General features: G+C 49.4%; 2 protein-coding genes across 7 annotated transcripts; one reads left to right on the forward strand and one right to left on the reverse strand.

Moving 5' to 3' along the window:
• The first annotated feature begins 36,682 nt into the window (after positions 1 to 36,682).
• SPTAN1 (spectrin alpha, non-erythrocytic 1) lies at positions 36,683 to 353,428 on the forward strand. Of its 6 annotated transcripts, XM_069237009.1 has the most exons (58): positions 36,803 to 36,828; positions 73,535 to 73,642; positions 113,394 to 113,633; positions 114,425 to 114,550; positions 118,349 to 118,489; positions 121,655 to 121,801; positions 125,746 to 125,879; positions 136,814 to 136,958; positions 137,599 to 137,753; positions 138,627 to 138,762; positions 139,164 to 139,265; positions 140,457 to 140,594; positions 140,794 to 140,904; positions 141,058 to 141,135; positions 141,225 to 141,380; positions 146,037 to 146,241; positions 146,790 to 146,971; positions 148,184 to 148,427; positions 148,523 to 148,645; positions 150,739 to 150,956; positions 152,743 to 152,835; positions 153,125 to 153,259; positions 168,078 to 168,226; positions 170,504 to 170,563; positions 171,421 to 171,619; positions 172,452 to 172,556; positions 172,651 to 172,671; positions 173,944 to 173,979; positions 174,500 to 174,547; positions 177,074 to 177,165; positions 179,740 to 179,884; positions 180,175 to 180,356; positions 181,203 to 181,302; positions 181,405 to 181,602; positions 181,706 to 181,852; positions 182,089 to 182,192; positions 182,730 to 182,892; positions 185,470 to 185,601; positions 186,455 to 186,592; positions 187,347 to 187,451; positions 195,356 to 195,564; positions 195,759 to 195,879; positions 196,162 to 196,283; positions 213,457 to 213,589; positions 214,681 to 214,779; positions 215,560 to 215,719; positions 302,555 to 302,631; positions 302,729 to 302,938; positions 307,412 to 307,708; positions 309,758 to 309,870; positions 316,464 to 316,481; positions 317,915 to 317,977; positions 319,521 to 319,575; positions 345,653 to 345,849; positions 345,935 to 345,988; positions 346,164 to 346,310; positions 349,696 to 349,843; positions 353,154 to 353,428. In XM_069237009.1, the coding sequence occupies exons 2-58, from the start codon at positions 73,610 to 73,612 to the stop codon at positions 353,277 to 353,279; spliced, it is 7,515 nt and encodes a 2,504-aa protein (XP_069093110.1). In that variant the 5' UTR covers positions 36,803 to 36,828; positions 73,535 to 73,609; the 3' UTR covers positions 353,280 to 353,428. The 6 variants fall into 6 exon arrangements, with proteins under 6 accessions (XP_069093105.1, XP_069093108.1, XP_069093110.1 ...); XM_069237003.1 differs by lacking the exon at positions 317,915 to 317,977 and having other exon boundaries at positions 353,154 to 353,426; XM_069237004.1 differs by lacking the exons at positions 73,535 to 73,642; positions 317,915 to 317,977 and having other exon boundaries at positions 36,683 to 36,828; positions 353,154 to 353,426.
• A 110,719-nt stretch (positions 353,429 to 464,147) lies between these two features.
• On the reverse strand, positions 464,148 to 518,266 carry DYNC2I2 (dynein 2 intermediate chain 2). Its single transcript, XM_069237010.1, has 9 exons — positions 516,409 to 518,266; positions 513,722 to 513,976; positions 501,115 to 501,224; positions 493,831 to 493,988; positions 483,223 to 483,332; positions 482,839 to 483,006; positions 481,743 to 481,975; positions 471,200 to 471,357; positions 464,148 to 468,314 (listed from the first exon to the last, which is right to left on the reverse strand). Exons 1-9 carry the CDS (start codon positions 516,487 to 516,489, stop codon positions 468,076 to 468,078), a joined length of 1,512 nt encoding a protein of 503 aa, XP_069093111.1. The 5' UTR covers positions 516,490 to 518,266; the 3' UTR covers positions 464,148 to 468,075.
• Between the last annotated feature and the right edge of the window lie 58,450 nt (positions 518,267 to 576,716).

The following is a 576,716-nucleotide window of genomic DNA, read 5'->3' on the forward strand; positions in this document are numbered from 1 at the left end:
CTTGTACTGCATCCTAGATAAGCAAGTAACACTCAGCTCTATTAAGCTGCTGAAATGCCATATCCCGCTCTCTGCCGCTCAGACCTCCACCTTCCATCTCATCTACAAGCCTCCTAGGCGGACCAAGGACTTCGATGATGAATCCCCACATCTTCTGGCTACATCATCCATCCAACATGTGCACTCCGCCCCCTTGGGTGACTTCAACCAAAGCATGGCTCAAAAGCTAGTGGTGTTGTGTTGTGGAGTGGCGTAAAAGGGCTTAGAGTGGAGTTGCATATAGTTGAGTAAAGTGTCATCAAGTGACGTGGAGTGGAGTGGCATAGTGAAGTATTTTAGAGTGAAAATGCGTCCTAGAGTGGAGTGACTTGGAGTCATGTACATTGGAGTAGAGTGGAATGTCATAGAGAGCAGTTGAGGGGACTTGAATACGGTTGAGTAAAGTGTCATCGAGTGCAGCAGAGTGACGTGGAGTGAAGTATTTTAGAGTGAAAATGTATCCTAGTCTGGAGTAGAGTGGAGTGACTAGGATTGATGTACATTGGAGTAGAGTGGAATGTCAGAGAGCAGTTGAGTGAAATAGAGTAAAGGGGCATGAAGTGGCATCGAAAGGCGTAAAGTGGAGCATCGTTGAGTGGCGTAGAGCGGAGTTTCGTAGAGTGAAATAGTGTTGTGGAGTGATGTAGAGTGGAGTATAATGGAATGGATTCGAGTTTTGGAGTGACTTGGATTAGATAAGTGGTGTAGAGTGGGGTTGCATGGTGTGGTAACGCACTTCCATTACAATACATTTTCAGGTGAAATTACAATTGCATTTCCACAGACATAATTTTACTGATAAAACTATATAACGCACAAATTAATATATGTGGAAATCGACATCACCTAGTGTGTTGATTTTTGATCGTATTAAAATATTTGTTTCCGCCACACTTCAGTTACAAAAACATGTGCTTCATTAGGGCTTTCCTAATTCTGATATATTCTGAAATATTTGTACAGTTTGTTTAATGGCATGTAAACTGTATTGTGTGCTAAAACAAAACAGTCTTTCCTTTCAACCCAGAGTACCCAGCAAGATTATCACAAAGCCTCTCACTTTGCAGTCAAAGAAAGAAAAGTAACCACCAACCTCCCACGGAAGAGAGGGGCAAACACTGACCTCTGTCTTTCAATGCACAGCAAATGTTATAAGATGAAAGAAAAAAAAATGAAAGGCCTGTGTCTTTATTTTGTTGCTCATTCACCCCTGAACTCCAGTAGGTTGTTTTGGGTGTCTCCCCACCCCACCACCACCACTTCCAGCTCCTACGACATGGGTGTGAAATTGAGGAAGGGGATTTTTTAAGTTATGTACTTAGTAAAGAGCACTGACGGAAATAAGGAAGATTGATGAACTGAGGCAAGTGCCTCTTTTTGACATGGTCACCCCCACTTTTCGTCTGGTAACTGATAGAATTTTGACTGAAAATGCATTGGGTTCCTGCTTTCCAGGTCCCCAGTGCCAGATCTCTTTCCCTAAAACTGTGAAATTGTTCCCCGATTGGCATTGCCTTTGGCACCCCTGTTTCTCTTGTAAATGGTACCCCTGGTACCTAGGGCACGGGTACCAAAGGAGGTCTACAAGGGCTGCAGCATGTATTGTGGGACCCCACACCAAGCACATGACAGGCTTCCATTGCAGGCATGTCTGTCTTGTTGCAGCTACAAGTGAAAACACGACAAGGCACACAGCCTGTGTACCTTTGTCCCAACACTGCATGCAATGTATGTGTCATCCTTAACAGCAGGCCTTACAATCCTAAGGCAGGGTGCATTATATTATATGTGAGGACATAGCTGCAGGAGCAGATATGCCCCTGCTATGCCTTTGTCGATTCTTGGACATAGTGAGTGAACAGGGAAGCCATTTTAAGTACATGTGCTGAACACTGGTCAATACGAGTGCCCCAGCTACTTGATAGCTTCACTGAAAATAGGGATGTTTGGTATCAAACAGCTCTTATTAAAACACCCTCACTGATGCCAGTGATTGATTTAATACATGCACCCAGAGGGCATCTTAGGGGTGCTCCCTGAATACCTATCATCTACCCGTGTGCCAGCTGACTAGTTTTAGCCAGCCTGCCACCAACAGACGTGTTTTTGATCCCCAAAGGTGAGGGCCTTTGCTCTTGGACAGCCAGAAACAAACCCTGCTCTGGGAGAGGTGTTTACACACCCCACCCAACAGGATGACTTGCAAATCCGCATTCTAAGGCAGGGGGCTTCAAAGAAGCCTACCGCCCTTGGTATGCAGATCTGGCTTCACACAAAGGAGAGATGCCCATCCCCATGCCCCAGGGCCTAATTGGCACCTGGATAGGTGGGAAATTTAGTACTCAGGGAGGTGTGTCCATCCCTCAGGTCAGACCCACCTCTAAAGTGAGCTGCCTGATGTGGGCACCACATTTAGAAAACTACCATCTTGGTGTTGGCAGAACTAGGAACTCTGGGACAGGATTATGCCCACTTCTCACAGGAAGTGAGGTGTAGTGACCCTAGTGGTAGGTAACCCATTTGCTACTACCCCACACTCCCTGAAACACCCCTAAATTCAGTATTTAAAGAAGTCCCTGGCACCAGGAAATCAGATCCCTGCTGACCCGAACGACACTCCAGAGAGTCAAAAGGCAGGAACAGAAGATCAGTGCCTTGCTCTGTGCCAACTCTGCCAGCCTGCTTGTATCTTCGACAGTTGGGAGAGAGACACTGCTGCGTCTGCCAAAAACCCTGAAAGACTTCCAACCTTCATCCCAGCACAAGGAACTCCCCTGGAGCAGTGGAGCTGCTTCCCTGCACTTGCAGGCACCCAAGAACTGCTGAAGAGGACTACCGACTGCCAAAACCAGACGCTGGACAGCACCACTGCACCCGTGCCCCCCAGCCTGAGTTGAACTGGGACAATGGTGCCAGCGTGGTCCCCAGCCTCTCCAGAGACCAAGTCCATTGTGGGTTTCCCCACTGCGGCCTTCACACCAACACCTGCAGCCTCTGTGCAGGTCCTCCCTCAACTGCCTTTGGTGAGGGCAACCTGACGGCCCTCTGCACCTTGGACGCCGCGGACTGAGAAGAGAGCCACTGGTGTCCCTTTGTAGGAAATTGTCCCCTTGTTTGCAGCCCTCCCCCCCCCCCCCTCCCATACACACACACACACACACACTTTTTGCCTAATATCTGATGCCAACTTGACTAAGTGCATGCTTGATCCTGCTAACCAGCCCCCAGCTCCAGTGTTAGTTCCCTAAAAACTGTTCCATTGTTCCAAAATTGGCACACCCCTGGCCCACAGCTAAGTCCCTTGTAAAAGGTACCAGTGGTACCGAGGGCTTTGTGACCAGGTAGGGTCCCCTAGTGCTGCAGCATATATTGTGCCACCCTGGAGGACCCGTCACCTAGCACATGCACACTACCCCTGCAGCTTGTGTGCTGGTGGGGAGAAAAGGCAAAGTCGACATGACAACCCTCTCAGGGTGCCATGCCCACAAACCACTGCCTGTGGCATTGGTAAGTCACCCCTCTAGCAGGCCTTACAGCCCCAAGGCAGGGTACACTATACCACAGGTGAGGGCATATACATTGTAGGGGCATATTGCTCATGCAGCTAAGTCCATTCTTAAACATTGTTAGTGAAGTGTGGCCATATTAAGTATATGGGCTGGGAGTTTGTAATTACAAACTCCACAGCCCCATAATGGCTTCACTGAGTACTGGGAAGTTTGGTATCAAAATTCTCAGCACAATAAACCCCCACTTATGCCAGTGTGGGATTTATTAAAAAACATACCCAAAGAGCGTCTTAGAGATGCCCCCTGTATTTTACCCAATCCTTTAGTGCAGGACTGACTGATCTGTGCCAGCCTGCCACTAAGAGACAAGTTTATGAGCCGATGGGGTGAGAGCCTTTGTGCTCACGTGAATCCAGAAACAAAGCCTGCACTGGGTGGTGGGCTGGGGAGTGGACACCAGAAGGGTGTAGTCAACCTCGGGGACAGTAGTCATTAGCTACTGCCCTCTGACACCTGTAATGCCTCTCAATCCAGGATTTAAGGGCCTTCTTGAACCCAGTTCACCAGATTCCTGGTGACCTCAGAAGAAGAAAGGACTGCTTAGCTGAAACCCCAGCAGAGAGGACTGAAGATGCAAACTGATTTGGCCCCAGCCCTACCGGCCTGTCTCTAGCTTCAAAAGCCCTGCAAAAAGACGGCGATGCGTCTACAGGTCCAGCGGCCTCTCAAAAGGCTCCAGAGGACTTGCTGCACCCCAGAGGACCAAGACCTCCCGTTGACAGCGAACCTGTCGAGAAAGAAGACCCCGCAAAGGACTCCAGAGCCACCCTGGATCCGTGAGTCCCTGACCACTCTGCACCAGTCTCCCATGTCCAGGTGGCCCAACCGACTAGAGCTGGCCCCCAGGCGATTCTGAGCAAGTGCCCACCTTGGGTTGACTCCTCCAGCCCGCCACAATGACGTCTGCAGCTTGAATCCAGAGGACCCCCCTGACCGCGACAGCACCAGACGAAGATTCCTGATGCCTAAAGGTATCCCTGCACCTGCATCCCCCTGGCCTTGGGGAATCCAACCTTTGGTGCAGCAACATCCAGCAGGTGGCCCTCCTTGTCCAGCCTCTGGTTTTCCACAGCCGACCACTGGACTTCACTTGTGGCCCTTGCGGTCCCCTCATAGGAAAGCATTGGGAGCCTGATGCTGCGTTGGCACATTGCACCTGGCCGCCCCTGTGCCACTGAGGGTGCATGATTGGTGCTGACCTGTGGCCCCCCAGGTCTGCCCTCCGAAGACGAGGGTACTCACCTGCAAGCAGGCCTGATTCCAAGTGCACCCTGTCTCCATAGGAGCCCATTGTAAAACCAGCAGCCACTTTGACCTGCGCACCCAGCAGGCCCTGTGTTGCTGGTGATGGCCTCTGAAGACACAGGTACCTCCTTGCAAGCAGGCCTGATTCAGAGTGCCCCCAGTCTCCATAGCAGCCCACTGTAAAACCGGCAGCCACTTTGACCTGAGCACCCGGCCGGCCCCGTGTTGCTGGTGATGGCCTCTGAAGACGAGGGTACTCCCCTGCAAGCAGGCCTGATTCTAAGTGCACCAGTCTCCATAGGAGCCCATTGTAAAACCAGCAGCCACTTTGACCTGCGCACCCGGCCGGCCCCGTGTTGCTGATGATGGCCTCTGAAGACGCAGGTACCTCCCTGCAAGCAGCCTGATTCAGAGTGCCGCCAGTCTCCATAGGAGCCCATTTTAAAACCGGCAGCCAATTTGACCTCTGCACCCGACCGGCCCTGAGTGGCTGGTGGTTGGTGTTTGGGGTTAACTTGAACCCCGACCAAAGGACATCCTAACCACCGGAGACTGGAACTGTAAGTCTGGTACTTACCTCTAAAACTGTACTTTCTTTTCTTCCCCTGGAGCTGCTTCTGAAAATTGCACAGTGTACACTTTTGAAATGGATATTCTGTTTTCTCAAAAAAAAATAACTTGCTGAAGTGAAACAAAGCTACACTGATATCTAGGTTGAATACCTATCTGCAACAGTATTTACTTTCAAACTGAGTCTTGTGATACTAGAAATGTATAAATCAATTGGCCTGGAGTTGTCTTTGAGCGTGTGCTGCTTCTACTTTCTGTGTGTGTACAACAAATGCTTTGCACTACCCTCTGATAAGCCTAACTGCTCGACCACTCTACCCCAAATAGAGCATTAGTATTATCTATTATTGCCTCAGTCAAGTCTCTTGGGGAACCCCTGGAGACACTGCACACTATATCTCATTTCGATATAGTATATACAGAGCCAACGTCCTACATTGGTGGATCACGGTGGGGTCTAAGATTTTTCATTTGTTGGACTACTCTGCCACACAACTAAATTCCAAAATTGCCTTTAGAAAATTACTTTTTAATTTGACATTTTTTTTTTTTAATTTTTATAAGTCCTGCTGGGGCTTTGGTTAAGTGCCCTTTAGCATTTTTTTTATTTAGATTTGAAAACTTAAGTTAGGTGTTAGTAACTGGAGGTAGTTTTATTTCCTAAAAGTAATCTCCCAACTTAGTAAACAAAATGAGTAGCTCAGAGGACATGGTGATGGAACTCAACCTCACCCCTTACCTCCATCTTGGGATGAGAGAGTTAAGGAACCTCTGCAACCTCAAGAAAATCCAAACTGGTTCCAACCCTACCCAAGGTCAAGCTCCAGGAGCTCTTGGCAGAGTATGCAAAGGACCACCCTGCTGAGGAGGAAGACCTCCCCTCAGATGGGGAAGAATTTAGGGACCAGTAGGATCAACTTCCACCACTATCACCCCATCCATCCTAACTAGGGAGGACAGGGTCCCAAGGCCCTTGTCCCCAAGGATAGCACTCACAGGAACTGGATCTTCCACAGAGGAGTCCAGCTCCTCTGGGAACATTAAGGACAGTCTCAATGAAGAGGACCTCCTTTTAGCAAGGATGGCCAAAAGATTAGCGCTGGAGAGACAGCTCCTGGCTATAGAGAGGGAGAGATCAGAAATGGGTTTAGCACCCATTAATGGTGCCAGCAACATAACATAACTAGATACAGAGAGTATTCTGACACCCCTAAAATCCCCTAAGTGATTGTCCCCAAATATGAGGATGGTGATGACATCACCAAGTGGTTCACAGCCTTTGAGAGGGCCTGCGGAACCAGAAGATTAAAAGAGTCTTATTGGGGAGCTCTCCTTTTGGAACAGTTTACTGGTAAGTGTAGGGATAGGGTCCTCACACTCACTGGTGCAGATGCTGAACCCTATGACCCCATGAAGGCTACCCTGATTGAGGGCTTTGGATTCTCCACTGAGGAGTACAGGATTAGGTTCAGGGGGGCTCAGAAAACCTCGAGCCAGACCTGGGTTGATTTTGTAGACTACTCAGTGAAAACACTGGATGGTTGGTGTAAGGAAATGCCTCCTTGGCATGGTTGCCCCCTGACTTTTTGCCTTTGCTGATGCTATGTTTACAATTGAAAGTGTGCTGAGGCCTGCTAACCAGGCCCCAGCACCAGTGTTCTTTCCCTAACCTGTACTTTTGTATCCACAATTGGCAGACCCTGGCATCCAGATAAGTCCCTTGTAACTGGTACCTCTAGTACCAAGGGCCCTGATGCCAAGGAAGGTCTCTAAGGGCTGCAGCATGTCTTATGCCACCCTGGAGACCTCTCACTCAGCACAGACACACTGCTTACCAGCTTGTGTGTGCTAGTGAGGACAAAACGAGTAAGTCGACATGGCACTCCCCTCAGGGTGCCATGCCAGCCTCTCACTGCCTATGCAGTATAGGTAAGACACCCCTCTAGCAGGCCTTACAGCCCTAAGGCAGGGTGCACTATACCATAGGTGAGGGTACCAGTGCATGAGCATGGTACCCCTACAGTGTCTAAACAAAACCTTAGACATTGTAAGTGCAGGGTAGCCATAAGAGTATATGGTCTGGGAGTCTGTCAAACACGAACTCCACAGCACCATAATGGCTACACTGAAAACTGGGAAGTTTGGTATCAAACTTCTCAGCACAATAAATGCACACTGATGCCAGTGTACATTTTATTGTAAAATACACCCCAGAGGGCACCTTAGAGGCGCCCCCTGAAACTTAACCGACTATCTGTGTAGGCTGACTAGTTTTAGCAGCCTGCCACAAACCGAGACATGTTGCTGGCCCCATGGGGAGAGTGCCTTTGTCACTCTGAGGCCAGTAACAAAGCCTGCACTGGGTGGAGATGCTAACACCTCTCCCAGGCAGGAATTGTCACACCTGGCGGTGAGCCTCAAAGGCTCACCTCCTTTGTGCCAACCCAGCAGGACACTCCAGCTAGTGGAGTTGCCCGCCCCCTCCGGCCAGGCCCCACTTTTGGCGGCAAGGCCGGAGAAAATAATGAGAATAACAAGGAGGAGTCTCTGGCCAGTCAGGACAGCCCCTAAGGTGTCCTGAGCTGAGGTGACTCTAACTTTTAGAAATCCTCCATCTTGCAGATGGAGGATTCCCCCAATAGGGTTAGGATTGTGACCCCCTCCCCTTGGGAGGAGGCACAAAGAGGGTGTACCCACCCTCAGGGCTAGTAGCCATTGGCTACTAACCCCCCAGACCTAAACACGCCCTTAAATTTAGTATTTAAGGGCTACCCTGAACCCTAGAAAATTAGATTCCTGCAACAAGAAGAAGGACTGCCCAGCTGAAAACCCCTGCAGCGGAAGACCAGAAGACGACAACTGCCTTGGCTCCAGAAACTCACCGGCCTGTCTCCTGCCTTCCAAAGATCCTGCTCCAGCGACGCCTTCCGAAGGGACCAGCGACCTCGACATCCTCTGAGGACTGCCCCTGCTTCGAAAAGACAAGAAACTCCCGAGGACAGCGGACCTGCTCCAAGAAAAGCTGCAACTTTGTTTCCAGCAGCTTCAAAGAACCCTGCAAGCTCCCCGCAAGAAGCGTGAGACTTGCAACACTGCACCCGGCGACCCCGACTCGGCTGGTGGAGATCCGACACCTCAGGAGGGACCCCAGGACTACTCTGATACTGTGAGTACCAAAACCTGTCCCCCCTGAGCCCCCACAGCGCCGCCTGCAGAGGGAATCCCGAGGCTTCCCCTGACCGCGACTCTTTGAACCTAAAGTCCCGACGCCTGGGAGAGACCCTGCACCCGCAGCCCCCAGGACCTGAAGGACCGGACTTTCACTGGAGAAGTGACCCCCAGGAGTCCCTCTCCCTTGCCCAAGTGGAGGTTTCCCCGAGGAATCCCCCCCTTGCCTGCCTGCAGCGCTGAAGAGATCCCGAGATCTCTCATAGACTAACATTGCGAACCCGACGCTTGTTTCTACACTGCACCCGGCCGCCCCCGCGCCGCTGAGGGTGAAATTTCTGTGTGGACTTGTGTCCCCCCCGGTGCCCTACAAAACCCCCCTGGTCTGCCCTCCGAAGACGCGGGTACTTACCTGCCAGCAGACCGGAACCGGGGCACCCCCTTCTATCCATTCTAGCCTATGCGTTTTGGGCACCACTTTGAACTCTGCACCTGACCGGCCCTGAGCTGCTGGTGTGGTGACTTTGGGGTTGCTCTGAACCCCCAACGGTGGGCTACCTTGGACCAAGAACTAAGCCCTGTAAGTGTCTTACTTACCTGGTTAACCTAACAAATACTTACCTCCCCTAGGAACTGTGAAAATTGCACTGTGTCCACTTTTAAAACAGCTATTTGTCAATAACTTGAAAAGTATACATGCAATTTTTATGATTTGAAGTTCCTAAAGTACTTACCTGCAATACCTTTCGAAGGAGCTATTACATGTAGAATTTGAACCTGTGGTTCTTAAAATAAACTAAGAAAAGATATTTTTCTATATAAAAACCTATTGGCTGGATTTGTCTCTGAGTGTGTGTACCTCATTTATTGTCTATGTGTATGTACAACAAATGCTTAACACTACTCCTTGGATAAGCCTACTGCTCGACCACACTACCACAAAATAGAGCATTAGTATTATCTATTTTTTTACCACTATTTTACCTCTAAGGGGAACCCTTGGACTCTGTGCATGCTATTCCTTACTTTGAAATAGCACATACAGAGCCAACTTCCTACATTGGTGGATCAGCGGTGGGGTACAAGACTTTGCATTTGCTGGACTACTCAGCCAATACCTGATCACACGACAAATTCCAAAATTGTCATTAGAAATTGATTTTTGCAATTTGAAAAGTTTTCTAAATTCTTAAAAGACCTGCTAGGGCCTTGTGTTAGATCCTGTTTAGCATTTCTTTTAGAGTTTAAAAGTTTGTAAAAGTTTGAATTAGATTCTAGAACCAGTTGTAGATTCTTAAAAAGTATTCCAACTTTTAGAAGCAAAATGTCTAGCACAGATGTGAATGTGGTGGAACTCGACACCACACCTTACCTCCATCTACAGATGAGAGAGCTAAGGTCACTCTGTAAACTAAAGAAAATAGCAATGGGCCCCAAACCTACCAAAGTACAGCTCCAGGAGCTTTTGGCAGAGTTTGAAAAGGCCAACCCCTCTGAGGATGGCAACTCAGAGGATGAAGATAGTGACTTGGAGGGAAATTCCCCCCCTCCAGTCCTACTTAGGGAGAGCAGGGCTTCTCAAGCCCTGACTCCACAAATAATAGTCAGAGATGCTGGTTCCCTCACAGGAGGGACCAACAACTCTGAAATCACTGAGGATAACTCCAGTGAAGAGGACATCCAGTTAGCCAGGATGGCCAAAAGATTGGCTTTGGAAAGACAGATCCTAGCCATAGAGAGGGAAAGACAAGAGATGGGCCTAGGACCCATCAATGGTGGCAGCAACATAAATAGGGTCAGAGATTCTCCTGACATGTTGAAAATCCCTAAAGGGATTGTAACTAAATATGAAGATGGTGATGACATCACCAAATGGTTCACAGCTTTTGAGAGGGCTTGTGTAACCAGAAAAGTGAACAGATCTCACTGGGGTGCTCTCCTTTGGGGAATGTTCACAGGAAAGTGTAGGGATAGACTCCTCACACTCTCTGGACAAGATGCAGAATCCTATGACCTCATGAAGGGTACCCTGATTGAGGGCTTTGGATTCTCCACTGAGGAGTACAGGATTAGGTTCAGGGGGGCTCAAAAATCCTCGAGCCAGACCTGGGTTGACTTTGTTGACTACTCAGTGAAAACACTAGATGGTTGGATTCAAGGCAGTGGTGTAAGTAATTATGATGGGCTGTACAATTTATTTGTGAAAGAACACCTGTTAAGTAATTGTTTCAATGATAAACTGCATCAGCATCTGGTAGACCTAGGACCAATTTCTCCCCAAGAATTGGGAAAGAAGGCGGACCATTGGGTCAAGACAAGGGTGTCCAAGACTTCAACAGGGGGTGACCAAAAGAAAGGGGTCACAAAGACTCCCCAGCAGAAGGGTGATGAGACAACCAAAATTAAAAATAGTAAAGAGTCTTCTACAGGCCCCCAAAAACCTGCACAGGAGGGTGGGCCCAGAGCCTCTTCACAAAACAATGGGTACAAGGGTAAAAACTTTGATCCCAAAAAGGCCTGGTGTCATAGCTGTAAACAGCATGGACACCAAACTGGAGACAAGGCCTGTCCCAAGAAAGGTTCCACTCCAAACTCCCATCCAGGTAACACTGGTATGGCTAGTCTCCAAGTGGGATCAACAGTGTGCCCAGAGCAAATCAGGGTCCACACTGAAGCTACTCTAGTTTCTGAGGGTGGGGTGGATTTAGCCACACTAGCTGTCTGGCCGCCTAACATGCAAAAATACAGACAGCAACTCTTAATTAATGGGACTAGAATAGAGGGCCTGAGGGATACAGGTGCCAGTGTCACCATGGTGACAGAGAAACTGGTTTCCCCTGGCCAATACCTGACTGGAAAAACTTACACAGTCACCAACGCTGACAATCAGAGAAAAGTACATCCCATGGCAATGGTTACTTTAGAATGGGGAGGGGTCAATGGCCTGAAACAGGTGGTGGTCTCCTCAAATATCCCAGTGGACTGTCTGCTTGGAAATGACCTGGAGTCCTCGGCATGGGCTGAGGTAGAGCTAAAAACCCATGCAGCAATGCTGGGTATCCCTGAACTGGTGTGTGTGAAAACAAGAGCACAATGCAAGGCACAGGGTGAAAAAGTAGAGCTGGAGTCTGGAAAAATGGCCCAGCCTACCAAGAGAACAGGAAAGTCAGTTGGGAACCCAACTGCAACACAGCAAAAGAAAGGGAACCTCTCTTCTCAGGAAGAAGTTCTGCCCTCTGAGGGAACTGAGCCTTTGGAGCTTGAACCTTATCAGGTTGAGCTCTTAGGCCCAGGGGGACCCTCAAGGGAAGAGCTGTGTAAGGGACAAGAAACCTGTCCCTCTCTTGAAGGCCTTAGGCAGCAAGCTGCTGAAGAGTCCAAAGGCAAGAAAAATGGAACACATAGGGTCTATTGGGAAGATGGGCTCCTGTACACTGAGGCCAGAGACCCCAAACCTGGTGCCACTAGGAGAGTGGTAGTGCCTCAGCTGTTCAGAGAGTTCATCCTAACATTGGCCCATGACATTCCCCTTGCTGGACATTTGGGACAAACCAAGACGTGGGAGAGGTTAGTCAACCACTTCTACTGGCCCAATATGTCCAGCATGGTTAAGGAGTTTTGCCTCTCCTGCCCCACCTGTCAAGCCAGTGGTAAGACAGGTGGGCATCCAAAGGCCCCCCTCATTCCACTTCCAGTGGTGGGGGTGCCCTTTGAAAGAGTGGGTGTGGACATAGTTGGTCCACTAGAACCTCCCACAGCCTCAGGAAATATGTATATCCTGGTAGTAGTGGATCATGCTACCAGGTATCCTGAAGCTATTCCCCTTAGGTCGACTACTGCCCCTGCAGTAGCCAAGGCCCTCATTGGTATCTTTACCAGAGTGGGTTTCCCTAAGGAGGTGGTGTCTGACAGAGGTACCAACTTCATGTCAGCATACCTAAAGCACATGTGGAATGAGTGTGGAGTGACTTATAAATTCACTACACCTTACCATCCACAAACTAATGGCTTAGTTGAGAGATTCAACAAGACATTAAAAGGCATGATCATGGGGCTCCCAGAAAAACTCAAAAGGAGATGGGATGTCCTCCTGCCATGTCTGCTTTTCGCTTACAGGGAGGTACCACAGAAGGGAGTAGGGTTCTCACCCTTTGAACTTCTGTTTGGTCATCCTGTAAGGGGACCACTTGCCCTTGTTAAAGAAGGCTGGGAGAGACCTCTCCATGAGCCTAAACAGGACATAGTGGACTATGTACTTGGCCTTCGCTCTAGAATGGCAGAGTACATGGAAAAGGCAACCAAAAACCTTGAGGCCAGCCAACAGCTCCAGAAGTTTTGGTATGACCAAAAGGCTGCACTGGTTGAGTTCCAACCAGGGCAGAAAGTCTGGGTTCTGGAGCCTGTGGCTCCCAGGGCACTCCAGGACAAATGGAGTGGCCCTTACCCAGTACTAGAGAGGAAGAGTCAGGTCACCTACTTGGTGGACCTGGGCACAAGCAGGAGCCCCAAAAGGGTGATCCATGTAAACCGCCTTAAGCTCTTCCACGACAGGGCGGATGTCAATCTGTTGATGGTAACAGATGAGGATCAGGAGGCAGAGAGTGAACCTCTCCCCGATCTTCTGTCATCAGACCCAAAAGATGGTACAGTAGATGGAGTGATCTACTCAGACACCCTCTCTGGCCAACAGCAAGCTGATTGTAGGAGAGTCCTACAACAGTTTCCTGAACTCTTCTCCTTAACCCCTGGTCAGACACACCTGTGTACCCATGATGTGGACACAGGAGACAGCATGCCTGTCAAGAACAAAATCTTTAGACAATCTGACCATGTTAAGGAAAGCATCAAGGTGGAAGTCCACAAGATGCTGGAATTGGGAGTAATTGAGCGCTCTGACAGCCCCTGGGCTAGCCCAGTGGTCTTAGTCCCCAAACCTCACACCAAAGATGGAAAGAAAGAGATGAGGTTTTGTGTGGACTACAGAGGGCTCAATTCTGTCACCAAGACAGATGCCCATCCAATTCCAAGAGCTGATGAGCTCATTGATAAATTAGGTGCTGCCAAATTTCTAAGTACCTTTGACTTAACAGCAGGGTACTGGCAAATAAAAATGGCACCTGGAGCAAAAGAAAAGACAGCATTCTCCACACCTGATGGGCATTATCAGTTTACTGTTATGCCCTTTGGTTTAAAGAATGCCCCTGCCACCTTCCAAAGGTTGGTGAATCAAGTCCTTGCTGGCTTGGAGTCCTTTAGCACAGCTTATCTTGATGATATTGCTGTCTTTAGCTCCACCTGGCAGGATCACCTGGTCCACCTGAGGAAGGTTTTGAAGGCTCTGCAATCTGCAGGCCTCTCTATCAAGGCATCCAAATGCCAGATAGGGCAGGGAACTGTGGTTTACTTGGGACACCTTGTAGGTGGAGGCCAAGTTCAGCCACTCCAACCCAAGATCCAGACTATTCTGGACTGGGTAGCTCCAAAAACCCAGACTCAAGTCAGGGCATTCCTTGGCTTGACTGGGTACTACAGGAGGTTTGTGAAGGGATATGGATCCATTGTGACAGCCCTCACTGAGCTCACCTCCAAGAAAATGCCCAAGAAAGTGAACTGGACTGTGGACTGCCAACAGGCCTTTGACACCCTGAAACAAGCAATGTGCTCAGCACCAGTTCTCAAAGCTCCAGATTATTCTAAGCAGTTCATTGTGCAGACTGATGCCTCTGAACATGGGATAGGGGCAGTTTTGTCCCAAACAAATGATGATGGCCTTGACCAGCCTGTTGCTTTCATTAGCAGGAGGTTACTCCCCAGGGAGCAGCGTTGGAGTGCCATTGAGAGGGAGGCCTTTGCTGTGGTTTGGTCCCTGAAGAAGCTGAGACCATACCTCTTTGGGACTCACTTCCTAGTTCAAACCGACCACAGACCTCTCAAATGGCTGATGCAAATGAAAGGTGAAAATCCTAAACTGTTGAGGTGGTCCATCTCCCTACAGGGAATGGACTTTATAGTGGAACACAGACCTGGGACTGCCCATGCCAATGCAGATGGCCTTTCCAGGTTCTTCCACTTAGAAAATGAAGACTCTCTTGGGAAAGGTTAGTCTCATCCTCTTTCGTTTGGGGGGGGGTTGTGTAAGGAAATGCCTCCTTGGCATGGTTGCCCCCTGACTTTTTGCCTTTGCTGATGCTATGTTTACAATTGAAAGTGTGCTGAGGCCTGCTAACCAGGCCCCAGCACCAGTGTTCTTTCCCTAACCTGTACTTTTGTATCCACAATTGGCAGACCCTGGCATCCAGATAAGTCCCTTGTAACTGGTACCTCTAGTACCAAGGGCCCTGATGCCAAGGAAGGTCTCTAAGGGCTGCAGCATGTCTTATGCCACCCTGGAGACCTCTCACTCAGCACAGACACACTGCTTACCAGCTTGTGTGTGCTAGTGAGGACAAAACGAGTAAGTCGACATGGCACTCCCCTCAGGGTGCCATGCCAGCTTCTCACTGCCTATGCAGTATAGGTAAGACACCCCTCTAGCAGGCCTTACAGCCCTAAGGCAGGGTGCACTATACCATAGGTGAGGGTACCAGTGCATGAGCATGGTACCCCTACAGTGTCTAAACAAAACCTTAGACATTGTAAGTGCAGGGTAGCCATAAGAGTATATGGTCTGGGAGTCTGTCAAACACGAACTCCACAGCACCATAATGGCTACACTGAAAACTGGGAAGTTTGGTATCAAACTTCTCAGCACAATAAATGCACACTGATGCCAGTGTACATTTTATTGTAAAATACACCCCAGAGGGCACCTTAGAGGCGCCCCCTGAAACTTAACCGACTATCTGTGTAGGCTGACTAGTTTTAGCAGCCTGCCACAAACCGAGACATGTTGCTGGCCCCATGGGGAGAGTGCCTTTGTCACTCTGAGGCCAGTAACAAAGCCTGCACTGGGTGGAGATGCTAACACCTCTCCCAGGCAGGAATTGTCACACCTGGCGGTGAGCCTCAAAGGCTCACCTCCTTTGTGCCAACCCAGCAGGACACTCCAGCTAGTGGAGTTGCCCGCCCCCTCCGGCCAGGCCCCACTTTTGGCGGCAAGGCCGGAGAAAATAATGAGAATAACAAGGAGGAGTCTCTGGCCAGTCAGGACAGCCCCTAAGGTGTCCTGAGCTGAGGTGACTCTAACTTTTAGAAATCCTCCATCTTGCAGATGGAGGATTCCCCCAATAGGGTTAGGATTGTGACCCCCTCCCCTTGGGAGGAGGCACAAAGAGGGTGTACCCACCCTCAGGGCTAGTAGCCATTGGCTACTAACCCCCCAGACCTAAACACGCCCTTAAATTTAGTATTTAAGGGCTACCCTGAACCCTAGAAAATTAGATTCCTGCAACAACAAGAAGGACTGCCCAGCTGAAAACCCCTGCAGCGGAAGACCAGAAGACGACAACTGCCTTGGCTCCAGAAACTCACCGGCCTGTCTCCTGCCTTCCAAAGATCCTGCTCCAGCGACGCCTTCCGAAGGGACCAGCGACCTCGACATCCTCTGAGGACTGCCCCTGCTTCGAAAAGACAAGAAACTCCCGAGGACAGCGGACCTGCTCCAAGAAAAGCTGCAACTTTGTTTCCAGCAGCTTCAAAGAACCCTGCAAGCTCCCCGCAAGAAGCGTGAGACTTGCAACACTGCACCCGGCGACCCCGACTCGGCTGGTGGAGATCCGACACCTCAGGAGGGACCCCAGGACTACTCTGATACTGTGAGTACCAAAACCTGTCCCCCCTGAGCCCCCACAGCGCCGCCTGCAGAGGGAATCCCGAGGCTTCCCCTGACCGCGACTCTTTGAACCTAAAGTCCCGACGCCTGGGAGAGACCCTGCACCCGCAGCCCCCAGGACCTGAAGGACCGGACTTTCACTGGAGAAGTGACCCCCAGGAGTCCCTCTCCCTTGCCCAAGTGGAGGTTTCCCAGAGGAATCCCCCCCTTGCCTGCCTGCAGCGCTGAAGAGATCCCGAGATCTCTCATAGACTAACATTGCGAACCCGACGCTTGTTTCTACACTGCACCCGGCCGCCCCCGCGCCGCTGAGGGTGAAATTTCTGTGTGGACTTGTGTCCCCCCCGGTGCCCTACAAAACCCCCCTGGTCTGCCCTCCGAAGACGCGGGTACTTACCTGCCAGCAGACCGGAACCGGGGCACCCCCTTCTATCCATTCTAGCCTATGCGTTTTGGGCACCACTTTGAACTCTGCACCTGACCGGCCCTGAGCTGCTGGTGTGGTGACTTTGGGGTTGCTCTGAACCCCCAACGGTGGGCTACCTTGGACCAAGAACTAAGCCCTGTAAGTGTCTTACTTACCTGGTTAACCTAACAAATACTTACCTCCCCTAGGAACTGTGAAAATTGCACTAAGTGTCCACTTTTAAAACAGCTATTTGTCAATAACTTGAAAAGTATACATGCAATTTTTATGATTTGAAGTTCCTAAAGTACTTACCTGCAATACCTTTCGAAGGAGCTATTACATGTAGAATTTGAACCTGTGGTTCTTAAAATAAACTAAGAAAAGATATTTTTCTATATAAAAACCTATTGGCTGGATTTGTCTCTGAGTGTGTGTACCTCATTTATTGTCTATGTGTATGTACAACAAATGCTTAACACTACTCCTTGGATAAGCCTACTGCTCGACCACACTACCACAAAATAGAGCATTAGTATTATCTATTTTTTTACCACTATTTTACCTCTAAGGGGAACCCTTGGACTCTGTGCATGCTATTCCTTACTTTGAAATAGCACATACAGAGCCAACTTCCTACAGTTGGGTAACTGGAAATGAAATGATGTGCATGCCTATGATGGCTTTATAATTTATCAAAGAGCACATTTTAAGTAACTGCTTCAATGAAAGGTTGCATCAATATCTGGTAGACCTAGGTCCAATTTCTCCCCAAGAATTGGGAAAGAAGGCAGACCACTGGGTCAAAACTAGGGCGGCCAGGACTTCCACTGGGGGTGACCAAAAGAAAGGGGTTACAAAGCCTCCCCAGGCGAAAGTGGGTGACATTAGAAATAAAGAAAAAGATTACTCTGTAGGCCCCTTAAAACCTGTCCAGGTGGGTGGGCCCCAAGACACAACCCAAAACAAACGGTAAAATCTGGGATGCCACTAAGGCATGGTGCCACAACTGTAGACCGACAGGACCCCACACCGAGGACACTTCTTATCCCAAAAACAAACCCCCCCTAGCCAAACCCCAGGAGTGACAAGTATAGCCTTTGGGGATGACTCCTCAGATGAGGAGGTCTTCATAGCCTTCAAATGGAAAATGGGCTGAACAGGTGAGTTGGAGATTCCAGAGGAGAGTAGACACTTCCACCACCTACTGCTGAATGGAATCCCAGCCACTGCCCTGAGAGACCCTTGTGCCAGTCACACTATTGTGCATGACAGGCTGGTGTTCTCAAACCAGTACATCCCAGGTGAGATGGCCAGAGTAAGAGTTAGCCCAGACAGGGTCACTGATAGGCCTGTGGCATTTGTGCCCATAGAAGGACTTTTAGCTGGAGAAGGGTGGTAGTCAGTACAGACCTCCCCCTTGATTGTCTCCTTGGAAATGACTACCCAGAGGTTAGTCAGAGCCCAAGAGAGGAACTGGTCCAGTGCCAGTCCTCTCCCAAGGATTCTGGAGGTGCTGCCGCTGCAGTGTCTAAAGGTAGGCCCCAGACGAAAAAGAGGAAAAAGCAGTACAGGAGAGGTGGACAGCCAAGGTTTCAGTAAGCCAAGGAGATTCTGCTCTATTAGGGGAGAACTCCAAAGTTGGCACTGGTGAACTCCAACCTGACCCACAAGAAGTCCTGGCTAGTCAGGCAACTGTTAAGCGTAAGTGGGTGGCTCTTCAGCTAAAAGAAGAGTGGAAGAAGGGTGTTCACTACAAGATGTAGAACCCCCCCCACTCTATCACAGCAGACAGGCATCCTGAACCCAAAGAAGCCTGTAACTTAGCTCCTTCCCTTGCAGGTGAAGAGCTAAAGGTGTGGTTCTGGGCACTGACAGGTGTCAGTGGCCTCTGCTGGGTGTTAGCCTCTATGGCTGCACTATTCTTGGCATGGTGGTCTGACCCTATGCCAAATAGCAAGTTAGGCCCCATGATCATCTTGGTCATGGTGGATGTACTCCAGCTGTGGGTAACATCTTTGGGTAAGCTGGCGGTAGCCCTAAGATAAAATTATCAGAGGTGAATACTTCTGGACCCAAGACAAAAAGAATAGGTGAAGGCCTTAAAAACACAGACAAGAGGCAATTCAGAATAGGTCCTGATACTGTTGAGATAGCTCAGTTCCCCAGAGGGAATGACCTTGACAGGAGGATGTAAGGCAAAGTAGGCCCTGCAACAAACCAGCCTGTTTCTCTACTCTTCCTCGCCTGACAGATTAGGAAGACTCTCCCAGGTTTGGCTGAGTCTCTTGGCCTGTGAGCTCGGGGGTGGAGGGGGCAGGCAGCTTATGTAAGAAATTGGCCCCTTTTTGGCAGTACTCCACCCCCTCCCCCACACTCACACTTTTTGCCTGATATCTGATGCCAACTTGACTAGGTGTGTGCTGGATCCTGCTAACCAGGCCCCAGCACCTGTGGTATTTTCCTAAAAATTGTACCATTTTCCACATTTGGCACACCCCTGGCCCACAGCTAAGTCCCTTGTAAAAGGTACCAGTTGTACCAAGGGCTCTGTGACTGGGGGGGGGGGGGGCTCCCCAAGAGCAGCAACATATATTGTGCCACCCTGGGGGACCCTCACCTAGCACATGCACACTGCCCCTGCAGCTTGTGTGTGCTGGTGGGGAGAAAAGGCAAAGTCGACATGACACCCCTCCCAGCAGGCCTTACAGCCCTAGGGCAGGGTGCACTGTACCAGAGGTGAGGGCATAGCTGCATGAGCACTATGCCCCTACAGGGTCGAAGTCCATTCTTAGACATTGTAAGTGCAGTGTGGCCATATTAAGTATATGGTCTGGGATTTTGTCATTATGAACTCCAAAGTTCCATAATGGCTTCACTGAAGGCTGGGAAGGTTGGGATCAAACTTCTCAGCTCAATAAACCCACACTGATGCCAGCTTGTGCGGTCCTGACCCCTGCCCAATACTGACCTTAAGTCCAGGAGATTGGTCTCGTAAGTTGCTGTACTGTACCTGTTTGCCGTATTTATTTTTACTCCATAGGATAATGTTGCAGCTGTCCAGAATTGCACTGTTGACTTTTCTGAACTGTGAAGGTTTTCTTGCAGAACATACTTACCTGATCGTATTGGTTCTGGTGCCAAAACACACACAAAGATACTTGTTATTTTTGTAGATTGGTGTGGATCTCCTTCTTGAGTCGTGTGTCTCATTTATTGGCTGTGTGTGTATTTGCAGATGTCTCACACTCCTCTCTGATGAGCCTAAAGATGCTCGACCACACTACCCCTAAAAAGAGCGTCTTGGGATTGCTAGAGCAAGCCCCTGTCCATTGGTAAGGGAACCCCTGGACTCCTTGCACAATATATCTCATTTTGATATACCTTATAAAGAGCCATCTTCCTACAGTGAGGGCGGGCCATGAGGTCAGGGCTTGTTCTTTTTTTATGATGGGAAGTTGAGTTGCACCGGAGACTGGGTCAAGTTGAGGGTCGAAATTGCTGTATATGGAGGTGATTGTGTTACAGAAGAATTCCAAGAGCCTTTTGCAAAGGTCTTGTGAGGAGGTGATGGTGGTGGTAGGGGGAGCGGTGACATTTTTGATGACTAATATTTCCTTGTTGCTGTAAGTGCTGGTTTTCAATGCAATCCACAAAATCTGTGTGCTCGGTGTTTGTGTCTGCTGGTGGCAGCGTCTTAGGTCAGATTTCAAGATGTCTATCTGTGGTGTTGTGACTTGTTCTCCATTTGCGTTCCAGTTTCTTGCAGTGACGTTTTGTCAGCCTGAATTCCTCCATGTACCAATTGGCCTGTGGTTGGGCTCTTGCCATTAAGTTTCGTGGGAGGGAGGCCAGGGTGTTGTGCTGTCAAGGTTCTTAATGGCTTTCAGCAAGTTGGTGTGCTCAAAACTGGTGCGCAGAGGAGGCAAAAGCCCACTCGTGTTCTGTGATGCTTTTCCAGCTGCAGCCAACGGTTTCAGTGATGGTGGGTCTGTGGTGGTGTGGAGTGAGTACGGTGACGCTGATAAGGATGCGGTCTGTCCAGTTTATGGTTGCTAAGTTGTCATCTGTGACGCTACTGATTGAGGAGGAAGCCTGGTCTAGTAGGTGTCTGGTGGTGAGGGCAGTTCTGTAATGTACTAGGTGAGGCCAGAGTTTCTTGGAAGGGCCGTAGAGTTTGGGTCGGTGCAGTTTTCTAGTTTAAAGCAAGGTCTCCGAGGAGGATGAAGGATCTGGTGTTGGTGATGAAGGTGGGGCTAAGTATGTGATGTCATAAGTGAAATTGTTGCAGGGTCCTAGTGGTCTGGATGCGAGGATTCTGCCCAGTGATAAGTTGCCTGTGATGCGTAGCTTGAATGTGTAGCTGGTGGGGCTGTCCGTGTAGGTGGTGCAAATGATGGTATCTTTGAATATGATGGCGACTCCACCTCCAGGCTTGTGCTTAGTGTCTTAGCTGGCGATCTTGTATCCGGAGGATATGGCTGTAGCGATGTCTTATGCACAGATTGGGTTTTACCAGGTTTCCCTGCGGATGAGCAAGCCTGCAGCGCCGTCAAGCAGCAGGTCACATATCTCTGTGGAGTGTGGGTGTGGAGGAGCATGCGAGGGAGACGTGTTGAGGGTGGTGTTTGGTCTGCTTGAGCGGGTGCCTGGTTCGTGTAAGCGAGTGAGGTGATGTTGGAGTAGCAGTGATTGGTGTGGGGAGTGGATGAGAACTTTCAGGAGGTGCATGCGAACACTTCCTGGTTGTGTGATGCAGTAGCAACGCAGCAAGCTTTGGCCGGGGTTGAGAGCGTGGAAGAGTGCAGTAGGGTAACAGTGAGTGTGGTATGAACCTGGGTTCCTGCAGCTGGGTGCGGTCCAGTCATACGGTTTGAGCTTGAAGCACGACTGCCTCTCAGCAGTAGTCTTTCCAACACCAGCAGCCCATTTTAACGATTCTTCATGGTCCATAAATAGCTTTAAAATGTCACCATCAATAACTTGCTGCATAATGACAGGCAGGGTGGTGCAGGATGCAGGATGGCAGTGGGTTACCGTGTGAAGCCTCGAGGGGGTCATGTCAGAGAAGCTGTAGCATATGGGCTTTGGGGGTTCCTGGTTATTAGGCGGGCATTGGGAAGCCCATCAAGAGTACAAAACACAGAATGCATTTGGTTGTCACAAAAGTCCAAGACTTCAGTGTCTGTGATGACGTCTAGTGAGGGCCCACCACAATTCACTGTAATTTGAAGGGTATTACATGCCTTTGAGTACTTTCCCTCCTAACACACCCCATGTTTCTAGTAGGCTTTGAGGTGGGCAGCAGGGGATCACCCACCACGCTAATGCTCCTTCACAAAGTGGGTCATCTCCATCATATGAAGAAAATTACCCAACCCTAAGTAACATTGCACGGCGCTATCTACATATTCATAGGATCAACATGCAGCACCTTAAATCGCCACATGTATAATAACTTTGTGTTATTCAATCTTCCATGTTCATTCGCATTTCATGTCCTCAAGGATGGTCCATAACGCACTTGTTATCCCGTCCTTTGTTAGTTTATTCTTCATAGAAAAACAATTTGTAGTCCAAATAAACATCTGTCAAGAAAGCAGACATGTTTCGTTTTCTTTGAACTTCTTCAGGGCTCATTGTTTACTCCAGTCTTATTCCATGCAGGATTTTTTTTTATTTTGCTGCATACATGTCCAACAGTCAAATCGATCGATCGATCAATCAATCAATCAATCACTCATTTGTAGAGCGTGTCGCTGTCGCCTCAGGGGTACTGGGCGCTGTGGTGTGATGTCTGTCGAAGAGCGAGGTCTTGAGTCTTTATGAAGTCTGCCAGTGAGGGTGCTGTTCGGAGGGGGAAGGGTAGATCGTTCCAGGCCTTCGCGGTGATGTAGGAAAAGAAGCGGCTGCCGCTTGTGCCAGATTCTGGGTGTGCACGCGCGCACGAGGGCCAGAGAGGAAGAGCGCAGGTGTCTGATGTTATGCTGGAAGTGTGGCTTTTGGTTGATGTAGTCCACTCCTTGATCGTGTAGGGATTTGTAGGTGTGCATGAGGAGCTTGAAATTATATCTCTTCTAGACGGGGAGCCAGTGGAGGTTCCTGAGGTTGGGGGTGCTGTGGGTGCGCCTGGGAAGGTGTAGGGTGAGTCTGGCGGTGGTGTTCTGTATTGTCTGGAGTCTCTTTAGGAGCGGGGAGGAGATACTGGTGTAGAGAGTGTGGTGATGAGGGCCTCTGTGGTGGTTTTCCTGGTGATGGATCCCATGTTGGCTGGGATCCATCTGAAGGTTCTGCGAAGGGTGTGGAAGCAGGAGACGATGACTGCATTGTTCTGCTGCTTCATGCTCAGCTCACTGTTGAGGTTGACACCAAGGTTGCGATCATGGTCTGTGGGCGTGGATCAGTGTTCGGCTGACCACCACCTATGGTCCCAAATGGAGATGTTTTCCTGAAGATCAGGACTTCCATCTTGTCAGAGCTGAGCTTCAGGCAGTTGGTTTTCATCCAGTCAGCTATGGTGGTCATAGCGTTGAGAGGATCAGATGAGTATCGTCTGTGTAGGATATGATGTTGATTCCGTGAGGTCTAACGATGTCGGCAAGGGGGTCATGGCGTTGCAGAAGTTGGTTATGGTGGTGGGGTCTTCAGTAAGTGAGAGGATCAGATGAATATCGTCTGTGTAGGAGATGATGCTGATTCCGTGAGAGCTAACGATGTCGGCAAGGGGGTCATGGCGTTGCGGAAGTTGGTTATGGTGGTGGTGAGGTCTTCAGTAAGTGAGAGGATCAGATGAGTATTGTCTGCGTAGGAGATGATGTTGAGTCTGTGAGAGCTGTTGATGTCGGCCTAGGGGGTCATGTAGGTATTGAACAGAGTGGGGCTGAGGTCTAAACCTTGGGGTATGCCGCAAATTATGCTTTTGTGTGCTCAGGTAAAAGAAGGTAGTTAGACGCTCAGTAGTGTGTCTTTGGTTTGTAATTTCAGCCTTCTGCTGGGACATAACCCAGACTGAAAAACACCTAGAGCACTGGAAGCGCCTAATTTCACCATTCTTTGGTACTCTGCGGAGTGAGATGTGAGACCGTGGGCTGCTTTACGGGAAGGAGTCTTGGCATACTTCCGTGGAAAACTAGCTGGGGAAATGCCAGTGATTTCCATACATCCCACCATTGGATGTGACAGGAGCCTTGATTTTATGTATTTTTTTGTAGTTGAACTATGGTAATCTTTTAACTTTCACATTTAAAGCTGTTTCATGTATGTACGATGCAACTAGAAGAAGAGGGAACAAAGGTAGCCTCTTTCTAGCCTTGTTACCCTCACTTTTGGTCTGTTTGTGAGTATATGTCAGGGTGTTTTCACTGTCTCATTGGGATCCTGCTAGCCAGGGCCCAGTGCTCATAGTTGTAGGAAGTTGGCTCTGTATGCACTATTTCAAAGTAAGGAATAGTATGCACAGAGTCCAACGGTTCCCCTTAGAGGTAAGATAGTGGCAAAAAGAGATAATACTAATGCTCTATTGTGTGGTAGTGTGGTCGAGCAGTAGGCTTATCAAAGGAGTAGTGTTAAGCATTTGTTGTACATACACAAGCAATAAATGAGGAACACACACTCAGAGACAATTCCTGGCCAATAGGTTTTTGTATAGAAAAATATATTTTCTTAGTTTATTTTAAGAACCACAGGTTCAAATTATACATGTAATACTTCAAATGAAAGGTATTGCAGGTAAGTACTTTAGGAACTTTGAATAATCACAATAGCATATATACTTTTCAAATAGATCACATATAGCTATTTTAAAACTAGACACAGTGCAATTTTCACAGTTCCCAGGGGGAGTAAGAGTTTGTTAGTTCTTGTGGGTAAGTAAATCACCTACGGGGTTCAAGTTTGGGTCCAAAGTAGCCCACCGTTGGGGGTTCAGAGCAACCCCAAAGTTACCACACCAGCAGCTCAGGGCCGGTCAGGTGCAGAGGTCAAAGTGGTGCCCAAAACGCATAGGCTTCAATGGAGGAGGGGGTGCCCCGGTTCCTGTCTGCCAGCAGGTAAGTACCCGCGTCTTCGGAGGGCAGACCAGGGGGGTTTTGTAGGGCACCGGGGGGACACAAGTTAGCACAGAAAGTACACCCTCAGCAGCACGGGGGCGGCCGGGTGCAGTGTGCAACCACGCGTCTGGTTTGTGATTAAAATCAATGGGAGACCAAGGGGTCTCTTCAGCGATGCAGGCAGGCCAGGGGGGGGCTCCTCGTGGTAGCCACCACCTGGACAAGGGAGAGGGCCTCCTGGGGTTCACTCCTGCACTGGAGTTCCGATCTTTCAGGTCCTGGGGGCTGCGGGTGCAGAGTCTTTTCCAGGCGTCGGGATCTGGGAGTCAGGCAGTCGCGGTCAGGGGGAGCCTCGGGATTCCCTCTGCAGGCGTCGCTGTGGGGGATCGGGGGGGCAACTCTGGCTACTCACGGTCTCGTAGTCGCCGTGGAGTCCTCCCTGAAGTGTTGTTTCTCCACAAGTCGAGCCGGGGGCATCGGGTGCAGAGTAGCAAGTCTCACGCTTCCGGCGGGAAACGCAGTTGTTTTAAAGTTGCTCCTTTGGGAACAAAGTTGCAGTCTTGGGTGAACAGGGACGCTGTTCTCGGGAGTTTCTTGGTCCTTCTAGAGCAGGGCAGTCCTCTGAGGATTCAGGGGTTGCTGGTCCTGGGGAAAGCGTCGCTGGAGCAGTGTCTTTAGAAGTGGGAAGACAGGCCGGTAGAGCTGGGGCCAAAGCAGTTGGTGTCTCCGTCTTCTCTGCAGGGTTTTTCAGCTTAGCAGTCCTCTTCTTCTTAGGTTGCAGGAATCTGAGTTCCTAGGTTCAGGGGAGCCCCTAAATACAGAATTTAGGTGTGTGTTTAGGTCAGGGAGGGCAGTAGTCAATGGCTACTAGCCCTGAGGGTGGCTACACCCTCTTTGTGCCTCCTTCCAAGGGGAGGGGGTCACATTCCTATCCCTATTGGGGGATCCTCCATCTGCAAGATGGAGGATTCCTAAAAGTCAGAGTCACTTCAGCTCAGGTTGCCTTAGGGGCTGTCCTGACTGGCCAGTGACTCCTCCTTGTTTTGCTCATTATCTCCTCCGGCTTTGCCGCCAAAAGTGGGGCCGTGGCCGGAGGGGGCGGGCAACTCCACTAGCTGGAATGCCCTGTGGTGCTGTAACAAAGGGGGTGAGCCTTTGAGGCTCACCGCCAGGTGTTACAGCTCCTGCAAGGGGGAGGTGATAAGCATCTCCACCCAGTGCAGGCTTTGTTACTAGCCACAGAGTGACAAAGGCACTCTCCCCATGTGGCCAGCAACATGTCTCGAGTGTGGCAGGCTGCTAAAACCAGTCAGGCTACACGGGTAGTTGGTTAAGGTTTCAGGGGGCACCTCTAAGGTGCCCTCTGGGGTGTATGTTACAATAAAATGTACACTGGCATCAGTGTGCATTTATTGTGCTGAGAAGTTTGATACCAAACTTCCCAGTTTTCAGTGTAGCCATTATGGTGCTGTGGAGTTCGTGCATGACAGACTCCCAGACCATATACTCTTATGGCTACCCTTCACTTACAATGTCTAAGGTTTGGCTTAGACACTGTAGGGGCACAGTGCTCATGCACTGGTGCCCTCACCTATGGTATAGTGCACCATGCCTTAGGGCTGTAAGGCCTGCTAGAGGGGTGACTTATCTATGCTGCATAGGCAGTGTGAGGTTGGCATGGCACCCTGAGGGGAGTGCCATGTCGACTTACTCGTCTTGCCCTCACCAGCACACACAAGCTGGCAAGCAGTGTGTCTGTGCTGAGTGAGGGGTCCCCAGGGTGGCATAAGATATGCTGCAGCCCTTAGAGACCTTCCCTGGCATCAGGGCCCTTGGAACCAGGGGTACCAGTTACAAGGGACTTACCTGGATGCCAGGGTGTGCCAATTGTGTAAACAAAAGTACAGGTTAGGGAAAGAACACTGGTGCTGGGGCCTGGTTAGCAGGCCCCAGCACACTTTCAAATCAAAACATAGCATCAGCAAAGGCAAAAAGTCAGGGGGTAACCATGCCAAGGAGGCATTTCCTTACAATAGTGAAAACCCTATGTTGTCAGTATGTTTGTTATGTGTCACTGGGACCCTGCTAGCCAGGACCCCAGTGCTCATAAGTTTGTGGCCTATATTTGTTCCCTGTATGATGCCCAACTGTCTCACAGAGGCTCTGCTAACCAGAACCTCAGTGGTTATGCTCTCTGCTTTCCAAATTTGTCACTAACAGGCTAGTGACTAAATTTACCAATTCACATTGGCATACTGGTACACCCATATAATTCCCTTGTATATGGTACTGAGGTACCCAGGGTATTGGGGTTCCAGGAGCTCCCTATGGGCTGCAGATTTTCTTTTGCCACCCATAGGGAGCTCTGACAATTCTTACACAGGCCTGCCACTGCAGCCTGCGTGAAATAACGTCCAAGTTTTTTCACAGCCATTTACCACTGCACATAAGTAACTTATAAGTCACCTATATGTCTAACCTTCACCTGGTGAAGGTTGGGTGCAAAGTTACTTAGTGTGTGGGCACCCTGGCACTAGCCAAGTTGCCCCCCACATTGTTCAGGGCAAATTCCCCGGACTTTGTGAGTGCGGGGACACCATTACACGTGTGCACTATACATAGGTCACTACCTATGTATAGCGTCACAATGGTAACTCCGAACATGGCCAGGTAACATGTCTAAGATGATGGAATTGTCACCCCAATACCATTCTGGTATTGGGGGGGACAATTCCATGATCCCCCGGGTCTCTAGCACAGAACCCGGGTACTGCCAAACTGTCTTTCCGGGGTCTCCACTGCAGCTGCTGCTGCTCCCAACCCCTCAGACAGGTTTCTGCCCCCCTGGGGTCCAGGCAGCCATGGCCCAGGAAGGCAGAACAAAGGACTTCCTCTGAGAGAGGGTGTTACTCCCTCTCGCTTTGGAAATAGGTGTGAAGGGGTGGGGAGGAGTAGCCTCCCCCAGCCTCTGGAAATGCTTTGATGGGCACAGATGGTGCCCATCTCTGCATAAGCCAGTCTACACCGGTTCAGGGATCCCCCAGCCCTGCTCTGGCGCGAAACTGGACAAAGGACCTCCTAGGGGAGGTGCCCAGAGTTCCTCCAGGGTGTCCCAAACCTCTGCCATCTTGAAAACAGAGGTGTTGGGGGCACACTGGACTGCTCTTAGTGGCCAGTGCCAGCAGGTGACGTCAGAGGCTCCTTCTGATAGGCTCTTACCTCGCTTGGTAGCCAATCCTCCTTCCTTGGTAGCCAAACCTCCTTTTCTGGCTGTTTAGGGTCTCTGCTTTGGGGAATTTTTTACAAAACGAATGCAAGAGCTCACCAGAGTTCCTCTGCATCTCCCTCTTCACCTTCTACCAAAGGATCGACCGCTGACTGCTCCAGGACGCCTGCAAAACTGCAACAAAGTAGCAAGACAACTACCATTGTAGCGCTTAATCCTGCCGGCTTTCTCGACTGTTTCCTGGTGGTGCATGCTCTGGGAGTAGCCTGCCTTCACCCTGCACCAGAAGCTCTGAAGAAATCTCCTGTGGGTCAACGGAATCTTCCCCCTGCTAACGCAGGCACCAAAAGACTGCATCACTGGTCCTCTGGGTCCTCTCTCATCCTGACGAGCGTGGTCCCTGGAACACAGCAACTCTGTCCAAGTGACTCCCACAGTCCAGTGACTCTTCAGTCCAAGTTTGTTGGAGGTAAGTCCTTGCCTCCCCACGCTAGACTGCAAAGCTGTGTACCTCGTGATTTGCAGCTGCTCCGGCTCCTGTGCACTCTTCCAGGATTTCCTTTGTGCACAGTCAAGCCTGGGTCCCCAGCACTCCGTCCTGCAGTGCACAACCTTCTGAGTTGTCCTCCGGCGTTGGGGACTCCGGTTCACTTTACTTCTAAGTGCCTGTTGGGGTACTTCTGCGGGTGCTGCATGCTTCTGTGAGGGCTCCCTGAGTTGCTGAGTGCCCCCTCTGTCTCCTCCTCCAAAAGGTGACATCCTGGTCCCTCCTGGGCCACTGCAGCACCCAAAAACCTCTATCGCAACCCTTGCAGCTAGCAAGGCTTGTTTGCGGTCTTTCTGCATGGGAACACCTCTGCAAGCTTCATCGCGATGTGGGACATCTGTCTTCCGAAGGAGAAGTTCTTAGTCCTCTTGTTTCTTGCAGAACTCCAAGCTTCATCCAACCGGTGGCAGCTTCCTTGCACCTTCAGCTGGCACTTCCTGGGCTCCTGCCCCCTCTCGACACTGTTGCGACTATTGGACTTGGTCCCCTTGTCTTACAGGTACTCAGGTCCAGAAATCCATTGTCAGTGCACTGCTGGTGTGTGTTCTTCCTGCAGAATCCCCCTATCACGACTTCTGTGCTCTCTGGGGGTAGTAGGTGTACTTTACTCCTACTTTTCAGGGTCTTGGGGTGGGGTATTTTTTCTAACCCTCACTGTTTTCTTACAGTCCCAGTGACCCTCTACAAGCTCACATAGGTCTGGGGTCCATTTGTGGTTCGCATTCCACTTTTGTAGTATATGGTTTGTGTTTCCCCTATACCTATGTGCTCCTATTGCAACCTATTGTGATTCTACACTGTTTGTATTACTTTTCTTGCTATTACTTACCTAATTTGGGTTTGTGCACATATAACTTGTTTATATATATTACCTTCTTACTGAGGGTACCCGCTGAGATACTTTTGGCACTTTATTTTTAGTAACTCTGTGTATTGTGTTTTCTTATGATATTGTGCATATGATATAAGTGGTATAGTAGGAGCTTTCATGTCTCCTAGTTCAGCCTAAGCTGCTTTGCCATAGCTACCTTCTATCAGCCTAAGCTGCTAGAAACACCTCTTCTACACTAATAAGGGATAACTGGACCTGGCACAGGGTGTAAGTACCTTTGGTACCCACTACAAGCCAGGCCAGCCTCCTACAACAACCCTGTTAGTTCTGAACCTGGTCTGGTTCCCTTCAAGTCAAGGGGTGGTGGCAGTGCTAAATTTGTAAATAAAAACGTGCCGGTGCCCAAAGCTCTCCTCTTAAACAGTGTATTCCTGAAGCCATCTCGGGCCTCTTCATCCACCTAAAGCCACTTCATGCCCCTGCAGCTCACTCTTGCAGCTTTCTCCCTCTGTGACGCTTTTTCTTTTTTCTCGTTCTCCGTCTTTCCGATATGTCTTTTGCTCGCAGCAAATGCTTGAGGCAGAAGAATAAGTGCCAGCCCTCAAAAATAAGGTTGGTGCTCAGCCCCGGAAACAAGCACATATTAAGCTCATGGTGGTGGACTTGAGGGGCGAAAACGGTGCACGGTGCAGGGTGGGGGGGGCGGGGGGGTGTGGGGGGGGTGGTTCTGTTGAAGTCCGTGGGCTGCAACTGGATAGCTGGTGGCAACTTCAAATTTCCCAGGTCCATGCGTGAAGTGCTGCTCCAGTCTGGGTTTTTTTCTTTGAATTCTGGGACTTGTAGTCAGGATATAGAATGGAAAATACACAAGACTGAAAGCCCAGAATTCAAACTGGGTGCACCGTCGGCTCCCTTCCACCAGTGCTTAATTTGTAAACACAAAGGAGGCCCCTCTTGCCGGTGCCACCGTGTGAGGACAGCCACTACCCAGGCACTCATACAAGTCCAGCCCCCCCCAAAGCTATTATATGGGCAGGAATTAAAAAATTTCTAGCTATCGCGTCAAGAATTTTAGATTCTATTAAGGACAAGGAGGCAAGGATTATGCTTCTCTTCACTTTACTGACAAACACAGCAGCCAATGAAAGTGTAACAAATGCAAAAACTACACATCCCATGAACCCCAGTCCACCAATCATGGGTCCATATGTCCATAAATAGCCTGAATGCTATAGTCCTTCCTCTTTCTTTGCGAAACCAATTCAAACATGCATTAAACTTGCGAAAACTTGTCCATGAACTCCATCCAGGTCCTCTGAAACAATCACATAGACGTAGGAGGATAAAGTTGCGCCAGCGGAAATTCACCGGGGAACTCACGCAGTTGTGTTAGCTGAACCTGAGTGAAACAAAAAGATCCAACTAATATTGAGATATACAATGGGAGGGCATCATATACACATTTTATGCAATAATCATTCAATACTCATACCACCCTTGCAAAAATTTTGTGTATAGCGGGTGGGATAATCCTCGCCTCTGTGTCCTTAATAGAATCTAAAATTCTTGACGCGATAGCTAGAAAATTTTCAATTCTATGTCAGGACCGGAGGCTTCGGATTATGCTAGTTTAAAGTCTATTTACTACTTCTGATACTACATTGACTATGGGCTTATGATAAAAAACCTTAAAAGTTGAATCATTCAACCAATCTGCCGCAGCCATAATATCTTCTAATCTGGCTCCAGTAGCAAAGGCTTTTGAGGCCATGGCTCCTCTGACTGAGCGAGCACCAAAAACACTTACATCAATACCCAATTCGGCCAGTAGCCACTTAACCCAACGAGCCAAGGTTGCTGCAGAGACTGGACGAAAGGGCTTTTGTAATGAAACTAAAACTTACCCAAATGCATTTTGTCTGAATTCTCTTGTGGAATGTTCGTAGACCTTTAGACATTGAACGACACACAGTTTTTTTGTTATGCGGAAAAGAGGGATATGAAATACATTTTGATGAGGTTTTTGTACGTCTAGAGATGGAAAAAGATACTCCCTCCGGAGTAAATACTCTACCTGATAAATCCAGGGCTCTAACGTCTGAGACTCTTCTGCAGGAAAGCAAACATAATAACACCGTCAATTTTGCCGATAACTGCTTGCGAGACAAGCCTTCATTATCCGGCCAATTCCTGAGGAAACGTAAGACAAAATTCACCTCCCATAAGGATGAATATTTCGGTTGTGGAGGTTTTACCATCCGAATACCTCTAAGTAATTTGCAGATTAAAGGGTGTTCTCCAACCGGTTTCCCTTGGATATGGGGATGACCAGCCGAAAGAGCTGAGCGACAATTGTTAATCGTCCTGTAAGCTAACCCCTGGGAAGCCAATTCCGAGAGAAAATTGGCTATGACGTGAATTTCTGACCCCAGGGATCCAGACTCCTTGAATTGCACCAACGAACCCACTTCCTCCAGGCTTGCTCATATCTTTTCTGAGTGGAAGGGGCCCAAGATTGGGATAAGAAGAACATTGCTAACTCTGAAACTCCTGGAACCTGCCATCGTCGCCTGAAAGTCTCCAGGCCATCAGTGTTAACATTCTCTGCAGAATTAGAGGATGAGAATTGTTCAATGGATCCATGAGAAGGTCCACTGACCATGGGATCCTGACCGGAAGTTCGCATGAGAAGCTCATTACTGTAGGGAACCAGGGCTGAGCACTCCACCAAGGAGTTATTAGGATGATTTCCGAGCGTTGGCGATGAACTTGTGCCAGGACGCGAGGAATCATCACAAAAGGTGGGAAGGCATAAAGTAGATTCTTCGGCCACAGCTGTAGGAAGGCATCCATCCCCTTCGCTAGAGGGTCTGGCCTCCAACTGAAAAAACAAGGAACCTGACTGTTCAAACGGGAGGCAAATAAGTCTATCTGACATGTCCCCCAACGAAGTTGAAGGGCTTGAAACGTGTCTGGATTGAGTTTCCAGTCGCTGCCGTCCCTGAGAAATCGCGAGTTCTAATCTGCTGTTGTATTGACAATGCCCGGAATGTACTCCGCTACCACCGAAATCTTCTGACTGAGGCAAAAATTCCTTTGCTATCTCTGCTAAGAGGCGAGACCTGGTCCCCCCCAGGCGATTGATGTATCTGACCGCAGAGACATTGTCCATCCGCAGCAGGATACAACAATGAGCCCTGTGGGGAGCTAGAGACTTGATGGCAAAGGATCCTGCAAGGAGTTCCAGGCAGTTGATGTGCAAGGCCAACTCCCCCTGAGACCAATGACCCCCGGTCTCCACCGGGCCGCACCGTGCCCCCCAGCCCGGCTGGCATCTGACTATCACTACGTCTGGGCTGGATGGAAAAATCGCTCTGCTATTCCACGCATCCATGTGGTCTAGCCACCAAGACATCTCTGTTTTGGCTTCCGTTGAAAGGGGAACTAACTCCGAGTATTGCAGGCCCTTCTGCAGGTGGAGAATCTTCAGCCTCTGCAGGGCTCTGTAGTGTAGGGGCCCCGGAAAGATCGCTTGAATGGACGAGGCTAAGAGACCGACAAGGCGTGCTAACGTCCTCAATGATATAGTCGGAGAGGCAAGCGCTCACCTCAACTCTTTCTTGATCAGGTTTCGTTTGCTGATCGGCAGAATTAATAGGGCTGCCAAAGAATCTATTTGGAACCCAAGGAATTCCATCTTCTGAGTTGGTATTAGACAGGACTTTTCGGAATTTATGACAAACCTGAGGTCTTGGAGTAATTGCAACATCCAAGTTAAATGGGTCAGAACGAGATCTCTGTCCTGGGCCATAATTAGAATGTCGTCCAGGTAGATAATTAGACGTACTCCTCATTCTCTTAAGAATTGCACCACAGGGCGCAAGAGTTTGGTGAAGCACCAGGGTGCTGAAGAGAGTCCGAAGGGAAGAACCTTGAACTCGAACCAGTGGGAGTCCCATTGAAACTGGAGGAAACGTCTGGGAGGGGCAAAAATTGGAACTGAGAGGTAAGCGTCTTTGAGGTCCAGGTGCACCATCCAGTCTTTGTCTCTTAACAGATCCCTGAGAAGGTGAATGCCCTCCATCTTGGAATGGCGGTACACCATCCAGCAGTTGAAAAATTTGAGATTGAGCACAAATCTTGCTCCCCCGCCCTTCTTCTGTACTAAGAAGATTGTGCTGGCGAAGCCTCGAGGGTGTGGGGAGGACCTCACTACCGCTCCGTTTTGAAGGAGTGAGCCTATCTCTTCTTCTATAAATTTGCGATCTGCAAGAGAAAAAAGGAGAGGCATAGGAGGAGTTGATTGCTTCGGAGGGGCGTAAAATTCTAGTTGAAAACCTTGCACTGTCTGAAGAACCCACGAGTCTTGTGTAATTAGTCTCCAGGCTGGGAGAAAGTGTTGTATCCTGCCCCCCAAAATGACCTCCGAAGGAGGAATAATTCTCACCTGAGTTTGAGTTGTCCTGATTGGAGCTACCTCCACGATATCCTCTGGAGGATCGACCACAACCCCTGTAGCAATTGGGGTAGAAGTTGTGTTGGTCTGAGTAACCCCCACAATTGCCTTGGGCGGCATGTCTGGGGGCCTGATATCTTCGGCCTGACGTACGGCCCCTGAAACGTCCGGCCCGGATAAAAAGAGCGTTGTTGAACACTTTTTTGATCTTGGACTGAGCCTTGTCGAGGGCTGTAAAGGTGGCCACATACTTGCTTAGGTTGGAAATGAATTTATCTCCGAAGAGCATACCGTTGGCTGAGGGACCTGCCTCATTAGTGGCCAGATCTGCAAGCTTTGGGTCTAAGCGAATGAGGAAGGATTGTCTCCGTTACGTTGACATGGCGCAGTTGGCATTGCCGAGAAGGCAGATTGCTCTCTGCGCCCATTGCAGGATTGCGTCCGTGTCTAACGGAGCCTCTGTTGCTTTGGATTGGATGGCTAGATCCAAGATTTTTGTTAAGGGGCCTGACACGTCCAATAATTTGTCCTGGCAACCTCTCCAGGCACGATCCAGACCCTTCTTTGGGTCTTTAGCGAACTTTCGTAGAAAGGTCGCCATGTTTGGATCTAACTCGGGCGTTTCAGCTACTTTATCGAGAAGGGAAGGTCGAGGACATTCTGACCGCAGGGTGTTGCGTACCTCCTTCTCAAAACTTTCACGTAGCCGGTCTTGGACGTAATTGGCGACCTCCTGATTAGGAATCCATTCCGTGGAGCGGGGATGGATGATATCCTCTGGTGAGAATAACAGATTCTTGCCCTGAGGGGGGGTGCTCTCGGATATATTGTGTCGTGTCTTGCGACGTTTTTTGCGTGGTTGGGGGTCAACCTGAGACTCGTCTGAGTCTGATTTTGAGGAAGATGGGTCCTGATAGCTAGACTGCGAGGATTGCAGGAAACTAGAAGGAGGCTCTTGAGGTTGGGAGAAACCTCCATAGGCATGGTCGCGCAACACCGAGGTTGCCATCTGCGACAGGATTTCTGCAGAGGGACTGTTATTTGAACGTTGCAGGTGCAAACCCATCGTTTCACCGGAATCTCCCGGTTGAAGGCAAGGTTGTTGGCTATTTTCGCCCAAGAATTCCCTTTTAGCGAAGTTCGACAGGGGTTGTGTAAAGGGCTTCAGGGCCTGGATTAGGGCCCAATTCACGGAATCTTGCACGTGGTGACCAAGTGCTTCCACAAGTCTTTCCTCCAGTTGATGTTCAGCTGGCATCTCTTGTAGTTCGTCATACTGCTCATCCTCATTGGCGTAGTATGCCATGTAAAAGGCACTGATAAGGGAGGAGTTAGAAGGGGGGGGGGACAAAAAGCCCTGAGCAGGCGATATTGTAATTTATTGTACAGATACTAGCTGTACAGCCGGCAGTTTATTGTGGAGGGAGCCACCTGCTTATGGAGTTTTCAACCTGATGTGCCAAAAAAAATTGGGATAATCAGGCAATAAAACTCTTCTGTCCCCTGAGCAGGGCTCTCAGAGTATTATTACAGCCCCTACGAGCGCTCTTTGGCCGCTTGTATGGTGTATTCGTTTGAGATCTGTCTCCCTGAGTCACACGCGTGCTGAGAAGCCGATCGGATTGAAGAATGTTCAGACTCTTCTCAACGCGCATGCGCGAGCAGGAAACAGACAGAGGACAACGTCCTCTACTCGGCGAGCCTAGGCTCGTCGAGAACGGCCTGCCCCCACTCCACTCCGGCGATAAAAACACAGGATTTTAACTATTAAACAAAAGAGGCACAATGTAATCAATAAGCGCTCGCTTACGCGCTCGATATCGTTAAACTGACTGTAATATAGAAAACATAGGCACACGAAGAGCGCTGCACTTAACTGGCTGCTGGAGCAGCAAAGAAAGAGGAAGGACTATAGCATTCAGGCTATTTATGGACATATGGACCCATGATTGGTGGACTGGGGTTCATGGGATGTGTAGTTTTTGCATTTGTTACACTTTCATTGGCTGCTGTGTTTGTCAGTAAAGTGAAGAGAAGCATAATCCGAAGCCTCCGGTCCTGACATAGAATTATTCTTTTTAAATGTATATTGATTTAGCAAACACTGCTGTTGAGATGATCTCTAAATTAGACAGTGGGGGTACCATGTGGTGAAATGTCACTAGAGCTGGCGTTGATAGTTAAGAGTCGGGCCGAGCACCGGGAGCCACCGGATCAAATTAAGCAGGGCTTTCCATTGCCCACTAAGCACCGCTAGTGCGTCCTGCGTGTTGTATAATGTATTTGAACATTATATGTCAGCCTGACACTTTGCCCCCGATCAGGCCAACATTTTAAATAAGGAAATAGGAGATTAAAAAAATAAAAATAATAATAACACTATTAGGTGAAGGTACTTCTCCGATTGCCCTGTATTGAAGCAGAACCCTTTTCAGGTTATAGTAATCCTATCCTTAGGTTTTATTAAATGGGGAGCCCCGCCTGTTTCGGGCCCCCTGTCCCGTAAGGGCCGGTCGCCATTTTGTCAGCCATTGTCCGCCATTTCCAGCCACGCCCTTGCCGGCTCCTTCAGGCCGAGAGGTTCGGCTCTTTCCGGAAACGTTCGGGATTTTCCGTCCGGACTGCGGAAGGCGCTCGGGCGGCGCGCTCCCTTCCTGCCGTCTCGTGCCTCCGCCCTCTCACGCGTTTGCCAAGGTGCGCGAGCCCGCACCTGCCCCGCCCCCTCTTGTCTCAGCTGCGCTCGCGGCCGTGCTCAGGAGGCGGGGGCTCTCGCTCTCCCTATCTCGGCGCTGGGTGGGTGTGGCGTGCGCGCGCCCTCCGGCCGCTGGGCCTCGCGCTCAGCTGGTCTCGCGCCCGGCTCTGCAGGGCTGACGTCAGCGGCCGGCGGAGTATATAAAGAGGGGAGCGGCGGCGGGCGCGCACTGGAGAGGCTGAGATCACAGGAGAAGGAGGTGAGCGGGGAGGGGGCGCGCTCCCGACGGAGGGGAGGGGTCCGCACCCCACGGAATGTGCACGGGTGGGGTGCAAGCATACGTCACCCAAGGATGGGGGGACAACCTGTGGGGTCCGCGGGGCGGTATGCATTAAAGAGGGGGTTTGGGGGTCAACCCCCCCTTAAAATTCCTGGGGTGGGAGGGGCACGCGCCTGTCTGCCCGGGGGCTCTGGGTGTCACAGCCCCCCTTCGTACGTAGGCTATTGCCGGGGCCCTGCCCCCCCTGCACGTTTCACATTAATGGGGGGGGGGGGTGTACTGGACTCCTTTGATGATTTGGGGGGGGGGGGGCGCTCTTTTGATCTGTGGGGGGGGGGGTGCACAGAGCCCTTCTGGGTGGGGTCAAGGTGCTCATCCTCCTCGCAGGAGGGGGGGGTGCACAGAGACCTTGACCCCACCCTGCTGAGTATTTTTTTTTTTTTGGGGGGGGGGGGGGGCTACCAGCTGAGTCACTGGGGTGCAGACCCCCAGGGGGCGCTGGTGTGTAATGTGCTGTGTAATCCAAGCATTGGATCTGCACCCCTGACCCCCTGCTGCAGGCTGTGACCATCAGTGGGGGTGAGGGGGGGGGGGGGGGTTGACTGACAGTGCCCCCTCCCCCCACCCCCTGCAGGCCTCTTGGCACTGGTGGGACACTTTCCGAGGAGGAGTGATTTGTTGATTGAACATTGGGATGAAGGATACACATTATCTGCGCAGAGTCACACTGTGTCCGCTCGGAGCCGGGATTGGCAACGATGTAACCAGCGGATCAGACTTCATTCACTGAGCCAGCTCTTGACTGGAGCTGTAAGGCATGGCCTGATCACTCCCTGCAATCGTAACTTGGTGATCACTCCCTACCACCTGGCACTCACTCCTAGGCGATCACTCTCTTCAGGCACGACTTAGTGATCACTGCCTGCGACCCTTCCTTTCTGTCACAACTTGGCGATCACTTCCCCTCAGCCAGGACTCGATGGTCACTCCCTGCAGCCTGGCACTCACTCTACTGTCACAACTTGGCAATAAGTCTCCTCAGCGATAACAATGATTGCATCCTGGCACTCACTCCTCTATCACACCTTGGCAATCACTCATTTCAGCCACGACACAATGATCACTCCCTGCAACCTGGCGATCGCTCGCCTCATAACTTGATGACTCCTTGGCGATTGCTGTTCTTGACCATGACTCAGTGGCTGGAGGGATGTCTGATGGGGTCTGGGTTGCAAGGAGGGTGCGTGGGTCTTTGATGCAGGTCTGTGAGTGGGACATCCAGGGTGCGGGTGGGCCATGTTTCTATGATGGAGAGTGCACCAAGGTCTCATGTCTGGATCATGGAGCCCCTCAGAGCGTGGGTGCATGACGTGGGGCTGGCTGGAGGGATGTCTGATGGGGCCTGGGTTGCAAGGAGGGTGCGTGGGTCTTTGATGCAGGTCTGTGAGTGGGACATCCAGGGTGCGGGTGGGCCATGTTTCTATGATGGAGAGTGCACCAAGGTCTCAGGTCTGGATCATGGAGCCCCTCAGAGCATGGGTGCATGAGGTGGGGCTGGCTAGAGGGATGTCTGACGGGGTCTGGGTTGCAAGGAGGGTGCGTGGGTCTTTGCAGGTCTGTGAGTGGGACATCCAGGGTGCGGGTGGGCCATGTTTCTATGATGGAGAGTGCACCAAGGTCTCATGTCTGGACCATGGAGCCCCTCAGGGCGTGGGTGCATGAGGTGGGGCTGGCTGGAGGGATGTCTGATGGGGCCTGGGTTGCAAGGAGGGTGCGTGGGCCTTTGATGCAGGTCTGTGAGTGGGACATCCAGGGTGCGGGTGGGCCATGTTTCTATGATGGAGAGTGCACCAAGGTCTCAGGTCTGGATCATGGAGCCCCTCAGAGCATGGGTGCATGAGGTGGGGCTGGCTAGAGGGATGTCTGATGGGGTCTGGGTTGCAAGGAGGGCGTGTGGGTCTTTGATGCTGGTCTGGCTGAGATTGTGGGTATGATGGGTGGTTGTACTGACTGAGGTACGTGATTACATCTTCTCACACACTATAAAGATGGATACTGGGGAATAACGCGATGTCACTTCTTGTGGAGATATGATGGGAGTAAAGTTGGACTGTTTCACTTTTGAGAAGTGGTTGTGCTTGGCACGAGTGACGTCATTGCCTGTAAAGATGGTTGCAGTGATGTAACCCCCCCTGCAGGTGGGTGATGGCCAGTGAGGCGATAGGGGGGCTCCACAGATGTCTACGGACCATGAAGAGGGTCTCAGTTGTGTAGACTGTAGTCACGCTCCCCACGCCCAAGGGTGGCCCAGGAGGGTGAAGATGGGCACATGTGAGCCCACCCCACAAAGGGGCAGTTCCGGGAGAGTCACCCTCCTTAGGAAAACTGACCGCCTACCTAGTGCTTGCAGTAATTTCTCGCCCATTGGTGACAGTCCCAGGTCACCCCAGATGCTTGGCAGGATCACAGCGCACGTCACCCCAGTGCACACCCAAGCGCTGCTGCAGCATGCAGGGCAGGAGCTGCAATGCTAAAGGTGCAGCGCCCACTCCTGGGGGAGGCTGCGCGCCCCCTCAAGCGCTGGGAGTTCGGACTCCATGGCCAGGCACTTCTTGCCCTCTCTGCTGAGACTGCAGCAGTTCACAGAATCCTCGTGCACATCAGATGCCAGACGTCTGCGCCCCCCACAAGCACGTCTGCGCCCCCCACAAGCACGTCTGCACCCCCACAAGCACGTCTCCATGGACCCCCGTTGGCATACCCGCCAGTGGGCGCTCTATTAGCTGGTGATGAGGGAGCTGCAGGTGACTTGGCCCAGCTCCCGCCTCAGCAGGGTTGTGCCACGAGGCTGCCCTGCCCAGGGGGAGTGCCCAGGCCTCTCCTGCCACCTCCAAGGTGACATTGCAGGCAGCAGAGCCGGAAGTGAATACCTGGCCCTGGGCACGCCTGCTCACCTGCAGCTCTGCCCAGTGGATTCCTGCAAGAGCTTTGGAAGGCTGCAGCCGAGAAGGGCAGCACCTGGGTGCTGTGCTAGTGTGGCACTGCCCGCTGACACCTGTGTGTATTGTGGCACTGCCCGCTGATGCCCGTGTGTGCTATTGTGGCACTGCCTGCTGACGCCTGTGTGCGCCCTTGTGGGGAGTACTGGTGTGTGTGTGTGCTAGTGTGGCACTGCCCGCTGACACCTGTGTGTGCTAGTGTGGCACTGCCCGCTGACACCTGTGTGTGCTAGTGTGGCACTGCCCGCTGATGCCTGTGTGTGCTAGTGTGGCACTGCCCGCTGATGCCTGTGTGTGCTAGTGTGGCACTGCCTGCTGACACCGGTGTGTGTGTGTTGTAGCATGGCACTGCCTGCTGACACCGGTGTGTGTGCGCTGTAGCATGGCCCTGCCTGCTGACACTGGTGTGTGTGTGTGCGCTGTAGCATGGCCCTGCCTGCTGACACTGGTGTGTGTGTGTGTGCGCTGTAGCATGGCCCTGCCTGCTGACACTGGTGTGTGTGTGTGTGTAGCATGGCACTGCCTACAGACACTGGTGTGTGTGTGCGCTGTAGCATGGCACTGCCTGCTGACACTGGTGTGTGTGCGCTGTAGCATGGCACTGCCTGCTGACACTGATGTGTGTGCGCGCGCTGTAGCATGGCGCTGTCTGCTGACACGGGTGTGTGTGTGTACTGGTGTGTGTGTGTGTGCGCTGTAGCATGGCCCTGCCTGCTGACACTGGTGTGTGCGCTGTGGCCTGGCACTGCCTGCTGACACTGATGTGTGTGTAGCATGGCACTGCCTACAGACACTGGTGTGTGTGTGCGCGCTGTAGCATGGCACTGCCTGCTGACACTGGTGTGTGTGTGCGCGCTGTAGCATGGCACTGCCTGCTGACACTGGTGTGTGTGTGCGCGCTGTAGCATGGCACTGCCTGCTGACACCGGTGTGTGTGTGTGTGCGCTGTAGTATGGCACTACCTGCTGACACTGGTGTGCTGCCCAGTGATGGTGTGTGTGTGTGGTGTAGCCTGGCTCTGCCTGCTGACACTGGTGTGTGTGTGTGCGCTGTAGCATGGCACTGCCTGCTGACACTGGTGTGTGTGTGCACTGTAGCATGGCACTGCCTGCTGACACTGGTGTGTGTGTGTGGTGTAGAATGGCACTGCCTGCTGACACTGGTGTGTGTGTGTGTGCTGTAGCATGGCACTGCCTGCTGACACTGGTGTGTGTGTGTGTGTGCTGTAGCATGGCACTGCCTGCTGACACTGGTGTGTGTGTGTGCTGTAGCATGGCACTGCCTGCTGACACTGGTGTGTGTGCGCGCTGTAGCATGGCACTGCCTGCTGACACTGGTGTGTGTGCGCGCTGTAGCATGGCACTGCCTGCTGACACGTGTGTGTGTGTGTGCGCTGTAGCATGGCACTGCCTGCTGACACGTGTGTGTGTGTGTGTGCGCGCGCTGTAGCATGGCACTGCCTGCTGACACCGGTGTGTGTGTGCGCTGTAGCATGGCACTGCCTGCTGACACCGGTGTGTGTGTGTGCCCTGTAGTATGGCACTACCTGCTGACACTGGTGTGCTGCCCAGTGCTGGTGTGTGTGGTGTAGCCTGGCTCTGCCTGCTGACACTGGTGTGTGTGTGCGCGCGCTGTAGCATGGCACTGCCTGCTGACACTGGTGTGTGTGTGCGCGCGCTGTAGCATGGCACTGCCTGCTGACACTGGTGTGTGTGTGCGCGCGCGCTGTAGCATGGCACTGCCTGCTGACACTGGTGTGTGTGTGCGCGCCCTGTAGCATGGCACTGCCTGCTGACACCGGTGTGTGTGTGTGCGCTGTAGCATGGCACTGCCTGCTGACACCGGTGTGTGTGTGTGTGTGCGCTGTAGTATGGCAATGCCTGCTGACACGTGTGTGTGTGTGCGCTGTAGCATGGCACTGCCTGCTGACACCGGTTTGTGTGCGTGCTGTAGCATGGCACTGCCTGCTGACACTGGTGTGTATGTGTGTGTGCTGTAGCATGGCACTGCCTGCTGACGTGTGTGTGTGTGTGCGCTGTAGCATGGCACTGCCTGCTGACACGTGTGTGTGTGTGCGCTGTAGCATGGCACTGCCTGCTGACACGTGTGTGTGTGTGTGTGCGCTGTAGCATGGCTCTGCCTGCTGACACCGGTGTGTGTGCGCGCTGTAGCATGGCACTGCCTGCTGACACCGGTGTGTGTGTGTGCGCTGTAGCATGGCACTGCCTGCTGACACCGGTGTGTGTGTGTGCGCTGTAGTATGGCACTACCTGCTGACACTGGTGTGCTGCCCAGTGCTGGTGTGTGTGGTGTAGCATGGCTCTGCCTGCTGACACTGGTGTGTGTGTGCGCGCGCTGTAGCATGGCACTGCCTGCTGACACCGGTGTGTGTGCGCGCGCTGTAGCATGGCACTGCCTGCTGACACCGGTGTGTGTGCGCGCGCTGTAGCATGGCACTGCCTGCTGACACCGGTGTGTGTGTGTGTGCGCTGTAGTATGGCAATGCCTGCTGACACGTGTGTGTGTGTGCGCTGTAGTATGGCACTGCCTGCTGACACGTGTGTGTGCGCTGTAGCATGGCACTGCCTGCTGACACCGGTTTGTGTGTGCGTGCTGTAGCATGGCACTGCCTGCTGACACTGGTGTGTATGTGTGTGTGCTGTAGCATGGCACTGCCTGCTGACACCGGTGTGTGTACTGTAGCATGGCACTGCCTGCTGACACTGATGTGTGTGCGCGCGCTGTAGCATGGCACTGCCTGCTGACACTGGTGTGTGTGTGCGCGCCCTGTAGCATGGCACTGCCTGCTGACACCGGTGTGTGTGTGTGCGCTGTAGCATGGCACTGCCTGCTGACACCGGTGTGTGTGTGTGTGTGCGCTGTAGTATGGCAATGCCTGCTGACACGTGTGTGTGTGTGCGCTGTAGCATGGCACTGCCTGCTGACACCGGTTTGTGTGCGTGCTGTAGCATGGCACTGCCTGCTGACACTGGTGTGTATGTGTGTGTGCTGTAGCATGGCACTGCCTGCTGACACGTGTGTGTGTGTGCGCTGTAGCATGGCACTGCCTGCTGACACGTGTGTGTGTGTGCGCTGTAGCATGGCACTGCCTGCTGACACGTGTGTGTGTGTGTGCGCTGTAGCATGGCTCTGCCTGCTGACACCGGTGTGTGTGCGCGCTGTAGCATGGCACTGCCTGCTGACACCGGTGTGTGTGTGTGCGCTGTAGCATGGCACTGCCTGCTGACACCGGTGTGTGTGTGTGCGCTGTAGCATGGCACTGCCTGCTGACACCGGTGTGTGTGTGTGCGCTGTAGTATGGCACTACCTGCTGACACTGGTGTGCTGCCCAGTGCTGGTGTGTGTGGTGTAGCATGGCTCTGCCTGCTGACACTGGTGTGTGTGTGCGCGCGCTGTAGCATGGCACTGCCTGCTGACACCGGTGTGTGTGCGCGCGCTGTAGCATGGCACTGCCTGCTGACACCGGTGTGTGTGTGTGTGCGCTGTAGTATGGCAATGCCTGCTGACACGTGTGTGTGTGTGCGCTGTAGTATGGCACTGCCTGCTGACACGTGTGTGTGCGCTGTAGCATGGCACTGCCTGCTGACACCGGTTTGTGTGTGCGTGCTGTAGCATGGCACTGCCTGCTGACACTGGTGTGTATGTGTGTGTGCTGTAGCATGGCACTGCCTGCTGACACCGGTGTGTGTACTGTAGCATGGCACTGCCTGCTGACACTGGTGTGTGTGTGCGCTGTAGATTGGCACTGCCTGCTGACACCGGTGTGTGTGTGCGCTGTAGTATGGCACTACCTGCTGACACTGGTGTGCTGCCCAGTGCTGGTGTGTGTGTGTGTGGTGTAGCATGGCTCTGCCTGCTGACACTGGTGTGTGTGTGTTTGCTGTAGCATGGCACTGCCTGCTGACACTGGTGTGTGTGCGCGCTGTAGCATGGCACTGCCTGCTGACACTGGTGTGTGTGTGCGCTGTAGCATGGCACTGCCTGCTGACACTGGTGTGTGTGTGCTATAGCATGGCACTGCCTGCTGACACTGGTGTGTGCTAGTGTTGACGTCTGTGGACACGTGGAGCCTGTGTGCGGTCTGTGTACACTGTATTGAACTCATTATAATGCAGCGCACACACCCCTGACTGACTGTGTGTAGCAAGGACATTCATTATTTACACCTGAGGCTGTCCAAGGCCCCTGGCTGTCTGTGTGCAGACGTCTATCACCAGGTGGGAGCTAGAGGAGCTTTGAAGGGGCGCTGGCAGTAAGGAGCCTGGGGTGGGGCAGGAGACCAGAAGGGAGACTCCTGGAGAGGAGCCTGGGGTGGGGCAGGAGACCAGAAGGGAGACTCCTGGAGAGGAGCCTGGGGTGGGGCAGGAGACCAGAAGGGAGACTCCTGGAGAGGAGCCCGGGGTGGGGCAGGTGACCAGAAGGGAGACTCCTGGAGAGGAGCCCGGGGTGGGGCAGGAGACCAGAAGGGAGACTCCTGGAGAGGAGCCTGGGGTGGGGCAGGAGACCAGAAGGGAGACTCCTGGAGAGGAGCCGGGGTGGGGCAGGTGACCAGAAGGGAGATTCCTGGAGAGGAGCCCTGGGTGGGGCAGGTGACCAGAAGGGAGACTCCTGGAGAGGAGCCCGGGGTGGGGCAGGAGACCAGAAGGGAGACTCCTGGAGTCACATTACATGTAACCAATATCCCATGTCTTGGAATTGAGCCAGTGATGCTTGAGGGCACACGACAATCACCCATACATCCGGACCAGGCCTTGCAACCCTGACGTAGAGTTAATGCCCCCCTCTGCAGTCATTAATGCCCCTTGAGCTGCTTCCGATCATCCTAAGGTGGGATCCAGTTTGTTCTGGAGACACCAAGAGACCCAGTTAAGTCTTCTCTTCGTGATCCTGCTGGTCACAGATCATGTGTCTTGGGCCTTCGCCAGGGCGCTTAGAAGCCAAACACTTGTCATCAGCCAAACCAACTAGAAAACCTTCAGGGGAGCCCAGAAGAATATTCTGTTGGTCAAAGGTTCACCTTGAATCTTCCAATGTATTGAAAGTTTAGTCCAGCACCGTAGACCGAGAGCACCCGGGGTCTGTGCATCAGTGCCCCAGAGGACAATAGCTAGTCATTGGCTAAAGCAAACCGATCCTCAGTTTTATAATGGCGAGGAGTTTCCTTTCAGAAAAATAAAGGGTCTATCCTTGTACGGTTGTAGCTTATGTCTGAAATTTAAGTTCCCAATCCTAAGGAGATCCATGCCTCCAGTTTGGCTGCTTCATGAGTTCCCCTCGAATCCCTACCCCCCCCCCCCCTTAAATGAGGGCTGATGCCTTTTCTGGGTCTGTATGAAATAGTTTGTTGCCAGCTTTTCTCTTTCAATGCAGTGGTTTCTTCTTGGAACTTTGCTTCTATAAGCAGTTGGATGTGCTGGTGCCCTCTCTGGCTGTACCGGAAGGGGTTTCGCTGACACCTGCTCTGGTTCTCTGTCGGCCTCTCTGCTGCCATCCCTTCCGTGGCTCTCCGTGGGACTGTTCAGCACCCAGAGTGCTTTCTTGAACTCTTTCTGCGGACACCAGGTCTAAACTACTGTGCCAGCATTTATGCTGACAGATTTTTCCTTTATGGAAGCTTGTGCTGACACAGGGATTGGGACTGCTGACACTGGCTCAGCCTGAGATGTTTGTACAGACCTCATTCTAGCTTGTTACATGGCAATGATTCTGCTGCAGCTATGTGTGGAACTTTCCACTGGTGCCAGGTGTTTATATAAATGTTTCCTACAATATTTGTTCTTGCCGGGCATAGATGTTTCTGGCGACATTCGTTCTAGGTTGGTATAGATGTTTCTGCTGACATTGGCTCTAGCTGGGTATAGATGTTTCTGGTGACATTGGCTCTAGCTGGGTATAGATGTTTCTGGTGACATTGGCTCTAGCTGGGTATAGATATTTCTGGTGACATTGGCTCTAGCTGGGTATAGATGTTTCTGGTGACATTGGCTCTAGCTGGGTATAGATGTTTCTGCGGACATTGGCTCTAGCTGGGTATAGATGTTTCTGCGGACATTGGCTCTAGCTGGGTATAGATGTTTCTGCGGACATTGGCTCTAGCTGGGTATAGATGTTTCTGCGGACATTGGCTCTAGCTGGGTATAGATGTTTCTGCGGACATTGGCTCTAGCTGGGTATAGATGTTTCTGCTGACACTCGCTCAGGCGGGGTGTAGATGTTTCTGCTGACACTCGCTCAGGCGGGGTGTAGATGTTTCTGCTGACACTCGCTCAGGCGGGGTGTAGATGTTTCTGCTGACACTCGCTCAGGCGGGGTGTAGATGTTTCTGCTGACACTCGCTCAGGCGGGGTGTAGATGTTTCTGCTGACACTCGCTCAGGCGGGGTGTAGATGTTTCTGCTGACACTCGCTCAGGCGGGGTGTAGATGTTTCTGCTGACACTCGCTCAGTCGGGGGGTAGATGTTTCTGCTGACACTCGCTCAGTCGGGGGGTAGATGTTTCCGCTGACACTCGCTCAGTCGGGGGGTAGATGTTTCCGCTGACACTCGCTCAGTCGGGGGGTAGATGTTTCCGCTGACACTCGCTCAGTCGGGGGGTAGATGTTTCTGCTGACACTCGCTCAGTCGGGGGGTAGATGTTTCTGCTGACACTCGCTCAGTCGGGGGGTAGATGTTTCTGCTGACACTCGCTCAGGCGGGGGGTAGATGTTTCTGCTGACACTCGCTCAGTCGGGGGGTAGATGTTTCTGCTGACACTCGCTCAGTCGGGGGGGTAGATGTTTCTGCTGACACTCGCTCAGTCGGGGGGTAGATGTTTCTGCTGACACTCGCTCAGTCGGGGGTAGATGTTTCTGCTGACACTCGCTCAGTCGGGGGGTAGATGTTTCTGCTGACACTCGCTCAGTCGGGGGGTAGATGTTTCTGCTGACACTCGCTCAGTCGGGGGGTAGATGTTTCTGCTGACACTCGCTCAGTCGGGGGGGTAGATGTTTCTGCTGACACTCGCTCAGTCGGGGGGGTAGATGTTTCTGCTGACACTCGCTCAGTCGGGGGGTAGATGTTTCTGCTGACACTCGCTCAGTCGGGGGTAGATGTTTCTGCTGACACTCGCTCAGTCGGGGTGTAGATGTTTCTGCTGACACTCGCTCAGTCGGGGTGTAGATGTTTCTGCTGACACTCGCTCAGTCGGGGTGTAGATGTTTCTGCTGACGTTGGCTCAGTCGGGGTGTAGATGTTTCTGCTGACGTTGGCTCAGTCGGGGTGTAGATGTTTCTGCTGACGTTGGCTCAGTCGGGGTGTAGATGTTTCTGCTGACGTTGGCTCAGTCGGGGTGTAGATGTTTCTGCCGACGTTGGCTCAGTCGGGGTGTAGATGTTTCTGCCGACGTTGGCTCAGTCGGGGTGTAGATGTTTCTGCCGACGTTGGCTCAGTCGGGGTGTAGATGTTTCTGCCGACGTTGGCTCAGTCGGGGTGTAGATGTTTCTGCCGACGTTGGCTCAGTCGGGGTGTAGATGTTTCTGCCGACGTTGGCTCAGTCGGGGTGTAGATGTTTCTGCCGACGTTGGCTCAGTCGGGGTGTAGATGTTTCTGCCGACGTTGGCTCAGTCGGGGTGTAGATGTTTCTGCCGACGTTGGCTCAGTCGGGGTGTAGATGTTTCTGCCGACGTTGGCTCAGTCGGGGTGTAGATGTTTCTGCCGACGTTGGCTCAGTCGGGGTGACAGTTGTGGCGTTGTCTTTGAGGTACCTCTGCGGACACTGGTTCTCGCAGTTTCACTGTATGTAAAGGGTATTGCTATAGCACAAACCTAGCCAGAAGGTAGCCAGGCACCGAAGAGGGTTAAATAAGATGGTTACGTCAAGGAGTCTTAGGAGGGGTAGCCAGGTTAAGTACTGTTCATGCATTGTTATGGAGTATCCCTCACAGAGGTGAGCCTCCGACTCTCTCCTGAATTGGGGTGATGTGGTGGCCTGATAAGGGGGTTTTGTTCCAGAGTCTGGGGCATAGGTGGAAAAGTCCTGCTGCTTTTTGCCTCTTTTGTACTACGTCGTCTTGGCCGCGGGTGTGCTGAGACACGGGTGATGGAGATCCTGTCTACAAGATCATCAGGGTTGCTGGTCGGTGATGGCTGTGTGAACGATACCAGTGGTTTTGAAGATGGTGCTGGCCGACAAGGGGGGCCATTGGAGTTCCAGCAGGATGGGGGTGATCATATTTCTTCAGGTCCTGGGTGAGACTTGTTGCGGCGTGTAGGATGCCCATGAGGGGTGCCAGTGTGGAGTCTGGGAGACTTTGGAGCGGGGCATTTCCACCATCCCGATCCAAGTGAATGAGGACATGAACAACAGATCTGGAGTCGCTTCCTTGGCCATGGTTTGACTTTGCTGGCACTAGGCTGTCTTTATGTTCCTTGAGGGTGAGGTTAGCGTCCAGGGTGGATCTGGTTACACCTGGGCTTGCCTCTTCCCTGGTGACTTGGCCTGTCCCTCCAGGTTCTCTCGTGCTGACATTGGCTTGTTGACGCGGGACCCCTAATAGAGATGGGGAGGGGCTAGCAAAGAGGTCAGTCCAGGAGTGTTGGTGGTTTACATCTGATTGTGGTGATGGTGAGATGCTCTAAGTGAGTCCTTAGAAGTTTGCTGGTTGTGTGATGTGCTGTACCTCCGAGTGGTTCGAGAGCTTCTGTTGTCTCGAAGGTTGAAGTCACCCTTGTCATCAGTTGTTCTACAGAGCTAGACTGGTGTCAGCAGCTCTGTAGAACAAGTGTTTCTGCTGACACCAGTTTAGCTCTGTAGAACAAGTGTTTCTGCTGACACCAGTCTCGCTCTGTATAACAAGTGTTTCTGCTGACACCAGTCTCGCTCTGTATAACAAGTTTCTGCTGAGACAAATCTAGCTCTGTAGAACAAGTGTTTCTGCTGACACAAGTCTAGCTCTGTAGAACAAGTGTTTCTGCTGACACCAGTTTAGCTGTGTATAACAAGTGTTTCTGCTGACACCAGTCCAGCTCTGTATAACAAGTGTTTGTGCTGACACCAGTCTAGCTCTGTATAACAAGTGTTTGTGCTGACACCAGTCTAGCTCGGTATAAGGTGCTTCTGCTGACACAAATCTAGCTCTGTAGAACGTGTTTCTGCTGACACCAGTCTAGCTCTGTATAAGAAGTTTGTGCTGACACCAGTCTAGCTGTGTATAAGAAGTTTCTGCTGACACCAGTCTAGCTGTGTATAAGAAGTTTCTGCTGACACCAGTCTAGCTGTGTATAAGAAGTTTCTGCTGACACCAGTCTAGCTGTGTATAAGAAGTTTCTGCTGACACCAGTCTAGCTGTGTATAAGAAGTTTCTGCTGACACCAGTCTCGCTGTGTATAACAAGTGTTTCTGCTGACACCAGTCTCGCTGTGTATAAGAAGTGTTTCTGCTGACACCAGTCTCGCTGTGTATAAGAAGTGTTTCTGCTGACACCAGTCTCGCTGTGTACAAGAAGTGTTTCTGCTGACACCAGTCTAGCTGTGTATAAGAAGTGTTTCTGATGACACCAGTCTAGCTGTGTATAAGAAGTGTTTCTGATGACACCAGTCTAGCTGTGTATAAGAAGTGTTTCTGATGACACCAGTCTAGCTGTGTATAAGAAGTGTTTCTGCTGACACCAGTCTAGCTGTGTATAAGAAGTGTTTCTGCTGACACCAGTCTCGCTGTGTATAAGAAGTGTTTCTGCTGACACCAGTCTCGCTGTGTATAAGAAGTGTTTCTGCTGACACCAGTCTCGCTCTGTATAACAAGTGTTTCTGCTGACACCAGTCTCGCTCTGTATAACAAGTGTTTCTGCTGACACCAGTCTCGCTCTGTATAACAAGTGTTTCTGCTGACACCAGTCTCGCTCTGTATAACAAGTGTTTCTGCTGACACCAGTCTCGCTCTGTATAACAAGTGTTTCTGCTGACACCAGTCTCGCTCTGTATAACAAGTGTTTCTGCTGACACCAGTCCAGCTCTGTATAACAAGTGTTTCTGCTGACACCAGTCCAGCTCTGTATAACAAGTGTTTGTGCTGACACCAGTCTAGCTCTGTATAACAAGTGTTTGTGCTGACACCAGTCTAGCTCTGTATAACAAGTGTTTGTGCTGACACCAGTCTAGCTCGGTATAAGGTGCTTCTGCTGACACCAGTCTAGCTCTGTATAACAAGTGTTTCTGCTGACACCAGTCTAGCTGTGTATAACAAGTGTTTCTGCTGACACAAGTCTAGCTCGGTATAAGGTGCTTCTGCTGACACCAGTCTAGCTCTATATAAGAAGTGTTTGTGCTGACACCAGTCTAGCTCGGTATAAGGTGCTTCTGCTGACACCAGTCTAGCTCTGTATAACGAGTGTTTCTGCTGACACAAGTCTAGCTCTGTATAGCGAGTGTTTCTGCTGACACAAGTCTAGCTCGGTATAAGGTGCTTCTGCTGACACCAGTCTAGCTCTGTATAAGAAGCGTTTCTGCTGACACCAGTCTAGCTGTGTATAAGAAGCGTTTCTGCTGACACCAGTCCAGCTCTGTATAACAAGCGTTTCTGCTGACACCAGTCTTGCTCTGTATAAGAAGTTTCTGCTGACACCAGTCTAGCTCTGAATGTTTCTGCTGACACCAGTCTGTGTATAAAGTGTTTACTGACACAAGTCTAGCTCTGTATGTGTTTCTGCTGACACCAGTCTGTGTATAAAGTGTTTACTGACACAAGTCTAGCTCTGTATGTGTTTCTGCTGACACCAGTCTGCGTATAAAGAGTTTGCTGACACCAGTCTGCGTATAAAGAGTTTGCTGACACCAGTCTGCGTATAAAGAGTTTGCTGACACCAGTCTGCGTATAAAGAGTTTGCTGACACCAGTCTGCGTATAAAGAGTTTGCTGACACCAGTCTGCGTATAAAGTTTGCTGACACCAGTCTGCGTATAAAGTTTGCTGACACCAGTCTGCGTATAAAGTTTGCTGACACCAGTCTGCGTATAAAGTTTGCTGACACCAGTCTGCGTATAAAGTTTGCTGACACCAGTCTGCGTATAAAGTTTGCTGACACCAGTGTGTGTATAAAGTTTGCTGACACCAGTGTGTGTATAAAGTTTGCTGACACCAGTGTGTGTATAAAGAGTTTATAAAGAGTTTGCGGACACCAGTGTGTGTATAAAGAGTTTGCTGACACCAGTGTGTGTATATAGAGTTTGCTGACACCAGTGTGTGTATAAAGAGTTTGCTGACACCAGTGTGTGTATAAAGAGTTTGCTGACACCAGTGTGTGTATAAAGAGTTTGCTGACACCAGTGTGTGTATAAAGAGTTTGCTGACACCAGTGTGTGTATAAAGAGTTTGCTGACACCAGTGTGTGTATAAAGAGTTTGCTGACACCAGTGTGTGTATAAAGAGTTTGCTGACACCAGTCTGCGTATAAAGTTTGCTGACACCAGTGTGCGTATAAAGAGTTTGCTGACACCAGTGTGCGTATAAAGTTTGCTGACACCAGTGTGCGTATAAAGAGTTTGCTGACACCAGTGTGCGTATAAAGAGTTTGCTGACACCAGTGTGCGTATCAAGTGTTTGCTGACACCAGTGTGCGTATCAAGTGTTTGCTGACACCAGTCTGCGTATCAAGTGTTTGCTGACACCAGTCTGCGTATAAAGAGTTTGCTGACACCAGTCTGCGTATAAAGTTTGCTGACACCAGTCTGCGTATAAAGTTTGCTGACACCAGTCTGCGTATAAAGTTTGCTGACACCAGTGTGCGTATAAAGAGTTTGCTGACACCAGTGTGCGTATAAAGAGTTTGCTGACACCAGTGTGCGTATAAAGAGTTTGCTGACACCAGTGTGCGTATAAAGAGTTTGCTGACACCAGTGTGCGTATCAAGTGTTTCATTCATTATTAGCTTTATTTCGGTAAATATAAATACCATAAAAGCGCATCACACAAAAAAGGAACGGCAAGCTACATAATAAACAATTTAAGTCATAAAAGATTGAAAAGGAGAAAAAAAAAGAAAAGAGAAATATTTACACATAAGCAGTTCCCTCATGGAAAATCGCACCTTATAGTTATGTAAAAACGCATTATAGGTAAAAGAATAAGATACAAGCCTGGCAAACCATATCAGATAAAAAGGACATTTCAATTTAAAAAATATCTAAGAAAAATAAAAACAGCAGGTAGGGAATGCATCTGAACCAATAAAAGTGATATGTGCATGCAATGATAAATCCATCAATTGTTGTTTACCACATTCATTGTTAAATTTCCCTCTGCTTTTTTAAGCGTGTTCAGTCTGATACGCCAGATTGAGTCTAAATATTTTGACAAACAACAAACCACTAAAACCGATGAATCAGATTTAAAAATTCTCAGAGCTAGCAAGCAGTTTTTAAAACCCTTACTTCTGCACAGAGGAATAATCCAACGGGCTCTTTGTTTGGAGTATGCGGGGCATTGGAAGAGAATATGAGTTACTGATTCTTCTCTGGCACAGCCCATCGGACACATCTTAGAAGAACAACTAAAATTAGACCATTTATAAGTGAGGGAACGCAAAGGAAGAGAGCCCACCCTGAATCTAATGTATAATGAACGAGCAAACGGGGAAGATACTATATCCATATATTGTGCAAATTCATAATGGCATTTAAAATATAAAAAGTTTCCCGTCATGGATGATGACGAGACAGCGGACAGTTGGGAAAGTTGAACGTGGAGCCAGAAAGCATCCTTTAGAGTCTGGGTTGCGTTCTTAGGGATAGATAATGGTTCCTTCCAATAGGACCCCAAACCAAGAAGCGAGAGGGTCCTTTCTACATATGCACACCACTTGATTTTGGAGCTAGTGTTGTTGGCCATCAAGTTAGCTAGCGCACATCTATAATGGACAAGAGAATCTGATGACCATAGGCGAATCCAGTACAACAGGGGCTTGAGTGCAACGATCTGGCTGATAGAAGGGAGATTTAGGTCCATGCGTATTGGGAGCATTGGGGTACTGGAAGGAACTCTTAGCAATGACCTTAAGAAAGAGTTCTCCACTTTTATCAAATCATCCAGGCAACAGTGGCCCCACAGTTCAGCTCCATAGATTGCTCCCCCTCTTGCTTGTAGTTTATAAATTTCTACTGCGGGCGTCATGGCAAAGCTAGGAGATCTAGCTGCAAATCTTGCAATGCCACTCGCTCGCTGTTGCAATCGTAAAGTTGCCTTCTGGATGTGGCGCTGCCACTTGTGCGAGTCTTCTAGTTTCAGGCCTAAATAATCAAAATCGCTGACTCTTTCCAGCGCGGCACCCTCTAAATAGATAGGTCGTCTCATTCTGCCTTTCCTATCGCCAAACACCATGCACTTGGTTTTTAATCGGTTGATTTCGAGCCCATAATCATTGCAATAGTCAATGAATCTTGAAAGCAGGGTTGAAAGGCCTGTGGCTGTTTGAGAAACCAGCAGGGTTTCATCGGCAAAAAGAAGGCAGGGGATCTTCTGCCCTCCTATTTTAGGCGAGTCGTTAGAGCACTCCATGAGATAAGGGATGCATGCGTTTATGAAGAGAAGGAATAAGGTAGGGGCAAGAACACAACCTTGTCTTACACCTCGGGCAGTAAGGAATTTTTCTGTTAATTCACCTTGTGGGCCCCATCTAATTCTACCATAGTTGCCAGTGTAAAGATCCCTGATAATATTTAAAATAGAGCACGGGACTCCTATTTTAGACAGAACTTCCCACAGTTTGTGGCGGGGTACTAGATCAAAGGCCGATTTTAGATCTACAAATGCTACATATAGGTGGCCTAAGTCAACATCGACAACTTTCCATTTAATAGAAGTAAAACGAAATATCTGGTCTAATGTGCTAGTTTTTTCTCTGAAGCCCGCTTGTAGATGATTTAAGATTTGATTTTCAACTAGCCACTTGTTCAGCCTGCTCAACAACTGATAACAGAAATTTTTTTGAAGGTTGTCGAGGAGGCTGATGGGTCTATAATTACCCGGGTTGTTCCTCTCTCCTTTCTTATGGATGGGCACTATAATCGCCTCTTTCCATGAGTCAGGATAAATTCTGCTAGTCAAGATGGCATTAGAAAGTCTGTTAATATATGGGCCCCAGGTGTTCTGGTCCACTTTAAACATATCAGAGGGGATCCCGTCCATCCCAGGGGCTTTTGCTGCTTTCTGGGCTGCAATGGCCGACACAGTTTCGTTCAGTGTAAAAGGGGGCAAGAAAGCCATAGGCTCGTCAAAAGTTGTTGGCTCCTCCGAAATTATGTCAGAAATATGACTTGCCGACAATGGTCCATACAATTCCTTGAAGTAGGAGAGCCAGATGTCAGGAGAAATATAAGACTCCAGGTGAGATGCGCGGTTCTGATCACCACAGGAAACTAGGAGCCAGAACCGTTTTGAATCATGGACGGTAGCTGCCTCAAGTAAATTGCTCCATAGCCCCTCTTCGTACTCGAATTTACTTTTGTTGCAAGTGGAAGCATAATGACGTCTAGCAGTGATGATGCCTGATCTGTCTTTGGTCTTTAGCGCGATGGCCAAAGTATTTTTGGCCTCCCTACACCTCTTGTTGAACCATTTAGTATGTGGTCGAATACAGGAAGTAGTCAGTGGCCTTGGACGTTTAGTAAACAGCTCTTTCAGAGTAGAAAAAAGGTCCAAATGAAGAGGCAATATTTCTAATGGAGCCAGAATAAAGTTGGTATCAAATAACTGGTGAGAAGAGGTTAGGGCACGCAATTTTCCTTGAAGCTTATTTGATTGCACAAAGGAGTCCCACCTTACTGTACGCTTATTACTGGACAGCTCCATAACAGTAGAGGAGACAGGGGGAAGTGCGACCCCTACTAGGAGAGAACTCTTGTATGTGATCTGGAGGGGAGCATGATCACTAGTATGGGGAAGACCCACCTCTAAGTCTAGAATATGATGCCATAGTCTTAAGTCAAAGAGGATATAATCCAATTTGTTACTATATGAGCCCCTGAAGAAGGTTGGTCTGGCCGGAATGTCCGCTGGAAAGCGGCCATTACCCAAACGAAGGCCATGGGATATCATGAGGTCCACTATCTGTGAGGCCCTAACGCTTGGTTTATATGAATTTTGCTGGGTAGAATGAAAAGTCACAGGAGGAGGGATATTCCATACACTATCTTCAGACTGCATGACCTCTGTGTGATCTGCATTAAGTTCAAGTAGAACGTTAAAGTCACCAGCTATTATGATATGATATTTGAGGCGAAGGTCTGGGATTAAGATATTCAGTAGCTCGACAATGGGAGATCGGTGATTTGAGGGTCCCGGTCTGCTATAAATATTTAGACAAAGGACAGGAGTGCCTGAGGCTGGGTAGATAGCAACGGCCAAAATATCATGAGAATCCACATATATCTCCTTTGTACCACTCCCCTCTATAGATTTTACCCATGTGATTAAACCCCCTGCCGCCCTGCCAGCTAAAGATGGCTTAGCAGGCTTGAAAAAGGAACTATACCCTTGTTTGTATGTACAATGCGTTGCCCATGTTTCCTGGAACATGCAGACGTTAAAATTTCCAACGAGTGCCCCCCACTCAGTGTCAACAAGTTTGCTGTTAATGCCAGCCACATTCCAGGATAAAAGTTTTGCTGTGTGCTGGACACAAGAAATATTTGAGTTCGTGGTAGTATCAACTTGGACGTAACTGGCAACGGGATTCGCCTTGAATAAACTTGTGGTGTTATTAATATTTCCAGGTTGTGAGTCCGATAAAAGAAGAGAGGCTGGGCAGGGTGTAAAGAAATGGCTCCCTGTTGCAGTTACCCCCCACTTTTTGCCTGATACTGATGCTGACTTGACTGAGAAGTGTGCTGGGACCCTGCTAACCAGGCCCCAGCACCAGTGTTCCTTCACCTAAAATGTACCATTGTATCCACAATTAGCACACCCTGGCATTCAGATAAGTCCCTTGTAACTGGTACTTCTAGTACCAAGGGCCCTGATGCCAAGAAAGGTCTCTAAGGGCTGCAGCATGTCTTATGCCACCCTAGAGACCCCTCACTCAGCACAGACACACTGCTTACAAGCCTGTGTGTGCTGGTGAGAACAAAAATGAGTAAGTCGACATGGCACTCCCCTCAGGGTGCCATGCCAGCCTCTCACTGCCTATGCAGTATAGGTAAGACACCCCTCTAGCAGGCCTTACAGCCCTAAGGCAGGGTGCACTATACCATAGGTGAGGGTACCAGTGCATGAGCACTGTGCCCCTACAGTGTCTAAGCAAAACCTTAGACATTGTAAGTGCAGGGTAGCCATAAGAGTATATGGTCTGGGAGTCTGTTTTACACGGACTCCACAGCACCATAATGGCTACACTGAAAACTGGGAAGTTTGGTATCAAACTTCTCAGCACAATAAATGCACACTGGTGCCAGTGTACATTTTATTGCAAAATACACCCCAGAGGGCACCTTAGAGGTGCCCCCTGAAACTTAACCAACTAGCTGTGTAGGCTGACTGGTTCCAGCAGCCTGCCACACTAGAGACATGTTGCTGGCCCCATGGGGAGAGTGCCTTTGTCACTCTGAGGCCAGTAACAAAGCCTGCACTGGGTGGAGATGCTAACACCTCCCCCAGGCAGGAGCTGTGACACCTGGCGGTGAGCCTCAAAGGCTCACCCCTTTGTCACAGCCCAGCAGGGCACTCCAGCTTAGTGGAGTTGCCCGCCCCCTCCGGCCACGGCCCCCACTTTTGGCGGCAAGGCTGGAGGGAACAAAGAAAGCAACAAGGAGGAGTCACTGGCCAGTCAGGACAGCCCCTAAGGTGTCCTGAGCTGAAGTGACTCTAACTTTTAGAAATCCTCCATCTTGCAGATGGAGGATTCCCCCAATAGGGTTAGGATTGTGACCCCCTCCCCTTGGGAGGAGGCACAAAGAGGGTGTACCCACCCTCAGGGCTAGTAGCCATTGGCTACTAACCCCCCAGACCTAAACACGCCCTTAAATTTAGTATTTAAGGGCTACCCTGAACCCTAGAAAATTAGATTCCTGCAACTACAAGAAGAAGGACTGCCCAGCTGAAAACCCCTGCAGCGGAAGACCAGAAGACGACAACTGCCTTGGCTCCAGAAACTCACCGGCCTGTCTCCTGCCTTCCAAAGATCCTGCTCCAGCGACGCCTTCCAAAGGGACCAGCGACCTCGACATCCTCTGAGGACTGCCCCTGCTTCGAAAAGACAAGAAACTCCCGAGGACAGCGGACCTGCTCCAAGAAAAGCTGCAACTTTGTTTCCAGCAGCTTTAAAGAACCCTGCAAGCTCCCCGCAAGAAGCGTGAGACTTGCCACACTGCACCCGGCGACCCCGACTCGGCTGGTGGCGATCCAACACCTCAGGAGGGACCCCAGGACTACTCTGATACTGTGAGTACCAAAACCTGTCCCCCCTGAGCCCCCACAGCGCCGCCTGCAGAGGGAATCCCGAGGCTTCCCCTGACCGCGACTCTTTGAACCTAAAGTCCCGACGCCTGGGAGAGACCCTGCACCCGCAGCCCCCAGGACCTGAAGGACCGGACTTTCACTGGAGGAGTGACCCCCAGGAGTCCCTCTCCCTCGCCCAAGTGGAGGTTTCCCCGAGGAATCCCCCCCTTGCCTGCCTGCAGCGCTGAAGAGATCCCGAGATCTCTCATAGACTAACATTGAAAACCCGACGCTTGTTTCTACACTGCACCCTTCCGCCCCCGCGCTGCTGAGGGTGAAATTTCTGTGTGGACTTGTGTCCCCCCCGGTGCCCTACAAAACCCCCCTGGTCTGCCCTCCGAAGACGCGGGTACTTACCTGCAAGCAGACCGGAACCGGGGCACCCCCTTCTCTCCATTCTAGCCTATGTGTTTTGGGCACCACTTTGAACTCTGCACCTGACCGGCCCTGAGCTGCTGGTGTGGTGACTTTGGGGTTGCTCTGAACCCCCAACGGTGGGCTACCTTGGACCAAGAACTGAACCCTGTAAGTGTCCTACTTACCTGGTAAAACTAACAAAAACTTACCTCCCCCAGGAACTGTGAAAATTGCACTAAGTGTCCACTTTTAAAACAGCTATTTGTCAATAACTTGAAAAGTATACATGCAATTTTGATGATTTGAAGTTCCTAAAGTACTTACCTGCAATACCTTTCGAATGAGATATTACATGTAGAATTTGAACCTGTGGTTCTTAAAATAAACTAAGAAAAGATATTTTTCTATATAAAAACCTATTGGCTGGATTTGTCTCTGAGTGTGTGTACCTCATTTATTGTCTTGTGTATGTACAACAAATGCTTAACACTACTCCTTGGATAAGCCTACTGCTCGACCACACTACCACAAAATAGAGCATTAGTATTATCTCTTTTTACCACTATTTTACCTCTAAGGGGAACCCTTGGACTCTGTGCATGCTATTCCTTACTTTGAAATAGCACATACAGAGCCAACTTCCTACATTGGTGGATCAGCGGTGGGGTACAAGACTTTGCATTTGCTGGACTACTCAGCCAATACCTGATCACACGACAAATTCCAAAATTGTCATTAGAAATTGATTTTTGCAATTTGAAAAGTTTTCTAAATTCTTAAAAGTCCTGCTAGGGCCTTGCGTTAGATCCTGTTTAGCATTTCTTTTAGAGTTTAAAAGTTTGTAAAAGTTTGAATTAGAACCTAGAACTAGTTGTAGATTCTTAAAAAGTATTCCAACTTTTAGAAGCAAAATGTCTAGCACAGATGTGACTGTGGTGGAACTCGACACCACACCTTACCTCCATCTTAAGATGAGGGAGCTAAGGTCACTCTGTAAAATAAAGAAAATAACAATGGGCCCCAAACCTACCAAAATACAGCTCCAGGAGCTTTTGGCAGAGTTTGAAAAGGCCAACCCCTCTGAGGGTGGCAACTCAGAGGAAGAGGATAGTGACTTGGAGGAAAATTCCCCCCTACCAGTCCTATCTAGGGAGAACAGGGTCCCTCAAACCCTGACTCCAAAAATAATAGTCAGAGATGCTGGTTCCCTCACAGGAGAGACCAACACCTCTGAAATCACTGAGGATAACTCCAGTGAAGATGACCCCCTGTTAGCCAGGATGGTCAAAAGATTGGCTTTGGAAAAGCAGCTCCTAGCCATAGAAAGGGAAAGAAAAGAGATGGGCCTAGGTCCCATCGATGGTGGCAGCAACTTAAATAGGGTCAGAGATTCTCCTGACATCCTAAAAATCCCCAAAGGGATTGTAACAAAATATGAAGATGGTGATGACATCACCAAATGGTTCACAGCTTTTGAGAGGGCTTGTGTAACCAGAAAAGTAAACAGATCTCACTGGGGTGCTCTCCTTTGGGAAATGTTCACTGGAAAGTGTAGGGATAGACTCCTCACACTCTCTGGAAAAGATGCAGAATCTTATGACCTCATGAAGGGTACCCTGATTGAGGGCTTTGGATTCTCCACTGAGGAGTATAGAATTAGATTCAGGGGGGCTCAAAAATCCTCGAGCCAGACCTGGGTTGATTTTGTAGACTACTCAGTAAAAACACTAGATGGTTGGTTAACTGGAAATGAAGTGTGTGACTATGTTGGGCTTTATAATTTGTTTATGAAAGAACACATTTTAAGTAACTGCTTCAATGAAAAGTTGCATCAGTATCTGGTAGACCTAGGTCCAATTTCTCCCCAAGAATTGGGAAAGAAGGCAGACCACTGGGTCAAGACTAGGGTAACCAAAACTTCCACTGGGGGTGACCAAAAGAAAGGGGTTACAAAAACTCCCCAGGAGAAAGTGGGTGACACTAGAAACAAAGAAAAAGAGTCCTCTGTAGGCCCCCAAAAACCAGAACAGGTGGGTGGGCCCCAAGACACAACCCAAAACAAAGGTGGGTACCAGGGTAAGAACTGGGATGCCACTAAGGCATGGTGCCACAACTGTAAACAGTCTGGGCACCACACCAAGGACACTTCTTGTCCCAAAAACAAACCCCAGAACAAAATTCCAGGGGTAACCAGTGTAGCCATGGGAGATGACTCCTCAGATGAGGAGGTCTTCCTAGCCTTCAACTGGAAACAGGGCCCAACAGGTGAGTTGGAGATTCCAGAGGGAAGTAGACACTTCCACCACCTACTGGTGAATGGAATCCCAACCACTGCCCTGAGAGACACTTGTGCCAGTCACACTATTGTGCATGACAGGCTGGTGCTCTCAAACCAGTACATCCCAGGTGAGACTGCCAGGGTAAGAGTTAGCCTAGACAGGGTCACTAAGAGGCCTGTGGCTTTAGTGCCCATAGAAGTGGGTGGCACTCTTAGCTGGAGAAGGGTAGTAGTCAGTACAGACCTCCCCCTTGATTGTCTCCTTGGAAATGACTACCCAGAGGTTAGTCAGAGCCCAAGAGAGGAACTGGTCCAGTGCCAGTCCTCTCCCAAGAATTCTGGAAATCCTGCCTCTGCAGTAAATGCAAGCAGGCCCCAGAAGAAGAAGAAAAGAAAACAGAGTAGGAGGGGTGGACAACCTTTAGCCAAGGTTACAGCAAGCCAGGGAGATTCTGCTCCAGTAGGGGAGAACTCCAAAAATGGCCCTGATAAAGTCCAACCTGACCCACAAGAAGTCCTGGCTAGTCAGGCAACTGTTAAACCTGAGTGGGTGGCTCCTCAGCTAACAGAAGAAAGAGTGGAAGAAGGGTGTTTACTACAAGATGTGGTAACCCCCCACTCCAATACAGCAGACAGGCAACCTGAACCCAAAGAAGCCTGTAACTTAGCCCCTTCCCTTTTAGGTGAAGAGCTAAAGGTGTGGTTCTGGGCACTGACAGCTGTCAGTGGCCTCTGCTGGGTGTTAGCCTTTATGGCTGCACTATCCTTAGCATGGTGGTCTGACCCCATGCCAAATAGCAAGTTAGGCCCCCTGACCCTATTGGTCATGGTGGGGTTACTCCAGCTCTGGGTAACCTCTCTGGGTAAGCTAGGGGTGACCCTGGCCAAGATAAGGTTAGCAGAGGTGGACACCTCTAAGACCAAAATAGAAAGAATGGGTGGAGACATTGAAGAGGCAGACAAGAGGCAATTCAGACTAGGTCCTATCACTGTGGAAGTGGGTCAGTTCCCCAAAGGGAATGACCTGAACAGAAGGATGTAAGGCAGAGTAGGCCCTGCAACTAACCAGCCTATTTCTCCTACTCTTCCTCGCCTGACAGACTAGGAAGACTCTCCCAGCTTGGGCTGAGTCTCCTGGCCTGTAGGCTGGGGGGGGCTTGTGTAAAGAAATGGCTCCCTGTTGCAGTTACCCCCCACTTTTTGCCTGATACTGATGCTGACTTGACTGAGAAGTGTGCTGGGACCCTGCTAACCAGGCCCCAGCACCAGTGTTCCTTCACCTAAAATGTACCATTGTATCCACAATTGGCACACCCTGGCATTCAGATAAGTCCCTTGTAACTGGTACTTCTAGTACCAAGGGCCCTGATGCCAAGAAAGGTCTCTAAGGGCTGCAGCATGTCTTATGCCACCCTAGAGACCCCTCACTCAGCACAGACACACTGCTTACAAGCCTGTGTGTGCTGGTGAGAACAAAAATGAGTAAGTCGACATGGCACTCCCCTCAGGGTGCCATGCCAGCCTCTCACTGCCTATGCAGTATAGGTAAGACACCCCTCTAGCAGGCCTTACAGCCCTAAGGCAGGGTGCACTATACCATAGGTGAGGGTACCAGTGCATGAGCACTGTGCCCCTACAGTGTCTAAGCAAAACCTTAGACATTGTAAGTGCAGGGTAGCCATAAGAGTATATGGTCTGGGAGTCTGTTTTACACGGACTCCACAGCACCATAATGGCTACACTGAAAACTGGGAAGTTTGGTATCAAACTTCTCAGCACAATAAATGCACACTGATGCCAGTGTACATTTTATTGCAAAATACACCCCAGAGGGCACCTTAGAGGTGCCCCCTGAAACTTAACCAACTAGCTGTGTAGGCTGACTGGTTCCAGCAGCCTGCCACACTAGAGACATGTTGCTGGCCCCATGGGGAGAGTGCCTTTGTCACTCTGAGGCCAGTAACAAAGCCTGCACTGGGTGGAGATGCTAACACCTCCCCCAGGCAGGAGCTGTGACACCTGGCGGTGAGCCTCAAAGGCTCACCCCTTTGTCACAGCCCAGCAGGGCACTCCAGCTTAGTGGAGTTGCCCGCCCCCTCCGGCCACGGCCCCCACTTTTGGCGGCAAGGCTGGAGGGAACAAAGAAAGCAACAAGGAGGAGTCACTGGCCAGTCAGGACAGCCCCTAAGGTGTCCTGAGCTGAAGTGACTCTAACTTTTAGAAATCCTCCATCTTGCAGATGGAGGATTCCCCCAATAGGGTTAGGATTGTGACCCCCTCCCCTTGGGAGGAGGCACAAAGAGGGTGTACCCACCCTCAGGGCTAGTAGCCATTGGCTACTAACCCCCCAGACCTAAACACGCCCTTAAATTTAGTATTTAAGGGCTACCCTGAACCCTAGAAAATTAGATTCCTGCAACTACAAGAAGGACTGCCCAGCTGAAAACCCCTGCAGCGGAAGACCCGAAGACGACAACTGCCTTGGCTCCAGAAACTCACCGGCCTGTCTCCTGCCTTCCAAAGATCCTGCTCCAGCGACGCCTTCCAAAGGGACCAGCGACCTCGACATCCTCTGAGGACTGCCCCTGCTTCGAAAAGACAAGAAACTCCCGAGGACAGCGGACCTGCTCCAAGAAAAGCTGCAACTTTGTTTCCAGCAGCTTTAAAGAACCCTGCAAGCTCCCCGCAAGAAGCGTGAGACTTGCCACACTGCACCCGGCGACCCCGACTCGGCTGGTGGCGATCCAACACCTCAGGAGGGACCCCAGGACTACTCTGATACTGTGAGTACCAAAACCTGTCCCCCCTGAGCCCCCACAGCGCCGCCTGCAGAGGGAATCCCGAGGCTTCCCCTGACCGCGACTCTTTGAACCTAAAGTCCCGACGCCTGGGAGAGACCCTGCACCCGCAGCCCCCAGGACCTGAAGGACCGGACTTTCACTGGAGGAGTGACCCCCAGGAGTCCCTCTCCCTCGCCCAAGTGGAGGTTTCCCCGAGGAATCCCCCCCTTGCCTGCCTGCAGCGCTGAAGAGATCCCGAGATCTCTCATAGACTAACATTGAAAACCCGACGCTTGTTTCTACACTGCACCCGGCCGCCCCCGCGCTGCTGAGGGTGAAATTTCTGTGTGGACTTGTGTCCCCCCCGGTGCCCTACAAAACCCCCCTGGTCTGCCCTCCGAAGACGCGGGTACTTACCTGCAAGCAGACCGGAACCGGGGCACCCCCTTCTCTCCATTCTAGCCTATGTGTTTTGGGCACCACTTTGAACTCTGCACCTGACCGGCCCTGAGCTGCTGGTGTGGTGACTTTGGGGTTGCTCTGAACCCCCAACGGTGGGCTACCTTGGACCAAGAACTGAACCCTGTAAGTGTCCTACTTACCTGGTAAAACTAACAAAAACTTACCTCCCCCAGGAACTGTGAAAATTGCACTAAGTGTCCACTTTTAAAACAGCTATTTGTCAATAACTTGAAAAGTATACATGCAATTTTGATGATTTGAAGTTCCTAAAGTACTTACCTGCAATACCTTTCGAATGAGATATTACATGTAGAATTTGAACCTGTGGTTCTTAAAATAAACTAAGAAAAGATATTTTTCTATATAAAAACCTATTGGCTGGATTTGTCTCTGAGTGTGTGTACCTCATTTATTGTCTTGTGTATGTACAACAAATGCTTAACACTACTCCTTGGATAAGCCTACTGCTCGACCACACTACCACAAAATAGAGCATTAGTATTATCTCTTTTTACCACTATTTTACCTCTAAGGGGAACCCTTGGACTCTGTGCATGCTATTCCTTACTTTGAAATAGCACATACAGAGCCAACTTCCTACACAGGGTGAATTAGATGGAAAGTTCATGGCTGCTGTGGCTGTGCAAAGATTGGTGAAACATAGTCAATATCCGAGGTAGCCCCAGGATCGTGGGTTAGTTGGGCCCATGAAGCAGGGCCAAAACAGAACTTAGGGGCCAAATCATGGAGTGGATCTCTCTGGACCTGATGGCCTGTTGGTCTTATGTCTTGAGTAGTCGTAAAATGGTTCGGGGCCAAATTGGCTGATCTAGTGGAAGGATTCGCACGCATATAGCTAGCAATAGGACAGCTAGCTGAAAGAGTAATTGCTGAGGACTTCCTGCGTATAGACCGTGCTTCCATTTCCATGAGGCCTACTGCCAAATGTGGGCTTTTAAGACTAAGTGTTATAAAGTCACTAGGACCAGAGAGACCAGGGGAACCATTAGATCGCTTGACAGAAACAATGTCATCATGGATGATTGAGCCACAACCCCTGGTATGTCTCACCCAGTGCAAGACCTTGTTTGTTAGTGAGGCTTTGTCTTCTCTCACGTTTGGGGGCAAAGGTGGAACATTGCACATGTATATGTAGTTGTTGCTAATTAATTTATGATTGTGGTATAAAGCTTTGGTAGTATCCCATTTGAAGGGAACATTAGGAAGGAGCGGGGTAGTTCTTCCAAAAGAGGACGTAAGCTGTTTTGCAGGACACTGATCGTCTATGGGACCTGCAGCACAAGCTAGTGGCAGAAGAGGCCCGTTTGAAAAAACGCCTTTTGCAGGTGGATGCTTAGTAGGCAAAAGGTTTGAGTTAGGCTCGCTAATAGGGGAAAGATATTTGCTTTTAAGAAGGGTGGTGATCTCAAGCAATAATGCTCTCAACTCGCTAACTTCAGTCTTAAGGCTACACACCAATGTGAACAAATCATTTTGTAGAGGAGGACTCGCTATACATGGCAGAGCTAAGACGGCTGGTTGCTGATTGTCCGAGTCAATGGATGCCAGCGGAGAAAAACGATTAGAGCATAAAATTGAAGGGTGAGGTGTGCAAGCTCTAAGAGCATCTACATCGGAATAGGGTGTAGGGAGGGCAATAGGGTCTTGGCAAGGCAACGACTGTTGGAGTGGTTGGTGAGATGAGGCGACAGAATGAGAGTTAACAGCAGTATGTGAACTAGATGTTAGAAATGGAATAAGCGTGCCAGATTTTGAGCCCTTTCGACTAGGCTTCTCCTTGTTGTTTAGAATCTGTTCTACCTCTTCTATTAAATCATCTATTTCCTTGGCGACATGGCTAGTGTGGGGTAACATGGTCTTATTGATTTTGAGTATTTTGGATTTGCCAGAGCCTAAAGTCGGGCTGTCTTTGGCCTTACGCTTCCCCATTGGCGAATGGTACTATGTCACAAAGTAGAGGAGAGATTGGAGTACTTCCCTATGCAGGAGGGACAATTGCCGTGCCTTAGGACCAAGAGAGGTGGCCCAGCCCGGCCTCCTTCGGCCTCAGACGGGCACGGACGGGCCCGCCCTTGGCCCGGGCTTCGCCCGGGCACGCCCGCGCGCGTCCCGCGAGGCGGGAGCGCTTTGAAGTTTTTAAAGGGCTCCTGCCCGAATGCAGCTTCCTGCGGCACCACCAGCAACACTGCGCGTCCCGCGAGGCGGGAGCGCTTTGAAGTTTTTAAATAGTGTGCGTATAAAGAGTTTGCTGACACCAGTCTGCGTATAAAGTGTTTGCTGACACCAGTCTGCGTATAAAGTGTTTGCTGACACCAGTCTGCGTATAAAGTGTTTGCTGACACCAGTCTGCGTATAAAGTGTTTGCTGACACCAGTCTGCGTATAAAGTGTTTGCTGACACCAGTCTGCGTATAAAGTGTTTGAATTAGAACCTAGAACTAGTTGTAGATTCTTAAAAAGTATTCCAACTTTTAGAAGCAAAATGTCTAGCACAGATGTGACTGTGGTGGAACTCGACACCACACCTTACCTCCATCTTAAGATGAGGGAGCTAAGGTCACTCTGTAAAATAAAGAAAATAACAATGGGCCCCAAACCTACCAAAATACAGCTCCAGGAGCTTTTGGCAGAGTTTGAAAAGGCCAACCCCTCTGAGGGTGGCAACTCAGAGGAAGAGGATAGTGACTTGGAGGAAAATTCCCCCCTACCAGTCCTATCTAGGGAGAACAGGGTCCCTCAAACCCTGACTCCAAAAATAATAGTCAGAGATGCTGGTTCCCTCACAGGAGAGACCAACACCTCTGAAATCACTGAGGATAACTCCAGTGAAGATGACCCCCTGTTAGCCAGGATGGTCAAAAGATTGGCTTTGGAAAAGCAGCTCCTAGCCATAGAAAGGGAAAGAAAAGAGATGGGCCTAGGTCCCATCGATGGTGGCAGCAACTTAAATAGGGTCAGAGATTCTCCTGACATCCTAAAAATCCCCAAAGGGATTGTAACAAAATATGAAGATGGTGATGACATCACCAAATGGTTCACAGCTTTTGAGAGGGCTTGTGTAACCAGAAAAGTAAACAGATCTCACTGGGGTGCTCTCCTTTGGGAAATGTTCACTGGAAAGTGTAGGGATAGACTCCTCACACTCTCTGGAAAAGATGCAGAATCTTATGACCTCATGAAGGGTACCCTGATTGAGGGCTTTGGATTCTCCACTGAGGAGTATAGAATTAGATTCAGGGGGGCTCAAAAATCCTCGAGCCAGACCTGGGTTGATTTTGTAGACTACTCAGTAAAAACACTAGATGGTTGGTTAACTGGAAATGAAGTGTGTGACTATGTTGGGCTTTATAATTTGTTTATGAAAGAACACATTTTAAGTAACTGCTTCAATGAAAAGTTGCATCAGTATCTGGTAGACCTAGGTCCAATTTCTCCCCAAGAATTGGGAAAGAAGGCAGACCACTGGGTCAAGACTAGGGTAACCAAAACTTCCACTGGGGGTGACCAAAAGAAAGGGGTTACAAAAACTCCCCAGGAGAAAGTGGGTGACACTAGAAACAAAGAAAAAGAGTCCTCTGTAGGCCCCCAAAAACCAGAACAGGTGGGTGGGCCCCAAGACACAACCCAAAACAAAGGTGGGTACCAGGGTAAGAACTGGGATGCCACTAAGGCATGGTGCCACAACTGTAAACAGTCTGGGCACCACACCAAGGACACTTCTTGTCCCAAAAACAAACCCCAGAACAAAATTCCAGGGGTAACCAGTGTAGCCATGGGAGATGACTCCTCAGATGAGGAGGTCTTCCTAGCCTTCAACTGGAAACAGGGCCCAACAGGTGAGTTGGAGATTCCAGAGGGAAGTAGACACTTCCACCACCTACTGGTGAATGGAATCCCAACCACTGCCCTGAGAGACACTTGTGCCAGTCACACTATTGTGCATGACAGGCTGGTGCTCTCAAACCAGTACATCCCAGGTGAGACTGCCAGGGTAAGAGTTAGCCTAGACAGGGTCACTAAGAGGCCTGTGGCTTTAGTGCCCATAGAAGTGGGTGGCACTCTTAGCTGGAGAAGGGTAGTAGTCAGTACAGACCTCCCCCTTGATTGTCTCCTTGGAAATGACTACCCAGAGGTTAGTCAGAGCCCAAGAGAGGAACTGGTCCAGTGCCAGTCCTCTCCCAAGAATTCTGGAAATCCTGCCTCTGCAGTAAATGCAAGCAGGCCCCAGAAGAAGAAGAAAAGAAAACAGAGTAGGAGGGGTGGACAACCTTTAGCCAAGGTTACAGCAAGCCAGGGAGATTCTGCTCCAGTAGGGGAGAACTCCAAAAATGGCCCTGATAAAGTCCAACCTGACCCACAAGAAGTCCTGGCTAGTCAGGCAACTGTTAAACCTGAGTGGGTGGCTCCTCAGCTAACAGAAGAAAGAGTGGAAGAAGGGTGTTTACTACAAGATGTGGTAACCCCCCACTCCAATACAGCAGACAGGCAACCTGAACCCAAAGAAGCCTGTAACTTAGCCCCTTCCCTTTTAGGTGAAGAGCTAAAGGTGTGGTTCTGGGCACTGACAGCTGTCAGTGGCCTCTGCTGGGTGTTAGCCTTTATGGCTGCACTATCCTTAGCATGGTGGTCTGACCCCATGCCAAATAGCAAGTTAGGCCCCCTGACCCTATTGGTCATGGTGGGGTTACTCCAGCTCTGGGTAACCTCTCTGGGTAAGCTAGGGGTGACCCTGGCCAAGATAAGGTTAGCAGAGGTGGACACCTCTAAGACCAAAATAGAAAGAATGGGTGGAGACATTGAAGAGGCAGACAAGAGGCAATTCAGACTAGGTCCTATCACTGTGGAAGTGGGTCAGTTCCCCAAAGGGAATGACCTGAACAGAAGGATGTAAGGCAGAGTAGGCCCTGCAACTAACCAGCCTATTTCTCCTACTCTTCCTCGCCTGACAGACTAGGAAGACTCTCCCAGCTTGGGCTGAGTCTCCTGGCCTGTAGGCTGGGGGGGGCTTGTGTAAAGAAATGGCTCCCTGTTGCAGTTACCCCCCACTTTTTGCCTGATACTGATGCTGACTTGACTGAGAAGTGTGCTGGGACCCTGCTAACCAGGCCCCAGCACCAGTGTTCCTTCACCTAAAATGTACCATTGTATCCACAATTGGCACACCCTGGCATTCAGATAAGTCCCTTGTAACTGGTACTTCTAGTACCAAGGGCCCTGATGCCAAGAAAGGTCTCTAAGGGCTGCAGCATGTCTTATGCCACCCTAGAGACCCCTCACTCAGCACAGACACACTGCTTACAAGCCTGTGTGTGCTGGTGAGAACAAAAATGAGTAAGTCGACATGGCACTCCCCTCAGGGTGCCATGCCAGCCTCTCACTGCCTATGCAGTATAGGTAAGACACCCCTCTAGCAGGCCTTACAGCCCTAAGGCAGGGTGCACTATACCATAGGTGAGGGTACCAGTGCATGAGCACTGTGCCCCTACAGTGTCTAAGCAAAACCTTAGACATTGTAAGTGCAGGGTAGCCATAAGAGTATATGGTCTGGGAGTCTGTTTTACACGGACTCCACAGCACCATAATGGCTACACTGAAAACTGGGAAGTTTGGTATCAAACTTCTCAGCACAATAAATGCACACTGATGCCAGTGTACATTTTATTGCAAAATACACCCCAGAGGGCACCTTAGAGGTGCCCCCTGAAACTTAACCAACTAGCTGTGTAGGCTGACTGGTTCCAGCAGCCTGCCACACTAGAGACATGTTGCTGGCCCCATGGGGAGAGTGCCTTTGTCACTCTGAGGCCAGTAACAAAGCCTGCACTGGGTGGAGATGCTAACACCTCCCCCAGGCAGGAGCTGTGACACCTGGCGGTGAGCCTCAAAGGCTCACCCCTTTGTCACAGCCCAGCAGGGCACTCCAGCTTAGTGGAGTTGCCCGCCCCCTCCGGCCACGGCCCCCACTTTTGGCGGCAAGGCTGGAGGGAACAAAGAAAGCAACAAGGAGGAGTCACTGGCCAGTCAGGACAGCCCCTAAGGTGTCCTGAGCTGAAGTGACTCTAACTTTTAGAAATCCTCCATCTTGCAGATGGAGGATTCCCCCAATAGGGTTAGGATTGTGACCCCCTCCCCTTGGGAGGAGGCACAAAGAGGGTGTACCCACCCTCAGGGCTAGTAGCCATTGGCTACTAACCCCCCAGACCTAAACACGCCCTTAAATTTAGTATTTAAGGGCTACCCTGAACCCTAGAAAATTAGATTCCTGCAACTACAAGAAGAAGGACTGCCCAGCTGAAAACCCCTGCAGCGGAAGACCAGAAGACGACAACTGCCTTGGCTCCAGAAACTCACCGGCCTGTCTCCTGCCTTCCAAAGATCCTGCTCCAGCGACGCCTTCCAAAGGGACCAGCGACCTCGACATCCTCTGAGGACTGCCCCTGCTTCGAAAAGACAAGAAACTCCCGAGGACAGCGGACCTGCTCCAAGAAAAGCTGCAACTTTGTTTCCAGCAGCTTTAAAGAACCCTGCAAGCTCCCCGCAAGAAGCGTGAGACTTGCCACACTGCACCCGGCGACCCCGACTCGGCTGGTGGCGATCCAACACCTCAGGAGGGACCCCAGGACTACTCTGATACTGTGAGTACCAAAACCTGTCCCCCCTGAGCCCCCACAGCGCCGCCTGCAGAGGGAATCCCGAGGCTTCCCCTGACCGCGACTCTTTGAACCTAAAGTCCCGACGCCTGGGAGAGACCCTGCACCCGCAGCCCCCAGGACCTGAAGGACCGGACTTTCACTGGAGGAGTGACCCCCAGGAGTCCCTCTCCCTCGCCCAAGTGGAGGTTTCCCCGAGGAATCCCCCCCTTGCCTGCCTGCAGCGCTGAAGAGATCCCGAGATCTCTCATAGACTAACATTGAAAACCCGACGCTTGTTTCTACACTGCACCCGGCCGCCCCCGCGCTGCTGAGGGTGAAATTTCTGTGTGGACTTGTGTCCCCCCCGGTGCCCTACAAAACCCCCCTGGTCTGCCCTCCGAAGACGCGGGTACTTACCTGCAAGCAGACCGGAACCGGGGCACCCCCTTCTCTCCATTCTAGCCTATGTGTTTTGGGCACCACTTTGAACTCTGCACCTGACCGGCCCTGAGCTGCTGGTGTGGTGACTTTGGGGTTGCTCTGAACCCCCAACGGTGGGCTACCTTGGACCAAGAACTGAACCCTGTAAGTGTCCTACTTACCTGGTAAAACTAACAAAAACTTACCTCCCCCAGGAACTGTGAAAATTGCACTAAGTGTCCACTTTTAAAACAGCTATTTGTCAATAACTTGAAAAGTATACATGCAATTTTGATGATTTGAAGTTCCTAAAGTACTTACCTGCAATACCTTTCGAATGAGATATTACATGTAGAATTTGAACCTGTGGTTCTTAAAATAAACTAAGAAAAGATATTTTTCTATATAAAAACCTATTGGCTGGATTTGTCTCTGAGTGTGTGTACCTCATTTATTGTCTTGTGTATGTACAACAAATGCTTAACACTACTCCTTGGATAAGCCTACTGCTCGACCACACTACCATAAAATAGAGCATTAGTATTATCTCTTTTTACCACTATTTTACCTCTAAGGGGAACCCTTGGACTCTGTGCATGCTATTCCTTACTTTGAAATAGCACATACAGAGCCAACTTCCTACACAGGGTGAATTAGATGGAAAGTTCATGGCTGCTGTGGCTGTGCAAAGATTGGTGAAACATAGTCAATATCCGAGGTAGCCCCAGGATCGTGGGTTAGTTGGGCCCTTGAAGCAGGGCCAAAACAGAACTTAGGGGCCAAATCATGGAGTGGATCTCTCTGGACCTGATGGCCTGTTGGTCTTATGTCTTGAGTAGTCGTAAAATGGTTCGGGGCCAAATTGGCTGATCTAGTGGAAGGATTCGCACGCATATAGCTAGCAATAGGACAGCTAGCTGAAAGAGTAATTGCTGAGGACTTCCTGCGTATAGACCGTGCTTCCATTTCCATGAGGCCTACTGCCAAATGTGGGCTTTTAAGACTAAGTGTTATAAAGTCACTAGGACCAGAGAGACCAGGGGAACCATTAGATCGCTTGACAGAAACAATGTCATCATGGATGATTGAGCCACAACCCCTGGTATGTCTCACCCAGTGCAAGACCTTGTTTGTTAGTGAGGCTTTGTCTTCTCTCACGTTTGGGGGCAAAGGTGGAACATTGCACATGTATATGTAGTTGTTGCTAATTAATTTATGATTGTGGTATAAAGCTTTGGTAGTATCCCATTTGAAGGGAACATTAGGAAGGAGCGGGGTAGTTCTTCCAAAAGAGGACGTAAGCTGTTTTGCAGGACACTGATCGTCTATGGGACCTGCAGCACAAGCTAGTGGCAGAAGAGGCCCGTTTGAAAAAACGCCTTTTGCAGGTGGATGCTTAGTAGGCAAAAGGTTTGAGTTAGGCTCGCTAATAGGGGAAAGATATTTGCTTTTAAGAAGGGTGGTGATCTCAAGCAATAATGCTCTCAACTCGCTAACTTCAGTCTTAAGGCTACACACCAATGTGAACAAATCATTTTGTAGAGGAGGACTCACTATACATGGCAGAGCTAAGACGGCTGGTTGCTGATTGTCCGAGTCAATGGATGCCAGCGGAGAAAAACGATTAGAGCATAAAATTGAAGGGTGAGGTGTGCAAGCTCTAAGAGCATCTACATCGGAATAGGGTGTAGGGAGGGCAATAGGGTCTTGGCAAGGCAACGACTGTTGGAGTGGTTGGTGAGATGAGGCGACAGAATGAGAGTTAACAGCAGTATGTGAACTAGATGTTAGAAATGGAATAAGCGTGCCAGATTTTGAGCCCTTTCGACTAGGCTTCTCCTTGTTGTTTAGAATCTGTTCTACCTCTTCTATTAAATCATCTATTTCCTTGGCGACATGGCTAGTGTGGGGTAACATGGTCTTATTGATTTTGAGTATTTTGGATTTGCCAGAGCCTAAAGTCGGGCTGTCTTTGGCCTTACGCTTCCCCATTGGCGAATGGTACTATGTCACAAAGTAGAGGAGAGATTGGAGTACTTCCCTATGCAGGAGGGACAATTGCCGTGCCTTAGGACCAAGAGAGGTGGCCCAGCCCGGCCTCCTTCGGCCTCAGACGGGCACGGACGGGCCCGCCCTTGGCCCGGGCTTCGCCCGGGCACGCCCGCGCGCGTCCCGCGAGGCAGGAGCGCTTTGAAGTTTTTAAAGGGCTCCTGCCCGAATGCAGCTTCCTGCGGCACCACCAGCAACACTGCGCGTCCCGCGAGGCGGGAGCGCTTTGAAGTTTTTAAATAGTGTGCGTATAAAGAGTTTGCTGACACCAGTCTGCGTATAAAGTGTTTGCTGACACCAGTCTGCGTATAAAGTGTTTGCTGACACCAGTCTGCGTATAAAGTGTTTGCTGACACCAGTCTGCGTATAAAGTGTTTGCTGACACCAGTCTGCGTATAAAGTGTTTGCTGACACCAGTCTGCGTATAAAGTGTTTGCTGACACCAGTCTGCGTATAAAGTGTTTGCTGACACCAGTCTGCGTATAAAGTGTTTGCTGACACCAGTCTGCGTATAAAGTGTTTGCTGACACCAGTCTGCGTATAAAGTGTTTGCTGACACCAGTCTGCGTATAAAGTGTTTGCTGACACCAGTCTGCGTATAAAGTGTTTGCTGACACCAGTCTGCGTATAAAGTGTTTGCTGACACCAGTCTGCGTATAAAGTGTTTGCTGACACCAGTGTGCGTATAAAGAGTTTGCTGACACCAGTGTGCGTATAAAGAGTTTGCTGACACCAGTGTGCGTATAAAGAGTTTGCTGACACCAGTGTGCGTATAAAGAGTTTGCTGACACCAGTGTGCGTATAAAGAGTTTGCTGACACCAGTGTGCGTATAGAGTTTGCTGACACCAGTCTGCGTATAAAGTGTTTGCTGACACCAGTCTGCGTATAAAGTGTTTGCTGACACCAGTCTGCGTATAAAGTGTTTGCTGACACCAGTCTGCGTATAAAGTGTTTGCTGACACCAGTCTGCGTATAAAGTGTTTGCTGACACCAGTCTGCGTATAAAGTGTTTACTGACACCAGTCTGCGTATAAAGTGTTTACTGACACCAGTCTGCGTATAAAGTGTTTGCTGACACCAGTCTGCGTATAAAGTGTTTACTGACACATGGCTAGCTCTATATGATGTTTTTGCTGGTTCCACTTCTAGTGTTTCTTGCTTACACCTGGTCCTGCCTCTACCCCAGTGACCCGGCCTGTCTTTCCAGGTCCCCTGCTGCACCGCCTGTCTTTGCTGGCCTCTGTTTTGTTCCCCTCTCGAGGAGCTGCTGTGTCCTGGCATCATGCTATCCTCACTGCGTAAAGTCAAGCTGCAGGTACAGTGTGGCCCGTGTGCGTGGTTGAGCTGGCTTCTGTTGTGCCAGTGACCAGCTGCCCATGCCCAGGGCCCATGGTGGCATGCTGGTGCATGTTGCAGCAGTCACTGCCGGCTCAGCCCTGGTTTGCTGTGACCTCTGCACTCTGAGCTGTTGCTCCTCTTCCACCCTGTGCATGGTGTGCTGTGAGTGTGCACTGCCCTGTCCCCTGCCGCAGCTCACCGAGGATGAAGGAGGGGCCCAGCCCGGGTCTCTCTGGACCATCCACGGTGGATCTTCTCTGCCAGGCAGGCTCAGCCGTAGCAGGGCTGGGGCTGTTCCTTTTCAGCATGGTCGCTGCCATGATGGTGGTTTAGCAGTGTGTGCACCCCGAGTACAGTTTGGGGGCGCAGGTGCTGTGCAGTGATGCTGGCTGGGCTGTGCCCCTGTGCCTGGTGGGGAGGGCGCTGCTGCACAGGACTGGGGGTCACCGTGCCCGGCCATAGGTGGGGCTCGGCGCTGACACTGGCCCTTTGGGGGGGTCTCGAGCTGAATCTTGAACCCCATGTACCCCACCGCCCTCCCGCCCCCCCGCCCCGTGCCTTCTCCCCCAGAGTGACCCCGTGTGCTGCCCCCTAGCCAGGGGTGCAGCGGCTTCCGGTTGCTGTGGGGGGGGGGAATAAAGACCCCGAGGGTTCAGCAGCGCCTAGGGGGGGGGGGGGGGGGGTTAGGAACCAGGCGCTATAGCAGCCTGGGATGGGGGGGGGAGGGGAGGTCAGTAACCAGGCACTAGTTACTGAGGGATAAATGGAGACAAAGCCGAAGGGATGAGTGGATGTCAACACCCCCCCCCCCCCCCCCCCAAGGAGGTCCGTGTGTGCCTGGGGAGGCTCCCACGCTCCTCTGAATGCAGCGCCTGGCCTGTAAGCGCTATAGTGGGTGGTGTCATGAACACACTCACCCTCGTGGGTGCTGCTCTGAGTGGGCTGTGACCCCAGACCCCACCTCTCCTCCTACAAGGACTTCTGTCCCGCCCTGTCTTTGAGCAGCCGAGGACCCAGTATAAACTCTCGTTGGCCTCCGAATAGCGGCTAGAAGCCAAACAATCTTTTGCCTCTGCCACCTAGATCTACCCTGGGCCTCGAGTGTGGCTGACACTGCTGCCCCGACCCTGTGTACGGTGGAAACTTTGTGAAGGCCCCGCCTCTCCCCTGAGTAGCGCCGAGAAGCCGAAGCCCCTTGTGCTCCTGCCCCACAGATCTGCCCTGGGCCTGGAGTGTGGCTGACACTGCTGCTCCGGTCCTGTGACCGGTGGAAACTTTAAAGGCCCCGCCTGTCCCCTGAGTAGCGCCTAGAAGCCAAAGCTCCCTGGCACCAGTTGTGCCCCTGCCCCGGGCCTGTGACCCGTGGAAACTTTGTGAAGGCCCCGCCTGTCGCCTGTGCTTATCAGTGGAGCGCAGCTCTGCCAGGGCTGGGTGGGGCAGGTGTTGGGCACTGGGCCAAGGCATGCCTGGCATGTGTCTGGGGAGTTCCTCGTCCCAGCCAAGGCATGCCTGGCATGTGTTCTAGGGGGGAGGGGTACTCTTCTCTGCCAAGCCATGCCTGGCATGTGTCCTGCGGGGGAGGGGTTCTCTTCTCTGCCAAGCCATGCCTGGCATGTGTTCTGCGGGGGGTGGGGTCCTCTTGTCAGCCGAGGCATGCCTGGCATGTGCTTAGCAGGTGCAGCTGGCTTCTGAGCCCTCCAGGCTGTGCCCTCAGAAGCTCTGAGCCTACACGCTTTTGGTCCCTGACCTCGAGGCACTGCACGAGCACTGCCCTGAAGCTAGGTGGTCCCTGGCTTTGAGGCAGTGCTGTTGCTGCGCCCTGAAGCTAGGTGGTCACTGGCCTCAAGGCAGTGCTCGTGCAGCGGCCTGAAGCTGGGTGGTCACTGCCCTCGATTCAGTACTCGTGTAGTGCCCTGAAGCTAGGTGGTCACTGGCCTCGAGGCAGTGCTCGTGCAGCGCCCTGAAGCTAGGTGGTCACTGGCCTTGAGACAGTGCTCCTGCAGCGCCCTGAAGCTAGGTGGTCACTGGCTCAAGGCAGTACTCGTGTAGTGTAGGAGGCTGGCCTTGCTTATAGTGGGTACCTGATGGTACTTACACCTTGTGCCAGGCCCAGTTATCCCTTATTAGTAGATTAGTAGTGTTCCAGCAGCTTAGGCTGATAGAGGTAGCTATAGCAGAGCAGCTTAGACTGAACTAGGAGACATGAAAAGCTCCTACTATACCACTTATATCAATTAGCACTATATCATAAGAAACACAATACTCAGAGTTACTAAAATAAATGTACTTTATTTAAGTGACAATATGCAAAAGTATCTCAGAGGATACCCTCACGTAGGAGGTAAGTAATATACAGAAAATATGCACACAAGCCAAAATCAGGTAAGTAAACAGTTAGAAAAGTAGTGCAAACACTGTAGGACACAATAGGATGCAATGGGCTTAGGGCAACACAAACCATATACTCCAAAAGTGGAATGCGAACCACAAATGGACCCCAGGCCTAGTGTAGTGTGTAGAAGGTCGCTGGGAGTGTAAGAAAACACTAAGGGGGTCCAAGATACCCCACCCCAAGACCCTGAAAAGTAGGAGTAAAGTTACCCTACTACCCCAGAAAGACAGTAAAGTCGAGATAGGGGATTCTGCAAAGACAACAACTGACTGCTTAGCACTGAAGACAGATTCCTGGACCTGTAAAGGAAGGGGACCAAGTCCAAGAGTCACGCAAGTGTCCAGGGGGGCAGGAGCCCACTAAACCCCGGATGAAGGTGTAAAAGGGCTGCCTCCGGGTGGAAGAAGCCGAAGATTCTGCAACAACAGAAGGTGCCAGGAATTTCTTCTCTGGTCAGAAGATGTCCCACGGTGTGCTGGAGGATGCAGAGTTGTTTCCACGCAAAAAAGACCGCAAACTTAGCTGCAAGAGTCGCGGTTGAAGGTTTTTGGTGCTGCCAGGGCCCTGGAAGTGTAGGAAAGTACCATCTTGCTTGGCATGTTAACCCATATTTCACTGTATATATGTTTTTTTAGTCTGTGTCACTGGGACCCTGCCAGGAAGGGCCCCAGTGCTCATAAGTATGTGCCCTGTATGTGTTCCCTGTGTGATGGCTAACTGTCTCACTGAGGCTCTGCTAACCAGATCCTCAGTGGTTATGCTCTCTCTGCTTTCCAAATTGTCACTGTAAGGAAATGCCTCCTTGGCATGGTTGCCCCCTGACTTTTTGCCTTTGCTGATGCTATGTTTACAATTGAAAGTGTGCTGAGGCCTGCTAACCAGGCCCCAGCACCAGTGTTCTTTCCCTAACCTGTACTTTTGTATCCACAATTGGCAGACCCTGGCATCCAGATAAGTCCCTTGTAACTGGTACTTCTAGTACCAAGGGCCCTGATGCCAAGGAAGGTCTCTAAGGGCTGCAGCATGTCTTATGCCACCCTGGAGACCTCTCACTCAGCACAGACACACTGCTTGCCAGCTTGTGTGTGCTAGTGAGAACAAAACGAGTAAGTCGACATGGCACTCCCCTCAGGGTGCCATGCCAGCCTCTCACTGCCTATGCAAGTATAGGTCAGTCACCCCTCTAGCAGGCCTTACAGCCCTAAGGCAGGGTGCACTATACCATAGGTGAGGGTACCAGTGCATGAGCATGGTACCCCTACAGTGTCTAAACAAAACCTTAGACATTGTAAGTGCAGGGTAGCCATAAGAGTATATGGTCTGGGAGTTTGTCAAACACGAACTCCACAGCACCATAATGGCTACACTGAAAACTGGGAAGTTTGGTATCAAACTTCTCAGCACAATAAATGCACACTGATGCCAGTGTACATTTTATTGCAAAATACACCCCAGAGGGCACCTTAGAGGTGCCCCCTGAAACTTAACCGACTGTCTGTGTAGGCTGACCAACTGGGCGGGCAGGGGCCGGAGGGGGCGGGCAACTCCACTAGCTGGAGTGTCCTGCGGGGCTGTGACAAAGGGGTGAGCCTTTGAGGCTCACCGCCAGGTGTTACAGCTCCTGCCTGGGGGAGGTGTTAGCATCTCCACCCAGTGCAGGCTTTGTTACTGGCCTCAGAGTGACAAAGGCACTCTCCGCATGGGGCCAGCAACATGTCTCTAGTGTGGCAGGCTGCTGGAACCAGTCAGCCCTGCACTGAACAATTGGGTAAAATACAGGGTGCATCTCTAAGATGCACTCTGTGTGCATTTTTTAATAAATCCAACACTGGCATCAGTATGGGTTTATTATTCTGAGAAGTTTGATACCAAACTTCCCAGTATTCAGTGTAGCCATTATGGAGCTGTGGAGTTCGTTTTTGACAGACTCCCAGCCCATATACTCTTATGGCTACCCTGCACTTACAATGTCTAAGGTTTTGCTTAGACACTGTAGGGGCACAGTGCTCATGCACATATGCCCTCACCTGTGGTATAGTGCACCCTGCCTTAGGGCTGTAAGGCCTGCTAGAGGGGTGACTTACCTATGCCACAGGCAGTGTGAGGTTGGCATGGCACCCTGAGGGGAGTGCCATGTCGACTTAGTCATTTTCTCCCCACCAGCACACACAAGCTGGCAAGCAGTGTGTCTGTGCTGAGTGAGGGGTCCCTAGGGTGGCATAAGACATGCTGCAGCCCTTACAGACCTTCCCTGGCATCAGGGCCCTTGGTACCAGGGGTACCAGTTACAAGGGACTTACCTAGGAGCCAGGGTTGTGCCAATTGTGGAGTCAATGGTACATTTTAGGTGAAAGAACACTGGTGCTGGGGCCTGGTTAGCAGGGTCCCAGCACACTTCTCAGTCAAGTCAGCATCAGTATCAGGCAAAAAGTGGGGGGTAACTGCAACAGGGAGCCATTTCTTTACAGGGTCCATTCGTGGTTCGCATTCCACTTTTGGAGTATATGGTTTGTGTTGCCCCTATACCCATGTGCTCCCATTGCAATCTATTGTAACTTACACTACTTGCATTACTTCCTTTTGCTATTACTGCATATGTTTGGTATTGTGTACATCTATCTTGTGTATATTTCTCATCCTCATACTGAGGGTACTCAATGAGATACTGTTGGCATATTGTCATAAAAATAAAGTACCTTTATTTTTAGTATATCTGTGTATTGTGTTGTCTTAAGATATTGTGCATATGACACCAGTGGTATAGTAGGAGCTTTGCATGTCTCCTAGTTCAGCCTACGCTGCTCTGCTATAGCTACCTTCTATCAGCCTAAGCTGCTAGAAACACCTCTTCTACACTAATAAGGGATAACTGGACCTGGCACAAAGTGTAAGTACCTCTGGTACCCACTACAAGCCAGGCCAGCCTCCTACAGGAAGGACCAGTATGTCGCCCCTTGGAGGAGACAGTGGGGGCGCTCAGCAACAGAGAGAGCCCACGCAGAAGCAGGCAGCACCCGCAGAAGCACCTGAACAGGCGTTCAGAAGATCTGAACACGACGGTCGACTCAGCACAACAAAAGAGGGTCCCACGGAGTTGGAGTCCAACTCAGCAAGTTGGGGAATGCAGGACGGAGTGCTGGGGACCTGGTCTAGGCTATGCATGAAGGAAGTTTTGCAAAAGTGCAAAGAAGCCCTAGCAGCTACAGTTCATTACTGTCTGGCATGGGGAGGCAAGGACTTACCTCCACCAACTTTGGACAGAGGGCCACTGGACTGTTGGGGACACTTGGACCCAGATCCTGTGTTCCAGGGACCACGCTTGTCAGGATGAGAGGGGACCCAGAGGTCCAGTGATGCAGAAGTTTGGTGCCAGCGTTGGCAGGGGGAAGAGTCCGTCGACCCACAGGAGATTTATTCTTGGCTTCCAGTGCAGGGTGAAGGCAGACAGCCCTCAGAGCATGCACCACCAGGAAACAGTCGAGAAAGCAGTCAGGATGAGGTGCTACAATGTTGCTGGTAGTTTTCTTGCTACTTTTTTGCAGTTTTGCAGGTGTCCTGGAGCAGTCAGCGGTCGATCCTTGGCAGAAGTCAAAGAGAGAAGTGCAGAGGAACTCTGGTGAGCTCTTGCATTCGTTATCTGGTGAGATGCCCACAGGAGAGACCCTAAATAGCCCTCAGAGGAGGATTGGCTACAGAGAGGTAAGCACCTATCAGGAGGGGACTCTGACGTCACCTGCTGGCACTGGCCACTCGGAGGTGTCCATTGTGCCCTCGCACCTCTGCATCCAAGATGGCAGAGGTCTGGGACACACTGGAGGAGCTCTGGGCACCTCCCATAGGGAGGTGCTGGTCAGGGAAGTGGTCACTTCCCTTTCCTTTGTCCAGTTTTGCGCCAGAGCAGGGCTGGGGGGATCCCTGAACCGGTGTAGACTGGCTTATGCAAGGAGGGCACCATCTGTGCCCTTCAAAGCATTTCCAGAGGCCAGGAGAGGCTACTCCTCCCAGGCCCTTCACACCTATTTCCAAAGGGAGAGGGTGTAACACCCTCTCTCAGAGGAAATCCTTTGTTCTTCCTTCCTGGGACTGGGCTGCCCAGGCCCAGGGGGGGCAGAAACCTGTCTGAGGGTTGGCAGCAGCGTTAGCTGCAGAGAAAACCTCGGAAAGTTAGTTTGGCAGTACCTGGGCTCTATGCTGGAGACCCGGGGATGCATGGTACTGTCCCCCCAATACCAGAAAGGTATTGGGGTGACAATTCCATGATCCTAGACATGTTAAATGGCCATATTTGGAGTTACCATGGTGACGCTACATATAGGTATTGACCTATATGTAGTGCGCACGTGTAATGGTGTCCCCGCACTCACAAAGTCCGGGGAAATTGCCCTGAGCCACGTGGGGGCACCCTGGCTAGTGCCAGGGTGCCCTCACACTAAGTAACTTTGCACCTAACTTTCACTAAGTGTGGGTTCGACATATAGGTGACTTATAAGTTACTTAAATGTAGTGAAAAATGGCTGTGAAATAACGTGGACGTTATTTCACTCAGGCTGCAGTGGCAGTCCTGTGTAAGAATTGTCTGAGCTCCCTATGGGTGGCAAAAGAAATGCTGCAGCCCATACGGATCGCCTGGAACCCCAATACCTAGGTACCCTCTACTAGGGAATTATAAGGGTGTTCCAGTGTGCAATGAGAATTGGTAAAATTAGTCAATAGCCTGTAGTGCCAATTTTACAAGCAGAGAGAGCATAAGCACTGAGGTTCTGGTTAGCAGAGCCTCAGTGATACAGTTAGGCACCACACAGGGAACACTTATAGGCCACAAACGTATGAGCACTGGGGTCCTGGCTAGCAGGGTCCCAGTGACCCATATCAAACATACTGACAACATAGGGTTTTCACTATGAGCACTGGTCCCTGGCTAACAGGATCCCAGTGAGACAGTAAAAACACCCTGACATACACTCACAAACAGGCCAAAAGTGGGGGTAACAAGGCGGCTAGAAAGAGGCTACCTTCCTATATGTAGTGCCCTGAAGCTAGGTGGTCACTGGCTTCGAGGCAGTGCTCATGCAGCTCCCTGAAGCTAGGTGGTCACTGTCCTTGAGGCAGTGCTTGTGCAGCGCCCTGAAGCTAGGTGGTCACTGGCCTCGAGGCACTGCCCTGAGGCTAGGTGGTCACTGGCCTTGAGGCAGTGCTGATGCTGCGCCCTGAAGCTAGATGGTTACTGGCCTTGAGGCAGTGCTTGTGCAGCACCCTGAAGCTAGGTGGTCACTGGCCCGAGGCAGTGCTCGTGCAGCGCCCTGAAGCTAGGTGGTCACTGGCCTTGAGGCAGGGCTCATGCAGCACCCTGAAGCTAGGTGGTTATTGGGATCGAGGCTGTGCTTGTGCAGCGCCCTGATGCTAGGTGATCACTGGCCTCAAGAAAGTGCTCCTACACTGCCTTGAAGCTAGGTGGTCACTGGCCTTGAGGCACTGCCCTGAGGCTAGGTGGTCACTGGCCTTGAGGCAGTGCTGATGCTGTACCCTGAAGCTAGGTGGTCACTGGCCTCAAGGCAGTGCTCGTGCAGCGCCCTGAAGCTAGGTGGTCACTGGCCTCAAGCCAGTGCTCGTGCAGCACCCTGAAGCTAGGTGGTCACTGTCCTTGAGGCATTGCTGATGCTGTGCTCTGAAGCTAGGTGGTCACTGGCCTCAAGGCAGTGCTCGTGCAGCGCCCTGAAGCTAGGTGGTCACGGGCCTTGAGGCAGTGCTGATGCTGTGCTCTGAAGCTAGGTGGTCACTGGTCTCGAGGCAGTGCTCGTGCTGCGCGCTGAAGCTAGGTGGTCACTGGCCTTGAGGCGCTGCACAAACACTGCCATGAAACAAGGTGGTCACTGGCCTCGAGGCAGTGCTCATACTTCCCAGTGTGTACAACCAGCGCCATAACTCCCTAGGTTGCTTTCTTCATGGCTATTTTTTTATTTTTGCGTAGTTGGCAAATTTGTACTTTCAGCCCCTCGGGTGGCGTAAGCAGTGACGCGTCTTGTGTATGTTGGAAACCTAACTGGTGACTTTCAGTGCTTGTCGTGTTCAAGCTGGAACCATAACTTGGACTTTAACTCTGGTTTTCTCAGTGTAGGAAGCTGGCTGTCTATGTACTGTACCAGTGAGCGGGGACTCTATGCAGATAGTCCAGGGCGACCCTTATTGGGCGAGCATTTAGGCTCCTCACAGGCCAGTGTTAGCATTTATTGCGCCCACGCAGCCAGTAAGTGAGACGCACACTCAATAAAGAAATCCAGCGCCAGTTTATAAAGACATCACATACTTTATATAAGGTTAGACACCAAGATCATCAGAAACAGGTGTGTAGTAATTGACATATCAATTCTTACAGTTTTCAAAAGTTGACAGTGCAATATTTGGGTGCGGTAATGTTAACCATGGGTGAAAAACATGCTCTGCATTCGGGGACTTACCAGTGACGTACGGGGCTGTTCTCTGGTACTTAAGGTTAGTATGAGACAGGCCAAGGCCACACCAACAGCTCACCTGGGGGGCTCTGGGGTGTCTGGTGCAGAGGTGTTAGGGCGTTGGGTGTCCCATTCACTTCAGTGGGAAACAGTCCAGTCAGGGAGAGGCTGCAGGTTGAACTAACAAGGGGGCTCAGGTCTCGCAATGCTCGGGCTGTAGGGATACCGTTGGTCCTTTTCTCCTCGGGCTGGGAGCAAAGGTGTCCTGCGGCATCAGGATTTTGCCACAAGAAACGCTCGTGGTTGAAGGGGCCTGCAGAGGGAGGCTGCAGGCGGCATCGTGAAGTCCACAGTCGGCAAACCCAATGTGGGCTTCAGACCAGGAGGGTCTGGGGACCACGCTGGCATCATTGACCCACTTAACCTCTGGCTAGGGAGCAGGGGTGCTTTCAGGTACTGGGTTTTCAGCAGTTCGGAGTCCTCTGCTACTCTACATGAGTTCCTGGGTATTGCTTGAAGTCAGGCAAGCCTCCCAGGCTTTTGGAGGCTCAAGCAGCTGCAGGGCGAGTCGTCTTTGGCACAATTGTCAGACAGCAGGCAGTCCAGCAGGGTTGGTGCCAAGTCAGTTGCTGTTCTTCTGTTCTTGCTTTTGCGACTCTTCACTGTCCTTTCAGATGGGCAGGATCGGATTTCCTAATGCTAGGGGCTCCCCTAAATACTGAATTTAGGGGAACCCCTAGGGGAGTGTAGGGTAGTAGCCAATGGGCTACTTATTCCTGGTATCACTAAGCCCCCATATGACCACTTCCTGTGGGAAGTGGGCATACCCTCTCCCAGAGTTACTAGTTCTGCTATTGCCAAGATGGCAGACTTGAAAAAGTTGTCCATCAGGCAGCACACCTTAGAGGTGGCACTAGAACCTCAATATTTCACCCCTTACATACACTATTTGGTGTGTGAAAGAGAACCTGCAACTTCTTAAGAAGTAAGCCAGGTAAAAATTCTTTAGCTCTAGCCTGGATCTCGCTGCTGCTCACAGACCAGCCAGGTGCCCCTTGACAGTGGATGCGGGGGCTCCCCAAAGCTAGCCAGTAACCTCCAGCTACCCTCAGAAAACAAACCATCCCCTTCTAATTCGCAAGCCCCGCCCCCCTCGTTGTAGCGCTCATGCAGACTATTATGTCTTACTCATCAGACATTGATGCGGCATTAACATGTATCTGGGGTCTAGTTATATAGCTTTGCTGAGGTCATGCTAAGACCTTCTCTAATGGGGTCAGCTGTTCATTCCAAATCTGACTCCACATGTCCAGGGGAGAAGGCAGATGTCTGGGGACCCTCAACTTCATTTGAGTTTTCCATATATGGTCCATCTGCAATTACTAGTATCTGTGGGAGTTTCTTTCGATGGATTGAGACTTGCCAGTGAACTGAATTCTAGAGAACTACAAGGGCTCGCGGGCCCGACGCTCCAGGCGCTCGCGGGCCCACCGCTCCAGGTGCTCGCGGGCTCCCCGCTCCAGGTGCTCGCGGGCTCCCCGCTCCATGGGCTGCAGCGAGCCGTGTACTCCTGGTGGCACCTTGTTTCTCTTCTAGAGACGGGACCAAAATCAGGTTCCTTGATGTCATCTTCAGCTGTTTGAATGTGTAGATGCAGACATTGTTCAAGGGATCCTGAAAGACGGGCATCATACCTCCAGGGCCCAGAGGTAATGGAGTTAATGCTGTGTAAGTAGCACTTAAGTGGGACATGGAAAGCAATTCTTGCTTACATCTAAATTTAGATCCAAAGTCCACTGCAAAATACGAAGACTTTGAATGTACCCCTGAATGTTTGGGGTACAGAGGCGGTTGCTGTGCCCGATCTGCATTACCCACTATGTGGCTCATCCATGCCTGGGGTACTGGGTACCTATCGGTTGCCCTCTTGGGCGCCCGAGTGCAGCCTCTCAGCAGCTGTCTTGGCTCTCGCCCAGAGACGGCTCTCATTCATGGGATGAATGCACCATCAGTGCTTGGACAGCTGCCAGTGAGTGCTGATGGGATGTGTGCTGCAGCAATGGAAGTGGATTGCTTCACTGCCGTAACGCCCTTCTCCGCGATGATGCATTCATAGCAGGGCACACAAGTCCTTCAGGAGAGGTGCTGACCAGCCCTCCCCTCTACCTCCTCCGCTTCAGCAACCTTCCAGAAAAAGGAAAGACTGCATCTGCATTGCAGTAGCCATGCGTGTGCATTGGAGCTGTGCTCGGACAGGTCCCCCCCAGCATTGCAGGACTCTGAGCTTGCATTGGAGCTGAGCTGGGGGCAGACCCCGCCCCATCTGTATTGCAGGACTCTGAGCTTGCATTGGAGCTGTGGAGGGGCAGACTCCCGCCCCATCTGTATTGCTGGGCTCAGTTTGCATTGGAGCTGTGCTGGGACAGACCCCGCCCCATTTGTATTGCAGGACTCAGTTTGCATTGGAGCTGTGCAGGGGCACACCCCCGCCCCATCTGTATTGCAGGGCACTAATTTTGCATGGGAGCTGGGCTGGGACAGACCGCCGCCCCATCTGTATTGCAGGGCTCAGTTTGTGTTGGAGCTGTGCTTCGCAGGATAAAACAGTTTTCAGGACTATAATGAAGTCACAGAAGACAAGACTATTGGCAAAGGCAATAGTTCTCGACTTTGGCACCTACTTACTACCAATATATATTTCTTTACTGTGCTCACCAGCAGGCTAAATAAGAAAACAAGCTATGACACATCTGGCTGCGTTGTTTTGAAGGCACGATCACCACGCATGCACTCCATTGCAAAATGGCATGGCGATTCCAGTTGGATCAGCAAATAAATGTTTTGAAAAGTGCAAGTGGGAGAGATAGGAGGAAGCAGCCCAGGACCCCTGCCCCATCTGTACTGCAGGGCTCATTTTGCATCGGAGCTGTGCTTGGACAGACCCCGCCCCATCTGTATTGCAGGGCTCAGTTTGCATGGGAGCTGTGCTGGGCAGACCCCCGCCCTATCTGTATTGCAGGGCTCAGTTTGCATTGGAGCAGTGCTGGGACAGACCCCTGCCCCATCTGTATTGCAGGGATCAGTTTGCATTGGAGCTGTGCTTGGACAGACCCTGCCCCATCTGTATTGCAGGGCTCAGTTTGTATGGGAGCTGTGCTGGGACAGACCCCCATCTGTATTGCAGGGCTCAGTTTGCATGGGAACTGTGCTGGGACAGACCCACGCCCCATCTGTATTACAGGGCTCAGTTTGCATGGGAGCTCTGCAGGGGCAGACACCCGCCCCATCTGTATTGCAGGGCTCAGTTTGCATTGGAGCTGTGCTGGGACAGGCCCCCGCACCATCTATTGCAGGGCTCAGTTTGCATGGGAGCTGTGCTGGGACAGATCCCTGCTCCATCTGTATTGCAGGGCTCAGTTTGCATTGGAGCTGTAGCGGGACAGACCTCCGCCCCATCTGTATTGCAGGGCTCAGTTTGTATTGGAGCTGTGCTGGGACAGACCCCCGCCCCATCTGTATTGAAGGGCTCAGTTTGCATTGGCGCTGTGCTGGGACAGACCCCCTCCCCATCTGTATTGCAGGGCTCAGTTTGTATGGGAGCTGTGCTGGGACAGACCCCCTCCCCATCTGTATTGCAGGGCTCAGTTTGTATGGGAGCTGTGCTGGGACAGACCCCCTGCTCCATCTGTATTGCAGCGCTCAGTTTGCGTTGGAGCTGTGGTGGGGCAGACCCCGCACCATCTGTATTGCTGGGCTCAGTTTGCATTGGAGCTGTGCTGAGAGAGACCCCGTCCCATCTGTATTGCAGGGCTCAGTTTGTGTTGGAGCTGTGCTGTTACAGACTCCTGCCCCATCTGTATTGAAGGGCTCAGTTTGCATTGGAGCTGTGCTGGGACAGACCCCCATCTGTATTGCAGGACTCAGTTTGCATGGGAGCTGTGCTGGGACAGACCCCCGCCCAATCTGTATTGCTGGGCTCAGTTTGCATGGGAGCTGTGCAGGGGCAGACTCCAGCCCCATCTGTATTGCAGGGCTCAGTTTGCGTGGGAGCTGTGCTGGGACAGACCCCTGCTCCATCTGTATTGCAGGGCTCAGTTTGCTTTGGAGCTGTGCTGGGACAGACCCCTGCCCCATATGTATTGCGGGGCTCAGTTTGCATGGGAGCTGTGCTGGGACAGACCCCCATCTGTATTGCAGGGCTCAGTTTGCATGGGAGCTGTGCTGGGACAGACCCCGCCCTATCTGTATTGCAGGGCTCAGTTTGCATTGGAGCTGTGCCGGGACGGACCCCCGCCCCATCTGTATTGCAGGGCTCAGTTTGTATTGGAGCTGTGCTGGGACAGACTCCTGCCCCATCTGTATTACAGGGCTCAGTTTGCATTGGAGCTGTGCTGGGACAGACCCCCGCCCCATCTGTATTGCAGGGCTCAGTTTGTATTGGAGCTGTGCTGGGACAGACTCCTGCCCCATCTGTATTGCAGGCCTCAGTTTGCATTGGAGCTGTGCTGGGACAGATCCCCGCACAGTCTGTATTGCAGGGCTCAGTTTGCATTGGAGCTGTGCTGGGACGGACCCCGCCCCATCTGTATTGCAGGGCTCAGTTTGCATTGGAGCTGTGCTGGTACAGACGCCACCCCATCTGTATTGAAGGGCTCAGTTTGCATTGGAGCTGCGCTGGGAAAGACCCCCGCCCAGTCTGTATTGCAGGGCTCAGTTTGCATGGGAGCTGTGCTGGGACAGACCCCCATCTGTATTGCAGGGCTCAGTTTGCATGGGAGCTGTGCTGGGACAGACCCCCATCTGTATTGCAGGGCTCAGTTTGCATGGGAGCTGTGCCGGGACGGACCCCGCCCCATCTGTATTGCAGGACTCAGTTTGCATTGGAGCTGTGGTGGGGCAGACCCCGCCCCATCGGTATTGCAGGGCTCAGTTTGCTTTGGAGTTCTGCTGAGACATAACCACTTTTCGCCATCTGCGTGTTTTTTTTGTTTTTTTGTTTTTTTTTACTAAACAATAAGTTTACACCCCAGGGTGGCTTTGCAGTGTGTGCTTGAAACTGCTAATTTCACCTGCATGTTGGTGTTGTACAGATGTTCTATATATAAATACTTTGTGATGTGTGAGGTGAGCCTGGGTTTCCCATCCTTTTCCTTACGGTCTATCACTGACCCATCGGACACTGCACCGTGCCCGGCCTGGATGGTCGAGAATCTGACTTCAGAGATGAAGTGTTTGGGTGTCATTTGTCACTTTGTCTAATGGTGAGCGCAGAAATGAGTGGTGGCAGCTCTCGCATACGCCTGTCCATCAGGGGATTCAGTGGCATTGTAGTGGGCACAGCAAGGGGGCCTCGTGTCAGGATGGTGAGTGCTGTAGAGTGCTTAGCCGGCCTGCCTCTCTTGTTCTAGTGTTTTGTTCCTGGGTGTGTGTTTGCTCCTCAGTACGGGTATGTTGAGCGTTGTAGGCAGCTCAGCCTGGGTGTCTTGTTGGACTGTCAGTGTTGGTACGTTGAGCTCTGAACTATTCTTATCCTGGGTGCCTTCTTTGACTGTCGGCCTTGTGCAATGAGCTCTGAACTTTGCTCAGCTTGGGTGTCTTGTTTGCTCTTTAGTTAGGCTATGTTGAGCCCTGACCTCTTCTCAGCCTGGGTGTCTTGACTGTCAGCGTTATACCTTGAGCACGGTCTGTATTCAGCTTGGGTGCCCTGTTTGACTGTCAGTGTTGTATGTTGACCACTGATCTGTACTCAGCCTGGGTGCCTTGTTTGACTTGTCACTTTTGGTATGTTGAGCACTGATATGTGCTCAGCCTGGGTGCCTTCTTGACTGTCAGTGTTGGTATGTTGAGCGTTGTAGGGTGCTCAGCCCACGTGTCTTGTTTGACTGTCTGCGTTGTATGTGGAGGCACTGAGCTGTGCTCAGCCTGGGTATCTTTGAGTGGTGTAGTGTGTTCTCCTCTGTCTCTTGTTTGGTCATTAGTATTGGTATGTTGATCATTTCAGTATTCTCAGCCAGGGTGTCTTGTTTTGTCATTTGTATAGGTATTTTAGATTTGAAGTATTGTCCATCCTTGTGTCTAGTGTGCTCATCCGTATCGAAATAATAACTCCAGACTATAATGGAGCTGCAATTTCTTCAACTCTGTGTCTTGTTTGATTATTAGTATTGGTGTGTTGAGCGTTGTAGTGTTTTACACCTGGGAGTCTGGTTTGGTGGTATTGGTGTGTTGAGTGTAGTGTTTACACCTGGGAGTCTTGTTTGCTTGTTGGTATTGATGTGTTCAATGTTGTAGTGTTTTACACCTGAGTTTTGTTTGGTGGCATCAGTGTGTTGAGTGCTGTAGTGTTTACACCTGGGAGTCTTGTTTGGTGGTATTGGTGTGTTGAGCGCTGTAGTGTTTACACCTGGGAGTCTGGTTTGGTGGTCTAGATGTGTTGAATGTTGTAGTGTTTTACACCTGGGAGTCTTGTTTTGTGGTCTAGATGTGTTGAATGTTGTAGTGTTTTACATCTGAGTTTTGTTTGGTGGCATCAGTGTGTTGAGTGTTGTAGGTTCTTATACCTGGGATTCTTGTTTGATCATTGGTATCGGTGTGTTGAGCGCTGTAGTGTTTACACCTGGGAGTCTTGTTTGGTGGTATTGGTGTGTTGAGCGCTGTAGTGTTTTACACCTGGGAGTCTTGTTTGGTTGTATTGGTGTGTTGAGCGCTGTAGTGTTTTACACCTGGGAGTCTGGTTTGGTGGTATTGGTGTGTTGAATGTTGTAGTGTTTTACACCTGAGTTTTGTTTTGTGACATCAGTGTGTTGAGTGTTGTAGGTTTTTATACCTGGGATTCTTGTTTGCTCATTAGTATCGATGTGTTGAATGTTGTAGTGTTTTATACCTGGGATTGTTGTTTGGTGGTATTGGTGTGTTGAGCGCTGTAGTGTTTACACCTGGGAGTCTTGTTTGCTCATTAGTATCGATGTGTTGAATGTTGTAGTGTTTTACACCTGGGAGTCTTGTTTTGTGGTCTAGATGTGTTGAATGTTGTAGTGTTTTACACCTGAGTTTTGTTTGGTGGCATCAGTGTGTTGAGTGTTGTAGGTTTTTATACCTGGGATTCTTGTTTGCTCATTGGCATCGGTGTGTTGAGCGCTGTAGTGTTTTACACCTGGGAGTCTTGTTTGGTGGTATCGGTGTGTTGAATGTTGTAGTGTTTTACACCTGGGAGTCTTGTTTGGTGGTATTGGTGTGTTGAATGTTGTAGTGTTTTACACGAGAGTCTTGTTTGCTCGTTGGTATCGGTGTGTTGAGTGTTTTACACCTGGGAGTCTTGTTTGGTGTTATTGGTGTGTTGAGCGTTGTAGTGTTCTACACCTGGGAGTCTTGTTTGCTCGTTGGTATTGGTGAGTTGAGCGTTGTATTTTACACCTGGGAGTCTTGTTTGGTTAGTATTGGTGTGTTGAGCGCTGTAGTGTTTACACCTGGGAGTCTTGTTTGCTCGTTGGTGTCGGTGTGTTGAGCGATTGTAAGGAAATGCTTCTTTGGCATCGGTACCCCCTAACTTTTTGCCTTTGCTGATGCCAAGTTATAATTTGAAAGTGTGCTGAGGCCTGCTAACCAGACCCCAGCACCAGTGTTCTTTCCCTAAAACTGTACCTTTGTCTCCACAATTGGCACACCATGGTATCCAGGTAAGTCCCTTGTAACTGGTACCCCTGGTACCAAGGGCCCTGATGCCAGGCAAGGTCTCGAAGGGCTGCAGCATGTCTTATTCCACCCTGGGGACCCCTCACTCAGCACAGACACACTACTTGTCAGCTTGTGTGTGCTGGTGGGGAGAAAATGACTAAGTCGACATGGCACTCCCCTCAGGGTGCCATGCCAACCTCACATTGCCTATGTTATAGATAAGTCACCCCTCTAGCAGCCCTTACAACCCTAAGGCAGGGTGCACTATACCACAGCTGAGGGCATATGTGCATGAGCACTGTGCCCCTACAGTGTCTAAGCAAAACCTTAGACATTGTAAGTGCAGGGTAGCCATAAGAGTATATGGTCTGGGAGTCTGTCAAACACGAACTCCACAGCACCATAATGGCTACACTGAAAACTGGGAAGTTTGGTATCAAACGTCTCAGCACAATAAATGCACACTGATGCCAGTGTACATTTTATTGTGAAATACACCCCAGAGGGCATCTTAGAGATGCCCCCTGAAAACATACCCGACTTCCAGTGTGGGCTGACTAGTTTTGCCAGCCTGCCACACACCAGACATGTTGCTGGCCACATGGGGAGAGTGCCTTTGTCACTCTGTGGCTAGTAACAAAGCCTGTACTGGGTGGAGATGCTGATCACCTCCCCTGCAGGAACTGTAACACCTGGCGGTGAGCCTCAAAGGCTCACCCCCCTTTGATACAGCGCCACAGGGCATCCCAGCTAGTGGAAATGCCCGCCCCTCCGGCCACTGCCCCCACTTTTGGTGGCAAGGCCGGAGGAGATAATGAGAAAAACAAGGAGGAGTCACTGGCCAGTCAGGACAGCCCCTAAGGTGTCCTGAGCTGAGGTGATTCTGACTTTTAGAAATCCTCCATCTTGCAGATGGAGGATTCCCGCAATAGGATTAGGAATGTGCCCCCCTCCCCTCAGGGAGGAGGCACAAAGAGGGTGTATCCACCCTCAGGGCTAGTAGCCATTGGCTACTAACCCCCCAGACCTAAACACACCCCTAAATCGAGTATTTAGGGGCCCCCAGAACCTAGGAAAATAGATTCCTGCAACCTAAGACGAAGAAGGACCTGGTTAGCAGGATCCCAGCACACTTTCAAATCATAACTTGGCATCAGCAAAGGCAAAAAGTCAGGGGGTAACCATGCCAAGGAGGCATTTCCTTACACCTTGGATCTGGTTAAGACGTAAGAATGGATTGATGTGGGTTTGCCCAAGGGTCTCAGCGACTGCTTCTCTTGTCCAGTGCTGGACACAACTATACTCTCTCAATCCTGGACTTGGCTTGCCTGAAGTAAGGGTGACTTTTTCTGAAGCCACAGTGCTATATAGCACCAGAATTGGTATGGGTGAAGGGCAGATATCCCCCAAGAAGGGCGGATTCAGTAGGGAAAAGCCACAAGGCATAAAAACCTGCCAAGTCTTTGACATGAAATAACCCCCAGATAACCCTAGCACATACCTCACTAACTAGTAACCAGTTCTTAAAGCTGCCAGCTAGTCTGGAGCAGAACTAAGGAGACGTGGAAACAGTAATTAAGTGTAGGAAGTTGGCTCTGTATGTGCTATTTCAAAGTAAGGAATAGCATGCACAGAGTCCAAGGGTTCCCCTTAGAGGTAAAATAGTGGTAAAAAGAGATAATACTAATGCTCTATTTTGTGGTAGTGTGGTCGAGCAGTAGGCTTATCCAAGGAGTAGTGTTAAGCATTTGTTGTACATACACATAGACAATAAATGAGGTACACACACTCAGAGACAAATCCAGCCAATAGGTTTTTGTATAGAAAAATATCTTTTCTTAGTTTATTTTAAGAACCACAGGTTCAAATTCTACATGTAATATCTCATTCGAAAGGTATTGCAGGTAAGTACTTTAGGAACTTTAAATCATAAAAATTGCATGTATACTTTTCAAGTTATTGACAAATAGCTGTTTTAAAAGTGGACACTTAGTGCAATTTTCACAGTTCCTGGGGGAGGTAAGTTTTTGTTAGTTTTACCAGGTAAGTAAGACACTTACAGGGTTCAGTTCTTGGTCCAAGGTAGCCCACCGTTGGGGGTTCAGAGCAACCCCAAAGTTACCACACCAGCAGCTCAGGGCCGGTCAGGTGCAGAGTTCAAAGTGGTGCCCAAAACACATAGGCTAGAATGGAGAGAAGGGGGTGCCCCGGTTCCGGTCTGCTTGCAGGTAAGCAAGGGGGGGGTTCCTCGGGGAAACCTCCACTTGGGCAAGGGAGAGGGACTCCTGGGGGTCACTTCTCCAGTGAAAGTCCGGTCCTTCAGGTCCTGGGGGCTGCGGGTGCAGGGTCTCTCCCAGGCGTCGGGACTTTGGATTCAAAGAGTCGCGGTCAGGGGAAGCCTCGGGATTCCCTCTGCAGGCGGCGCTGTGGGGGCTCAGGGGGGACAGGTTTTGGTACTCACAGAATCAGAGTAGTCCTGGGGTCCCTCCTGAGGTGTTGGATCTCCACCAGCCGAGTCGGGGTCGCCGGGTGCAGTGTTGCAAGTCTCACGCTTCTTGCGGGGAGCTTGCAGGGTTCTTTCAAGGCTGCTGGAAACAAAGTTGCAGCCTTTCTTGGAGCAGGTCCGCTGTCCTCGGGAGTTTCTTGTCTTTTCGAAGCAGGGGCAGTCCTCAGAGGATGTCGAGGTCGCTGGTCCCTTTGGAAGGCGTCGCTGGAGCAGGGTCTTTGGAAGGCAGGAGACAGGCCGGTGAGTTTCTGGAGCCAAGGCAGTAGTCGTCTTCTGGTCTTCCTCTGCAGGGGTTTTCAGCTAGGCAGTCCTTCTTCTTGTAGTTGCAGGAATCTAATTTTCTAGGGTTCAGGGTAGCCCTTAAATACTAAATTTAAGGGCGTGTTTAGGTCTGGGGGGTTAGTAGCCAATGGCTACTAGCCCTGAGGGTGGGTACACCCTCTTTGTGCCTCCTCCCAAGGGGAGGGGGACACAATCCTAACCCTATTGGGGGAATCCTCCATCTGCAAGATGGAGGATTTCTAAAAGTCAGAGTCACCTCAGCTCAGGACACCTTAGGGGCTGTCCTGACTGGCCAGTGACTCCTCCTTGTTGCTTTCTTTGTTCCCTCCAGCCTTGCCGCCAAAAGTGGGGGCCGTGGCCGGAGGGGGCGGGCAACTCCACTAAGCTGGAGTGCCCTGCTGGGCTGTGACAAAGGGGTGAGCCTTTGAGGCTCACCGCCAGGTGTCTCAGCTCCTGCCTGGGGGAGGTGTTAGCATCTCCACCCAGTGCAGGCTTTGTTACTGGCCTCAGAGTGACAAAGGCACTCTCCCCATGGGGCCAGCAACATGTCTCTGGTGTGGCAGGCTGCTGGAACTAGTCAGCCTACACAGACAGTCGGTTAAGTTTCAGGGGGCACCTCTAAGGTGCCCTCTGTGGTGTATTTTACAATAAAATGTACACTGGCATCAGTGTGCATTTATTGTGCTGAGAAGTTTGATACCAAACTTCCCAGTTTTCAGTGTAGCCATTATGGTGCTGTGGAGTTCGTGTTTGACAGACTCCCAGACCATATACTCTTATGGCTACCCTGCACTTACAATGTCTAAGGTTTTGTTTAGACACTGTAGGGGTACCATGCTCATGCACTGGTACCCTCACCTATGGTATAGTGCACCCTGCCTTAGGGCTGTAAGGCCTGCTAGAGGGGTGTCTTACCTATACTGCATAGGCAGTGAGAGGCTGGCATGGCACCCTGAGGGGAGTGCCATGTCGACTTACTCGTTTTGTCCTCACTAGCACACACAAGCTGGCAAGCAGTGTGTCTGTGCTGAGTGAGAGGTCTCCAGGGTGGCATAAGACATGCTGCAGCCCTTAGAGACCTTCCTTGGCATCAGGGCCCTTGGTACTAGAAGTACCAGTTACAAGGGACTTATCTGGATGCCAGGGTCTGCCAATTGTGGATACAAAAGTACAGGTTAGGGAAAGAACACTGGTGCTGGGGCCTGGTTAGCAGGCCTCAGCACACTTTCAATTGTAAACATAGCATCAGCAAAGGCAAAAAGTCAGGGGGCAATCATGCCAAGGAGGCATTTCCTTACATTAAGTCTTAGGTTGAGTAACCGCCTATAGCTACCTTACAATGCAGCTTCAGAAGGAAGCGCCTTGTCTTGTATGGAGGAATAACAGAAGTTTTCCCAAGGCAGTGAGTAATCCATACTGGATTGGGCTGACCCTCCAGTGCAACAAATGTCAGCCATCTTGGATTGGGCTAAGGATGAGGAATACAAATGCAGAGCCTACGGCCCTTCCAAAGGCACCCACATACATTTGGGGCTAAAGCCATTGATGTCTCGTTGCCCCCCAAGGCTCACCACGGTGTAGAGCTAGAGCCTTATCGTTGCCCTCCATGGCGCAGAGGCACAGAGACCCAGGAGATGGAAGCTGCTGGAGGGGCTGAAAACCTACAGTTAGGGCACACATATCAAAGGAGCTGGATAGGGCACAACTCCCCACCACCCTCTTGTAGAGCCGGCTGCTAACTCTGTTTCCACCCTACAGCCACTGGCCCTGCAGACACGGACCTTGAGTGGGTACAACCTAGGGCATGAGGACACTGCAGGGGGTTGCAAGCTTACATGCCCAGTTTCAATGTCTCGGGCCATGAGCCCTGGCAGCACTGGAATGTGCTGACCAGGACATGATCACCCGGTCCGGAGGATGGAACAGGAGAACCAAACCCTGGTGTGTGTGCGTGGCATGCCTGTGGCATGGCTAGCATGTGTGATCTTGGCTTCGTCTCTACACACATCTCTCCAGTCCCACCCAGTATAGTGCCCGCCACAGGGCTGCCATGGAAAAATTACTTGCATCCAGCGAGCCCTTTGGGGTCCACATCTGTAGGCCCGTGTGCCCTACCGCTGGCATCCAGCCATGGGGCCAGACGTTATTCTGGGGTGTCTTTGTTAACCTTCCACTTGGTGAGTACTGAAAAGCCGTTTTTTGTCTTTCGGTACTTTCGTGCACCTTCACCCAGCCATCGGCACTGGCAATGAGCCCGTGCCCCTTCGCCCAGCAGTCGTGCCCACCAGCCCGTGCCCCTTCACCCAGCAGTCGTGCCCACCAGCCCGTGCCCCTTCACCCAGCAGTCGTGCCCCTTTGCCCAGTAGCGCTTGCCCCTTCGCCCAGCAGTCGTGCCTACCAGCCCGTGCCCCTTCGCCCAGCAGTCGTGCCTACCAGCCCGTGCCCCTTCGCCCAGCAGTCGTGCCTACCAGCCCGTGCCCCTTCGCCCAGCAGTCGTGCCTACCAGCCCGTGCCCCTTCGCCCAGCAGTCGTGCCCCTTTGCCCAGTAGCGCGTGCCCCTTCGCCCAGCAGTCGTGCCTACCAGCCCGTGCCCCTTCGCCCAGCAGTCGTGCCTACCAGCCCGTGCCCCTTCGCCCAGCAGTCGTGCCTACCAGCCCGTGCCCCTTCGCCCAGCAGTCGTGCCTACCAGCCCGTGCCCCTTCGCCCAGCAGTCGTGCCTACCAGCCCGTGCCCCTTCGCCCAGCAGTCGTGCCTACCAGCCCGTGCCCCTTCACCCAGCAGTCGTGCCCCTTTGCCCAGTAGCGCGTGCCCCTTTGCCCAGCAGTCGTGCCTACCAGCCCGTGCCCCTTTGCCCAGCAGTCGTGCCTACCAGCCCGTGCCCCTTCGCCCAGCAGTCGTGCCTACCAGCCCGTGCCCCTTCACCCAGCAGTCGTGCCCCTTTGCCCAGTAGCGCGTGCCCCTTCGCCCAGCAGTCGTGCCTACCAGCCCGTGCCCCTTCGCCCAGCAGTCGTGCCTACCAGCCCGTGCCCCTTCGCCCAGCAGTCGTGCCTACCAGCCCGTGCCCCTCCGCCCAGCAGTCGTGCCTACCAGCCCGTGCCCCTCCGCCCAGCAGTCGTGCCCACCAGCCCGTGCCCCTCTGCGCAGCAGTCGTGCCCACCAGCCCGTGCCCCTCTGCGCAGCATTCGTGCCCACCAGCCCGTGCCCCTCTGCGCAGCAGTCGTGCCCACCAGCCCGTGCACCCTCACCCAGCAGTCCTTCCCAGCAGCCCGTGCACCTTCAGCCAGAGCAGGGCCCAGGGTGGGGCTGGCCTCGGCCTCCCCAGTTTCGGTGACACCCTACCGGCTGCAGCTGGGCGTGTGCCCGTGGCTGACGCATGCCAGTGTGGGGTGCCCCTGGGCTCAACTGGTTTACTTGTAAGTGGTGATAGTGTTTGTGCAGTGTGCCCCCTCGGCGAGGCAAGCTCTGAATACTGATGGTGCCCTCAGTGGTGGGGTGCCAGCTGCTGTACTGTGGGTGCACACAGGCACTGGGTGCTGTGCGGCATGGTGGGCAGAGGGCAGTGCCTTTAGAAAGCAGAAACCCTTAAAACACGAACTATACTAGCGCCCACCTGCTTTCCAGCCACGCACAAGGCGCTTTAGGCACAGCGCTATACCACCCCTGGGTCCGGCCTCGGAGCACTTGTCTATTTGGAATGTGTGTCGGTGAGCTAGCTCTGGGTTCAAAGCCGGGGGCAGTTTGGGTCGGGGGTTCAGAAGTGAATGAGCAGTGGAGATGCCTTTACATCTTGTACTTTTCATACTTGCTGGGCTCGCAAACACAGAGGTCAGAGGTCAGGCTTCGTGTTTTGAAGGTTCATCTTTGTCTCTTACTTGGATCACTTTGTAAAGTGAATGTCCTACAGTCTTGCTGGGCACAGGGAGTGGGGAGGGAAAGGCTGTGGGTGCCCATCCCTTCCCACACAATGTGAATACCTGTGAATGAGCTCTACGCGGATTTCAAGCTGCAGCAGCCGGAGGGGAGGCCCGAGGCCCACCTTCCTGTGGCTCCGGAGCCCACGGAAAGGGAGGCCCCGAGCATCCCCCGGGTGAGCATCCCCCGGGTGAGCATCCCCCGGGTAACCATCCCCCGGGTAACCATCCCCCGGGTGAGCATCCCCCGGGCCGGGCTCGATGCTGCACCAGTTTTGTGACTCTTGCATTTTCCACAATCCCTCTGACTTCAGTGGTGTAACGTTGGCATCACCCCCCCGCTCCCCCATCACCCCCCATCACCCCGCTCCCCCCATCACCCCGCTCCCGCCGGGTTAGCCGCCGCCTTGCGGGCGTTAATGGGATGTAACGCCCGCTCTTCCAGCAATGCTTGGACAGGACTGCTGTCTGTAGATGTCCCTCCTCCCTCTTGTCACCACAGGCCCCTGACCCCGAGTCCTCCCTCTCACCGCAGCCCTCAGTCACCACCACAGCCCTCTGTCCCCACAGCCCCCAGGGCCTCCCTCTCACCGCAGCCCTCAGTCACCACCACAGCCCTCTGTCCCCACGGCCTCCCTCTCACCACAGCCCTCAGTCACCACCACAGCCCTCTGTCCCCACAGCCCCCAGGGCCTTCCTCTCACCGCAGCCCTCAGTCACAACCACAGCCCTCAGTCACCACCACAGCCCTCTGTCCCCACAGCCCCCAGGGCCTTCCTCTCACCGCAGCCCTCAGTCACAACCACAGCCCTCAATAACCACCACAGCCCTCTGTCCCCACAGCCCCCAGGGCCTCCCTCTCACCACAGCCCTCTGTCTCCACAGGCCTCACAGGCTCCTCGGTCACCACCACAGCCCTCTGCCCCCACAGCCTCCCTCTCACCACAGCCGTCTGCAGGGCTGTAGCCTCTAGCCTGAGGTCCAGGACATATTGTTGGGGGTCAAGGACCACAAGCTTGCATGTTTTTGTCCTTGAGCAAGTAGGCCCAACCCCTCACACACGAACCACGAACCCTTTGTCTGCCAGTTTACTGTACCTCATTATGGATCAGGGAGAGGCATTGCCTACAATATAGGTAACATTTCTGTCCATATGTTACGCTGTTTAACCTTCTACTTGAGGTTCATTAATGCAGATCCTTTATTATTAGGGTGAGTGCACTAAGAAATCGTCTGTAGGAAGCGACAGCACTGCTGATGTTTCAGTATAAAAATGTGTATACACGTTTGCAAAGTTGAACAATATGAGGCTACATATAGTGCTCCCAGAATGCTCTTTGATCAGATGCAAATATATGCAGAAGCTTGAAAGCAATATTGAGGATTCCTGGATTTCAAAATCAAAACGTTCATTACAAAAATGCAATAAGGAAAAAAAGTTTTGCTAAGTTGCTGTGAAATTTAAGATGCCAGTTCTTTGAAGCATCATTAGTTGATGCATTCTAGTATTTCTAAAACGATATATCCATAATGGATAAATCAGTATAACCAGTTTCAACAAGATTATGGGAAACATAAAAATGAACAAACATTGGCAAAGTCAGTAGGTATGACTGGTCGTCAACCTTTTGGTTTTGTTAATGCATTGCTTGTTTTGACATGGTTTTTGTAACACGTTATTGTTGTGGGAGCTGCCAGGCCCTGAATATTATGCCTCCTTGGCAAAATAAATAAATATTTATGGTCTCAAAAAGCACATATTGCAACAGTAGCTCCTGGTAATGAATGAAACTACTTTCTGTACCTACATGCTCCTTGTAAAAGAGCACAGCGCTGTCACTCATAGTGAAGCCAGCCAATAGAAAGAGAGAAAGCACACAGCTGTCACTCATAGTGAAGCCAGCCAATAGAAAGAGAGAGAACAACGTTGTCACTCATAGTGAAGCCAACCAATAGAAAGAGAGCGAGCACAACGCGGCCACTCATAGTGAAGCCAGCCAATAGACAGAGAGAGCACAACGCTGTCACTGATAGTGAAGCCAATAGACCGAAAAATAAGTTCAATTAAAACAAAAGGTCTTGATTAATACCAGGCCCAATTAGGTGCCTAGTTCTTAAAGGAAGTTAGTAAAGTGGACCCATGGTAAATATGTCTTTGCATTAGTGCAGATTGACAACGTCTGAACAGAAGTGGGCCAGGAAATGGCATTCCTGGAAAATATTTGTAAACTGCATTTTAGCTCAAGCAAATATGTATGTGTAGATTTCATCACGCGATAATCTGTTGTAAGGAAATGCCTCCTTGGCATGGTTGCCCCCTGACTTTTTGCCTTTGCTGATGCTATGTTTTGAATTGAAAGTGTGCTGAGGCCTGCTAACCAGGCCCCAGCACCAGTGTTCTTTCCCTAACCTGTACTTTTGATTCCACAATTGGCACACCCTGGCACCCAGATAAGTCCCTTGTAAATGGTACCTCTGGTACCAAGGGCCCTGATGCCAGGGAAGGTCTCTAAGGGCTGCAGCATGTATTATGCCACCCTAGAGACCCCTCACCCAGCACAGACACACTGCTTACCAGCTTGTGTGTGCTAGTGAGAACAAAATGAGTAAGTCGACATGGCACTCCCCTCAGGGTGCCATGCCAGCCTCTCACTGCCTATGCAGTATAGGTAAGACACCCCTCTAGCAGGCCTTACAGCCCTAAGGCAGGGTGCACTATACCATGGGTGAGGGTACCAGTGCATGAGCACTGTGCCCCTACAGTGTCTAAGCAAAACCTTAGACATTGTAAGTGCAGGGTAGCCATAAGAGTATATGGTCTGGGAGTCTGTTTTACACGAACTCCACAGCACCATAATGGCTACACTGAAAACTGGGAAGTTTGGTATCAAACTTCTCAGCACAATAAATGCACACTGATGCCAGTGTGCATTTTATTGTAAAGTACACCACAGAGGGCACCTTAGAGGTGCCCCCTGAAACTTAACCGACTATCTGTGTAGGCTGACTGGTTCCAGCAGCCTGCCACACTAGAGACATGTTGCTGGCCTCATGGGGCGAGTGCCTTTGTCACTCTGAGGCCAGTAACAAAGCCTGCACTGGGTGGAGATGCTAACACCTCCCCCAGGCAGGAGCTGTAACACCTGGCGGTGAGCCTCAAAGGCTCACCCCTTTGTCACAGCACCGCAGGACACTCCAGCTAGTGGAGTTGCCTGCCCCCCTCCGGCCCCGGCCCCCACTTTTGGCGGCAAGGCCGGAGAAAATAATGAGAATAACAAGGAGGAGTCACTGGCCAGTCAGGACAGCCCCTAAGGTGTCCTGAGCTGAGGTGACTCTAACTTTTAGAAATCCTCCATCTTGCAGATGGAGGATTCCCCCAATAGGATTAGGGATGTGACCCCCCTCCCCTTGGGAGGAGGCACAAAGAGGGTGTACTCACCCTCAGGGCTAGTAGCCATTGGCTACTAACCCCCCAGACCTAAACACGCCCTTAAATTTAGTATTTAAGGGCTTCCCTGAACCTAAGATTTTAGATTCCTGCAACAAGAAGAAGAAGGACTGCCTAGCTGAAAACCCCTGCAGAGGAAGACCAGAAGACAACAACTGCCTTGGCTCCAGAAACTCACCGGCCTGTCTCCTGCCTTCCAAAGAACTCTGCTCCAGCGACGCCTTCCAAAGGGACCAGCGACCTCTGCATCCTCTGAGGACTGCCCTGCTTCGACGACGACAAGAAACTCCTGAGGACAGCGGACCTGCTCCAAAAAGACTGCAACTTTATCCAAAGGAGCAGCTTTAAAGAACCCTGCAATCTCCCCGCAAGAAGCGTGAGACTTGCAACACTGCACCCGGCGACCCCGACTCGGCTGGTGGAGAACCAACACCTCAGGGAGGACCCCCGGACTACTCTACGACTGTGAGTACCAAAACCTGTCCCCCCTGAGCCCCCACAGCGCCGCCTGCAGAGGGAATCCCGAGGCTTCCCCTGACCGCGACTCTCTGAAACCCAAGTCCCGACGCCTGGAAAAGACCCTGCAACCGCAGCCCCCAGGACCTGAAGGACCGGACTTTCACTGCAGAAGTGACCCCCAGGAGTCCCTCTCCCTTGCCCAAGTGGAGGTTTCCCCGAGGAAGCCCCCCCTTGCCTGCCTGCAGCGCTGAAGAGATCCCTTGATCTCTCATTGACTTCCATTGCGAACCCGACGCTTGTTCTAACACTGCACCCGGCCGCCCCCGCGCCGCTGAGGGTGATATTTCTGTGTGGGCTTGTGTCCCCCCCGGTGCCCTACAAAACCCCCCTGGTCTGCCCTCCGAAGACGCGGGTACCTACCTGCAAGCAGACCGGAACCGGGGCACCACCTTCTCTCCATTGGAGCCTATGCGTTTTGGGCACCACTTTGAACTCTGCACCTGACCGGCCCTGAGCTGCTGGTGTGGTAACTTTGGGGTTGCCCTGAACCCCCAACGGTGGGCTACCTTGGACCAAGAACTGAACCCTGTAAGTGTCTTACTTACCTGGTAAAACTAACAAAAACTTACCTCCCCCAGGAACTGTGAAAATTGCACTGTGTCCACTTTTGAAATAGCTATTTGTGAATAACTTGAAAAGTATACATGCAATTGAAATGATTCAAAGTTCCTAATGTACTTACCTGCAATACCTTTCAAACAAGATATTACATGTTAAATTTGAACCTGTGGTTCTTAAAATAAACTAAGAAAATATATTTTTCTATACAAAACCTATTGGCTGGATTTGTCTCTGAGTGTGTGTACCTCATTTATTGTCTATGTGTATGTACAACAAATGCTTAACACTACTCCTTGGATAAGCCTACTGCTCGACCACACTACCACAAAATAGAGCATTAGTATTATCTCTTTTTACCACTATTTTACCTCTAAGGGGAACCCTTGGACTCTGTGCATGCTATTCCTTACTTTGAAATAGCACATACAGAGCCAACTTCCTACATCTGTTGAGCATTTACAAGCGCACTGTAAAGAAATGGCTCCCTGTTGCAGTTACCCCCCACTTTTTGCCTGATACTGATGCTGACTTGACTGAGAAGTGTGCTGGGACCCTGCTAACCAGGCCCCAGCCCCAGTGTTCCTTCACCTAAAATGTACCATTGTATCCACAATTGGCACACCCTGGCATTCAGATAAGTGCCTTGTAACTGGTACTTCTAGTACCAAGGGCCCTGATGCCAAGAAAGGTCTCTAAGGGCTGCAGCATGTCTTATGCCACCCTAGAGACCCCTCACTCAGCACAGACACACTGCTTGCCAGCTTGTGTGTGCTAGTGAGAACAAAATGAGTAAGTCGACATGGCACTCCCCTCAGGGTGCCATGCCAGCCTCTCACTGCCTATGCAGTATAGGTAAGACACCCCTCTAGCAGGCCTTACAGCCCTAAGGCAGGGTGCACTATACCATAGGTGAGGGTACCAGTGCATGAGCACTGTGCCCCTACAGTGTCTAAACAAAACCTTAGACATTGTAAGTGCAGGGTAGCCATAAGAGTATATGGTCTGGGAGTCTGTTTTACACGAACTCCACAGCACCATAATGGCTACACTGAAAACTGGGAAGTTTGGTATCAAACTTCTCAGCACAATAAATGCACACTGATGCCAGTGTACATTTTATTGTAAAATACACCCCAGAGGGCACCTTAGAGGTGCCCCCTGAAACTTAACCGACTATCTGTGTAGGCTGACTAGTTTTAGCAGCCTGCCACAAACCGAGACATGTTGCTGGCCCCATGGGGAGAGTGCCTTTGTCACTCTGAGGCCAGTAACAAAGCCTGCACTGGGTGGAGATGCTAACACCTCCCCCAGGCCGGAATTGTCACACCTGGCGGTGAGCCTCAAAGGCTCACCTCCTTTGTGCCAACCCAGCAGGACACTCCAGCTAGTGGAGTTGCCCGCCCCCTCCGGCCAGGCCCCACTTTTGGCGGCAAGGCCGGAGAAAATAATGAGAAAAACAAGGAGGAGTCACTGGCCAGTCAGGACAGCCCCTAAGGTGTCCTGAGCTGAGGTGACTCTGACTTTTAGAAATCCTCCATCTTGCAGATGGAGGATTCCCCCAATAGGGTTAGGATTGTGACCCCCTCCCCTTGGGAGGAGGCACAAAGAGGGTGTACCCACCCTCAGGGCTAGTAGCCATTGGCTACTAACCCCCCAGACCTAAACACGCCCTTAAATTTAGTATTTAAGGGCTACCCTGAACCCTAGAAAATTAGATTCCTGCAACTACAAGAAGAAGGACTGCCTAGCTGAAAACCCCTGCAGCGGAAGACCAGAAGACGACAACTGCCTTGGCTCCAGAAACTCACCGGCCTGTCTCCTGCCTTCCAAAGATCCTGCTCCAGCGACGCCTTCCAAAGGGAACAGCGACCTCGACATCCTCTGAGGACTGCCCCTGCTTCGAAAAGACAAGAAACTCCCGAGGACAGCGGACCTGCTCCAAGAAAAGCTGCAACTTTGTTTCCAGCAGCTTTAAAGAACCCTGCAAGCTCCCCGCAAGAAGCGTGAGACTTGCAACACTGCACCCGGCGACCCCGACTCGGCTGGTGGAGATCCGACACCTCAGGAGGGACCCCAGGACTACTCTGATACTGTGAGTACCAAAACCTGTCCCCCCTGAGCCCCCACAGCGCCGCCTGCAGAAGGAATCCCGAGGCTTCCCCTGACCGCGACTCTTGGAATCCAAAATCCCGACACCTGGGAGAGACCCTGCACCCGCAGCCCCCAGGACCTGAAGGACCGGACTTTCACTGGAGAAGTGACCCCCAGGAGTCCCTCTCCCTTGCCCAAGTGGAGGTTTCCCCGAGGAACCCCCCCCTTGCCTGCCTGCAGCGCTGAAGAGATCCCGAGATCTCCCATTGACTTCCATTACGAACCCGACGCTTGTTTCTACACTGCACCCGGCCGCCCCCGCGCCGCTGAGGGTGAAATTTCTGTGTGGGCTTGTGTCCCCCCCGGTGCCCTACAAAACCCCCCTGGTCTGCCCTCCGAAGACGCGGGTACTTACCTGCAAGCAGACCGGAACCGGGGCACCCCCTTCTCTCCATTCTAGCCTATGTGTTTTGGGCACCACTTTGAACTCTGCACCTGACCGGCCCTGAGCTGCTGGTGTGGTGACTTTGGGGTTGCTCTGAACCCCCAACGGTGGGCTACCTTGGACCAAGAACTAAGCCCTGTAAGTGTCTTACTTACCTGGTTAACCTAACAAATACTTACCTCCCCTAGGAACTGTGAAAATTGCACTAAGTGTCCACTTTTAAAACAGCTATTTGTGAATAACTTGAAAAGTATACATGCAATTTTGATGATTTGAAGTTCCTAAAGTACTTACCTGCAATACCTTTCGAATGAGATATTACATGTAGAATTTGAACCTGTGGTTCTTAAAATAAACTAAGAAAAGATATTTTTCTATACAAAAACCTATTGGCTGGATTTGTCTCTGAGTGTGTGTACCTCATTTATTGTCTATGTGTATGTACAACAAATGCTTAACACTACTGTAGGAAGTTGGCTCTGTATGTGCTATTTCAAAGTAAGGAATAGCATGCACAGAGTCCAAGGGTTCCCCTTAGAGGTAAAATAGTGGTAAAAATAGATAATACTAATGCTCTATTTTGTGGTAGTGTGGTCGAGCAGTAGGCTTATCTAAGGAGTAGTGTTAAGCATTTGTTGTACATACACATAGACAATAAATGAGGTACACACACTCAGAGACAAATCCAGCCAATAGGTTTTTATATAGAAAAATATATTTTCTTAGTTTATTTTAAGAACCACAGGTTCAAATTCTACATGTAATATCTCATTCGAAAGGTATTGCAGGTAAGTACTTTAGGAACTTCAAATCATCAAAATTGCATGTATACTTTTCAAGTTATTGACAAATAGCTGTTTTAAAAGTGGACACTTAGTGCAATTTTCACAGTTCCTGGGGGAGGTAAGTATTTGTTAGGTTAACCAGGTAAGTAAGACACTTACAGGGCTTAGTTCTTGGTCCAAGGTAGCCCACCGTTGGGGGTTCCGGGCAACCCCAAAGTCACCACACCAGCAGCTCAGGGCCGGTCAGGTGCAGAGTTCAAAGTGGTGCCCAAAACGCATAGGTTAGAATGGAGAGAAGGGGGTGCCCCGGTTCCGGTCTGCTTGCAGGTAAGTACCCGCGTCTTCGGAGGGCAGACCAGGGGGGTTTTGTAGGGCACCGGGGGGGACACAAGCCCACACAGAAATCTCACCCTCAGCAGCACGGGGGCGGCCGGGTGCAGTGTAGAAACAAGCGTCGGGTTCGCAATGTTAGTCTATGAGAGATCTCGGGATCTCTTCAGCGCTGCAGGCAGGCAAGGGGGGGATTCCTCGGGGAAACCTCCACTTGGGCAAGGGAGAGGGACTCCTGGGGGTCACTTCTCCAGTGAAAGTCCGGTCCTTCAGGTCCTGGGGGCTGCGGGTGCAGGGTCTCTCCCAGGCGTCGGGACTTTAGGTTCAAAGAGTCGCGGTCAGGGGAAGCCTCGGGATTCCCTCTGCAGGCGGCGCTGTGGGGGCTCAGGGGGGACAGGTTTTGGTACTCACAGTATCAGAGTAGTCCTGGGGTCCCTCCTGAGGTGTTGGATCGCCACCAGCCGAGTCGGGGTCGCCGGGTGCAGTGTTGCAAGTCTCACGCTTCTTGCGGGGAGCTTGCAGGGTTCTTTAAAGCTGCTGGAAACAAAGTTGCAGCTTTTCTTGGAGCAGGTCCGCTGTCCTCGGGAGTTTCTTGTCTTTTCGAAGCAGGGGCAGTCCTCAGAGGATGTCGAGGTCGCTGGTCCCTTTGGAAGGCGTCGCTGGAGCAGGATCTTTGGAAGGCAGGAGACAGGCCGGTGAGTTTCTGGAGCCAAGGCAGTTGTCGTCTTCTGGTCTTCCGCTGCAGGGGTTTTCAGCTGGGCAGTCCTTCTTCTTGTAGTTGCAGGAATCTAATTTTCTAGGGTTCAGGGTAGCCCTTAAATACTAAATTTAAGGGCGTGTTTAGGTCTGGGGGGTTAGTAGCCAATGGCTACTAGCCCTGAGGGTGGGGACACCCTCTTTGTGCCTCCTCCCAAGGGGAGGGGGTCACAATCCTAACCCTATTGGGGGAATCCTCCATCTGCAAGATGGAGGATTTCTAAAAGTTAGAGTCACTTCAGCTCAGGACACCTTAGGGGCTGTCCTGACTGGCCAGTGACTCCTCCTTGTTTTTCTCATTATTTTCTCCGGCCTTGCCGCCAAAAGTGGGGCCTGGCCGGAGGGGGCGGGCAACTCCACTAGCTGGAGTGTCCTGCTGGGTTGGCACAAAGGAGGTGAGCCTTTGAGGCTCACCGCCAGGTGTGACAATTCCTGCCTGGGGGAGGTGTTAGCATCTCCACCCAGTGCAGGCTTTGTTACTGGCCTCAGAGTGACAAAGGCACTCTCCCCATGGGGCCAGCAACATGTCTCGGTTTGTGGCAGGCTGCTAAAACTAGTCAGCCTACACAGATAGTCGGTTAAGTTTCAGGGGGCACCTCTAAGGTGCCCTCTGGGGTGTATTTTACAATAAAATGTACACTGGCATCAGTGTGCATTTATTGTGCTGAGAAGTTTGATACCAAACTTCCCAGTTTTCAGTGTAGCCATTATGGTACTGTGGAGTTCGTGTTTGACAAACTCCCAGACCATATACTCTTATGGCTACCCTGCACTTACAATGTCTAAGGTTTTGTTTAGACACTGTAGGGGTACCATGCTCATGCACTGGCACCCTCACCTATGGTATAGTGCACCCTGCCTTAGGGCTGTAAGGCCTGTTAGAGGGGTGTCTTACCTATACTGCATAGGCAGTGAGAGGCTGGCATGGCACCCTGAGGGGAGTGCCATGTCGACTTACTCATTTTGTTCTCACTAGCACACACAGGCTTGTAAGCAGTGTGTCTGTGCTGAGTGAGGGGTCTCTAGGGTGGCATAAGACATGCTGCAGCCCTTAGAGACCTTCCTTGGCATCAGGGCCCTTGGTACTAGAAGTACCAGTTACAAGGGACTTATCTGAATGCCAGGGTGTGCCAATTGTGGATACAATGGTACATTTTAGGTGAAGGAACACTGGTGCTGGGGCCTGGTTAGCAGGGTCCCAGCACTCTTCTCAGTCAAGTCAGCATCAGTATCAGGCAAAAAGTGGGGGGTAACTGCAACAGGGAGCCATTTCTTTACACAAGCCCCCCCCCAGCCCACAGGCCAGGAGACTCAGCCCAAGCTGGGAGAGTCTTCCTAGTCTGTCAGGCGAGGAAGAGTAGGAGAAATAGGCTGGTTAGTTGCAGGGCCTACTCTGCCTTACATCCTTCTGTTCAGGTCATTCCCTTTGGGGAACTGACCTACTTCCACAGTGATAGGACCTAGTCTGAATTGCCTCTTGTCTGCCTCTTCAATGTCTCCACCCATTCTTTCTATTTTGGTCTTAGAGGTGTCCACCTCTGCTAACCTTATCTTGGCCAGGGTCACCCCTAGCTTACCCAGAGAGGTTACCCAGAGCTGGAGTAACCCCACCATGACCAATAGGGTCAGGGGGCCTAACTTGCTATTTGGCATGGCGTCAGACCACCATGCTAAGGATAGTGCAGCCATAAAGGCTAACACCCAGCAGAGGCCACTGACAGCTGTCAGTGCCCAGAACCACACCTTTAGCTCTTCACCTAAAAGGGAAGGGGCTAAGTTACAGGCTTCTTTGGGTTCAGGTTGCCTGTCTGCTGTATTGGAGTGGGGGGTTACCACATCTTGTAGTAAACACCCTTCTTCCACTCTTTCTTCTGTTAGCTGAGGAGCCACCCACTCAGGTTTAACAGTTGCCTGACTAGCCAGGACTTCTTGTGGGTCAGGTTGGACTTTATCAGGGCCATTTTTGGAGTTCTCCCCTACTGGAGCAGAATCTCCTTGGCTCGCTGTAACCTTGGCTAAAGGTTGTCCACCCTTCCTACTCTGTTTTCTTTTCTTCTTCTTCTGGGGCCTGCTTGCATTTACTGCAGAGGCAGGACTTCCAGAATCCTTGGGAGAGGACTGGCACTGGACCAGTTTCTCTCTTGGGCTCTGACTAACCTCTGGGTAGTCATTTCCAAGGAGACAATCAAGGGGGAGGTCTGTACTGACTACTACCCTTCTCCAGCTAAGAGTGCCACCCACTTCTATGGGCACTAAAGCCACAGGCCTCTTAGTGACCCTGTCTAGGCTAACTCTTACCCTGGCAGTCTCACCTGGGATGTACTGGTTTGAGAGCACCAGCCTGTCATGCACAATAGTGTGACTGGCACAAGTGTCTCTCAGGGCAGTGGTTGGGATCCCATTCACCAGTAGGTGGTGGAAGTGTCTACTTCCCTCTGGAATCTCCAACTCACCTGTTGGGCCCTGTTTCCAGTTGAAGGCTAGGAAGACCTCCTCATCTGAGGAGTCATCTCCCATGGCTACACTGGTTACCCCAGGAATTTTGTTCTGGGGTTTGTTTTTGGGACAAGAAGTGTCCTTGGTGTGGTGCCCAGACTGTTTACAGTTGTGGCACCAGGCCTTAGTGGCATCCCAGTTCTTACCCTGGTACCCACCTTTGTTTTGGGTTGTGTCTTGGGGCCCACCCACCTGTTCTGGTTTTTGGGGGCCTACAGAGGACTCTTTTTCTTGGTTTCTAGTGTCACCCACTTTCTCCTGGGGAGTTTTTGTAACCCCTTTCTTTTGGTCACCCCCAGTGGAAGTTTTGGTTACCCTAGTCTTGACCCAGTGGTCTGCCTTCTTTCCCAATTCTTGGGGAGAAATTGGACCTAGGTCTACCAGATACTGATGCAACTTTTCATTGAAGCAGTTACTTAAAATGTGTTCTTTCATAAACAAATTATAAAGCCCAACATAGTCACACACTTCATTTCCAGTTAACCAACCATCCAGTGTTTTTACTGAGTAGTCTACAAAATCAACCCAGGTCTGGCTCGAGGATTTTTGAGCCCCCCTGAATCTAATTCTATACTCCTCAGTGGAGAATCCAAAGCCCTCAATCAGGGTACCCTTCATGAGGTCATAAGATTCTGCATCTTTTCCAGAGTGTGAGGAGTCTATCCCTACACTTTCCAGTGAACATTTCCCAAAGGAGAGCACCCCAGTGAGATCTGTTTACTTTTCTGGTTACACAAGCCCTCTCAAAAGCTGTGAACCATTTGGTGATGTCATCACCATCTTCATATTTTGTTACAATCCCTTTGGGGATTTTTAGGATGTCAGGAGAATCTCTGACCCTATTTAAGTTGCTGCCACCATCGATGGGACCTAGGCCCATCTCTTTTCTTTCCCTTTCTATGGCTAGGAGCTGCTTTTCCAAAGCCAATCTTTTGACCATCCTGGCTAACAGGGGGTCATCTTCACTGGAGTTATCCTCAGTGATTTCAGAGGTGTTGGTCTCTCCTGTGAGGGAACCAGCATCTCTGACTATTATTTTTGGAGTCAGGGTTTGAGGGACCCTGTTCTCCCTAGATAGGACTGGTAGGGGGGAATTTTCCTCCAAGTCACTATCCTCTTCCTCTGAGTTGCTACCCTCAGAGGGGTTGGCCTTTTCAAACTCTGCCAAAAGCTCCTGGAGCTGTATTTTGGTAGGTTTGGGGCCCATTGTTATTTTCTTTATTTTACAGAGTGACCTTAGCTCCCTCATCTTAAGATGGAGGTAAGGTGTGGTGTCGAGCTCCACCACAGTCACATCTGTGCTAGACATTTTGCTTCTAAAAGTTGGAATACTTTTTAAGAATCTACAACTGGTTCTAGAATCTAATTCAAACTTTTACAAACTTTTAAACTCTAAAAGAAATGCTAAACAGGATCTAACACAAGGCCCTAGCAGGTCTTTTAAGAATTTAGAAAACTTTTCAAATTGCAAAAATGAATTTCTAATGACAATTTTGGAATTTGTCGTGTGATCAGGTATTGGCTGAGTAGTCCAGCAAATGCAAAGTCTTGTACCCCACCGCTGATCCACCAATGTAGGAAGTTGGCTCTGTATGTGCTATTTCAAAGTAAGGAATAGCATGCACAGAGTCCAAGGGTTCCCCTTAGAGGTAAAATAGTGGTAAAAATAGATAATACTAATGCTCTATTTTGTGGTAGTGTGGTCGAGCAGTAGGCTTATCTAAGGAGTAGTGTTAAGCATTTGTTGTACATACACATAGACAATAAATGAGGTACACACACTCAGAGACAAATCCAGCCAATAGGTTTTTATATAGAAAAATATCTTTTCTTAGTTTATTTTAAGAACCACAGGTTCAAATTCTACATGTAATATCTCATTCGAAAGGTATTGCAGGTAAGTACTTTAGGAACTTCAAATCATCAAAATTGCATGTATACTTTTCAAGTTATTGACAAATAGCTGTTTTAAAAGTGGACACTTAGTGCAATTTTCACAGTTCCTGGGGGAGGTAAGTATTTGTTAGGTTAACCAGGTAAGTAAGACACTTACAGGGCTTAGTTCTTGGTCCAAGGTAGCCCACCGTTGGGGGTTCCGGGCAACCCCAAAGTCACCACACCAGCAGCTCAGGGCCGGTCAGGTGCAGAGTTCAAAGTGGTGCCCAAAACGCATAGGTTAGAATGGAGAGAAGGGGGTGCCCCGGTTCCGGTCTGCTTGCAGGTAAGTACCTGCGTCTTCGGAGGGCAGACCAGGGGGGTTTTGTAGGGCACCGGGGGGGACACAAGCCCACACAGAAATCTCACCCTCAGCAGCACGGGGGCGGCCGGGTGCAGTGTAGAAACAAGCGTCGGGTTCGCAATGTTAGTCTATGAGAGATCTCGGGATCTCTTCAGCGCTGCAGGCAGGCAAGGGGGGGATTCCTCGGGGAAACCTCCACTTGGGCAAGGGAGAGGGACTCCTGGGGGTCACTCCTCCAGTGAAAGTCCGGTCCTTCAGGTCCTGGGGGCTGCGGGTGCAGGGTCTCTCCCAGGCGTCGGGACTTTAGGTTCAAAGAGTCGCGGTCAGGGGAAGCCTCGGGATTCCCTCTGCAGGCGGCGCTGTGGGGGCTCAGGGGGGACAGGTTTTGGTACTCACAGTATCAGAGTAGTCCTGGGGTCCCTCCTGAGGTGTTGGATCGCCACCAGCCGAGTCGGGGTCGCCGGGTGCAGTGTTGCAAGTCTCACGCTTCTTGCGGGGAGCTTGCAGGGTTCTTTAAAGTTGCTGGAAACAAAGTTGCAGCTTTTCTTGGAGCAGGTCCGCTGTCCTCGGGAGTTTCTTGTCTTTTCGAAGCAGGGGCAGTCCTCAGAGGATGTCGAGGTCGCTGGTCCCTTTGGAAGGCGTCGCTGGAGCAGGATCTTTGGAAGGCAGGAGACAGGCCGGTGAGTTTCTGGAGCCAAGGCAGTTGTCGTCTTCTGGTCTTCCGCTGCAGGGGTTTTCAGCTGGGCAGTCCTTCTTCTTGTAGTTGCAGGAATCTAATTTTCTAGGGTTCAGGGTAGCCCTTAAATACTAAATTTAAGGGCGTGTTTAGGTCTGGGGGGTTAGTAGCCAATGGCTACTAGCCCTGAGGGTGGGGACACCCTCTTTGTGCCTCCTCCCAAGGGGAGGGGGTCACAATCCTAACCCTATTGGGGGAATCCTCCATCTGCAAGATGGAGGATTTCTAAAAGTTAGAGTCACCTCAGCTCAGGACACCTTAGGGGCTGTCCTGACTGGCCAGTGACTCCTCCTTGTTTTTCTCATTATTTTCTCCGGCCTTGCCGCCAAAAGTGGGGCCTGGCCGGAGGGGGCGGGCAACTCCACTAGCTGGAGTGTCCTGCTGGGTTGGCACAAAGGAGGTGAGCCTTTGAGGCTCACCGCCAGGTGTGACAATTCCTGCCTGGGGGAGGTGTTAGCATCTCCACCCAGTGCAGGCTTTGTTACTGGCCTCAGAGTGACAAAGGCACTCTCCCCATGGGGCCAGCAACATGTCTCGGTTTGTGGCAGGCTGCTAAAACTAGTCAGCCTACACAGATAGTCGGTTAAGTTTCAGGGGGCACCTCTAAGGTGCCCTCTGGGGTGTATTTTACAATAAAATGTACACTGGCATCAGTGTGCATTTATTGTGCTGAGAAGTTTGATACCAAACTTCCCAGTTTTCAGTGTAGCCATTATGGTGCTGTGGAGTTCGTGTTTGACAAACTCCCAGACCATATACTCTTATGGCTACCCTGCACTTACAATGTCTAAGGTTTTGTTTAGACACTGTAGGGGTACCATGCTCATGCACTGGCACCCTCACCTATGGTATAGTGCACCCTGCCTTAGGGCTGTAAGGCCTGTTAGAGGGGTGTCTTACCTATACTGCATAGGCAGTGAGAGGCTGGCATGGCACCCTGAGGGGAGTGCCATGTCGACTTACTCATTTTGTTCTCACTAGCACACACAGGCTTGTAAGCAGTGTGTCTGTGCTGAGTGAGGGGTCTCTAGGGTGGCATAAGACATGCTGCAGCCCTTAGAGACCTTCCTTGGCATCAGGGCCCTTGGTACTAGAAGTACCAGTTACAAGGGACTTATCTGAATGCCAGGGTGTGCCAATTGTGGATACAATGGTACATTTTAGGTGAAGGAACACTGGTGCTGGGGCCTGGTTAGCAGGGTCCCAGCACTCTTCTCAGTCAAGTCAGCATCAGTATCAGGCAAAAAGTGGGGGGTAACTGCAACAGGGAGCCATTTCTTTACAACTACTCCTTGGATAAGCCTACTGCTCGACCACACTACCACAAAATAGAGCATTAGTATTATCTATTTTTACCACTATTTTACCTCTAAGGGGAACCCTTGGACTCTGTGCATGCTATTCCTTACTTTGAAATAGCACATACAGAGCCAACTTCCTACACGCACTTTCCCTCTAATTACTTTTTTCCCCCAAGTGTCCGGAATGTCCAAGCTTTCTCAGTATGGAAAACAATTAGAGAAGAGCTGGTGAAAACCCCTAAAACATGCATGTTCGTAGGTTTGCATAGACTCAAAAGGGCATGCCAGACCTGGAACTATTGCTTACTGCTACCTCCAGCCCCAGTATGTACATCTGTGGATAGGTGGCAAAATAAAAGATTTGCTTATGTTCAGCCCCTACTGTGGTATGAGCAGTGGCATAATCAGAGAGGCTATTATCAGAGCCCTTATATAATGAGATTGCTTCCATGGTTTTGTCACTGCACTACTTGGCACCAAAGGGACAAATGGCTTTTGTTACAGGACAAGTACATTTATGAAGCAACCTGTCCCATGGACAAGTAGTTATTTTATTAAATTCCACACCCCTGCCTCTGTTTCAGAGACACCTGTCCCCATAGACCTACAGACCTCCAGGCCCACCTCACCACAGCCCTCTGTCCCCACAGGTCCCCAGGGCCTCCTTGTCACCCCAGCCCTCAAGTCCCCAAGACCACATGTCCCCCACACCCCGGCCTTACCCACAGTACCAAGAAGTTTGCCACTTGTACTTAGTCGGCCCAGTGCTTATTCACAGAGATTAACAAGTTTTCTCTTGTTTCCCAGAAAATGGATTCGAGTGGTGTGAAGGTGCTGGAGACAGCTGAGGACATCCAAGACAGGCGCCAGCAGGTCCTTGAACGCTACACACGCTTTAAGGAGCTATCCACCCTCCGGCGGCAGAAACTCGAGGACTCTTATCGCTTCCAGTTCTTCCAGCGAGATGCAGATGAGCTGGAGAAATGGATCCAGGAAAAGCTGCAGATCGCATCCGACGAGAGCTACAAGGACCCAACCAACCTACAGGTGAGGGCTCCTCCCCCTAGACCCCCAGCTCCAGGTGGGGCCCCCCCTCAGACCTCACCAACCTGCAGGTGAGGCCCCTCCCCTCAGACCTAACCCACCTGCAGGTGAGGCCCCTCCCCTCAGACCTAACCAACCTGCAGGTGCACCCTCTAGACTCTACCAACCTGCAGGTGAAGGACACATTCCTCAGACCCCACCAACCAGCTGCAGGTGAGGGCTGCTCTCTGAAACATACCCACACTGAAGGTGAGAGCTGCCCCCCACAGACCCCACCAACTTGGAGTCCTTTCCGACCACCACCAACCTGCCGGTGAGGGCCGCTCCCCCAGACCCCACCAACCTGCAAGTGAGGGCCACTCCCCACAGACCTCACCATCCTTCAGGTCAGACTTGCAAGACTTCCCATCCCCCCACCGCTCACAAATTGGGTTCCACCAGCCTGCAGGTAATGCTTGACTAACCAATAATCCAGACCATAGGTACCGTCCCGACCATAGGTACCTGCTGGTGAGGATTGAGCTATATCAACAACGACCCTACTGCCTTGTCCCTCAACCTGCAGGTAAGGTACGCTAGGTGAAAACTGGTCAGTGCAGTAGCCTTCCTCCTTGCCCCAATACATGGTGTGACCCTCCCCTTGCTATGCCAAGTGGTGCCTCCCCTATGTCTGGAGAATGAAGGGCAGAGGGCGTTTGAGGGTCATTGTGAAGGATTAGAGATGTTGTGGGGGGTTCTTTGCATGCTGCTAAGAGAAGAGTATACTGATATCACGGTCTTCTTTTCACACTCAGGGAAAGTTGCAGAAACACCTGGCCTTCGAGGCAGAGGTTCAGGCGAATGCTGGAGCCATCGTGAAGCTGGATGAGACCGGGAACCTCATGGTGTCCGAGGGCCACTTCGCATCCGAAACTATCCGCGTAAGTGTCGCTCTCCGGAGCCAAGTAGTTTGCTTCTTGGCAGAAAGATGTGGTAGGAGCTGTTATATTGCTTAACATGTATTGATATCAAAATGCCTTGGGCTACCAGAACATCTCTTCCACAGCTCACCTGTGAAAGATGAACCACGCATCATCATTCTGACGTGATGCATCTGAGCAGGAGAAACTTAAACCTACCCAGAAGCTTCACTGAATGAGTACAACCCCTCGTGGAGGGCGCACAAGAGAGATCGAATCATTGCCGAGTGGCAGAGAACCTCAGCATCTATTGTGGGGACAAAGGGAGAGGGCTGGATGTTAAAGTCCTCCATGGGCATGCAGGCTGCCCAGATTGTCCTTCATCTCCTCACACTGCTTGGCCATCGGCATCAGGCTGAAGCTGGTGCTGCCTGCATGGTCTCCTGGGCATGTAGTCCTGCCTGCCCCCCCTCCACCTGTGCGCGTGGTCCCGCCTGCCCCCACCACACCTGTGCGCATGGTACTGCCTGCCCCCACCCCACCTGTGCGCTTGGTTCTGCCTGGCCCCACCTGTGCGCTTGGTTCTGCCTGGCCCCACCTGTGCCTTGGGCTAGTGCTCCCTGTGCCCTGGGCTAGTGCCCCCTGTGCCTTAGTTCGTGGTCCTGCCTTGCCTTTGCCGCCCCACACCCATCCCCCCCACCTTGTGCCTTAACTTGTCATCCTGCCTTGGCCCCCTGTGCCCCGGGTTTGTGGTCCTGCCTTGGCCTCCTGTGCCCCGGGTTTGTGGTCCTGCCTTGGCCTCCTGTGCCCCGGGTTTGTGGTCCTGCCTTGGCCTCCTTTGCCCCGGGTTTGTGGTCCTGCCTTGGCCTCCTTTGCCCCGGGTTTGTGGTCCTGTCTTGGCCTCCTTTGCCCCGGGTTTGTGGTCCTGCCTTGGCCTCGTTTGCCCCGGGTTTGTGGTCCTGCCTTGGCCCGCTGTGCCCCGGGTTTGTGGTCCTGCCTTGGCCCGCTGTGCCCCGGGTTTGTGGTCCTGCCTTGGCCCGCTGTGCCCCGGGTTTGTGGTCCTGCCTTGGCCCGCTGTGCCGCGGGTTTGTGGTCCTGCCTTGGCCCGCTGTGCCCCGGGTTTGTGGTCCTGCCTTGGCCCCCTGTGCCCCGGGTTTGTGGTCCTGCCTTGGCCCCCTGTGCCCCGGGTTTGTGGTCCTGCCTTGGCCCCCTGTGCCCCGGGTTTGTGGTCCTGCCTTGGCCCCCTGTGCCCCGGGTTTGTGGTCCTGCCTTGGCCCGCTGTGCCCCGGGTTTGTGGTCCTGCCTTGGCCTCCTGTGCCCCGGGTTTGTGGTCCTGCCTTGGCCTGCTGTGCCCCGGGTTTGTGGTCCTGCCTTAGCCCCCTGTGCCCCGGGTTTGTGGTCCTGCCTTGGCCCCCTGTGCCCCGGGTTTGTGGTCCTGCCTTGGCCTCCTGTACCCAGGGTTTGTGGTCCTGCGGTCCTGCCTTGGCCTCCTGCGCCCAGGGTTTGTGGCCCTGCCTTGGCCTCCTGCGCCTTGAGCTTGTGATGCTCTTTGGCCTGTTTTCCCTGGGCTCATGACGCTACCTGGCCAGTATGCCCTGGACGCAAGGAGCTGCCTGCCTTCAGGTGGCCCAACCTCATGGTTGCTTCTGTGTCCCGAGCTACTTCTGCTGTCTGCCCAAGTGACCCAAAGTCATAAGTCTGTTCCAAGCTGCTATCAGGGTGTCTGTTCTGTCAGTGTCCTTGCCTCAGATTGGCTCTTTGGTTTCTTAGTGCCTCTGTCTCAAAGCTGCACGCAGGACTTCAGATGGTGGCATGAAGTGACCCAGGAGAACGGTGGAAGTCCAGTTCTCCTTCGCAGTCTTAAGAGCAGGGAGGACTAAAAACTCATCTTCCGGGCCTCTCTTCTGTAAATTGCTTTCCTGCTCCTCACTGATAGTAAACTTGTGAGGTCCTGCTTGCCCTACCACCGTCTGCTGATCCTCGGCTTTGAGGTTTGGTGGATGCTCCTCGACACCTCATCTCCTGCCCCCAAGTTATGGTTTGACAGTGCGTCTGCACCTCCCACATCACTCGAGACAGCTGGAGCGCCTCCTTTCAGTTGCCTCTCATATCCACATCCGTCCAAAGCGCTTGTTCACCACACTGGCCCTCATGGGTTAGGCATGATCGGTCCTACCAACCCTAGGGTGAGAAATTCGTGTTGGTGCTCTCTGCCAAGGCGGCCATCGCCCTTCCACCATGCCTGCTCATGCATGTTAAATCCACACGCTGCCACCTCTGGCCCATGAAGTGTTTTATGTTTGCAGTGCTAGTGCTCATTTTCCTGGAAGGGAGACTTTGCAGAGCGTATTTTCTAGTTGTCGCGACACCCTCCCCCTCTTCTGAAGGGGCTTGCAGTGTGGGTATGCAGTGATAGATTACATTTTCTGAAGGGGTTTGCAGTGTGTGTACTGTACTGAGGAATGCCACCTCCCTTTTTAAGGGGTTTTCGTTACACTGTGCTGTTTTTTCCCTACCTCTTGTAAGGTCTGCAGTATTTGCAGTGCTGGAACATTTCCCACTCCCTGATGTGATCTGCAGTGTGTGCAGTGCTTGGTGGTTCCACACCTCTCTTCTGAGGGTCATTGCAGTTTGTCTTCATTGTACCGTGATTGAATGTCTGCTCACAGCGCTGTGAAGGGTTCTCAGTGCAGAGGGGTCTGCAGAGTGCAGTGATGTGTTCATCCCTTGTGAAGGGATTTGCAGTGTACTGGGGTGTTCTCCTTACTCCGGGTAAACTTGCAGTGTGCACTCAGTTTTAGGTTTTCAGAGCATGTGTCTGTTGTTCAGAGTATGTCGCAATAACCTGTCTGTGGTTTAGTCCTTCACGCCATACAGGACCGCACAGCGCCCCAAAGTAACTGCTGTTCAAGTGGGGTCCCACATCCGAGTAGGTGAAGCAATGTTTGGGATGTGACCCTTTCTGCTGTCCTCTCTATCCTTGCCTTGTGTGATAATACCTCTGTGCCTGCTCTTCACTCTGCTGCTTCTGTCTGTCCTCCCTTCGGCCCCTAAGGTCTGATCCAGGTTTCACTCTGCTGATTCTGTCTGTCCTCCCTTCGGCCCCTAAGGTCTGATCCAGGTTTCACTCTGCTGCTTCTGTCTGTCCTCCCTTCAGCCCTTAGGTCTGATCCAGGTCTAGCTGTTCTTTACTGCGCTGCTTCTGTCTGTCCTCCCTGTGGGCCCCTAGCCAATCTGTCTGCTCTCCCTTTCTGCCCCAGTATCCACCCTCGCGCCTCTACTGGTTCTCTGATACCTGCCCAGTCCTCTGCAACCTTCCCTTCTGCCCCAGTATCCACCCCGTGTCTCTGCTTGTTCCATGATAATCCCTCCTCTCGCCTCTACTGCCCTCCCCACTCTTGTTATAATATCTGCTCTCTCTGCTGCCTTGTTTCCTTCCTGTCTCTTGCGCGCCCTACTCCCAGAGTCCTCTCTTTCCTCTTCAGGAAGGTCTTGCCCCAGTTCTGGGGTGGTTTCCCTCCGGTTGGTCATGCCTTCTTGTTGTGGACCTGCTGTGTTTCCATCAACTCTTTGTGTTGTGTGCATGTTTGGGCCTTGTGTGGTCCTGCTCTCGAGTCCTCAGATGGCATCTGCTGATCTGCTCTTAACTCTGCACATGCTCCACCAGTGATGCTGCAGCATCTGCACAGGGTCCAGGGGTTCACCTCCCTGTAATTTTGGGTCACCTGGGTGCAGTGGGGCTGCTCTGTGGCCTTAGCTGGGTGGGACATGCTTCCTTTTCTCCATTGATGCTGCTGACTGCCTGTCTCTGTCCCCCAGACACGTCTGATGGAGCTGCACCGTCTGTGGGAGCTGCTGCTCATGAAGATGCGGGAGAAGGGGGTGAAGCTGCTGCAGGCCCAGAAGCTGGTGCAGTACCTGCGCGAGTGCGAAGATGTCCTCGACTGGATCAACGACAAGGTGAGTCTGCTGTGAGCGCTGGGCTCTGGGCTCTGCTGTGAGCGCTGGGCTCTGGGCTCTGCTGTGAGCGCTGGGCTCTGGGCTCTGCTGTGAGCGCTGGGCTCTGGGCTCTGCTGTGAGCGCTGGGCTCTGGGCTCTGCTGTGAGCGCTGGGCTCTGGGCTCTGCTGTGAGCGCTGGGCTCTGGGCTCTGCTGTGAGCGCTGGGCTCTGGGCTCTGCTGTGAGCGCTGGGCTCTGGGCTCTGCTGTGAGCGCTGGGCTCTGGGCTCTGCTGTGAGCGCTGGGCTCTGGGCTCTGCTGTGAGCGCTGGGCTCTGGGCTCTGCTGTGAGCGCTGGGCTCTGCTGTGAGCGCTGGGCTCTGCTGTGAGCGCTGGGCTCTGCGGCGAGCGCTGGGCTCTGGGCTCTGCGGCGAGCGCTGGGCTCTGGGCTCTGCGGCGAGCGCTGGGCTCTGGGCTCTGCGGCGAGCGCTGGGCTCTGCGGTCTGCTGCGAGCGCTGGGGGGGGTGGTCTGCTGTGAGCGCTGGGCTCTGGGTCTGCTGTGAGTCAGGTCGAGTCCGGAGACAGGCCGGTAGGGCTGGGACCAAAGCGCTTGTCGTCTCTGCTGGCTTGTAGGTCAGCAGTCCTTCTTGTTTCAGGTTGCAGGAATCTGATTTCCTCGGTTCGGGGGTGCCCCTAAATACTACATTTTGGGGTGTGTTTAGGTTTGAGAGCGCAGTAGCCAATGGCTACTGTCCTGGAGGGTGGCTACACCCTCTTTGTGCCTCCCACCTGAGGGGAGGGGGGCACATCCCTAATCCTATTGGGGGAATCCTCCAATCTCAAGATGGAGGATTTCTTAAGGCAGGGGTCACCTCAGCTCAGGGCACACTAGGGGCTGTCCTGACTGGTGGGTGACTCCTCCTTGTTTTTCTCATTATCTCCTCCAGCCTTGTAGCAAAAAGTGGGGGCAGTGGCCAGAGGGGCGAGCATCTCTACCAGCTGGGATGACCTGGGGTGCTGTAACATGGCATGAGCCTTTGAGGTTCACCGCCAGATGTTAGTTGCTGCAGGGGGAAGTGAGAAACACCTCCACCCAATACAAGGTTTGTTCCTGGTCACAGAGTGACAAAGGCACTCTTCCCATGTGGCCAGAAACTCGTCTGGTTGTGGCAGGCTGGCAGAGGCTGGTCAGCCTAGCACTAGGAGTTGGACAGGCATTCAGAGGGGCATCTCTAAGATGCTCTCTGGGTGCATTTTACAATAAATTCCACACTGGCACCAGTTTGCATTTATTGTGCTGAGAAGTTTGATACCAAACTTCCCAGTTTTCAGTGTAGCCATTATGGAACTGTGGAGTTCGTGCATGACAGACTCCCAGACCATATACTCTGTATGGCTACCCTGCACTTACAATGTCTAAGGTTTTGCTTAGACACTGTAGGGGCATAATGCTCGTACACTTATGCCCTAACCTGTGGTATAGTGCACCCTGCCTTAGGGCTCTAAGGCCTGCTAGAGGGGTTACTTACCTATGACACAGGCAGTGTGAGGTGGGCATGGCACTCTGAGGGGAGTTAGTCATTTTCTCCCCACCAGCACACACATACTGTGATGCATCTGCTGAGTGAGGGGTCCCCAGGGTGGCATAAGATATGCTGCAGCCCTTAGAGACCTTCCCTGGCATCAGGGCCCTTGGTACCAGGGGTACCATTTACAAGGGACTTACCTGGTGCCAGGGTTGTGCCAATTGTGGGAACAAAAGTACAGTTTAGGGAAAGAACACTGGTGCTGGGGCCTGGGTAGCAGGGTCCCAGCACACTTTCAATCATAACTGGCATCAACAAAAGGCAGAAAGTCAGGGGGTAACCATGCCAAGGAGGCATTTCCTTACAGTGTCCTATGTGACTGCAGCATAGTTCACATGTGCCAGAACCTCAGATCTACACGGACGCCTTCACATGGGTCTCCTGGGCATTGCTGGTGCATGCATGTCTAGTGTGCGAGGCTGAAGGTGGCCAAGTAATCCTAACCCTGGAAACCTCTGCTGCTGAAGGCTTTTGCATCTCCCCTGCCCCCAGTGAGGCTTGATATCACCAGGTCTCTTCGAAGCTTCTGGGCCCCTATTCAACTCCTCCCACCCCCCCTTGTAAGTGGATCTCTCCACGACCGAGGCCCTCAACTTGTGTCCCTGAATGGCTTGGTGAATTAGAAAAACCAAAGAGTGGGTATTTTAAGGCCTGTGAGTTGTTGACCATCAAGCTCTAGGGCTTTTCCCAAACTTAGGAAGAAAGCTGTGTCCCTGTAACTGCAGCTCTCCTGTATGGATCCTAGCTCTGGATGTCATCTACCCGCGTTCATGGGTTCCAGATCTCATCTGATGGGGGTACTAGATCTGGATGTAATCTACCCATGTTTAGCCCTCTTGTATGGCTTCTAGATCTGGATGCCATCTACCCATGTTTAGCTCTCCTGTATGGGTTCTAGATCTGGATGTCCTCTACCCATGTTTAGCCCTCCTGAATGGGTTCTAGATCTGGATGCCATCTACCCATGTTTAGCCCTCCTGAATGGGTTCTAGATCTGGATGCCATCTACCCATGTTTAGCCCTCCTGAATGGGTTCTAGATCTGGATGTCATCTACCCATGTTTAACTCTCCTGTATAAGTTCTAGTTCTGGATGTCATCTACCCATGTTTAGCCCTCCTGTATGGGTTCTAGATCTGGTTGTCCCCTACCAATGTTCTCATAGGAAGGCGAATTAGTTCCAGGGTAAAGGCTCTTCCACTTGCACGGATGAGTCTGCGGAGGCACTGAGAGTCAAAGGGTTGTGGAAATCTTTCACTGGTGCTGAAACACAGGTCTTCCCTTTACCATAGTCCAGACACTGGTATTGCTAGAGTTTAGAATTCCCTTCCTTGTGTCTAGAAATATACCCTAGCGTACTGTTGAAGAGTTCCCCTGCTAGATTCCTGGTTTCAGGCAGGTACTTTTCTGGCAGAAGATGGGGCAACTTCTAGTGAATGGTGACTGTTCCATCCAGCTTGTCTGAAGATGCTGAGGGTGCAAGTAAAAGGATGTTGGGGTGTTGGTGATGAGGTGCACAATGTGTACAGTAGCAGGGTTTGAGTTCTCTGCTGTAGGGCTAGGACGTTAACACTTGTTCACATTTTGTTTTTCCATCATTAAAGGAGGCAATTGTGACCTCAGAGGAGCTCGGGCAGGACCTGGAGCATGTGGAGGTTCTACAGAAGAAGTTTGAAGAGTTCCAGACAGACCTGGCAGCGCACGAGGAGAGAGTGAATGAAGTCAACATTTTTGCTGCCAAACTTGTCCAGGTGAAGGAAGCTGGTGTGGGACTGACGGGGGGAGGGCTGGATTTTGTGTACACTTGAAGGAGGACAGTGTGGGCCCCTCTAACACACTCCCTAGAATGCATATCTGAGGGCTCTGCTCCTCGTTTTCAGGGGTTCAGTGGTGGCATTCCCTAACACAGGTGTGAGCCACTTCACAAGTGAGCACGATTTCAGACACTGGAGGGGCTCTTTGTTCCGCAGTGTGATTTCAGACCCTAGGCAGTGCGCTGTTGTAGGAAGTTGGCTCTGTATGCACTATTTCAAAGTAAGGAATAGTATGCACAGAGTCCAAGGGTTCCCCTTAGAGGTAAGATAGTGGCAAAAAGAGATAATACTAATGCTCTATTTTGTGGTAGTGTGGTCGAGCAGTAGGCTTATCCAAGGAGTAGTGTTAAGCATTTGTTGTACATACACATAGACAATAAATGAGGTACACACACTCAGAGACAAATCCAGCCAATAGGTTTTTATATAGAAAAATATCTTTTCTTAGTTTATTTTAAGAACCACAGGTTCAAATTCTACATGTAATATCTCATTCGAAGGGTATTGCAGGTAAGTACTTTAGGAACTTCAAATCATCAAAATTGCATGTATACTTTTCAAGTTATTCACAAATAGCTGTTTTAAAAGTGGACACTTAGTGCAATTTTCACAGTTCCTAGGGGAGGTAAGTATTTGTTAGGTTAACCAGGTAAGTAAGACACTTACAGGGCTTAGTTCTTGGTCCAAGGTAGCCCACCGTTGGGGGTTCAGGGCAACCCCAAAGTCACCACACCAGCAGCTCAGGGCCGGTCAGGTGCAGAGTTCAAAGTGGTGCCCAAAACACATAGGCTAGAATGGAGAGAAGGGGGTGCCCCGGTTCCGGTCTGCTTGCAGGTAAGTACCCGCGTCTTCGGAGGGCAGACCAGAGGGGTTTTGTAGGGCACCGGGGGGGACACAAGTCCACACAGAAATTTCACCCTCAGCAGCGCGGGGGCGGCCGGGTGCAGTGTAGAAACAAGCGTCGGGTTTGTAATGGAAGTCAATGGGAGATCTAGGGATCTCTTCAGCGCTGCAGGCAGGCAAGGGGGGGGTTCCTCGGGGAAACCTCCACTTGGTCAAGGGAGAGGGACTCCTGGGGGTCACTCCTCCAGTGAAAGTCCGGTCCTTCAGGTCCTGGGGGCTGCGGGTGCAGGGTCTCTCCCAGGTGTCGGGACTTAGGATTCAAAGAGTCGCGGTCAGGGGAAGCCTCGGGATTTCCCTCTGCAGGCGGCGCTGTGGGGGCTCAGGGGGGACAGGTTTTTGTACTCACAGTCTCAGAGTAGTCCTGGGGTCCCTCCTGAGGTGTTGGATCGCCACCAGCCGAGTCGGGGTCGCCGGGTGCAGTGTTACAAGTCTCACGCTTCTTGCGGGGAGCTTGCAGGGTTCTTTAGAGCTGCTGGAAACAAAGTTGCAGCTTTTCTTGGAGCAGGTCCGCTGTCCTCGGGAGTTTCTTGTCTTTTCGAAGCAGGGGCAGTCCTCAGAGGATGTCGAGGTCGCTGGTCCCTTTGGAAGGCGTCGCTGGAGCAGGATCTTTGGAAGGCAGGAGACAGGCCGGTGAGTTTCTGGAGCCAAGGCAGTTGTCGTCTTCTGGTCTTCCTCTGCAGGGGTTTTCAGCTAGGCAGTCCTTCTTCTTGTAGTTGCAGGAATCTAATTTTCTAGGGTTCAGGGTAGCCCTTAAATACTAAATTTAAGGGCGTGTTTAGGTCTGGGGGGTTAGTAGCCAATGGCTACTAGCCCTGAGGGTGGGTACACCCTCTTTGTGCCTCCTCCCAAGGGGAGGGGGTCACAATCCTAACCCTATTGGGGGAATCCTCCATCTGCAAGATGGAGGATTTCTAAAAGTTAGAGTCACCTCAGCTCAGGACACCTTAGGGGCTGTCCTGACTGGCCAGTGACTCCTCCTTGTTATTCTCATTATTTTCTCCGGCCTTGCCGCCAAAAGTGGGGCCTGGCCGGAGGGGGCGGGCAACTCCACTAGCTGGAGTGTCCTGCTGGGTTGGCACAAAGGAGGTGAGCCTTTGAGGCTCACCGCCAGGTGTGACAATTCCTGCCTGGGAGAGGTGTTAGCATCTCCACCCAGTGCAGGCTTTGTTACTGGCCTCAGAGTGACAAAGGCACTCTCCCCATGGGGCCAGCAACATGTCTCGGTTTGTGGCAGGCTGCTAAAACTAGTCAGCCTACACAGATAGTCGGTTAAGTTTCAGGGGGCACCTCTAAGGTGCCCTCTGTGGTGTATTTTACAATAAAATGTACACTGGCATCAGTGTGCATTTATTGTGCTGAGAAGTTTGATACCAAACTTCCCAGCTTTCAGTGTAGCCATTATGGTGCTGTGGAGTTCGTGTTTGACAGACTCCCAGACCATATACTCTTATGGCTACCCTGCACTTACAATGTCTAAGGTTTTGTTTAGACACTGTAGGGGTACCATGCTCATGCACTGGTACCCTCACCTATGGTATAGTGCACCCTGCCTTAGGGCTGTAAGGCCTGCTAGAGGGGTGTCTTACCTATACTGCATAGGCAGTGAGAGGCTGGCATGGCACCCTGAGGGGAGTGCCATGTCGACTTACTCGTTTTGTCCTCACTAGCACACACAAGCTGACAAGCAGTGTGTCTGTGCTGAGTGAGAGGTCTCCAGGGTGGCATAAGACATGCTGCAGCCCTTAGAGACCTTCCTTGGCATCAGGGCCCTTGGTACTAGAAGTACCAGTTACAAGGGACTTATCTGGATGCCAGGGTCTGCCAATTGTGGATACAATGGTACATTTTAGGTGAAGGAACACTGGTGCTGGGGCCTGGTTAGCAGGGTCCCAGCACTCTTCTCAGTCAAGTCAGCATCAGTATCAGGCAAAAAGTGGGGGGTAACTGCAACAGGGAGCCATTTCTTTACAGCTGTGTACTGCAGTGTGATTTCACAGACCCTGGTTGGGGATTGGGCTCTGTGTACTGCAGTGTGATTTCAGACCCTAGGGGGCCGCGCTGTGTACTGCAGTGTGATTCCATACACTGGAGGGGCTCTGCATACTGCAGTGTTTTCACACACCCTGAAAGGGCTCTGTGTATTGCAGTTTGATTTCACAGACCCGGGGAGGAGGGGGTAATGGGGGGGGGGGCTGGACTGGGCTCTGTACTGCAGTGTGATTTCACAGACCTTGGAGGGGGTTTCTCTGTACTGCAGTGTGATTTCAGACTGGGGGATTCTGTGTACTGCAGTGTGATTTCAGAGTCTGAGGGGTTCTGTGTACTGCAGTGTGATTCACAGATTGGGGAGGGGCTTTGCATACTGCAGTGTGATTTCACAGACCTTGGAGGGGCTCTGTGTACTGCAGTGTTATTTCACAGATTGAAATCACACTGCTGTACAGAGAGCCCCTGCACAGACTCTGGGAGGCTCTGTGTACTGCAGTGTGATTTCACAGATTGGGAAGGGGCTCTGTGTACTGCAGTGTGATTTCACAGATTGGGAAGGGGCTCTGTGTACTGCAGTGTGATTTCACAGATTGGGAAGGGGCTTTGTGTACTGCAGTGTGATTTCAGACACAGGGTGTCTTTGTATTCTATTGAAGTGGAACTGTTGTGTACTGCAGTGTGATTTCACAGACTCCGGGGGTCTCTGTATTGCAGTGGATGTCAGGCAGTGTGACAACAGTGTGATTTCACCAAGTGATGGTTTCTGTCACTACACTGATTTCACAAGCAGTGAGAAATGCAGTGCTCTGTCTCCATTATGATTTCCCTGGCAGTGAGACACTCTGGTTTCATAGGACGCTCTGTGCACAGCAGCGCAGTGTCCTTAGCACTGAAGTTCTGAGTGATTCTTTTAGGGCAAGGGCTGCTGCTTCCCATCAGTGCCTCAACTGTAGCTGATCAACTGATTTATTTATTTTTTACCCCCTCAGGAGGAGCACCCAGAGGTGGAGCTGATCACAGTGAAACGAAACGAGGTGAATGCCGGATGGCAGCGTCTGAAAGGCCTGGCCCTCTCCAGGCAGGGCAAGCTGTTCGGTGCAGCCGAAGTGCAGCGGTTTAATCGGTAAGTGTAGTGGGGAGGCAGCGCGCATGCACATGGCAGCCTCACCCTGCTTCAAGCAGTCCTCTGGGCTGGGAGTGATGTCTGATTGTGACAGTGGTGCCCGATGAGAGAACCCCAGGGCAGAAAACACTGGCCTGGAAACTGCTTCCTCATTCATTGTTGGGTAGATACTGCCTACCGGTGTTTGTCGTGAGTGGGGCTGCTGCATTCTTGCTTTGTTCACCCCCAAGAAGCAGTCAAAACGTTGTGCGTGAGCATCTCCGCGTGCATCAGTGTACGTGCCTGGCTTGACCAGTAATGAGTTATGAACTCTTCAAGTAGACCAGACATCATTAGGAGGGTGTTAAGAATGTACACATAGGTGAACTGTAGCAGGTCTCCTGGTTTAGAAACTCCGATTCTGTGTTGATGAATGCATCTAGGGCTCAAGGCCTCATTTAGACCTTGATGGGCGAGTTACTCCATCACAACGGTGACTGATATCCCGGCTGCCAAAATCTAAATCCCACTGCAGCTCTCTTTCTGCTCTCTCCAGTACAGTTGAGGAAATGGTGAAGGAGCAATGTCCAATCCTAACTAGACTTCAGCCTTCCACCAGACATGTGCCAAGGTGGTGTCTGTCTCCTCTCTGATCTGGTGCATCAGTGCTGTTGGCGGAAGTCATAGCCCGGCTAACAGAGTTACCCACTACAGACTTCACAACCACAATCCCACTGGGTTCTGCTATTAGCCCAAACACAGCCAGCCCAAAGGTGTTGTGCTTCACAAGTACCCTCTCTCCCAGTTATTATTTAACACTCATCTGATAATCTTTATCACTCCTCCAGGTTTATGCTCTTCTGTGAATTATACGCGGACAATATCCGTGCCTTATGATGTGTGACACAAATTCAGAATTCGATGGCCTCCTTGTCCCGAATAGATGACAGCAGAGATCTTTTTGAACCTGTTTTCTGGCAAATGTAGGAACAACACCATTGTGTACTCCCTGTCAAATTTCCACCCCTTACCCCCACACCTCCCCTCACACCAGATCTCTAGATAATTCTCTGTGCAGTGGTATTCTATGTCTGCTAGGTATGCAGTGGCCAGTGTCTGCTGGGGTCGGGGCAGACGGTGTCTGCTGGGTGTAGGAAAGTACCCTCTTTGGCATGGTTTGGCATCATTCTAGCCAGGACCCCAGTGACTGTGCTCTCTCCCTCTGTTTGGTTACTCAGGACTTGGCACACCCCACATTTGGCATACTGGTGCCCCTATGTAAGTCCCTAGAATATAGTATCTAGGTACCCAGGGCATTGGGGCATCAGGTGATCCCTCTCGGCTGCAGCATGTATTATGCCACTGTAAGGAAATGCCTCCTTGGCATGGTTACCCCCTGACTTTTTGCTTTTGCTGATGCTATGTTTTGAATTGAAAGTGTGCTGAGGCCTGCTAACCAGGCCCCAGCACCAGTGTTCTTTCCCTAACCTGTACTTTTGATTCCACAATTGGCACACCCTGGCACCCAGATAAGTCCCTTGTAACTGGTACCTCTGGTACCAAGGGCCCTGATGCCAGGGAAGGTCTCTAAGGGCTGCAGCATGTATTATGCCACCCTAAGAGACCCCTCACTCAGCACAGACACACTGCTTACCAGCTTGTGTGTGCTAGTGAGAACAAAATGAGTAAGTCGACATGGCACTCCCCTCAGGGTGCCATGCCAGCCTCTCACTGCCTATGCAGTATAGGTAAGACACCCCTCTAGCAGGCCTTACAGCCCTAAGGCAGGGTGCACTATACCATAGGTGAGGGTACCAGTGCATGAGCACTGTGCCCCTACAGTGTCTAAGCAAAACCTTAGACATTGTAAGTGCAGGGTAGCCATAAGAGTATATGGTCTGGGAGTCTGTTTTACACGAACTCCACAGCACCATAATGGCTACACTGAAAACTGGGAAGTTTGGTATCAAACTTCTCAGCACAATAAATGCACACTGATGCCAGTGTACATTTTATTGTAAAATACACCACAGAGGGCACCTTAGAGGTGCCCCCTGAAACTTAACCGACTATCTGTGTAGGCTGACTGGTTCCAGCAGCCTGCCACACTAGAGACATGTTGCTGGCCCCATGGGGAGAGTGCCTTTGTCACTCTGAGGCCAGTAACAAAGCCTGCACTGGGTGGAGATGCTAACACCTCCCCCAGGCAGGAGCTGTAACACCTGGCGGTGAGCCTCAAAGGCTCACCCCTTTGTCACAGCCCCGCAGGACACTCCAGCTAGTGGAGTTGCCCGCCCCCTCCGGCCCCGGCCCCCACTTTTGGCGGCAAGGCCGGAGAAAATAATGAGAATAACAAGGAGTCGTCACTGGCCAGTCAGGACAGCCCCTAAGGTGTCCTGAGCTGAGGTGACTCTAACTTTTAGAAATCCTCCATCTTGCAGATGGAGGATTCCCCCAATAGGATTAGGGATGTGACCCCCTCCCCTTGGGAGGAGGCACAAAATTGGCTACTAACCCCCCAGACCTAAACACGCCCTTAAATTTAGTATTTAAGGGCTTCCCTGAACCTAAAGAGTTAGATTCCTGCAACTACAAGAAGAAGGACTGCCGAGCTGACAAACCCCTGCAGAGGAAGAACAGAAGACACCAACTGCCTTGGCCCCAGACTTACCGGCCTGTCTCCTGCCTTCCAAAGAAACCTGCTCCAGCGACGCTTTCCAAGGGACCAGCGACCTCTGAATCCTCTGAGGACTGCCCTGCTTCGAAAAAGACAAGAAACTCCCGAGGACAGCGGCACTGCTCCAAAAGAACTGCAACTTTGTTACAAGGAGCAGATTTAAAGACCCCTGCAATTCCCCGCAAGAAGCGTGAGACTTGCAACACTGCACCCGGCGACCCCGACTCGACTGGTGGAGAACAACCAACTCAGGGAGGACCCTCCGGCGACTCTACGACTGTGAGTAACCAAAGGTTCGATGGCATCTGTCGCTGTAGATACGCATGTTCTGCAATAGCTCGCCATCTGGTGTTGGGCCGGAGTGTTACAAGTTGTTTTTGTTCGAAGAAGTCTTTCGAGTCACGGGACCGAGTGACTCCTCCTTTTGTCTCCATTGCGCATGGGCGTCGACTCCATCTTCGATTGTTTTTTTTCCGCCATCGGGTTCGGACGTGTTCCTGTCGCTCCGAGTTTCGGAACGGAAAATTAGCTAATTTCGGAAGATTTTCGTCGGTATTGTTGCGTTCGGGATCGGCGTACTTAGATTTCACACCGCATCGAAGATCGAAGAGCTCCGGTGCCCTTCGGGGTAGTTTTTCGATCCTCCGTCGGGGCCTGGTCGGCCCGACCGCGTGCTGAAGAACGCCGATGGAACGGACCCCGTTTCGTTTCTGCCCCAAATGCCACAATAAATACCCCTACACAGACCAACACTTGGTCTGCAACCTGTGCCTGTCACCTGAGCACAGCGAAGACACCTGCGAGGCCTGTCGTGCGTTCCGGTCCCGAAAAACACTCCGAGACCGTCGAGCCAGAAGACTTCAAATGGCGTCCGCACCGACAGCCCAACGGGAGTTCGAGGAACAGGAAGAAGAAGGTACCTTCTCGTTCCAAGACTCAGACTCCGAAGGATTCGACGACACACAAACCGTGAGTAAGACGTCGAAAACCACACAAAGAAACATTTACAAGGCCCAGGGGACGCCACTGCCACCAGGCCATGGCTCCACCCATAAATTCGGTGACCGACCGTCGGCACCGAAAAAGGCCAAAACAGTGCCGAGATCGTCCGACTCCGGTCGAGACACCGGCACGCAGCCTTCTCGGGACCGAGAAAGTGCTGGAGACAAGCCTCGACACCGAGATGCCGGTGTGGACACGGCTCGACGCCGAGACAGCGGCACCGAAACAGATCGACGCCGAGAGGTTTCGGCCCCGAAAAGGAAAAAAGTCACCTCGGAGCCGAAAAAACACGCAGACAAAGTTTCGACGCCGAAACAAACTGCAAGCGACCCAGCTTCAGGCTCTTATACAGAAGAGCACTCGCTAACCTCCCAAATGCAAAAGCATAGGTTTGAGGAAGAGCTACAAGCAACTGATGTGGACCATACGCAAAAGCGTATCTTCATTCAGCAGGGGACAGGAAAAATAAGCACCCTTCCCCCCATTAGGAGAAAGAGAAGGTTGGAGTTCCAGACGGAGCAAGCACCACAACCAAAAGTGGTTAAAAGAATTACACCACCACCCTCTCCTCCGCCCGTGATTAACGTTTCACCAGCACAAACTCCATCTCACTCCCCAGCTCACACCACCATGAGCCAGGGTGACCAAGATCAGGACGCATGGGACCTATACGACGCCCCAGTGTCAGATAACAGCCCGGAGGCCTACCCTACAAAGCCATCTCCACCAGAAGACAGCACCGCGTACTCTCAGGTGGTGGCTAGAGCAGCACAATTTCATAACGTAAGCCTCCACTCAGAACAGGTCGAGGATGATTTCTTGTTCAACACACTCTCCTCCACCCACAGCTCCTACCAAAGCCTGCCTATGCTCCCTGGTATGCTCCGGCACGCAAAAGACATATTTAAGGAGCCGGTCAAAAGTAGGGCAATCACACCAAGGGTGGAAAAGAAGTATAAGCCGCCTCCTACGGACCCGGTTTTCATCACTACACAGCTGCCACCAGACTCTGTTGTTGTAGGAGCAGCTAGGAAAAGGGCCAACTCTCACACATCTGGAGATGCACCACCCCCAGATAAAGAAAGCCGCAAGTTTGATGCAGCTGGTAAAAGAGTCGCAGCACAAGCTGCAAACCAGTGGCGCATCGCGAACTCCCAGGCACTACTTGCGCGCTATGACAGAGCCCACTGGGACGAGATGCAACATCTCATTCAACATCTGCCCAAGGACTTCCAAAATAGGGCGAAACAAGTGGTTGAGGAGGGACAGACCATCTCCAACAACCAGATACGTTCCTCCATGGACGCTGCAGATACAGCTGCACGGACAATTAATACATCTGTAACTATCAGACGGCATGCATGGCTCCGAACGTCTGGATTTAAACCAGAGATTCAACAAGCAGTTCTCAATATGCCTTTTAATGAAAAAGAACTGTTCGGTCCAGAAGTGGACACAGCGATTGAGAAACTCAAAAAAGATACGGACACTGCCAAAGCCATGGGCGCACTCTACTCCCCGCAGAGCAGAGGGAATTACAGCACATTCCGTAAAACGCCCTTTCGAGGGGGGTTTCGGGGTCAAAGCACACAAGCCAGCACCTCACAAGCAACACCGTCCACTTACCAGGGACAGTATAGAGGAGGTTTTCGGGGACAATATAGAGGAGGGCAATTCCCTAGAAATAGAGGAAGATTTCAAAGCCCCAAAACCCCTACTACTAAACAATGACTCACATGTCACTCACCCCCTCCACACAACACCAGTGGGGGGAAGAATAGGTCATTATTACAAAGCATGGGAGGAAATCACTACAGACACTTGGGTTCTAGCAATTATCCAACATGGTTATTGCATAGAATTTCTACAATTCCCTCCAAACATACCACCAAAAGCACAAAATTTAACAACACACCATTCCAATCTCCTGGAGATAGAAGTGCAGGCACTATTGCAAAAGAATGCAATCGAATTAGTGCCAGACACACAAATAAACACAGGAGTTTACTCACTGTACTTTCTGATACCAAAGAAGGACGAAACGCTCAGACCAATCCTAGACCTCAGAGTAGTGAACACTTTCATCAAATCAGACCACTTCCACATGGTCACACTACAAGAAGTATTGCCATTGCTAAAACTACACGACTACATGGCAACTTTAGACCTCAAGGATGCTTATTTCCATATACCAATACACCCATCGCACAGGAAATACCTAAGGTTTGTATTCAAAGGAATACATTACCAATTCAAGGTACTGCCTTTCGGATTAACAACCGCACCAAGAGTCTTTACCAAATGTCTAGCGGTAGTCGCTGCACACATAAGAAGGCAGCAAATACATGTGTTCCCATATTTGGACGACTGGCTAATCAAGGCCCATTCGTTCATACAGTGCTCAAATCACACAAATCAGATCATACAAACCCTCTTCAAACTCGGGTTCACCGTCAATTTCACAAAATCCAAAATTCTGCCACGCAAGGTACAACAATACCTGGGAGCCATAATAGACACATCAAAGGGAGTAGCCACTCCAAGTCCACAAAGAATTCAAAATTTCAACACCATCATACAACGCATGTATCCAACACAAAAGATACAGGCAAAGATGGTATTACAACTCCTAGGCATGATGTCATCATGCATAGCCATTGTCCCAAACGCAAGACTGCACATGAGGCCCTTACAACAATGCCTAGCATCACAGTGGTCTCAAGCACAGGGTCACCTTCTAGATCTGGTGTTAATAGACCGCCAAACTTACCTCTCGCTTCTGTGGTGGAACAACATAAATTTAAACAAAGGGCGGCCTTTCCAAGACCCAGTGCCACAATACGTAATAACAACAGATGCTTCCATGACAGGGTGGGGAGCACACCTCGGTCAACACAGCATACAAGGACAATGGAACGTACATCAAACAAAACTGCATATCAATCACCTAGAACTTCTAGCAGTTTTTCAAGCACTAAAAGCTTTCCAACCAATAATAGTTCACAAATACATTCTCGTCAAAACAGACAACATGACAACAATGTATTATCTAAACAAGCAGGGAGGGACGCACTCCACGCAGTTAAGCCTGCTAGCACAAAAAATTTGGCATTGGGCAATTCACAACCAAATTCGCCTAATTGCACAGTTTATACCAGGGATACAAAATCAACTCGCAGACAATCTCTCTCGAGATCACCAACAGGTCCACGAATGGGAAATTCACCCCCAAATTCTGAACACTTATTTCAAACTCTGGGGAACACCTCAGATAGACTTGTTTGCAACAAGGGAGAACGCAAAATGCCAAAACTTCGCATCCAGGTACCCACACAAACAATCCCAAGGCAATGCCCTATGGATGAACTGGTCAGGGATATTTGCTTACGCTTTTCCTCCTCTCCCTCTCCTTCCTTACCTGGTAAACAAACTCAGTCAAAGCAAACTCAAACTCATATTGATAGCACCAACTTGGGCAAGGCAACCCTGGTACACAACGCTGCTAGACCTATCAGTGGTACCCTGCATCAAATTGCCCAACAGGCCAGATCTGTTGACACAGCACAACCAAAAGATCAGACACCCAGATCCAGCATCGCTGAATCTAGCAATCTGGCTCCTGAAATCCTAGAATTCGGGCACTTACAACTTACCCAAGAATGTATGGAAGTCATAAAACAAGCAAGAAGGCCATCCACCAGGCACTGCTATGCAAGTAAATGGAAGAGGTTTGTTTGCTACTGCCATATTAATCAAATACAACCATTACACACAACTCCAGAACATGTAGTGGGTTACTTGCTTCACTTACAAAAATCTAACCTAGCTTTCTCTTCCATTAAGATTCACCTTGCAGCAATATCTGCATACCTGCAGACTACCTATTCAACTTCCCTATATAAAATACCAGTCATTAAAGCATTCATGGAGGGCCTTAGGAGAATTATACCACCAAGAACACCACCTGTTCCTTCATGGAACCTAAATGTTGTCCTAACTAGACTTATGGGTCCACCTTTTGAACCCATGCACTCCTGCGACATACAGTTCCTAACCTGGAAGGTGGCATTTCTCATCGCCATTACTTCCCTGAGAAGAGTAAGCGAGATTCAGGCGTTTACTATACAAGAACCTTTTATACAACTACACAAAAATAAAGTCGTCCTAAGGACCAATCCTAAATTTTTGCCAAAGGTTATTTCACCGTTCCATCTAAATCAAACAGTGGAACTTCCAGTGTTCTTTCCACAGCCAGATACCGTAGCTGAAAGGGCACTACATACATTAGATGTCAAAAGAGCATTGATGTATTACATTGACAGAACAAAAAACATCAGAAAGACTAAACAACTCTTTATTGCATTTCAAAAACCTCACGCAGGAAACCCAATTTCAAAACAAGGTATAGCCAGATGGATAGTTAAATGCATCCAAATCTGCTACCTTAAAGCTAAACGACAGCTGCCCATTACACCAAGGGCACACTCAACCAGAAAGAAAGGTGCTACCATGGCCTTTCTAGGAAACATCCCAATGCAAGAAATATGTAAGGCAGCCACATGGTCTACGCCTCACACATTCACCAAGCACTACTGTGTAGACGTGTTATCCGCACAACAAGCCACAGTAGGTCAAGCCGTATTAAGGACATTATTTCAAACTACTTCCACTCCTACAGGCTGATCCACCGCTTTTGGGGAAATAACTGCTTACTAGTCTATGCAGAACATGCGTATCTACAGCGACAGATGCCATCGAACTGAAAATGTCACTTACCCAGTGTACATCTGTTCGTGGCATCAGTCGCAGTAGATTCGCATGTGCCCACCCGCCTCCCCGGGAGCCTGTAGCAGTTTGGAAGTTACCTTCAATTATTTATATATGTATCATCTCAACCTTAAATAGGTGCATACTTAGTCACTCCATTGCATGGGCACTATTACTACAATTCAACTCCTACCTCACCCTCTGCGGGGAAAAACAATCGAAGATGGAGTCGACGCCCATGCGCAATGGAGACAAAAGGAGGAGTCACTCGGTCCCGTGACTCGAAAGACTTCTTCGAACAAAAACAACTTGTAACACTCCGGCCCAACACCAGATGGCGAGCTATTGCAGAACATGCGAATCTACTGCGACTGATGCCACGAACAGATGTACACTGGGTAAGTGACATTTTCATTGTCCCCCCTGAGCCCCCACAGCGACGCCTGCAGAGGGAATCCCCAGGCTCCCCCTGACCGCGACTGTCTGAACTCCATTTCCTGACGGCTGGAAAAGACCCTGCACCCGCAGCCCCCAGCGCCTAAAGAAACGGAACTTCTGTGCAGGAGTGACCCCCAGGAGGCCCTCTCCCTTGCCCAGGTGGTGGCTACCCCGAGGAGCCCCCCCCTTGCCTGCCTGCATCGCTGAAGAGACCCCTTGGTCTCCCATTGAAACCTGAAGGAAACCCGACGCGTGTTTGCACACTGCACCCGGCCGCCCCCGCGCTGCTGAGGGTGTACCTTCTGTGCTACTTTGTGTCCCCCCCGGTGCCATACAAAACCCCCCTGGTCTGCCCTCCGAAGACGCGGGTACTTACCTGCTGGCAGACTGGAACCGGGGCACCCCCTTCTCTCCATTATAGCCTATGTGTTTTGGGCACCTCTTTGACCTTTGCACCTGACCGGCCCTGAGCTGCTGGTGTGATAACTTTGGGGTTGCTCTGAACCCCCAACGGTGGGCTACCTTGGACCAAAAACTGAAACCTGTAAGTGCCTTACTTACCTGTTGAAACTAACAATAACTTACCTCCCCCAGGAACTGTGAAAATTGCACTAAGTGTCCACTTTTAAAACAGCTTATTGTGTTTTATGTGAAAAGTATACATGCTAAAGTAATGATTCAAAGTTCCTAGAGTACTTACCTGCAATACCTTTCAAAAGAGCTATTACATGTAAAATTTGAACCTGTGGTTCTTAAAACAAACTAAGAAAATATATTTTTCTATAACAAAACCTATTGGCTGGATTTGTCTCTGAGTGTGTGTACCTCATTTATTGTCTATGTGTATGTACAACAAGTGCTTAACACTACTCCTTGGATAAGCCTACTGCTCGACCACACTACCACAAAATAGAGCATTAGTATTATCTCTTTTTACCACTATTTTACCTCTAAGGGGAACCCTTGGACTCTGTGCATGCTATTCCTTACTTTGAAATAGCACATACAGAGCCAACTTCCTACAGCCACCCATGAGAGCCCATGTAAAATGTCTGCAGGCCTGCCATTGCAACCTGTGTGAAAAAGTGCATGCACCCTTTCACTACAAGTCACTGCACTAAGTCACCCTTATAATAGGCCCTTCTACCCCAGAGGGCAAGGTGCAATTACCTGTGTGTGAGGGCACCCCTGCATGACCAGAAGTGCCCCCATAAACGCCAGATCTATTTTCCTTGGACTTTGAGTGCGGGGGAAGCTATTTTACCCATGTACTGGACACAGCCTCCCCAAGTCACTGGTATACTTTGAAGGTCGCAATGGTCAGTGCCTGCTGCAGGTTGGGGCGGTCAGTGCCTGCTGCAGGTTGGGGCGGTCAGTGTTTGCTTGGGTTGGGACAGTCAGTTACTGATGGGGTGGTGAATCTCTCCTTAACATCTGCCTCACTCCTCGAGGGTGGAGAGCTCTGGAATCTAGACCACCCAAACTAAGTATCCTGCTTCCAGCATTGAAGCTGAAAGAACCTCTGGGGAAAGAGTCTCCTACTTTACAAAACAGTTGAATTTGATGGTTCAAACATTGTCAAGCCAAGTAAATCCAAGAAAGATCAGAAAATAGCAGAGTAAAGTTCAGGGTTCTTTTAACTTGGAGTGGGAAGAATGAGCTGCTTAACTGACTCCACTGTGTCTTCAAAGACCGCAGAGCTTCTGGATCCTTAAGTGCGCTGGATCACATCCTGTGTGTGAAGGCACTTGCCTAAAGTCACCATTAAATACTTTTTTTTTTTCCTGTTTTGGAGCCGTTCTAGAATATTATATTTGCTATACTTTGCCTTTTGAATTTATTTAAAATGCAGTTTGTTTAAAAAATAAAATAAAAAAAATGTTGCTTCCGTAGACATGTTTTTTTTTAAATTGGCTAATTTGAAGAAAAAACAAATTAATTTTCCCAATAAAAGTGTTTGCTGGATTCTGCACATAGGAATGTATATGCCGCTGTTTGAGCGTCAAAACAAGTTCCTTGATGGGCAGACAATATAAAGTAACTTCCCTTGTGCTGCTTTCTCCTTCTGCAGGGATGTGGACGAGACTATCGGCTGGATAAAGGAGAAGGAGCAGCTCATGGCGTCGGACGACTTTGGTCGTGACCTTGCCAGCGTGCAGGCTCTACTGCGAAAACACGAAGGCTTGGAGAGGGACCTGGCTGCACTGGAGGACAAGGTACTGTAGGGTGCATTTAAGCTGTGGTGAGTGGACGATGTGAGTAAACTAATTGTGAAGGTCTGCAGCGGCTTTATGTGTGGACCTTCTGAGAAGGACACTTCCGGGCTTTGTGTGGGAAGGCTGGTCACAGGGCTCCAGGAGTGTCCAAGGCAGGAGATGAATCCATTTGTCAGCGTTTCTTGAGGAATCCACGCTTCTGAGCTGGAGGACAGGCCTGGATGTGGTGCCTGGGTTGAGTGTAGGACTGGCACTGTGGGGAGTGAACATGGGATGGAGTGAAGGGGGCGGGTGTGTGGTATGGATGGTGTTAGTGTTGTATGGATATGCCTAGCCCAGGTCTTCCAGGTGACACTAGAACACAGGCAGTTGTGCATCTCTTTCCTGTGGAGCTGCACTTGGTGATGTCCTGTCACTCAGTCTTCCCAGCGTCTCAGAGTTGCATGAGATTGTGCGGGAGGCTGATAGAGCTGTTGCAAGTAATCTCATCTGTTGGAGTCCATATGAAAGTGTTTGAAACCAAGATGTCTACAGCAATTGTTTGTTGTAATGGCTCTGCATCACAAAATACATAACTAGCAGCAGAAAGCCCCTCAATGTTCAGAAAGTTCATGAAGTGTAACATGCTTTCATTGTTTAGGTGAAAGCGCTCTGCTCAGAGTCTGACCGCCTGCAAGAGTCGCACCCGCAAAACGCACCCCAGATCCAAGTGAAGCGAGAGGAACTGATAGCTAACTGGGATCAGATCCGCACCATAGCAGCCGAGCGCCACGCCCGGCTGAACGACTCCTACAGGTGAGGTCCTGGAGGTGGCCACGGGTTAGTAATTCCGCCAGGTGAGGATTGCTTGCTTTGGCCAGCCCTTTGTGCATGAGAGGTGGGTAAGAGTGGGGTGCCCTGTGCAGGGATGTGGGTCAGTGAGGAGGCTTGAGCCATCCCTGGTGCAGGGACCTGTGTGGATAACCAAGGAAGCTTACTCATGGTTTCACAGTGAACTCCTGCAAGAGGGCGTGGGAAAGGTCATTTTTACTTAGTTTCTCTGTGTTTGGTATGAGTGTGCCGTCAGTGACCCTTCCTGATTGTCACTGAAAGGAAAGTGACTACATAGACACCTAGAGATTAAAATGCAGCACCCTTAGGCTAAGACAGCTTTTGCTAAAGCCCCGGGACAGCTCGCCTGTGCTGCTCTTTGTATTTGTTGCTAGTGCGTAGACCTGTAAAGTCAGGGCACTTTCTGTCACCCATCGAAACCAGAAGATTGTAGGTCTCATTGTTTTAGCAGGGCCACGATGTGTTGCCAAGTGCAGGCTTCACTTAGTCTCCAAATAATTTCTAACCGTTGCCACCTTCTGCCAAATCAAGGCTGGTGGCAGGTCTTTCAGGCTTCAGCTGCATCTTTGTTTACTCATTTGCAAATTAACTGCTAAACTTTCAGAAAATCTCAGAGGTTCCGGTGGACTGTTTTTCTGAAAGGTTTTTCTAACATTATGAATCCTCACTGTGGTCATAGGGACTTTTGTGGAAGCTGCTTAGCATAACCATGGTTAAAATGTAGGTCAGTGCCCAAAATGATAGAAAAACGTCTCTCTCCTGCCTGAGCTTGACCCTGCCAGTGAAGCACACAGCTGGTCACCCCTGGAGTTGTGACGTCCTCTCTCTCTCTTGCAGGTTGCAGCGCTTCCTGGCAGACTTCCGGGACCTTACCAGCTGGGTGACGGAGATGCGAGCACTCATCAATGCCGACGAGCTGGCCAATGACGTGGCAGGGGCGGAAGCATTGCTAGACCGGCATCAGGAGCATAAGGTATGCCCGAGACTGATCCCCCCCCACACATTCTAGATCAGAATAGGTCATATATCTGTCATGTACACTTGAAGGGCTGCAAATATGAGTTGCTCCTTGTTGATTCCCTTATATAATTTGAGCCAGACTACCTTGTCTCTTCTTGTCCCACCGTTTGAGCGTTCCACCGCTTCACCTAATCTTGACTTCACCGGTGTCCTGACTAATCTTGGGTGCCAGGGGCAACTTAGCTTAAGAAATGTTTGAAGTTTTCATGTTGGCATTTAAGGTCATTTGTAGTTCATGCAGCACAGCCAAGCACTCATGACTGCCAGTCTTTCCTTTCATCCAAGAAATGCCAGGATGTCCTCAAACTGCGCTTAGTTTCATGCTCTGAGTTAGTGGTATTGTCTCCTTTGCAGGGTGAAATCGATGCTCATGAGGACAGCTTCAAATCTGCTGACGAGTCTGGATTGGCCTTGCTTGCTGCTGGTCACTACGCGTCTGATGAAGTGCGAGAGAAGGTACGTGTGGCATTGTCTTCCTGACTTGGGTATCTGTCGGTGGGTGATTGGGATATGGGCATGTATACGTCAGCAGTGGGTTCGTAAAGCGGTTTGATTTGGCTTGTATTGTGCACTTCTTGACAGCTGCAGATGGTATGTCACTGATTTGTTTCTGCCCAGGAGTAGAATGCATGAGAATGGGGAGCAGGGGCTGCTGCTGGGAGAGGGGGTGTGGAGCAGGGGCTGCTGCTGGGAGAGGGGGTGCGGAGCAGGGGCTGCTGCTGGGAGAGGGGGTGCGGAGCAGGGGCTGCTGCTGGGAGAGGGGGTGCGGCGCAGGGGCTGCTGCTGGGAGAGGGGGTGCGGAGCAGGGGCTGCTGCTGGGAGAGGGGGTGCGGAGCAGGGGCTGCTGCTGGGAGAGGGGGTGCGGAGCAGGGGCTGCTGCTGGGAGAGGGGGTGCGGAGCAGGGGCTGCTGCTGGGAGAGGGGGTGCGGCGCAGGGGCTGCTGCTGGGAGAGGGGGTGCGGCGCAGGGGCTGCTGCTGGGAGAGGGGGTGCGGCGCAGGGGCTGCTGCTGGGAGAGGGGGTGCGGCGCAGGGGCTGCTGCTGGGAGAGAGTATGGGGAGCAGGATCTGTTGCAAGATGGTGGGTTGAACAGGATCTGCTGGTGAACAGTGTTGTGAGCAGGATCTACTGGTGGAAGGTGGGGTGTTGAGCAGCATCTGCTGATGGAAGGGGAATAGCATCTACTGGTGGAAGGTGGATTTATGCAGGATCTACTGGTGGGAGAGGTGGGACAGGGTCTTGTTTTTAGCAGCTGGGAGTGGAAAGCCGTGGAACCGGGGTATGAGTGGAGTTGCAGCACAGAGGTCAAGGCAGCAGTTCAGAAGGAGTGTTTTTAGGGAGCGGCAGGAGGGAGGGGAAGGTGCATCTTCCTTGGGGGAGCACAGGTTATTTTGGCAGTGAACCAGAATGTAGGAAAGTGGGTGGGAGGAGATACCTGGATGAGAAGAAATTACTAGAAATCTGATTCGCTGCCTCCTTCCTCATCTGTGTACCATCGTATCAGGCCACAGGTAGCTTGAATATCTCTTCCCACATGCATTGTAATTGCATTTATATAGTGCTTCCTAACCGTGACGAGGCATTGAAGCGCATACACGTCCCTTCTGACACCGTTGGCCATGCTTTAACTGTCCTTTCTTCGTTCATAGTTGTCCATCCTGGCAGAAGAAAGGACAACGCTGCTGGAGCTGTGGGAGCTGCGCAGACAGCAGTATGAACAGTGCATGGACCTGCAGCTCTTCTACCGAGACACAGAGCAAGTTGATAACTGGATGAGCAAGCAAGAGGTCAGTATCTCCTGCGGCCGGTTGGACTTGGCCCGAGGAGGCGGGTGGAGGATCCCTCGAACATTAGTGTGTAGAATTCTGTTTGCTTATGGCAGCCGGGACACGAGTAGGTCCCCATAGGTATAAATTGAAGGAATCCACATCACCACCTCTGATAGGCAGGACTGTGTTCTCAAGTCATTTTCTCTTCCTGCTTCAGGCGTTCCTGCTCAACGAAGACTTGGGTGATTCCCTTGATAGTGTGGAGGCGCTTCTGAAGAAGCACGAGGACTTCGAGAAATCGCTCAGTGCCCAGGAAGAGAAGATCACGGTAAGACTCCCCCCTTTGCAGCTCTATCTTCTGTGGTAGGTTCCAACTTGCTGAAGCAAAACCATGCTCCTGCGAACTCAAGGGGACATTCACTTGGATTTGCTCAGGGCACATAGAGTATGATCTTCTGATTGTGTTTATTTTTATTTTCAGGCCTTGGATGAATTTGCAACCAAACTGATTCAGAACAATCACTATGCCATGGAGGATGTGTCATCTCGCAGGGATGCGGTGAGAACGTAGACTAGATCTGCCAGCTTTGCTGACCACGCTTGAAAAGGTTGCTGAATGACCCTGTCCTTTCTCTGCCCTCTCCACAGCTCCTGAACAGGCGCAATGCCCTACACGAACGTGCCATGCATCGACGCGCACAGCTCGCGGACTCTTTCCACCTGCAGCAGTTCTTCCGCGACTCCGATGAGCTGAAGAGCTGGCTCAATGAGAAAATGAAAACTGCAACAGATGAAGCTTACAAGGTGAGGTTCAGGTTGGACATCAGTTGTATCCGCAGCCTCATGAATGATCTCCCTTCAAACCTCATTAACATCTCTGTTCCTCTTTTGTTCTGTGAAGACCAGGAGGGAGCAGCCAGGACCAGTGCAAACACAGGCTCATGGGAAGAAAGGCTCCTGTCTTACTTTCTAAGTGATATTTAGAGATCCTCCCCTGCCTGCTAAAACTGCAGCAACTGTGGGAGCGTCGTGACTCAGGCCATGGGCGGGGAAGGTTCCGTGACATCTTCTGGGGCTCAGTCTTATCTTAACTAGTTCTCTGTATTCTTCATAACACTAATCTGTTCTGGGGATAGCCTTGGCTGGTGTAAGGGCAGTCCCAGGCCTAAAGCAAGGGTCATCTCAAGGCTAGCACGAGGGCAGTTCTAGAACTTGCACAATAGCTACTCCACAGACCACCTTCGGGGTGTATAAAAGTACCCTCTTTCTTGGCATGGTTACCCCCATTTTCTGCCTGTTGTCAGTGTATTTGACTGTGTTGACCGGGATCCTGCTAACCAGGACCCCAGTGACTGTGTTCTCTCCTCTTATTTTGGTTGCTGCTAACATTTTCTTCCCACAATTGGCATATTGGTGCCCCCATGTAAGTCCCTAGTATATGGTACCTAGGTACCCAGGGCATTGGGGTTCCAAGGGATCCCTATGGGCTGCAGCCGTTATTCTGCCACCCATAGGGAGCCCATGCAAAGGGTTGTGCAGGCCTGCCATTGCAGGGTGCGTGCACCTGGTTTCACTACAGTTCACTGCAGCAGGTCACTTAGTCACCCCTTTGGTAGGCCCTCTCAGCCCAGAGAGCAGGGTGCAGGTACCCAAGTGTGAGGGCACCCCTGCACTAGCAGAGGTGCCCCACAAACTCCAGACCTATTTTACTGGACTTTGTAAGTGTAGGGACGCCATTTTACCTGTGTACTGGACACAGGTCACTACCTATGACCAGCTACATAATGGTAATTCCGAACCTGGGCATGTGTGATATCAAACATGTCGGAATCATACCCCAATACTATTGGAAGTATGATTCCATGCACTCTGGGGGTTCCTTAGAGGACCCCCAACATTGCTACCACCAGTCTTACAGGGTTTTCCAGGTAGCCCAGCTGCTGCCACCCCTCAGACAGGTTTCTGCACTGCTGCTTGATCTGATCAAACCCAGGAAGGCAGAACAAAGGATTTCCTTTAGGAGAAGTAGGTAACACCCTCTCCCTTTGGAAATAGGTGTGACTGGCTTGGGAGGGGTAGCCTCTCAAGCCACGTCTTTGAAGGGCACATTTGGTGCCCTCTGTGCAGAAACCAGTCTATACCGGTTCAGGGACCCCCAGTCCCTGCTCTGGCACGAAACTGGAGAATGGAAAGGGGAGTGACCTGTCCATCACCACCCCAGGGCTGGTTCCCAGAGCTCCTCCAGAGGGTCCCTGGGTTCTGCCATCTTCATTCCAAGGTTGGCAAGAGACTCTGTGAGCATCTGAGTGGCCAGGCCAGGCAGGTGACGACCGAGGCACCCTCTGATAAGTAGGTACCTGGTTAGGTGACCAATCCCCCCTCTTTGGGCTTTATAGGGTCTTCCTCTGGGGGGGTGGATTCTCTGATTCTGCTTGCAAGATTCCAGCAGGACTTCCCTGGAACCGTGACTGGACCCCCAGGAATTTACAAGCTGCAGATCCACGAGGAACATTGTATCCAGAATTCCTGCCAGCTTTGCAACATTTCTTCAGCCGTGCATCCTCAGAAGACTGCAGCTCTTCAGCCTGCAGAAGAAGGAATCTCCCTTGGAGTGAAGGCATCACTCCCCTGTCCCTACAGGCACCTGGCTGCAACTACAGCCACCTACGTGGATCTCCCCTCATCCTGCGTGGTGCGTGTCCTGCATCACAGGTGGTGGTCCAGAGAATCTCCCTTGGCATTCTCTACCAGTTGTCACACTTTGGTGGTAAGTCCTTTCCACTCCAGGCAAGACAGAACCCGCTTGCACTGTGCCCTTTGCAGGTGCCAAGGCCTGTTGCTTCACCTCCAATGGGAACTTCAGGCGAGGTGTAGCTCCAGCACTTCCTCCTGCAACTTCTAGACCTCTGCGTGGTCCTTTAGCAACGCAGGAGCAACTTCTGTGGTGCTGCATGGGCTGCTTCAGCAAATTCTGTGTCCCTGTCCTGTGGGACACCTCTGGGTGCTGCCTCTGCTCCTCTGGGCCTTCTGCAACATGGAGGGTCCCCTGTGACTACTCCTCCTGGGTAGAGTCCTCCTGGACCTTGCTGGTCCCCAGCAGCATCCGTTTTCCTCCAACCGTGAGTTTGCCTTTGCCAAGACTTGTTGGTGAAAATCCTTCACCGACACCCATCTGCAGTCCAGCTTACAGCGTGGGATACCTTTTGCACGCATCAGGAACTCTTCTCTGGCTTCTGTGCTGCAGTACTGACCGGTCTTCCTTCTTCGTCAACCAACTCCAAATGGTACCTCTGGGTGGGTAGTATCTCCTACTCCCCCTGGACTCCAGACACTTCTGGACTTGGTCCCCTCTCTACAGGTCTCCATCTTCGGTTTTTTACTGCTGGTTCCTTGCAGGTTGTTCTGAGTGTCTTTTTCTTCTTCTTTTCATTGTTTTGGGTGGTTTAGGGGAAATCCAGTGTTTTATTCCTGCATTCCTGGTCACTGGGGTGGTACCTTATTACTTACCTGTGTGGTTTCCTAGTACCCCCAGCTCCCCTCTGCACGACTTACTTTCCTAGGTGGGGGCCCTGTGTTCGCATTCCACTTTCTTAGTATATGGTTTGGGCTCCCCCTAGGGTCACTATTGCATATTGCTATTTTACACTGTTTTCTAACCTTTTTATGCCGCTTATTGTTTTAGTGTGAATGTATAGTATGTTTACCTACCTGCTATCGGAGGGTTGCCTCTCAACACAACCAAATGTTTTCTTTCATGTGGGTAAATGTTGTGTGTCTACAGTGGTTTTGCATGAGCTTTGCATGTCTCCTAGATAAGCCTTGGCTGCTCATCCACAGCTACCTCTAGAGAGCCTGGCTTCCAGACACTGCCTACACTGAGAGGGAATAACTGGACCTGGTATAGGTGGCCACCACACACCAGGCCAGCTTCCTACAGGGGGCAGGTGCAGCAGAAGCAGAATTCAAGCAATCACAGGTGGAAGATCCCAGGTTCATTGAAACTGTTCACTTCTGGAATTAGAACACATTTTTATTAAAGAGTGCTCTGGTTTCGGGCAGTGGGTGTTGGGGTGTCAGAGAGGGAAGCCAGTAATAAGGAAGCATGGTGTGATTGCTAGATCCGGGCGTTGGAGTGGGAGCCATTTGTGGTGGATCCACCGCTAGACCCTTGTGGGTCGAGGTCCCACTCAGCCAGGAAGTTGTACATGTTGGAACTGTCTGCAGAAAGGGAGTGAGCAACGCAAGGGGTGGATGTCGAGGTTTTCATTACTTTGGTTGTGGGAGATGCCTATTCCTTGGGGTTGGTCCCCTTTGAGTGGTGTTAACCTCGCATTCCAGGTTCTGCCAGTCGGACTGTGGGATAGCGCGGCGCTGCTGGACATTTATCCCCTCGATGAGCTGCACAACTCTGTCCTGCTTCTTCACATGAACAGATGTGATGTGTATTAGAAAACACTTTGGGTATTTGTCCCGCTCTCCGAAAACTGATTCCTGTTCAGAGACACATTTGCGCCCGAGTCAGAATTATCATGGCCAATGCAGGGTCTACGTGTGCAGTGTGTGTGTGTATGTGGCAAATGGGCAGCGAACAAAGATAGGTACGCCTAGAGGTTCCACATTGCAGACTATGGCAGTACTTGGAGGTTCTGACTCCTCTGAGAAGTGTGTGTTTTGTTTCTCTGATTACTTTTAGTGTTGTGTTGGCAGTCAATACTATCCTACTTTTGATACATGCTGGGTCCACAGGGACATTTTAACTGCACACGTTGGCCAGGAACGCTGCCTTTTCTAGAGTTTTGCATTATTAACAGTGTTTGTAGCCAGGGTCATCTTTGAGTAAGTTGCCTTTAAGGCACGGTGGATGTGCATCTCAAGTGATGAACATTAGAAGCACCGATATCTGAGATTCTTGGTGTCTTATCCTAGATTTCACTTTGTCAGATGCCCAGTCATAAGCATAGACCCAGCTGCAGCCTTTTCTGAGCATCCCCTTCCCTCGCGTGTATGCTGTATCTTTTGTTGCCCAGCGCGGTGGGGTCGGTGGAACAGACCAGGTCACCGAGAGGGAGCCTTCGCCATAAGGTGGCCCTGTGGGTGGGGATGAGCAGCTCTGTGTGAGCCATTGTGTGTGGAGAGGCTTGGAGATTAAAGCGGCACAGGGCCAGAGTCGGACAGTTGCGAGGGCAGTAAAAGGGGTAGAGTTGGAGGGCTAGGCCCCCTGGGAAATTGGTGCGAGTAGAAGGGTGGAGATTAGGGGGCAGAGGGAAGCGTGCAACTCTGGGAGATAAGTAAGAGGCAGATGACGAGCAGGAGAAGACGAAAAGGTGCACATCTTGGTCCTCTGAGGATCGGTGTGAGGGACAGGATTGGGGATTTAGAGGAGGATTTGTATTTCTGGGCCCTACTTAGCCCATGGGATATCACCCCAGTCCAAGGTAACCCCTCCTTCTCTCTCCGCAGGATCCTTCCAACTTACAGGGTAAGGTCCAGAAGCATCAGGCCTTCGAGGCCGAGCTCTCTGCCAATCAGAGCCGCATTGATGCCCTGGAGAACTCCGGCCAGAAGCTGATTGATGTCGACCACTATGCATCTGATGAGGTGGCTGCTCGCAAGAACGACGTGCTCACCCTATGGCGGAAGCTTCTGGAGGCCACGGAGCTGAAGGGTAAGTCACGGGCTCGTTGCTGGAGCTTGGGGTTAAGGCAAGTGGAGCAGTATGGGTTTTATGCGCAGCTCTGAAGCAAGGTGCATGGTTTGCTCTGATCACCTTACAGTCCTTCCTTCATCTTGCGCGGATTGTTTCACCACCACGCTTGCCGAAGCTAGACAGAGTAGCAAAGAATGAAACATGCAACTCCTTGTTCTTGAAATTTGTAATAGAAAAACGGTTTGTGCCTAAATCTTAAGCGATTGGTATTTTGTGTTCTAATCTCGCATGATAGTTCTGAGGTTTGCGACTGGTTGATTCTGTGCCTCTGCCGTGGCAGAGCCCGTAGATGCATGCCAGTGGTGGCACCAAGATGGCATTCTCCAGTCCTCATAATTCACCTTGGGACTTGCGCCCACTGTGAGAACGTGTGTGTAACTCTGAAAACCCTCCCCGCGCTCAGGCTCGGGATCATTAGGAGTGGCTCATTAATGCAATTTTTTTTTGTTTGCATTCTCTCCTCTAGTTTGAGCTTCTTTTCTTTTTCCCATCCCTCCTCCCCTCAGGAATAAAACTGCGAGAAGCCAATCAGCAGCAGCAGTTTAATCGCAACGTAGAGGACATCGAGCTGTGGCTGTACGAGGTGGAGGGACACCTGGCGTCGGACGACTACGGCAAAGACCTGACCAGTGTGCAGAATCTGCAGAAGAAGCACGCGCTGCTGGAGGCGGACATCGCTGCCCACCAGGTACTGACTGTGGGTGCGAGTGAGTGACGTTTCCTAGGTAGCACACGCCTTGCTGAAGACTGACAAGTACTGCCCACCAATCCCTAGAAACGTGTGGTGTCTTCCTGCACTCTGCCGGAGGCACACCTCCCTAGCTACCAGATGGTGTCCTTGAAAAGGTTTGTTGTTTTTTGCAGCTTGACTCTTTCTTGGAATTGCATAATGTGCATTATTCCACCATCTAGAGGTTGGGTTTGGAGTTATCCTTTCTATAGTATCGTAGAACACCACTGGACGCCTTGTCCCTCGCATTGAGATGTCAGACATGTGCCCTACAAGCCCCTTGGGCGATCACCATCTTGAGATATTTTTTTTTTTCTTCTGTTGAGTCTGGAAGCAAAACGGAGTATCTGAGTTTTATCAGTGGTTTGCAGAAGGAAAGTTTAGAAAACTGAGCAAAAGTTAACCAAAACCAAGCAGTGTGAGCGTTTTTCACTGAAACCTCGCCTCCGGGGACGGACAACTACGCAGTCGGAGATTGTGCAGCCAGGTGCTCTGCACCATGGGGCAAGATGGGAAACCGTCCCTTTAGATTTCACCCAGGGACCCATCACAGTTGCTCACAAGATCTGCAATCTGTGCCCCTGGACGGACCATAGTTCTGGGGATTGTGAAGCCTGCACTGATTTCGTGCCATAATTCCTGAAGGGCAGCGAGTAAGCGGTGGGAATGCTGTGCACTGATGGACTTCCAGCAGACCTCACTAAAGGACACAACTGCTCAGTGATGTGAGGAAATGGGATGTATTATATGGTGCAGTTGTGCGACCTCACCGTATAATATTGACTGACCTGTTTAGGACCTTTAGGTTTCGTTTGTCAAATCTTCAGCTTAACCCTGTGTGGCTGCGTCTCTGAGCTGCAAGACTTACACAGAGGAACCAGTGTGAAGCATTTAAACAGCATCACAACAACTGAAGAAGAAATCAACACGACACAAGAGATCAGACACCAATGTAATGAGCAGAGGAGTGTGCACTGGTAGATCCAGGGCCCTCCGGGGGTGAAGGGAACTTGCTGTTGAGGGTCTCACACTGGTACAATGCCTTTTAGCACTTCTGATGCATGAGCGCCCCAGGGAATGGACTGGTGGGTGCCCGGTCCCAACACTTGTTCATGACCAGTGCATTCCTCGCTGGGACCCTGCCTCACTGTTCTCTTCCATCCCTTGCAGGATCGCATTGACGGCATCACTATCCAGGCCCGCCAGTTCCAAGATGCTGGACACTTTGACGCTGACAACATCCGGAAGAAGCAGGAGGCTCTGGTCGGGCGCTACGAAGCCCTGAAGGAACCCATGGTGGCTCGGAAGCAGAAGCTGGCAGACTCTCTACGCCTCCAGCAGCTGTTCCGTGATGTGGAGGACGAGGAAACCTGGATTAGGGAAAAGGAGCCCATTGCAGCGTCCACCAACCGAGGTATGGGTGCCCTCCGTGGACTGGAATGTACCAGATGCAGCTCTTTGGTGATCATTTCCCCTGTCGGGTACATCCTAAAGTGTCTCCTCTTACAGGGAAGGATCTGATCGGCGTGCAGAACCTGCTGAAGAAACACCAGGCCCTGCAGGCGGAGATTGCCGGGCACGAGCCCCGCATTAAAGCAGTCACTCAGAAAGGGGGTGCCATGGTGGAAGAAGGTACAGTGACGTGCAGTGTCGGTGAAGAGTGCAGTGATGTGCGGAATGGTGACATGCACAGAAGGGTACAGTGTTGGGACAGCAGAGAGTGCAGTGGCAGAGAAGGGTACAGTGCTGCGAGAGGAGTGTGTGCAGTGGCAGAGAAGGGTGCAGTGTTGTGACAGAGCAGAGTGCAGTGGCAGAGAAGGGTACAGTGTTGACAGAGCAGAGTGCAGTGGCAGAGAAGGGTACAGTGCTGTGACAGGAGAATGCAGTGGCAGAGAAGGTTACAGTGCTGTGACAATAGTGCAGTGGTATAAAAGCATACAGTGCTGTGAGAGGAGTGTGCAGCGGCAGAGAAGGGTACAGTGCTGTGACAATAGTGCAGTGGTATAAAAGCATACAGTGCTGTGAGAGGAGTGTGCAGCGGCAGAGAAGGGCACAGTGCTGTGACAGGAGAATGCAGTGGCAGAGAAGGGTGCTGTGACAATAGTGCAGTGGTATAAAAGCATACAGTGCTGTGAGGAGTGCAGTGGCAGAGAAGGGTACACTGCTGTGAGAGGAGACTGCAGTGGCAGAGATGAGTACACTGTTGTGGAGGGTGTGGTGCTGTGTGGTAGGAGGGTGAAGTGCTGTGGCACTGAAGGCTACATTGCTTAGCAGCTTCAAGTGCAGTGGCAGTGAATGATGCAGTGCTGTGGCAGAGGAAGGGGAAGTCTACAGTGCTGTGATGGAGGAGGGTGAAATGTTGTGACAGTGAAGGTCACACTGCAGTAGGAGCCTGAAGGACAGTGGCAGTGAAGGTGTAAAGAGTGGTGCCGGGTGAGCTGTGGTGAAGTGGTGACAGGAGGATGAAATGCTGTGGCAGTGAAGGGCATAGTGCTGTGGCTTAGGATAGTAAAGTGCTGTGACAGTGAGAGGTGCTATGGCAGGTGACTGAAGTGCTGTGGCACTGAAGGGTACACATGATGTGATGGAGGAGGGTAAAGTGCTGTAGCAATGAAGGGTACAGTGCAGTGGAGCCTGAAGGACAGCAGCAGTGAACGGGTAATGTATGGTGGTGGAGGCGGAGCGGCTGTGAAGTGCACAGTGCTGTGACATGAGGGTGAAGCGCTGATGCATTGAAGGGTATAGTGCTGTCTGGCAGTGAAGTGCTGTGGCGGTGATGGGTGCAGTGGAGCCCGAAGGACAGCAGCAGTGAAGGGGTAATGTATAGTGGTGGAGGCGGAGCGGTGGTGAAGTTTACAGTGCTGTGACAGGAGGGTGAAGTGCTGTGCTGGTGCAGTGCACAGTGATGTGATAGGAGCATGAAGCAGTGATGCATTGAAGGGTACAGTGCTGTGGCGGTAATGGGTAGAGTGCTGTGGAGCCTGAAGGACTGCAGCAGTGAAGGGGTAATGTATGGTGGTGGAGGCGGAGCGGCTGTGAAGTGCACAGTGCTGTGACATGAGGGTGAAGCGCTGATGCATTGAAGGGTATAGTGCTGTCTGGCAGTGAAGTGCTGTGGCGGTGATGGGTGCAGTGGAGCCCGAAGGACAGCAGCAGTGAAGGGGTAATGTATAGTGGTGGAGGCGGAGCGGTGGTGAAGTTTACAGTGCTGTGACAGGAGGGTGAAGTGCTGTGCTGGTGCAGTGCACAGTGATGTGATAGGAGCATGAAGCAGTGATGCATTGAAGGGTACAGTGCTGTGGCGGTAATGGGTAGAGTGCTGTGGAGCCTGAAGGACAGCAGCAGTGAACGGGTAATGTATGGTGGTAGAGGCGGAGCGGCAGTGAAGTTTACAGTGCTGTGACAGGAGGGTGAAGCGCTGATGCATTGAAGGGGACAGTGCTGTGGGGGCAGAGGGAAGTGCTGCGGCGGTGACGGGTACTGTGCTTTAGCCCCCTGAAGTGCTGTGGCAGAAAAAGTTAAAGGACCTTTGCAAAGGTTAACAGGAGTCCTGGCAGAGGGCGCTTGAGCGCTTCGCAGCTGTTTTCACAGATGCCCCCCAGCCCTAGGAGGCTGTAGTGCATGTGTGAAGCCTCCACTAGTGTACCTAGTGCAGGGAAAGCCTGGTCTGTGCACAGGGAGTTTTTTGGCTCAGACCACGTGTAACTTCCTCTACCTCTTTCCAGAACACTTCGCAGCTGAGGATGTGAAAACTAAGATCAATGAGTTGAACATGAAGTGGGAGTCTCTGAAGAACAAGGCGTCTCAGCGACGCCAGGACCTGGAGGACTCGCTTCAGGCCCAGCAGTACTTTGCTGATGCGAATGAGGCAGAGTCTTGGATGAGGGAAAAGGAACCGATTGTCGGGAGCCAGGACTACGGCAAAGATGAGGACTCTGCGGAGGTAGGAGCCTTGGGGTGTGCTGTGGCAGTGCCTGGGGTGGGGCACGTCTGTGAGGGGACTGCCTTCAGGTGTGGGGTGGACGGGTCCTGCCGGGTGGAGTGGTCCTGTGGGGTTGTCTGCAGATGAGAGAAATATCTATGGCAGAGCATCCCTCAGGGAAAGGGCAGAGGGCCTTGAGGGTTAAATGAGGGAAAGAACCCTCAGTGAGGGGTCTGCAGTCTTGTTTCCGAGTGAAGGGATCCTCCTGTGGAAAGGTAGAGTAGCCTTGAGAGTTAAATGAGGGGAAAGAGCCCTCAGTGAGGGGTTTGGAGTCTTGCCTCTCAGTGAAGGGATCCTCCTTGGTAAGGGTAGAGGGGCTTTAAGGGTTAAATGAGGGGAAAGAGCCCTCAGTGAGGGATCTGGAGTGTTGTCTGAGAAAAGTGAATGGATCCTTCTTGGGAAGAGGGGCCTTGCAGGGGTTAGGGGAAGGATAGTTCTACCTCGTTTATAGTTGTGCGTATTAGTAGTTATAGTTTGATTTTACGTGACTTTATTTTTCATTCCAACCTTCTCACCCACTGACTGGACACACATCCACCACTCCAGTCCTTCACTGACAATTCAAAGATCTCCAGAAAAGACCCCTCTTGTAGGGCCGATTGGGCATTGCTGCGCCAGCCCAACGTGAAGCAAGCGTGACGATAAAGCGTGCCACCTTCAAGTGGGCAAGGGCACTTGTTCCTAAGAGCGCAAGTTCCTAGTGGCCTTACACAGACTCCAATGTGAGCCTAGTCAGGTAGTGAACCGTGTACTCCTGAGTTCATTATTCTACATGTAGGTTACTCATACTTTCAAGAAAACCATACAGTACTTCGTAGAGCAACCAACGCAGACATTATGTACAGCTGTAACTAAAACTAGATGGATAGTACAAACACTATTTAAAGGGCAAATAGCATATTCAACCAGAAAAAAGAGGCTGAATGGCGTTTCCATGTAAGACGCATGCACGGCAGCCACATGGTCCTCAGAGCACACTTTAGAAAAACACTACTGTGTTGCCCTAGAGTCAAGGACACAGATTAGTGGGCAAAGCAGTACTAAGAAATCTGTTCACATCCACTCCTCCAACCCTCCTCCTTGTGGAAGGGTAATACTGCTAAGGTAGTCTGTGCCAACTGTGTGACTCTAGAAGAGATTTCACGATGCAGCTTCAAGCCCTGCTAGATTCACATGCAACACTCCCATCTCCCCACTGAAGGAGGCATATAGAGGGGGAAAGAATCTAAATGATGGCCACACACACGGCCATTGTGGGCTTACGGTTGATGTCATACCATGGCTCTGCCTATGTAGACACCCACTCACAAAACAAAGGTTTTGCAATATGTACTCTGACTCAACCGCTTGAAGGCAGAATTGTGTAAAGCATGTGAATCTAAGGGTGTCGTACTGCAGAACCATAATTGCAGATTGAGACCAGCTTTATAACATGTCAGTAATGTTTTCCTTACTCTTGATGGCAGCCTGCCAAGCGATGCCCCCCCCTCCCTCCACACTTAGTGATCAGGGCACTGCTGCTGTACATGTACGAATCCTCACCTCTACACCATATAGTGAACGTGTGTCCAGTTCTTCCCTGTTAACATTTTCACTTTCCATATTCAGAGCCCCACTCCTGACCAGGATCTCGCTGGGGTTGGAGCAAGCGATATCACTTCACGCACCCATCTCGGGTCTGAGCCTGAACGTACACCTATCGGCCTGAAGTTTTCATGCATTTCTCACTTGTTTCTCTTGGTTTCAGGCTCTTCTGAAGAAACACGAAGCGCTGATGTCTGATCTCACGGCCTACGGCAGCAGTATCCTTGCTCTGCGAGAGCAGGCTCAGTCCTGCAGGGTAAGGAGACCATCCTCTACTCCCCTTCCCACTTTGACGTATGGATTTAGTCTTCATCTAAAGATTGGGTGCAGGTAATGCTGTCCGTGAGCTAAGTTAAATCCATCCAAGAGTAGCATACAGACAAGCAGATTTTTTTTTCTGTTACTTGCAAACGTCACTATGGTTTTGTGCTTCAGAATGAAAATTGACAACAGCTGCTTTAGTGTAGAGTGGCCTATAGTGAATCTATAGCACGTATGATGATTTTCCAGCCATTATAGCACCATTTTTCTTTTCTCCTATGAAGCAACAAGTGGCACCCACAGATGACGAAACTGGGAAAGAGCTGGTTCTGGCGTTGTACGACTATCAGGAGAAGAGTCCGCGGGAAGTGACCATGAAGAAGGGAGATATCCTGACACTGCTGAACAGCACCAACAAGGTAATGTTTACTGCTGTCGCCAGATTTTTTCAGATAACTGCAGTAAGGGCCATCCAAACACCCCCCACCACCACCTATCCACCTTCCTCTTATTCTATGGTCGTTATACACAGAAAAGCTTAGTAGTTGCATCACATTCCCTATAAAAAAATCATAAGGGTCTGGGGTCAGCATCAGCACTGGCTTGCACGCAGGCCCTGCAAGGCTGTATGGGAAGACATGGGGGATCCCATAGCAAACCCCAGAGTACATGGTATCATGCAACTAACACTTTAACCAGTGTAGCTGCATGATTTAAACATGTTTGATACCAAACATGACTACGTTTGGTGAAGCCGTTAGGTAGTTGGACATCTCGCGGTGACCTTTAAATGTTTTCCCCGCACTTACAAAACCCAGAAAATGGAGTCTGAGGTTTGTAGGGGTACTCTGCTCATGCAGGAGTACCCTCACAATCCGAACCATGCACCCTGGCTGAAGGGCCTACCTTGGGGTGACTTAACGGGTCAAAGTGCAGTGACCGCGATATAAGGGGAACCTTACATCTGTAGTGAAAGGTGCATGCACCATTTCACGCAGGCTGCAACGGCAGGCCCGCAGACAGTTTGCATGGAATCCCATGGGAGGCACAATACATGCTGCAGCCCAATTTTGGGGAGGGGTGGTGCTGGTGTACCAATGCCCTGGGTACCTAATACCATACACCACAGAGTTAACTAGAGGTACACGAGTATGCCAATTGTGGGCTGTAAAAGTTACCATACAACTAAATTTGGGGGGGAGAGAACACTGGCACTGCGGTGCGGGTTAGCAGGATCCCAGTGTACTACAGTCAAAACACACTGACACCAGGCAGAAAGTGGGGGTAACCATGATCCTACTTTCCTCCACAGACCACTGTTTCACCAGCATTGAGCTTTGTCACCTGGAGTTCCTCAAAGCTCCCCAACCCCTGCTTGTTTACAGCTCTTTAGAAGGGCTCTGATCTCTAAAGCTTGTATCTAAAATGTGACTCTTTAAAACCTTGGCTGCAGCAGCCACAGTCCTCTATTGTACAGTGGTCGGTGTCTCAGGGACTGTTTGGGGGAACGGCTGAGGAAGCCTACGCATAGTGCGCTGCGCCCGTCCCCAAGCACCACCTGCCTTCACCCAGTCTGTCGTTGCAGTGTGGTATTTTTCAAGGTTCAGTGTAGTCCCAGGATCAGATCTTTCCCTTGGGTTACCCCGTGACGTATCTGTATCTTTGGCTCAGCGCTTTGATACAGCCTCTTTGGCAATACATTGATGGAGATCTGAGTTCACCAGTATGGGATCATACCATACCGAGAATAAACCTGGTAGAACCTGGCTCTCCGGATGGTCAATATCTGCACCATGACTGCAAGGTTCTGAATAACTCCTGCTGCTCCTTTTCTGTATGTGCAGTGGATTAATGAGGCAAAAAGCTCCATCCACCCTTCAGCGCAATTTCACATTCTGTGTTCTTGTGATCTGTGTGGTTCTGTGTACACAGTTCAGTCTGTTTTTTTTTTTATTTTTTTTTTAGGTTGCCTTTCTTTTGTATTAACTTATTTCCTGCAGGAAATGGAGCAAAGCCTTCACAATGCTCTCCTGTGTATAGTTGCTGCAGCTGCGTTCCTTCTAATGCTTCAAAATGTCCAAATGAGTTGCTTCGCCTCTAATCTGTTGAGGAAATTAGGAGGCTTCATTGCCTTGATGTAGTCCTCTGATATTGTATTGTAATAGTATGTTCGATGGCATCTGTCGCTGTAGATACGCATGTTTTGCATAGCTCGCCATCTGGTGTTGGGCCGGAGTGTTACAAGTTGTTTTTCTTTGAAGAAGTCTTTCGAGTCACGGGACCGAGTGACTCCTCCTTTTGTCTCCATTGCTCATGGGCGTCGACTCCATCTTCGATTGTTTTTTTTCCGCCATCGGGTTCGGACGTGTTCCTGTCGCTCCGAGTTTCGGAACGGAAAGATAGCTAATTTTGGAAGATTTTCGTCGGTATTGTTGCGTTCGGGATCGGTGTAGTTATTCAACACCGCGTCTAAGATCGAAGAGCTCCGGTGCCCTTCGGGGTAATTTTTTCGATCCCCCGTCGGGGCCTGGTCGGCCCGACCGCGTGCAGAAGAACGCCGATGGAACGGACCCCGTTCCGTTTCTGTCCCTAATGCAACAATAAATACCCCTATACAGACCAACACTTGGTCTGCAACCTGTGCCTGTCACCTGAGCACAGTGAAGACACCTGCGAGGCCTGTCGTGCGTTCCGGTCCCGAAAAACACTCCGAGACCGTCGAGCCAGAAGACTTCAGATGGCGTCCGTGCCGACAGCCCACCGGGAGTTCGAGGAACAAGAAGAGGAGGGAACCTTTTCGATCCAAGAATCGGACTCCGAAGGATTCGACGATACACAAACCGTGAGTAAGACGTCGAAAACCACTCAGAAGAAGATTTACAAGGCCCAGGGGACGCCACTGCCACCAGGCCATGGCTCGACCCATAAATTCGGTGACCGACCGTCGGCACCGAAAAAGGCCCAAACAGTGCCGAGATCGTCCGACCCCGGTCAAGACACCGGCACGCAGCCTTCTCGGGACCGAGAAAGTGCTGGAGACAAGCATAGACACCGAGATACCGGTGTAGACCCGGCACGACGCAGAGACAGCGGCACCGAAGAAGATCGACGCCGAGAGGTTTCGGCCCCGAAAAAGAAAAGTCACCTCGGAGCCGAAAAAAGATGCAGACAGGGTTTCGGTGCCAAAAAAAACTGCAACCGACCCAGTTTCAGGCTCTTATACAGAAGAGCACTCGCTAACCTCCCAAATGCAAAAGCATAGGTTTGAGGAAGAGCTACACTCAACTGATGTAGACCATACGCAAAAGCGTATTTTCATACAGCAGGGGACAGGAAAAATAAGCACCCTTCCCCCTATTAGAAGAAAGAGAAGATTGGAGTTCCAAACTGAACAAACACCACAAACAAAAGTGGTGAGAAAAGTTACCCCACCACCCTCTCCTCCACCTGTGATTAACGTCTCACCAGCACAAACTCCATCACATTCCCCAGCTCACACCACCATGAGCCAGGGTGACCAAGATCAAGACGCATGGGACTTATACGACGCCCCAGTGTCAGATAACAGTCCGGAGGCATACCCTACGAAGCCATCTCCACCAGAGGACAGCACTGCGTATTCTCAAGTGGTGGCTAGAGCAGCACAATTTCACAATGTAAGCCTCCACTCAGAACAGGTCGAGGATGACTTTTTATTCAACACACTCTCCTCCACCCACAGCTCCTACCAAAGCCTGCCTATGCTCCCTGGTATGCTCCGGCACGCAAAAGAAATCTTTAAGGAGCCGGTCAAAAGTAGGGCAATCACACCAAGAGTGGAAAAAAAGTATAAGGCGCCTCCTACAGACCCGGCTTTCATCAGTACACAGCTGCCACCAGACTCTGTCGTTGTAGGAGCAGCTAGGAAAAGGGCCAACTCCCACACATCTGGAGATGCACCACCCCCAGATAAAGAAAGCCGCAAGTTCGATGCAGCTGGTAAGAGTCGCAGCACAAGCTGCAAACCAGTGGCGCATCGCTAACTCCCAGGCACTACTTGCGCGCTATGACAGAGCCCATTGGGATGAGATGCAACATCTCATTGACCATCTGCCCAAGGACCTACAAAATAGGGCAAAACAAGTGGTTGAGGAGGGACAGACCATTTCCAACAACCAAATCCGCTCCTCCATGGACGCTGCAGATACAGCTGCACGGACAATTAATACATCTGTAACTATCAGAAGGCATGCATGGCTCCGAACGTCTGGATTTAAACCAGAGATTCAGCAAGCAGTTCTCAATATGCCTTTTAACGAAAAAGAACTGTTCGGTCCAGAAGTGGACACAGCGATTGAGAAACTCAAAAAAGACACGGACACTGCTAAAGCCATGGGCGCACTCTACTCCCCGCAGAGCAGAGGGAATTACAGCACATTCTGTAAAACACCCTTTAGAGGGGGGTTTCGGTGTCAGAGCACACAAGCCAGCACCTCACAGGCAACACCGTCCAGTTACCAGGGACAGTACAGAGGAGGTTTTCGGGGACAATATAGAGGAGGGCAATTCCCTAGGAATAGAGGAAAATTTCAAAGCCCCAAAACCCCTACTACTAAACAGTGACTCACATGTCACTCACCCCCTCCACACAACACCAGTGGGGGGACGAATAGGTCATTATTACAAAGCATGGGAGAAAATCACTACAGACACTTGGGTTCTAGCAATTATCCAACATGGTTATTGCATAGAATTTCTACAATTCCCTCCAAACATACCACCAAAAGCACAAAATTTGACAAAACATCATTCCAATCTCCTGGAGATAGAAGTGCAGGCACTATTGCAAAAGAATGCAATCGAATTAGTGCCAAACACACAAATAAACACAGGAGTTTACTCACTGTACTTTCTGATACCAAAGAAGGACAGAACGCTGAGACCAATCCTAGACCTCAGAATAGTGAACACATTCATCAAATCAGACCACTTCCACATGGTCACACTACAAGAAGTATTACCATTGCTAAAACTACACGACTACATGACAACTTTAGACCTCAAGGACGCGTATTTCCATATACCAATACACCCATCGCACAGGAAATACCTAAGGTTTGTATTCAAAATAATACATTACCAATTCAAGGTACTGCCTTTCGGATTAACAACCGCACCAAGAGTCTTTACCAAATGTCTAGCAGTAGTCGCTGCACACATCAGAAGGCAGCAAATACATGTGTTCCCATATCTAGACGACTGGCTAATCAAGGCCCATTCGTTAATAGAGTGCTCAAATCACACAAATCAGATCATACAAACCCTCTTCAAACTAGGGTTCACCGTCAACTTCACGAAATCCAACATTCTGCCGTGCAAGGTACAACAATACCTAGGAGCCATAATAGACACAACAAAAGGAGTAGCCACTCCAAGTCCCCAAAGAATTCAAAATTTCAACACCATCATACAACGCATGTATCCAACACAAAAGATACAAGCAAAGATGATATTACAACTCCTAGGCATGATGTCTTCATGCATAGCCATTGTCCCAAACGCAAGACTGCACATGAGGCCCTTACAACAGTGCCTAGCATCACAGTGGTCTCAAGCACAGGGTCATCTTCTAGATCTGGTGTTAATAGACCGCCAAACTTACCTCTCGCTTCTGTGGTGGAACAACATAAATTTAAACAAAGGGCGGCCTTTCCAAGACCCAGTGCCACAATACGTAATAACAGATGCTTCCATGACAGGGTGGGGAGCACACCTCGATCAACACCGCATACAAGGACAATGGAACGTACATCAAACAAAACTGCATATAAATCACCTAGAACTTCTAGCAGTTTTTCAAGCACTAAAAGCTTTCCAACCAATAATAGTTCACAAATACATTCTCGTCAAGACAGACAACATGACAACAATGTATTATCTAAACAAGCAAGGGGGGACGCACTCCACGCAGTTAAGCCTGCTAGCACAAAAAATTTGGCGTTGGGCAATTCACAACCAAATTCGCCTAATAGCACAATTTATACCAGGGATCCAAAATCAACTCGCAGACAATCTCTCTCGAGATCACCAACAGGTCCACGAATGGGAAATTCACCCCCAAATTCTGAACACCTATTTCAAACTCTGGGGAACACCTCAAATAGACTTGTTTGCGACGAAGGAGAACGCAAAATGCCCAAACTTCGCATCCAGATACCCACACAAACAGTCCCAAGGCAATGCCCTATGGATGAACTGGTCAGGGATATTTGCTTACGCTTTTCCTCCTCTCCCGCTCCTTCCTTATCTGGTAAACAAACTCAGTCAAAACAAACTCAAACTCATATTAATAGCACCAACTTGGGCAAGGCAACCTTGGTACACAACGCTGCTAGACCTATCAGTAGTACCCCACATCAAATTGCCCAACAGGCCAGATCTGTTGACACAACACAACCAAAAGATCAGACACCCAGATCCAGCATCGCTGAATCTAGCAATCTGGCTCCTGAAATCCTAGAATTCGGGCACTTACAACTTACCCAAGAATGTATGGAAGTCATAAAGCAAGCCAGAAGGCCATCCACCAGGCACTGCTATGCAAGTAAATGGAAGAGGTTTGTTTGCTACTGCCATATTAATCAAATACAACCATTACACACAACTCCAGAACATGTAGTGGGTTACTTGCTTCACTTACAAAAATCTAACCTGGCTTTCTCTTCCATTAAAATACACCTTGCAGCAATAGCTGCATACCTGCAGACTACCTATTCAACTTCCCTATATAAGATACCAGTCATTAAAGCATTCATGGAGGGCCTTAGGAGAATTATACCGCCAAGAACACCACCTGTTCCTTCATGGAACCTAAATGTTGTCCTAACTAGACTTATGGGTCCACCTTTTGAACCCATGCACTCCTGTGAAATACAGTTCCTAACCTGGAAGGTTGCATTTCTCATCGCCATTACTTCCCTAAGAAGAGTAAGCGAGATTCAGGCGTTTACAATACAAGAACCTTTTATACAACTACACAAGAATAAGGTCGTCCTAAGGACTAATCCTACATTTTTGCCAAAGGTTATTTCACCGTTCCATCTAAATCAAACAGTGGAACTTCCAGTGTTCTTTCCACAACCAGATACCGTAGCTGAAAGGGCACTACATACATTAGATGTCAAAAGAGCATTCATGTATTACATTGACAGAACAAAGAACATCAGAAAGACTAAACAACTATTTATTGCATTTCAAAAACCTCATGCAGGAAACCCAATATCAAAACAAGGTATAGCCAGATGGATAGTTAAATGCATCCAAATCTGCTACCTTAAAGCTAAACGACAGCTGCCCATTACACCAAGGGCACACTCAACCAGAAAGAAAGGTGCTACCATGGCCTTTCTAGGAAACATCCCAATGCAAGAAATATGTAAGGCAGCCACATGGTCTACGCCTCACACATTCACCAAGCACTACTGTGTAGACGTGTTATCCGCACAACAAGCCACAGTAGGTCAAGCCGTATTAAGAACATTATTTCAAACTACTTCCACTCCTACAGGCTGAGCCACCGCTTTTGGGGAGATAACTGCTTACTAGTCTATGCAAAACATGCGTATCTACAGCGACAGATGCCATCGAACTGAAAATGTCACTTACCCAGTGTATATCTGTTCGTGGCATCAGTCGCTGTAGATTCGCATGTGCCCACCCGCCTCCCCGGGAGCCTGTAGCAGTTTGGAAGTTACCTTCAACTATTTGTATATGTATCATCTCAACCTTAAATAGGTACATACTTAGTCACTCCATTGCATGGGCACTATTACTACAATTCAACTCCTACCTCACCCTCTGCGGGGAAAAACAATCGAAGATGGAGTCGACGCCCATGCGCAATGGAGACAAAAGGAGGAGTCACTCGGTCCCGTGACTCGAAAGACTTCTTCGAAGAAAAACAACTTGTAACACTCCGGCCCAACACCAGATGGCGAGCTATGCAAAACATGCGAATCTACAGCGACTGATGCCACGAACAGATGTACACTGGGTAAGTGACATTTTCATTATATAGCACTTACTACCCCTGACGAGGTGTCAAAGTGCTTTTCAGCGAGTAGCACGCTACTCCGGAGGAATTAGTGGTGGATTAGTATAGAGAAATCGGAGTACAGTTTTAGCATTATTATAAGTTAATTTGAGCAGAGGATATGTGAGTTTGTTAGTTGGACTGAATAGAGTAATGGAGGGATAGAGGAGGGAAGAATCCAGAAGTGTTAATTAGGGGTTTATAGTAATAAGATGAGGCTTGGGATGAGTAAAGGAGAGATGGAGATCACAGTAGCAGGAGGGGTTTTGGATGAGTCAAAGGTGAGCTAAATGAGGGAGAATTTAATAGGGTGTTTAGCAGATCATGGTAGTAAATTGAGGTTTGGGTGAGCTAGATGTGGAAGAGGAGGGAAGAGCTTAGGCAGGGTTATTTTGGAGATGAAAGTAGTAGAATGAGTTTGGGATGAGTCACAGTGGAGATGGAGGATAGATTGATAGAGATATAGGATGATGGGGAGACAGAGTAAAGCTTACAAGAGAGTAAATTCATATATTTTATCTATTTATAATTTTATTTATATATATATATATTTTTGTATTTAATTTATTATTTTTTTACTTTAGTTTACTTATTTATAATTTGAATTTTATAGGTTTTATTTAATTTATTTTTATTAAAGTTTTCTCTAGTACAGTAGGACTAGAGTAGTAAATAAATAGATATGTTAATACATAGGGGAATATATGTTCAAGGAATATAATAATTGGGTATAATATGAGAAGAAAAGTAATTTGAAGTTATCAATCAAAAGCAAATGGGTGGACTGTCAACATACATACTGATTAAAGCATGTCAAGGAGAGACAGCTGATGCGTTGCCTAGGCTCCACATGTCACCGTAGTGGTAATATTACTCTGAATCCTTAGAGTATCCTTCATGACTTACCTGTGCTCGTTTTCTCGCTTGAGAGTCACTTAAAGTTGCAAGCAGTTGATCGCGTACAGGGGTGTCCTGCAATTCTTTTCTTGACACCAAAAAATTAATTTAGATGGGGTACAGCGGCTGGACAGGCTACCATCCAAAGTAGTAATGAAGGTCCACACAAGACTTCACGATGAGGGCAGGGTAAACCTTATCTAAAATGATCCTACATCAAACACGACATACATGTTTGTGACACTACGCCACCTGCCTGTGCTGAAGAACTGTTGTTGACTAACGAGACCCTTTAATGTTAACAGCAGATCTGAAGCTTATCAGAAACCTTGGGTTCGATGGCATCTGTCGCTGTAGATACGCATGTTCTGCAATAGCTCGCCATCTGGTGTTGGGCCGGAGTGTTACAAGTTGTTTTTCTTCGAAGAAGTCTTTCGAGTCACGGGACCGAGTGACTCCTCCTTTTGTCTCCATTGCGCATGGGCGTCGACTCCATCTTCGATTGTTTTTTTTCCGCCATCGGGTTCGGACGTGTTCCTGTCGCTCCGAGTTTCGGAACGGAAAATTAGCTAATTTCGGAAGATTTTCGTCGGTATTGTTGCGTTCGGGATCGGCGTACTTTGATTCCACACCGCATCGAAGATCGAAGAGCTCCGGTGCCCTTCGGGGTAGTTTTTCGATCCTCCGTCGGGGCCTGGTCGGCCCGACCGCGTGCTGAAGAACGCCGATGGAACGGACCCCGTTCCGTTTCTGCCCCAAATGCCACAATAAGTACCCTTACACAGACCAACACTTGGTCTGCAACCTGTGCCTGTCACCTGAGCACAGCGAAGACACCTGCGAGGCCTGTCGTGCGTTCCGGTCCCGAAAAACACTCCGAGACCGTCGAGCCAGAAGACTTCAGATGGCGTCCGCACCGACAGCCCAACGGGAGTTCGAGGTACAGGAAGAAGAAGGTACCTTCTCGATCCAAGACTCAGACTCCGAAGGATTCGACGATACACAAACCGTGAGTAAGACGTCGAAATCCACTCAGAAGAACATTTACAAGGCCCAGGGGACGCCACTGCCACCAGGCCATGGCTCCACCCATAAATTCGGTGACCGTCCGTCGGCACCGAAAAAGGCCCAAACAGTGCCGAGATCGTCCGACTCCGGTCGAGACACCGGCACGCAGCCTTCTCGGGACCGAGAAAGTGCTGGAGACAAGCCTCGACACCGAGATGCCGGTGCCGACACGGCTCGACGCCGAGACAGCGGCACCGAAACAGATCGACGCCGAGAGGTTTCGGCCCCGAAAAAGAAAAGAGTCACCTCGGAGCCGAAAAAACACGCAGACAGGGTTTCGATGCCGAAACAAACTGCAAGCGACCCAGCTTCAGGCTCTTATACAGAAGAGCACTCGCTAACCTCCCAAATGCAGAAGCATAGGTTTGAGGAAGAGCTGCAAGCAACTGATGTGGACCATACGCAAAAGCGTATCTTCATACAGCAGGGGACAGGAAAAATAAGCACCCTTCCCCCCATTAGGAGAAAGAGAAGGTTGGAGTTCCAGACGGAACAGACACCACAACCAAAAGTGGTGAAAAGAGTTACCCCACCACCCTCTCCTCCGCCTGTGATTAACGTCTCACCAGCACAAACTCCATCACACTCCCCAGCTCACACCACCATTAGCCAGGGTGACCAAGATCAGGACGCATGGGACCTATACGACGCCCCAGTGTCAGATAACAGTCCGGAGGCATACCCTACAAAGCCATCTCCACCAGAAGACAGCACCGCGTATTCTCAAGTGGTGGCTAGAGCAGCACAATTTCACAACGTAAGCCTCCACTCAGAACAGGTCGAGGATGATTTCTTATTCAACACCCTCTCCTCCACCCACAGCTCCTACCAAAGCCTGCCTATGCTCCCTGGTATGCTCCGGCACGCAAAAGACATCTTTAAGGAGCCGGTCAAAAGTAGGGCAATCACACCAAGGGTGGAAAAAAAGTATAAGGCGCCTCCTACAGACCCGGCTTTCATCACTACACAGCTGCCACCAGACTCTGTCGTTGTAGGAGCAGCTAGGAAAAGGGCCAACTCTCACACATCTGGAGATGCACCACCCCCAGATAAAGAAAGCCGCAAGTTCGATGCAGCTGGTAAAAGAGTCGCAGCACAAGCTGCAAACCAGTGGCGCATCGCGAACTCCCAGGCACTACTTGCGCGCTATGACAGAGCCCACTGGGACGAGATGCAACATCTCATTGAACATCTGCCCAAGGACTTACAAAATAGGGCAAAACAAGTGGTTGAGGAGGGACAGACCTTTTCCAACAACCAGATCCGCTCCTCCATGGACGCTGCAGATACAGCTGCACGGACAATTAATACATCTGTAACTATCAGAAGGCATGCATGGCTCCGAACGTCTGGATTTAAACCAGAGATTCAACAAGCAGTTCTCAATATGCCTTTTAATGAAAAAGAACTGTTCGGTCCAGAAGTGGACACAGCGATTGAGAAACTCAAAAAAGATACGGACACTGCCAAAGCCATGGGCGCACTCTACTCCCCGCAGAGCAGAGGGAATTACAGCACATTCCGTAAAACGCCCTTTCGAGGGGGGTTTCGAGGTCAAAGCACACAAGCCAGCACCTCACAAGCCACACCGTCCAGTTACCAGGGACAGTATAGAGGAGGTTTTCGGGGACAATATAGAGGAGGGCAATTCCCTAGAAATAGAGGAAGATTTCAAAGCCCCAAAGCCCCTACTATTAAACAGTGACTCACAGGTCACTCACCCCCTCCACACAACACCAGTGGGGGGGAGAATAGGCCATTATTACAAAGCATGGGAGGAAATCACTACAGACACTTGGGTTCTAGCAATTATCCAACATGGTTATTGCATAGAATTTCTACAATTCCCTCCAAACATACCACCAAAAGCACAAAATTTAACAACACACCATTCCAATCTCCTGGAGATAGAAGTGCAGGCACTATTGCAAAAGAATGCAATCGAATTAGTGCCAAACACACAAATAAACACAGGAGTTTACTCACTGTACTTTCTGATACCAAAGAAGGACAAAACACTGAGACCAATCCTAGACCTCAGAGTAGTGAACACTTTCATCAAATCAGACCACTTCCACATAGTCACACTACAAGAAGTATTGCCATTGCTAAAACTACACGACTACATGGCAACTTTAGACCTCAAGGATGCTTATTTCCATATACCAATACACCCATCGCACAGGAAATACCTAAGGTTTGTATTCAAAGGAATACATTACCAATTCAAGGTACTGCCTTTCGGATTAACAACCGCACCAAGAGTCTTTACCAAATGTCTAGCGGTAGTCGCTGCACACATAAGAAGGCAGCAAATACATGTGTTCCCATATTTGGACGACTGGCTAATCAAGGCCCATTCGTTCAAACAGTGCTCAAATCACACAAATCAGATCATACAAACCCTCTTCAAACTAGGGTTCACCGTCAATTTCACAAAATCCAAAATTCTGCCACGCAAGGTACAACAATACTTGGGAGCCATAATAGACACATCAAAAGGAGTAGCCACTCCAAGTCCACAAAGAATTCAAAATTTCAGCACCATCATACAACGCATGTATCCAACACAAAAGATACAGGCAAAGATGGTATTACAACTCCTAGGCATGATGTCATCATGCATAGCCATTGTCCCAAACGCAAGACTGCACATGAGGCCCTTACAACAATGCCTAGCATCACAGTGGTCTCAAGCACAGGGTCACCTTTTAGATCTGGTGTTAATAGACCGCCAAACTTACCTCTCGCTTCTGTGGTGGAACAACATAAATTTAAACAAAGGGCGGCCTTTCCAAGACCCAGTGCCACAATACGTAATAACAACAGATGCTTCCATGACAGGGTGGGGAGCACACCTCGATCAACACAGCATACAAGGACAATGGAACGTACATCAAACAAAACTGCATATCAATCACCTAGAACTTCTAGCAGTTTTTCAAGCACTAAAGGCTTTCCAACCAATAATAGTTCACAAATACATTCTCGTCAAAACAGACAACATGACAACAATGTATTATCTAAACAAGCAGGGGGGGACGCACTCCACGCAGTTAAGCCTGCTAGCACAAAAAATTTGGCATTGGGCAATTCACAACCAAATTCGCCTAATTGCACAGTTTATACCAGGGATACAAAATCAACTCGCAGACAATCTCTCTCGAGATCACCAACAGGTCCACGAATGGGAAATTCACCCCCAAATTCTGAACACTTATTTCAAACTCTGGGGAACACCTCAGATAGACTTGTTTGCGACAAGGGAGAACGCAAAATGCCAAAACTTCGCATCCAGATACCCACACAAACAATCCCAAGGCAATGCCCTATGGATGAACTGGTCAGGGATATTTGCTTACGCTTTTCCTCCTCTCCCTCTCCTTCCTTACCTGGTAAACAAACTCAGTCAAAGCAAACTCAAACTCATATTAATAGCACCAACTTGGGCAAGGCAACCCTGGTACACAACGCTACTAGATCTATCAGTGGTACCCTGCATCAAATTGCCCAACAGGCCAGATCTGTTGACACAGCACAACCAAAAGATCAGACACCCAGATCCAGCATCGCTGAATCTAGCAATCTGGCTCCTGAAATCCTAGAATTTGGGCACTTACAACTTACCCAAGAATGTATGGAAGTCATAAAACAAGCAAGAAGGCCATCCACCAGGCACTGCTATGCAAGTAAATGGAAGAGGTTTGTTTGCTACTGCCATATTAATCAAATACAACCATTACACACAACTCCAGAACATGTAGTGGGTTACTTGCTTCACTTACAAAAATCTAACCTAGCTTTCTCTTCCATTAAGATTCACCTTGCAGCAATATCTGCATACCTGCAGACTACCTATTCAACTTCCCTGTATAAAATACCAGTCATTAAAGCATTCATGGAGGGCCTTAGGAGAATTATACCACCAAGAACACTACCTGTTCCTTCATGGAACCTAAATGTTGTCCTAACTAGACTTATGGGTCCACCTTTTGAACCCATGCACTCCTGCGACATACAGTTCCTAACCTGGAAGGTGGCATTTCTCATCGCCATTACTTCCCTGAGAAGAGTAAGCGAGATTCAGGCGTTTACTATACAGGAACCTTTTATACAACTACACAAAAATAAAGTCGTCCTAAGGACCAATCCTAAATTTTTGACAAAGGTTATTTCACCGTTCCATCTAAATCAAACAGTGGAACTTCCAGTGTTCTTTCCACAGCCAGATACCGTAGCTGAAAGGGCACTACATACATTAGATGTCAAAAGAGCATTGATGTATTACATTGACAGAACAAAAAACATCAGAAAGACTAAACAACTCTTTATTGCATTTCAAAAACCTCATGCAGGAAACCCAATTTCAAAACAAGGTATAGCCAGATGGATAGTTAAATGCATCCAAATCTGCTACCTTAAAGCTAAACGACAGCTGCCCATTACACCAAGGGCACACTCAACCAGAAAGAAAGGTGCTACCATGGCCTTTCTAGGAAACATCCCAATGCAAGAAATATGTAAGGCAGCCACATGGTCTACGCCTCACACATTCACCAAGCACTACTGTGTAGACGTGTTATCCGCACAACAAGCCACAGTAGGTCAAGCCGTATTAAGGACATTATTTCAGACTACTTCCACTCCTACAGGCTGATCCACCGCTTTTGGGGAAATAACTGCTTACTAGTCTATGCAGAACATGCGTATCTACAGCGACAGATGCCATCGAACTGAAAATGTCACTTACCCAGTGTACATCTGTTCGTGGCATCAGTCGCAGTAGATTCGCATGTGCCCACCCGCCTCCCCGGAAGCCTGTAGCAGTTTGGAAGTTACCTTCAATTATTTATATATGTATCATCTCAACCTTAAATAGGTGCATACTTAGTCACTCCATTGCATGGGCACTATTACTGCAATTCAACTCCTACCTCACCCTCTGCGGGGAAAAACAATCGAAGATGGAGTCGACGCCCATGCGCAATGGAGACAAAAGGAGGAGTCACTCGGTCCCGTGACTCGAAAGACTTCTTCGAAGAAAAACAACTTGTAACACTCCGGCCCAACACCAGATGGCGAGCTATTGCAGAACATGCGAATCTACTGCGACTGATGCCACGAACAGATGTACACTGGGTAAGTGATATTTTCATTTTGAAACCTGTCTGATCTAAATGTTATTACTCTCTCCTTTTCAGGACTGGTGGAAGGTGGAGGTGAATGACCGTCAGGGATTTGTGCCTGCGGCGTACGTAAAAAAGCTGGACCCTGCCCAGTCATCGTCCCGCGAGAACCTTCTTGAAGAGCAGGGCAGCATTGCCCTGCGACAGGAGCAGATCGACAACCAGTAAGACTTTTCAAGAGTCCCATCTGCGTCAAGTCTCTTGATCATAGGTTCCTGCATATGGAAAGGCCAGAGTCTGGAAAAAGATCTGCATCTCTCCAGCAAAAGTAGAAAAGAGTGAGCCCTTGCCATGCCGCAGGGCCTGAAAAGCCACTGATCAGAGTCCGTTCTCCTTCCCTATAACTGCTCGGCCTCTTCTGCCCGGGAGCCATGTTACCAGCACCGCTCCTCTTTACTGCATTCCTGTTATGGCTTGTCTTCTAACCCACCTAGTCTCTTCTCCTTTTCCCTATATTTTGTGTGAAGCTCCTTTTCTACCTCAGCTTCCTGATGTCTGGTTTTCAATTGCACTGAAATAATGGATATTCTGTGGGGTTACCAGATGTGTCTGGCACAGGGACAGCACCTAACAATTGTGATCTGTGTTGCAGTTCAACTACAGTATGGTTGTCCACCTCATTTTTTATTTTGACCCATTTTCCAGGTGACACTTGTAAGATTTACCTTACCATGAGGTTAGGTGAGCGAAAACCGAGTATTCAGTCCTTTATTCTTATTTACAGTTGTCTCCATATGCGGGATGTTGAGATGGTGTATCCTGTGGGCAGGTTGGAAGTTCCTTGAGAGACTAGTCCTGCATTGTGACAGCTAATAGTGACAGGCAGTTGTCGGGCATAGGATGTGTATGTTTGAAGATGGGAGGCAGTGCGCAGGAGCGAAGCAGCTGCTGCAGAGGGAAGGGTAGGAACCACTTTAGGACACCAATGGGGGACCTTACAGGTTTCATTGTAGTGTGGTAAAACTGACCTCTCCTTGGGATGTAGAGCAGAAAAGGTTCGCCAGCAGAGTAGGAGGGGATTTGCAGTTCACAGGACAGACTAAACGGACAAGTAGTAGTTATTGTGGCGTGAGCGATGCGCCCGGCTGCTCTGGCAGGCCTGGGGAGATGCACAGTGATTGTTCCAGAGCTGGCTTAACGCAGATGTGAAAGAGATGGCGTTGAGTGAGGGAGCTGTGCAGATGTTATTGTGGTAGGAAGAGTTGTGCAGATCTTAAAGCAGGGAGTTTGCAGGTCTCCTGGCTGAGGGGGAAGAGCTTTCTGACTGTCATGGCTGAGGGTAGAGAGCTCTGCTGTTCCATAGCAGAACATTAGGATCTGTGACTGTCATGGCTGAGGGGGTAGAGCTCTGCTGTTCCATAGCAGAACATTAGGATCTGTGACTGTCATGGCTGAGGAGGGAGAGCTCTGCTGTTCCATAGCAGAACATTAGGATCTGTGACTGTCATGGCTGAGGAGGGAGAGCTCTGCTGTTCCATAGCAGAACATTAGGATCTGTGACTGTCATGGCTGAGGAGGGAGAGCTCGGCTGTTTCATAGCAGAACATTAGGATCTGTGACTGTCATGGCTGAGGGGGTAGAGCTCTGCTGTTCCATAGCAGAACATTAGGATCTGTGACTGTCATGGCTGAAGAGGGAGAGCTCTGCTGTTCCATAGCAGAACATTAGGATCTGTGACTGTCATGGCTGAGGAGGGAGAGCTCTGCTGTTCCATAGCAGAACATTGGGATCTGTGACTGTGATGGCTGAGGAGGGAGAGCTCTGCTGTTCCATAGCAGAACATTAGGATCTGCGACTGTCGTGGCTGAGGAGGAGAGCTCTGCTGTTTTATAGCAGAACTTGTACTATAGGATCAGTGACTGTCCTGGCTGAGGAGGGAGAGCTCTGCTGTTCCATAGCAGAACATTGGGATCTCTGACTGTCATGGCTGAGGAGGGAGAGCTCTGCTGATTAATAGCAGAACATTGGGATCTGTGACTGTCCTGGCTGAGGAGGGAGAGCTCTGCTGTTCCATAGCAGAACATTAGGATCCTGTGACTGTCATGGCTGGGTGGTGCTGCCATGACACCATGATATGATTGTGGCTGGATTGCTAGAGGCGAGTTACTGATGTGCTGGCCTGCAGCACCCTTGCTTCACCCTGTTCACAGATTATGGCATTTGGTTTTTCTCCCAGCTGTTTCTTAACTGTATTTTTTTGGGGCCACAGGTGGTTACATGTATGAAGATCCCAGACACGGGTGGGTTTAGTCTGCATGGGGTGTTTTCTTTGCTTCTCCAGTGCCTTCATATTTAATACTCTGACTGTGGACTGTTCCAACCTGCTCTGCACTTACTCCCCTGAGAGTCTCCCAACCAAAGCACTGCTGTGAGCTTCTTTCCTTTTTGTTAATAATACTAATAATTTTGCATGCCTTGCTGTGCTCCCTCTGTCTGTGCAGGGCACCCGCAGCTAAGGAGGCCGGCAGCGTATCTCTGCGCATGAAGCAGGTTGAAGAACTGTGAGTAGGTCCTGCTTTTGTTCTGCGTCTGCCCCCCATGCTTCCGTGGTGCACCCTGTAACTTTGTTTAGCACTCTCCGGCCTGTTCTGGGGTACCCCCGTGTGTTCAGGGTTGGTGTCTGCTGCATTTATTTTTGAGCTGGTGAGTGAGGCTTCGGTACCATGCTTGCCGGAGCGTTGGGATCTGTAATGCATTGTGTGAGCCGCAGTGTCCCGCCAAGGTGTGCTCGATAGGTAAACGTCTCAAATGCTCTGCTAAAAAAAAGGGTAAAGAAAACGTGAGGTAAAAAAAAAGTTTTGGGTAATGTTAGGTGTGGTCCCTGTTGGTGGTATGCACAGTCCCCCTGTCGTTTCTGCCCAGCGTTGGCTCACACCTCGCATTACGCACCCTCTTGGCTTCCTTTCCCTTGTATTTTGGGCTTTAATCAGAAAGTGCGCTTGTTACTTGTTGGAGTTTGAAAGCTGAAGTGTGCGCTGCTTTTATCGTCGCGTGGTAAGGCACGGTTTTTGGTGGTGGTTCTGTAGCATAGATGAGCCCTCACCTTTCCTTACATTGCATAAAGCAAGTACTGTCACCTGGTCAGTGACACAATTCATCGGTTCTCAGACTTCTGGCTATTCCTGGAGTATCTCAGGAAAACAAACTGACTCTCTGCCCTGGTTCTACCCTTTTTCTGTTTCCCTGCCCTGCCACCTCTGTTTCCTGCCTTGCACCTCTCTCCTCCACCTGTCTCCTCTCTTCCTTTGTCTCCCTTCTTCTCTACTGGCCTGTCCTCCCTGTCCCTCATCTCTCTGGTGTCTTCTTCCTACTCTCCTCTCTGCTCTGCTCCTCCCTTCCTCTCTGCTCCTCCCCTCAGGTATGGCTCTCTGCTGGAAATGGGCGAGAAGCGCAAGGACATGCTGGAGAAAAGCTGCAAGAAGTTCATGGTCTTCCGTGAGGCCAATGAGCTGCAACAGTGGATCAACGAGAAGGAGGCCGCCCTGACCAACGAGGAAGTGGGCGCTGACCTGGAGCAGGTGGAGGTGCTGCAGAAGAAGTTCGATGACTTCCAAAAGGTGAGCATCCTACACCCTCCTTGACAGGCAAACCAGCAGCTCATGCGCTGCCATCTTATTTTTTTTTCTTCTTTGCAACATTTAATTCTTGACAAAACATCACAATTACATTATGAACAGCTGACACTGAGTAACTGTCGTATCTAGTAAACCCTGCGAGGTCGGCAGTAGACACAGTACTTGATCCCACCCGGAATGTAGGATCAACTGTGCACCGTCCGGACACGGGGTCTCGTTGACGGAAGCGACACAAGACAGCCAGTCGTTTTACAGCAAGAGAATAGGGTAACGTGGAGGTGGGGGAGGGAATGAGGCAAGGGGAGAGGAGGGCCAAGGGAACAGGGGAATAGTGAATAGTGCTGGAGAACAAAGGCATTTCCAATCCAGAGCTGTAGCATGATTACACAGAAATCTAACGTCCTCATAATGCTACCAAGAAGAACCACAGAGGTAACATCTGTGCTAGCACAGTTTGTCGCCCGGCCTCCCGCCTCGTGGCTTGTGTCCTTGGAGTAGAGTGCCATTTCATGCCCCCATCCACACCTCGCCCGTTGGACGCTCGATGTCTCGCCACCTTGGCTCTACCTGTTTGCAAGCGCATTAAATGGAATGTAGGCCTGGACTGGAGCTGGGATGTGCATGAAAGTATCAGAGCCCTCCTGAAAGTGTCCTATTAATCGGTGTTTGTATCCTGCGGCTCCTGCACCATCTCGGCCAGGGCTGGGGGTGCGGGAACTTTAGAAGATAGTCTGTGGCGGCTCTTAGTGCAGAAATGGGATGTGCAGGGCTTGGACCCTTAACAGAGCGAGACTGAGTCTTTTTTTTCTTTAAGGATTTAAAAGCCAACGAGTCTCGCCTCAAGGATATCAACAAGGTGGCGGATGACCTGGAGTCGGAGGGTCTAATCGCGGAGGAGGTGCAGGCTGTGCAGCAGCAGGTGAGGCGTTGTCCGCTCCCTACACGCGACCCCGCACCTTTGCCTTGCTCGCCTTGGTAGCCGTGTTCACTGTTTACTCTTTCTTTCCTTTCAGGAAATGTATGCAGCACCACGGGTAAGTGGATCGCTCCCGTGATCCCCTTTCTGTCTGTATTGTCTCTCAAATAAGGGTTTATTTGTATTTCGAGATGATAAAGCGCCTCTTGTGACATGATCACTCCTCCACCCGAACGTTTCAACTGATGCTGCGTTATTTCGACTCTGTAGTGAACTGGACCCTGCTGTCCAGGCCCCAGTCCATCTGCTCTGACCCCTCAAAAGTGTATGTGGAATCGGCTAATCCTTGATTGGCGCAGTTAACTTACTTACATGACCCTAGTTTATGGTGCATTGGGTACCCAGGGCTAGTATTAAATGTCGCCAGTCACCTGCAGCATTTCTTATGCCACTTCTGTCAGGGCAAAGTGAAAACATTGCTGTCGGCATGCCATCGCAGCCAAGGTGGGCAGCTTGTAAACTACCAACTGACATGGAAAATAACCCTTTTGCCAGGTCCAAATCTTCCTTTCTAATACCTAGAAGTCACCCCAAAGGAAGGCCGTCTAACTCCGTAAGATAGGGTGGTGATATTAAATGGGCATGCTGAATTAAACTTTAAATATCCTGACAATAAAAACTCGCAGTGCTCGTTTTTACTCCAGTAAGGCCAGTAGCGTCATTATCTAATATGACGTTTAACTGTCCTTTTGCAGTAAGTGCTGACTTCCATATGGGACCACTCAATATGGCACTTCAGGGTATCAAATGAATTGTTACCTTAAAACCATCTCCTTTCAGGGATTGGATTTAATGTTCCGTTTAAGCGGAGGAAACTTCGGTACCACTTTCTTGCCCAAAACTGCGATGGCCCTTTCTGACAATCCTTGGCTGTTGTCCACCCGAGGCAGCATGCTGTCCCCTTGCTAGCAAGTATGAAATGCTCCAGGGAACAGAGGGAGGAGGTGTGACCTTCTCCAGCGGGAGGACTAACAGGGTGTTGCCCTAGATGGCCCGTCTACGTCGAGGCACCCGCCTCACAACTTGGCCTACCCTCGCTCTAAGTGAATGGCCTAAAACACTGAGTTTCAGTTTGGGATTTGGATAATTTTAAAGAAAATACAGTGACTGGTGTGAAGAATAAGACCTGAATCTGTGCTCTGCTAATTTGAAGGACATAATCTTAAAAAATACTAAGACTCCGTAGGTGGTGTTTTAAACATCACAATGTTGGCAAAGAATGTGAAGTGATCCATCTTCCTGCCTTGTTCGGCACAGCTTTGGGGTTCTGTTCGGTCAGTCTGTTACAGTTGTATCGCGTGCACTCTTCATTTCATGTTTTGTGTTGCAGGACGACACGGATTCCAAGACTGCATCACCATGGAAGGTGAGGATGTCTCCACACGTCTCCTTGTATTGGATAGTTTTAGCCCCATGGGGTTGGAAGGGCAGTGGAGCATTCGGGGGCCATTTCTGTGTCCGTATCACTCACTTTACAGTGTAAGAGCCGGGTGAGGCCTAAAGCAGTGATTTGTTGTGCGAAGCATCATGGCTCAGGGAGGAAGTGGCATGAGGTTGAAAGGGGAGGTTATAGCATCTGACCTTGAGAGACAGTATTTGTAGTGGGAGAGTAAAAGTGGACTGAAGAAGGGCTTGAGGCAGATGATCTGTGAATTGTTCTTTGTTTTATGATGTGTGTTATGATCAGGTGAACATGCTCTTGTTTGCGATGCAGATAATTACTTACTGATTTGTGCACCTGGAGTGTCTGATCTGCGTGACAAATGGGTTTGTTTGTGGTATACTTTTCTGGGATATACCTTTGGGGGCCTCTAATAGCCTGTCTTGTGCTGAATTCACTCCTGACTGTCAGATTCTTTAAGCTATGTTTACTTTCCTCCCTCTAGTCTGTTAAGATGGCTGTGCACTCGGTGGCAACCTTCAATTCCATCAAGGTAAGAAGGATTTCATTAGGTTTTGTGGCTCACATGAGGCTGCCCTCTCCAAGGGTACAACTGCTGTATGTAGTTTCTCTGTAAGGGGCCTGTTGTGGGAGCCCTGCTTCTGCAGGCGCGGAGGGACATTCCTGGCCAGTCGCTGGTGTCTTGCTAGTAGGTCGTGGCGTGAAGGCTGCTTAGTGAACCTTGGGGATGGGCTCGTTTCCCTCTCTAGTTTGTCCCAAAGTCGAACAGCAATTACTACAAAGCAGTATGGGGTGCAAAACAATAAGCTTGTGAGGTGGAAGATTTTCCACAAATGACACATCGACTGGTAGAACTCTGGGCAGACATAAAGGGATCCGAAAGCCTTGTGCATTGGATTTGAGAATAACTTTCCATTCCCTGGTTTGTTGATTCTTTTAGAAGAGACACCAGAGATTAGTGGTTTGATTAGCAGAGAAAAGTTGATAGTTGACACCATACGAACCACCAGGAAGGATGATGCATCCTGGCAAACGACTCCTGACTGTCCATAACTGGATGACTGGCTGCTAAAAAGCAGCAGTAGCCAACAGCAATGTCTCACTCAGATCCAACTAACAGCACGCCTCCTCCGCAGATCAGGGTTCACGGTCTATGCCAAAAAGTCTAGTCACACCTCAGTCCTCCACAAACACAACCCTCTTTGGGAGTGAAACTAAATAAAGTAACCAGTAAAGCTTACAGAAGCAACAAGAGCGTGATGTCCATTCACAGGCGGATTCCCCCACACCAGGCGCCACGTCCTATAGTAGTCAGGTCAAGCATGAAACTGTTTGCAGAGACTTCCCCTCCCAGCAGATGACTTCTTGCATTGCAGTACTTGCAAATGCAACAGCAGGAATCTTTTCTGGTTTTACATGCTCTGTGTAGGAAGCTGGCTATCTACGCAGTTTACTGAATGTAGGGGTACGCTATGCAGATAGTAAATGCCCCCCTTATTGGCTGAGAGGGATGAAAGTAACCACCATAAATGCTCTTTTGTGGTAGTGCGGACAAGCCGTTTACGTTTATCGGAGGGCAGTGCTAAGCATTTGTTGTACTCTGAGGCACTAACAGACACACTCAAGAAGTTCGAGACCAATTTAGAAAAAATAGTACTGATGTTTATATTATTTTCGATACCAATGTCTTCGGAATTACGCAAGTACTGTACAAGATATCCACTTTTACAGGTAGGCAAAGATGTCACTCAAATGCGTTTGTTTACATGCCCTGGAGTGTCTGGATGCAGAGGTGCTGGGTCGATTGGTAGCCTTATGCACTGCACCACTGGTGAAGAAAGGGGGCGCCTAGAAACAGGCTGCTGGGAGGGTTGCAGGGCCTGGGGACAAGTCAGGAATCTCCCAAAGGGGAGCTTAGTTTGTGAGGGTTGATTGTGGACCCAGGTCGGGGAGCTCGGGTCCAGAGGGTCTTGGACTGCTGTCCCGGTCCATCAAATGTGCTCACTGTGCCTAGTCAGACCTGCAGAGGGTGGAAGAAAAACCCTCTTGACCACTCTTGGTGTCCGCTTGCCGCTGTGGTGACTACACCCCCTATATCATCACTTCCTGTGGAGGGTGGGCATAACCCTGTCCCAGAGTTCCTAGTTCCACCCAAAAAAAAACAGACATGATAGCAGAACCCTTCCTTTGTGGAGCACGTTGGATTATTTAACTGTGCTTTTGCAGCACAAAATATGACACAAATATTTTAAGATTCAATTTTTTTCAGCTCCCTGAGGTAGACATTAGTAAAGCCAAGGACCTTGTAACAGGTGGTAATAAATCTTGCAGGCTGTGTTGGTATGTAAAGGAATTACTGCCACATTTTTTTGCTTTTGTCCTAATTTGCACACAGCAAGGAAGAGATGTTTAAGAAATGTTTTAGTAGATAGCTAAATAGGAACTTAACTGATATTGTGATGTCCGAGTGGGGCTGATTTACAGTGAACGGAAGCATTTAAGTTTTTAGACTTGGTAATTAAAGAAATGACTGCTCATATTAGTAAATGTTGATTTTAAAAAAAAGCTTGTAGTAGCTTTCCCCACACAGGATGGGGAGAGGTTGTATGTTTTTCTCCACGGGGCAGGACATGGGTTTCAGTGGCTTATTTTAGCTCGTGGTACTGGAGCGTGTGGCCTTTCACCAGTTCTTTGTTCATTATAGACACAAGGTTAGCTGGGCTCCTTCCTCAACAGACAGAGTGAAGGCCGTCTGAAGTGTGCTGCAGACAGGAGACGAGGATGTGGCAGCCTTCCTCCTCTTACGTTCAGTAGTTGGGCTGTATAGTGCCCCAACAATGGGAATTGTTCTGCAGGAGCTTCCCCCATTGACAACATAAACATATGATAATCATGTCTTTACCATGCTGGCTCTTTAATTTGTGAGTTCTTACACTCTGTCTTTGTTTATTCTGTCTCCCTTAATTCATTACTTTCACTCTAATGGATGTTGAACTTGAAAGTTGTATATTGCTGAAAAGCAGCACCTGGTGTCTGTCTTCTCTCTCCCTCTTGGCAGGAGTTGAATGAGCGATGGAGGGCCTTACAACTACTGGCCGAAGAGAGGAGTCAGCTTCTCGGCAGCGCACACGAAGTGCAAAGATTTCACAGGTAATAACGGGGTGCAGTCCTGTGAGATTTAGCAGATAGTACTTAGTGATTCTTTTTTGTTTTCACCTCAGCCCAGTTCTGATCTACCTTTCAAGCAGCATAGCCCCACTGGTCTGCCTGGGTAACTTAAGACACTCTGCAGATTGTATTGATCTTCCAATGTAACTTTGCCTAAAACATTCTAGGTGTAGAAACGTTTAAAGAAAAGTTCTCAGGGTATTAAGTCTGAATCATGTCTACAGATCTGTCAATAGTTGTTCCATAATATATGCTGTCGTTCATTCAGCTATGGTGTGCGCTGCAGGCTCTATTGTGTTAACAGGCAAGATTGATTTAGTATGTTTTGCAATTGAGCAAGTCAAACAAATGTATTAAAATGTCCATTGTCTCAATTTACAGTGTCCTCTATCTGTTTTCCAACCTGTGGTCCGGGGACCGTTGGGGGTCCGCGAAGCCTCCACAGGGGGTCCGGACTGCTTAGAAAATTAAATAATAACAGATCAGGTCACCAGCTTTCAGTAATGACTCATTGGGGGCTACTGTGATTCCAATAATGATTCAGTGGGTGTCCCCGGATTCCAGTAATGATAAAGTGGGGGTCCACAGAAGTCAAAAGGTTGGGAACCACTGCTCTATCTAAATGCCCCAATAACTTTCAAATTGAGAATATTTCATGGCATCCTCAACTCAGTATGCTGCCTCCAATCCAGTTCACTTATGTTGGCATAAGAGGAGCATATCTGATACCCATGACTGTTCCCCGGTTGTGCGGATGATGCGCACCCTTTAACATGAACACTTGTGGAATTCATTTTGTTTAACAGTGTGCATCTTGGTGTGTTCTCTATAGTGGCTTGACCCAGAACATTGAAAAGATCTTCTGTCCTCCAACCCTTTGTCTCTGTTTATTGCACCTTTTGGGAAGGTGAAACTACAAAGTTCAAACAACTGGTCATCAGTCTAAGAAATGTAATGAGAGGAGATCCACGCAGTCGGTCGTTGCAGCAGGTGCCTGCAGATGCTGGGGAGTGACTCCTTCACTTCAAGGGAGATTCCTTCTTTCTTCTAGTGCAGACTGAAGACATGCTGCCCTCAGTGGATGCATAGCCAGTGGAAATGTTGCAGTTGCTGGCATGAGCACTGGACATTTTTTTTTTAGATATCTTATAGTGACCTGGTGCAGTGACCTGTAGTGAAAATGGGTGCATGCACCCGTTTCATGTAGACTGGAGTGGCAGGCCTGCAGAACCATATGCATGGGCTCCCTATGTGTGGCAGAATAACTGCTGCAGCCCGTAGGGACACCCTGGAACCCTAATGCCCTGGGTACCTAGGTACCATATACAAGGGACTTCCATGTGTGACCACTGTGTCAATTGTAGGAAGAAAAAGGTACAGTTACCAAGTTAGGAGGGAGAGTGCATAATCACTGGGGTCCTAGTTAGTGGGGTCCCAGTGAACAAAGGCAAACACTCGTGACAACAGGTGGAAAAATGGGGGTAACTATGCCAAGAAAGAGGGTACTTTCCTACAGGTACCCAGGCTACTGGGGCACGAGGGGTTCCCCATGGGCTGCAGCATGTATTATGCCAGCCATGGGGAGCCCATGCAAAGTGTCTGTGGGCCTGCCATTGCAGCCTGCGTGAAAAGGTGCATGCACCCTTTCACTACAGGTCACTGCAAGTCACTCCTATGGCTGGCCCTCCTAGCCCAGAGGACAGGGTGCAGGTCCCTGTGTGTGAGGGCAACCTTCAGTTTCATTGCACTTGACTTCGTAAGTGGAAGGGAATCCATGCTACCTGTGTACTGAACAAAGGTTACACAATGGTAACTCCAAACCTGGGCATGTTTGGTATGTCACATGTCTGAATCATATCCAATACTGTTGCCAATATTGATTACATGATTCCATGCACTCTATTGGCTCCTTGGAGAACTCTCCCCCCAGTATTGCTCCTGCCAGTCTTATGGGGTTTCCCGGGCAGCCAGCGCCTCTGCCGTCCTACAGGCAGGCTTCTGCCCTCCTGCTGCTTGACCAGCTCAAGCAGGGGAAGGCAGAGCAAAGGATTTCCTATGGGAGATGGAGGCAACCCCCTCTCTCTTGGAAATAGACATTACGTGGTTTGGGAGGGGTAGCCTCCCCAAGCGAAAGGATGCTTTGAAGAGAACATTTGGTGCCCTCCTTGCATAAACCGTTTTGCGCAAGTCGAGGGATCCCTGGCCCCTGCTCTGGCACGAAACTGGACAAAGTAAAGGGGAGTGACCACTCCCTGTCCATCACCACCCTAGGGGTGGTGTCCTGAGTTAATCCAGGGAGTTAATCCAAGTGGCTACTTGATTCTGCCATATACCTAAATAGGGTATTCTAGGGACTTATATGGGGGCACCAGAATGCCAATTGTGGGGTGTGCAAAGTCCTAAGCAACCAAATTACAGGGAGAGAGCACAATCACTGTCAAATCATACTGGCAGCAGGCAAAAAGTGGGGGACGTATGGATTTTAGTGATAAGGAAGCAGTGTCTTGATTCAAGCAGTCCCTCATTTTTTCCTCCATGTTTTCTTTTTTCTTGCAGAGATGCCGATGAAACCAAAGAGTGGATTGAGGAGAAGAACCAGGCCCTCAACACAGACAATTATGGGCATGACCTGGCCAGCGTTCAGGCTCTGCAGCGGAAACATGAGGGCTTTGAGCGTGACCTGGCGGCTCTCGGTGATAAGGTGAGATTCCCGGAGACCTGCCTCCCCTGCAGACCCTTCTTTGCCCTTGTTGCAACCATGTGGAGCCCCCTGTCGCATTAGTTCTGTAGTAGTAAACAACAGCATCTCCCTGGCACAGTTTCTTGAACGCTCGCATTGTATCATGTATGTCTTGTCAGTGTGCCCTGCACTCTGCCTCTCTTGCTGCCACGTGCTTCGCAGACCCAGAGTTGCATTTATTCCACCATCTCTGCTCTACAGCAGGTTTTTTCTTGTCCTGGTCCCATGTTTCCATCTTGCTCTTCCTCCAGGTGAACTCTCTTGGGGAGACGGCGGAGCGCCTCATCCAGTCGCACCCGGAGTCTGCAGAGGATATCCAGGAGAAGTGTACTGAGCTCAACCAGGCCTGGAGCAGCCTGGGGAAACGGGCTGACCAGCGCAAGGAGAAACTGGGCGACTCTCATGACCTCCAGCGCTTCCTCAGCGACTCAAGGTACAGCCTGCTTGACTCTTCTGAGGCAGGGGTGGGGTGACTCGGGTGAACAGGACCGTGGATCCATTTTCGGCCCACAGATCAGATCGTGTCCCCTCTGATCGGAATCAATCACTGCTTGTGCCGTCTGATCTCTACCTCTGACACACGACCCCCGTGTGAGTGGCCATCCATCCGGTGACTGTTAGTATGAGTAGGTTTGTGCCCAAAGATTTTGCGCTCTGATCCTACCCGTGTCTGTCCTTTACTTGTGCACTGTCCCACTGCTCATAGCTGCCCATCGGTGTGTTGTGCCCGCAGATCTCTGGGCATCAGTACGCGTGTGCCCATGAATCTTACCTCTGCCTGCTTACAGGCTTGTCCCTGCCTGTGCAGTCAGTATCATTGTCCCCCACAGATCCTACCTGGGTCCATTGGTGTTTTTTCTATGATCCCTCCCTGTGATGTTTGTGCCCACGCATTGTTTCAGTTCCCTTCCAATAGCTTGGACCCTCTTCCTTTGTAGGATTCAGTGCTTTCAGGTTTTTGTGAGTTTGCATTCCTGACGCTCCACTATTGCCCAGGCAGCCTGGTGCCACTATGCATGGCACTGTTGAAGATCACACATCTTGACTTTCGCTGGAAGGGACATTTTGAAATGTTCCCTGTGTTTTTCTGGGGATGTGCTGCACCTGGTGTGATGAAAGCGTACATGGGAGCATTTGCGTAGTGTCTCGTGCAGTTCAGCATTGCTTACAGAACTCGTCTCCCACTGTAACGACTCCTCACACTTCAGAATGTTCAGTGTTGCAAATTACTAAACTATTCTAACATTTTCTGTCCAATGTTTCCCTTCTAACACGAAAGGGACCTCATGTCGTGGATCAACGGAATCCGAGGGCTTGTGTCCTCCGATGAGCTGGCCAAGGACGTGACAGGAGCCGAGGCTTTACTTGAAAGGCACCAGGTGAGGAACGCAGCATCTTCACGAAGCAGGCTTAGAACATGTGCCGCTGAACAGATCCTGCCCATTGGCTTACCTGTCTGCTAATGTTTTTTTCTTCTTTAGGAACATCGCACGGAGATTGATGCCAGAGCTGGTACTTTCCAGGCATTTGAGCAGTTTGGCCAGCAGCTGCTGGCTCGTGGGCACTATGCCAGCCCAGAGATCAAGGAGAAGCTGGATGTCCTGGACCATGAGCGAGCCAGCCTGGAGAAGGCCTGGGTCCAGCGCAGGATGATGCTGGATCAGTGCCTGGAGTTGCAGGTAGTGCCCTTGTGGTGCTTCAGAGTTCCTTTGTGTTGTCCAGTTTTGTTTCTTGCCCGTTTCAAGACCTTCCGTGACAACAGTCTGTTTTTGCTTTCTGAAGCTGTTTAACAGGGACTGCGAGCAGGCAGAGAATTGGATGGCGGCGCGAGAAGCCTTCCTAAACAGCGAGGACAAAGGCGACTCCCTGGACAGTGTAGAGGCGCTCATCAAGAAGCATGAAGACTTTGATAAAGCCATCAACGTCCAGGTATGACCTGGGGGATCGTTGGATTGGTTAAGATTGTAGGATACACTGACTGGTTCACAAGAGCTGGCCTTATTTAAACCTCTTCTAGATGCTTGTGGCCGGGTTTCTCTTTTAAAACCTGTAAAGAATGCTTGTTGGCTGGAGGGACAGAGCACAATTAGACTTAAGAGAATTTAGGAAATGAAAGGGTGGGGTGTTGGAACAAACTAACCTGAGAAGATTTGTCTCTTGAACAGGAAGAGAAGATTGCTGCCCTTCAGTCTTTTGCTGATCAGCTGATTTCTGGAGACCACTACGCCAAAGGAGACATTTCTGGCAGGTGCAATGAGGTGTTGGATCGGTGAGTATTTGTGGCACTGCTGGGATTCGCTTGCTGCAGAGGCTGCATATGTTTCTTAAGGCATACCGTGCATGTCTGCACTGAGATCTTGAGGTCTTATTAACAAGGTTTTTATGAAATACCTTTAGCATCTCTTCCATAGTGAAACATTACGCCCTCTTTTAGAGGGTGGCGTCTGTCCCTTCTGGCGCGCCACAAAGGAAGAATATAGCAACACTCCCTCACGTTCTTCTCTCTTGTCTCCCTCAAGATTACTTTTGTTTTGGTTCATGCTCCCTCAGCCAAGCATCTCCCTATATGTCATGCCCATACACCCCTAACTAGGCCTACAACAACACGGTGACATCCCCCTCCCTCCCACCCCACTACCCTTTGTACATGATCCTGAATCATTTCCTCCCCGCACACGCACATTGCCTTACGGTCTCCCCTTTTGCAGTGCTCCACTGCTCTCTTGGTATGTTCATACCATTATGGTCTTAACGCATGTGTAAGTGCATTTTAAGTCAGCTCCTGTGTTGGCTTGCTGGCCTGCAGGTGGCGCCGCCTGAAAGCGCAGATGATTGAGAAGCGGTCTAAGCTGGGCGAGTCACAGACCTTGCAACAGTTCAGCCGTGATGTGGACGAGATCGAGGCCTGGATCAGTGAGAAGCTGCAGACCGCCAGTGATGAATCCTACAAAGACCCCACAAACATCCAAGTAGGTGGCCATTGGGTTGTGTTACTAAGGCCAGTCTGTGTTGTGAACTATAACTGCCCTTTACCCCAGCTGTAGCTCCCACAGGATGGCGAAGACGTCCAGATGTCATTCTCCAAGGCACCTTTTCTTGCCACCATTACTGCCTGCCCCTACTTAGCTGGCCAGCAGAAGGCATACCTATTGCCTAGGCGCACGCGCCTGCTGCTGCTGCATTGCACCTCTGCATTTTCCTTTTAGGATGACTGATGGACGTCTTAGTCAGGGATTTAACTTTGTAGCTCCTAGGACCCATGTCATGTTCTACAGATGAATGTGATCTCACGCTGCATCATCCTGTTGTCTTGTTTTGTGTGAGAGACAGATGGTAGTGTTCATGTCATGAGCCTTCCCTGCTGTTTTGAGGGTTGAGGTGATCGCTTTCCCAGTCTGTGTCTGCTAATGGTAGGCTTTATGGCTAAAGTGAAGTATCTGATATGATGTTTGCAGCCTGGCCTAGAGTAGAAATATCTACATCCAGTGTTAGAGAAGATTGTGACTCTGTGTGTGTGTGTGTGTGTACACTGCCTTGACCATCAGCCTCCAGTACAGCTGTGCACATGCTTTGGGGTCCTGCAGGCTGGTTCTGCGCACAGTGTTTAGTGTCTGGGTGCACAAGCTACTCCCTAGGAAGTTGCAGTCTTTAGATGTACCATGTGTTACAGGTGTTTACACACCCTGCTGCGCAGGATCTTGCGTTCTGGTGCTGTTTGCCGGGGCTCTTGGTACTTACTCTAAGTACCACTTAAAGTGCGTTTCCACAAGCTTTGATCTTTGAATTTGCGGCATTTGTGAACGCCACTGGCTGGTGGCCAGCAAGATAATCTAGACTAAAGTTAAATGTGATGAGAGGCTCCAGCAGACCACTTCTGTGCACCTGTGGCCTGCCGTCTTGCAAATGACTATAGAGTAACAACCACTTTAATCCACCTGTGCCCTGCCTTTGAGGCTCCTACCAACCCCTGTCACGCTCCAAAGACTCCTGCAGCTGTTGCAGCATGAATCTTTTCTGGTTTCACATGCTGTGCAGTATTTCGAGGTCACCCTGTGTAGTGCAGTTGTTTTTGGTGTAGCTATTTCCACAGTGTAGAAAAAAGCGGACTCCAGTAGTGATATGAAAATAGGTGCTAGGGAATCCTGCCTTTTGATGGTTCAGTGGACAGCCGAGAGCTCACTGGCCAGCAGTGTAGTTGCTTAGACAGCATAGACCTGATGCATGGTGAGCAAAAACTCATCCAAGGGCCCCTGGACATGCAGAGTTGTAGATACGTGAGGTACGTCCTCAGATGTGGGAGCCGGTTAGTCTCAGGGCTTTACACTGTGGTCCTTGTGCTTGCGCCACAGTTCACTCAGAAGTCGTTAGAGCCTACGGCTTGCAGCTGTGTGCACAATGAGGACGCCAAGGCCTGCAGCTTGAGGCTGTGTGCACATCTGTAATGGAGGTATGCAGATACGAAGTGTGACCTTCCAAACATGGTCCTCTGTATAAGTTCAGTGTTTGAATGGCTGTCTTTGTGCAATTCCCTGTCTTACACACTTTCAAAAGAAATATACTGAATTCATTTTCTTAATCTGTTTTATAGCTTTCCAAACTGCTGGTAAGTTGAGCTGTTAATTACACAACTGTGTAACGTGGTCCACGTGTGTAGAATAAGTGTGGCCACCCGTCTGGTCTTGTCTAGTTTTAAGCTCCATCATCCATCGTCTGTCTGTTCAGTCTTCTTCTAACCCATCATTGCCTTCCATCCAGGTTCTGCTCTTCCCCAGTGTACCCGTCTGGCTTTTCTCATGTAGTGGTTACTCTTACTCGTTTTAACTGGTGTTTGGGCGAGTTCTGCATGGTGTGGTTTTACCAGAGGACAGGAATTGGAGTAATGGGAGCTCTCAGGCAATGAGTGGGGTCACTTGATGTCTGTCCCTACCTCCCAGGGCCTCCTTAGTGTGGGATCAGAGGGAAACACCGAAGGGTCTGCAGACCTCCTGGGAGTCACCCACACAAAGCATCAACCACAGTTTGTGTGTCTTGATCTTCTTTGTGAGTAACTGATTGAGTTAGAATGAAACAAGTGGAGTTAGGGGTTGAGGAGTTTAATGGGGTGCATGTTTAGGGGTGTAGGGTCTGTTCAGTCGCACTGGATGTGAAGGAATGTCTTTGTTATGCATTGGGCTGAGCACAGGTAACACACCATGCAGAACAGTTCATGGCAGCGGTGTTCCTTTGTCCTGTAGCTAGCTCTCCTTTTTCAGGAGACACTTGTCCATCCTTATAAGCGCCCATTGTGGTCTACCTTCTGTAAAGTGTCCGTCTTGTGGCTCTTGTATATTGTACTCTCAAATATAACCTCTCACCCCCAGCCCAAATCCTTTCCCAGTTCCCTTCCTTAATATTTACAGACACTTCCTCTTCTCTTAGAGACTCTCCAGTCCAAACACAACCCTACCCAAACAGCAGGAGCTGAGTAGTGTGCACACATCTCACCTTCGGCTCTCTGCCCAGCTTGAACCATTGTCTGGTTAATGTTCTCTTGTTACTTCTGTCAGAGTAAACACCAGAAGCATCAGGCCTTCGAGGCAGAGCTCCATGCCAATGCAGACCGAATCCGCGGTGTCATCGACATGGGCAACTCCTTGATTGAGCGCGGGGCATGCGCTGGCAGCGAAGACGCAGTGAAGGTACGTAGCTTGTTCAAGAGTTCTGTGAGCCTTAGCTGGGTCCTGCTATGAAGGCGTAGGGGTTGGGCTTTGCCCGTTAGCTACCATCCTTGGTCTCCATGAAGCTTCAGGCTCAGTTTGTTCTGCTTGAAGTGAATTCTGGATTCTTTGATGCAGTGCAACGTGTGTCCTTGTGGTGGTGTTGGTTGATCCAGATCTAGCTGTGCACTTCTGGGTTGTGCCTACTAGAACATTTCTAGGTGGGCAGTTAGTGCCTCGGCAACCTCTGTACAGCTGTAGTTGCATAAATAAGTGCGGGGTCCATTTTGGTACAACACCAGCTGCGTAGCTTGGGGTGCCCGATCATAGAATCACGAGTCCCAAGTTCAAGGGTTTTCTCTTGCTGCAAGGTACTGTCCCGGGTGGCGGAGGGGAGTGTTCTTTTGTTGCAGCTCTGGGGCCCCCGTTGTTTCACACCCATGGACTAAAGCTCTTCTTTTCATTGGTAACTTTTGTGTTGAGGAATACTTGCAATTATTCGGGGAGGGCCTGGCCTGACCAGTATAGCTGTCTGCAGGACCTAATATTACCTAAGCTATACATGTAGAATGATAGTTTGCTCCACCCAGAGGATTTTCACTCTCTCCTTATACTGTTGGCTGTTTATGTATACATTTGCATTCTATTCTGTGCTTGGATTGCAGTACACAACTGTTGTTCATCTCTATAGTAGTCTGAATCAACACATTCATGTCTTTGTCAGTGGTTGAGTCTTGGATGGCGTAGGGGGCATTACTTTATTTTGAACGTTGCTTATTACCTTTGCCCTACGCAGTGCTGAGTCCAGCCATTCACACTCTCCCAACCCCCACAGGTGCGTCTGGCTGCCCTGGCCGACCAGTGGCAGTTCCTGGTGCAGAAGTCAGCGGAGAAGAGTCAGAAACTAAAGGAAGCCAACAGACAGCAGAACTTCAACACTGGCATCAAGGACTTTGACTTCTGGCTCTCGGAGGTATGTACCAGACACCTGTGCTCTGAACGGTCAGTTAATGAAAAACCTCTCTCATTGGTAAAACCCTACCAGCCAGATGCATGCGATTGTGCAGGGAAAGCCTGTTTGGCTTTGAAACGTTTGGAAAACAGTTCAGCAAGAAATTAGTTTTTCATACCCAGCCTCTCAGGGAAGGTTTGGCTGAATCGGAACAACTAACAGATGTAACCTATTCCTAGGTGGCTGGTTGTACCGCTCCAGAGAAAATTGATTTCCGAAGGGCGGTAGACCTACAAGCCTTGATTGGTCGGATTCTTGAAGATGGGAATGGGGGGCTGATTCTGTAGCTGTGGCTCAAACGGATTCCTGAAGGAGGTTTTGGGGTTGGGTGGGTGTGGGGAGGTGGTCGCTGTTTGAGTTGGAAGACCGAGCCGTGCATACACCTTTCCTTTGGGCTGATTGTTTGCGGGTGGGGGCTATAGCTGCAGATCAAGCATGATTGCGATGCTAGCTCTTACTCAAATGTGGGTGATCCCTAGAGGACAGCTTTCCCTGGGGCATGTCAAACTGATGTAGAGCCTTGGATCTCACTTGTACGTGGGTCTCATTCCAGCATTTGTAGTTGATTTGTAATTTTTTTTTTTTATGTTTCTCCCACAAGTTCCTTACTTGATTAACACACACATTTGGGTTTGGGGACATAATAAAAATTCTTCCCTTCCCTCCACATTCCTTTCCACTGTTTCCTGATACTTGTTTGTTGTGCCGCCTGCAGGTGGATGCTCTGCTGGCATCGGAGGATTATGGGAAGGATCTGGCGTCTGTCAATAACCTGCTCAAGAAACACCAGTTGCTGGAAGCGGATATCTCTGCCCACGAGGTAAGAAAGTCCTGACTTTGCCACCTTGTCTCAAAGGAAGGGTGTTCAGAGTGCCCGGGGAGAGCTTCTGCAACAACCAGGGAATGTTTTTTGGGTCTAAGTGTCTGACCCCGGGGGAAAGACATGCTTGGTAGCTAGGAAGCGCTGGCTGAGGTATTAGAGGCCAGTATCATAAGCTGATACAGAGTTGGGAACTTCCTCAGGAAAATGGATCCATTTCTCAGTGCCTATATCATCTTGTGGCATAATGCTCCCTTACCTGTCGGACCTCTCTGAGTTCAGTAGCACAGAAAACAGCAGAAGCCTCACTCCACACTTTAATTTTGTGGCCCTCTTAAACAGGACACAGAGTATGAACTTTACCCTCAAGCCCTCACAGACTCCCTCGCAGTCAGGGAAACACCTATGACCTATACGCTACCCCAGGGGTTTTAGGACATCTTTTCGTACCTATTTTTATCTTCACAAGGCACATCTGGCATACACATCTATATCCAAAGAGGGATTACTCCTCTCTTTAAATTCCTGTGGTGAAGGTGTTCATGAGGGACTCAGCAGGTGTATCCCCAGGAACACCTGTTGCACCTTCTTAGAAACTAATGTAGTTCTCACGAAGCTCAAGGACTTGGCAGTACCTTTCATGGAAAGTGGCTTTTCTCTTAGCAATAACTTCACTCAGGTGCATCAATGAACTGCAAGCTCACTATTGTAGAGCCTTTTTTTTACAGGTTCACAGAGACCGTGTTTTTTTATTACGAACCCCAAGTTTGTGCCTAAGGAAATATCAGCATTTAATGTGGATCATTCAGTTGAGCTGCCGGTATCCTTTGAACACCCTGGTTTTGTAGCAGAAATCCCTGACATGTGAAACAGGCATTAATATCTTATTTTGATAGGGCTAAAGCTATTCGTAAGATCGGTCTACAATTTGTGGCCCCCTGTAAAGTTCAGTCTTTTGAAAGCAGGCATTGTAGGGTGGATTGTTGAATACTTCCAGACTTGCTATGCAAATGTTCTAAAGTGTGCTCTCCGTACCTTCGGGAGGCACTCTACATGTACGAAGGGGCCACTATGGCTTTCTTGGGTAACATCCCATTAGCTGATATTTGTAAAGTTACTACTTGATCAGCTCCATCCACTTCCACCAAACGGGACTGTGTAAACACATTAGCTTGTCAAGGAGCCGTATTTGGCCAGACTGTATTAGGAACTTTGCTTCAAACATTTGCATCATCGTGTTAGACGCTGCAAGGAGGAAACTGCTTTACAGTTGATGTAAAGCATGTTTATGTACAGCCACACATGCTGCAAACAAAATAAGCTTTGCACCATAAATCTTTTTCTGGATTCACATGCTGCGCATCTATTCTGCAATCTATTGGTTTGGTCCGGAATAGTGCCTTGGCCTTTTTTTTTCTTTCTTTTCTTTCTTCATGTGTGAATGGTTTGGTCAGCGTCGACCATCATGTGGTGGCAAGTTCATTCCTTATGTCAAGTTGGATGGCGCCCTGGAAGTTTATGTTCATTGTTGACATATAAAGACTTTTTTTGCCGTTGGGTCTGGAAGCACACCAGAGGAGCTTTTGAATAATATACAAGGATCTACAGAGAAGAGAGGGGTTAATAAAAAAAAAAAAAAAAAATGTGGGGGGTGACCCCAAAAGAGGTCACCACCAGCCACGAGGAATATCAAAGCCAGGAGATAAGCTTCCCTCGGAGAGGAGATCCCCATTGCTGGAGGACACAGAGCTGGAGAATACGGACGAGAGGGACAGATAAGTCATTTGGAGAACACCCCTTTTAAATTCTTTTCAAACTGGCACCACAAATTTGCACAGAGGGATCCACACAAGGTCTGTATCATACGCCTTCCGACGGATCACAATGCTGATAGATTGCGAGGCCTGTGCCGAATTCCTTCGTAAGACTCGAGTGCAGATTAAATCAGTGACTTTCACAACATGTCGTGGCTGGCACTCAGAAAAAACAGGAATCCCTGAAGGACATGGGTCTCCATTAACAATGAAGAAAATGGTGAAGAAGCTGTGCTGGCACAGTGAGGGCAGCCCGACATTCCTTAGGGGATGTTGTCAGCATCGAAAAAGCAGAAGAAGCAAGGAAATCGGCCAGGGATGCAGAAAAGAGAAAGATAACGAAAGCCCCAAAGAATCCGAAGGCCACCTTAACGTTGAAACTATCGACGAGCAAAGTTTGGCACAAACACAGAACTGCACGGGTCCCAGCCAAAGGACACCGTTGGGGGCAAGCCTTTAAAACAAAACTATGGCAGGCACGAAGGAGGGGCCAAAGGACACAAAGCAGATTTCCTCAAAAAAAGAAAATCCTCCTCAACGACCGGCACTGAACCCTCGCGGTCAAAAGGAAAAGACTATGACTCGGTTGAAATGGCAGCTCTCCTGCAGCATAAGAAGTTTGACAACTCCCTCAAGAACTTTTGGATCCCAGCGAAACCCTCGAAGCAAAAGGACTTGAGAGAAGATTTCTGGACATTGAAGGCACCTCAATGCCAGAATCGCATGAGGAAGAACAGGAGGACCTCTTAAATTACAGGGAGTGCAGAATTATTAGGCAAATGAGTATTTTGACCACATCATCCTCTTTATGCATGTTGTCTTACTCCAAGCTGTATAGACTCGAAAGCCTACTACCAATTAAGCATATTAGGTGATGTGCATCTCTGTAATGAGAAGGGGTGTGGTCTAATGACATCAACACCCTATATCAGGTGTGCATAATTATTAGGCAACTTCCTTTCCTTTGGCAAAATGGGTCAAAAGAAGGACTTGACAGGCTCAGAAAAGTAAAAAATAGTGAGATATCTTGCAGAGGGATGCAGCACTCTTAAAATTGCAAAGCTTCTGAAGTGTGATCATCGAACAATCAAGCGTTTCATTCAAAATAGTCAACAGGGTCGCAAGAAGCGTGTGGAAAAACCAAGGCGCAAAATAACTGCCCATGAACTGAGAAAAGTCAAGCGTGCAGCTGCCACGATGCCACTTGCCACCAGTTTGGCCATATTTCAGAGCTGCAACATCACTGGAGTGCCCAAAAGCACAAGGTGTGCAATACTCAGAGACATGGCCAAGGTAAGAAAGGCTGAAAGACGACCACCACTGAACAAGACACACAAGCTGAAACGTCAAGACTGGGCCAAGAAATATCTCAAGACTGATTTTTCTAAGGTTTCATGGACTGATGAAATGAGAGTGAGTCTTGATGGGCCAGATGGATGGGCCCGTGGCTGGATTGGTAAAGGGCAGAGAGCTCCAGTCCGACTCAGACGCCAGCAAGGTGGAGGTGGAGTACTGGTTTGGGCTGGTATCATCAAAGATGAGCTTGTGGGGCCTTTTCGGGTTGAGGATGGAGTCAAGCTCAACTCCCAGTCCTACTGCCAGTTCCTGGAAGACACCTTCTTCAAGCAGTGGTACAGGAAGAAGTCTGCATCCTTCAAGAAAAACATGATTTTCATGCAGAACAATGCTCCATCACACGCGTCCAAGTACTCCACAGCGTGGCTGGCAAGAAAGGGTATAAAAGAAGGAAATCTAATGACATGGCCTCCTTGTTCACCTGATCTGAACCCCATTGAGAACCTGTGGTCCATCAAATGTGAGATTTACAAGGAGGGAAAACAGTACACCTCTCTGAACAGTGTCTGGGAGGCTGTGGTTGCTGCTGCACGCAATGTTGATGGTGAACAGATCAAAACACTGACAGAATCCATGGATGGCAGGCTTTTGAGTGTCCTTTCAAAGAAAGGTGGCTATATTGGTCACTGATTTGTTTTTGTTTTGTTTTTGAATGTCAGAAATGTATATTTGTGAATGTTGAGATGTTATATTGGTTTCACTGGTAATAAATAATTGAAATGGGTATATATTTGTTTTTTGTTAAGTTGCCTAATAATTATGCACAGTAATAGTCACCTGCACACACAGATATCCCCCTAACATAGCTAAAACTAAAAACAAACTAAAAACTACTTCCAAAAATATTCAGCTTTGATATTAATGAGTTTTTTGGGTTCATTGAGAACATGGTTGTTCAATAATAAAATTAATCCTCAAAAATACAACTTGCCTAATAATTCTGCACTCCCTGTACAAGGAGGGAGAGTCTAGCAGGGCAGAGAAACTGAGCTGGTTTGCAGACGAGTGGCAGGATCTCTGCTGAATCTTCAGAAGGAGTTGACAGCTACCGTTCGAGGATGTCGCACTGGACAACCCGTCAATTTACAATGGACCAATAAAGAGGGCGGCAGACCTATATGTGGTCTGGCTGGAGGAAAAAAGGGAGGAATCTTGCTTCTTCCTAAAACCCTGATGCCATCTCAGCGGCAAACCTGTGCCTTCCAGTTGCTCCCCAGAATTATAGACAAGGGCAAGAAAGCCTTTAAGGAACACTAAATATATACACCAGCAATCCGAAATAGGCATAGAAAATGTTAGAAATCAGTACAAATACCAATAACCAATAGTGACCTTAGGGGGAGCCCAAACCATATACTACAAAAATGGAATGCGAACACAGGACCCCCACGTAGGTAAATGGAATGTGTAGAGAGGAGCTGGGAGTACTAGAAAACCAGAGGTAAGTAACACAGTATCCCCCAGCGACCAGGAATGCAGGAGTAAAACACTGGATTTTCCCCAAACCACCCAAAAGGACGGAAATGAAGAAAGACACCCAGAAAAGCCTGCAAGAAACCAGCGGTGCATTCCTGTAGAAGACCTGTGGAGAGATGGGACCGAGTCCAAGAGTCACAGTGGAGTCCAGGAGGAGTAGGAGCTACTACCCACCCAGCTGTAGTTGCAGGAGTTGGTCGACGGTGAGGAAGAACAGGTCAGCACTGTAGCCCTGGAGCCGGAGAACGGTTCCTGATGGATGCAGATGAAGCCCTACGCTGGAGTGAGGATTACAGACGGGTGTCAGTCCAGGAATTCCACCAAGCCTTGGCAAAAGCAAGTTTGTGGTTAGTAGAAAAGTGGAGCTGCCAGGGACCAGCAAGGTCAATGAGGACTCAACCCAGGAGAGGGGGGTTGCAGGGGACCCTCCGCGTTGCAGAGAGTCCACAGGAACAGAGGCAGCACCCACAGGAGTCCCACAGGACGGGGCACAAAAGTTGCAGAAGGACAGCACTTCAGAAAAGGATCCCATGCCGCAGGAGAAACAGAGGGCAGAGCATTGCAGGAAGGAGTGCTGGGGACTGCAGCAGCACGTCGTCTGAAGATCCCTTGGAGGAGATGCAGACGCAGTGCATGGGGGGGGGGGGGGGGGGGTACTGTCCTGCATGGAAGGCAAGGGCTTACCTTCACCAAAGTTGGACAGCTGGCAGAGGACCAAGAAAACTACTCCGGACCACCACTGTGATGCAGGATCCACGCAGTTCAAGATGAGGAAGATTTACAGAGCCGGTCGTTGTTGCTGCAGGTGTCTGCAGATGCAGGGGTAGTGACCCCTTCACTCCAAGGGAGATTCCTTCTTTCTTCCTGTGCTGGCTGAAGAGTTGCTGTCTTCTGAGGATGCATGGCCGGAGAAATGTTGCAAAGCTGGCAGGAGCCGTGGAAACAAAGTTGCAGAAGAGTCTTCTTTGTGGATTGCAGCATTGTTGGTTCTTGGAGGGCACTGTTGCGGTTCCAGTAGCCTGAAGTGCAGGTTGCAAAGAAATCCTGCTGGAGTCTTGCAAGCAGATTCTGAGGACCCACCCAATAAAGAGACCCTAAATAGCCCTCAAAGGGGGATTGGTCACATAGCCAGGTAAGCACCAATCAGGAGGGGGCTCTGACATCACCTGCCTGGCCACTCAGATGCTCCCAGAATTCCCTGCAAACCTTGGAAACAAGATGACAGAACCCAGGGACCCTCTGGAGGGGCTCTGAGCACCACCCCTGGGGTGGTAATGGACAGTGGACACTCCCCTTTCCATAGTCCAGTTTCGCGCCAGAGCAGGGACTGGGGTCCGTGAATGGGTGCTGACTGGTTTATGCAGGGAGGGCACCATCTCTGCCCTTCAAAGCATACCACTGGCTCGGGGAGGCTACTCCTCCCAAGCCAGTCACTCCTATTTCCAAAGGGAGAGGATGTTACTTCCCTCTCCCAAAGGAAATCCTTTGTTCTGCCTTCCTGGGCTTGATTGGATCAAGCAGCAGGAGGGCTGAAACCTGTCTGAAGGGTAGCAGCAGCTGGGCTGCCCGGAAAACCTGTAACACTGGTGGTAGCAATGCTGGGGCAGGGAGGGCCCTAAGGAGGCCCCAGAGTGCATGGAATCATACTTCCAATACTGGTAACAGTACTGGGGTATGATTCAGACATGTTTGATACCAAACATGCCTAGGTTCAGAGTTAATATTATGTAGCTGGACATAGGTAGTGACCTATGTCCAGTACACGCATGAAATGGCATCCCCGCACTCCCGAAGTCCAGGAAAATGGAGCTGGAGACAACAGGCAGAAAATTGGGGTAACAGTGCCAAGAAAGAGGGTACTCTCCTACCACTGGTGAATCTTCGGAGCATTGGCTTCCTGTAAGGAAATGCCTCCTTGGCATGGCTGCCCCCTGACTTTTTGCCTTTGCTGATGCTATGTTTACAATTGAAAGTGTGCTGAGGCCTGCTAGCCAGGCCCCAGCACCAGTGTTCTTTCCCTAACCTGTACTTTTGTATCCACAATCGGCAGACCCTGGCATCCAGATAAGTCCCTTGTAACTGGTACTTCTAGTACCAAGGGCCCTGATGCCAAGGAAGGTCTCTAAGGGCTGCAGCATGTCTTATGCCACCCTGGAGACCTCTCACTCAGCACAGACACACTGCTTGCCAGCTTGTGTGTGCTAGTGAGGACAAAACGAGTAAGTCGACATGGCACTCCCCTCAGGGTGCCATGCCAGCCTCTCACTGCCTATGCAGTATAGGTAAGACACCCCTCTAGCAGGCCTTACAGCCCTAAGGCAGGGTGCACTGTACCATAGGTGAGGGTACCAGTACATGAGCACTGTACCCCTACAGTGTCTAAGCAAAACCTTAGACATTGTAAGTGCAGGGTAGCCATAAGAGTATATGGTCTGGGAGTCTGTCAAACACGAACTCCACAGCACCATAATGGCTACACTGAAAACTGGGAAGTTTGGTATCAAACTTCTCAGCACAATAAATGCACACTGATGCCAGTGTACATTTTATTGCAAAATACACCCCAGAGGGCACCTTAGAGGTGCCCCCTGAAACTTAACCGACTATCTGTGTAGGCTGACTAGTTCCAGCAGCCTGCCACACTAGAGACATGTTGCTGGCCCCATGGGGAGAGTGCCTTTGTCACTCTGAGGCCAGTAACAAAGCCTGCACTGGGTGGAGATGCTAACACCTCCCCCAGGCAGGAGCTGTAACACCTGGCGGTGAGCCTCAAAGGCTCACCCCTTTGTCACAGCACCGCAGGACACTCCAGCTAGTGGAGTTGCCCGCCCCCTCCGGCCCCGGCCCCCACTTTTGGCGGCAAGGCCGGAGAAAATAATGAGAATAACAAGGAGGAGTCACTGGCCAGTCAGGCCACACACGATAGACCTCAAGCCATAGTGGATGGCTCAATAGGTGCTGCAGTCCAGAAGTTGCATAGAACGTTCCAGGCCATGGGTGCATTTCTGCCCCATATACTATGGCCTTACAGGAACGTTAAATCTGCCAACCACGTTTTAAGCCAGTTTCGGGGGCAGATTACATACACTGGGCTCTGGATAGCAGTGGCCTATTGCTGAAGTTAAAAACTGCCACTAGGTGAGACCCCCCCCCCCCCCCCCCCCCCCCCCCCCCCCCCAAAATTAAATACTGGGGCTGACCACCCTAAAAAGTTGCTTTGTAACCGTCATGTGGGGTTTGCTTCTGTTCTGTCCATAGGACCGTCTGAAGGATCTGAACAGCCAGGCTGACAGCCTGATGACCAGCAGCGCCTTCGACACCACGCAGGTGAAGGAGAAGAGGGATGCGATCAATGACCGCTTCCAGAGAATCAAGAGTATGGCATCCGGCCGCCGCGCCAAGCTCAACGAGTCCCACCGCCTTCACCAGTTCTTCCGGGACATGGATGACGAGGAGTCCTGGATCAAGTGAGTGACTCGAACACCAGAGCACTTGGGCTGCATCAAGCTGAGGCAGGGATAGAGGGAGACACCTGGGGGTGCTCTGTGCTTCAATGGATATATGCACGTTGGGTCTACTGGGGATGCGTCTCTACAGAACTGGGCGGCCTGTAGAGGGGCTTGTGGTGCTTGTTCTGACCAGAGCCTGTTCTTCTGTTCAGAGAGAAGAAGCTGCTGGTGAACTCTGAAGACTATGGCCGTGACCTGACTGGTGTCCAGAACCTCCGGAAGAAGCACAAGCGTCTGGAGGCTGAGTTGGCAGCACACGAGCCAGCAATCCAGGTGAGGGGAGAGCCGTGACGTGATAGATGTGGGCACGTCTGTCTTTGTTAGAGTGCAAGAGACACTACTGGTATGAGATTTGCCTAGTAGGTAGAAGGAATGCTTCTGCAGATCTTCAAGAAAATCTGTTATAGTTCAGGGTGCCACCAAACACAATTTGTTTCATCCTCCAGTTCTTCTCTCCCAGTGCCCTAAGATGCTCGCACCTCCAATCACCTGATTTCCGTGCTCCGGTTTGTGAGTGGTTCGGGCTATCCTAATCTCTTCTTTCTCCCTCTCCAGGGAGTATTGGACACAGGACGGAAGCTTTCGGATGATAACACCATTGGGAAGGAAGAGATTGAGCAGCGCTTGGCGCAGTTTGTGGAGCACTGGCAGGAGCTGAAGAAGCTGGCGGCTGCCCGGTGAGTGAAATTATACTGTGACCTGCTGTAAGGAAATGCCTCCTTGGCATGGTTACCCCCTCACTTTTTGCCTTTTGCTGATGCCAGTTATGATTGAAAGTGTGCTGGGACCCTGCTAACCAAGCCCCAGCACCAGTGTTCTTTCCCTAAACTATACACTTGCTTCCACAATTGGCACACCCTGGCACCCAGATAAGTCCCTTGTATATGGTACCCCTGGTACCAAGGGCCCTGATGCCAGGGAAGTTCTCTAAGGGCTGCAGTATGTCTCATGCCACCCTGGGGACCCCTCACTCAGCACATGCACACCGCTTTCCAGCTTGTGTGTGCTGGTGGGGAGAAAATCGCTAAGTCGACATGGCACTCCCCTCAGGGTGCCATGCCAACCTCACACTGCCTGTGGCATAGGTAAGTCACCCTCTAGCAGGCCTTCCAGCCCTAAGGCAGGGTGCAGTATACCATAGGTGAGGGCATAAGTGCATTAGCACTATGCCCCTACAGTGTCTAAGCAAAACCTTAGACATCGTAAGTGGAGGGTATCCATAAGACTATATGGTCCTCACAGTGTAGGAAGTTGGCTCTGTATATACTATCTCAAAGTACGAGATAGTGTGCACAGAGTCCAAGGGTCCTCCTTAGAGATTGATGGTGGCAAAATTAGATAATTCTAATGCTCTATTTTGTGGTAGTGTGGTCAAGCAGTAGGCTTATCAGAGGGTAGTTGTAAGGAAATGCCTCCTTGGCATGGTTACCCCCTGACTTTTTGCCTTTGCTGATGCTATGTTTTGAATTGAAAGTGTGCTGAGGCCTGCTAACCAGGCCCCAACACCAGTGTTCTTTCCCTAACCTGTACTTTTGTTTTCACAATTGGCACACCCTGGCATCCAGGTAAGTCCCTTGTGACTGGTACCCCTGGTACCAAGGGCCCTGATGCCAGGGAAGGTCTCTAAGGGCTGCAGCATATCTTATGCCACCCTGGGGACCCCTCACTCAGCACAGACACACTGCTTGTCAGCTTGTGTGTGATGGTGAGGACAAAACGAGTAAGTCGACATGGCACTCCCCTCAGGGTACCATGCCAACCTCACACTGCCTATGCAGTATAGATAAGTCACCCCTCTAGCCGGCCTTACAGCCCTAAGGCAGGGTGCACTATACCATGGGTGAGGGCACCAGTGCATGAGCACTGTGCCCCTACAGTGTCTAAGCCAAACCTTAGACATTGTAAGTGCAGGGTAGCCATAAGAGTATCTGGTCTGGGAGTCTGTCAAACATGAACTCCACAGCACCATAATGGCTACACTGAAGACTGGGAAGTTTGGTATCAAACTTCACAGCACAATAAAAGCACACTGATGCCAGTGTACATCTTATTGTAAAATACACCCCAGAGGGCACCTTAGAGGTGCCCCCTGAAACCTTAACCAACTACCTGTGTATGCTGACTGGTTTTAGAAGCCTGCCACACTTGAGACATGTTGCTGGCCATATGGGGAGAGTGCCTTTGTCACTTTGTGGCTAGTAACAAAGCCTGCATTGGGTGGAGATGCTATCACCTCCCCCTTGCAGGAGCTGTAACACCTGGCGGTGAGCCTCAAAGGCTCACCCTGTAAGGAAATGCCTCCTTGGCATGGTTACCCCCTGACTTTTTGCCTTTGCTGATGCTATGTTTTGAATTGAAAGTGTGCTGAGGCCTGCTAACCAGGCCCCAGCACCAGTGTTCTTTCCCTAACCTGTACTTTTGATTCCACAATTGGCACACCCTGGCACCCAGATAAGTCCCTTGTAACTGATACCTCTGGTACCAAGGGCCCTGATGCCAGGGAAGGTCTCTAAGGGCTGCAGCATGTATTATGCCACCCTAGAGACCCCTCACTCAGCCCAGACACACTGCTTACCAGCTGTAAGGAAATGCCTCCTTGGCATGGTTGCCCCCTGACTTTTTGCCTTTGCTGATGCTATGTTTACAATTGAAAGTGTGCTGAGGCCTGCTAACCAGGCCCCAGCACCAGTGTTCTTTCCCTAACCTGTACTTTTGTATCCACAATTGGCAGACCCTGGCATCCAGATAAGTCCCTTGTAACTGGTACTTCTAGTACCAAGGGCCCTGATGCCAAGGAAGGTCTCTAAGGGCTGCAGCATGTCTTATGCCACCCTGGAGACCTCTCACTCAGCACAGACACACTGCTTGCCAGCTTGTGTGTGCTAGGGAGGACAAAACGAGTAAGTCGACATGGCACTCCCCTCAGGGTGCCATGCCAGCCTCTCACTGCCTATGCAGTATAGGTAAGACACCCCTCTAGCAGGCCTTACAGCGCTAAGGCAGGGTGCACTATACCATAGGTGAGGGTACCAGTGCATGAGCATGGTACCCCTACAGTGTCTAAACAAAACCTTAGACATTGTAAGTGCAGGGTAGCCATAAGAGTATATGGTCTGGGAGTCTGTCAAACACGAACTCCACAGCACCATAATGGCTACACTGAAAACTGGGAAGTTTGGTATCAAACTTCTCAGCACAATAAATGCACACTGATGCCAGTGTACATTTTATTGTAAAATACACCACAGAGGGCACCTTAGAGGTGCCCCCTGAAACTTAACCGACTATCTGTGTAGGCTGACTAGTTTTAGCAGCCTGCCACAAACCGAGACATGTTGCTGGCCCCATGGGGAGAGTGCCTTTGTCACTCTGAGGCCAGTAACAAAGCCTGCACTGGGTGGAGATGCTAACACCTCCCCCAGGCAGGAATTGTCACACCTGGCGGTGAGCCTCAAAGGCTCACCTCCTTTGTGCCAACCCAGCAGGACACTCCAGCTAGTGGAGTTGCCCGCCCCCTCCGGCCAGGCCCCACTTTTGGCGGCAAGGCCGGAGAAAATAATGAGAAAAACAAGGAGGAGTCACTGGCCAGTCAGGACAGCCCCTAAGGTGTCCTGAGCTGAAGTGACTCTAACTTTTAGAAATCCTCCATCTTGCAGATGGAGGATTCCCCCAATAGGATTAGGATTGTGACCCCCTCCCCTTGGGAGGAGGCACAAAGAGGGTGTACCCACCCTCAGGGCTAGTAGCCATTGGCTACTAACCCCCCAGACCTAAACACGCCCTTAAATTTAGTATTTAAAGGCTACCCTGAACCCTAGAAAATTAGATTCCTGCAACTACAAGAAGAAGGACTGCCCAGCTGAAAACCCCTGCAGCGGAAGACCAGAAGACGACAACTGCCTTGGCTCCAGAAACTCACCGGCCTGTCTCCTGCCTTCCAAAGATCCTGCTTCAGCGACGCCTTCCAAAGGGACCAGCGACCTCGACATCCTCTGAGGACTGCCCCTGCTTCGAAAAGACAAGAAACTCCCGAGGACAGCGGACCTGCTCCAAGAAAAGCTGCAACTTTGTTTCCAGCAACTTTAAAGAACCCTGCAAGCTCCCCGCAAGAAGCGTGAGACTTGCAACACTGCACCCGGCGACCCCGACTCGGCTGGTGGCGATCCAACACCTCAGGAGGGACCCCAGGACTACTCTGATACTGTGAGTACCAAAACCTGTCCCCCCTGAGCCCCCACAGCGCCGCCTGCAGAGGGAATCCCGAGGCTTCCCCTGACCGCGACTCTCTGAAACCTAAGTCCCGACGCCTGGAAAAGACCCTGCACCCGCAGCCCCCAGGACCTGAAGGACCGGACTTTCACTGCAGAAGTGACCCCCAGGAGTCCCTCTCCCTTGCCCAAGTGGAGGTTTCCCCGAGGAAGCCCCCCCTTGCCTGCCTGCAGCGCTGAAGAGATCCCTTGATCTCTCATTGACTTCCATTGCGAACCCGACGCTTGTTCTAACACTGCACCCGGCCGCCCCCGCGCCGCTGAGGGTGAAATTTCTGTGTGGGCTTGTGTCCCCCCCGGTGCCCTACAAAACCCCCCTGGTCTGCCCTCCGAAGACGCGGGTACTTACCTGCTGGCAGACTGGAACCGGGGCACCCCCTTCTCTTCATTGAAGCCTATGCGTTTTGGGCACCACTTTGAACTCTGCACCTGACCGGCCCTGAGCTGCTGGTGTGGTAACTTTGGGGTTGCTCTGAACCCCCAACGGTGGGCTACCTTGGACCAAGAACTGAACCCTGTAAGTGACTTACTTACCTGGTAAAACTAACAAAAACTTACCTCCCCCAGGAACTGTGAAAATTGCACTAAGTGTCCACTTTTAAAATAGCTATTTGTGAATAACTTGAAAAGTATACATGCAATTGAAATGATTCAAAGTTCCTAATGTACTTACCTGCAATACCTTTCAAACAAGATATTACATGTTAAATTTGAACCTGTGGTTCTTAAAATAAACTAAGAAAATATATGTTCGATGGCATCTGTCGCTGTAGATACGCATGTTCTGCAATAGCTCGCCATCTGGTGTTGGGCCGGAGTGTTACAAGTTGTTTTTGTTCGAAGAAGTCTTTCGAGTCACGGGACCGAGTGACTCCTCCTTTTGTCTCCATTGCGCATGGGCGTCGACTCCATCTTCGATTGTTTTTTTTCCGCCATCGGGTTCGGACGTGTTCCTGTCGCTCCGAGTTTCGGAACGGAAAATTAGCTAATTTCTGAAGATTTTCGTCGGTATTGTTGCGTTCGGGATCGGCGTACTTAGATTTCACACCGCATCGAAGATCGAAGAGCTCCGGTGCCCTTCGGGGTAGTTTTTCGATCCTCCGTCGGGGCCTGGTCGGCCCGACCGCGTGCTGAAGAACGCCGATGGAACGGACCCCGTTTCGTTTCTGCCCCAAATGCCACAATAAATACCCCTACACAGACCAACACTTGGTCTGCAACCTGTGCCTGTCACCTGAGCACAGCGAAGACACCTGCGAGGCCTGTCGTGCGTTCCGGTCCCGAAAAACACTCCGAGACCGTCGAGCCAGAAGACTTCAAATGGCGTCCGCACCGACAGCCCAACGGGAGTTCGAGGAACAGGAAGAAGAAGGTACCTTCTCGTTCCAAGACTCAGACTCCGAAGGATTCGACGACACACAAACCGTGAGTAAGACGTCGAAAACCACACAAAGAAACATTTACAAGGCCCAGGGGACGCCACTGCCACCAGGCCATGGCTCCACCCATAAATTCGGTGACCGACCGTCGGCACCGAAAAAGGCCAAAACAGTGCAGAGATCGTCCGACTCCGGTCGAGACACCGGCACGCAGCCTTCTCGGGACCGAGAAAGTGCTGGAGACAAGCCTCGACACCGAGATGCCGGTGTGGACACGGCTCGACGCCGAGACAGCGGCACCGAAACAGATCGACGCCGAGAGGTTTCGGCCCCGAAAAGGAAAAAAGTCACCTCGGAGCCGAAAAAACACGCAGACAAAGTTTCGACGCCGAAACAAACTGCAAGCGACCCAGCTTCAGGCTCTTATACAGAAGAGCACTCGCTAACCTCCCAAATGCAAAAGCATAGGTTTGAGGAAGAGCTACAAGCAACTGATGTGGACCATACGCAAAAGCGTATCTTCATTCAGCAGGGGACAGGAAAAATAAGCACCCTTCCCCCCATTAGGAGAAAGAGAAGGTTGGAGTTCCAGACGGAGCAAGCACCACAACCAAAAGTGGTTAAAAGAATTACACCACCACCCTCTCCTCCGCCCGTGATTAACGTTTCACCAGCACAAACTCCATCTCACTCCCCAGCTCACACCACCATGAGCCAGGGTGACCAAGATCAGGACGCATGGGACCTATACGACGCCCCAGTGTCAGATAACAGCCCGGAGGCCTACCCTACAAAGCCATCTCCACCAGAAGACAGCACCGCGTACTCTCAGGTGGTGGCTAGAGCAGCACAATTTCATAACGTAAGCCTCCACTCAGAACAGGTCGAGGATGATTTCTTGTTCAACACACTCTCCTCCACCCACAGCTCCTACCAAAGCCTGCCTATGCTCCCTGGTATGCTCCGGCACGCAAAAGACATATTTAAGGAGCCGGTCAAAAGTAGGGCAATCACACCAAGGGTGGAAAAGAAGTATAAGCCGCCTCCTACGGACCCGGTTTTCATCACTACACAGCTGCCACCAGACTCTGTTGTTGTAGGAGCAGCTAGGAAAAGGGCCAACTCTCACACATCTGGAGATGCACCACCCCCAGATAAAGAAAGCCGCAAGTTTGATGCAGCTGGTAAAAGAGTCGCAGCACAAGCTGCAAACCAGTGGCGCATCGCGAACTCCCAGGCACTACTTGCGCGCTATGACAGAGCCCACTGGGACGAGATGCAACATCTCATTCAACATCTGCCCAAGGACTTCCAAAATAGGGCGAAACAAGTGGTTGAGGAGGGACAGACCATCTCCAACAACCAGATACGTTCCTCCATGGACGCTGCAGATACAGCTGCACGGACAATTAATACATCTGTAACTATCAGACGGCATGCATGGCTCCGAACGTCTGGATTTAAACCAGAGATTCAACAAGCAGTTCTCAATATGCCTTTTAATGAAAAAGAACTGTTCGGTCCAGAAGTGGACACAGCGATTGAGAAACTCAAAAAAGATACGGACACTGCCAAAGCCATGGGCGCACTCTACTCCCCGCAGAGCAGAGGGAATTACAGCACATTCCGTAAAACGCCCTTTCGAGGGGGGTTTCGGGGTCAAAGCACACAAGCCAGCACCTCACAAGCAACACCGTCCACTTACCAGGGACAGTATAGAGGAGGTTTTCGGGGACAATATAGAGGAGGGCAATTCCCTAGAAATAGAGGAAGATTTCAAAGCCCCAAAACCCCTACTACTAAACAATGACTCACATGTCACTCACCCCCTCCACACAACACCAGTGGGGGGAAGAATAGGTCATTATTACAAAGCATGGGAGGAAATCACTACAAACACTTGGGTTCTAGCAATTATCCAACATGGTTATTGCATAGAATTTCTACAATTCCCTCCAAACATACCACCAAAAGCACAAAATTTAACAACACACCATTCCAATCTCCTGGAGATAGAAGTGCAGGCACTATTGCAAAAGAATGCAATCGAATTAGTGCCAGACACACAAATAAACACAGGAGTTTACTCACTGTACTTTCTGATACCAAAGAAGGACGAAACGCTCAGACCAATCCTAGACCTCAGAGTAGTGAACACTTTCATCAAATCAGACCACTTCCACATGGTCACACTACAAGAAGTATTGCCATTGCTAAAACTACACGACTACATGGCAACTTTAGACCTCAAGGATGCTTATTTCCATATACCAATACACCCATCGCACAGGAAATACCTAAGGTTTGTATTCAAAGGAATACATTACCAATTCAAGGTACTGCCTTTCGGATTAACAACCGCACCAAGAGTCTTTACCAAATGTCTAGCGGTAGTCGCTGCACACATAAGAAGGCAGCAAATACATGTGTTCCCATATTTGGACGACTGGCTAATCAAGGCCCATTCGTTCATACAGTGCTCAAATCACACAAATCAGATCATACAAACCCTCTTCAAACTCGGGTTCACCGTCAATTTCACAAAATCCAAAATTCTGCCACGCAAGGTACAACAATACCTGGGAGCCATAATAGACACATCAAAGGGAGTAGCCACTCCAAGTCCACAAAGAATTCAAAATTTCAACACCATCATACAACGCATGTATCCAACACAAAAGATACAGGCAAAGATGGTATTACAACTCCTAGGCATGATGTCATCATGCATAGCCATTGTCCCAAACGCAAGACTGCACATGAGGCCCTTACAACAATGCCTAGCATCACAGTGGTCTCAAGCACAGGGTCACCTTCTAGATCTGGTGTTAATAGACCGCCAAACTTACCTCTCGCTTCTGTGGTGGAACAACATAAATTTAAACAAAGGGCGGCCTTTCCAAGACCCAGTGCCACAATACGTAATAACAACAGATGCTTCCATGACAGGGTGGGGAGCACACCTCGGTCAACACAGCATACAAGGACAATGGAACGTACATCAAACAAAACTGCATATCAATCACCTAGAACTTCTAGCAGTTTTTCAAGCACTAAAAGCTTTCCAACCAATAATAGTTCACAAATACATTCTCGTCAAAACAGACAACATGACAACAATGTATTATCTAAACAAGCAGGGAGGGACGCACTCCACGCAGTTAAGCCTGCTAGCACAAAAAATTTGGCATTGGGCAATTCACAACCAAATTCGCCTAATTGCACAGTTTATACCAGGGATACAAAATCAACTCGCAGACAATCTCTCTCGAGATCACCAACAGGTCCACGAATGGGAAATTCACCCCCAAATTCTGAACACTTATTTCAAACTCTGGGGAACACCTCAGATAGACTTGTTTGCAACAAGGGAGAACGCAAAATGCCAAAACTTCGCATCCAGGTACCCACACAAACAATCCCAAGGCAATGCCCTATGGATGAACTGGTCAGGGATATTTGCTTACGCTTTTCCTCCTCTCCCTCTCCTTCCTTACCTGGTAAACAAACTCAGTCAAAGCAAACTCAAACTCATATTGATAGCACCAACTTGGGCAAGGCAACCCTGGTACACAACGCTGCTAGACCTATCAGTGGTACCCTGCATCAAATTGCCCAACAGGCCAGATCTGTTGACACAGCACAACCAAAAGATCAGACACCCAGATCCAGCATCGCTGAATCTAGCAATCTGGCTCCTGAAATCCTAGAATTCGGGCACTTACAACTTACCCAAGAATGTATGGAAGTCATAAAACAAGCAAGAAGGCCATCCACCAGGCACTGCTATGCAAGTAAATGGAAGAGGTTTGTTTGCTACTGCCATATTAATCAAATACAACCATTACACACAACTCCAGAACATGTAGTGGGTTACTTGCTTCACTTACAAAAATCTAACCTAGCTTTCTCTTCCATTAAGATTCACCTTGCAGCAATATCTGCATACCTGCAGACTACCTATTCAACTTCCCTATATAAAATACCAGTCATTAAAGCATTCATGGAGGGCCTTAGGAGAATTATACCACCAAGAACACCACCTGTTCCTTCATGGAACCTAAATGTTGTCCTAACTAGACTTATGGGTCCACCTTTTGAACCCATGCACTCCTGCGACATACAGTTCCTAACCTGGAAGGTGGCATTTCTCATCGCCATTACTTCCCTGAGAAGAGTAAGCGAGATTCAGGCGTTTACTATACAAGAACCTTTTATACAACTACACAAAAATAAAGTCGTCCTAAGGACCAATCCTAAATTTTTGCCAAAGGTTATTTCACCGTTCCATCTAAATCAAACAGTGGAACTTCCAGTGTTCTTTCCACAGCCAGATACCGTAGCTGAAAGGGCACTACATACATTAGATGTCAAAAGAGCATTGATGTATTACATTGACAGAACAAAAAACATCAGAAAGACTAAACAACTCTTTATTGCATTTCAAAAACCTCACGCAGGAAACCCAATTTCAAAACAAGGTATAGCCAGATGGATAGTTAAATGCATCCAAATCTGCTACCTTAAAGCTAAACGACAGCTGCCCATTACACCAAGGGCACACTCAACCAGAAAGAAAGGTGCTACCATGGCCTTTCTAGGAAACATCCCAATGCAAGAAATATGTAAGGCAGCCACATGGTCTACGCCTCACACATTCACCAAGCACTACTGTGTAGACGTGTTATCCGCACAACAAGCCACAGTAGGTCAAGCCGTATTAAGGACATTATTTCAAACTACTTCCACTCCTACAGGCTGATCCACCGCTTTTGGGGAAATAACTGCTTACTAGTCTATGCAGAACATGCGTATCTACAGCGACAGATGCCATCGAACTGAAAATGTCACTTACCCAGTGTACATCTGTTCGTGGCATCAGTCGCAGTAGATTCGCATGTGCCCACCCGCCTCCCCGGGAGCCTGTAGCAGTTTGGAAGTTACCTTCAATTATTTATATATGTATCATCTCAACCTTAAATAGGTGCATACTTAGTCACTCCATTGCATGGGCACTATTACTACAATTCAACTCCTACCTCACCCTCTGCGGGGAAAAACAATCGAAGATGGAGTCGACGCCCATGCGCAATGGAGACAAAAGGAGGAGTCACTCGGTCCCGTGACTCGAAAGACTTCTTCGAACAAAAACAACTTGTAACACTCCGGCCCAACACCAGATGGCGAGCTATTGCAGAACATGCGAATCTACTGCGACTGATGCCACGAACAGATGTACACTAGGTAAGTGACATTTTCATTTTCTATACAAAACCTATTGGCTGGATTTGTCTCTGAGTGTGTGTACCTCATTTATTGTCTATGTGTATGTACAACAAATGCTTAACACTACTCCTTGGATAAGCCTACTGCTCGACCACACTACCACAAAATAGAGCATTAGTTTTATCTCTTCTTGCCACTATCTTACCTCTAAGGGGAACCCTTGGACTCAGTGCATACTATTCCTTACTTTGAAATAGTGCATACAGAGCCAACTTCCTACACACCCCCTTTGTTCCAGCACCACAGGGCATTCCAGCTAGTGGAGTTGCCCGCCCCCTCCGGCCACGGCCCCACTTTTGGCAGCAAGGCCAGAGGAGATAATGAGAAAAACAAGGAGGAGTCACTGACCAGTCAGGACAGCCCCTAAGGCAACCTGAGCTGAAGTGACTCTGACTTTCAGGAATCCTCCATCTTGCAGATAGAGGGATCCCCCCAATAGGGATAGGAATGTGACCCCCTCCCCTTGGGAGGAGGCACAAAGAGGGTGTATTCACCCTCAGGGCTAGTAGCCATTGGCTACTGCCCCCCCCGACCTAAACACACCCCTAAATTCTGTATTTAGGGGCTCCCCTGAACCTAGGAACTCAGATTCCTGCAACCTAAGAAGGACTGCTGAGCTGAAAAACTCTGCAGAGAAGACGGAGACACCAACTGCTTTGGCCCCAGCCCTACCGGCCTGTGTCCCTCCTTCGGAAGAAAACTGCTCCAGCGACGCTTTCCCCAAGACCAGCGACCTCTGAATCCTCAGAGGACTGCCCTGCTCTAAAAGGACCAAGAAACTCCAGAGAACAGCGGCCCTGTTCACCCAAGACTGCAACTTTGTTTCCAAAGGAGCAACTTTAAAGACCCCTGCAATTCCCGCCAGAAGCGTGAGACTTGCAACTCTGCACCCGGCGAGGCGACCCGACTCGACTGGTGGAGAAACAACGCTTCAGGGAGGACCCCCCCCCCCGGCGACTCCAAGACTGTGAGTAACCAAAGTTGTCCCCCCTGAGCCCCCACAGCGACGCCTGCAGAGGGAATCCAGAGGCTCCCCCTGACCGCGACTGCCTGTAACAAGGAACCCGACACCTGGACCAAGCACTGCACCCGCAGCCCCCAGGACCAGAAGTAACCGAACCTCAGTGCATGAGTGACCCTCATGCGACCCTCTGCCTAGCCCAGTTGGTGGCTGGCCCGAGAAGCCCCTATCTAAAACTGTGTATGTTACCGCTCTAATTTAAAGTTCCCAACTTACCTATGTGGACTACCTTGCATTTTACTTGAATCTTGTGGTTCTAAAATAAATTAAGAAAGGATATTTTTCTATATAAAAACTATTGGCCTGGAGTAAGTCTTTGAGTGCGTGTTCCTCATTTATTGCCTGTGTGTACAACAAATGCTTAACCCTCTGATAAGCCTACTGCTCGACCACACTACCACAAAATAAAGCATTAGAATTATCTAATTTTGCCACTGTCTTACCTCTGAGGGGACCCCTTGGACTCTGTGCATACTATCTCTCACTTTGAGATAGTATATACAGAGCCAGCTTCCTACACCTGCTTCCTCCTTCCCTGTGCTCTCAGATCTCATGAGGTTCACCAACCTCCTCTCACTGATCATACAAGCTTCCCTGCATTGTGTTTCCTATTTCTGAGGAATACGTTGAACTGCAGATTCCTCACCTTATGAATATTGTAGGAAGTTGGCTCTGTATGTGCTATTTCAAAGTAAGGAATAGCATGCACAGAGTCCAAGGGTTCCCCTTAGAGGTAAAATAGTGGTAAAAATAGATAATACTAATGCTCTATTTTGTGGTAGTGTGGTCGAGCAGTAGGCTTATCCAAGGAGTAGTGTTAAGCATTTGTTGTACATACACATAGACAATAAATGAGGTACACACACTCAGAGACAAATCCAGCCAATAGGTTTTTGTATAGAAAAATATCTTTTCTTAGTTTATTTTAAGAACCACAGGTTCAATTTCTACATGTAATATCTCATTCGAAAGGTATTGCAGGTAAGTACTTTAGGAACTTTAAATCATAAAAATTGCATGTATACTTTTCAAGTTATTGACAAATAGCTGTTTTAAAAGTGGACACTTAGTGCAATTTTCACAGTTCCTGGGGGAGGTAAGTTTTTGTTAGTTTTACCAGGTAAGTAAGACACTTACAGGGTTCAGTTCTTGGTCCAAGGTAGCCCACCGTTGGGGGTTCAGAGCAACCCCAAAGTCACCACACCAGCAGCTCAGGGCCGGTCAGGTGCAGAGTTCAAAGTGGTGCCCAAAACACATATGCTAGAATGGAGAGAAGGGGGTGCCCCGGTTCCGGTCTGCTTGCAGGTAAGTACCCGCGTCTTCGGAGGGCAGACCAGGGGGGTTTTGTAGGGCACCGGGGGGGACACAAGCCCACACAGAAATTTCACCCTCAGCAGCGCGGGGGCGGCCGGGTGCAGTGTAGAAACAAGCGTCGGGTTTGTAATGGAAGTCAATGGGAGATCTAGGGATCTCTTCAGCGCTGCAGGCAGGCAAGGGGGGGGTTCCTCGGGGAAACCTCCACTTGGTCGAGGGAGAGGGACTCCTGGGGGTCACTCCTCCAGTGAAAGTCCGGTCCTTTAGGTCCTGGGGGCTGCGGGTGCAGGGTCTCTCCCAGGTGTCGGGACTTAGGATTCAAAGAGTCGCGGTCAGGGGAAGCCTCGGGATTCCCTCTGCAGGCGGCGCTGTGGGGGCTCAGGGGGGACAGGTTTTTGTACTCACAGTCTTAGAGTAGTCCTGGGGTCCCTCCTGAGGTGTTGGATCGCCACCAGCCGAGTCGGGGTCGCCGGGTGCAGTGTTGCAAGTCTCACGCTTCTTGCGGGGAGCTTGCAGGGTTCTTTAAAGCTGCTGGAAACAAAGTTGCAGCTTTTCTTGGAGCAGGTCCGCTGTCCTCGGGAGTTTCTTGTCTTTTCGAAGCAGGGGCAGTCCTCAGAGGATGTCGAGGTCGCTGGTCCCTTTGGAAGGCGTCGCTGGAGCAGGATCTTTGGAAGGCAGGAAACAGGCCGGTGAGTTTCTGGAGCCAAGGCAGTTGTCGTCTTCTGGTCTTCCTCTGCAGGGGTTTTTCAGCTAGGCAGTCCTTCTTCTTGTAGTTGCAGGAATCTAATTTTCTAGGGTTCAGGGTAGCCCTTAAATACTAAACGTGTTTAGGTCTGGGGGGTTAGTAGCCAATGGCTACTAGCCCTGAGGGTGGGTACACAATCCTAACCCTATTGGGGGAATCCTCCATCTGCAAGATGGAGGATTTCTAAAAGTTAGAGTCACCTCAGCTCAGGACACCTTAGGGGCTGTCCTGACTGGCCAGTGACTCCTCCTTGTTGCTTTCTTTGTTCCCTCCAGCCTTGCCGCCAAAAGTGGGGGCCGTGGCCGGAGGGGGCGGGCAACTCCACTAAGCTGGAGTGCCCTGCTGGGCTGTGACAAAGGGGTGAGCCTTTGAGGCTCACCGCCAGGTGTTACAGCTCCTGCCTGGGGGAGGTGTTAGCATCTCCACCCAGTGCAGGCTTTGTTACTGGCCTCAGAGTGACAAAGGCACTCTCCCCATGGGGCCAGCAACATGTCTCTGGTGTGGCAGGCTGCTGGAACTAGTCAGCCTACACAGACAGTCGGTTAAGTTTCAGGGGGCACCTCTAAGGTGCCCTCTGTGGTGTATTTTACAATAAAATGTACACTGGCATCAGTGTGCATTTATTGTGCTGAGAAGTTTGATACCAAACTTCCCAGTTTTCAGTGTAGCCATTATGGTGCTGTGGAGTTCGTGTTTGACAGACTCCCAGACCATATACTCTTATGGCTACCCTGCACTTACAATGTCTAAGGTTTTGTTTAGACACTGTAGGGGTACCATGCTCATGCGCTGGTACCCTCACCTATGGTATAGTGCACCCTGCCTTAGGGCTGTAAGGCCTGCTAGAGGGGTGTCTTACCTATACTGCATAGGCAGTGAGAGGCTGGCATGGCACCCTGAGGGGAGTGCCATGTCGACTTACTCGTTTTGTCCTCACTAGCACACACAAGCTGGCAAGCAGTGTGTCTGTGCTGAGTGAGAGGTCTCCAGGGTGGCATAAGACATGCTGCAGCCCTTAGAGACCTTCCTTGGCATCAGGGCCCTTGGTACTAGAAGTACCAGTTACAAGGAACTTATCTGGATGCCAGGGTCTGCCAATTGTGGATACAAAAGTACAGGTTAGGGAAAGAACACTGGTGCTGGGGCCTGGTTAGCAGGCCTCAGCACACTTTCAATTGTAAACATAGCATCAGCAAAGGCAAAAAGTCAGGGGGCAACCATGCCAAGGAGGCATTTCCTTACAAATATCCCCCGGTGCCAGGTTCCAGAAACTCAAACAGCAGTGTTTGCACCGGTAGACGCTCCTGCGCACTCCGCATTGACTCCATCCTGCTATGGGAGTGAGGCGTGGAGGCTCATGCGTGCCACGCATGTTTACGGACATCAGTTCCTTTGTTTGCACCTTCAGACACCGATCCATTGCTCCACTCCTCTCCTTCACTGTGTGAAGTGATTTTTGTTAACTTTCAACATTTTCCATTGTGCACCTCCCCTCCTAAGACTAGAAGGTTTGAAGCTTGTAGGGACGGTCTTAAGCAGATGTCTATCAGTCTGTACAAGGTGGGTCTCTGGTATTCGGGTTAGACTCACGACATGAAGCCCTGCGACGAGAGCTCCCAGATAAATCTGAAGAGCATCTGTGAATGCAAAGCTCTGTTTAAAAACACTGTATGATACAGATCCTGCTTCAGGGCACAATAGAGAGTCCAGTCCCAGAGTCATTCCTGGAGCAGATAATCCTGCAGTCGAAGCCTTTGATAAAAACATGGATAGGTCGAAAAAAGAAACATAAGTCCAAGCAAGACGTAGCCCCTTTCCACTTGTCTTGTTCTCCAGGAAGGCCCGAAGGTGTCACCGTACCTCCAGTTCTTGCTCCGGTTCTACTGAGGAGCCTATTCCATCTGTGCTCCCCCTGCACCTGGTGTTTCTGTGACTGTCGGTGTGGTTGCAGATCAAAGCCTTTCGAAAGGCAATGATATGCATCTTTGGAATGCTTCAGACTCCCTAAGGTTTACCTTCGGTTCAAAAGGTTCGTAGGGGCCTCCAGACAGGTTACCGCTGGCTGGTCCGCTGTCTGCGCCCCTTGAACCTGTTTTGGGTTCCACACAGGTTTTGGTCTCTATTTGGGTTCATCCCCAAACTCTACTCTGGCCCTGCAAATGTTGACGATGACTCTAGTGGTGCCAGAAGAGAAGTCCCCATCATGGTATCCCACTACTTATCATGCAACCAAAGTAGCGAGCCAAATAGTCCAACCGCACCTCCCCCTTGTTCCAAAGTATTTCATGGAGTTGTGCCCCACCAAAGCACCTGCTACTCCTGAGGTGCAAATCAGAAGTCATAATTGGCCAGTCACCGACAAGATTTTTTAAATCAACTTCAAATCATCCAATAAATCTTTCTAATAATGCCTTTATTTTCTTCTGTTTGTTGAAGAAAATAAAGGCATTACTGGAAAGATGTATTGGATAATTCGAATTTGATTAAAAAGTCTTGCCGGTGCCTGGCCAATTGCAACACTATCCCACTGCTGGGTGGGCATGTACAGACAATACTTCTTGCCTTGGACTCTGACCAGAGCCAGCCATATGGAGGGGAAGTGTCTCCCCACCGCCCTCCTTTGATGAAGACAATAAGTATATGGATCTTCACGAGGCCAGTGGGTTAAATAGATCACGTGGTACTGGGTTTGTGTCCCCACCTTTCCTTGGACCCGATACAAAAGAATCTTTAGCCGCTGTGATTAGGAGGGCTGCTGAAGTTCTTGACCTCCACCTCCCCACTATGGAGGTAAAAGCAAATGACCCTACTGAGAGGTCCTTCCACCTGGCCAGGTACTGACCAGACCTCTTCTGCCCTTCAGTGAGGCCCTCCGGGGCACTTAAGGCAAACCAACGTTCTGGCCCTCAGAGCAATCCACAGGTCACCATAGTCCAGCCAGAGGCGATCCTGACTTTTTAACTCGTCATCCAATCCCAGAGAGTTTGGAGGTGCGGACGTCCACCAACAGAGTAAACCTGAATGCCTTATTGACTGCACCAGACAGAGGTCAGACATGTGGCAATGTTTGGCAAGAGAATGTCTCCTTCAGCACCCTTGCGTTCAGGTGCCTTCTTGGAAGCTACACCCACACGCTTTGATGTAGTTGATGAGATCCTGTTGCAAGTCACAGAAGACTTGCAGGTTTCCTTGGCCCAAACCATTTAGGGTGGCCGGGATGCGGCCACATTTGTCATCTGCGCAGGCCTATACACCACTGATTGTCTAGGTAGGGCTTTTGGGACAAGCGTGCTATTCCAGCGACATGCATGGATGAGATCCACAGGATTCTCAAGGGACACCCAGGCATCTATAACTGACATGTGCTTCGATGGTACCCACCTGTATGTGGAGAAGGCGGACTAAGCCCTGGAGCATCATACGGAGAGCAGATCCATGGCACAATCTTTTTAACTTTTGTCACTAGTTGGTCTATCCCCTCCTCCCCGTCCCCCGCCTTCAAGGTTTCACCCTTTACAGGGACACAGAACACCCAGGCCAGCAAGGGCAGCATATTCCACAAGCTCACCCCTCCAGCAGCAACTATAAAACTTCAATAAAGCGCCCCTCGCCATGCAGTAGCAGGCAGGATCTGCACTTTGTGGGTGACGGAGCATTATATCTGAGAGTTGGGTCCTCCAAATTGTGCACTGGGGCTACGCCTGTGTGTCAGCTGTTATGTCCCTGTGTCGCAGCCTGTAAAAGTAGGACAAATGATGCGTGAAGTGCTTTGACGTCAGGGCCACATTCTGCTCCACACAGTCTCCATACCAAAGCTCTCTCTGCCTTCCCTTGCAGTGGGCAGCGCCTGGAGGAGTCTCTCGAGTACCAGCAGTTTGTGGCAAACATGGAGGAGGAAGAGGCCTGGATCAATGAGAAGATGACTCTGGTCGCCAGCGAGGACTACGGGGACACTCTTGCTGCCATTCAGGTGAGGTTTTGGCGATGCTTGTGTTTGATCATAAGTGCTTGCTGCAAGAAGAGAGGTGTGTGGCACTGATCCAAGTTATTTGGCCTCACAGAGCTCATGATAGTAGTCACTTAAAGTATACCTAATTTCATGTTTCCACCACTACCAGTGACATCAACCAGAGGGATATCTAGAAGTTATGCTACTTGGTAAGTGTGAAAAATGTAGAATGAAATTCTTCCCTTTCTTCGGACAGAATTTGCTGAATAGTCTTCGGAGAAGCTGCAAACTGTCCATAAAGTTTGTTGCTTCATTGTTGGAACGTGTATGTTTTTCTTGCAATAATGCTGCAAGACCGCTTTGGTCTGTCTTTTGATTTGTTACTACATAGTTTGTAAAGTGAATCACTTAGAACGATTCATAGGCTGTACGTAATTGTTGCACCTAGCAGTTATCCTGGAAGTAGTAGCTAATTTGTTGACCAGACATGTCAAAGATGGCTCGCTTTGACCCTTCCCTCCCAGTCCACAGACCTTGAAGCCATCCTTGGAAGTGTACACGACAGCCAGAGCATACAAAAGACATCTCTTTGCATTCGAAGGTCAGACTGGGAGCCAACTCAATGACCCATTGATTTCCAAATGAAATTGTGGGAAGACTGAGTTGGGTTAGCCAGTCTTCTAAGAGCGGCACTCTTCGATTGCAATAAGGAATGGCTCAGGATACAGGGCATTTCCCAAAAACAATTTGTGGTATTTCAAGATAAAGTCTGTATTGCATTCACTGGTTCTTCAGAACCGTCCCCTCTGTCTTCTCTTCTGAATGCTCCTTAAGATTGTTTCTCTCTGCCAGAGAGCTTCAGTAGCTCAGAGTACCTGAAGGTCATGGCTGTGTTGTTCCTACAAGAGGACGTCTTTATTGCTCTGTTTTAGCAGCTCTTGTCTATCTGTAACTTGTGCTGCTCAGAGTGCATTAGTTTGTTGGGAATGAGAAGTGGGTGTTGTGTGTTACGCAATTTGTGCTTTTAACCTCAGTCCCAATCGATGGAACATCAGCTTTTAAGTGAAGGTCCGTTACTCAGATGCTGTCTCTCTTTGTACATCTTTTCGCAGGGCTTGCTAAAAAAACATGAGGCGTTTGAGACTGACTTCACGGTGCACAAAGATCGTGTGAATGATGTCTGTGCAAATGGGGAGGAGTTAATTCACAAGGTGAGTGTCTGGTATTTCCTACCTACCCAGTGAGTGTGGGGCAGGTCTGCAGTTGCTCAGGCAGAGTGAGAGCTGCTTTCCTGACTAGGAGCGAGAGCGGAGGCTGCCCCCCTGTTGAAGACAGGAGCTCTGTGGCCTGGGACTGAGTGGTCTGTAGCAGAGGAGAGAGCTCCCTAGCCTGGTGGGGGGGGGGATCTAAAGTACTGGGAGTGGAAGGGAGAGAGCTCTCTGGCCATGGGGGGAAGGGGGAGATCTATAGTACTGGGAGAGAGCTCCCTGGCCCAGGAAGGGGAGTATCTATAGTACTGGGAGTGGAAGGGGAGAGCTCCCTGGCCCAGGAAGGGAAGGATCTATAGTACTGGGAGTGGAAGGGGAGAGCTCCCTGGCCCAGGAAGGGGAGGATGGCTCCCAGGAAGGGGAGGATCTATAGTACTGGGAGTGGAAGGGGAGAGCACCCTGGCCCAGGAAGGGAAGGATCTATAGTACTGGGAGTGGAAGGGGAGAGCACCTTGGCCCAGGAAGGGAAGGATCTATAGTACTGGGAGTGGAAGGGGAGAGCTCCCTGGCCCAGGAAGGGGAGGATCGATAGTACTGGGAGTGGGAGGGAGAGAGCTCCTTGGCCCAGAAAAGGAGGGGGGGGGGAATCTATAGTACTTGGAGTGGAAGGGGAGGATCTATAGTACTGGGAGTGGGAGGGATTGTGCTCCGTGGCCAATGAGAGGGGTGGTGATTCTGAAAAGTAGGTTGTTTGTACCAAGTTCCATTCTGTGCTCCTCCCAGAACAATCACCATGTAGAGAATATCACCCTGAAGATGAAGGGGCTGCGTGACAAGGTGGCTGAGCTGGAGAAGGCTGCCGCCCAGCGGAAGGCTAAACTTGATGAGAATTCAGCATTCCTTCAGTTCAACTGGAAGGCAGATGTCGTTGAGTCTTGGATCGGTAAGTCTGCTGGATGGTTGATGTGCAGCAGGGTCCAGTGTCACACGTTGGTTGTAGGCAGGAACTCGCTAGACATTGCACGTAGATGTGGTGGACTTGTGGCTGCAGTAATGATGGGTGGACCTCCTTGACGGGTGTGGTAGCTGTCGCAGGCACTCGCTAGACATTCCACGTGGATGTGGTGGATTTGTGTCTGCAGTAATGATGGATGGACCTCCTTGACTGGTATGGTAGCTGTCGCAGGCATGTTGGTTGTAGGCAGGCACTCGCTAGACATTACACCTAGATGTGGTGGACTTGTGGCTGCAGTAATGATGGGTGGACCTCCTTGACGGGTGTGGTAGCTGTCGCAGGCACATTGGTTGTAGGCAGGCACTCGCTAGACATTGCACGTAGATGTGGTGAACTTGTGGCTGCAGTAATGATGGGTGGACCTCCTTGACGGGCATGGTAGCTGTCGCAGGCACTCGCTAGACACTGCACGTAGGTGTGGTGGACTTGTGGCTGCAGTAATGATAGGCAGGTGCTGCCTGGGTGTGGTAGCTGTCGCAGGTGGATTTCATATTGCAAAAGAGTATTTGCATGTGATGTTGAGCTCAAGCTTAAACTTACGGGACATTTTATTTAATAAAAAAAATAATCTGCTTGGTTAGTTCATTTGTTCCCCTCTCAGCATACTTCTTGTTATCGATTAAAAGATCTTATCGTTGACATCACCGGTTTAATGGTGTGTGACGACATTGAAGTGGACTTAGATCGTACCGCAATCAATAGAACATTCTAAGCCAGTGGGTCCCAACCTGTGGTCTTGGGACCCCGGGAGGGTGGGGGGGTCTGCGAAGCCTCAAAAGGGGGTCCGCGACTGCTTAGAAAACTAATTAATATTAACAGATTAGGTCCCCAGCTTTCAGTAATGACTCAGTGGGGGTCCCCAGGTTCCAGTAATGATAAAGTGGGGGTCCACCGAAGTCAAAAGGTTGGGAACCACTGTTCTAAGCATATTTCAGAACTTTTCTGGAATTTGAACTTTCAGGAAATAGAAGAACAGTTTTGGAAATATGCCACTTTTTTGTACTATGAAGCCATTTGCTGGGTATTTCTATTTGGGGAATGTGATAGCCCGTTCTGGAATGTTACATCACTTGTGTATACGAGGGTCTTGATGCATGTAGTTCTGATTAGATGAAGATGAAAAGCTGCAGTTCACCAAACCACCATCGTTGGCGGTCTAACCCTCGGCAACAAAACAGTGAATGCTGTTATTGAAAAGTGGCTGTTGCGTGCATCTGAAAGTCTTTGACTGTGTTCACCCTCCTCCAAAACATGTATGAATGAATACCACATTTGTAGAGTGCACTGGGGCACCCTGGCATGCTCATTCTCCTGGCGCATAAGGGCAGTACTGATGACTTCCTGAAGGTATGTACCCATGGCGTTGATTTGTAAGACAGCTGCATGGGCTGAGCCACATATGTTTTGTCAACTCTGCACTCTTTCAGCTTACTGCAGTGATGCAGACCGTGCCAAGCACATTCTGTGCAGCCTGTTAGATATGCCAGTGTAGGATTCTGGTGATTTTTTTGTCCTCCATTTCATCACAAACAAAAGGGAAAGAGGAAAAATAGTACTCCCTAACTTATGTCTTCTTCGAAACTCATTGAGTTTATTAAAGGTGCGCTCACCCACTATATAGTGGCATGCTTCATCATCAGGAATGCTACAACACCCTGGTGCAGACCAGCATCCAGAATGGAGCAGAGAAGTATGTGTATTTGGGTTCGTACCCTATGTCCTAAAGGCATCCATTGTTGCAGCTAGTGTTAAAACTGTCTAAGCGGGTACCCACCTCAATTTTATTTTCGGTCCCCCTTGGCAGGATTAAAAATTAAAATAGGGAGTGGACTATGGGTCACTATCTCCCTGTTCCCCACTCTGCATATAATTGAACATGTTTCGGCCCACTGTTCTAGCATCTTAATCACTGGGTGTAAGGAAATGCCTCCTTGGCATGGTTGCCCCCTGACTTTTTGCCTTTGCTGATGCTATGTTTACAATTGAAAGTGTGCTGAGGCCTGCTAACCAGGCCCCAGCACCAGTGTTCTTTCCCTAACCTGTACTTTTGTATCCACAATTGGCAGACCCTGGCATCCAGATAAGTCCCTTGTAACTGGTACTTCTAGTACCAAGGGCCCTGATGCCAAGGAAGGTCTCTAAGGGCTGCAGCATGTCTTATGCCACCCTGGAGACCTCTCACTCAGCACAGACACACTGCTTGCCAGCTTGTGTGGGCTAGTGAGGACAAAACGAGTAAGTCGACATGGCACTCCCCTCAGGGTGCCATGCCAGCCTCTCACTGCCTATGCAGTATAGGTAAGACACCCCTCTAGCAGGCCTTACAGCCCTAAGGCAGGGTGCACTATACCATAGGTGAGGGTACCAGTGCATGAGCATGGTACCCCTACAGTGTCTAAACAAAACCTTAGACACTGTAAGTGCAGGGTAGCCATAAGAGTATATGGTCTGGGAGTCTGTCAAACACGAACTCCACAGCACCATAATGGCTACACTGAAAACTGGGAAGTTTGGTATCAAACTTCTCAGCACAATAAATGCACACTGATGCCAGTGTACATTTTATTGTAAAATACACCACAGAGGGCACCTTAGAGGTGCCCCCTGAAACTTAACCGACTGTCTGTGTAGGCTGACTAGTTCTAGCAGCCTGCCACAAACCGAGACATGTTGCTGGCCCCATGGGGAGAGTGCCTTTGTCACTCTGAGGCCAGTAACAAAGCCTGCACTGGGTGGAGATGCTAACACCTCCCCCAGGCAGGAATTGTCACACCTGGCGGTGAGCCTCAAAGGCTCACCTCCTTTGTGCCAACCCAGCAGGACACTCCAGCTAGTGGAGTTGCCCGCCCCCTCCGGCCAGGCCCCACTTTTGGCGGCAAGGCCGGAGAAGATAATGAGAAAAACAAGGAGGAGTCACTGGCCAGTCAGGACAGCCCCTAAGGTGTCCTGAGCTGAGGTGACTCTAACTTTTAGAAATCCTCCATCTTGCAGATGGAGGATTCCCCCAATAGGGTTAGGATTGTGACCTCCTCCCCTTGGGAGGAGGCACAAAGAGGGTGTACCCACCCTCAGGGCTAGTAGCCATTGGCTACTAACCCCCCAGACCTAAACACGCCCTTAAATTTAGTATTTAAGGGCTACCCTGAACCCTAGAAAATTAGATTCCTGCAACTACAAGAAGAAGGACTGCCTAGCTGAAAACCCCTGCAGCGGAAGACCAGAAGACGACAACTGCCTTGGCTCCAGAAACTCACCGGCCTGTCTCCTGCCTTCCAAAGATCCTGCTCCAGCGACGCCTTCCAAAGGGACCAGCGACCTCGACATCCTCTGAGGACTGCCCCTGCTTCGAAAAGACAAGAAACTCCCGAGGACAGCGGACCTGCTCCAAGAAAAGCTGCAACTTTGTTTCCAGCAGCTTTAAAGAACCCTGCAAGCTCCCCGCAAGAAGCGTGAGACTTGCAACACTGCACCCGGCGACCCCGACTCGGCTGGTGGCGATCCAACACCTCAGGAGGGACCCCAGGACTACTCTAAGACTGTGAGTACAAAAACCTGTCCCCCCTGACCCCCCACAGCGCCGCCTGCAGAGGGAATCCCGAGGCTTCCCCTGACCGCGACTCTTTGAATCCTAAGTCCCGACACCTGGGAGAGACCCTGCACCCGCAGCCCCCAGGACCTGAAGGACCGGACTTTCACTGGAGGAGTGACCCCCAGGAGTCCCTCTCCCTTGATCAAGTGGAGGTTTCCCCGAGGAACCCCCCCCTTGCCTGCCTGCAGCGCTGAAGAGATCCCTAGATCTCCCATTGACTTCCATTACAAACCCGACGCTTGTGTCTACACTGCACCCGGCCGCCCCCGCGCTGCTGAGGGTGAAATTTCTGTGTGGGCTTGTGTCCCCCCCGGTGCCCTACAAAACCCCCCTGGTCTGCCCTCCGAAGACGCGGGTACTTACCTGCAAGCAGACCGGAACCGGGGCACCCCCTTCTCTCCATTCTAGCCTATGTGTTTTGGGCACCACTTTGAACTCTGCACCTGACCGGCCCTGAGCTGCTGGTGTGGTGACTTTGGGGTTGCTCTGAACCCCCAACGGTGGGCTACCTTGGACCAAGAACTGAACCCTGTAAGTGTCTTACTTACCTGGTAAAACTAACAAAAACTTACCTCCCCCAGGAACTGTGAAAATTGCACTAAGTGTCCACTTTTAAAACAGCTATTTGTCAATAACTTGAAAAGTATACATGCAATTTTTATGATTTAAAGTTCCTAAAGTACTTACCTGCAATACCTTTCGAATGAGATATTACATGTAGAAATTGAACCTGTGGTTCTTAAAATAAACTAAGAAAAGATATTTTTCTATACAAAAACCTATTGGCTGGATTTGTCTCTGAGTGTGTGTACCTCATTTATTGTCTATGTGTATGTACAACAAATGCTTAACACTACTCCTTGGATAAGCCTACTGCTCGACCACACTACTACAAAATAGAGCATTAGTATTATCTATTTTTACCACTATTTTACCTCTAAGGGGAACCCTTGGACTCTGTGCATGCTATTCCTTACTTTGAAATAGCACATACAGAGCCAACTTCCTACATTGGTGGATCAGCGGTGGGGTACAAGACTTTGCATTTGCTGGACTACTCAGCCAATACCTGATCACACAACAAATTCCAAAATTGTCATTAGAAATTGATTTTTGCAATTTGAAAAGTTTTCTAAATTCTTAAAAGACCTGCTAGGGCCTTGTGTTAGATCCTGTTTAGCATTTCTTTTAGAGTTTAAAAGTTTGTAAAAGTTTGAATTAGATTCTAGAACCAGTTGTAGATTCTTAAAAAGTATTCCAACTTTTAGAAGCAAAATGTCTAGCACAGATGTGACTGTGGTGGAACTCGACACCACACCTTACCTCCATCTTAAGATGAGGGAGCTAAGGTCACTCTGTAAAATAAAGAAAATAACAATGGGCCCCAAACCTACCAAAATACAGCTCCAGGAGCTTTTGGCAGAGTTTGAAAAGGCCAACCCCTCTGAGGGTGGCAACTCAGAGGAAGAGGATGGTGACTTGGAGGACAATTCCCCCCTACCAGTCCTATCTAAGGAGAACAGGGTCCCTCAAACCCTGACTCCAAAAATAATAGTCAGAGATGCTGGTTCCCTCACAGGAGAGACCAACACCTCTGAAATCACTGAGGATAGCCCCAGTGAAGAGGACATCCAGTTAGCCAGGATGGCCAAAAGATTGGCTTTGGAAAGACAGATCCTAGCCATAGAGAGGGAAAGACAAGAGATGGGCCTAGGACCCATCAATGGTGGCAGCAACATAAATAGGGTCAGAGATTCTCCTGACATGTTGAAAATCCCTAAAGGGATTGTAACTAAATATGAAGATGGTGATGACATCACCAAATGGTTCACAGCTTTTGAGAGGGCTTGTGTAACCAGAAAAGTGAACAGATCTCACTGGGGTGCTCTCCTTTGGGAAATGTTCACAGGAAAGTGTAGGGATAGACTCCTCACACTCTCTGGACAAGATGCAGAATCTTATGACCTCATGAAGGGTACCCTGATTGAGGGCTTTGGATTCTCCACTGAGGAGTATAGGATTAGATTCAGGGGGGCTCAAAAATCCTCGAGCCAGACCTGGGTTGACTTTGTAGACTACTCAGTGAAAACACTAGATGGTTGGATTCAAGGCAGTGGTGTAAGTAATTATGATGGGCTGTACAATTTATTTGTGAAAGAACACCTGTTAAGTAATTGTTTCAATGATAAACTGCATCAGCATCTGGTAGACCTAGGACCAATTTCTCCCCAAGAATTGGGAAAGAAGGCGGACCATTGGGTCAAGACAAGGGTGTCCAAGACTTCAACAGGGGGTGACCAAAAGAAAGGGGTCACAAAGACTCCCCAGGGGAAGGGTGATGAGACAACCAAAACTAAAAATAGTAAAGAGTCTTCTACAGGCCCCCAAAAACCTGCACAGGAGGGTGGGCCCAGAGCCTCTTCACAAAACAATGGGTACAAGGGTAAAAACTTTGATCCCAAAAAGGCCTGGTGTCATAGCTGTAAACAGCATGGACACCAAACTGGAGACAAGGCCTGTCCCAAGAAAGGTTCCACTCCAAACTCCCATCCAGGTAACACTGGTATGGCTAGTCTCCAAGTGGGATCAACAGTGTGCCCAGAGCAAATCAGGGTCCACACTGAAGCTACTCTAGTTTCTGAGGGTGGGGTGGATTTAGCCACACTAGCTGTCTGGCCGCCTAACATGCAAAAATACAGACAGCAACTCTTAATTAATGGGACTAGAATAGAGGGCCTGAGGGATACAGGTGCCAGTGTCACCATGGTGACAGAGAAACTGGTTTCCCCTGGCCAATACCTGACTGGAAAAACTTACACAGTCACCAACGCTGACAATCAGAGAAAAGTACATCCCATGGCAATGGTTACTTTAGAATGGGGAGGGGTCAATGGCCTGAAGCAGGTGGTGGTCTCCTCAAATATCCCAGTGGACTGTCTGCTTGGAAATGACCTGGAGTCCTCAGCGTGGGCTGAGGTAGAACTAAAAACCCATGCAGCAATGCTGGGTATCCCTGAACTGGTGTGTGTGAAAACAAGAGCACAGTGCAAGGCACAGGGTGAAAAATTAGAGCTGGAGTCTGGAAAAATGGCCCAGCCTACCAAGAGAACAGGAAAGTCAGTTGGGAAACCAACTGCAACACAGCAAAAGAAAGGGAACCTCTCTTCTCAGGAAGGAGTTCTGCCCTCTGAGGGAACTGAGCCTTTGGAGCTTGAACCTTATCAGGTTGAGCTCTTAGGCCCAGGGGGACCCTCAAGGGAGGAGCTGTGTAAGGGACAAGAAACCTGTCCCTCTCTTGAAGGCCTTAGGCAGCAAGCTGCTGAAGAGTCCAAGGGCAAGAAAAATGGAACACATAGGGTCTATTGGGAAGATGGACTCCTGTACACTGAGGCCAGAGACCCCAAACCTGGTGCCACTAGGAGAGTGGTAGTGCCTCAGCTGTTCAGAGAGTTCATCCTAACATTGGCCCATGACATTCCCCTTGCTGGACATTTGGGACAAACCAAGACGTGGGAGAGGCTAGTCAACCACTTCTACTGGCCCAATATGTCCAACATGGTTAAGGAGTTTTGCCTCTCCTGCCCCACCTGTCAAGCCAGTGGTAAGACAGGTGGGCATCCAAAGGCCCCCCTCATTCCACTTCCAGTGGTGGGGGTTCCCTTTGAAAGAGTGGGTGTGGACATAGTTGGTCCACTAGAACCTCCCACAGCCTCAGGAAATATGTATATCCTGGTAGTAGTGGATCATGCTACCAGGTATCCTGAAGCTATTCCCCTTAGGTCGACTACTGCCCCTGCAGTAGCCAAGGCCCTCATTGGTATCTTTACCAGAGTGGGTTTTCCTAAGGAGGTGGTGTCTGACAGAGGTACCAACTTCATGTCAGCATACCTGAAACATATGTGGAATGAGTGTGGAGTGACTTATAAATTCACTACACCTTACCATCCACAAACTAATGGCTTAGTTGAGAGATTCAACAAGACATTAAAGGGCATGATCATGGGGCTCCCAGAAAAACTCAAAAGGAGATGGGATGTCCTCCTGCCATGTCTGCTTTTCGCTTACAGGGAGGTACCACAGAAGGGAGTAGGGTTCTCACCCTTTGTAAGGAAATGCCTCCTTGGCATGGTTGCCCCCTGACTTTTTGCCTTTGCTGATGCTATGTTTACAATTGAAAGTGTGCTGAGGCCTGCTAACCAGGCCCCAGCACCAGTGTTCTTTCCTTAACCTGTACTTTTGTATCCACAATTGGCAGACCCTGGCATCCAGATAAGTCCCTTGTAACTGGTACTTCTAGTACCAAGGGCCCTGATGCCAAGGAAGGTCTCTAAGGGCTGCAGCATGTCTTATGCCACCCTGGAGACCTCTCACTCAGCACAGACACACTGCTTGCCAGCTTGTGTGTGCTAGTGAGGACAAAACGAGTAAGTCGACATGGCACTCCCCTCAGGGTGCCATGCCAGCCTCTCACTGCCTATGCAGTATAGGTAAGACACCCCTCTAGCAGGCCTTACAGCCCTAAGGCAGGGTGCACTATACCATAGGTGAGGGTACCAGTGCATGAGCATGGTACCCCTACAGTGTCTAAACAAAACCTTAGACATTGTAAGTGCAGGGTAGCCATAAGAGTATATGGTCTGGGAGTCTGTCAAACACGAACTCCACAGCACCATAATGGCTACACTGAAAGCTGGGAAGTTTGGTATCAAACTTCTCAGCACAATAAATGCACACTGATGCCAGTGTACATTTTATTGTAAAATACACCACAGAGGGCACCTTAGAGGTGCCCCCTGAAACTTAACCGACTATCTGTGTAGGCTGACTAGTTTTAGCAGCCTGCCACAAACCGAGACATGTTGCTGGCCCCATGGGGAGAGTGCCTTTGTCACTCTGAGGCCAGTATCAAAGCCTGCACTGGGTGGAGATGCTAACACCTCTCCCAGGCAGGAATTGTCACACCTGGCGGTGAGCCTCAAAGGCTCACCTCCTTTGTGCCAACCCAGCAGGACACTCCAGCTAGTGGAGTTGCCCGCCCCCTCCGGCCAGGCCCCACTTTTGGCGGCAAGGCCGGAGAAAATAATGAGAATAACAAGGAGGAGCCACTGGCCAGTCAGGACAGCCCCTAAGGTGTCCTGAGCTGAGGTGACTCTAACTTTTAGAAATCCTCCATCTTGCAGATGGAGGATTCCCCCAATAGGGTTAGGATTGTGACCCCCTCCCCTTGGGAGGAGGCACAAAGAGGGTGTACCCACCCTCAGGGCTAGTAGCCATTGGCTACTAACCCCCCAGACCTAAACACGCCCTTAAATTTAGTATTTAAGGGCTACCCTGAACCCTAGAAAATTAGATTCCTGCAACTACAAGAAGAAGGACTGCCCAGCTGAAAACCCCTGCAGAGGAAGACCAGAAGACGACAACTGCCTTGGCTCCAGAAACTCACCGGCCTGTCTCCTGCCTTCCAAAGATCCTGCTCCAGCGACGCCTTCCGAAGGGACCAGCGACCTCGACATCCTCTGAGGACTGCCCCTGCTTCGAAAAGACAAGAAACTCCCGAGGACAGCGGACCTGCTCCAAGAAAAGCTGCAACTTTGTTTCCAGCAGCTTTAAAGAACCCTGCAAGCTCCCCGCAAGAAGCGTGAGACTTGCAACACTGCACCCGGCGACCCCGACTCGGCTGGTGGTGATCCAACACCTCAGGAGGGACCCCAGGACTACTCTGATACTGTGAGTACAAAAACCTGTCCCCCCTGAGCCCCCACAGCGCCGCCTGCAGAGGGAAATCCCGAGGCTTCCCCTGACCGCGACTCTTTGAATCCTAAGTCCCGACACCTGGGAGAGACCCTGCACCCGCAGCCCCCAGGACCTGAAGGACCGGACTTTCACTGGAGAAGTGACCCCCAGGAGTCCCTCTCCCTTGCCCAAGTGGAGGTTTCCCCGAGGAACCCCCCCCCTTGCCTGCCTGCAGCGCTGAAGAGATCCCGAGATCTCTCATAGACTAACATTGCGAACCCGACGCTTGTTTCTACACTGCCCCCGGCCGCCCCCGCGCCGCTGAGGGTGAAATTTCTATGTGGGCTTGTGTCCCCCCCGGTGCCCTACAAAACCCCCCTGGTCTGCCCTCCGAAGACGCGGGTACTTACCTGCAAGCAGACCGGAACCGGGGCACCCCCTTCTCTCCATTCTAGCCTATGTGTTTTGGGCACCACTTTGAACTCTGCACCTGACCGGCCCTGAGCTGATGGTGTGGTGACTTTGGGGTTGCTCTGAACCCCCAACGGTGGGCTACCTTGGACCAAGAACTAAGCCCTGTAAGTGTCTTACTTACCTGGTTAACCTAACAAATACTTACCTCCCCTAGGAACTGTGAAAATTGCACTAAGTGTCCACTTTTAAAACAGCTATTTGTGAATAACTTGAAAAGTATACATGCAATTTTGATTTGAAGTTCCTAAAGTACTTACCTGCAATACCTTTCGAGTAAGATATTACATGTAGAATTTGAACCTGTGGTTCTTAAAATAAACTAAGAAAAGATATTTTTCTATACAAAAACCTATTGGCTGGATTTGTCTCTGAGTGTGTGTACCTCATTTATTGTCTACGTGTATGTACAACAAATGCTTAACACTACTCCTTGGATAAGCCTACTGCTCGACCACACTACCACAAAATAGAGCATTAGTATTATCTATTTTTACCACTATTTTACCTCTAAGGGGAACCCTTGGACTCTGTGCATGCTATTCCTTACTTTGAAATAGCACATACAGAGCCAACTTCCTACACCCTTTGAACTTCTGTTTGGTCATCCTGTAAGGGGACCACTTGCCCTTGTTAAAGAAGGCTGGGAGAGACCTCTCCATGAGCCTAAACAGGACATAGTGGACTATGTACTTGGCCTTCGCTCTAGAATGGCAGAGTACATGGAAAAGGCAACCAAAAACCTTGAGGCCAGCCAACAGCTCCAGAAGTTTTGGTATGACCAAAAGGCTGCACTGGTTGAGTTCCAACCAGGGCAGAAAGTCTGGGTTCTGGAGCCTGTGGCTCCCAGGGCACTCCAGGACAAATGGAGTGGCCCTTACCCAGTGCTAGAAAGGAAGAGTCAGGTCACCTACCTGGTGGACCTGGGCACAAGCAGGAGCCCCAAGAGGGTGATCCATGTGAACCGCCTTAAGCTCTTCCATGACAGGGCTGATGTGAATCTGTTGATGGTTACAGATGAGGATCAGGAGGCAGAGAGTGAACCTCTCCCTGATCTTCTGTCATCAGACCCAAAAGATGGCACAGTAGATGGAGTGATCTACTCAGACACCCTCTCTGGCCAACAGCAAGCTGATTGTAGGAGAGTCCTACAACAGTTTCCTGAACTCTTCTCCTTAACCCCTGGCCAGACACACCTGTGTACCCATGATGTGGACACAGGAGACAGCATGCCTGTCAAAAACAAAATCTTTAGACAGTCTGACCATGTTAAGGAAAGCATCAAGGTGGAAGTCCACAAGATGCTGGAATTGGGAGTAATTGAGCGCTCTGACAGCCCCTGGGCTAGCCCAGTGGTCTTAGTCCCCAAACCTCACACCAAAGATGGAAAGAAAGAGATGAGGTTTTGTGTGGACTACAGAGGGCTCAATTCTGTCACCAAGACAGATGCTCATCCAATTCCAAGAGCTTATGAGCTCATAGACAAATTAGGTGCTGCCAAATTCTTAAGTACCTTTGACTTGACAGCAGGGTACTGGCAAATAAAAATGGCACCTGGAGCAAAAGAGAAAACAGCATTCTCCACACCTGATGGGCATTACCAGTTTACTGTTATGCCCTTTGGTTTAAAGAATGCCCCTGCCACCTTCCAAAGGTTGGTGAATCAAGCCCTTGCTGGCTTGGAGTCCTTTAGCACAGCTTATCTTGATGATATTGCTGTCTTTAGCTCCACCTGGCAGGATCACCTGGTCCACCTGAAGAAGGTTTTGAAGGCTCTGCAATCTGCAGGCCTCTCTATCAAGGCATCCAAATGCCAGATAGGGCAGGGAACTGTGGTTTACTTGGGCCACCTTGTAGGTGGAGGCCAAGTTCAGCCACTCCAACCCAAGATCCAGACTATTCTGGACTGGGTAGCTCCAAAAACCCAGACTCAAGTCAGGGCATTCCTTGGCTTGACTGGGTATTACAGGAGGTTTGTGAAGGGATATGGATCCATTGTGACAGCCCTCACTGAACTCACCTCCAAGAAAATGCCCAAGAAAGTGAACTGGACTGTGGAATGCCAACAGGCCTTTGACACCCTGAAACAAGCAATGTGCTCAGCACCAGTTCTAAAAGCTCCAGATTATTCTAAGCAGTTCATTGTGCAGACTGATGCCTCTGAACATGGGATAGGGGCAGTTTTGTCCCAAACAAATGATGATGGCCTTGACCAGCCTGTTGCTTTCATTAGCAGGAGGTTACTCCCCAGGGAGCAGCGTTGGAGTGCCATTGAGAGGGAGGCCTTTGCTGTGGTTTGGTCCCTGAAGAAGCTGAGACCATACCTCTTTGGGACTCACTTCCTAGTTCAAACTGACCACAGACCTCTCAAATGGCTGATACAAATGAAAGGTGAAAATCCTAAACTGTTGAGGTGGTCCATCTCCCTACAGGGAATGGACTTTATAGTGGAACACAGACCTGGGACTGCCCATGCCAATGCAGATGGCCTTTCCAGGTTCTTCCACTTAGAAAATGAAGACTCTCTTGGGAAAGGTTAGTCTCATCCTCTTTCGTTTGGGGGGGGGTTGTGTAAGGAAATGCCTCCTTGGCATGGTTGCCCCCTGACTTTTTGCCTTTGCTGATGCTATGTTTACAATTGAAAGTGTGCTGAGGCCTGCTAACCAGGCCCCAGCACCAGTGTTCTTTCCCTAACCTGTACTTTTGTATCCACAATTGGCAGACCCTGGCATCCAGATAAGTCCCTTGTAACTGGTACTTCTAGTACCAAGGGCCCTGATGCCAAGGAAGGTCTCTAAGGGCTGCAGCATGTCTTATGCCACCCTGGAGACCTCTCACTCAGCACAGACACACTGCTTGCCAGCTTGTGTGGGCTAGTGAGGACAAAACGAGTAAGTCGACATGGCACTCCCCTCAGGGTGCCATGCCAGCCTCTCACTGCCTATGCAGTATAGGTAAGACACCCCTCTAGCAGGCCTTACAGCCCTAAGGCAGGGTGCACTATACCATAGGTGAGGGTACCAGTGCATGAGCATGGTACCCCTACAGTGTCTAAACAAAACCTTAGACACTGTAAGTGCAGGGTAGCCATAAGAGTATATGGTCTGGGAGTCTGTCAAACACGAACTCCACAGCACCATAATGGCTACACTGAAAACTGGGAAGTTTGGTATCAAACTTCTCAGCACAATAAATGCACACTGATGCCAGTGTACATTTTATTGTAAAATACACCACAGAGGGCACCTTAGAGGTGCCCCCTGAAACTTAACCGACTGTCTGTGTAGGCTGACTAGTTCTAGCAGCCTGCCACAAACCGAGACATGTTGCTGGCCCCATGGGGAGAGTGCCTTTGTCACTCTGAGGCCAGTAACAAAGCCTGCACTGGGTGGAGATGCTAACACCTCCCCCAGGCAGGAATTGTCACACCTGGCGGTGAGCCTCAAAGGCTCACCTCCTTTGTGCCAACCCAGCAGGACACTCCAGCTAGTGGAGTTGCCCGCCCCCTCCGGCCAGGCCCCACTTTTGGCGGCAAGGCCGGAGAAGATAATGAGAAAAACAAGGAGGAGTCACTGGCCAGTCAGGACAGCCCCTAAGGTGTCCTGAGCTGAGGTGACTCTAACTTTTAGAAATCCTCCATCTTGCAGATGGAGGATTCCCCCAATAGGGTTAGGATTGTGACCTCCTCCCCTTGGGAGGAGGCACAAAGAGGGTGTACCCACCCTCAGGGCTAGTAGCCATTGGCTACTAACCCCCCAGACCTAAACACGCCCTTAAATTTAGTATTTAAGGGCTACCCTGAACCCTAGAAAATTAGATTCCTGCAACTACAAGAAGAAGGACTGCCTAGCTGAAAACCCCTGCAGCGGAAGACCAGAAGACGACAACTGCCTTGGCTCCAGAAACTCACCGGCCTGTCTCCTGCCTTCCAAAGATCCTGCTCCAGCGACGCCTTCCAAAGGGACCAGCGACCTCGACATCCTCTGAGGACTGCCCCTGCTTCGAAAAGACAAGAAACTCCCGAGGACAGCGGACCTGCTCCAAGAAAAGCTGCAACTTTGTTTCCAGCAGCTTTAAAGAACCCTGCAAGCTCCCCGCAAGAAGCATGAGACTTGCAACACTGCACCCGGCGACCCCGACTCGGCTGGTGGCGATCCAACACCTCAGGAGGGACCCCAGGACTACTCTAAGACTGTGAGTACAAAAACCTGTCCCCCCTGAGCCCCCACAGCGCCGCCTGCAGAGGGAATCCCGAGGCTTCCCCTGACCGCGACTCTTTGAATCCTAAGTCCCGACACCTGGGAGAGACCCTGCACCCGCAGCCCCCAGGACCTGAAGGACCGGACTTTCACTGGAGGAGTGACCCCCAGGAGTCCCTCTCCCTTGATCAAGTGGAGGTTTCCCCGAGGAACCCCCCCCTTGCCTGCCTGCAGCGCTGAAGAGATCCCTAGATCTCCCATTGACTTCCATTACAAACCCGACGCTTGTGTCTACACTGCACCCGGCCGCCCCCGCGCTGCTGAGGGTGAAATTTCTGTGTGGGCTTGTGTCCCCCCCGGTGCCCTACAAAACCCCCCTGGTCTGCCCTCCGAAGACGCGGGTACTTACCTGCAAGCAGACCGGAACCGGGGCACCCCCTTCTCTCCATTCTAGCCTATGTGTTTTGGGCACCACTTTGAACTCTGCACCTGACCGGCCCTGAGCTGCTGGTGTGGTAACTCTGGGGTTGATCTGAACCCCCAACGGTGGGCTACCTTGGACCAAGAACTAAGCCCTGTAAGTGTCTTACTTACCTGGTTAACCTAACAAATACTTACCTCCCCTAGGAACTGTGAAAATTGCACTGTGTCCACTTTTAAAACAGCTATTTGTGAATAACTTGAAAAGTATACATGCAATTTTGATGATTTGAAGTTCCTAAAGTACTTACCTGCAATACCTTTCGAATGAGATATTACATGTAGAATTTGAACCTGTGGTTCTTAAAATAAACTAAGAAAAGATATTTTTATATATAAAAACCTATTGGCTGGATTTGTCTCTGAGTGTGTGTACCTCATTTATTGTCTATGTGTATGTACAACAAATGCTTAACACTACTCCTTGGATAAGCCTATTGCTCGACCACACTACCACAAAATAGAGCATTAGTATTCTCTTTTTACCACTATTTTACCTCTAAGGGGAACCCTTGGACTCTGTGCATGCTATTCCTTACTTTGAAATAGCACATACAGAGCCAACTTCCTACACTGGGCCTTCATCAGGATAACTGATCCCTTACCTTGAGAGTTCCCCAATTTAAATACCTATTGTTTAGGGGTGACTCTGATCACTTAGACCTTTCTAGCCCTATTCCCCGGTGTAAAGAAATGGCTCCCTGTTGCAGCTACCCCCCACTTTTTGCCTGATACTGATGCTGACTTGACTGAGAAGTGTGCTGGGATCCTGCTAACCAGGCCTCAGCACCAGTGTTCTTTCACCTAAAATGTACCATTGTCTCCACAATTGGCACAACCCTGGCACCCATGTAAGTCCCTTGTAACTGGTACCCCTGGTACCAAGGGCCCTGATGCCAGGGAAGGTCTCTAAGGGCTGCAGCATGTCTTATGCCACCCTAGGGACCCCTCACTCAGCACAGACACACTGCTTGCCAGCTTGTGTGTGCTGGTGGGGAGAAAATGAGTAAGTCGACATGGCACTCCCCTCAGGGTGCCATGCCAACCTCACACTGCCTGTGGCATAGGTAAGTCACCCCTCTAGTAGGCCTTACAGCCCTAAGGCAGGGTGCACTATACCACAGGTGAGGGCATATGTGCATGAGCACTATGCCCCTACAGTGTCTAAGCAAAACATTAGACATTGTAAGTGCAGGGTAGCCATAAGAGTATATGGGCTGGGAGTCTGTCAAAAACGAACTCCACAGCTCCATAATGGTTACACTGAATACTGGGAAGTTTAGTATCAAACTTCTCAGAATAATAAACCCACACTGATGCCAGTGTTGGATTTATTAAAAAATTCACACAGAGGGCATCTTGGAGATACCCACTGTATTTTACCCAATTGTTCAGTGCAGGACTGACTGGTCTGTGCCAGCCTTCTGCTGAGAGACGAGTTTCTGACCTCATGCGGTGAGAGCCTTTGTGCTCTCTGAGGACAGAAACAAAGCCTGCTCTGGGTGGAGGTGCTTCACACCTCCCCCCTGCAGGAACTGTAACACCTAGCAGTGAGCTTCAAAGGCTCCAGCTTCGTGTTACAATGCCCCAGGGCACTCCAGCTAGTGGAGATGCCCGCCCCCTGGACCCAGCCCCCACTTTTGGCGGCGAGTCCAGGAGAGATAATGAGAAAAACAAGGAGGAGTCACTGGCCAGTCAGGACAGCCCCTAAGGTGTCCTGAGCTGAGGTGACTCTGACTTTTAGAAATCCTCCATCTTGTAGAAGGAGGATTCCCCCAATAGGGATAGGAATGTGCCCCCCTCCCCTTGGGAGGAGGCACAAAGAGGGTGTACCCACCCTCAGGGCTAGTAGCCATTGGCTACTAACCCCCCAGACCTAAACACGCCCTTAAATTTAGTATTTAAGGGCTCCCCTGAACCTAAGAATTTAGATTCCTGCAACTAACAAGAAGGACTGCTGAGCTGAAAAACCCCTGCAGAGGAAGAACAGAAGACACCAACTGCCTTGGCCCCAGACTTACCGGCCTGTCTCCTGCCTTCCAAAAGAAACCTGCTTCAGCGACGCTTTCCAAGGGACCAGCGACCTCTGAATCCTCTGAGGACTGCCCAGCTTCGAAAAAGACAAGAAACTCCCGAGGACAGCGGCACTGCTCCAAAAGAACTGCAACTTTGTTACAAGGAGCAGATTTAAAGACCCCTGCAACTCCCCGCAAGAAGCGTGAGACTTGCAACACTGCACTCGGCGACCCCGACTCGACTGGTGGAGAACAACCAACTCAGGGAGGACCCTCCGGCGACTCTACGACTGTGAGTAACCAAAGTTGTCCCCCCTGAGCCCCCACAGCGACGCCTGCAGAGGGAATCCCCAGGCTCCCCCTGACCGCGACTGTCTGAACTCCATTTCCCGACGGCTGGAAAAGACCCTGCACCCGCAGCCCCTAAAGAAACGGAACTTCTGTGCAGGAGTGACCCCCAGGAGGCCCTCTCCCTTGCCCAGGTGGTGGCTACCCCGAGGAGCCCCCCCCTTGCCTGCCTGCATCGCTGAAGAGACCCCTTGGTCTCCCATTGAAAACTGAAGGAAACCCGACGCGTGTTTGCACACTGCACCCGGCCGCCCCCGCGCTGCTGAGGGTGTACTTTCTGTGCTAATTTGTGTCCCCCCCGGTGCCCTACAAAACCCCCCTGGTCTGCCCTCCGAAGACGCGGGTACTTACCTGCTGGCAGACTGGAACCGGGGCACCCCCTTCTCTCCATTGAAGCCTATGTGTTTTGGGCACCTCTTTGACCTTTGCACCTGACCGGCCCTGAGCTGCTGGTGTGATAACTTTGGGGTTGCTCTGAACCCCCAACGGTGGGCTACCTTGGACCAAAAACTGAAACCTGTAAGTGACTTACTTACCTGTTAAAACTAACAATAACTTACCTCCCCCAGGAACTGTGAAAATTGCACTGTGTCCACTTTTAAAACAGCTTATTGTGTTTTATGTAAAAAGTATACATGCTAAAGTAATGATTCAAAGTTCCTAGAGTACTTACCTGCAATACCTTTCAAATTAGATATTACACGTAAAATTTGAACCTGTGGTTCTTAAAATAAACTAAGAAAATATATTTTTCTGTAACAAAACCTATTGGCTGGATTTGTCTCTGAGTGTGTGTACCTCATTTATTGTCTGTGTGTATGTACAACAAATGCTTAACACTACTCCTTTGATAAGCCTACTGCTCGACCACACTACCACAAAATAGAGCATTAGTATTATCTCTTTTTGGCACTATCTTACCTCTAAGGGGAACCCTTGGACTCTGTGCATGCTATTCCTTACTTTGAAATAGCACATACAGAGCCAACTTCCTACATTGGTGGATCAGTGGTGGGGTACAAGACTTTGCATTTGCTGGACTACTCAGCCAATACCTGATCACACGACAAATTCCAAAAATTGTCATTAGAAATGGATTTTTGCAATTTGAAATTTTTCTAAATTCTTTAAAGTCCTGCTAGGGCCTTGTGTTAGTCCCTGTTAGCATTGCTTTTAGAGTTTAAAAGTTTGGTAAAAGTTTGAATTAGAACCTAGAACTAGTTTTAGATTCTTAAAAAGTATTCCAACTTTTAGAAGCATAATGTCTAGTACAGATATGAATGTGGTGGAACTCGACACCACCCCTTACCTCCATCTTAAGATGAGGGAGCTAAGGTCACTCTGTAAAATAAAGAAAATAACAATGGGCCCCAGACCTTCCAAACTACAGCTCCAGGAGCTTTTGGCAGAGTTTAAAAAGGCCAACCCCTCTGAGGATGGCAACACAGAGGATGATGATAGTGACTTAAATACCTATTGTTTAGGGGTGACTCTGATCACTTAGGCCTTCCTAGCCCTATTCCCCGGTAACACCTCGGTTGATCCTATGGAGAGAACAAGTATAGTTTACTATTCCCGTTATACTCACTGTAGGAAGTTGGCTCTGTATGTGCTATTTCAAAGTAAGGAATAGCATGCACAGAGTCCAAGGGTTCCCCTTAGAGGTAAAATAGTGGTAAAAATAGATAATACTAATGCTCTATTTTGTGGTAGTGTGGTCGAGCAGTAGGCTTATCCAAGGAGTAGTGTTAAGCATTTGTTGTACATACACATAGACAATAAATGAGGTACACACACTCAGAGACAAATCCAGCCAATAGGTTTTTGTATAGAAAAATATCTTTTCTTAGTTTATTTTAAGAACCACAGGTTCAAATTCTACATGTAATATCTCATTCGAAAGGTATTGCAGGTAAGTACTTTAGGAACTTCAAATCATCAAAATTGCATGTATACTTTTCAAGTTATTCACAAATAGCTGTTTTAAAAGTGGACACTTAGTGCAATTTTCACAGTTCCTAGGGGAGGTAAGTTTTTGTTAGTTTTACCAGGTAAGTAAGACACTTACAGGGTTCAGTTCTTGGTCCAAGGTAGCCCACCGTTGGGGGTTCAGAGCAACCCCAAAGTCACCACACCAGCAGCTCAGGGCCGGTCAGGTGCAGAGTTCAAAGTGGTGCCCAAAACGCATAGGCTAGAATGGAGAGAAGGGGGTGCCCCGGTTCCGGTCTGCTTGCAGGTAAGTACCCGCGTCTTCGGAGGGCAGACCAGGGGGGTTTTGTAGGGCACCGGGGGGGACACAAGCCCACACAGAAATTTCACCCTCAGCAGCGCGGGGGCGGCCGGGTGCAGTGTAGAAACAAGCGTCGGGTTCGCAATGTTAGTCTATGGGAGATCAACGGATCTCTTCAGCGCTGCAGGCAGGCAAGGGGGGGCTTCCTCGGGGAAACCTCCACTTGGGCAAGGGAGAGGGACTCCTGGGGGTCACTTCTCCAGTGAAAGTCCGGTCCTTCAGGTCCTGGGGGCTGCGGGTGCAGGGTCTTTTCCAGGCGTCGGGACTTAGGTTTCAGAGAGTCGCGGTCAGGGGAAGCCTCGGGATTCCCTCTGCAGGCGGCGCTGTGGGGGCTCAGGGGGGACAGGTTTTGGTACTCACAGTCGTAGAGTAGTCCGGGGGTCCTCCCTGAGGTGTTGGTTCTCCACCAGCCGAGTCGGGGTCGCCGGGTGCAGTGTTGCAAGTCTCATGCTTCTTGCGGGGAGCTTGCAGGGTTCTTTCAAGGCTGCTGGAAACAAAGTTGCAGCCTTTCTTGGAGCAGGTCCGCTGTCCTCGGGAGTTTCTTGTCTTTTCGAAGCAGGGGCAGTCCTCAGAGGATGTCGAGGTCGCTGGTCCCTTTGGAAGGCGTCGCTGGAGCAGGATCTTTGGAAGGCAGGAGACAGGCCGGTGAGTTTCTGGAGCCAAGGCAGTTGTCGTCTTCTGGTCTTCCTCTGCAGGGGTTTTTCAGCTAGGCAGTCCTTCTTCTTGTAGTTGCAGGAATCTAATTTTCTAGGGTTCAGGGTAGCCCTTAAATACTAAATTTAAGGGCGTGTTTAGGTCTGGGGGGTTAGTAGCCAATGGCTACTAGCCCTGAGGGTGGGTACACCCTCTTTGTGCCTCCTCCCAAGGGGAGGGGGCCACAATCCTAACCCTATTGGGGGAATCCTCCATCTGCAAGATGGAGGATTTCTAAAAGTTAGTCACTTCAGCTCAGGACACCTTAGGGGCTGTCCTGACTGGTCAGTGACTCCTCCTTGTTGCTTTCTTTGTTCCCTCCAGCCTTGCCGCCAAAAGTGGGGGCCGTGGCCGGAGGGGGCGGGCAACTCCACTAAGCTGGAGTGCCCTGCTGGGCTGTGACAAAGGGGTGAGCCTTTGAGGCTCACCGCCAGGTGTTACAGCTCCTGCCTGGGGGAGGTGTTAGCATCTCCACCCAGTGCAGGCTTTGTTACTGGCCTCAGAGTGACAAAGGCACTCTCCCCATGGGGCCAGCAACATGTCTCTGGTGTGGCAGGCTGCTGGAACTAGTCAGCCTACACAGACAGTCGGTTAAGTTTCAGGGGGCACCTCTAAGGTGCCCTCTGTGGTGTATTTTACAATAAAATGTACACTGGCATCAGTGTGCATTTATTGTGCTGAGAAGTTTGATACCAAACTTCCCAGTTTTCAGTGTAGCCATTATGGTGCTGTGGAGTTCGTGTTTGACAAACTCCCAGACCATATACTCTTATGGCTACCCTGCACTTACAATGTCTAAGGTTTTGTTTAGACACTGTAGGGGTACCATGCTCATGCACTGGTACCCTCACCTATGGTATAGTGCACCCTGCCTTAGGGCTGTAAGGCCTGCTAGAGGGGTGACTGACCTATACTTGCATAGGCAGTGAGAGGCTGGCATGGCACCCTGAGGGGAGTGCCATGTCGACTTACTCGTTTTGTTCTCACTAGCACACACAAGCTGGCAAGCAGTGTGTCTGTGCTGAGTGAGAGGTCTCCAGGGTGGCATAAGACATGCTGCAGCCCTTAGAGACCTTCCTTGGCATCAGGGCCCTTGGTACTAGAAGTACCAGTTACAAGGGACTTATCTGGATGCCAGGGTCTGCCAATTGTGGATACAAAAGTACAGGTTAGGGAAAGAACACTGGTGCTGGGGCCTGGTTAGCAGGCGTCAGCACACTTTCAATTGTAAACATAGCATCAGCAAAGGCAAAAAGTCAGGGGGCAACCATGCCAAGGAGGCATTTCCTTACACAACCCCCCCCCCCCAAACGAAAGAGGATGAGACTAACCTTTCCCAAGAGAGTCTTCATTTTCTAAGTGGAAGAACCTGGAAAGGCCATCTGCATTGGCATGGACAGTCCCAGGTCTGTGTTCCACTATAAAGTCCATTCCCTGTAGGGAGATGGACCACCTCAACAGTTTAGGATTTTCACCTTTCATTTGCATCAGCCATTTGAGAGGTCTGTGGTCAGTTTGAACTAGGAAGTGAGTCCCAAAGAGGTATGGTCTCAGCTTCTTCAGGGACCAAACCACAGCAAAGGCCTCCCTCTCAATGGCACTCCAACGCTGCTCCCTGGGGAGTAACCTCCTGCTAATGAAAGCAACAGGCTGGTCAAGGCCATCATCATTTGTTTGGGACAAAACTGCCCCTATCCCATGTTCAGAGGCATCTGTCTGCACAATGAACTGCTTAGAATAATCTGGAGCTTTTAGAACTGGTGCTGAGCACATTGCTTGTTTCAGGGTGTGTAAGGAAATGCCTCCTTGGCATGGTTGCCCCCTGACTTTTTGCCTTTGCTGATGCTATGTTTACAATTGAAAGTGTGCTGAGGCCTGCTAACCAGGCCCCAGCACCAGTGTTCTTTCCCTAACCTGTACTTTTGTATCCACAATTGGCAGACCCTGGCATCCAGATAAGTCCCTTGTAACTGGTACTTCTAGTACCAAGGGCCCTGATGCCAAGGAAGGTCTCTAAGGGCTGCAGCATGTCTTATGCCACCCTGGAGACCTCTCACTCAGCACAGACACACTGCTTACCAGCTTGTGTGTGCTAGTGAGGACAAAACGAGTAAGTCGACATGGCACTCCCCTCAGGGTGCCATGCCAGCCTCTCACTGCCTATGCAGTATAGGTAAGACACCCCTCTAGCAGGCCTTACAGCCCTAAGGCAGGGTGCACTATACCATAGGTGAGGGTACCAATGCATGAGCATGGTACCCCTACAGTGTCTAAACAAAACCTTAGACATTGTAAGTGCAGGGTAGCCATAAGAGTATATGGTCTGGGAGTCTGTCAAACACGAACTCCACAGCACCATAATGGCTACACTGAAAACTGGGAAGTTTGGTATCAAACTTCTCAGCACAATAAATGCACACTGATGCCAGTGTACATTTTATTGTAAAATACACCCCAGAGGGCACCTTAGAGGTGCCCCCTGAAACTTAACCGACTATCTGTGTAGGCTGACTAGTTTTAGCAGCCTGCCACAAACCGAGACATGTTGCTGGCCCCATGGGGAGAGTGCCTTTGTCACTCTGAGGCCAGTAACAAAGCCTGCACTGGGTGGAGATGCTAACACCTCTCCCAGGCAGGAATTGTCACACCTGGCGGTGAGCCTCAAAGGCTCACCTCCTTTGTGCCAACCCAGCAGGACACTCCAGCTAGTGGAGTTGCCCGCCCCCTCCGGCCAGGCCCCACTTTTGGCGGCAAGGCCGGAGAAAATAATGAGAATAACAAGGAGGAGTCTCTGGCCAGTCAGGACAGCCCCTAAGGTGTCCTGAGCTGAGGTGACTCTAACTTTTAGAAATCCTCCATCTTGCAGATGGAGGATTCCCCCAATAGGGTTAGGATTGTGACCCCCTCCCCTTGGGAGGAGGCACAAAGAGGGTGTACCCACCCTCAGGGCTAGTAGCCATTGGCTACTAACCCCCCAGACCTAAACACGCCCTTAAATTTAGTATTTAAGGGCTACCCTGAACCCTAGAAAATTAGATTCCTGCAACTACAAGAAGAAGGACTGCCTAGCTGAAAACCCCTGCAGCGGAAGACCAGAAGACGACAACTGCCTTGGCTCCAGAAACTCACCGGCCTGTCTCCTGCCTTCCAAAGATCCTGCTCCAGCGACGCCTTCCAAAGGGACCAGCGACCTCGACATCCTCTGAGGACTGCCCCTGCTTCGAAAAGACAAGAAACTCCCGAGGACAGCGGACCTGCTCCAAGAAAAGCTGCAACTTTGTTTCCAGCAGCTCCAAAGAACCCTGCAAGCTCCCCGCAAGAAGCGTGAGACTTGCAACACTGCACCCGGCGACCCCGACTCGGCTGGTGGCGATCCAACACCTCAGGAGGGACCCCAGGACTACTCTGATACTGTGAGTACCAAAACCTGTCCCCCCTGAGCCCCCACAGCGCCGCCTGCAGAGGGAATCCCGAGGCTTCCCCTGACCGCGACTCTTTGAATCCTAAGTCCCGACACCTGGGAGAGACCCTGCACCCGCAGCCCCCAGGACCTGAAGGACCGGACTTTCACTGGAGGAGTGACCCCCAGGAGTCCCTCTCCCTCGCCCAAGTGGAGGTTTCCCCGAGGAATCCCCCCCTTGCCTGCCTGCAGCGCTGAAGAGATCCCGAGATCTCTCATAGACTAACATTGAAAACCCGACGCTTGTTTCTACACTGCACCCGGCCGCCCCCGCGCCGCTGAGGGTGAAGTTTCTGTGTGGGCTTGTGTCCCCCCCGGTGCCCTACAAAACCCCCCTGGTCTGCCCTCCGAAGACGCGGGTACTTACCTGCAAGCAGACCGGAACCGGGGCACCCCCTTCTCTCCATTCTAGCCTATGTGTTTTGGGCACCACTTTGAACTCTGCACCTGACCGGCCCTGAGCTGCTGGTGTGGTGACTTTGGGGTTGCTCGGAACCCCCAACGGTGGGCTACCTTGGACCAAGAACTGAACCCTGTAAGCGTCTTACTTACCGGGTAAAACTAATCAAAACTTACCTCCCCTAGGAACTGTGAAAATTGCACTAAGTGTCCACTTTTAAAACAGCTATTTGTCAATAACTTGAAAAGTATACATGCAATTTTGATGATTTGAAGTTCCTAAAGTACTTACCTGCAATACCTTTCGAATGAGCTATTACATGTAGAATTTGAACCTGTGGTTCTTAAAATAAACTAAGAAAAGATATTTTTTCTATATAAAAACCTATTGGCTGGATTTGTCTCTGAGTGTGTGTACCTCATTTATTGTCTATGTGTATGTACAACAAATGCTTAACACTACTCCTTGGATAAGCCTACTGCTCGACCACACTACCACAAAATAGAGCATTAGTATTATCTATTTTTACCACTATTTTACCTCTAAGGGGAACCCTTGGACTCTGTGCATGCTATTCCTTACTTTGAAATAGCACATACAGAGCCAACTTCCTACATTGGTGGATCAGCGGTGGGGTACAAGACTTTGCATTTGCTGGACTACTCAGCCAATACCTGATCACACGACAAATTCCAAAATTGTCATTAGAAATTGATTTTTGCAATTTGAAAAGTTTTCTAAATTCTTAAAAGACCTGCTAGGGCCTTGTGTTAGATCCTGTTTAGCATTTCTTTTAGAGTTTAAAAGTTTGTAAAAGTTTGAATTAGATTCTAGAACCAGTTTTAGTTTCTTAAAAAGTATTCCAACTTTTAGAAGCATAATGTCTAGCACAGATGTGAATGTGGTGGAACTCGACACCACACCTTACCTCCATCTACAGATGAGAGAGCTAAGGTCACTCTGTAAACTAAAGAAAATAGCAATGGGCCCCAAACCTACCAAAGTACAGCTCCAGGAGCTTTTGGCAGAGTTTGAAAAGGCCAACCCCTCTGAGGATGGCAACTCAGAGGATGAAGATAGTGACTTGGAGGGAAATTCCCCCCCTCCAGTCCTACTTAGGGAGAGCAGGGCTTCTCAAGCCCTGACTCCACAAATAATAGTCAGAGATGCTGGTTCCCTCACAGGAGGGACCAACAACTCTGAAATCACTGAGGATAACTCCAGTGAAGAGGACATCCAGTTAGCCAGGATGGCCAAAAGATTGGCTTTGGAAAGACAGATCCTAGCCATAGAGAGGGAAAGACAAGAGATGGGCCTAGGACCCATCAATGGTGGCAGCAACATAAATAGGGTCAGAGATTCTCCTGACATGTTGAAAATCCCCAAAGGGATTGTAACTAAATATGAAGATGGTGATGACATCACCAAATGGTTCACAGCTTTTGAGAGGGCTTGTGTAACCAGAAAAGTGAACAGATCTCACTGGGGTGCTCTCCTTTGGGAAATGTTCACAGGAAAGTGTAGGGATAGACTCCTCACACTCTCTGGACAAGATGCAGAATCTTATGACCTCATGAAGGGTACCCTGATTGAGGGCTTTGGATTCTCCACTGAGGAGTACAGGATTAGGTTCAGGGGGGCTCAAAAATCCTCGAGCCAGACCTGGGTTGACTTTGTTGACTACTCAGTGAAAACACTAGATGGTTGGATTCAAGGCAGTGGTGTAAGTAATTATGATGGGCTGTACAATTTATTTGTGAAAGAACACCTGTTAAGTAATTGTTTCAATGATAAACTGCATCAGCATCTGGTAGACCTAGGACCAATTTCTCCCCAAGAATTGGGAAAGAAGGCGGACCATTGGGTCAAGACAAGGGTGTCCAAGACTTCAACAGGGGGTGACCAAAAGAAAGGGGTCACAAAGACTCCCCAGCAGAAGGGTGATGAGACAACCAAAACTAAAAATAGTAAAGAGTCTTCTACAGGCCCCCAAAAACCTGCACAGGAGGGTGGGCCCAGAGCCTCTTCACAAAACAATGGGTACAAGGGTAAAAACTTTGATCCCAAAAAGGCCTGGTGTCATAGCTGTAAACAGCATGGACACCAAACTGGAGACAAGGCCTGTCCCAAGAAAGGTTCCACTCCAAACTCCCATCCAGGTAACACTGGTATGGCTAGTCTCCAAGTGGGATCAACAGTGTGCCCAGAGCAAATCAGGGTCCACACTGAAGCTACTCTAGTTTCTGAGGGTGGAGTGGATTTAGCCACACTAGCTGTCTGGCCGCCTAACATGCAAAAATACAGACAGCAACTCTTAATTAATGGGACTAGAATAGAGGGCCTGAGGGATACAGGTGCCAGTGTCACCATGGTGACAGAGAAACTGGTTTCCCCTGGCCAATACCTGACTGGAAAAACTTACACAGTCACCAACGCTGACAATCAGAGAAAAGTACATCCCATGGCAATGGTTACTTTAGAATGGGGAGGGGTCAATGGCCTGAAACAGGTGGTGGTCTCCTCAAATATCCCAGTGGACTGTCTGCTTGGAAATGACCTGGAGTCCTCAGCATGGGCTGAGGTAGAACTAAAAACCCATGCAGCAATGCTGGGTATCCCTGAACTGGTGTGTGTGAAAACAAGAGCACAATGCAAGGCACAGGGTGAAAAAGTAGAGCTGGAGTCTGGAAAAATGGCCCAGCCTACCAAGAGAACAGGAAAGTCAGTTGGGAAACCAACTGCAACACAGCAAAAGAAAGGGAACCTCTCTTCTCAGGAAGAAGTTCTGCCCTCTGAGGGAACTGAGCCTTTGGAGCTTGAACCTTACCAGGTTGAGCTCTTAGGCCCAGGGGGACCCTCCAGGGAGGAGCTGTGTAAGGGACAAGAAACCTGTCCCTCTCTTGAAGGCCTTAGGCAGCAAGCTGCTGAAGAGTCCAAAGGCAAGAAAAATGGAACGCATAGGGTCTATTGGGAAGATGGACTCCTGTACACTGAGGCCAGAGACCCCAAACCTGGTGCCACTAGGAGAGTGGTAGTGCCTCAGCTGTTCAGAGAGTTCATCCTAACATTGGCCCATGACATTCCCCTTGCTGGACATTTGGGACAAACCAAGACGTGGGAGAGGTTAGTCAACCACTTCTACTGGCCCAATATGTCCAACATGGTTAAGGAGTTTTGCCTCTCCTGCCCCACCTGTCAAGCCAGTGGTAAGACAGGTGGGCATCCAAAGGCCCCCCTCATTCCACTTCCAGTGGTGGGGGTTCCCTTTGAAAGAGTGGGTGTGGACATAGTTGGTCCACTGGAACCTCCCACAGCCTCAGGAAATATGTATATCCTGGTAGTAGTGGATCATGCTACCAGGTATCCTGAAGCTATTCCCCTTAGGTCGACTACTGCCCCTGCAGTAGCCAAGGCCCTCATTGGTATCTTTACCAGAGTGGGTTTCCCTAAGGAGGTGGTGTCTGACAGAGGTACCAACTTCATGTCAGCATACCTAAAGCACATGTGGAATGAGTGTGGAGTGACTTATAAATTCACTACACCTTACCATCCACAAACTAATGGCTTAGTTGAGAGATTCAACAAGACATTAAAAGGCATGATCATGGGGCTCCCAGAAAAACTCAAAAGGAGATGGGATGTCCTCCTGCCATGTCTGCTTTTCGCTTACAGGGAGGTACCACAGAAGGGAGTAGGGTTCTCACCCTTTGAACTTCTGTTTGGTCATCCTGTAAGGGGACCACTTGCCCTTGTTAAAGAAGGCTGGGAGAGACCTCTCCATGAGCCTAAACAGGACATAGTGGACTATGTACTTGGCCTTCGCTCTAGAATGGCAGAGTACATGGAAAAGGCAACCAAAAACCTTGAGGCCAGCCAACAGCTCCAGAAGTTTTGGTATGACCAAAAGGCTGCACTGGTTGAGTTCCAACCAGGGCAGAAAGTCTGGGTTCTGGAGCCTGTGGCTCCCAGGGCACTCCAGGACAAATGGAGTGGCCCTTACCCAGTACTAGAGAGGAAGAGTCAGGTCACCTACTTGGTGGACCTGGGCACAAGCAGGAGCCCCAAAAGGGTGATCCATGTAAACCGCCTTAAGCTCTTCCACGACAGGGCTGATGTCAATCTGTTGATGGTAACAGATGAGGATCAGGAGGCAGAGAGTGAACCTCTCCCTGATCTTCTGTCATCAGACCCAAAAGATGGTACAGTAGATGGAGTGATCTACTCAGACACCCTCTCTGGCCAACAACAAGCTGATTGTAGGAGAGTCCTACAACAGTTTCCTGAACTCTTCTCCTTAACCCCTGGTCAGACACACCTGTGTACCCATGATGTGGACACAGGAGACAGCATGCCTGTCAAGAACAAAATCTTTAGACAGTCTGACCATGTTAAGGAAAGCATCAAGGTGGAAGTCCACAAGATGCTGGAATTGGGAGTCATTGAGCGCTCTGACAGCCCCTGGGCTAGCCCAGTGGTCTTAGTCCCCAAACCTCACACCACAGATGGAAAGAAAGAGATGAGGTTTTGTGTGGACTACAGAGGGCTCAATTCTGTCACCAAGACAGATGCTCATCCAATTCCAAGAGCTGATGAGCTCATTGATAAATTAGGTGCTGCCAAATTCCTAAGTACCTTTGACTTGACAGCAGGGTACTGGCAAATAAAAATGGCACCTGGAGCAAAAGAAAAGACAGCATTCTCCACACCTGATGGGCATTATCAGTTTACTGTTATGCCCTTTGGTTTAAAGAATGCCCCTGCCACCTTCCAAAGGTTGGTGAATCAAGTCCTTGCTGGCTTGGAGTCCTTTAGCACAGCTTATCTTGATGATATTGCTGTCTTTAGCTCCACCTGGCAGGATCACCTGGTCCACCTGAGGAAGGTTTTGAAGGCTCTGCAATCTGCAGGCCTCTCTATCAAGGCATCCAAATGCCAGATAGGGCAGGGAACTGTGGTTTACTTGGGACACCTTGTAGGTGGAGGCCAAGTTCAGCCACTCCAACCCAAGATCCAGACCATTCTGGACTGGGTAGCTCCAAAAACCCAGACTCAAGTCAGGGCATTCCTTGGCTTGACTGGGTATTACAGGAGGTTTGTGAAGGGATATGGATCCATTGTGACAGCCCTCACTGAACTCACCTCCAAGAAAATGCCCAAGAAAGTGAACTGGACTGTGGACTGCCAACAGGCCTTTGACACCCTGAAACAAGCAATGTGCTCAGCACCAGTTCTCAAAGCTCCAGATTATTCTAAGCAGTTCATTGTGCAGACTGATGCCTCTGAACATGGGATAGGGGCAGTTTTGTCCCAAACAAATGATGATGGCCTTGACCAGCCTGTTGCTTTCATTAGCAGGAGGTTACTCCCCAGGGAGCAGCGTTGGAGTGCCATTGAGAGGGAGGCCTTTGCTGTGGTTTGGTCCCTGAAGAAGCTGAGACCATACCTCTTTGGGACTCACTTCCTAGTTCAAACTGACCACAGACCTCTCAAATGGCTGATGCAAATGAAAGGTGAAAATCCTAAACTGTTGAGGTGGTCCATCTCCCTACAGGGAATGGACTTTATAGTGGAACACAGACCTGGGACTGCCCATGCCAATGCAGATGGCCTTTCCAGGTTCTTCCACTTAGAAAATGAAGACTCTCTTGGGAAAGGTTAGTCTCATCCTCTTTCGTTTGGGGGGGGGTTGTGTAAGGAAATGCCTCCTTGGCATGGTTGCCCCCTGACTTTTTGCCTTTGCTGATGCTATGTTTACAATTGAAAGTGTGCTGAGGCCTGCTAACCAGGCCCCAGCACCAGTGTTCTTTCCCTAACCTGTACTTTTGTATCCACAATTGGCAGACCCTGGCATCCAGATAAGTCCCTTGTAACTGGTACTTCTAGTACCAAGGGCCCTGATGCCAAGGAAGGTCTCTAAGGGCTGCAGCATGTCTTATGCCACCCTGGAGACCTCTCACTCAGCACAGACACACTGCTTACCAGCTTGTGTGTGCTAGTGAGGACAAAACGAGTAAGTCGACATGGCACTCCCCTCAGGGTGCCATGCCAGCCTCTCACTGCCTATGCAGTATAGGTAAGACACCCCTCTAGCAGGCCTTACAGCCCTAAGGCAGGGTGCACTATACCATAGGTGAGGGTACCAATGCATGAGCATGGTACCCCTACAGTGTCTAAACAAAACCTTAGACATTGTAAGTGCAGGGTAGCCATAAGAGTATATGGTCTGGGAGTCTGTCAAACACGAACTCCACAGCACCATAATGGCTACACTGAAAACTGGGAAGTTTGGTATCAAACTTCTCAGCACAATAAATGCACACTGATGCCAGTGTACATTTTATTGTAAAATACACCCCAGAGGGCACCTTAGAGGTGCCCCCTGAAACTTAACCGACTATCTGTGTAGGCTGACTAGTTTTAGCAGCCTGCCACAAACCGAGACATGTTGCTGGCCCCATGGGGAGAGTGCCTTTGTCACTCTGAGGCCAGTAACAAAGCCTGCACTGGGTGGAGATGCTAACACCTCTCCCAGGCAGGAATTGTCACACCTGGCGGTGAGCCTCAAAGGCTCACCTCCTTTGTGCCAACCCAGCAGGACACTCCAGCTAGTGGAGTTGCCCGCCCCCTCCGGCCAGGCCCCACTTTTGGCGGCAAGGCCGGAGAAAATAATGAGAATAACAAGGAGGAGTCTCTGGCCAGTCAGGACAGCCCCTAAGGTGTCCTGAGCTGAGGTGACTCTAACTTTTAGAAATCCTCCATCTTGCAGATGGAGGATTCCCCCAATAGGGTTAGGATTGTGACCCCCTCCCCTTGGGAGGAGGCACAAAGAGGGTGTACCCACCCTCAGGGCTAGTAGCCATTGGCTACTAACCCCCCAGACCTAAACACGCCCTTAAATTTAGTATTTAAGGGCTACCCTGAACCCTAGAAAATTAGATTCCTGCAACTACAAGAAGAAGGACTGCCTAGCTGAAAACCCCTGCAGCGGAAGACCAGAAGACGACAACTGCCTTGGCTCCAGAAACTCACCGGCCTGTCTCCTGCCTTCCAAAGATCCTGCTCCAGCGACGCCTTCCAAAGGGACCAGCGACCTCGACATCCTCTGAGGACTGCCCCTGCTTCGAAAAGACAAGAAACTCCCGAGGACAGCGGACCTGCTCCAAGAAAAGCTGCAACTTTGTTTCCAGCAGCTCCAAAGAACCCTGCAAGCTCCCCGCAAGAAGCGTGAGACTTGCAACACTGCACCCGGCGACCCCGACTCGGCTGGTGGCGATCCAACACCTCAGGAGGGACCCCAGGACTACTCTGATACTGTGAGTACCAAAACCTGTCCCCCCTGAGCCCCCACAGCGCCGCCTGCAGAGGGAATCCCGAGGCTTCCCCTGACCGCGACTCTTTGAACCTAAAGTCCCGACGCCTGGGAGAGACCCTGCACCCGCAGCCCCCAGGACCTGAAGGACCGGACTTTCACTGGAGGAGTGACCCCCAGGAGTCCCTCTCCCTCGCCCAAGTGGAGGTTTCCCCGAGGAATCCCCCCCTTGCCTGCCTGCAGCGCTGAAGAGATCCCGAGATCTCTCATAGACTAACATTGAAAACCCGACGCTTGTTTCTACACTGCACCCGGCCGCCCCCGCGCCGCTGAGGGTGAAGTTTCTGTGTGGGCTTGTGTCCCCCCCGGTGCCCTACAAAACCCCCCTGGTCTGCCCTCCGAAGACGCGGGTACTTACCTGCAAGCAGACCGGAACCGGGGCACCCCCTTCTCTCCATTCTAGCCTATGTGTTTTGGGCACCACTTTGAACTCTGCACCTGACCGGCCCTGAGCTGCTGGTGTGGTGACTTTGGGGTTGCTCGGAACCCCCAACGGTGGGCTACCTTGGACCAAGAACTGAACCCTGTAAGCGTCTTACTTACCGGGTAAAACTAATCAAAACTTACCTCCCCTAGGAACTGTGAAAATTGCACTAAGTGTCCACTTTTAAAACAGCTATTTGTCAATAACTTGAAAAGTATACATGCAATTTTGATGATTTGAAGTTCCTAAAGTACTTACCTGCAATACCTTTCGAATGAGCTATTACATGTAGAATTTGAACCTGTGGTTCTTAAAATAAACTAAGAAAAGATATTTTTTCTATATAAAAACCTATTGGCTGGATTTGTCTCTGAGTGTGTGTACCTCATTTATTGTCTATGTGTATGTACAACAAATGCTTAACACTACTCCTTGGATAAGCCTACTGCTCGACCACACTACCACAAAATAGAGCATTAGTATTATCTATTTTTACCACTATTTTACCTCTAAGGGGAACCCTTGGACTCTGTGCATGCTATTCCTTACTTTGAAATAGCACATACAGAGCCAACTTCCTACAGGGTGTCAAAGGCCTGTTGTCATTCCACAGTCCAGTTCACTTTCTTGGGCATTTTCTTGGAGGTGAGTTCAGTGAGGGCTGTCACAATGGATCCATATCCCTTCACAAACCTCCTGTAATACCCAGTCAAGCCAAGGAATGCCCTGACTTGAGTCTGGGTTTTTGGAGCTACCCAGTCCAGAATAGTCTGGATCTTGGGTTGGAGTGGCTGAACTTGGCCTCCACCTACAAGGTGGCCCAAGTAAACCACAGTTCCCTGCCCTATCTGGCATTTGGATGCCTTGATAGAGAGGCCTGCAGATTGCAGAGCCTCCAAAACCTTCTTCAGGTGGACCAGGTGATCCTGCCAGGTGGAGCTAAAGACAGCAATATCATCAAGATAAGCTGTGCTAAAGGACTCCAAGCCAGCAAGGACTTGATTCACCAACCTTTGGAAGGTGGCAGGGGCATTCTTTAAACCAAAGGGCATAACAGTAAACTGATAATGCCCATCAGGTGTGGAGAATGCTGTTTTCTCTTTTGCTCCAGGTGCCATTTTTATTTGCCAGTACCCTGCTGTCAAGTCAAAGGTACTTAAGAATTTGGCAGCACCTAATTTATCTATGAGCTCATCAGCTCTAGGAATTGGATGAGCATCTGTCTTGGTGACAGAATTGAGCCCTCTGTAGTCTACACAAAACCTCATCTCTTTCTTTCCATCTTTGGTGTGAGGTTTGGGGACTAAGACCACTGGGCTAGCCCAGGGGCTGTCAGAGCGCTCAATTACTCCCAATTCCAGCATCTTGTGGACTTCCACCTTGATGCTTTCCTTAACATGGTCAGACTGTCTAAAAATTTTGTTTTTGACAGGCATGCTGTCTCCTGTGTCCACATCATGGGTACACAGGTGTGTCTGACCAGGGGTTAAGGAGAAGAGTTCAGGAAACTGTTGTAGGACTCTCCTACAATCAGCTTGCTGTTGGCCAGAGAGGGTGTCTGAGTAGATCACTCCATCTACTGAGCCATCTTTTGGGTCTGATGACAGAAGATCAGGGAGAGGTTCACTCTCTGCCTCCTGATCCTCATCTGTTACCATCAACAGATTCACATCAGCCCTGTCATGGAAGAGCTTAAGGCGGTTCACATGGATCACCCTCTTGGGGCTCCTGCTTGTGCCCAGGTCCACCAGGTAGGTGACCTGACTCTTCCTTTCTAGCACTGGGTAAGGGCCACTCCATTTGTCCTGGAGTGCCCTGGGAGCCACAGGCTCCAGAACCCAGACTTTCTGCCCTGGTTGGAACTCAACCAGTGCAGCCTTTTGGTCATACCAAAACTTCTGGAGCTGTTGGCTGGCCTCAAGGTTTTTGGTTGCCTTTTCCATGTACTCTGCCATTCTAGAGCGAAGGCCAAGTACATAGTCCACTATGTCTTGTTTAGGCTCATGAAGAGGTCTCTCCCAGCCTTCTTTTACAAGAGCAAGTGGTCCCCTTACAGGGTGGCCAAACAGAAGTTCAAAGGGTGAGAATCCTACTCCCTTCTGTGGCACCTCTCTGTAAGCGAAAAGCAGACATGGCAAGAGGACATCCCATCTCCTTTTGAGTTTTTCTGGGAGCCCCATGATCATGCCTTTTAATGTCTTGTTGAATCTCTCAACTAAGCCATTAGTTTGTGGATGGTATGGTGTAGTGAATTTGTAAGTCACTCCACACTCCTTCCACATGTGCTTTAGGTATGCTGACATGAAGTTGGTACCTCTGTCAGACACCACCTCCTTAGGGAAACCCACTCTGGTAAAGATACCAATGAGGGCCTTGGCTACTGCAGGGGCAGTAGTCGACCTAAGGGGAATAGCTTCAGGATACCTAGTAGCATGATCCACTACTACTAGGATGTACATATTTCCTGAGGCTGTGGGAGGTTCTAGTGGACCAACTATGTCCACTCCCACTCTTTCAAAGGGGACCCCCACCACTGGAAGTGGAATGAGGGGGGCCTTTGGGGGCCCACCTGTCTTACCACTGGATTGACAGGTGGGGCAGGAGAGGCAAAACTCCTTAACCTTCTGGGACATATTGGGCCAGTAGAAGTGGTTGACTAACCTCTCCCACGTCTTGGTTTGCCCCAAATGCCCAGCAAGGGGAATATCATGGGCTAAGGTCAGAATAAACTCTCTGAACGACTGAGGCACTACCACTCTCCTAGTGGCACCAGGTTTGGGGTCTCTGGCCTCAGTGTACAGGAGTCCATCTTCCCAATAGACCCTAAGTGTTCCATTTTTCTTGCCCTTGGACTCTTCAGCAGCTTGCTGCCTAAGGCCTTCAAGAGAGGGACAGGTTTCTTGTCCCTTACACAGCTCCTCCCTTGAGGGTCCCCCTGGGCCTAAGAGCTCAACCTGATAAGGTTCAAGTTCCAAAGGCTCAGTTCCCTCAGAGGGCAGAACTTCTTCCTGAGAAGAGAGGTTCCCTTTTTCTGACTGTGTTGCAGTTGGTTTCCCAACTGACTTTCCTTTTCTCTTGGTAGGCTGGGACATTTTTCCAGACTCCAGCTCTACTTTTTCACCCTGTGCCTTGCACTGTGCTCTTCTTTTTACACACACCAGTTCAGGGATACCCAGCATGGCTGCATGGGTTTTTAGTTCTACCTCAGCCCATGCTGAGGACTCCAGGTCATTTCCAAGCAGACAGTCTACTGGGATGTTTGAGGAGACCACCACCTGTTTCAGGCCATTGACCCCTCCCCATTCTAAAGTTACCATTGCCATGGGATGTGCTTTAGTTTGATTGTCAGCATTGGTGACTGTATAAGTTTTTCCAGTCAGGTATTGGCCAGGGGAAACCAGTTTCTCTGTCACCATGGTGACACTGGCACCTGTATCCCTCAGGCCCTCTACACTTGTCCCATTAATAAAGAGCTGCTGCCTGTATTTTTGCATGTTAGGGGGCCAGGCAGCTAGTGTGGCTAAATCCACCCCACCCTCAGAGACTAGAGTAGCTTCAGTGTGGACCCTGATTTGCTCTGGGCACACTGTTGATCCCACTTGGAGACTAGCCATTCCAGTGTTACCTGGATTGGAGTTTGGAGTGGAACTTTTCTTGGGACAGGCCTTGTCTCCAGTTTGGTGTCCAGACTGACTACAGTTTCGACACCAGGCCTTTTTGGGATCAAAGTTTTTACCCTTGTACCCAGGATTGTTTTGTGAAGAGGCTCTGGGCCCACCCTCCTGTGCAGGTTTTTGGGGGCCTGTAGAAGACTCTTGACTATTTTTATTTTTGGCTGTCTCACCACCTTTCCCCTGGGGAGGTTTTGTGACCCCTTTCTTTTGGTCACCCCCTGTGGAAGTTTTGGACACCCTAGTCTTGACCCAATGGTCCGCCTTCTTTCCCAATTCTTGGGGAGAAATTGGTCCTAGGTCTACCAGATGCTGATGCAGTTTATCATTGAAACAATTACTTAACAGGTGTTCTTTCACAAATAAATTGTACAGCCCATCATAATTACTTACACCACTGCCTTGAATCCAACCATCTAGTGTTTTCACTGAGTAGTCTACAAAGTCAACCCAGGTCTGGCTCGAGGATTTTTGAGCCCCCCTGAATCTAATCCTATACTCCTCAGTGGAGAATCCAAAGCCCTCAATCAGGGTACCCTTCATGAGGTCATAAGATTCTGCATCTTTTCCAGAGAGTGTGAGGAGTCTATCCCTACACTTTCCTGTGAACATTTCCCAAAGGAGAGCACCCCAGTGAGATTTGTTCACTTTTCTGGTTACACAAGCCCTCTCAAAAGCTGTGAACCATTTGGTGATGTCATCACCATCTTCATATTTAGTTACAATCCCTTTAGGGATTTTCAACATGTCAGGAGAATCTCTGACCCTATTTATGTTGCTGCCACCATTGATGGGTCCTAGGCCCATCTCTTGTCTTTCCCTCTCTATGGCTAGGATCTGTCTTTCCAAAGCCAATCTTTTGGCCATCCTGGCTAACTGGATGTCCTCTTCACTGGAGTTATCCTCAGTGATTTCAGAGGTGTTGGTCTCTCCTGTGAGGGAACCAGCATCTCTGACTATTATTTTTGGAGTCAGGGTTTGAGAGACCCTGTTCTCCCTAGATAGGACTGGTAGGGGGGAATTTTCCTCCAAGTCACTATCCTCTTCCTCTGAGTTGCCACCCTCAGAGGGGTTGGCCTTTTCAAACTCTGCCAAAAGCTCCTGGAGCTGTATTTTGGTAGGTTTGGGGCCCATTGTTATTTTCTTTATTTTACAGAGTGACCTTAGCTCCCTCATCTTAAGATGGAGGTAAGGTGTGGTGTCGAGTTCCACCACAGTCACATCTGTGCTAGACATTTTGCTTCTAAAAGTTGGAATACTTTTTAAGAATCTACAACTGGTTCTAGAATCTAATTCAAACTTTTACAAACTTTTAAACTCTAAAAGAAATGCTAAACAGGATCTAACACAAGGCCCTAGCAGGTCTTTTAAGAATTTAGAAAACTTTTCAAATTGCAAAAATCAATTTCTAATGACAATTTTGGAATTTGTCGTGTGATCAGGTATTGGCTGAGTAGTCCAGCAAATGCAAAGTCTTGTACCCCACCGCTGATCCACCAATGTAGGAAGTTGGCTCTGTATGTGCTATTTCAAAGTAAGGAATAGCATGCACAGAGTCCAAGGGTTCCCCTTAGAGGTAAAATAGTGGTAAAAATAGATAATACTAATGCTCTATTTTGTGGTAGTGTGGTCGAGCAGTAGGCTTATCCAAGGAGTAGTGTTAAGCATTTGTTGTACATACACATAGACAATAAATGAGGTACACACACTCAGAGACAAATCCAGCCAATAGGTTTTGTTATAGAAAAATATATTTTCTTAGTTTATTTTAAGAACCACAGGTTCAAATTTAACATGTAATATCTTGTTTGGAAGGTATTGCAGGTAAGTACATTAGGAACTTTGAATCATTTCAATTGCATGTATACTTTTCAAGTTATTGACAAATAGCTATTTCAAAAGTGGACACTTAGTGCAATTTTCACAGTTCCGGGGGGAGGTAAGTTTTTGTTAATTTTACCAGGTAAGTAAGACACTTACAGGGTTCAGTTCTTGGTCCAAGGTAGCCCACCGTTGGGGGTTCAGAGCAACCCCAAAGTCACCACACCAGCAGCTCAGGGCCGGTCAGGTGCAGAGTTCAAAGTGGTGCCCAAAACGCATAGGCTAGAATGGAGAGAAGGGGGTGCCCCGGTTCCGGTCTGCTTGCAGGTACCCGCGTCTTCGGAGGGCAGACCAGGGGGGGTTTTGTAGGGCACCGGGGGGGGGACACAAGCCCACACAGAAATTTCACCCTCAGCGGCACGGGGGCGGCCGGGTGCAGTGTTAGAACAAGCGTCGGGTTCGCAATGGAAGTCAATGAGAGATCAAGGGATCTCTTCAGCGCTGCAGGCAGGCAAGGGGGGGCTTCCTCTGGGAAACCTCCACTTGGGCAAGGGAGAGGGACTCCTGGGGGTCACTTCTGCAGTGAAAGTCCGGTCCGTCAGGTCCTGGGGGCTGCGGGTGCAGGGTCTTTTCCAGGCGTCGGGACTTAGGTTTCAGAGAGTCGCGGTCAGGGGAAGCCTCGGGATTCCCTCTGCAGGCGGCGCTGTGGGGGCTCAGGGGGGACAGGTTTTGGTACTCACAGTCGTAGAGTAGTCCGGGGGTCCTCCCTGAGGTGTTGGTTCTCCACCAGCCGAGTCGGGGTCGCCGGGTGCAGTGTTGCAAGTCTCACGCTTCTTGCGGGGAGTTGCAGGGTTCTTTAAAGCTGCTTCTTGAAACAAAGTTGCAGTCTTTTTGGAGCAGGTCCGCTGTCCTCGGGAGTTTCTTGTCGTCGTCGAAGCAGAGCAGTCCTCAGAGGATTCAGAGGTCGCTGGTCCCTTTGGAAGGCGTCGCTGGAGCAGAGTTCTTTGGAAGGCAGGAGACAGGCCGGTGAGTTTCTGGAGCCAAGGCAGTTGTTGTCTTCTGGTCTTCCTCTGCAGGGGTTTTCAGCTAGGCAGTCCTTCTTGTTGTTGTTGCAGGAATCTAATTTTCTAGGGTTCAGGGTAGCCCTTAAATACTAAATTTAAGGGCGTGTTTAGGTCTGGGGGGTTAGTAGCCAATGGCTACTAGCCCTGAGGGTGGGTACACCCTCTTTGTGCCTCCTCCCGAGGGGAGGGGGTCACAATCCTAACCCTATTGGGGGAATCCTCCATCTGCAAGATGGAGGATTTCTAAAAGTTAGAGTCACCTCAGCTCAGGACACCTTAGGGGCTGTCCTGACTGGCCAGTGACTCCTCCTTGTTGCTTTCTTTGTTCCCTCCAGCCTTGCCGCCAAAAGTGGGGGCCGGGGGCGGGCAACTCCACTAAGCTGGAGTGCCCTGCTGGGCTGTGACAAAGGGGTGAGCCTTTGAGGCTCACCGCCAGGTGTCACAGCTCCTGCCTGGGGGAGGTGTTAGTATCTCCACCCAGTGCAGGCTTTGTTACTGGCCTCAGAGTGACAAAGGCACTCTCCCCATGGGGCCAGCAACATGTCTCTAGTGTGGCAGGCTGCTGGAACTAGTCAGCCTACACAGACAGTCGGTTAAGTTTCAGGGGGCACCTCTAAGGTGCCCTCTGGGGTGTATTTTGCAATAAAATGTACACTGGCATCAGTGTGCATTTATTGTGCTGAGAAGTTTGATACCAAATGTAAGGAAATGCCTCCTTGGCATGGTTGCCCCCTGACTTTTTGCCTTTGCTGATGCTATGTTTACAATTGAAAGTGTGCTGAGGCCTGCTAACCAGGCCCCAGCACCAGTGTTCTTTCCCTAACCTGTACTTTTGTATCCACAATTGGCAGACCCTGGCATCCAGATAAGTCCCTTGTAACTGGTACTTCTAGTACCAAGGGCCCTGATGCCAAGGAAGGTCTCTAAGGGCTGCAGCATGTCTTATGCCACCCTGGAGACCTCTCACTCAGCACAGACACACTGCTTGCCAGCTTGTGTGTGCTAGTGAGGACAAAACGAGTAAGTCGACATGGCACTCCCCTCAGGGTGCCATGCCAGCCTCTCACTGCCTATGCAGTATAGGTAAGACACCCCTCTAGCAGGCCTTACAGCCCTAAGGCAGGGTGCACTATACCATAGGTGAGGGTACCAGTGCATGAGCATGGTACCCCTACAGTGTCTAAACAAAACCTTAGACATTGTAAGTGCAGGGTAGCCATAAGAGTATATGGTCTGGGAGTCTGTCAAACACGAACTCCACAGCACCATAATGGCTACACTGAAAACTGGGAAGTTTGGTATCAAACTTCTCAGCACAATAAATGCACACTGATGCCAGTGTACATTTTATTGTAAAATCCACCACAGAGGGCACCTTAGAGGTGCCCCCTGAAACTTAACCGACTGTCTGTGTAGGCTGACTAGTTCCAGCAGCCTGCCACACCAGAGACATGTTGCTGGCCCCATGGGGAGAGTGCCTTTGTCACTCTGAGGCCAGTAACAAAGCCTGCACTGGGTGGAGATGCTAACACCTCCCCCAGGCAGGAGCTGTGACACCTGGCGGTGAGCCTCAAAGGCTCACCCCTTTGTCACAGCCCAGCAGGGCACTCCAGCTTAGTGGAGTTGCCCGCCCCCTCCGGCCACGGCCCCCACTTTTGGCGGCAAGGCTGGAGGGAACAAAGAAAGCAACAAGGAGGAGTCACTGGCCAGTCAGGACAGCCCCTAAGGTGTCCTGAGCTGAGGTGACTCTGACTTTTAGAAATCCTCCATCTTGCAGATGGAGGATTCCCCCAATAGGGTTAGGATTGTGACCCCCTCCCCTTGGGAGGAGGCACAAAGAGGGTGTACCCACCCTCAGGGCTAGTAGCCATTGGCTACTAACCCCCCAGACCTAAACACGCCCTTAAATTTAGTATTTAAGGGCTACCCTGAACCCTAGAAGATTAGATTCCTGCAACTACAAGAAGAAGGACTGCCTAGCTGAAAAACCCCTGCAGAGGAAGACCAGAAGACGACAACTGCCTTGGCTCCAGAAACTCACCGGCCTGTCTCCTGCCTTCCAAAGATCCTGCTCCAGCGACGCCTTCCAAAGGGACCAGCGACCTCGACATCCTCTGAGGACTGCCCCTGCTTCGAAAAGACAAGAAACTCCCGAGGACAGCGGACCTGCTCCAAGAAAGGCTGCAACTTTGTTTCCAGCAGCTTTAAAGAACCCTGCAAGCTCCCCGCAAAAGGCGTGAGACTTGCAACACTGCACCCGGCGACCCCGACTCGGCTGGTGGCGATCCAACACCTCAGGAGGGACCCCAGGACTACTCTAAGACTGTGAGTACAAAAACCTGTCCCCCCTGAGCCCCCACAGCGCCGCCTGCAGAGGGAATCCCGAGGCTTCCCCTGACCGCGACTCTTTGAATCCTAAGTCCCGACACCTGGGAGAGACCCTGCACCCGCAGCCCCCAGGACCTGAAGGACCGGACTTTCACTGGAGGAGTGACCCCCAGGAGTCCCTCTCCCTTGCCCAAGTGGAGGTTTCCCCGAGGAACCCCCCCCTTGCCTGCCTGCAGCGCTGAAGAGATCCCTAGATCTCCCATTGACTTCCATTACAAACCCGACGCTTGTTTCTACACTGCACCCGGCCGCCCCCGCGCTGCTGAGGGTGAAATTTCTGTGTGGACTTGTGTCCCCCCCGGTGCCCTACAAAACCCCCCTGGTCTGCCCTCCGAAGACGCGGGTACTTACCTGCAAGCAGACCGGAACCGGGGCACCCCCTTCTCTCCATTCTAGCCTATGTGTTTTGGGCACCACTTTGAACTCTGCACCTGACCGGCCCTGAGCTGCTGGTGTGGTGACTTTGGGGTTGCTCTGAACCCCCAACGGTGGGCTACCTTGGACCAAGAACTGAACCCTGTAAGTGTCTTACTTACCTGGTAAAACTAACAAATACTTACCTCCCCTAGGAACTGTGAAAATTGCACTAAGTGTCCACTTTTAAAACAGCTATTTGTGAATAACTTGAAAAGTATACATGCAATTTTGACGATTTGAAGTTCCTAAAGTACTTACCTGCAATACCTTTCGAATGAGCTATTACATGTAGAATTTGAACCTGTGGTTCTTAAAATAAACTAAGAAAAGATATTTTTCTATACAAAAACCTATTGGCTGGATTTGTCTCTGAGTGTGTGTACCTCATTTATTGTCTATGTGTATGTACAACAAATGCTTAACACTACTCCTTGGATAAGCCTACTGCTCGACCACACTACCACAAAATAGAGCATTAGTATTATCTATTTTTACCACTATTTTACCTCTAAGGGGAACCCTTGGACTCTGTGCATGCTATTCCTTACTTTGAAATAGCACATACAGAGCCAACTTCCTACATTGGTGGATCAGCGGTGGGGTACAAGACTTTGCATTTGCTGGACTACTCAGCCAATACCTGATCACACGACAAATTCCAAAATTGTCATTAGAAATTGATTTTTGCAATTTGAAAAATTTTCTAAATTCTTAAAAGACCTGCTAGGGCCTTGTGTTAGATCCTGTTTAGCATTTCTTTTAGAGTTTAAAAGTTTGTTAAAAGTTTGAATTAGATTCTAGAACCAGTTTTAGTTTCTTAAAAAGTATTCCAACTTTTAGAAGCATAATGTCTAGCACAGATGTGAATGTGGTGGAACTCGACACCACACCTTACCTCCATCTACAGATGAGAGAGCTAAGGTCACTCTGTAAACTAAAGAAAATAGCAATGGGCCCCAAACCTACCAAAGTACAGCTCCAGGAGCTTTTGGCAGAGTTTGAAAAGGCCAACCCCTCTGAAGATGGCAACTCAGAGGATGAAGATAGTGACTTGGAGGGAAATTCCCCCCCTCCAGTCCTACTTAGGGAGAGCAGGGCTTCTCAAGCCCTGACTCCACAAATAATAGTCAGAGATGCTGGTTCCCTCACAGGAGGGACCAACAACTCTGAAATCACTGAGGATAACTCCAGTGAAGAGGACATCCAGTTAGCCAGGATGGCCAAAAGATTGGCTTTGGAAAGACAGATCCTAGCCATAGAGAGGGAAAGACAAGAGATGGGCCTAGGACCCATCAATGGTGGCAGCAACATAAATAGGGTCAGAGATTCTCCTGACATGTTGAAAATCCCCAAAGGGATTGTAACTAAATATGAAGATGGTGATGACATCACCAAATGGTTCACAGCTTTTGAGAGGGCTTGTGTAACCAGAAAAGTGAACAGATCTCACTGGGGTGCTCTCCTTTGGGAAATGTTCACAGGAAAGTGTAGGGATAGACTCCTCACACTCTCTGGACAAGATGCAGAATCTTATGACCTCATGAAGGGTACCCTGATTGAGGGCTTTGGATTCTCCACTGAGGAGTACAGGATTAGGTTCAGGGGGGCTCAAAAATCCTCGAGCCAGACCTGGGTTGACTTTGTTGACTACTCAGTGAAAACACTAGATGGTTGGATTCAAGGCAGTGGTGTAAGTAATTATGATGGGCTGTACAATTTATTTGTGAAAGAACACCTGTTAAGTAATTGTTTCAATGATAAACTGCATCAGCATCTGGTAGACCTAGGACCAATTTCTCCCCAAGAATTGGGAAAGAAGGCGGACCATTGGGTCAAGACAAGGGTGTCCAAGACTTCAACAGGGGGTGACCAAAAGAAAGGGGTCACGAAGACTCCCCAGCAGAAGGGTGATGAGACAACCAAAACTAAAAATAGTAAAGAGTCTTCCACAGGCCCCCAAAAACCTGCACAGGAGGGTGGGCCCAGAGCCTCTTCACAAAACAATGGGTACAAGGGTAAAAACTTTGATCCCAAAAAGGCCTGGTGTCATAGCTGTAAACAGCATGGACACCAAACTGGAGACAAGGCCTGTCCCAAGAAAGGTTCCACTCCAAACTCCCATCCAGGTAACACTGGTATGGCTAGTCTCCAAGTGGGATCAACAGTGTGCCCAGAGCAAATCAGGGTCCACACTGAAGCTACTCTAGTTTCTGAGGGTGGGGTGGATTTAGCCACACTAGCTGTCTGGCCGCCTAACATGCAAAAATACAGACAGCAACTCTTAATTAATGGGACTAGAATAGAGGGCCTGAGGGATACAGGTGCCAGTGTCACCATGGTGACAGAGAAACTGGTTTCCCCTGGCCAATACCTGACTGGAAAAACTTACACAGTCACCAACGCTGACAATCAGAGAAAAGTACATCCCATGGCAATGGTTACTTTAGAATGGGGAGGGGTCAATGGCCTGAAACAGGTGGTGGTCTCCTCAAATATCCCAGTGGACTGTCTGCTTGGAAATGACCTGGAGTCCTCAGCATGGGCTGAGGTAGAACTAAAAACCCATGCAGCAATGCTGGGTATCCCTGAACTGGTGTGTGTGAAAACAAGAGCACAATGCAAGGCACAGGGTGAACAAGTAGAGCTGGAGTCTGGAAGAATGGCCCAGCCTACCAAGAGAACAGGAAAGTCAGTTGGGAAACCAACTACAACACAGCAAAAGAAAGGGAACCTCTCTTCTCAGGAAGAAGTTCTGCCCTCTGAGGGAACTGAGCCTTTGGAACTTGAACCTTATCAGGTTGAGCTCTTAGGCCCAGGGGGACCCTCAAGGGAGGAGCTGTGTAAGGGACAAGAAACCTGTCCCTCTCTTGAAGGCCTTAGGCAGCAAGCTGCTGAAGAGTCCAAAGGCAAGAAAAATGGAACGCATAGGATCTATTGGGAAGATGGACTCCTGTACACTGAGGCCAGAGACCCCAAACCTGGTGCCACTAGGAGAGTGGTAGTGCCTCAGCTGTTCAGGAAGTTCATCCTAACATTGGCCCATGACATTCCCCTTGCTGGACATTTGGGACAAACCAAGACGTGGGAGAGGTTAGTCAACCACTTCTACTGGCCCAATATGTCCAACATGGTTAAGGAGTTTTGCCTCTCCTGCCCCACCTGTCAAGCCAGTGGTAAGACAGGTGGGCACCCAAAGGCCCCCCTCATTCCACTTCCAGTGGTGGGGGTTCCCTTTGAAAGAGTGGGTGTGGACATAGTTGGTCCACTAGAACCTCCCACAGCCTCAGGAAATATGTATATCCTGGTAGTAGTGGATCATGCTACCAGGTATCCTGAAGCTATTCCCCTTAGGTCGACTACTGCCCCTGCAGTAGCCAAGGCCCTCATTGGTATCTTTACCAGAGTGGGTTTCCCTAAGGAGGTGGTGTCTGACAGAGGTACCAACTTCATGTCAGCATACCTAAAGCACATGTGGAATGAGTGTGGAGTGACTTATAAATTCACTACCCCATACTATCCACAAACTAATGGCTTGGTTGAGAGATTCAACAAGACATTAAAAGGCATGATCATGGGGCTCCCAGAAAAGCTCAAAAGGAGATGGGATGTCCTCTTGCCATGTCTGCTTTTCGCTTACAGAGAGGTGCCACAGAAGGGAGTAGGATTCTCACCCTTTGAACTTCTGTTTGGTCATCCTGTAAGGGGACCACTTGCCCTTGTTAAAGAAGGCTGGGAGAGACCTCTCCATGAGCCTAAACAGGACATAGTGGACTATGTACTTGGCCTTCGCTCTAGAATGGCAGAGTACATGGAAAAGGCAACCAAAAACCTTGAGGCCAGCCAACAGCTCCAGAAGTTTTGGTATGACCAAAAGGCTGCACTGGTTGAGTTCCAACCAGGGCAGAAAGTCTGGGTTCTGGAGCCTGTGGCTCCCAGGGCACTCCAGGACAAATGGAGTGGCCCTTACCCAGTGCTAGAAAGGAAGAGTCAGGTCACCTACCTGGTGGACCTGGGCACAAGCAGGAGCCCCAAGAGGGTGATCCATGTGAACCGCCTTAAGCTCTTCCATGACAGTGCTGATGTGAATCTGTTGATGGTAACAGATGAGGATCAGGAGGCAGAGAGTGAACCTCTCCCTGATCTTCTGTCATCAGACCCAAAAGATGGCACAGTAGATGGAGTGATCTACTCAGACACCCTCTCTGGCCAACAGCAAGCTGATTGTAGGAGAGTCCTACAACAGTTTCCTGAACTCTTCTCCTTAACCCCTGGTCAGACACACCTGTGTACCCATGATGTGGACACAGGAGACAGCATGCCTGTCAAGAACAAAATCTTTAGACAATCTGACCATGTTAAGGAAAGCATCAAGGTGGAAGTCCACAAGATGCTGGAATTGGGAGTAATTGAGCGCTCTGACAGCCCCTGGGCTAGCCCAGTGGTCTTAGTCCCCAAACCTCACACCAAAGATGGCAAGAAAGAGATGAGGTTTTGTGTGGACTACAGAGGGCTCAATTCTGTCACCAAGACAGATGCTCATCCAATTCCAAGAGCTGATGAGCTCATAGATAAATTAGGTGCTGCCAAATTCTTAAGTACCTTTGACTTGACAGCAGGGTACTGGCAAATAAAAATGGCACCTGGAGCAAAAGAGAAAACAGCATTCTCCACACCGGATGGGCATTATCAGTTTACTGTTGTGCCCTTTGGTTTAAAGAATGCCCCTGCCACCTTCCAAAGGTTGGTGAATCAAGTCCTTGCTGGCTTGGAGTCCTTTAGCACAGCTTATCTTGATGATATTGCTGTCTTTAGCTCCACCTGGCAGGATCACCTGGTCCACCTGAAGAAGGTTTTGAAGGCTCTGCAATCTGCAGGCCTCTCTATCAAGGCATCCAAATGCCAGATAGGGCAGGGAACTGTGGTTTACTTGGGCCACCTTGTAGGTGGAGGCCAAGTTCAGCCACTCCAACCCAAGATCCAGACTATTCTGGACTGGGTAGCTCCAAAAACCCAGACTCAAGTCAGGGCATTCCTTGGCTTGACTGGGTATTACAGGAGGTTTGTGAAGGGATATGGATCCATTGTGACAGCCCTCACTGAACTCACCTCCAAGAAAATGCCCAAGAAAGTGAACTGGACTGTGGAATGCCAACAGGCCTTTGACACCCTGAAACAAGCAATGTGCTCAGCACCAGTTCTAAAAGCTCCAGATTATTCTAAGCAGTTCATTGTGCAGACTGATGCCTCTGAACATGGGATAGGGGCAGTTTTGTCCCAAACAAATGATGATGGCCTTGACCAGCCTGTTGCTTTCATTAGCAGGAGGTTACTCCCCAGGGAGCAGCGTTGGAGTGCCATTGAGAGGGAGGCCTTTGCTGTGGTTTGGTCCCTGAAGAAGCTGAGACCATACCTCTTTGGGACTCACTTCCTAGTTCACACTGACCACAGACCTCTCAAATGGCTGATGCAAATGAAAGGTGAAAATCCTAAACTGTTGAGGTGGTCCATCTCCCTACAGGGAATGGACTTTATAGTGGAACACAGACCTGGGACTGCCCATGTCAATGCAGATGGCCTTTCCAGGTTCTTCCACTTAGAAAATGAAGACTCTCTTGGGAAAGGTTAGTCTCATCCTCTTTCGTTTGGGGGGGGGTTGTGTAAGGAAATGCCTCCTTGGCATGGTTGCCCCCTGACTTTTTGCCTTTGCTGATGCTATGTTTACAATTGAAAGTGTGCTGAGGCCTGCTAACCAGGCCCCAGCACCAGTGTTCTTTCCCTAACCTGTACTTTTGTATCCACAATTGGCAGACCCTGGCATCCAGATAAGTCCCTTGTAACTGGTACTTCTAGTACCAAGGGCCCTGATGCCAAGGAAGGTCTCTAAGGGCTGCAGCATGTCTTATGCCACCCTGGAGACCTCTCACTCAGCACAGACACACTGCTTGCCAGCTTGTGTGTGCTAGTGAGGACAAAACGAGTAAGTCGACATGGCACTCCCCTCAGGGTGCCATGCCAGCCTCTCACTGCCTATGCAGTATAGGTAAGACACCCCTCTAGCAGGCCTTACAGCCCTAAGGCAGGGTGCACTATACCATAGGTGAGGGTACCAGTGCATGAGCATGGTACCCCTACAGTGTCTAAACAAAACCTTAGACATTGTAAGTGCAGGGTAGCCATAAGAGTATATGGTCTGGGAGTCTGTCAAACACGAACTCCACAGCACCATAATGGCTACACTGAAAACTGGGAAGTTTGGTATCAAACTTCTCAGCACAATAAATGCACACTGATGCCAGTGTACATTTTATTGTAAAATCCACCACAGAGGGCACCTTAGAGGTGCCCCCTGAAACTTAACCGACTGTCTGTGTAGGCTGACTAGTTCCAGCAGCCTGCCACACCAGAGACATGTTGCTGGCCCCATGGGGAGAGTGCCTTTGTCACTCTGAGGCCAGTAACAAAGCCTGCACTGGGTGGAGATGCTAACACCTCCCCCAGGCAGGAGCTGTGACACCTGGCGGTGAGCCTCAAAGGCTCACCCCTTTGTCACAGCCCAGCAGGGCACTCCAGCTTAGTGGAGTTGCCCGCCCCCTCCGGCCACGGCCCCCACTTTTGGCGGCAAGGCTGGAGGGAACAAAGAAAGCAACAAGGAGGAGTCACTGGCCAGTCAGGACAGCCCCTAAGGTGTCCTGAGCTGAGGTGACTCTGACTTTTAGAAATCCTCCATCTTGCAGATGGAGGATTCCCCCAATAGGGTTAGGATTGTGACCCCCTCCCCTTGGGAGGAGGCACAAAGAGGGTGTACCCACCCTCAGGGCTAGTAGCCATTGGCTACTAACCCCCCAGACCTAAACACGCCCTTAAATTTAGTATTTAAGGGCTACCCTGAACCCTAGAAGATTAGATTCCTGCAACTACAAGAAGAAGGACTGCCTAGCTGAAAAACCCCTGCAGAGGAAGACCAGAAGACGACAACTGCCTTGGCTCCAGAAACTCACCGGCCTGTCTCCTGCCTTCCAAAGATCCTGCTCCAGCGACGCCTTCCAAAGGGACCAGCGACCTCGACATCCTCTGAGGACTGCCCCTGCTTCGAAAAGACAAGAAACTCCCGAGGACAGCGGACCTGCTCCAAGAAAGGCTGCAACTTTGTTTCCAGCAGCTTTAAAGAACCCTGCAAGCTCCCCGCAAAAGGCGTGAGACTTGCAACACTGCACCCGGCGACCCCGACTCGGCTGGTGGCGATCCAACACCTCAGGAGGGACCCCAGGACTACTCTAAGACTGTGAGTACAAAAACCTGTCCCCCCTGAGCCCCCACAGCGCCGCCTGCAGAGGGAATCCCGAGGCTTCCCCTGACCGCGACTCTTTGAATCCTAAGTCCCGACACCTGGGAGAGACCCTGCACCCGCAGCCCCCAGGACCTGAAGGACCGGACTTTCACTGGAGGAGTGACCCCCAGGAGTCCCTCTCCCTTGCCCAAGTGGAGGTTTCCCCGAGGAACCCCCCCCTTGCCTGCCTGCAGCGCTGAAGAGATCCCTAGATCTCCCATTGACTTCCATTACAAACCCGACGCTTGTTTCTACACTGCACCCGGCCGCCCCCGCGCTGCTGAGGGTGAAATTTCTGTGTGGACTTGTGTCCCCCCCGGTGCCCTACAAAACCCCCCTGGTCTGCCCTCCGAAGACGCGGGTACTTACCTGCAAGCAGACCGGAACCGGGGCACCCCCTTCTCTCCATTCTAGCCTATGTGTTTTGGGCACCACTTTGAACTCTGCACCTGACCGGCCCTGAGCTGCTGGTGTGGTGACTTTGGGGTTGCTCTGAACCCCCAACGGTGGGCTACCTTGGACCAAGAACTGAACCCTGTAAGTGTCTTACTTACCTGGTAAAACTAACAAATACTTACCTCCCCTAGGAACTGTGAAAATTGCACTAAGTGTCCACTTTTAAAACAGCTATTTGTGAATAACTTGAAAAGTATACATGCAATTTTGACGATTTGAAGTTCCTAAAGTACTTACCTGCAATACCTTTCGAATGAGCTATTACATGTAGAATTTGAACCTGTGGTTCTTAAAATAAACTAAGAAAAGATATTTTTCTATACAAAAACCTATTGGCTGGATTTGTCTCTGAGTGTGTGTACCTCATTTATTGTCTATGTGTATGTACAACAAATGCTTAACACTACTCCTTGGATAAGCCTACTGCTCGACCACACTACCACAAAATAGAGCATTAGTATTATCTATTTTTACCACTATTTTACCTCTAAGGGGAACCCTTGGACTCTGTGCATGCTATTCCTTACTTTGAAATAGCACATACAGAGCCAACTTCCTACACCAAACTTCCCAGTTTTCAGTGTAGCCATTATGGTGCTGTGGAGTTCGTGTTTGACAGACTCCCAGACCATATACTCTTATGGCTACCCTGCACTTACAATGTCTAAGGTTTTGTTTAGACACTGTAGGGGTACCATGCTCATGCACTGGTACCCTCACCTATGGTATAGTGCACCCTGCCTTAGGGCTGTAAGGCCTGCTAGAGGGGTGTCTTACCTATACTGCATAGGCAGTGAGAGGCTGGCATGGCACCCTGAGGGGAGTGCCATGTCGACTTACTCGTTTTGTCCTCACTAGCACACACAAGCTGGCAAGCAGTGTGTCTGTGCTGAGTGAGAGGTCTCCAGGGTGGCATAAGACATGCTGCAGCCCTTAGAGACCTTCCTTGGCATCAGGGCCCTTGGTTCTAGAAGTACCAGTTACAAGGGACTTATCTGGATGCCAAGGTCTGCCAATTGTGGATACAAAAGTACAGGTTAGGGAAAGAACACTGGTGCTGGGGCCTGGTTAGCAGGCCTCAGCACACTTTCAATTGTAAACATAGCATCAGCAAAGGCAAAAAGTCAGGGGGCAACCATGCCAAGGAGGCATTTCCTTACACATTGTAAGTGCAGGGTAGCCATAAGAGTATATGGGCTGGGAGTCTGTCAAAAACGAACTCCACAGCTCCATAATGGCTACACTGAATACTGGGAAGTTTAGTATCAAACTTCTCAGAATAATAAACCCACACTGATGCCAGTGTTGGATTTATTAAAAAATGCAAACAGAGGGCATCTTAGAGATACCCCCTGTATTTTACCCAATTGTTCAGTGCAGGACTGACTGGTCTGTGCCAGCCTGCTGCTGAGAGACGAGTGTCTGACCTCATGCGGTGAGAGCCTTTGTGCTCTCTGAGGACAGAAACAAAGCCTGCTCTGGGTGGAGGTGCTTCACACCTTCCCCCTGCAGGAACTGTAACACCTAGCAGTGAGCTTCAAAGGCTCAAGCTTCGTGTTACAATGCCCCAGGGCACTCCAGCTAGTGGAGATGCCCGCCTCCTGGACCCAGCCCCCACTTTTGGCGGCAAGTCCAGGAGAGATAATGAGAAAAACAAGGAGGAGTCACTGGCCAGTCAGGACAGCCCCTAAGGTGTCCTGAGCTGAGGTGCCTCTGACTTTTAGAAATCCTCCATCTTGAAGAAGGAGGATTCCCCCAATAGGGATAGGAATGTGACCCCCTCCCCTTGGGAGGAGGCACAAAGAGGGTGTACCCACCCTCAGGGCTAGTAGCCATTGGCTACTAACCCCCCAGACCTAAACACGCCCTTAAATTTAGTATTTAAGGGCTTCCCTGAACCTAGAAATTAGATTCCTGCAACAACAAGAAGGACTGCCTAGCTGAAAACCCCTGCAGAGGAAGACCAGAAGACAACAACTGCCTTGGCTCCAGAAACTCACCGGCCTGTCTCCTGCCTTCCAAAGAACTCTGCTCCAGCGACGCCTTCCAAAGGGACCAGCGACCTCTGAATCCTCTGAGGACTGCCCTGCTTCGACGACGACAAGAAACTCCCGAGGACAGCGGACCTGCTCCAAAAAGACTGCAACTTTATCCAAAGAAGCAGCTTTAAAGAACCCTGCAATCTCGCCGGAAGAAGCGTGAGACTTGCAACACTGCACCCGGCGACCCCGACTCGGCTGGTGGAGAACCAACACCTCAGGGAGGACCCCCGGACTACTCTACGACTGTGAGTACCAAAACCTGTCCCCCCTGAGCCCCCACAGCGCCGCCTGCAGAGGGAATCCCGAGGCTTCCCCTGACCGCGACTCTCTGAAACCTAAGTCCCGACGCCTGGAAAAGACCCTGCACCCGCAGCCCCCAGGACCTGAAGGACCGGACTTTCACTGCAGAAGTGACCCCCAGGAGTCCCTCTCCCTTGCCCAAGTGGAGGTTTCCCCGAGGAAGCCCCCCCTTGCCTGCCTGCAGCGCTGAAGAGATCCCTTGATCTCTCATTGACTTCCATTGCGAACCCGACGCTTGTTCTAACACTGCACCCGGCCGCCCCCGCGCCGCTGAGGGTGAAATTTCTGTGTGGGCTTGTGTCCCCCCCGGTGCCCTACAAAACCCCCCTGGTCTGCCCTCCGAAGACGCGGGTACTTACCTGCTGGCAGACTGGAACCGGGGCACCCACTTCTCTCCATTGAAGCCTATGCGTTTTGGGCACCACTTTGAACTCTGCACCTGACCGGCCCTGAGCTGCTGGTGTGGTAACTTTGGGGTTGCTCTGAACCCCCAACGGTGGGCTACCTTGGACCAAGAACTGAACCCTGTAAGTGTCTTACTTACCTGGTAAAACTAACAAAAACTTACCTCCCCCAGGAACTGTGAAAATTGCACCAAGTGTCCACTTTTGAAATAGCTATTTGTGAATAACTTGAAAAGTATACATGCAATTGAAATGATTCAAAGTTCCTAATGTACTTACCTGCAATACCTTTCAAACAAGATATTACATGTTAAATTTGAACCTGTGGTTCTTAAAATAAACTAAGAAAATATATTTTTCGATAACAAAACCTATTGGCTGGATTTGTCTCTGAGTGTGTGTACCTCATTTATTGTCTATGTGTATGTACAACAAATGCTTAACACTACTCCTTGGATAAGCCTACTGCTCGACCACACTACAACAAAATAGAGCATTAGTATTATCTCTTTTTACCACTATTTTACCTCTAAGGGGAACCCTTGGACTCTGTGCATGCTATTCCTTACTTTGAAATAGCACATACAGAGCCAACTTCCTACATTCCCACAGCCAGATTCCGTAGCTGAAAGGGCACTACATACATTAGATGTCAAAAGAGCATTAATGTATTACATTGACAGAACAAAGAGCATCAGGAAAACTAAACAGCTATTTATTGCATTCCAAAAACCTCATGCAGGAAACCCAATATCAAAACAAGGTATAGCCAGATGGATAGTTAAATGCATCCAAATCTGCTACCTTAAAGCTAAACGACAACTGCCCATTACACCAAGGGCACACTCAACCAGAAAGAAAGGTGCTACCATGGCCTTTCTAGGAAACATCCCAATGGAAGAAATATGTAAGGCAGCCACATGGTCTACGCCTCACACATTCACCAAGCACTACTGTGTAGACGTGTTATCTGCACAACAAGCCACAGTAGGTCAAGCCGTATTAAGAACATTGTTTCAGACTACTCCCACTCCTACAGGCTGAGCCACCGCTTTGGGGAGATAACTGCTTACTAGTCTATGCAAAACATGCGTATCTACAGCGACAGATGCCATCGAACTGAAAATGTCACTTACCCAGTGTACATCTGTTCGTGGCATCAGTCGCTGTAGATTCGCATGTGCCCACCCGCCTCCCCGGGAGCCTGTAGCAGTTCGGAAGGTACCTTCAACTATTTGTATATATATAATTTTAACCTTAAATAGGTACATACTTAGTCACTCCATTGCATGGGCACTATTACTACAATGCAACTCCTACCTCACCCTCTGCGGGGAAAAACAATCGAAGATGGAGTCGACGCCCATGCGCAATGGAGACAAAAGGAGGAGTCACTCGGTCCCGTGACTCGAAAGACTTCTTCGAAGAAAAACAACTTGTAACACTCCGACCCAACACCAGATGGCGAGCTATTGCAAAACATGCGAATCTACAGCGACTGATGCCACGAACAGATGTACACTGGGTAAGTGACATTTTCATTTCTAATCGTTTTTTCTCTTTCTAGAAAGAGGAAAGTACCTCTCTGGATTGTTTTGTGCAGGAAGGTGTCACTTTCTGCACAAAAACAATCCTGCTGACAACACTCTTGCACCATGGTGCAAGGGTCACTGCGCTCGGCAGCAAATTGTGCCTCCGCGCAGGGGGGTGAAGGACAGAAATGCACCATATCCTGTAAATACAGTGCATTTCTTCCCTTTTGAATTGGCCTAGGGCAGCACAGCAGTGAGACTTGCGATGCTGCCCTACGTCAGTTCATTGAAAGCATGCCCTTGGTCCTGAGGGCAGGAAGACGAGGCTTGCTGTGTGAGGTGGTATGTATTAACATACATAGTGGTCCGTGTCCACTCAGACCATCACTTCTATGAAGGATATATTTGCCTTACTTGCAAATCAATTGGGCAGTTATGGAGATTTACAGAAAAAATAGATAGATGCCAGCACTTTTTGGTAGCTAGATACAACCTGTAGGAAGTTGGCTCTGTATGTACTATTTCAAAGTAAGAAATAGCATGCACAGAGTCCAAGGGTTCCCCTTAGAGGTAAGATAGTGGCAAAAAGAGATAATTCTAATGCTCTATTTTGTGGTAGTGTGGTCGAGCAGTAGGCTTATCAGAGGGTAGTGTTAAGCATTTGTTGTACACACACAGGCAATAAATGAGGAACACACACTCAGACTTACTCCAGGCCAATAGGTTTTTATATAGAAAAATATATGTTCGATGGCATCTGTCGCTGTAGATACGCATGTTCTGCAATAGCTCGCCATCTGGTGTTGGGCCGGAGTGTTACAAGTTGTTTTTCTTCGAAGAAGTCTTTCGAGTCACGGGACCGAGTGACTCCTCCTTTTGTCTCCATTGCGCATGGGCGTCGACTCCATCCTCGATTGTTTTTTTTCCGCCATCGGGTTCGGACGTGTTCCTGTCGCTCCGAGTTTCGGAACGGAAAAAATAGTTAATTTCGGAAGATTTTCGTCGGTATTGTTGCGTTCGGGATCGGCGTACTTAGATTCAACACCGCATCGAAGATCGAAGAGCTCCGGTGCCCTTCGGGGTAGTTTTTCGATCCTCCGTCGGGGCCTGGTCGGCCCGACCGCGTGCTGAGGAACGCCGATGGAACGGACCCCGTTCCGTTTCTGCCCCAAATGCCACAATAAATACCCCTACACAGACCAACACTTGGTCTGCAACCTGTGCCTGTCACCTGAGCACAGCGAAGACACCTGCGAGGCCTGTCGTGCGTTCCGGTCCCGAAAAACACTCCGAGACCGTCGAGCCAGAAGACTTCAAATGGCGTCCGCACCGACAGCCCAACGGGAGTTCGAGGAACAGGAAGAGGAAGGTACCTTCTCGATCCAAGACTCAGACTCCGAAGGATTCGACGATACACAAACCGTGAGTAAGACGTCGAAAACCACACAAAGAAACATTTACAAGGCCCAGGGGACGCCACTGCCACCAGGCCATGGCTCAACCCATAAAATCGGTGACCGACCGTCGGCACCGAAAAAGGCCCAAACAGTGCCGAGATCGTCCGACTCCGGTCGAGACACCGGCACGCAGCCTTCTCGGGACCGAGAAAGTGCTGGAGACAAGCCTCGACACCGAGATGCCGGTGTGGACACGGCTCGACGCCGAGACAGCGGCACCGAAACAGATCGACGCCGAGAGGTTTCGGCACCGAAAAGGAAAAAAGTCACCTCGGAGCCGAAAAAACACGCAGACACAGTTTCGACGCCGAAACAAACTGCAAGCGACCCAGCTTCAGGCTCTTATACAGAAGAGCACTCGCTAACCTCCCAAATGCAGAAGCATAGGTTTGAGGAAGAGCTACAAGCAACTGATGCGGACCATACGCAAAAGCGTATCTTCATTCAGCAGGGGACAGGAAAAATAAGCACCCTTCCCCCCATTAGGAGAAAGAGAAGGTTGGAGTTCCAGGCGGAACAAGTACCACAACCAAAAGTGGTGAAAAGAGTTACACCACCACCCTCTCCTCCGCCCGTGATTAACGTTTCACCAGCACAAACGCCATCACACTCCCCAGCTCACACCACCATGAGCCAGGGTGACCAAGACCAGGACGCATGGGACCTATACGACGCCCCAGTGTCAGATAACAGCCCAGAGGCATACCCTACAAAACCATCTCCACCAGAAGACAGCACCGCGTACTCTCAGGTGGTGGCTAGAGCAGCACAATTTCACAACGTAAGCCTCCACTCAGAACAGGTCGAGGATGATTTCCTGTTCAACACACTCTCCTCCACCCACAGCTCCTACCAAAGCCTGCCTATGCACCCTGGTATGCTCCGGCACGCAAAAGACATATTTAAGGACCCGGTCAAAAGTAGGGCAATCACACCAAGGGTGGAAAAAAAGTATAAGCCGCCTCCTACAGACCCGGCTTTCATCACAACACAGCTGCCACCAGACTCTGTTGTTGTAGGAGCAGCTAGGAAAAGGGCCAACTCTCACACATCTGGAGATGCACCACCCCCAGATAAAGAAAGCCGCAAGTTTGATGCAGCTGGTAAAAGAGTCGCAGCACAAGCTGCAAACCAGTGGCGCATCGCGAACTCCCAGGCACTACTTGCGCGCTATGACAGAGCCCACTGGGACGAGATGCAACATCTCATTGAACATCTGCCCAAAGACTTCCAAAATAGGGCAAAACAAGTGGTTGAGGAGGGACAGGCCATCTCCAACAACCAGATCCGCTCCTCCATGGACGCTGCAGATACAGCTGCACGGACAATTAATACATCTGTAACTATCAGAAGGCATGCATGGCTCCGAACGTCTGGATTTAAACCAGAGATTCAACAAGCAGTTCTCAATATGCCTTTTAATGAAAAAGAACTGTTCGGTCCAGAAGTGGACACAGCGATTGAGAAACTCAAAAAAGATACGGACACTGCCAAAGCCATGGGCGCACTCTACTCCCCGCAGAGCAGAGGGAATTACAGCTCATTCCGTAAAACGCCCTTTCGAGGGGGGTTTCGGGGTCAAAGCACACAAGCCAGCACCTCACAAGCCACACCGTCCAGTTACCAAGGACAGTATAGAGGAGGTTTTCGGGGACAATATAGAGGAGGGCAATTCCCTAGAAATAGAGGAAGATTCCAAAGCCCCAAAACCCCTACTACTAAACAGTGACTCACATGTCACTCACCCCCTCCACACAACACCAGTGGGGGGACGAATAGGTCATTATTACAGAGCATGGGAGAAAATCACTACAGACACTTGGGTTCTAGCAATTATCCAACATGGTTACTGCATAGAATTTCTACAGTTCCCTCCAAACATACCACCAAAAGCACAAAATTTAACAACACACCATTCCAATCTCCTAGAGATAGAAGTGCAGGCACTATTGCAAAAGAATGCAATCGAATTAGTGCCAAACACACAAATAAACACAGGAGTTTACTCACTGTACTTTCTGATACCAAAGAAGGACAAAACACTGAGACCAATCCTAGACCTCAGAGTAGTCAACACTTTCATCAAATCAGACCACTTCCACATGGTCACACTACAAGAAGTATTGCCATTGCTAAAGCTGCACGACTACATGGCAACTTTAGACCTCAAGGATGCTTATTTCCATATACCAATTCACCCATCGCACAGGAAATACCTAAGGTTTGTATTCAAAGGAATACATTACCAATTCAAGGTACTGCCTTTCGGATTAACAACCGCACCAAGAGTCTTTACCAAATGTCTAGCGGTAGTCGCTGCACACATCAGAAGGCAGCAAATACATGTGTTCCCATATCTAGACGACTGGCTAATCAAGGCCCATTCGTTAATAGAGTGCTCAAATCACACAAATCATATCATACAAACCCTCTTCAAACTAGGGTTCACCGTCAATTTCACAAAATCCAAGATTCGGCCACGCAAGGTACAACAATACCTGGGAGCCATAATAGACACATCAAAAGGAGTAGCCACTCCAAGTCCACAAAGAATTCAAAATTTCAACACCATCATACAACGCATGTATCCAACACAAAAGATACAAGCAAAGATGGTATTACAACTCCTAGGCATGATGTCATCATGCATAGCCATTGTCCCAAACGCAAGACTGCACATGAGGCCCTTACAACAATGCCTAGCATCACAGTGGTCTCAAGCACAGGGTCACCTTCTAGATCTGGTGTTAATAGACCGCCAAACTTACCTCTCGCTTCTGTGGTGGAACAACATAAATTTAAACAAGGGGCGGCCTTTCCAAGACCCAGTGCCACAATACGTAATAACAACAGATGCTTCCATGACAGGGTGGGGAGCACACCTCGATCAACACAGCATACAAGGACAATGGAACGTACATCAAACAAAACTGCATATCAATCACCTAGAACTTCTTGCAGTTTTTCAAGCACTAAAAGCTTTCCAACCAATAATAGTTCACAAATACATTCTCGTCAAAACAGACAACATGACAACAATGTATTATCTAAACAAGCAGGGAGGGACGCACTCCACGCAGTTAAGCATGTTAGCACAAAAAATTTGGCATTGGGCAATTCACAACCAAATTCGCCTAATTGCACAGTTTATACCAGGGATACAAAATCAACTCGCAGACAATCTCTCTCGAGATCACCAACAGGTCCACGAATGGGAAATTCACCCCCAAATACTGAACACTTATTTCAAACTCTGGGGAACACCTCAGATAGACTTGTTTGCGACAAGGGAGAACGCAAAATGCCAAAACTTCGCATCCAGATACCCACACAAACAATCCCAAGGCAATGCCCTATGGATGAACTGGTCAGGGATATTTGCTTACGCTTTTCCTCCTCTCCCTCTCCTTCCTTACCTGGTAAACAAACTCAGTCAAAGCAAACTCAAACTCATATTGATAGCACCAACTTGGGCAAGGCAACCCTGGTACACAACGCTGCTAGACCTATCAGTGGTACCCTGCATCAAATTGCCCAACAGGCCAGATCTGTTGACACAGCACAACCAAAAGATCAGACACCCAGATCCAGCATCGCTGAATCTAGCAATCTGGCTCCTGAAATCCTAGAATTCGGGCACTTACAACTTACCCAAGAATGTATGGAAGTCATAAAACAAGCAAGAAGGCCATCCACCAGGCACTGCTATGCAAGTAAATGGAAGAGGTTTGTTTGCTACTGCCATATTAATCAAATACAACCATTACACACAACTCCAGAACATGTAGTGGGTTACTTGCTTCACTTACAAAAATCTAACCTAGCTTTCTCTTCCATTAAGATTCACCTTGCAGCAATATCTGCATACCTGCAGACTACCTATTCAACTTCCCTATATAAAATACCAGTCATTAAAGCATTCATGGAGGGCCTTAGGAGAATTATACCACCAAGAACACTACCTGTTCCTTCATGGAACCTAAATGTTGTCCTAACTAGACTTATGGGTCCACCTTTTGAACCCATGCACTCCTGCGACATACAGTTCCTAACCTGGAAGGTGGCATTTCTCATCGCCATTACTTCCCTGAGAAGAGTAAGCGAGATTCAGGCGTTTACTATACAGGAACCTTTTATACAACTACACAAAAATAAAGTCGTCCTAAGGACCAATCCTAAATTTTTGCCAAAGGTTATTTCACCGTTCCATCTAAATCAAACAGTGGAACTTCCGGTGTTCTTTCCACAGCCAGATACCGTAGCTGAAAGGGCACTACATACATTAGATGTCAAAAGAGCATTAATGTATTACATTGACAGAACAAAGAACATCAGAAAGACTAAACAACTCTTTATTGCATTTCAAAAACCTCATGCAGGAAACCCAATTTCAAAACAAGGTATAGCCAGATGGATAGTTAAATGCATCCAAATCTGCTACCTTAAAGCTAAACGACAGCTGCCCATTACACCAAGGGCACACTCAACCAGAAAGAAAGGTGCTACCATGGCCTTTCTAGGAAACATCCCAATGCAAGAAATATGTAAGGCAGCCACATGGTCTACGCCTCACACATTCACCAAGCACTACTGTGTAGACGTGTTATCCGCACAACAAGCCACAGTAGGTCAAGCTGTATTAAGGACATTATTTCAGACTACTTCCACTCCTACAGGCTGATCCACCGCTTTTGGGGAAATAACTGCTTACTAGTCTATTGCAGAACATGCGTATCTACAGCGACAGATGCCATCGAACTGAAAATGTCACTTACCCAGTGTACATCTGTTCGTGGCATCAGTCGCAGTAGATTCGCATGTGCCCACCCGCCTCCCCGGGAGCCTGTAGCAGTTTGGAAGTTACCTTCAATTATTTATATATGTATCATCTCAACCTTAAATAAGTGCATACTTAGTCACTCCATTGCATGGGCACTATTACTACAATTCAACTCCTACCTCACCCTCTGCGGGGAAAAACAATCGAGGATGGAGTCGACGCCCATGCGCAATGGAGACAAAAGGAGGAGTCACTCGGTCCCGTGACTCGAAAGACTTCTTCGAAGAAAAACAACTTGTAACACTCCGGCCCAACACCAGATGGCGAGCTATTGCAGAACATGCGAATCTACTGCGACTGATGCCACGAACAGATGTACACTGGGTAAGTGACATTTTCATTTCTTAGTTTATTTTAAGAACCACAGGTTCAAGATTCACAAACAATACTTTAAATGAAAGGTATTTCACTTAGGACCTTTGAATTAGCAAAATAGCATATACAGTTGTAAAGAAATGGCTCCCTGCTGCAGTTACCCCCCACTTTTTGCCTGATACTGATGCTGACTTGACTGAGAAGAGTGCTGGGACCCTGCTAACCAGGCCCCAGCACCAGTGTTCCTTCACCTAAAATGTACCATTGTATCCACAATTGGCACACCCTGGCATTCAGATAAGTCCCTTGTAACTGGTACTTCTAGTACCAAGGGCCCTGATGCCAAGGAAGGTCTCTAAGGGCTGCAGCATGTCTTATGCCACCCTAGAGACCCCTCACTCAGCACAGACACACTGCTTACAAGCCTGTGTGTGCTGGTGAGAACAAAATGAGTAAGTCGACATGGCACTCCCCTCAGGGTGCCATGCCAGCCTCTCACTGCCTATACAGTATAGGTAAGACACCCCTCTAGCAGGCCTTACAGCCCTAAGGCAGGGTGCACTATACCATAGGTGAGGGTACCAGTGCATGAGCACTGTGCCCCTACAGTGTCTAAGCAAAACCTTAGACATTGTAAGTGCAGGGTAGCCATAAGAGTATATGGTCTGGGAGTCTGTTTTACACGAACTCCACAGCACCATAATGGCTACACTGAAAACTGGGAAGTTTGGTATCAAACGTCTCAGCACAATAAATGCACACTGATGCCAGTGTACATTTTATTGTAAAATACACCACAGAGGGCACCTTAGAGGTGCCCCCTGAAACTTAACCGACTATCTGTGTAGGCTGACTAGTTTTAGCAGCCTGCCACAAACCGAGACATGTTGCTGGCCCCATGGGGAGAGTGCCTTTGTCACTCTGAGGCCAGTAACAAAGCCTGCACTGGGTGGAGATGCTAACACCTCCCCCAGGCAGGAATTGTCACACCTGGCGGTGAGCCTCAAAGGCTCACCTCCTTTGTGCCAACCCAGCAGGACACTCCAGCTAGTGGAGTTGCCCGCCCCCTCCGGCCAGGCCCCACTTTTGGCGGCAAGGCCGGAGAAAATAATGAGAAAAACAAGGAGGAGTCACTGGCCAGTCAGGACAGCCCCTAAGGTGTCCTGAGCTGAAGTGACTCTAACTTTTAGAAATCCTCCATCTTGCAGATGGAGGATTCCCCCAATAGGGTTAGGATTGTGACCCCCTCCCCTTGGGAGGAGGCACAAAGAGGGTGTACCCACCCTCAGGGCTAGTAGCCATTGGCTACTAACCCCCCAGACCTAAACACGCCCTTAAGTTTAGTATTTAAGGGCTACCCTGAACCCTAGAAAATCAGATTCCTGCAACTACAAGAAGAAGGACTGCCTAGCTGAAAACCCCTGCAGAGGAAGACCAGAAGACGACAACTGCCTTGGCTCCAGAAACTCACCGGCCTGTCTCCTGCCTTCCAAAGATCCTGCTCCAGCGACGCCTTCCAAAGGGACCAGCGACCTCGACATCCTCTGAGGACTGCCCCTGCTTCGAAAAGACAAGAAACTCCCGAGGACAGCGGACCTGCTCCAAGAAAAGCTGCAACTTTGTTTCCAGCAGCTTTAAAGAACCCTGCAAGCTCCCCGCAAGAAGCGTGAGACTTGCAACACTGCACCCGGCGACCCCGACTCGGCTGGTGGCGATCCAACACCTCAGGAGGGACCCCAGGACTACTCTGATACTGTGAGTACCAAAACCTGTCCCCCCTGAGCCCCCACAGCGCCGCCTGCAGAGGGAATCCCGAGGCTTCCCCTGACCGCGACTCTTTGAACCTAAAGTCCCGACGCCTGGGAGAGACCCTGCACCCGCAGCCCCCAGGACCTGAAGGACCGGACTTTCACTGGAGAAGTGACCCCCAGGAGTCCCTCTCCCTTGCCCAAGTGGAGGTTTCCCCGAGGAATCCCCCCCTTGCCTGCCTGCAGCGCTGAAGAGATCCCGAGATCTCTCATAGACTAACATTGCGAACCCGACGCCTGTTCCTACACTGCACCCGGCCGCCCCCGCGCTGCTGAGGGTGAAATTTCTGTGTGGACTTGTGTCCCCCCCGGTGCCCTACAAAACCCCCCTGGTCTGCCCTCCGAAGACGCGGGTACTTACCTGCAAGCAGACCGGAACCGGGGCACCCCCTTCTCTCCATTCTAGCCTATGTGTTTTGGGCACCACTTTGAACTCTGCACCTGACCGGCCCTGAGCTGCTGGTGTGGTGACTTTGGGGTTGCTCTGAACCCCCAACGGTGGGCTACCTTGGACCAAGAACTGAACCCTGTAAGTGTCCTACTTACCTGGTAAAACTAACAAAAACTTACCTCCCCCAGTGTAGGAAGTTGGCTCTGTATGTGCTATTTCAAAGTAAGGAATAGCATGCACAGAGTCCAAGGGTTCCCCTTAGAGGTAAAATAGTGGTAAAAATAGATAATACTAATGCTCTATTTTGTGGTAGTGTGGTCGAGCAGTAGGCTTATCCAAGGAGTAGTGTTAAGCATTTGTTGTACATACACATAGACAATAAATGAGGTACACACACTCAGAGACAAATCCAGCCAATAGGTTTTTATATAGAAAAATATCTTTTCTTAGTTTATTTTAAGAACCACAGGTTCAAATTCTACATGTGATAGCTCATTCGAAAGGTATTGCAGGTAAGTACTTTAGGAACTTCAAATCATCAAAATTGCATGTGTACTTTTCAAGTTATTGACAAATAGCTGTTTTAAAAGTGGACACTTAGTGCAATTTTCACAGTTCCTGGGGGAGGTAAGTTTTTGGTTAGTTTTACCAGGTAAGTAGGACTCTTACAGGGTTCAGTTCTTGGTCCAAGGTAGCCCACCGTTGGGGGTTCAGAGCAACCCCAAAGTCACCACACCAGCAGCTCAGGGCCGGTCAGGTGCAGAGTTCCAAGTGGTGCCCAAAACACATAGGCTAGAATGGAGAGAAGGGGGTGCCCCGGTTCCGGTCTGCTTGCAGGTAAGTACCCGCGTCTTCGGAGGGCAGACCAGGGGGGTTTTGTAGGGCACCGGGGGGGACACAGGTCCACACAGAAATTTCACCCTCAGCGGCGCGGGGGCGGCCGGGTGCAGTGTAGAAACAAGCGTCGGGTTCGCAATGTTAGTCTATGAGAGATCTCGGGATCGCTTCAGCGCTGCAGGCAGGCAAGGGGGGGGTTCCTCGGGGAAACCTCCACTTGGGCAAGGGGGAGGGACTCCTGGGGGTCACTTCTCCAGTGAAAGTCCGGTCCTTCAGGTCCTGGGGGCTGCGGGTGCAGGGTCTCTCCCAGGCGTCGGGACTTTAGGTTCAAAGAGTCGCGGTCAGGGGAAGCCTCGGGATTCCCTCTGCAGGCGGCGCTGTGGGGGCTCAGGGGGGACAGGTTTTGGTACTCACAGTATCCGAGTAGTCCTGGGGTCCCTCCTGAGGTGTCGGGTCTCCACCAGCCGAGTCGGGGTCGCCGGGTGCAGTGTTGCAAGTCTCACGCTTCTTGCGGGGAGCTTGCAGGGTTCTTTAAAGCTGCTGGAAACAAAGTTGCAGCTTTTCTTGGAGCAGGTCCGCTGTCCTCGGGAGTTTCTTGTCTTTTCGAAGCAGGGGCAGTCCTCAGAGGATGTCGAGGTCGCTGGTCCCTTCGGAAGGCGTCGCTGGAGCAGGATCTTTGGAAGGCAGGAGACAGGCCGGTGAGTTTCTGGAGCCAAGGCAGTTGTCGTCTTCTGGTCTTCCGCTGCAGGGGTTTTCAGCTGGGCAGTCCTTCTTCTTGTTGCAGGAATCTAATTTTCTAGGGTTCAGGGTAGCCCTTAAATACTAAATTTAAGGGCGTGTTTAGGTCTGGGGGGTTAGTAGCCAATGGCCACTAGCCCTGAGGGTGGGTACACCCTCTTTGTGCCTCCTCCCAAGGGGAGGGGGTCACATCCCTAATCCTATTGGGGGAATCCTCCATCTGCAAGATGGAGGATTTCTAAAAGTTAGAGTCACCTCAGCTCAGGACACCTTAGGGGCTGTCCTGACTGGCCAGTGACTCCTCCTTGTTATTCTCATTATTTTCTCCGGCCTTGCCGCCAAAAGTGGGGCCTGGCCGGAGGGGGCGGGCAACTCCACTAGCTGGAGTGTCCTGCTGGGTTGGCACAAAGGAGGTGAGCCTTTGAGGCTCACCGCCAGGTGTGACAATTCCTGCCTGGGAGAGGTGTTAGCATCTCCACCCAGTGCAGGCTTTGTTACTGGCCTCAGAGTGACAAAGGCACTCTCCCCATGGGGCCAGCAACATGTCTCGGTTTGTGGCAGGCTGCTAAAACTAGTCAGCCTACACAGATAGTCGGTTAAGTTTCAGGGGGCACCTCTAAGGTGCCCTCTGTGGTGTATTTTACAATAAAATGTACACTGGCATCAGTGTGCATTTATTGTGCTGAGAAGTTTGATACCAAACTTCCCAGTTTTCAGTGTAGCCATTATGGTGCTGTGGAGTTCGTGTTTGACAGACTCCCAGACCATATACTCTTATGGCTACCCTGCACTTACAATGTCTAAGGTTTTGTTTAGACACTGTAGGGGTACCATGCTCATGCACTGGTACCCTCACCTATGGTATAGTGCACCCTGCCTTAGGGCTGTAAGGCCTGCTAGAGGGGTGTCTTACCTATACTGCATAGGCAGTGAGAGGCTGGCATGGCACCCTGAGGGGAGTGCCATGTCGACTTACTCGTTTTGTCCTCACTAGCACACACAAGCTGGCAAGCAGTGTGTCTGTGCTGAGTGAGGGGTCTCCAGGGTGGCATAAGACATGCTGCAGCCCTTAGAGACCTTCCTTGGCATCAGGGCCCTTGGTACTAGAAGTACCAGTTACAAGGGACTTATCTGGATGCCAGGGTCTGCCAATTGTGGATACAAAAGTACAGGTTAGGGAAAGAACACTGGTGCTGGGGCCTGGTTAGCAGGCCTCAGCACACTTTCAATTGTAAACATAGCATCAGCAAAGGCAAAAAGTCAGGGGGCAACCATGCCCAGGAGGCATTTCCTTACACCCAGGAACTGTGAAAATTGCACTAAGTGTCCACTTTTAAAACAGCTATTTGTCAATAACTTGAAAAGTATACATGCAATTTTTATGATTTGAAGTTCCTAAAGTACTTACCTGCAATACCTTTCGAACAAGATATTACATGTTAAATTTGAACCTGTGGTTCTTAAAATAAACTAAGAAAAGATATTTTTCTATACAAAAACCTATTGGCTGGATTTGTCTCTGAGTGTGTGTACCTCATTTATTGCCTATGTGTATGTACAACAAATGCTTAACACTACTCCTTGGATAAGCCTACTGCTCGACCACACTACCACAAAATAGAGCATTAGTATTATCTCTTTTTGCCACTATCTTACCTCTAAGGGGAACCCTTGGACTCTGTGCATGCTATTCCTTACTTTGAAATAGCACATACAGAGCCAACTTCCTACAACAGTTTTCACACAAATGGCATATAGCTATTTTAAAACTAGACAGTGACATTTTCAACAGTTCTTGGGAGAGGTAAGTGTTAGTTTTTGCAGGTAAGTAAACCACCTACGGGGTTCAAAGTTGGGTCCAAGGTAGCCCACCGTTGGGGGTTCAGGGCAACCCCAAAGTTACCACACCAGCAGCTCAGGGCCGGTCAGGTGCAGATGTCAAAGTGGTGCCCAAAACGCATAGGCTTCAATAGAGAAGGGGGTGACGGTTCCAGTCTGCCAGCAGGTAAGTACCCGCGTCTTCGGAGGGCAGACCAGGGGGGTTTTGTAGGGCACCGGTGGGGACACAAGTCAGCACAAAAAGTACACCCTCAGCAGCACGGGGGCGGCCGGGTGCAGTGTGCAAACAGGCGTCTGGTTTGCAATAGGTTTCAATGGCAGACCAAGGGGTCTCTTCAGCGATGCAGGCAAGGGGGGGGCTCCTCGGGGTAGCCACCACCTGGGCAATGGAGAGGGCCACCTGGGGGTCGCTCCTGCACTGGAGGTCGGATCCTTCAGGTCCTGGGGGCTGCGAGTGCAGTGTCTTTACCAGGTGTCGGGTCTTTGAAGCAGGCAGTCGCGGTCAGGGGGAGCCTCGGGATTCCCTCTGCAGGCGTCGCTGTGGGGGCTCAGGGGGGTCAACTCTGGCTACTCACGGTCTCGTAGTTGCCGGGGAATCCTCCTTGTGGTGGTGTTCTCCACAAGTCGAGCCGGGGGCGTCGGGTGCAGAGTGCAAAGTCTCACGCTTCTGGCGGGAAACGCGTGTTGTTTCAAAGTTGCAGTCTTGGTGGAACAGAGCCGCTGTCCTCGGGAGTTCTTGGTCCTTCTAGATGCAGGGTAGGCCTCTGAGGCTTCAGAGGTCGCTGGACCCTGTGGAACGCGTAGCTGGAGCAGTGTCTTTAGAAGTGGGGAGACAGGCCGGTAGAGCTGGGGCCAAAGCAGTTGGTGTCTCCGTCTTCTCTGCAGGGATTTCCAGCTTAGCAGTCCTCTTCTTCTTAGGTTGCAGGAATCTATCTTGCTGTGTTCTGAGATCCCCTAAATACTCAACTTAGGGGGGTGTTTAGGTCTGGGGGGTTAGTAGCCAATGGCTACTAGCCCTGAGGGTGGCTACACCCTCTTTGTGCCTCGTCCCTGAGGGGAGGGGGGCACATTCCTATCCCTATTGGGGGAATCCTCCATCTTGCAGATGGAGGATTTCTAAAAGTCAGTCACCTCAGCTCAGGACACCTTAGGGGCTGTCCTGACTAGCCAGTGACTCCTCCTTGTTTTTCTCATTATCTCCTCCGGCCTTGCCGCCAAAAGTGGGGCCGTGGCCGGAGGGGGCGGGCAACTCCACTAGCTGGAGTGCCCTGGGGCGCTGTAACAAAGGGGGTGAGCATTTGAGGCTCTCACCGCCAGGTGTTAGTTCCTGCAGGGGGAGGTGAGAAGCACCTCCACCCATTACAGGCTTTGTTACTAGCCACAGAGTGACAAAGGCACTCTCCCCATGTGGCCAGCAACATGTCTGGTGTGTGTCAGGCTGCTAAAACTAGTCAGCCTATACTGGTAGTCGGTTAAGGTTTCAGGGGGCACCTCTAAGGTGCCCTCTGGGGTGTATGTTACAATAAAATGTACACTGGCATCAGTGTGCATTTATTGTGCTGAGACGTTTGATACCAAACTTCACAGTTTTCAGTGTAGCCATTATGGTGCTGTGGAGTTTGTGCATGACAGACTCCCAGACCATATACTCTTGTGGCTACCCTGCACTTACAATGTCTAAGGTTTTGCTTAGACACTGTAAGGAAATGCCTCCTTGGCATGGTTGCCCCCTGACTTTTTGCCTTTGCTGATGCTATGTTTACAATTGAAAGTGTGCTGAGGCCTGCTAACCAGGCCCCAGCACCAGTGTTCTTTCCCTAACCTGTACTTTTGTATCCACAATTGGCAGACCCTGGCATCCAGATAAGTCCCTTGTAACTGGTACTTCTAGTACCAAGGGCCCTGATGCCAAGGAAGGTCTCTAAGGGCTGCAGCATGTCTTATGCCACCCTGGAGACCTCTCACTCAGCACAGACACACTGCTTGCCAGCTTGTGTGTGCTAGTGAGGACAAAACGAGTAAGTCGACATGGCACTCCCCTCAGGGTGCCATGCCAGCCTCTCACTGCCTATGCAGTATAGGTAAGACACCCCTCTAGCAGGCCTTACAGCCCTAAGGCAGGGTGCACTATACCATAGGTGAGGGTACCAGTGCATGAGCATGGTACCCCTACAGTGTCTAAACAAAACCTTAGACATTGTAAGTACAGGGTAGCCATAAGAGTATATGGTCTGGGAGTCTGTCAAACACGAACTCCACAGCACCATAATGGCTACACTGAAAACTGGGAAGTTTGGTATCAAACTTCTCAGCACAATAAATGCACACTGATGCCAGTGTACATTTTATTGTAAAATACACCACAGAGGGCACCTTAGAGGTGCCCCCTGAAACGTAACCGACTATCTGTGTAGGCTGACTAGTGTTAGCAGCCTGCCACAAACCGAGACATGTTGCTGGCCCCATGGGGAGAGTGCCTTTGTCACTCTGAGGCCAGTAACAAAGCCTGCACTGGGTGGAGATGCTAACACCTCTCCCAGGCAGGAATTGTCACACCTGGCGGTGAGCCTCAAAGGCTCACCTCCTTTGTGCCAACCCAGCAGGACACTCCAGCTAGTGGAGTTGCCCGCCCCCTCCGGCCAGGCCCCACTTTTGGCGGCAAGGCCGGAGAAAATAATGAGAATAACAAGGAGGAGTCACTGGCCAGTCAGGACAGCCCCTAAGGTGTCCTGAGCTGAGGTGACTCTAACTTTTAGAAATCCTCCATCTTGCAGATGGAGGATTCCCCCAATAGGGTTAGGATTGTGACCCCCTCCCCTTGGGAGGAGGCACAAAGAGGGTGTACCCACCCTCAGGGCTAGTAGCCATTGGCTACTAACCCCCCAGACCTAAACACGCCCTTAAATTTAGTATTTAAGGGCTACCCTGAACCCTAGAAAATTAGATTCCTGCAACTACAAGAAGAAGGACTGCCTAGCTGAAAACCCCTGCAGCGGAAGACCCGAAGACGACAACTGCCTTGGCTCCAGAAACTCACCGGCCTGTCTCCTGCCTTCCAAAGATCCTGCTCCAGCGACGCCTTCCAAAGGGACCAGCGACCTCGACATCCTCTGAGGACTGCCCCTGCTTCGAAAAGACAAGAAACTCCCGAGGACAGCGGACCTGCTCCAAGAAAAGCTGCAACTTTGTTTCCAGCAGCTTTAAAGAACCCTGCAAGCTCCCCGCAAGAAGCGTGAGACTTGCAACACTGCACCCGGCGACCCCGACTCGGCTGGTGGCGATCCAACACCTCAGGAGGGACCCCAGGACTACTCTGATACTGTGAGTACCCAAACCTGTCCCCCCTGAGCCCCCACAGCGCCGCCTGCAGAGGGAAACCCGAGGCTTCCCCTGACCGCGACTCTTTGAACCTAAAGTCCCGACGCCTGGGAGAGACCCTGCACCCGCAGCCCCCAGGACCTGAAGGACCGGACTTTCACTGGAGAAGTGACCCCCAGGAGTCCCTCTCCCTTGCCCAAGTGGAGGTTTCCCCGAGGAATCCCCCCCTTGCCTGCCTGCAGCGCTGAAGAGATCCCGAGATCTCTCATAGACTAACATTGCGAACCCGACGCTTGTTTCTACACTGCACCCGGCCGCCCCCGCGCCGCTGAGGGTGAAATTTCTGTGTGGACTTGTGTCCCCCCCGGTGCCCTACAAAACCCCCCTGGTCTGCCCTCCGAAGACGCGGGTACTTACCTGCAAGCAGACCGGAACCGGGGCACCCCCTTCTCTCCATTCTAGCCTATGTGTTTTGGGCACCACTTTGAACTCTGCACCTGACCGGCCCTGAGCTGCTGGTGTGGTGACTTTGGGGTTGCTCTGAACCCCCAACGGTGGGCTACCTTGGACCAAGAACTGAACCCTGTAAGTGTCCTACTTACCTGGTAAAACTAACAAAAACTTACCTCCCCCAGGAACTGTGAAAATTGCACTAAGTGTCCACTTTTAAAACAGCTATTTGTCAATAACTTGAAAAGTATACATGCAATTTTGATGATGTGAAGTTCCTAAAGTACTTACCTGCAATACCTTTCGAATGAGATATTACATGTAGAATTTGAACCTGTGGTTCTTAAAATAAACTAAGAAAAGATATTTTTCTATATAAAAACCTATTGGCTGGATTTGTCTCTGAGTGTGTGTACCTCATTTATTGTCTTGTGTATGTACAACAAATGCTTAACACTACTCCTTGGATAAGCCTACTGCTCGACCACACTACCACAAAATAGAGCATTAGTATTATCTATTTTTACCACTATTTTACCTCTAAGGGGAACCCTTGGACTCTGTGCATGCTATTCCTTACTTTGAAATAGCACATACAGAGCCAACTTCCTACATTGGTGGATCAGCGGTGGGGTACAAGACTTTGCATTTGCTGGACTACTCAGCCAATACCTGATCACACGACAAATTCCAAAATTGTCATTAGAAATTGATTTTTGCAATTTGAAAAGTTTTCTAAATTCTTAAAAGACCTGCTAGGGCCTTGTGTTAGATCCTGTTTAGCATTTCTTTTAGAGTTTAAAAGTTTGTAAAAGTTTGAATTAGATTCTAGAACCAGTTGTAGATTCTTAAAAAGTATTCCAACTTTTAGAAGCAAAATGTCTAGCACAGATGTGACTGTGGTGGAACTCGACACCACACCTTACCTCCATCTTAAGATGAGGGAGCTAAGGTCACTCTGTAAAATAAAGAAAATAACAATGGGCCCCAAACCTACCAAAATACAGCTCCAGGAGCTTTTGGCAGAGTTTGAAAAGGCCAACCCCTCTGAGGGTGGCAACTCAGAGGAAGAGGATAGTGACTTGGAGGACAATTCCCCCCTACCAGTCCTATCTAGGGAGAACAGGGTCCCTCAAACCCTGACTCCAAAAATAATAGTCAGAGATGCTGGTTCCCTCACAGGAGAGACCAACACCTCTGAAATCACTGAGGATAACCCCAGTGAAGAGGACATCCAGTTAGCCAGGATGGCCAAAAGATTGGCTTTGGAAAGACAGATCCTAGCCATAGAGAGGGAAAGACAAGAGATGGGCCTAGGACCCATCAATGGTGGCAGCAACATAAATAGGGTCAGAGATTCTCCTGACATGTTGAAAATCCCTAAAGGGATTGTAACTAAATATGAAGATGGTGATGACATCACCAAATGGTTCACAGCTTTTGAGAGGGCTTGTGTAACCAGAAAAGTGAACAGATCTCACTGGGGTGCTCTCCTTTGGGAAATGTTCACAGGAAAGTGTAGGGATAGACTCCTCACACTCTCTGGACACGATGCAGAATCTTATGACCTCATGAAGGGTACCCTGATTGAGGGCTTTGGATTCTCCACTGAGGAGTACAGGATTAGGTTCAGGGGGGCTCAAAAATCCTCGAGCCAGACCTGGGTTGACTTTGTTGACTACTCAGTGAAAACACTAGATGGTTGGATTCAAGGCAGTGGTGTAAATAATTATGATGGGCTGTACAATTTATTTGTGAAAGAACACCTGTTAAGTAATTGTTTCAATGATAAACTGCATCAGCATCTGGTAGACCTAGGACCAATTTCTCCCCAAGAATTGGGAAAGAAGGCGGACCATTGGGTCAAGACAAGGGTGTCCAAGACTTCAACAGGGGGTGACCAAAAGAAAGGGGTCACAAAGACTCCCCAGGGGAAGGGTGATGAGACAACCAAAACTAAAAATAGTAAAGAGTCTTCTACAGGCCCCCAAAAACCTGCACAGGAGGGTGGGCCCAGAGCCTCTTCACAAAACAATGGGTACAAGGGTAAAAACTTTGATCCCAAAAAGGCCTGGTGTCATAGCTGTAAACAGCATGGACACCAAACTGGAGACAAGGCCTGTCCCAAGAAAGGTTCCACTCCAAACTCCCATCCAGGTAACACTGGTATGGCTAGTCTCCAAGTGGGATCAACAGTGTGCCCAGAGCAAATCAGGGTCCACACTGAAGCTACTCTAGTTTCTGAGGGTGGGGTGGATTTAGCCACACTAGCTGTCTGGCCGCCTAACATGCAAAAATACAGACAGCAACTCTTAATTAATGGGACTAGAATAGAGGGCCTGAGGGATACAGGTGCCAGTGTCACCATGGTGACAGAGAAACTGGTTTCCCCTGGCCAATACCTGACTGGAAAAACTTACACAGTCACCAACGCTGACAATCAGAGAAAAGTACATCCCATGGCAATGGTTACTTTAGAATGGGGAGGGGTCAATGGCCTGAAACAGGTGGTGGTCTCCTCAAATATCCCAGTGGACTGTCTGCTTGGAAATGACCTGGAGTCCTCAGCATGGGCTGAGGTAGAACTAAAAACCCATGCAGCAATGCTGGGTATCCCTGAACTGGTGTGTGTGAAAACAAGAGCACAGTGCAAGGCACAGGGTGAAAAAGTAGAGCTGGAGTCTGGAAAAATGGCCCAGCCTACCAAGAGAACAGGAAAGTCAGTTGGGAAACCAACTGCAACACAGCAAAAGAAAGGGAACCTCTCTTCTCAGGAAGAAGTTCTGCCCTCTGAGGGAACTGAGCCTTTGGAGCTTGAACCTTACCAGGTTGAGCTCTTAGGCCCAGGGGGACCCTCCAGGGAGGAGCTGTGTAAGGGACAAGAAACCTGTCCCTCTCTTGAAGGCCTTAGGCAGCAAGCTGCTGAAGAGTCCAAAGGCAAGAAAAATGGAACACATAGGGTCTATTGGGAAGATGGACTCCTGTACACTGAGGCCAGAGACCCCAAACCTGGTGCCACTAGGAGAGTGGTAGTGCCTCAGCTGTTCAGAGAGTTCATCCTAACATTGGCCCATGACATTCCCCTTGCTGGACATTTGGGACAAACCAAGACGTGGGAGAGGTTAGTCAACCACTTCTACTGGCCCAATATGTCCAACATGGTTAAGGAGTTTTGCCTCTCCTGCCCCACCTGTCAAGCCAGTGGTAAGACAGGTGGTGTAGGAAGTTGGCTCTGTATGTGCTATTTCAAAGTAAGGAATAGCATGCACAGAGTCCAAGGGTTCCCCTTAGAGGTAAAATAGTGGTAAAAATAGATAATACTAATGCTCTATTTTGTGGTAGTGTGGTCGAGCAGTAGGCTTATCCAAGGAGTAGTGTTAAGCATTTGTTGTACATACACATAGACAATAAATGAGGTACACACACTCAGAGACAAATCCAGCCAATAGGTTTTTATATAGAAAAATATCTTTTCTTAGTTTATTTTAAGAACCACAGGTTCAAATTCTACATATAATATCTCATTCGAAAGGTATTGCAGGTAAGTACTTTAGGAACTTCAAATCATCAAAATTGCATGTATACTTTTCAAGTTATTGACAAATAGCTGTTTTAAAAGTGGACACTTAGTGCAATTTTCACAGTTCCTAGGGGAGGTAAGTTTTGATTAGTTTTACCAGGTAAGTAAGACACTTACAGGGTTCAGTTCTTGGTCCAAGGTAGCCCACCGTTGGGGGTTCAGAGCAACCCCAAAGTCACCACACCAGCAGCTCCGGGCCGGTCAGGTGCAGAGTTCAAAGTGGTGCCCAAAACACATAGGCTAGAATGGAGAGAAGGGGGTGCCCCGGTTCCGGTCTGCTTGCAGGTAAGTACCCGCGTCTTCGGAGGGCAGACCAGGGGGGTTTTGTAGGGCACCGGGGGGGACACGAGTCCACACAGAAATTTCACCCTCAGCGGCGCGGGGGCGGCCGGGTGCAGTGTAGAAACAAGCGTCGGGTTCGCAATGTTAGTCGATGAGAGATCTCGGGATCTCTTCAGCGCTGCAGGCAGGCAAGGGGGGGATTCCTCGGGGAAACCTCCACTTGGGCAAGGGAGAGGGACTCCTGGGGGTCACTTCTCCAGTGAAAGTCCGGTCCTTCAGGTCCTGGGGGCTGCGGGTGCAGGGTCTCTCCCAGGCGTCGGGACTTTAGGTTCAAAGAGTCGCGGTCAGGGGAAGCCTCGGGATTCCCTCTGCAGGCGGCGCTGTGGGGGCTCAGGGGGGACAGGTTTTGGTACTCACAGTATCAGAGTAGTCCTGGGGTCCCTCCTGAGGTGTCGGATCTCCACCAGCCGAGTCGGGGTCGCCGGGTGCAGTGTTGCAAGTCTCACGCTTCTTGCGGGGAGCTTGCAGGGTTCTTTAAAGCTGCTGGAAACAAAGTTGCAGCTTTTCTTGGAGCAGGTCCGCTGTCCTCGGGAGTTTCTTGTCTTTTCGAAGCAGGGGCAGTCCTCAGAGGATGTCGAGGTCGCTGGTCCCTTTGGAAGGCGTCGCTGGAGCAGGATCTTTGGAAGGCAGGAGACAGGCCGGTGAGTTTCTGGAGCCAAGGCAGTTGTCGTCTTCTGGTCTTCCGCTGCAGGGGTTTTCAGCTGGGCAGTCCTTCTTCTTGTAGTTGCAGGAATCTAATTTTCTAGGGTTCAGGGTAGCCCTTAAATACTAAATTTAAGGGCGTGTTTAGGTCTGGGGGGTTAGTAGCCAATGGCTACTAGCCCTGAGGGTGGGTACACCCTCTTTGTGCCTCCTCCCAAGGGGAGGGGGTCACAATCCTAACCCTATTGGGGGAATCCTCCATCTGCAAGATGGAGGATTTCTAAAAGTTAGAGTCACCTCAGCTCAGGACACCTTAGGGGCTGTCCTGACTGGCCAGTGACTCCTCCTTGTTATTCTCATTATTTTCTCCGGCCTTGCCGCCAAAAGTGGGGCCTGGCCGGAGGGGGCGGGCAACTCCACTAGCTGGAGTGTCCTGCTGGGTTGGCACAAAGGAGGTGAGCCTTTGAGGCTCACCGCCAGGTGTGACAATTCTTGCCTGGGAGAGGTGTTAGCATCTCCACCCAGTGCAGGCTTTGTTACTGGCCTCAGAGTGACAAAGGCACTCTCCCCATGGGGCCAGCAACATGTCTCTAGTGTGGCAGGCTGCTGGAACCAGTCAGCCTACACAGCTAGTTGGTTAAGTTTCAGGGGGCACCTCTAAGATGCCCTCTGGGTGTATTTTACAATAAAATGTACACTGGCATCAGTGTGCATTTATTGTGCTGAGAAGTTTGATACCAAACTTCCCAGTTTTCAGTGTAGCCATTATGGTGCTGTGGAGTTCGTGTTTGACAAACTCCCAGACCATATACTCTTATGGCTACCCTGCACTTACAATGTCTAAGGTTTTGTTTAGACACTGTAGGGGCACAGTGCTCATGCACTGGTACCCTCACCTATGGTATAGTGCACCCTGCCTTAGGGCTGTAAGGCCTGCTAGAGGGGTGTCTTACCTATACTGCATAGGCAGTGAGAGGCTGGCATGGCACCCTGAGGGGAGTGCCATGTCGACTTACTCATTTTGTTCTCACTAGCACACACAGGCTTGTAAGCAGTGTGTCTGTGCTGAGTGAGGGGTCTCTAGGGTGGCATAAGACATGCTGCAGCCCTTAGAGACCTTCCTTGGCATCAGGGCCCTTGGTACTAGAAGTACCAGTTACAAGGGACTTATCTGAATGCCAGGGTGTGCCAATTGTGGATACAATGGTACATTTTAGGGGAAGGAACACTGGTGCTGGGGCCTGGTTAGCAGGGTCCCAGCACACTTCTCAGTCAAGTCAGCATCAGTATCAGGCAAAAAGTGGGGGGTAACTGCAACAGGGAGCCATTTCTTTACACAAGCCCCCCCCAGCCCACAGGCCAGGAGACTCAGCCCAAGCTGGGAGAGTCTTCCTAGTCTGTCAGGCGAGGAAGAGTAGGAGAAATAGGCTGGTTAGTTGCAGGGCCTACTCTGCCTTACATCCTTCTGTTCAGGTCATTCCCTTTGGGGAACTGACCCACTTCCACAGTAATAGGACCTAGTCTGAATTGCCTCTTGTCTGCCTCTTCAATGTCTCCACCCATTCTTTCTATTTTGGTCTTAGAGGTGTCCACCTCTGCTAACCTTATCTTGGCCAGGGTCACCCCTAGCTTACCCAGAGAGGTTACCCAGAGCTGGAGTAACCCCACCATGACCAATAGGGTCAGGGGGCCTAACTTGCTATTTGGCATGGGGTCAGACCACCATGCTAAGGATAGTGCAGCCATAAAGGCTAACACCCAGCAGAGGCCACTGACAGCTGTCAGTGCCCAGAACCACACCTTTAGCTCTTCACCTAAAAGGGAAGGGGCTAAGTTACAGGCTTCTTTGGGTTCAGGTTGCCTGTCTGCTGTATTGGAGTGGGGGGTTACCACATCTTGTAGTAAACACCCTTCTTCCACTCTTTCTTCTGTTAGCTGAGGAGCCACCCACTCAGGTTTAACAGTTGCCTGACTAGCCAGGACTTCTTGTGGGTCAGGTTGGACTTTATCAGGGCCATTTTTGGAGTTCTCCCCTACTGGAGCAGAATCTCCTTGGCTTGCTGTAACCTTGGCTAAAGGTTGTCCACCCCTCCTACTCTGTTTTCTTTTCTTCTTCTTCTGGGGCCTGCTTGCATTTACTGCAGAGGCAGGACTTCCAGAATCCTTGGGAGAGGACTGGCACTGGACCAGTTCCTCTCTTGAGCTCTGACTAACCTCTGGGTAGTCATTTCCAAGGAGACAATCAAGGGGGAGGTCTGTACTGACTACTACCCTTCTCCAGCTAAGAGTGCCACCCACTTCTATGGGCACTAAAGCCACAGGCCTCTTAGTGACCCTGTCTAGGCTAACTCTTACCCTGGCCGTCTCACCTGGGATGTACTGGTTTGAGAGCACCAGCCTGTTATGCACAATAGTGTGACTGGCACAAGTGTCTCTCAGGGCAGTGGTTGGGATTCCATTCACCAGTAGGTGGTGGAAGTGTCTACTTCCCTCTGGAATCTCCAACTCACCTGTTGGGCCCTGTTTCCAGTTGAAGGCTAGGAAGACCTCCTCATCTGAGGAGTCATCTCCCATGGCTACACTGGTTACCCCTGGAGTTTTGTTCTGGGGTTTGTTTTTGGGACAAGAAGTGTCCTTGGTGTGGTGCCCAGACTGTTTACAGTTGTGGCACCATGCCTTAGTGGCATCCCAGTTCTTACCCTGGTACCCACCTTTGTTTTGGGTTGTGTCTTGGGGCCCACCCACCTGTTCTGGTTTTTGGGGGCCTACAGAGGACTCTTTTTCTTTGTTTCTAGTGTCACCCACTTTCTCCTGGGGAGTTTTTGTAACCCCTTTCTTTTGGTCACCCCCAGTGGAAGTTTTGGTTACCCTAGTCTTGACCCAGTGGTCTGCCTTCTTTCCCAATTCTTGGGGAGAAATTGGACCTAGGTCTACCAGATACTGATGCAACTTTTCATTGAAGCAGTTACTTAAAATGTGTTCTTTCATAAACAAATTATAAAGCCCAACATAGTCACACACTTCATTTCCAGTTAACCAACCATCTAGTGTTTTTACTGAGTAGTCTACAAAATCAACCCAGGTCTGGCTCGAGGATTTTTGAGCCCCCCTGAACCTAATTCTATACTCCTCAGTGGAGAATCCAAAGCCCTCAATCAGGGTACCCTTCATGAGGTCATAAGATTCTGCATCTTTTCCAGAGAGTGTGAGGAGTCTATCCCTACACTTTCCAGTGAACATTTCCCAAAGGAGAGCACCCCAGTGAGATCTGTTTACTTTTCTGGTTACACAAGCCCTCTCAAAAGCTGTGAACCATTTGGTGATGTCATCACCATCTTCATATTTTGTTACAATCCCTTTGGGGATTTTTAGGATGTCAGGAGAATCTCTGACCCTATTTAAGTTGCTGCCACCATTGATGGGACCTAGGCCCATCTCTTTTCTTTCCCTTTCTATGGCTAGGAGCTGCTTTTCCAAAGCCAATCTTTTGGCCATCCTGGCTAACTGGATGTCCTCTTCACTGGGGTTATCCTCAGTGATTTCAGAGGTGTTGGTCTCTCCTGTGAGGGAACCAGCATCTCTGACTATTATTTTTGGAGTCAGGGTTTGAGGGACCCTGCTCTCCCTAGATAGGACTGGTAGGGGGGAATTGTCCTCCAAGTCACTATCCTCTTCCTCTGAGTTGCCACCCTCAGAGGGGTTGGCCTTTTCAAACTCTGCCAAGAGCTCCTGGAGCTGTATTTTGGTAGGTTTGGGGCCCATTGTTATTTTCTTTAGTTTACAGAGTGACCTTAGCTCTCTCATCTGTAGATGGAGGTAAGGTGTGGTGTCGAGTTCCACCACATTCACATCTGTGCTAGACATTATGCTTCTAAAAGTTGGAATACTTTTTAAGAAACTAAAACTGGTTCTAGAATCTAATTCAAACTTTTACAAACTTTTAAACTCTAAAAGAAATGCTAAACAGGATCTAACACAAGGCCCTAGCAGGTCTTTTAAGAATTTAGAAAAATTTTCAAATTGCAAAAATCAATTTCTAATGACAATTTTGGAATTTGTCGTGTGATCAGGTATTGGCTGAGTAGTCCAGCAAATGCAAAGTCTTGTACCCCACCGCTGATCCACCAATGTAGGAAGTTGGCTCTGTATGTGCTATTTCAAAGTAAGGAATAGCATGCACAGAGTCCAAGGGTTCCCCTTAGAGGTAAAATAGTGGTAAAAATAGATAATACTAATGCTCTATTTTGTGGTAGTGTGGTCGAGCAGTAGGCTTATCCAAGGAGTAGTGTTAAGCATTTGTTGTACATACACATAGACAATAAATGAGGTACACACACTCAGAGACAAATCCAGCCAATAGGTTTTTATATAGAAAAATATCTTTTCTTAGTTTATTTTAAGAACCACAGGTTCAAATTCTACATATAATATCTCATTCGAAAGGTATTGCAGGTAAGTACTTTAGGAACTTCAAATCATCAAAATTGCATGTATACTTTTCAAGTTATTGACAAATAGCTGTTTTAAAAGTGGACACTTAGTGCAATTTTCACAGTTCCTAGGGGAGGTAAGTTTTGATTAGTTTTACCAGGTAAGTAAGACACTTACAGGGTTCAGTTCTTGGTCCAAGGTAGCCCACCGTTGGGGGTTCAGAGCAACCCCAAAGTCACCACACCAGCAGCTCCGGGCCGGTCAGGTGCAGAGTTCAAAGTGGTGCCCAAAACACATAGGCTAGAATGGAGAGAAGGGGGTGCCCCGGTTCCGGTCTGCTTGCAGGTAAGTACCCGCGTCTTCGGAGGGCAGACCAGGGGGGTTTTGTAGGGCACCGGGGGGGACACGAGTCCACACAGAAATTTCACCCTCAGCGGCGCGGGGGCGGCCGGGTGCAGTGTAGAAACAAGCGTCGGGTTCGCAATGTTAGTCGATGAGAGATCTCGGGATCTCTTCAGCGCTGCAGGCAGGCAAGGGGGGGATTCCTCGGGGAAACCTCCACTTGGGCAAGGGAGAGGGACTCCTGGGGGTCACTTCTCCAGTGAAAGTCCGGTCCTTCAGGTCCTGGGGGCTGCGGGTGCAGGGTCTCTCCCAGGCGTCGGGACTTTAGGTTCAAAGAGTCGCGGTCAGGGGAAGCCTCGGGATTCCCTCTGCAGGCGGCGCTGTGGGGGCTCAGGGGGGACAGGTTTTGGTACTCACAGTATCAGAGTAGTCCTGGGGTCCCTCCTGAGGTGTCGGATCTCCACCAGCCGAGTCGGGGTCGCCGGGTGCAGTGTTGCAAGTCTCACGCTTCTTGCGGGGAGCTTGCAGGGTTCTTTAAAGCTGCTGGAAACAAAGTTGCAGCTTTTCTTGGAGCAGGTCCGCTGTCCTCGGGAGTTTCTTGTCTTTTCGAAGCAGGGGCAGTCCTCAGAGGATGTCGAGGTCGCTGGTCCCTTTGGAAGGCGTCGCTGGAGCAGGATCTTTGGAAGGCAGGAGACAGGCCGGTGAGTTTCTGGAGCCAAGGCAGTTGTCGTCTTCTGGTCTTCCGCTGCAGGGGTTTTCAGCTGGGCAGTCCTTCTTCTTGTAGTTGCAGGAATCTAATTTTCTAGGGTTCAGGGTAGCCCTTAAATACTAAATTTAAGGGCGTGTTTAGGTCTGGGGGGTTAGTAGCCAATGGCTACTAGCCCTGAGGGTGGGTACACCCTCTTTGTGCCTCCTCCCAAGGGGAGGGGGTCACAATCCTAACCCTATTGGGGGAATCCTCCATCTGCAAGATGGAGGATTTCTAAAAGTTAGAGTCACCTCAGCTCAGGACACCTTAGGGGCTGTCCTGACTGGCCAGTGACTCCTCCTTGTTATTCTCATTATTTTCTCCGGCCTTGCCGCCAAAAGTGGGGCCTGGCCGGAGGGGGCGGGCAACTCCACTAGCTGGAGTGTCCTGCTGGGTTGGCACAAAGGAGGTGAGCCTTTGAGGCTCACCGCCAGGTGTGACAATTCTTGCCTGGGAGAGGTGTTAGCATCTCCACCCAGTGCAGGCTTTGTTACTGGCCTCAGAGTGACAAAGGCACTCTCCCCATGGGGCCAGCAACATGTCTCTAGTGTGGCAGGCTGCTGGAACCAGTCAGCCTACACAGCTAGTTGGTTAAGTTTCAGGGGGCACCTCTAAGATGCCCTCTGGGTGTATTTTACAATAAAATGTACACTGGCATCAGTGTGCATTTATTGTGCTGAGAAGTTTGATACCAAACTTCCCAGTTTTCAGTGTAGCCATTATGGTGCTGTGGAGTTCGTGTTTGACAAACTCCCAGACCATATACTCTTATGGCTACCCTGCACTTACAATGTCTAAGGTTTTGTTTAGACACTGTAGGGGCACAGTGCTCATGCACTGGTACCCTCACCTATGGTATAGTGCACCCTGCCTTAGGGCTGTAAGGCCTGCTAGAGGGGTGTCTTACCTATACTGCATAGGCAGTGAGAGGCTGGCATGGCACCCTGAGGGGAGTGCCATGTCGACTTACTCATTTTGTTCTCACTAGCACACACAGGCTTGTAAGCAGTGTGTCTGTGCTGAGTGAGGGGTCTCTAGGGTGGCATAAGACATGCTGCAGCCCTTAGAGACCTTCCTTGGCATCAGGGCCCTTGGTACTAGAAGTACCAGTTAAATGGGACTTATCTGAATGCCAGGGTGTGCCAATTGTGGATACAATGGTACATTTTAGGGGAAGGAACACTGGTGCTGGGGCCTGGTTAGCAGGGTCCCAGCACACTTCTCAGTCAAGTCAGCATCAGTATCAGGCAAAAAGTGGGGGGTAACTGCAACAGGGAGCCATTTCTTTACAGGTGGGCATCCAAAGGCCCCCCTCATTCCACTTCCAGTGGTGGGGGTTCCCTTTGAAAGAGTGGGTGTGGACATAGTTGGTCCACTGGAACCTCCCACAGCCTCAGGAAATATGTATATCCTGGTAGTAGTGGATCATGCTACCAGGTATCCTGAAGCTATTCCCCTTAGGTCGACTACTGCCCCTGCAGTAGCCAAGGCCCTCATTGGTATCTTTACCAGAGTGGGTTTCCCTAAGGAGGTGGTGTCTGACAGAGGTACCAACTTCATGTCAGCATACCTAAAGCACATGTGGAATGAGTGTGGAGTGACTTATAAATTCACTACACCATACCATCCACAAACTAATGGCTTGGTTGAGAGATTCAACAAGACATTAAAAGGCATGATCATGGGGCTCCCAGAAAAGCTCAAAAGGAGATGGGATGTCCTCTTGCCATGTCTGCTTTTCGCTTACAGAGAGGTGCCACAGAAGGGAGTAGGATTCTCACCCTTTGAACTTCTGTTTGGTCATCCTGTAAGGGGACCACTTGCCCTTGTTAAAGAAGGCTGGGAGAGACCTCTCCATGAGCCTAAACAGGACATAGTGGACTATGTACTTGGCCTTCGCTCTAGAATGGCAGAGTACATGGAAAAGGCAACCAAAAACCTTGAGGCCAGCCAACAGCTCCAGAAGTTTTGGTATGACCAAAAGGCTGCACTGGTTGAGTTCCAACCAGGGCAGAAAGTCTGGGTTCTGGAGCCTGTGGCTCCCAGGGCACTCCAGGACAAATGGAGTGGCCCTTACCCAGTGCTAGAGAGGAAGAGTCAGGTCACCTACCTGGTGGACCTGGGCACAAGCAGGAGCCCCAAGAGGGTGATCCATGTGAACCGCCTTAAGCTCTTCCATGACAGGGCTGATGTGAATCTGTTAATGGTAACAGATGAGGATCAGGAGGCAGAGAGTGAACCTCTCCCTGATCTTCTGTCATCAGACCCAAAAGATGGCACAGTAGATGGAGTGATCTACTCAGACACCCTCTCTGGCCAACAGCAAGCTGATTGTAGGAGAGTCCTACAACAGTTTCCTGAGCTGTTCTCCCTAACCCCTGGTCAGACACACCTGTGTACCCATGATGTGGACACAGGAGACAGCATGCCTGTCAAGAACAAAATCTTCAGACAGTCTGACCATGTTAAGGAAAGCATCAAGGTGGAAGTCCACAAGATGCTGGAATTGGGAGTGATTGAGCGCTCTGACAGCCCCTGGGCTAGCCCAGTGGTCTTAGTCCCCAAACCCCACACCAAAGATGGAAAGAAAGAGATGAGGTTTTGTGTGGACTACAGAGGGCTCAACTCTGTCACCAAGACAGATGCCCATCCAATTCCAAGAGCTGATGAGCTCATTGATAAGTTAGGTGCTGCCAAATTTCTAAGTACCTTTGACTTGACAGCAGGGTACTGGCAAATAAAAATGGCACCTGGAGCAAAAGAAAAGACAGCATTCTCCACACCTGATGGGCATTATCAGTTTACTGTTATGCCCTTTGGTTTAAAGAATGCCCCTGCCACCTTCCAAAGGTTGGTGAATCAAGTCCTTGCTGGCTTGGAGTCCTTTAGCACAGCTTATCTTGATGATATTGCTGTCTTTAGCTCCACCTGGCAGGATCACCTGGTCCACCTGAGGAAGGTTTTGAAGGCTCTGCAATCTGCAGGCCTCTCTATCAAGGCATCCAAATGCCAGATAGGGCAGGGAACTGTGGTTTACTTGGGACACCTTGTAGGTGGAGGCCAAGTTCAGCCACTCCAACCCAAGATCCAGACTATTCTGGACTGGGTAGCTCCAAAAACCCAGACTCAAGTCAGGGCATTCCTTGGCTTGACTGGGTATTACAGGAGGTTTGTGAAGGGATATGGATCCATTGTGACAGCCCTCACTGAACTCACCTCCAAGAAAATGCCCAAGAAAGTAAACTGGACTGTGGACTGCCAACAGGCCTTTGACACCCTGAAACAGGCAATGTGCTCAGCACCAGTTCTCAAAGCTCCAGATTATTCTAAGCAGTTCATTGTGCAGACTGATGCCTCTGAACATGGGATAGGGGCAGTTTTGTCCCAAACAAATGATGATGGCCTTGACCAGCCTGTTGCTTTCATTAGCAGGAGGTTACTCCCCAGGGAGCAGCGTTGGAGTGCCATTGAGAGGGAGGCCTTTGCTGTGGTTTGGTCCCTGAAGAAGCTGAGACCATACCTCTTTGGGACTCACTTCCTAGTTCAAACTGACCACAGACCTCTCAAATGGCTGATGCAAATGAAAGGTGAAAATCCTAAACTGTTGAGGTGGTCCATCTCCCTACAGGGAATGGACTTTATAGTGGAACACAGACCTGGGACTGCCCATGCCAATGCAGATGGCCTTTCCAGGTTCTTCCACTTAGAAAATGAAGACTCTCTTGGGAAAGGTTAGTCTCATCCTCTTTCGTTTGGGGGGGGGTTGTGTAAGGAAATGCCTCCTTGGCATGGTTGCCCCCTGACTTTTTGCCTTTGCTGATGCTATGTTTACAATTGAAAGTGTGCTGAGGCCTGCTAACCAGGCCCCAGCACCAGTGTTCTTTCCCTAACCTGTACTTTTGTATCCACAATTGGCAGACCCTGGCATCCAGATAAGTCCCTTGTAACTGGTACTTCTAGTACCAAGGGCCCTGATGCCAAGGAAGGTCTCTAAGGGCTGCAGCATGTCTTATGCCACCCTGGAGACCTCTCACTCAGCACAGACACACTGCTTGCCAGCTTGTGTGTGCTAGTGAGGACAAAACGAGTAAGTCGACATGGCACTCCCCTCAGGGTGCCATGCCAGCCTCTCACTGCCTATGCAGTATAGGTAAGACACCCCTCTAGCAGGCCTTACAGCCCTAAGGCAGGGTGCACTATACCATAGGTGAGGGTACCAGTGCATGAGCATGGTACCCCTACAGTGTCTAAACAAAACCTTAGACATTGTAAGTACAGGGTAGCCATAAGAGTATATGGTCTGGGAGTCTGTCAAACACGAACTCCACAGCACCATAATGGCTACACTGAAAACTGGGAAGTTTGGTATCAAACTTCTCAGCACAATAAATGCACACTGATGCCAGTGTACATTTTATTGTAAAATACACCACAGAGGGCACCTTAGAGGTGCCCCCTGAAACGTAACCGACTATCTGTGTAGGCTGACTAGTGTTAGCAGCCTGCCACAAACCGAGACATGTTGCTGGCCCCATGGGGAGAGTGCCTTTGTCACTCTGAGGCCAGTAACAAAGCCTGCACTGGGTGGAGATGCTAACACCTCTCCCAGGCAGGAATTGTCACACCTGGCGGTGAGCCTCAAAGGCTCACCTCCTTTGTGCCAACCCAGCAGGACACTCCAGCTAGTGGAGTTGCCCGCCCCCTCCGGCCAGGCCCCACTTTTGGCGGCAAGGCCGGAGAAAATAATGAGAATAACAAGGAGGAGTCACTGGCCAGTCAGGACAGCCCCTAAGGTGTCCTGAGCTGAGGTGACTCTAACTTTTAGAAATCCTCCATCTTGCAGATGGAGGATTCCCCCAATAGGGTTAGGATTGTGACCCCCTCCCCTTGGGAGGAGGCACAAAGAGGGTGTACCCACCCTCAGGGCTAGTAGCCATTGGCTACTAACCCCCCAGACCTAAACACGCCCTTAAATTTAGTATTTAAGGGCTACCCTGAACCCTAGAAAATTAGATTCCTGCAACTACAAGAAGAAGGACTGCCTAGCTGAAAACCCCTGCAGCGGAAGACCCGAAGACGACAACTGCCTTGGCTCCAGAAACTCACCGGCCTGTCTCCTGCCTTCCAAAGATCCTGCTCCAGCGACGCCTTCCAAAGGGACCAGCGACCTCGACATCCTCTGAGGACTGCCCCTGCTTCGAAAAGACAAGAAACTCCCGAGGACAGCGGACCTGCTCCAAGAAAAGCTGCAACTTTGTTTCCAGCAGCTTTAAAGAACCCTGCAAGCTCCCCGCAAGAAGCGTGAGACTTGCAACACTGCACCCGGCGACCCCGACTCGGCTGGTGGCGATCCAACACCTCAGGAGGGACCCCAGGACTACTCTGATACTGTGAGTACCCAAACCTGTCCCCCCTGAGCCCCCACAGCGCCGCCTGCAGAGGGAAACCCGAGGCTTCCCCTGACCGCGACTCTTTGAACCTAAAGTCCCGACGCCTGGGAGAGACCCTGCACCCGCAGCCCCCAGGACCTGAAGGACCGGACTTTCACTGGAGAAGTGACCCCCAGGAGTCCCTCTCCCTTGCCCAAGTGGAGGTTTCCCCGAGGAATCCCCCCCTTGCCTGCCTGCAGCGCTGAAGAGATCCCGAGATCTCTCATAGACTAACATTGCGAACCCGACGCTTGTTTCTACACTGCACCCGGCCGCCCCCGCGCCGCTGAGGGTGAAATTTCTGTGTGGACTTGTGTCCCCCCCGGTGCCCTACAAAACCCCCCTGGTCTGCCCTCCGAAGACGCGGGTACTTACCTGCAAGCAGACCGGAACCGGGGCACCCCCTTCTCTCCATTCTAGCCTATGTGTTTTGGGCACCACTTTGAACTCTGCACCTGACCGGCCCTGAGCTGCTGGTGTGGTGACTTTGGGGTTGCTCTGAACCCCCAACGGTGGGCTACCTTGGACCAAGAACTGAACCCTGTAAGTGTCCTACTTACCTGGTAAAACTAACAAAAACTTACCTCCCCCAGGAACTGTGAAAATTGCACTAAGTGTCCACTTTTAAAACAGCTATTTGTCAATAACTTGAAAAGTATACATGCAATTTTGATGATGTGAAGTTCCTAAAGTACTTACCTGCAATACCTTTCGAATGAGATATTACATGTAGAATTTGAACCTGTGGTTCTTAAAATAAACTAAGAAAAGATATTTTTCTATATAAAAACCTATTGGCTGGATTTGTCTCTGAGTGTGTGTACCTCATTTATTGTCTTGTGTATGTACAACAAATGCTTAACACTACTCCTTGGATAAGCCTACTGCTCGACCACACTACCACAAAATAGAGCATTAGTATTATCTATTTTTACCACTATTTTACCTCTAAGGGGAACCCTTGGACTCTGTGCATGCTATTCCTTACTTTGAAATAGCACATACAGAGCCAACTTCCTACAGACACTGTAGGGGCATAGTGCTCATGCACTTATGCCCTCACCTATGGTATAGTGCACCCTGCCTTAGGGCTATAAGGCCTGCTAGAGGGGTGACTTATCTATACCTGTAGGCAGTGTGAGGTTGGCATGGCACCCTGAGGGGAGTGCCATGTCAACTTACTCTTTTTATCCCCACTAGCACACACAAGCTGGCAAGCAGTGTGTCTGTGCTGAGTGAGGGGTCCCCAGGGTGGCATAAGACATGCTGCAGCCCTTAGAGACCTTCCCTGGCATCAGGGCCCTTGGTACCAGGGGTACCAGTTACAAGGGACTTACCTGGATGCCAGGGTGTGCCAATTGTGGTAACAAAAGTACAGGTTAGGGAGAGAACACTGGTGCTGGGGCCTGATTAGCAGGCCTCAGCACACTTTCAAATCATAACTTGGCATCAGCAAAGGCAAAAAGTCAGGGGGTAACCATGCCAAGGAGGCATTTCCTTACACAACCTCAAACTCAAAGCTAGTGTCACCAGACATGCTGCATTTCTACACTGCCCACGATGGTGCTCTCAGGGGAATGTTTCCCTATGAAGGGAAGGGTTGGGTGTCTTCCCTGCTTGTGATCTCTGGTATTTACAATGTATTTGTTTAGTCATCGAACAAAAGATTCACATTAGCAGTTTGATCTGTGTAAACCTTCCTGGTATTTTTACTACTGACCTTGATGTCTAGAAGTATTGCTGCTAATTCAGCGCCTGGTGGGGGAAATGTGCAAGAAGACCCCAACCACCATTAGCCCAAACACCATTCAGGATGTACTGGAGCTCACAAATTGCCACGTGTAAGTGACACAAAAGTGTATTTCTACGTGCATGCACAGGCAGACACATGCGTGTGCACACCACGCCGCCTTCATTGGTTGCTTTTCTAACAAGCAGGTTAGACCGTACGTGCTTAGGCTTCTCACATACAATCCAAATGTAGAGTTTGCATTCAGAAATCATGTTCTATGACCAAGTACTCTATATTGTCATTTCTTTTTAGTTTCTTCTTATATTGCTCCCAACCATAAGCATTCTGTTCCTTACTTTCCAGGATCAGTCTTCATGCATTTACACTGTTCTGTAAAGTTTTAGGCAGATACAGGGCGAGAGTTCCACGTTAACATTTCAGCACCCTGTAATTCCCAGATAATCCCACAGCCATTGGTCATTAAGAAAGGGTTTCTGTTTTTTCGCTGTGGTCATGTCTTTGAGGAGCGGGCTCTTGTGTGCTACAGACTGGATAGTTGAGAATGTGCAGGCACATGACGGAGGCTGAGCAGAGTAGAGCAGGTGCTGATGTTTCAATTTACTTTCTCCAGGTGAGAAGGAGAACAGTCTGAAGACCGACGACTATGGCCGCGATCTCTCCTCGGTGCAGACACTCCTGACAAAGCAGGTGAGTGCCAGCAAGCGACCCTGTTGCATCAGCTCCAGATGGGCTCACAGTATCTGCATGCTTTGCTAATGCTGTGTTCTTCTCCTTTCAACTCAAGGAAACCTTTGATGCTGGTTTGCAAGCCTTCCAGCAGGAGGGCATCACCAACATCACTGCACTGAAGGACCAGCTGCTGGCAGCCAAGCACGTGCAGTCGAAGGCCATCGAGGCGCGCCATGCCAGCCTGATGAAGCGCTGGAACCAGCTGCTCTCCAACTCTGCTGCTAGGAAAGAGAAGCTGCTGCAAGCCCAGGAGCACTACAGAAAGGTGAGGACGCGTAGCAGGCGGTAGAACCAGGGGAGCAGAGACGCATCTTGGGGAGTCTGTTCCACGGACCGGCCTGTCAGACAGTTTGAGGCCTGCAGCAAAAATGTAATGTCTTGCCCTGTGGATGCTGCTTTCATCTTGTCCGGGTGTGATCAGCAGCAGCTGCTTCAGTCTATTAAAGAATGTGCTCCAGGGGTCTGGTGCCATGAACCTGTTTATCCGTACACACAGCCTTGTTACTGAAGACAGCAGGCAATGCTTACAGTTAAAATCTATCGGTAACTGGTGCTGAAGGACAATGGGGCAACTGCCCCTCTCTGCCCTCCACTTGTGACGGCCAGGTCTCTGGATGCCATTCCAAGGGAAGTACAAGAATTGGAAGGGAAGGCCGCAGACGGGACTGTCCAGTACGTTTCACTCGCGGTGATGGCATTATGAAGGTGTCTCATTCACGGACGATATCCTCCAGCATCAGAAAGAACAGGCAAAGAGTAGCGTAGAGAGGAAGGGGGTAGGAGGCTGGCTCTCTATACGGTGCACTAAAGAAGTGCACTGTGCAGAGTCCAGTGGATTCCCAACGGGTGCTGCAGAGGCAAAAGTAGAGGACTAACTTTTTTGTGGTAGTGTGGACGAGCAGTTACACTTATCAGAGGGCAGTGTTAAGCATTTGTTGTACTCAGAGGCAAATACATGACACACTCAGAATAAATCTGAGACCAATTTAGAAAAATAACCTTTTATATATGTTTTGAGACCAAGAACTTTGTGAAAGAGTAATTACTGTTTTTATAAATTTTTACAGGTAAGTAAAGCATTCAACCCTGTGCACCTCTAAGCACAAAGCAATCCTATGGAAGGAAAAAGCAATGATGTGTAGAAATAGTCGCTTTCAGGGTTTCACCTTCAGGATTCGAGGTTGTAGTGGGCCAAGGTCCAAAATACCACCAGCAGTTCCTCGGGAGGGGCCCGGGTTCACTGGGAGCAGGGTGCTGGTGAGGTTGTAGTGGGCCAAGGTCCAAAATACCACCAGCAGTTCCTCGGGAGGGGCCCGGGTTTCACTGGGAGCAGGGTGCTGGTGAGGTTGTAATGGGCCAAGGTCCAAAATACCACCAGCAGTTCCTCGGGAGGGGCCCGGTTTCACTGGGAGCAGGGTGCTGGTGAGGTTGTAGCTGGGCATGCTGCAGTGAATGGGGGACCACCTGGAGACAGGCTGCACAGGGGGACTTGGGGGACCATTCTGAGAGCTCCCAAACAGGGGCTTGGGTTTCAAGGGGTCTTAGACCAATGGGGCACAGCTGGTTCTTCGTCCCCAGGCTTGGGGTCTCTGATGCAGAGTGATTAGGGCGGCTGGACCTAGTGTGCAAAGATGCTCCTCGTGATTAGGGACAAACAGCTGGCAGGGGCAAAATCAGGACAGCTGGGCCACTCCCAAAGTGGATCTCCATGATGCTGATGTCCCTAGATAGCTGCTCAGTCATGCAGTCAGTCCAGTAGGAATCCATATTAGACTCACTGATAGTGTTTGGTGCAGGGTGTCCAATGCCCCAGGAGTTGGTGCTGCACGGCTCTGGTGGATCCTAATGTCTTCACACTTCCTGGGGAGACAGGTCTGGTCCTCCAGAGCACGAGCACCTCCTCCTGGTTGTCTGTAGCATCATTCGGGCTGGGGAGCTGCAAGTCGGTGGACCAGACTCTGCTTGTTTGTATCTGCAGACTGCAGGGAAGTAGCTCTTCTACTCCAAAGGAGACTGGTGGCAATTTTAGAGGTGCTGGCAGGCTACTCGAGGCTCTGGTAGTTCTCCAGCTTGCAGGACGAGTCACAGTTGCGATTGTCGAGAGTTGCAGGCAGGGTGTTGTGCCAAACGTTCTCAGCCGTTCTGCTGTTCTTGCCAGGCAGTGATTCTTCTTCGTCCTCCTCTTGATCCGTTGAATCGGAGTCCTTGGTATGAGGGGTGCCACCTAAGAACTCAATTTGGTTTTTTTTTTTAAGTGGAGTGCCAGGTAGCAGCCAATGGGTTCCCTACCTTTAGTGTGTCTACAACCTGTATCGACCACTCCTGGAGGGAAGTGGGCATAAGCCTGACCCTAAAATGCTAATTCTGTCCAAAACCAGAATGGAAGAATTTGAAAAGTGGTGTCCACATCAGCTGGTCCACCTTAGGGGTGAGTGTGGCTGGATAAGGGCACACCTCCTAATCTTACTAATTTTCCTGCCTGTCTTGCCTCCAAGAGTGGGGTCAGGACAGGGGTTTGGTCATCTCTGCCACCTGAAGCAACCTGGGTTGCATGACAAATGCGGCTGGACCTTTGAAGCATCCCGCCCCGCAATGTACATCCTGCATGAAAGAGGTGTCAACACCTCCGCCCAGAGCAGACTTTGTTCCTGGCCTCTGAGAGCATAGGCTCTTACCTCAGGAGGTCAGAAATATCTGTGGTGGCTGAGCTGGTTGAGACCAGTCAGTCAACACAGTAGCTATAGGATTTTCATGGCACCTCTAAGGTGCCCTGTGGTGCATGTATTAATAAATCCTTCACTGGAATCAGTGAGTTTATTAATGAGTTGTTTGATACCAAACATCCCTGTGTTCAGAGAAGACTTGACAAAGACATAGCAGGGGTATATCTGCTCATGCCGATATGTCCTCACATGTGATATATCCTCACATGTGATATAATGCACCCTGCCTTAGGGCAAGAAGACCTTCTGTAGGGGTGACTTACAAATATCATATGCAGTGGTAGGAGACATACGGGGATGTGTGACAGGTCGTGTTTTCACTTTTGTCTGCAACAAGACACACAGCCTGAGATGGCATCACTGTGTTTGGTGAGGGGTTCCTTAGGCGAGAGAAGGCTCCAAGTCATTCATTCTCAGAGGAGTGAGCAGAGAAATGTTGAGTGGCAGGGATCCTTGTTGTGGTGGCAAACACAACATAAAAAACCACAAATGAGCCAAGATGGATACAAGTTTAGCCGCACCTGGTGTATTTAAACAGAGACCTCAAGAAAACAGATGTAATGGGATGTCCTGGGTGGAAGCTAATTGGTCAGTAAACTGTGTAATAGGTAAAGAGCATTTTGACTGAAGCGTGACAATGAATCTCCTTTTGCCGCGGTTTCAGAAGTGAAACATGTTGTGCTAAAATGGACAATGCAATGGGATAGTAGAGGGAAGGGCCGTATAATGAAACGAGGTGCATCAGTGTGAGGGAATAGCTGAATGGAGGCTTGTAAAGGGAATATTGATGAATGGATGCAATGCTGAAGATGCAGGATAGTGGTCGGTGGTGGAGCTGCAGGGAAGAGGAAGGAAGGTGCAGATCAGTGGTTGGTGGTGGAGCTGCAGGGAAGAGGAAGGAAGGTGCAGATCAGTGGTTGGTGGTGGAGCTGCAGCGAAGAGGAAGGAAGGTGCAGATCAGTGGTTGGTGGTGGAGCTGCAGGGAAGAGGAAGGTGCAGAAGTAGTGGTCAGTGGTGGAGCTGTAGGGAAGAGGAAGGGAGGTTCAGATCAGTGGTTGGTGGTAGAGCTGCAGGGAAGAGGAAGGCAGGTGCAGAAGTAGTGGTCGGTGGTGGAGCTACAGGGAAGAGGAAGGAAGATGCAGAAGTAGTGGTCGGTGGTGGAGCTGCAGGTTAGGGGAAGTAAGGTACAGAAGTAGTGGTTGGTGGTGGAGCTGCAGAGATAGTGGTTGGTGGTGGAGCTGCAGGGAAGAGGAAGTAAGGTGCAGAGATAGTGGTTGGTGGTGGAGCTGCAGGGAAGAGGAAGTAAGGTGCAGAGATGGTGGTTGGTGGTGGAGCTGCAGGGCAGAGGAAGGAAGGTGCAGAAGTAGTGGTTGCTGGTGGAGCTGCAGGGAAGAAGAAGGAAGTTGCAGAAGTAGTTGTCGAATGGTGGAACTGCAGGGAAGAGGAAGGAAGATGCAGATTAGTGGTTGGTGGTGGAACTGCAGGGAAGAGGAAGGAAGTTGCAGAAGTAGTGGTTGGTGGTGGAACGGCAGGGAAGAGGAAGGAAGGTGCAGAAGTAGTGGTCGGTGGTGAACTGTAAGGAAGAGGAAGGAAGGTGCAGAAGTAGTGGTCGGTGGTGGAGCTGCAGGGAAGAGGAAGGAAGTTGCAGAAGTAGTGGTCGGTGGTGGAGCTGCAGGGAAGAGGAAGGAAGGTGCAGAAGTAGTGCTCGGTGGTGGAGCGCCTGTAAATAGCAAAGAACAGGGATTAATGTCATGGGATGAAGTTGGAGCCTGCAGGAGAGAAATGTTGGTGCAGTGGGTGCCTCTTGGGGTGAATACACCTACCTGTGATAGCTCAGAGGAAGAAAGTAAGTGGAATGGGGTCTTTAGAGCTGCCTTCCTCAATTGATATAGCTGTATGTTTACCATTTAATAATCTGACTCTCCAGTTACTTGGTGTTAGCTTTTGTAGAGAAATCGTGGCGAGAGCTCACCAAGAGATGATAGCTGCTTAATATGAAATATTTTTTTCTACAGGTAGAAGATTTGTTCCTGACGTTTGCCAAGAAGGCCTCTGCATTTAACAGCTGGTTCGAGAATGCGGAAGAGGATCTGACTGACCCAGTGCGTTGTAACTCGTTGGAGGAGATCAAGGCTTTACGAGAGGCGCACGATGCTTTCCGCAACTCGCTGAGCTCTGCTCAGGCGGATTTCAATCAGCTGGCTGAGCTGGACCGACAGATCAAGAGCTTCCGCGTGGCTTCCAACCCGTACACCTGGTTCACAATGGAGGCGCTAGAGGAGACGTGGCGCAACCTGCAGAAGATCATCAAGGTAATGGGAAAGATGTTTGAGTGCTGGTGGGGAAGGGATCTGGCACAGAATAGTCTCCTCTTCAGTTACAAGGAGCCTATTTACTTTTTGATTAGCAGCAGTTTCTTTATCGTGAGCAACTGCCTGGAGTCTCCTGGCTTCTGAGAGATTGTCCTTCTCAGTCCTCGCCGGTAGCTGGTTCTCTCCTAGGATGCTGCAAAATCCTCTGCCTGGGGTTGTAGTTCCTGCAGGGGGGAGATGTGAAGCACCTCCACCCCAAGCAGGCTTTGTTCCTGACCCCAGAGGGCACGAAGGCTCTCACCCCATGGGGATCAAACTTGTCTGGTGGTGGCAGGCTGGCATACCTGGTCAGCCACACTCGAGAGAGTTGGGGGAATTTTAGGGGGGCTTCTCTGTGTGCATTTTTCAATCTTCACTAGCTGGGATGCCCTGGGGCGCTGTATGTAACCAAAGGCTCACGGCTCACCCCCAGGTGTTACAGCTCCTGCAGGGGGAGGTGTGAAGCTTTGTTCCTGGCCATAGTGTGTCAAAGGCACTCTCCACATGTGGCCAGCAACTTGTTTGGTTTGTGGCAGGAACTGGTCAGCCTACACTAGAAGTCGGATTGGTATTCAGGGGGCATCCCTAAGATGCCCTTTGGGTGCATGTTACAATAAATTGCACACTGGCATCAGTGTGCATTTATTGTGCTGAGAAGTTTGTATTCAAACTTCCCAGTTTTCAGTGCAGCCATTATGGTGCTGTGGAGTTCGTGTTTGACAGACTCCCAGACCATATATTCTTATGGCTACCCTGCACTTACAATGTCTAAGGTTTTGCTTACACTGTAGGGGCCTAGTGCTCATGCACCTATGCCCTCGCCTGTGGTGTAGTGCACACTGCCTTAGGGCTGTAAGGCCTGCTAGAGGGATGACTTATCTATGCCGTAGGCAGTGTGAGGTTGGCATGGCACTCTGAGGGGAGTGCCATGTCTACTTAGTCATTTTCTCCCCACCAGTACACACAAGCTGTCAAGCATTGTGTCTGTGCTGAGTGAGGAGTCCCCAGGGTGGCATAAGACATGCTGCAGCCCTTAGAGACCTTCCCTGGCACCAGGGCCCTTGGTACCAGGGGTACCAGTTACAAGGGACTTACCTGGGTGCCAGGATTGTGCCAATTGTAGAGACAAAGGTACAGTTTAGGGAAAGATTGGCAGGGTCCCAGCACACTTTCAAATCCTAACTTGGCATCAGCAAAGGCAAAAAGTCAGGGGGTCACCATGCCAAGGTGGCATTTCCTTACAAGCGGTGTCTGTATTGCAGTTGAGCAGCCGGAGCGGTGTCTGTATTGCAGTTGAGCAGCCGGAGCGGTGTCTGTATTACAGTTGAGCAGCCGGTGCAATGTCTGTATTACAGTTGAGCAGGTGGAGCGGTGTCTGTATTACAGTTGGCCAGGGAAGTCAGTAAGGAGAACGGAGACTGGCTGTTGTGATGGGATTGCAGACCCAGTGTGTTACTGTAGATTTTACTGCAGCTCTCCTGCGTCCCTGGGCAAGGGTGACAGACACACTACTCTTGCAGATTTAATTAACCCTACACTCCCTCCCACGATCAGTGAACACAGTCTGGCGATGACCTCTAAGGCGCTGGGCATTGTGGACATATGTGATTCTCCCACCCCTTCAAATGACCTGACAACCTACAGATTTAAGAAAACAGGATGGCGTTCCGAGCCCTACAATTAGGTACTAGGATTAAGTGTACATAGAATGTGGTTTTACACTGACTTGTTTGAGTTCAATCACCTCCTATGGTTAGGCATCCACGACAAAATAATTATTTTTAAACAAGGATGTTTTTCAACCACTAGATAGGGGAGTGAGGCCCAGCCTGTGAATCTGCTGCAGTGTTAAGCTTGTCCCAGGCAAGTAACTGGTTCCTTATATCTGCACAGCTCCCAGGGGGACATGGGTAGCTCAGTAATGCTTCTGCTCGTGATTTACTGTTGGGACATGGTTATTGGGGAATTGCTTTCCCGTGCACTTTAAAATGCCATTTATTCCTGTTGTAGGAACGTGAGTTGGAACTACAGAAGGAGCAACGGCGACAGGAAGAAAATGACAAGCTGCGCCAAGAGTTTGCACAACATGCCAACGCCTTCCACCAGTGGATTCAGGAAACCAGGTAAACTCGCTAACCTCATCCTCTCTGGGCATAGAGGTCCTCTGAGTGTAGGTACACAGTGCAGTGATCCTCACTGAGAGCTGCTTTTAATACTCACGAGTAGGTCCACAGAAGTAGCAGTGTCTTCTCCACTCTGCAGAGGCACAGTACTTCCTTCAGAACACAAAGGATGTTCAACGGAGACAACCTTTTCAGTCCCAACAAGGAGATGGGTTTCAGAGACCAGTTACCTGATGTCTTGCTTACAGAGCAGTTTGTTGGCTTGTGCATAGGTTTTGGCGGGGGAGGCAAGAATAAGCAGTAGTGGGTAAAGTTGAGGAAACGTAGCAACCTTTATGAAGTTAGTAAATTTTAGAGAAACTTTTTTTTTTTTTGTAAATGTAAGGTTCGATGGCATCTGTCGCTGTAGATACACATGTTCTGCATAGCTCGCCATCTGGTGTTGGGTCGGAGTGTTACAAGTTGTTTTTCTTCGAAGAAGTCTTTCGAGTCACGGGACCGAGTGACTCCTCCTTTTGCCTCCATTGCGCATGGGCGTCGACTCCATCTTCGATTGTTTTCTTTCCGCCATCGGGTTCGGACATGTTCCTGTCGCTCCGAGTTTCGGAACGGAAAGTTAGCTAAATTTCGGAAGATTTTCGTCTGTATTGTTGCGTTCGGGATCGGCGTAGTTAGATTCAACACCGCATCGAACATCGAAGCGCTCCGGTGCCCTTCGGGGTAGTTTTCGATACCCCGTCGGGGCCTGGTCGGCCCGACCGCGTGTAGAACAACGCCGATGGAACGGACCCCGTTCCGTTTCTGTCCCAAATGCCACAGCAAATACCCGTATACAGACCAACACTTGGTCTGTAACCTGTGCCTGTCACCTGAGCACAGTGAAGAAACCTGCGAGGCCTGTCGTGCGTTCCGGTCCCGAAAAACACTCCGTGACCGTCGAGCCAGAAGACTTCAGATGGCGTCCACGCCGACAGCTCACCGAGAGTTCGAGGAACAAGAGGAAGAAGAAACCTTTTCGATCCACGAATCGGACTCTGAAGAATTCGACGATCAAAGAACTGTGAGTAAGACGTCGAAAACAACCCATAAGAAAAGTGACAAGGCCCAGGGGACGCCACTGCCACCAGGCCATGGCTTGACCCATAAATCCGGTGACCAACCGTCGGCACCGAAAAAGGCCCAAACAGTGCCGAGATCGTCCGACTCCGGTCGAGACACCGGCACGCAGCCTTCTCGGGATCGAGAAAGTGCTGGTGAAAAACATCGACACCGAGAAAGCGGTGTAGACACGGCTCGACGCCGAGACAGCGGCACCGACGAAGATCGACGCCGAGAGGTTTCGACTCCAAAAAAGAAAAAAGTCACCTCGGAGCCGAAAAAAGATACAGTCAGGGTTTCGGTGCCGAAACAACCCGCAACCGACCCAGTTTCAGGCTCCTATACAGAGGAGCAATCGCTGTCCTCTCAAATGCGAAAGCATAGGTTTGAGGAAGAGCTGCAATCCACCGAAGTGGACCATACGCAAAAACGGATTTTCATACAGCAAGGGACAGGGAAGATAAGCACCCTTCCCCCTGTTAGGAGAAAGAGGAGACTAGAGTTTCAAACAGATCAAGCACCACAACAAAAAACGGCGAAAAAGGTGACTCCGCCTCCCTCTCCTCCACCTGTAATTAACGTCTCACCAGCACAAACTCCATCACATTCCCCGGCTCACACCACCATGAGCCAAGGTGATCAGGATCAAGACGCTTGGGACTTATATGACGCCCCAGTGTCAGATAACAGTCCAGAGAGATATCCTACAAAGCCATCACCACCAGAAGACAGCACAGCATATTCTCAGGTGGTGGCTAGAGCAGCACAATTCCACAACGTAGACCTCCACTCAGAACAAGTCGAGGATGACTTTTTATTCAACACCCTCTCCTCCACCCACAGCTCCTACCAAAGCCTGCCTATGCTCCCTGGTATGCTTCGGCACGCAAAAGAAATATTCAAAGAGCCGGTCAAAAGTAGGGCAATAACACCAAGGGTGGAAAAGAAGTATAAGGCACCTCCTACAGACCCTGTTTTCATCACCACACAGCTGCCACCAGATTCTGTCGTAGTAGGAGCGGCTAGGAAAAGAGCCAACTCCCACACATCTGGGGATGCACCACCCCCAGATAAAGAGAGCCGCAAGTTCGATGCAGCTGGAAAGAGAGTCGCAGTACAGGCTGCAAACCAGTGGCGCATCGCTAACTCCCAAGCACTACTTGCGCGCTATGACAGGGCACATTGGGATGAGATGCAACATCTCATTGAGCACCTACCCAAAGAACTTCAAAAGAGGGCAAAGCAGGTGGTTGAGGAAGGACAGAACATATCAAATAACCAGATACGCTCCTCTATGGACGCAGCGGACACAGCTGCAAGGACAATTAATACATCTGTGACCATCAGAAGGCACGCATGGCTACGAACATCTGGGTTTAAGCCAGAGATACAGCAGGCAGTGCTCAATATGCCATTCAACGAAAAACAACTGTTCGGTCCAGAAGTGGACACGGCGATTGAGAAACTTAAAAAAGACACTGACACTGCTAAAGCCATGGGCGCACTCTACTCCCCGCAGAGCAGAGGAACCTACAGCACCTTCCGCAAGACACCCTTTAGAGGGGGGTTTCGGGGTCAGGCCACACAAGCCAGCACCTCGCAGGCAACACCGTCCAGCTACCAGGGACAGTACAGGGGAGGCTTTCGGGGCCAACACAGAGGACAATTCCCTAGGAATAGGGGAAAATTTCAAAGCCCCAAAACCCCTACAACCAAGCAGTGACTCAGATGTCACTCACCCCCTCCACACAACACCAGTGGGGGGAAGAATAGGTCATTATTACAAAGCATGGGAGGAAATCACTACAGACACTTGGGTTCTAGCAATTATCCAACATGGTTATTGCATAGAATTCCTACAATTCCCTCCAAACATACCACCAAAAGCACAGAAATTGTCAAAACAACATTCAGACCTTCTGGAAATAGAAGTTCAAGCATTATTGCAAAAGAATGCAATCGAATTAGTCCCAAACACACAAATAAACACAGGAGTTTATTCACTGTACTTCTTAATACCAAAAAAGGACAAAACACTGAGACCAATCCTAGACCTCAGAATACTAAACACCTACATCAAATCAGAACAGTTTCACATGGTCACGCTACAAGAAGTGTTACCATTGCTAAAGCAACAGGACTACATGACAACCTTAGATCTCAAAGACGCGTATTTCCACATACCAATACATCAATCGCACAGGAAATACCTAAGGTTTGTATTCAAAAGAATACATTACCAATTCAAAGTATTGCCTTTTGGTTTAACAACCGCACCAAGAGTCTTTACAAAATGTCTAGCAGTAGTCGCTGCACACATCAGAAGGCAGCAAATACATGTATTCCCGTATCTAGACGACTGGCTAATCAAAACCAATTCACTGACAAAGTGCTCACACCACACAAATCAAGTCATACAAACCCTCTACAAACTAGGTTTCACCGTCAACTTTGCAAAATCCAACATTCGGCCGAGCAAAGTACAACAATACCTAGGAGCCATAATAGACACAACAAAAGGAGTAGCCACTCCAAGTCCACAAAGAATTCAAAATTTCAACAAAGTCATACAACGCATGTATCCAACACAAACAATACAAGCAAAGATGATATTACAACTCCTAGGCATGATGTCCTCATGCATAGCCATTGTCCCGAACGCAAGACTGCACATGAGGCCCTTACAACAGTGCCTAGCATCACAGTGGTCACAGGCACAGGGTCACCTTCTAGATCTGGTGTTAATAGACCGCCAAACTTACCTCTCGCTTCTATGGTGGAACAGTATAAATTTGAACAAAGGGCGGCCTTTCCAAGACCCAGTGCCACAATACGTAATAACAGATGCTTCCATGACAGGGTGGGGAGCACACCTCGATCAACACAACATACAAGGACAATGGAACGTACATCAAACAAAACTGCATATAAATCACCTAGAACTGCTAGCAGTTTTTCAAGCACTAAAAGCTTTCCAACCGATTATAACTCACAAATACATTCTTGTCAAGACAGACAACATGACAACAATGTATTATCTAAACAAACAAGGGGGGACACACTCAACGCAGTTGAGCCTATTGGCACAAAAGATATGGAGATGGGCAATTCACAACCAAATTTGCCTAATAGCACAGTTTATTCCAGGGATCCAGAATCAACTTGCAGACAATCTCTCTCGAGATCACCAACGGGTCCACGAATGGGAAATTCACCCCCAAATTCTGAACACTTACTTCACACTCTGGGGAACACCTCAAATAGACTTGTTTGCAACAAAAGAGAACGCAAAATGCCAAAACTTCGCATCCAGATACCCACACAGGCAGTCCCAAGGCAATGCCCTATGGATGAACTGGTCAGGGATATTTGCCTACGCTTTTCCTCCTCTCCCTCTCCTTCCTTATCTGGTAAACAAATTGAGTCAAAACAAACTCAAACTCATATTAGTAGCACCAACTTGGGCAAGACAACCCTGGTACACAACACTGCTAGACCTATCAGTAGTACCTCACATCAAATTGCCCAACAGGCCGGATCTGTTAACACAACACAACCAACAGATCAGACATCCAGACCCAGCATCGCTGAATCTAGCAATCTGGCTCCTGAAATCCTAGAATTCGGTCACTTACAACTTACCCAAGAATGTATGGAAGTCATAAAGCAAGCCAGAAGACCATCCACTAGGCATTGCTATGCAAGTAAATGGAAGAGATTTGTTTGTTACTGCCATCACAATCAGATACAACCATTACACACAACTCCAAAAGATGTAGTAGGTTACTTGCTTCATTTACAAAAATCGAAGCTAGCTTTCTCTTCCATTAAAATACACCTTGCAGCAATATCCGCATACCTGCAGACTACCTATTCAACTTCCCTATATAGGATACCAGTCATTAAAGCATTCATGGAAGGCCTTAAAAGAATTATACCACCAAGAACACCACCTGTTCCTTCATGGAACCTAAATGTTGTCTTAACAAGACTCATGGGTCCACCTTTTGAACCCATGCACTCTTGCGAAATACAGTTCCTAACCTGGAAGGTTGCATTTCTCATCGCCATTACATCTCTAAGAAGAGTAAGCGAAATTCAAGCGTTTACAATACAAGAACCTTTTATACAACTACACAAAAATAAAGTCGTCCTAAGGACTAATCCAAAATTTTTACCAAAGGTTATTTCACCGTTCCACCTAAATCAAACGGTGGAACTACCAGTGTTCTTCCCACAGCCAGATTCCGTAGCTGAGAGGGCACTACATACATTAGATGTCAAAAGAGCATTAATGTACTACATTGACAGAACAAAAAACATCAGAAAGACTAAACAACTATTTATTGCATTCCACAAACCTCATGCAGGTAACCCAATATCAAAACAAGGTATAGCCAGATGGATAGTTAAATGCATCCAAATCTGCTACCTTAAAGCAAAACGACAGCTGCCCATTACACCAAGGGCACACTCAACCAGAAAAAAAGGTGCTACCATGGCCTTTCTAGGAAACATCCCCATGCATGAAATATGTAATGCAGCCACATGGTTTACGCCTCACACATTCACCAAACACTACTGTGTAGACGTGCTATCCGCACAACAAGCCACAGTAGGTCAAGCCGTGTTAAGAACCCTATTTCAAACCACTTCCACTCCTACAGGCTGAACCACTGCTTTTGGGGAGATAACTGCTTACTAGTCTATGCAGAACATGTGTATCTACAGCGACAGATGCCATCGAACTGAAAATGTCACTTACCCAGTGTACATCTGTTCGTGGCATCAGTCGCTGAGATTCACATGTGCCCACCCGCCTCCCCGGAAGCCTGTAGCAGTTCGGAAGTTACCTTTAACTTTGTACATTTGTATATATATTATTTTTAACCTTAAATAGGTACATACTTAGTCACTCCATTGCATGGGCACTATTACTACAACACAACTCCTACCTCACCCTCTGCGGGGAAAACAATCGAAGATGGAGTCGACGCCCATGCGCAATGGAGACAAAAGGAGGAGTCACTCGGTCCCGTGACTCGAAAGACTTCTTCGAAGAAAAACAACTTGTAACACTCCGACCCAACACCAGATGGCGAGCTATGCAGAACATGTGAATCTCAGCGACTGATGCCACGAACAGATGTACACTGGGTAAGTGACATTTTCATTCTCCTTATCTTTGTCACCCCACCCCTGCCAGGAGGGATGCCAGAGTTGTACCACCACTATGAGCCATCTAACCGGGGTTGTGAAGACTGCCCCCATCTCCTCTAGGTCATGGCATTAAAAATCCTCCCCTTTGCAGGATGCCCTTAAGTCCACAGGTGGCACCTCTATGGGCAGTGCCATTAAGTGTCTTGTGCGATGCCCCTGGGAGCCCGATCAGTGTAGCCTTTGTTGTTGAAGTGCTTTGAGCTCACACCTATTCTGACTGGTCACTGTTTTTCCTCTTTCCCCGCTGCTGTTTAACACTGGACCATCTTCTGCAGGACCTACCTACTCGATGGGTAAATATGTTGTTTTATTTCACTAGATGCTTGTTTGTTAGAATGGGAGGGGGACCAGAGTATTGCTTTAGTGCCTTTTAACTCCAATGGAAAGACCTTTTGTACTTGACTTTTTTTTTTTAGGCTCTTTGTGCTCCTTAGTTTCTTTCACTTGTCTCCAAGTCAGGCCTTCCATCTAGCTCTTGGAATTTAGCTTTGCCACCCAGTCGACCTACCAGTGCGACCTGCACTCTTCGTCCGCCCTCAAAACCTGGCCTTGTATCGGCCCTCAAGCGTGGTCCTACCCAGCTCCCTAGGGTGCAGTCTACACAGTGCCTCCAGGTTCTGTGTTCTGGCTGGCATTAGTCTTGCCTGCGGCAGTTTATTGTGGCATTTTTCTTGCACCATCGTGTGAGACTACACATGTACAGTCGTTGATTTTCAGGCAGGTGCAGGGTGAAAGCGGGGCAGTTGTTGGGGTCTGAGGGAGTTGAGAGAATTGCTAATTGATTAGTGGGTAGCTGTCTGTGTAGTGGTTGTGCTCGGCAGGAGGCCTCAAGTGGTTGCGGGAGAGGGATCAAAGTGTTTATTTTATTTTTTATAATCCATCATGTGTAAACCATGGCATGTGCCTGCTGCTAGATGTAAGAATTTTGGGATAATGAAAGTGAAATGGCTACTGATATCCATTCTTGGGGACTGTGATGCTGGGTGTGAGTTGTATTGTTGGGAAGCGGGAGTGTGTTGCAGGTGCCCATACTTCGTGCATGTGAACCTGGATGTGAGTTACGTTGCCGGGTGGATGGGTATCCTCATTTCTGTATTGAAGAGTTCTTTCTAGGGGGAGGTGGGGTTTTTGCTTTCTTGCGAGGATATAGGTATGTGTATTTGGGCTATATGTGCTTGTGTGTATGATGATGGCTGTGAGTTGTATTGTTGAATTTGTGAAGGGAGATATAAATTACCAGTATGTGTGTTTCCTGTTTGTCAGTGGATTCGTTTATTCATCCTGGAAGAGCCTGGGTTATAGGTATTCAAACTTGATGTGTAACTTGGGATTTGTATCGGAGAGCGGCCACCGCAGGTAACTTCATGTTGGTAGCACAATGTTTCAAGTCTTAGACTTTACTATAGTAAATCAGCGTATTCTGGTAAATGTGGCCCTTCAGCCATTTGAGTGACTTCCAGGATATGCAGCGAACTGGTCACCCTTTCTGGCTGAGTGTGCTCTCTTGGTGGATGGATACGTGGTGGTCATGCGGGGGGACAAGGGAATCACAGGTGTGCATGTTCTCTGCATCATTGAAGTTGTCTGTGTGAGAAGTCTAGTACTGTGTTCCCAAGGGCAGCGACAGTAGGCTCTTGGCCATTCATGCGCAGCTCAGGATGTGCGCCATGCTCGTCATTAACGTCCCTGTCTGATCCTCCTCCTTTGGTCTTCTTTCTCTGCCTAGCATAGCATATCGCCGCGTCATTCACGTATATCAGTATGAAGTTGGGGATGATCTTTCTGGAAGGTTTTTCCTCTTACTTTTCTTCTTTCACTGATTTGTTTCGAAGCACTGTTTGCTGCCTTCTAACTAACCCTCACCACGAGCAGAGAACTCGCCTCCCACCTCTCCCTTCCACCCTCTGTAGTGGCTAGATGGCCTGTGCTTCGTATGATCGTTCTGACAGCCCGTGGGGCGCAGGCAGCAGGGTCCGCCTGCCATCCCTGCTGCCTAGTCCGGTTTGGGCATGAGCAGCCCCTCAATGTGCAGAGACTTGGATGTGCCAGGGGCAGAGCTGCTTTGCATCCCCACCTGTGTGACGCTCCCATATGCCCAGTGACTCCGCATGAACACAATTGCACCCTTATCACTGTGTGTGCGCACAAGGGTCTGTGAAGGGTGGGTGAAGGGGAGTTGGGTCAGGCATCTGACTCCAAGCAATGTGCCCTGTGTGCGTAAAGTCTGGGCTCTGCTGATGTGGATCTGGTTACAGGGGTAAAACCATGTAATGGGGTCCAGGTATTTGGGAGTTTGAAAAAGCCTTTTTTGGGGCTGGGGATGATGGAAGAGTGACTGACAGCGGACTTACGGGGGTACCTGGGAGAGGGTTCATTAGGAAGGAACAGGCTCTTTGAACCAGGAGGCTTCTAGGTGAAGACATCGAGTAGAGCTAAGTTTGTGGGGACAAGAAGACTTCCTGATTTGGAGGCGTAGCCTTGGCATGGGGTGGCCCTTCTGGGATGGAGAATCTTGGGCCAGAGGATTGAGGGATGGTACTCTGGTGGGTGAGCAGTTCGTGTCCAGGTCCTACAGTTACAAGGTGGGGAATGGGAAGGAGGCGGCTCTGGCCGCGTGAGATTGCTGGTGCAAGCAGGGTAGGCTGCAGCCGGCCACATGGCATAGTTTATTGGACTCCCATTCTGAAGAGTGTGCCCTCTCCAGGAAGAGTATTCTTGGCTCTCCAGGTTAACTGGTAGGATACAGGGTATATGGGTGAACCTCTCAGCCTGGTGACAGTTCTGGAGGTTGAAGAGCATCTGGTCGTGACTTGACGGCTGCAGTTCTCTAGTTTACAGGGACTCTGGGTAGCTCATCTTGTAGCTGCAGTTCTGCAGGTTATTGGGGTTTTGAGCATGGCTCATGATAGCGGCAGGTTTGCATGGAAGTGTTTCCTGCTTGGGTCGTAATTCACTGCATTACAAATGCACATGGGGGTTAAGTGGTCTCATGTCATGCAACACTTTCAGCCAATAGCATGTTACATTCTGGAACATATGGCTTCACTTTTAATACGATGAGGCTAAGACATCCCAGCATGCAAGGTGTTGGCTAAACTTCCAGGACTGTTACCAGGTGCTATGTGTGATCTGGAGCTACTTGGCAGCTATGCAGATGGAGCTAGAAATTAACGTGGTTCTTGCAGATCAAGTCCACATGGAGCCTGAATTGGGAATGAACCTCTGATGCCAATACAGAGGACACCTTTGCTGCAGGAAAGTGTTAATTTCCAGCCCTGATGTGTGATCCTGGGTACGCTGGGTGCATGTTCTTACATGTCTTCTCTGTGCAGGTCCTGCATGGTGGAAGAATCCGGAACACTGGAATCCCAGCTGGAAGCTACAAAGGTAACTGATGTTTGGAAATGTCTGACGTGTGTGTGCATTTGTCTGTTTTGTGATAAACCTCAGACTGCAAGAAACTCCGTAAAACACCTTCAAGCCGTTGAGAGACCATGATATGGTGGCACTGGAGACTGAGACAGATGTAACCAGTCCTCTAGGGATCCATGGGCTCCATTAGTAACGATTTCACCAGCATTGTGTGTTCTAAAAAAAAAAAAGTTTTATTTTTTATAAATGGCTGTAATGTTATTCCATATCAACAGTAGGACAATTGTCTGTTAAAGTAACAGACTAACCATAACAGCTTGCTTTGTAATCTGGTTTTTCCAAACTGTGCTTTTTAATCCACAAACTGGGTGGGTTTCCATTCACTGTGGAGACTGCGTTAGACTCTTGACACCACAGAATGTGACTGCAAGGAAACGCAATCTTGTGCAGCCATGCCCACGTGTAGGAAGCTGGCTCTTTATATGATAGATCAAAATGAGATGTCGAGCACAGATTCCAGGGGTTCCCTTACTAGTGGTCAGGGGCTTGCTGTAGCAGCCCCAAGGTGCTCTTTTAGGGGGTAGTGTGGTCGAGCAGCCTCCGGCTTATGAGAGAGGAGTGTGACACCACAGAATGTGACTGCAAGCTTGTGCTGCGACGCCAACGCCATCTCTGGCAGTCACTCACAAGCATTCCAGCAAGGCAGGGACCCCAGTGACAGACCATCTTTGCAGGGAAAACACCTTCTTGCCACTCTCAGTCAGATAGGAGGGGACGCCCACTAACCTCACTATGGTGGTGGTACGTTTTTGGTGTACTTTCTCTGTAAACCCAGACTCCGGCTGTCCTGCATCTTATTAAAAGGAGGAGTGTCTTTAGTAGACTCATTGTATAATCCACTGAACGAAAATCGGGCAGGTTGAAGAAAGACAGCCTGAGTGTCGCCTCTTTAGGAAGCCATGTAGGAGATATGGGGCCTGAGGACTCCTATTGCAGCACCAATGCTCACAATTGAGGTTGGCAGCCATCATTTATTGATAGGTGTAAAGAAATGGCTCCCTGTTGCAGTTACCCCCCACTTTTTGCCTGATACTGATGCTGACTTGACTGAGAAGTGTGCTGGGACCCTGCTAACCAGGCCCCAGCACCAGTGTCCTTTCACCTAAAATGTACCATTGTTTCCACAATTGGCACAACCCTGGCACCTAGGTAAGTCCCTTGTAACTGGTACCCCTGGTACCAAGGGCCCTGATGCCAGGGAAGGTCTCTAAGGGCTGCAGCATGTCTTATGCCACCCTAGGGACCCCTCACTCAGCACAGACACACTGCTTGCCAGCTTGTGTGTGCTGGTAGGGAGAAAATGACTAAGTCGACATGGCACTCCCCTCAGGGTGCCATGCCAACCTCCCACTGCCTGTGGCATAGGTAAGTCACCCCTCTAGTAGGCCTTACAGCCCTAAGGCAGGGTGCACTATACCACAGGTGAGGGCATATGTGCATGAGCACTATGCCCCTACAGTGTCTAAGCAAAACCTTAGACATTGTAAGTGCAGGGTAGCCATAAGAGTATTTGGGCTGGGAGTCTGTCAAAAACGAACTCCACAACTCCATAATGGCTACACTGAATACTGGGAAGTTTAGTATCAAACTTCTCAGAATAATAAACCCACACTGATGCCAGTGTTGGATTTATTAAAAAATGCACACAGAGGGCATCTTAGAGATACCCCCTGTATTTTACCCAATTGTTCAGTGCAGGACTGACTGGTCTGTGCCAGCCTGCTGCTGAGAGACGGGTTTCTGACCCCATGCGGTGAGAGCCTTTGTGCTCTCTGAGGACAGAAACAAAGCCTGCTCTGGGTGGAGGTGCTTCACACCTCCCACCTGCAGGAACTGTAACACCTAGCAGTGAGCTTCAAAGGCTCAAGCTTCGTGTTACAATGCCCCAGGGCACTCCAGCTAGTGGAGATGCCCGCCCCCTGGACACAGCCCCCACTTTTGGCGGCAAGTCCAGGAGAGATAATGAGAAAAACAAGGAGGAGTCACTGGCCAGTCAGGACAGCCCCTAAGGTGTCCTGAGCTGAAGTGACTCTGACTTTTAGAAATCCTCCATCTTGTAGAAGGAGGATTCCCCCAATAGGGATAGGAATGTGACCCCCTCCCCTTGGGAGGAGGCACAAAGAGGGTGTACCCACCCTCCGGGCTAGTAGCCATTGGCTACTAACTCCCCCAGACCTAAACACACCCTTAAATTTAGTATTTAAGGGCTCCCCTGAACCTAAGAATTTAGATTCCTGAAACTACAAGAAGAAGAGGACTGCTGAGCTGAAAAACCCCTGCAGAGGAAGAACAGAAGACACCAACTGCTTTGGCCCCAGACTCACCGGCCTGTCTCCTGCCTTCCAAAGAAACCTGCTCCAGCGACGCTTTCCAAGGGACCAGCGACCTCTGAATCCTCTGAGGACTGCCCTGCTTCAAGAAAGACAAACTCCTGAGGACAGCGGCACTGCTCCAAAAGAACTGCAACTTTGTTTCAAGGAGCAGATTTAAAGACCCCTGCAACTCCCCGCAAGAAGCGTGAGACTTGCAACACTGCACCCGGCGACCCCGACTCGACTGGTGGAGAACCAACACCTCAGGGAGGACCCTCCGGCGACTCCAAGACTGTGAGTAACCAAAGTTGTCCCCCCTGAGCCCCCACAGCGACGCCTGCAGAGGGAATCCCGAGGCTCCCCCTGACCGCGACTGCCTGAACTCCATTTCCCGACGGCTGGAAAAGACCCTGCACCCGCAGCCCCCAGCACCTAAAGGAACGGAACTCCTGTGCAGGAGTGACCCCCAGGAGGCCCTCTCCCTTGCCCAGGTGGTGGCTACCCCGAGGAGCCCCCCCCCTTGCCTGCATCGCTGAAGAGACCCCTTGGTCTCCCATAGGAAACTATTGGAAACCCGACGCGTGTTCCCACACTGCACCCGGCCGCCCCCGCGCTGCTGAGGGTGTACTTTATGTGCTGACTCGTGTCCCCCCCGGTGCCCTACAAAACCCCCCTGGTCTGCCCTCCGAAGACGCGGGTACTTACCTGCTGGCAGACTGGAACCGGGGCACCCCCTTCTCGCCATTGAAGCCTATGTGTTTTGGGCACCTCTTTGACCTTTGCACCTGACCGGCCCTGAGCTGCTGGTGTGATAACTTTGGGGTTGCTCTGAACCCCCAACGGTGGGCTACCTTGGACCAAAAACTGAAACCTGTAAGTGACTTACTTACCTGTTAAAACGAACATTACTTTACCTCCCCCAGGAACTGTGAAAATTGCAGTGTCCACTTTTAAAACAGCTTATTGTGTTTTATGTAAAAAGTATACATGCTAATGTAATGATTCAAAGTTCCTAAAGTACTTACCTGCAATACCTTTCAAATGAGATATTACATGTAGAATTTGAACCTGTGGTTCTTAAAATAAACTAAGAAAAGATATTTTTCTATAACAAAACCTATTGGCTGGATTTGTCTCGGAGTGTGTGTTCCTCATTTATTGCCTGTGTGTATGTACAACAAATGCTTAACACTACTCCTTTGATAAGTCTACTACTCGACCACACTACCACAAAATAGAGCATTAGTATTATCTATTTTTGCCACTATCTTACCTCTAAGGGGAACCCTTGGACTCTGTGCATGCTATTCCTTACTTTGAAATAGCACATACAGAGCCAACTTCCTACAATAGGAATATTAGAAGCTGACCAAAGTTTCTTCTTGTCTGAGTCACTCTGAAGGCTCCATCCAGGAGATTCTCCTTACAGGATACTAAGCATTGAAACCGTGATCCTTTTCGCATCGCCTAAGATTTTACCTCTCCAGGTTCCAAGAGGTGTCTATGGGATTACCTCCTCTTCCTGCATCATAACGTCATTCCTGTGTCCGAGTCTGATACTAGATTACAATCCCATACAGCCAGCAAATCTGTTGTAAGACTCAAAATGTAGCCCCACTCACCCTTGAAAGAGACGGAAGAGGAAGCTGATGAGGCTGACTTGAAGAAGAGAACAGGAGGCGGAAAGGGCAGATGAGTGAGTCCAACCTCACTCTAATGAGAACAATAACTTAATGTTCGATGGCATCTGTCGCTGTAGATACGCATGTTTTGCAATAGCTCGCCATCTGGTGTTGGGCCGGAGTGTTACAAGTTGTTTTTCTTCGAAGAAGTCTTTCGAGTCACGGGACCGAGTGACTCCTCCTTTTGTCTCCATTGCGCATGGGCGTCGACTCCATCTTCGATTGTTTTTTTTCCGCCATCGGGTTCGGGCGTGTTCCTGTCGCTCCGAGTTTCGGAACAGAAAGATAGCTAATTTCGGAAGATTTTCGTCGGTATTGTTGCGTTCGGGATCGGCGTAGTTAGATTCAACACCGCGTCGAAGGATCGAAGAGCTTCGGGGTAGTTTTTCCGATCCCCCGTCGGGGCCTGGTCGGCCCGACCGCGTGCAGAAGAACGCCGATGGAACGGACCCCGTTCCGTTTCTGCCCCAAATGACACAATAAATACCCCTATACAGACCAACACTTGGTCTGTAACCTGTGCCTGTCACCTGAGCACAGTGAAGACACCTGCGAGGCCTGTCGTGCGTTCCGGTCCCGAAAAACACTCCGAGACCGTCGAGCCAGAAGACTTCAGATGGCGTCCGCGCCGACAGCCCACCGAGAGTTCGAGGAACAAGAAGAGGAAGGTACCTTCTCGATCCAAGACTCAGACTCCGAAGGATTCGACGATACACAAACCGTGAGTAAGACGTCGAAAACCACTCAGAGGAAGATTTACAAGGCCCAGGGGACGCCACTGCCACCAGGCCATGGCTCCACCCATAAATTCGGTGACCGACCGTCGGCACCGAAAAAGGCCTAAACAGTGCCGAGATCGTCCGACTCCGGTCGAGACACCGGCACGCAGCCTTCTCGGGTCCGAGAAAGTGCTGGAGACAAGCATCGACACCGAGATGCCGGTGTAGACACGGCTCGACGCCGAGACAGCGGCCCCGAAGAAGATCGGCGCCGAGAGGTTTCGGCCCCGAAAAAGAAAAAAGTCACCTCGGAGCCGAAAAGGGACGCAGACAAAGTTTCGGTCCCGAAACAAACTGCAACCGACCCAGCTTCAGGCTCTTATACAGAAGAGCACTCGCTAACCTCCCAAATGCAAAAGCATAGGTTTGAGGAAGAGCTACAATCAACTGATGTGGACCATACGCAAAAGCGTATTTTCATACAGCAGGGGACAGGAAAAATAAGCACCCTTCCCCCTATTAGAAGAAAGAGAAGGTTGGAGTTCCAAACTGAACAGACACCACAACCGAAAGTGGTGAAAAGAGTTACCCCACCACCCTCTCCTCCGCCCGTGATTAACGTCTCACCAGCACAAACTCCATCACACTCCCCAGCTCACACCACCATGAGCCAGGGTGACCAAGATCAAGACGCATGGGACCTATACGACGCCCCAGTGTCAGATAACAGCCCGGAGGCATACCCTACGAAGCCATCTCCACCAGAGGACAGCACCGCGTATTCTCAAGTGGTGGCTAGAGCAGCACAATTTCACAATGTAAGCCTCCACTCAGAACAGGTCGAGGATGATTTTTTATTCAACACACTCTCCTCCACCCACAGCTCATACCAAAGCCTGCCTATGCTCCCTGGTATGCTCCGGCACGCAAAAGAAATCTTTAAGGAGCCGGTCAAAAGTAGGGCAATCACACCAAGGGTGGAAAAAAAGTATAAGGCGCCTCCTACAGACCCGGTTTTCATCACTACACAGCTGCCACCAGACTCTGTCGTTGTAGGAGCAGCTAGGAAAAGGGCCAACTCCCACACATCTGGAGATGCACCACCCCCAGATAAAGAAAGCCGCAAGTTCGATGCAGCTGGTAAGAGAGTCGCAGCACAAGCTGCAAACCAGTGGCGCATCGCGAACTCCCAGGCACTACTTGCGCGCTATGACAGGGCCCATTGGGATGAGATGCAACATCTCATTGAACATCTGCCCAAGGACCTACAAAATAGGGCAAAACAAGTGGTTGAGGAGGGACAGACCATTTCCAACAACCAGATCCGCTCCTCCATGGACGCTGCAGACACAGCTGCACGGACAATTAATACATCTGTAACTATCAGAAGGCATGCATGGCTCAGAACGTCTGGATTTAAACCAGAGATTCAGCAAGCAGTTCTCAATATGCCTTTTAACGAAAAAGAACTGTTCGGTCCAGAAGTGGACACAGCGATTGAGAAACTCAAAAAAGACACGGACACTGCCAAAGCCATGGGCGCACTCTACTCCCCGCAGAGCAGAGGGAATTACAGCACATTCCGTAAAACACCCTTTAGAGGGGGGTTTCGGGGTCAGAGCACACAAGCCAGCACCTCACAAGCAACACCGTCCAGTTACCAGGGACAGTATAGAGGAGGTTTTCGGGGACAATATAGAGGAGGGCAATTCCCTAGAAATAGAGGAAGATTTCAAAGCCCCAAAACCCCTACTACTAAGCAGTGACTCACATGTCACTCACCCCCTCCACACAACACCAGTGGGGGGAAGAATAGGTCATTATTACAAAGCATGGGAGGAAATCCCTACAGACACTTGGGTTCTAGCAATTATCCAACATGGTTATTGCATAGAATTTCTACAATTCCCTCCAAACATACCACCAAAAGCACAGAATTTGACAAAACATCATTCCAATCTCCTGGAGATAGAAGTGCAGGCACTATTGCAAAAGAATGCAATCGAATTAGTGCCAAACACACAAATAAACACAGGAGTTTACTCACTGTACTTTCTGATACCAAAGAAAGACAAAACGCTGAGACCAATCCTAGACCTCAGAGTAGTGAACACTTTCATCAAATCAGACCACTTTCACATGGTCACACTACAAGAAGTATTACCATTGCTAAAACTGCACGACTACATGGCAACTTTAGACCTCAAGGATGCTTATTTCCATATACCAATACACCCATCGCACAGGAAATACCTAAGGTTTGTATTCAAAGGAATACATTACCAATTCAAGGTACTGCCTTTCGGATTAACAACCGCACCAAGAGTCTTTACCAAATGTCTAGCGGTAGTCGCTGCACACATAAGACGGCAGCAAATACATGTGTTCCCATATCTGGACGACTGGCTAATCAAGGCCCATTCGTTAATAGAGTGCTCAAATCACACAAATCCTATCATACAAACCCTCTTCAAACTAGGGTTCACCGTCAACTTCACAAAATCCAACATTCTGCCGCGCAAGGTACAACAATACCTAGGAGCCATAATAGACACATCAAAAGGAGTAGCCACTCCAAGTCCCCAAAGAATTCAAAATTTCAACACCATCATACAACGCATGTATCCAACACAAAGGATACAAGCAAAGATGGTATTACAACTCCTAGGCATGATGTCTTCATGCATAGCCATTGTCCCAAACGCAAGACTGCACATGAGGCCCTTACAACAGTGCCTAGCATCACAGTGGTCTCAAGCACAGGGTCATCTTCTAGATCTGGTGTTAATAGACCGCCAAACTTACCTCTCGCTTCTGTGGTGGAACAACATAAATTTAAACAAGGGGCGGCCTTTCCAAGACCCAGTGCCACAATACGTAATAACAACAGATGCTTCCATGACAGGGTGGGGAGCACACCTCGAGCAACACAGCATCCAAGGACAATGGGACGTACATCAAACAAAACTGCATATAAATCACCTAGAACTTCTAGCTGTTTTTCAAGCACTAAAAGCTTTCCAACCAATAATAGTTCACAAATACATTCTCGTCAAAACAGACAACATGACAACAATGTATTACCTAAACAAGCAAGGGGGGACGCACTCCACGCAGTTAAGCCTGCTAGCACAAAAGATTTGGCGTTGGGCAATTCACAACCAAATTCGCCTAATAGCACAATTTATACCAGGGATCCAAAATCAACTCGCAGACAATCTCTCTCGAGATCACCAACAGGTCCACGAATGGGAAATTCACCCCCAAATTCTGAACACTTATTTCAAACTCTGGGGAACACCTCAGATAGACTTGTTTGCGACAAAGGAGAACGCAAAATGCCAAAACTTCGCATCCAGATACCCACACAAACAGTCCCAAGGCAATGCCCTATGGATGAACTGGTCAGGGATATTGGCTTACGCTTTTCCTCCTCTCCCTCTCCTTCCTTACCTGGTAAACAAACTCAGTCAAAACAAACTCAAACTCATATTAATAGCACCAACTTGGGCAAGGCAACCCTGGTACACAACACTGCTAGACCTATCAGTAGTACCCTGCATCAAATTGCCCAACAGGCCAGATCTGTTGACACAACACAACCAAAAGATCAGACACCCAGATCCAGCATCGCTGAATCTAGCAATCTGGCTCCTGAAATCCTAGAATTCGGCCACTTACAACTTACCCAAGAATGTATGGAAGTCATAAAGCAAGCCAGAAGGCCATCCACCAGGCACTGCTATGCAAGTAAATGGAAGAGGTTTGTCTGCTACTGCCATATTAATCAAATACAACCATTACACACAACTCCAGAACATGTAGTGGGTTACTTGCTTCACTTACAAAAATCTAACCTGGCTTTCTCTTCCATTAAAATACACCTTGCAGCAATATCTGCATACCTGCAGACTACCTATTCAACTTCCCTATATAAGATACCAGTCATTAAAGCATTCATGGAGGGCCTTAGGAGAATTATACCACCAAGAACACCACCTGTTCCTTCATGGAACCTAAATGTTGTCCTAACTAGACTTATGGGTCCACCTTTTGAACCCATGCACTCCTGCGAAATACAGTTCCTAACCTGGAAGGTGGCATTTCTCATCGCCATTACTTCCCTAAGAAGAGTAAGCGAGATTCAGGCGTTTACAATACAGGAACCTTTTATACAACTACACAAAAATAAGGTCGTCCTAAGGACCAATCTCAAATTTTTGCCAAAGGTTATTTCACCGTTCCATCTAAATCAAACAGTGGAACTTCCAGTGTTCTTTCCACAGCCAGATACCGTAGCTGAAAGGGCACTGTAAGGAAATGCCTCCTTGGCATGGTTGCCCCCTGACTTTTTGCCTTTGCTGATGCTATGTTTACAATTGAAAGTGTGCTGAGGCCTGCTAACCAGGCCCCAGCACCAGTGTTCTTTCCCTAACCTGTACTTTTGTATCCACAATTGGCAGACCCTGGCATCCAGATAAGTCCCTTGTAACCGGTACTTCTAGTACCAAGGGCCCTGATGCCAAGGAAGGTCTCTAAGGGCTGCAGCATGTCTTATGCCACCCTGGAGACCTCTCACTCAGCACAGACACACTGCTTGCCAGCTTGTGTGTGCTAGTGAGAACAAAACGAGTAAGTCGACATGGCACTCCCCTCAGGGTGCCATGCCAGCCTCTCACTGCCTATGCAGTATAGGTCAGTCACCCCTCTAGCAGGCCTTACAGCCCTAAGGCAGGGTGCACTATACCATAGGTGAGGGTACCAGTGCATGAGCATGGTACCCCTACAGTGTCTAAACAAAACCTTAGACATTGTAAGTGCAGGGTAGCCATAAGAGTATATGGTCTGGGAGTTTGTCAAACACGAACTCCACAGCACCATAATGGCTACACTGAAAACTGGGAAGTTTGGTATCAAACTTCTCAGCACAATAAATGCACACTGATGCCAGTGTACATTTTATTGCAAAATACACCCCAGAGGGCACCTTAGAGGTGCCCCCTGAAACTTAACCGACTATCTGTGTAGGCTGACTAGTTCCAGCAGCCTGCCACACTAGAGACATGTTGCTGGCCCCATGGGGAGAGTGCCTTTGTCACTCTGAGGCCAGTAACAAAGCCTGCACTGGGTGGAGATGCTAACACCTCCCCCAGGCAGGAGCTGTAACACCTGGCGGTGAGCCTCAAAGGCTCACCCCTTTGTCACAGCACCGCAGGACACTCCAGCTAGTGGAGTTGCCCGCCCCCTCCGGCCCGGCCCCCACTTTTGGCGGCAAGGCCGGAGAAAATAATGAGAATAACAAGGAGGAGCCACTGGCCAGTCAGGACAGCCCCTAAGGTGTCCTGAGCTGAGGTGACTCTAACTTTTAGAAATCCTCCATCTTGCAGATGGAGGATTCCCCCAATAGGGTTAGGATTGTGACCCCCTCCCCTTGGGAGGAGGCACAAAGAGGGTGTACCCACCCTCAGGGCTAGTAGCCATTGGCTACTAACCCCCCAGACCTAAACACACCCTTAAATTTAGTATTTAAGGGCTACCCTGAACCCTAGAAAATTAGATTCCTGCAACAACAACAAGAAGGACTGCCTAGCTGAAAACCCCTGCAGAGGAAGACCAGAAGACAACAACTGCCTTGGCTCCAGAAACTCACCGGCCTGTCTCCTGCCTTCCAAAGAACTCTGCTCCAGCGACGCCTTCCAAAGGGACCAGCGACCTCTGCATCCTCTGAGGACTGCCCTGCTTCGACGACGACAAGAAACTCCCGAGGACAGCGGACCTGCTCCAAAAAGACTGCAACTTTGTTTCAAGAAGCAGCCTTAAAGAACCCTGCAACTCCCTGCAAGAAGCGTGAGACTTGCAACACTGCACCCGGCGACCCCGACTCGGCTGGTGGAGAACCAACATCTCAGGGAGGACCCCCGGACTACTCTACGACTGTGAGTACCAAAACCTGTCCCCCCCTGAGCCCCCACAGCGCCGCCTGCAGAGGGAATCCCGAGGCTTCCCCTGACCGCGACTCTCTGAAACCTAAGTCCCGACGCCTGGAAAAGACCCTGCACCCGCAGCCCCCAGGACCTGAAGGACCGGACTTTCACTGCAGAAGTGACCCCCAGGAGTCCCTCTCCCTTGCCCAAGTGGAGGTTTCCCCGAGGAAGCCCCCCCTTGCCTGCCTGGAGCGCTGAAGAGATCCCTTGATCTCTCATTGACTTCCATTGCGAACCCGACGCTTGTTCTAACACTGCACCCGGCCGCCCCCGCGCCGCTGAGGGTGAAATTTCAGTGTGGGCTTGTGTCCCCCCCCGGTGCCCTACAAAACCCCCCTGGTCTGCCCTCCGAAGACGCGGGTACTTACCTGCAAGCAGACCGGAACCGGGGCACCCCCTTCTCTCCATTATAGCCTATGCGTTTTGGGCACCACTTTGAACTCTGCACCTGACCGGCCCTGAGCTGCTGGTGTGGTAACTTTGGGGTTGCTCTGAACCCCCAACGGTGGGCTACCTTGGACCAAGAACTGAACCCTGTAAGTGTCTTACTTACCTGGTAAAACTAACAAAAATGTACCTCCCCCAGGAACTGTGAAAATTGCACTAAGTGTCCACTTTTAAAGTAGCTATTTGTGAATAACTTGAAAAGTATACATGCAATTGAAATGATTCAAAGTTCCTAATGTACTTACCTGCAATACCTTTCAAACAAGATATTACATGTTAAATTTGAACCTGTGGTTCTTAAAATAAACTAAGAAAATATATTTTTCTATAACAAAACCTATTGGCTGGATTTGTCTCTGAGTGTGTGTACCTCATTTATTGTCTATGTGTATGTACAACAAATGCTTAACACTACTCCTTGGATAAGCCTACTGCTCGACCACACTACCACAAAATAGAGCATTAGTATTATCTCTTTTTACCACTATTTTACCTCTAAGGGGAACCCTTGGACTCTGTGCATGCTACTCCTTACTTTGAAATAGCACATACAGAGCCAACTTCCTACAGTCCCCCTGGGCCCAAGAGCTCAACCTGATAAGGTTCCAGCTCCAAAGGCTCAGTTCCCTCAGAGGGCAGAACTTCTTCCTGAGAAGAGAGGTTCTCTTTTTCTTGCTGTGTTGCAGCTGGTTTCCCAGCTGACTTTCCTTTTCTCTTGGTAGGCTGGGCCTTTCTTCCAGACTCCAGCTCTACTTTTTCACCCTGTGCCTTGCACTGTGCCCTTGTCTTGACACACACCAGTTCAGGGATACCCAGCATGGCTGCATGGGTTTTCAGTTCTACCTCAGCCCATGCTGAGGACTCCAGGTCCTTTCCAAGCAAACAGTCTACTGGGATATTTGAGGAGACCACCACCTGTTTCAGGCCATTGACCCCTCCCCACTCTAAAGTTACCATAGCCATGGGATGTACTTTAGTCTGATTGTCAGCGTTGGTGACTAGATAGGTTTGTCCAGTCAGGTATTGGCCAGGGGAAACCAGTTTCTCTGTCACCATAGTGACACTGGCACCTGTATCCCTCAGGCCCTCTAACACTTGTCCCATTAATTAAGAGCTGCTGCCTGTATTTTTGCATGTTAGGGGGCCAGGCAGCCAGTGTGGCTAAATCCACCCCACCCTCAGAGACTAATGTAGCTTCAGTGTGACACCTGATTTGCTCTGGGCACACTGTTGATCCCACTTGGAGACTAGCCCTGGCATCAGGGCCCTTGGTACCAGGGGTACCAGTTACAAGGGACTTACCTAGGTGCCAGGGTTGTGCCAATTGTGGAAATAATGGTACATTTTAGGTGAAAGAACACTGGTGCTGGGGCCTGGTTAGCAGGGTCCCAGCACACTTCTCAGTCAAGTCAGCATCAGTATCAGGCAAAAAGTGGGGGGTAACTGCAACAGGGAGCCATTTCTTTACACAAGCCCCCCCCCCCCCCCAGCCCACAAGCCAGGAGACTCAGCCAAAGCTGGGAGAGTCTTCCTAGTCGGTCAGGCGAGGAAGAGTAGAGGAAATAGGCTGGTTTGTTGCAGGGCCTACTCTGCCTTACATCGTCCTGTTCAGGTCATTCCCTCTGGGGAACTGACCCACTTCCACAGTGATAGGACCTAGTCTGAATTGCCTCTTGTCTGTATCTTTAATGTCTCCACCCATTCTCTCTATTTTGGGGTTAGAGGTATCCACCTCTGCTAATCTTATCTTAGCCAGGGTCACCCCTAGCTTACCCAAAGAGGTTACCCAGAGCTGGAGTAACCCCACCATGACCAACAGGGTCAGGGGGCCTAACTTGCTATTTGGCATGGGGTCAGACCACCATGCCAAGGATAGTGCAGCCATAAAGGCTAACACCCAGCAGAGGCCACTGACAGCTGTCAGTGCCCAGAACCACACCTTTAGCTCTTCACCTACAAGGGAAGGAGCTAAGTTACAGGCTTCTTTGGGTTCAGGGTGCCTGTCTGCTGTATTAGAGTGGGGGTTACTACATCTTGTAGTAAACACCCTTCTTCCACTCTTTCTTCTGTTAGCTGAGGAGCCACCCACTCAGACTTAACAGTTGCCTGACTAGCCAGGACTTCTTGTGGGTCAGGTTGGACTTTATCAGAGCCACTTTTGGAGTTCTCCCCTACTGGAGCAGAATCTCCTTGGCTTGCTGGAACCTTGGCTAAAGGTTGTCCACCTTTCCTACTCTGTTTTCTTTTATTTTTCTTCTGGGGCCTACTTGCAGTTACTGCAGGGGTAGCACCTTCAGAATCCTTGGGAGAGGACTGGCACTGGACCAGTTCCTCTCTTGGGCTCTGACTAACCTCTGGGTAGTCATTTCCAAGGAGACAATCAAGGGGGAGGTCTGTACTGACTACCACCCTTCTCCAGCTAAAAGTCCCACCCACTTTTATGGGCACAAAAGCCACAGGCCTATCAGTGACCCTGTCTGGGCTAACTCTTACTCTGGCCATCTCACCTGGGATGTACTGGTTTGAGAACACCAGCCTGTCATGCACAATAGTGTGACTGGCACAAGTGTCTCTCAGGGCAGTGGCTGGGATTCCATTCACCAGTAAGTGGTGGAAGTGTCTACTTCCCTCTGGAATCTCCAACTCACCTGTTGGGCCCTTTTTCCAGTTGAAGGCTATGAAGACCTCCTCATCTGAGGAGTCATCCCCAATGGCTACACTGGTCACCCCTGGGATTTTGCTAGGGGGTTTGTTTTTGGGACAAGAAGTGTCCTTGGTGTGGTGCCCTGTCTGTCTACAGTTATGGCACCATGCCTTAGTGGCATCCCAGTTCTTAACCTGGTACCCACCTTTGTTTTGGGTTGTGTCTCGGGGCCCACCCACCTGGTCTGGTTTTTGGGGGCCTACAGAGGACTCTTTTTCTTTGTTTCTAGTGTCACCCACTTTCCCCTGGGGAGGCTTTGTAACCCCTTTCTTTTGGTCACCCCCAGTGAAAGTTTTGGTTACCCTAGTCTTGACCCAGTGGTCTGCCTTCTTTCCCAATTCTTGGGGAGAAATTGGACCTAGGTCTACCAGATACTGATGCAACTTTTTATTGAAGCAGTTACTTAAAATGTGTTCTTTCATAAACAAATTATAAAGCCCAACATAGTCATGCACTTCATTTCCAGTTACCCAACCATCCAGTGTTTTCACTGAGTAGTCAACAAAATCAACCCAGGTCTGGCTCGAGGATTTTTGAGCCCCCCTGAACCTAATCCTGTACTCCTCAGTGGAGAATCCAAAGCCCTCAATCAGGGTAGCCTTCATGAGCTCATAGGAATCTGCATCTTTTCCAGAGAGTGTGAGGAGTCTATCCCTACACTTTCCAGTGAACCTTTCCCAAAGGAGAGCACCCCAGTGAGATCTGCTTACTTTTCTGGTTACACAAGCCCTCTCAAAAGCTGTGAACCATTTGGTGATGTCATCACCATCTTCATATTTAGTTACAATTCCCTTAGGGATTTTTAACATGTCAGGAGAATCTCTGACCCTATTTATGTTGCTGCCACCATTGATGGGACCTAGGCCCATCTCTTGTCTTTCCCTTTCTATGGCTAGGATCTGTCTTTCCAAAGCCAATCTTTTGGCCATCCTGGCTAACTGGATGTCCTCTTCACTGGAGTTATCCTCAGTGATTTCAGAGAAGTTGGTCCCTCCTGTGAGGGGAACAGCATCTCTGACTATGATTTGTGGAGTCAGGGCTTGAGAGGCCCTGTTCTCCCTAAATAGGACTGGTGGGGGGGAATCACCCTCCAAGTCACTATCTTCATCCTCTGTGTTGCCATCCTCAGAGGGGTTGGCTCTTTCAAACTCTGCCAAAAGCTCCTGGAGCGGTAGTTTGGAAGGTCTGGGGCCCATTGCTATTTTCTTTAACTTACAGAGTGCCCTTACCTCCATCTTAAGATGAGGGAGCTAAGGTCACTCTGTAAAATAAAGAAAATAACAATGGGCCCCAGACCTTCCAAACTACTGCTCCAGGAGCATTTGCCCTTACCTCCATCTTAAGATGAGGGAGCTAAGGTCACTCTGTAAAATAAAGAAAATAACAATGGGCCCCAGACCTTCCAAACTACTGCTCCAGGAGCATTTGCCCTTACCTCCATCTTAAGATGAGGGAGCTAAGGTCACTCTGTAAAATAAAGAAAATAACAATGGGCCCCAGACCTTCCAAACTACTGCTCCAGGAGCATTTGCCCTTACCTCCATCTTAAGATGAGGGAGCTAAGGTCACTCTGTAAAATAAAGAAAATAACAATGGGCCCCAGACCTTCCAAACTACTGCTCCAGGAGCATTTGGCAGAGTTTGAAAGAGCCAACCCCTCTGAGGATGGCAACACAGAGGATGAAGATAGTGACTTGGAGGGTGATTCCCCCCCACCAGTCCTATTTAGGGAGAACAGGACCAAACCCACACAGCACTATCAGAGGATCCCACGCTGCAGGAGAACCACACAGGAGGCTGTGCTTCACAGAATGGAGTGCTGGAGCTACACGTCGCCTGAAGATCCCGTGGAGGAGATGCAAAGAAGCCTTTGCAGCTGCAAGAGACACCGTGCACGGGGGTACTGTCCTGCGAGGGAAGGCAAGGGCTTACCTTCACCAAAGTTGGGCAGCTAACAGACAGGACCAAGAGGACTGCTCTGGACCACCACCTGTGATGCAAGATCCACACAGCTCAGCAGGAGAAGGGATCCACACAGCGGGTCGTCACTTGTTGAAGGTGCCTGCGGTTGCAGGGGAGTGACTCCTTCACTCCAAGGGAGATTCCTTCTTTTTGTGCAGGCGGAGGAGTTGGTCTTCTAAAGATGCATGGCAAGGGAACTGTTGCAAAGCTGGCAGGAGCCCTGGAAACAATGTTGCTGAAGGGTCCTTTCTGGTTCCAGTCATGATTCCGGAAGCCAGAAGTCAAAGCCGAGCTTGCAGAGGACTCCTGCTGGAATTTTGCAAGCCGAATCTGAAGACCCACCCAAGAGAGACCCTAAATAGCCCTGAAAGGGGGATTGGTCACCTAACCAGATAAGCACCTATCAGGAGAGGGCTTTAACGTCACCTGCCTGGCCTGGTAACTCAGATGCTCCCAGAGTTCCCTTCCAACCTTGGAAACAAGATGGCAGAACCCAGGGACCCTCTGGAGGAGCTCTGGGCACCACCCTGGGGTGGTGATGGACAGGGGAGTGGTCACTCCCCTTTCTATTGTCCAGTTTTACGCCAGAGCAGGGACTGGAGGTCCCTGAACTGGTGTGGACTGGTTTATGCACGGAGGGCACCAAATGTGCCTTTCAAAGCAAACCAGTAGCTTAGGGAGGCTACCACTCCCAAGCCAGTCGCACCTATTTCCAAAGGGAGAGGGTGTTACCTCCCTCTTTCAAAAGAAATCCTTTGTTCTGCCTTCCTGGGTTTGATCAGATCAAGCAGCAGGAGGGCAGAAACCTGTCTGAGGGGTGGCAGCAGCTGGGCTACCTGGAAAACCCTATAAGACTGGTGGTAGCAATGCTGGGGGTCCTCTAAGGAACCCCCAGAGTGCATGGAATCATATGTTCGATGGCATCTGTCGCTGTAGATACGCATGTTCTGCAATAGCTCGCCATCTGGTGTTGGGCCGGAGTGTTACAAGTTGTTTTTCTTCGAAGAAGTCTTTCGAGTCACGGGACCGAGTGACTCCTCCTTTTGTCTCCATTGCGCATGGGCGTCGACTCCATCTTCGATTGTTTTTTTTCCGCCATCGGGTTCGGACGTGTTCCTGTCGCTCTGAGTTTCGGAACGGAAAATTAGCTAATTTCGGAAGATTTTCGTCGGTATTGTTGCGTTCGGGATCGGCGTACTTAGATTCCACACCGCATCGAAGATCGAAGAGCTCCGGTGCCCTTCGGGGTAGTTTTTCGATCCTCCGTCGGGGCCTGGTCGGCCCGACCGCGTGCTGAAGAACGCCGATGGAACGGACCCCGTTTCGTTTCTGCCCCAAATGCCACAATAAATACCCCTACACAGACCAACACTTGGTCTGCAACCTGTGCCTGTCACCTGAGCACAGCGAAGACACCTGCGAGGCCTGTCGTGCGTTCCGGTCCCGAAAAACACTCCGAGACCGTCGAGCCAGAAGACTTCAGATGGCGTCCGCACCGACAGCCCAACGGGAGTTCGAGGAACAGGAAGAGGAAGGTACCTTCTCGATCCAAGACTCAGACTCCGAAGGATTCGACGATACACAAACCGTGAGTAAGACGTCGAAAACCACACAGAGAAACATTTACAAGGCCCAGGGGACGCCACTGCCACCAGGCCATGGCTCGACCCATAAATTCGGTGACCGACCGTCGGCACCGAAAAAGGCCCAAACAGTGCCGAGATCGTCCGACTCCGGTCGAGACACCGGCACGCAGCCTTCTCGGGACCGAGAAAGTGCTGGAGACAAGCCTCGACACCGAGATGCCGGTGTGGACACGGCTCGACGCCGAGACAGCGGCACCGAAACAGATCGACGCCGAGAGGTTTCGGCCCCGAAAAGGAAAAAAGTCACCTCGGAGCCGAAAAAACACGCAGACAAAGTTTCGATGCCGAAACAAACTGCAAGCGACCCAGCTTCAGGCTCTTATACAGAAGAGCACTCGCTAACCTCCCAAATGCAGAAGCATAGGTTTGAGGAAGAGCTACAAGCAACTGATGTGGACCATACGCAAAAGCGTATCTTCATTCAGCAGGGGACAGGAAAAATAAGCACCCTTCCCCCCCATTAGGAGAAAGAGGAGGTTGGAGTTCCAGACGGAACAAACACCACAACCAAAAGTGGTGAAAAGAGTTACACCACCACCCTCTCCTCCGCCCGTGATTAACGTTTCACCAGCACAAACTCCATCACACTCCCCAGCTCACACCACCATGAGCCAGGGTGACCAAGATCAGGACGCATGGGACCTATACGACGCCCCAGTGTCAGATAACAGCCCGGAGGCATACCCTACAAAGCCATCTCCACCAGAAGACAGCACCGCGTACTCTCAGGTGGTGGCTAGAGCAGCACAATTTCACAACGTAAGCCTCCACTCAGAACAGGTCGAGGATGATTTCTTGTTCAACACACTCTCCTCCACCCACAGCTCATACCAAAGCCTGCCTATGCTCCCTGGTATGCTCCGGCACGCAAAAGACATATTTAAGGAGCCGGTCAAAAGTAGGGCAATCACACCAAGGGTGGAAAAAAAGTATAAGCCGCCTCCTACGGACCCGGTTTTCATCACTACACAGCTGCCACCAGACTCTGTTGTTGTAGGAGCAGCTAGGAAAAGGGCCAACTCTCACACATCTGGAGATGCACCACCCCCAGATAAAGAAAGCCGCAAGTTCGATGCCGCTGGTAAAAGAGTCGCAGCACAAGCTGCAAACCAGTGGCGCATCGCGAACTCCCAGGCACTACTTGCGCGCTATGACAGAGCCCACTGGGACGAGATGCAACATCTCATTGAACATCTGCCCAAGGACTTACAAAATAGGGCAAAGCAAGTGGTCGAGGAAGGACAGACCATTTCCAACAACCAGATCCGCTCCTCCATGGACGCTGCAGATACAGCTGCACGGACAATTAATACATCTGTAACTATCAGAAGGCATGCATGGCTCCGAACGTCTGGATTTAAACCAGAGATTCAACAAGCAGTTCTCAATATGCCTTTTAATGAAAAAGAACTGTTCGGTCCAGAAGTGGACACAGCGATTGAGAAACTCAAAAAAGATACGGACACTGCCAAAGCCATGGGCGCACTCTACTCCCCACAGAGCAGAGGGAATTACAGCACATTCCGTAAAACGCCCTTTCGAGGGGGGTTTCGAGGTCAAAGCACACAAGCCAGCACCTCACAAGCCACACCGTCCAGTTACCAGGGACAGTATAGAGGAGGTTTTCGGGGACAATATAGAGGAGGGCAATTCCCTAGAAATAGAGGAAGATTTCAAAGCCCCAAAGCCCCTACTACTAAACAGTGACTCACAGGTCACTCACCCCCTCCACACAACACCAGTGGGGGGAAGAATAGGTCATTATTACAAAGCATGGGAGGAAATCCCTACAGACACTTGGGTTCTAGCAATTATCCAACATGGTTATTGCATAGAATTTCTACAATTCCCTCCAAACATACCACCAAAAGCACAAAATTTAACAACACACCATTCCAATCTCCTGGAGATAGAAGTGCAGGCACTATTGCAAAAGAATGCAATCGAATTAGTGCCAAACACACAAATAAACACAGGAGTTTACTCACTGTACTTTCTGATACCAAAGAAGGACAAAACACTGAGACCAATCCTAGACCTCAGAGTAGTGAACACTTTCATCAAATCAGACCACTTCCACATGGTCACACTACAAGAAGTATTGCCATTGCTAAAACTGCACGACTACATGGCAACTTTAGACCTCAAGGATGCTTATTTCCATATACCAATACACCCATCGCACAGGAAATACCTAAGGTTTGTATTCAAAGGAATACATTACCAATTCAAGGTACTGCCTTTCGGATTAACAACCGCACCAAGAGTCTTTACCAAATGTCTAGCGGTAGTCGCAGCACACATAAGAAGGCAGCAAATACATGTGTTCCCATATCTAGACGACTGGCTAATCAAGGCCCATTCGTTAATAGAGTGCTCAAATCACACAAATCATATCATACAAACCCTCTTCAAACTAGGGTTCACCGTCAATTTCACAAAATCCAAAATTCTGCCACGCAAGGTACAACAATACCTGGGAGCCATAATAGACACATCAAAAGGAGTAGCCACTCCAAGTCCACAAAGAATTCAAAATTTCAACACCATCATACAACGCATGTATCCAACACAAAAGATACAGGCAAAGATGGTATTACAACTCCTAGGCATGATGTCATCATGCATAGCCATTGTCCCAAACGCAAGACTGCACATGAGGCCCTTACAACAATGCCTAGCATCACAGTGGTCTCAAGCACAGGGTCACCTTCTAGATCTGGTGTTAATAGACCGCCAAACTTACCTCTCGCTTCTGTGGTGGAACAACATAAATTTAAACAAGGGGCGGCCTTTCCAAGACCCAGTGCCACAATACGTAATAACAACAGATGCTTCCATGACAGGGTGGGGAGCACACCTCGATCAACACAGCATACAAGGACAATGGAACGTACATCAAACAAAACTGCATATCAATCACCTAGAACTTCTAGCAGTTTTTCAAGCACTAAAAGCTTTCCAACCAATAATAGTTCACAAATACATTCTCGTCAAAACAGACAACATGACAACAATGTATTATCTAAACAAGCAGGGGGGGACGCACTCCACGCAGTTAAGCCTGCTAGCACAAAAAATTTGGCATTGGGCAATTCACAACCAAATTCGCCTAATTGCACAGTTTATACCAGGGATACAAAATCAACTCGCAGACAATCTCTCTCGAGATCACCAACAGGTCCACGAATGGGAAATTCACCCCCAAATTCTGAACACTTATTTCAAACTCTGGGGAACACCTCAGATAGACTTGTTTGCGACAAGGGAGAACGCAAAATGCCAAAACTTCGCATCCAGATACCCACACAAACAATCCCAAGGCAATGCCCTATGGATGAACTGGTCAGGGATATTTGCTTACGCTTTTCCTCCTCTCCCTCTCCTTCCTTACCTGGTAAACAAACTCAGTCAAAGCAAACTCAAACTCATATTGATAGCACCAACTTGGGCAAGGCAACCCTGGTACACAACGCTGCTAGACCTATCAGTGGTACCCTGCATCAAATTGCCCAACAGGCCAGATCTGTTGACACAGCACAACCAAAAGATCAGACACCCAGATCCAGCATCGCTGAATCTAGCAATCTGGCTCCTGAAATCCTAGAATTCGGGCACTTACAACTTACCCAAGAATGTATGGAAGTCATAAAACAAGCAAGAAGGCCATCCACCAGGCACTGCTATGCAAGTAAATGGAAGAGGTTTGTTTGCTACTGCCATATTAATCAAATACAACCATTACACACAACTCCAGAACATGTAGTGGGTTACTTGCTTCACTTACAAAAATCTAACCTAGCTTTCTCTTCCATTAAGATTCACCTTGCAGCAATATCTGCATACCTGCAGACTACCTATTCAACTTCCCTATATAAAATACCAGTCATTAAAGCATTCATGGAGGGCCTTAGGAGAATTATACCACCAAGAACACTACCTGTTCCTTCATGGAACCTAAATGTTGTCCTAACTAGACTTATGGGTCCACCTTTTGAACCCATGCACTCCTGCGACATACAGTTCCTAACCTGGAAGGTGGCATTTCTCATCGCCATTACTTCCCTGAGAAGAGTAAGCGAGATTCAGGCGTTTACTATACAGGAACCTTTTATACAACTACACAAAAATAAAGTCGTCCTAAGGACTAATCCTAAATTTTTGCCAAAGGTTATTTCACCGTTCCATCTAAATCAAACAGTGGAACTTCCAGTGTTCTTTCCACAGCCAGATACCGTAGCTGAAAGGGCACTACATACATTAGATGTCAAAAGAGCATTGATGTATTACATTGACAGAACAAAAAACATCAGAAAGACTAAACAACTCTTTATTGCATTTCAAAAACCTCACGCAGGAAACCCAATTTCAAAACAAGGTATAGCCAGATGGATAGTTAAATGCATCCAAATCTGCTACCTTAAAGCTAAACGACAGCTGCCCATTACACCAAGGGCACACTCAACCAGAAAGAAAGGTGCTACCATGGCCTTTCTAGGAAACATCCCAATGCAAGAAATATGTAAGGCAGCCACATGGTCTACACCTCACACATTCACCAAGCACTACTGTGTAGACGTGTTATCCGCACAACAAGCCACAGTAGGTCAAGCCGTATTAAGGACATTATTTCAGACTACTTCCACTCCTACAGGCTGATCCACCGCTTTTGGGGAAATAACTGCTTACTAGTCTATGCAGAACATGCGTATCTACAGCGACAGATGCCATCGAACTGTAAATGTCACTTACCCAGTGTACATCTGTTCGTGGCATCAGTCGCAGTAGATTCGCATGTGCCCACCCGCCTCCCCGGGAGCCTGTAGCAGTTTGGAAGTTACCTTCAATTATTTATATATGTATCATCTCAACCTTAAATAGGTGCATACTTAGTCACTCCATTGCATGGGCACTATTACTACAATTCAACTCCTACCTCACCCTCTGCGGGGAAAAACAATCGAAGATGGAGTCGACGCCCATGCGCAATGGAGACAAAAGGAGGAGTCACTCGGTCCCGTGACTCGAAAGACTTCTTCGAAGAAAAACAACTTGTAACACTCCGGCCCAACACCAGATGGCGAGCTATTGCAGAACATGCGAATCTACTGCGACTGATGCCACGAACAGATGTACACTGGGTAAGTGACATTTTCATTCCAATACTTGCCACAGTATTGGGGTATGTTTCCAACAGGTTTGATACCAAACATGCCAAGGTTCGGAATTACCATTATGTAGGTGGAAATAGGTAGTGATCTATGCCCAGTACACGGGTAAAACGGCATCCCTACACTCACAAAGTCTAGTAAGATGGATCTGAAGTTTGTGGGGCACCTCTGCTAGTGCAGGGGTGCCCTCACACTCTGGTACCTGCACCCTGCTCTCTGGGCTGAGGGCCTAACATAGGGGTGACTTAGTGACCTGTAGTGAAAATGGGTGCATGCACCTGTTTCACGCAGGCTGCAATGGCAGGCCTGCAGAACCATATGCATGGGCTCCCTATGGGTGGCAGAATAACTGCTGCAGCCCATAGGGAATCTACTGGAACCCCAATGCCCTGGGTACCTAGGTACCATATATTAGGGACTTACATTGGGGGGGACCAGTATGTCAATTGTGGGAAGAAAAGGTTACCAGCAACCAAATTTAGAGGAGAAAGCTTAGTCACCGGGGTCCTGGTTATCAGGATCCCAGTAAACAGTCAAACACACTGAAAAATAGGTAGAAGGTGGGGGCAACCAAGCTAGAAGGAGGCTACTTTCCTACAGTATTCCTAGAAAATATTTTGTGAACTGTATTTTAGCATGAGCAAATCTGCATGGGTAGATTTGGTCATGCGAAACTCTGAGCGTTTACAAGTTCACTTTCCCTCAACCACTTTTTCCTAACCCTGGAGGAAGTTTTACTTCTGCACCTGTCAGGAGTAAATTTCTAACTTTTCTCTAAATGAGAAAAGATTAGAGAAGAGCTGGTGAAAACACCTAAAACATGCAAGTTAGTAGGTTTGCACAGACTCAAAAGGGCATTCCAACCCTAGAACTGTTGCTGACCCCGATCTCCAGCTCCAGGGTGTAGATGTGCTGAAAGGTGCCAAAATAAGTAAATATGTCGTATTCAAACCCTACTATAGTATGAACCCTGGTATAATCAGTGTCTGTTATTAGAGCTTTTATATAAGCAGATTGGTGGTATAATTTGTCGCCGCACTACATAGCACCAAAGGGACAAGTGTTTTTTTTTTTACATTTTTTTTTTTTTTTCTTTCAGGACAAGTAGATTTATGGAGCAGCCTGTCCCAAGTAGATATTTTTGTAAAATTCCACACCCCTGTCGTCATGTGGAAGTCAAGGCAAGAGGATCTTTCTCTTACTCTGTTTCAAATACCAGGGTGACTATTCTAGAGGCAACCAAGAAGTAACTGACAGATGCTGGAACTTTGGTCCTCCCAGTGCCCATCCTGCCACTGCCCCAGTACTAAGAGCTGACCAAGGGGCTTCAGAGGCTGGCAGAGACAGTGCTGCTGTCTGTAACACAGTACGATGTGTGTAGCAGCTGAGATCGAAGGAGATAGCTGTGGACAGATACAGCTATCACACAGACTATTAAGCACACAGACTGTTGGAAGTTGTCTGGGACTTTGTGCCAATTACCTCTTGTTATGGAGTGTCTGCTCAGTGGCTGCATGTCCTGGCGTATGCGAGACCTTCCCACTTGAAATACAATACTAAAGGTGGGTTCAGCCTGCTCCAACTAATGTTGATGCTAGATGTAAGACTAGGCTATTTGTAAGGACACTAGATGGTCAGCATTATGTAAGTAAATCAAGAGATCCAGCACAATCCGCCTGGCGCCATCTTAATGCTATGTTTCACTTGAGCTTCTAGCAGCAAGGACAAGAGCATTGAGTACCGACAATAAACACTATTGAACCCTTGTTTCAAGGAGCTGCATACTAAAAATGCACCTCCAGGCACTAGCAGGTCCGGTCTCCCTTTAATGCTTTAGGTCCAGTAATGGGATTGAGGTTCCGGAATCCCTTATGCAAGGAATGGTCTCACATACTCCAGGAGCACCACATATAGGCAGGGAGAAAGCTGACGGCCCTTGGATGGTTCCTTCTATTGTGTGCTTTCCCCATGAAAGGCTGACGTACAAATGTGGATAGAGTATGGCGCAGCCTGAAATGAAAGGCAAAGTTTGAGCAAAGAGCAAAACTGTAGAGATGGTCCCTTACCCTAGCAAAAGCTATGAAGAATAGGCTGGCAGGAATAGTGCCCCTGCCAGCAAACTGAACAGGTTGGAGCCAGAGACCTTGGAGATGGCCTCATGACTAATACTCTTAGAGTTGGGTCTTGTTACGAAGGAAGGGAAAACATGCCCCAGCAATCCAAGGCAAGTCAGCCTTTACACCTGGGAATGGATAATACAGACCTCGCTTCTCTAGTCGGTCAGCCCTTAAACCAGAGAGGGATAACATGCCCCACCAGTCTCCGGTCGGTCAGACTTTTCAACCAGAAAGAGGACCTGCTGTGCCAATCTCCAGTTAGCCAGCATTTGCAACCAGGAAGGGAGAACATGCCCATCAGCCTGTCAGCCCTTACAACCAGTAAAGGATAACAGTCCCGACAGCCATGAAGGGGTAATAACATGGCCACCAATTTCCAGTATGATCTGCCAGAAAGCAACCATCAACAATTGGGGGTAACCATTCAATCAATTTAAGGCAACATGGCCAAACCAAAATAAAATGATGGCAGGAGTGTTTAAACTTTTAAAACATTCACCCCTCCAGTCACAGATCTGTGTTTAATCCATCATTTTGCCTGGCACGTCACCCCAGTGTGGACACAGCCATAGGCAAATCAGTCTTGACCCTGCTCCCCATGGGAATAGTCCAGCCCAAATTGCCAAGCCAGGTCCTCCCTGGACCGGACACAAGCATCCGGGGACCAGTTTTGGGGTATCGCCCCTTCCTCCCCCAGCCAGGCTAGCTTGAATCCATTGGCGCAGCGAGCAAGGGGCCCACATGTGGGCATACCGTTACCACTTAGGGCGCACATAGCAAAAAGAAAATGTGTTGCTAAGGCAACATGGCTCCAAAGCCTACAGATCTGACATGAGACCAAATGAAATACCCTTTCTTTCCAACTTAGATATTGAAAGAGTGAGAGGTGAGTACATTATCCAGTGGCTTCTCTGATCCCCTCCATCCATAATTATGCAGGATACCTCCTTTCCCATTCTTTAGAGTCTGTACAAGGCTGACCTCCATTGGGCATTGAAAGCTTGCAGGACAGTCTTTGGAGATTGGTCAACTCTACAGGACTTTAAGGCCCACTTGAGATACCCTGACCCCAGTGACTTGACATGCTTTGCTGAAGACTGGGATGTACTTTTGAAACGTGGACCTCCGAGGTTGGCAAAGATTTGAGAGGTTTGTGCATCCCTACAGAATCCTTGTGACAGAATGTGCATAGTAGATAAATCCCATTTGACTGTGGCATCTGCACACTTGCTTGTTGTGTAGGGATGTGCAGCGCTTAGTGATGGGTCCATGTGTTTGTCTCTTGCAGCGAAAGCACCAGGAGATTCGTGCCATGCGGAGCCAGCTGAAGAAGATTGAGGACCTGGGGGCTGCAATGGAGGAGGCCCTGATCCTGGACAACAAGTACACAGAGCACAGCACAGTGGGGCTGGCCCAGCAGTGGGATCAGTTGGATCAACTGGGCATGAGGATGCAACATAATCTGGAGCAGCAAATCCAGGCCAGGTAAGGGCCTCATACTAGAGGGTTCCAGGCCTCTGCCAGCGAGAAGGCGCTGCCTGCATTTACATCTGTGTGCTCTCTCTTGCAGGAACACCACGGGCGTGACGGAAGAGGCTCTGAAGGAGTTCAGCATGATGTTTAAGTAAGTCTTCCACAACTGAATGAAGGTTTTTTTATTTATTTATTTTTTTTAAATCACATGCGACTCTATTTTCTCAGCCTTTGTGTGAGGCCTGATGCAGCCACACTCTATCAGCCACAGCCTTTTCACGAGGTGCCACAGCCAACGCCTTGACCTTGTTTCTCCCCTCTTCCAGGCACTTCGACAAGGACAAATCGGGTCGACTGAATCACCAGGCGTTTAAATCTTGTCTGCGCTCCCTGGGTTATGATCTGCCCATGGTAGAAGAAGGCGAGCCAGATCCAGAGTTTGAAGCAATTCTGGACACAGTGGATCCCAACAGGTACAAGTCTTGTATAGATTGTGCTTATGTGCAAAGGGGGAGAGCCAAGGCCAGTAGTGGATTGATGGGTGTACAGCGTGGAAATGCAAGCTAGCACGAAGGGGAAAGGTGGAACGCTGATGAGAAGAGATCGGATAGGTAGTAATATGAAAGGTAGCCTAGTTGTGGAGAAGGGAGGCAGTGGGGAGCGCGGTAGTGGGAGGAATAGATCAACAAGGTGCCGGACAGCCTGTTGGCAACAGGGGAGGTTGGAGCCTCCTAGGGAGAAGGGAAGTGACCACCTAGAGTGGAAGCAACAAGAGCAGGCGGGTGGCAGCCAGGTGAGGTAGCAGCTTAGTTAAAGTAGAGCGGTCTGAATATGGTGTGTTTGCTGAGCAGTATGCATACAGCATTAAAGTGCACATACATTTAGTGATTTCTTTTTCTCCCCAATCACTTCAGTCTCTATCAACGTTTATTGGATTACTGTAGGATGTGCCTTTCTGTGGGTGGATCATCCTCGTGGCTGGGCTTTTTTTCGTTGGATTTTTTTGTTGGATTTTTTTGTTGGTGGGTGTAAGGAAATGCCTCCTTGGCATGGTTGCCCCCTGACTTTTTGCCTTTGCTGATGCTATGTTTACAATTGAAAGTGTGCTGAGGCCTGCTAACCAGGCCCCAGCACCAGTGTTCTTTCCCTAACCTGTACTTTTGTATCCACAATTGGCAGACCCTGGCATCCAGATAAGTCCCTTGTAACTGGTACTTCTAGTACCAAGGGCCCTGATGCCAAGGAAGGTCTCTAAGGGCTGCAGCATGTCTTATGCCACCCTGGAGACCTCTCACTCAGCACAGACACACTGCTTGCCAGCTTGTGTGTGCTAGTGAGGACAAAACGAGTAAGTCGACATGGCACTCCCCTCAGGGTGCCATGCCAGCCTCTCACTGCCTATGCAGTATAGGTAAGACACCCCTCTAGCAGGCCTTACAGCCCTAAGGCAGGGTGCACTATACCATAGGTGAGGGTACCAGTACATGAGCACTGTACCCCTACAGTGTCTAAGCAAAACCTTAGACATTGTAAGTGCAGGGTAGCCATAAGAGTATATGGTCTGGGAGTCTGTTTTACACGAACTCCACAGCACCATAATGGCTACACTGAAAACTGGGAAGTTTGGTATCAAACTTCTCAGCACAATAAATGCACACTGATGCCAGTGTACATTTTATTGCAAAATACACCCCAGAGGGCACCTTAGAGGTGCCCCCTGAAACTTAACCGACTATCTGTGTAGGCTGACTAGTTCCAGCAGCCTGCCACACTAGAGACATGTTGCTGGCCCCATGGGGAGAGTGCCTTTGTCACTCTGAGGCCAGTAACAAAGCCTGCACTGGGTGGAGATGCTAACACCTCCCCCAGGCAGGAGCTGTAACACCTGGCGGTGAGCCTCAAAGGCTCACCCCTTTGTCACAGCCCAGCAGGGCACTCCAGCTTAGTGGAGTTGCCCGCCCCCTCCGGCCACGGCCCCCACTTTTGGCGGCAAGGCTGGAGGGAACAAAGAAAGCAACAAGGAGGAGTCACTGGCCAGTCAGGACAGCCCCTAAGGTGTCCTGAGCTGAGGTGACTCTAACTTTTAGAAATCCTACATCTTGCAGATGGAGGATTCCCCCAATAGGGTTCGGATTGTGACCCCCTCCCCTTGGGAGGAGGCACAAAGAGGGTGTACCCACCCTCAGGGCTAGTAGCCATTGGCTACTAACCCCCCAGACCTAAACACGCCCTTAAATTTAGTATTTAAGGGATACCCTGAACCCTAGAAAATTAGATTCCTGCAACAACAAGAAGAAGGACTGCCTAGCTGAAAACCCCTGCAGAGGAAGACCAGAAGACAACAACTGCCTTGGCTCCAGAAACTCACCGGCCTGTCTCCTGCCTTCCAAAGAACTCTGCTCCAGCGACGCCTTCCAAAGGGACCAGCGATCTCTGCATCCTCTGAGGACTGCCCTGCTTCGACGACGACAAGAAACTCCTGAGGACAGCGGACCTGCTCCAAAAAGACTGCAACTTTGTTTCAAGAAGCAGCCTTAAAGAACCCTGCAATCTCCCCGCAAGAAGCGTGAGACTTGCAACACTGCACCCGGCGACCCCGACTCGGCTGGTGGAGAACCAACACCTCAGGGAGGACCACCGGACTACTCTACGACTGTGAGTACCAAAACCTGTCCCCCCTGAGCCCCCACAGCGCCGCCTGCAGAGGGAATCCCGAGGCTTCCCCTGACCGCGACTCTCTGAAACCTAAGTCCCGACGCCTGGAAAAGACCCTGCACCCGCAGCCCCCAGGACCTGACGGACCGGACTTTCACTGGAGAAGTGACCCCCAGGAGTCCCTCTCCCTTACCCAAGTGGAGGTTTCCCCGAGGAAGCCCCCCCTTGCCTGCCTGCAGCGCTGAAGAGATCCCTCGATCTCTCATTGACTTCCATTGCGAACCCGACGCTTGTTCTAACACTGCACCCGGCCGCCCCCGCGCCGCTGAGGGTGAAATTTCTGTGTGGGCTTGTGTCCCCCCTGGTGCCCTACAAAACCCCCCTGGTCTGCCCTCCGAAGACGCGGGTACTTACCTGCTGGCAGACTGCAACCGGGGCACCCCCTTCTCTCCATTGAAGCCTATACGTTTTGGGCACCACTTTGAACTCTGCACCTGACCGGCCCTGAGCTGCTGGTGTGGTAACTTTGGGGTTGCTCTGAACCGCCAACGGTGGGCTACCTTGGACCAAGAACTAAGCCCTGTAAGTGTCTTACTTACCTGGTTAACCTAACAAATACTTACCTCCCCTAGGAACTGTGAAAATTGCACTAAGTGTCCACTTTTGAAACAGCTATTTGTGAATAACTTGAAAAGTATACATGCAATTTTGATGATTTGAAGTTCCTAAAGTACTTACCTGCAATACCTTTCGAATGAGATATTACATGTAGAATTTGAACCTGTGGTTCTTAAAATAAACTAAGAAAATATATTTTTCTATATAAAAACCTATTGGCTGGATTTGTCTCTGAGTGTGTGTACCTCATTTATTGTCTATGTGTATGTACAACAAATGCTTAACACTACTCCTTGGATAAGCCTATTGCTCGACCACACTACCACAAAATAGAGCATTAGTATTATCTATTTTTACCACTATCTTACCTCTAAGGGGAACCCTTGGACTCTGTGCATGCTATTCCTTACTTTGAAACAGCGCATACAGAGCCAACTTCCTACAGTGGGTTTTTGTTTTTTGTGGGTGGTTCCATCCCATTGTGGTGGGTGAGACCTCAGTGACTGATATGCTTACAACAGCTGCCATGGCTGTGGATGGATCATCCGTGGGTGTGAGTTCCTGACCAGTTACTTTCTTCCTCAGGGATGGGCACGTATCGCTGCAGGAATACATGGCTTTCATGATCAGCAGAGAAACAGAAAACGTGAAGTCGAGTGAAGAAATCGAGAGTGCGTTCCGAGCCCTCAGCACCGAACAGAAACCGTATGTGACCAAGGAAGAACTCTACCAGGTGAGTGCTACCCCCTCCCATTCGCCTCCCCCTCTTTGCTTTTATTTCGTTCTATTGGGGGAAGGGGGAGGTTGCAGGTGCTGTAACCCACAAGCCCTTCATTACCCCTTACCCCTTACATTTTGTTTTATATAACCTGAACATTAACTATGCCCTGTGTGTGCATTAGGGTGAGTTGGGGTGCTTGTGAAACCTAATCAAGTAATAATGTTACTATTCTGCATCAGCTCCAGTTAGGTTACTTTAAGTTAACCCTGGCTGCTCTGTGCTGCAGCTACACATGACTGAGTTAAGGCTTAAATGAAACAAGTGTAAAACATTTCATCAGTACCAAAGTAGTTAACTCAAATGTTTGAGTTTCCCAGCACTGCAAAGCACCAACCATGTGCATTTGGTCCCACTAGACTGCGCAAAGTCAAAAACTATGGCCCACTGCGATGGAGCGTGGGTTGGCTTCAGGGACCAGGTTTGCCGCAGTAAAAAGTTTCCTTTCTGATGTAGTCTTTTTCTGGAGGAATTTCTCGTTGGCGGGGCTGGCTGCCAGCTTAATCCAGTGGAGGGGCCTGACAATGTTGGGGTTGGGGTGTAAACTTTCTGGAAGTAGAGCTGCTTTTAATGGGGCAAGCGAGCAAGTTAAATCAGATTGGTGTTATGCCGGCGGCTGTGGTTCAGCAACAGTCTGGTGTAGTCTCTGGTTCTTTTATGAAAATTTTCAGAAAAAGTGTACCCTTTCCCACTCTTGACTGGGAGAATGTACTCTTAACACCAGCCCAAGCATCCAGGATCTTTTGGACACCACTTGCTATATTAGGACTCAATCTCCCCGAATCTACTAGTGGGGTCTAAGGCAAATCCAGCTGAACTGGTCAGTTGTGCTTTCCTTTCTTGTAGGCTTTTTCCATCTTTTTGTTCCTGGAGCTTATACTGAGGCTAGCCATCTAGTCCTTAGAGTCCACTCTTATGCCCTGGATTCAAGTGGGAGCAGAGCAGGTCCAGTTCATGGGGTTTCTCTCCACAGGTAACACAGCAGGCGCAGTCCTCCTTCTCAGTGTCAGTCTTTTGGTTCAAGCAGATGCAGTCTTTCTTCTGTTTCCCACGGGTCCCGCAGTGTTCTCATGAAGGTATCCAGAGATGCCATTTGTATGTCTGGCACTAGGCTGCAAGAGTGGGGGACTTCCTAACCATTAGGGAAAAAGGTCCCAGGGACAACCCTACCTACCCTGACATAATTTCCTGAGGAGTTGGCCCTAAACAATATCACAGTGCATCTCTCTGCAATCCAAATCCAAGATATCAGAATCTTTATTCCATGGGTCAGAGCTATGGCATACCCATGCGGTGGGTCTAGGGAAATGAGTACCTTTTCCTCAATTTCAGTTCTGGTACAGATTCCTGCCACTGGGATTGGTGCCACTCTGGCTAATTAAACAATAGTAGGGGAAGGCCTAGGTCTGAGTTGCATCTGCCTGTGACATGGGCTGCCCTTTTGAACCCTGTACAAATAGTGGATGCATCCAGGCCATGCTGGCAGGAGGAAGTCACACCTCCTCCCAGCCAAGGCCCTTTTGTTCCCTTTCCCAAAAGCAATTCATACCTCTCAGGAGGCTGCCAGGTGACAGCTGGGGATTGTCTTCAGGGGTACTAGAGGCTTTAGGGAGGAACATGCCACCTTCTTAAAAGCGCACTTTCAAAATGGTAATTTTAAATCCACCTTTTCCATCACTTTGGATTTTAAATTAGTCTTAGTTTGAATGGTTAAACCATGATTTGAGGTGTTCTCAAACTGAAGTTATGTTATAAAGTGTTATAATGTACACCAGAGCTTTTCAGTGGGAGAGCCATACTTTCCAATGTGAAAAGACACTTTGGAGATTGTTCACTGTCATGAGGTATAAAAATACATGCACATGTCCTACTTTTAGATACCATGCATCCTGCCCTATTGGCATGAAGGGCCTACCTCAGGGGTACTTGGAAGTATTAAAAAGGCAGGTTTAGGCCTGGCTTATTTTGCCAGGTTGAACTTGCAGTTTAAACAGCACGCTCAGGATGCAGGACTGAAGACTTGCTTATACTTTGTCACTTTAGTGGTGGCACGCTATGTGTGGCAGTCCACTAGTGACATTTAGCTCAGAGGCTATGAGTACACAGAGTACTATATACTAGGGACTTACAGGTAAGTTAAATATGGCACTAAGGGATTAGCCATTTCTGCTTGTTTTTATTGGTCTGAGCACATACCCTGGGCACAAGACATCCGCACCCCAGTGCTCAGAGTAGGTAAACCAGCATTAAATCTAGCAAAACGTAGGGGTGATCCTGCAAAAAGGGCCTTTCACACTCTGTATGTGTTCTAGATCTTGCTTCCAAGTTCCAGCGGTGTCCTGAATGGGGACTAACTGCTGAATTCTCTGTCACCAGAATCCCACTCGGTCAGTTCATATGAAGACCTGGATTAAAGCAATGCGGATTATGTTTGTTTCACAACCCTGCCTGAAACTGTACCAAAGAGACGTTTGGGTGTTGTGGATGCAAGCTTTTAACAGTCTAATCACTTGTGGTGGATGCATAATCTGCCCAGAGGACTCTGTTGAAGGCTGTGACTTCGCCCACATTCGGTTTCCAGAACCGGCTCTGGTTAAGTGTTTGAGAGCTATGTCATTGGCCCTGGAACTTGGAGAGACTAGTCAGTTTGTGTACTTCCAGCTCCATACTGTGCACAGGTGCCTGGATACCGTACTGGGTGATTAGCAGCGCTTTATAAATCCGGATTGATTGAAAGCAGTTTGGGTACTGCCAACTTTACAGTAATGTCTGAGAAGCAGAACAGCCTGCAGTACTCTCTGGTGTTCTTCTGGGTTCATGAATTGAAGAGTCCAGACTTGGCCGCTGATGTCCCCTGTGCATGGAAACCTCCCTCTGTCCTAGAGACAACTTAAACCTACATGCGCAGACCTATTGGTGCTGCCCATAATTCATATTGCATTGTTTAGGTGTATTTTCTACACTTTAAACCTAGGTTGGTCTCTCCTAGGGTGCATTTGAGACTGCTGTTAGTGGTGTTTGTGGGTCACACAAGCTGTCCTGCCTTTGATGACCTAGTACGCTAGATCTTATGCTTTCTCACATTGAATCAGATGATGCCTTAGAGTAGAGTATTATATTCTCTGATGTTCTGGTGTAGTGTAAGGTTTCGGGGGGAGCCTCTTGTGCCCCTTCAGTGGGGCAGATAGTGAGCATTGAACAGCACGTTACTTAAGGTCGCGCCTGAGGTGCTACAGATGATTTACTGTTTTTCTTTTGCTTTCAGAACCTATCACGGGAACAAGCAGACTACTGCATCTCACACATGAAGCCCTACACGGACAGCAAGGGCCGCGAACTACCCTCAGCCTTCGACTACATCGAATTCACACGCTCCTTGTTCGTGAACTGAACTATGTGCAGTCTGCCGCCTGCCAGCACCAGCTCTGCATGTCTCTGTCCTGAATGTGGCTCTCCGAATGCTAGCAGCTTCACTCTGAACTTCAGCTTAAACAATGTACGTGCAAATGTGTGCTTCAATAAAATGTGATTGGTCCAAGCCATGCAGCGTCATTCCTTGGAAATGTAGTCTGGCTTTGGACTTCTTTGCCCTGCAGACCTGCTGCCAGCCAGTTGGACTCTTTGGGCACATGCAGCAGCGCACCAAGTCCATCTTCTTAAATGCACGCGGGTCCTTGAGTCCATCGCCTACAGTATGAATGAGGATGGAACTGCACCCAGACAACCAATGAGATTCACATGTTGGGCCAAGAGCAGAAAATTAAGAATGTCTTGGCCAACATCACTATTGTGGGTGTAATTCCTCTTTATTAAAATGAATCTCTCTGCTAGATGGGCTCAGCCATTCATCGGTCCAATGCCTTTCGCTGAAGGTGTAGAGCTCCCTTCTAATTTGAATGTTGATAAACAGCTTTTTACAATATTTCCCAGATTGTGGTGGATCTTGGAAGAGTTTGGGGGTAATGGTATGTAAATTTAAGGACAAAGGTCTGTGGAAGAGCTGTGCCACTATGTTGCTGGCTTCTCCAGTCTTACTTCACCTGCCCACGTTTGTCCAGAGACGGAAGACTTTGCTGCCAGGAGGTGCACCCAGAGTGCGCCCACACTTGCTGAGTGGTGCAGATATAGGATGAATGAAGGCTGGTGGCAGTTGAATTGGTGTTGGTGACACGGACCCTTTTACATGACCCTTGGAGGGAGAGGGCTTACTGCCTCTCCCTGTAACACCCATAAAGTAGTCTAGAACTGGGGTCCTTGACTCCTACCATGGTGTGTTGAAATGTGTTCTATGTATGGTGTGTTTGGCATATATGGTGTTCAAGAGAACATTGGGGGTCTGCGCTAAATGGTGGGTTTTTTAGCATGTGCTACTGCAGCTTTCGTGCTGCATACTCATGCCGTGTAGTGTTGGAAATGGACATTGCAAGTTTTTCTTTAAAAAACAAACAAAAAAAAAAGGTCTTCAGTCTTGAGGACTCGTGGTTCATCCCTGAAACCCCCAATGCAGCAGGACTAAGACTCCACCTGAGACCACTCCCTGACCCCGCTATCTGGTTCAGACACTCTTCTGGAGCTCTGGAACAGTTCAGCTACAGTCAATACCCATTAGACTTCAGCGACTGGGGTCTCCAGCTACAGCATCTGAGGGCACACCTACATCATCGCCACTCTGAATTCGACCCAGACCCGAGGGGTTTCCAGAGAACGACTCGTGGGTAAGTAGATAATGAGGAACACAAACGTCCAGTTTTGCCTAAATGCAATTCAAAGATATCGCATTTAGTTTGTTTGCAGCCCTTTGCTACCATGGGACCACAAGGAATCTAAATGTTCGGCTTGCCAAGCCTGTAAAAACAAGACAGTCCACTACAGGCAGGAGCGTTGCTGGGCTCATTATAAAATACAGCGCTAAAACCTTCAGAGCAGGTGCCAGTTTGCTGACCTAAAATGGAACGCCGGTCTGGATTGCTGACCGGTCAAGCTGAAGCATGTCCCAATACAGTCTCCCCAGATGGCTTCAATGTTTGGAAGCAAGACAGTTCTGGGCTCCCACAAGCTAGAACCCAGGGCCAAGGCAAAGCCGCGGACATCCATAGCTCGACCACCACCTGAGGATTGACCCAGCTGTGTTCGACCTCAGAGTCTCAGTAGGAAGCTGGCCCTTTATGTGGTATGTGAATACCGTGCATAGATTCATGTGGTTCTCCAATGAGTGGACAGGCCTTGCTATGCAGTCCCAAAGGACTCAATATAGGGATAGTGTGGTCGAGCAGCCTTAATACTGACGAACAGGAGACATCTACAAATGTACACAATAGTCAGTAAATGAGACACACGACTCAAAAAGGAGATCCACACTAATTTATTTAAATGGCAGGTATCTTATGTTCGATGGCATGTGTAGCTGCAGATACACATGCTTTGCATAAGTTTGCCATCTAGTGTTGGGCTCGGAGTGTAGTGAATCCTACTTCGTTTTAATGGGATAGCAGGAGTTAGCTTAGCCTCTGGCTTGCAGACTCGTGCCCCCGTCACCTACTGACTTTTAACCTACTTAGCTTGCTCTGTCTTAGCACATTTAATTATTTATTTCTTTTAAGATGGCTGCCTTGTTTAGAGTTAGGCCACTTGTTATGGGTTACATTATCAGTGTCACCGCACTAAGGCGTCAAGATTTAGCACTAAAGACAAACAAACAGTAGGCCTTCACACTTAAGGATTTTCCCTCTCTATACTTTCAAGGGATAATTGCCGTCCCAAGCATCTCTTATCTATTGTTTGGGAACACACCTACGTCAGGGCTCCTTGAAGATCTGTATAAATATATCGCACTTTAGCCAGATAATCAGAGGGATTCCGACCAGAGGGCATGTCTTATCCAGGTGACTGGTTGACACCTGTTCAGTATAAGTCAATAAGGACGCTCAATGAAGGACCACACGCCAATTATGAATACAATTTAGCTTTACTAGAATTTCAGGTAAATGTAGGCATTTAGCACATTAACAATAGTGGAATAAGAATAGCAATGAAAAGCATCTATTTATATATAAGTACACTACAAAGAGCATCTATGCATATATATAAGCAAAGAGTTCATTGACAGATATAAGCTTTGATTAACTCTGTACCAAAATGCATCACACTACGATGTTCCGGAAGCAAAATATAAATGAGTTGAATACTTCAGATAAGCTTTGATTTACTGCACAGCAAAATGCATGTTTCAATTACTGCAGCAGGCTCACACTACGATGTTCAGAAAGCAAAATATAAACTAGCTGAATACTTCAGATTATAAACACAGTGCAAGCATAAAAATCAATCATAATAGAGCAGAAAAACAAAGGCCTTTCACCCCTGTGTGGAACTTAACTTAGTCCACGAAATGCTGGGAAGCCCTCTACCGCCTGCTTGGACCTCTCTCTCCCTCAAGCATCACGGTCTCTGAACAGCAAAACAGGGAGGCAGCGCTGGGCCATGGCAGCTTTCACAACCCCATCTGCGAGCTTCAAATCCCTCACTTCAGTGCTTAAATAACTCGAAGCTTGGATTCTATCTCTTTTTGGCATTTTCTAGCTATGTTATCAGCACTTGGCTGCTCTGCCCTTCCCCAGCCTTTGTTTTCATTCCATCTTCTCCCTGTACTCTCGTTCTCAAGGTTGAGACATAGTCTTCTACATAAACAAGCTTGAAAATAATATCATGAACTTTTCCATGTTGTTCGGGAGTTTCAGCAGGCATCACGCTCATCTACACTGCTCAAGCTAATTAACCCTTCGCGTCACAATGTCTTCCGCACCTTTCCCTATACTGATCACTCCACCCCTTAGATGAGCGCGATGCATGCGAAACAGATATCTTTTACTTTGACATTCCGCTAACTAGGTTGCTACTAATACTTGTCAGTGTTATTCTAAGCGCCTGCATCTTAGTATAAGGCTGTTTTGTGCATACATATAGTCTACATAGTATAGTCATTAGCGTAACACAAACAATCAATAACCAAATTAGCTGTTGTAACACTATATTTAGCGTCTTTATAGCTCCTAGTGCCCAGCCTAAGAAGATGTCATACCAATGATGCTCAGTTATTTGCTGGATGCATGAAGCAGTGTGCATAAGCTGTTTAGCGTTTATGGTCATCAGTATGGCTGTCTCCTTGATGTATTTAGCTGCCATATCAAATTTAGCAAAGGTAACTTGTGCGTAGTGCCTGATTGCCTCTAATCTGGGTAGCTTAACAACAAGCGAGATCTTCCACTCTAACTGCGCACGCATTTGCGTCTGTAATGTGGTTATGGTGAACTTAGTCGGTCGGTACAAGATGTGAGTGCTTATGTCAATAATGCTGGTAATATTGCACATACACATTACTTGCTCTCCGGTGGATTGTATAAATCCGTTAATAGGTAAGGGATGATTAATGACATAACATATGGTCTCTGTCCCTATCTGATATAAGTCTGTGCCATTTAATAGGATAAGGTAACCATTCACATTCTCCCGGTATTGTGTGAAGACATGGATCTAGCACCCGTCCAGTGTGGGTGCATACCCACCCCTTAGACCAATCTGCACATCTAGTGGGATCTACAGTGTGAGGTATCGACCATTCTTTACCTATCACTACGGGGAGCAATATAAAGGGGCACCATATATCAGGAGGAAGATCACTTCTTGCTACATCAAAAAAGAGCATAACATATTTCTTCCTGACAGTGAAACTGTATGGGCTTTACCCATATTTCTTCAGGCAAATGCAATTGTTGTCTCCAATATTCACCCTGAAGCTGTCCCCATTCTGCTTTAAGGTCTGCATACTGTTGATTAACAATGCTTTGCCATAGTATGCACTGGATGCCCTTAGTCACTGTTTGTGTGTTTTAAAAGCTTTTTTCAGAATTGTTCATAAGTGAAATTATGCCATTGCCAATCGCGATACAACCCACACAGGACTTTCCATACTTCTTGTGAGTGTGTGGGCCTCCATTGAGAAATTACTTTTATCCAGTATTGGATCTTTCATAAATTAACATGCTTGAATCATCCCCGTCGTCGAAGTGGAAGTCCCACGGTACATAAAATAGCAATAATTAACAAATACATTTTTTTTGCCATAGGCTATAATGGAGACAGCAATTGCTCCCATAGCCTATCCAGGTCCTTTTATGAAAGAACCCAAACCTGCCTGCTGTCCAATCAGGCACCCGCAACCTCTAGAACCTTCTCCAGAGAAGCTCCCTTCCTCAGATTTTCTACCGCACGTCGTGTGAAGGGAGTCTCCCTGAGCTCTGCTCAGTTTTTCTTCTACTTCAGAACATTTTCTCTCGTAAAGAGTTGAAAATATGTCGGATTCTTATAGAAAAGGCCTTTTCAGCCCTTGCAAGACCTGTGGAAAGAAAAGGCTCCATGTGGATGACCCACATAAAGACTGCTTGTATTGTCTCTACCCACAACACCAGGTTAAGGACTGCAAGATATGTCGCACCTTCTCCACAAAGACCCTTAGAGCCCGTGAGGGCAGGCTCCTGACATGGTTACAGGCAAAATCCTGTACTTCAGGTGAGGCGAGTAGGTCAGAGAGGCCACACAAAAGGTCCAAATCTGAGGACCTGGGCCACACAGAAAAATTTAGGAAGAGGCAGAAATCACATCATGGGAAGGGCTTACAGACTTCAGTCTCCTCTTAGCCTTCCTCTCCTCTTCAGAAGAAGGAGTCCTACCGTCTCTCCTTCTTCAGAGCCTTCTACTTCTGGAAAAGTGACTCTAAAGATCAGATCGACGACACCACCGTCGACGACCGTGACGACGACGACGGTACCAACAACTACCGTCTCCACTACATCGGCGACGAGACCGTCGTCAGCATCGACTACTTTAACATCGACGGTAAGGGCTCCTATCCCCTCACTCAAGCCTCTGTCGACGAGTACACCATTGGCGACAAAAACATCGTCGTTTATAACGCCGTCGACGACTGCCCCGTCGACTATAACGTCAGCGACGCCAATGTCATCGGCAGTTTCACCGTCGACGGAGACACCATCAAAGAAGTCTACCGACACTACCGTTGACGAGACCATCGTCGATGGAAAAATCTGTACCGTCCACGGCTCCATCAACTTTCACGCCATCGACAGCACTGGTGCCTATTAGACAGATAGAGGCGACTCCTGCCTCTTCCAGGTTTCCAGATCTCCGAGCCATGGTCAGGATCACATCTCTGCCCACACCGGACATTTATCCTATAGACACATCTCCACACAAAGTGTCGACTTTAGTACCCAGTCATCTTCTTGACTGGGAGGAATCTGATGAAGGTCCATTCGGAGATGCACACAGCCCCTCAGAGCTCCACGTCAAGTACCAAGATGATGATGACGAGGATGAGTATGACCAATACCAACCATACTACTCTCATCAGGAACAATATTACCAACCAAGAGAGCCTCAGCATAGAGACTCTATACAGATGCCTTCCTCCTTAATCCAGGATTTACAATCTATGCTACAGGATTATAGGAGAAGGTTCCCACTGGCAGCAGAAGATCAGCCACCAGCGCCAGTTTGTCCGGTGACACCAACCAATGTCCCTCCTCCTCCAGCTACTCCAAGAATGACACCCCACTCTGTGTTACCTGCACCCCCTAGAGATGAAGGTTCCACTTCAGAGGAAGAAGAGGAAGGAGAAATTTCTACTCCGCAACATCCTACTGAGGAATGGGATGATTACTTAGCCCCCACTCCTTCTCCACCACCTCCTCGCCCCTCTGATTCTCCACCCGAGGACATAGGTGGTTTCCATAATCTTATGGACAGAGCCGCGGTACGCTTCCACCTTCCAACATCTGTCTCCCAGTCGGAATGTTTCCTACATGATTTTAAGGAGCAATCACGGAAGTCTGTACGGTCCATTCCGATTATTGATTTCATATGGAGCGAAGGTACAAAGATTATGTGAAACCCGGCTACAGTTCCTCCAGTTCAGCAAAAACTGGACAAGAAATACAAGGCAACCCAAGATTCTCCAGCATGTCTTACTGGCCATCCAAAGCCTGACTCCGTTATCTCACAGGCTGCTCAAAGGCGCTCCAAAAACCCATCGACACCTATCTCTACTCCCCCAGGCAAAGAAGGACGGAGATTGGACAATATAGGCAAAAGATTCTCCTCCATGTCAGCAATCACTGTCAGAGCAGCAAATTCTTTGGCAATTCTAGGTCGATATGACCGCCAAATGTAGTCCGACATGCAACATTTCTTGGACTTCATCCCTGAAAGTAAGCAAGCAGAGGCACGGAAGATCCTCCAAGAGGGTGAGCGTACGTCGGAAGAAATTATCGACTGCGCTCTTGACATAGCCTCTACGGGTTTTCGCCAACTAGCAGGTGCCGCGGTCTTACGCCGGCAAGGTTGGCTCAAAGCCACATCTTTCAGGTCAGAAGTGCAGTCCCGGATCCTAGACATGCCCTACGATGGCGAATCTCTATTTGGCAAACATGTAGATGACGCGCTCCAAGCCATCAAGACTGACACGGACACTGCCAAGTCACTGGGTACCCTGCAGTATCGGAATCAGCCCTTTCGGGTGCTAGAGGAAGAGATTTCACCTAATTTCAAGGTTCCTTCCACAGGCAATACCAGCAATCCCAGTATAGGCCTTCCTACCACCAACAGTACAGGCAATCATCGACTGCTTCCTATACCAGACAAGGAGGTAAACGAAGACAGGGTTCACAATCCAGAGATCAACCCAGAAAACAATGATCTTCTACAGGCACCGGCTATGCTCCCGCAATGTCAGCAACATCAGCAAATAAGAGCAAATATTTCCAACTTCATCCAAGAGTGGAAGAAAATAACATCAGACAGATGGGTGCTGGATATAGTGACAAGAGGTCATACCCTGGAATTCACACAAAAGCCACTGCATCATCCACCACCATCAGGCAGATCTCTCCATCTTCGTCTACTTCAAGGGGAGGTTTTCAGCCTTCTTGCCAAAGGAGCTATAGAGGCAGTTCCTGTACAACAACGGGGTCTCGGATTCTACTCCCGGTTTTTCCTCATAAGGAAGAAGTCAGGGGAGTGGCGTCCTATACTAGACCTCAGGAAACTCAACAAGTTCCTTCGGAAGCAATCTTTCCGGATGATCACACTGTCAGATATCCTGCACCTCCTCAATCCTGGAGATTTTATGACAACTCTAGATCTCCAGGACGCCTACTTCACATACCAATACACCGAAAACATCGCAAATATCTCCGCTTTACAGTAGCCGGTGCCCATTATCAGTTCAAAGTCCTACCATTTGGTCTCAGATCAGCTCTAAGAATCTTCACGAAATGCCTTGCCCCGGTCGCAGGCTTCTCCAGAAGCAAGGGTTTCCAGGTGTTCCCATACCTGGACGACTGGCTCATAAAAGCTCCGTCATCTCTACTAGCTTCCAAAGCGACAAACGCCTGTCTAAAACTATTCCACAGTTTAGGTCTAACAGTGAACCTACAGAAGTCAGTTGTGCTTCCCTCATGCAGGAGAGTTTTCCTGAGAGCAGAATTAGACACTATCCAAAACAAGGCATATCTCACTCTAGCAAGGCAGCAGAAGCTGACCCACTTAGCTGTCAGAATCTCCGCAAAAGAGTGCGTTTCAGTACGACTGTTCAAGTCGCTCCTGGGCATGATTTCCTCAGCCATAGTCCTAGTACGGCTAGCAAGACTAAAAATGAGGCCGCTGCAAGAAGAACTGCAACTTCAATGGACCCAGTCGCAAGGGTCCTTCGACGACTTAATAACTATCACACCAAAAATTCGGCAGGTGTTAAAATGGTGGTCTCACACCAACCACCTCTCCCAAGGGCTTACTTTTCTAGCACCAATAACAGACTGTCATCACCACGGACGCCTCCTTGGAAGGATGGGGAGGCCACTTACAGGACATGCGCATTCAAGGCAGATGGTCCAAGCTACATAAAGAGATGCACATAAACCTGTTAGAGCTGAAGGCGATTCATCTCACGCTCAAGGTTTTTCTGCCACGCATTACATGATCATCCGTGTTAGTCAAAACTGACAACACAACAAGTATGTTTTACATCAACAAGCAAGGAGGAACAAGATCCCTCTCCCTCTCAAGAGAAGCTCAGTCTCTTTGGAACTGGCTCACACTGAACAACGTCCGCCTCAGGGCGGAGCACCTGGCTGGGGTCAACAACGCTTTAGCGGACTCTCTCAGCAGGACGGACCACAACTGCCACGAGTGGGAACTCAACCAGAACATACTCGAGGGCATCTTCCAACGATGGGGTCGGCCGATCCTAGACTTGTTTGCCACCAATCTGAACGCCAAATGCCAGTTTTACGCCAGTCGATACCCACTCCGGGGTCGTGGGGAAATGCTCTTTTGATGAGATGGTCTGGGATCTTTGCATACGCTATTCCCCCCCATCCCACTGATTCCCAGGCTCCTCAGGAAAATGAAGACTGAATGCTGCAGGATCATTCTTATAGCCCCCAAATGGCCCAGGCAGTACTGGTACACGGAGCTCCTACTCCGGTCCGTGGCCAATCCAGTCCGCCTTCCTTGCAACCACAATCTTCTAACGAAGAATCAGGGTCTTATCCTACATCCCGACCCAACTTCACTACAATTGAATGCTTGGCTCCTGAGTACAGAGAGTTTCACGATATGAACATCGATCAAGAATGTAGACATATATTATCTAAGGCACGAGCAGAGAGCACGAACAAGACGTACAAACTCAAGTGGAAGAGATTTTGTGTTTGGTGCTCTCAGAACAATTTTCACCCATTTCAAATTAACCCTGAGCAAATTCTTTTTTACCTGCTCTCTCTCTCCAAAGCTGGTCTTTCCCATGCATCAGTCAAGATTCACCTAGCAGCTATAGCCTCATACAGGCGATCGGCTGAGATACGATCTGTCGGCTCATCCAGAGTCATCAAACAGTTTATGAAAGGTTTTTTTTCGCACTTTCCCCCCGGTGCGGTTACCTCCGCCAGAGTGGCATCTTAATATTGTCCTTTCTCAGCTCATGAAAGCTCCTTTTGAGCCCATTCATAGGGCGGAGCTCAAGTACATCACTTGGAAAGTGGCAACCTTGCTCTTGCTCACCTCTACCAGGAAAGTCAGTCATATACAGGCGTTCACTACTAAAGAACCCTTTTTAGTTTTCTCTGAAGACTTCGTTATGCTCAGAACCAATCCCAAATACATTCCCAAGGTTCCATCTTCGTTCCACCTCAATGAACCTGTTATTCTACAAAACTTTTTTTCCAAACCCTACTACGATCGCAGAGAAAACTCTACACTCTTTGGACATCAAACGATGCCTAAAATTCTATCTTCAAAGTACCAAACAAATCACAAAATCAGACCAACTCCTAGTATCTTACTCTCTTGGACGACAGGGAACAGGAGTAACCAAGGCCACCATAGCCCGATGGATTTCCTCGACAATCCAGTTCTGTCACACCAAGGCAGGAAGACCGCTGACTAGGTGCCCGAGAGCCCACTCCACAAGAGCAGTCTCCACATCGGCTGCTTTGTTTCAAGGTGTTGCCCTTGATAAAATATGCCAGGCTGCGAAATGGAAAACTACGCACTCCTTTACGCAGCACTATTGTTTGGAGTCATCACAAAGAACCGACTCTCTAGTAGGACAAGCTGTTCTACGCCATCTCTTTCATTAAGGTGAGACCTTTCCTTAGTTATAGACAAATAGTTTGAAATGAAGATAACCATAATGTTCGATGGCATCTGTCGCTGTAGATACACATGTTCTGCATAGCCCGCCATCTGGTGTTGGGTCGGAGTGTTACAAGTTGTTTTTCTTCGAAGAAGTCTTTCGAGTCACGGGACCGAGGGACTCCTCCTCTTTGTCTCTATTGCGCATGGGCGTCGACTCCATCTTCGATTGTTTTCTTTCCGCCATCGGGTTCGGACGTGTTCCTCTCGCTCCGGGTTTCGGATCGGAAAGTTAGCTAAATATCGGAAAAATTACGTCGGTATTGTTGCGTTCGGGATCGGCTTAGATAGAATCGACACCGAATCGAAGAGTGAAGAGCTCCGGTACCCTTCGGGGAATTTTTTGATCCCCCGTTGGGGCCTGGTCGGCCCGACCGCGTGTAAAACAACGCTGATGGAACGGACCCAGTTCCGTTTCTGTCCTAAATGCCACAACAAATACCCGTATACAGACCAACATTTGGTCTGTAACCTGTGCCTGTCGCCTGAGCACAGTGAAGAGACTTGCGAGGCCTGTCGTGCGTTCCGGTCCCGAAAAACACTCCGTGACCGTCGAGCCAGAAGACTGCAGATGGCGTCCACGCCGACAGCTCACCGGAGAGTTCGAAGAACAAGAGGAAGAAGAAACCTTCTCGGTCCATGAATCTGACTCCGAGGAATTCGACGACCAAAAAACTGTGAGTAAGACGTCGAAGCCAGCACACAAGAAAAGTGACAAGGCCCAGGGGACGCCACTGCCACCAGGCCATGGCTCGACCCATAAATTCTGTGACCGACCATCGGCACCGAAAAAGGCCGAAATAGTGCCGAGATCGTCCGACTCCGGTCGAGACACCGGCACGCAGCCTTCTCGGGACCGAGAAAGTGCTGCTGAAAAAGATCGACGCCGATATACCGGAGCCGAAACTGCTCGACGCAGAGACAGCGGCACTGAAGAAGATCGACGCCGAGAGGGTTCGACTCCGAAAAAGAAGAAGGTCACCTCGGAGCCGAAAAAGAGTACAGACAGGGTTTCGGTGCCAAAACGACCCGCAACCGACCCAACTACCGGTTCCTATTCAGAGGAGCAATCACTGTCCTCTCAGATGCGAAAGCATAGATTTGAGGAAGAGTTGCAATCCACCGAAGTGGACCACACTCAGAAACGTATTTTTATACAGGAAGGAACAGGGAAAATAAGCACCCTTCCCCCTATTAGGAGAAAGAGAAGACTGGAGTTTCAGTCAGACCAAGCACCACAAACAAAAATGGTGAAAAAGGTAACTCCGCCACCCTCTCCTCCACCTGTAACTAACGTTTCACCGGCACAAACTCCATCACATTCCCCGGCTCACACCACCATGAGCCAAGGTGACCAGGACCAAGACGCTTGGGACTTATACGACGCCCCAGTGTCGGACAACAGTCCAGAGGCATATCCTACAAAGCCCTCACCACCGGAAGATAGCACAGCATATTCACAAGTGGTGGCTAGAGCAGCAGAGTTCCACAACGTGTCCCTACACTCGGAACCAGTCGAGGATGACTTCTTATTCAACACCCTCTCCTCCACCCATAGCTCCTACCAAAGCCTGCCTATGCTCCCAGGAATGCTTAGGCACGCAAAGGAAATCTTCAAGGAGCCGGTCAAGAGTGTGGGCAATAACACCCAGAGTGGAAAAAAAATATAAAGCACCTCCCACAGACCCTGTTTTCATCACCTCACAGCTGCCACCAGATTCCGTCGTAGTAGGAGCAGCTCGCAAGAGAGCCAACTCCCACACATCTGGGGATGCACCACCCCCAGATAGAGAGCCGCAAGTTCGATGCAGCCGGAAAGAGAGTCGCAGTCCAAGCTGCAAACCAGTGGCGCATCGCTAACTCTCAAGCACTACTTGCGCGCTATGACAGAGCCCACTGGGACGAGATGCAACACCTCATTGAGCATCTACCCAAAGAGCTACAAAAGAGGGCGAAACAGGTGGTTGAGGAAGGACAGAACATATCTAATAATCAGATACGCTCCTCTATGGATGCAGCGGACACAGCTGCAAGAACAATTAACACATCTGTGACTATAAGAAGGCACGCATGGCTACGAACGTCTGGTTTTAAACCAGAGATACAGCAGGCAGTGCTCAATATGCCATTCAATGAGAAACAACTGTTCGGACCAGAAGTGGACACGGCAATTGAGAAACTCAAAAAGGACACTGACACTGCTAAAGCCATGGGCGCACTCTACTCCCCGCAGAGCAGAGGAACCTACAGCACCTTCCGCAAGACAACCTCTAGAGGGGGGCTTCGGGGTCAGGCCACACAAGCCAGCACCTCACAGGCAACACCGTCCAGCTACCAGGGACAGTACCAAAGGGGAGGCTTTCGGGGCCAACACAGAGGACAATTCCCTAGGAATAGGGGAAAATTTCAAAGCCCCAAAAACCCTACAACCAAGCAGTGACTCAGATGTCACTCACCCCCTCCACACAACACCAGTGGGGGGACGAATAGGTCATTATTACAAAGCATGGGAGGAAATAACTACAGACACTTGGGTCTTAGCAATTATCCAACATGGTTATTGCATAGAATTTCTACAAATCCCTCCAAACATACCACCAAAAGCACAGAAATTATCAAAACAACATTCAGACCTTCTGGAAACAGAAGTTCAAGCATTATTGCAAAAGAACGCAATAGAACTAGTACCAAAGGCACAAATAAACACAGGAGTTTATTCACTGTACTTCCTAATACCAGAAAAGGACAAAACACTGAGACCAATCCTAGACCTCAGAACACTAAACACATACATCAAATCAGAACACTTTCACATGGTCACGCTACAGGAAGTGTTACCATTGCTAAAGCAACAGGACTACATGACAACCTTAGATCTCAAAGACGCGTATTTCCACATACCAATACATCAATCGCACAGGAAATACCTCAGGTTTGTATTCAAAAGAATACATTACCAATTCAAAGTATTGCCGTTTGGTTTAACAACCGCACCAAGAGTCTTTACAAAATGTCTAGCAGTAGTGGCTGCACACATCAGAAGGCAGCAAATACACGTATTCCCGTATCTAGACGACTGGCTAATCAAGACCAACTCACTGACAAGGTGCTCACACCACACAAATCAGGTCATACAAAACCTCTACAAACTCGGTTTCACCATCAACTATGCAAAATCACACATTCTGCCGTGCAAAGTACAACAATATCTAGGAGCCATAATAGACACAACAAAAGGATTAGCCACTCCAAGTCCACAAAGAATTCAAAATTTCAACAAAATCATACAACGCATGTATCCAACACAAAGAATACAGGCAAAAATGATATTACAACTCCTAGGCATGATGTCCTCATGCATAGCCATTGTCCCGAACGCAAGACTGCACATGAGGCCCTTACAACAGTGCCTAGCATCACAATGGTCACAAGCACAGGGTCACCTTCTAGATCTGGTGTTGATAGACCGCCAAACATACCTCTCGCTTCTATGGTGGAACAGTATAAATTTAAACAAAGGGCGGCCTTTCCAAGACCCAGTGCCACAATACGTAATAACAACAGATGCTTCCATGACGGGGTGGGGAGCACACCTCGATCAACACAGCATACAAGGACAATGGGACGTACATCAAACAAAACTGCACATAAATCACCTAGAACTGCTAGCAGTTTTTCAAGCACTAAAAGTATTCCAACCAATCATAACTCACAAATACATTCTTGTCAAGACAGACAACATGACAACAATGTATTATCTAAACAAACAGGGGGGGACACACAACGCAGCTGAGCCTTCTAGCACAAAAGATATGGCGATGGGCAATTCACAACCACATTCGCCTAATAGCACAGTTTAGTCCAGGGATCCAGAATCAACTTGCAGACAATCTCTCTCGAGATCACCAACAAGTCCACGAATGGGAAATTCACCCCCAAATTCTAAACACTTACTTCAAACTCTGGGGAACACCTCAAATAGACTTATTTGCAACAGAAGAGAACGCAAAATGCCAAAACTTCGCATCCAGATACCCACACAGGCAGTCCCAAGGCAATGCCCTATGGATAAACTGGTCAGGGATATTTGCATACGCTTTTCCCCCTCTCCCTCTCCTTCCATATCTAGTAAACAAATTGAGTCAAAACAAACTCAAACTCATACTGATAGCACCAACATGGGCAAGGCAACCCTGGTACACAACACTGCTAGAACTATCAGTAGTACCCCACATCAAATTGCCCAACTGGCCAGATCTGTTGACACAACACAAACAACAGATCAGGCATCCAGATCCAGCATCGCTGAATCTAGCAATCTGGCTCCTGAAATCCTAGAATTCTGACATTTAGACCTTACACAAGAATGTATGGAAGTCATAAAGCAAGCTAGAAGACCATCCACTAGGCACTGCTATGTAAGCAAATGGAAAAGGTTTGTTTGCTACTGCCATCATAATCAAATCCAACCATTACACGCATCTCCAAAGGATGTAGTGGGTTACTTGCTACACTTACAAAAATCAAACCTAGCTTTCTCTTCCATTAAAATACACCTTGCGGCAATATCTGCATACCTGCAGATTACCTATGCAACTTCACTATTTAAGATACCGGACATTAAAGCATTTATGGAAGGCCTTAAAAGAATTATACCACCAAGGACACCACCCATTCCTTCATGGAACCTCAATGTTGTCTTAACAAGACTCATGGGTCCACCTTTTGAACCCATGCACTCTTGCGCAATACAGTTCCTAACCTGGAAAGTTGCATTTCTCATCGCCATCACATCTCTACGGAGAGTAAGCGAAATTCAGGCGTTTACAATACAAGAACCTTTTATCCAAATACACAAAAATAAGGTAGTCCTAAGGACCAATCCTAAATTTTTACCAAAGGTTATTTCACCGTTCCACCTAAATCAAACTGTAGAACTACCAGTGTTCTTCCCACAGCCAGATTCCGAACCTGAGAGGGCACTACATACATTAGATGTCAAAAGAGCACTAATGTACTACATTGACAGAACAAAGAACATTAGAAAGACTAAACAACTATTTATTGCATTCCAAAAACCTCATGCAGGAAAACCAATCTCAAAACAAGGTATAGCCAGATGGATAGTTAAATGCATCCAAATCTGCTACCTTAAAGCAAAAAGACAGCTGCCCATTACACCAAGGGCACACTCAACCAGAAAGAAAGGCGCCACCATGGCCTTTCTAGGAAATATTCCAATGCACGAAATATGTAAGGCAGCCACATGGTCTACGCCTCACACGTTCACCAAGCACTACTGTGTAGACGTGCTATCCGCACAACAAGCCACAATAGGTCAAGCCGTGTTAAGAACCTTATTTCAAACTACTTCCACTCCTACAGGCTGAGCCACCGCTTTTGGGGAGATAACTGCTTACTAGTCTATGCAGAACATGTGTATCTACAGCGACAGATGCCATCGAACTGAAAATGTCACTTACCCAGTGTACATCTGTTCGTGGCATCAGTCGCTGGAGATTCACATGTGCCCACCCACCTCCCCGGGAGCCTGTAGCTGTTCGGAAGTTAGCTTAAGCTTTGTACATTTGTAAATATATTATTGAAACCTTAAATAGGTACATACTTATTCACTCCATTGCATGGGCACTATTACTACAACACAACTCCTACCTCACCCTCTGCGGGGAAAACAATCTAAGATGGAGTCGACGCCCATGCGCAATAGAGACAAAGAGGAGGAGTCCCTCGGTCCCGTGACTCGAAAGACTTCTTCGAAGAAAAACAACTTGTAACACTCCGACCCAACACCAGATGGCGGGCTATGCAGAACATGTGAATCTCCAGCGACTGATGCCACGAACAGATGTACACTGGGTAAGTGACATTTTCATTCTATTATGCTTCCATATGAATATGTAATGTGTATGTATGTATATATGTGTTCGATGGCATGTGTAGCTGCAGATACACATGCTGTGCACAGTCCGCCGTCTGGTGTTGGGCTCGGAGTGTTACAAGTTGTTTTTCTTCGAAGAAGTCTTTTCGAGTCACGAGACCGAGGGACTCCTCCCATTTCGATTCCATTGCGCATGGGCGTCGACTCCATCTTAGATTGTTTTTTTTCCGCCATCGGGTTCGGACGTGTTCCTTTTCGCTCCGTGTTTCAGGTCGGAAAGTTAGTTAGAATCTCGGAAAAAAACGTCGGTATTGTTGTGTTCGGTATCGGGTTAGTTAGAACAAATCGACACCGAATTTTGAAGAGCTCCGGTGGCCCTTCGGGGTAATTTCGATCCCCCGTCGGGGCCTGGTCGGCCCGACCGCGTGCGACTTCAAGACTGATGGAACGGACCCCGTTCCGCTTCTGTCCAAAATGCCATAACAAATATCCGTATACGGATCAGCATCTGGTCTGTAACTTGTACTTGTCCCCCGAGCACAAGGAGGATACGTGTGAAGCCTGTCGAGCGTTTCGGTCGAGGAAGACGCTGAGAGACCGAAGAGCCAGGAGACTACAAATGGCGTCCACGCCCACAGGTCAACAACGGTTCGAGGAGGAAGAAGAAGAAACTTTCACCATCCACGAGTCGGATTCAGAAGAACTCGACGCCGAAGAAACATCAACCGTGAGTAAGACGTCGAAAATAAGGACTCACGAAAAGTCCACAAAAGCCCAGGGGACGCCACCGCCAACAGGCCATGGCTTAACCCAAAAACTAGGTGACCGACCCAAGGCACCTAAAATGGGCATGCTGGTGTCGAAGTCATCCGACTCCGGTCGTGATACCGCCACACAGCAATCTCGGAGCCGAGACAGCGGCTCCGAGAAACTTCGGCACAGAGACAGCGGCATAAAAGATTCGGCACCGAGACACTGCGCCGAAACCAAAGAAAATTTCTTCGGAGCCGAAAAGGACTTCAGAAAAGGTTTTGGTCCCGAAACATCCAGCCTCGGAGCCGAAAACTAGTTCCTATACAGAGGAACAAGGGCTAACCACCCAATTACATAGATTTGGAGAGGAACTTCAAGCTGTAGAGCCTGACTACACGCAGAGAAGGCTTCATATTCATGAAGACACAGGGAAGATAACCACTCTTCCCCCAATCAAGATTAAAAGGAAACTTGCCTTTCAACAAGGGGACAAGCAACCACAGGCAAAGGTGGCAAAGAAAACAACCCCACCACCTTCACCACCACCATCAACACATGCATCACCAGCAACAACTCCACCACTAATGCACTCACCAGCTCATACCGCAATGAGTCAGGATGATCCCGATGCATGGGACCTCTACGATGCTCCAGTGTCTGACAATAGCCCAGACTCTTATCCTACAAAACCGTCACCACCTGAGGACAGTACATCCTATACACAGGTGGTCGCAAGGGCAGCTGAGTTTCACAATGTCTCCTTACATTCTGAACCAATTAAGGATGACTTTCTCTTTAACACCCTATCCTCCACCCATAGCCAGTACCAAAGCCTTCCCATGCTCCCAGGAATGCTAAGACATTCAAAACAAATATTTCAGGATCCAGTTAAAGGCAGGGCCATAACTCCAAGGGTGGAGAAAAAATATAAGCCACCACCCACAGATCCTATATATATTACAACACAACTAACACCAGACTCAGTAGTTGTGGGGGCAGCTCGTAAGAGAGCCAACTCTCATACCTCAGGCGACGCACCACCTCCGGACAAGAAGAGCCGCAAATTTGATGCTGCGGGAAAAAGGGTTGCAGCACAAGCAGCAAATCAGTGGCGTATTGCCAATTCACAAGCACTTTTGGCAAGATACGACAGGGCTCATTGGGATGAAATGCAACATTTCATCGAACACTTACCCAAGGAGTTCCAAAAAAGAGCGCAACAGGTGGTGGAAGAGGGACAAAGTATCTCAAATAATCAGATACGGTCTTCCATGGATGCAGCAGATACAGCTGCAAGGACAATAAACACTGCAGTCACAATACGAAGGCACGCATGGCTGCGCACTTCTGGGTTCAAACCGGAAATCCAGCAGGCTGTGCTCAATATGCCGTTTAATGAACAGCAATTGTTTGGGCCGGAGGTAGACACTGCCATTGAGAAACTCAAAAAGGACACCGATACAGCCAAAGCCATGGGCGCACTCTACTCCCCGCAGAGCAGAGGCACATTTCGGAAAACACCTTTTAGGGGAGGGTTTCGAGGTCAACCCACAGAAACCACAACCTCACAAACCAGGCCTACCTACCAGGGTCAATATCAGAGGGGAGGTTTTCGGGGGCAATTTTAGAGGGGGCCAATTCCCAAAAAATCGAGGAAAATTCCAAGGCCCCAAAACCCCTCAAAATAAGCAGTGACTCACAAGTCACACACCCCCATCACATAACACCTGTGGGGGGAAGACTAAGTCAATTTTACAAACTTTGGGAGGAAATAACAACAGACACTTGGGTCTTAGCAATTATCCAGCATGGTTATTGCATAGAATTTCACCAATTCCCTCCAAACGTCCCACCGAAAACACACAATATGTCAAAACAACATATAGATCTTCTAGGACTAGAAGTTCAAGCATTGCTACAAAAGGACGCAATAGAATTAGTACCAATTCCACAAAAAAAACACAGGAGTTTACTCACTGTACTTTCTAATACCCAAAAAGGACAAAACTCTGAGACCAATACTAGATCTCAGAACTCTAAATACCTACATAAAATCAGACCACTTTCACATGGTCACGTTACAAGACGTAATCCCACTGCTCAAACAGCAAGACTACATGACAACATTAGATCTAAAGGATGCGTATTTCCATATACCAATACATCCTTCACACAGGAAATACCTAAGGTTCGTATTCCAAGGAATACATTACCAATTCAAAGTGTTACCATTCGGAATAACAACTGCGCCAAGAGTTTTTACAAAATGCCTGGCAGTAGTAGCTGCACATATCAGAAGGCAGCAAATACATGTGTTCCCGTACTTAGACGACTGGTTAATCAAAACCAACATGCTAAAACAGTGTTCACAGCACACAAAATATGTCATACAAACCCTTCACAGACTAGGTTTCTCCATCAACTACGCGAAGTCACACCTTTTGCCGTGTCAAACGCAGCAATACTTAGGAGCGACAATCAACACAGCAAAAGGGATTGCCACTCCAAGTCCACAACGGGTTCAAACATTTCACAAAGTAATACAGGCCATGTATCCAACACAAAAGATACAAGTCAGAATGGTAATGAAACTCCTAGGCATGATGTCTTCATGCATAGCCATTGTCCCAAACGCAAGATTACACATGCGGCCCTTACAACAGTGCCTAGCATCACAATGGTCACAAGCACAGGGTCAACTTCTAGATCTGGTGTTGATAGACCGCCAAACATACATCTCGCTTCTATGGTGGAACAGTACAAATTTAAACCAAGGGCGGCCTTTCCAAGACCCAGTGCCACAATACGTCATAACAACAGATGCTTCCATGACAGGGTGGGGAGCACACCTCAATCAACACAGCATCCAAGGACAATGGGACATACATCAGAGACAGTTTCACATAAATCACTTGGAAATGTTAGCAGTATTTCTAGCGCTGAAAGCATTTCAACCCATAATAACCCAAAAATACATTCTTGTCAAAACAGACAACATGACAACAATGTATTATCTAAACAAACAAGGAGGGACACACTCAACACAGTTGTGCCTCCTAACACAAAAAATATGGCATTGGGCGATTCACAACCACATTCGCCTAATAGCACTATTTATTCCAGGGATTCAGAACCAGTTGGCAGACAATCTCTCTCGAGATCACCAACAAACCCACGAATGGGAAATTCACCCCCAAATACTAAACAATTACTTTCAAATTTGAGGGACACCTCAAATAGATCTATTTGCAACAAAGGAAAACTCAAAATGCCAAAACTTCGCATCCAGGTACCCACAAGATCAATCCCAAGGCAATGCTCTATGGATGAACTGGGCAGGGATCTTTGCATACGCTTTTCCCCCTCTCCTTCCATATGTAGTAAACAGGTTGAGTCAAAACAAACTCAAGCTCATACTAATAGCACCAACATGGGCAAGGCAACCTTGGTACACGACACTACTAGACCTGTCAGTAGTACCTCATGTCAAACTACCAAACAGACCAGATCTGTTAACGCAACACAAACAACAGATCAGACACCCAAATCCAGCATCGCTGAATCTAGCAAATTGCCTCCTGAAGTCCTAGAGTTCGGACACTTAGACCTTACACAGGAATGTATGGAGGTCATAAAACAAGCTAGGAAACCTACCACTAGACATTGCTATGCAAATAAGTGGAAAAGATTTGTTTATTACTGCCATAATAATCCAATTCAACCCTTACACGCATCTGCCAAAGACATCGTAAGATACTTACTACATTTGCAAAAGTCAAAGCTAGCTTTTTCTTCCATTAAGATACATCTTACAGCAATTTCAGCTTACCTGCAAATTACGCACTCAACTTCACTATTTAGGATACCAGTCATAAAAGCGTTTATGGAAGGCCTAAAGAGAATTATACCACCAAGAACACCACCAGTTCCTTCATGGAACCTCAACATTGTCTTAACACGACTCATGGGTCCACCTTTTGAGCCCATGCACTCTTGTGAAATGCAATACTTAACATGGAAAGTTGCATTTTTAATTGCCATCACATCTTTAAGAAGAGTAAGTGAGATTCAAGCATTTACCATACAAGAACCATTTATTCAAATACACAAGCATAAAGTAGTTCTACGGACAAATCCTAAATTTTTACCAAAAGTCATATCACCGTTCTACTTGAATCAAACAGTAGAATTACCAGTGTTCTTCCCACAGCCAGATTCTGTAGCTGAAAGAGCACTACATACATTAGACATCAAAAGAGCGTTAATGTACTACATTGACAGAACAAAACTAATTCGAAAAACAAAACAATTATTTATTGCTTTCCAAAAACCTCATACAGGAAATCCAATTTCTAAACAAGGCATTGATAGATGGATAGTTAAGTGCATTCAAACCTGTTATCTTAAAGCAAAAAGAGAACTGCCTATTACACCAAAGGCACACTCAACTAGAAAGAAAGGTGCTACCATGGCCTTTCTAGGAAATATTCCAATTACCGAAATATGTAAGGCAGCTACATGGTCTACGCCTCATACATTTACCAAACACTACTGTGTAGATGTGTTAACGGCACAACAAGCCACAGTAGGTCAAGCAGTACTACGAACATTGTTTCAAACAACTTCAACTCCTACTGGCTGAACCACCGCTTTTGGGGAGATAACTGCTTACTAGTCTATGCACAGCATGTGTATCTGCAGCTACAAATGCCATCGAACGGAAAATGTCACTTACCCAGTGTACATCTGTTTGTGGCATTAGTCGCTGCAGATTCACATGCGCCCACCCGCCTCCCCGGGAGCCTGTAGCCGTTTAGAAGTTGATCTTGAACATTTGTAAATTTATAAATATATTACTTTAAACTACATTATGTACATACGTATTTACTCCATTGCATGGGCACTATTACTAGCATACACAACTCCTACCTCACCCTCTGTGGGGAAAACAATCTAAGATGGAGTCGACGCCCATGCGCAATGGAGCCGAAATGGGAGGAGTCCCTCGATCTCGTGACTCGAAAAGACTTCTTCGAAGAAAAAACAACTTGTAACACTGGGTAAGTGACATTTTCCATATATATATCGGCATTTACAACATGAATTTCAGTATATGTGTACATGTACTAAAAGGTATCTATGTTCCTTCGGAGCTCAGGATGAGAAATGTATGAGTTAACTATTTATATTGGAGATAGAGGGTCTTCATGCTCGCACCCTCCATCCACGTTGGATACAATGTTTATCAACCATACTGCTGTCTATTCAGATTCAAGCATGTGAATTTATGAAAGATCCAATACTGGATAAGTAAACAAGTTACTTACCTGTAACTACAGTTATCCAGTATTGGTATCTTTCATAAATTCACATGCGACCCACCCTCCTCCCCTTTGATGCTCGCATTTCCTCTCAGGTTATAATCTTTCACTCTCGTGCTGGAAAATCTGAGGAAGAGAGCTTCTCTGGAGAAGGTTCTAGAGGGTGCTGGTGCCTGATTGGACAGCAGGCAGGGATGGGTCCTTTCATAAAAGGACATGGATAGGCGATGGGAGCAATTGCTGTCTCCATTATAGCCTATGGCAAAAAAAATATATTTGTTAATTATTGCTATTTTATGTACCGTGGGACTCCCACTTCGACGACGGGGATGATTCAAGCATGTTAATTTATGAAAGATACCAATACTGGATAACTGTAGTTACAGGTAAGTAACTTGTTTTCTTATGGCCTCACCTGTACTATATCCTGTAGAAGATAGCTTATTCCTAATGGCTTCAACATCAAAAGAATTCAGGGCCCCTACCCCGATTCCGGCGGCCCCAGCTATCAAGGACCCTAGGTCTCTTCTAATGCGTAACTTTGACAAGGGCCATAACTGTGGTGTCCATGGTGCACATAATGGATCATACTTTGAGACATTCCCCTTGCCATTATTTATCTGTAACACAATACGATTAATTATGCTTGCATGCAGAGCTTGCTTACATCCTATTCTATGTCGAACTATAGAAACGTTGCTTAAGTTGCTAACCATGCGTCTTTCGGTTACATAAAACATGAAGGCTGGTGGTTTGGAGTATCGAGCTCCTTTGGTTCTATTGTTCATTGTAACAACCACCATATGTCCTGGTATCACAATATTTACATATCATGTTTAGCATATAACTCAAAGCCTGTACTGTTGCTGGCGTCCCCTGCAACTCGTTCAGTCCGTTGGCATGTCGGGTTTGCTGTCCAGTTACCTTCCAGGTCACAGCTTTGGCAGCCATACACTTGCCTCCAGGTACCTTCACGTTGCAAAGTGAAACATTTCCCTGGTCATCAGTTACGTTAGCGGCTTGAGGTGCACAAGTGACATGAAGGTCCGTAACGACATTCTCTGCTATCATCAACGCAGATGTCATTGTTTATGACCGTGGGGTAAGTCTCACTGCAGGTACAAATTCAGGTACATTAGAGTTCTTTAAAAGTACAATATACGTACTCCCCACCCCTTGACTCAATAGCTCACCTGCCTCTGGCTTTTTCCCTGGATGGTTCACCCATATATTTCTTCCTGTGCTTCCAAATCCTCCCTCACCTCTCTGGGTGTTATCGGGGGGCAGATCTTTCTTCAATGTGGGGGGTGTACGCTTGTTCACAAATCAATTGTGCAAGTCTGTCATGTGCTGATAACCTTTTTAGCTGTTCTTTCACCAATCCGTTATATCTCTGAATCATGCCTGCAGCTTGTGGATAATAACTAAGGTGTAAAATCCCCCGAATTCCCTGTTCCTGCGCCCAATCCTGCACTGTTTTCCCTGAAAAGTGTGTGCCCCTATCTGTTTGGATTTCATTAGGTACCCCATAATGTTTTATCAGGTAGTTTAGCCCTCGCAAAGTGGACTTCTGATCTGCAGACTTACAGGGCATACCCAACATAAGGCCAGAGTAGGTGTCCACCATGGTCAATACGTAGCTTTTTCCTCCTTCCTTTGGTAGCGGCCCAATATAGTCCAATTGCCACACTGTAGCAGCTGCGGTTCCTCTTCTGATATGGCCGCTAGGCTTCTTTTGCAGGGGCATTTGTCTTATCTGGTTGCATGTGGGACACTCCTTTACTGCTTGTTGCACCTGTTCTTTAGTAACTGGAATCTGTTGTTGCTGTGCCCATGCATAAGTGCCATTCCCTCCTAGGTGTCCAGATGTTGCATGGGCCCAGTTTGCTAGAGCAGCTTCAGCCTCCTTATTGATGACAGCAGAATGACCCCGGCACACAGAATCGGTGTAGTCACAGTTCAAAATGTAGGACAAGTGTCCCTGGTGTTCAGGTTCCGGACGTGGGTAATAAATCTGAAGAGTCCTCAGTTGGTGATGCAAGTGTCTTTATTTGTAGGCCCAATTTGCCACAGGTTTGCGTAGTCATCAAAGAACAGCCTACACCGATTCTGTGTGCCGGGGTCATTCTGCTGTTATTTCCACTGTGTACCTGTTACGCATTTCTGTGCCTATTAGGGTAGTTAGGCACCCGACCCATTGTGCACCAATGTCTAATTCTCACTGATTCTCTTATTTACTTGTGTTGCTACTCAACGGAAGTGCGGCTGCTCTCACCCTAACTACCCTCATATTGTTTCCTTTTTGATGACCACTGTTCGTGTTTTGGCCATCTGATCAGCGGTGTTGTTGAATAGAGATGAGAGGGAGGTGTCCGATGGGCAATGGGCATCCACATGTCCCACATAGATTTGACATTTTTGCCCTTTCTCCCACATCTCTTCCCATAGCTGCTTGCCTCCCCAAATGGGGGTGCCTTTGATTTTTCCATCCATCCTTGCGCCAAGTCGGGGGCCCAGCTTACTAGTTCTTGGTAAGTGGCCCAGCTGTCAGTGTACACAAACGTTCTCTCCAATGTGGGCTTGTTCGATCACTGCTGCTACCCCCTGCAGTTCTGCAAACTGGCTTGATTCATTATCCCCTCCTCGCAGCAACATCGTTTCTGTGTCAAGCTGGAATGCGACTGTTTGCCATTGTCTTTTCCCTTGATAGTACCGGGCGGTACCATCTGTGAACCATGCATTTTGCTGTTCTTCTTCAGTGAGTCGTTCAAAAGGTGGGGCTGTCTTAAATGGTTAGGATTCCATTTAAGAGGGCTCTGGTGTAAAGAAATGGCTCCCTGTTGCAGTTACCCCCCACTTTTTGCCTGATACTGATGCTGACTTGACTGAGAAGAGTGCTGGGACCCTGCTAACCAGGCCCCAGCACCAGTGTTCCTTCACCTAAAATGTACCATTGTATCCACAATTGGCACACCCTGGCATTCAGATAAGTCCCTTGTAACTGGTACTTCTAGTACCAAGGGCCCTGATGCCAAGGAAGGTCTCTAAGGGCTGCAGCATGTCTTATGCCACCCTAGAGACCCCTCACTCAGCACAGACACACTGCTTCCAAGCCTGTGTGTGCTAGTGAGAACAAAATGAGTAAGTCGACATGGCACTCCCCTCAGGGTGCCATGCCAGCCTCTCACTGCCTATGCAGTATAGGTAAGACACCCCTCTAGCAGGCCTTACAGCCCTAAGGCAGGGTGCACTATACCATAGGTGAGGGTACCAGTGCATGAGCATGGTACCCCTACAGTGTCTAAACAAAACCTTAGACATTGTAAGTGCAGGGTAGCCATAAGAGTATATGGTCTGGGAGTTTGTCAAACACGAACTCCACAGCACCATAATGGCTACACTGAAAACTGGGAAGTTTGGTATCAAACTTCTCAGCACAATAAATGCACACTGATGCCAGTGTACATTTTATTGTAAAATACACCCCAGAGGGCACCTTAGAGGTGCCCCCTGAAACTTAACCGACTATCTGTGTAGGCTGACTAGTTTTAGCAGCCTGCCACAAACCGAGACATGTTGCTGGCCCCATTTGTCACTCTGAGGCCAGTAACAAAGCCTGCACTGGGTGGAGATGCTAACACCTCCCCCAGGCAGGAATTGTCACACCTGGCGGTGAGCCTCAAAGGCTCACCTCCTTTGTGCCAACCCAGCAGGACACTCCAGCTAGTGGAGTTGCCCGCCCCCTCCGGCCAGGCCCCACTTTTGGCGGCAAGGCCGGAGAAGATAATGAGAAAAACAAGGAGGAGTCACTGACCAGTCAGGACAGCCCCTAAGGTGTCCTGAGCTGAAGTGACTCTAACTTTTAGAAATCCTCCATCTTGCAGATGGAGGATTCCCCCAATAGGGTTAGGATTGTGACCCCCTCCCCTTGGGAGGAGGCACAAAGAGGGTGTACCCACCCTCAGGGCTAGTAGCCATTGGCTACTAACCCCCCAGACCTAAACACGCCCTTAAATTTAGTATTTAAGGGCTACCCTGAACCCTAGAAAATTAGATTCCTGCAACTACAAGAAGGACTGCCCAGCTGAAAACCCCTGCAGCGGAAGACCAGAAGACGACAACTGCCTTGGCTCCAGAAACTCACCGGCCTGTCTCCTGCCTTCCAAAGATCCTGCTCCAGCGACGCCTTCCAAAGGGACCAGCGACCTCGACATCCTCTGAGGACTGCCCCTGCTTCGAAAAGACAAGAAACTCCCGAGGACAGCGGACCTGCTCCAAGAAAAGCTGCAACTTTGTTTCCAGCAACTTTAAAGAACCCTGCAAGCTCCCCGCAAGAAGCGTGAGACTTGCAACACTGCACCCGGCGACCCCGACTCGGCTGGTGGCGATCCAACACCTCAGGAGGGACCCCAGGGCTACTCTGATACTGTGAGTACCAAAACCTGTCCCCCCTGAGCCCCCACAGCGCCGCCTCCAGAGGGAATCCCGAGGCTTCCCCGGAACGCGACTCTTTGAACCTAAAGTCCCGACGCCTGGGAGAGACCCTGCACCCGCAGCCCCCAGGACCTGAAGGACCGGACTTTCACTGGAGAAGTGACCCCCAGGAGTCCCTCTCCCTTGCCCAAGTGGAGGTTTCCCCGAGGAATCCCCCCCTTGCCTGCCTGCAGCGCTGAAGAGATCCCGAGATCTCTCATAGACTAACATTGCGAACCCGACGCTTGTTTCTACACTGCACCCGGCCGCCCCCGCGCCGCTGAGGGTGAAATTTCTGTGTGGGCTTGTGTCCCCCCCGGTGCCCTACAAAACCCCCCCGGTCTGCCCTCCGAAGACGCGGGTACTTACCTGCAAGCAGACCGGAACCGGGGCACCCCCTTCTCTCCATTCTAGCCTATGTGTTTTGGGCACCACTTTGAACTCTGCACCTGACCGGCCCTGAGCTGCTGGTGTGGTGACTTTGGGGTTGCTCTGAACCCCCAACGGTGGGCTACCTTGGACCAAGAACTAAGCCCTGTAAGTGTCTTACTTACCTGGTTAACCTAACAAATACTTACCTCCCCTAGGAACTGTGAAAATTGCACTGTCCACTTTTAAAACAGCTATTTGTGAATAACTTGAAAAGTATACATGCAATTTTGATGATTTGAAGTTCCTAAAGTACTTACCTGCAATACCTTTCGAATGAGATATTACATGTAGAATTTGAACCTGTGGTTCTTAAAATAAACTAAGAAAAGATATTTTTCTATACAAAAACCTATTGGCTGGATTTGTCTCTGAGTGTGTGTACCTCATTTATTGCCTATGTGTATGTACAACAAATGCTTAACACTACTCCTTGGATAAGCCTATTGCTCGACCACACTACCACAAAATAGAGCATTAGTATTATCTCTTTTTGCCACTATCTTACCTCTAAGGGGAACCCTTGGACTCTGTGCATGCTATTCCTTACTTTGAAATAGCACATACAGAGCCAACTTCCTACATTGGTGGATCAGCGGTGGGGTACAAGACTTTGCATTTGCTGGACTACTCAGCCAATACCTGATCACACGACAAATTCCAAAATTGTCATTAGAAATTGATTTTTGCAATTTGAAATTTTTCTAAATTCTTAAAAGTCCTGCTAGGGCCTTGTGTGTTAAGTCCCTGTTTAGCATTGTCTTTTTAGAGTTTAAAAGTTTGTTAAAAGTTTGAATTAGATTCTAGAAACAGTTTTAGATTCTTAAAAAAGTATTCCAACTCTTAGCAGAATAATGTCTGATACAGAGATGCAGGTGGTGGAACTCGACACCACACCTTACCTCCATCTTAAGATGAGGGAGCTAAGGTCTCTCTGTAATATAAAGAAAATAACCATTGGCTCCAGACCTACCAAAATTCAGCTCCAGGAGCTGTTGGCAGAGTTTGAAAAAGCCAACCCCTCTGATGATGACCTCACAGAGGAAGAAATTAGTGACTTGGAGGCCAATGTCCCTCCTCCAGTCCTAAATAGGGAGAACAGGACCCCTCAAGTCCTGTCTCCAACTGTGTTAGTCAGAAATAGTGAGTCCCTCACAGGAGGGTCCCACATTTCTGAAATCACTGAGGATGCTCTCAGTGAAGATGACCTCCTGTTAGCCAGGATGGCCAAAAGATTGGCTTTAGAGAGACAGCTCCTAGCCATAGAAAGGGAAAGAAAAGAGATGGGCCTAGGTCCCATCAATGGTGGCAGCAACTTAAATAGGGTCAGAGATTCTCCTGACATCCTAAAAATCCCCAAAGGGATTGTAACAAAATATGAAGATGGTGATGACATCACCAAATGGTTCACAGCTTTTGAGAGGGCTTGTGTAACCAGAAAAGTGAACAGATCTCACTGGGGTGCTCTCCTTTGGGAAATGTTCACTGGAAAGTGTAGGGATAGACTCCTCACACTCTCTGGAAAAGATGCAGAATCCTATGACCTCATGAAGGGTACCCTGATTGAGGGCTTTGGATTCTCCACTGAGGAGTATAGAATTAGGTTCAGGGGGGCTCAAAAATCCTCGAGCCAGACCTGGGTTGATTTTGTAGACTACTCAGTAAAAACACTAGATGGTTGGTTAACTGGAAATGAAGTGTGTGACTATGTTGGGCTTTATAATTTGTTTATGAAAGAACACATTTTAAGTAACTGCTTCAATTAAAAGTTGCATCAGTATCTGGTAGACCTAGGTCCAATTTCTCCCCAAGAATTGGGAAAGAAGGCAGACCACTGGGTCAAGACTAGGGTAACCAAAACTTCCACTGGGGGTGACCAAAAGAAAGGGGTTACAAAAACTCCCCAGGAGAAAGTGGGTAACACTACAAACAAAGAAAAAGAGTCCTCTGTAGGCCCCCAAAAACCAGAACAGGTGGGTGGGCCCCAAGACACAATCCAAAACAAAGGTGGGTACCAGGGTAAGAACTGGGATGCCACTAAGGCATGGTGCCACAACTGTAAACAGTCTGGGCACCACACCAAGGACACTTCTTGTCCCAAAAACAAACCCCAGAACAAAATTCCTGGCGTAACCAGTGTAGCCATGGGAGATGACTCCTCAGATGAGGAGGTCTTCCTAGCCTTCAACTGGAAACAGGGCCCAACAGGTGAGTTGGAGATTCCAGAGGGAAGTAGACACTTCTACCACCTACTGGTGAATGGAATCCCAACCACTGCCCTGAGAGACACTTGTGCCAGTCACACTATTGTGCATGACAGGCTGGTGCTCTCAAACCAGTACATCCCAGGTGAGACTGCCAGGGTAAGAGTTAGCCTAGACAGGGTCACTAAGAGGCCTGTGGCTTTAGTGCCCATAGAAGTGGGTGGCACTCTTAGCTGGAGAAGGGTAGTAGTCAGTACAGACCTCCCCCTTGATTGTCTCCTTGGAAATGACTACCCAGAGGTTAGTCAGAGCTCAAGAGAGGAACTGGTCCAGTGCCAGTCCTCTCCCAAGGATTCTGGAAGTCCTGCCTCTGCAGTAAATGCAAGCAGGCCCCAGAAGAAGAAGAAAAGAAAACAGAGTAGGAAGGGTGGACAACCTTTAGCCAAGGTTACAGCAAGCCAAGGAGATTCTGCTCCAGTAGGGGAGAACTCCAAAAATGGCCCTGATAAAGTCCAACCTGACCCACAAGAAGTCCTGGCTAGTCAGGCAACTGTTAAACCTGAGTGGGTGGCTCCTCAGCTAACAGAAGAAAGAGTGGAAGAAGGGTGTTTACTACAAGATGTGGTAACCCCCCACTCCAATACAGCAGACAGGCAACCTGAACCCAAAGAAGCCTGTAACTTAGCCCCTTCCCTTTTAGGTGAAGAGCTAAAGGTGTGGTTCTGGGCACTGACAGCTGTCAGCGGCCTCTGCTGGGTGTTAGCCTTTATGGCTGCACTATCCTTAGCATGGTGGTCTGACCCCATGCCAAATAGCAAGTTAGGCCCCCTGACCCTATTGGTCATGGTGGGGTTACTCCAGCTCTGGGTAACCTCTCTGGGTAAGCTAGGGGTAACCCTGGCCAAGATAAGGTTAGCAGAGGTGGATACCTCTAAGACCAAGATAGAAAGAATGGGTGGAGACATTGAAGAGGCAGACAAGAGGCAATTCAGACTAGGTCCTATCACTGTGGAAGTAGGTCAGTTCCCCAAAGGGAATGACCTGAACAGAAGGATGTAAGGCAGAGTAGGCCCTGCAACTAACCAGCCTATTTCTCCTACTCTTCCTCGCCTGACAGACTAGGAAGACTCTCCCAGCTTGGGCTGAGTCTCCTGGCCTGTGGGCTGGGGGGGGCTTGTGTAAAGAAATGGCTCCCTGTTGCAGTTACCCCCCACTTTTTGCCTGATACTGATGCTGACTTGACTGAGAAGAGTGCTGGGACCCTGCTAACCAGGCCCCAGCACCAGTGTTCCTTCACCTAAAATGTACCATTGTATCCACAATTGGCACACCCTGGCATTCAGATAAGTCCCTTGTAACTGGTACTTCTAGTACCAAGGGCCCTGATGCCAAGGAAGGTCTCTAAGGGCTGCAGCATGTCTTATGCCACCCTAGAGACCCCTCACTCAGCACAGACACACTGCTTCCAAGCCTGTGTGTGCTAGTGAGAACAAAATGAGTAAGTCGACATGGCACTCCCCTCAGGGTGCCATGCCAGCCTCTCACTGCCTATGCAGTATAGGTAAGACACCCCTCTAGCAGGCCTTACAGCCCTAAGGCAGGGTGCACTATACCATAGGTGAGGGTACCAGTGCATGAGCATGGTACCCCTACAGTGTCTAAACAAAACCTTAGACATTGTAAGTGCAGGGTAGCCATAAGAGTATATGGTCTGGGAGTTTGTCAAACACGAACTCCACAGCACCATAATGGCTACACTGAAAACTGGGAAGTTTGGTATCAAACTTCTCAGCACAATAAATGCACACTGATGCCAGTGTACATTTTATTGTAAAATACACCCCAGAGGGCACCTTAGAGGTGCCCCCTGAAACTTAACCGACTATCTGTGTAGGCTGACTAGTTTTAGCAGCCTGCCACAAACCGAGACATGTTGCTGGCCCCATGGGGAGAGTGCCTTTGTCACTCTGAGGCCAGTAACAAAGCCTGCACTGGGTGGAGATGCTAACACCTCCCCCAGGCAGGAATTGTCACACCTGGCGGTGAGCCTCAAAGGCTCACCTCCTTTGTGCCAACCCAGCAGGACACTCCAGCTAGTGGAGTTGCCCGCCCCCTCCGGCCAGGCCCCACTTTTGGCGGCAAGGCCGGAGAAGATAATGAGAAAAACAAGGAGGAGTCACTGACCAGTCAGGACAGCCCCTAAGGTGTCCTGAGCTGAAGTGACTCTAACTTTTAGAAATCCTCCATCTTGCAGATGGAGGATTCCCCCAATAGGGTTAGGATTGTGACCCCCTCCCCTTGGGAGGAGGCACAAAGAGGGTGTACCCACCCTCAGGGCTAGTAGCCATTGGCTACTAACCCCCCAGACCTAAACACGCCCTTAAATTTAGTATTTAAGGGCTACCCTGAACCCTAGAAAATTAGATTCCTGCAACTACAAGAAGAAGGACTGCCCAGCTGAAAACCCCTGCAGCGGAAGACCAGAAGACGACAACTGCCTTGGCTCCAGAAACTCACCGGCCTGTCTCCTGCCTTCCAAAGATCCTGCTCCAGCGACGCCTTCCAAAGGGACCAGCGACCTCGACATCCTCTGAGGACTGCCCCTGCTTCGAAAAGACAAGAAACTCCCGAGGACAGCGGACCTGCTCCAAGAAAAGCTGCAACTTTGTTTCCAGCAACTTTAAAGAACCCTGCAAGCTCCCCGCAAGAAGCGTAAGACTTGCAACACTGCACCCGGCGACCCCGACTCGGCTGGTGGCGATCCAACACCTCAGGAGGGACCCCAGGGCTACTCTGATACTGTGAGTACCAAAACCTGTCCCCCCTGAGCCCCCACAGCGCCGCCTGCAGAGGGAATCCCGAGGCTTCCCCGGACCGCGACTCTTTGAACCTAAAGTCCCGACGCCTGGGAGAGACCCTGCACCCGCAGCCCCCAGGACCTGAAGGACCGGACTTTCACTGGAGAAGTGACCCCCAGGAGTCCCTCTCCCTTGCCCAAGTGGAGGTTTCCCCGAGGAATCCCCCCCTTGCCTGCCTGCAGCGCTGAAGAGATCCCGAGATCTCTCATAGACTAACATTGCGAACCCGACGCTTGTTTCTACACTGCACCCGGCCGCCCCCGCGCCGCTGAGGGTGAAATTTCTGTGTGGGCTTGTGTCCCCCCCGGTGCCCTACAAAACCCCCCTGGTCTGCCCTCCGAAGACGCGGGTACTTACCTGCAAGCAGACCGGAACCGGGGCACCCCCTTCTCTCCATTCTAGCCTATGTGTTTTGGGCACCACTTTGAACTCTGCACCTGACCGGCCCTGAGCTGCTGGTGTGGTGACTTTGGGGTTGCTCTGAACCCCCAACGGTGGGCTACCTTGGACAAGAACTAAGCCCTGTAAGTGTCTTACTTACCTGGTTAACCTAACAAATACTTACCTCCCCTAGGAACTGTGAAAATTGCACTTTTAAAACAGCTATTTGTGAATAACTTGAAAAGTATACATGCAATTTTGATGATTTGAAGTTCCTAAAGTACTTACCTGCAATACCTTTCGAATGAGATATTACATGTAGAATTTGAACCTGTGGTTCTTAAAATAAACTAAGAAAATATATTTTTCTATACAAAAACCTATTGGCTGGATTTGTCTCTGAGTGTGTGTACCTCATTTATTGCCTATGTGTATGTACAACAAATGCTTAACACTACTCCTTGGATAAGCCTATTGCTCGACCACACTACCACAAAATAGAGCATTAGTATTATCTCTTTTTGCCACTATCTTACCTCTAAGGGGAACCCTTGGACTCTGTGCATGCTATTCCTTACTTTGAAATAGCACATACAGAGCCAACTTCCTACATCTGGCGCAGGGGCCATTGCCTGCAAGTCCACTGCCCCTAGCGTATCTTCTTGTAACTTCGACACTCCTGCTAGTCCCGGTTTTGCCCTCTGCTGCAGATACCATTTCCACTTCACGATGGTAAATTCCTGCGCTCTGCCTACTTCAGTGCCAACCCCTCCTTCTCTTGTCCAACCTAGTAAGGGGACCCTCTTTTTTCCCTGCCTCTGCCATAGGCTCCACATCACTACATCATCCTGTACTATCATTTCCAGCTCAAACGGGTCTCCTTCTGTGATGGGACCTAACGTAAAAGGATTCTGTAATGCACCTTTTGCTCCAGTGTCCCACAATCTCACCAACCATTTAAACAAAGGCTCTGCAGGCATCTGCCTAAACATACGGGTTATCTCCAACAACTCACTCTGTGTATAATCTCTCACCAAACGAGAATTCTGTATTTGCCCACCATTCACTCCCTTTGATTTGTTTTGCACGAGTGGGCGAACCTCCATTACACTTCCTCTTCCACCTTCAACTTCACCTACACTTCCTTCTCCACTTTCAACTCCACCTAGTTCTGTTACACGTACTTCCACCACATCCTCCCAATTCCAGTCATCATTGTCTGAGACTGTTCCATCCCAAGTATATGGATCCCAAATTTCTTTGCGTACCAATGCCCTCACTTGCACAGTTGAGGATATTTTAGGCTTCTGCCTACTCTTCTGTTTGCGTACCAGTGCCCTCACTTGCACAGTTGAGGGCATTTTAGGCTTCTGCCTACTCTTCTGTTTTGCTACTCGTACTGCTAATGCGGTGCACCTTGCCTCCATTTGATCACCCCGAGTCACTGCACTTTCTATGGTCTCTTTCATAAGTAACTGCCTTTCCTGCAAGGCTGCAACCTCATCCCACAGTTTTGTCTTCCTGTATACCATACGGAGCACAGACAGGAAAAGCCATCCCACTTGCCCTGCGCTTTCAGCTACAACTTCGCTCCTCTTAGTTTCACACTCTCGACCGCATCTTCCACTAAGAGGAGTCACTTTCTCATCTAGTGCTTCCCATGAAACCGGCCCTGCCCACCGGTTCAGGAGTCCTGCCACACCAGAGAACGGGTCAGTTGCTAACCACCCGGGAATGGATCTGGCTTCTGCCCCATGCTGCCTTCCGCTCCCTGCCCCATTTTTCTTACGTCCCCAAAGAGGCATTATTGACTTATACCTCACTCATGGTACCAAAATGTCTTATCCAGGTGACTGGTTGACACCTGTTCAGTATAAGTCAATAAGGACGCTCAATGAAGGACCACACACCAATTATGAATACAATTTAGCTTTACTAGAATTTCAGGTAAATGTAGGCATTTAGCACATTAACAATAGTGGAATAAGAATAGCAATGAAAAGCATCTATTTATATATAAGTACACTACAAAGAGCATCTATGCATATATATAAGCAAAGAGTTCATTGACAGATATAAGCTTTGATTAACTGTATACCAAAATGCATCACACTACGATGTTCCGGAAGCAAAATATAAATGAGTTGAATACTTCAGATAAGCTTTGATTTACTGCACACCAAAATGCATGTTTCAATTACTGCAGCAGGCTCACACTACGATGTTCAGAAAGCAAAATATAAACTAGCTGAATACTTCAGATTATAAACACAGTGCAAGCATAAAAATCAATCATCATAGAGCAGAAAAACAAAGGCCTTTCACCCCTGTGTGGAACTTAACTTAGTCCACGAAATGCTGGGAAGCCCTCTACCGCCTGCTTGGACCTCTCTCCCCCTCAAGCATCACGGTCTCTGAACAGCAAAACAGGGAGGCAGCGCTGGGCCATGGCAGCTTTCACAACCCCATCTGCGAGCTTCAAATCCCTCACCCGCACTTCAGTGCTTAAATAACTCGAAGCTTGGATTCTATCTTTTTGGCATTTTCTAGTTATGTTATCAGCACTTGGCTGCTCTGCCCTTCCCCAGCCTTTGTTTTCATTCCATCTTCTCCCTGTACTCTCGTTCTCAAGATTGAGACAGAGTCTTCTACACAAACAAGCTTGAAAATAATATCATGAACTTTTCCACATTGTTCGGGGGTTTCAGCAGGCATCACGCACATCTACACTGCTCAAGCTAATTAACCCTTCGCGTCACAATGTCTTCCGCACCTTTAACTATACTGATCAGGGCATCACCACCATCGCTGATATCGATGCTGCAAGTCGTCTTGACGCTGACCCAGTCTTCGTGTCCCTACGGAGTCTGAGATAGAGACCTCATTCCAAGGTAACGAGGGTTGGGGGCTCCTTTCATGGACATGGCATTGGCAGATTAGGTTTAACAAACCCAGCTCTCCTTTAGGTAGGAGGTTAGGTCTTACGCACTAGGGTATTAGGGCATATTACATTCTGTATGTCTTCTTCATGCATTGCAAAATGGTGGGTGTCTTTGTAATAATGACTCTTGTCTTCACAATTATGTTGCTTGCATTATTCATTATCCTAATCATTGCAGCCTGTAGGAAGTTGGCTCTGTATGTACTATTTCAAAGTAAGAAATAGCATGCACAGAGTCCAAGGGTTCACCTTAGAGGTAGGATAGTGGCAAAAAGAGATAATTCTAATGCTCTATCTTGTGGTAGTGTGGTTGAGCAGTAGGCTTATCAGAGGGTAGTGTTAAGCATTTGTTGTACACACACAGGCAATAAATGAGGAACACACACTCAAAGACAATTCCAGGCCAATAGGTTTTTATATAGAAACATATATTTTCTTAGTTTATTTTAAGAGCCACAGGTTCAAGATTTACAAACAATACTTTAAATGAAAGGTATTTCACTTAAGTACTTTAGGAACTTTGAATTATCACAATAACATGTACAGTTTGGGCAAAAATGGCAATAAGCTATTTTAAAAGTGGACACAGTGCAAAAATCAACAGTTCCTGGGGGAGGTAAGTAAATGTTAAGTTCACAGGTAAGTAAAACACTTACAGGGTTCAAAGTTGGGTCCAAGGTAGCCCACTGTTGGGGGTTCAAGCCAACCCCAAAGTTACCACACCAGCAGCTCAGGGCCGGTCAGGTGCAGAGGTCAAAGTGGTGCCCAAAACACATAGGCTTCAATGGAAATAGGGGTGCCCCGGTTCCAGTCTACCAGCAGGTAAGTACCCGCGACTTCGGAGGGCAGACAAGGGGGGTTTTGTAGGGCACCAGGGGGACACAAGCAGGCACAGAAAGTACACCCTCGGCGGCACATGGGCGGCCGGGTGCAGAGTGCAAACAGGCGTCGGGTTTGTAATAGGATTCTATGGGGAGACCCAGGGGTCTCTTCAATGATGCAGGCAGGCAAGGGGGGGCTCCTCGGGGTAGCCACCACCTGGGCTAGGAAGAGGGCTGCCTGTGGGTCGCTCCTGCACTGGAGTTCGGTTCCTGGGGGCTGCGGGAGCAGTGTTTTCCAGATGTCGGGTTCCTTGAAGCAGGCAGTCGCGGTCAGGGGGAGCCTCTGGATTCCCTCTGCAGGCGTCGCTGTGGGGGCTCAGGGTGGTCAACTCTGGCTACTCACGGGCTCGCAGTCGCCGGGGAGTCCTCCCTGTAGAGTTAGTTTTCCGCAGGTCGAGCCGGGGGCGTCTGGTACAGAGTGGAAAGTCTCACGCTTCCGGCGGGAAACGTGTGGTCTTTAAAAGTTGCTTCTTTGTTGCAAAGTTGCAGTTTTGGTGAACAGGGCCGCTGTCCTCGGGAGCTTCTTGGTCCTTTTAGATGCAGGGTAGTCCTCTGAGGCTTCAGAGGTCGCTGGACCCTGGGGGACGCATCTCTGTTGCAGTTTTTCTCGAAGTGGGGAGACAGGCCGGTAGGGCTGGGGCCAAAGCAGTTGGTGTCTCCGTCTTCTCTGCAGGGCTTCAGGTCAGCAGTCCTTCTTCGTCTTCAGGTTGCAGGAATCTAGTTTCCTAGGTTCTGGGGGCCCCTAAATACTGAATTTAGGGGTGTGTTTAGGTCTGGGAGGGCAGTAGCCAATGGCTACTGTCCTTGAGGGTGGCTGCACCCTCTTTGTGCCTCCTCCCTGAGGGGAGGGGGGCACATCCCTAATCCTATTGGGGGAATCCTCCAAAACCAAGATGGAAGATTTCTAAAGGCAGGGGTCACCTCAGCTCAGGGCACCTTAGGGGCTGTCCTGACTGGTGGGTGACTCCTCCTTGTTTTTCTCATTATCTCCTCTGGACTTGCCGCCAAAAGTGGGGGCTGTGTCCAGGGGGCGGGCATCTCCACTAGCTGGAGTGCCCTGGGGCATTGTAACCCGAAGCCTGAGCCTTTGAGGCTCACTGCTAGGTGTTACAGTTCCTCCAGGGGGGAGGTGTGAAGCACCTCCACCCAGAGCAGGCTTTTGTTTCTGTCCTCAGAGAGCACAAAGGCCCTCACCACATGGGGTCAGAAACTCGTCTCTCAGCAGCAGGCTGGCACAGACCAGTCAGTCCTGCACTGAATAATTGGGTAAAATACAGGGGGTATCTCTAAGATGCCCTCTGTGTGCATTTTTTAATAAATCCAACACTGGCATCAGTGTGGGTTTATTATTCTGAGAAGTTTGATACCAAACTTCCCAATATTCAGTCTAGCCATTATTGAGCTGTGGAGTTAGTTTTTGACAGACTCCCAGACCATATACTTAATATGGCCACAACTGTACTTACAATGTCTAAGAATAGACGTAGGCACTGTAGGGGCATATTGCTCATGCAGCTATTCTCTCACCTGTGGTATAGTGCACCCTGCCTTTGGGCTGTAAGGCCTGCTAGAGGGGTGACTTACCTATGCCACAGGCAGCATTTTGTGTGCATGGCATCCTGAGGGGGATGCCATGTAGACTTTGCCTTTTTCTCCCCACCAACACACACAATCTGCAATGGCAGTGTGCATGTGTTAGGTGAGGGGTCCCTTAGGGTGGCACAACATATGCTGCAGCCCTTAGGGACCTTCCCTGGTCACAGGGCCCTTGGTACCACTGGTACCTTTTTCAAGGGACATATCTGTGTGCCAGGGGTGTGCCAATTGTGGAAACAATGGTACATTTTAGGTGAAAGAACACTGGTGATGGGGCCTGGTTAGCAGGGTCCCACCACACTTCTCAGTCAGGTCATCATCAGTATCAGGCAAAAAGTGGGGGGTAACTGCAACAGGGAGTCATTTCCTTACACAGCCCATGCAACTTATCGCAAATTGCAGTTATGTTGAATAAAACTATTGAAACTTTACTGCATCTTTGTCATTGCCTGTGTTTGTATGAGACATGATATACCTGTGAGAAAGGGGTAATCTCCGTTTAACCACGACATTCCCTGAGATGTCGTACTTTCGAGTCCATGCGTAAAGGCTGCCACAAATCACCTTTTATTATTGTGTTTCTGGTGAGGTGCTGCTAGTGAGCCGGTAAGGTTAGGACAACAATTGTGACTTGGTGTAGGAGAGACGTAGTCACCTACAAACAAAAGTACTGTCATCCTTTAACCAGCAGTCTTGCCTAGAGCAAGAGTCCAAACTACGACATGGCGCCACCAACGATGGTGTTTAGGCACTAATTCACAGATACTCCGACTATCACTGTCTCACAGACAACAGGTACCCTAAGTACCATTCTACGGAGACGTCCGTGGTCTTTAGGTCAATCCTCCTCAGCTGAAAAGGTAACACCCGATTACGCTGTAGGTTGTTCGAGCTCGAACGCATAAAAGGACTTTACTCCCCATATATTGGTGTTCCGTCTTTCTAAACATAAATGGCTAACGCCATTGACATTCCTGAAAATGCTAGACAAGCACGAACACAACATTTATTAATGCATGGCCTTACAGATGAGGGCGGGGAAGTTACTCTTATAATAGAAGCTAATGAAGCATACCAAACAGAAACATTTTACTGCTGGGTCACCTTTCCCGAGGTGGACCAAACAACACATACTTTCCACATATATGAAATTGCGAACGTACCTCAGCGGTACCAAGCATACCAGTAACATGAAACATTGCTCACATACCAAGAGCATCAGAACTGGTTTGAAGGCGCCCTACCACATATATTACAGAGAGTGAGGTTAGGTCCTTTAAGTAACGACGGACCTACGTGGCCTATGTTTGCCACATACACACCTCACCCAGGCATACAGAATATGCCGCTAGCAGATCTGCGAGATTTATATAATGAATTAGTGACATTATATAGACGATTAGTTCAGTTCGTAATGCGAACATTGAACACAACACCAGCGCGTCCAGCACCTGGTGGTTATTAATTGGCTACTGGGATTAATCTGCAAACAGTACATACTATTATGGGTAAGGTACCCGCGGAACGGGAAAAATACCGTTCTGGATTGCCCATAAAACTAATCAGCTGGAAGGTGTGTTTCCCCACACGGGACCACAGGAAAATCATAGACTGCTCACTATGTGCTTGCCATTTGGGATGGTTCCCTCTGTGGATGACTGCGCCACACGGGATACAGTCTTCGCTGCTATATACACTACCACACATGGTACCCCGACACTTGCCAATTTACCGGAAGTGTTAAAACAAATACAAAATCAGCATGGGGCAGCACCAGCCCTAGATTTGGGTATGAAATGAATGTGTAACTTTGACGCCGTATCCTCAATAATAATGAGTAACATTAAAGGGTAAGCGGTAGCACTGGCAATTCGCCAGCGTTTCTGGGAAACTCCACACCAGGAACAAGAGAGACAGCTACTGAAAATTATCTCCGACACCTATACTAGTATAGGACGGGATAGTTTGGGAGCCAAACCAAAGAAGTTGGAATTACAAGGTACCGCCCATAAGGAGGGTACGAAGCAGGCACAAGAGGGCACAAAGAAGCGCTGGGACAAACAGAGATACTTTAAAGAAAGAAGAAATAAGAGAGCTGATTCTCCACACCTGGAAAGGAGATATAGGCGGTCATTCTGACCGTGCAGTCACCGCCAGGAGACCGCGGATGCCATTCTGGCTTTCTGTAGGAGGCTGGACTGGCTTGTAGTGAGTACCAAGGGGTACTTGCACCTTGCACCAGGCCCAGTTATCCCTTATTAGTGTATAGGGTGTCTAGCAGCTTAGGCTGATAGATAAGGGTAGCTTAGCAGAGCAGCTTAGGCTGAACTAGGAGATGTGTGAAGTTACCACAGTACCACTTAGTGTCATATGCACAATATCATAAGAAAACACCTTACACAGTTATACTAAAAATAAAGGTACTTTATTTTTATGACAATATGCCAAAGTATCTTAGAGTGTACCCTCAGTGAGAGGATAGGAAATATACACAAGATATATATACACACTAGCAAAAATATGCAGTATAGTCTTAGAAAACAGTGCAAACAATGTATAGTTACAATAGGATGCAATGGGGAAACATAGGGATAGGGGCAACACAAACCATATACTCCAAAAGTGGAATGCGAACCACGAATGGACCCCAAACCTATGTGACCTTGTAGAGGGTCGCTGGGACTATTAGAAAATAGTGAGAGTTAGAAAAATAACCCTCCCCAAGACCCAGAAAAGTGAGTCCAAAGTGCACTAAAGTTCCCCTAAGGACAAAATAGTCGTGTTAGAGGAATAATGCAGGAAAGACACAAACCAGCAATGCAACAACTGAGGATTTCCAATCTAGGGTACCTGTGGAACAAGGGGACCAAGTCCAAAAGTCACAAGCAAGTCGGAGATGGGCAGATGCCCAGGAAATGCCAGCTGCGGGTGCAAAGAAGCTTCGACTGGACAGAAGAAGCTGAGGTTTCTGCAGGAACGAAAAGGGCTAGAGACTTCCCCTTTGGTGGACGGATCCCTCTCGCCTTGGAGAGTCGTGCAGAAGTGTTTTCCCGCCGGAAGGACGCCAACAAGCCTTGCTACACGCAAATCGTGCGTTTGGCGTTTTTGGACGCTGCTGGGGCCCAGGAGGGACCAGGAGGTCGCAAATTGGACCTGAAGAGAGAGGGGACGTCGAGCAAGACAAAGAGCCGTCACTGAAGCAGGTAGCACCCGGAGAAGTGCCAGAAACAGGCACTACGAGGATGCGTGAAACGGTGCTCGCCAAAGTTGCACAAAGGAGTCCCACGTCGCCGGAGACCAACTTAGAAAGTCGTGCAATGCAGGTTAGAGTGCCGTGGACCCAGGCTTGGCTGTGCACAAAGGATTTCCGCCGGAAGTCCACAGGGGCCGTAGTAGCTGCAAAGTCGCGGTTCCCAGCAATGCAGCCCAGCGAGGTGAGGCAAGGACTTACCTCCACCAAACTTGGACTGAAGAGTCACTGGACTGTGGGGGTCACTTGGACAGAGTCGCTGGATTCGAGGGACCTCGCTCGTCGTGCTGAGAGGAGACCCAAGGGACCGGTGATGCAGCTTTTTGGTGCCTGCGGTTGCAGGGGGAAGATTCCGTCGACCCACGGGAGATTTCTTCGGAGCTTCTGGTGTAGAGAGGAGGCAGGCTACCCCCACAGCATGCACAAGCAGGAAAACAGTCGAGAAGGCGGCAGGATCAGCGTTACAGAGTTGCAGTAGTCGTCTTTGCTACTATGTTGCAGGTTTGCAGGCTTCCAGCGCGGTCAGCGGTCGTTTCCTTATCAGAAGGTGAAGAGAGAGATGCAGAGGAACTCGGCTGAGCTCATGCATTCGTTATCTAAAGTTTCCCCAGAGACAGAGACCCTAAATAGCCAGAAAAGAGGGTTTGGCTACCTAGGAGAGAGGATAGGCTACTAACACCTGAAGGAGCCTATCAGCAGGAGTCTCTGACGTCACCTGGTGGCACTGGCCACTCAGAGCAGTCCAGTGTGCCAGCAGCACCTCTGTTTCCAAGATGGCAGAGGTCTGGAGCACACTGGAGGAGCTCTGGACACCTCCCAGGGGAGGTGCAGGTCAGGGGAGTGGTCACTCCCCTTTCCTTTGTCCAGTTTCGCGCCAGAGCAGGGGCTAAGGGGTCCCTGAACCGGTGTAGACTGGCTTATGCAGAATTGGGCACATCTGTGCCCAAGAAAGCATTTCCAGAGGCTGGGGGAGGCTACTCCTCCCCTGCCTTCACACCATTTTCCAAAGGGGGAGGGTGTCACACCCTCTCTCAGAGGAAGTTCTTTGTTCTGCCATCCTGGGCCAGGCCTGGCTGGACCCCAGGAGGGCAGATGCCTGTCTGAGGGGTTGGCAGCAGCAGCTGCAGTGAAACCCCAGGAAGGGCAGTTTGGCAGTACCAGGGTCTGTGCTACAGACCACTGGGATCATGGGATTGTGCCAACTATGCCAGGATGGCATAGAGGGGGCAATTCCATGATCATATACATGTTACATGGCCATATTCGGAGTTACCATTGTGCAGCTACATATAGGTAGTGACCTATATGTAGTGCACGCGTGTAATGGTGTCCCCGCACTCACAAAGTTCAGGGAATTGGCTCTGAACAATGTGGGGGCACCTTGGCTAGTGCCAGGGTGCCCTCACACTAAGTAACTTTGCACCTAACCTTTACCAGGTAAAGGTTAGACATATAGGTGACTTATAAGTTACTTAAGTGCAGTGTAAAATGGCTGTGAAATAACGTGGACGTTATTTCACTCAGGCTGCATTGGCAGGCCTGTGTAAGAATTGTCAGAGCTCCCTATGGGTGGCAAAAGAAATGCTGCAGCCCATAGGGATCTCCTGGAACCCCAATACCCTGGGTACCTCAGTACCATATACTAGGGAATTATAAGGGTGTTCCAGTAAGCCAATGTAAATTGGTAAAAATGGTCACTAGCCTGTTAGTGACAATTTGGAAAGAAATGAGAGAGCATAACCACTGAGGTTCTGATTAGCAGAGCCTCAGTGAGACAGTTAGTCACTACACAGGTAACACATTCAGGCACACTTATGAGCACTGGGGCCCTGGGTTACCAGGGTCCCAGTGACACATACAACTAAAACAACATATATACAGTGAAAAATGGGGGTAACATGCCAGGCAAGATGGTACTTTCCTACACAACCCCCCCCAAATGAAGGACAATAAGACTAGCCATGACCTGATGAGTCTTCATTGTCTAAGTGGAAATATCTGGAGAGTCCATCTGCATTGGAGTGGCTACTCCCAGGTCTATGTTCCACTGTATAGTCCATTCCCTGTAGGGATATGGACCACCTCAACAATTTAGGATTTTCACCTTTCATTTGTTTTAGCCAAAGTAGAGGTTTGTGGTCTGTCTGAACAATGAAGTGAGTGCCAAACAGGTATGGCCTCAACTTCTTCAGAGCCCAGACCACAGCAAAGGCCTCCCTCTCAATGGCAGACCAACGCTTTTCTCTAGGGGTCAACCTCCTACTAATAAAAGCAACAGGTTGATCCTGGCCCTCAGAATTAAGTTGTGATAGGACTGCCCCTACTCCTAATTCAGATGCATCAGTTTGGACATATAATTTTTTAGAGTAACAAGGGCTTTTCAGGACAGGTGCAGAGCACATGGCCTGCTTCAGCTCCTCAAAAGCTTTCTGACAGTTTGCTGTCCATAATACCTTTTTAGGCATTTTCTTGGATGTGAGGTCATTAAGAGGGGCTGCAATGGAGCCATAGTTCTTAATGAACCTCCTGTAATACCCAGTGAGGCCTAGGAAGGCTCTCACCTGAGTCTGAGTGGTAGGGAGAACCCAATCAATTATAGTTTGGATTTTCCCCTGAAGTGGTGCAATCTGTTCCCCACCAACAAGGTGTCCCAGATAAACCACCTTACCCTGCCCTATCTGGCACTTTGAAGCCTTGATAGTGAGGCCTGCCTTTTGCAGGGCCTCCAAAACTTTCCATAGGTGGACCAGGTGATAATCCCAGCTGGAGCTAAAGACAGCTATATCGTCCAAATATGCTGCACTGAAAGCTTCCAGCCCTTGCAGGACTGTGTTCACCAACCTCTGAAAAGTGGCAGGTGCATTTTTCAAACCAAAAGGCATTACAGTAAACTGGTAATGTCCTCCAATGGTAGAAAATGCAGTCTTAGGTTTAGCATCTTCTGACAATTTGATCTGCCAATACCCTGCAGTCAAATCAAAAGTGCTTAGATACTTGGCAGATGCCAGTGTATCTATGAGCTCATCTGCCCTGGGTATAGGGTGAGCATCAGTTTTGGTTACCAAGTTGAGACCTCTATAGTCTACACAAAACCGCATTTCTTTCTTTCCATCTTTAGAATTGGGTTTTGGTACCAGTACCACAGGAGAAGCCCATGGACTGTCAGAGTGCTCAACCACTCCTAGTTCCAACATTTTCTGAACTTCTTGCTTTATGCAGTCCCTGACATGGTCAGGCTGCCTATAGATCTTACTTTTGACAGATAAACTGTCTCCAGTATCTATAGTGTGCTCACACCAAGAAGTGGTGCCTGGCACAGTAGAGAAGAGTTCTGAAAATTGTCCTAGGAGATTTATGCAATTGTCTTTCTGCTCAGCAGTAAGACAATCACCCAAAACTACACCTTCCACAAGAGCATCTTGATCTGTGGAAGAGAAGAGATCAGGTAGAGGATCACTGTCTTCTTCCTGTCCCTCATCTGTTGCCATGAGCAGGGTGAGATCAGCCCTGTCATAGTAGGGTTTCAGGCGGTTGACATGGAGCACCCTAAGGGGACTCCTGGCAGTGCCTAAGTCAACCAAGTAGGTGACTTCACCCTTCTTTTCAACAATTGTGTGGGGACCACTCCATTTATCTTGGAGTGCTCTTGGGGCCACAGGCTCCAAGACCCACACTTTCTGCCCTGGTTGGTACTGAACCAAAACAGCCTTCTGATCATGCCATTGCTTCTGGAGCTCTTGGCTGGCCTGAAGGTTTTTACTGGCCTTTTTCATGTACTCAGCCATCCTTGATCTGAGGCCAAGTACATAATCCACAATATCCTGTTTAGGAGCTTTTAAAGGTTGTTCCCAACCCTCCTTTACAAGTGTGAGTGGACCCCTAACAGGGTGTCCAAAAAGAAGTTCAAAGGGGCTGAAGCCCACTCCTTTCTGGGGTACCTCCCTGTAGGCAAAAAGGAGGCATGGTAGAAGGATATCCCATCTCCTGCGGAGTTTTTCAGGGAGACCCATAATCATGCCTTTGAGAGTTTTATTAAATCTCTCCACCAGTCCATTTGTTTGTGGATGATAGGGTGTTGTGAACTTCGGTTACTTGGTACTGGTGTCCAAGTATGTGTTGTTCAGGGTGCACCAGTTTCTCAATCACCATTGTGACACTGGCACCTGTGTCCCTGTAGGCCTGGACCTCAACACCATTTATTAGGGTTAGTTGCTTGTACTTCTCCAAGTTATGGGGGCAAGCAACCAAAGTGGCTAAATCAATAGCCCCTTCAGAGACTAAAGTAGCCTCTGTGGTCTCCCTAATCAGACCAACCCCAACTAAATTACCAAAAGTGAGCCCAGCTACTCCCTTGGATTGGCTATTAGTAGGTTTGCTCCCACCACCACTGCTATTAGTAGGGACACTAGGTGTAGCAGTAGGGGTTGTAGTGGTAGGAGCTGTGGTGCCTTTCTTTGGACAACTGGGATCTGTTGTCCAATGGCCTTTTATTTTACATAAATAGCACCATGGTTTCTTTTCCTTGTTCTGATTAAAGGAGGATTTGGACCCACCACCCCCACCAGAGTGTTTTTGTGGGCCTGATGAAGACTCATTTTTAGATTTGTCCCCACCCTTGTCTGAAGACTTACCATCCTTCTTTTTGTTGCCATCTTTGTCACCCCCTGTATGAACTTTTCTGTTCACTCTTGTTCTGACCCATTTGTCTGCCTTCTTTCCCAATTCTTGGGGAGAGGTCAGATCAGAGTCCACCAAGTACTGGTGCAACAAATCAGACACACAATTATTAAGAATATGCTCTCTCAGGATTAAGTTATACAGGCTGTCATAATCAGTAACTTTACTGCCATGTAACCACCCCTCCAAGGCCTTCACTGAATGGTCAATTAAATCAACCCAGTCTTGTGAAGACTCCTTTTTGGTCTCTCTGAACTTTATCCTGTACTGTTCAGTGGTTAAGCCATAACCATCCAGGAGTGCATTCTTAAGAACTTGGAAATTATTGGCATCATTTTCTTTCACAGTAAGGAGCCTATCCCTACCTTTTCCACTAAATGATAGCCATAGGATAGCAGCCCACTGCCTTTGAGGGACATCCTGTACAACACAGGCCCTCTCAAGTGCAGCAAACCACTTGTTAATGTCATCCCCCTCCTTATAAGGGGGAACTATCTTGTGCAGATTCCTGGAATCATGCTCTTTTGCAGGATGACTATGGGGAATACTGCTGCTGCCACCATGGGTATCTAAACCCAACTTCTGTCTTTCCTTCTCTAATTCAAAAGACTGTCTATCCAAATCCAGCTGTTGCTTTTTAAGCTTCAGTCTGGTTTGTTCCACCCTCAACTTATTGAGTTCCCTCTCTAACATTCTGTCATCAGGGTTGGTGGGAGGGACATTTCTAGAAACAGAGCTATGATGGGAATGAACAGAAGGAGACCTGTCCCTTACAGAAGCGAACTTAACAGCTTGGTTTACAGAAACATTACTACCAGTATGGTGAGAATAAATGCTTTTGCTATGATGTGAGACAACACTATTTCTTTGGTGTGGCTCATCATCATTACCATCTATGCTAGATTGTCTAGTAATGGGCAGGCTAGGAAGTTTCTTTCCTGAATCTTTTCCTGGGGGAGTCCCTGAATCAGATTGGGAACTATTAGGTACTTTTTCAACAGATGGGCCACCTCTGGCCTTATCCTGTTCTCTAAGCATGTTAATTAACAGTTCCAAGGCAGGATTCTTCCCTACACTCAAACCTCTCTCTATACAGAGACTCCTTGCTCTTTTCCAGCTAAGGTTGTCATATGCAAGTTTGGACAGATCAACACCTTGGCCTGTGCCAGACATTTTTTAGAGAGAGTTAAAGTGATAGAGAAAGAGACAAAAGTTTTCAGAACTTTTTGGAAAGACAGAAAAAAAAACTTTTTAAACTTTTAAGAACTTTTTGAAAGTTTAGGAGTACTTTTCAGCACTTAGAAAAGAGTGAAAAGAGGAAATGCAAAACTTTTTGGCTATGTGTATATACACTGACCTTGTTTTGTATATTTTTCTCTTATGAAAAGTACAATGACAAGAGTGGTAAGCAGTCTCAAGCACTTATCCCACCACTGCACAACCAATGTAGGAGGCTGGACTGGCTTGTAGTGAGTACCAAGGGGTACTTGCACCTTGCACCAGGCCCAGTTATCCCTTATTAGTGTATAGGGTGTCTAGCAGCTTAGGCTGATAGATAAGGGTAGCTTAGCAGAGCAGCTTAGGCTGAACTAGGAGACGTGTGAAGTTACCACAGTACCACTTAGTGTCATATGCACAATATCATAAGAAAACACCTTACACAGTTATACTAAAAATAAAGGTACTTTATTTTTATGACAATATGCCAAAGTATCTTAGAGTGTACCCTCAGTGAGAGGATAGGAAATATACACAAGATATATATACACACTAGCAAAAATATGCAGTATAGTCTTAGAAAACAGTGCAAACAATGTATAGTTACAATAGGATGCAATGGGGAAACATAGGGATAGGGGCAACACAAACCATATACTCCAAAAGTGGAATGCGAACCACGAATGGACCCCAAACCTATGTGACCTTGTAGAGGGTCGCTGGGACTATTAGAAAATAGTGAGAGTTAGAAAAATAACCCTCCCCAAGACCCTGAAAAGTGAGTGCAAAGTGCACTAAAGTTCCCCTAAGGACAAAATAGTTGTGTTAGAGGAATAATGCAGGAAAGACACAAACCAGCAATGCAACAACTGTGGATTTCCAATCTAGGGTACCTGTGGAACAAGGGGACCAAGTCCAAAAGTCACAAGCAAGTCGGAGATGGGCAGATGCCCAGGAAATGCCAGCTGCGGGTGCAAAGAAGCTTCGACTGGACAGAAGAAGCTGAGGTTTCTGCAGGAACGAAAAGGGCTAGAGACTTCCCCTTTGGTGGACGGATCCCTCTCGCCTTGGAGAGTCGTGCAGAAGTGTTTTCCCGCCGGAAGGACGCCAACAAGCCTTGCTACACGCAAATCGTGCGTTTGGCATTTTTGGATGCTGCTGGGGCCCAGGAGGGACCAGGAGGGACCAGGAGGTCGCAAATTGGACCTGAAGAGAGAGGGGACGTCGAGCAAGACAAAGAGCCCTCACTGAAGCAGCTAGCACCCGGAGAAGTGCCAGAAACAGGCACTACGAGGATGCGTGAAACGGTGCTCGCCGAAGTTGCACAAAGGAGTCCCACGTCGCCGGAGACCAACTTAGAAAGTCGTGCAATGCAGGTTAGAGTGCCGTGGACCCAGGCTTGGCTGTGCACAAAGGATTTCCGCCGGAAGTGCACAGGGGCCGGAGTAGCTGCAAAGTCGCGGTTCCCAGCAATGCAGCCCAGCGAGGTGAGGCAAGGACTTACCTCCACCAAACTTGGACTGAAGAGTCACTGGACTGTGGGGGTCACTTGGACAGAGTCGCTGGATTCGAGGGACCTCGCTCGTCGTGCTGAGAGGAGACCCAAGGGACCGGTGATGCAGCTTTTTGGTGCCTGCGGTTGCAGGGGGAAGATTCCGTCGACCCACGGGAGATTTCTTCGGAGCTTCTGGTGCAGAGAGGAGGCAGGCTACCCCCACAGCATGCACAAGCAGGAAAACAGTCGAGAAGGCGGCAGGATCAGCGTTACAGAGTTGCAGTAGTCATCTTTGCTACTATGTTGCAGGTTTGCAGGCTTCCAGCGCGGTCAGCGGTCAGCGGTCGTTTCCTTATCAGAAGGTGAAGAGAGAGATGCAGAGGAACTCGGCTGAGCTCATGCATTCGTTATCTAAAGTTTCCCCAGAGACCCTAAATAGCCAGAAAAGAGGGTTTGGCTACCTAGGAGAGAGGATAGGCTACTAACACCTGAAGGAGCCTATCAGCAGGAGTCTCTGACGTCACCTGGTGGCACTGGCCACTCAGAGCAGTCCAGTGTGCCAGCAGCACCTCTGTTTCCAAGATGGCAGAGGTCTGGAGCACACTGGAGGAGCTCTGGACACCTCCCAGGGGAGGTGCAGGTCAGGGGAGTGGTCACTCCCCTTTCCTTTGTCCAGTTTCGCGCCAGAGCAGGGGCTAAGGGGTCCCTGAACCGGTGTAGACTGGCTTATGCAGAATTGGGCACATCTGTGCCCAAGAAAGCATTTCCAGAGGCTGGGGGAGGCTACTCCTCCCCTGCCTTCACACCATTTTCCAAAGGGGGAGGGTGTCACACCCTCTCTCAGAGGAAGTTCTTTGTTCTGCCATCCTGGGCCAGGCCTGGCTGGACCCCAGGAGGGCAGATGCCTGTCTGAGGGGTTGGCAGCAGCAGCTGCAGTGAAACCCCAGGAAGGGCAGTTTGGCAGTACCAGGGTCTGTGCTACAGACCACTGGGATCATGGGATTGTGCCAACTATGCCAGGATGGCATAGAGGGGGCAATTCCATGATCATAGACATGTTACATGGCCATATTCGGAGTTACCATTGTGCAGCTACATATAGGTAGTGACCTATATGTAGTGCACGCGTGTAATGGTGTCCCCGCACTCACAAAGTTCAGGGAATTGGCTCTGAACAATGTGGGGGCACCTTGGCTAGTGCCAGGGTGCCCTCACACTAAGTAACTTTGCACCTAACCTTTACCAGGTAAAGGTTAGACATATAGGTGACTTATAAGTTACTTAAGTGCAGTGTAAAATGGCTGTGAAATAACGTGGACGTTATTTCACTCAGGCTGCAGTGGCAGGCCTGTGTAAGAATTGTCAGAGCTCCCTATGGGTGGCAAAAGAAATGCTGCAGCCCATAGGGATCTCCTGGAACCCCAATACCCTGGGTACCTCAGTACCATATACTAGGGAATTATAAGGGTGTTCCAGTAAGCCAATGTAAATTGGTAAAAATGGTCACTAGCCTGTTAGTGACAATTTGGAAAGAAATGAGAGAGCATAACCACTGAGGTTCTGATTAGCAGAGCCTCAGTGAGACAGTTAGTCACTACACAGGTAACACATTCAGGCACACTTATGAGCACTGGGGCCCTGGGTTACCAGGGTCCCAGTGACACATACAACTAAAACAACATATATACAGTGAAAAGTGGGGGTAACATGCCAGGCAAGATGGTACTTTCCTACACTTTCCCGCTGGGCCGGCGGGCGACCGCCAAAAGGCCGCCCGCCGGCCCAGCGGGAAAGCCCCTGCAACATAGAAGCCGGCTCTGAATGGTGTTGCAGGGGTGCGACGGGTGCAGTAGCACCCGTCGCTATTTTCACTGTCTGCTAAGCAGACAGTGAAAATCTTCATGGGGCCCTGTTAGGGGGCCCCACGACACCCGTTCCCGCCATCCTGGTTCTGGCGGTGTAAACCGCCAGAAACAGGCTGACGGGATGGGGGTCAGAATCCCCATGGCGGCGCTGGATTCCCTGGGCCAGGGGAAAACCGGCGGGAAACCGCCGGTTCCCCTTTTCTGACCGCGGCTTTACCGCCGCGGTCAGATTGGCCCTGGAAGCACCGCCAGCCTGTTGGCGGTGCTTCTGTGGTCCCCGGCCCTGGCGGTCCATGTCGGAATGACCCCCATAATCTTAGAAATAGGGAGAATATTAAAACTCCAGACGAACGAGTTACTTACCTTCGGTAACGACTTTTCTGGTGGATACATTAGCTACCTGTGGATTCCTCACCTCATGAATACTCCCATGGCGCCAGCATTCGACGGAAATCTTCTTACTAGTCTCTGCACGTCGACGAGGACGTCACTGTCTCGCACGCGACGCCGTCTGACGTCATACAGGCAATAAGAGGTCCTCGACGACGTGCAGACGTCAGTACCAATCATTTTTTACGTGCATGAGAACAACCAGGCAATGCAATGAAAGAGCAAGGCAACATCCATTATATTGTAAAAATACACCACATTGTATGAATAACTGTAAATCTTTTTATGTACATATATATATATATATATAAAACTCTCTCTTTTAAAATATATACACACACCAAGTATATACATAAAGATATATACACATATACATATATATATATATATATAAATATATTATATATACATCTATTGCACCCTCAAAGACCAAGAGGAGCGCACTCAAGGATTACTTGGCAAGACCATAAAGGCAACGGGGAGGCGGGTGGGACCGTGAGGAATCCACAGGTAGCTAATGTATCCACCAGAAAAGTCGTTACCGAAGGTAAGTAACTCGTTCTTCTGATGGATACAACTACCTGTGGATTCCTCACCTCATGAATAGAGTCCCAAAGCAGTACCACGCCCGGCGGTGGGTGCCTAAATGGTCAAACCAAGAAATCCTGCAGCACTGACCGTGCAAAATGGCCGTCCCTTCTAACCTCAGAATCTAAACAGTAATGTTTTGCAAAAGTGTGAAGGGACGACCAAGTTGCGGCCTTGCAGATGTCGACCACAGGAACACCTCTGGCTAAGGCCGAAGTGGCCGACTTAGCTCTGGTGGAATGAGCTCTAATGCCCTCAGGAGGATCCTTCTTTGCCAAAGAGTAACATATTTTAATGCAAAGAACAACCCACCTGGATAGTGTTCTCTTGTGGACTGCCTTTCCTCTCCTCTTGCCCACGTATCCAATAAACAGCTGATCCTCCAGCCTGAAATCCCTTGTTCTATCGATAAAGAAGCTCAACGCTCTCTTTGGGTCCAGACGGTGCAGTCTTTCTTCCTCTTTGGAAGGATGAGGCGGAGGATAGAACGTGGACAAAGTAATTGCCTGAGCCAAATGGAAGGGTGAAACAACCTTCGGGAGGAAAGCAGCCTTGGTCCTCAACACCACCTTATCCCCATAAAAAGTTGTATAAGGGGGTTTTACTGATAAGGCCTGCAACTCACTCACTCTCCTTGCTGATGTTATAGCTATCAGGAAGACTGTTTTTAAAACCAAATACCTCAAGGGGCAAGAATGCATAGGTTCAAAAGGGGACCCCATAAGGAAAGTCAGGACTAAGGACAAATCCCATTGCGGCATAACGAATGGCTTTGGAGGATATTGATTTAGAAGACCTTTCAAGAATCTGATAACAATAGGGGATTTAAATAAAGATGGTTGGTCTGGAAGACATATGAAGGCTGACAAGGCCGATAAATAACCTTTAATGGTAGCCACTGCACAACCTTTTTGCGCCAGAGATAGAGCAAAAGACAAAACGTCCGATAGATGAGCATGTAAGGGATCAATCTGCCTCTCTCCACACCACGCAACAAATTTAGACCACCTATTAGCGTAGATAGATTTAGTGGAGTGTCGCCTGGCCGCTAATATAACATCCACTACCTCAGGCGGGAGAGAGAAGGAACTCAGGTTGCCCCGTTCAATCTCCAGGCATGTAGGTGCAGACTCTGGAGGTTGGGGTGTAGAACCTGCCCCTGCGACTGTGAGAGGAGGTCTGCCCTGAAAGGGAGACGGAGCGGCGGGCACGTTGAGAGTTGGAGAAGGTCGGAGTACCACACCCTCCTTGGCCAATCCGGAGCTATTAAGATTACTAGAGCCCGGTCTTGGCGAATCTTCCTCAATACTCGAGGAATCAAGGGTATGGGAGGAAACGCGTAAAGCAACTGGCCGCACCAGGTCATTTGAAACGCGTCCCCCAACGCTTCCTGCATCGGATACTGAAGGCTGCAGAACAACGGACAATGCGCGTTCTCTCGAGTGGCGAACAGATCTACCCGAGGAAACCCCCACTTCTGGAAGATTAAACGGACTTGATCTGGATGGAGACGCCACTCGTGGTCTGCCGAGAAGTGGCGACTGAGACTGTCCGCACGCACATTCAAAACTCCGGCCAGATGGTTTGCTATCAAGCAAATCCGATGGTCCTTTGCCCAGGACCATAGTCGAAGAGCTTCTCTGCAGAGAAGGTACGACCCCACTCCTCCCTGCTTGTTTATGTACCACATCGTGGTAGTATTGTCCGTTAGGACCTGTACCGACTGACCACGAAGGGAAGGGAGGAAGGCCTTGAGAGCCAGACGTACAGCCCGTAACTCTAACAGATTGATGTGAAAAATCTGTTCCTCTGGAGACCAAAGACCTTTGATCTCCAGATCCCCCAGATGAGCTCCCCACCCTAGAGTGGAAGCATCCGTTATGACTGTGGCCACTGGTGGCGACTGCTGGAACGGCTTTCCTTGTGAAAGATTGTTGCTTGCAATCCACCACTTCAAATCCACAGCAGCATCTCTGGAGATCTTGACAGTACCCTCTAGATCCCCTCTGTGTTGAGACCACTGCCTTCGGAGGCACCACTGAAGAGCCCTCATGTGCCAGCGAGCATGCGTGACCAACAGAATGCAGGAGGCAAAAAGACCGAGCAGACGAAGGACCTTGAGGACTGGAACTACCGCTCCATTTCGAAACGTTGGAACCAAATCCTGAATATCTTGAATCCGCTGAGGCGGAGGAAAGGCCCGACCCAATGTTGTATCCAGTACTGCCCCTATGAACAGGAGGCGCTGAGAGGGCTCTAGGTGAGATTTGGGCTCGTTCACCGAAAAGCCCAGGTCGAACAACAACTGGGTTGTTGACTGCAGATGACGCAACACAAGCTCCGGGGACTTGGCTTTGATTAACCAATCGTCCAAGTAAGGGAATACTGCTATCCCCTTCCTTCTGAGCTCTGCCGCAACCACCGACATCACCTTCGTGAAGACTCGAGGTGCTGAAGTAAGACCAAACGGAAGGACCGCAAACTGGTAGTGTTGCGATCCCACCACAAACCGGAGATACTTCCTGTGTGACTTGAGTATCGGGATATGAAAGTAAGCATCCTGCAAGTCGACAGACACCATCCAGTCTTCCATGTTCAACGCCAAAAGCACCTGTGCTAGGGTCAGCATCTTGAACTTTTCCTGCTTGAGGAACCAATTCAAGATCCTCAGGTCCAGAATTGGTCTCAAACGACCATCCTTCTTGGGAATCAGGAAATACCTTGAGTAAACTCCTAGACCCCTTTCCTGCTCCGGGACCAACTCCACCGCGCCCTTTAAAAGGAGGACTTCTACCTCCTGTTCTAGCAACAGGAGGTGTTCTTGTGAACAATACGAAGGGCGGGGCGGGATGAGGGGCGGAAACTCCCGAAAGGGAAGGGTGTAGCCTTTTCCCACAACACTGAGAACCCAAGTGTCCGACGTAACAGTCTCCCATTTGGTGAGAAAATGCTGTAATCTTCCCCCTACAGGAGAGGAGTGAGTGGGAAATGGTGGAAGCCTAAGGCTGCTTCCCCTGCTGCACCCCGCCAGAGGATGAGGAAGAGGCAGAGTGCTGCTGAGAAGCTCCCCTGGTGCGGACCCTACCCCTCCCCCTAAAAGATCTATAGGGATGGGAAGAGGCAGGTTGCTGATATCTTCCCCGAAAGGAAGAAGAGGAAGAGCCACGCCCAAATCCACGAAACCTCCTGAAGAATCTGGAAGAGGCCGTGGAAGAAGGAGCTTGGAGTCCCAACGACTTAGCCGTGGCCCTGCTCTCCTTAAACCGTTCCAAGGCCGAATCAGCCTTAGCCCCAAACAGTTTGTCCCCATCAAACGGGAGATCCAACAATGTGGACTGTACATCTGCCGAAAAGCCCGAGTTACGGAGCCAGGCCTGTCTCCTTTCCACCACAGTTGTGCCCATTGCTCTGGCTACCGAGTCGGTGGTATCCAGTCCCGTCTGGATAATTTGGGTCGCAGCAGCCTGGGCATCAGAGACAAGATCCAAAAGACCCTGGGGAAGCTCTGCAAACGAAGAGGAGATGTCATCCATCAGAGCATGAATATACCTCCCCAGGATACAGGTTGCATTGGTGGCTTTTAAAGCCAGACTGCAGGACGAAAAAATCTTCTTCGACTGCGCCTCCAGCTTTTTTGAATCTCTGTCCCCCGGCACCGTCGGAAAAGAACCAGGCGCTGACTTGGACGAACAGGAGGCCTGCACAACCAAGCTCTCCGGCGTAGGGTGCCTAGATAGGAAACCAGGATCAGTTGGAGCCGTCTGATACCTCCTGGCCACGGCTCTGTGAACTGCTGGGGAAGATGCCGGCTTCTTCCACACCTCTAAAACCGGATCCAGCAGAGCGTCATTAAAAGGTAATAGAGGCTCCGCCGCGGCTGAGGCCGGATGCAACACCTCTGTCAAAAGGTTTTGTTTCGCCTCCACCACCGGCAAAGGCAGGTCCAAAAAACTAGCTGCCTTCCGTACCACTGTATGAAAGGAAGCAGCTTCCTCGGTATATTCCCCCGGGGACGAAAGGTCCCACTCAGGGGAAGTGTCCAGCCCACTGGCCGACTCCAGTCCACGCAGCCCATCACCCGAGTCCTCTAGCTCTCCTTCCTCTAGGGCTCGTTGGTACTCCTGCTCCTCTAGTACCCGGAGAGCACGCCTCCTTGAATGCAGTCGTTGCTCAATCCGCGGAGTCGACAATACCTCCGCCGAAGTCGGAGATCGGCGCCGATCTTCCTACGCCACCGACGCCACATCCGGCGCCACAGGTAACTTCGGCGCCGACTGAAGAGCAGTTGAAACGGATGGACCCACCGGAGTCACAGGCCGAAATCTCGACGTCGACGGGATGGAAATCCCTGGGGCAAATCCCTCCGAAGCCACCGGAGCGGCCACCGGCGCCGACACTGGCGCCGAGCCCACGTTCCCAAACGGGAGAAAGGGCATAAAGGGTGCCGGCCGAAGAGGCGCAGGATCACCCAAAGAAAAGGCCAAAGGCCCAGCCGGAGCACCCCCTGGAGCCATCTGTTGGAAGATGGCATACATCGCATTCAAGAATGCGGAACTATCGGCTCCAGGGGTGGGAAAAGCCGGATACTGGGGTGCCTGACTCGGAGGCGACCCCGACGCCGGCCTCGGCGTCTGCGCCGGAGAAAACACTTGAGGCTCCAATACCTCAATCACCGACGCCTGTCCAGGCGAAGTTGGAGACGCCGGAGAGGGCAACGGCGTCGAAGGATGCGGCGTCACCGTGGGGCTGACCTCCCATGTCCTCCGGCGCCGATCCGGAGACCTGGAACGAGCCTCCCTTGAATGACGCCGAGATTCTCTACGGCGCCGGGAGTCTCGATGACGCCGATGTCTTGGAGAAGACTTTTTCTTGTGATGCTTCTCCTTTGACTTGGCCATAAACAGCTTCGCCTCGCGTTCTTTAAGGGCCTTCGGATTCATGTGCTGACATGAATCACAAGTCGAGACGTCGTGGTTGGAGCTCAAACACCAAAGGCAATCGGAATGAGGATCCGTCACCGACATCTTGCCTCCACACTCACGACAAGGCTTAAATCCAGACTTTCTCTGCGACATTATTTCCACAGAGAAAGAGTACGCAGCAAGATATACACTGTAACCGCAAGAGTAACAGTTGCTCCCTCGAAGATAACCGTTTCGAATGCACGGAAAAAAGGGAACTGACGTCTGCACGTCGTCGAGGACCTCTTATTGCCTGTATGACGTCAGACGGCGTCGCGTGCGAGACAGTGACGTCCTCGTCGACGTGCAGAGACTAGTAAGAAGATTTCCGTCGAATGCTGGCGCCATGGGAGTATTCATGAGGTGAGGAATCCACAGGTAGTTGTATCCATCAGAAAGATATATTGATTCACGTCCCTCTCATTCCTTTCAGGACGCACTGGATAGACGTAGCGAGAGAGGGGGCCGTCAAGATCGACGTCCTGAATACGTGAAAGAAAAAAGACTCTTCTCAGTCTAACATTAAAAAAGAAGAAAAGACTTCTCAGCAAAAGCCACAGTTTAAAAAGAAGAAGGTGGCAGCACTAACAGTTAAAAATGCCAGTGTACTTGAGAACACTGTTGAGGAACAAGACGTGGGCAGTGACTCTGTTAGACAGCGCGGCAGAGGTCACGATATGTCGCCAGAGTCTGAAAGATCATCTGGATGCGACAGCAACTAGTGATTTAATCGCAGTTGAAACAGCGGATGGCTGCGTACTCCCCCCCGATAGGGTTTATGATTTAAAAATTTAGATTGAGGGAGACGTGGAGCGCATTGTTAATGTGATATTTTGGGATGAACTTACAAGGGATATCCTATTGGCCGAAAGAGACTGGCCACCAGAACACATCCGCAAGCTCCTGCATGGGGAAGATGTCATTTTGCCTTCTTTCTCTGACCTTGTTCCAGAAGCAGCCAAAGAAGCCTATGCTTCTAAATGGGCTTTAGCGCAAGCACCTGCGTTATACCGCAATCATGTAGGTTGGGACAAGGAGTCACCTTGTCAAGTTATTCCTGTTAGGTCAGCACCCCAACCGCAGCCACAATATCCTGTTAAACATGCAGCGAAAGCTCCTGTGAAGGAAATACTCGCCCAACTTGAGTACCAGGGAGTACTTGAGCCTAGTACATCTGCAATGAATAATCCATTATTCCCTGTTGCAAAACCAGACCATTCATACAGATTAGTCATTGACTATAGACATCTAAATAGTCATACACGAACATATGCTATACAGAATTCGCACAGCACCAATAAATAATATAGTGCGTAAAAAATATAAAACAACATTAGACATCTCTAATGGATTCTTCTGCCAGAATTTAGCACTTGAAAGTCAGGACCTGAGCGCGTTCTCATTTGGCTCGCAGAAACGCTTTTGTCGTTTACCTCAAGACTATAAGAATAGCCCAGGGCTATTTTCAGCCTCTGTAACGTTGATACTACACAATATCGACTCTGAGGCGTTATCCTATGTGGATAACATATATCTCACGGACGACATCCTCGACATTCATCTTGCGAGGGTCGATCGGATCATTTTGGGATTTGCAGATCTCGGTTACAAATTCAATTTTAAGAAAAGCAAGATAGCATTTCTTAGTGTATTATTCCTGGGATATGAGCTATTGAACGAGGGAAAGAGCCTGGCCCCGCACTTTCTAGAAAAATGTGCTCAACTGCACCCTCCTAACTCGCTGAAGAAACTCCAGTCATTACTAGGTTTCTTTAATTTTGGCAGAACATACATTCCAGATTATGCACAACGGATCAAGCCGCTTTATGACTTAGTTTAGCCCAAATTTTCTAGCAGGCACTGGACAATTGAACACACGCATATCCTTAGGGAAATGCAACGGGACATGCTAGAAGCTAGACACTTGCACACCTGTGACAATAAAAATAATTTGGTCATCAGAATAATAGCTGGTGCCATTGGATTTACTTATGTCACCTTTAATAAGGATGACACAGTACCCATAGCATATAAATCACATTTATACTCCAATGCTGAACAGTGTTTTGCACCTACAGAAAAGATTCTGACGGCAGTTGAGATGGCCGTCATAAAAGAGAGGTCACTTGCCCAGGGGAACCATATTATTGTTGTCTCCCCGGTGCCGGCCTTAGAGGCTGTCACCCAAAGCAAGCATTCCGAACGCTAAAGCATTACATCCATGTTGGATTCAATGGGCAACGTCTCTGACCGCCACTGATGTTGATTAAATTTTTTATCCAAAACTTCAGACACAAGAATTTCTCCAGTACGAACAAGAGTACCCCGCTCCTCTAAATATCTTGCCATTAGACAACTACCATACTGTCATATATACTGATGGTTCAGCACAACCGGCTGTAGGTACTAAACATCAATACTCGGCAACTTGCGCAGCCATGAGCGGAGTGATGGAAGATGGAGTTTTCCACCCTCGCGATACCTACACGCAGACCTTAGGGGACTGCACGACCCAGTTGGCGGAGCTTAAAGCTCTTATTCTAGCGGTCGAACATACTGAGCCAGGCAGCCAGACTTTAATAGTCTGTGACTCTTATTACTGCGTCCAGTCATACAATGACTACCTCAATCATTGGAAACTGAACGGGTTTAGAGATTCTAAAGGGAACACCATTAAACACAGAATACTGTGGGGGAGGGTGGCTGATCTTAAGGATAAGCTGCCATGTGTCCATGTAGTACATACATTGGGACACCAACGTGTAGGAGTACACGTTGCCGGTAATACTTTGGCTGATGAGGCAGTCAAAGCAGCAGTAGCTGCGGCTTCTGTGGCTGCAGTGACTCGTTCTTAGACGAGGTTGGATAATGAAATATTGATTGCCGTTAAAGCTTTGGCTGCAGGCAAATCCCTTCCTAAAGGATACCCTACAAACTATACTTACCATATCAGTGCGCAGAATGTTGCTTACACAACAATTCCTGGGTTGGAGATCGAGTGATTCCCAATGAAGACCAGAGATTAGATCTAATTAAAGCAGCGCATGAGGGTGTAGCTTCTGCACATGCTGGTATACAGGCCACAATAACACTTCTGCAGAAACGCTTCTGGTGGCCTGGTCTATGCAGACGAACAAAGCAGTATGTCCTTTGCTGTGACATTTGCCGGCAGATTAAGGGTTCTAATATCAAACGCCTGCCGCAGACATCCCTCTTAGTGTCCAACAAGCCACTACAGTGTGTGTACCTGGACCATTGTGGCCCCTTACAGCCTGATGGTGCATACAAATAAATTTTAGTCGCTGTAGATTCTTGTTCTAAATTCCTGTGGGTATGGCCACAGCGGTCGGCTGACGCCCGGACTGTTATAAAAGACTTGCTGATCTTTATCGGAACATATGCGGTTGCAGCATTCCATTCGGACCAGGGCCCTGCATTTGCCTCTAAGGCATTCAGGGACACCATGGGGACGATGGGTGTTGAACTCCATTACTCCTCACCATACCATCCAGAGGGAAATTCGGTCGTGGAGAGGCGGAATCGTGATCTAAAGCAGTCCTTAACAGCTCGAGTGTTAGGTTCCGGCCGCAGTTGGTTACATCACCTATATGGGGTCCAGAGAGCACTGAATAATCTGCCAAGATGGTCCGTGGGCAGGACGCACTCCATATGAGGTTCTCTTTGGGATATCTATGTATGTCCCAGATCTTGATGCCCCTGGTATGGTGGCAGCAGAAACACCATTTGACATAAAAGAACGTCTCACTGTTTTACAGGAGCTTCAACAATTTAGTGATGATAAATCGTCTGCAAGTGCTGCCACCTTAGGAATAAGGGATTTAGCGAAAACTTTGACTGGCTGGATTCCTAAAGTGGGGGATCTGGTTCGTGAGAAGATTGCAGTGAAGAAAGAATTTGGTCCATCATACAGAGCACCTGTACCGGTCTTGGGGTTAAAAGGCACCAGGACTGTCATCTTACCACCACTGTCTGGTTCTAAAACGAACAGATTCATCTCCATTGATGACATCAAATTACACCATGTGGCCAATTCTTCATAGTAGACCAAGAGGTCCCTTGGGTGGTTCCCGATCCCCTCTCACTACCCAACAGGACATAAATCTACATAGTAGGGTGAACATCACTACTACGGACTATGCAACGATGTCAACTGCTGTTCCAGATACCTCCTTGACCATGGGGAGAGCGGAAAATGAACTTTTGTTGGTTCCAGTCACTTCTTCAGTGACCACCCCAGTTCAGGATCTGTTTTTTACACAAACACATCACAGACTAACGACTCTGTCTATCAAGAGCCCCCACGTGAAGTGGACCAAAGTACGGATGATGCACCAGCTCCTGTGTCTGCAGAGACTGCCTCTGGCTATTTCGTTGACATCGATGATTTTTCTTCAGATTCATCCACTACTGTGATTGACAATGTTTCAAAAAGTAGTAAGCTGTATCGATGGCTTAAAAAGAACTATTTGATATTCCCATGGAACTACTTGTGGTTCTGTTTGACATTTTTTAATTTTTTTTTTTTATTGATTGGTGTTTTGACTGTTTTCTTGTTACTTATAAATGGTCATTATATTCCTGATCGCTCCTCTGTGGAGCCTGTTGATGAAGTTTTAACACCACATCATTCTTCACATAAGGTCCGGAGAGATTTGTCCCCTGTTAATATTACAGCAATACCGATTTCTGATGGGATTGTGTGGGACAAGGTTCCATTCGATATATACGGGCCTACTGAAATAATTCAAATGCCATATGTGTTCAAAATATCGATGACTGATGTAATTACACCTGATGTTGTCTCTGATGGTTGGGATGTCCAAACAGTTGATTCCATGCTAACTGAGACGAAGGACTATTCCGCTTTTGAAAATGATGATGTATATGAATATACAATGAACTATGGGGAAATGGTCTGCTATAACAATTGGGGACATTACTACCTACACCGTGCCACTAGATATAGACTAGTATTAAACTATACACAGTGGGAACACTGTTCGACACCACCGGTGGGGAGCCCAAAGTACTATAGTGATAAATTTACATACTTTTCTGGGCATGATACAAAAAAAGCAGAGTCGTATTATTTTAAAGTACCTCCGGCACAAATTAGGAAAATTGTGCTAACTGACACAAAACTGATTTACTCAGATCCTTTTGTTTCCCGGCTCAAGGTTATGAATACTGGAAGAGCACTGTTGATTTGAAAAGTGTATGGGGAACACGAGATTGGCAGATACAGGGTAGGGAGGCTTTATTCCGAGCATGCCTGATTCCTGTACAAATAATTTTCTTAAATGACACAATTCAGCAGACATCTTGTTTGGGGTTAGCAAAAATTAAAGACTTGAATACGCCCAGTATCCCCACCTCGGCAAAGATTGGCAATACTTCCTCAATATCACCGAGGACAAGCTAGATGCAATGGTTAAGGCTGGTACTTATAATTCTTCACTTTCTAGTCCCGGCGGGTGGTTAATATGGCCCATTAACACGAATGAGTGTCAAGCGTGTTTTTTTAACTCTTCAGGGTTTTTTTCAATTAACAGGCCAGACCCTCGCTTTATAGCGGGTCAACATACAGGTATAGTTACAACATACAGTTTGGGTAAGCTGTGCCAGCAATGGGTCCAGACCAACACGTTAGCCGCAGTTAAGAAACACCTGAACACTCTTTCTGAAGATGTAGACTTGCAGGATTTTCTGCTGGGTCCTAGAAAACAGCGCTCAAAAAGGTTTCTATATGCTATGTACAATGAAATTTGGAAACTTTCACAGATTGAGGCTGCTGCGTGTTTAAGGCAATTGGATAAGGAAAATTTAGAAAAAGCATTAGCTGTTGTCGATAACAGCATGAATACACTGTCCAACAGGATTTATTCACTGTCAAATATAGTATTGTCTGCTATTGATATCACTCAGACAGACCTGTCCCGGTTATATCATGGGCAAACACAGCTACGTTCCATCATGCAGCTGGGTTGGACATTACAGACACTGAAAAGTGGCCGCATTCCATTGAAGTATATTAACAGGAGTGACTTCTTCACTGCTTTTAATTTCTCCAAGGAACAACAGACAATGGCTAAAAGGGAGGCTAGTTTCACCATGCTTCTTGTAGAAAAGTTAGATAAGTTGCTCTTCACGGTAGCAGAGAGTCCTTCAACTATCTGGCTCTTACATGGCATTATTAACTTGCCGATTTCGACCTTTCGTTTCTCGAACTGCCTGAAACATCTTGCAGTAGGACGGTACGAGCAGCTAGGAGATAGCTATATTAAGAAAGAGTGGGAGTTGCCCTTTGACTACAGATGTCTGAATGGCAAAACAGAGGTCTTTCTTCACGGTCTTTGCAATGCAGGGGTCGCAAATTTGGCCTGCTTGTTGAGGGGTACTCCCGTCCCCTTGATTCGCCAGGTATTTCATCTACTTTCCAATGGAAGTTATGTGGTACTGAACGATCAAAGTTGTTGCGGCATGCAACCTGGAATTGCCTACGCAATCTCGGTCTCAAAGGTCGTTACGTGTTGTGGACATGTTTTGTTTCCCCCCCACACGAGAGATAAAAGTTTCTGACATGTGGCCCCACATAGATACTATTAATGTGAACTATGACAAGCTGAGCAGGCTAAAGGCACTATTGTTTCAAAAACAGGTCACCTTGACATCCGCAAAAGAGACGTATGCTCCCCAGATTGCGAGATCATCAGCCGAGATATAATCCCTATTAAATACCAACTTCCCCAAGCACTTTGGAGAGCTGGTATCCAGAATATTCAATGTTTCAAGCACTACTGGGATTGTCCACTTCTTTAAGGCTGTTGGGTCTGGTTTTGTGTCCATCTTCCAGACTGTCTTCGGAGTCATCCCGTCAGCCATCCACTCGCTCCTTTCAAGTGTGTTTGGTGGCTTTCCAATCATTTTGGCTTTGAATGGCAGACTGCTACTGCTATGTCTTCTGATTCGCAGTGGTTGTTTCTTTCCAGCAATGCAGAGCAATGGAGCCGCTCCCACCAACTCCACTGTACCGTGAGCGCATGGTTCGGATCTTCGGTGCACCTTTGCTAGTGGAATTGGAGTACAACTGGTCATTGTCATTCCAGCCCCTTCTCTGGTGCGTACAACCAGTCTTCCGCTGCATATGGTGCCTCTTTGAACATGTGCCTATGGTCTGACTTGCCGTTGCACCGACATCTCCAGTGGACCACGAACTGCTGATGTCCCCGATGAGGGTTCATACACGGTCATGCCCCTTGAGACTGAGGTTGCTCCGCGAGGCCACCTATGAGCTTTCCGTTTTGAGATCTACAGCGGATGAGGGCACCACTACGGATAAAGTTGCACCAGGAACTACTGCTCACTACTGCTCTTTGGATCCGTTTGTCTGCCCTGAACTCAATTTTACATCAGATGATGTTGACTCATTTTTGAGGTCCTTGGTTGGTGACTTCGATGACACTCTTCAAGATCATGCGTAGATGCACATGATTTGATGATTTGATTTTCCATTCCCGTTTTTAAATGATACACTTCAATTAACTTGCTTTGGCACACTGTGCTTGTCATGGTTGACATTAACATCTCTGTATGTGTTTTAGTGACATTTTTTTTAATTATCTTTTTAACACATTTTAAAGATTTTTTGGCTGATTTTTTATGCTTTTAGCTTTTTAGTTCAGAGCAATTTTAGCATTTGGGTTCCTATACCTTCATCATACCTGTTACGGCAGTGGGGAGGGTGTAGTGAATCCTACTTCGTTTTAATGGGATAACAGGAGTTAGCTTAGCCTTTGGCTTGCAGACTCGTGCCCCTGTCACCTAGTGACTTTTAACCTACTTAGCTTGCTGTGTCTTAGCACATTTAATTATTTATTTCTTCTAAGATGGCTGCTTTGTTTAGAGTTAGGCCACTTGTTATGGGTTACATTAGCAGTGTCACCACGCTAAGGCGTCAAAAGACAAACAGTAGGCCTTCACACTTAGGGATTTTCCCTCTCTATACTTTCAAGGGATAATTGCCGTCCCAAGCATGTCTGTTATCTATTGTTTGGGAACACACCTACGTCAGGGGTCCTTGAAGATCTGTATAAATATATCGCACTTTAGCCAGATAATCAGAGGGATTGCGACCAGAGGGCATTGCCACCATCGCTGATATCGATGCTGCAAGTTGTCTTGACGCTGACCCAGTCTTCGTTTCCCTACGGGATCAGAAAGCACGTTGGCTGGAGATGCCAATGAAGTCAACCGAACAAATGCTGACATTTTCGGTGAGGAACAGACGCAGACTGCGGTTTCCACCGCGACTCAGATGGGGACAGCAAAGTTATTCCTGCGGCGCAGTAAGTGAGTACGCCAGCCCCTTAAGTCAACACAAATGGTCTTGTGTCCACCACTGCTTAGTGGCCAAGGTCAGGCCTGAAAATGATACATCTCGACCCTCTGGTTTGACGCAGAAGACCAAAATGTGTTAGACCGAACAGACTGCCACTGTTTCGGGATTGAGTCGCAAGGTGGAGGCTTCCACTTTGGAACCAAAAAGTTTGCATACCATCTCGGAGCTGAAGCAGCCAAGCTCCTCTTCGGAGCCGGAAAAACTCCCAACTGCTTCAGAGTCCACAATTTCGGCCCGATTAAAGCAGTCAATCACCACGCTTTCGGAGCACGTGACTATAGGAAGCAAATATGTACCATCTACATTGGAATCAGCAGACATTAGGCCCGTTCTTGAAGTGATGGACCATAAACAACAGAAAATACAGGTTAAAAAAGACACAGGAAAGATTGCCTCTTCTCCTTCAATAACAAAGAGGAAGCCGTCTTTCCAAGAAAGTTTGGAACCTGGGCTTTCACCTGCGAAAATATTTAAGCTCAAGGAGAAAGCAAAGACAGTACATCAGTCTTCTCCACCGCATTCTCCTTTGCTTCCCACTTCTCCAGCACCTGATACTCCACCACCACGTTCACCTACACAGTATTCTATGCAATCTCCTGGCTCTTCACATGGGGATTATATGGACAACAATACTTACAATGTAGACCCATGGGATGTATATGATTCCGACCCTATCCCATCTAATGACCCTGATATGTATCTGTAAGGAAATGGCTCCCTGTTGCAGTTACCCCCCATTTTTTGTCTGATACTGATGCTGACTTGACTGAGAAGTGTGCTGGGACCCTGCTAACCAGGCCCCAGCACCAGTGTTCTTTCACCTAAAATGTACCATTGTTTCCACAATTGGCACGCCCCTGGCACACAGATAAGTCCCTTGTAAAAGGGCCCTGTGACCAGGGAAGGTCTCTAAGGGCTGCAGTATGTGTTGTGCCACCCTTAAGGAACCCTCACCTAACACACACACACTGCCATTGCAGATTGTGTGTGTTGGTGGGAGAAAAAGGCAACGTCGACATGGCATCCCCCTCAGGGTGCCATGCACACAAAATACTGCCTGTGGCATAGGTAAGTCACCCCTCTAGCAGGCTTTACAGCCCTAAGGCAGGGTGCACTATACCACGGGTGAGGGCATAGCTGCATGAGCAATATGCCCCTACAGTGTCTAGGTCTATTCTTAGACATTGTAAGTACAGTGTGGCCATATTAAGTATATGGTCTAGGAGTTTGTCAAAAACGAACTCCAGAGATACCCACTGTATTTTACCCAATCCTTCAGTGCAGGACTGACTGGTCTGTGCCAGCCTGCTGCTGAGAGACGAGTTTCTGACCCCCCCCCTGGGGTGAGGGCCTTTGTGCCCTCTGAGGCCAAAAACAAAGCCTGCTCTGGGTGGAGGTGTTTCACACTTCCCCCCTGCAGGAACTGTAACACCTAGCAGTGAGCCTCCAAGGCTCAGGCTTCGTGTTACAATGCCCCAGGGCACTCCAGCTAGTGGAGATGTCCACCCCCTGGACACAGCCCCCACTTTTGGCAGCAAGTCCAGGGGAGATAATGAGAAAAACAAGGAGGAGTCACCCACCAGTCAGGACAGCCCCTAAGGTGCCCTAAGCTGAGGTGACCCCTGCCTTTAGAAATCCTCCATCTTGATTTTGGAGAATTTCCCTAATAGGAATAGGGATGTGCCCCCCTCCCCTCAGGGAGGAGGCACAAAGAGGGTGTTGCCACCCTTAATGACAGTAGCCATTTTCTACTGCCCTCCCAGACCTAAACACACCCCTAAATTCAGTATTTTAGGGCACCCCAGAACCCAGGAAATCAGATTCCTGCAACCTGAAGGAAGAAGAATGACTGCTGACCTGAAGCCTGCAGAGAGGGAGGAAGACAACAACTGACTTGGCCCCAGCCCTACCGGCCTGTCTCCAACTTCGAAAACCTGCTCCAGCGCCGCATCCGACAGGGACCAGCGACCTCTGAAGCCTCAGAGGACTGCCCTGGACTACAGGACCAAGAAACTCCAGTGAACAGCGGCCCTGTTCAAAACCTGCAACGTCTTTGCAACAAAGAAGCAACTTCCAAAGACTTCACGTTTCCCGCCGGAAGCGTGAGATTTCACAATCTGCACCTGACGCCCCCGGCTCGACCTGCAGAAAACCATCACCTCAGGGAGGACTCCCCGGCAACTGCGAGCCGGTGAGTAACCAGAGACGACCCCCCCTGAGTTCCCACAGCGACGCCTGCAGAGAGAATCCAGAGGCTCCCGCTGACCGCGACTGCCTGTAACAAGGGACCCAATGCCTGGAACCAACACTGCACCCGCAGCCCCCAGGACCTGAAGGAACCGAACTTCAGTGCAGGAGCGACCCCCAGGCAACCCTCTGCCTAGCCCAGGTGGTGGCTGCCCCAAGGAGGCCCCCCCTGTGCCTGCCTGCACCGCTGAAGTGACCCCCGGGTCCCTCCATTGATTCCTACCTGAAACCCGACGCCTGCTTTGCTCATTGCACCTGACCGCCCCAGCGCCGCTGAGGGTGTACTTTATATGCCTTCTCGTGTGTCCCCCGGTGCTCTACAAAACCCCTCTGGTCCCCCCCCCCCGAGGACGCAGGTAGTTACCTGCTGGCAGACTGGAACCGGAGCACCCCTGTTCCCCATAGGCACCATATGTGTTTTGGGCACCTCTTTGACCTCTGCACCTGACCGGCCCTGAGCTGCTGGTGTGGTAACGTTGGGGTTGCCTTGAACCCCCAATGGTGGGCTGCCAATGAGACTTGTAAGAGTTTTACTTACCTCCAAAACTAACCTTTACTTACCTCCCCCAGGAACTGTTGATTTTTGCACTGTGTCCACTTTGAAAATAGCTTATTGACATTTTTACAAAGACTGTATGTGATATTGCTTTCATTCAAAGTTCCTAAAGTATCTAAGTGAAGTACCTTACATTTTGAGTATTAACTGCAAATCTTGAACCTGTGGTTCTTAAAATAAACTAAGAAAACATATTTTTCTATTTAAAACCTATTGGCCTGGAGTTAAGTCTTTGAGTGTGTGTTCCTCATTTATTGCCTGTGTGTGTACAACAAATGCTTAACACTACCCTCTGATAAGCCTACTGTTCGATCACACTACCACAAAATAGAGCATTAGAATTATCTACTTTTGCCACTATCTTAACTCTAAGGGGAACCCTTGGACTCTGTGCACACTATCTCTCACTTTGAGGTAGTATATACAGAGCCAACTTCCTACAGTATTGTACCCAAGAAGACTGATGCGGGTTTCTGGTTGGTTCAGATGATGTCCCACGCTGGATGGAAAATTGCATTCTGGTATGCATCGCTGGATTCCGCTAACAAGCCTTGGCACACGCAAAGTTTGCGGTTAGCTGAAAGTGGCACTGCCTGGGACCAAGAGGGACCTGGTGGACTCTACATAGGTGGGGGTGGTCAAAGGGGGCTCTCAGCAACTCCGAGCCCACAGAAGACCAGGCAGCGCACACAGCAGTCCCACAGCACGTGGCAAAGATGGTGCAAAAGGAGGCCGACGCAGCACTACAACAAGGGATCCCACGCTGCTGGAGAATCATTCAGGAAGCTGTGCGTTGGAGGATAGAGTGCTGGGGGCCAGAGATTCACGGTGTACGAAGAACTTTGTGGAAGGATGCCAGCAATCCTTGGCAACTGCAAAACACGTGGTGCAAGGGGGTACTGTCTTGTGTGGGGAGGCAAGCCCTTACCTCTACCAAAGTTGGACAGTAGGACATCAGGATCACTTCAGTCCACCACCCGTAATGCTGGATCCACACAACTCGTCAGGAGAGGGGACCCACGCCACCTGTCGTCGATGCAGAGAGGTGCCTGTTGAAGCAGGGGAGTGACTCCTTCACTCTAAGGGAGATTCCTTCGTTCTTCTTTTGTAGGCTGAAGACAGGCTGCCCTCTGAGGATGCAGAACCAGGAAACAGTTGCAGGTTGGCAGGTGCTGAAGATACAATGTAACAGAAGTCACCTTGCTTCTTTGTTGCAGTTTGTAGAGTTCCTGGAGGGTCCAGATTTAGTTTATTTGGTAAGAAGGTGAAGTAAAGGGTGCAGAGGATTCCTGCTGGAGTCTTGCAATCCAAATCTGAAGAACCACCCAAGAGAGAGACCCTAAATAGCCCTGAAAGGGGAATTGGTCAGCTAAACAGGTAAGCACCTATCAGGGGAGGGCTCTGACATCACCTGCTGGCACTGGCCACTCAAATGGTTCTAGAGTTCCCTGCCAACTTGGAATCCAAGATGGTAAAACCCAGGACCCTCTGGAGGAGCTCTGAGCACCAGCCCTGGGGTGTTTATGGACAGGGGAGTGGTCACTACCCTTTCCTTTGTCCAGTTTCGTGCCAGAACAGGGACTGGGGATCCCTGAACCGGTGTAGACTGGATTATGCTAGGAGGACACCAAATGTGACCTTCAAAGCATTTCCAGTGGCTTGGGGAGGGTACCCTTTCAAGCCTATAACACTTATTTCCAAAGGGAGATGGTGTAACACCCCTCTCGCAGAGGAAATCCTTTGTTCTGCCTTCCTGGGCCTGAGCTGGTTGAGCAACAGGAGGGCAGAAACCTGTCTGAGAGGTGGCAGCAGCTGAGGCTGCCTGGAAAACCTCAGAAGGCCATAATGGCAGTACTGGGGGTCCTCTAAGGAGCCCCCAGAGTGCATGGAACCATACAGCCAATGCTTGCAAAAGCATGGGCGTATGATTCCTCCATGTTTGATACCAAACATGTCTATGTTCAGAGTTACCATTATGTAGCTTGACATAGGTAGTGACCTATGTCCAGTAACATGCTTAAAATGGCATCCCCGCACTCATGAAGTCCGGGAAAATGGTTCTGTAGGTCGTCGGGTGCACCTCTGCTAGTGCAGGGGTGCCCTCACACACAGGTACTATTGTCCCTGCCCTCAGGGCTAGAGGGCCTGCTAAAGGGGTGACTTATAAGTGACCTGGTGCAGTGTAAATGGCAGTGAAAGGGTGCATGCACCTTTTCACGTAGGCTGCGATGGCAGTCCTGCAGAAGCATTTGCATGGGCTCCCTATGGGTGGCAAAAGAAATGCTGCCGCCCATAAAGAAAACTTCGTACTTGTATAGCGTACTTTTACCCTGTGAGTCGGCATCTTGGCGCTGTACGCATACCGCTGTGGAACCCTTCCTGGCTTTCCCTGTGAAGTGCCCACTCCTGGGCACCCCCAAGGTGAAGCCAGGCTTCCCAGGGCTGTTGGGGCCGTTGTGGAGACTAAGCAAGCTATTGCCCAAAGTTACAGAGTGGGACCCATGATTAGATTGGCACCGAGGCTGGAGTTAACCGGTCTGAGGAAATTGAGCCCAAGACCCACTGAGGCGGGTATTGAACCTTTGGTCCAGGGCCAGACCTCTGCGTCTGCTGCTCTAACCATTGAGCCACACTTCTCCACAAAGATACCTTGAAACCTCAATGCCCTGGGTACCTCAGTACCATATACTAGGTACTTATAAGCGGGGGGGGCCAGTATGCCAATTGTGGTTGAAATACTGGATTACAAGAATGCAACAACCAAATTTAGAGGAGCGAGTGCATAATCACTGGGGTCCTGGTTAGCAGAATCCTAGTGAACACAGTCAAGCACACTGACATCAGGGTAGCCATGGCAAAAAGTGAGGGATTTATTAATAACTGCACCAAGAGGAAACCTTTGAGGTGCCCCTTGAAAACCTACCAGCTACTAGTTTGTTGACTGACTGGTCCTGACCAGTTCAGCCAGCTTAGACACATTTCTGGCTTCCCAAGGTGAGAGCCAGCGCACTCGAGGGCCAGAGATAAAAGCCTGCACTAGGCGGGGGTGTTAGCACCGCACCGAGGCAGGATGGACATTTCAGGGCAGGGAGCTTCAAATGCCTAGCTGCCTCTGTAATGGGACCCAGGTCTCTCCATTTGGCAGGGATGACCCCCCCCCCATCCTGACCCCACTTCTGGGGGGCAGAACAGGCGGTAAAATTAGGCAGATTAGAAGGTCCCACTCTTAAGGCGGATGAGCTGAAGTGGACACCACCTTTTAAATTCTTCCATCTTAGTTCGGAAGGAATGAGGCCACTAGGGTAGGGTTACGCCCACTTCCCAGCGGAAGTGGTCATAAAAAAGATGTAGTCACCCTAAAGGTGGTCATCCCCTTGGATACCAGCTGGCATTCACTGTAATGCCCCAAAGCTGAGTATTTAGGTCACACCCCTGAGCCCTAGAACTCAGATCGCGATGACCTAAAAAGAAAAAGACACAGAGGAGTTAAAGAAGAAGCAGCTGACCTGGTATCAGCCCCACCGGCCTGCCTGCTGACCTCGACAGACTCTGTTCAAAAAGACACCCGGTCCTGCAGCTTAGCCTCCAGAAACCCAGGAGGATTGCCTGCCTTCCACAGAAGCAAGACTCCCATAAGCAGCGGATTTGCTCTGCAAAAAGTCTCAAGAAAGGACTGCAGCCTCCAGAACAGCAAAGACCCAACACCCTAAGTGACCACTGCACCCGGCGTCCACGACCCGAGGGGGAGCCAACCAACAGTTCCAGCAAGGTTCCCCAGCTGTCCAGATTACGAGTTGTAGGAAAATGGCTTCCGTTGCAGTTACCCCCCACTTTTTGCCTGATATTGATGCTGACTTGACTGAGAAGTATGCTGGGGCCCTGCTAACCACGCCCAGCACCAGTGTTCTTTCACTTAAAAATGTACCATTGTTCCACAATTGGCACATCCCTGGCACACAGATAAGTCCCTTGTAAAAAGGTACCAGTGGTACCAAGGGCCCTGTGACCAGGGAAGGTCCCTAAGGGCTGCAGCATGTGTTGTGCCACCCTAAGAGACCCCTCACCTAACACATGCACACTGCCATTGCAGATTGTGTGTGTTGGTGGGGAGAAAAAGGCAAAGTCGACATAGCATCCCCCTCAGGATGCCATGCACACAAAATACTGCCTGTGGCATAGGTAAGTCACCCCTCTAGCAGGCCTTACAGCCCTAAGGCAGGGTGCACTATACCACAGGTGAGGGCATAGCTGCATGAGCAATATGCCCCTACAGTGTCTAATTCTATTCTTAGACATTGTAAGTACAGTGTCACAGACGACATCAAACCCTGATGGACAACGGTGAAACAGTCGCCCTCATCCTCCTCTACCTCTCGGCTGCCTTCGACACCGTCTGTCACCGCACCCTAATTACCCGCCTCCACTCCACCGGGATCCAAGGCCAGGCCCTGGACTGGATCGTCTCCTTCCTCTCAAACCGATCTCAAAGAGTTTACCTCCCACCGTTTCGCTCAGACCCCACCGAGATCATCAGCGGCGTACCTCAAGGCTCATCGCTCAGCCCGACACTCTAAAATGTCTACATGAGCCCCCTCGCCGACATCGTACGCAAGCACGACATCATCATCACCTCCTACGCCGACGACACCCAACTTATACTCTCCCTCACCAAGGACCCCGCCAGCGCCAAGACCAACCTACAAGAGGGCATGAAGGATGTCGCAGATTGGATGAGGCTCAGCCGCCTAAAGCTGAACTCTGACAAAACGGAAGTCCTCATCCTCAGCAACACCCCGTCCGCTTGGGACGACTCCTGGTGGCCGACGGCCCTCGGCACCGCACCGACCCCCACAGACCACGCCCGCAACCTTGGCTTCATCTTGGACCCTCCTCTCACCATGACCAAGCAAGTCAACGCCGTGTCCTCCGCCTGCTTCCTCACCCTCCGCATGCTCCGCAAGATCTTCCGCTGGATCCCCGCCGACACTAGAAAAACCGTGACCCACGCCCTCGTCACGAGCCGCCTGGACTACGGCAACACCCTCTATGCTGGGACCACCGTCAAACTCCAAAAACGCCTGCAACGTATTCAAAACGCCTCGGCCCGCCTCATCCTCGACGTACCCCGCAACAGCCACATCTCCGCACATCTGAGACACCTGCATTGGCTCCCAGTCAGCAAAAGGATCACCTTCCGACTTTTCACCCACGCACACAAAGCCCTCCACAACAAGGGACCGGAATACCTCAACCGTCGCCTCAGCTTCTACGCCCCCACCCGTCTCCTCCGTTCCTCTGGCCTCGCGCTCGCTGCCGTCCCTCCCATCCGCCGCTCCACGGCGGGTGGAAGGTCCTTCTCCTTCCTGGCAGCCAAGACCTGGAACACCCTCCCCGCCAGCCTCAGGACCACTCCGCATTCCGGAGACTCCTCAAAACCTGGCTTTTCGAGCAGCAGTAACCCCCCCCTTCCCCCTAGCGCCTTGAGACCCGCACGGGTGAGTTGCGCGCTTTATAAATGTTAATGATTTGATTTGTAGCCATATTAAGTATATGGCCTGGGAGTTTGTCAAAACGAACTCCACAGCTCCATAATGGCTACACTAAATACTGGGAAGTTTGGTATAAAACTTCTCAGAATAATAAACCCACACTTATGCCAGTGCTGGATGTATTAAAAAAATGCACACAGAGGGCATCTTAGAAGATGCCCCCTGTATTTTACCCAATCCTTCAGTGCAGGACTGACTGGTCTGTGCCAGCCTGCCACTGAGACGAGTTTCTGACCCCCTGGGGTGATAGCCTTTGTGCTCTCTGATGCCAGAAACACAGCCTGCACTGGGTGGAGGTGCTTAACACCTCCCCCTGCAGGAACTGTAACACCTAGCAGTGAGCCTCAAAGGCTCAGGCTTCGTGCTACAATGCCCCAGGGCACTCCAGCTAGTAGAGATGCCCGCCCCCTGGACACAGCCCCCACGTTTGGTGGCAAGGCCAGAGGAGATACTGAGAAAAAGGAGTCACCTACCAGTCAGGACAGCCCCTAAGGTGCCCTGAGCTGAGGTGACCCCTGCCTTTAGAAATCCTCCATCTTGAGTTTGGAGGAGGCACAATGAGGGTGTAGCCACCCTCAAGGACAGTAGCTAGGAAAAGGACCAAAGGTGCACCTACGTCCCCGAGAACCCCAGGTCTACAACCTACTTGTTTGTTGTCCCTGACTGGCTTCCTAGCCAGAGCCTGCAGCCTTTTTCCACAAGGACCAATTCCCATTGAGCACTTGACACCTTGCTGCACCTGGCTGTCCCAGTACTGCCCGAAGTGACCTGCCGGTGGTTCTGATCAGTGCCCAGTAATTACCTTAACTCTCTGAGATTGGCCTCATAAGTTAACTGTGTGTTTGCTGAACTTTGAATTTCTTCTTATGTTAACATTTAAGAACTCTGAAATTGCAGTGTTGATTTTTGCAGCTAACTAGTATTTATGCTTTTCTCATTTGCCTCTGTGAGTACAACAAATGCTTAGCACTATTCACTAACGTGCTCGTCCAAAATAGAGCATTAGTCCTATTTACTTTTGCCTCTACAAACCAAATGGGGACCCACTAGACTCTCTGCACGGTGTAATTGTTTTAAACGCACCTTTAGAGAGCCAGCTTCCTACAGTACCTTACAGTGGCGGTTCTTAACCTGTGGAGGACCCCTTGTGGTTCCGTGAGGCCTACTCAGGGGGTTGTGTGTGTGTATGTGTGTGTGGGGGGGGGGCGTCAGTGACTATTTGAGAAAATTAATACTAAAAAGAATACATTAAAAAAAGTATATACTAATAAAGAAGCAAATATAGAAATGTTGCAATCTTTTTATGATTTCATGAAGAATTACACAAAATATGTTCATATTTGAGCATTGCTTTATGAATACTTTTTTTGTATATTGTTTTAAGGTTCAAATAATAGTAATTGATTAGTCCAAGAATCCCCAGCTGCCAATAATGACCGAGTGGGGGCTCCCTGGTTTCCAGTAATGATTCAGTGGGGGTCCACAGAAGTCAAAAGGTTAATAACCGCTGCCTTACAGTACCAACTTTAGTAATGCCATTCTGAAGTTAGCAGGCTTGAGGTGTCTGCATGTAACTCTGTACTTGCCAATAGGGTTACTAGTCTTTCCACAGTAAAAATGACAATTTAGGGTTTTTACTATTTGAACATGTAAACAGACAACTGCCTTAGGGCATGTTAGGCCTACCTAAAGGCTGACTTAAATACATAAAAAAAGGAGGTTTGGGCTTTGTATTACCTTAAAGGGCAAAGCAGATTTAGCAGAATAAATCTGCCCTCTCTAGTGTACAGTGGCAGACCGGGAGCTATGGTTACCTTGTCTCACTCGATGGGGGTTCAACAGGGGCTGCAGTCCCTTGGGGTCACTCTAACCTACAGGCCCTGGGTACCCTGTTACCATAAACTAGGGACTTACCTGTAAGTTAGGCTACGCCAATTGGGGACAAGCCAGTTAAACATGCACTGTTTTGAAGGTCAGAGCACATGTACTAAATCCTATTTAGCAGGGCATTTCACAGCCATTACACCAGTACCAAGTAGTCAAAATGGGGGCAAAAAAGAGGGGGGGACATCCAAAAAGCCAGTTTCAGTAGCACAATCCGGGCTACTGAGCTTTCAGAGGTGTCTGGCAAAGTTTTACATCCACCTAACCCTGGAAGATCATGGCTAGGCCTGCACAACAGGAGGCTTGACCTTCACCCCCAGAGAGGAGACTCCCCTTTCAGGAGGCAATTTCAGAGGAGCTCCAGACTTGCCCCTTCCCTAAAAAGCTCAAGCAGCAGCAAGTTAGCCCAACCCCATTCCTCCACCACCACACAGGTCACCTTCACTACAGGACTCAGCCCTCACACACTGACTGATCACAAGAGTCATTGCGACCCTTCAGAACCAATCCAAGCAGGAGAGAAGGATCCCAGGAAGGATTATGATGTCAGTCCTCAGGAAGACATAAACCTAAAGTCCTCTACAGTCCGGGCCATTGGACAAAGACTGCTAAAGGCTGAAGTCTGTAGGATGAAAAAGGAAGAGGTCAGCAGCCGCCCAATGGCAGATGGCTAATTCAAATGCTGCACAGATGTGACCACCAGCAATAGGAGGAGATAGAAAAACACACACAGCATCTGCCGGATAGTATAAAAAGAGGACAAAGCAATAATACACAAGGGCATAGCAATTGGTAATACATGCGTCAAGTCCTCTCTGGATGCCGCTGACATTGCCAGCAGACAGATTTGCACTGGCACAACTCTACTCAAGGTACCAGGTTTCAAGCCCAAGTTTCAGGCATCAGTAATCAACATGCCTTCTGCTGGGAAGAGCCTGTTTCAAGAAGCAGTTGATGATTCCTTGCAGCAAATGAAGGACAACACCACCGCTCATTCATGAGGCATGCCTCCTATTCAGAGGCCAATGAGGAAGCCTGGCCTCCAGCAGATACAAACGTAAATCCAGATCACTCAGGGAGCAAGCGCTGACAGGGCAAGCCCATGGTGGCAACACCACGGGCAGGGATATCCCTCCTTTTGAGCCAGTCTACTAGAGAATGTGGCACCCCAAGCATTTAACACCGGTAGACTGTGAGGGTTCCTCCATGAGTGGAAAAAGATCACCTCCAACAAGTGGGTTCTATACGCATATTGTGTTAAATTGGAAACAATACCTCCTGACACAAAGAGAAGGGCTTGCAAAGGACAAGAACTAAAGAGCTTAAGATAGGAAGCAAAGGACCTCCAGCACAATGGAGCAATAGAGGAGGTACCACCATAGGGAAGAACCAGGGATGGTTTTCTATTGATTTCCTGATTCCCAAACAGGATCTGACCTTGAGACCCATCATAGATTTGAGATTTCTCAACAACATACAAAAGTTTAAAATAGCCACACCGCAGGAAGTTCTCCTGCTGCTGAAGAAGAGAGACTATGTGGTGACCATTGCCCACATCATGCGTCCTGCACTCACGAGACAGGAGAAATCTCTACCAAGGGTTCATAACCATCCTGCCTACTAGCCCACCCCCACTTCAATGCCACCCTTACTATACACACACACAATCAATCGCCATCACTCTGCCGCCCACTTCTTACCCCAATACCTTATGCCTCCCCAATTGTATTGTTAAGACACCTTACAGCTATTTCAGCCCGGCGTACACCACCGACACCACGAACTCTGCCTCATTTGCACTTAACGCTGTTAATATACTCTAGGGGCATATTTATACTTTTTGTACGTTGCATTTGCGTCATTTTATGACGTAAAAGCGGTGCATACTTACAAAATATAATTGAATTTTGTAAGTTTGCACCCTTTTTGCGTCAAAAAATTACACAAATGCGGCACAAAAAAAGTATAAATATGGGCCTAAATGCGGGACACAATTAAATCGTAGTTCACAGCTCACTCTATTGGCCTCTGCTGTATGTTATTCATGCTACTGCTCAATACATTGTAAAACCTAATAAAATATATATTTTTTAAATGGTGTCCATTGCCCTGAAGGACACCTGCTTCCACTTCCCAATGAACAGAAACCACAAGAGGCATCTCTGGATTGTGGCGCGGAACTCTCCTTATTACAAACAATCTACAGTTTGGGATAAAGTCAGCAGTGAGAGCTCACAAAATGTCTTAGGGTAGAAACTGCACATCTGTGAAGGTAGAGGGTACTTGAGTACCCCTTTCCTAGGTGACTGGTTGGTAAAGGCACAGACTATGTAATGGAAATCTGGTACACACTAGGATTCTCGGTGACCACAAAGAAATCTTCAGCCTAACCGATAAAAAAAAAAGAGACCACCTTGGGTGAAGATGTAGACAGTAACAAGGTCACAGTTGACAGGGGACTGGAATAATCTGATGGTTGTCTTAGAAAAGACACTGGTGGACATTTCATAATATTACAATAGGCAAGCCACTCACACAACCAATCCCCACAGTGACCATCCTGCACAGGGTCACTTAAACATCAGAGGAAAATGGACACCCCAAGAGACAGTGAAGCATGTATATGTGTTAGAAGTGAAGTCAATTTTCCTAGCTCTGAAAGCTTTCCACAAAAATCTCTTGGGAAAAGTAGCACAAATCTAAACTGACAACACAACTGCAATGTTTTATCTGAAACAGCAGGGGCACGAAGCTACACATCCTACCCACCTAGTGTAGGATATCTGGAGATGGGCAATTCAAAGAGATATTACTGCCAGGAACACACCTGCCATAGCAGCAAACTGTAGAATTAGACAAGAAGGAAATCTTGCACAAGTGTGATCTAGACCAAAGGGCGGTAGCCACAATCTTCCGAACTTGACGAACACCAAAAATATACCTGTTTGCAATGCGCAGTTTCAACGCGTCAGATCCAGGTATCCCTACTGCCTAGCCTAAGGGAATACCGTCTCGATAAACTACTCCGGTAAATTCACCTACACCGTTCCATGATTCCTGTTACCAGTAATGACAAACAAGTGCAAGCTGACTCTAATCGCAATGGCCTTTGAGACAGGCGCATGGAGGACCTGAAGAAGGTCAAGACAGCATCCAACAACGACACGCTATGCAGCTATATTGACCAGATCTACACACTGGTGTAGGAAAGCTGAGTAATCTGACATGGGGGACAATCGTTAGATACTTGATGCACTTGCTGCATGTAACACTAATTTGCTTCTGTATAATTACACAGCTCTTCTACAGTCCTACTTTCAAGGTTGACCCCCCCCCCCCAAAACCCAGAGTGGAACCTGAACCTAGCACTGGCACAGATCATGAAACATTCTTTTAATCCACTACACACAAAAGGCATTTAGTTTGCAACACTTAAAATAGCCTTCTTAATTGTAAGCACAGAGTAGGGTGATCAAACTGAGGGCATTAACTACCCAGGAACCCGACCAACAAATACAAAAGGGTAGAGTGGACATGGCAAGTAAGCAACACTTCTTTCCAAAAGTGGTTTCGCAATTCTTTGTGAAGCAATCAATCCTACTATCTGCTTTCTTTCAGCACCCAAAAACAGACAGAAAAAGTATTACACAGGCTAGATGTGATGGGAGCAGCCACTCTACTTGCACGAAACGAAGCCGCTAAGGAAATGCAAACAATTTATTGTGGCACACACACCAGGGATTAGGGGTCTACCTGCGTCAAAACAAAAGGAACTATCTCAGGGTGGATGGTACATACCATTAAAATGTGCTACACTCTAGCAGGGAAAACCATAATACTGAATCAAAAATCTATGTCACTGGAAAAAGGGGCGAAAAAGCGAAATGAACGGTGCCTCAGGGGCAAAGACGGATTGTACCACCTATGAATACGGGTGTCATTTGTGGTTCGCAAGACAACCCCAACTCTGGCTGTTGCCATTGTACTCGGAGGAATTATATTCAGGAATCCTGTCAGATGTTTGGCAACCAGACAGATCCTGTGTGCATAAGCCTACGCCCATCATCTCAGCATTCGTGGCACAGAAGCAGAGAGCCAACACCACCCTGCTTCTTCACATTTTATTGTGCATTCCTATTATCTTTAAGGGTCTGGAACAGACTGACCGTGATGAGAGAGCAGGAAGGCTTTCAGATCCAGGCAAATGTTCGGGGATAACATGAAAACTTCTCTTCTGGAGAACAAAGCCCTCGGATCTCCAGCTCCTCCAATTAAACACCCCACCCAAGGCTGCAGGCACCTGCCACCACCTTAGTAGCTGCTGGCGACAGGCAATAGGACTTCCTAAAGCTGAGATGCACCAGTCAAAGTCTGCCACAACATCCAGGGAGATGTTGATGTTGTCCTTTGGATCGCCCCCATGGTGGAACCACTGCAGGCAGAGCTGCTACTGCAGTAATCTTAAGTGTCGGCATGTTTATCTACCAGTGTGCAAGAAGTCAACAAAGGACCGACAAGCAAAATCTGAGTTTCCTCGTAAAACATTGAAAATCTACCCTGAATGTCCTGAATTCTCTGAGGGGGAGGGAAGGATCCGAGAGATGTTTTGTCCAGCACCACCCACCTATTAACAGACTGTGCTTTGACGGCTCCAAATGAGATTTGGGTACGTTGGTGGAAAACCCCAAGTCCAACAGCAGGGATGCTGTGACATTCAGATCATCCAACAGCCGACTATAGCGAGTCTGCCTTGAACAGCCAATTATCCAGGTTGGGGAACACAGATCGCGGTCCTAGGCAGATGTACCACAAGTACCAACCCAGGTGAAGCCCCAGGGCGCCGATGCCAATCCAAATGAGAGGACCGCAAGCTGGCAGTGGAGTGCTTGGAGCCCACCACAAAACACAGGTACATTCTGTGCCACTTCAGGCCTAGGATCTGAAAGTACTCGTCTTGCCAGTTGAGCCCAGGATCAAGGTCCATCAATTCAGAGCCAGAACAACATGTGGGAGGTGTAGGAAGTTGGCTCTGTATATACTATTTGAAAGTAAGAAATAGTGTGCACAGAGTCCAAGGGTTCCCCTTAGAGGTAAGATAGTGGCAAAGGTAGATAATTCTAATGCTCTATTTTGTGGTAGTGTGGTCGAGCAGTAGGCTTGTCAAAGGAGTAGTGTTAAGCACTTGTTGTACACACACAGGCAATAAATGAGGAACACACACTCAAAGACTTACTCCAGGCCAATAGGTTTTTATATTGAAAAATATATTTTCTTAGTTTATTTTAAGAACCACAGGTTCAAGGTTTACAGTTAATACTTTAAATGTAAGGTACTTCACTTACCAGTAGCCAATGGCTACTGTCCTTGAGGGTGGCTACACCCTTTTTGTGCCTCCTCCCTGTAGGGGGGTGGGGGGGCACATCCCTAATCCTATTGTGGGAATCCTCAAAACTCAAGATGGAGGATTTCTCAAGGCAGGGGTCTCCTCAGCTCAGGACACCTTAGGGGCTGTCCTGACAGGCGGGTGACTCCTCCTTGTTTTTCTCATGATCTCCTCCAGCCTTGCCGCCAAAAATGGGGGCAGTGGCCGGAGGGGCAGGCATCTCAGCTAGCTGGGATGCCCTGGGGTGCTGTAACAAAAGGGGTGAGCCTTTGAGGCTCACCGCCAGGTGCTACAGTTCCTGCAAAGGGGGGGGGGGGGGGGGGTGAGAAGCACCTCCGCCCAGTACAGGCATTGTTCCTGGCTACAGAGTGACAAAGACACTCTTCCCCATGTGGCCAGCAACATGTCTGGTGTGTGGCAGGCTAGCAGGAACTAGTCAGCCTACACTAGAAGTCGGGTAGGTATTCAGGGGGCATCTCTAAGATGCCCTCTGGGTGTATTCTACAATAAACTGCACACTGGAATAAGTGTGCATTTATTGTGCTGAGAAGTTTGATACCAAACTTTACAGTTTTCAGTTTAGCCATTATGGTGCTGTGGAGTTCGTGAATGACAGATTCCACAGACCATATACTCAGTATGGCTACCCTGCACTTACAATGTCTAAGGTTTTGCTTCGACACTGTAGGGGCATAGTGCTCATGCACCTATGCCTTCACCTGTGGTATAGTGCACCCTGCCTTAGGACTGTAAGGCCTGCTAGAGGGGTGACTTACCTATGCCACAGGCAGTGTGAGGTTGGCATGGCACTCTGAGGGGAGTGCCAAGTCGACTTAGTCATTTTCTCCCCATCAGTACACACAAGCTGTGAAGCAGTGTGCATGTGCTGAGTGAGGGATCTCTAGGGTGGCATAAGACATGCTGCTGCCCTTAGAGACTTTCCCTGGCATCAGGGCCTTTGGTACCAGTTACAAGGGACTTACCTGAGTGCCAAGGTTGTGCCAACCGTGGAGACAAAGGTACAGTTTAGGGAAAGAACACTGGTGCTGGGGCCTGGTAGCAGGGTCCCAGCACACTTTCAAATCATAACTTGGCATCAGCAAAGGCAAAAAGTTAGGGGGTAACCATGCCAAGGAGGCATTTCCTTACAGGAGGGACATCCTAAAGCTTATTTTTTTGTGGAGAAAAGTATTAAAGAGACTATTGTCTAGAATGTTATGCAGTCTGTCTTCCTTCTAAGTAAGAGCACTAACATTGCTGCCCAGTCTCCTGCTCTGAGCCTGACTCAAGTGCCCCTTTCTGTCACGAGGAGGAGGGGGGCTTAACACATTTCTGTAACCTGTGGGACCCACTGTTCCCTTGTGATGGTCTGCCGTCTGCTAGATCTTTAAATGGTTTGACACCCTTTGCCTGACAGGGGGCATGTGATCCCTTGAGGGAAAACTAAACAGATTTTCCGACTCGTAGGCTCCACCTAGGCTCCTGTAATGCCACAGGAACTACTGTGGCTGTTGGACTGGCTGAGAGGGTTGGAACTGACAAAAGGTATATCCTTGAGTAGCCGCAAAACTTGGAATGTGGCAGGTCAGGTGCGAATCCTAGGAAGCGAGCGGTGGCTTGCCCGTTTGAGCTGCTCAACGGAGAACTCTGCTTTTTTGCCGAAGACAAAGGACATGCACATTTAATTAGCAAGGACATCCCTTGAATGGAGCCAGGCACGGTATCTGATGGCCACTGATGACCCCAAGCACCTAGTGAGAGTCCACCACATCAGGGAGCATCCGCATGATCGATTTTGAGGCATCCTGGCTGTCCCGGACCACTTCTACAAAGTTGCCCTTCAGATGATCTGGAAGATTGGGCACTACCTTCTGCGCTATCTCCCAGGGAGAGCGGGTGTTACTGGACAACAGGTATTTGGTCCTTCTTCCCAATCCCCTCTTTTTCCCTACACCTTGCTGAGAGGGGTGCTGGGGAAGGAGCCTGTGTTCTGTTTTGTGCAGAAGGTGCCTGAACCACCAGGCTTTCTGGCAACGGGTGGGTCGATAGGAAGGGTGGATCCCCTAGGAATGTCACTAGGGGCATCCAATGGCGACAGGCAGGAGGTTTCTGCCCATCCTGCGGCAATAAGCTCCATCAGACCTTCATTAAATGGGAGTGGGGTTCAGATGCAGCAGTCACTGACTGGAAGATCTCTTTCAAGAGGTTGGCTTTAATCTCTTTGTAAGGAAATGCCTCCTTGGCATGGTTGCCCCCTGACTTTTTGCCTTTGCTGATGCTATGTTTACAATTGAAAGTGTGCTGAGGCCTGCTAACCAGGCCCCAGCAACAGTGTTCTTTCCCTAACCTGTACTTTTGTATCCACAATTGGCAGACCCTGGCATCCAGATAAGTCCCTTGTAACTGGTACTTCTAGTACCAAGGGCCCTGATGCCAAGGAAGGTCTCTAAGGGCTGCAGCATGTCTTATGCCACCCTGGAGACCTCTCACTCAGCACAGACACACTGCTTGCCAGCTTGTGTGTGCTAGTGAGAACAAAACGAGTAAGTCCACATGGCACTCCCCTCAGGGTGCCATGCCAGCCTCTCACTGCCTATGCAAGTATAGGTCAGTCACCCCTCTAGCAGGCCTTACAGCCCTAAGGCAGGGTGCACTATACCATAGGTGAGGGTACCAGTGCATGAGCATGGTACCCCTACAGTGTCTAAACAAAACCTTAGACATTGTAAGTGCAGGGTAGCCATAAGAGTATATGGTCTGGGAGTTTGTCAAACACGAACTCCACAGCACCATAATGGCTACACTGAAAACTGGGAAGTTTGGTATCAAACTTCTCAGCACAATAAATGCACACTGATGCCAGTGTACATTTTATTGCAAAATACACCCCAGAGGGCACCTTAGAGGTGCCCCCTGAAACTTAACCGACTGTCTGTGTAGGCTGACTAGTTCCAGCAGCCTGCCACACTAGAGACATGTTGCTGGCCCCATGGGGAGAGTGCCTTTGTCACTCTGAGGCCAGTAACAAAGCCTGCACTGGGTGGAGATGCTAACACCTCCCCCAGGCAGGAGCTGTAACACCTGGCGGTGAGCCTCAAAGGCTCACCCCTTTGTCACAGCCCAGCAGGGCACTCCAGCTTAGTGGAGTTGCCCGCCCCCTCCGGCCACGGCCCCCACTTTTGGCGGCAAGGCTGGAGGGAACAAAGAAAGCAACAAGGAGGAGTCACTGGCCAGTCAGGACAGCCCCTAAGGTGTCCTGAGCTGAGGTGACACTAACTTTTAGAAATCCTCCATCTTGCAGATGGAGGATTCCCCCAATAGGGTTAGGATTGTGACCCCCTCCCCTTGGGAGGAGGCACAAAGAGGGTGTACCCCCCCTCAGGGCTAGTAGCCATTGGCTACTAACCCCCCAGACCTAAACACGCCCTTAAATTTAGTATTTAAGGGCTACCCTGAACCCTAGAAAATTAGATTCCTGCAACAACAAGAAGAAGGACTGCCTAGCTGAAAACCCCTGCAGAGGAAGACCAGAAGACAACAACTGCCTTGGCTCCAGAAACTCACCGGCCTGTCTCCTGCCTTCCAAAGAACTCTGCTCCAGCGACGCCTTCCAAAGGGACCAGCGATCTCTGCATCCTCTGAGGACTGCCCTGCTTCGACGACGACAAGAAACTCCTGAGGACAGCGGACCTGCTCCAAAAAGACTGCAACTTTGTTTCAAGAAGCAGCCTTAAAGAACCCTGCAATCTCCCCGCAAGAAGCGTGAGACTTGCAACACTGCACCCGGCGACCCCGACTCGGCTGGTGGAGAACCAACACCTCAGGGAGGTCCACCGGACTACTCTACGACTGTGAGTACCAAAACCTGTCCCCCCTGAGCCCCCACAGCGCCGCCTGCAGAGGGAATCCCGAGGCTTCCCCTGACCGCGACTCTCTGAAACCTAAGTCCCGACGCCTGGAAAAGACCCTGCACCCGCAGCCCCCAGGACCTGAAGGACCGGACTTTCACTGCAGAAGTGACCCCCAGGAGTCCCTCTCCCTTACCCAAGTGGAGGTTTCCCCGAGGAAGCCCCCCCTTGCCTGCCTGCAGCGCTGAAGAGATCCCTCGATCTCTCATTGACTTCCATTGCGAACCCGACGCTTGTTCTAACACTGCACCCGGCCGCCCCCGCGCCGCTGAGGGTGAAATTTCTGTGTGGGCTTGTGTCCCCCCCGGTGCCCTACAAAACCCCCCTGGTCTGCCCTCCGAAGACGCGGGTACTTACCTGCTGGCAGACTGGAACCGGGGCACCCCCTTCTCTCCATTGAAGCCTATACGTTTTGGGCACCACTTTGAACTCTGCACCTGACCGGCCCTGAGCTGCTGGTGTGGTAACTTTGGGGTTGCTCTGAACCCCCAACGGTGGGCTACCTTGGACCAAGAACTGAACCCTGTAAGTGTCGTACTTACCTGGTAAAACTAACAAAAACTTACCTCCCCCACGAACTGTGAAAATTGCACTGTGTCCACTTTTGAAATAGCTATTTGTGAATAACTTGAAAAGTATACATGCAATTGAAATGATTCAAAGTTCCTAATGTACTTACCTGCAATACCTTTCAAACAAGATATTACATGTTAAATTTGAACCTGTGGTTCTTAAAATAAACTAAGAAAATATATTTTTCTATAACAAAACCTATTGGCTGGATTTGTCTCTGAGTGTGTGTACCTCATTTATTGTCTATGTGTATGTACAACAAATGCTTAACACTACTCCTTGGATAAGCCTACTGCTCGACCACACTACCACAAAATAGAGCATTAGTATTATCTCTTTTTACCACTATTTTACCTCTAAGGGGAACCCTTGGACTCTGTGCATGCTATTCCTTACTTTGAAATAGCACATACAGAGCCAACTTCCTACATTGGTGGATCAGCGGTGGGGTACAAGACTTTGCATTTGCTGGACTACTCAGCCAATACCTGATCACACGACAAATTCCAAAATTGTCATTAGAAATTGATTTTTGCAATTTGAAAAGTTTTCTAAATTCTTAAAAGACCTGCTAGGGCCTTGTGTTAGATCCTGTTTAGCATTTCTTTTAGAGTTTAAAAGTTTGTAAAAGTTTGAATTAGATTCTAGAACCAGTTTTAGATTCTTAAAAAGTATTCCAACTTTTAGAAGCAAAATGTCTAGCACAGATGTGACTGTGGTGGAACTCGACACCACACCTTACCTCCATCTACAGATGAGAGAGCTAAGGTCACTCTGTAAACTAAAGAAAATAGCAATGGGCCCCAAACCTACCAAAGTACAGCTCCAGGAGCTTTTGGCAGAGTTTGAAAAGGCCAACCCCTCTGAGGATGGCAACTCAGAGGATGAAGATAGTGACTTGGAGGGAAATTCCCCCCCTCCAGTCCTACTTAGGGAGAGCAGGGCTTCTCAAGCCCTGACTCCACAAATAATAGTCAGAGATGCTGGTTCCCTCACAGGAGGGACCAACAACTCTGAAATCACTGAGGATAACTCCAGTGAAGAGGACATCCAGTTAGCCAGGATGACCAAAAGATTGGCTTTGGAAAGACAGATCCTAGCCATAGAGAGGGAAAGACAAGAGATGGGCATAGGACCCATCAATGGTGGCAGCAACATAAATAGGGTCAGAGATTCTCCTGACATGTTGAAAATCCCTAAAGGGATTGTAACTAAATATGAAGATGGTGATGACATCACCAAATGGTTCACAGCTTTTGAGAGGGCTTGTGTAACCAGAAAAGTGAACAGATCTCACTGGGGTGCTCTCCTTTGGGAAATGTTCACAGGAAAGTGTAGGGATAGACTCCTCACACTCTCTGGAAAAGATGCAGAATCTTATGACCTCATGAAGGGTACCCTGATTGAGGGCTTTGGATTCTCCACTGAGGAGTATAGGATTAGATTCAGGGGGGCTCAAAAATCCTCGAGCCAGACCTGGGTTGACTTTGTAGACTACTCAGTAAAAACACTAGATGGTTGGATTCAAGGCAGTGGTGTAAGTAATTATGATGGGCTGTACAATTTATTTGTGAAAGAACACCTGTTAAGTAATTGTTTCAATGATAAACTGCATCAGCATCTGGTAGACCTAGGACCAATTTCTCCCCAAGAATTGGGAAAGAAGGCAGACCATTGGGTCAAGACTAGGGTGTCCAAAACTTCCACAGGGGGTGACCAAAAGAAAGGGGTCACAAAACCTCCCCAGGTGAAAGGTGGTGAGACAGCCAAAAATAAAAATAGTAAAGAGTCTTCTACAGGCCCCCAAAAACCTGCACAGGAGGGTGGGCCCAGAGCCTCTTCACAAAACAATCCTGGGTACAAGGGTAAAAACTTTGATCCCAAAAAGGCCTGGTGTCGAAACTGTAGTCAGTCTGGACACCAAACTGGAGACAAGGCCTGTCCCAAGAAAAGTTCCACTCCAAACTCCAATCCAGGTAACACTGGAATGGCTAGTCTCCAAGTGGGATCAACAGTGTGCCCAGAGCAAATCAGGGTCCACACTGAAGCTACTCTAGTCTCTGAGGGTGGGGTGGATTTAGCCACACTAGCTGCCTGGCCGCCTAACATGCAAAAATACAGGCAGCAGCTCTTTATTAATGGGACAAGTGTAGAGGGCCTGAGGGATACAGGTGCCAGTGTCACCATGGTGACAGAGAAACTGGTTTCCCCTGGCCAATACCTGACTGGAAAAACTTATACAGTCACCAACGCTGACAATCAGACTAAAGCACATCCCATGGCAATGGTAACTTTAGAATGGGGAGGGGTCAATGGCCTAAAACAGGTGGTGGTCTCCTCAAACATCCCAGTAGACTGTCTGCTTGGAAATGACCTGGAGTCCTCAGCATGGGCTGAGGTAGAACTAAAAACCCATGCAGCCATGCTGGGTATCCCTGAACTGGTGTGTGTAAAAACAAGAGCACAATGCAAGGCACAGGGTGAAAAAGTAGAGCTGGAGTCTGGACAAATGGCCCAGCCTACCAAGAGAAAAGGAAAGTCAGTTGGGAAACCAACTGCAACACAGTCAGAAAAAGAGAACCTATCTTCTCAGGAAGAAGTTCTGCCCTCTGAGGGAACTGAGCCTTTGGAGCTTGAACCTTATCAGGTTGAGCTCTTAGGCCCAGGGGGACCCTCAAGGGAGGAGCTGTGTAAGGGACAAGAAACCTGTCCCTCTCTTGAAGGCCTTAGGCAGCAAGCTGCTGAAGAGTCCAAGGGCAAGAAAAATGGAACACATAGGGTCTATTGGGAAGATGGACTCCTGTACACTGAGGCCAGAGACCCCAAACCTGGTGCCACTAGGAGAGTGGTAGTGCCTCAGTCGTTCAGAGAGTTTATTCTGACCTTAGCCCATGATATTCCCCTTGCTGGGCATTTGGGACAAACCAAGACGAGGGAGAGGTTAGTCAACCACTTCTACTGGCCCAATATGTCCCAGAAGGTTAAGGAGTTTTGCCTCTCCTGCCCCACCTGTCAATCCAGTGGTAAGACAGATGGGCACCCAAAGGCCCCCCTCATTCCACTTCCAGTGGTGGGGGTCCCCTTTGAAAGAGTGGGTGTGGACATAGTTGGTCCACTAGAACCTCCCACCGCCTCAGGAAATATGTATATCCTAGTAGTAGTGGATCATGCTACTAGGTATCCTGAAGCTATTCCCCTTAGGTCGACTACTGCCCCTGCAGTAGCCAAGGCCCTCATTGGTATCTTTACCAGAGTGGGTTTCCCTAAGGAGGTGGTGTCTGACAGAGGTACCAACTTCATGTCAGCATACCTAAAACACATGTGGAATGAGTGTGGAGTGACTTACAAATTCACTACACCATACCATCCACAAACTAATGGCTTAGTTGAGAGATTCAACAAGACATTAAAAGGCATGATCATGGGGCTCCCAGAAAAACTCAAAAGGAGATGGGATGTCCTCTTGCCATGTCTGCTTTTTGCTTACAGAGAGGTGCCACAGAAGGGAGTAGGAGTCTCACCCTTTGAACTTCTGTTTGGTCACCCTGTAAGGGGACCACTTGCTCTTGTTAAAGAAGGCTGGGAGAGACCTCTTCATGAGCCTAAACAAGACATAGTGGACTATGTACTTGGCCTTCGCTCTAGAATGGCAGAGTACATGGAAAAGGCAACCAAAAACCTTGAGGCCAGCCAACAGCTCCAGAAGTTTTGGTATGACCAAAAGGCTGCAATGGTTGAGTTCCAACCAGGGCAGAAAGTCTGGGTTCTGGAGCCTGTGGCTCCCAGGGCACTCCAGGACAAATGGAGTGGCCCTTACCCAGTGCTAGAAAGGAAGAGTCAGGTCACCTACCTGGTGGACCTGGGCACAAGCAGGAGCCCCAAGAGGGTGATCCATGTGAACCGCCTTAAGCTCTTCCATGACAGGGCTGATGTAAATCTGTTGATGGTAACAGATGAGGATCAGGAGGCAGAGAGTGAACCTCTCCCTGATCTTCTGTCATCAGACCCAACAGATGGCTCAGTAGATGGAGTGATCTACTCAGACACCCTCTCTAGCCAACAGCAAGCTGATTGTAGGAGAGTCCTACAACAGTTTCCTGAACTCTTCTCCCTAACCCCTGGTCAGACACACCTGTGTACCCATGATATGGACACAGGAGACAGCATGCCTGTCAAAAACAAAAATTTTAGACAGTCTGACCATGTTAAGGAAAGCATCAAGGTGGAAGTCCACAAGATGCTGGAATTGGGAGTAATTGAGCGCTCTGACAGCCCCTGGGCTAGCCCAGTGGTCTTAGTCCCCAAACCTCACACCAAAGATGGAAAGAAAGAGATGAGGTTTTGTGTGGACTACAGAGGGCTCAACTCTGTCACCAAGACAGACGCCCATCCAATTCCTAGAGCTGATGAGCTCATAGACAAATTAGGTGCTGCCAAATTCTTAAGTACCTTTGACTTGACAGCAGGGTACTGGCAAATAAAAATGGCACCTGGAGCAAAAGAGAAAACAGCATTCTCCACACCTGATGGGCATTATCAGTTTACTGTTATGCCCTTTGGTTTAAAGAATGCCCCTGCCACCTTCCAAAGGTTGGTGAATCAAGTCCTTGCTGGTTTGGAGTCCTTTAGCACAGCTTATCTTGATGATATTGCTGTCTTTAGCTCCACCTGGCAGGATCACCTGGTCCACCTGAAGAAGGTTTTGAAGGCTCTGCAATCTGCAGGCCTCTCTATCAAGGCATCCAAATGCCAGATAGGGCAGGGAACTGTGGTTTACTTGGGCCACCTTGTAGGTGGAGGCCAAGTTCAGCCACTCCAACCCAAGATCCAGACTATTCTGGACTGGGTAGCTCCAAAAACCCAGACTCAAGTCAGGGCATTCCTTGGCTTGACTGGGTATTACAGGAGGTTTGTGAAGGGATATGGATCCATTGTGACAGCCCTCACTGAACTCACCTCCAAGAAAATGCCCAAGAAAGTGAACTGGACTGTGGAATGCCAACAGGCCTTTGACACCCTGAAACAAGCAATGTGCTCAGCACCAGTTCTAAAAGCTCCAGATTATTCTAAGCAGTTCATTGTGCAGACAGATGCCTCTGAACATGGGATAGGGGCAGTTTTGTCCCAAACAAATGATGATGGCCTTGACCAGCCTGTTGCTTTCATTAGCAGGAGGTTACTCCCCAGGGAGCAGCGTTGGAGTGCCATTGAGAGGGAGGTCTTTGCTGTGGTTTGGTCCCTGAAGAAGCTGAGACCATACCTCTTTGGGACTCACTTCCTAGTTCAAACTGACCACAGACCTCTCAAATGGCTGATGCAAATGAAAGGTGAAAATCCTAAACTGTTGAGGTGGTCCATCTCCCTACAGGGAATGGACTTTATAGTGGAACACAGACCTGGGACTGCCCATGCCAATGCAGATGGCCTTTCCAGGTTCTTCCACTTAGAAAATGAAGACTCTCTTGGGAAAGGTTAGTCTCATCCTTATTCGTTTGGGGGGGGGGGTGGGTAAGAAAATGCCTCCTTGGCATGGTTGCCCCCTGACTTTTTGCCTTTGCTGATGCTATGTTTACAATTGAAAGTGTGCTGAGGCCTGCTAACCAGGCCCCAGCACCAGTGTTCTTTCCCTAACCTGTACTTTTGTATCCACAATTGGCAGACCCTGGCATCCAGATAAGTCCCTTGTAACTGGTACTTCTAGTACCAAGGGCCCTGATGCCAAGGAAGGTCTCTAAGGGCTGCAGCATGTCTTATGCCACCCTGGAGACCTCTCACTCAGCACAGACACACTGCTTGCCAGCTTGTGTGTGCTAGTGAGAACAAAACGAGTAAGTCGACATGGCACTCCCCTCAGGGTGCCATGCCAGCCTCTCACTGCCTATGCAAGTATAGGTCAGTCACCCCTCTAGCAGGCCTTACAGCCCTAAGGCAGGGTGCACTATACCATAGGTGAGGGTACCAGTGCATGAGCATGGTACCCCTACAGTGTCTAAACAAAACCTTAGACATTGTAAGTGCAGGGTAGCCATAAGAGTATATGGTCTGGGAGTTTGTCAAACACGAACTCCACAGCACCATAATGGCTACACTGAAAACTGGGAAGTTTGGTATCAAACTTCTCAGCACAATAAATGCACACTGATGCCAGTGTACATTTTATTGCAAAATACACCCCAGAGGGCACCTTAGAGGTGCCCCCTGAAACTTAACCGACTGTCTGTGTAGGCTGACTAGTTCCAGCAGCCTGCCACACTAGAGACATGTTGCTGGCCCCATGGGGAGAGTGCCTTTGTCACTCTGAGGCCAGTAACAAAGCCTGCACTGGGTGGAGATGCTAACACCTCCCCAAGGCAGGAGCTGTAACACCTGGCGGTGAGCCTCAAAGGCTCACCCCTTTGTCACAGCCCAGCAGGGCACTCCAGCTTAGTGGAGTTGCCCGCCCCCTCCGGCCACGGCCCCCACTTTTGGCGGCAAGGCTGGAGGGAACAAAGAAAGCAACAAGGAGGAGTCACTGGCCAGTCAGGACAGCCCCTAAGGTGTCCTGAGCTGAGGTGACTCTAACTTTTAGAAATCCTCCATCTTGCAGATGGAGGATTCCCCCAATAGGGTTAGGATTGTGACCCCCTCCCCTTGGGAGGAGGCACAAAGAGGGTGTACCCACCCTCAGGGCTAGTAGCCATTGGCTACTAACCCCCCAGACCTAAACACGCCCTTAAATTTAGTATTTAAGGGCTACCCTGAACCCTAGAAAATTAGATTCCTGCAACAACAAGAAGAAGGACTGCCTAGCTGAAAACCCCTGCAGAGGAAGACCAGAAGACAACAACTGCCTTGGCTCCAGAAACTCACCGGCCTGTCTCCTGCCTTCCAAAGAACTCTGCTCCAGCGACGCCTTCCAAAGGGACCAGCGATCTCTGCATCCTCTGAGGACTGCCCTGCTTCGACGACGACAAGAAACTCCAGAGGATAGCGGACCTGCTCCAAAAAGACTGCAACTTTGTTTCAAGAAGCAGCCTTAAAGAACCCTGCAATCTCCCCGCAAGAAGCGTGAGACTTGCAACACTGCACCCGGCGACCCCGACTCGGCTGGTGGAGAACCAACACCTCAGGGAGGACCCCCGGACTACTCTACGACTGTGAGTACCAAAACCTGTCCCCCCTGAGCCCCCACAGCGCCGCCTGCAGAGGGAATCCCGAGGCTTCCCCTGACCGCGACTCTCTGAAACCTAAGTCCCGACGCCTGGAAAAGACCCTGCACCCGCAGCCCCCAGGACCTGAAGGACCGGACTTTCACTGCAGAAGTGACCCCCAGGAGTCCCTCTCCCTTACCCAAGTGGAGGTTTCCCCGAGGAAGCCCCCCCTTGCCTGCCTGCAGCGCTGAAGAGATCCCTCGATCTCTCATTGACTTCCATTGCGAACCCGACGCTTGTTCTAACACTGCACCCGGCCGCCCCGCGCCGCTGAGGGTGAAATTTCTGTGTGGGCTTGTGTCCCCCCCGGTGCCCTACAAAACCCCCCTGGTCTGCCCTCCGAAGACGCGGGTACTTACCTGCTGGCAGACTGGAACCGGGGCACCCCCTTCTCTCCATTGAAGCCTATACGTTTTGGGCACCACTTTGAACTCTGCACCTGACCGGCCCTGAGCTGCTGGTGTGGTAACTTTGGGGTTGCTCTGAACCCCCAACGGTGGGCTACCTTGGACCAAGAACTGAACCCTGTAAGTGTCGTACTTACCTGGTAAAACTAACAAAAACTTACCTCCCCCAGGAACTGTGAAAATTGCACTGTGTCCACTTTTGAAATAGCTATTTGTGAATAACTTGAAAAGTATACATGCAATTGAAATGATTCAAAGTTCCTAATGTACTTACCTGCAATACCTTTCAAACAAGATATTACATGTTAAATTTGAACCTGTGGTTCTTAAAATAAACTAAGAAAAGATATTTTTCTATAACAAAACCTATTGGCTGGATTTGTCTCTGAGTGTGTGTACCTCATTTATTGTCTATGTGTATGTACAACAAATGCTTAACACTACTCCTTGGATAAGCCTACTGCTCGACCACACTACCACAAAATAGAGCATTAGTATTATCTCTTTTTACCACTATTTTACCTCTAAGGGGAACCCTTGGACTCTGTGCATACTATTCCTTACTTTGAAATAGCACATACAGAGCCAACTTCCTACACTCTTCCATTGGTACAGCCAGAGCTAATAGCTCATTTTTCAGCACTATAGTAAAAGATGCCACTTCTATAGAGAATCGCCCCAAACAGAACTGAAATTCCATCTCCGGAGAGATATCAAAGTCACTTGCATTTTGAAGGATAAACTAGTCAGCTGTGTCCATGTGGGTGTGAGGCATCAAGTGGGCTGCCTCACTATTATCATCATCATCATCATGGTCTATAATTTGGGGCACCTGGACATGGTCCGGACGATAATGTTTATGCGCTGCCAGTAAGTTTCCATCCTTGGGCACATGCCTGGATTGGGACTTTTTTCTGTATTGCCACTTCTTCATCAAACTCTGCGCCTGCCTGCTTGAACCCATCCAAATTTCCTTAGTATTAGTCCTGGATTCATTATTCCCTGAATTGGAGTCATTGGAGGATGACTGGGGTCGGCTGGCAACAGGGGGCAACGCACTGGCTGGGAACAGTAGGCTCCAACAGGCCCAAAGTCTTACCCGAGGAAAGGGCCTTACCACGGAAGAGCACCAGCATGGTCTGGATAAATGCAATGACCTGTGCTGGATTAGTGGCAGGCACCAGGAACTCTGGATACTATGGAGGAAGAGTAAGGGCTGGGGCCAAAGCTTGCTCTGCACCTGGGGTGACCTCGACTAACTCCAGCTTAGAGGAGGACTCAGTCGCTCTTGGGGTGGGGGTATTTTAGGGGGTCGAGTACCACGGAGACCTACTCTTGGAGTGGCAACAGCACCTTAAGGGTGGTACTAGCCTAGGGATTGGCACACCTAACTGACTAGCTAATTTTCCCCCCGTCCATGTGCCAAGGGGTCTCTGGACGGGGTGTGGCTTCCTCTCCTGTAAGGGGATCCAGATTTGCATTCCAAAGGCAGCAACTTCTTTGAAGCTCACAGGCCCAGGGAGGCTAATCAGCAGGTCCTCCTGTGGGAGGGGGTGCTATACCCTCTCCCCAGACAGGGTTTTGTTCTGGGCCTCCTGAGAGAAGAAGGGCTCTCACCTTAGGAGGCCAGACCCATGTCTGGTGGTTGCAGGCTGGCTCGAACTGGTCAGCAAGCACACCAGAGGCTGGTACGTTTCCAGGGAGCACATCTAAGGTGCACTCTGGGTGCATGTATTGATAAATCTATCACTGACATCAGTGTGGGTGTTAGACCTGGCAACCTTAGGGTGGTCATCCCCCAACTTTTTGCCTGCCTCCCTCCACTTTTCTGACACTGTTTTTGCTGGTATTAGGACTCTGTGCACTTTACTACTGCTAACCAGTGCTAAAGTGCATATGCTCTCTCCCTTAAAGACGGTAACATTGGTTCATCCCCAATTGGCATATCTGATCTACTTCTAAGTCCCTAGTAAAGTGTACTACATGTGCTCAGGGCCTGTAAATTAAATGCTACTATTGGGCCTGCAGCATTGATTGTGCCACCTAAATAAGTAGCCCCTTAACCATGTCTCAGGCCTGCCATTGCAAGGCCTGTGTGTGCAGTTTCACCGCCACTTCTACCTGGCATTTAAAAGTACTTCCAAGCCTTAACCCCCCCCCCTTTTTCTACATATAAGCCACCCCTAAGGTAGGCCCTAGGTAACCAATAGGGCCGGGAGCTATGTAGGTAAAAGGCTTGAAATGTATATATTTGTTTTAAATGTCCTGGTAGTGAATAACTCCTAAATTCGTTTTCCACTACTGTGAGACCTGCTCCTTTCATAGACTCGCATTAGGACTGGGGACTGCCTCATATACTTTTTGAGTGGTAGATTCTGATCTGAAAGTGGTACAGAGGTCATCATTAGTATGGCCAGAATGGTAATAGAAAATCCAGATAATTGGTGAGGTTGGATTTTATATTAATGTTTTAGAAATGCCACTTTTAGAAAGTGAGCATTTCTCTGCACTTAAAACCATCTGCGCCTTACAGCCTGGCTCCAATCAATGTCTGGTTTGAGCTGGTTGACAGCTCCCTTGTGCATTTCACCCAGACAACCACAAACACAGGACATTCAGTCACACCTGCATTCATCTGCATATTGAATGGGTCTTCCTGGGCTGGAAGGGTGGAGGGCCTGACACTTACATTTCAAAGGCCAGTGGCCTTCCCTCACACAATGGACTGCAAAACCCCCTACTAGGACCCTGGCAGGCAGGACTTGGCTGAAAGGGGAACTTGTGCATTTCAAAACCACTCTTTGAAATCTCCCCTACTTCAAAGGCATTTTTGGGTGTATAAACTGGGTCTCTGACCTCACCAAACCAGACACTTCTGGACCTGAACCTGCAACCTGTCAAGAGGAACTGCCTGGCTGCCCAAAGGACTCACCTGGACTGCTTTACAGGCACTTTGTAAATGTACTTTATTTTAGTGACACAAATACTATTTTACTATATATTTACTATATTCTCTAATAGGAGGTAAGTAAACACACTATTGTATGTACAGCAGTAATCAGAAATAGGCATAAAAAAACAACAGAACACAGTGATATGCAATAGGCAATACTGAAGACCTAGGAGGAGACCAAACCATATACTAAGAAAGTGGAATGCAAAGGTTGGGTCCCCCCCCAAGGAAGTGGAATTGATAGAGGGGAGCTGGAGGTACTAAGAACCCCCAAAGTTAAGTCCAAGAGTGTAGGAAGTTGGCTCTGTATATACTATCTCAAAGTAAGAAATAGCATGCACAGAGTCCAAGGGTTCCCCTTAGAGGTTGATAGTGGCAAAAAGAGATAATTCTAATGCTCTATTTTGTGGTAGTGTGGTCGAGCAGTAGGCTTATCAGAGGGTAGTGTTAAGCATTTCTTGTACACACACAGGCAATAAATGAGGAACACACACTCAGAGACAATTCCAGGCCAACAGGTTTTTATATTGAAAAATATCTTTTCTTAATTTATTTTAGAACCACAAGATTCAAGATTTTAAGTAAATACATAAAGAACGAGTTACTTACCTTCGGTAACGACTTTTCTGGTGGATACATTAGCTACCTGTGGATTCCTCACCTAATGAATACTCCCATGGCGCCAGCATTCGACGGAAATCTTCCTACTAGTCTCTGCACGTCGACGTCACTCTAGCCCACGCGACGCCGTCTGACGTCATACAGGCAATAAGAGGTCCTCGACGACGTGCGGACGTCAGTACCAATCATTTTTTATGTGCATGAGAACAACCAGGCAATGCAATGAAAGAGCAAGGCAACATCCCATTATATTGTAAAAATACACAACATTGCATGAATAACTGTAAATCTTTTATATATATATATATAACTCTCTCTTTTTAAAATATATACACACATCAAGTATATACACAAAGATATATACATATATATAAATATATTATATACAACATCTATTGCACCCTCAAAGACCAAGAGGAGCGCACTCAAGGATTACTTGGTAAGACCAGAAAGGCAACGGGGAGGCGGGTGGGACCGTGAGGAATCCACAGGTAGCTAATGTATCCACCAGAAAAGTCGTTACCGAAGGTAAGTAACTCGTTCTTCTGATGGATACAACTACCTGTGGATTCCTCACCTAATGAATAGAGTCCCAAAGCAGTACCACGCCCGGCGGTGGGTGCCTAAATGGTCAAACCAAGAAATCCTGCAGCACTGACCGTGCAAAATGGCCGTCTCTTCTAACCTCAGAATCCAAACAGTAATGTTTTGCAAAAGTGTGAAGGGACGACCAAGTTGCGGCCTTGCAGATGTCGACCACAGGAACACCCCTGGCCAAGGCCGAAGTGGCCGACTTAGCTCTGGTGGAATGAGCTCTAATGCCCTCAGGAGGATCCTTCTTTGCCAAAGAGTAACAGATTTTAATGCAAAGAACAACCCACCTGGATAGTGTTCTCTTGTGGACTGCCTTTCCTCTCCTCTTGCCCACGTATCCAATAAACAGCTGATCCTCCAGCCTGAAATCCTTTGTTCTATCAATAAAGAAGCTCAACGCTCTCTTTGGGTCCAGACGGTGCAGTCTTTCTTCCTCTTTGGAAGGATGAGGCGGAGGATAGAACGTGGACAAAGTAATTGCCTGAGCCAAATGGAAGGGTGAAACAACCTTCGGGAGGAAAGCAGCCTTGGTCCTCAACACCACCTTATCCCCATAAAAAGTTGTATAAGGGGGCTTTACTGATAAGGCCTGCAACTCACTCACTCTCCTTGCTGATGTTATAGCTATCAGGAAGACTGTTTTTAAAACCAAATACCTTAAGGGGCAAGAATGCATAGGTTCAAAAGGGGACCCCATAAGGAAAGTCAGGACCAAGGACAAATCCCATTGCGGCATAACGAATGGCTTTGGAGGATATTTATTTAGAAGACCTTTCAGGAATCTGATAACAATAGGGGATTTAAATAAAGATGGTTGGTCTGGAAGACATATGAAGGCTGACAAGGCCGATAAATAACCCTTAATGGTAGCCACTGCACAACCTTTCTGCGCTAGAGACAGAGCAAAAGACAAAACGTCCGATAGATGAGCATGCAAAGGATCAATCTGCCTCTCTCCACACCACGCAACAAATTTAGACCATCTATTAGCGTAGATAGATTTAGTGGAGTGTCGCCTGGCCGCTAATATAACATCCACTACCTCAGGCGGGAGAGAGAAGGAACTCAGGTTGCCCCGTTCAATCTCCAGGCATGTAGGTGCAGACTCTGGAGGTTGGGGTGTAGAACCTGCCCCTGCGACTGCGAGAGGAGGTCTGCCCTGAAAGGGAGACGGAGCGGAGGGCACATTGAGAGTTGGAGAAGGTCGGAGTACCATACCCTCCTTGGCCAATCCGGAGCTATTAGGATGACTAGAGCCCGGTCCTGGCGAATCTTCCTCAATACTCGAGGAATCAAGGGTATGGGAGGAAACGCGTAAAGCAACTGGCCGCACCAGGTTATTTGAAACGCGTCCCCCAACGCTCGCTGCATCGGATACTGGAGGCTGCAGAATAACGGACAATGCGCGTTCTCTCGAGTGGCAAACAGATCTACCCGAGGAAACCCCCACCTCTGGAAGATTAAACGGACTTGATCTGGATGGAGACGCCACTCGTGGTCTGCCGAGAATTGGCGACTGAGACTGTCCGCACGCACGTTCAAGACTCCGGCCAGATGGTTTGCTATCAAGCAAATCTGATGGTCCTTTGCCCAGGACCATAGTCGAAGAGCTTCTCTGCAGAGAAGGTACGACCCCACTCCTCCCTGCTTGTTTATGTACCACATCGTGGTAGTATTGTCCGTTAGGACCTGTACCGACTGACCACGAAGGGAAGGGAGGAAGGCCTTGAGAGCCAGACGTACAGCCCGTAACTCTAACAGATTAATGTGAAACATCTGTTCCTCTGGAGACCAAAGACCTTTGATCTCCAGATCCCACAGATGAGCTCCCCACCCTAGAGTGGAAGCATCCGTTATGACTGTGGCCACTGGTGGCGACTGCTGGAACGGCTTTCCTTGTGAAAGATTGTTGCTTGCAATCCACCACTTCAAATCCACAGCAGCATCTCTGGAGATCTTGACAGTACTCTCTAGATCCCCTTTGTGTTGAGACCACTGCCTTCGGAGGCACCACTGAAGAGCCCTCATGTGCCAGCGAGCATGCGTGACCAACAGAATGCAGGAGGCAAACAGACCGAGCAGACGAAGGACCTTGAGGACTGGAACTACCGCTCCATTTCGAAACATTGGAACCAAATCCTGAATATCTTGAATCCGCTGAGGCGGAGGAAAGGCCCGACCCAATGTTGTATCCAGTACTGCCCCTATGAACAGGAGGCGCTGAGAGGGCTCTAGGTGAGATTTGGGCTCGTTCACCGAAAAACCCAGGTCGAACAACAACTGGGTTGTTGACTGCAGATGATGCGACACAAGCTCCGGGGACTTGGCTTTGATCAACCAGTCGTCCAAGTAAGGGAATACTGCTATCCCCTTCTGAGTTCTGCCGCAACCACCGACATCACCTTCGTGAAGACTCGAGGTGCTGAAGTAAGACCAAACGGAAGGACCGCAAACTGATAGTGTTGCGATCCCACCACAAACCGGAGATACTTCCTGTGTGACTTGAGTATCGGGATATGAAAGTAAGCATCCTGCAAGTCGACAGACACCATCCAGTCTTCCTTGTTCAACGCCAAAAGCACCTGTGCTAGGGTCAGCATCTTGAATTTTTCCTGCTTGAGGAACCAATTCAAGAACCTCAGGTCCAGAATTGGTCTCAAACGACCATCCTTCTTGGGAATCAGGAAATACCTTGAGTAACATCCTCGACCCCTTTCCTGCTCTGGGACCAACTCCACCGCGCCCTTGGAAAGGAGGGCTTGTACCTCCTGTTCTAGCAACAGGAGGTGTTCTTCTGAACAATAAGAAGGGCGGGGCGGGATGAGGGGCGGGAACTCCCGAAAGGGAAGGGTGTAGCCTTTTCCCACAATACTGAGAACCCAAGTGTCCGTTGTAACAGTCTTCCATTTGGTGAGAAAATGCTGTAATCTTCCCCCTACAGGAGAGGAGTGAGTGGGAAATGGTGGAAGCCTAAGGCTGCTTCCCCTGCTGCACCCCGCCAGAGGATGAGGAAGAGGCAGAGTGCTGCTGAGAGGCTCCTCTGGTGCGGACCCTACCTCTCCCCCTGAAAGATCTATAGGGATGGGAAGAGGCAGGTTGCTGATATCTTCCCCAAAAGGAAGAGGAGGAAGAGCCACGTCCAAATCCACGAAACCTCCTGAAAAATCTGGAAGAGGCCGTGGAAGAAGGAGCTTGGAGCCCTAACGACTTAGCCGTGGCCCTGCTTTCCTTAAAACGTTCCAAGGCCGAATCAGCCTTGGCTCCAAACAGTTTGTCCCCATCAAACGGGAGATCCAACAATGTGGACTGTACATCTGCAGAAAAGCCCGAGTTACGGAGCCAGGCCTGTCTCCTTGCCACTACAGTTGTGCCCATTGCTCTGGCTACCGAGTCGGTGGTATCCAGTCCCGTCTGGATAATCTGGGTCGCAGCAGCCTGGGCATTTGAGACAAGATCCAAAAGACCCTGGGGAAGCTCTGTAAACGACGAGGAAATGTCATCCATCAGAGCATGAATATACCTTCCCAGGATACAGGTTGCATTGGTGGCTTTTAACGCCAGACTGCAGGACGAAAAAAAATTCTTCGACTGCGCCTCTAGCTTCTTTGAATCTCTGTCCCCAGGCACCGTCGGGAAAGAACCAGGCGCTGACTTGGATGAACAGGAGGCCTGCACCACCAAGCTCTCCGGCGTAGGGTGCCTAGATAGAAACCCAGGGTCAGTCGGAGCCGCCCGATACCTCCTGTCCACGGCTCTGTGAACTGCTGGGGAAGATGCCGGCCTCTTCCACACCTCTATCACCGGATCCAGCAGAGCGTCATTAAATGGCAACAGAGGCTCCGCCGCAGCTGAGGCCGGATGTAGCACCTCTGTTAAAAGGTTTTGTTTAGCCTCCACCACCGGCAAAGGCAGGTCCAAAAAACTAGCTGCCTTCCGTACCACTGCATGAAAGGAAGCAGCCTCCTCAGTATATTCCCCCGGGGACGAAAGATCCCACTCAGGGGAAGTGTCCAGCCCACTGGCCGACTCCAGTCCACGCAGCCCATCACCCGAGTCCTCTAGCTCTCCTTCCTCCAGGGCTCGTTGGTACTCCTGCTCTTCTAATACACGGAGAGCACGTCTCCTGGAATGAAGTCGCTGTTCAATACGCGGAGTCGACAATGCCTCCGCCGAAGTCGAAGATCGGCGCCGATCTTCAGAAGCCACCGACGCCGCGTACGGCGCCACAGGTAACTTCGGCGCCGACAAAAGAGCAGCTGAAGCAGATGGACCCACCGGAGTCACAGGCCGAAATCCCGACTTCGACGTCGACGGGATGGAAATCCCCGGGGCCAATCCTTCTGAAGCCACCGGAGCGGCCACCGGCGCCGACACTGGCGCCGAGCCCACGTTCCCAAAAGGGAGAAAGGGCATAAAGGGTGCCGGCCGAAGAGGCGCAGGATCACCCAAAGAAAAGGCCAAAGGCCCAGCCGGAGCACCCCTTGGAGCCATCTGTTGGAAGATGGCATACATCGCATTCAAGAATGCGGAACTATCGGCTCCAGGGGTGGGAAAAGCCGGATACTGAGGTGCCTGTCTCGGAGGCGACCCCGACGCCGGCCTCGGCGTCTGCGCCGGAGAAAACACCTGAGGCTCCAATACCTCAATCACCGACGCCTGTCCAGGTGAAGTCGGAGACGCCGGAGAGGGCAACGGCGTCGAAGGATGCGGCGTAACCGTGGGACTGCTCTCCCATGTCCTTCGGCGCCGATCCGAAGACCTGGAACGAGTCTCCTTCGAATGACGCCGAGATTCTCTACGGCGCCGGGAGTCTCGATGACGCCGATGTCTTGGAGAAGAAGACTTCTTCTGATGCTTCTCCTTCGATTTAGCCATAAACAGCTTCGCCTCACGTTCCTTGAGGGCCTTTGGATTCATGTGCTGGCATGAATCACAAGTCGAGACGTCGTGGTCGGAGCTCAAACACCAAAGGCAATCGGAATGAGGATCCGTCACCGACATCTTGCCTCCACACTCACGACAAGGCTTGAATCCAGACTTTCTCTGCGACATTATTACCACAGCGAAAGACTACGCAGCAAAAATACACTGTAACCAAAAAAGTAACAGTTGCTCCCTCGAAGATAACCGTTTCGAATGCACGGAAAAAAGGGAACTGACGTCCGCACGTCGTCGAGGACCTCTTATTGCCTGTATGACGTCAGACGGCGTCGCGTGGGCTAGAGTGACGTCCTCGTCGACGTGCAGAGACTAGTAAGAAGATTTCCGTCGAATGCTGGCGCCATGGGAGTATTCATTAGGTGAGGAATCCACAGGTAGTTGTATCCATCAGAAATGTAAGGTACTCCACAGAGGTAAGTTAAGAACTTTGAATTAGAGCAATAGCATACACAGTTTTGGCAAAAATGGCAAGAACCTATTTTAAAAGTGGACACAGTGCACAAAACAACAGTTCTTGGGGGAGGTAAGTAATGCACTTACAAGTCTACATTCCTGGGCATAGGCAGCCCACCGTTGGGGGTTCAAGACAACCCCAAAGTTACCACACCAGCAGCACAGGGCCAGTCAGGTGCAGAGGTCACAGAGGTGCCCAAAACACATAGGCACCTATGAAGAACAGGGGTGCTCCGGTTCCAGTCTACCAGCAGGTAAGTACCCGCGTTCTCGGAGGGCAGACCAGACGGGTTTTGTAGAGCACTGGGGGGGGGGGGGGGGAGGGGGGAGGACACAAGTAGGCACACCTGAGGCACAGGGGCGGCCGGGTGCAGTGTGCAAAGCAGGCGTCGGGTTTTGTATAGGATTCAATGGAGGGACCCAGGGGTCACTCTAGCGGTGCAGGCAGGGCACAGGGGGGCTTCTCGGGCCAGCAACCGACTGGGCTAGACAGAGGGTCGCCTGAGGGTCACTCCTGCCTTGAGGTTCGGTTCCTTCTGGTCCTGGGGGCTGCAGGTGCAGTGCTTGGTCCAGGTGTCAGGTTCCTTGTTACAGGAAGTTGCGGTCAGGGGGAACCTCTGGATTCTCTGCATGCGTCGCTGTGGAGGTCCAGGGGGGTCGTCTCGGGCTACTCACGAGGTCGCAGTCGCCTGGGAGTCCTCCCGGTGGTGTTGGCTCTCTGGAACTCAAGCCGGGGGTGCAGAGGGTGAAGTCTCGCGCTTCCGGCAGGAAGAGTGAAGTCTTTAGAAGTTGCAAGAAAGTTGTAATAGTTGTTTCTTTTGTTGAGCAGAGCCGCTGCTCACTGGAGTTTCTTGGTCCTTTGGTTCAGGGCAGTCCTCTGAGGCTTCAGAGGTCGCTGGTCACTATCGGATGCGTTGCTGTTGCAGTTTTCTTTGAGTCAGGCCGGTAGGGCTGGGGCCAAAGCAGTTGTCGTCTCTGTCGTCTCTGCAGGGTTTTCAGGTCAGCAGTCCTTCTTCTTGTTTCAGGTTGCAGGACTCTCATTTCCTGGGTTCTGGGGTGCCCCTAAATACTAAATTTAGAGGTGTGTTTAGGTCTGGGGGGCAGTAGCAAATGGCTACTGTCCTGGAGGGTGGCTACACCCTCTTTGTGCCTCCTCCCTGAGGGGAGGAGACACATCCCTATTCCTATTGGGGGAATCCTCCAAAATCAAGATGGAGGATTTCTAAAGGCAGGGGTCACCTCAGCTCAGGACATCTTAGGGGCTGTCCTGACTGGTGGGTGACTCCTCCTTGTTTTTCTCATTATCTCCCCTGGACTTGCCACCAAAAGTGGGGACTGAGTCCACGGGGCAGGCATCTCCACTAGCTGGAGTGCCCTGGGGCATTGTAACACGAAGCCTGAGTCTTTGAGGTTCACTGCTAGGTGTTACAGTTCCTGCAGGGGGGAGGTATGAAGCACCTCCACCCAGAGCAGGCTTTGTTTTTGGCCTCAGAGGGAACAAAGGCCCTCACCCCATGGGGTCAGAAACTCGTCTCTCAGCAGCAGGCTGGCCCAGACCAGTCAGTCCTTCCCTGAAGGATTGGATAAAATACATTGGGCATCTCTAAGATGTCCTCTGTGTGCATTTTTGTTATAAATCCAACACTGGCATCAGTGTGGGTTTATTATTCTGAGAAGTTTGATACCAAACTTCCCAGTATTCAGTGTAGCCTTTATGGAACTGTGGAGTTCGTTTTTGACAAACTCCCAGACCATATACTTAATTTTGCCACACTGTACTTACAAAGTCTAAGAATAGACTTAGACACTGTAGGGGCATGTTGCTCATGCAGCTATGCCCTCACCTGTAGTATAGTGCACCCTGCCTTAGGGCTGTAAGGCCTCCTAGAGGGGTTTCTTACCTATGCCACAGGCAGTATTTTGTGTGCATGGCACCCTGAGGGGGATGCCATGTCGACTTTGCCTTTTTCTCCCCACCAACACACACAATTTGCAATGGCAGTGTGCATGTGTTAGGTGAGGGGTCCCTAAGGGTGGCACAACACATGCTGCAGCCCTTAGAGACCTTCCCTGGTCACAGGGCCCTTGGTACCACTGGTACCTTTTACAATAGACTTACCTGTGTGCCAGGGGTGTGCCAATTGTGGAAACAATGGTAAATTTTTTGTGAAAGAACACTGGTGCTGGGGCCTGGTTATCAGGGTCCCAGCACACTACTCAGTCAAGTCAGCATCAATATCAGGCAACTGCAACAGGGAGCCATTTTCCTACAAGGAGTATCCCCCAGCAACCAGGAGGAAAGGGGTAAGTTACTGGTTCTACCACACCAACCCACAGAACTTCAGAGAAGGATACTGCAAGACCCAGAGAAGACTGCAAGAAACCAAAGGTGGATCCTGGAAGAGGAAGACCTGGAAAAGAAGGGGACCACGTCCAGTTCCAGTTGGAGTGTCCGGTGTTGGCAGGAGCCAATACCCACCCATCTGTGGATGCCGGAGTTGGTCTATGGAGAGACACAGTCAGCAATGCACCACTGGAGCAGATTAGGAGATCCTGGATGATGCAGTTGACGCCCCACGCCAGATGAAGGATTCCAGTCAGTCTATGGTGTGAAAAAAGCACCAACAAGCCTTGGCGAAGGCAAATGTGGCGGTTGGAGGAAAAGTGGAGCTGCCGGGGACCAGCAAGGTCCCAGGTGACCCTTAGCAGTGCACAGAGTCACCTGCCTGACCTGACCACACAGATGCTCCAAGAGGCCACTGCCCACCTTCGATTCAGGATGGCAGAATCCAGGAGCTCTTTGGAGGATCTCTGGGCACCACCCCTGGGGTGGTGATGGACAGGGAAGTGGTCACTCCCCTTTCCATTGTCCAGTTTTGTGTCAGAGCAGGGACTGGAGGTCCCTGAACCGCTGCAGACTGGTTTATGCAAGGAGGGCAAGAAATGTGCCCTTCGAAGCATACCAGTGGCTTGGGGAGGCTACCCTTTCCAAGCCATGTAACATCTACTTCCAAAGGGAGAGGGCGTTCTCTCCCTCTCCCAGAAGAAATCCTTTGTTCTGCCTTCCTGGGCTTGAGCTGTCCAAGGAGCAGGAGGGCAGAAACCCATGTGAGGGGAGGCAGCAGCTTGGGCTGCCCAGAAAACACCAGAAAGGTGATAGGAGCAATGTTGGGGGATCCTCTAAGGAGCCCCCAGAGTGCATGGAATCATACAACCAATACTGGCAACAGTATTGGGGTATGATTCCTACATGTTTGACACCAAACATGCCTGGGTTCGGAGTTATCATTATGTAGCTGCACATAGGTAGTGACCTATGTCCAGTACACGCATAAAATGGCATCCCCACACACACAAAGTCCAGGCAAATGGAGCTGGAGTTCGTGGAGGCACCTCTGCTTATGCAGGGGTACCCTTACACACAGGTACCTGCACCCTGCCCTCTGGGCTTGGAGGGCCTACCATGGGGTGACTACTAGTGACCTGATGCAGTGACCTCTAGTGAAAAGGGTGCATGCACCCTTTCACGCAGGCTGCAATTGCAGGCCTGCAGAAACACTTTGCATGGGTTCTCCATAGGTGGCATAATATATGCTGCAGCCCATGGGGGGACCCCTGGTGCCCCAATGCCCTGGGTACCATATACTAGGGACTTATAAGGGGGCACCAGTGTGCCAAATGAGGCTGACCCTCAGCAGAGGCAACTGACAGCTGTCAGTGCTCACAACCACACCTTTAGCTATTCACTGACAGGTGAAGATGCTAACATATAGGCTTCTTTGGGTTCAGGTTGCCTGCCTACTGTTTTAGAGTGGGGGCTACTATATCCTGTAGTAAACACCCTTCTTCCACTCTCTCTTCTATCAGCTGAAGAGCCACCATCCCAGGCTTAACAGTCACCTGACTACCCAGGATGTCTTGTGGGAAAGGTAGGGCTTCATCAGTGCCAACTTTGGAGTTCTCCCCTACTGGAGCAGAATCTCCATGGCTTACTGGAACTTTGTCTAAATGTTGCCCACCTTTTCTACACTGCCTTTTTCTTCTTCTTCTGGGGGCTATTTGCACTAATTGCACGGTCAGCACTTCCAGACTCCTTGGGAGAGGACTGGCACTGGACCAGTGCCTCACTTTGGTCCTGACCAACCTCTGGGTGGTCATTTCCAAGGAGACAGTCAACGGGGAGGTCTGTACTGACTATCACCCTTCTCCAGCTAAGGGACCCATCTATCTCTAAAGGCCCTACATCTACTGGCCTATCAGTGACTTTCCTTGGGATAACCCTTACCCTGGCAGTCTCTCCTGGGATGTACTGGTTTGAGGATACCAGTATGTCACGCACAACAGTGTGACTGACCCAGGTATCTCTCAGGGCAGTGGCTGCTCCTTTCTACTCCCCTCTGGAATCATTTTCCATTTAAAGACTAGGAGGGCCTGCTCATCTGAGGAGCTATCCTCACACACTACACTAACTATCCCTGGAGGTGTGCACTAGTGGGTTGGTTTTTAGGACAGGAAGAGCGTGGCTAGGTGCCCAGTCTCTTTACAGCTAAGGCAACAAGCCTCGTTGGGGTCCCAGTTCTAACCGTGGTACCCACTTTTGTTTTGGGAGGTGTCCCAGGGACCACCTTCCTGAGCAGATTTTTGGAGGCCTACAGAGGACTCCTTTTCTTTATTTTTAGAGTGTTTCGCCTTTTCTTCTTGAGGTGGTCTGGCAGACAGTATCTGTGGGGTTCTGGCATGGGCACGGCTGACGGCCATGGACTGTGTGAAATGAGGTGCACTGATGGAGCTGCGCCCGAGGTCCCAGTACTGCAACAGCAGTGTGTACTGACTGCAAGAACTGAGGTGCTCTGGCAGACAGCGTGTGGGGTTCTGGCACGGTTGAGGGGATTGGAGTGTGTGAACTGAGGTTCACTGATGTAGATGAGCCTGTGGTCCCAATACTGGAGCATCAGAGTGTACTGACTTGAAGAACTGAGGTGCTCTAGCAGACAGCGTGTGTGGGGTTCTGGCACTGACGCATCTGAGGGCTTGGAATGTGTGAACTGATGGAGCTGCGAGTGGGATTTCAGTATGGAGCAGAAGTGGACACTGTCTCTAAGGATTGCAAAGCTCTGGTAGAGCTACACGCATAGGCTATAAGCAGTTACAAGCGATCCTCCACCCTGGGGACCACAGGCAGACACACTTGGTAAAGAAAATCCAAGCCAAGGAAGGGTGGGAGCCAGGCAGTTGAGAGAGGGTGCAGAGAGCCCACAAAGACCAAATGTGACCAAGATAGCCTGATTTATAGCCTTGTTTACAGCTAAGATCAGAACAAGAATGCTCTGCAAATGAAAAGGGAAGCTGCTCTGGAAGGGAGCAGGAAACAAAGTAAAAGTGAAGTCCTCTAAAGACCAGATAAACAGGACTAACCGTAACTATACAGTAGTCTTTGTCCCTTCTCCCACACAGAAGGAGGGACAAAGAGGCATGACTGACCACTAGCAAGCAAGGATTTTTAAATGACACAAACTAACAAATGAAATAGCTGGAAGCCCACAGAAGATGTATACTTAAAAGTATACAAGAGGTGGTATACTTAGGCTCAACCTAAAAAGGAGATCCACACCAATTTATAAAAATAGCAAGTATCTCTATATGAGTTTAGACATTAGAGAAAAAGCGCTCGGGTAAGTACGTTTTTAAATAGGAATTCTTTCACTTTATAAAGTGGACACAGTGCAACTTCTGAGTTCTGCAATGTTATCCTATGGGAAGAAAAACAAGTTCTATAAACTGGTACTTAGCAGCGACTTACATGAACAATCTTTTGGAGTTGAAGTAAGTATGGGACAAGGTCCAAGGCAGCACCAACAGCTCACTTCAGGAGGCACTGGGGCGTCCAGGTGCAGAGGTGCTTTTCATCGTCAGGTGCCCAATGTTATCTTAGGGGGAAAAACATGTACTGCATTCGGGCATTTCATAGCAACACACAGGACCAATCTCCTGGACTTAAGGTAAGTATGGGGCAAGTTCCAAGGCAGCACCAACAGGCCAGTTCAGGAGGCACTGGGGTGTCCGGGTGCAGAGGTGCTTTTCAGAATTGGGTGCCCAGTGCATCTCAATCAAGATCGGTCACCGCGAAAAGAGGCTGCAGGTTCTGGCTAGGAAGTCAGTCAGGCTGACCCAGCAAGTGGGCTCAGGCCTTGCTATGCTCGGGGATGGGGGACACTTTCGGTTCTCTTCTCCAAGGCCCAGGGGTGACGGATGCAGAGGTATCCTTAGGCATTGGGTTTTAGCTTACCGGGGCAGTCGAGGTTAAGCAGGCCTGCGTATAGAGGCTGCAGGCAACATCCGGGAGTCCAGGAGGGGTGAAACCACGATGGACTCGATCTCTGGAGGGCTGGGGAACCTTGCTGACACACGTGGCCCACTTCATCTCAGGCCAGAGGCAACGGGTGCAGTGGTGGCTTCGACTGTCAGGTTTTGGCAGTACCAGAGGCCTCAGTTTTCTCTTTTGGAGATTCTTCAGAAAAGGCCTGCTGTACACAGGAGATCTTGAGTCTTTTTTGAAGGCAGACAGTCCTTCCAGGTTCCTGGAGTCAACAGCTGCAGGATGAGTCTACTTTGGTGCAGTGTTCGACGAGGGACGCAGACAGGCCGGCGGAGCTTCTTCTCTCCTCTTCTGCTTTTGCAGCTCTTTGGTGTCCTCTCTCTTCTTAGGTCATCAGGATCTGCTTTTTCTGGTGCCAGAGGCTCCCCTAAATATTGAATTTAGGTGTGTGTAGGGTAGTAGCCAATGGGATATTGACCCTTGGGGTCACTACGCCCCCTATATGACCATTTCCTGCGGGAGGTGGGCCCTGCCCTGATCCAGTATCCCTAAGTATGCCATCGCAAAGATAGATACTTCTGAAAAATCGTGTCCACCTCACAGTAGCTCACCTTAGGGGTGGTACTATCCTGAGGAACGCCTGCCAGACTAGCTAATTTTCCCATCTGTCCAGGTGCCAAGGGGGCTCTGGACAGGCAGGGTGGCTTCTTCTCCTGTGAAGGAAGCCAGATTCGCATTCCAAAGGCAGCAGCTTCTTTGAAGCTTGCTGGCCCGGGGAGGCCAATCAACAGGTCATCCAGTGGGAGGAGGTGCTATACCCTCTTCCCAGAGGGGATTTTGTTCCTGCTCTGGAGAACAAAGAGCTCTCACCCTAGGAGGCCAGACTTTTGTCTGGTGGTGGTGGGCTGGCTTGAACTGGTCAGCAAGCACACTTGAGGTTGGTAGGTTTTCAGGGGGCACCGCTAAGGTGCCCTCTGACTGCATGTATTGATAAATCCATCACTGGCATCAGTGTGGTTTTATCAGTATGAGAGGTTTGATTTCAAATATCCCTCTCTTCTGTGAAGCCATCATGCAGCTGAGGAACTTGTTTTGACCAGTGTCCAGCACGTGTATTTAAAATGGCTTCCCTGCACACTTACTATGTCTGAGGATTGCTGAAGAAATAGCAAGGGCATATCTGCTCCTGCAGATATGCCCTCACATGTAACATTACGCACCCTGTCTTAGGGTTGTAAGGCCTGCTACAGGGGTGACTTACATATACTGCATGCAGTGTTCGGGGACATAGCACACAGGCTGTGTGCCATGTCGTGTTTTCACTTTTGCTGCACCAAGACACGCAGCCTGCAATGGCAGCCTATCATATGGTTGGTGTGGGGTCCCTTAGGTTGGCACAATTTGTGCTGCAGCCCTTAGGGACCCTCTTAAGTACCCCAGGCCCTATGCAACAGGGGTATCATTTACTAACGACTTACAGAGGTGCTAAAGGATTTGACAATTGGACAGTTTTGGGGGAAAGAACACTGGCAATGGGGACCTGGTGGGAAGAAACCCAGCGCCCTTCAGTCAAAGCATCAAATACCAAGCAAAAGTGAGGGGGGGTGTACTGCAACAAAAAGCCCAGTTCCCTACACCTTTGAACCTACAGACAAGGCAACTTTAAAATATCTTATTTCAGATACAACCTTTTAGGCAGCAATTACATCCGTGAGAGAGGTTAGTGAATTCCAAGCACTAACAGTTGAATAGCCATACTTAAGTGCCCACAAGTACAACATAGTCATGAGAACAACCCATCTTTTATACCAAAAGTAGTGTCACTTTTTCACTTCAATCATTCGAAGGAATTGCTTTCATTCAATCATATCCAAATATTTCAGCAGAAGTGGCTTTACTCATTAGATGGTAGATCGGCAGTTCTCTATTTTATTAAGGGGGCCTAAAACATTAGAAAAGGCAAACAGATTTTTAACAAAGCTTTGCTGGCATTAGGAACACTTGGTACCAGTGCAAGGTGTTGAAAGAGAGATCAAGGTCCAGCATACGTGCTCCCCACCATAGATCAGAGTAAAGGGTAAGTTCATACTATGACATCCCTGGAGAAGACAGGTCAAAGAGATTTGACAATCAGGAGCAAGGGCCCTCTCCAACTAGTTGGGTGTCATGCTTCCTCGTTGGGCAGCTCCTCGTTAGGCCAGCCCTGCAATGCTTATCCGGCACCCACGAGGGGCTCTTTACTGGAGATCATTTGAAAAAGATGTTGTCAAAAGAGATGGGTAGATTGGAACAGACAAAGTGAGAGTGAAGAATGATTACGAGGCACAGAAGAATAATTTATTCTAACAGTGGATCTTGTCATAGTTAAACAAAAGGACAAACAATGAAGGAAAATAATGTCTTTGTGTTCTGAGGTTTAAATCAGGGTCAACATATTTCTTGACATATTGTCTTAAGGATCTGAAGTGATTCATCAGGACCAAACCGAAGAAACCCTCATGTTCGTGAATGTGGGACCAAGATGGTGATAGCAAAATGTGCCCAATTATTGAGATCCATCAGATATGTTTGGTGTGTGTAGTGCCTGTATTAAGGCAAAAGTAGTAATAATCGACCTGAAGATAGTCTTGCGGATGGGGGTAAGTTGCCGGCACTGTACCGCGTGGACCAATTGTCACCTACTTTGCGGTTTACATCCGTATTACCTAAGAGGGTCTGATCTTGATAATTTCGGGAATGATTATTACTATTTTTGACTTAATACAGGTTCTAAGCATCTCTCCTTCTTCTGAGGCCAGATAAAGGGTAGAATGTAGTGGATGATACTACGAGCTTCATTTCTTATTTACTAGGACATCACAGCCCACAACAGACTCCAACCAGCACCACTGTCATGTGATGTCGCCATGTTGATTTGCTCAGTCTGGCTCCCTGGTCAACTCTACTTCAGTCAGCTAGGGAGGGCTTCTCCTCAAGGCAGACTCCTTCCTGTATGGATGTCTCCAGCAAACCAGGCATAGTCCTCTTGGAAGCAGAAACACAGTTCCTCCAGCAAAGAGCTACAAACGTCTTCAAGTGATGTCCCCTTGCCTTTGGGAAGCTGGCTGTCAATGGCACCAGCCTTGGTTCTCAGCATATTTCTCAGACACCCTGCAGGAAGCCATCTCCACTGGCTAGCAAGATAAGCTCAAACACTGGTAATTGCAGCCCTTCTCAGACATGGTTTGTGTACTCCCCATGTGCTTTCCTTCACACGGTTCAAGGTGGTTCCTTCATTTTGTATAGCCCTCGTCTTCTACTGTATAGAGACCCTTTGTCTTCAGGTGATGGCAGTCGACAAGAGTTTCCACTTGGATAAACCCACAACCTGAATGCAAAAATGAGGGAAGCCCAATACCCTTCAGCCTTGTGCAGCAGAACCTCTGAGCGAACACAAGGCATAGGTCCTGTCAAAATCCCTTAGTTGAGAGGAGACCACTGTTTCCAGACTGCCCACAGTGCCACAGTGTACATCTAACGGGAGTGCTCCGGGACATAGCAAAATGTCACTTCCAAAAGGAGCTCCGTCTCCACCCTCCCCACACTTCAGTCTTAAAATACACAAAAAGTGTCAGCAACTCTAGCAATACACAATGCTAGACTAGCAGATTACTTTTATCCTTCATCTGTTGCATAAACTATGACTTTGGCGTAGCTCTACAAAGTGTGGTTTCCCACCCATGGGTGATCTTGGTTAAATGACCTACAATGAATGTAAAAGACAGGTTATTGTAGCCCCCAAAATATGTAACTGAGATGGAGGCATTGCTTTCGGGTTACTAACAATCCCATAAAGGGATCAGGGGCTATGGAAACAGCAGCAAACCTTATTTTGTTATCCACTGCATCATACACACTGTATTATGAAGAATGAACACTTTTGCATAATAGTATTTAATACTACAGGAACAGTCTCCTCGGTACATCTAGACAGAAGATTATAAAAACAGAAAGAAGACATGTTATGAATAACGAGAATAAGATGAATATCTCTATCACGTTTAAAAATCCACCTAAAACTGAACACCGTAAAGCCTATTTCTATGCGCTACTCTAAGAAAGCATGGAAGGCAGAGCAACTTGCAGTCTAGAGTTTCTTAGGGAGAAGAGAACCACTGCATACATTGTTGATAGCAAAGGGTGTCTTTATCAGTGGAGGCGGGAAGACGGTATTCCCTGTAAGAGCAAACACGCTGCAGAACCAATCAATGTCTTCCTCTGGACTCCACTTTATCAGCTTCAGGGGAGATGTAGCATCTGCAAGGTGGGTGAGACCGTCTCTGGCAGAATCTCAGGTGATAATCTCGGCGAAGGACTTCTCCTGACAAGTGGTAGTCCATGTACACTAAATTTTATCAAAAAGCTGAATTACTAACATAACTTTGGGAATGTTTGACATGGATTATGTGAATCAAGGTGTGCTTGTATGAACATACAAGGTAAAAGGACATCAATTCAGATTACATTATTTTGGTTCTATGTCTGTATGTGTTCCTATTTAACAATGACATGGTGAAAAGTAGACATTGCACCCAGACGGACGTCGCATTAATTGGTATATCTATGTCATGAATCCATTGGTTTGAGACTTTCACAGTTCTTAGAAGGATGCGGTCAAACGACATCTGTGTCTAATGGCAGGCAAGACAACAAAGATGCTGCAGGAATCAGAAAAGATGGCGCCTTCCATTGTTCACGAGTGAGATGATGGTGACCTCTATTAGCCGAGATGGAGCTGGGGCCTGCATAATGTGGAGTCGGTCCTTAGGGGCTTTACGTTACATCTTGTAGAACATGCTTTCGTTGGCAAACTGAGAAGGATTCCACTGAACTCACATCCATACAATGCACACAGAACAGGCACATACTATTTGTAGGTCTCTGGTGCATGCAAGCGTTCTCGAAGCCCAGCTGCATTGGAATAAGCAGAACTCAACAGACAAGACTGGTACACAGCAAGCACTGTCAGCCTTGGCTTGGAAGGTAGACAGCTCATGCATTGAAGAGTCTTCAACTGGATGTACAGGTGGAACAAATGACTTCATCTGCTGGGTAGGGTCAATGCGTTTTATATCAGGTACAGTATCCTGCAGAGTACAGGGATGAAACATTGCAAAACCACACATTTACATCTTTGCGCTGCTTAAAATTCTGATATGAAAATCCCAAGAGTCAAACATTCTGGAGCATGTGCCTTGTATGTGCAACGCCACCCTCTGGAATTTTCATGAATGGAATAATGTATAAGGAAAGCCTGGGAGATGTCCAGAAATGTCTGCACCTATGATAGGCTTTAAGAGCTGTGATGGGATCTGTCTTGGTTATGGTATATCACACATACCACCTGTTCTCTCAGTTGAGACCTGGAACGAGTGGCAGTGTTCTAACCCAAGTTCAGAGACTCCACCCTCCTCCGAGACCAAGGAGAGAGTTTACCTTTTTATGGAGGCTTAGCCACTCAGGAGGTCTAGTACCGCCAAATGCTGAGATTAAAAACCCCCTCTTCCTGTTCCTTCAAAGGTGTCCAGCAAGAGGGTGGCAACTCTGACTACTGAATGAAGATCTGGCAGCACCGCACACCCCGCACGATGAGCTCACTTTTCAGTAAAGACTCATTGTCCCAAAGGAGAAGTAGCAGCACTGCCACCATTGCAGAAAAAGATTTGTTTTTGTTAGAGACTTGCTGAATTCAAAGTAGAACTCGAGCACTGCACACTGAGTTTACCTTTCAGTATAGTCCTCTTGACTCAAAGGAGAACTCTCAGCACTGCACAGTGAGTTTACGGTTCAGTACAGTCCCATTGACTCAAAGGAGAACTCTCAGCACTGCACAGTGAGTTTACCGTTCAGTACAGTCCCATTGACTCAAAGGAGAACTCTCAGCACTGCACAGTGAGTTTACCGTTCAGTACAGTCCCATTGACTCAAAGGAGAACTCTCAGCAGCGCACAGTGAGTTTACCTTTCAGTACAGTCCCATTGACTCAAAGGAGAACTCTCAGCACCGCACAGTGAGTTTACGGTTCAGTAGAGTCCTGTTGACTCAAAGGAGAACTCTCAGCGTTGCACGTGTTTACCTTTCAGTAGAGTCTTGGTGACTCTAAGGAGACCTGTCAGTGCCACACATTGAGTTTACCTTTCAGTAGACCCAAATGGACTGAAAGGAGAAATGGCACCGCAGAGTTTCCCATTCAGTGGATGAGCGGCCTCAGTCTGTAGCCTCGTTTGCAAGTAGTTCCAACAAGTCCACTTCTCTTGGTCCCTGTTCTGTAAATTCAGAGCTCAGCTGCCAGACCTTCAGGACTCCAGTAGCATCGCCTGCAGCCAGCAGGTGTGTCTGCTTCGGGTTGAATTCCAGGCAGTGCACAGGCTGACTGTCGGAGGTTTGCTTTATAACAGCAGTCGGTTTCTGAGAACTTTTTCCAAGATCATACAGTAGAACTTCTCCTACAAAGAAAGAATGAAATTCTGCAATTAAGCAAGCACTTCAACAAGTTATAAATGTTGCATTTTATACACACACAACTGGAACATGGTCACCGCCGGCAAATTCAGCTTGCCCATGTCCCACTGGGTGGTGATTACACACACACTCAACCTGAAGATGGTCACTGCCGGCAGATTCAGCTTGCCCATGTCCCACTGGGTGGTGATTACACACACACACACACACACACACACACTCAACCTGAAGATGGTCACCGCCGGCAGATTCAGCTTGCCCATGTCCCACTGGGTGGTGATTACACACACACACACACATACATACACACACCATGAAGATTGTCACCGCCGGCAGATTCAGCTTCCCATGTCCCACTTGGTGGTGATTATACACACACACACACACACACACACACACACACGCACAACATGAAGATGGTCACCGCCAGCAGATTCAGCTTGCCCATGTCCCACTGGGTGGTGATTACACACACACAATGTGAAGATGGTCACCGCCGGCAGATTCAGCTTGCCCATGTCCCACTGGGTGGTGATTACACACACACACACAACATGAAGATGGTCACCACCGGCAGATTCAGCTTGCCCATGTCCCACTGGGTGGTGATTACACACACACACAACATGAAGATGGTCACCGCCGGCAGATTCAGCTTGCCCATATCCCACTGGGTGGTGATTACACACACACAACGTGAAGATGGTCACTGCCGGCAGATTCAGCTTGCCCATGTCCCACTAGGTGGTGATTACACACACACAACGTTAAGATGGTCACCGCCGGCAGATTCAGCTTGCCCATGTCCCACTGGGTGGTGATTACACACACACACACACACACACAACGTGAAGATGGTCACCGCCGGCAGATTCAGCTTGCCCATGTCCCACTGGGTGGTGATTACACACACACACACAACCTGAAGATGGTCACCGCCGGCAGATTCAGCTTGCCCATGTCCCACTGGGTGGTGATTACACACACACACACACACACACACAACGTGAAGATGATCACCGCCGGCAGATTCAGCTTGCCCATGTCCCACTGGGTGGTGATTACACACACACACAACGCGAAGATGGTCACCGCTGGCAGATTCAGCTTGCCCATGTCCCACTGGGTGGTGATTACACACACACAACGTGAAGATGGTCATCGCCGGCAGATTCAGCTTGCCCATGTCCCACTGGGTGGTGATTACACACACACACAACGCGAAGATGGTCACCGCCGGCAGATTCAGCTTGCCCATGTCCCACTAGGTGGTGATTACAAACACACAACGTGAAGATGGTCACCGCCGGCAGATTCAGCTTGCCCATGTCCCACTAGGTGGTGATTACACACACACAACGTTAAGATGGTCACCGCCGGCAGATTCAGCTTGCCCATGTCCCACTAGGTGGTGATTACAAACACACAACGTGAAGATGGTCACCGCCGGCAGATTCAGCTTGCCCATGTCCCACTGGGTGGTAATTACACACACACACAAACACACACACAACGTGAAGATGGTCACCGCCGGCAGATTCAGCTTGTTCATGTCCCACTGGGTGGTGATTACACACACACACAACCTGAAGATGGTCACCGCCGGCAGATTCAGGTTGCCCATGTCCCACTGGGTGGTGATTACACACACACACACACACACACACAACGTGAAGATGATCACCGCCGGCAGATTCAGCTTGCCCATGTCCCACTGGGTGGTGATTACACACACAACGCGAAGATGGTCACCGCTGGCAGATTCAGCTTGCCCATGTCCCACTGGGTGGTGATTACACACACACACAACGTGAAGATGGTCACCGCCAGCAGATTCAGCTTGCCCATGTCCCACTGGGTGGTGATTATACACACACACACACAACGTGAAGATGGTCACCGCCGGCAGATTCAGCTTGCCCATGTCCCACTGGGTGGTGATTACACACACACACACAACTCGAATATGGCCACCGCCGGCAGATTCAGCTTGCCCATGTCCCACTGGGTGGTGATGACCTATTTAGTCTCCTTTAGTTTCTGACAATTCTGACCACCAGCCCCATCCACCCTGCTAATTTACAGTGGATGATGGCTGCCCATATCCCTACAGATCAGCAGGCCCATCCCCGCTAGACGGTGACTGCTGAATCCAATGAGTCTAGCCATTTCCTACAGAAAGACCCCATCCGGTCTGCCCAATTCCCTGCCTGCTACAACACTGCAACCCGTTCTCCAGCTGTCTTGGAGCTCATACTCCCAGAACTCATTGCTTCTCCTAGTGTATTCTTAATCACACTACATAGTTTGTCCACAGCTTCCCTGTACAGAGGGCGTTCCCCTCTATACAGTCTTTGCACTTTCAGTGATATGTGCCTCCCGACTCTCCCTGACTAATCTTACCTTGTGACATTTTGTACTAGAGGCACAACACTGTCTGAATATCTTCAGCTCCTAACCCCAGGAGGAATGTCAGTGGTCATCTTATTCTCGTGCTCTCCTCCAGATTTTACAGATCTAAGCTCTTTCATCCAATTTCAGGTGCAGACTTATGCCTTCCTGCAAGTTCTCCTGCAGCTGACTTTAATCTGCTCTTACCACAGATCGCAGCACAGCTGTGGCTATCATGCCTATATCCAACACTTGTTCCTCCTCTAGGTAGGTTCCTGTGTTGCCCTACATCTAGCCTCAAGAAGAACTTGGGAGATCCCTAGTCTACACCAGGCCACAAACACTGTATTACTGTCCAGCTGTGGCCATTGTGCCACGGTTAGACAATACCTCTGCTTCATTTTAGCAGGTCCCACTAGAAGAACATGGCAGACTCCATCAAGCCATTTACTCTGCTTAAGAGGACCAAAGTACTCACCTTCACCAGACACAGCTGCAAAGAGAAGAGGTCGTACTGGAGACCAACGTGCGCCAAACAGGTACTTGGAAGACAGTGGTAGAGAGCGAAGGGGCTGGGCCTGGAGCATGGAGTACACATGTGCATGTCCATCTGTGCCAGCACTCAGGAACAGGTTCCTGTGGAGAAAAGATAGGATTATTGTGAAGACAATATTAAGACTGAGCAGAGGACTGTTCTGTAGCAACCTGAATCTAAGCTGCTGCAACCCCAGCTCTTACTCTCACATAGCAAAGCACTGCTGGGGCATGGCCAGGCAGTCCACAAAATGGATGCCCAATCTTTCTACTCACGCTAACCTGAAGTAAAAGGGGCATCCAATGGAACCTTGCACCCTTAACCACACTCTAAGACACCTACATCCCCAGGACTCAACACTGTGGGTGCAAAGAGGCCCAGCCATTGGCAGGTACTGTAGTACACCTGGCAAGGTGCATCAGTGAAAAGGGTGGGGGTGGAAGACAGATTCAGCGATCATGGCAAGTGGGGACTGTCTGCCCAAACAGCCACCAGAAATTCAAAGAGAGAGAGGAGGCGAGCATGGGACCTCAATGCCAGGGTCAAGATGGCAGTGCCCGGACTGAGGCTCAGAGGAAGACAGGGGCACTGAATGAAAACAAAGCAACCATCACAGAGTATCTCATTATGAAAACACAAAGTGAAAATGAAGAATTGTGATCTTTAGCAATATTGAAGAAAAGTCCAGGAATCCAGACAGCTCAAGGTTAGGGTTGATTTAAGGGCTGGAGCACAGAAGCACACTGCTGCTTAAGTAGGACTACTTCCCTCCACACAGCTACAGGTCCAAATTAAAATGTGACAGATGTGATGATTTAATTTCCTTGTATTCTAGCGCCTTGTAACTGAATGCCCCACAAGTCTTGACTGGCCTGATAAGTATGTACAAGGCAGCATCCATATACGGTGTAGAGTGTGAAGTCTTCTTCAGTCCCACAGACAGAATAATAAGATCAAAATCTGATGAATTAAAAAGGGGAATCTCATACTTACCGGGGGAAGCAGCATTTGGGAGAGTGAATATGGGTATATTGTTGTTAAATGGTCAGTAAAGTTGGGAGCCTGTTTTGGAGTGAAACATGGAGAGTGGGGATAGACTAAGAACTGATAATCAAGGATGTTGATATCGGCCAAGAGGTTAAGGAGGACCAGGAGGCGAGGGTCTCCTTCATCTGTGATTTGCGGGAGTCACTGATGACATGCAGTGTGGTCATTTTGATGCTGAGGCATAAACTGAACCAGGAGAAGGTGTTGATGGTATGTGGGTGTACAGCTGCAGTGGAACCGCTGCTTGAAGGATCTTGATGTGGAAGAATGGTATGGCTGGCATAGCCGTAGGTGGAAGGATCACTAGGGTCTAGTTGTCGTTCACCTGAACTACCGAAAGGTGTGAGTTCAGAGAGAGAAATTGTGAGGAAGCAATGGGAATCAGGAGAAAGGACTTGAAAAGAAAATAGGATGGTCCGCATATGACATAGCTTTGAGGAACTGGAGAATACAGTCGGGTTTGATAGAGTGCCAGGAAGGAATGTTATATGGGGGGCTGGAGGAGGGTCTTGCAGTGACTTGTTGTGGGAGTTGGCTAGCATGATGTTGAGGTGTAAGTCATTTGTGCGAGAGATAGAAACAATGAATGTGGACTGAAGTCTAGAGCGTCAAGGAAGAGAGATGGTGGAGTTGGCCTTGAACAATGCTCTTTACTGTCCGCTTCTGAGGTGGTGTGGTGGTGGTGGTGGTGCAGGAGTTGGATTGGGCTTTGCAGATAGAGTTGTTAGTCTTTGCCTGCTGCTATAAGGAGAAGGAGGCTTCAGGGTGAGAAGTCCCACTCTTTCCTAGCATTTGGATTAAGCACTTGCTAAAGTTTGGATTCAGTGAACACCAACGTGTTGAGCTGATGCTGTCAAAGAGTGGGTTGTTGACAACTGTAGTGCTCAACTGACCGGGGGTGGGAGCCTGGGGTCTGGTGTAAATGGGAGATTGTGAAAGGTTCTGGAAAGAATGGTTGAGGGTTGGAGTTGTCCTTAATAAGGGGATTAATGGATGTTCCTAAATTATTTCATTAAAAAGACATTCAGTATTTGAAGAAGGTGCAAGGTTGCTTCATTCAGTTCAAGTGTCTCAGGGAAAATAATAACTGTGTAATGTCTTCTTGCTTGAAGTCAAGAAGTCACAAAGATGAGGGGAAGAGGCTGAGTCAGGGACACAGCCTGATGAGAAGCAGCTTGCCCTTTGTGTCACACACTCCTGGTCCATTGTTCAATGAAGGCATAATCTTTTTCCCTTGTACCCAAGCCTACCAGGCAGCCCCTGTCCCACTGGGAGATGCTGGATGCAGGGGGGATAGGAGCAGAGCTCTTGCAGTCTATGTCAGATAGCGAAAGTCAATGAAGCAGAAGGAAAATAAAAAGATTGAAGACAACAACACTTATGCAGAACCACTACCCTGCATCCCTAGGACGGTTTGTAACATGGACGCAGAAAACGAATGCTGGATTTAAGACTTCACCTAGTATGATGCTAATGGAGTTTACATTTTTTTATAGCTCATCTATTGTAAAAGGGTTAATAGTGAAAAGGCACCGGCTGGCTAGGGCTCAGCTGATACCTTCTGTGGCATTACAGAGCCTTCACTGGCCTTCCTCTATCTTGTTTTTTCAGTACACTACCTCTCTGGCTTTCTCAGAACAAGAATTGTGCATGTCACCCCTGAGCCAGACGTTGGTGAGCTTCATTACTCCATGCCTAAAAGCTGCCTTTCTTCAAGAAATGTGAGATCTGTAACCAACTCTGTGAGAGTTACAACCAGGGTACTACTCCTATTCCTAAAAGGTGTGTGTGCTGCCAGGTCTGCACGCATATCCGTGAGCTGTTTGTGTGCTGCCAGGTCTGCATTCATGTCCTTGAGAGGTCTGTGTGCTGTCAGGTCTGTATTCATGTCCTTGAGTGGTTTGGGTAACACCAGACTTGGACATAATCATATCCTTGAGAGGTTTGTGTGCTGCCAGGTCTATATTCATGTCCTTGAGTGGTTTGGGTAACACCAGACTTGGACGTAATCATATCCTTGAGAGGTTTGTGTGCTGCCAGGTCTATATTCATGTCCTTGAGTGGTTTGGATTCCACCAGACATAGACTCGTATCCTTTAGAGTTTTGTGTGCTGCCAGGTCTATATTCATGTCCTTGAGTGGTTTGGACTCCACCAGACATAGACTCGTATCCTTCAGAGGTTTGTGTGCTGCAAGGTCTATGTTCATGTCCTTGAGTGGTTTGGGTAACACCAGACTTGGACGTAATCATATCCTTGAGAGGTTTGTGTGCTGCCAGGTCTATATTCATGTCCCTGAGTGGTTTGGATTCCACCAGACATAGACTCGTATCCTTTAGAGGTTTGTGTGCTGCCAGGTCTATATTCATGTCCTTGAGTGGTTTGGACTCCACCAGACATAGACTCGTATCCTTCAGAGGTTTGTGTGCTGCAAGGTCTATGTTCATGTCCTTGAGAGGTTTGGGTAACACCAGACATGGACTCATATCCTTTAGAGGTTTGTGTGCTCCCAGGTCTGTATTTATGTCCTTGAGAGGTTTGGGTAACACCAAGCATGCACATATTCGTATCCTTGAGAGGATTGTGTGCTGCGAGGCCTGTATTCATGTCCTTGAGTGATTTGGGTAACACCAGACATGCACATACTCCTATCCTTGAGCGCTTTGGGTTCCACCAGGTATATACCCGGGTTTAAGAGATATGGGCACAACCATATATGTACTTGGGTCCTTGACAGTTTGGGAGCTGCAATGTCAGTACTCGTGTCCTTGAGCGGTCTTGGTGTTGCAAGGTCAGTACTCGTGTCCTTGAGAGGTCTGGGTGCTCTGAGATCTGTACTCGTGTCCTTGAGAGGTCTGGGTGCTGTGATGTCAGTACTCGTGTCCTTGAGTGGGATGGGTTCTGCGAGGTCAGTACTCGTGTCCTTGAGAGGGCTGGGTGCCGTGAGGTCTGTACTCGTGTCCTTGAGAGGTCTGGGTGCCGCAAGGTCTGTACTCGTGTCCTTGAGAGGTTTGGGTTCTGCGAGGTCAGTACTTGTGTTCTTGAGAGGTCTGGGTGCCGCAAGGTCAGTACTTGTGTCCTTGAGAGGTCTGGGTGCTCTGAGATCTGTATTTGTGTCCTTGAGAGGTCTGGGTGCTCTGAGATCTGTACTTGTGTCCTTGAGAGGTCTGGGTGCTGCAAGGTCAGTACTCGGGTCCTTGAGAGGTCTGGGTGCCGCAAGGTCGGTACTCGTGTCCTTGAGAGGTCTGGGTGCTGTGAGGTCGGTACTCGGGTCCTTGAGAGGTCTGGGTGCCGCAAGGTCGGTACTCGTGTCCTTGAGAGGTCTGGGTGCCGCAAGGTCGGTACTTGTGTCCTTGAGAGGTCTGGGTGCTGCAAGGTCAGTACTCGGGTCCTTGAGAGGTCTGGGTGCTGCAAGGTCAGTACTCGGGTCCTTGAGAGGTCTGGGTGCCGCAAGGTCGGTACTCTGGTCCTTGAGAGGTCTGGGTGCCGCAAGGTCGGTACTTGTGTCGAGAGGTCTGGGTGCCGCAAGGTCGGTACTTGTGTCCTTGAGAGGTCTGGGTGCTGCAAGGTCAGTACTCGGGTCCTTGAGAGGTCTGGGTGCCGCAAGGTCTGTACTCGGGTCCTTGAGAGGTCTGGGTGCTGTGAGGTCGGTACTCGGGTCCTTGAGAGGTCTGGGTGCCGCAAGGTCGGTACTCGGGTCCTTGAGAGGTCTGGGTGCCGCAAGGTTAGTACTTGTGTCCTTGCAAGGTCTGGGTGCCGCAAGGTCAGTACTTGTGTCCTTGAGAGGTCTGGGTGCTCTGAGATCTGTACTCGTGTCCTTGAGAGGTCTGGGTGCTCTGAGATCTGTATTCGTGTCCTTGAGAGGTCTGGGTGCTCTGAGATCTGTATTCGTGTCCTTGAGAGGTCTGGGTGCCGCAAGGTCTGTACTCGTGTCCTTGAGAGGTCTGGGTGCCGCAAGGTCTGTACTTGTGTCCTTGAGAGGTCAGGGTGCCGCAAGGTCTGTACTTGTATCCTTGAGAGGGCTGGGTGCCGTAAGGTCAGTACTCGTGTCCTTGAGAGGTCTGTACTCGTGTTCTTGAGAGGTCTGGGTGCCGCAGGGTCTGTACTCGTGTCCTTGAGAGGTTTGGGTGCTGCGAGGTCAGTACTCGTGTCCTTGAGAGGGCTGGGTTCTGCGAGGTCAGTACTCGTGTCCTTGAGAGGTCTGGGTGCCGCAAGGTCAGTACTCGTGTCCTTGAGAGGTCTGGGTGCTGCAAGGTCAGTACTCGTGTCCTTGAGAGGTTTGGGTGCTGCAAGGTCAGTACTCGTGTCCTTGAGAGGGCTGGGTTCTGCGAGGTCAGTACTCGTGTCCTTGAGAGGTCTGGGTGCCGTGAGGTCTGTACTCGTGTCCTTGAGAGGGCTGGGTTCTGCGAGGTCAGTACTCGTGTCCTTGAGAGGGCTGGGTGCCGCGAGGTCAGTACTTGTGTCCTTGAGAGGTCTGGGTGCTCTGAGATCTGTACTTGTGTCCTTGAGAGGTCTGGGTGCTGCAAGGTCAGTACTCGGGTCCTTGAGAGGTCTGTACTCGTGTTCTTGAGAGGTCTGGGTGCCGCAAGGTCTGTACTCGTGTCCTTGAGAGGTTTGGGTGCCGCGAGGTCAGTACTCGTGTCCTTGAGAGGTTTGGGTGCTGCGAGGTCAGTACTCGTGTCCTTGAGAGGTCTGGGTGCTGTGAGGTCAGTACTCGTGTCCTTGAGAGGTCTGGGTGCCGCAAGGTCTGTACTCGTGTCCTTGAGAGGTCTGGGTGCTGCAAGGTCTGTACTCGTGTCCTTGAGAGGTTTGGGGGCCGTGAGGTCTGTGCTCGTGTCCTTGAGAGGTCTGGGTGCTGTGAGGTCAGTACTCGTGTCCTTGAGAGGTCTGGGTGCTGCGAGGTCAGTACTCGTGTCCTTGAGAGGTCTGGGTGCTGCAAGGTCAGTACTCGTGTCCTTGAGAGGTCTGGGTGCCGCAAGGTCAGTACTTGTGTCCTTGAGAGGTCTGGGTGCTCTGAGATCTGTACTTGTGTCCTTGAGAGGTCTGGGTGCTGCAAGGTCAGTACTCGGGTCCTTGAGAGGTCTGGGTGCCGCAAGGTCTGTACTCGTGTCCTTGAGAGGTCTGGGTGCTGTGAGGTCAGTACTCGTGTTCTTGAGAGGTCTGGGTGCCGCAAGGTCTGTACTCGTGTCCTTGAGAGGTCTGGGTGCTGTGAGGTCAGTACTTGTGTTCTTGAGAGGTCTGGGTGCCGCAAGGTCTGTACTCGTGTCCTTGAGAGGTCTGGGTGCTGTGAGGTCAGTACTTGTGTTCTTGAGAGGTCTGGGTGCCGCAAGGTCTGTACTCGTGTCCTTGAGAGGTCTGGGTGCTGTGAGGTCAGTACTTGTGTTCTTGAGAGGTCTGGGTGCCGCAAGGTCTGTACTCGTGTCCTTGAGAGGTCTGGGTGCTGTGAGGTCAGTACTTGTGTTCTTGAGAGGTATGGGTGCCGCAAGGTCTGTACTCGTGTCCTTGAGAGGTCTGGGTGCTGTGAGGTCTGTACTCGTGTCCTTGAGAGGTCTGGGTGCCGCAAGGTCTGTACTCGTGCCCTTGAGAGGTCTGGGTGCCGCAAGGTCTGTACTCGTGTCCTTGAGAGGTCTGGGTGCCGCAAGGTCTGTACTCGTGTCCTTGAGAGGTCTGGGTGTTGTGAGGTCAGTACTTGTGTTCTTGAGAGGTCTGGGTGCCGCAAGGTCTGTACTCGTGTCCTTGAGAGGTCTGGGTGCCGCAAGGTCTGTACTCGTGTCCTTGAGAGGTCTGGGTGCTGCAAGGTCAGTACTCGTGTCCTTGAGAGGTCTGGGTGCTGCAAGGTCAGTACTCGTGTCCTTGAGAGGTCTGGGTGCCGCAAGGTCAGTACTTGTGTCCTTGAGAGGTCTGGGTGCTCTGAGATCTGTACTCGTGTCCTTGAGAGGTCTGAGTGCTGCAAGGTCAGTACTCGGGTCCTTGAGAGGTCTGGGTGCCGCAAGGTCGGTACTCGTGTCCTTGAGAGGTCTGGGTGCCGCAAGGTTAGTACTTGTGTCCTTGCGAGGTCTGGGTGCCGCAAGGTCAGTACTTGTGTCCTTGAGAGGTCTGGGTGCTCTGAGATCTGTACTCGTGTCCTTGAGAGGTCTGGGTGCTCTGAGATCTGTATTCGTGTCCTTGAGAGGTCTGGGTGCCGCAAGGTCTGTACTTGTGTCCTTGAGAGGTCTGGGTGCCGCAAGGTCTGTACTTGTGTCCTTGAGAGGGCTGGGTGCCGCAAGGTCAGTACTCGTGTCCTTGAGAGGTCTGTACTCGTGTTCTTGAGAGGTCTGGGTGCCGCAGGGTCTGTACTCGTGTCCTTGAGAGGTTTGGGTGCTGCGAGGTCAGTACTCGTGTCCTTGAGAGGGCTGGGTTCTGCGAGGTCAGTACTCGTGTCCTTGAGAGGTCTGGGTGCCGCAAGGTCAGTACTCGTGTCCTTGAGAGGTCTGGGTGCTGCAAGGTCAGTACTCGTGTCCTTGAGAGGTCTGGGTGCTGCAAGGTCAGTACTCGTGTCCTTGAGAGGGCTGGGTTCTGCGAGGTCAGTACTCGTGTCCTTGAGAGGGCTGGGTTCTGCGAGGTCAGTACTCGTGTCCTTGAGAGGGCTGGGTTCTGCGAGGTCAGTACTCGTGTCCTTGAGAGGCCTGGGTGCCGCGAGGTCAGTACTTGTGTCCTTGAGAGGTCTGGGTGCTCTGAGATCTGTACTTGTGTCCTTGAGAGGTCTGGGTGCTGCAAGGTCAGTACTCGGGTCCTTGAGAGGTCTGTACTCGTGTTCTTGAGAGGTCTGGGTGCCGCAAGGTCTGTACTCGTGTCCTTGAGAGGTTTGGGTGCCGCGAGGTCAGTACTCGTGTCCTTGAGAGGTCTGGGTGCCGCGAGGTCAGTACTCGTGTCCTTGAGAGGTTTGGGTGCCGCGAGGTCAGTACTCGTGTCCTTGAGAGGTCTGGGTGCCGCAAGGTCAGTACTCGTGTCCTTGAGAGGTTTGGGTGCCGCAAGGTCAGTACTCGTGTCCTTGAGAGGTTTGGGTGCCGCGAGGTCTGTACTCGTGTCCTTGAGAGGTCTGGGTGCTGTGAGGTCAGTACTTGTGTTCTTGAGAGGTCTGGGTGCTCTGAGATCTGTACTCGTGTCCTTGAAAGGTCTGGGTGCCGCAAGGTCTGTACTCGTGTCCTTGAGAGGCCTGGGTGCCGCAAGGTCAGTACTCGTGTCCTTGAGAGGCCTGGGTGCCGCAAGGTCTGTACTCGTGTCCTTGAGCGGTCTGGGTGCCGCAAGGTCTGTACTCGTGTCCTTGAGCGGTCTGGGTGCCGCAAGGTCTGTACTCGTGTCCTTGAGCGGTCTGGGTGCCGCAAGGTCTGTACTCGTGTCCTTGAGCGGTCTGGGTGCCGCAAGGTCTGTACTCGTGTCCTTGAGAGGTCTGGGTGCCGCAAGGTCTGTACTCGTGTCCTTGAGAGGTCTGGGTGCTGTGAGGTCAGTACTTGTGTTCTTGAGAGGTCTGGGTGCCGTGAGGTCTGTACTCGTGTCCTTGAGAGGTCTGGGTGCTCTGAGATCTGTACTCGTGTCCTTGAGAGGTCTGGGTGCCGCAAGGTCTGTACTCGTGTCCTTGAGAGGTCTGGGTGCTGTGAGGTCAGTACTTGTGTCCTTGAGAGGTCTGGGTGCCGCAAGGTCTGTACTCGTGTCCTTGAGAGGTCTGGGTGCTGTGAGGTCAGTACTTGTGTTCTTGAGAGGTCTGGGTGCCGCAAGGTCAGTACTCGTGTCCTTGAGAGGCCTGGGTGCCGCAAGGTCAGTACTCGTGTCCTTGAGAGGCCTGGGTGCCGCAAGGTCAGTACTTGTGTCCTTGAGAGGCCTGGGTGCCGCAAGGTCTGTACTCGTGTCCTTGAGCGGTCTGGGTGCCGCAAGGTCTGTACTCGTGTCCTTGAGAGGTCTGGGTGCCGCAAGGTCTGTACTCGTGTCCTTGAAAGGTCTGGGTGCCGCAAGGTCTGTACTCGTGTTCTTGAGAGTTCTGGGTGCCGCAAGGTCAGTACTTGTGTCCTTGAGAGGTCTGGGTGCCGCAAGGTCTGTACTCGTGTCCTTGAGAGGTCTGGGTGCCATGGGGTCAGTACTCGTGTCCTTGAGAGGTCTGGGTGCCGCGAGGTCAGTACTCGTGTCCTTGAGAGGTCTGGGTGCTGTGAGATCTGTACTCGTGTCCTTGAGAGGTCTGGGTGCCGCGAGGTCAGTACTCGTGTCCTTGAGAGGTCTGGGTGCCGCGAGGTCAGTACTCGTGTCCTTGAGGTCTGGGTGCTGCGAGGTCAGTACTCGTGTCCTTGAGAGGTCTGGGTGCTGTGAGATCTGTACTCGTGTCCTTGAGAGGTCTGGGTGCCGCGAGGTCAGTACTCGTGTCCTTGAGAGGTCTGGGTGCTGTGAGATCTGTACTCGTGTCCTTGAGAGGTCTGGGTGCCGCGAGGTCAGTACTCGTGTCCTTGAGAGGTCTGGGTGCCGCGAGGTCAGTACTCGTGTCCTTGAGGTCTGGGTGCTGCGAGGTCAGTACTCGTGTCCTTGAGAGGTCTGGGTGCTGTGAGATCTGTACTCGTGTCCTTGAGAGGTCTGGGTGCCGCAAGGTCTGTACTCATGTCGTTGAGAGGTCTGGGTGCCTTGAGGTCAGTATTCGTGTCCTTGAGAGGTCTGAGTGCCGTGAGGTCAGTACTCGTGTCCTGGAGAGGTTTGGGTGCTGCGAGGTCAGTACTTGTGTCCTTGAGAGGTCTGGGTGCTGTGAGGTCTGTACTCATGTCTTTGAGAGGTCTGGGTGCCGCAAGGTTAGTATTCGCGTCCTTAGAGAGGTCTGGGTGTTGCGAGGTCAGTACTTGTGTCCTTGAGAGGTCTGGGTGCCGCGAGGTCAGTACTTGTGTCCTTGAGAGGTCTGGGTGCCCCAGGTCTATACTCCTCCATGATAGGTTTAACAGATGTCCATGGTTATTCAAGTGCTTAAAACATATGCAGATGCTTTGAAATATATTTTATGTCTTTTATTATGTAAACATACTTATGTATTTTGTTGATTCATTATCACAGGTAGTTGTAAGAAAGACTGATATGTGGTGGGCTGAAGAAAAGAATACAGACTCAGCATGGTTGGGGCCTGGTTGAGTAATCAAATATATCTGAAATTTGGAACAATGCGTGCCTCAAAGACATGATTCAGCCATCATTCATCCTGCAGTTTTTACACCAAAATGAATTTCCACCCTCTTACACTAAGCACTAATCAATGCCTAATGTACTTCTGGTATTGACAGGTGTGCACCCCACAGTCCTCACTGCGTCCTGCAGTATTTGCTCCCATAGTTTATGCACATTTTAAGGCCACTCCAATACCTGAAAGGTCTGCACCTCAAGAAATTAAGCACTCTTGCATACTAAAGTATTTATCCCACCCTGCCAACATCACTTACCTGTGGAACGGTGAGCAATCGACACAGTAGACAGGGCCACCGTGGGGGGAGAAGGTGAACTGCGCAGGGGCCTTCAGTGGGATGGAGCAGGCAGTGCTGGTAAGAGCCACTTTCTCCACCACAGAAGAACATTTCAGCAGATGTCCACCTTCCACCCCAACCACAAACAAGCTGGGGTCAAAGTGTGAGACTGATAGGGAGGTCACACCTACTGCTGTGTCCCCTCGGCCGTGCTGGGGAAAGGGAAAAATAATGGCATATGGTTATAATATCCAAACTGTTTAACACTCAAATTACAAAATAGCAAACCTAGTGGGAATCCCACTCTTCAGAGCGGCAGGCTGCAGTGATTCTGATGAGGGACAGCAGATCCAGGAGTGATAGACTGGACGACTGGCACTAACAATCAATTCTTTTATAGGGCTCAAATCACAAAAATTGCACAGATAAATGTGACTGGCAAAAGTAAAATGTTCTTTCCAATAGCACTTGTAGAATACTTAATTTTCCTATTGCAGATTAAATTTATTACTACCAAAAAGAATGCACCAATCTGATGATAATTCAAGAGTAGTAGTTGGTAACGGGTGGGAACGTGAGTGTCCCGATAGAGTGGTCACTAGCACCACTGATGGCGTAACATTACTTGCCCTGGAGGTTTTGCACCAGGTGTTCCTAATAACCCCAGAGTGAGGAGCATAACATCCATATTGTGGCCCTGCAGGATGATATATGGGATAACCGAGAAGCTGGAGCCCTGGTAGACGGCGGTCATGTTACCACTGCAGACCCTTACAAGACTAGCACCAGAAGTCTAGGAGTTATTGAAGATTGTGAAGACGCCCTTCGTCATTCATGAACAACTGACCCTGCTTGTATAAGTTCCTAGACACAGACAAATACAACTCAGTCTTCCTACCTCTGGTCCTGACACAAGACCCCCTATGACTGGTGTTACACGATGAAGACACTAGTCATTGCTGCTCCAGTTAAGCTGAAGGAGGTCTGGGAGATGGTAAGGACGATTTCCATGTACCCTTTGTCCTCACTATTTCAAGAAATGTGGGTGGCCCATGGTATGTAGAGTATGACTCACCTTCTTTACACGCGTGTTGCGGGGCATTTGCTGAGCAACCAAGGAAAATCCATCAAACAAGGTAAGCCAGCCCTCTCCCGCCATCTGCCACACAAGAATCTTTCCATCTGTGGACACACTCCGCACATGGAAACGCTGGTTCCGGGCTCCATCCTGCTGCCAGTCAACCTACCAACAAAAGCCCAGACCCCGAGAGTGAGGAGAGATTCACAAAGTGTCGGCGGATGCCACCTGGGGAAGCAGAGGAGCAGGTCACAGGAAGAAGTCTCTACCTACGAACCACTTTAGAGCAGACACCTTTACATACTAGAAAGGAAGACCAGAAAAGGCTTGCACTGCTCTTCCCACATGTGCTCATTCCCACATTTGTGACTGACCACTTACCTGGCAGACAGGATCTGTATGTGTGTCTCCTGTGAGCCCTGTCCGCCAAATCAAAGAGTCGTCCGTCCGACTGGTGTCCCACACCAGGACTTCCCCTGAATACAGTCCACCTGCAATCCAGAAAGAGAAATCACAGAACAAGGGGTTAGAAGACGACTCCTCCAACATGAACACTGTTCGAGCCTTACACTGGAGAGGGAACGACAAACCTCTCAATTCATGACAGCCTTTCAACAAACAGACACTGCAAATTATGAACACAAAAATTCATATAGAGACTCCATATGAGTTCTGAACGAACTATATCCAGAGAGGCTCCAGCTGATCCATGTCCTGGAACGTATGTTATGTACACTTTTTAAACAATTAATTGTTGTTATGTTTTTTGTCTTTCTTCTCTCTTTCATGCTACTCTTCTGGGAGGGTGCACAGTGGTCCAAACTCACATGTCAGAAGAAACCCTTACAGGGGAAGCAGCATTAAACATCACATATTGCTAATGGATCTATCTGCCAAGAAGGTTCAGCTGTTTTTTTTCCATCACACACTGGAAGGGATGTTGTGATCTAGCAGATGCAAGTGATGGAAATGACAGAGAGCAGAGGCCACCAAATCTCAGGACATCATCTTCAAGTAAGATATTTGTGGATTTTCAATTCAGGAGCAGCATACAAGTTAAATGGGGTGACTGTACAACTGCAGACATTTTGTGTAGTGCCACAGGTTGAGCAACGGCCTACCAGAGGTGGACCTCTCTCATCCACAACCTAGGCACGCACCCAGGACCTGAAGCATCTTGAACAGCTATCAAGGGAATGTTAGATGGCTGACCCCCAATGACCAGTGTAGGAAGCAGGCCTGGTGTGTGGTGAGTACCTATGGTATTATCACCTTATACCAGGTCCAGGTATCCCCTCTTACTGAGGTGTAGGCAGTGTCTAGGAAGCCAGGTTCTCTAGAGGTAGCTGTGGATGAGCAGCCAAGGCTTATCTAGGAGACCCGCAAAGCCTATGCAATACAACTGTAGTCACACAGCACTCACACACATGAAAGACCACACAGTGTTACAAAAATAAAGGTACTTTATTTTAGTGACACAAATAAAAATACTATATAGGCAATACCCCAACTGGAGGTTAGTAAAACACACTAATATATGTAAAGTAACAGGAAGGAATTAGCATAGAAAGCAATAGAAAACAGTGAAAAGCAATAGGCAATAGTGAAGGACGGGGGGGAACCAAACCATACACTAAGAAAGTGGAATGCGAGAGTTGGGCCCCCACCTAAGGAAGTAGAATCGGTAGAGGGGAGCTGGAGGAATTAGGAAACCCATAAGGTAAGTACCAGAGTGCCCCCAGAGACCAGGAGTGAAGATGTAAGTAACTGGTTCTCTCAAAACCAACCCAAAGGACTTCAGAGACGGATATTGCAAGACCCAGACAAGACTGCAAGAAGCCAAAGGTGGATCCTGGAAGAGGAAGACCTGGAAAAGGAGGGGACCAAGTACCGTTCCAGTTGGAGTGTCCGGTTGGGGCAGGAGCCACTACCCACCCTTCTGGAGATGCATGACCAGATTGACGGTGAAGACCAGGAGTCGGCTATGCAGCACAAGTGCAGGAGAAGAGTTCCAGAAGTGATGCAGTCTATGTCATACGTTGGAACAAGAGTCACAGTCCGTCAGTGGTGTGGAAAAACCACTAACAAGCCTTGGCAAAGGCAAAAGTTGCAGAAGAGGAGCTGCAGAGGTTCCGGGGACCAGAAAGGTCCGAGGGGACTCAACCGGGGGGGAGGGGGTCCCCAGGCGTCCCCTAGCAGTCAGTAGAGCAAGACGTTGTGGATGCTGCCCCCACAGGAAACTCACACAATAATACATGCCGCAAACCATGGGGAACCCCCTGGTGCCCAAATGCCCTGAGTAACATATACTAGAGAATTATAAGGGGAAACAAGTATGCCAAATGTGGGGTGTTTGTGGTCAAAGCAACCAAGTTTAAAGGGGGAGGGCACAGTCACTGGGATCCAACCAGGCTGACAACAGGTGTAGGAAGCTGGCTCTGTATATACTATATCAAAATAAGATATAGTGTGCACAGAGTCCAGGGGTTCCCCAGAAGCCTAACCGAGGCTAAAGTAGATAATACTAATGCTCTCTTTTGTGGTAGGGTGGTTAAGCAGTTAGGCTTATCAGAGGGTAGTGTTAAGCATTTGTTGTACACACACAGATAATAAATGAGGCACACACTCAAAGACTTAACTCAAGGCCAACTGATTTATATAGAAACATAGGTTTCGTTACTTTATTTCTAGAACCACAAGATTCAGTTTGAAAGTAAATACTGCTGCCGATAAGTATTCAACAAAGATATTAATGTAACTTTGTTTCACTTCAGAACATTAAACGTTTTTTGAGAAAACAGAGAATATCTATTTCAAAAGTTGACACAGTGCAATTTTCAGAAGCAGTTCCAGGGGGGAAGAAAAGAAAGTACAGTTTTAGAGGTAAGTACCAGACTTGCAGTTCCAGTTTCCGGGGGTTAGGATGTCCTTCGGTGGTGGTTTGAGCTAACCCAAACACCAGCCAGCAGCAACACGGGGCCGGTCGGGTGCAGAGATCAAAGTTGCTGTTGGATTTCAAATGGGTCCTATGGAGACTGGGGGCACCAAACACTCACCCTCAGCGGCTGAGGCGTGGGCCACGTGCAGGGTTCAAACGCAGCAACGGGCTCCCAATTATTTCCTATGAGGGGATCCCAGGGGCCACAGAGATGCTGCAGGTGAAATCCAGGGGCTTGGTTCTGGAAAACCAGAGGCTGGACACAGAGGAGGGCCACCTGCTGGACAATGCTGCACGAAGGTCGGATTCTGCAAGGCCAGGGGGCTGTGGGTGCAGGGAAACCTTTAGGCATTGTGAATCTTCGTCCGGTGCTGTCGTGGTTAGGGTGGTCCTCCGGATTTAGGCTGCAGGCGTCGTCGTGCTGGACTGGAGGGGTTAACGCAGGGTGGCACTTGCTCAGAATCGCTTGGGGACCAGCTCTAGTTGGTTGGGCCACCTGGACTCGGGCTGTGGGAGACGGGTGCAGAGTGGTCAGGACTTGTGGATCTGGGGTGGCTCTGGAGTCTTTTGCGGGGTCTTCTTTCTGGACCTCGCTGCTGTCCACGGGAGATCTTGGCCCTCTGGGGTGCAGGCAGTCCTCTGGAGGCTTTTTAGAGGTTGCTGATCCTGCAGGATGCGTTGCCTTTTTTTTTGCAGGGTTTCAGAAGCTGGAGACAGGCTGGTAAGGGTGGGGCCAAATCAGTTTGCATCTTCAGTCTTCTCTGCTGGGGTTTCAGCTTAGAAGTCCTCTTCTTTCTTCTTGTGAGGTCACCAGGAATCCGAAGAGCTAGGTTCAGGGGAGCCTTTAAACCCTGGATTTTGGGGAGCTACAGGGATCAGAAGGCAGTAGCCAATGGCTACTGTCCCTGAGGACGACTAACACCCTTCCGGTGTCCACTTCCTTTGGGAAGGGGGACAAAGACCTAACCCTATTGGTCCCTGTCCTCCAAACCAAGATAGAGGATCTTCCAAGGAGGGGGTCACTTCAGCTCTGGACACCTCAGGGATGGTCCTAGCTGCAGTGGTCACTCCTTTTTGTTTTCTATAACTTTCCTGCCAAACTTGCCACCAAATGTGAGGCTTTGTCTGGGGGGTGGGGGGGGGGGAGGACATTTCCACTACTGGGGCAATGTAACAAGAGGCTGCAAGGTGTTACAGTCGCTGCAGGGGGGAGGTGTGAAGCACGTCCACCCAGAGCAGGCTTTGTTTCTGACCTCCGAGAGCACAATGGCTCCCTGCTCCGCCTTCCGCGCCACCTCCTTTCCCGTTCCCTCTTTGATTTTCCCCACCGCTACGTCCACTCCCGCCTCCCCCCCTTCTTTTCTCACCGTTCTCCTCTTTATCTTTCCCCGCCGCTGCGTCACCTCCCGCCTCCTCCCTCCTTTTCTCACCGTTCTCCTCTTTGTCTTTCCCCGCCGCTGCGTCCCCTGCGGCCCCAGCCCTCTCATTGGACAGGCCCTCTCGCCTCCCAGCTCCACCCCTATCCTCCCCTCCTCTTATGGCAGCTGTGGCGCTGGCACGCCAAAGGCAAACCCCTCTGCGCCCGGCGCCAGAATCCCTGGCCCGCTCAGACACACCTACTCCCCCCTCACCCTCCACTCTCTCAACCCAGGCCCCCGCCCCACATGCACCACATCTAGCCCCACACACACTCATGGCCCCTTCACCTGCTACACCTGCCACTTCTCCTGCTCGTCATCCCTCACACCACACACCAATCATAGCGACGCCACCTTCAACAAACACAACACCCCCAACACAAGACTCACCCACCCTGCCCCCACCAACCAACCCCGCAGCACACCATCCCACAACCAGAACACACCCCGCAACAACAACCTCATGCACCACACCAACGCCACCCACCACAACCACCTGAACTGCCTGCTCCTCAACATCCGCTCCCTTCACAAACATGCCATAGAACTCTGGGACCTCATCACTTCACACTCACCTGACATCGCCTTCCTCACGGAAACCTGGACCAACCCCTCCTCAGAAACCAGACATAGCCATAGCCACCCCCAAGGGATACAAACTCCAACGCAAAGACCGCCTCAACAGGCCAGGCAGGGGCATCGCCATCCTACACAGAGACACCATCAAAGTCACCACCAGCTCCCAAGACACTATCGGCAACACTGAACACATGCACTTCCTCATCCACATCAACAACTCCACCCTCAGAGGTACATTAATCTACAGACCACCCGGACTACGCCCGCCTTCTGCGACACCATTGCTGACAGCATCAGCCTGTACACCCTCACCTCCACAGACTACATCATCCTCGGTGATTTCAACTTTCACCTAGAAAACCCACACGACCACAACACCACCTCTCTCATTGACAACCTCGGACTCAAACAACTGGTCAACGCAACCACCCACTCAGCAGGACACACGCTGGATGCAATTTTCACCTCAAGCCAAAACATAGCCTACACCCACACCACCGAACTCCTCTGGATTGACCACCGCTGCGTCCACTTCTCCTTCACCAAACCCCCCACACACTACCATAAACACACCACACCCTACCGCATGTGGGACAACATCCCCACAGAACGACTAAACTCCCAACTGGCCAACAACCCCTCCCCCACACCAACGACCCCAACACAGGAGCACACAACCTCTCCAAATGGATCACTACCTGCGCAGACACACTAGCACCCCTCAGAAAACACATCACCACCCGCAACATCAAGAACGCCCCATGGTTCACCCGTGAACTCCAAGACTTCAAGCGCAAATGCCGCCAAGCTGAGAAAATATGGAGACTAGAACCCTCCTCAACCAACTTCTCCACCCTCAAAACCACCATTCGCACCCATCACCAACTCATACGCACCGACAAAAGAGATCACTACAAGACACGCCTTGACAACAACTCCCAAAACAGCAAAGAACTCTTCACCATCATCAATGAACTTGCCAAACCCAAAGCCAGCAACATAGACCCCCCACACACACAGCCCCTATGTGACGCCCTTTCCAACCACTTCCTCCACAAAATCCTGGACGTCCACAACAGCTTCATATCACACCCACCCACCACACATACCCCTCACTCACCCAACTCAACCCCCACCCAAGACCCCCCCACCACACTATCCACATGGACCCCTACCACACACGAAGAAACCGAAAAAAAACATGAACTCCATCCACTCAGGCTCCCCCTCCGACCCCTGTCCACACCGCATCTACAACAAAGCTAGCCCTACCATCGCCCCCATATTCTACAACATAATCAACTCCTCTTTCGACTCCGCCCCCTACCCAGACCCCAGGAAGCACACGGAAATCACTGCTATCCTAAAAAAAAAAAAAAAAACAAGCCGACCCGGAGATCCTCTCCAACTACTGCCCCATCTCCCTCCTCCCTTTCCCCACCAAGGTTGCAGAGAAATTAGTCAACACCCGCTTATCCCACTTCCTCGAAGCAACCAACACCCTTGACCCCTCACAATCTGGGTTCCGCAAGAACCACAGCACAGAAACCGCCCTAATCGCATGCACCGACGACATCAGGACCAAAGTCGACAAAGGCAGTACCGTCACACTCATCCTCCTAGACCTCTCCGCAGCTTTTGACACCGTCTGCCACCACACACTCTGCACACGCCTCCACAACATAGGAATCCACCACAAAGCCTTAGACTGGCTCACCTCATTCCTCACCGACCAAACCCAGAGAGTCCGCCTTCCACCCTTCCACTCCAACACTACCAAGATCACCTGCGGAGTCCCCCAAGGGTCCTCCCTCAGCCCCACACTCTTCAACATCTACATGATCCCCCTAGCCAACATTCTCCGAGCACACGGAAGCACTATCCTCTCCTATGCAGATGACACCCAACTCATCCTCTCCCTCACCCGCAACCCCACCACCGCCAAAACCAACCTACACGCCGCTCTCCTAGACACCGCCAACTGGATGTTAAGCTCAACTCAACTCAAAACCGAAACCATCATCTTCAGCCCCAACAAAACCACATGGGACGACTCCTGGTGGCCCACCGCCCTAGGTCCCGCACCCACCCCCGCAACCTCAGCATCATCCTCGACCCCTCCCTCTCCTTGACACAGCAAATCAATGCTCTAACCTCCTCCTGCTTCCACACACTCCGCACTCTAAAAAAAAATCCTTTAAATGGATCCCCCCAGAAACCAGAAAGACAGTCACCCACGCACTCAGCAGCAGACTGGACTACGGCAACGCAGTCTACGCCGGCACCACACTCAAACTCAAACGCAAACTCCAAAGAATCCAGAACACAGCCGCACGCCTCGTCCTTGGCCTCCCCCGCCACGAACGAATCTCACCACATCTCAAATCACTTCACTGGCTCCCCATAGACAAGAGAATCACATTCAAGATCCTCATCCACGCACACAAATCCCTCCACAACACGGGCCCAACCTACCTCAATGAAAGGGTAAACTTCCACACTCCCACACGTAACCTCGATCAGCCGACCTCGCCCTAGCCACAGTCCTCCGCATCCAGCACACCACCACAGGAGGCAGGTCTTTCTCCTACCTCGCCCCCAAAACGTGGAACTCCCTACCCACCGACCTTCGCAAAACCAAAGACCTACTGGTCTTCAGAAAGAACCTCAAGACTTGGCTGTTCGGTCAGTGACCCTCCCTGGCCCCCCTCACCAGTTTCCCCCCCTCCCCCGCGCCTTGAGACCCTCACGGGTGAGTAGCGCGCTCTACAAATTTCTTTGATTGATTGATTGATTGAATGGCTCTCACCCTATGGGGTTAGAAACTTATCTTTTAGTGGCAGGCTGGCACAGACCAGTCAGTCCTGCGCTAAAGGACTGGATAAACTACAGGGGGCACCTCTAAGATGCCCTCTGAGTGCATTTTTCTATAAACCAACACTGGTATCAGTGTGGGTTTATTGAGCTGAGAAGTTTGATACCAAACTTCCAAGGCTTCAGTGAAGCCATTATGGAGCTGTGGAGTTTGTTATGACAGACTCCCAGCCCATATACTCAGTATGGCTACACTGCACTTACAATGTCTAAGAATGGGCTTAGACACTGTAGGGGCATATTACTCATGCAGCTATGCACTCAGCTGTGGTATAGTGCACACTGCCTTAGGGCTGTAAGGCCTGCTAGAGGGGTGACTTACCTATGCCACAGGCAGTGGTTTGGGGGCATGGTACCCTGAGAGGGGTGCCATGTCGACTTTGCCTTTTTCTCCCCACCAACACACACAGTCTGCAATGGCACTGTACATGCGTTAGGTGAGTGGTCCCTTAGGGTGGCACAGCACATGCTGCAGCCCTTAGGGACCTTCCTTGGTCACAGGGCCCTTGGTACCACTGGTATCCTTTACAAGGGACTTATCTGTGTGCCGGGGTGTGCAAATTGTGGAACTATGGTACATTTTTAAGTGAAAGAACACTGGTGCTGGGGCCTGGCTAGCAGGGTCCAAGCACACTTCTCAGTCAAGTCAGCATCAACATCAGGCAAAAAGTGGGGGGTAACTGCAACAGGGAGCCATTTTCCTACCCCTACCCACACAACAGAGCAATTACCATTGCTTGTTCCAGTCCTGGTAAAAGAAAAGTGTGGGGAGGAAATATGGATCAGTTAATTAGCTCATCACACTGCACCTGGGCTGGGACATCCCACTGAAACAATGGAGGTGGCCAGATCTTTGGAGCAAACACAGGAAGGGCTCACCTTTGAAGTCTTGGTTGGAAGAGATTAGGTAGGTTTGTCAGCTAGGGGCAGACCTAAAGCTCTCAGGGAAACTCTTTCCAAGACTGCCAAACCCATTGGCACCTGGAGAGTGTGGCAGGGAGAATGTTCTACTTGTCGGGAGGAGAAGAGTTGTGAAAGACAGCCTCACAAGGGGGAAAGAGCACTAGAAGCCAAAGCAAAAGACAGAACTGGCATAGGGAGACAGAAAGTCCAGCTCCCAACAACAAGCGCCCTTCAAAGGCCAGGAGGCATGAAGAAATGCTGCGACTGGCCACTGGAGCAACATTATCTCATGTTTGTCAACATCAGCCCTATTAGGCCCTAGAAAGGGGTGCAAAACTCCTGGTGCCCTAAAGGAGGAAGGGTTTAAAGCGGGGAACAAAACCACATGGTGTTTTGCTGTATTTTCAAGATATACACCCCAGGAGGGCCTAAACATTTTGCAGTCAGAACAAGTTACATAATCATATTTTGATGGGGAGGTGGTGTGTGTGGGGTCTCTGCCCAGAGCAGAATTTGGGACCCGGGTACCCCATTCCCTGGTGCCCGATGCAATAGGTGCTATCCTAGTGTAATCCATGTCCCCAGAGCAGAATGCAGGAAATCACTGGTGTCACTGTGCTCCGATTCTTCCATTGGCCATGCTACCTCCTGCTCCTCCTGTCCGTGAGTGCAGGGGGAGGGTGAGACACAGCACATGCAGCCACCGGCTAGCAGGGACACGAGAGAAGAGAATCCTGATGGTACCCACTCTGGCACCAACAGCAGCGTATCTGATACACTATTCAGGAAAGAAACACTCCAGCATCCTCTGGAGCACTCAGGAAATCATTATTTAGTGCTTTCTGTGGTGCCACAGACGGTGCAGGTGCACCACCAATGCAGATTAGGTGCCATGTGGGAGCTGAAGGAGTTTAGCTGCCTCCAAGGTTGCCATAAGTCGTCCTGGGGGCTGTGTTTATGCCCAAGAGGTTTTTAATGGATTTAAAGCTCTCCCTGAACTGGTGGCCTTGCTCATGGGGTTGGAAGGCAGAGATCCCTTAATGGTGGGTCCTAAGATTGCACTAGCAACCTGGTGGGTAGAAATAAAAACAAAAGACTCCCAGACATGTTAATGAATACCATCTTTTACTAATAACATATGATGGCTAACCATGCAAGGTGTAAGAGTCGAGTGCTACAAGTGGGTACTTAGTATCCAGTAAAAAGACACTTGTGGACCTATTGCTTGTGCAGCATTCACACACTTCACAACTATTAATTGTATTCCTTAAAAATACATACGGGGAGGCGATGAGGAGTATCAGAAGAACACACAAACAGTGTTCCCTTAACTACCAGGTAGAAGGTAAAGCTGGAACAATGTGCTTTCCTCCAGACCAGGCCGGCATTCTGTGATCACAACACAGACAGGGTTGAGCAAAGCCCAAGCCCTTGTCCAGGCACCAGCTAAAATGGGTCTGCTGGTTGACTAGCTGAGATTTCTTCTGGAAATAGCCCATGCACTCTATGCAATGCCCCGGCTGCTGGAAGACACACCTTAAAGTAACACTCTCATGTGGAGCTTAGGGAGTGTGGTGCTAACAGCCTGCCAGCAATAAACTTTGGGAGCAGCACATGAAGAACATAAAAGAATTCTTCAGATGAACCAGAAATCACCTTTTGCTGTAGATACTACAGCGTGGGTGGCGGCATGGTGTGCACTCAGGAAGGGACCATTACAACAATAAGAAAACCAGCCAGGAGAATGGCCTCCTACCATGGGACTGAGACTGCACACGAATATCATGTGGCCTGCAAACAGGTAGTCACATATTCCCCTAATAGAGTCACACTCAAGGCAGTCTGAGATGTGACCAGGTCTCCAGTAACAATCTAAGTAACCTTTGGGATAACTAGTTCACAGCAATAAGCATTGCACTGCAGTCCAAGGGGTGGCGGGCACATATACACATCTGTTGTCAGCAATGGCCAGTGCACTGCATCACCAGGAGAGGGACACGTACGGGATACGAAACTGTATTAGGCACAGCACCGCATCCTCAGAGGATGATACAAACCTGTTATCCGTAATCAAGGGGCTTGCATCCTGTTATCAATGATGAGCATGACACCTCGAGGACGGACATAAACATCTCTATCAGTGAGTCACTATTGCCATGGGGCGCACACATACACATCCCAGTAACGACGCACTGAAGACCCTAGTGCAAGGCTCATGCATACAAGTTATGAATAATGAGACACAAAAAGGCACAGTGGAGAAAGACATTCACACACCTGCTATCAGCGACGGCTGCACAGGGTGAAAAGCCAAACACATGATAGAGCTGGGAACATCCACAACCACATCCGGGCGTTTCGGATTTAACCCCCTACGGTCCAGGTTCCAGGTACAAACAAAGGATTTTTCTGTGCTCCAGTCCCCGTCATCCAACCTGAGTAAAAAGAGAGGTGGTAAGAACTGTTACAATACTCCACAACAGACCCTATCAGATGGAGCAACGCAGACTAAGGCGTATATCGCTGTAGGGGCAAGTATCAGAACAAGGCACCTTAGGGCAGTTGCCCTGCACCTTATCACATAGAGCGAAGCAGGCAAAACTACATACCTGGGAAAGTGGGTGAGACATCGCCTTTAAACAAACAGAGCACCCAGACAGAACCGAGGTACAACACCAAAGTCATATGAAGTATGAGGAAATGGAGGATATTATGTCATGTGGTTCTGCGACCTCAACATGTAAATCACTTACCAACCCCTTTAGGCCCAGTAGGTTTTGTCTGTTAGGCCCTCAGCTCAACCCTGGATAGCTGCAGCACCGAGCAGCAAGGATAGCTGCAGCACTGAGCAGCAAGGCGTACACAGAGGAACAAGTGCCAGGCATTTAAATAGCACCAAAACAATTGAAGAAGAATTTGACATGACACTAAAGAAATCCAACCCCAATACCTAAAAATAGACTATATTTTTTAAAGAATTTACATACTAGAATGAAAAAGATACCCCAGAAGGTTCTGGAGATATAGATTTTGTAATTAATAATAAATCAAAGCAATGTCACTCAACTGTGAACAAGCCAAAGTAAACAAAGTGAACACTTGAAAACCTTTTAAAATAAAACGTATGTGTAAATGCAGTCGGTTAGAAGTACTTGGGGCAACCAACTTTGTCAGGAGTCAGACAGGGGGACCAGCAAGGTCCTCAAGAACTGTTACCTTCACAGAAGAGGCAGTCCTTCAGCAGTTTCAGGCACTTTATCAGATGCAAGGGATAAAGGATGCTGAAGATGCTCAAGGTTTGCAACGGATTCCTGTGGAGTGGTACTGATGCAAGGGATGAAGGATGCTGAAGATGCTCAAGGTTTGCAATGGATTCCTGTGGAGCGGTCCTGATGCAAGGGATGAAAGATGCTGAAGATGCTCAAGGTTTGTAATGGATTACTATGAAGTGGTCCTGATGGAAGTGATAAAGGATGTTGAAGATGCTTTAAGGATGCCGTGGATGTGATGCGGTCGGCGAGAGCCTTCCTACAGGGATTCCTCACTCCACGAAAATGGTGAGGAGGTCCTGGTTGTAGCAGGCCAATCCTCCCTAGGTCGATAATGCATCCTCTGGGGGTCTCAGCTGCACCTCAACAACACACCTGTGCTCAAGAACTTGGTACAACTTAGTGTGTCGGGTTCTGGTGCTGCACAGCAGTGGGTGACAACTTTTGAAGACGTTGGGCAACCAACTTGCCCAAGCAGGTTTCTCAGCTGTGGTGTCCCTGTGCTGCGAACAGAAGGCCAGCTCATTGACCCTTGTAGTCTCTTGGCTTTGGCTGCGCTCTGGAGAGGACTTTACCTTCAGCAGGACACAGGCTCCCTAGCCAGGCCTAGGTGTCTGGCTACTAAGGGGGCTACACGCATCTGAGAATTAAGTCGGGCTTAATGTAAGTAAGTTGTTCGATACCTTGGACGGTCCACTTTGGTCACACGATTCCAGAGTTAGCACAAATGAGGAGTTAGTGTTTAATCTTTCCTACAGTAAACACAACAGTTTACAAATTTTACCACAAGAACATGTAAAATACATGATCTGCCCATGAGAAGTCTGCATTAAGACTCACTATGCCTGCCATAGTGGTGATTTACACATGTACCAGGGGAAGTCTGGGTTTGCCATTGCTTTAAAAGGCAAAGTCAGGCCAGCAGTTAAACTGCTCTAACAGCCTGCAAATGGCAGGGTAAGGGTCTCATTTTACACGTGTCCCACCCAGGGTGTCACAACCAGCACAGCAGTACTTGGGGAAACCCTCTAGCTTACCTGCCCTGGCTACCATTTGTAGGAAAGTACCCTCTTTTTGGCATGGTTACCCCCACTTTCTGCCTGTTGTCAGTGTATTTTTGACTGTGTTCACAGGGATCCTGCTAACCAGGACCCCAGTGACTGTGCTCTCTACCTCTAAATTTGGTTGCTTAGGACTTAGCACACCCCACAATTGGCATACTGGTCCCCCCCATATGAGTCCCTAGAATATGGTATTTAGGTAACCAGGGCATTGGGGCACCAGGGGTTCCCCATGGGCTGCAGCATGTATTGTGCCACCGATGGAAGCCCATGCAAAATGTGGCTGCAGGCCTGCCATTGCAGCCTCCATGAAAAGGTGCATGCACCCTTTCACTAAGGTCACTGCACCAGGTCACTGTAAGTCACCCCTATGGTAGGCCCTCCTTGCCCAGAGGCCAGGGTGCAGGTCCCCGTGTGTGAGGGCACCCCTGCATGAGCAGAGGTGCCCCTACAACCTCAAGCTCTATTTCCCTGGACTTCGTAAGTGCAGGGAAGCCATTTTAACCGTATACTTGACACCTGTGTCCAGCTACGTAATGGTAACCCCGGACCTGGGCATGTTTGGTATCAAACATATCGGAATCAGACCCCAATACTGTTGCCAGCATTGGTTGTATGATTCCAGGCACTCTGGGGGCTCCCTAGACGACGTCCAGCATTGCTCCTACCAGCCTTCTGGGGTTTTCCGGGCAGCCCGTGCTGCTGCCACCCATCAGACAAATTTCTGTCCTCTTACTGCTTGACCTGCTCAAGTAGAGGAAGGCAGAACAAAGGATTCCCTTTGAGAGAGGGAGGAAACACCCTCTCCCTTTGGAAACAGGTGTTACATGGCTTGGGAGGGGTAGCCTCCCCAAGCCACCGGTATTCATTAGGGGCTCCCCTTGCATAAACCGGTTTGCACCAGTCCAGAGACCCCCGGTCCCTGCTCTGGCACAAAACTGGACAACTGAAGGGGGAGTAACCACTCCCCTGCCCATCACCACCCCAGGGGTGGTGCCCAGAGTTTCTCCAGGTGGCCACTTGATTCTGCCATCTTGAATCCAAGGTCGGCAGAGCCCCCTTGGAGCATCTGAGTGGCCAGGTCAGGCAGGTGACATCACAGCCCCTTCCCTGATAGGTGGCCACCCTGCTAGGTGACCAATTCCCTTTCCTGGGCTACTTAGGATCTCCCTCTCACCTTTCACCTCCAAACTCATGGATACTGTCTGCAGTGTCCCCCAGGGCTCATTCATCAGTCCCAAGTTTTTTAACGCACGTATGACCTCATTGACCAACATCATCAGAGCTCACAGTCGCAACATAATATCCTATGCAGACGGCACTCAAATCATCCTCTCGCTCACCAATGACTCCACCAGAACCAACTTCCTCAGATGCATGTCAAGCACTGCCAAATGGATGAACAACTGCCTGAAGCTGAACACGGACAAGATGGAAGTCCAGATCTTTGGCAACAACAACAACAACAACAACAACACATGGAACAACCCCTGGTGTTCCATCAAAGCTATGACCCATACCCACCGACCACGCCTGGAACCTCGGAATCATTATCAATAAGAAGCTCACCATGAGGACTGCTTCCTCATCCTCCACATGTATCATAAAATCTTCCAGTAGCTACCCCTACACACAAAACACATCTTGACACATACCCTAATCACCAGCCGACTGGACAATACCAGCACTCACTACATAGGAATCACTGAACGCCTCCTACAGAGACTTCAAAGCATAGAAAACAACACAGCCAGACTCATCCATGACCTCCCCCCATTGAACCCAGATCACACCCTACCTCAGGCAACTCCACTGGCTCTCCATACAGAAGAGATGCCAATTCAAGTTACTGACCCACGCACACAAGGTTCTACGCAACCAAAGACCTACCTACATTAACCACCCCCTGAAGCTCCACCAACCGTTAAGACTATGCTCTGCCTCCCCCATTACATGCCCACACTCCCAACATCTACCGCAGCAAAAGTGGAGAACGTTCCTTCTCCTGCGTCACAGCAAAGACCTGGATCAGCCTCCCCACACAGTTCTAGCCCATCACCTAATTTCCAGAATTACAGAGGGCCCTCAAACCTGGCTGTTCGATTGAGCCTGCGAAATCCTGGAACAGCCTTGTAAGGAAATGCCTCCTTGGCATGGTTACCCCCTGACTTTTTGCCTTTGCTGATGCTAAGTTATGATTTGAAAGTGTGCTGGGACCCTGCTAACCAAGCCCCAGCACCAGTGTTCTTTCCCTAAACTGTACCTTTATCTCCACAATTGGCACAACCCTGGCACTCAGGTAAGTCCCTTGTAACTGGTACCCCTGGTACCAAGGGCCCTGATGCCAGGGAAGGTCTCTAAGGGCTGCAGTATGTCTTGTGCCACCCTAGGGACCCCTCACCCAGCACATGCACACTATCAGCTTGTGTGTGCTGGTGGGGAGAAAATGACTAAGTCGACATGGCACTCCCCTCAGAGTGCCATGCCAACCTCACACTGCCTGTGGCATAGGTAAGTCACCCCTCTAGCAGGCCTTACAGCCCTAAGACAGGGTGCCCTATACCACAGGTGAGGTCATATGTGCATTTGCTGTGTCTAAGCAAAACCTTAGACATTGTAAGTGCAGGGTAGCCATAAGAGTATATGGTCTGGGAGTTTGTCATACACGAACTCCACAGTTCCATAATGGCTACACTGAAAACTGGGAAGTTTGGTATCAAACTTTTCAGCACAATAAATGCACACTGATGCCAGTGTGCAATTTATTGTAAAATACACCCAGAGGGCACCTTAGAGATGCCCCCTGAAAACATACCCGACTTCCAGTGTAGGCTGACTAGTTTCTGCCAGCCTGCCACACACCAGACATGTTGCTGGCCACATGGGGAGAGTGCATTTGTCACTCTGTGGCCAGGAACAAAGCCTGTACTGGATGGAGGTGCTTCTCACCCCCTCCCCCCTGCAGGAACTGTAACACCTGGCGGTGAGCTTCAAAGGCTCACCCCTTTTGTTACAGCGCCCCAGGGCATCCCAGCTAGTGGAGATGCCCGCCCCTTCGGCCACTTCCCCCACTTTTGGCGGCAAGACTGGAGGAGATAATTAGAAAAACAAGAAGGAGTCACCCACCAGTCAGGACAGCCCCTAAGGTGTCCTGAGCTGAGGTGACCCTTACTTTTAGAAATCCTCCATCTTGTGAGTGGAGGATTCCCCCAATAGAATTAGGGATATGCCCCCCTCCCCACAGGGAGTAGGCACAAAGAGGGTGTAGCCACCCTCCAGGACAGTAGCCATTGGCTACTGCCCTCCCAGACCTAAACACACCCCTAAAATCAGTATTTTGGGGCTCCCCAGAACCTAGGAAACTAGATTCCTGCAACCTTAACAAGAAGAAGGACTGCTGACCTGAAGCCCTGCAGTGAAGACGGAGACGACAACTGCTTTGGCCCCAGCCCTACCGGCCTGTATCCCAACTTCGAAGAAAACTGCAACAGCGATGCATCCAACAGGGACCAGCGACCTCTGAAGCCTCAGAGGACTGCCCTGCAACCAAGGACCAAGAAACTCCTGTGAACAGCGGCCCTGTTCAACAATCTGCAACTTTCTTGCAACAAAGAAACAACTTTAAAGACTTCACATTTCCCGCCGGAAGCGTGAGACTTTCCACTCTGCACCAGACACCCCCGGCTCGACCTGCAGAAAACCAACACTTCAGGGAGGACTCCCCGGCGACTGCGAGCCCGTGAGTAACCAGAGACAACCCCCCTAAGCCCCCACAGCGATGCCTGAGGAGGAAATCCAGAGGCTACCCTGACCGCAACTGCCTGTAACAAGGGACCTGATGCCTGGAACCAACACTGCACCCGCAGCCCCCAGGACCTGAAGGAACCGAACTCCAGTGCAGGAGCGAACCCCAGGCGACCCTCTGCCTAGCCCAGGTGGTGGCTACCCTAAGGAGTCCCCCCCGTGCCTACATCACCGAAGAGACCCCCGGGTCTCCCCATTACTTCCTATCTAAAACCTGACACCTATTTGCACACTGCACCCGACCGCCCCTGTGCCGTTGAGGGTGTACTTTCTGTGCCTGCTTGTGTCCCCCCAGTGCCCTACAAAACCACCCTAGTCTGCCCCCCCGAGGACGCGGGTACTTACCTGCTGACAGACTGGAACCGGGGCACCCCTATGCTCCATTGAAGCATATGTGTTTTGGGCACTTCTTTGACCTCTGCACCTGACCGGCCCTGAGCTGCTGGTGTGGTAACTTTGGGGTTGCCTTGAACCCCCAACGGTGGGCTACCTTGGACCCAACTTTGAGACTTGTAAGTGTTTTACTTACCTGCAAACTTCACCTTTACTTACCTCTCCCAGGAACTGTTGATTTTTGCACTGTGTCCACTTTTAAAATAGCGTATTGCCATTTTTACAAAGACTGTACATGATATTGTGATTATTCAAAGTTCCTAGAGTACCTAAGTGAAATACCTTTCATTTGAAGTATTACTTGTAGATCTTGAACCTGTGGTTCTTAAAATAAACCAAGAAAAGATATTTTTCAATATAACAACCTTTTGGCCTGGAGTAAGTCTGAGTGTGTGTTCCTGATTTATTGCCTGTGTGTGTACAACAAATGCTTAACACTACTCCTTTGATAAGCCTACTGCTCGACCACCCTACCACAAAATAGAGCATTAGTATTATCTCTTTTTGCCACTATCTTACCTCTAAGGGGAACCCTTGGACTCTGTGCACACTATTTCTTACTTTGAAATAGTATATACAGAGCCAACTACCTACAAGCCTCCCATCCACCTGAATACCTTTCACTCCAGAAATTTAGAAAGAGACTCAAGACCGGGCTCTTCGACTAAGACCCTTGCTACCTGGATACCCTCACAGGTGATTAGTGTGCTCTACAAATCCTGATCGATTGTGCAGCTTGGATACTGCCCAGCAGAGTCAGATCTAAAGATCACTGCAGTATCCTCCAGTTTAGGTCACACGAAAATACGAGTTGCATATAAGGACCCTGGCTGCCCACTCCAACTAATTTCATTTTCAATGTTTGGAAACCTTTAGCAGCTTGATGGTTATAAAAATCAGTAAGACTAGAATCACCACATTTCAAAATATACCATAATCTATCTGCTGTTCCAAAAGTGCCTTGTTTTTGTCATTCACAACACTGCTTCACTGGGATCCCCACAAACAGAAGCTCAAACAGCCCAGGCGCTCACCTGCCATAGGAGCAAGCGACAACAGAACCTGTGGAATTCCAAGACACGCCAGTGATCTGCAGGCTCTGCTCAATTGCTTCTGGGTACTGCAGGCTCTGCAAACAAGAAACCTGAAAGGGAAAGAACAACATGTATAGACTAATCTAAAGACAAGAGAAGGTGGTTTTGAGAGACACTGTAAAACAAAGTAAAAAGCAGAGACAAAAACAAGACAGTACCCCATACTGAGCATGAACCAGCACCCAAAAAATGAAAATAAACACACAAGGAGTCACGAAGATTAGATGCCCAACCTCAGTGAGTAGATTTACCCATCAGAGGATTCACAGTGCATGGGCGGATAACCTCACCCTATCAGTTGGTAGCCTCAGGGGTACATTCTCTCTATTGGGCATAGCCTTACTTGGTTTAGTTACTTTCACATCCCTCCGGATAAATGTTTGACCTCTTTTAGATGCCTTTCCTCCATCTCCACCTCCACCCCCATCTTGTGATCCTTCCTTTCACCCTCATGCTGGGTAAACTCTAGTCTAGCCACCCCTGCAATACTCTTAGACATCCTCTACTCTAGGCATCATTCCAGCTGCCCTTCATTAGCATTTATTTCTAATTTCACCCACCCTCCCTGACACGGCTGTATCATAGCCCCCCTTTCTTTTCACAGTCATCAAATGTCTCGTTCTTCCTCACCCCCAGTCAGTTGCGCTATGCCTTTCCCACCACCATTTCATTCTGCAAGAATTCAAACCTTCTCTTAGAGCTACCTTGTGGCATATTATTCCACTCATGGCCTTCACTCCATGCTTTTGCAGACAGTTGTTGAATTTTCATCTGTCTTTATTTGACAATTTACTCATCATATATTCCAGCTAGCTTACAGGAAGAGGTAGCCTTGCACCCACATTGTTCTGCTGTACAGTATGCTGTCTCCCACTGGGTACAGCTGCACTTTATAAAAGCGTAACAGAAATAAATGTTCATACAGACATCCTGCCTCACCAACTCAGTGGGAAGCTCCATTTCTGGGCATGAAGCCTCGTTCACTCAGTGGGTAGTATCACTTCCTGTGAGATCAAGGCTCTCTGCTTAGGTATAAAGATGCATCTCTTTGGTAAGTTTGACTCCCTTGGCTTTGATATCTAAAGAATGTCAAGTGCTCAAAGGGAGTAAATGGGTTGTCTAAATTGAACGCAGTTGAATTGATGGCCTTGTGACCCCATTGGTCATGGAAGTGACTACGACAGACAGTGCTAAGTAAGAACTGGCTGCATCTGGACCTAGAGAACAGGCTCCAGATTACATCAGTTGTTGAAGATTCAGGAGGTCACGCGGCCCTACTATGACCCTGCTGATAAACATTAGTAAAAAATTAAGGTAGAACCCAGTTCTACGACAGTACACAATCAGCCCGACTATTAGCCCCCAATAAGCAGCATGGGAATTTTAAGAGCGCCCAGGTACTTCCTAATCATACTGTCTCAGCTGTGGTTAACTATAAGTCACAGATTCCCCACAACAAACTCAAAGTACTGATGGTAAAGCTCTTTTTTACTTCCATATGTCTATCTTGTTTTGTACTAGACAACATATGGCTGCAACGATCATCAGTATACTGGACACCGTCGTGGATAGTTCTCCGTTTTCAAATATTACACTCCGCTGTTACTGTTTTCTTTGCTCCCGATTTAAACATAGATGCAGCCTCCTGTTTCCATCCCGGAGCTATGAATCTTTAGGCCATAAATAGATCTTGCCAATCAGTTTCACTATTTGTTTCTATTCTTCTTGCCAGCTGTAAATCCTAATAAATAAAGTAAGGGCAAGGCATAATATGCCATCCAACTATTTCCGATGCCCACCTGCCTACCAGTATTCCCATTACAACTGTATATGGCTTCCATTTGGGGCATCAGTTACTCTCAAAGTTTATTTTCTGCACGACTTGCATTACTTGTTGGGACCCTGTGGACGCTCTTATAGTATATCCGTTTAAATCTTGCATTTCTAGTCATCGATCTGCAAAAATTATATATTTTCTCTTCCAGTCTGTATCATATAGCCCAGTGCTTCCCCATGAATACTGATAAAAAAAAAGTATTTCATCCACAATTGGCATACTGGTGCCCCCTTGTAAGCCCCTAGTATATGGTACTTAGGTACCCAGGACACTGTGCAGAAATCAGGTTTCGCTGAATATCTGTGCATCACCAAGTGAAGTGTCTTGATACATTTTGATCCTATTAAAATTTCTTTCCAGCACAATCCAGAATTACCAAAAAAAATGTGCTTCATGTTTGCTTTCCTAACTGCTGAATGTGTACAGTTCATTTACAGGTATTTACACTGTGTTGTGTGTTGCAAAAAACACAGCATCCTTCACCCTCTCCTTTCACACTGCCTCTATCCCAGCAAGATTGTCACATAACTCACTTTAAAAACTCCTCTCACTTTGCAGCCAGAGAAAGAAAAGTAAACACCAATCCCCATGTTAAAAGAACAGGCAGCAGTTTGTCAGAACACACAGCCTGAGATGAGCATGTGACAAGATGAACACAGAACTTAAAGGCATCCTTGTTTAGTGCTTGGACTAAGTTGTTGCAGTGCGCTGGTGAGTTTGGCTAATGCGGCTGTTAAAGAGCAGCACAATATGTACACATAACAACCACCTGAAATAGCATGACAATACACAGGGCTCTATGGGGGGGGAAAGTGGCAAACCATATACTAAGTGAAATGTGAAACAGTGAACCCAACTAAGGTAAGTGTGGTAGTTAGCCGGGGGTAGATGAAAACACCAGAGGTAAGTACGATAAGTGCACCAGGTGCAGAGTGGTTACCTACCCAGTCATCCCATAGACTAACACAGGGAAGTAGTGGTTGGAGTTTGTGTGTTTCAGGAGCCTTCCCAGTGAACCCCAAAGAAACCAACAGACAAAAGGAAGTTTGGAGAGTGTAACCCCACCAAAGATACCCAGAAGACAGAGTACCTACACCAGGGGAGCCAGAAGCAGAGGGGACTCTCTCAGAAGTAAGTGGACGCCTCGGATTGTCCAGCTGCTGCCACAAACCCGTGGACCAGGCCGCTGGAAAAGGAAGGGGACAGAGTCCAGTACCCTAAGGAGGTGCCCAGGTCGTGCAGGTGGCAATGCCCATCCTACTGATGGGCTCTTAGATACAGAGCATTAGAGCAGTCCAATGTGGATCAATGCAGTGACCACTGTTTTCTGCAGCTCAGAAGGAATATACATCAGGATGTTCTTAATCTTAAGCAACAAATATGAGCAGGGAGAGACTAATTTATTTATATGTACATTAAAAGACAAACTTGCATCAAGTAGGATACCCAGATTTTTTTTTTACTGTGGAAACTGGAGTAGGAGGAGGTCCCAAGAAATGAGGCCACCAATCCTGGTTCCATGAGGGTACATTTTTTTCCAAACAAAAGTACCTCAGTTTTAGATGAGTTAATCATCAAACTGTTTTGACTCGTCCATTTTACAATAGCCTTCATACAGATAAGGAACCTCAGAGCTGCCTCTTCTATATTCTTGGCAATGGAGACGATAAGCTGTGTATCGTAAGCATAAGCAATGGGGGAAAAGCCAAAAGAACGGATAAGTTCTATCAAAGGCGCCACATGGATATTAAAGAGAGTTGGGCTCAAAGACGAGCCCTGTGGAACTTCACAAGGCAAGGCAAAAGATTTTGGTTTTGATTCTCCCACAGCTACAAATAGTTCTCTCTAAAAAAGAAAACGTCGAAACAGCTGTAATGCAGATCATTCAATCCTGATTTCTTCCAGTCGTGCAATAATGATCTCATGGTAAAAGGTATCAAAAGCCACCGACAAATCGGGTAGAATCAAAGCTGCCTTTCCTCCATTATCCAGAATACTTCTCACTTAGTCGGTCTCCACCACCAAGGCCGATTCTGTACAATGATTAGGCCTAAAACCAAATTGTGCTGAATCTAACACTTGATATTCTTCTACATATTTGGACAAGGTGACATTCATGTGTTTTTCCAACACCTTAGCTACCAGGGGAAGACGGGACATGGGACAAGAGTTCTTTATACATCTTTACAGTAGTGTCCAAGGAAGGCTTTTTCAGCAAAGGGAGCCTAGACGCAGAGGAAAAGATCCTGTCTCCAAAATGGAGTTAAATAATAGTAGTGTGAGCTGAGGTAAAATCACTTCCTTAATGTCATGCAGAATTTTTGGAGGACATGGATCTGACGGAGCACCGGATTTAGTCTGGCTGATAAGTTCTGCAACTCTGTCCTCTGTAAGTAGGAGAATACTTACAAGAGAACAAGGTGCTGGCCGCCCCTTACCACAATGGGAGCGGTCAATCTTCATGTTGTTATCCTTAAGCTTGCCGTAGATATCCTCAACTTTGTTTTTTTTTAAACAGGAAAGTTGATGACAAAACCCTGGATCAAAGTCAGAGACGGAATTTGGTGGAAGACTAAATAAGAGCTCCACCGTTCTTAAAAACTCTTTAGTTCTTACCTGCCAGTATTTTCTTGGAAAAAATTAGTTTTTTCAGACATATTAAGACGTGAAAGGTTTCAATACACTTTTTATATTTTGCTTTCTCTACATCATTATACTCCTTACTCCATATCTTTTCTTGCTTCCTATAATTCCGTTTTAGCTCCTTAAGCTCCTGAGAAAACCAAGGAGCAGAAGGTCTTGCCCTACGGTTCCAGACCAATATTACAGGGACATGATCCGTGATTGCAGTTCTGATCCATTGGCAAACGTTCTGCTGTGAGTGGAGTATCCTTTGAAATGAGAGAATACGACTGATAACGTTTATTTACTCGGTCTGGAATAGTTTTTGTACCAGTTTAAAAGTTATTTTAAAGTTAGGATTTAGTTACTAGAAGTACTTTTTTAAAAGGTAATCCCAACTTTTAGTAACATAATGAGCAGCTCAGAGGAAATAGTGGTGGAACTCAACCTCACTCCTTACCTCCATCTAGGGATGTCAGAATTAAGATCCCTCTGTAAGCAGAAAAATATGAAGACAGGTTCCAACTCTACCAAGGTCAAGCTCCAGGAGCTCTTGGCAGAGTACACCAGGGACCACCCTGCTGAGGAGGAAGAACTCCACTCAGACAGGGAATACATCAGAGATGAGGAGGATGACCTCCCCCTCCCTTACCTAACTAGGGAGACCAGGGTCCCCAGACCCCTGTCTCCAAGGATAGAACTCACTTGATCTGGATCTTCCACAGGGGAGTCCAGCTCCTCTGGGAACACTGAGGCAGCCTCAATGAAGAGGACATCCTTTTAGCAAGGATGGCCAAGAGGTTATCTTTGGAGCAACAACTCCTAGCTATAGAAAAGGAGAGAAGAGAAATGGGTTTAGCACCCATTAGTGGTGGCAGCAATATAAATAGGGTCAGAGAGAATACTGATAGCCTAAAAATCCCCAAAGGGATTGGCTCAGAATATAAAGAAGGTGATGATATCACCAAGTGGTTCACAGCTTTTGAAAGCACTTGTGCAACCAGAAAGTTAAACAGATTGAACTGGGGTGCTCTCCTTTGGGAAATGTTCACTGGAAAGTGTGGGGATAGACTCCTCACATTCTGGTAAAGATGCAGAATCCTATGGCCACGTGAAGGCTACCCTGATTGAGAGCTGTGGATTCTCCACTGATGAGTATAGAATATCACAAAATCTCGAGCCAGACCTGGGTTGACTTTGTTGACTACTCAGGGAAAACACTAGATGGCTGGATAACTGGCAGCGGAGTGCACGACTATGATGGGCTTTATAATTTGTTTAGGAAGCAACACCTGTTAAGTAACTGCTTCAATGACAGGTTGCATCAACATCTGGTAGACCTAGGTCCAATTTCTCCCCGGGAATTGGTAAAGAAGGCAGACCATTGGGTCAAGACTAGGATGACGAAGACTTCCACCGGGGCTGACCAAAAAAAAAAAAGGGGGTCACAAAGCCTCCCCAGGGGAAGGGTGGTGAGACACCTAAGGACAAAAACAAAGTCTTCTCAAGGGCGCCAAGAGCCTGCTTAGGAGGGTGGGCCCGAGCCTCTTCACAATCCAAAAATGGGTACAAGGGTTAAAACCTTGATCCCAAGAAGGCCTGGTGTCACAACTGTAAGCAGCATGGACACCAAACTGGAGACATGGCTTGTCTCAAGAAAAATCCCACTAGCACTAGTCCAGTTAGTACTGGAATAGCCGGTCTCCAGGTGGGATCAACAGTGTGCCCACGGCAAATTAGGGCTCACACTGAAGCTACTCTAGTCTCTGAGGGTGGGGTGGATATGGCCACACTGGCTGTCTGGCTGCCTAACATGCAAAACAACAGGCAGCAGCTCTTAATCAATGGGACAAAGGTAGATGCCCTGAAGGATACAGGTGCCAGTGTCACCATGGTGACAGAGAAACTGGTATCCTCAGGGCAGTATTTGGCTGGACAAACAAATCCAGTCACCAACGCTGACAATGTGACTAAAGTCCATCCCATGGCTAAGGTGACTTTAGAATGGGGAGGGGTCCCTGGCCTGAAACAGGTAGTGGTCTCTCCTGTAATTCCAGTGGGACGCTTGCTAGGGGATGATTTGGAGTCCTCAGCTGCTGGGGTAGAGCTCAAAACCCATGCAGCCATGCTGAGAATCCCTGAACTGGTGTGTGTGAAAACAAGAGCACAAAGCAGAGCACAGGGTGAAAAAGAAGTGTTGGAGCCTGGAATAATGGACCAACCTTCCAAGAGAAAAGGTAAGAGGACTGGGGGGGACCAGCCTCTGAACAGCAAAAGAAACAAGACCTCTCTTCCCAGGAAGATGTTTTATCCCCTGAGGGAACTGAGTCCATGGAGCTGGAACATTATCAGTAACAGCTCTTGGGCACAGGGGGACACACAGGGGAACAGCTGTGCCAGGGACAAAATATGTGTCCCACTCTTGAAGGCCCAAGACAGCAAGCTGCTGAACAGGAGAAGGGAGATGTCAGTGGCTCCCACAGGGTCTTTCTGGGGGATGGGCTCCTTTACACTGAGGCCAGAGACCCCAAACCTGGTGCCACTAGGACAGCGTTAGTGCCTCAGGAGTTTAGAGAGTTTATCCTCACTTTGGCCCATGACATCCCCCTAGCTGGGAATTTGGGACAAACCAAAACATGGAGCAGACTTGTGAACCATTTTTATTGGCCCAACATGTCCCAGAAAGCTTAGGAGTTTTGTAGCTCCTATGTCACCTGTCATGCCAGTGGCAAGACAGGTGGCCACCCAAAGGCCCCCCCTCTTTCCACATCCAGTGGTAGGCGTAACCTTTGAGAGGGTTGGTGTGGACATTGTGGGTCTACTGGAACCACCCACAGCCTCAGGGAATCAGTGCATACTGGTAGTAGTGGATCATGCTACCAGATACCCTGAAGCAATTCCCCTTAGGTCGACTACTGGCCCGGCAGTAGCCAAAGCCCTAATTTGTATTTTCACCAGAGTGGGTTTCCCTATGGAGGTGGTTTATGACAGAGGTACAAACTTCATGTCAGCTTACCTAAAACACACGTGGAATGAGTGTGGGTTGACTTACAAATTCACCACACCCTACCATCCACAAACGAATGGACTTGTTGAGAGATTCAACAAGACATTGAAGGGCATGATCATAGGGGCCCCTGAAAAACTCAAAAGGAGATGGGATGTCCTCCTGCCATGCTTGCTTCTCGCCTACAGAGAGGTGCCACATAAGGGAGTAGGATTTTCCCACTTTGAGCTTCTGTTTGGCCATCCTGTGGGGTGACCACTGGCACTTGTTAAAGAAGGCTGGGAGAGACCTCTTCATGAGCCTAACCAAGATGTGGTGGACTACATGCTTGGCCTCTGCTCTAGGATGGCTGAGTACATGGAAAAAGCATCCAAAAACCTTGAGGCCAGCCAACAACTCCAGAAGTTGTGGTATGACCAAAAGGCTGCAATGGTTGAATTCCAACCAGGGCAGGAAGTTTAGGTTCTGGAGCCTGTGTCAGTATTTAGGGGAGCCCCTGGCACCAGGAAAGCAGATCCTACTGACCCGAAGAAGAAGGGCACACCAGAGACGCAAAAGGCAAGAAGTGAAGATCCATTATGGACTCTGCGCCACCCCGGCCAGCCTGCCTGCTGAATTCAACAATTGCGAAAAAGGCGCCTTGTCCTCCAGCTACTGAAACTTCCAAATGCCTGTGAAGACTGCCAGCCTTCACCCCAGCACAAGAGCTGCTTCCCTGCACCTTTACAGGCACCAAAGAAACAATGAAGAGGGCTCCGGACTGTCAAAACCCGATACCAGACAGCACCACTTCACCCATGCCACCTATCCAGAGTTGAAGTGCACCAATGGTGCCAGCATGGTCCCTAGTCTCTCCAGAGACCAAGGCCATCTTAGGTCCCCACCACTGCGACCTTCATCCGGACGCCTGCAGCCTCTTTGTGCATCCCCCCCACCTCCCTCTCAAACGCGACTGCCTCTGGTGACGAAACCCCGACGCACCTCTGCACCCGGATGCCCGGAATGAGGAGAAGAGGATCACTGGTGTCTCTGTGTCCCCCAAGTTCGTGAGACTGGAGCCTACTCGTTGGTTCATCTGGACTAGTCCCCAGTCCTCACCTGCAGTCTGTTTCAGTGAGCCCCCTCCACCGTGGCCGGCTCATGTTACCCCCTTAGCTGGGCATTTTGGCCAGACCAAAACTTGAAGTAGGTTGGTACCTTACTTCTACTGGCCAGGCAAGTCCCAGAAGTAGAGGGAGAAGGAGTTTTGCAGCTCTAGTGTCACCTGTTAAGCCAGTGGCAAGACAGGTGGCCGCCTAAAGGCCCCCTTAATTCCACTTCCAGTGGATGGAGTTCCATTTAAAAGGGTAGAGGTTGGTGTTGCTGACCCCTTAGATCCCCCAACTGCATCAGGGAGAAGATTCATACTAGTGGTAGTGGATCATGCCACCAGGTACCCTGAGGCTATACCCCTTAGGACTACTCCTGCAGTTGCTAGGGCCCTACTTAGAATTTTACTAGAGTGGCCTTCCCTAAGGAGGTGGTATCAGAGAGAGGTAGTAACCTCATGCCTGCATACCTCAAAGCCATGTAGAATGAATGTGGAGTGACTTATAAGTTCACTACCCCTTATCACCTACGAGGAAATGGTTTAGTTGAGAGATTCAACAAAGTCATGCAAGGCATGATTGCAGGACTTCCTGAAAAACTCAAAAGGAGATGGGATATCCTGTTACCATGCTACAAAGAAGTGCCACAGAAGGGAGTAGGTTTGCCCCCTCTGAGATTCTGTTTGGACATACTGTAAGGGGACCATTGTGTCTTGTGAGGGAAGGATGGGAGAGACCTCTCAAAGAGCCAAAACAAGACATTGTAGACTGTGTGCTTGGCCTACATCCTAGGATGGCTGAGTACATGGAGAAAATATCCAAAACCCTTGAGGCCAACCAAGAGCTCCAGAAGCTCTGTTATGACCAAAAGGCTGCCATGGTGGAGTACCAACCAGGGCAGAAGGTATGGGTACTGCAGCCACTGATTCCCAGAGCACTCCAGGACAAATGGACAGGCCCTTACCTTATCCTTGAGAAGAAGAGTGAGGCCACCTATATGGTTGACCTAGGCTCTTCCAGGAATCCCCACAAGGTCATCTATGTGAGCTGCCTTAAACTTGACGGGGCTGATGTGGCCATGCTGATGGTCACTGATGAGGACTAGGAAGAAGAGAGCGAGCCCGTCCCTGACCTCCTCTCCCACAGTCCCAAAGAAGGGTCAGTGGATGGTGTGGTCTTTTCAAACACCCTCACTGTCCAGCAGCAAGCTGACTGCAGGCAAGTCCTACAGCAGTATGCAGGGCTCTTTTCCCTCACTCCTGGTCAGGCTCACTGGTGTGTGCATGATGTGGACACTGGTGATCACACGTGTGTCAAAAGAAAAATATACAATTTGACCACGTGAAGGATAGCATCAAAGCTTAAGGCAGCAAGATCCTGAAGTTAGGGGTAATTGAGCCCAGTGGTCTTAGTCCCTTAACCTCATTCTAGGGGAGGTAAACCAGAGCTGAGGTTTTGTGTGGACTATAGATGTATCAGTGCTGTCACTAAGACCAATGCTCCACCTATCCCAAGAACAGATTAAATATTGACAGGCTAGGGGCAGCAAAATGAATCAGTACTTTTTGATTTAACATCAGGGAACTGGCAGATTACTCTGACCCCTGGAGCATAAGAGAGATCAGCATTCTCAACCCCAGATGGACATTACAAGTTTACTGTTATGCCATTTGGTTGACAGAATGCCCCTGCCATCTTCCAAAGGTTGGTTCATAAATTCCTTGCTGGGTTGGAAGACTTTAGTGCAGCTTATCAAGATGACACTGATGTCTTTAGCTCCACTTGACAGGACCATCTGATCTACCATGATAAGGTCATTGAAGCTCTGCAAAGTGCAGGCCTTACTATCAAGGCAAGCAAGTGCCAGATAGGGCAGGGAAAGGTTTTATACCTGGTCCGCTTTGTAAGTGGAGGTCAAGTTCAGCCACTACAACCTAAGGTCCAGACAATTCTGGACTGTGTAGCTCCAACCACCCAGACCCAAGTAAGGGCATTCCTTGGCTTGATTGGGTATTGGAGGAGGTTTGTGAAGGGTAGGGTACCATTGTGGTACCCCTCACAGAACTGATCTCCAAAAAGATGCCAAAGAAAGTAAACTGGACAGTGAGCTCTCAAAATGCTTTTGACACTCTGAAAGAAGCAATGTGCTTAGCACCCATTCTAAAAGCTCCAGAGTATTCAAAGCAGTTCACAGTGCGGACTGATGCCTCTGAACATGGGATAGGAGCAGTCCTGTCTCAAACCAATGAAGATAGCCTTGACCAACCTGTTGCTTTCATCAGCACGAGGTTACACCCATGAGACCAGCATTAGAGTGCCATTGAGAGGCAAAGCGTTTGCTTTGGTCTGATCCCTGATGAAGTTAAGGCAATAGCTGTAGGGTTCTCACTTCCTTGTTCAAACTGGACCACAGGTCTCCCAGAAGGCTGATGCAAATGAAAGGTGAAAACCCCAAACTGTTGAGGTGGTCTATCTCTCTACAGAGTATGGTACAGGGTAATAACTTTACAGTAGAACACAGACCTAAGACTCTTTTGGGAAAGGTTAGTCTTATTCTCTTTTGTTGGGGGTGGGGATTATAGGACTGCAAGTGTGATTATGCTCAGTGGTCAGAGCTGCCTATTTAGCTGAAGTATCTAAGACTACTGCATTGGGATTCTGCCAACCGTGATTGAACACTAATCACAAAAACTTCGTACCTTTCACAGCCAAAACTTTTGAAATATGAGATACTGTTACTGCCCGCAACTCACACAACACTTGTACCATGCCCTGAATCTAACCCAGTTTCCCTCTTCGCCACTTCTCTTAACGGCGAGCCCCATATAATTGTATCCTCACGACTGACCACCTGATGGAACCTCGTTCCGACATCAGTGATACACCATTACCAACCTGTGATCTTGTGTATTACGTTGGCATCAAGAAACTGTACCACGAAACTTAGTAGAATTTTAAATTGGCTCTGTTTCAACAGAAAGAGGTGTCTCAAGAAGCAAGAGCACCAGGAAATGGGAGGTTCTATTTCACAAGTCTTTCCTAGATGTCAGACTGACAGTCTGGATCATTCTAACCCACTCCACCCTCAAGGAACCTATGTTTTTATTACAAAAAGGGGTCTGGATACTAGCCCATCCTCTTTCCTTGTCTTCTTACACAAATTCATGTCTGTACATGTATGTTTCATGGCCTCTCGCTCTTTGAAAAGAACACAGTCTCACATATGTAACCCTTACTGATTTATACCAAATGCATTCTTGAGTCTAGAGGTCTTCTAGCCTGAAATGTATAAAACCTATTTTACCAATGACCTCTTAGGGAATTATTGCTTCCTTCTCTACTTGGGAATCACCGGGGAATATGAAAATGGAAGAAGCACCTGTTACACACAGGGGCTTGGGCGACGGTGCCAGAAGAGGTTTCATGATCTACGAAGACTACATGCTGGATCTCAAAGAGAACATGTGAAGTAAAGATCACTTCAAGAAGGCAGCCGACGTTACATGCATGGATGGGGCTCCTGGATGACCTTAATGAGCTGTTCATAGTGAGGTTGGACATCAAAAAGCAAACCAGAAACACTGACCTTCGGATATAATCAGAAAATAAGTTTACACCTTTTTCCTTCCTCATTTAAGTGAAATGCAGAGTTAAACTGCATAAAAAATGAAATGCCAGTCATGAAACAGGTCTTAGATACAAAGTGCTAAGATAAAAAGAGAACACTGCGGAAGAATGCAGCACAGCTTGTATGGTACAGACCATACTTATAGTTTTCATGTATATGTACCCCATCCTACAGAGAAAAAAGCTGTAGGGCTGCCCTGTCCAGCTTTGTTCGAATTAGAAGGATTACTTTGAAACCTTACATGATTCTGCATCAAACTATTAAAGTGAAGTTCTTTGCAATGTACAAAAAAATTACATTACATGTAATAACCAGCGCTGCACAGGTCATTACACCTGGATTAGAGGTGGAGGACTGTGGCTTACCGTTAGGTTCTGTTCTGACCAATTCACCTCAAAGCCATCAAAAGCATGACTTTTCCAGTTCTTGTTCAGCTCCCGGATGACATCTCCTTCCACGCGTTGAAGAAACTCTGCTAGGCCTGGATGGTGGCACAGAGGTCCTGGGTGGAGGTCCAGCTTCTGGGGAACACTTGTTTCAGTCTGAGTACCAATGTTTCGGCCATGAGGTCCCTGTACAGCTGCATCAATTCTAGAGATGGGGGCTGTCTGGCAGCTTTTCTGGAGTAGTAGAAAATAAAGAAGCAAACTAAGCAAGGCATGATTACATTTTAAGATTTTGTTGGAAGAGTTTATAAAACTGATAACATTCACATAGAGCAAAGCTTGGTACATTATTACATATTATCAGTTGTGTTTGCTTTTAGCAGGGTTAAACGCATGATAAGGGACTAAATGCAGTAAAAAGTAACATTAGGTGATAATAAGGCTACAAAGTGTGACACCTTAGCCTGGTGCAACAGTAATTAGGGTAAGATTGCGCCCAAGTACGTGAGGAAATCCCACTACTGAACAACTGTTTTCAGGCTTTTCGATGGGTGTGATAAATTGGGCGTAGCTTGGTCAGTAAGATTTGGGGGGGGTGGGATTGAATCTAAAATTTCCCAATTTAAAAAGCAGCAGGCTGCAGCAGACATGACCCAGGGATCCCAGACACAACTACCAAACCAAGAATGCATTTGACGGGCTTCACACCCCAAACACCTCAGCTGAAGCCATGCCCCTGCCTACCCCACCTGGGCCTGATAGTTCTCCCTGGGAACTCAAGAGTAGAGTCGTATAAGGCAATCTCCATGATCTATACAAAACTGAAGAATAATTCCCCCGATCTGCTGACCGCCCTGCATTCGGCTTGGGAGGGAGATGTAGGTATATTAAATGATGACGACTGGGTAGCGGTGAAACAGAGCCCCAGGAAGGTGGCAATACAGACTCGCTTCAGATTGATCCAATTGTGAATATTGCACAGGACCTACTATTCTAGGGTGCTCATACACAAGATGGGCCAGGGAGACTCCCTGGTTTGTCTCAGGTAATGTGGGCAGGTAAGAACCTACTTCCATATACTGTGGACCTGTCCCAGGATACAGCGCATTTGGAAGGGAGTACGGGGGTTATGACCAGGGTGCTCAGGCAGGAGGGCCCCTTGGACCCTAAACTGCTCCTCTTAAATATAACTGGAGAAGAGTTCTGGTTTCAGTGCTAAAGTCTATGGCAACAGTGGCCAAGCGCAACATAGCACATGCTTGGGAAGTGAGGACTCCACCCCGAGTGAAAGAGTGGAAGACTGACCTGGATTGGAGCCAAAGGGCTGAGAGAGTTGTCTGCCAAAGTAGTGGATGCCCCAAAAAATGGGACAAGATATGGGCGGCTGGAGCGTTTACAGGGGGGATGAATGAGGGGAGAGGTGGGAAGGAGCGTAGCAGTGTGACACTTCCTGGACCTTTTACTACTATTGTTAACGACAGTGATGCTGCATATTTACTATATCAATGAATCTGTTGAAAGCTATTTCTACATGCCCGAGGGATACTGTATCAATCACTGCCAATTCGGGTGAACCGAACCATGAAAATGTGTTTTAGTTGTATATTGTGGAACAAACAGCATAAAAATATGATACAATCTCTTTTAAAAAGGGGCATTTGTTTACTATGTGGCAGCGTTGCACTTTAGTTCATCAGATTCTACCACTTCATAGACAGACATTTACTAAAAGCGATAGCGTTTAGAAATGTTTGAGGCTTGGCCCACACCGACAATGCCATTAGTGAACTAAGAGGTTAATTAGTAGTCCCAAACCTTCAACGTGCTCTCGATTCTTTTTATAGATGGAGCAAAACCATAGACTATTAAGTCAAACATAAGAGGTGCTTGTACAGCCTGGACACGTATTTAAAAGCGTGCTCAGATGTTATGAAAGTAAAAAGAGCCTCTGTGAAATAAAATATTTGTCTAGGATCACACAATTTGGACAAGCAGGAAATCAGCGTTGGTTCCAGGTTATCTTGTTTCACATTTTGCAATTAGATGGGTATCTCTGTCTCTCTCTCTCTCTCTCTATCCCATTTACACCAAGAGGTCCCTGATTTGACTTTTATTCTTGGCTCAGGACAAGAAAAACTGATACAGAGACAGCAGAAACAACTCAGGGCTCCCGTACCGAAATACCAAGTGAAAAATTTAGTTATTTGGAGAGTTTCGCACTCCAAACACTCTCCTGAAGCTATACCCTTAGTGATAAAGATGTGTCTTTGTGTGAGATAACAGACTGTTTTGCAATTGGAGGATGCTATGAGATTTCACCCAACTACATAGCGACTGTTGAAATCTTTTATCCCAGGGGAGGCCAAGAGCAGTCCAAAATGAACTGATAAAAGCAGCTTTTTAGCACAGCCTATAGATACATTTCCAAATAATGAATCTAAATAGAGCCCAAATTCATTGGCAATGGTTAGCTGCCAAATCTGACAAGGATGTCGCCATTTTGGGCCTACCTAGGACACCCCTTGTTTTATCTCCCTCTTACAATGTCCTACTACTGCCTTATCCGCAATCAATGATTGTGTGGTGGTTGCTAATCTTACGTTAGTGTCTCTGGACCCGTGCAAGCACCTCTCCGTGCTTAGGGTACAATTTAGCATGCCATTTACCGAATCACTCTGCAGCTCTTGAGACTTCCTCCAGAGAGAATCGATGTGTGTCCCCTCCAGGACTTCATCCACGAACGACATGTCTGCTCCAAAGAGAACCTAGAGATGGACTGGATCAAGGAGTGCCTTGCTTCATGGAACCGGGAGCACCTTATTCTAGCACCCAATGATGCTTCCGAGGTCTTCACCTAACTGCCCTGTTCTTAACCTTTGTACTTCAAAGCCTCCAGGTCTTGAATCCAAGGATGGCCTTGACCTTCGCACCCAGGAGCCTCAAGGTCTCGCACCCAAGGATGGTCTTGACCTTTGCACCCAGGATCCTTTAGTCTTGCACCCAAGGATGGTCTTGACCTTTGCACCCAGGATCCTTTAGTCTTACACCCAAGGATGGCCTTGACCTTAGACCCCAGGAGCCTCCAGGTCTTGAACCAAAGGATGGTCTTGGCCTGTGCACCCAGGAGCCTTTGTCTTGAACCCAAGGATGGCCTCGACCTTTGACCCCAGGAGCCTCTGGGTCTTTCACCCAAGGATGGCCTCGGCCTTTGCACCTGGGAGCTCCAGGTCTCACACCGAAGGGTGATCTTGACCTCTGCACTTAGGGGCGCCCGGTCCCTGCACCCACAGTTATCCGGAGCTCTGCAGGCAGTGAGGGGGTGGAGGTGTTACTCTCAGCACCCAGAGGTGTCCCAAGCTGCTGCTGCTGGCTTCTGCACCGAGGGTCTGCCCTCCACTCACTGACACCCTTCCCGCCTCTGTATCCCTGAAACGTCTCCCCCAGGACGTCTCTGGTCCCTCTCGTCCTCTCTTCATGTAGGTGCCCTCTGACCCCCTCCTGTAGGTGCCCTCTGACCCCCTCCTGTAGGAGCCCTCTGACCCCCTCCTGTAGGAGCCCTCTGACCCCCTCCTGTAGGTGCCCTCTGACCCCCTCCTGTAGGTGCCCTCTGACCCCCTCCTGTAGGAGCCCTCTGACCCCCTCCTGTAGGAGCCCTCTGACCCCCTCCTGTAGGAGCCCTCTGACCCCCTCCTGTAGGTGCCCTCTGACCCCCTCCTGTAGGTGCCCTCTGACCCCCTCCTGTAGGAGCCCTCTGACCCCCTCCTGTAGGAGCCCTCTGACCCCCTCCTGTAGGTGCCCTCTGACCCCCTCCTGTAGGAGCCCTCTGACCCCCTCCTGTAGGAGCCCTCTGACCCCCTCCTGTAGGTGCCCTCTGACCCCCTCCTGTAGGTGCCCTCTGACCCCCTCCTGTAGGAGCCCTCTGACCCCCTCCTGTAGGTGCCCTCTGACCCCCTCCTGTAGGAGCCCTCTGACCCCCTCCTGTAGGAGCCCTCTGACCCCCTCCTGTAGGAGCCCTCTGACCCCCTCCTGTAGGTGCCCTCTGACCCCCTCCTGTAGGTGCCCTCTGACCCCCTCCTGTAGGAGCCCTCTGACCCCCTCCTGTAGGAGCCCTCTGACCCCCTCCTGTAGGAGCCCTCTGACCCCCTCCTGTAGGTGCCCTCTGACCCCCTCCTGTAGGTGCCCTCTGACCCCCTCCTGTAGGTGCCCTCTGACCCCCTCCTGTAGGAGCCCTCTGACCCCCTCCTGTAGGTGCCCTCTGACCCCCTCCTGTAGGAGCCCTCTGACCCCCTCCTGTAGGTGCCCTCTGACCCCCTCCTGTAGGTGCCCTCTGACCCCCTCCTATAGGTGCCCTCTGCTGGTCTCCTCCCGTAAGTACCCTCGCCCCTCTCGTCACCTCCTCCCTCGTGCGGGTGCCCCTCTCTTCCTGTTTGTGCCCTCTGACCCCCTGGGTAGCACCCAGACGCCCCGTCTTCGAGGCTCTAACGTGCCCGGAGCGGACGCCAAGGCCGAGGTCCCTAGCAACGCGTCCCCACCACGTGACTCTACGTCCGAGACGTCAGACACCGTCTGCCCATTGGACGCGTTCCCACGGAAAGACCCGCCCCTAGCAACGACGCAGACGCACGTTGGCGGTTGATCGTACGGGGGCGCGAATCTCGAGGGGGGGGCTGGAACCGGAAGTTCTGCAGATGGGCGGAAGGAGTGGGGCACAAAGGGAGCAGACTTGGGGGTAGAAGGAGTGGGGGCACAAAGGGAGCAGACTTGGGGGTAGAAGGAGTGGGGACACAAAGGGAGCAGACTTGGGGGTAGAAGGAGTGGGGACACAAAGGGAGCAGACTTGGGGGTAGAAGGAGTGGGGGCACAAAGGGAGCAGACTTGGGGGTAGAAGGAGTGGGGACACAAAGGGAGCAGACTTGGGGGTAGAAGGAGTGGGGGCACAAAGGGAGCAGACTTGGGGGTAGAAGGAGTGGGGACACAAAGGGAGCAGACTTGGGGGTAGAAGGAGTGGGGACACAAAGGGAGCAGACTTGGGGGTAGAAGGAGTGGGGGCACAAAGGGAGCAGACTTGGGGGTAGAAGGAGTGGGGGCACAAAGGGAGCAGACTTGGGGGTAGAAGGAGTGGGGGCACAAAGGGAGCAGACTTGGGGGTAGAAGGAGTGGGGGCACAAAGGGAGCAGACTTGGGGGTAGAAGGAGTGGGACACAAAGGGAGCAGACTTGGGGGGGATAGAAGCAGTGCGGCACAGAGGAAGCAGACTTGGGGTGGAAGGAGTGGGGCACAAAGGGAGCAGACTTGGGGGTTAGAAGGAGTGGGACACTAAGAGAGCAGACTTGGGGGCAGATGGAGTGGGTTTAGGAAAGTACCATCTTGCTTTGCACGTTACCCCCATTTTTTACCTGTATGTATGTTGTTTTTGCCTGTGTCATGGGGATCCTGCTAGCCAGGGCCCCAGTGCTCATATGTTTGTGGCCTATATGTGTTCCCTGTGTGGTGCCTAACTGTATCACTGAGGCTCTGCTAACCAAAACCTGAGTGTTTATGCTCTCTCTGCTTTTAAAATTTTCACTGAAGGCTAGTGACTAATTGTAGGAGGCTGGACTGGCTTGTAGTGAGTACCAAGGGGTACTTACACCTTCCACCAGGCCCAGGTATCCCTTATTAGTGTATAGGGTGTCTAGCAGCTTAGGCTGATAGATAATGGTAGCTTAGCAGAGCAGCTTAGGCTGAACTAGGAGACGTGTGAAGCTACTACAGTACCACAAGTGTCACTTGCACAATATCATAAGAAAACACAATACACAGTTATACTAAAAATAAAGGTACTTTATTTTTATGACAATATGCCAAGAGTATCTCAGAGTGTACCCTCAGAGTGAGGATAGCAAATATACACAAGTTATATGTACACAGTACCAAAAATATGCAGTATAGTCTTAGAAAACAGTCGAGAAGGCGGCAGGATCATCGTTACAGAGTTGCAGTAGTCGTCTTTGCTACTATGTTGCAGTTTTGCAGGCTTCCAGCGCGGTCAGCAGTCGATTCCTTGGCAGAAGGTGAAGAGAGAGATGCAGAGGAACTCTGATGAGCTCTTGCATTCGTTATCTAAAGTTTACCTAGAGACAGAGACCCTAAATAGCCAGAAAAGAGGGTTTGGCTACCTAGGAGAGAGGATAGGCTAGCAACACCTGAAGGAGCCTATCAGAAGGAGTCTCTGACGTCACCTGGTGGCACTGGCCACTCAGAGCAGTCCAGTGTGCCAGCAGCACCTCTGTTTCCAAGATGGCAGAGGTCTGGAGCACACTGGAGGAGCTCTGGACACCTCCCAGGGGAGGTGCAGGTCAGCGGAGTGGTCACTCCCCTTTCCTTTGTCCAGTTTCGCGCCAGAGCAGGGCTAAGGGGTCCCTGAACCGGTGTAGACTGGCTTATGCGGAAATGGGCACCAAAAGTGCCCATGAAAGCATTTCCAGAGGCTGGGGGAGGCTACTCCTCCCCTGCCTTCACACCATTTTCCAAAGGGAGAGGGTGTAACACCCTCCCTCAGAGGAAGTCCTTTGTTCTGCCATCCTGGGACAAGCCTGGCTTGACCCCAGGGGGGCAGAAACCTGTCTGAGTGGTTGGCAGCAGCAGCAGCTGCAGTGAAACCCCTGAAAAGGCAGTTTGGCAGTACCAGGGTCTGTGCTACAGACCACTGGGATCATGGGATTGTGCCAACTATGACAGGATGGCATAGAGGGGGCAATTCCATGATCATAGACATGTTACATGGCCATATTCGGAGTTACCATTGTGAAGCTACATATAGGTAGTGACCTATATGTAGTGCACGCGTGTAATGGTGTCCCCGCACTCACAAAGTCCGGGGAATTTGCCCTGAACAATGTGGGGGCACCTTGGCTAGTGCCAGGGTGCCCTCACACTAAGTAACTTTGCACCTAACCTTTACCAGGTAAAGGTTAGACATATAGGTGACTTATAAGTTACTTAAGTGCAGTGAAAAATGGCTGTGAAATAACGTGGACGTTATTTCACTCAGGCTGCAGTGGCAGGCCTGTGTAAGAATTGTCAGAGCTCCCTATGGGTGGCAAAAGAAATGCTGCAGCCCATAGGGATCTCCTGAAACCCCAATACCCTGGGTACCTCAGTACCATATACTAGGGAATTATAAGGGTGTTCCAGTATGCCAATGTGAATTGGTAAAATTGGTCACTAGCCTGTTAGTGACAATTTGTAAAGAGAGAGCATAACCACTGAGGTTCTGGTTAGCAGAGCCTCAGTGAGACAGTTAGGCACCACACAGGGAACACATACATATAGGCCACAAACTTATGAGCACTGGGGTCCTGACTAGCAGGGTCCCAGTGACACATAACAAACATACTGAAAACATAGGGTTTTCACTATGAGCACTGGGCCCTGGCTAGCAGGATCCCAGTGAGACAGTGAAAACACCCTGACATACACTCACAAACAGGCCAAAAGTGGGGGTAACAAGGCTAGAAAGAGGCTACTTTCTCACACAACCCCCCCCCCCCAAACGAAGGACAATAAGGCTAACCTTGGCCAGTTGAGACTTTATTGTCTAAGTGGTGATAAGTAGAGAGTAGCTCTGCAATAGACTGGTTACTCCCTTTATCATCCACTATATGGTTACTTCCCTTTGGGGATGTAAACCACCCTGTTTGAAGTTTTTTAGCTAAGCAACAATGTGAAGATGTATTTTCAGAGTTTCTATCAGTAAGTTTTAGTTTAGAGCAGTGGGAATTGTCCACTGAACCTATTTGTAATGATGGAAATGCCAGACAGGGATGCTGTCTCAATAAAGCCATAGCTGGGCAAAAACTTTGTCCATATGGCTGGAAGAGAGAACAGGGTTGCTGTTTCTCTTGAGTTGGAGCAGGGCAGGGATGCTGTCCTATGAGTTCCACACTAGGGCAGGGATGCTGTCCTAAGTGTTGTGAGGCAGTACAGGTTTTCTGCACTAAAGTTTCTCTGGGAGGGTTGGAGGGATGCTCCATGTTAACTAAAATGGTGCTCTTTTTCTCACCAATGTTAGTTATCCCACAGAGAGGTACTTCTACCTCAGGGAGTCCAGCTTTGCCAGCTGATGATTCCCTTGGAACAGGTGCCACCCCAGGAGAGGTTTCTCCCACCACAAGAATGGTATCCTGAATGGTAGGGTGGTTAGGGGATACTGTGATACCCTTCTTACCTGTTGATGGAGAGGGATCCTGAGTTTTCAGGCCTTCTCTCCTTTGCTTTTTCATTTCAGTAGAAATGAGAGGGAACAATTCCTCAGGGATGCCCAGCATGGCTGCATGGGCATAAAACTCTACATCAGCCCAACCTGAGGCCTCTAGGTCATTACCTAAGAGACAGTCTACAGGTAAGCTAGGTGATACCACCACCTGCTTAGGGCCAGTAACTCCACCCCAACTAAACTGAATTATAGCTAAGGGAAGAAACTTAGTGGAGTTATGGACATCAATAATTTTATACTGTTGTCCAATGATGTGTTGTTCAGGAGCCATTAGGTTTTCAGTCACCAAAGTGATACTGGCACCTGTGTCCCTGTAGGCCAAGGCCTCAACACCATTTATTGAAACTGTCTGCCTGTACTTATCCATTGTAAGGGGACAAGCAGCCAGTGTGGCAAGGCCAATGCCACTAGGTGTGACAGAAACTGTCTTGGGACTGACTACCCCAGTTTCTACTATGGACCCATAAGTGAACCCAACTACACCCTTAACTTGACTGTTGCCAGCAGTCCCACCACTAGTACCACTACTGCTAGGGGCACTAGAGCTTGCTGTATTAGTGGTGGTAGGCTCAGGGGGTTTACCTGGACAGGACTTATCCCCTGGCCTATGGCCTCTATTTTTACACACAAAGCACCAAGGCTTTTTAAATTGTGTAGGTTGAGAAGAAGAGGAAGAATTTGTTTTATCCCCACCCCCTGAAGAGTGTTTAAGATTTGAAGTGGGATCTTTGGTTTTACCCTTATCCCCATGCTTATCTTGAGATTTTTCACCATCTTTCTTCTTATTGTTCTCTTTGTCACCCCCTGTATGAACTTTTCTGTTCACCCTTGTTCTGACCCATTTGTCTGCCTTCTTTCCCAATTCTTGGGGAGAGGTCAGATCAGAGTCCACCAAGTACTGGTGCAACAAATCAGACACACAATTATTAAGAATATGCTCTCTCAGGATCAAGTTATACAGGCTGTCATAATCAGTAACTTTACTGCCATGTAACCACCCCTCCAAGGCCTTCACTGAATGGTCAATGAAATCAACCCAGTCTTGTGAAGACTCCTTTTTGGTCTCTCTGAACTTTATCCTGTATTGTTCAGTGGTTAAGCCATAACCATCCAGGAGTGCATTCTTAAGAACTGTAAAATTATTGGCATCACTTTCTTTCACAGTAAGGAGCCTATCCCTACCTTTTCCACTAAATGATAGCCATAGGATAGCAGCCCACTGCCTTTGAGGGACATCCTGTACAGCACAGGCCCTCTCAAGTGCAGCAAACCACTTGTTAATGTCATCCCCCTCCTTATAAGGGGGAACTATCTTGTGCAGATTCCTGGAATCATGCTCTTTTACAGGATGACTATGGGGAATACTGCTGCTGCCACCATGGGTATCTAAACCCAACTTCTGTCTTTCCTTCTCTAGTTCTAAAGACTGTCTATCCAAATCCAGCTGTTGCTTTTTAAGCTTCAGTCTGGTTTGTTCCACCCTCAACTTATTGAGTTCCCTTTCTAACAATCTGTCATCAGGGTTCGTGGGAGGGACATTTCTAGACACAGAGGTATGATGGGAATGAACAGAAGGAGACCTGTCCCTTACAGAGGGCACCCTAGCAGCTTGGCTAACAGAAACATCACTTCTACTGTGGTGAGAATAAATGCTCTTGCTATGATGTGAGACAACACTATTTGTATGGTGTGGCTCTTCATCATTACCAACTATGCTAGACTGTCTAGTAATGGGCAGGCTAGGAATTTTATTTCCTGAGTCTTTTCCTGGGGGAGTCCCTGGATCAGATTGGGAACCATTTGCTACTTTTTCAACAGATGTGGCCCCTTTGGCCTTATCTTGTTCTCTAAGCATATTAAGCAACAATTCCAAGGAAGGATTCTTCCCTACACTCAAACCTCTCTCTATGCAGAGACCCCTTGCTCCTTTCCAGCTAAGGTGATCATATGTAATTTTGGACAGATCAACATTTTGGCTGTGCCAGACATTTTTAGAGAGCGTTAAAGTGATAGAAAAAGAGAAAAAAGTTTGTCAGAGCTTTTAGAAAGACAGAGAAAAAAACTTTTTAAACTTTTAAGAACTTTTTGAAAGTTTAGAAGTACTTTTCAGCACTTTAGAAAACAGTGAAAAGAGGAAATGCAAAACTTTTTAGCTATGTGTACATACACTGAACTTGTTTTGTATATTTTTCTCTTATGAAAAGTACAACGACAAGAGTGGTAAGTAGTCTCAAAGCACTTATCCCACCGCTGCACAACCAATGTAGGAGGCTGGACTGGCTTGTAGTGAGTACCAAGGGGTACTTACACCTTGCACCAAGCCCAAGTATCCCTTATTAGTGTATAGGGTGTCTAGCAGCTTAGGCTGATAGATAATGGTAGCTTAGCAGAGCAGCTTAGGCTGAACTAGGAGACGTGTGAAGCTACTACAGTACCACAAGTGTCACTTGCACAATATCATAAGAAAACACAATACACAGTTATACTAAAAATAAAGGTACTTTATTTTTATGACAATATGCCAAGAGTATCTCAGAGTGTACCCTCAGAGTGAGGATAGCAAATATACACAAGTTATATGTACACAGTACCAAAAATATGCAGTATAGTCTTAGAAAACAGTGCAAACAATGTATAGTTACAATAGGATGCAATGGGGACACATAGGGATAGGGGCAACACAAACCATATACTCCAAAAGTGGAATGCGAACCACAAATGGACCCCAAACCTATGTGACCTTGTAGAGGGTCGCTGGGACTATTAGAAAATAGTGAGGGTTAGAAAAATAGCCCACCCCAAGACCCTGAAAAGTGAGTGCAAAGTGCACTAAAGTTCCCCCAAGGACAAAGAAGTCGTGATAGAGGAATAATGCAGGAAAGACACACACCAGCAATGCAACAACAATGGATTTCCAGTCGAGGGTACCTGTGGAACAAGGGGACCAAGTCCAAAAGTCACAAGCAAGTCGGAGATGGGCAGATGCCCAGGAAATGCCAGCTGTGGGTGCAAAGAAGCTTCTATTGGACAGAAGAAGCTGAGGATTCTGCAGGAACGAAAAGGGCTAGAGACTTTCCCTTTGGTGGACGGATCCCTCTCGCCGTGGAGAGTCGTGCAGAAGTGTTTTCCCGCCGAAAGAACGCCAACAAGCCTTGCTAGCTGCAAATCGTGCGGTTAGCGTTTTTGGACGCTGCTGTGGCCCAGGAGGGACCAGGAGGTCGCAAATTGGACCAGGAGGTAGAGGGGACGTCGAGCAAGACAAGGAGCCCTCTTAGCAGCAGGTAGCACCCGGAGAAGTGCCAGAAACAGGCACTACGAGGATGCGTGAAACGGTGCTCACCCCAAGTTACACAAAGGAGTCCCACGTCGCCGGAGACCAACTTAGAAAGTCGTGCAATGCAGGTTAGAGTGCCGTGGACCCAGGCTTGGCTGTGCACAAAGGATTTCCGCCGGAAGTGCACAGGAGCCGGAGAAGTTGCAAAAGTCGCGGTTACCAACAATGCAGTCTGGCGTGGGGAGGCAAGGACTTACCTCCACCAAACTTGGACTGAAGAGTCACTGGACTGTGGGAGTCAGTTGGACAGAGTTGCTGGATTCAAGGGACCTCGCTCGTCATGCTGAGAGGAGACCCAAGGGACCAGTAATGCAGCTTTCTGGTGCCTGCGTTTGCAGGGGGAAGATTCCGTCGACCCACGGGAGATTTCTTCGCAGCTTCTAGTGCAGAGAGGAGGCAGACTACCCCACAGCATGCACCACCAGGAAAACAGTCGAGAAGGCGGCAGGATCATCGTTACAGAGTTGCAGTAGTCGTCTTTGCTACTATGTTGCAGTTTTGCAGGCTTCCAGCGCGGTCAGCAGTCGATTCCTTGGCAGAAGGTGAAGAGAGAGATGCAGAGGAACTCTGATGAGCTCTTGCATTCGTTATCTAAAGTTTCCCCAGAGACAGAGACCCTAAATAGCCAGAAAAGAGGGTTTGGCTACCTAGGAGAGAGGATAGGCTAGCAACACCTGAAGGAGCCTATCAGAAGGAGTCTCTGACGTCACCTGGTGGCACTGGCCACTCAGAGCAGTCCAGTGTGCCAGCAGCACCTCTGTTTCCAAGATGGCAGAGGTCTGGAGCACACTGGAGGAGCTCTGGACACCTCCCAGGGGAGGTGCAGGTCAGCGGAGTGGTCACTCCCCTTTCCTTTGTCCAGTTTCGCGCCAGAGCAGGGCTAAGGGGTCCCTGAACCGGTGTAGACTGGCTTATGCAGAAATGGGCACCAAAAGTGCCCATGAAAGCATTTCCAGAGGCTGGGGGAGGCTACTCCTCCCCTGCCTTCACACCATTTTCCAAAGGGAGAGGGTGTAACACCCTCCCTCAGAGGAAGTCCTTTGTTCTGCCATCCTGGGACAAGCCTGGCTTGACCCCAGGGGGGCAGAAACCTGTCTGAGTGGTTGGCAGCAGCAGCAGCTGCAGTGAAACCCCTGAAAAGGCAGTTTGGCAGTACCAGGGTCTGTGCTACAGACCACTGGGATCATGGGATTGTGCCAACTATGACAGGATGGCATAGAGGGGGCAATTCCATGATCATAGACATGTTACATGGCCATATTCGGAGTTACCATTGTGAAGCTACATATAGGTAGTGACCTATATGTAGTGCACGCGTGTAATGGTGTCCCCGCACTCACAAAGTCCGGGGAATTTGCCCTGAACAATGTGGGGGCACCTTGGCTAGTGCCAGGGTGCCCTCACACTAAGTAACTTTGCACCTAACCTTTACCAGGTAAAGGTTAGACATATAGGTGACTTATAAGTTACTTAAGTGCAGTGAAAAATGGCTGTGAAATAACGTGGACGTTATTTCACTCAGGCTGCAGTGGCAGGCCTGTGTAAGAATTGTCAGAGCTCCCTATGGGTGGCAAAAGAAATGCTGCAGCCCATAGGGATCTCCTGAAACCCCAATACCCTGGGTACCTCAGTACCATATACTAGGGAATTATAAGGGTGTTCCAGTATGCCAATGTGAATTGGTAAAATTGGTCACTAGCCTGTTAGTGACAATTTGTAAAGAGAGAGCATAACCACTGAGGTTCTGGTTAGCAGAGCCTCAGTGAGACAGTTAGGCACCACACAGGGAACACATACATATAGGCCACAAACTTATGAGCACTGGGGTCCTGACTAGCAGGGTCCCAGTGACACATAACAAACATACTGAAAACATAGGGTTTTCACTATGAGCACTGGGCCCTGGCTAGCAGGATCCCAGTGAGACAGTGAAAACACCCTGACATACACTCACAAACAGGCCAAAAGTGGGGGTAACAAGGCTAGAAAGAGGCTACTTTCTCACACTAATTTTACCAATTCTGATTGGCACCCTGGAACACCCTTATATATGGTACCTAGGTACCCAGGGTATTGGGGTTCCAGGAGATCCCTTTGGGCTGCAGCATTTCTTTTGCCACCCATAGGGAGCTCAGACAATTCTTACACAGGACTGCCACTGCAGCCTGAGTGAAATAACGTCCACGTTATTTCACAGCTATTTTACACTGCACTTAAGTAACTTATAAGTCACCTATATGTCTAACCCTCACTTAGTGAAGGTTAGGTGCGAAGTTACTAAGTGTGAGGGCACCCTGGCACTAGCCAAGGTGCCCCCACATTGTTCAGGGCAATTTCCCCAGACTTTGTGAGTGTGGGGACACCATTACACGCATGAACTACATATAGGTCAATACCTATATGTAGCGTCACAATGGTAACTCCGAACATGGCCATGTAACATCTCTAGGATCATGGAATTGTCACCCCAATACCATTCTGGTATTGGGGGGACAATTCCATGCATCCCCGGGGCTACTGCATAGAGCCCGGGTACTGCCAAAGTAGCTCTCCGGGGTTTTCTCTGCAGCTGCCGGTGCTGCCAATCCTCAGACAGGTTTCTGCCCAGTCTCAGGAAGGCAGAACAAAGGATTTCCTCTGAGAGAGGGTGTTACACCTCTCCCTTTGAAAATAGGTGTTAAGGGCCTGAGAGGAGTAGCCTCTCCTGGCCTCTGGAAATGCTTTGAAGGGCACAGATGGTGCTCTCCTTGCATAAACCAGACTACACCGGTTCAGGGATCCCCCCCAGGCCTGCTCTGGCACAAAACTGGACAAAGGAAAGGGGAGTGACCACTCCCCTGACCAGCACCTCCCCAGGGGAGGTCCCCAGAGCTCCTCCAGTGTGTCCCAGACCTCTGCCACCTTGAATGCAGAGGTGGAAGGGTACAATGGAGACCTCTGAGTGGCCAGTGCCAGCAGGTGCTTAACTCTCTCTGTAGCCAATCCTCCTCTGAGGGCTATTTAGGGTCTCTCCAGTGGGTTTCTCACCAGATAACGAATGCAAGAGCTCACCAGAGTTCCTCTGCACTTCTCTCTTCGACTTCTGCCAAGGATCGACAGCTGACTGCTCCAGGACGCCTGCAAAACCGCAACAAAATAGCAAGAAGACTACCAGCAACATTGTAGCGCCTCATCCTGCCGGCTTTCTCAACTGTTTCCTGGTGGTGCGTGCTCTGAGGGCTGTCTGCCTTCATCCTGCACTGGAAGCCAATCTCCTGTGGGTCGACGGAATCTCTCCCCTGCTAACGCAGGTACCAAACGTCTGCATCACCGATCCTTTGGGTCCCCTCTCATCTTGACGAGCGTGGTCCTTGGAACACAGGAGCTGCATCCAAGTGTCCCCGACAGTCCAGTGGCCCTTCTGTCCAAATTTGGTGGAGGTAAGTCCTTGCCTCCCCACTCCAGACAATAATCGTGTGTACTGCGTGAACTGCAGCTGCTAGGGCTTCTGTTCACTTTTGCAAGACCTCCTTTGTGCACAGCCTAGCCCAGGTCTCCAGCACTCTGTCCTGCATTGCCCAACTCGCTGAGTTGGACTCTGACTTCTTGGGACCCTCTTTTGTTGTGCTGAGACGACCGCCGTGCTCAGATCTTCTGAACGCCTGTTCAGGTGCTTCTGCGGGTACTGCCTGTTACTGCGTAGGCTCTCTGTGTTGCTGAGCGCCCCCTCTGTCTCCTCCTCCAAGGGGCGACCTCCTGGTCCTTCGTGGGCCCTGGCAGCACTCAAAACCTTCAACCGCGACTCTTGCAGCTAGCAAGGCTTGTTTGCAGTCTTTCTGCGTGGAAACAACTACTCTGCATCCTCCAGCACGCTGTGGGGCATCTGACCAAAGGAGAAGTTCCTGGCACTTTCAGTTGTTGCAGAATCTTCGGCTTCTTCGACTTTACTGTCTTTCTGGGGTAGTAGGGTAAATTTACTCCTACTTTCCAGGGTCTTGGGGTGGGGTATCTTGGACACCCGTAGTGTTTTCTTACACTCCCAGCGACCCTCTACACACTATACTAGGCCTGGGGTCCATTTGTGGTTCTCATTTCACTTTTGGAGTATATGGTTTGTGTTGCCCCTAGGCCTATTGTCTCCTATTGCATTCTATTGTGTTCTACAGTGTTTGCACTACTTTTCTAACTGTGTACTTACCTGATTTTGGTTTGTGTGTATATTTTGTGTATTTTACTTACCTCCTAAGGGAGTATATCCTCTGAGATACTTTTGGCATATTGTCACTAAAATAAAGTACCTTTATTTTTGGTAACTCTGAGTATTGTGTTTCTTATTATATAGTGCTAAGTGATATAAGTGGTATAGTAGGAGATTTGTATGTCGCCTAGTTCAGCCTAAGCTGCTCTGCTATAGCTACCTCTATCAGCCTAAGCTGCTAGAACACTTCTAATCTACTAATAAGGGATAACTGGACCTGGCACAAGGTGTAAGTACCACAAGGTACCCACTATAAGCCAGGCCAGCCTCCTACAGTGGGACACAAAGGGAGCAGACTTGGGGGCGGATGGAGTGGGACGTAAAGGGAGCAGACTTGGGGGCGGATGGAGTGGGACGTAAAGGGAGCAGACTTGGGGGCGGATGGAGTGGGACACAAAGGGAGCAGACTTGGCGGCGGGTGGAGTGGGACACAAAGGGAGCAGACTTGGGATAGAAGGAGTGGGGGCACAAAGGGAGCAGACTTGGGGGTGGATGGAGTGGGACACAAAGGGCGCAGACTTGGGGGTTAGAAGGATTGGGGGCACAAAGAGAGCAGACTTGGGGGCAGATGGAGTGGGACACAAAGGGAGCAGACTTGGGGGCGGTTGGAGTGGGACACAAAGGGAGCAGACGGGGTGGAAGGAGTGGGGCACAGAGGGAGGAGACTTGGGGGGTAGAAGGGATAGGGCACAAAGGGAGCAGACTTGGGAGCGGATGGAGTAGGACACAAAGGGAGCAGACTTGGGGTAGAAGGAGTGGGGGCACAAAGAGAGCAGACTTGGGGTAGAAGGAGTGGGGCAGAAAGGGAGCAGACTTGGGTTAGAAGGAGTGGGACACAAAGAGAGCAGACTTGGGGGCGGGTGGAGTGGGGCACAAAGAGAGCAGACATGGATGGAAGGAGTGGGGGCACAAAGAGAGCAGACTTGGGGGTAGAAGAAGTGGGGCACAAAGAGAGCAGACTTGGGGTACAAGGAGTGGGCCACAAAGAGCAGACTTGGGTGGAAGGAGTGGAGGCACAAGGGGTGCAGACTCGGGGTAGAAGCAGTGCCGCACAGAGGAAGCAGACGGGGTGGAAGGAGTGGGGGCACAAAGGGGGCATACTTGGGGTGGAAGGAGTGGGGCACAAAGGGAGCAGACTTGGGGGTAGAAGGAGTGAGGCACAAAGAGAGCAGACTGGTGGAAGGAGTGGGGCACAAAGAGAGCAGACTTGGGGTAGAAGGAGTGGGGCATGAAAGAGCAGACTTGGGTGGAAGGAGTGGGGATAAAAAGGGTGCAGACTTGGGGTAGAAGCAGTGCGGCACAGAGGAAGCAGACTTGGGGTGAAAGGAGTGGGGGCACAAAGAGGGCATACTTGGGTTGGAAGGAGTGGGGTACAAAGGGTGCAGACTTGGGGGTAGAAGAAGTGGGGCACAAAGAGAACAGACTTGGGGAAAGGGGGGAGTGGGGCACAAAGAGAACAGACTTGGGGTGGAAGGAGTGGGTCACAGAGGGAGCAGACTTGACGGAATGGAAGGAATGGGGTTCAGTGGGAGAGGATTTGATGGGATGGAAGGAGTGGGGGCACAAATGGAGCAGACTTGGGGGGGTGGAATGAGTGAAGCACAAAGGGAGCAGACTGGGAGGGGTGGAAGGAGTGGGGCACAAAGGGAGCAGACTAGGGGGGCGGAATGAGTGGGGACAAATGTAGCAGAGTTGGGGGGGGGTAGAAGGAGTGTGTAACAGAGTGAGCAGCCTTGGGTGGGGTAGAAGGAGTGGCGGGACAAAGGGAGCAGACTTGGGTGGAAGGAGTGGGGGCTGAAAGGGAGAAGATTTGTGGAGTCAAAGGAGTGGGGCACAAAGGGAGCAGACTTGGGGAGGGAATGAGTGGGGGCACAAAGGTAGCAGACTTGGTGGGTAGAAGGAGTGTCGAACAGAGAGAGCAGCCTTGGGGATGGGGGTGGTGTAGAAGGAGTGGCAGCACAAAAGGAGCAGACTTGTGTGGAAGGAGTGGGAGCAGAAAGGGAGCAGACTTGTGGGGTCGAAGGAGTGGGGCACAAAGGGAGCAGACTTGGAGGGGTGGGGTAGAAGGAGTGGGGGCATGAAGGGAGCAGACTTGGGTGGAAGGAGTGGGGACAAAAAGGTAGCAGACTTGGGGGGTAGAAAGAGTGTGGAACAGAGGGAGCAGACGGGTGGAAGGAGTGGGGGCACAAAGGGGGTGGACTTGGGGATAGAAGAAATGGGAACAGAGGGAGCAGACTTGGGGGTGGAAGGAATGGGGGCACAAAGGGAGCAGACAGGAATTGCAGGAATTTGTACTGGATGATATGATCTCAAGTTATTTCCAACAGAAGAGAAAACCAAGACTGGGCTCTCCATATCAGAGTGACTAGAATCAGTTCTGCTCTGTGTTGAAGGACCTGTGTTGGCACTCTCTGAATCATTATCAATGTGGGAAAGGCGATTGTTGGAGAAATACATCTGTGGCCATGGCCATAGGATCCGGTCTCCAAGAGAAGAAGCGGTCAAGTTGGTGATAGAGACGGGAGGCAAAAAGGTATATGTGGCATTGGCCCCATCTCAGTTAAAGAGCCTGAAGAACTGACAGATGGAGTTTCCATTCGCTGGGGTCCCTGAGGAATCTGGAATTCCAATCTGCCACCCCATTGAGCTGGCCTGGCAGGTACTCTGCAGTCACCTAAATTTGATTCTGTATTGCCAGAATGTTTTTTCTATTTGGACTAGGGCCAGTGATTTTTTCCCTACTAGTTTGTTGTCGTAACGGACTGCAGATATGTTGTCCATTCGTAGAAGTACGCAACAACTGGAACGCAGTGCTACTGTCTGTCGCAAAGGAACCTGGTAACAGCTCTAAACAATTTATGTGAAGCTTTGATTCTTTGCGAGACCATTGACCGGCTGTGGAGATACTGCCGCATCTGGCACCCCAGCCCCACCTGCTGACGTCCAATACTAGGATGACATCTGGGCGAGAGCCGAAAATTGCTCTGCCGTTCCATGTTGACGTGTTCCGACCACTACTGCAATTCGTTGCGTGTCTCTGGAGTGAGATCCATGAGCTCTGAAGATGATGAATCTTGAGGCGTTGAAGAGCTCTGTAATGTAGAAGGGCTAGAAATATGGCCTGAATGGATGATTCTAGTAACCCTACTATCCTGGCCAATATCCTGAGGGATATCCTGTCTTTGCGGAGAGTGGATTGGATCTCCTTCTGGATTGAGTGTAACTTCTGGGCTGGAAGGGATAGAAGGGAAGTAGAAAAGTCAATTTGGAATCTGCGGAATTCCATCTGACGGGAAGGGGTCAGCTCGGACGTCTTGGCATTGAGTAGGAAACCCAAGGCCTGCATCAACTGAATGGTCCATTCTAGATGTTGCGTGAGGGACTGGACATCTTGGACCATGAGGAGAATGTTGTTTAGATAGACAATCATTCGAACACCCCTGGAACAGAGTTTCTCTGTCACTGGACGCATAACCTTGGTGAAACACCAGGGAGCGGAGGAGAGACCAAAGGGGAGGACTTTGAAATGGAACCATTGGTTGTTCCATTGGAACTGCAGATATTTCCTGTGCAGGGAAAAGATCAGGATCGATAGATAGGCATAAGGAGCGGGGAAAAACGGCTCAGTTGCAGGATGCATGTTAGATAATGTTCCCCAAAGTATTCTAGGTGAAAACTTGTTATCGTCTCCAGTACTCACTGATCGGAGGTTAACAGAGACCAATTGTGTAGGAAATGTCTGGTTCTGCCCCCAGTGTTACTGACGATGGATGTATCAGGCTTACCTTGAGGGCTGGCGCTATCGTTGAAATTACCTTGTGTAGGAAGCTGGCCTAGTGTGTGGTGGGTACCTAAGGTACTTACACCTTATACCAGGTCTACTTATCCCCTATCAGTGTAGTGTAGGCAGTGTCTGGAAGCCAGGCTCTCTAGAAGTAGCTGTGAATGAGCTGCCAAGGCTTATCTAGGAGACATGTAAAGCTCATGCAATACCACTGTAGTCACACAGCACTTACACACATGAAAGAAAACACTCAGGGCCTGATTACAACTTCGGCGGAGGGGGTTAATCCGTCCCAAATTTGACGGATATTCCGCCCGCCGTATTACGAGTCCATTATATCCTATGGAACTCGTAATACGGTGGGCGGAATATCTGTCACATTTGGGACGGATTAACCCCCTCTGCCAAAGTTGTAATCAGGCCCACAGTGTTACAAAAATAAAGAAACTTTATTTTTAGTGACACAATGTCAAAAGTCCTTTATAGACTATACTCCCTTAGGGGGTAATTAATATACACAGTATATACACTGGAATGCAGAATAGCTGTAAAAACTGTTAGAAAACAGTGCAACTAGTGAAAATCACAGTAGGTTGCAATGGGCCTAGGGGGAACACAAACCATATACTAAAATAGTGGAATGCGGAAGTTCGTTTCCCACCTCGGCAAGTGTAGTGTGTAGAGGGGCACTGGGAGTGTAAGAAAACACCAAAGGTAAGTAATAGAACCCACCCCAGAGCCCTGGAAAACAGGAGTAAACACAGTAAGTTTCCTAGAACACACAAGAAGTTGTGATAGAAGATAATGCAAGAACCAGAAGAGACTGCAAGACACCAAAGATGGATTGCGGGACCTGAAGACCTGTGGAAGAAGGAGACCAAGTCCAAGAAGCACTGGAGTCCAGGGAGGACAGGAGCCCCTGCTGACCCAGTTGAAGGGGCAAAAGAAGAACCACAGGTGAAGAACAGTCAATACTGCACCCAAGAAGACGGATGCAGGTTCCTGGTTGGTGCAGATGATGTCCCACGCCAAATGGATAATTGCAAGCTTGCCGAGTCGAGGCGCGAGCTTGCTTGTCACTTTCAAATGTGAAACTGACCCGCAGTGCTTCGCGTGCACTGGCAGCGAGCCAAAAAGAGGACAAAATGTCCTTGAGCCGTAGTGTTCCATCCCTCTGCCTCCCTGCACCCAGCCGCATGCAAACAAACAAATGTGGCCGCAAGATAGCATGGGTGAATGTGGGGGAGCTCTGCACGAGTAATCGCTCCACTGCGTCACCCAGTGCGGCACTGTTGCCTAACTGATAGCGCGCTTGAAGTGATTACGAGCACTAGAAAACTGCAGAAGAAGATAATTCGAGGTAAAGCGAAAACAATACTCATCTGTTGATGCTTTATACATATTGGTGTGCCCTGATTGGTGCTGAAGGGATGATGTAATGTTTGGACACTATGGGTATTGTAGTTTTGAAAAACCTTTTGTTGGCTGCTGCATTTTGGAGTGTAATAAACAGTAAAGAAGGAGAAGCATAATCCGAAGCCTCCAGTCCTGACATAGAATCACATTTACAAAAACTGCTCCCCCTGGATGGGCCCAAAGTGTAGAGTATTGGCCAGGCTGACAGTCTCACAGCCCTGAGGCCTGTGAGGTTATCAGCTCGGCAAAGACATAGGGCCTCATTATGATCCGCCACCTGCCAATGCCATACTGCCATCATGTCACACGGGCAGCCTGAACCCCGCCGGCCCAACAGAGAACCCATAACAGGGCCGGCGGGGTTCAGACTGTCCGTGTGACCTGATGGCGGTATGGCATTGGTGGGCGGCCAGTGTTTCCGCAGGCGGGCCCAGCGGAGAACAGGGTCATAACATTGCAGCCGGCTCCTAATGGAGCTGGCTGCAATGTGGTGGTGCTGCAGCACCCGTCACGCATCCACTGGCCTTAATGTGGGCAGTGTAATGTGCGATGGGGCTGTTTATGGGGGGCCCTGCACTGCCCATGCCAAGTGCATGGGCAGCGCAGGGGCCCGCCGAGTCCCCCATTTCTCCAGCCTTTCTGCCATGGACAGGCTGGCGGTTAGGGACTCGTAATCCCCAGGGCTCAGCACCTCTTGCAGCGCTGCCCTGGCAGATTACAACTGCCGGGATCGCCAGGCTGCAGTCTGGCGGCAGCCTGGCGGTGTCGGCAGTTGGACCGTGACGGCTCCGCCACGGTCATAATGTGGTGGTCGGACCGACACGACTGCAGTGGTCCGACTTCCACCGTGACCCTGGTGGTCAAGTGACTGCCAGGGTCAAAATGACCCCCATAGTCTTGAGTGCCAGTCTCTACTCGATGGCAAGATGTTAAAATTAAGCCTGTGCATATTAGAGAGAAGCCCTGTAGCACAGAGGCTTCATGTCAATCAGGGATGGAGACCCTGGTCACCCCACCCTTTCCCAACTCCTCACAGGGGATTGGTACCCCACCCTGTAACGAGTTGGCAAAGGTCCCACCCTGTAACGAGTTGGCAAACGTTTGGGTAGAGGCTGCAGCCAGGCCTGAAGCTGAGAAATGGTGTCTGCGCAGTCTGCCATCAGCACTTTTGGAGAAACACTGCGCAGACTCAGGTGTCTGCTTCCTGATCTATAGTGAATGAAGGACGCCATTAAGCTCTGCAATGTCATTGCCAGCCAGCAGACTCGTGGTGTGGAGTGAAGCTAAGGTGGTGCATGTGTGTGTTTAAACCTTACCATCACCAAGTTGAAGGAGCTTTCCTCCACAGCATCAATCGTGTGAGGTAAGAGGGAAAAAAACACTCTTAGCAGCTGCCTAGGCCCGGCCTATGTAGGTAATTAGCAATTCTGGGCAATTGTGTCATGTGACTGGTGTTCATGTAAAGTGCTTAAATACCTTCGGGTCGAGTTTGTGCTATATAAAACTGCAAAAAAACAAAAGGTAATCTTTAGAAGCCGGAGACTTTTAGGAAGGTATGGGCATGGGTGCCACAATCACTAATAAGGCCTTGTAAATTAATCACATCTTCATTTTTGGAGGGGAACACATCCCTATTTTTTCCAAATTATTGCTATTATGCTATTTAGAAAACACTCAGTTTCTCTAAAAAACAAAAATGACGCGCTCAAGTCTGGAGCCTAAATCATCACTGCAGCAAAAGAGATCACAGGGACAGGGCCTTAAATAATCTCAAGTGCTTTTTCTTTTTAAAAAGGTGACTGCAGTGTACTATGAATAATACTGCGTGAAATAGCGCACCATATTTCAAACATGACAACTGTGGGAACTATGACGAAGGGCATGGTCTTCAACCCTGTGGGATCTCCTATTGGTAAGCAGATAGCAGGAAGTCAAACTGCACAGTGTGCCAGGCCCCACATTCTTCTGGTCAGTTTGATAACTGCTTCGTAGGTAGTCAGCTTTATACAAGACTGACAGTGCGACCACCATCAAGGATCTTGGGGTCCGCGACAGCTGCACTGAGAAGTACTCATGGAAAGTGATATTTATTCACAAACATCACCCATGAACTATGAGGCAAGAGAGTTGTAGTAGAAACCCTGTACTTGGCTCAGATTATTAGACAGCAACATTACAGTCTCTTAAACCAGTCATAATAGATTTTTGTGCAGTTTGTATTCTGGCGCCATATTTGAAATTAGTTTAATATGCGATAACGAGGGAAAAAGAGTTTTTGACTAAGGTCATGCAATTTAACTGGAGAAGACGCGATTTAGACAGGTTTTCTGGTTTCACTTTGTACAAATCAGCCAGAAACTGGGTATCTATTTGTCCTTCTTTATGTTAAGGCTTTGATTTTACTTTTTTGTCAGGGCCCATCGTAAACTTTAATTGCAAAGTGGGAGCTGACAGTTTTATGTGCGTGCAGGCGAGGGATATTGCAAGGGGATGGGGGAAGAATGTTGTGTGGTCAAGTTTTGGGTCACCCCAAGGGTGTGGCAGCCTGGTGCAGCTTTCAAGCAGTATTTGGTTAAATGTTAGAGGATCAAATTAAAGAGGACGTTGCTGAAGCATATGTGCAACATGCACCTCAGCGATTCAAATGAGAAGAGAGCCAAATCGGCCATTGTTCCTTGTTTAATAACCTTGTGCTGTCGAGAACAGTGCAAATAAATGCAAAAAATGCTGTGCCCACTAACGTGAACCCCAAATGGCCCGCTTCCTAGCCCCCTACTCTCTAACTTCACCAGCCACCACTCGTCCCATACATACCAAATCCAACCAAGGGATCCACTGTGTGAGTGGTGCAGGATACAGCAAAGGCTTCTCTATAAAAGCTCAACACAGGGAAGGGGAGAGCATACTCTGGTCCAATAGAATAATGTCTTTAGCTTGGTGATGGAAGCAATGCTTGAAATTCCAAGGCCCGGGCAGATAGGGATAGTGGGAGCTCCTCCAGGTAGCTTCAGTAGATGTTTTAAGAAAGCCATTTTATGTGGCGGCAACTGTACATCTTTGGAATAACCCCATAATTCTGCCCCATACATTCTGGCACTGGAATTAGTCAAGGAGAGAGCTGGGGATATCAGATGTACACCATTTCCCTTGCTAAGCATGCTGTTGACCCTGCCCTTGGTGCCAGGAGGTTCATTGGCCTGTATATATGACATTTCTCCTCGATAAATAGAAGCATGAGCCTGTTTGAGGAAGGAATTGTGTAAAATAAAATTATGAATGCATTAATCATCTGAACAACCTCAGTTTAGGTTTCTTGATATTAATAACTAGGCCCAAGAGAAACTGATATTGAAGTTAGAAACAATAAAAGTGAGCGCTTGCACTCTAAGCGCTAGAGATTAAGTACTCCACCTGTGCCTGAAATCTGCTGCACTCTCTTTACATAGAGTTAAGGGGAAGGTGGGGGAGAACGTAAATCCTGAGTTCAGTGGCCAGACACCTGTGGATTAGTGGCCCTACACCCGTGAATTAGTGGCCCACACTAGTGGATTAGTGCTTGTATACTGCAGTGTGCATACCTTCATTTTTTAGTGCAATAAGGTACCTTCCTTTCCAGAGAGATAAGCGCTAGATCGGACACTCAGGGCCTGATTTAGAATTTTGCAGATGGATTACTCCGTCACAATGGTGACAGATAACCCACCCACCTAAATCTAAATCCTATAGAATATGATGGAGATTGTCTCCATGTGCAGAGACCTATAGGATGGACCTCTGCAATAGGATTTGCTACCTAGCTGCACTATAGTGTCAAAGTACAATGGTGAAAAGTGTGTGGATCAAGGGTCCTCAGTGATGTACTCCTTTAGAGTTGACATGAAACCTTTGTTACCATTCTTTATAATGTGCCAAACGGTGTGTGTATCCCTCACACTAATGGCTGCCATAGGGCCTTGCCATCTACTGCAGTCCCAATCTGCCTTCTTCAAACTCACCAAGCCTTTATATTGCATTCTGTTGGGCACTTTGTCTTCTTTAATATCCCTTGTTAAGGCCACCAGTAACAATACCTTAGCTAATTTACAGTTCTTATTGTACCAATGGTATCAGTGTTTCAATTCAACTAGGAAAAAAGACAAAATTATTTTATTTATTTAACATTAGTTCCTGTGGGCTTGGCAGAACCCATTTCAGAAGGCCTTGTACTGGCCGTGTACTGGGCTTGTCCTTAGTCTGTGTACAAGTTACAGGTCCCTGTGTACCGGCCTTGTCCTTACTCTGTGTACATTCTTCAGATTCCCGTGTACCGGCATTGTCCTTACTCTGTGTACATGTTACAGGTCCCAATGTACCGACCTTGTCCTTACTCTGTGTACATGTTACAGGTCCCATGTACCAGCCTTGTCCTTACTCCGTGTACAAGTTACAGGTCCCATGTACTGGCCCTGTCCTTACTCTGTGCACATCTTGCAGGTCCCCCATGTACCGGCCTTGTCCTTATTCTCTGTACTGGCCTTGTCCTTACTCTGTGTACATGTTACAGGTCCCATGTACTGGACATGTCCTTACTTTGTGTACATGTTACAGGTCCCATGTACTGGCCTTGTCCTTACTCTGTGTGCATGTTACAGGTCCCCATGTACTGGCCTTGTCCTTACTCTGTGTACATGTTACAGGTCCCGGTAGACTGGCCTTGCCCTTACTCTGTGTACATGTTACAGGTCCCCGTGTACTGGCCTTACCCTTACTCTGTGTACATGTTACAGGTTGCTGTGTACTGGACTTGTCCTTACTTTGTGTACAATTTACAGGTCCCTGTGTACCGGCCTTCTGCTTACTCTGGGGAACACCTTACAGGTCCCATGTACTGGACTTGTCCTTACTCTGTGTGCATGTTACAGGTCCCGGTGTACCGGCCTTGTCTTTACTCTGTGTACATCTTACAGGTCCCCGTGTACCGGCCTTGTCCTTACTCTGTGTACACCTTACAGGTCCCATGTACTGGCCTTGTCCTTACTCTGTGTACATCTTACAGGTCCCCATGTACTGGCCTTGTCCTTACACTGTGTACACCTTACAGGTCCCACCTACTGGCCTTGTCCTTACTCTGTGTACATCTTACAGGTCCCCGTGTACTAGCCTTGTCCTTACTCTGTGTACATCTTACAAGTCCCCGTGTACTGGAGTTGTCCTTACTCTTTGTGCATGTTACAGGTCCCTGTGTACCAGCCTTGTCCTTACTCTCTGTACACCTTACAGGTCCCCGTGTACCGGCCTTGTCCTTACTCTGTGTACATCTTACAGGTCCCCTTCTACTGGCCTTGTCCTTACTCTGTGTACAAGTTACAGGTCCCCGGGTACTGGACTTGTCCTTACTCTTTGTACATCTTACAGGTCCCCATGTACCGGCCTTGTCCTTACTCTGTGTTCATGACACAGGTCCCAGTGTACCGGCCTTCTCTTTACTCTGTGTACAAGTTACAGGTCCCATGTACTGGGCATGTCCTTACTTTGTGTACATGTTACAGGCCCCATGTACTGGCCTTGTCCTTACTCTGTGTACATGTGACAGGTCCCCGTGTACTGGACTTGTCCTTACTCTGTGTGCATGTTGCAGGTCTCCGTGTACAGGCCTTGTCTTTACTCTGTGTACATCTTACAGGTTCCCGTGTAATGGCCTTGTCCTTACTCTGTGTACACCTTACAGGTCCCATGTACTGGCCTTGTCCTTACTTTGTATACATCTTACAGGTCCCCGTGTACTGGCCTTGTCCTTACTCTGTGTACACCTTACAGGTCCCATCTACTGGCCTTGTCCTTACTCTGTGGACATCTTACAGGTCCCTGTGTACTAGCCTTGTCCTTACTGTGTACATCTTACAAGTCCCTGTGTACTGGACTTGTCCTTACTCTGTGTGCATGTTACAGGTCCCCGTGTACCGGCCTTATCCTTACTCTGTGTACATCTTACAGGTCCATGTGTACTGGCCTTGTCCTTACTCTGTGTACATCTTACTGGTCCCCGTGTACTAGCCTTGTCCCGACTCTGTGTACATGTTACAGGTCCCCGTGTACTGGCCTTGTCCTTACTCTGTGTACATCTTACAGGTCCCCATTGACCGGCCTTGTCCTTACTGTCCTTACTCTGTGTACATCTTACAGGTCCCCATGTACTGGACTTGTCCTTACTTTTTGTTATTCTTACAGGTCTCCGTGTACTGGACTTGTCCTTACTCTGTATACACCTTACGGGTCCCATGTACTGGCCTAGCCCTTACTCTGTGTACATCTTACAGGTCCCCGTGTACCGGCCTTGTCCTTACTCTGTGTACATCTTAGAGGTCCCCGTGTACTGGCCTTGTCCTTACTCTGTGTACATGTTACAGGTCCCCGGGTACTGGACTTGTCGTTACTCTTTGTACATCTTACAGTTCCCCATGTACCAGCCTTGTCCTTACTCTGTGTACATGACACAGGTCCCCGTGTTCCGGCCTTCTCTTTACTCTGTGTACATGTTACAGGTCCCATGTACTGGACATGTCCTTACTTTGTGTACATGTTACAGGTCCCATGTACTGGCCTTGTCCTTACTCTGTGTGCATGTTACATGTCCCCGTGTAGTAGCCTTGTCCTTAGTCTCTGTGCATGTTACAGGTCCCGGTGTACTGGCCTTGCCCTTACTCTGTGTACATGTGACAGGTCCCCGTGTACTGGCCTGTGACAGTCCGAACGAGATAAGGACAACTGAAACAAGAAGTTATGGTGCTCAGGTAAGTGTTTTATTGTTCTCTAAACAAAAGGATAAATCAAGTGTGAGTTCGTTCTGTTGTTGCTCTTAGTCTCTCGCGAAGTTCTTCTTGGAAATGATGTGTCTTTCCCCTTTTCTTCTCTTTAGGTGGAGGTACTGTCAGTCTCTCGGACGTCCCATGAGGATATCGGAAAAGGAAATAAGGAAAACGAGGGTAAGTGGGACGTTAAGAGATACGTCTTTCTTATTAAATTTCTCAGACTGGGGTGGATAACAAAGGGGAGGGGTTGGTGTCTGTGTGGAATAGAGGGAAGTGCTTATTACTAATTTACTAGCGTGTTATTGTGTCCTTAGTGCTTCTTTTGTGCCCTCCCACCTCTTTTCCCCATTCACCCTCTACCCCTTCCCTAGTTTCCTTCCCCAGTCCCCTTCCCTGCCGTGCACCCTTTATTGGTCCAGAAGGACCGTACCTTCGTGAGCCACGACCCTCCTGGGCCGTGGCGGGCGTTGAAGTGGTCCTCCCTGCGGTAGGTTTCAACACGGCTTCCTGGTTCCAGTTCTCCGTCCTCCAGGTGGTGTTCCTTCTCTTGGTCTCTCGTCGCGCTTGCCGTCGGATCCCTTGCCTCGGTCTCCCTCCGTTCTCCGTCGTCTCCGTCTTCTTCTCCGTCGTCTCCGTTTCCTTCCTCCTTCTCCTTCCTCCCTTTTCTTGCCGGCTCCACCGGCTTTTCATCGGCGACGACGTCCCTCTCTGGCCAATCCGGGGTCGGGAAACCTATCCAGGTTTCCCTGGCAACGTCCTGACGCCGGCCTCCCTCGGGACGCGTCTCCCCGGTAACAGGGAGACGCGGAGATGACGTGTTAGAGGAGTCCGACACGTCATCTCCGGCCTCCTGTCTCGCGGTGATCGGGTTTACCCCGTCACATACCCCTTCCCAAGACAGGTCCTGTTGCAGGACCGAATCGGAAACCGGGAAGCGAGAGAGATAATCAGCAGGGACTTGCAAACTCCCAGGAACATGTCGGACCTGAAAGGAGAATGGTTGAAGTTCAAGGAACCACCTGAGAATCCGGGCATTCGTATCTTTATGAGCGGCAAGCCAAGTGAGGGGGGCGTGATCCGTAAAAAGTACAAAAGGCCGGCCCAACAGGTAATACTGTAGACAATCCACGGCCCATTTAATGGCCAAACACTCCCTTTCTATTATGGGGAAACGACGTTCCCGAAGGCCCAGTTTGCGGCTGATATACACAACGGGATGATCGAGTCCCTCCGCTCCCGGCTGCGTCAGAACCCCCCCGAGCCCCACATCGGAGGCATCAGTGTAAAGGTGAAAGGGTTTTGAAAAATCCAGGCATAACAATATGGGTTCTTTGGTTAAAGAGTTCCTCAAACGTTCAAAACTGGAAGTTTGAATAGCAGAGAAAGGTAATAGCTGATTTGGATGAGATTTGGACAGGAGGTCCGTAAGGGGAGCGGCTAGAGTGGAATAGTGAGGTATGAAACGCCGATAATATCCTACTAGGCCCAAGAAAGAGCGCAAGTCTTTTTTAGTTTTCGGGAGAGGGGCATGTAAGATCGCGTCTACCTTCTGGGCTTGGGGTTGAAGTGTTCCCTGACTGATTCTGTATCCCAGATATGAAATGTCGGTTTTCCCGATAACACATTTCTTGGGATTGGCTGTCAACCCAGCCTCGGTGAGTGCATTAAAAACTTGGCTTAGATGGTCTAAATGGTTTACCCAGGTATCGCTAAAAACAACTACATCATCTAAGTATGCTGCTGAAAAAGCAGGGTAAGGTTTTAATATACTATCCATTAACCTTTGGAAAGTGGCTGGGGCCCCATGTAGCCCAAAAGGTAATACAGTAAAATGATACAGCCCGGACTGGGTAGAAAATGCCGTTTTTTCTTTATCTTCGGGGGCTAAGGGTATCTGCCAATATCCTTTGGTTAAATCTATTGTGGACATATATTTCGCCTTTCCTAGTTTCTCTAGGACATCGTCAACCCTAGGGATTGGATACGTGTCAAATAACGAATTCTCATTAAGTTTTCGGAAGTCTATGCAGAACCTGACCGTACCGTCAGGTTTTGGTACAAGAACTACGGGCGAACACCAGGGACTGGTAGAGGGCTCTATTAATCCTAGGGTCAACATTTTCTGTATTTCATTTTCTATAACCTGCTTCCTTGCTGCTGGGATGCGATAGGGTCTGACCCGGACTACTGTGTCGGGTTTTGTTCGTATCTTATGACGGATTAGTGTGGTTCTACCGGGGTCTTCTGAAAACAATTGGTGGTATTGCTGCAACAAGCGGTATACCTGCCTCTTTTCCGCTTCTGTTAATGCTTCGTCTATAGTGGGTAGGGTTGTCCCTTTGGCTAGTGTGGTAGGGCAAAATTCAATTTTCGATTCCTTACTCGGGTACAGAAGGCTAACTATTCTTGGGGTAGTGTTGGGTGTCTCGGGTGTCTCCCACTTCTTTAAAAGATTTACATGATATATTTGGGTTTTCCTGGGGTTGGTTGTTATTTCCACCAGGTAAGTTACAGGGGAGACGGCTCGGATGATTCTATGGGGGCCTTGCCATTTCGCAAGCAATTTATGTTCGGATGTGGGTCGCATGATTAAGACCTGTTCATCGGGTTGGAAAACTCTTAACTTACTCCCCTTATCATAATAATGCTTTTGGGTTCTTTGAGCCTGGTCCATATTGTCTTTTACCTCGTCCCATAATCCCTGTAAATGCGTTCTCAAGTTATGAGCATATTCCAACAATGGAGTCCCTCCCTCCATGGCTTCTTCCTCCCAGGCCTCTACCGCCATGTCCAGAAGGGAACGCGGTTGTCGCCCGAACACTAGCTTGAATGGGCTATGCCCCGTGGAAGCCTGTTCGTGCGTTCGGATCGCGTATAACACCAACGGTAATTTCTGATCCCAGTCTCTCCCTGTGTCGTGCACAATCTTTCGAAGTAACGTTTTGATAGTACGATTATATCGTTCGACCAAACCATCCGTTTGAGGATGATAAACGGATGTTTTGATCTGAGATATGCCTAAAGTTTTACACACTTGTTTCATCAAGGTGGACGTAAAGGGAGTGCCCTGATCGGTGAGTATTTCCTGAGGGAATCCAAGACGCGAAAACACCGTTATCATCGCCTGGGCTACGGTCTTTGTTGTCATACTGGTCAGGGGAATAGCCTCTGGGTATCGGGTAGCATAATCAACTATGACCAGTATGTAAGTGTGTCCTTTTAAAGAAGGAACCAAGGGTCCAACCAAATCCATCCCTATCCGTCTAAACGGAATATCTATGATGGGGAGGGGTATGAGTGGTGCTTTTTTTGGTTTACCTGGTTCAGTCAGTTGACACCTGGGACATTGAGCACAATATTTTCTTATGTTGGCAAAAACACCGGGCCAATAAAATCGCCTGAGGAGATATTCTTCAGTTTTGTCCCTCCCAAAGTGTCCCCCTCCCGGATGATTATGAGCGAGCGTAAGGATGTGGTCCCTATAGTATTCAGGTACTATGAGTTGTTTTCTTTTTTCCCCGGTACGTGTGGTGCTTACTCGGTATAGGAGATTATTTTTTATTAGGAAGTAGGGACCCACCTCATCCATTTCCTCTGACACTGCGGTTCTCCAGGCGTGAGATAGGGAGGGATCTTCTCTCTGTTGTTGAGCAAAACTGACAGGTGCCTCGTGGATTTCTGCTACCAATCCTCTTATGGTGTTCTGACTAGTACTATTTCGGAACTGTTCTCTTTCTATTCTTTTGTCCCTTCGGGTCAGTTTTCTACGTGTTATTGGACATTCAATTGGACTTCCTGAAAACGGGGCTTCACCCCACCAGTCCTGTGAGATTTTAGAGTCTCTAACCTGATCCAATAGTTCTTGAAAATGAAGGTAATCTGTTCCCACGATACAATCCTCGATCAATTTTGGCATTATCCCCATCGGGAGACTATCCCGGTAGGGACCCCATTCTATCTGTAGTATTTTTAACGGGTATTGCTCCTTGTCCCCGTGAACACAACAAATATGTACCCACTGTCTTGTCTCTGAACCCAGAGTGGTTATCAGGTCTTCCCTTATTACGGACTGGCTGCACCCGGAGTCGACGAGGGCACACACATACCGTCCATTGATTTTTACAGTCTGCTTGAACTTGTGGTTACCTTTCCCTGTACATAGGACCCTACGCCTTGTAACCCCTATTTCCATCGGCTCACCTCCTTCGTGTTTCTGAGGACACATACGGGCGATATGCCCCCATTCCCCGCAGTGGTAACATTGGGGTCCCTGTACAGGGGGGCCTTCTGGGATTCTACGGGAAACGGTATTGTCCAGTGGATTCTTTGGGAGGGTTTTTACAGGTGGCAAGACTGGTTTTATGTTGGGCCGTGGTGGTATATTTCGTATGTCGGTGGAGCGATGATACGCGCAGGCCAAATCAATTGCTGTGTTAGTGTCTACTTTTGGACGCTGTCGTATCCAGTGTTTTGTGGCTAAGGGTAGAGCATCCAAGTATTGTTCCAGTATAATGATTTGTATCACTTCTTCACGGCTATCGCCAATAGGCCCCAACCATTTTAAGGCCAAATCTTTTACCCGGAAATAAAAGGTCTGGGGGTCCTCATTTGGTCCCCACTTGACCTTGCGGAATTTCATCCGGTAGTATTCAATATCATGCCCGACACGTTCCAAAATACTGGATTTTATATCCTTGTAGGGTGTGAGACCTCCGGGATTAGCAGCCTGATAGGCTGCTTGTAAGAGGCCAGTTAGTAATGGAGCAACATATTGTCCCCAGCGTTCTTCAGGCCATTGAGCTGACGACGCCACCCTTTCAAAGTTAGTAAAGAAAGACTCTGGGTCTTCTCCCTCTTGATATTTCTGCAATACTGAGCTGGGAACGTTCGGGTGGACTTTACTAGCGGCAATGGTCTCGGTTAATTTTGTCATGGCCGTTTCGTGTACCAGCTGGTTATTGGCAAGAATGGTGGCCTGGCTTTTCAAGGCCGATTGTAAAGCCTCTCTGTCCTCTTTTGCTTCCCTTTGGTGAGCCTCCCATACTAGCTGCAAATGTCTTTGTCCTTCTGCTAGCTGTTTGATCATATCCTCGAGGGAAGGGTTGTCACTCATTGTGTACTCTGTTCGGTTGTCGTAGGGCCCATAAGGATCCCCCTTCTGACACCACTGTGACAGTCCGAACGAGATGAGGACAACTGAAACAAGAAGTTATGGTGCTCAGGTAAGTGTTTTATTGTTCTCTAAACAAAAGGATAAATCAAGTGTGAGTTTGTTCTGTTGTTGCTCTTAGTCTCTCGCGAAGTTCTTCTTGGAAATGATGTGTCTTTCCCCTTTTCTTCTCTTTAGGTGGAGGTACTGTCAGTCTCTCGGACGTCCCATGAGGATATCGGAAAAGGAAATAAGGAAAACGAGGGTAAGTGGGACGTTAAGAGATACGTCTTTCTTATTAAATTTCTCAGACTGGGGTGGATAACAAAGGGGAGGGGTTGGTGTCTGTGTGGAATAGAGGGAAGTGCTTATTACTAATTTACTAGCGTGTTATTGTGTCCTTAGTGCTTCTTTTGTGCCCTCCCACCTCTTTTCCCCATTCACCCTCTACCCCTTCCCTAGTTTCCTTCCCCAGTCCCCTTCCCTGCCGTGCACCCTTTATTGGTCCAGAAGGACCGTACCTTCGTGAGCCACGACCCTCCTGGGCCGTGGCGGGCGTTGAAGTGGTCCTCCCTGCGGTAGGTTTCAACACGGCTTCCTGGTTCCAGTTCTCCGTCCTCCAGGTGGTGTTCCTTCTCTTGGTCTCTCGTCGCGCTTGCCGTCGGATCCCTTGCCTCGGTCTCCCTCCGTTCTCCGTCGTCTCCGTCTTCTTCTCCGTCGTCTCCGTTTCCTTCCTCCTTCTCCTTCCTCCCTTTTCTTGCCGGCTCCACCGGCTTTTCATCGGCGACGACGTCCCTCTCTGGCCAATCCGGGGTCGGGAAACCTATCCAGGTTTCCCTGGCAACGTCCTGACGCCGGCCTCCCTCGGGACGCGTCTCCCCGGTAACAGGGAGACGCGGAGATGACGTGTTAGAGGAGTCCGACACGTCATCTCCGGCCTCCTGTCTCGCGGTGATCAGGTTTACCCCGTCACATGGCCTTACCATTACTCTGTGTACATGTTACAGGTCCCCATGTACTGGCCTTACCCTTACTCTGTGTACATGTTACAGGTTGCTGTGTACTGGACTTGTCCTTACTTTGTGTACAATTTACAGGTCCCTGTGTACCGGCCTTCTGCTTACTCTGGGGAACACCTTACAGGTCCCATGTACTGGCCTTGTCCTTACTCTGTGTGCATGTTACAGGTCCCGGTGTACCGGCCTTGTCTTTACTCTGTGTACATCTTACAGGTCCCCGTGCACCGGCCTTGTCCTTACTCTGTGTACACCTTACAGGTCCCATGTACTGGCCTTGTCCTTACTCTGTGTACATCTTACAGGTCCCCATGTACTGGCCTTGTCCTTACACTGTGTACACCTTACAGGTCCCACCTACTGGCCTTGTCCTTACTCTGTGTACATCTTGCAGGTCCCCGTGTACTAGCCTTGTCCTTACTCTGTGTACATCTTACAAGTCCCCGTGTACTGGAGTTGTCCTTACTCTTTGTGCATGTTACAGGTCCCTGTGTACCAGCCTTGTCCTTACTCTCTGTACACCTTACAGGTCCCCGTGTACCAGCCTTGTCCTTACTCTGTGTACATCTTACAGGTCCCCTTGTACTGGCCTTGTCCTTACTCTGTGTACAAGTTACAGGTCCCCGGGTACTGGACTTGTCCTTACTCTTTGTACATCTTACAGGTCCCCATGTACCGGCCTTGTCCTTACTCTGTGTACATGACACAGGTCCCAGTGTACCGGCCTTCTCTTTACTCTGTGTACAAGTTACAGGTCCCATGTACTGGGCATGTCCTTACTTTGTGTACATGTTACAGGCCCCATGTACTGGCCTTGTCCTTACTCTGTGTACATGTGACAGGTCCCCGTGTACTGGACTTGTCCTTACTCTGTGTGCATGTTGCAGGTCTCCGTGTACAGGCCTTGTCTTTACTCTGTGTACATCTTACAGGTTCCCGTGTAATGGCCTTGTCCTTACTCTGTGTACACCTTACAGGTCCCATGTACTGGCCTTGTCCTTACTTTGTATACATCTTACAGGTCTCCGTGTACTGGCCTTGTCCTTACTCTGTGTACACCTTACAGGTCCCATCTACTGGCCTTGTCCTTACTCTGTGGACATCTTACAGGTCCCTGTGTACTAGCCTTGTCCTTACTGTGTACATCTTACAAGTCCCTGTGTACTGGACTTGTCCTTACTCTGTGTGCATGTTACAGGTCCCCGTGTACCGGCCTTATCCTTACTCTGTGTACATCTTACAGGTCCATGTGTACTGGCCTTGTCCTTACTCTGTGTACATCTTACAGGTCCCCGTGTACTAGCCTTGTCCCGACTCTGTGTACATGTTACAGGTCCCCGTGTACTGGCCTTGTCCTTACTCTGTGTACATCTTACAGGTCCCCATTGACCGGCCTTGTCCTTTCTGTCCTTACTCTGTGTATATCTTACAGGTCCCCATGTACTGGACTTGTCCTTACTTTTTGTTCATCTTACAGGTCTCCGTGTACTGGACTTGTCCTTACTCTGTATACACCTTACGGGTCCCGTGTACTGGCCTAGCCCTTACTCTGTGTACATCTTACAGGTCCCCGTGTACCGGCCTTGTCCTTACTCTGTGTACATCTTAGAGGTCCCCGTGTACTGGCCTTGTCCTTACTCTGTGTACATGTTACAGGTCCCCGGGTACTGGACTTGTCGTTACTCTTTGTACATCTTACAGTTCCCCATGTACCAGCCTTGTCGTTACTCTGTGTACATGACACAGGTCCCCGTGTTCCGGCCTTCTCTTTACTCTGTGTACATGTTACAGGTCCCATGTACTGGACATGTCCTTACTTTGTGTACATGTTACAGGTCCCATGTACTGGCCTTGTCCTTACTCTGTGTGCATGTTACATGTCCCCGTGTAGTAGCCTTGTCCTTAGTCTCTGTGCATGTTACAGGTCCCTGTGTACTGGCCTTGTCCTTACTCTGTGTACATGTTACAGGTCCCGGTGTACTGGCCTTGCCCTTACTCTGTGTACATGTGACAGGTCCCCGTGTACTGGCCTTACCATTACTCTGTGTACATGTTACAGGTCCCCGTGTACTGGCCTTACCCTTACTCTGTGTACATGTTACAGGTTGCTGTGTACTGGACTTGTCCTTACTTTGTGTACAATTTACAGGTCCCTGTGTACCGGCCTTCTGCTTACTCTGGGGAACACCTTACAGGTCCCATGTACTGGCCTTGTCCTTACTCTGTGTGCATGTTACAGGTCCCGGTGTACCTGCCTTGTCTTTACTCTGTGTACATCTTACAGGTCCCCGTGTACCGGCCTTGTCCTTACTCTGTGTACACCTTACAGGTCCCATGTACTGGCCTTGTCCTTACTCTGTGTACATCTTACAGGTCCCCATGTACTGGCCTTGTCCTTACACTGTGTACACCTTACAGGTCCCACCTACTGGCCTTGTCCTTACTCTGTGTACATCTTACAGGTCCCCGTGTACTAGCCTTGTCCTTAATCTGTGTTCATCTTACAAGTCCCTGTGTACTGGAGTTGTCCTTACTCTTTGTGCATGTTACAGGTCCCAGTGTACCAGCCTTGTCCTTACTCTCTGTACATCTTACAGGTCCCCGTGTACTGGCCTTGTCCTTACTATGTGTACATGTTACAGGTCCCCGTGTACCGGCCTTGTCCTTACTCTGTGTACATCTTAGAGGTCCCCGTGAACTGGCCTTGTCCTTACTCTGTGTACAAGTTACAGGTCCCCGGGTACTGGACTTGTCCTTACTCTTTGTACATCTTACAGGTCCCCATGTACCGGCCTTGTCCTTACTCTGTGTACATGACACAGGTCCCAGTGTACCAGCCTTCTCTTTACTCTGTGTACATGTTACAGGTCCCATGTACTGGACATGTCCTTACTTTGTGTACATGTTACAGGCCCCATGTACTGGCCTTGTCCTTACTCTGTGTACATGTGACAGGTCCCCGTGTACTGGACTTGTCCTTACTCTGTGTGCATGTTGCAGGTCTCCGTGTACAGGCCTTGTCTTTACTCTGTGTACATCTTACAGGTTCCCGTGTAATGGCCTTGTCCTTACTCTGTGTACACCTTACAGGTCCCATGTACTGGCCTTGTCCTTACTTTGTATACATCTTACAGGTCCCCATGTACTGGCCTTGTCCTTACTCTGTGTACACCTTACAGGTCCCATCTACTGGCCTTGTCCTTACTCTGTGGACATCTTACAGGTCCCTGTGTACTAGCCTTGTCCTTACTGTGTACATCTTACAAGTCCCTGTGTACTGGACTTGTCCTTACTCTGTGTGCATGTTACAGGTCCCCGTGTACCGGCCTTTTCCTTACTCTGTGTACATCTTACAGGTCCATGTGTACTGGCCTTGTCCTTACTCTGTGTACATCTTACAGGTCCCCGTGTACTAGCCTTGTCCCGACTCTGTGTACATGTTACAGGTCCCCGTGTACTGGCCTTGTCCTTACTCTGTGTACATCTTACAGGTCCCCATTGACCGGCCTTGTCCTTACTGTCCTTACTCTGTGTATATCTTACAGGTCCCCATGTACTGGACTTGTCCTTACTTTTTGTTCATCTTACAGGTCTCCGTGTACTGGACTTGTCCTTACTCTGTATACACCTTACAGGTCCCGTGTACTGGCCTAGCCCTTACTCTGTGTACATCTTACAGGTCCCCGTGTACCGGCCTTGTCCTTACTCTGTGTACATCTTAGAGCTCCCCGTGTACTGGCCTTGTCCTTACTCTGTGTACATGTTACAGGTCCCCGGGTACTGGACTTGTCGTTACTCTTTGTACATCTTACAGTTCCCCATGTACGAGCCTTGTCCTTACTATGTGTACATGACACAGGTCCCCGTGTTCCGGCCTTCTCTTTACTCTGTGTACATGTTACAGGTCCCATGTACTGGACATGTCCTTACTTTGTGTACATGTTACAGGTCCCATGTACTGGCCTTGTCCTTACTCTGTGTGCATGTTACATGTCCCCATGTAGTAGCCTTGTCCTTAGTCTCTGTGCATGTTACAGGTCCCTGTGTACTGGCCTTGTCCTTACTCTGTGTACATGTTACAGGTCCCGGTGTACTGGCCTTGCCCTTACTCTGTGTACATGTGACAGGTCCCCGTGTACTGGCCTTACCATTACTCTGTGTACATGTTACAGGTCCCCGTGTACTGGCCTTACCCTTACTCTGTGTACATGTTACAGGTTGCTGTGTACTGGACTTGTCCTTACTTTGTGTACAATTTACAGGTCCCTGTGTACCGGCCTTCTGCTTACTCTGGGGAACACCTTACAGGTCCCATGTACTGGCCTTGTCCTTACTCTGTGTGCATGTTACAGGTCCCGGTGTACCTGCCTTGTCTTTACTCTGTGTACATCTTACAGGTCCCCGTGTACCGGCCTTGTCCTTACTCTGTGTACACCTTACAGGTCCCATGTACTGGCCTTGTCCTTACTCTGTGTACATCTTACAGGTCCCCATGTACTGGCCTTGTCCTTACACTGTGTACACCTTACAGGTCCCACCTACTGGCCTTGTCCTTACTCTGTGTACATCTTACAGGTCCCTGTGTACTAGCCTTGTCCTTAATCTGTGTTCATCTTACAAGTCCCTGTGTACTGGAGTTGTCCTTACTCTTTGTGCATGTTACAGGTCCCAGTGTACCAGCCTTGTCCTTACTCTCTGTACATCTTACAGGTCCCCGTGTACTGGCCTTGTCCTTACTATGTGTACATGTTACAGGTCCCCGTGTACCGGCCTTGTCCTTACTCTGTGTACATCTTAGAGGTCCCCGTGAACTGGCCTTGTCCTTACTCTGTGTACAAGTTACAGGTCCCCGGGTACTGGAATTGTCCTTACTCTTTGTACATCTTACAGGTCCCCATGTACCGGCCTTGTCCTTACTCTGTGTACATGACACAGGTCCCAGTGTACCAGCCATCTCTTTACTCTGTGTACATGTTACAGGTCCCATGTACTGGACATGTCCTTACTTTGTGTACATGTTACAGGCCCCATGTACTGGCCTTGTCCTTACTCTGTGTACATGTGACAGGTCCCCGTGTACTGGACTTGTCCTTACTCTGTGTGCATGTTGCAGGTCTCCGTGTACAGGCCTTGTCTTTACTCTGTGTACATCTTACAGGTTCCCATGTAATGGCCTTGTCCTTACTCTGTGTACACCTTACAGGTCCCATGTACTGGCCTTGTCCTTACTCTGTGTACATCTTACAGGTCCCTGTGTACTGGCCTTGTCCTTACTCTGTGTACACCTTACAGGTCCCATCTACTGGCCTTGTCCTTACTCTGTGTACACCTTACAGGTCCCTGTGTACTGGCCTTGTCCTTACTCTGTGGACATCTTACAGGTCCCTGTGTACTAGCCTTGTCCTTACTGTGTACAGGGATTGTCCTTACTCTGTGTGCATGTTACAGGTCCCCGTGTACCGGCCTTATCCTTACTCTCTGTACATCTTACAGGTCCCCGTGTACTAGCCTTGTCCTTACTCTGTGTACATCTTACAGGTCCCCATGTACCGGCCTTGTCCTTACTGTCCTTACTCTGTGTACATCTTACAGGTCCCCCTGTACTAGCCTTGTCCTTACTGTGTGTTCATCTTACAGGTCCCCATGTACTAGCCTTGTCCTTACTCTGTGTACATCTTAAAGGTCCCCGTGCACTAGCCTTGTCCTTATTCTGTGTTCTTCTTACAGGCCCCCGTGTACTGGACTTGTCCTTACTTGTTGTTCATCTTACAGGTCCCTGTGTACTACCCTTGTCCTTACTCTGTGTTCATCTTACAGGTCCCCGTGTACTAGCCTTGTCCTTACTCTGTGTTCTTCTTACAGGTCCCCGTGTACTGGACTTGTCCTTACTTGTTGTTCATCTTACAGGTCCCTGTGTACTAGCCTTGTCCTTACTCTGTGTTCATCTTACAGGTCCCCGTGCACTAGCCTTGTCCTTACTCTGTGTTCTTCTTACAGGTCCCTGTGTACTGGACTTGTCCTTACTTTTTGTTCATCTTACAGGTCCCTGTGTACTAGCCTTGTCCTTACTCTGTGTTCATCTTACAGGTCCCCGTGTACTGGACTTGTCCTTACTTTTTGTTCATCTTACAGGTCTCTGTGTACTGGACTTGTCCTTACTCTGTGTACACCTTACGGGTCCCGTGTACTGGCCTAGCCCTTACTCTGTGTACATCTTACAGGTCCCCGTGTACCGGCCTTGTCCTTACTCTGTGTACATCTTAGAGGTCCCCGTGTACTGGCCTTGTCCTTACTCTGTGTACATGTTACAGGTCCCCGGGTACTGGACTTGTCGTTACTCTTTGTACATCTTACAGTTCCCCATGTACCGGCCTTGTCCTTACTCTGTGTACATGACACAGGTCCCCGTGTTCCGGCCTTCTCTTTACTCTGTGTACATGTTACAGGTCCCATGTACTGGACATGTCCTTACTTTGTGTACATGTTACAGGTCCCATGTACTGGCCTTGTCCTTACTCTGTGTGCATGTTACAAGTCCCCGTGTAGTAGCCTTGTCTTTAGTCTGTGTGCATGTTACAGGTCCCTGTGTACTGGCCTTGTCCTTACTCTGTGTACATGTTACAGGTCCCGGTGTACTGGCCTTGCCCTTACTCTGTGTACATGTGACAGGTCCCCGTGTACTGGCCTTACCATTACTCTTTGTGCATGTTACAGGTCCCAGTGTACCAGCCTTGTCCTTACTCTCTGTACATCTTACAGGTCCCCGTGTACTGGCCTTGTCCTTACTATGTGTACATGTTACAGGTCCCCGTGTACCGGCCTTGTCCTTACTCTGTGTACATCTTAGAGGTCCCCGTGAACTGGCCTTGTCCTTACTCTGTGTACAAGTTACAGGTCCCCGGGTACTGGAATTGTCCTTACTCTTTGTACATCTTACAGGTCCCCATGTACCGGCCTTGTCCTTACTCTGTGTACATGACACAGGTCCCAGTGTACCAGCCTTCTCTTTACTCTGTGTACATGTTACAGGTCCCATGTACTGGACATGTCCTTACTTTGTGTACATGTTACAGGCCCCATGTACTGGCCTTGTCCTTACTCTGTGTACATGTGACAGGTCCCCGTGTACTGGACTTGTCCTTACTCTGTGTGCATGTTGCAGGTCTCCGTGTACAGGCCTTGTCTTTACTCTGTGTACATCTTACAGGTTCCCATGTAATGGCCTTGTCCTTACTCTGTGTACACCTTACAGGTCCCATGTACTGGCCTTGTCCTTACTCTGTGTACATCTTACAGGTCCCTGTGTACTGGCCTTGTCCTTACTCTGTGTACACCTTACAGGTCCCATCTACTGGCCTTGTCCTTACTCTGTGTACACCTTACAGGTCCCTGTGTACTGGCCTTGTCCTTACTCTGTGGACATCTTACAGGTCCCTGTGTACTAGCCTTGTCCTTACTGTGTACAGGGATTGTCCTTACTCTGTGTGCATGTTACAGGTCCCCGTGTACCGGCCTTATCCTTACTCTCTGTACATCTTACAGGTCCCCGTGTACTAGCCTTGTCCTTACTCTGTGTACATCTTACAGGTCCCCATGTACCGGCCTTGTCCTTACTGTCCTTACTCTGTGTACATCTTACAGGTCCCCCTGTACTAGCCTTGTCCTTACTGTGTGTTCATCTTACAGGTCCCCATGTACTAGCCTTGTCCTTACTCTGTGTACATCTTACAGGCCCCCGTGTACTGGACTTGTCCTTACTTGTTGTTCATCTTACAGGTCCCTGTGTACTACCCTTGTCCTTACTCTGTGTTCATCTTACAGGTCCCCGTGTACTAGCCTTGTCCTTACTCTGTGTTCTTCTTACAGGTCCCCGTGTACTGGACTTGTCCTTACTTGTTGTTCATCTTACAGGTCCCTGTGTACTAGCCTTGTCCTTACTCTGTGTTCATCTTACAGGTCCCCGTGCACTAGCCTTGTCCTTACTCTGTGTTCTTCTTACAGGTCCCCGTGTACTGGACTTGTCCTTACTTGTTGTTCATCTTACAGGTCCCTGTGTACTAGCCTTGTCCTTACTCTGTGTTCATCTTACAGGCCCCCGTGTACTGGACTTGTCCTTACTTGTTGTTCATCTTACAGGTCCCTGTGTACTACCCTTGTCCTTACTCTGTGTTCATCTTACAGGTCCCCGTGTACTAGCCTTGTCCTTACTCTGTGTTCTTCTTACAGGTCCCCGTGTACTGGACTTGTCCTTACTTGTTGTTCATCTTACAGGTCCCTGTGTACTAGCCTTGTCCTTACTCTGTGTTCATCTTACAGGTCCCCGTGCACTAGCCTTGTCCTTACTCTGTGTTCTTCTTACAGGTCCCCGTGTACTGGACTTGTCCTTACTTTTTGTTCATCTTACAGGTCCCTGTGTACTAGCCTTGTCCTTACTCTGTGTTCATCTTACAGGTCCCCGTGTACTGGACTTGTCCTTACTTTTTGTTCATCTTACAGGTCTCTGTGTACTGGACTTGTCCTTACTTTGTGTACACCTTACGGGTCCCGTGTACTGGCCTAGCCCTTACTCTGTGTACATCTTACAGGTCCCCGTGTACCGGCCTTGTCCTTACTCTGTGTACATCTTAGAGGTCCCCGTGTACTGGCCTTGTCCTTACTCTGTGTACATGTTACAGGTCCCCGGGTACTGGACTTGTCGTTACTCTTTGTACATCTTACAGTTCCCCATGTACCGGCCTTGTCCTTACTCTGTGTACATGACACAGGTCCCCGTGTTCCGGCCTTCTCTTTACTCTGTGTACATGTTACAGGTCCCATGTACTGGACATGTCCTTACTTTGTGTACATGTTACAGGTCCCATGTACTGGCCTTGTCCTTACTCTGTGTGCATGTTACAAGTCCCCGTGTAGTAGCCTTGTCCTTAGTCTGTGTGCATGTTACAGGTCCCTGTGTACTGGCCTTGTCCTTACTCTGTGTACATGTTACAGGTCCCGGTGTACTGGCCTTGCCCTTACTCTGTGTACATGTGACAGGTCCCCGTGTACTGGCCTTACCATTACTCTGTGTACATGTTACAGGTCCCCGTGTACTGGACTTGTCCTTATTCTGTGTGCATGTTACTGGTCCCCGTGTACAGGCCTTGTCTTTACTCTGTGTACATCTTACAGGTCCCCGTGTAACGGCCTTGTCCTTACTCTGTGTACACCTTACAGGTCCCATGTTCTGGCCTTGTCCTTACTCTGTGTACACCTTACAGGTCCCATCTACTGGCCTTGTCCTTACTCTGTGTACATCTTACAGGTCCCCGTGTACTAGCCTTGTCCTTACGCTGTGTACATCTTACAAGTCCCCGTGTACTGGACTTGTCCTTACTCTGTGTGCATGTTACAGGTCCCCGTGTACCGGCCTTGTCCTTACTCTGTGTACATCTTGCAGGTCCCCGTGTACTGGCCTTGTCCTTACTCTGTGTACATCTTACAGGTCTCCGTGTACTAGCCTTGTCCTTACTCTGTGTTCATCTTACAGGTCCCAGTGTACCGGCCTTGTCCTTACTCTGTGTACATCTTACAGGTCTCCGTGTACTAGCCTTGTCCTTACTCTGTGTACATCTTACAGGTGTCCGTGTACTAGCCTTGTCCTTACTTTTTGTTCATCTTACAGGTCCTCGGGTACTGGACTTGTCCTTACTCTGTATACACCTTACAGGTCCCCGTGTACTGGCCTAGTCCTTACTCTGTGTACATGTTACAGGTCCCCATGTACTGACCTTATCCTTACTTTGTGTACAGATTACAGGACCCCTTGTACCGGCCTTGTCCTTACCCTGTGTACATGTTACAGGTCCCTGTGTACTGGACTTATCCTTACTCTGTGCACATCTTACAGGTCCCCGTGTACTGGCCTTGTCCTTACTCTATGTACATGTTACAGGGCCCCGTGTACAGGACTTGTCCTTACTCTGTGTACATGTTACAGGTCCTGTGTATCAACCTTGTCCTTACTCTGTGTTCACATTACAGGTCCCCGTGCACTGGGCTTGTTCTAACTCTGTGTACGTGTTACAGGTCTCATGTACTGGCCTGTCCTTACTCTGTGTACACATTAGAGGTCCCTGTGTACTGGCCTTGTCCTTACTCTGTGTGCATGTTACAGGTCTCATGTCCTGGACTTGTCCATACTTGTATCAAGGTTTACCAAAACGTGGAATATCTGGACTATGCAATCTTCCTGCTCACTGGAATTCCTAAATTGCAGTTAGTTCCTCTCAGATCTGCTTCCCTCCATTCAGCAATCAGGCTGGCCATGCCACACATCCCTATTCTGTTCTCTCTGAGGGGCTTCCCTGTAGAAGTGATATGTTTCTTAAACTTACTTCATATATAAACACTCCCACCTCCTGAACTACGGAATCTCGGCTATCTCAGGCAGACAATGGATCCATCTGAGAAGGGACAACCACATATACACCCCCCCCTCACCTCCTTAACTACTGAGCATAGAAACTGATGTATTCAACTTATCCATCTTAGGCGGGACAACCACATATAAACACTCACAGCTCATGAACTACTGAGCTCAGAAACTGGCCATCTCAGGCAGACCATTTATCCATGTGATCAGGGACAGCCACATGTAAATACCCTCCACACCTCCTGACATTCTCCCCCATCCTTCTGAACTACCAAGCCCAGAAACTGACCATCTCAGGCAGAGGACGTATCCATCTGAGAAGGGACAGCCACATGAAACACCCCCACCTCCTTAGCTACTGAGCCTAGAAACTGGCTATCTGATGTAGGCATTGTAGCCATCTGAGGAGGGACAACCAAATAAACACTCCCACCTACTGAACTACTGAGCCAAGCAAAGGGCCATCTCAGGCAGACGACATCTCCACCTTAGAAGGGACAACCACATGTAAACTTCCCCCACCTCCTGATCTGCTGTGCCCAAAAACTGATCATCTGAGGCAAACAAGGCATTAATGTGAGCAGGGACAACCATATTTAAACTCCCCTACCTCCTGAATTACTGAGCCTAGAAACTGACCATCTGAGGTAGGCAACATAGCCATCTGTGGAGGGACAGTCACATATAAACACTCCCACCTCCCAAAGTACTGAGCCTGAAACTGACCATCTCAGGGGATGACGAATCCATCTAAGAAGGGACTACCAGATTTAAACATTCCCCCAAACTACTGAGCCCACAAATTGACCACCTGAGGTGTAGTGTCTTGCATGAATTAGAACAGAAACATTCTGACTGCCTGAGGACTCTCTTTCGTATGTGTGTGTGATGTAATTGTTAGAATAGGATCTATGCGCGATTCGTTTAGAATGTTGGAGTTCACAGCTACCTGTAGGGGAATAAAGACATGTGATTTACAGCTCCGTGTGTGGCCTAGTTATTCTGCAGGCACCAGACTGGGGAAGACGCTACAACTGGCAACAAGATAGAAGATAAGTAACCTGAAGAAGAAAGTGCTCTCCTTGAGAGTTTGGCTTGGTCTGAGCAAACTGCTTGTGCATGCCACTTGTGCCTTCGATAAACTGCTGTGTCGCCGGTTGGCATATTGGCAAAGCACAACTCCAGCCGGTGTGAAGCATGTGAATAGAAAGAGAGCTTCACGGAAAAGTCTACACATTCTTAGTCAAGAAACTATGACAAAGTGTAAGAAAGTACCCTCTTTTTGGCATGGTTACCCCCACCTTTTGCCTGATGTCAGTATGTTTTGACTGTGTTCACTGGAATCCTGCCAACCAGGACCCCAGTGACTATGTTCTCTCCCTCCAAATTTAGTTGCTGAGCCTTCACACACCCCACATTTGGCATACTGGTGCTCCCATATAAGGCCCTAGTATATGATAATTAGGTACCGAGGGCATTAGAGCACCAGATACAGCATGTATTGTGCCACCCATGGTAGCCCACGTAAAATGTGTTTGTAGGCCTGCCATTGCAGCCTGCGTGAAAAGGTGCATGAACCCTTTCATTTCAGGTCACTGCACCAGGTCACTGTAAGTCACCCCTATGGTAGGCCCTACTAGCCCAGAGGGCAGGGTGCAGGTACCTGTGTGTGAGGGCACCCCTGCATTAGCAGAGGTTCCCCCACAAACTCCAGCTCCTTTTTCCTGTATTTCACGAGTGCGGGGACAACCTTTTTACGGGTGTACTGGACATAGGTCACTACCTATGTCCAGCTACATAATAGTAACTGAACCTGGGCATGTTTGGTATCAAACATGTTGGAATCATACCCCAATACTGTTGGCAGTATTGGTTGTATGATTCCATGCACTCTGGGGGCTCCTGAGAGGACCCCCAGCATTGCTCCTACCAGCTTTCTGAGGTTTTCCGGGCAGCCCATGCTGCTGCCACCCCTCAGACAGGTTTCTGCCCTCCTGCTGTCTGACCAGCTCAAGCCCGCGAGACAGAACAAAGGATTTCCTTTGGGAGGGGGGGGTAACACCCTCTCTCTTGGAAATAGATGTTACATGGCTTGGGAGGGGTAGCCTCCCCAAGCCACAGGTATACTTTGAAGGGCACATTTGGTGCCCTCCTTGCATAAACCAGTCTGCACCGGTTCAGGGACCTCCAGTCCATGCTCTGGCACCAAACTGCATAATGGAAAGGGGAGTAACCACTCCCATGCCATCACCACCCCATGGGTGGTGCCCAGAGCTCCTCCAGGTGGCCAACTGATTCTGCCATCTTGAATCCAAGGTGGGCAGAGGCATTTGGGAGCATCTGAGTGGCCAGGTCAGGCAGGTGAAGTCACAGCCCCTTCCTGATAGATGGTTGTAGGAGGCTGGCCTGGCTTGTAGTGGGTACCTGATGGTACTTACACCTTGTGTCAGGTCCAGTTATCCCTTATTAGTAGATTATCAGTGTTCTAGCAGTTTAGGCTGACAGAGGTAGCTATAGCAGAACAGCTTAGGCTGAATTAGGAGACATGCAAAGCTCCTACTATACCACTTATATCAATTAGCACTATATCATAAGAAACACAATACTCAGAGTTACTAAAAATAAAGGTACTTTATTTTAGTGACAATGGGTGTAAAGAAATGGCTCCCTGTTGCAGTTACCCCCCACTTTTTGCCTGATACTGATGCTGACTTGACTGAGAAGTGTGCTGGGACCCTGCTAACCAGGCCCCAGCACCAGTGTTCTTTCACCTAAAATGTACCATTGTTTCCACAATTGGCACAACCTTGGCACCTAGGTAAGTCCCTTGTAAATGGTACCTCTGGTACCAAGGGCCCTGATGCCAGGGAAGGTCTCTAAGGGCTGCAGCATGTCTTATGCCACCCTAGGGACCCCTCACTCAGCACAGACACACTGCTTGCCAGCTTGTGTGTGCTGATCGGAGAAAATGACTAAGTCGACATGGCACTCCCCTCAGGGTGCCATGCCAACCTCCCACTGCCTGTGGCATAGGTAAGTCACCCCTCTAGTAGGCCTTACAGCCCTAAGGCAGGGTGCACTATACCACAGGTGAGGGCATATGTGCATGAGCACTATGCCCCTACAGTGTCTAAGCAAAACCTTAGACAGTGTAAGTACAGGGTAGCCATAAGAGTATATGGGCTGGGAGTCTGTCAAAAACGAACTCCACAGCTCCATAATGGCTACACTGAATACTGGGAAGTTTAGTATCAAACTTCTCAGAATAATAAACCCACACTGATGCCAGTGTTGGATTTATTAAAAAATGCACACAGAGGGCATCTTAGAGATACCCCCTGTATTTTACCCAATTGTTCAGTGCAGGACTGACTGGTCTGTGCCAGCCTGCTGCTGAGAGACGAGTGTCTGACCTCATGCGGTGAGAGCCTTTGTGCTCTCTGAGGACAGAAACAAAGCCTGCTCTGGGTGGAGGTGCTTCACACCTCCCCCCTGCAGGAACTGTAACACCTAGCAGTGAGCTTCAAAGGCTCAAGCTTCGTGTTACAATGCCCCAGGGCACTCCAGCTAGTGGAGATGCCCGCCTCCTGGACCCAGCCCCCACTTTTGGCGGCAAGTCCAGGAGAGATAATGAGAGAAACAAGGAGGAGTCACTGGCCAGTCAGGACAGCCCCTAAGGGGTCCTGAGCTGAGGTGACTCTGACTTTTAGAAATCCTCCATCTTGTAGAAGGAGGATTCCCCCAATAGGATTAGGGATGTGACCCCCTCCCCTTGGGAGGAGGCACAAAGAGGGTGTACCCACCCTCAGGGCTAGTAGCCATTGGCTACTAACCCCCCAGACCTAAACACGCCCTTAAATTTAGTATTTAAGGGCTTCCCTGAACCTAAAGATTTAGATTCCTGCAACTACAAGAAGAAGGACTGCCGAGCTGAAAGACCCCTGCAGAGGAAGACCAGAAGACACCAACTGCCTTGGCCCCAGACTTACCGGCCTGTCTCCTGCCTTCCAAAGAACCTGCTCCAGCGACGCTTTCCAAGGGACCAGCGACCTCTGAATCCTCTGAGGACTGCCCTGCTTCGAAAAAGACAAGAAACTCCCGAGGACAGCAGCACTGCCCCAAAAGAACTGCAACTTTGTTACAAGGAGCAGATTTAAAGACCCCTGCAACTCCCCGCAAGAAGCGTGAGACTTGCAACACTGCACCCGGCGACCCCGACTCGACTGGTGGAGAACAACCAACTCAGGGAGGACCCTCCGGCGACTCTACGACTGTGAGTAACCAAAGTTGTCCCCCCTGAGCCCCCACAGCGACGCCTGCAGAGGGAATCCCCAGGCTCCCCCTGACCGCGACTGTCTGAACTCCATTTCCCGACGGCTGGAAAAGACCCTGCACCCGCAGCCCCCAGCCCCTAAAGAAACTGAACTTCTGTGCAGGAGTGACCCCCAGGAGGCCCTCTCCCTTGCCCAGGTGGTGGCTACCCCGAGAAGCGCCCCCTTGCCTGCCTGCATCGCTGACGAGACCCCTTGGTCTCCCATTGAAAACTGAAGGAAACCCGACGCGTGTTTGCACACTGCACCCGGCCGCCCCGCGCTGCTGAGGGTGTACTTTCTGTGCTACTTTGTGTCCCCCCCGGTGCCCTACAAAACCCCCCTGGTCTGCCCTCCGAAGACGCGGGTACTTACCTGCTGGCAGACTGGAACCGGGGCACCCCCTTCTCTCCATTATAGCCTATGTGTTTTGGGCACCTCTTTGACCTTTGCACCTGACCGGCCCTGAGCTGCTGGTGTGATAACTTTGGGGTTGCTCTGAACCCCCAACGGTGGGCTACCTTGGACCAAAAACTGAGAACTGTAAGTGACTTACTTACCTGTGAAAACTAACAATAACTTACCTCCCCCAGGAACTGTGAAAATTGCACTGTGTCCACTTTTAAAACAGCTTATTGTGTTTTATGTGAAAAGTATACATGCTAAAGTAATGATTCAAAGTTCCTAGAGTACTTACCTGCAATACCTTTCAAACAAGATATTACATGTAAAATTTGAACCTGTGGTTCTTAAAATAAACTAAGAAAATATATTTTTCTATAACAAAACCTATTGGCTGGATTTGTCTCTGAGTGTGTGTACCTCATTTATTGTCTGTGTGTATGTACAACAAATGCTTAACACTACTCCTTGGATAAGCCTACTGCTCGACCACACTACCACAAAAATAGAGCATTAGTATTATCTCTTTTTACCACTATTTTACCTCTAAGGGGAACCCTTGGACTCTGTGCATGCTATTCCTTACTTTGAAATAGCACATACAGAGCCAACTTCCTACAATGGGCCAAAAATATCTCAGGATATACTCCCTTAGGAGGTAAGCAAAATACACAAAATATACACACAAACCAAAATCAGGTAAGTAAACAGTTAGAAAAGTAGTGCAAACCCTGTAGAACACAATAGGATGCAGTAGGCCTAGGGGCAACACAAACCATATACTGAGAAAGTGGAATGCAAACCACTTAGGGACCCCAGGCCTAGTGTAGCGTGTAGAGGGTCGCTGGGAGCGTAAGAAAACACTAAGGGTGTCCAGGATACCCCACCCCAAGACCCTGAAAAGTAGGAGTAAGGTGACCTTACTTCCCCAGAAACACACTAAAGTCGTGATAGTTGATTCTGCAAAGACCACAACTGACTGCAAAGCACTGAAGATGGATTCCTGGACCTGAGGACCTGCAAAGGAAGGAGACCAAGTCCAAGAGTCATGAAAGTTTCCAGGGGGGCAGGAGCCCACTAAACCCCGGATGAATGTGCAAAATGGCTGCTTCTGGGTGGAAGAAGCTGAAGATTCTGCAACAACGGAAGATGCCAGGAACTTCTCCTTTGCACGGAAGATGTCCCATGGAATGCTGGAGGATGCAGAGTTGTTTCTATGCAGAAAGACTGCAAACAAGCCTTGCTAGCTGCAAAGGTTACGGTTGAAGAAAATGGGTGCTGCCTGGGCTCAGGAAGGACCAGGAGGTTGCCACTTGGAAGAGGAGACAGAGGGGGCCCTCAGCAACACAGAGAGTCCATGCATAAGAAGGCAGCACCCGCAGAAGTACTTGAACACGGCTTCAAGAAAACTGAGCACAGCAGTCGTCTCAACACTACACAGGAGGGTCCCATGAAGCCGGTGGTCAACTCAGCAAGTTGAGCAATGCAGGACGGAGTGCTGGGGACCTGGGCTGTGCTGTGCACAAGGGATTCCTTGCAAAAGTGCACAGATGCCCTAGCAGCTGCAGTTCACGCAGTACACAGGATTACTGTCTGGCGAGGGGAGGCAAGGACTTACCTCTGCCAAATTTGGACAGATGGACCACTAGACTGTCGGGGTCACTTGGATCTAGCACCTGTGTTCCAGGGACCACGCTCGTCACGATGACGGGGGACCCAGAGGACCGGTGAAGCAGAGGTTTGGGGCCTGCGTTAGCAGGGGGAAGATTCCGTCGACCCACAGGAGATTTCTTCTTGGCTTCGAGTGCAGGGTGAAGGCAGACAACCCTCAGAGCATGCACCACCAGGAAACAGTCGAGAAAGCCGGCAGGGTTCGGCACTACAATGTCGCTGGTAGTCTTCTTGCAACTTTGTTGCAGTTTTGCAGGCATCCTGGAGCAGTCAGCGGTCAATCCTTGGCAGAAGTCAAAGAGGGAGATGCAGAGGAACTCTGGTGAGCTCTTGCATCCGTTATCTGAGGAAAAGCCCACAGGAGAGACCCTAAGTAGCCCTCAGAGGAGGATTGGCCACCTAGTCGGGTAAAAACCTATCAGGAGGGGTCTCTGACGTCACCTGCTGGCACTGGCCACTCAGTGGCCTCCATTGTGCCCTCACACCTCTGGATTCAAGATGGCAGAGGTCTGGGACACACTGGAGGAGCTCTGGGCACCACCCCTGGGGTGGTGATGGACAGGGGAGTGGTCACTCCCCTTTCCTTTGTCCAGTTTTGCGCTAGAGCAGGACTGGCGGTTCCCTGAACCGGTGTAGGCTGGTTTATGCAAGGAGGGCACCATCTGTGCCCTTCAAAGCATTTCCAGAGGCCAGGAGAGGCTACTCCTCTCAGGCTTTTAACACCTATTTACAAAGGGAGACGGTGTAACACCCTCTCTCAGAGGAAATCCTTTGCTCTGCCTTCCTGGAACAGGGCTGCCCAGACCCCAGGAGGGCAGAAGCCTGTCTGTGGGTTGGCAGCAGCGGTAGCTGCGGTGAAAACCCCAGAGAGCTGGTTTGGCAGTACCCGGGTCCATGCTGGAGCCCCGGGGATGCATGCGATTGGCACCCCAATACCAGATTTGGCATGGGGGGACAATTCCGTGATCTTAGACATGTTACATGGCCATATTCGGAGTTACCACTGTGAAGCTACATATATGTATTGACCTATATGTAGTGCACGCGTGTAATGGTGTCCCCGCACTCACAAAGTCCGGTGAAATTGCCCTGAACTATGTGGCGGCATGTTGACTAGTGCCAGGGTGCCCTCACACTTAGTAACTTTGCACCTAACCTTCACCAAGTGAGGGTTAGACATATAGGTGACTTATAAGTTGCAGTGTAAAATGGCTGTGAAATAACGTGGACGTTATTTCACTCAGGCTGCAGTGGCAGTCCTGTGTAAGAATTGTCTGAGCTCCCTATGGGTGGCAAAAGAAATGCTGCAGCCCATAGGGATCTCCTGGAACCCCAATACCCTGGGTACCTAGGTACCATATACTAAGGAATTATAAGGGTGTTCCAGTGTGCCAATTAGAATTGGTAAAAATGGCCTCTAGCCTGCAGTGACAATTTTAAAGGCAGAGAGAGCATAAGCACTGAGGTTCTGATTAGCAGAGCCTCAGTGACACAGTTAGGCACTACACAGGGAACACACATTCAGGCCACAACTATGAGCACTGGGGTCCTGGCTACCAGGGTCCTAGTGAGACATATAAAACACACTGACAACTAGGGTTTTCACTATGAACACTGGGGTCCTGGCTACAGGATCCCAGTGAGACAGTAAAAACACCCTGATATATACTCACAAACAGGCCAAAAGTGGGGGTAACAATGCTAGAAAGAGGCTACCTTCCTACAATGGTCACCTTGCTAGGTGACCAATCCCCCTTCGAGGGCTATTTAGGGTCTCCCTCTTGAGTGGGTCTTCAGATTCAACGTGCAAGGCTCTAGCAGGACTCCTCTGCAATGTTTACTTCAACTTCTGGCCACTGGAACTGCAACTGGACTCCACAGGAACCTGCAATCTGCAGCTACAGTGAGGACTCTGCTCTACAACATTGTTTCTGCAGTTCCTTCCATCAACTGTAACATTTCCCTGGCTGTGCATCCTCTGAGGGCAGCAAGTCTTCAGCCTGCACCAAGAAGCAAGAAGAAATCTCCCTTGGAGTGAAGGAGTCACTCCCCTGCATCTGCAGGTACCAACTGCAATGACGACCGGCTGAATGGATCTCCCCTCATCCTGAGCTGCATGGATCCTGCATCATGGGTGGTGGTCTGGAGTGGACCCCTTGGTCTTCTCTGCCAGCTATCCAACTTTGGAGATGGTAAGTCCTTGCCTTTCCATGCAGGACAGTACTCCCTTCCACTGCGTCTCTTGCATCTACCAAGGCTTGTTGGCATCTCCCCCCAAGGGATCTCCAGGCTCCATGTAGTCCCAGTCCCAGCATTCTTCCCTGCAAGGCACAGCCTTCTGCCTGCTTTTCCTGCGACATGGGTCTCATTTCTAGGTGTGCTGCGTGGGCCAGACTGAGCCTCCTGTGCTTGCTGCCTGTGGGTCATCTGTGGAGGCTGCCTCTTCTTTTTTTGACTCTCCTGGTCGCTGAGGGTGACCCGGGACTCCCTTCTGTGGGCTGAGTCCCCCTGGACCTTGCTGGTCCCCTGCAGCTCCACTTTTCTTCATTTGCGACATTTGCCTTTCCCAAGACTTGTTGATGGTTTTTCCACACCACAGACTGACTGCAATTCTTCCTCTAGCGTGGGACATCAACCACATCACTCAGGAACTCTTCAGCTGCTCCGGGGCTGCATAGCTGACCGTCTTCGTTTCACAGTCGACCAGATCCTGCATCCACAGACAGGTGGGTAGTGGCTCCTGCCACCATCAGACACTCCAGCGTGAACTGGACTTGGTCCCCTTCCTTTCCAGGTCTTCTTCTTCTAGGATCCACTTTAGGTTACTTGCAGTCTTGTGTGGGTCTTGCACTATCCTTCTCTGAAGTCCTTCTGGTGGTTTTGGAAAGAACCAGTTACTTACCTCTTTTTTCCTGGTCCCTAGGGGGCACTCTGGTACTTACCTTGTGGGTTTCCTGGTTCCTCCAGTTCCCCTCTACCGATTCCACTTCCTTGGGTGGGGGCTCAACATTCGCATTTCACTTTCTTAGTATATGATTCCCCCCTGCCTTCAATAGTGTCTATTGCTTTCACTGTTTTTTATTGCCTTTTTATGATCATTCCTGACTGCTACTGTACATATAATAGTGTGCTTTGCTTTCCTCCAGTTGAGGTGTTGCCTATATAGTATTTTGGTATTTGTGTCACTAAAATAAAGTACATTTATTTTTTAATCACTGTGTGGTTCTTTCATGTGTGTAAGTGCTGTGCGATTACACTGGTATTGCATACACTTTGCATGTCTCCTAGATAAGCCTTGGCTGCTCATCCACAGCTACTTCTAGAGAGACCTGGCTTCCTAGACACTGACTACACCTCACTAATAGGGGATACCTGGACCTGGTATAAGGTGATAATACTCTCGGTACTCCTGGTGTCCCAATGCCCTGGGTACCTAAGTACCATATACTAGGGACTTATATGGGGTCACTAGTATGCCAATTGTGGAGTGTGTAATGTCCTAAAAAAAACACATTTAGAGGGAGAGAGCACAGTCACTGGGGTCCTGGTTAGCAGGATCCCAGTGAACACAGTCAACACATACTGGAAACAGGCAAACGTGAGGGGGTAACCATGCCAAAAAGAGGGTGTGTTCCTACAGAATCATCACACCCTGCTTGACAGTGTCCCCAAAAGAAGTGCCCAGGATTGTGCTAATAGAGTGGTCCATATCTACAGTGGCCAGAAACTTGGCAAAAGGCCTTTCCGCCAATGGAGTCCATCAAGGACGACCAAGAGGCTGGCCCATCGCAGGGCTATGGATGGGCCATGAATGGAACTGATCCTGATATCTAGACAGCGTCAGAGAAAGCCTACTCTCAACGTCAGGAAGTTCCATACCGGTCTACAATTCTGCCACCTTCCTGAAACCACCCCCACCATTCAACACTGCCAAAAAGCAAAATAATAATGATAGATGGATTGCACGGAAGAAGACACATACCGTCAGATTAAGAATGCTTTGAATCTCAAGTTTAATCCATTCCCAAACTTTGTCTATAAACACTATATTTTGAGTCAAGATCATTGAAGTGTTGGCGAAACAACCGATGAATTTGTGGAGAGACTTGGCACACTCATCAAACACTGTAAGTTCAATGTATCTAATGATGAAGAAGCCATGGAGCTCAGAGTGATCAATGATTGCCTGTCCGATTCATTCAGACGATGAATGCTAAGAGAAACCCTTGTGAGTGAGTGATGATGGCTGCCAGAGCTGAGGAGCGTGCTGAGAGACAAGCTGCCAACACGGAGGCTGGAGGTGCCCAGAGCGAGTCATTCATGAGTGTGAAAAGTAATGTGAAACAAAAGACTGAAGGACAGAAAATGAAGTCTACACGCAAAAAGAGGTTGTGCTTCAGGTTTGGATTTGCATGTCTACACAAGGGAAATGTCCCTCCATTGGTCAGATATGCAAAGGCTGTGGAAAAGAGAACCATTGTGTGATGATGTGCGGCGTAAAGGAACAAGTAAGTGCGTCACGGCGCAAAGACAATATAACCACCGGAACGTTACAGAAGCAACTTTTGACGCATGTCCACAAGGCCAAATATCGGTTGAGGCAAGTAGATACTAAACAAAGTCGATCATCATCTAAATCATCATCAAACAGTTCTTCAGCCTCAATAGCAAGTGAAGAAAGTGATTGTGCCGTGTCAATGCTTACCTCAGAGAAATGTGCACACGTCGGACTGGTCGCCGGTGAGGAGAAAAGTCAAAGAAAAATTAACATGTCAGAGTAAAAAAATCATGCAAGCACTGTCCATAGATTATAATGAAAATAAATGGATGTTCAATATCTTTCATTATTGATAGTGGTACTATGATAAATATAATGCGTGAAGAAAAGTACAATGTACTGTCTCCATGGCTTACACCGTCAAGGACCAAAGTGTACACTTGGGCTGCATCGACATCCTTGAAGAGTAAAGTTTAATTTATGGCAGGAGTGAAACATAAGAAAACAAAGGTATAAGCACCGATCCATGTGCTTGAGGCTACAGCAGGAGGTGCCTGCTTGCAACACAGCTGCTGACATGGGACTGATTTCAGTAAATTACAACATGAATGCTCATCACGAAATAGTAAACCCGTTCCCTTCATTGTTTCATGGTTTAGAAAAGTTAAAAGCTTTGGGCCTGATTTAGATCCTGGCGGGACCAAATACTCTGTCAAGCTGGCGGAGTTCTGACCACCATATTTAGATTTGTGGTGGTTCAACCTCTGTCTGCGCCGACAGAGTGTACTCCTTCGCGCAAGCAGCATCCAACAGCCGACGAGGCAGACTGCAGTGCTCGCAAGTACTATGCCGTTGGGATGGCACTGAACATATTTAGATATCACAGTTAGTGATGTACCAACGGCGATCACCTGAAGGCAGGACTCTGTCGCGGGACGCGTTCAGCATTGTACTATGGCTGTGGCTATTGGATGGATGGTAGCAACACACACCTGATGTATATTGGCCAATTGTGAACACCTGCAAAGAACACTCCATTTTGGACCAGGGTCCTTTGCCATTCCACTGCAGCAGAGCATTTTGATGCCATTTGTTTTTTTCCCTCTCATTTTTTCTTCTCTCACATTTGTTTCATTTTTCATCAACCTTTGGAGAAATAGATAATGTTGTTAGACATTCACTATGGCAGGGAGGGGGAATCCATGTTTTACAGAGGGAGAATTGTCAGTCATGGTGGATGAAATTTTTAGAGTAGAGCCACAATTGTTTGGAGCCCAAGTACAAAATACAGCCATATATCAGAAAAGGCTAATGTTGTCGAGAATATTTGACAGAGTGAATGTTTTAGCAAACAACCTGCACACGCAGGAGGAAATTACTAAGAGGTGGAATGACCTGCGGGGGAATGTGCGTTTCCTGGCCCCCAAGCATCACCTGGAGGCCCAGAGGACTGGTCGTGGCTCTCCCAGCCCCCCATTGCAACTTTTTCCCCTGGGAGGAGAAGGTCTTGCAGATTCTACATCCTGAAGGCTTGACAGGAATCCCGGGTGGAGTGGAGACCGGTAAGTTGAACTTAGCATTTTCTCACAAATGTAGTCTTTGTCCTTATGTTAGCTGTTCAGAATGTTTAAAGACACTAATCAAAACATATAAATCAAAACTTAATTTATCAAAATATCCTTTGTTATCCAAATTACCAACATCATGGTTGTATCTTTTTTTAACAATGATCAACATGTGTTGCCAGAAGGTGTGTTGTTCTCCATGGACCATCCCTTGCATTTGCCTAGTGCCTTGCGTAGTTTGTATGTTGTTGTTAAAAAAATCCATCTATTTGCACATGAAGGAACAGTAATTGTAAGTGCTGCTTTCACCTTTAACATCATTCCCATATGTTTGTCCATTTACACTGTTGGTATTTAACTAGGTATGTTTAACACACATTTTAGGACGTATTGTCAATGGTGTTTACAAATGACTACAACTACCATGATGCCCTCTTCTTGTCCACTGTAAAATAATAGCGCAATAGTTGCACAACTTCTTTTTTTCTTCCAAATATGCGCAATTCTCACAGTGTCAAACATTTTACAATCACAGTTTCGTGCTATGTATGTCATTTGTTGTGTTGATCCAGTATGTTGTCACTTTCCTTTTACTCCATTGACGTGATGTAATTGCTTTCTTAAATCATAGTATGTGGACTTAAGGTTTCCAATCATGTTCTGTGGCATGCTGAATGTAAGAAGTATTGATACACAATTTACTTTGCAATGTGCATGTGATGACTAATCCCTTGAATTCCAATAAGTTGTACTATATTATTTCAAAATAGTTTTTATTGAGAAAAAAAGGAAATTTTACAAACGGTTGGGATGCCATCCTCGGTAACATAACAGTTGTAAGTAGAGTATCAATGAGTTGCATTAGTCATGTTATAATCAGGGTTCGTTTTGTGGATACTCACAATTAGTCAGCCGTAAATTACCTTGCGCACAACCGTTGATGGGAAAGAAAATAACACAAATAAGACAAGTACGAAAATAGAGCAGGTAGAACGGAGCAGTGGGAAGGAGGAGGTGGGAGAGGGATAGTGGGGTGATCACCTATTCTTGAACAGGAACTACGTTGAGGCTCTGAGATATTTGAAGAGGAGAATCAGTTTGTTGGGGTTAGAAGGATGGTGTGGAGATGGCTGAACATCATGTCCGTTGGGGTTGGGGAGTGGTAGTGGTAGTGTATTTTTAGTGGGGATCAATCACTTCCAGGTATCGATCAAGTTTGTTCCATAGTGTCTTATTCACTGAAATCCATGGATATTGGTTGGGGAGAACTGCATGTGCCCCTCTGGTGTATCTAAGCCATTCCCACCAGGCATGACTGGAGACGTTATCCAGTCATTTCCAGTCATTCACGGTCAGTTAGGATAAGATGAGTCTCCTGCATGAAAGTAAAAATTATGTTGAGCAAAAATATCTCATCCCATTGTACATTCTAAACTGTGAATAAAGCAAATCATCCTCATGTCACATTGTATTACCAACAAGCCAGGCCCTCTCAGACCCAAGTTGTGACATTTGCTGGGGTAGGCTAGTGTTCCGTAGTACAAAGGAATCATGTGTTGACCCTGGGAAACGGGCACAAACACTTGAGATGTACAAATCAAGTAAGCAGACAACTTGCACATTGACTGAATGGAAGTTCTTCTGATTACGGTAGACTTGTTCCCTGGAGTGTGGTGGCATCAAGGCAATACGTGTGCCATCATTTGCTCCAACCACATGTGTTAGGCCACTAAAAGCATAAAAATATCCCTGCACATTGACAAAGCCCTGATGTTGTGGAAACTGGATAAAGCTGTTGATGTGTGTCATCATTTAAGAAAGGACATCTTGTAGCACACCGCTGAAAGTTGGTTGGGACATGCACCCAGATACTGCTGCAGTGTATTGGAAGGATCCAGTGGCCACAAAATGAAGTACGTCCATGATTTTTACTATTGGTGTTATTGCTGTTGTATTCCTATTGTGAGGCAGAAGGTCAGGCTCCAGCTGGTGACATAAATCCGGTATAGTTTGGCTATTCAATCTAAATTTCTGTATGGTGTCTCCTCCCTCCATGGTGACAAGGTCTGGAAAAGGGCTGAAAACTTGAGGCTGTCGTCGTTTACCCCTCCCTGGCTTCATATGTCTGCATTTAAAAAAAACTAATTATCATTTAAAATGGTCCTACAATACACACCTCATGTCTTTGTAAAAATATATCTTTTTGTGACATATATGTGCACATCATTTGTGTTTTTAAAAAATAATGTGTAAATAATACATTTCAGATGTATTATTTACACATTATTTTTATTTATTTTTAAATCCTACAACGGAAGTATAAATTACACTGCGTCACTATTGATGTTAAACAGAGTAACAGTTTACGTTTTAATGTGTCAACATTAACTAAAAACAGTGTTCTACGTATTTCACATTGGTAAACAAACTAGCCACCGTTTTGAGTGGTGGTGACACATTTAACAATTAAAACTCCACTGGTTCACATCCTAAAAAGGCGGCAACCTGACCTTGCAGTAAGGACATTGGCAATCCGCCGCTATCGGCGGAAGTTGACAGTGTAAGAGGTGTAATACTCCACAACGGACACAGCTATTGGCTAACGTGTGTGGTGGCTACGCATAAAAACCAATAGCTGCGTCTGTCTCCATTGCAGATTGCGTCCATCGCATACATGTGCGCGGTGTTAGGAAAAAAGCTCACTTGCCTCCTAACACTGCAGCCATCAACACCTCTTCACTTTTCCTGCTGTTATCATTCTCTGGGTGCCAGGATGATGGACAACGCAGGTGACAGGCCCCCTAACGTCTCAGCTGAGGAGCTGGAACTCCTCACCATGGAGGTCCTGTCCCTGTACAGCCAGCTCAATGGGAACCCAAAGGAACAGGTATACTTTTGTTTGGAAAAAGTATTTCTAACAAGCTTGTTTCTTTTTAAGACATAATATAATTTGTCCTTTGTAGTTCCTGAGTGAAGTAGCGGGGTAACAAAGACCCCGTAGGCCCTGTGGTGCAGGGGGGACCCAAGCTTCAGGGGGATCCCTCAGCACAGTACCCAGGCCTGAGAACTCCTGAGTAAGTCTGGAGGGGGCCCCTATATGTACTTTGCAGGGGGCGGGGGGGCTCAAGTTTCGTTACAGTACTGGTGAAGTGTTGTGATTGGAGTGTAGTGAACTCAATAATTTTCAGGGAACATAATGATGTTTATCAATGTTTGAAATTTCTGTAATTTGAAAAGAAAATCCATTGGAATGAATGAGGTGACTTTTCATTTCTATTTACTGACATCAAAATGTCATATTACAACCTGCATGCCCTTTAATTTCAGTGGCCAGTAGACACTGTGCTATAAGTATAAGTGACAAATGCAGCCATATGTCAAAATGAGAGAAATGTAACATGCAAAAAAGAAACTTTCAAGTTATGGACTTGTCAGACTTTTTTTTTGCACTTTAAATATCTCCCATGTTGTGAGAACATGAGGAGCTATATGTTTTAGCCATGTCATGATGCCACATTTGGGGGAAGGGTATAGCCTGTGTTGCAAGTACATATGACACTGGCTATCAGTCAGCTATATAAGTATATCCCATACACACACACACACACACACACACACACACACACACACACACACACCTGTTCATACATCATCAAAAACCATGCTCTCACTGACACGCATGGCAGTCCTTCCATACTGCCCTTGGTCATTGTATGCTGTTCAAACCGTAATATCTGACTCTTATAAGGTTAGGCATTAAGTCAATGTATCTGTGCGTGAGGGTATGTGCAAATAATGTACAGGTTGTTTAGTCTTAGTAGCTCACAAGGATTTGGACCAATCAGAAGTGGGTCTCACTACAGGAAAGGTTTCAGAGCCCTGGCCTAGATGATGTTTGTGGCCTGGATTGGTAACAAGTGGAGATAAAAAGTGTTGCGGGTACTCAACAGGTCACTGCAAATTAGTATTTCCTAGGTACCTTGAAATGTTGGTAAATAATCTGTACTGACCGTTTTAGAAATGCTTGTGAGGGATGCAACAAAATTGTGTCACAGCACTACAGACAAACAAAATCACTCAAGACATACTTTGCTTTCTTTTTTTCTTATCCATACAGATATGAGAGTGGGAAGTCTGGAAGGCCATCGCCAACAAGCTGCGGGTCCTGGGAGTCTATAAGCGGCACAGCCTACATTGTAGGAAGAGGTGGGAGGACCTACGATGTTGGACCCACAAATCAACTGAAGTCCAGCTCGTCCAGTCCCTCCATTGCTTTCAATAGCAAACCCAACGCCTACTTTTCCTACTGCACCAGGCCACCCCTTTGCCACTGATGGTTTGTTTTGTGGGCTTGTGTCCCCCCCCAGTGCTCTACAAAACCCCCTCTGGTCTCCTCCCCGAGGATGCAGGTACTTACCTGTAGGCAGACTAGGACCAGAGCACCCCTGTTCTTCATAGGCACCTATGTGTTTTGGGCACCACTTTGACCTCTGCACCTGACCGGCCCTGTGTTGCTAGTGCAGTGACTTTGGGGTTGCCTTGAACCCCCAACGGTGGGCTGCCTATGCCTAGGAACTTGAACTTGTAAGTGCTTTACTTACCTGAGAAACTTAACCAAACTTACCTCCCCCAGGAACTGTTGATTTTTGCACTGTGTCCACTTTTAAAATAGCCTATTGCCATTTTAACCTAAACTGTATGTACTACTGTTTTAAATCAAAGTTCTATACCTACCTCTGTGAAGTACCTTGTATTTTATGTACTTACCTCAAATCTTGAATCTGGTGGTTCTAAAATAAGTTAAGAAAATATATTTTTCTATATGAAAACTATTGGCTTGGAGTTAAGTCTTTGAGTGTGTGTTCTCAGTTACTGCTTGTGTGTGTACAACAAATGCTTAACACTACCCTCTGATAAGCCTACTGCTCGACCACACTACCACAAAATAGAGCATTAGAATTATCTCTTTTTGCCACTATCTTACCTCTAAGGGGAACCCTTGGATTCTGTGCACACTAGCTCTCACTTTGAGATAGTAAATACAGAGCCAACTTCCTGCAATAAGCATGAACCTCACTCCTTCAGAAATGTAGATGTAAGCCAGTTTGTTTCAACCAACATGAATTCAGTAAGCAAATTGTATTGATTGAAGCAGACAGGAGTGTGTGCACATTGGTGACAGTTACATGTATTCCAAACAACTAGTTACGAAGAAAGGTTCCTGCTGTTAAGCTGGCCAAGCCAAACAAAGCCGGTGCACGTTTACAGGCGCAGGACCAACTAATAATTATAAAGCAGCAAAAAATATCCAAACTACGGCACTCCAAACAACCACTGATTTATCTGCTCAAGGCTGTAACAGTCTTTTTAAAGGAAACAATTCCTTGGCTTGCAAAGGCTTCGCGTTTCAACCATTGCGGTCTTCTTCATCAGCCCCAATTGTTTACAGAAGCCCTCTCTCCCTTAGAAAATATTCCCAATTACGCACCATGTTAATCAATAGGCAGTCAATTATAGAAATGTATATAAAATCGTACAGTGGGTTTACCAGGTTCCACTTTTGCAGGTTGGTTGAGGTCGTCAGTGGGCACACTGTGTCAGCTGGAGAGGTTCGGGTGGCTCACGGTTCCAGTGGGAGCAGCGTTGAAAAGCCTCTTGGAGCAGGTGCAGGGCCACTGAGGGGGACCAATTGGAAAAGGGTGGTTCTTGCAGATTTAAAGGTGGTGCCTTGGGGTCCCCTTGTGGTGTTGAGGTTGCAAGGGGTGTGGGACACTGGGTGCACCGCTGGTTCCTCGTTGCAAGGCGCTGGGTGACCGGGTGCAGAGCGAGTTGGTGATCCAGGAGCTATGCGCAACAGAGTCCTTTAGTGCTGGAGGTGAGTCTCTTTGAGTCTGCTTACAGGGCAACAGGGGCACTCTGTGGGAGGTCTGGGGTGTTCCTGAAGTCCCTCGACTGGGGCTTCCTCCTGATCCTTTTTCAACTCTGGGGGAGCTGGTTTTCTGGTTATCCAACGTCAGCTGACCAGTACTCATGGTATTGGCATGACTTAGCCACTGGAGGGCGCAGTGCCACCAAACTTGGCACACGTGTGGGGTTTGTCCTGGTGATTGTCGGTGTTTCATTGGGTCTGGCTGCA

The sequence above is a fragment of the Pleurodeles waltl genome, chromosome 6 (genome assembly GCF_031143425.1).
Source record: "Pleurodeles waltl isolate 20211129_DDA chromosome 6, aPleWal1.hap1.20221129, whole genome shotgun sequence".
Lineage (NCBI taxonomy): Eukaryota > Metazoa > Chordata > Amphibia > Caudata > Salamandridae > Pleurodeles > Pleurodeles waltl.

Excerpts from the sequence above, each read along its gene's own strand:
- SPTAN1 (XM_069237009.1), top strand. The coding sequence starts at position 73,610 with ATGCTATCCTCACTGCGTAAAGTCAAGCTGCAG. Across the intron at positions 170,564-171,420 it reads ATGAAGCAGGTTGAAGAACT|GTATGGCTCTCTGCTGGAAA; the intron begins GTGAGTAGGTCC and ends TCCTCCCCTCAG. Across the intron at positions 182,893-185,469 it reads AAGACCCCACAAACATCCAA|AGTAAACACCAGAAGCATCA; the intron begins GTAGGTGGCCAT and ends TACTTCTGTCAG.
- DYNC2I2 (XM_069237010.1), bottom strand. The coding sequence starts at position 516,489 with ATGTCGTTCGTGGATGAAGTCCTGGAGGGGACACACATCGATTCTCTC. Across the intron at positions 483,333-493,830 it reads GCAGCCGTCGCTGATAGCAG|GTGGACTGTATTCAGGGGAA; the intron begins GTGTGTGAATGT and ends TCTGGATTGCAG. Across the intron at positions 481,976-482,838 it reads GCAACACGCGTGTAAAGAAG|CACGGCCGAGGGGACACAGC; the intron begins GTGAGTCATACT and ends CCCTTTCCCCAG.